At 38.1% G+C, this 428,404-nt stretch overlaps 48 protein-coding genes, 9 long non-coding RNA genes and 2 other non-coding genes across 89 annotated transcripts; 28 read left to right on the top strand and 31 right to left on the bottom strand.

Annotated features, from left to right (window-relative positions):
* The first annotated feature begins 1,838 nt into the window (after window positions 1–1,838).
* LOC149705235 (uncharacterized) lies at window positions 1,839–23,628 on the top strand. 2 transcript variants are annotated; one of them, XM_089865476.1, is made up of 4 exons: window positions 1,839–2,520; window positions 13,641–14,260; window positions 20,086–20,828; window positions 20,900–23,628. In XM_089865476.1, exons 2-4 carry the CDS (start codon window positions 14,135–14,137, stop codon window positions 22,245–22,247), a joined length of 2,217 nt encoding a protein of 738 aa, XP_089721602.1. In that variant the 5' UTR covers window positions 1,839–2,520; window positions 13,641–14,134; the 3' UTR covers window positions 22,248–23,628. The 2 variants fall into 2 exon arrangements, with proteins under 2 accessions (XP_089721602.1, XP_089721603.1); XM_089865477.1 differs by lacking the exon at window positions 1,839–2,520 and adding an exon at window positions 11,625–12,165.
* LOC149705236 (uncharacterized) lies at window positions 5,412–6,821 on the bottom strand. Of its 4 annotated transcripts, none has more exons than XM_089865484.1 (4): window positions 6,682–6,821; window positions 5,958–6,126; window positions 5,656–5,889; window positions 5,412–5,594 (listed from the first exon to the last, which is right to left on the bottom strand). In XM_089865484.1, exons 2-4 carry the CDS (start codon window positions 6,111–6,113, stop codon window positions 5,472–5,474), a joined length of 513 nt encoding a protein of 170 aa, XP_089721610.1. In that variant the 5' UTR covers window positions 6,114–6,126; window positions 6,682–6,821; the 3' UTR covers window positions 5,412–5,471. The 4 variants fall into 4 exon arrangements, with proteins under 4 accessions (XP_089721610.1, XP_089721609.1, XP_089721607.1 ...); XM_089865483.1 differs by lacking the exon at window positions 6,682–6,821 and adding an exon at window positions 6,443–6,675; XM_089865481.1 differs by lacking the exon at window positions 6,682–6,821 and adding an exon at window positions 6,474–6,675.
* A 916-nt stretch (window positions 23,629–24,544) lies between the features above and the next one.
* LOC149705234 (uncharacterized) lies at window positions 24,545–32,059 on the bottom strand. The gene is made up of 16 exons (XM_089865657.1): window positions 31,907–32,059; window positions 31,501–31,786; window positions 31,239–31,445; window positions 30,914–31,174; window positions 30,679–30,832; window positions 30,118–30,602; window positions 29,630–30,038; window positions 29,435–29,577; window positions 28,399–29,370; window positions 27,384–28,334; window positions 26,790–27,323; window positions 26,626–26,733; window positions 26,394–26,557; window positions 25,121–26,329; window positions 24,735–25,056; window positions 24,545–24,654 (listed from the first exon to the last, which is right to left on the bottom strand). The coding sequence occupies exons 1-16, from the start codon at window positions 31,976–31,978 to the stop codon at window positions 24,623–24,625; spliced, it is 6,309 nt and encodes a 2,102-aa protein (XP_089721783.1). The 5' UTR covers window positions 31,979–32,059; the 3' UTR covers window positions 24,545–24,622.
* A 443-nt stretch (window positions 32,060–32,502) lies between these two features.
* Window positions 32,503–33,698, top strand: mRpS18A (mitochondrial ribosomal protein S18A). Its single transcript, XM_089865450.1, has 4 exons — window positions 32,503–32,619; window positions 33,001–33,143; window positions 33,203–33,326; window positions 33,496–33,698. Exons 1-4 carry the CDS (start codon window positions 32,511–32,513, stop codon window positions 33,636–33,638), a joined length of 519 nt encoding a protein of 172 aa, XP_089721576.1. The 5' UTR covers window positions 32,503–32,510; the 3' UTR covers window positions 33,639–33,698.
* A 1,104-nt stretch (window positions 33,699–34,802) lies between these two features.
* LOC149705232 (protein phosphatase 1 regulatory subunit 14B) lies at window positions 34,803–45,782 on the bottom strand. Its single transcript, XM_089865451.1, has 4 exons — window positions 45,498–45,782; window positions 37,604–37,687; window positions 37,168–37,209; window positions 34,803–37,027 (listed from the first exon to the last, which is right to left on the bottom strand). The coding sequence occupies exons 1-4, from the start codon at window positions 45,780–45,782 to the stop codon at window positions 36,986–36,988; spliced, it is 453 nt and encodes a 150-aa protein (XP_089721577.1). The 3' UTR covers window positions 34,803–36,985.
* A 5,465-nt stretch (window positions 45,783–51,247) lies between these two features.
* Window positions 51,248–60,298, top strand: LOC149705230 (uncharacterized). 3 transcript variants are annotated; one of them, XM_089865447.1, is made up of 12 exons: window positions 51,248–51,664; window positions 51,848–52,004; window positions 52,081–52,130; window positions 52,295–52,590; window positions 52,665–53,708; window positions 53,966–54,026; window positions 54,103–54,236; window positions 54,298–54,378; window positions 54,444–54,827; window positions 59,362–59,481; window positions 59,547–59,696; window positions 59,906–60,298. In XM_089865447.1, exons 1-12 carry the CDS (start codon window positions 51,303–51,305, stop codon window positions 60,145–60,147), a joined length of 3,081 nt encoding a protein of 1,026 aa, XP_089721573.1. In that variant the 5' UTR covers window positions 51,248–51,302; the 3' UTR covers window positions 60,148–60,298. The 3 variants fall into 3 exon arrangements, with proteins under 3 accessions (XP_089721573.1, XP_089721575.1, XP_089721574.1); XM_089865449.1 differs by having other exon boundaries at window positions 59,820–60,045; XM_089865448.1 differs by having other exon boundaries at window positions 59,754–60,045.
* Window positions 56,122–59,249, top strand: LOC149705231 (uncharacterized). Of its 2 annotated transcripts, none has more exons than XM_089865452.1 (2): window positions 56,122–56,443; window positions 56,528–59,249. In XM_089865452.1, exon 2 carries the CDS (start codon window positions 56,564–56,566, stop codon window positions 56,999–57,001), a length of 438 nt encoding a protein of 145 aa, XP_089721578.1. In that variant the 5' UTR covers window positions 56,122–56,443; window positions 56,528–56,563; the 3' UTR covers window positions 57,002–59,249. The 2 variants fall into 2 exon arrangements, with proteins under 2 accessions (XP_089721578.1, XP_089721579.1); XM_089865453.1 differs by having other exon boundaries at window positions 56,122–56,447.
* Window positions 60,299–75,690: 15,392 nt separating the features above from the next.
* LOC149705229 (uncharacterized) lies at window positions 75,691–127,808 on the top strand. Its single transcript, XM_089865446.1, has 2 exons — window positions 75,691–78,193; window positions 124,319–127,808. The coding sequence occupies exons 1-2, from the start codon at window positions 77,542–77,544 to the stop codon at window positions 125,719–125,721; spliced, it is 2,055 nt and encodes a 684-aa protein (XP_089721572.1). The 5' UTR covers window positions 75,691–77,541; the 3' UTR covers window positions 125,722–127,808.
* Window positions 127,809–132,813: 5,005 nt separating this feature from the next.
* Window positions 132,814–137,794, bottom strand: LOC149705228 (uncharacterized). Its single transcript, XR_016381564.1, has 3 exons — window positions 136,553–137,794; window positions 134,768–135,554; window positions 132,814–134,703 (listed from the first exon to the last, which is right to left on the bottom strand). It is a non-coding gene; the product is annotated as an uncharacterized LOC149705228 (long non-coding RNA).
* Window positions 137,795–137,847: 53 nt separating this feature from the next.
* LOC149705227 (uncharacterized) lies at window positions 137,848–142,428 on the top strand. Its single transcript, XR_016381562.1, has 3 exons — window positions 137,848–138,738; window positions 139,737–140,524; window positions 140,589–142,428. It is a non-coding gene; the product is annotated as an uncharacterized LOC149705227 (long non-coding RNA).
* Window positions 141,029–142,856, bottom strand: LOC149705226 (uncharacterized). Its single transcript, XR_016381563.1, has 2 exons — window positions 142,513–142,856; window positions 141,029–141,437 (listed from the first exon to the last, which is right to left on the bottom strand). It is a non-coding gene; the product is annotated as an uncharacterized LOC149705226 (long non-coding RNA).
* Window positions 142,857–144,548: 1,692 nt separating this feature from the next.
* On the bottom strand, window positions 144,549–206,861 carry axo (axotactin). 8 transcript variants are annotated; one of them, XR_016381561.1, is made up of 35 exons: window positions 158,242–158,298; window positions 157,567–157,733; window positions 157,311–157,471; window positions 157,086–157,256; window positions 156,758–157,024; window positions 156,579–156,685; window positions 156,354–156,511; window positions 156,146–156,294; window positions 155,630–156,083; window positions 155,405–155,520; window positions 155,103–155,333; window positions 154,869–155,044; window positions 154,664–154,806; window positions 154,320–154,603; window positions 154,080–154,253; window positions 153,797–154,016; window positions 153,629–153,733; window positions 153,410–153,552; window positions 153,089–153,340; window positions 152,871–153,023; window positions 152,618–152,806; window positions 152,418–152,558; window positions 152,208–152,361; window positions 151,835–151,908; window positions 151,674–151,765; window positions 151,463–151,607; window positions 151,217–151,395; window positions 151,047–151,155; window positions 150,828–150,983; window positions 150,595–150,765; window positions 149,784–149,899; window positions 149,533–149,667; window positions 148,047–148,205; window positions 147,810–147,927; window positions 144,549–145,436 (listed from the first exon to the last, which is right to left on the bottom strand). XR_016381561.1 is itself a non-coding variant. In XM_089865439.1 (33 exons), the coding sequence occupies exons 1-33, from the start codon at window positions 206,212–206,214 to the stop codon at window positions 148,056–148,058; spliced, it is 5,469 nt and encodes a 1,822-aa protein (XP_089721565.1). In that variant the 5' UTR covers window positions 206,215–206,861; the 3' UTR covers window positions 147,949–148,055. The 8 variants fall into 8 exon arrangements, 7 of the variants coding, with proteins under 7 accessions (XP_089721565.1, XP_089721566.1, XP_089721567.1 ...); XM_089865439.1 differs by lacking the exons at window positions 144,549–145,436; window positions 147,810–147,927; window positions 158,242–158,298 and adding an exon at window positions 206,188–206,861 and having other exon boundaries at window positions 147,949–148,205; XM_089865440.1 differs by lacking the exons at window positions 144,549–145,436; window positions 147,810–147,927; window positions 158,242–158,298 and adding an exon at window positions 164,024–164,405 and having other exon boundaries at window positions 147,949–148,205.
* On the top strand, window positions 170,709–181,657 carry LOC149705225 (uncharacterized). Its single transcript, XM_089865436.1, has 7 exons — window positions 170,709–171,148; window positions 176,316–176,384; window positions 176,479–176,648; window positions 176,851–177,042; window positions 178,547–178,687; window positions 178,766–178,829; window positions 180,133–181,657. Exons 1-7 carry the CDS (start codon window positions 171,034–171,036, stop codon window positions 180,189–180,191), a joined length of 810 nt encoding a protein of 269 aa, XP_089721562.1. The 5' UTR covers window positions 170,709–171,033; the 3' UTR covers window positions 180,192–181,657.
* On the top strand, window positions 195,407–206,194 carry LOC149705224 (chorion-specific transcription factor GCMa-like). Of its 2 annotated transcripts, XM_089865445.1 has the most exons (6): window positions 195,407–195,633; window positions 195,716–195,814; window positions 197,506–197,755; window positions 199,054–199,346; window positions 205,281–205,371; window positions 205,439–206,194. In XM_089865445.1, exons 2-6 carry the CDS (start codon window positions 195,779–195,781, stop codon window positions 206,062–206,064), a joined length of 1,296 nt encoding a protein of 431 aa, XP_089721571.1. In that variant the 5' UTR covers window positions 195,407–195,633; window positions 195,716–195,778; the 3' UTR covers window positions 206,065–206,194. The 2 variants fall into 2 exon arrangements, with proteins under 2 accessions (XP_089721571.1, XP_089721570.1); XM_089865444.1 differs by having other exon boundaries at window positions 195,408–195,814.
* Window positions 206,862–207,284: 423 nt separating the features above from the next.
* On the bottom strand, window positions 207,285–220,681 carry Atg17 (autophagy-related 17). 3 transcript variants are annotated; one of them, XM_089865431.1, is made up of 25 exons: window positions 220,545–220,681; window positions 219,784–220,025; window positions 219,482–219,696; window positions 219,143–219,222; window positions 218,872–218,987; window positions 218,714–218,800; window positions 218,109–218,286; window positions 217,673–218,028; window positions 217,391–217,577; window positions 217,165–217,305; window positions 216,296–216,997; window positions 215,617–215,841; window positions 215,426–215,545; window positions 215,220–215,347; window positions 214,771–215,134; window positions 214,525–214,710; window positions 214,307–214,438; window positions 213,713–213,812; window positions 213,538–213,628; window positions 213,412–213,445; window positions 213,244–213,323; window positions 213,057–213,107; window positions 212,816–212,943; window positions 207,959–208,029; window positions 207,285–207,703 (listed from the first exon to the last, which is right to left on the bottom strand). In XM_089865431.1, the coding sequence occupies exons 2-25, from the start codon at window positions 219,849–219,851 to the stop codon at window positions 207,572–207,574; spliced, it is 3,972 nt and encodes a 1,323-aa protein (XP_089721557.1). In that variant the 5' UTR covers window positions 219,852–220,025; window positions 220,545–220,681; the 3' UTR covers window positions 207,285–207,571. The 3 variants fall into 3 exon arrangements, with proteins under 3 accessions (XP_089721557.1, XP_089721559.1, XP_089721558.1); XM_089865433.1 differs by having other exon boundaries at window positions 215,617–215,838; XM_089865432.1 differs by having other exon boundaries at window positions 220,540–220,674.
* Window positions 220,682–220,834: 153 nt separating this feature from the next.
* On the top strand, window positions 220,835–224,933 carry MFS18 (major facilitator superfamily transporter 18). Its single transcript, XM_089865435.1, has 12 exons — window positions 220,835–221,273; window positions 221,986–222,112; window positions 222,700–222,919; window positions 222,982–223,081; window positions 223,160–223,233; window positions 223,302–223,440; window positions 223,511–223,607; window positions 223,901–223,988; window positions 224,232–224,266; window positions 224,340–224,511; window positions 224,598–224,627; window positions 224,685–224,933. The coding sequence occupies exons 1-12, from the start codon at window positions 221,239–221,241 to the stop codon at window positions 224,849–224,851; spliced, it is 1,284 nt and encodes a 427-aa protein (XP_089721561.1). The 5' UTR covers window positions 220,835–221,238; the 3' UTR covers window positions 224,852–224,933.
* On the bottom strand, window positions 224,874–227,563 carry Elp3 (elongator complex protein 3). The gene is made up of 8 exons (XM_089865434.1): window positions 227,205–227,563; window positions 226,958–227,060; window positions 226,752–226,890; window positions 226,242–226,681; window positions 225,978–226,185; window positions 225,480–225,830; window positions 225,241–225,413; window positions 224,874–225,176 (listed from the first exon to the last, which is right to left on the bottom strand). Exons 1-8 carry the CDS (start codon window positions 227,224–227,226, stop codon window positions 224,966–224,968), a joined length of 1,647 nt encoding a protein of 548 aa, XP_089721560.1. The 5' UTR covers window positions 227,227–227,563; the 3' UTR covers window positions 224,874–224,965.
* A 1,059-nt stretch (window positions 227,564–228,622) lies between these two features.
* LOC149705200 (uncharacterized) lies at window positions 228,623–344,626 on the top strand. The gene is made up of 4 exons (XR_016381559.1): window positions 228,623–228,760; window positions 229,103–230,061; window positions 342,968–343,228; window positions 344,279–344,626. It is a non-coding gene; the product is annotated as an uncharacterized LOC149705200 (long non-coding RNA).
* On the bottom strand, window positions 233,101–235,533 carry LOC149705219 (uncharacterized). Of its 2 annotated transcripts, XM_089865420.1 has the most exons (5): window positions 235,266–235,533; window positions 234,526–234,708; window positions 233,982–234,287; window positions 233,553–233,924; window positions 233,102–233,492 (listed from the first exon to the last, which is right to left on the bottom strand). In XM_089865420.1, the coding sequence occupies exons 2-5, from the start codon at window positions 234,699–234,701 to the stop codon at window positions 233,237–233,239; spliced, it is 1,110 nt and encodes a 369-aa protein (XP_089721546.1). In that variant the 5' UTR covers window positions 234,702–234,708; window positions 235,266–235,533; the 3' UTR covers window positions 233,102–233,236. The 2 variants fall into 2 exon arrangements, with proteins under 2 accessions (XP_089721547.1, XP_089721546.1); XM_089865421.1 differs by lacking the exon at window positions 235,266–235,533 and having other exon boundaries at window positions 233,101–233,492; window positions 234,526–234,731.
* On the bottom strand, window positions 235,899–239,216 carry Ns2 (nucleostemin 2). Its single transcript, XM_089865417.1, has 9 exons — window positions 239,023–239,216; window positions 238,772–238,856; window positions 238,462–238,690; window positions 238,308–238,406; window positions 237,918–238,229; window positions 237,728–237,841; window positions 236,322–237,653; window positions 236,164–236,232; window positions 235,899–236,089 (listed from the first exon to the last, which is right to left on the bottom strand). Exons 1-9 carry the CDS (start codon window positions 239,105–239,107, stop codon window positions 235,943–235,945), a joined length of 2,472 nt encoding a protein of 823 aa, XP_089721543.1. The 5' UTR covers window positions 239,108–239,216; the 3' UTR covers window positions 235,899–235,942.
* On the top strand, window positions 239,439–247,304 carry LOC149705217 (prostaglandin reductase 2-like). Of its 2 annotated transcripts, XM_089865425.1 has the most exons (7): window positions 239,439–239,833; window positions 240,580–240,622; window positions 242,271–242,389; window positions 242,535–242,903; window positions 242,968–243,177; window positions 243,237–243,358; window positions 243,845–247,304. In XM_089865425.1, exons 2-7 carry the CDS (start codon window positions 240,583–240,585, stop codon window positions 244,038–244,040), a joined length of 1,056 nt encoding a protein of 351 aa, XP_089721551.1. In that variant the 5' UTR covers window positions 239,439–239,833; window positions 240,580–240,582; the 3' UTR covers window positions 244,041–247,304. The 2 variants fall into 2 exon arrangements, with proteins under 2 accessions (XP_089721551.1, XP_089721552.1); XM_089865426.1 differs by lacking the exons at window positions 239,439–239,833; window positions 240,580–240,622 and having other exon boundaries at window positions 242,271–242,397.
* On the top strand, window positions 247,544–248,467 carry RpS12 (ribosomal protein S12). Its single transcript, XM_089865430.1, has 4 exons — window positions 247,544–247,679; window positions 247,781–247,837; window positions 247,964–248,303; window positions 248,363–248,467. The coding sequence occupies exons 2-4, from the start codon at window positions 247,821–247,823 to the stop codon at window positions 248,426–248,428; spliced, it is 423 nt and encodes a 140-aa protein (XP_089721556.1). The 5' UTR covers window positions 247,544–247,679; window positions 247,781–247,820; the 3' UTR covers window positions 248,429–248,467.
* LOC149705215 (cytoplasmic dynein 2 intermediate chain 1-like) lies at window positions 248,461–252,028 on the bottom strand. Its single transcript, XM_089865416.1, has one exon. It carries the CDS (start codon window positions 252,026–252,028, stop codon window positions 249,197–249,199), a length of 2,832 nt encoding a protein of 943 aa, XP_089721542.1. The 3' UTR covers window positions 248,461–249,196.
* Window positions 252,609–261,847, top strand: PolZ1 (DNA polymerase zeta catalytic subunit). Its single transcript, XM_089865415.1, has 24 exons — window positions 252,609–252,774; window positions 252,852–253,035; window positions 253,805–253,879; window positions 253,959–254,210; window positions 254,926–255,023; window positions 255,098–255,202; window positions 255,349–255,424; window positions 255,510–255,574; window positions 255,640–257,819; window positions 257,890–258,003; window positions 258,072–258,451; window positions 258,528–258,780; window positions 258,847–258,959; window positions 259,030–259,171; window positions 259,232–259,476; window positions 259,533–259,590; window positions 259,666–259,745; window positions 259,855–259,924; window positions 259,988–260,320; window positions 260,385–260,522; window positions 260,660–260,853; window positions 260,971–261,198; window positions 261,266–261,500; window positions 261,571–261,847. Exons 1-24 carry the CDS (start codon window positions 252,609–252,611, stop codon window positions 261,733–261,735), a joined length of 5,949 nt encoding a protein of 1,982 aa, XP_089721541.1. The 3' UTR covers window positions 261,736–261,847.
* Window positions 261,742–264,888, bottom strand: LOC149705213 (beta-glucuronidase-like). Its single transcript, XM_089865419.1, has 12 exons — window positions 264,288–264,888; window positions 264,049–264,225; window positions 263,805–263,983; window positions 263,581–263,723; window positions 263,302–263,522; window positions 263,104–263,244; window positions 262,873–263,045; window positions 262,669–262,812; window positions 262,525–262,609; window positions 262,279–262,455; window positions 262,075–262,213; window positions 261,742–262,014 (listed from the first exon to the last, which is right to left on the bottom strand). Exons 1-12 carry the CDS (start codon window positions 264,477–264,479, stop codon window positions 261,872–261,874), a joined length of 1,914 nt encoding a protein of 637 aa, XP_089721545.1. The 5' UTR covers window positions 264,480–264,888; the 3' UTR covers window positions 261,742–261,871.
* LOC149705212 (beta-glucuronidase-like) lies at window positions 265,033–267,739 on the bottom strand. Its single transcript, XM_089865418.1, has 11 exons — window positions 267,462–267,739; window positions 267,223–267,399; window positions 266,973–267,148; window positions 266,574–266,904; window positions 266,357–266,503; window positions 266,118–266,290; window positions 265,918–266,061; window positions 265,767–265,851; window positions 265,526–265,702; window positions 265,321–265,459; window positions 265,033–265,253 (listed from the first exon to the last, which is right to left on the bottom strand). Exons 1-11 carry the CDS (start codon window positions 267,669–267,671, stop codon window positions 265,078–265,080), a joined length of 1,935 nt encoding a protein of 644 aa, XP_089721544.1. The 5' UTR covers window positions 267,672–267,739; the 3' UTR covers window positions 265,033–265,077.
* Arfrp1 (ADP-ribosylation factor related protein 1) lies at window positions 267,793–270,533 on the top strand. Of its 2 annotated transcripts, XR_016381555.1 has the most exons (8): window positions 267,793–268,172; window positions 268,262–268,349; window positions 268,408–268,490; window positions 268,558–268,639; window positions 268,847–268,917; window positions 268,984–269,084; window positions 269,166–269,369; window positions 269,443–270,533. XR_016381555.1 is itself a non-coding variant. In XM_089865427.1 (7 exons), the coding sequence occupies exons 1-7, from the start codon at window positions 268,080–268,082 to the stop codon at window positions 269,254–269,256; spliced, it is 609 nt and encodes a 202-aa protein (XP_089721553.1). In that variant the 5' UTR covers window positions 267,793–268,079; the 3' UTR covers window positions 269,257–270,533. The 2 variants fall into 2 exon arrangements, 1 of the variants encoding a protein (XP_089721553.1); XM_089865427.1 differs by having other exon boundaries at window positions 269,166–270,533.
* Aps (diphosphoinositol polyphosphate phosphohydrolase 1 Aps) lies at window positions 269,847–272,546 on the bottom strand. 2 transcript variants are annotated; one of them, XM_089865429.1, is made up of 5 exons: window positions 272,287–272,546; window positions 271,621–271,776; window positions 271,469–271,553; window positions 270,873–270,941; window positions 269,847–270,799 (listed from the first exon to the last, which is right to left on the bottom strand). In XM_089865429.1, coding segments are annotated over exons 1-5 (411 nt in total). In that variant the 5' UTR covers window positions 272,386–272,546; the 3' UTR covers window positions 269,847–270,797. The 2 variants fall into 2 exon arrangements, with proteins under 2 accessions (XP_089721555.1, XP_089721554.1); XM_089865428.1 differs by having other exon boundaries at window positions 269,847–270,941.
* LOC149705209 (uncharacterized) lies at window positions 274,743–280,773 on the bottom strand. Of its 3 annotated transcripts, none has more exons than XM_089865422.1 (4): window positions 280,161–280,773; window positions 276,856–277,140; window positions 276,258–276,497; window positions 274,743–276,188 (listed from the first exon to the last, which is right to left on the bottom strand). In XM_089865422.1, the coding sequence occupies exons 2-4, from the start codon at window positions 277,024–277,026 to the stop codon at window positions 275,523–275,525; spliced, it is 1,077 nt and encodes a 358-aa protein (XP_089721548.1). In that variant the 5' UTR covers window positions 277,027–277,140; window positions 280,161–280,773; the 3' UTR covers window positions 274,743–275,522. The 3 variants fall into 3 exon arrangements, with proteins under 3 accessions (XP_089721548.1, XP_089721550.1, XP_089721549.1); XM_089865424.1 differs by lacking the exon at window positions 280,161–280,773 and adding an exon at window positions 278,189–278,351; XM_089865423.1 differs by lacking the exon at window positions 280,161–280,773 and adding an exon at window positions 277,904–278,153.
* On the bottom strand, window positions 283,926–285,717 carry LOC149705208 (uncharacterized). Its single transcript, XM_089865633.1, has 5 exons — window positions 285,535–285,717; window positions 284,994–285,211; window positions 284,649–284,929; window positions 284,072–284,413; window positions 283,926–283,992 (listed from the first exon to the last, which is right to left on the bottom strand). The coding sequence occupies exons 2-5, from the start codon at window positions 285,183–285,185 to the stop codon at window positions 283,926–283,928; spliced, it is 882 nt and encodes a 293-aa protein (XP_089721759.1). The 5' UTR covers window positions 285,186–285,211; window positions 285,535–285,717.
* On the bottom strand, window positions 285,717–287,180 carry LOC149705207 (uncharacterized). The gene is made up of 4 exons (XM_089865414.1): window positions 286,555–287,180; window positions 286,386–286,489; window positions 285,957–286,065; window positions 285,717–285,902 (listed from the first exon to the last, which is right to left on the bottom strand). Exons 1-4 carry the CDS (start codon window positions 286,588–286,590, stop codon window positions 285,732–285,734), a joined length of 420 nt encoding a protein of 139 aa, XP_089721540.1. The 5' UTR covers window positions 286,591–287,180; the 3' UTR covers window positions 285,717–285,731.
* On the bottom strand, window positions 287,306–288,812 carry LOC149705206 (uncharacterized). Its single transcript, XM_089865632.1, has 5 exons — window positions 288,560–288,812; window positions 288,339–288,474; window positions 288,054–288,268; window positions 287,714–287,994; window positions 287,306–287,606 (listed from the first exon to the last, which is right to left on the bottom strand). Exons 1-5 carry the CDS (start codon window positions 288,644–288,646, stop codon window positions 287,306–287,308), a joined length of 1,020 nt encoding a protein of 339 aa, XP_089721758.1. The 5' UTR covers window positions 288,647–288,812.
* TRNAG-CCC (transfer RNA glycine (anticodon CCC)) lies at window positions 290,759–290,829 on the bottom strand. Its single transcript has one exon. It is a non-coding gene; the product is annotated as a tRNA-Gly (tRNA).
* LOC149705204 (uncharacterized) lies at window positions 296,111–300,294 on the bottom strand. Its single transcript, XM_089865413.1, has 4 exons — window positions 298,583–300,294; window positions 298,428–298,496; window positions 298,260–298,349; window positions 296,111–297,851 (listed from the first exon to the last, which is right to left on the bottom strand). The coding sequence occupies exons 1-4, from the start codon at window positions 299,744–299,746 to the stop codon at window positions 297,801–297,803; spliced, it is 1,374 nt and encodes a 457-aa protein (XP_089721539.1). The 5' UTR covers window positions 299,747–300,294; the 3' UTR covers window positions 296,111–297,800.
* TRNAL-UAG (transfer RNA leucine (anticodon UAG)) lies at window positions 318,197–318,278 on the bottom strand. Its single transcript has one exon. It is a non-coding gene; the product is annotated as a tRNA-Leu (tRNA).
* On the bottom strand, window positions 320,731–323,974 carry LOC149705202 (uncharacterized). Its single transcript, XM_089865412.1, has one exon. It carries the CDS (start codon window positions 323,904–323,906, stop codon window positions 323,004–323,006), a length of 903 nt encoding a protein of 300 aa, XP_089721538.1. The 5' UTR covers window positions 323,907–323,974; the 3' UTR covers window positions 320,731–323,003.
* Window positions 334,357–338,763, top strand: LOC149705201 (uncharacterized). Its single transcript, XR_016381554.1, has 2 exons — window positions 334,357–334,872; window positions 334,963–338,763. It is a non-coding gene; the product is annotated as an uncharacterized LOC149705201 (long non-coding RNA).
* LOC149705198 (uncharacterized) lies at window positions 343,326–349,247 on the bottom strand. Of its 3 annotated transcripts, none has more exons than XR_016381556.1 (3): window positions 349,017–349,247; window positions 345,094–345,407; window positions 343,326–344,464 (listed from the first exon to the last, which is right to left on the bottom strand). It is a non-coding gene; the product is annotated as an uncharacterized LOC149705198 (long non-coding RNA). The 3 variants fall into 3 exon arrangements; XR_016381558.1 differs by lacking the exon at window positions 349,017–349,247 and adding an exon at window positions 345,749–346,339; XR_016381557.1 differs by lacking the exons at window positions 343,326–344,464; window positions 345,094–345,407 and adding an exon at window positions 347,640–347,986.
* On the top strand, window positions 346,353–348,982 carry LOC149705199 (uncharacterized). Its single transcript, XR_016381560.1, has 3 exons — window positions 346,353–346,621; window positions 346,966–347,279; window positions 347,801–348,982. It is a non-coding gene; the product is annotated as an uncharacterized LOC149705199 (long non-coding RNA).
* Window positions 349,248–349,957: 710 nt separating the features above from the next.
* LOC149705197 (uncharacterized) lies at window positions 349,958–352,109 on the bottom strand. Its single transcript, XR_016381549.1, has 2 exons — window positions 351,742–352,109; window positions 349,958–350,182 (listed from the first exon to the last, which is right to left on the bottom strand). It is a non-coding gene; the product is annotated as an uncharacterized LOC149705197 (long non-coding RNA).
* A 2,901-nt stretch (window positions 352,110–355,010) lies between these two features.
* msk (importin-7 msk) lies at window positions 355,011–361,812 on the bottom strand. Its single transcript, XM_089865336.1, has 22 exons — window positions 361,608–361,812; window positions 360,903–361,141; window positions 360,682–360,840; window positions 360,372–360,618; window positions 359,728–359,822; window positions 359,420–359,593; window positions 359,304–359,349; window positions 359,113–359,212; window positions 358,848–359,041; window positions 358,691–358,780; window positions 358,262–358,588; window positions 357,856–358,045; window positions 357,648–357,773; window positions 357,482–357,579; window positions 357,301–357,393; window positions 357,147–357,230; window positions 356,943–357,079; window positions 356,718–356,863; window positions 356,502–356,567; window positions 355,917–356,174; window positions 355,666–355,782; window positions 355,011–355,539 (listed from the first exon to the last, which is right to left on the bottom strand). Exons 1-22 carry the CDS (start codon window positions 361,689–361,691, stop codon window positions 355,448–355,450), a joined length of 3,162 nt encoding a protein of 1,053 aa, XP_089721462.1. The 5' UTR covers window positions 361,692–361,812; the 3' UTR covers window positions 355,011–355,447.
* Window positions 361,813–362,185: 373 nt separating this feature from the next.
* RpS13 (ribosomal protein S13) lies at window positions 362,186–363,401 on the top strand. Its single transcript, XM_089865404.1, has 4 exons — window positions 362,186–362,346; window positions 362,558–362,606; window positions 362,686–363,035; window positions 363,327–363,401. The coding sequence occupies exons 1-4, from the start codon at window positions 362,324–362,326 to the stop codon at window positions 363,358–363,360; spliced, it is 456 nt and encodes a 151-aa protein (XP_089721530.1). The 5' UTR covers window positions 362,186–362,323; the 3' UTR covers window positions 363,361–363,401.
* Window positions 363,402–364,196: 795 nt separating this feature from the next.
* Window positions 364,197–372,256, bottom strand: LOC149705194 (phosphatidylserine synthase 2-like). 2 transcript variants are annotated; one of them, XM_089865367.1, is made up of 11 exons: window positions 371,932–372,256; window positions 371,611–371,851; window positions 371,449–371,550; window positions 371,303–371,385; window positions 369,394–369,461; window positions 368,281–368,415; window positions 368,154–368,204; window positions 367,969–368,082; window positions 367,652–367,885; window positions 367,154–367,299; window positions 364,197–367,018 (listed from the first exon to the last, which is right to left on the bottom strand). In XM_089865367.1, exons 2-11 carry the CDS (start codon window positions 371,814–371,816, stop codon window positions 366,658–366,660), a joined length of 1,500 nt encoding a protein of 499 aa, XP_089721493.1. In that variant the 5' UTR covers window positions 371,817–371,851; window positions 371,932–372,256; the 3' UTR covers window positions 364,197–366,657. The 2 variants fall into 2 exon arrangements, with proteins under 2 accessions (XP_089721493.1, XP_089721494.1); XM_089865368.1 differs by having other exon boundaries at window positions 371,936–372,256.
* A 200-nt stretch (window positions 372,257–372,456) lies between these two features.
* Window positions 372,457–373,445, top strand: Naxe (NAD(P)HX epimerase). The gene has a single exon (XM_089865396.1). It carries the CDS (start codon window positions 372,583–372,585, stop codon window positions 373,363–373,365), a length of 783 nt encoding a protein of 260 aa, XP_089721522.1. The 5' UTR covers window positions 372,457–372,582; the 3' UTR covers window positions 373,366–373,445.
* Window positions 373,446–373,842: 397 nt separating this feature from the next.
* On the top strand, window positions 373,843–382,750 carry Nrt (Neurotactin). The gene is made up of 10 exons (XM_089865355.1): window positions 373,843–374,013; window positions 379,544–379,834; window positions 379,924–380,148; window positions 380,215–380,467; window positions 380,536–380,994; window positions 381,054–381,217; window positions 381,288–381,436; window positions 381,502–381,639; window positions 381,718–381,875; window positions 381,954–382,750. Exons 2-10 carry the CDS (start codon window positions 379,554–379,556, stop codon window positions 382,386–382,388), a joined length of 2,262 nt encoding a protein of 753 aa, XP_089721481.1. The 5' UTR covers window positions 373,843–374,013; window positions 379,544–379,553; the 3' UTR covers window positions 382,389–382,750.
* On the top strand, window positions 377,740–379,447 carry LOC149705192 (alpha-2-macroglobulin receptor-associated protein). Its single transcript, XM_089865384.1, has 2 exons — window positions 377,740–377,877; window positions 377,951–379,447. The coding sequence occupies exon 2, from the start codon at window positions 377,963–377,965 to the stop codon at window positions 379,016–379,018; it is 1,056 nt and encodes a 351-aa protein (XP_089721510.1). The 5' UTR covers window positions 377,740–377,877; window positions 377,951–377,962; the 3' UTR covers window positions 379,019–379,447.
* Window positions 382,730–384,630, bottom strand: LOC149705190 (uncharacterized). Its single transcript, XM_089865376.1, has 4 exons — window positions 384,169–384,630; window positions 383,896–384,045; window positions 383,537–383,829; window positions 382,730–383,465 (listed from the first exon to the last, which is right to left on the bottom strand). Exons 1-4 carry the CDS (start codon window positions 384,326–384,328, stop codon window positions 382,836–382,838), a joined length of 1,233 nt encoding a protein of 410 aa, XP_089721502.1. The 5' UTR covers window positions 384,329–384,630; the 3' UTR covers window positions 382,730–382,835.
* A 352-nt stretch (window positions 384,631–384,982) lies between these two features.
* On the bottom strand, window positions 384,983–389,097 carry LOC149705189 (uncharacterized). Its single transcript, XM_089865372.1, has 10 exons — window positions 388,411–389,097; window positions 387,668–387,826; window positions 387,448–387,578; window positions 386,828–387,012; window positions 386,554–386,756; window positions 386,303–386,488; window positions 385,767–385,945; window positions 385,563–385,699; window positions 385,364–385,495; window positions 384,983–385,286 (listed from the first exon to the last, which is right to left on the bottom strand). Exons 2-10 carry the CDS (start codon window positions 387,798–387,800, stop codon window positions 385,217–385,219), a joined length of 1,356 nt encoding a protein of 451 aa, XP_089721498.1. The 5' UTR covers window positions 387,801–387,826; window positions 388,411–389,097; the 3' UTR covers window positions 384,983–385,216.
* Window positions 389,098–389,238: 141 nt separating this feature from the next.
* On the bottom strand, window positions 389,239–392,773 carry LOC149705188 (uncharacterized). 4 transcript variants are annotated; one of them, XM_089865381.1, is made up of 4 exons: window positions 392,535–392,773; window positions 391,543–391,942; window positions 390,153–390,629; window positions 389,239–389,638 (listed from the first exon to the last, which is right to left on the bottom strand). In XM_089865381.1, the coding sequence occupies exons 2-4, from the start codon at window positions 391,940–391,942 to the stop codon at window positions 389,412–389,414; spliced, it is 1,104 nt and encodes a 367-aa protein (XP_089721507.1). In that variant the 5' UTR covers window positions 392,535–392,773; the 3' UTR covers window positions 389,239–389,411. The 4 variants fall into 4 exon arrangements, with proteins under 4 accessions (XP_089721507.1, XP_089721509.1, XP_089721506.1 ...); XM_089865383.1 differs by having other exon boundaries at window positions 391,543–391,896; window positions 392,535–392,769; XM_089865380.1 differs by having other exon boundaries at window positions 392,448–392,608.
* On the top strand, window positions 392,576–395,623 carry LOC149705187 (uncharacterized). The gene is made up of 3 exons (XM_089865405.1): window positions 392,576–392,663; window positions 393,379–393,557; window positions 393,711–395,623. The coding sequence occupies exon 3, from the start codon at window positions 394,844–394,846 to the stop codon at window positions 395,288–395,290; it is 447 nt and encodes a 148-aa protein (XP_089721531.1). The 5' UTR covers window positions 392,576–392,663; window positions 393,379–393,557; window positions 393,711–394,843; the 3' UTR covers window positions 395,291–395,623.
* A 307-nt stretch (window positions 395,624–395,930) lies between these two features.
* On the top strand, window positions 395,931–397,636 carry LOC149705186 (solute carrier family 35 member G1-like). Its single transcript, XM_089865656.1, has 3 exons — window positions 395,931–395,966; window positions 396,428–396,878; window positions 396,944–397,636. The coding sequence occupies exons 1-3, from the start codon at window positions 395,931–395,933 to the stop codon at window positions 397,537–397,539; spliced, it is 1,083 nt and encodes a 360-aa protein (XP_089721782.1). The 3' UTR covers window positions 397,540–397,636.
* A 569-nt stretch (window positions 397,637–398,205) lies between these two features.
* Window positions 398,206–399,298, bottom strand: LOC149705185 (uncharacterized). The gene is made up of 3 exons (XR_016381550.1): window positions 399,004–399,298; window positions 398,396–398,937; window positions 398,206–398,292 (listed from the first exon to the last, which is right to left on the bottom strand). It is a non-coding gene; the product is annotated as an uncharacterized LOC149705185 (long non-coding RNA).
* A 2,457-nt stretch (window positions 399,299–401,755) lies between these two features.
* On the top strand, window positions 401,756–405,005 carry Mlp60A (Muscle LIM protein at 60A). Its single transcript, XM_089865409.1, has 4 exons — window positions 401,756–401,914; window positions 403,733–403,855; window positions 403,924–404,098; window positions 404,457–405,005. The coding sequence occupies exons 2-4, from the start codon at window positions 403,741–403,743 to the stop codon at window positions 404,488–404,490; spliced, it is 324 nt and encodes a 107-aa protein (XP_089721535.1). The 5' UTR covers window positions 401,756–401,914; window positions 403,733–403,740; the 3' UTR covers window positions 404,491–405,005.
* Window positions 405,006–405,485: 480 nt separating this feature from the next.
* Window positions 405,486–416,386, top strand: LOC149705182 (uncharacterized). The gene is made up of 10 exons (XM_089865374.1): window positions 405,486–405,571; window positions 414,095–414,183; window positions 414,250–414,304; window positions 414,376–414,434; window positions 414,505–414,568; window positions 414,909–415,091; window positions 415,159–415,312; window positions 415,388–415,608; window positions 415,677–415,984; window positions 416,037–416,386. Exons 2-10 carry the CDS (start codon window positions 414,146–414,148, stop codon window positions 416,257–416,259), a joined length of 1,305 nt encoding a protein of 434 aa, XP_089721500.1. The 5' UTR covers window positions 405,486–405,571; window positions 414,095–414,145; the 3' UTR covers window positions 416,260–416,386.
* On the bottom strand, window positions 405,775–411,588 carry LOC149705183 (32 kDa beta-galactoside-binding lectin-like). Of its 2 annotated transcripts, none has more exons than XM_089865369.1 (9): window positions 411,304–411,588; window positions 407,837–407,925; window positions 407,433–407,634; window positions 407,241–407,369; window positions 407,083–407,171; window positions 406,685–407,009; window positions 406,543–406,617; window positions 406,387–406,475; window positions 405,775–406,306 (listed from the first exon to the last, which is right to left on the bottom strand). In XM_089865369.1, exons 1-9 carry the CDS (start codon window positions 411,367–411,369, stop codon window positions 405,979–405,981), a joined length of 1,392 nt encoding a protein of 463 aa, XP_089721495.1. In that variant the 5' UTR covers window positions 411,370–411,588; the 3' UTR covers window positions 405,775–405,978. The 2 variants fall into 2 exon arrangements, with proteins under 2 accessions (XP_089721495.1, XP_089721496.1); XM_089865370.1 differs by lacking the exon at window positions 411,304–411,588 and adding an exon at window positions 408,846–409,043.
* A 1,847-nt stretch (window positions 416,387–418,233) lies between the features above and the next one.
* LOC149705181 (uncharacterized) lies at window positions 418,234–419,465 on the top strand. The gene is made up of 4 exons (XM_089865655.1): window positions 418,234–418,504; window positions 418,566–418,783; window positions 418,853–419,151; window positions 419,228–419,465. The coding sequence occupies exons 1-4, from the start codon at window positions 418,393–418,395 to the stop codon at window positions 419,463–419,465; spliced, it is 867 nt and encodes a 288-aa protein (XP_089721781.1). The 5' UTR covers window positions 418,234–418,392.
* A 2,027-nt stretch (window positions 419,466–421,492) lies between these two features.
* LOC149705180 (uncharacterized) lies at window positions 421,493–423,030 on the top strand. Its single transcript, XM_089865399.1, has 3 exons — window positions 421,493–421,656; window positions 421,711–422,009; window positions 422,075–423,030. Exons 1-3 carry the CDS (start codon window positions 421,501–421,503, stop codon window positions 422,292–422,294), a joined length of 675 nt encoding a protein of 224 aa, XP_089721525.1. The 5' UTR covers window positions 421,493–421,500; the 3' UTR covers window positions 422,295–423,030.
* Window positions 422,961–424,893, top strand: LOC149705179 (glutamate receptor ionotropic, kainate 2-like). The gene is made up of 8 exons (XM_089865654.1): window positions 422,961–423,014; window positions 423,076–423,185; window positions 423,254–423,341; window positions 423,445–423,609; window positions 423,676–423,829; window positions 423,888–424,105; window positions 424,332–424,630; window positions 424,692–424,893. Exons 1-8 carry the CDS (start codon window positions 422,961–422,963, stop codon window positions 424,891–424,893), a joined length of 1,290 nt encoding a protein of 429 aa, XP_089721780.1.
* A 591-nt stretch (window positions 424,894–425,484) lies between these two features.
* On the top strand, window positions 425,485–427,213 carry LOC149705178 (glutamate receptor-like). The gene is made up of 8 exons (XM_089865653.1): window positions 425,485–425,535; window positions 425,603–425,694; window positions 425,754–425,841; window positions 425,898–426,059; window positions 426,111–426,264; window positions 426,328–426,548; window positions 426,612–426,913; window positions 426,970–427,213. Exons 1-8 carry the CDS (start codon window positions 425,485–425,487, stop codon window positions 427,211–427,213), a joined length of 1,314 nt encoding a protein of 437 aa, XP_089721779.1.
* The last annotated feature ends 1,191 nt before the right edge of the window (window positions 427,214–428,404 follow it).

Raw genomic sequence — 428,404 nt, 5'->3', positions numbered from 1 at the left:
ATGGGTCTCTCGGGCGGGCTAATTTGTTTGAACCGTGAGAAAGGTAAATTTCTTTCCACTGTAGCGACGTACCCCTCGAGTTCATCGAAGCTCGAAGCTAAAGTAGATGTAGGTACTTCAATCTGGTTTAGCGAGTTTAGAACCTTGATTTTTCTATAATGGCCCGGGTTATTATTACGATCTTTTCCTCTTACGCGTATTTTAGTCGTAAGAAAGTTAACGTAACTTACAAATTTGGTTCTCGACTGAGGTTGGTTAGGCTTAGTAAGAATGTACGTGTATCAATTAAACCTAATTAAATTATTTAGTTAATTAGTTAATTATATTTATATTAAACGACAGCCAGCCATGTTTAACGTAGACATTCCGGGATCTAATTATAATAGCGAAAAGTACGATTATTTATTAAAAATAATTTTCATCGGGAATATGGGGGTTGGTAAATCGTCGGTCATTTCCAGGTTTTCTCATGACGTCTTTACAACCGAGTATACCTCGACTATAGGTAATGTTTTTACACCTATCTAAGAAGCTAATTCAATTCTAGAAGATATGCAAATTAGGTGGTATTTTCTCGTTTTTTCAGGAATTGATTTCAAAATAAAAACAATTTTTGTAAACGGAAAAAGAGTTAAACTTCAACTATGGTAAGTCGGCATGCGATTTTAGAGAATGAACGCGTATTTCTTGTTGAGCTTCTCAAGATTGGTTGGGACAGAGCGGGACGTTGACCCCGTATCGCGTTAAACCTGTAAAAGAACCCACTGTCCATTTCTAGACACCCCCCCCCACATCGCCCCTTCCCCCGGCTATCACTAATTAGATTTATGCATAACTTCATCGTTTGAAAACGTTAGTTTTATTAAACAGTGTCACGGGGATCTTTGATAGGGGTACTGCTGGAATCTAGCTAGTGTCTACGTCTCACTCATTCCAGTCCCTGTAAATGCGTGTATTACCTTTGTTTTGATAGGGACACGTCGGGACAAGAAAGGTTCAACGCCATCACTACCTCGTTTTATCGCAGCGCAACTGGGGCGATCATGATGTACGACATCACGGATTATGAAAGTTTCAATAAAATCGCAAAGTGGAACAAAGACATTGATGAGGTGAGATCATATTAAGCATTCTCTCTGTCGCCTCTATAATTTCCCCAGACCAACGCGGTACGAAAATATTATACAAGTGACACTCGGAAATTATCTCCCTGTTTCCGAATGAAACTTGGTGATGTGTTAAGCTTCTTCCACGTGATTTTTAAGCGTCATCGTGGCCCGATAAATATTCTTAACGCGTAACCTCTTGAACTTTCCGGTGTACTTTCTTATTATTACGTAAGCCGTTAGTCGATATAAATTTGAAGTATTTTTGGTTACAGTATGCCGAAGATCGCGTAGAAAAAATGCTAATCGGTAATAAATGCGATTTGGAAGAAAAACGGCAAGTGCACTCTGATATTGGGCACGCCGTAAGTTGCCTAAGTTTATTACGTAGGGTCTTCCTAAGTTAGTTAGAACTAACAACATTTGCGCTATTTTAGCTGGCGGAACGATACAAAGCTCACTTCTTCGAAACGAGCGCCAAAAGCAGTATTAACGTCGAAACAGCCATGACGAAATTCGTCAAAGCCATTGTTGACAAAGTAAGCCGACAACTTGGGGTTCGCGAACCCCCCTATTTATTTTAAAAAAACACTAATTTTGTTCTTAACGACTCTAGCTAACAGTTGCGCAAGCAGTAAACAAAATAGAGAACGCGGTTCCTGTGAAGATCAACAAAGAAACGCGTGAGAATCGGCGGTCGTGTTGTTCCGGATTAAGCAAGAATTAATTGAAAATCTAAGCCTCGGTTGCCAGTCCTTCGGGACACTACTCAAATTTAAGAGCATTCAGCCCCGAAGACTATTCAAGTGCGGTTGAACGCGAGTGTAGTTCTCAGACAGAGACGCGCAGACGCGGTTAGAAACACTAAAAGTGTTTGGAGAAGATTATTCTTATGAACTACAAACCTGCAGCAACAGCAACCGCCCCTCTCATTGAGCCTACCCTGACCAAACAAAAACCGAAACGAAAAGTAGGCCTAATCTATCGAAATATATCCTAAGCTAAGCCTAACACGCTAGAAATACTACCGGGAGGGGGGGGGGGTTCTGGTTGCATTCTTATACTAAGGCTTAATGCGTGTTCGTGAACATTCGTCATATGTATTTTTGAACACGTGTTTCAATAAAAAATTGTATACTCTTACATCCAAAAATGAAATAACTTTTTGAAAATCGATATTTGAAATCTCCCGCGTAAATTTCATTGGTGGAAAACTGGACGCGGAACCTAGAGGACACGCGTGTTTCTTCTCTACTCGTTTTACCTCGACTCTGGTGATATCGTCTGCTAAAACTTCTGCCTTTTTTTTCTCAGTTTTATTTGTAAAGTCGCAACGTGGACGTGGTTTGTTCCGTTTCTCGGTAAAGTTGTTTCGAATACAACATATATAGTCATGGACGGAGAGCTGAACGAGGTAAATATGCCATTTCATTTAATTATATAGTTAAATTATACAAAAACGAGTTTTGCTTCGCAGTCCTTAAAAACTGCATTTATTATACACAATCCTTGGCGACACTTTTTCAAACCCACAAAGGGGGGCCAGATATGTTCTGGGAAAAACTTATCCGTGTCAAATAAGTAAGACGAACAAATGCAAAATGAGCTTTTAGCATTTTAATTTTTCAGGGTGGAACAGAACGCTTATTTAGTACAGACAAAGGCAGGGCGTTGCGCGCGATATAATAATAATAATAATAATAGTAATAAATTTGGTTTCGTCCGACGTTTATCAATTAATTCCATCATTAGGATAAAAATTTATTATTTTTATTAAAAAGAAAAAAAAAATACTGTTATTTTCAAAATTCCCGTTAAACTTGTCTCTAAGGCGAAGGCCTAAATCATCAACTTCTTATAGGGTTTTACGGTCAACTAACAATATTTCCAAATATATACTCCGCACGGTATTGGGAAGGGAAGGTGCGCGCGCGCTGCGGCACCTTTGAAGTCTGTGCGCTGGCGCGGTGGGGTTTCCCAGCTGCGAGGCTCGCTAAACTTCAAGGATGCCGCTTTAACAGTGTAGATACTACATACCAACGGGTTGGGAACCACCTTCAGGAGGGGTTTCCCCAAGAATGTAGCATTCCCCAGACAGGCACAATAGAAGCCGACATTTTGGGAATGCGGAAGAATGGTACCGGAAACAGACGCCATAGTATGCGGAAAGGCTACGTAACCCTTTCTTTTTAGCTCCATCCACAATTATATCGTCATGACTGACTTATAATTTAACGCCCAGACCAAACCGCTTTACTTAGGAAGTTGAAATTTCGCAGGGACGTTATTCTTAACTAGTAGATGATCATTAAGAAATATTTTTGTAATCCGCCGCCGCCATTTTTGAAAATGGAGGCCATCCCTACCCTAGTTGTTATTTACGTTAATCGCGTAGTACTTATTAAATATATGATTGTAACTAACCTTTAGCCAATAGACGCGCGACAATTCTGATCAGAGATTTTTAGATAATAATAGACTACTCTATTAATTTTGGGTTAAAGAGGAGAGGCCTCGAATATGGCTTCCGCTAGTCCCAAACTTTAGGCCTAATTTAACGGGTCCATTTTCAATTTATTCCAATAATATCAGACGCATCCTCGTAGACTGATACCGGAACTCTGTAGAAGTTTCTATAATCTTGGTTGGCTAACGGGGACGGGTGGCGCGGTTAGTATTAAACTTGGTGAGGAAATATACCTGGCGCCATCTGGAATCCAGAAAGAACGAATTCAAGCTGACGATCTCTTTGTTCAAAACATAAATGGAGACGATATCGCTGGACCCTCCCCTTCGAAAAAACTTAAGAAGAGTGACTGTACGCCATTGTTCATGAACGCTTACATTATCAGAGGTAGAATTTTTCCATTTGCGCAACGCTTTATATTGTAGAAATAGCAGTCCGTGTTAAAACCCGGGGGGGGGGGGGGGGTTGTAATATGGTCCCTTATATCGCGTTTTTGCTTCGAGTTGTCTAAACTAGGATAATGGGGGGGGGTGTGGAGAAATAGGGGCGCGCTAACTGCGGAACGGCTTAGGTCCGGGGGGACGCGACAAAATGGGGGAGGAATACTCGGAGAAAAGGCTACAGACGAACCAACTACGATCGAGTCCGACTATTAATCCCCCATCCATTTTGGGCGTTGCACCCAACCTGAGCCGTTCCACAGTTAGAGCCCCGCGCACTTATAGCTGCTCGGTGTTTTATTACGTAATTTAAAGGAGCTGGTGCCACGATTCACACACACTCAAAGGCAGCCGTTATGGCCACGTTACTCTTTGAAGGAAATGAGTTTAAGATAACTCATCAGGAAATGATTAAGGTGACCCTAAACAATTAACCCCGAATAACTTTAACATTTGTTTAATTGCCGAACAATTTCGCACGCTCATAATTAGGGGATTAAAAATGCAAAAACGGGGCTCAATTATCGTTACGATGAAGAACTAATTGTTCCCATTATTGACAACTTAAACTACGAAAGTGACCTGAAGGTAGGCCTAAATCTCGAACTATAAGGAGGCAATACTGGGTTTAATTTCATCTTGATACAACCACTAGGACCCACTAGCTGAAATTATGGTTAAGTATCCCGAAACATGCGCCGTTCTTGTACGAAGACACGGTGTCTACGTTTGGGGTGACACTTGGGAAAAAACCAAAATTATGTGAGTACCAAGTTGGTTCGTACCACAGCCGACCCGATCACGCTTTTCCCACTGAACCCGCTATACAAGCCCGTCCAGTTGGCCTCAAAACGCGCGTATCACCCAAAAAATCTACGCAGTTTTTTGGCCCTAATTACGATATTGAAGGCTTTTAAAATGATCGTGAAAAGTTTCAAAACTAATAGTTATTTTCCTAAAAATTCCCTAAGTTACTAAATAGGTTCTGATTAGGAAAAAAAATCGTTCGGTGGGGCTTCTAAAGCGAGTGCTGGCCAAGCGTGATCGAGTGGGCTGTACGCTAAAGAGTGATGACGTCATAATACGTCGCCTAGTACTGGGAAAGACGCGACTATCGTATAATCTTTTAATTTTCAGCCTGTGGGAGTTTGAATTATAAAATTTAGGCCTATATAATTTAGATTTTATAATTAGAAAACGGAATAAATAAAAAATAGGCGAAATGACGTTATAACTGGGAAAGTAGGCGTCTATCCCTTTAATAGTCGACGCTTTATCATCTTTTTAGGACCGAATGTTACGATTATTTGTTTGATATTGCTGTTCAAATGAAGAAATTTGGGTTAGATCCAGCCAAAAAACCAAATTAATTAATTAACAACAATTAATGTTAATTAAGCCAAAAAAATATATTTTCGTCTATAAAATATAATCTTTATTCTTATTGGTTTGTTTCAATTATTTCATATAATCGATATAAGAACCGGATAACAAATCTTCTTTACGAATGTCCAGTTCTTTCATTAAGTTCTCGGCTATTTCTTGACCCTCCTCTATGGACTGGTCAGCTCCCATAATAACCTGAGTACGACGAAATATTTATTTAATACACCAAAAGTCTTTAAGGTTGGCAATTATTTACTTCTAGTTCCATAAATGGCCCCAATTTTTCAACATTGTCAACGTGAACTCTGGTTTGACCAACCATAAAAAGTGTTCTCGTTTTTCGTACAATTCCTTTAATTCCTAAGGAATTCTTTAGGATTTCCTTTAAACCCTTCACTTGCGAATCCTCAAACGCTTGTTTAGTGTATTTTGAAAGTTTTGGACCATCCTCATTAGGTCTTTCATAATGAACCAATTCGGCGGGTTGGCCCTAAAATAATACGACTAGTGACGTTCTACTTTAACTACCCATAGTCTAAGTCTGCTAGGTGTCATTACTAAAGTTTCTCTAAGTTTGAGTCTCCCTGATGATACGTTAAAATAAGTATCTTCTTGATTAAGAATGACAGCTGGGGATTGAGCCAATTTTTCCGCTTTTCTTACAAATCCCTCGTGATCTTGGATTTTGCCTTTGATTTCAATATTTGACGCCATTTTCCTATAATTCCTAAAATAATAATCACGGATGCCAATTTATTATGGGTTTAACAGTCTTGTTCCGTAAAGTCCCTCCCTCCCGACCCCACTATCCACTTCACCAGCGTGTCTCATCCCTTTTTAAATACCCCTGTATACGCAACTATCATCAGTACTCGGTTTATGTCAACTCTGCCCGGTCTGCCGTCTTCTGCCATTAAAATTTTAATATTTTTAGAGCGGCATAGGCTTAGCAATTTTAATTACTATTTTATCTAAAAATGGTTTATTTTTCGGTTTTTAAACGCGAAAGTCGCGCGGAAAATGATAATGCGTTTTCGTATTACTCGTTTCCTGGTGTAAATAAGAAATACGGGCCTTATATTGAAGAACTTTCGCCTAAAAGAAGGCAGGCTCCGGTTAACACTGTTCATCAAAAAACACTTAATTTCAAGTTTTCAACTCCCGATCTAGTACAGAAATAACATAGAACACGCAGTCATCATTTTATTTCAGGGAACATATACTAAAATTATAGAAATGGCTTAAGTTTTAAAGGAAAACATTAGAATTATTATTATTAAACCTTAGTCAGATGGTCCGCTCGATCTCGATCAGGCTGTTTCTTATTTCTGTACCTAGATGGCGCTTAGAAATGATCACCCTCGTAATCTATTTGTTGATCCGTTGCCTACGTTCAGCTATCAATGAAATCTCGCGGTAAAATAGGGAGAAAATAAGATGTCTCGTTTCTTAAAAGTCGCCCCCCCCCTTCGAAACCACAGGCCTTGATTAACGTAGGCAACGGTTGATCATGAGATGGTCCAAGCTGATGCGCCACTTTTTAGATTTGCGCGACTCTTCGCGTCGTTAGGGCAGCTGGAATTCGATCGCTGACAGTTCGCGAAGAGATCGTTTTTTTTTTTGACTGAAGAAATATGAAATAAATGAGCACTCAATCGGGTTCCAAGATTCCTCGGAATTTTTCATTTCTTTCTGAGATGTTGGGAAATTTTACAATTTTGGTGTTACGTTTGGTTAGATTGTGTTCGAAGGGAGTTTGCAGGCTGACTTGTCTCGCGTATAAAACAAGGCTAGGGATATCGACTCGTAAATAAGTACTATAGTAATCCTTCTTACAAAGTCAAAAAGCGCGTCGCAATTTTCGGTAATAATTCTTAATCTTGATTTAGCGACCCGTAAATTACCAAATACCATTACTCAATCTAGAAAATGTTGTTACTATTCCTAAAATGAGACGCGACCCTAATCGCGTTCATTTTGGCTCGTAATTCCCCAAAGGAGTTACTACGAGCCGCCGAAAAGAGCCACGCTAAATATTTATCGAAAGAGAAAAGATGTTGCGAGTACGCAAAGTGGCTCGGCAAGAGCTAGAACCAAAAGTCTATAGATATAAAAACAAAAAGTACACTTCATTAACAATTCCCTGCCTCGGCTGTAGACGACACACGTGTGAACTGAGAAGCAAACTACCCTCCTCTAAATTAACCGCCTACACGAACTAACCAATCAGTTTGGAGCTTCTTGACGCGGTCATAGGTTTATACAGAAAGTAGTACATGATGCTGCCGATCCAAACGTTCATTTTTGGCACTAGAGCTAGCATCTACTATACTTTATATGCCTATTCACGGCTTGTTCCCTGTGCCACGGAAGGTAATCATACGCGGCTCAGGGGGGGGTCGACACTATTCCGGGGGGGGGGGGGTAAAGGAGGGGGGCTTCTCACATTACACGGCGCTAGCGGGTTTCAATGAAGTGTACTTTTTGCTTTTACAACTATATACTTTTGTTAGAACGGAGGAAAAAAGTATTGGTGGCTCCGGAGAGTCGGCTGCTACCGAAACGATCTCTTTTAAGTTGCCATAGTAACCGAAAGAAAGTATATTCCATCCCCAAAGGATGTCTCGAATGAAATGACGTCACGGATGAGATGGCTTTTTCAGTATCAGTAGTATCAGAGAGGAAGCAATGGCCACTTTCAATAGAGTAATGGCACCTCCCTGCCTTTGGCTACGTTATGTTCTATGGGAAATTAACACGTAGTGCCACTACTCTATTCCGCTCTCGAAAGAAAAAAACAGTTTAATAATCTAAATAATTGAAATTAATTTACGTGAAAGTTATTGAAGAATTTAACGGTTTATTTCTTCCTCTACGCGATACCATTAATTCGAGAAATCATTCCGTGTTAAGGATGGAATTTCGTATATAACGTTAGAAAACTCGGCAATCTAAAACCAATGCAATTTCTTTTCGTTTTTTTGTCCGGCCGTTTTATTGCGTTGTGTTAAAAAGCGTTAGCCTCTCGGTCGCTTTTTCCTATTATGTTGCAAAGCATAAAAAAAGAGAAGGCATAGCCCCCGCCCCCGGCCCCCCCTCTCCGTTGACCGACAACAAACTCTTGGGGGGGGGGGGGAATTTGAAAAGAATTTCTAGATTTGGCGGGCTTTTATTTAAAATGTCAACGTGAAAAACGAGCTTACCCTCTATACTAGTGAAATTCTTTCGAAACGAAGCTAGGCCTAGCTCTCTCGAGAGAAACTTTTAATACGTTTAGTGAAAGTTAGGGTAGGCTACGTTTCAACCAATTTTTAGCTTCAAATAACTTGAGGAAATTGCCTAGGCACGTTTGAAAAGTTTACTTAAAAGTTCATAATGAAAGCGTTCTCAGCTCAAAGCCAAATTGCAAATACCTATTTAGGAAGCCGAGATTGTTCCTTGAATTATAACAAGTAGTACTATAAGATACGTTCCTTCCATAAGTATGACACAGTTCGTAATGCTACTGAGATACTTTATAGTTGACAAAAACCTCAGGGAAAATTCGGGGAAATTTAGAATTTTTATTTGAGTAAAATTCTGGGAAATCAGGGTAATTTGCGTCAAACAGGGGCCGAGTAATTAATAAACCTCATAGGATTAACATTACACCCAACTTTGAGACTCATAACTCTGGTTCTATTAGAGATACGGGTATGTCCTTTGAGCATGTTATAGTCCAATTTGCCCCCCATCCAACCATAATAAAAACTTAGGGCTACGACAAACAGGGGCCGAGTAATTAAGCAAAACGTAAACAAACAACGCCCTCCATCGGAATAGCATTCACTATACTTTGGAGGCTCGTAACTCAGGTTCTACTAGAGATACGGGGATGCCCTTTGAGTATGTTATAGTTCAATTTATCCCCCTACCAACCATTCGTTAACATTTGCTCCATGGGATACTCCATATACAGGAAAAACCTGGAAATCTCAGGGAAATTTGTTTTCCAAAAGTTGTATGAACCCTGTCAATAACCATTGACGTACTTATGGAACGTATCTTATGAACTTAAGATATCATTAATGGTTCGTTGATATCTATACGATTCCATAGACGGGATTTATGCAAAACAAACTTTTAATTTTGTTGAAGATATTTTAAAAATCGGGCCAAGATGAGCAAAGGCCGGGGCCCGGGTTCCTTCGCCCGCTTGTATTTTATTTCTTAATATATTCGTGTCTATAGATGGGGGGGGAGCTGTGGGGGGGGGTAGCCTCTTTCGAAGTTTGTTTAAGCGCGGGAGAGTATATACACAGCCTAGAGCGAGCGCATTGGGCTCCAACAACCAACTGTCTTTGTTTACTCGTGCCAGCTTCCTATTGGCGGGCACCGACTTAGACGCGTTCGGGAAAGAGTTTCCGAAAAGGTCGGATATTACGGCAAAAGAGGAAGAATCGAGTCGAGGGTCAAGAGGTTAAGATCATAATGACCCTAAACGACGAGATAGATAACCTAAAGTAACACCGTGGAAACAATTGATGGGTCAAAGGTTAAACGTCGATCGCGACACTTACACTAGGTACTTTAGATCATAGACGAAAAGATCGAAATTAACCTAAGAACAGTTAAGTAGTAGTTTAAGTCAATTATCATACCTAATAAGTTAAACTGTCGCGAAGGGGATCGTGCGGAACTCCCAGTTAAGTTCGTTTCCCGTATTATGGTCTGATATAGTTAAAGGGTTGTACCTTGTACGTGATGGAATCTTTTTATAAAGTCAAATTTCTTAGAACGGAAATCCTTTTTGGAGTTGCATCGTTGGGGGGGGGGGGGAAGAAAGCCTTTTCAAAGACGGGAAATAGGTTTCCTTACTAAAGGGATCGTTAAAGACTTATTATAATGAATGCTTTTAAAACCCTAATTTTCATTTATATTCGTAATTAAAGTCTTATACAGGGTGTTTCTGAAAGGTCCATCAATAATGAAAGGGCGTGTTTATTGGGCCATTTTGAGTCGAAAATGTTCAATGGCATTTTTCCGTCCGGGCCACTGTTTTCAAGTTATGATTGGAGTAATTTACGGATGACCCCTTAAATTTAATTAAGAAATTTTAAGACAGCGCTAATTTAATGAAGGGGTCATCCCTAAAATATTCAAATCATAACTCGAAAACCGTGGCTCGGACGGCAAAATGTCATAGAACATTTTCGACTCAAAATGGCCCAATAAATACGCCCTTTCATTATTGATGGACTTTTCACAAACACCCTGTATAATACCCATTATATCGTAAGCTTATGTGATATGTTTAATCATAAGTGTACTTCGTAATGCTAGAGACTAGTTCTAGCAGAACGACAAGCGAGAATTGAAGTCCTACACTGTTCATTTTGCGGGACTTCCATCTAGGTCCTATTTAGTCCGCATTACTAAGCCCCTTTTGACAGCAGCGCCTCACCACCAGGAGTCCCTCGCTTTACCTCGAATCTATGACCTACCTCACTCGCTTCGTGACAAGCTCCAGTTTCTAAGTTACCAGAATTTACAAACTTATGGCGGTAACATATCTTACGAACTTACGCCATTATATTAAAGAATGAAATTAAAATGAAAAACTTGTAAATGCCAAATAATATTTTGGTTACGTCACTGATTTTTTAAGTCCGTCATCAGCCTTACAAGGAATACGAAATGGGGGTAGCGATAAAGGCGTCGAGATTAATCTTCCTTTGATATATTAAAAATGAGGTCAGGCATCACGACTAACCCAAATACTAAGATATGTATGGATTTTTAGGAGCGAAAACCTCGAAAAGGCGCCATTCCTCTTTCCACAATCGGTAGAAATTAGTTACGCCAGAGCGAATATAGGTGGCGTGGCCAATCGATCGACAAAAGCAACCCCTCCCCCCACATTCCCCCCCCCTCAAACCTCGTTTCCAAGCGTAAACGGAAGAACAGCGACTCTCGGTCGTCTCCAAGGGCAGGAAATCATTATAAAGTCGTCATTGCCAACCTAAAGGTCCAGACGTCGCGAAATTCAAAACTGAAAAAGGCTTAACTAGTAGTTTGATTTGTAGCCTCAACGGTCTTAGTTAGGAAGAGCCTAAACGAGTTACCATCGTCGGAGCGGTTTCCGGATGACCCTTTCTTTGAGTGTCGTACCGTTCGTTGCCCATCCCTTCCGGACGTAGTGTCCACGGAGCGACAACGTCGAAGAGGGGAGGAGAGGGGAGTTAAGGCTAGCGAAATATCTCGTTGGTGGAATTGGATGAAATAGAGAAAACGTTGGCTCAATCTCTCCGTTCGAGTCTCCCAGAGCGGCAACGACTGAGTCTCGCGTTAGCTCGAGGTTCTGGAAGGAGTTGGCGTAACGCGAAGCTCTCGCTAAGAGAGTCGCGGACGCGATAATTGGTAGGACGCGCGAGCTAAAAGCAGCGAGAAGAAAGATAAGAGCGGCAATGTCTGGGATAAGAGAAATTGGCCGCGTTCTATCAGCCTTTCTTTTCTGGCAGACTCAAACTCGTCCTTCCACGGATTGAACTAAAGCCCATACGTTCCTTCTCCGCCCATACGTTGTTCCCCAGTCCAACCTCCACCGCCGCCGCCGCCGCCCTCTCTGGAAAACAGTGTCACGGTCAAACCCACCTATGCCATCAACGTTGACGCTACCACGGTTCATGGAGATTACTTAATTACCATAGTTATGACGCGTATGAATTCCTCAGTACGTTGATGGTATATATTACCGCTTCGACAAAACCGGGGATTCTTATTAGAGGTATTTATTCCTTTTTGAACTTATTTGTTCTACTAAATACTCGGTCGAGATTAGGGCCATCCTGTTGAGGAATTCGCGCCAACGGAATTGTCAACTGGTCTCATAATGTAGCCACGAGGGTTTTAATGGTCAAGCCTCGCTTAAGGAGACGTGTATTTTGCTGGTAGAGTCAAAAGAAAAGAGGGTTTCCATTTTAGGCTTAACTTATTTGAGAAAGCTTCAATTTCGGCTTGCGTAACGAATAGACAGACGCCTTTCGCAGTCTGTCCATTGTTCTTAGCTTATACTCTTAATTGGTCAGATCTAAATACAACAGACTGCCAGAGTGTCCATAACCACCGAGAGCGTGTCAAAGCTTTGGCCTGACCACCACTATTTGAATGATGTGGTTTGGTACCACTGGCTTGTTTACGAATAGCTTTTACTGGCGTCAAACACACACGAGGCGTTACGTAACCATTCCTTCGTCAAGTTGTTCCTTGTCTGGGTAGCGCGGCCGAAGCGAGAGTCGAGAGGCTATGGTTTTGGTCTGCGAAATAATTAGTTCCACGGAGAGACCAGCAGCAGATTCAAAATAGCGCTGCTAGGTTGAAGATGGAGGGAAGTATAGCCCCCCCCCCTGCGGGTTATTTATTCAACGCCGACTTCCATCCCAAAATGTGGGGCGCATCGGCTAGCCTATCACGGGATACGCGGCCCTCACCTTGGAGATAATAATAAATGAAGAATTTACGGTATAGGGTGTCTAGTTCGGTTCGAGTCCTTAAGGGAACACCGACTTATTTATTCCAAGGTTGGCCTGGCTGGTGTATCCCTCCAACCAAGCAACCAACCCAAGGTAGATCGGCGTATCGATTAATTCTTTGGGGAAAAATCGCTTCCAACGAAAATAATCAAGTTTTTTTTTTGCATTTTTTTTCCCTTTTTTTTGTAATTGTTCAAGGCTCGCTTGCTTCTTTTATCCGCCACTTCGAGTCTCGATACACTCGATTCAATCGTTAGTGACTGTCTCAATTAATGGAACTTTTCGTTGACGTAAATGAAGAAACCTCGTAGCCAATGACGGACGTATGTCCAGCTGCGTGGCTATTTGGTTTCGGTATAACGTTTGACTCGCTGAACACGACGTACCTCCCAACCTTAACCTTAACTACTTGGCACCATGAATTACGCGATTTGGTTCTTCAAGTTTATCCGCAATTTCTTCATCTCTAATTCGAGTAATTCCCCGTGAAGTGAAAAAATAAGATATTTGAAAAGCAAAATTATAATTAAGTTCGGCGTAAACCCTTTAAGGCTTTCATTTAGGAACGAACGTCGTCGAGCTTTTGTCGCGTATATTAAATAGCTGGCGGCTGCTTTCCTCATTCGAAGCTGCGAGCGGAAAATTCTCTTTAAAAATTAAGCTACCTTAATTAAAGTAAACATAGGCAACGAAAAACCTGACTCTTCTTTCTTTCTTTCTTTTCTTTCAGATGTCTTTGTTTCTTGGAAAACGTCTCCGTATATAACGTGGTGTTTTTTTTTCTACGGGGATTATCAAAGAACTGAGAAAAAGGACAATCAAGGTGTGAAAAAAGTTCGCGGGCCTCGCGTCATTCTTTACCAGTTGACGGGACCCGTAAAAGATAGGGTTTTTTTCTCTCTCTTCTCGAGAAATCTTTAGGGTTCGCGCGTCCATTCTTTTTTTTTTCGGACTTGGGTCGGTGAAAATTGTGTTATCAGCGGTGGCGTCTAGGGCGCGGGCAAAGTGGTGGCCTCTTTGTCGGCTAAAGAACGCGTCATGGCCCTGGGTAGGATTCGCGCTCTCAGCTTAGAGTATCGAGAAGAGATTCGAGGCGGAACATTTGGTTGCCAGGAGCCCCAAGAAGACGACGAAGAAGAAGAAGAAGAGGAAAGGTCGCGGGGCCCAAGAACGACCACCAAAACGAAAGGGACACCCCCACCCACCCACTGACGACGTTCATTAATGATTACCATGAAGAACTGGCGGTGGCGAAGACGCCGCGGAAGTAGACAGGGGACTATCGTTCAAGCCAACGAAGATGGTTCTCTAACCAACACCAGTCTCACCGGCGATACTGACGTCGAAGAGGTAAGCTACCTTTGTTTATCTCCTCCTTTTTGTGGTGGTGGTGGTGCGGGGTATGACGCTTAAAGGCCCTTTCAGTCGATACAACTTTTTAACTCATTTACATGGGTCAAAGGTCGGGGGGGGGGGGTTAAAATAGAGTCTGGTGTTTTGGAGCACCTTGTTTTCCAAAAACGGAACGTTGATAGGGTATGTGGACACCATAGACGTTAGATGTGGCTTGAAACAAATGGACTAGTAAAATGACAGCCATATTTAGGTTGTAACCCTCCGCCCTACTCCCTTTTGAACAGAGTCTGTCGATGCTTCACTACCCCTGTTAGATAACTCGCCGGTTTTACATTGGTGTAATGCAGGCAGGGAGACTTTTACAGGCGCTAATTGAATTTATACGGGAAATTCAAACCCTGGTGGGTAGCTTCTCCGTAGTTAGTTCTTTTTCTATTATCGTTACAATTTTACGTTTCGAATCTTTAACTTCAATCGAGTGATTTCCTTCACCCCGAGTTTTTCTCGCGTTTATTGAGAGTGTTTCGAAAACGATTTTGAGAGATAGCGACGTCGTGAAACCTTAGCAGCCAATATGACGCCACTCGTTCTTCAAGCTCGTTTGAACTGGAGATTTATCGAAATACAGTCTATTACGTTTTGCCCCCTTAATGGCGCTTTACCCACTCCCGTCGATACGGTAATAGTCCAAAAATTGCTCCGTCGAAGATTATTGCCGAAGCAATTTTCTCGCACTATAGTCGTAAATGGCGTTTTGGCAACGATACAGCCATATCGCGTCTAAAAACAACGGCTTCTTTTGGTTTAGTTACCACGGAAAGGCAACCTTTAAGGAGGGATAGGGATCCTTTTATAGTATTAAGGTGAAAGAAATACGATATCTTCAAAGGTCTAATTGCCAATTTTAAATTTAATTAGTAGGGCAATTTTCCCCGGGATACGCTTGACCTCGACGAAGAAATCAATTTAGTGCGGTTAATTACGTAAAGTGGGTCCTATTAGTGTTTCGAACGTCCGACACTTGAAAAAGCTGGCCATAAAATTAAGAAAAGCCTTTTAATACAATTAGTATTTCTCTTTACGTCGCAACCACCCCTAGGCGATGAACATAGCCAAGGCCCAATTGGAAATATTAGCTTCTTAAGAACGTAGACGAAAAAAATGTGTCGAAGCCTTTAAGAGAGCCCATAATGTCCGTTGCTTCCCCCCTTTATACCCCCTGAGTCGGTCAACGAGTTGGTTATTAACTTAGCGGGTGTCGAATAGCAGCCTCACGCTTGCTGATAACGTCTAAAGCTCCTTTCCCTTGTGTACAAGTATATACTGCACCAAGCAGCAGCTCCTCGAACTAGCCATTTTTATATCTGTCATTTTCTTCGTTGTTTGTGTTCCTAAAAAGGGTACAATGGGCGATTTATTGAAGTGTTTTACGAATGACCCCCTGAATTAAATTAGCATCGCGTCTTAAGTTTTTTAGTTAAATATCAATTGGTCATCGGTGATCGAAACTTGTTTAGGGACGTCCATCGTGGCGAAATCGGTCATTTTCGATCCAAAATTGACCATAGAACAACCTAGTTAATTTCCAAGATTCAGAAATTTACAACTGATACTTATTCAGGTGGTAACCGTCAAAGACATTTCTAATTACCTCCTGCAGAAAAGCGGAGCTCTTCCGTATACGGAGGAAAATGTTAGGTTTAAAATACAAAAGGTCTAAATAGACTCTTTAAGGCAGGCACGCAGTTGCGTCATCTCAGAATCGCGGGTTAGGCAATATTGCAAATCTTCCTACGAAACTTTTTCTCTTTCAGCACGAAAAAAAAAGGGTTGGGGGAACGTAGACGTTATGAAAAGGGGCCTAAGCCTCGCGCTTCTAAATCCCCTTATTAGTATTCTCAACAAGAGAGAGTATAGAAAGAGAGAAAGAATGCGGTATTGGAGAGGGGGGCTCCGTCCAAGCAGCTCGTTCGCTTCGTTGCCCAAAAATGTCGCTGCCCATTAGGATCAAACCGCGAATCAACGATTTTTCAAAAAATAAAAGAAAAACAAACTGGGAGTGGTGAAACCTAGAGCCCATTAAAAGACAATCCCACGCTATGCCACGAGTTTGGTAAATTTTACGGTTACTGGTTAAGTTAGGCGAGCCTCGGCTAAAGTTTGAAAATAATAGCGATCTTAATAGAGTAATTTCGGTTGAGAGGGGGAGTGAACTGTGTATCCCCTACGTTAGGGGCAACTTTGTACTAGAGAATACTATTTGCCCCCGGAAGGGAAGGGGAGGGGGGATATCACTAAGGTAAGAGATAGATGGTTATGACGTTGCCGTATACGGGAAAGAAATTACTCTATATTCGAGAAAGTGCTTGGTCTCTTTATATCCGTTTGTTCTTGAATGATACATCAGTAGGGGCTAGCTAGCTTAGCGCGCCAAAGTGACCCGGAAAAGATGGTAGACGCCACGTGACGAATATCTTCCCCGCATCCGGAAATTAAAGATAAACGCGACGATTATTTTCATCTACTCATTGTCACTCGTCCTTATTAGCGATAAGACGCCATGGAAACTAGACGCTTTCGTGAAACTGTAAATTAAAACGGGCGAGAATAAATTAAACGAGCCGCGAGGATTAAAGGGTGGGGATACGAGCTCTAGATGTTCAACTTCCGAGTTAAAAAGGCGTTAAATTCTTGCGGGTTATAAAAACGGATTGAAAACTTATTCTGGCTTTCTTCATTCAGCATTGATGTGTGTTGAACGAAAAATGAAATGGAGAAAAATCTTATTCTATTTTGTACTGAGCCGCCCGTGGAATGTGTCCCGTGACCCTAAGTGGGGAGATTTCCATTTGATAAATAGAAGCGTCGAGAGGGTGACCCAATGATCCCTCAATGACGTCACCCAAACTAAACGTAATAAAAGAAGAAGAAGAAGAAAAGAAGAAACATTGATTTTTTTTCCCAGTTCTTTCGACCCGCGTCTCTAACTTAAACCTTAAAATAGATACCGAAGAAGAGATACTTGGCGTTGCGTTGGTGTTGAAGACTCGGGATTCGAGTCCCCTTTCATCGGTTTAAATAAAGCCCCTCTCTCCTCTCCCCTCTCTCTCCTCCTCTCTCCCCCCTCTCTCCTCTCTCCCCTCTCTCCCCTCTCCCCCCTCTCCCCTATCTCTCTCCTCTCTCCCCCTCTCCCCTATCTCTCTCCCTCTCTCCCCTATCTCTCTCCCCTCTCCCCCTCTCTCTCCCCTCTCCCCCTCTCTCTCCTCTCTCCCCCTCTCTCTCCTCTCTCTCTCCTCTCTCCTCTTTCTCCCCTCTCTCCCCTCTCTCTCCCCCTCTCTCCTCTCTCTCCCCCTCTCTCCTCTCTCTCCCCCTCTCTCCTCTCTCTCTCCCCTCTCTCCCCCTCTCTCCCTCTCTCTCCCTCTCCTCTCTCTCCCCCTCTCTCCTCTCTCCTCTCTCTCCCTCTCCCTCTCCTCTCTCTCTCCCTCTCCTCTCTCTCCTCTCTCTCTCCCTCTCCTCTCTCTCCCTCTCCTCTCCCTCCCTCTCTCCCTCTCTCTCTCTCCTCTCTCTCTCTGGCCGACGCGCTGATTTCTTTAAGGATATCCCTTTTGAATGAGGACAAATGAATCCTATAAGAGTGACAATTTCAAACCTGTCATTTTATTTCGTCTAAAGATGCTCGAATCAGATTGGGATTACGCAAAAGCGAGATCAAATTCAAAAACGGATACAACGTAAATGCGTCACGCCCTAATTCAAAATGTCCCAAGAAAGGTTTTAGATAGGTTAGATTAGCGTCTGTAAAATAGTTCCAATTGAAATGTTGCAGGCTGCGTCATCCCAACCGCGTGTCTTTATCGTGGTGCGAGACTCGCTCACTATACGCCGCCCGAATTGGGCTATCATTAGGAAGGACCGTGTTTTACCGTGCCTATATTTATGTTCAGTCCATTAATTATTTAATTAGGGTACTTCGAGGATAATCTATATTAATCTAAAAAGAACGATACCCCAAATTACGTTGGCACGAACTCCGCTCAACCGATAAATCACGCGCTACCATATACCCTACCACTTAAGCCTTTGCTAGTTGATTAACGAGAGTGCGTCTTGGTACGCGTGTTTCTGGGCCTAGTCCACGCGCCATAGTTCCCATTTATTAGCCTAAAAGTCCCAACTAGATAGAACCCGAATTGCTTAAAAAACACCTATTTAGGAAGATTTGCGGGAACTTCGTTCGAGATAAGCAAGTTCTATCAACCGTACTATTTAGTAGTCCCATAGACGGTCTTATGCTAAATGACCTTTTGAAATATTGATTGAACCAAGGATGATTGAACACGCCACACACCACAACCTCCATCTTTTAAAATGGCACCCGGTAACGAAAAACGCGCTGAAATTCAACCAGCAGGTCGTGTCCCTTTGCAGCTAGAATCGTAGGCTCCTTTTGAATAATAAATAGGTCTCTGCATGACATATAGAGGATTTAGTCTCTCGAGGGGTAATAGATTTTCTTGGCATGACGGGGAACCGGGCCGTTATAAAACAAAGGCGGCCAAAAATGTTTAATCCGTTTAATTAATGGCTGACCCTTTTGGGCAAACCGCCGGCCGCCGCTTAGCCAAATTACCTTATGAATTAATTATCGCCTTAGCCAGTCGAGTCATTAACGCGCCAAAAATGCGTGGCCACGATGTAAGTTCCGAGAAAGACGGAGGACAAGCCGGGAAACGACGTAAATATACCGTCATAAACGTCTCGGACTCATTTGTTCATTTGTTGAATCACGAGATCAAAAACGTCTAGGTCGGATATGAAGAAGCGAAAGTTAAATTTCACTTCCGTTAACGGTTCCATAGCCACTGGTAACGGATGACGTACAGTCAAGGAATTTCCATTCTAGTTCGCGGAAAGCGCCTAACACGTTTGGGGAAAAACAGGAACGGGTAATGCACCATAAGGGAATTACCGCGCGCAATTATAAGAATTGAGTTTGTCACCTAGGAATTCAAACTTGGCAGAAAAACATTCAATTTCTGGAGTTATTGTAGTACCTGCCCATACATAGTTACGCCCTATGCTGATGATGATGTATTTCGGTTCGCAAAATCCCAAATAACACGCTGCCCCACTAGCATTTGGGGCGCAGCTTATATTAAGGTATTGTTTTAAGGTTCGGCGCAGTTTCTCCGCTGTGGAATAGCGTGACCCCGTTTTCCTTTCCCTGCCCGCATTTACTAACCCCCCCTTCTCCTACTCCCATCTACTCTTGCGTTCATAGTTATTCGATTTAAATGGTTTAGGAAATAACGTCTCGATTCGTGAACCCGCTGCTTACGTACAAAATATTTAAATAATTTAGTGCGGCCTTGTTTCGGTAACCCTTCCTGTATAAGAGTATGGTGACCATTAGTTCAAAGAGCGCTGCCGTTCCGAGCTGGCCAGTCAGGTATCCATAGCAACCCACGGAGTTGGTCGTTTCCCCACCTTCCGTGGGTGGATATGCGTTTCGAGTTCTATATAGTAAAGTCTACTAAATTTGACCATCTAAATACTCTTAACTGAAGCTGGAAATTGATCATGTTCCACCATCGACTTCTCAAAGGTATCGGTATATTGGAGTAACCGATTCTAAGATGTAACAGTTACTAGGCCTATGTTTCCCCCGAGATTCCAAAAAGAAAGAAAATGTAGGGACTCTTCGCAAATGACGTTTCGGAGGAAGGTCGTTGTCTATTCGAGGCATTTCGACTTATTTTCTTAGCTCAGGTGGTAGAGTATATATAGTAATGGTTAATCCGTATAAACTTTGATTGCAGCAATGGCCCCGAAAGCGCAGTATCTGTCAAACGCTTCGACGCGACGCCCACGCAAAGTGCCTGGTTCTAACCTCGCTACTCTTGGCCTGTCTGGTTGCCGTGGCCTGGTGTCGATTGGCGCAAGTATCCCGTTTAGTGGTCAACTTTCAGTCGTTTCCGATCGCCACTCGGCGACGGGTCAGCCCGTGCGACGAAGGATACGTTTACATTCCGGTGGCCTTCTTGGCTATGTTGTACGTGGTGTATTTGGTCGAATGCTGGCACTGCAGCACCAGACTGTCATTGGCGTACAGGGTGGAGGCCTCGACCGTCTACGATCACGTGCGTCGCCTACGCGAAGCTCAACCAGTCATTTGGTGGAAAGCCGTCTGCTACCATTACGTCCGGCGTTCGCGACAGGTTACGCGTTACCGTAACGGAGACGCGTATACCACTACTCAAACGTACTACGAGCGCGTCAACTCTCACGCCACGGGATCGTGTTTCGTTTACTCATCGTGCGGCGTGAGGGACATCTCGAGAAATCTCGTCGGTCTGGAAAGATTCGCGGCTGTCAAACTGCGATTCAGTAAAGGATTCGCCTTCGCCGATCCGAGAGCCGCCGACGAGTTCGAAGGACAAAGAGCTCGATTTTTTACCAGTCACGAACGACTGGACGATTATTTGGAGATGAGGGAAGGCTTGGAGCTAGTAGGAGCCGACTTTCAAGAGTACATGGTGGCCTTCGCTGACCGACCACCCTGGTAAGTTAACGCCTAAATTCTCTCCACTGACGCGGGTGTAATCCTAATTTTTCGTCCCCCCCCCACTTAAGGTACGTTTCCCAGAAAGCTTTCTGGATCTTATCCCTTTTCTTACTTTCGTGGCCTTTGAGGTTTGTTATTGAGTGCCAAACAGCTTACGTTCATTACCAAGTGACGAAGCTCTTCGGGGGAGCTGGCGGCGGCGGGACTACCACCACCACCACCACCGAAGACGTCCCGCCTTTAGTCTGCGGTGGCCCTACAATGCGGCGTCATTCGGGTGGACGTTCGTCCCGCGGTAGTACGACGGACAGTGTTGATCTCGAAAGACATATTTCGGACAATTTTACTTTAGCTCCTAGTTATTCGGAAGCCCTGTTACTTTTGCCTCCAAACCAAAGCAACGGCTGGCGAAACGGAACGACGTCCGCAGTGCCCGTTCCCGATACGAACGGTAACATACCGGACTTTTCTTTCGACCCGACATCCCCTTCCTTGTCCGTACCGTTAAACGGCGACGATCCGGACCTAGACGAGGATGATTCGGGATTCACGCGTGTCGGAAGGGAGAGACGGTCGTCGCTATGGCGTTGGGCCGCCTCGAGATTTTCTTGGGGAAGGTCATCAACCGGTAGTTCGTGGCCAAGCGCCTCTTATTTGTCCTCCAGAAATTATTCGGGACAACATAGGAATCATCACGGCCATCATCCACGGCCACGGAGGCCATCCTCGCCTTTTCCCGGAACGCGCTCAAACGTCGGTGGCGGCGGCGGTTTACCAGTCTCTCTGAGTCGCGTTTCTCTGGCCAACGGACACGTTGTGTACCTCGTTTCGCCCCTGAGATCAAGCGGGGACGCTTATTACGCTAGCGCCCCTAGAGGACTTCGTCGGACGTTTACGTGTCCCCAAAACGCGGGTGATCCGGATTATCATTCCCCGCCTTCGAGACGTCACCGGCGTAGCGACATCCCGTCTCTCGAGGCCACGGACCTGTCTTTTTTCCTTAACGCGCCCGTAACCGCGGCGGCGGCGGTACAGGCCCCGACTCCGTCCCGCGGCCGACCTCGTCACTTTCGTTCGCGAAGTCAGGACGAATTCGACGAAGCTCCCTTGCCAACTTACGAAGAAGCCTTGAGACTAACGGCGCCCTTACTAATCCGCCGCGAGTCCTCCTCGGCAAGCGCTCTTCATCAGCAAAACTGCCCATCCATTCCTCCAGCCCGGGTCCCCAGGAGCGGGCGCTTTACGAACAATCAAGGGCCTTGGCGCGCGCCCAGACGGATGACTCGATCGCGCACCGATAGAGACTTTAACACCTACCAATCTCGCGAGAGAAGCGTCCAAACATCGTCGTCCTGCCAAGAATTTCGCCAGGCCGACGACGTCGTAACCATTAGTCCCGATAACCGAGTCAGATGATGAAATATCCTTCCCTTAATTACCTTTATAAGAGAACCAAGTTCAAAAAGCCAGCTCGATGCTAGAAATGACTTACGAGATACGAAAGAAATAAATTATTCCGAATTTGAAATGAAAGATAGAACATTTTTAGAAAAAGAAATAAAATAACGCACTAAGTAAGTAGCGCGAAAAACTAACAAAATACCTAATACGAAGCAACTTATCTACTTTTTCCTCCACTCAATTGGACGCGAAATATTTCATTTTAACAGGCATGATTAGAAATGGGGACGCGGCGTTCGCGCTTTTAGACTTAAAACCAGGAATCTCAAGTCCCACATCGGAGGGGGGGGGCTCATCATGTTGGAATTGGAATCAGAGTTCCCTCCCGCAAACGAGCACTACGAACCGCCCTCTCGTGAGAATCGCGTTGGCTGTCGTTACGCAATCGGTTTTAGACTTATTAATACATTTTGAGTTGGAGAGAGGGCGCCAAGTAGTATCCTCCCTTCGAGTTTAGTCTAGCGGTGTAGAATAGTAGTTGACCCCGCAACGCCGTCTCCTTCTTTACTCGTCCCTGCAACCGTTGAGTAGGATGGCACGCTAGGGTAAGGACATTTTTAACAATGAACGACGGCTTCCAACGAGGAACAAAAAACTTACAATTAGACTTCCGCCAAACATTTTTTTAAATAACAAAAATATAGAAATAGGCTATTTTAGTGAACAAATATTTAAAATAAGGTGAAAATAAAGAGAGCTTTATGTTCTTGGTTCGTAATGATAATAAAACTATATAATGAAGAATTTAAGTTTTATCCACGAAGTAATCCGCCCGATCTCGCACGCCATTTTTCTTTCGGAATCTCTTCTCTTAGCGCCTTCCATATTGTCTCTATATAACTTATACGAAACAATTGATAAGTGTCCGTAGTCGTACACGTGTAAATAATCAAATCGCCCAAAGGTTAACGCGTGTCTGCGCATGCTCAACGTATTTCGCGCCAACTTCGAAGCGCGTGAAATTTAAAGGCTTAAAAATTATTTTACAAACAAGACCCAAGACGCGGAAGTTGTTCCTAAATAAGAATTTTAGTTTTCTTAACGAGGTAACTCTGATTTGAGCATGCGCAGAGCGTAAATTAAATTTGTAATAAAACTTAATTAAGGGTGGATAATACGCGACACTTTAACTATATTCTCTCGGCTGACAATCCAAAAAATCTTGCCTTCTATAACGACTAAAAATATTACAAAAACACTAACACAATACCAAGGGAAACTATTAACTTTCTCGCGCGATAAATAAACAAGTAATTGTTGCCAAATTGTAAATGCTCTATTATTATTTGCTGGCAAAATGATTTAATAAAGAAAATAATATGGTTTTTCTTTTGAACGTACCGCCGTTTGCTTACAAAAAAAGGGGTAATTATACGATCGACATTAATTCAAAAGGGGTCATCCTTAAAACACACTAATATCAACTCGGACATACAAGTAACATTTTTGACTCAAAATTGGTTCTATGTTCCACGATATTTTGGTGGTCCTACAATTACCACCCTTTTGCGGAATATCTTTGTGTACTAAAAGAATGGCGCAAAGTATGACTACTTATCTAAGATAATTTCCGACCTAGTCTGGAATTGCCTCCAGCCTTCTCTCTCTTCAGAGAACGGCAACATTGGTGGCTTTAATGTTGGAATTGAATGAAGACGGTGGTCTTTTGGTTTACTATACTCGCGCCCCTAACTCGCTATGTAGACGGTTACCATGGAGACGGCGAGAAAATAGATCTAGAATGTTTTTAGTCGCGTTCCGGATCGCCTCTCCATCGATTGGGAGTAAGTCTACCTCTCGCCTCGGCCGCCTCACTCGCCACTCGCCGGGCAACGAGCACTTTAAACCCCCCGAGCTTGGATGGAACGCGATATCAAAAGCGTATAGAAATAAGGGAAAGTAAGCGAGGTACTAGCGCGAGGTTAAGTAGTCTGCCTTACGAACTTACACCCTTAAAAGTTTCGATCCTGTTCTAGGTTCTTTGTCGACCAATCAGAGCTGTGTTTTAATATTATAATAATATTAAATTCTCCCTTTGTTGAGGTCAATTTGCACCCGTGTCTTGACCTTCAGTTAAGGTGTTAGAAATTCTCCAATACCCAGTTTTCATTTAAGAATTCAAAGCATTCAAATTGAATCGAATTAGCATTTTTATTATTCTGTTAAGTTAATCTTTATAACTAAGTTAGTAAAAACACAATGCTATTATAGCCGTTAAAAGGTAGATATTAAATATATTAAATTAGTGATTTCTTTGGCGTGTGGCAGTTCACTAAAGCATCGTTTTAAAATAAAATTCATTCTTCCCCAGTCCCAGAAAGTCGTGACCTTCAAAGATTTGTCAAAGTCTCTAATCTAGAACCTATAAAAAAACGGGACAGAAAGACTTGTTGAGTAGCGACATTAATTTTACCAGCACCAATTTCACGAAGGCCTACTTACCCGTCCACGATAATCTGTACAAATTTACTAGTCCCCTGTTTTTGGCCAAGGTGTGTCCTTGACCGACAACGAGATAGGCGTGTCCGTCGTTAGCCAAAACCCTACGGACGCTATAAGCTTGGCGACAAGGAATGACGCTATGGCCGTTAAATCCTCCGTGACTCTCGGCTAAGTGACCCAAGGTCAAATGCGTGCCGTTCACAATGCCGAGATACTGGTAACCGTCCTCCATTTCAAAGTATTCGAAAGCGGCCACGTTGGGAATGGAAACCGAATAAGAGTACTCGAATTTTTGCTCGAAACGATCGTCTCGTCGGTAAAACTGAAACCCAAAGAAATAAAATATGAAATGGTTAAGTCGCGACTTTCAGGAATTGAATAATCACCTTAATTTCTGTTTTAGGATTTCGATTTCCGGAATTGGCATCCGATTTGGCCAAATAATGAATACCGTTTTTCTCAAAAGCGGCCAAATGTTTGCTGGCACCATCCATAATTTGAAATAACGCCACTGTTTTCCGCGCCAGATCCCAGGTATGAATTAGTAGCGCCGAATCTCGGTCCTTGTAACAAACGTCCTTGGTAATTGACCCCGGGGAGATATCAATGGCCACGTAGATTTGCGTAGAGGTTTTCAAGACGTGCACTGATACGGGATCTATATTGAACGAAATAAATTTGACAATACAATTAAAACTACCATCAATGGTAAAACGATACTTGCCAATAAGACTATCAATGATAACGGACGAAACTTCAACCAATCCGCCAGTTTCATGGTTGACCAACATTTCCAAAAGCTGACAAGAGTCCTTCCTCAAAATAGCGACCAATAGGATATTATCATTTAACCGTCGAAGATCACCGTGGACGAATCCCGTGAAGTTGACCAAATAATAATGTCCATCTCCGATAACGCCGTTCCCGCGAAGATCTGACCATAGCGAAAATACCGCTCCTCCAACTTGGGCCGTTTTTACAAGCAGCATTAACTTCTTCTCAACAGATTCGAGGACAAAATGGCCGCCATCCGCGTCCAAGACGTAAGTGGCCACGGTGACGCTTTCCTTCTCGCGGCTAACCAATCGCACTCTGTTACTCTCCGATTCGACAGGGTATCCGCTGAAGTTTAAGCCCTGATGCAAATGAACGTGGTCCAAATATCTGGCCGAACGTCTAGCCACGTTTTCTAAATAAGAGACGGCGTTGTTGATGTCTTTGTTATGTCTTATTAACTGGTCACTCGATTCTTCGGCTTCTAATTTCAGACTCAAAACGTCGCCTTGGAAAAGGTCAATGTCCAATCCGGAGACGCGTCCCTCCACGACGACATCGTGTACCGTCACGTTTTGAAAGTGTAATTCCCCGTTGATGACTTGCTCGTGGTCCGTGTAAACCGCGGTGGCTTCGAGATCCTTCAAATCGACTTCGCAAACTCGACCCGCTCTCAAATTTCCTTCGACTAACAACGAGCCGTCAAAGAAAACTCGCCCATCCATAATTACGTCTCGCGGACCATCCAAAAATACGGTTTCCTCCAATAGGTTAACGTTGTTGACACGTCCGTAAACGTCATCGTCAAATATAACGAAACCCTGAAGTTATATTAATTAATTTATCTTTGAAACTGGTTAAATAAATAGTTTGTAAACTATTTACTTCGATGCTCTTATGACCGTTAATAGTTTGATCGCCGTCAACCGTGAAAGTATCCAAGACTAAAGATGGTAAGTGATACTGATGATTGACGAGTCCTTCTACGTCGATGTTAGTCGCGACTGTCAGGTGTTCGAATGATTTGATACCGTACACCGATTGGGCTTCTGCAAATAGACAGGAGCTCATTTTATAAATAAAATTATCTATATTTAATCGCGTTTAAGCCACGTACGATCCGTATTTAAGAATATGAGATCCTCGGGCCAATTGACGTTGTTGATTTTCCCCACTATGATTGTAGTCCCTTGGAAGATGGTATTTTCCTCGAGAACAGTGATACCTAACGAGTATCGGTAATTAACTAACGAGGTAGTCAAAGACGTACGAAAAACTTACCACGTATCCGATTTGGTTTATCTATAAAGGCGACGTGATCCGACCATTCAGGCAAATTTACCCCAGCCACTAGTCCTTTGACGACAAAATCACCGGCTACCATGACATTGGCGGGAACAGCGACGGGTTTAAGGAAGGTCTTGGCTCCGTAAATATCACCGTCACGATTGATCATGACCATATCGTGGAAGACAACCGAAATGTTCATGCCATTCAGATATCCGACCAATAAATCGCCGTCAATCGTGACTGGTCCCGTTAGGATCTTACTGCCGCCAATTAGTATTTCCTGTCCAGGATGGTGTCGGATAGCTCGGTCTTTTAAGGCATTCAAGTCTACTTTATTGATGAATCCAGATACGTCTAAATCACCGGAGATAGTCAAGGGGCGAGTGAAGTGCAAGTTGCCGTCGACAACGTTGTTCCTGTCCCTTCTCAATATAGATCGGTCAAGTAGCGAGATGTCGAGACCGTTGACCAGTTGCAAGACATCAAAGTTGGAGGAAGCATCAACTCGGTCGAAGATATACATCCCTAGACAAATGCTTGATGTTAGGGGTTCCGACAAAAATCCTCATCAATTTGTCAACTTACCAGTTACAGCTTGGTCTCTAGTCTTCAAGAAGAGCGCGTCGCCTAACACCAGTCTGTTGACGAGCCCAGCTTCAATGTCCCCGTTAACAGCTACGTGGGACAGGAATCTATTGACGCCAGTCAAAAGCGCACCCGTGGATTTCTTGAAGACGCTTCGGCTAAACTTATCAAAGTCGATCCCGTTCAAGCTACGCGCTTCTAAATTGCCTTTCACGACTAAACCATCCGGGAAGGTTAAAGCGTAAGGATACGGAGCGAAATTGTTTAATTTCATAACGCGATCTTTGAGTTCGTTGAATTTATATCCGTTGATGCCGTTGCTAGTTGTAATGTCACCAAATACGTTTGTATCGCCTGTAAAATTAAGTTTTAGGATCGTTCCTAGACAGTTCGGTGTCAAATACTTACCGGACCAGGCGAAAATATCTCCGAAGATAGTTTGCGGTGTACTCAAAGTCACGTAGTCATTGGTCAAATCGGAACAATCTTTCCCGTTAATATGAACAGTTTCGATATTATCGACACGGTTCCCGATTCCCAAGAAGAAATACCCGGACAATGCTTGGTTGGTAGACAACGTTACCCTTCTGTGTAAGAAGTCGTTGATGGGGATGCCGTCCAGTAGATTGGAAACTATCAAGTCGCCGTTAAGTTCCACCTTGTTGGCTTTAACTCCTTTCAAGAACCGTTTCCCAACGAAGGACTGTTCTTCGGGAATGTCCCTGAAGATGAAATGATCGGGAAACGAGAATCCGTCCAAGGTTCCAGAAACTGTTAAGGCATTGTCGACGTAAACCGTATCGAAACATTTTAGGGAACCGGGGATGGTTGACTTCTTTCCCAAGGAAACACGATTATGGTACAACTCGACGATGTTAACTCCATCGACAATATTTTTACCAGTTGTCATATTACGAGCGAACTTGACGGGAACTTTGAAAACTTTTCTACCTACGAAAATTTTAAAAGAAAATTTAATTTAAGTTGACCTTTGGGTTATCGGGAGTTTATTTACCTTTAATAATTTGATCTCGCTTAACGTGAACGAAATCCCGATTTATGTCGTAACCATTAACAGTTCCTCGCAAATCAACGGCGGGTGCTGATAAGGATGTTAATTGTTTTCTTCCAGTTATTTCGATGAAGAGTTCCTCGGGAAATATCAAATCGCGCTTTATCGATTCCACATCGACATCCTCGGGTCGAGTCACGGCAAAATGTCTTTCGACGACGACAGGTCCGTAGAAAACCGCGTTGACAGCGCCCGAGTTGTCCACGGTAACTGACGTAGCTCTTTCGAGTAATTCCGCCATATTAACCCCGTCGACAAGTCTGGCTACACTCAGGTCGTTTTCGATATCGAGTCCATTCGAGAATAATAACGGATGTGGTAGGATTTCGTCTTTGGTCAAGCCAACAACGTCGTCGGGGAGTTTCAAACCGTCCACGAGTCCATCGACGTAAACCAAGTCCAAGAACGTGGCTTTGGTAAACCGTTTAGGCGCTGTTATGGACGCTCGCTTAGGCGTCAATAAGGAATCGGGGAAACGTAGGCCATCGTATAATCCGTGGACAAAAAGACCTCCGTCAAAGACGGCGTCGTGGAAAGTGAGATGTTTCAGATAAGCAGGGCGATTGGTTCGAATTAAGTTGTTCTTCAAGTACTTCAGATCAATTCCATTGATAAGACCATTAACAAATACGCTGGAGAACCGAGAAGGAAAATGAGATTCGGGGTAGACTTCTAAGTACTGTTCGTGCTTGATCCTGAATGCGTCACGCGCTAATTTGGTCACGTCCACTCCGTCAATCAGGGTTGAAGAAAGGTCAAGAGTCACTCGAAGAGAACTAGTGAAACGAACTCTATTTGGAATATGGTGGGGATCTGATAAAGTTACGACGGAAGGTAAATGAACTCCTCCAAGTTCACCGTTCTTAATTTCCATATTTCCTCTGACGTGAAATGGTGATACACAGTGTAAATTACCTATAAAGACGATTAAGATTAATTCTATAAATGCGGGTTATTTTATTTAAATTTTTTTCCTAACCAGGATAAATTTGAGGAATCGACGTTAACAATACGTCATGCAGAAGATCGAGTCCGTTGAAGTTGACCGTGTCTAAATTTCCATTAACTCGTAAGTTTCCTTTCACCACGATATTTCCCAACTGGGGTTGTGGTCTATTTAATCTGCAGAACAAAATAAATAAACTATTCCAAGTACCGAAGAAATAAATCTTACCTGAATATGTCAGCCATTACTCTTTTGACATCGAAGGACCCAACGACAGGTAGGTCCAACATGGTGAATTTGATCAACGGTGCAGAGACGGCTCCGTGGATTGTCTTATGTCCAGTAACAACGGACGAGGCGTCCCTCAACACCAGATCCTTAGTTTCGCGTTCCAAATGGCCGAGTTCGTTTTCCAAGTCTTTAAGGTACTTTCGCAGCTCGTAAAGACCTACGGCCAAATCGGCCTTCGTTAATGATGACCCTTGCCAAATTACTGGCCCGCTGTTGTCCGACAAGTGGTTAGCTTCGATGTTGGAATTAGGATGTTCAACTACCAAACTGGTCAAAACGTGATTGAACGAGATACGTTGATACGCCTTAACGGCTTGGCTCAAAACGTGACGCAAGTATTGAGCGTCTTTCTCGTATTGTTTTAGACGGGACTATAATTGTATATAAGTCAGTCAAATAGCAGTTCACCATGGGGGTTTGTTAACTTACCTCGATGTCCTCCATGATATCTGACATGATATTTCCTTTGACTAAAGTTGGATTCGGTAAGGGTTTAGTTACCGAGTTAACCGAAAACACTCGCGATTTTCTGGTCTCTCTATCAACGGTGACGAGGTACGCGGTTTGATTCTTCCAAAATGATACGAGAGATTTTGGAGCGGGACGGAAGGATTCCGGTATGATTTCACTAGGGACTGGTTCAAAGTTTTTCAAGCGGTTGAACCAATTGAACAAAACGAAGGATTGTTGCCTGGTATCTTTTATGGCTAATAAAGCAACGTCATCTCGGCAAAATGAGGCGTAGAAGACTGACATTTGAGAGACGCCGGCAATCGAGAACCGTTGTTTCAGAGTTAGCTCGTTTTCGTCGACGTAAAAAAGGAGTTGTTCGTAGCTGCCCACTATTAACAAGTAGACGTCGGCGCCCACTCTAAAACTCTCCAAATCAACTATGTCCCTGACAGCGACTCTGAAAACCAAAAGAACAAATACGCGTTTACAATTACAAATTATTAGGCTAATCAGCCAATTGAAACGGAGCTCACCTGTCGAAGGTGTAAAATTGGGAGCCATCTTCGACCGCAAAAACGTCGCATACGCTGTCATTCGTAGCTGCCACAAAACTACGACCGTTGGCGACGAAGGTAACAACATCAACGGGGTAGTTCAAAGTGACTTTGGCGACTTTAAAATCCCTTACTATTTCCGGAGTGGGAAAAAAGACACAATCAATTGCGATTTGAACGAAGTTTCCTCTACAAATTAAATATTTCTATTTACCAATGTCATCTTGGAAGGTAATGAGCGCGTCCTGGCTAACAGCCGTTGATATGAGGGTCAGCAAGGTACCTTGTCGTTCTAGATAAGCCAGTCTGACAATGGGTTCTTCGGAGTTGATGTAAGATAGGGGCGTAATTCTATCGTGGTGAACGCTATAGATATGAACGACGGAAAAGGCCTCGCGGTACGTGGCTACAGCCAGGAACAGTTTTTCGGATGTCATTTGGCTTTTGACGAAGAACGCGCAGTCAATTAGTTTCCCTAAAATAGTTGCGAATTGGTAATTAGATTTCTTTTAAACTTCTTGGGTCAGTATTTCAGGTACCTGATTCGTGATTAAGAATAGCGAAGGCGCTTTGAACCCTCAAGTCGAACGGCTGATATTCATTTAGTTCGCGTCTCCAGATAACCAAATGTTTGTTCATAATTGCCAAAAGAAAATCGCTATGGTTATAGCGGATATAGCGCCAACCTCCAACCCCGAGTAGGTCTTCGAACAAAGGTACTTCTCGAATGGTCGCGATATACGAATCTGAAACGTTAATTATAATTAGTTGACGTAGGAGATAGCGATAATAGCGTTGAACCTTGTCTATTAGCTGTTCCAGAACCGAATGTATAGGCGTGTCTAAGTTTGGTGTTCCATACTGGTAGCCTCGGAACTTGACTCGAATATTCGTCTAGATAAGGGGATCTGCTTTTCCTGTGTAGCGTAGCCACGTCTAAGGCGGCTTGATACAGGCGATCTTTGAACTCTTGATCGATATCGGAGCCGTTACTTAAGTTATGTTCCTCCAGAAACGTTTTCAGTTGGACATCTAGGGTATTGGGCCAGTTGGGGTTGACGGACGAAGTTGTTGCTGGTAGTTCGGACTGATAATACGCGGCAAATTAGGGACTTATTTTTATTATCAACTTATGGTATTTTTGCACCGCGAAAATATTTAACTTCGAGGAATTAGAATTAATTAATATAATTAAATTTGAACTTACGGTTTCTTGACATAGAACGACTGAACAAGAAAATAAACCCAGACATAGCGCGATAAATGGCATATCCAACATTGGAAAATACCACCGTTGTTGCGTTACGACAAAACCGACTGATGTTGAAAGATCGCTTAAATGTAACCGTCTCTAACAAGTTACTTTCGTGAACTGCAATCTGTAACGTAACTTTACGTCTTCATTTCTAATCTGTTGAGCAATTTTTTTGGTCTAATTTCGACATTGCAGCTTTTAAAATAATCGTGGAATGGTTGGTTAAGTAAACAGAAATTTTTAAAATTCAAGTAAAGTTTACTTTTTTTTCACTGGCGTAACCGTATCGAGGTTTGTAGACAAATTTCGTGAACTGAAATTTGAAAAAAAAGACAAGTAAATAAAGATAAAGAGAATAAACACGAAGAACTTGGTTTTTTCATTATTAAAACCAGTGAAATGATATGAAAAAAACTTTAGGATCAAGTTTATCTTTTTGGTATTCCTTTAACACGTGTTTTTCCCTCTTTCGAATTGCGCGCGTTTTCCCGCCAAAACAAAGTTACATCTGTTGGGCCTGAACTGAACTGAACATTACTAGAGTGTCAAAGTGAAAATGGCTGCGCTCGTCAGAAGGAAAGGCTTTTTGCCCTCCGTCAAAAAACTAATTAATATCAGTAAATTTAGAGGAATTCGAACGGGAAACGTTTGCTTAGTGAAAGAAAGTAAGTAATATTTTAATATTGAATAACATTTTATTAAATTTATTTAGAAAAGGGTGTGAATTGTTCTTGTTTTGTTAAGCCTTGGCACAAAGTGCAATGTATGGATGGCGGTGTTTTTGATTTACTTACTCTGTTACACACACTGATTAACTTAATTAACGCAATTACGAACGGGAAACGTTTGCTTAATGAAATAATGCTTGTAATATTTCAATAATTAATAACATTTTGTTAAATTAATTAAGAAAGGCCTATGAATTGTTCTTATTTTGTTAAGCCTTGGCTTATGCATGGCGGTGGTGTTTTTCAGTTTTTGATCTACCTACTTAATTAACGCGATTAGGCTTAATTACTCGCGGTTATATATGTATTGAATTTCAGTTCAACACGAAGATAAAGGTGGAGTAACTGAAATAAAAGGAGTATTTGTTAAATCTCCCAGGGAAGGGAATGTTATTGAAGCCAAAGATAGGTCAATGGCTTGTCCATTATGTCGCCTTGGAATTGAAAACTTGGCACACACTGTAATAACACGAATCTTGTTACTTTACTATCGTATAGTAACCATTTTCCCTTGTTTAAGGATGTTCTTATCCTTTCACAATTCATGGACACGGAAGGGGGTGTTATCCCTCAAAGTGTAACTGGCTTATGCAATAAGCAACACATCATGTGTCAGGGTTTAATAACTAAAGCCCAAAAAGCTGGTAAAATCTAATAGCATCGATATAGAGCTAGAAGGCGGACGATTTTAACCAACTCAGAGAAATTTTAAACCAACTGGGGAAATTTCATTTTATAATGGAAATTACAGCCTTCTAGTTCTATTTAGTTAAATTCTGTTGAAACTATTGTACGAGGTGTTCAATCGCGTAGGTTTACTACCAAAGAAAAACCAAAGTGATGATCCAACAGCCAATGAAGGCTGGAGAAAGCCCAATACCTATTTCAAAAGTTATAGCACCATAAAACATATGGATAATCGTAGAAATGATAAAACTTTCAAGAAACCTTATTAGGAACCAATTGTAAATAATTTATTCCTAGCTCACTTAAAAATAAAATAATTTTTACACTAACGTTTCTTGGCTTATTATTTTCTTAGTTCAAAAATTGTAAACAACATATTCTTAAAAATAAAGTGAAATGTTTGCCAAAAAGATTTTTTATGACTTCTTTTATTTATTTGAAAGCTGTAAATAATTTATTCCTACGACACTGAAAAATCAAAATCAAAATATAAATTTTACCAAAAAATGTGTCTTAATTTTTTTCCTAGAAACTTGTCAGGGATTTAAGTTTTTCCTTAAAAAGTCAGGGATTTTCTTTGGTATATCAAACCATGATTGCTTCGAGAAATGCTAAATATGGGCCCAGGTGTAAAGAAAACTTAGGGCTACGACAAAAACAGGGGCCGAGTTATTAAGCAAAACATAAAAAAACAACCCCCTTCATAGGAATAGCATTACACTAAACTTTGGAGGCTCGTAACTAGGGTTCTACTAGAGATACAGGGATGTCCTTTGAGTATGTTATAGTCCAATTTGTCCCCCATCCAACCATACTAAAAACTTAGGGCTACCACAAACAGGCTTTGAGATATTAAGGAAAATGTTCGTCAACTTATGGTATCGTCTCACTTACTGTTATTATGTTACTTATGATTTTTAACACCCAATTTTCGAGGCTCGTAACTCTGGTTCAACTAGAGATACGGGGATGTCCTTTGAGTATGTAATAGTCCAATGTGTCCCCCATCCAACCATACTAAAAACTTAAGGCTACGACGAACAGGGGCCGAGTAATTAAGCGAAACGTAAACAAACAACCCCGTCCATTGGAATAGCATTACACTATACTTCGGAGGCTCGTAACTCTGGTTCTACAAGAGATACGGGGATGTCCTTTGAGTATGATATGGTCCAATTTGCCCCCCATCCAACCATACTAAAAACTTAGGGCTACGACAAACAGGGGCCGAGTAATTAAGCAAAACGTAAACAAACAACCCCCTCCATAGGAGGTTTAGTGTTTTACACTAAAAAAACAAGATGAAGTGAGCTCTGGTAAACAGTAATTAAAATGGTCATCAGGGATAAACTGGAAAAGTCAGGTATATTCAATATAAAAATTTCGTCCGAACTTTGACCCTATTATTTTTCAAAAAAGGGTAAAAGTACAAGTTTGAGAAAAACAATTGAAACTTTATTGTACACTTGTCTTCGCAAAAGCACCGTTTAAAAGCATTTTTGCTTAAATAAACCAAAAATTTAATGCGTATTAAACAATTTATTTATTTATTTGGGTTTGTTTGTTTGTTGTGACGTGTTAAGTGCTTGGGGGGTTTGTTTATTTATTTAATTTATACAACAATGCCGATGAACTCGAGGGTGAGGGAGGGAGTGGAGGGGGGGGGGGGTTGGCTAGCGGCGTATTTTGACCATTATAGAGTACGTCTTATATATAACATTATTATTATTATATATATTTCTTTAAACTAGTTATTACAATAATGATCTTGTACATTAATTAACAACGTCGGCTTGGAAGGCGCCAATTAATTAAGGTCTCTACAGCAAACACGTATCGAGACGCCTCCTTAATTCCTATTGGTCACTGTTTGCTTAAACTGAACTGAAATGAATCATAGCCCAATAACCAATTATTTTAACAAAATAATTAAGATTAGGTTAAAATGAAATTTGAGCTTTAAATTCCTACTTTATTATTTATTATTTATTTTTTATCTTACGGTTTCTTTAATTTTTAAGTCACGTCTTAAATTAAACTAATTACCCTTTAATTAAACAGCACCGTCATCTAATTAACAGTTGTTCTGGTGCAAATAACGCGCATTACGTAGTTTAGAAATTAATAGTTTAAAAATATCACCAAAAAATTTGTCAGGCGTAGTTACCATTCCCGAATTAAAATTAAGTTTTCACTATTTATTATTTTTTTTGAAATTACGGTTTTTTAAAAAAATTATTCATTTAATACGAAATAAAAATGATAATGACAATTAAAATAATTAACTTTAAATGATGACGTCACGTAGCTATTACTTAAAACTGTCTTCGAATATAATATAATTGAAATGCAGGTCTATTTATTTGGGAAAAAGGAACCACAAATTTCGAGCGTGGAATAATCTGATTAAAAACTTTTAAACCCAACGGAAATTAAATTATAAACAAATTTAAGTAGCCAAAATAATTAATTATATAACCAAATCAGGTACCAGCCCCTCGTAATAACGTTAATTACCAACTTAAAAACTATACGGGCCTTAAAATAATTAGAGAAATTTAGAAACTGAAAACGGCATTCAAAAACGAATTTAAAGAAAGATGGCGAATTTTTTTTTTTTTAAAGTAAACGTGATTTGAACGCAAAATTTGACTAGGAGTTGAAAAAAACAACCCTAAATGGAATTTGATGTATAGACGCCGAGTGCCTCAAAAAAAGGGTACTTTAATTGGTTCTACCTTTTTGAAACACCCTGTACAATAAGGGATATCATTTTCTAGGTTAAGGCCCATTTTTCAGATTAAAAACTTATTAAAAGAATTATGAAGTTAATTCTAACGAAATTTAGTTCGAAACCAGCGGATAACACGCCAAGATAAGTACCACCAAAATTGGCAGAGCTTTTATAACCCGATTATTTCAAATTTTAGAAATAGGTACATTTTCGTACAAAACAAACTTGAAGTTACGATAATGAATTTTTGAAAAAAAAATGGTTAAAACCCAACAAAATTGAACGCGAATATTCGTTTATTTATTTCTTTTGGTTTTAGTAAAAGAGAGGTATCAAAAAATGTGGCGGCGGATAATTTTGAAAAATGGAAGGATGCGCGCGCAGTTATAGTTAATCACTTTTACACTCGGATTAATAATCGTTAACTATTTTTCTGTTATACCCAAAACTTTTTTCACGTATCTAAGCGTTAACAACTTAAAAACATTAGTTAGTACTAACTAATGAATTACCATTTTTTTGTATTTAGAAGTCCTATTTTTATTTTTATTTATATATAAAGTTTATCTTATTATAACGCGCGGGAATTTTTTGAAGAGGCGACGACATCTTGATGGCAAAGGTCAATCAATACTGATCTAAAATTGAATGATCAGGGGGTCACCGGCCGATCATTAGCTCGCTCCAGTCACGCAGACAAAATCCGAATATTGTTTAAATTTGTTAGTGTTATTAGTTTTAGTTTTAGGTTTAATTTGTGTGTTTTCGCCCCCGATTTGTTTAAAAAAGATTTGTTGTTTGGGAAAATGAATCTGTCTTTTCTTAATTTTTTTTCTGATGTCTCGGAATTTAAATTTAATTCTTTTTAAGTCTCGGTATGATTCACAAAGTCTTGGCTCGTTGAAGCAATTCGTCTATGAAGCTCTGAATTAACAAAATAGAAATTAAGCAATCCTAATTAGACATCTCTTCAAAATAACAATTAGTCATTTAATTATTATAACTCCGCCACTCCAAATTACGTAATTTGTGAATATAGCTAATTAATTTCGACTAATACTCACTTCAATGGCATCTCTAGATTGTTTGGCGTCTGTTAGTTTTTTCTGTCAAAAGTTGAAAATGAAATTAAACTCTATTAATCTTCAATTTAAAATAAAACTTCAAGGGAGGGTGAAGTGGAAAAACGTGTTTTTCTTTTATCGGTTCTTCTACACATTATAAGAGCAGTCTGCGTAGCGAAACATTCAAGAAGTATCTCCAAATGATTTAAAAATTCAAATTAGGTTCAGATTTTAAGAACCTCTGACCAATCGCGTAAAGCCCTGCCTTCCTGTTCACAAAATTCCTGGATGTTTCACTAGGCAGACTGGTTTAATAATGTGTAGAAGAATCAATAAAAAATCATTCTATTTTCCACTTCACCCTCCCTTAATAAATTAAGGAAATAAGTAGGGTCAATTATTTCCTTTGGTTTTAGTTTTAAGTAAGCGAGTTTACTCTTAGCCAATCCTTTTTGACGGTGTCGGCTTCCATATCGAGTAATTCGTCCAAGTCTATTTCGACTTCGTAAGCGGAATCGTCCTGAAAGAGTTAAAAACAAAAATATATACTGAATAAGTAATATCAGGGATGGATTTCATTTTACAAGTAGGAATGGAGTCTAACGGTTAGTATTTTACTTCAGCTATTCCGACTCGCAGCCCCCCCCCAGTGTAGAGCCCCTCCCTCCAACACGTTACGAAAAGTTTAAATTATCTTAAACACTACGTTTGGATGACGTTGTTGACGGAGACGGTGGGGAAAAATACGTAATTTCTTTTTACCTCCGTCTGTCGCTACGACCCGCCTCTTCTTTCATACCCCCCCCCGGCGCGCCCAGATTACTCCGTTCTCCATTCCCGCTTCTAAAATTACATCTATCCCTGGTAGTATACAAATATTGTACGTGCTCGATTAAAATTTAATTCAAACTACAAAGCGTTTATTACGATGTATTATTAGGAATATTTTCGACGCTTATTTTGGTATACTTTTAAAAGTACTCTCGAGGCTGCTGGCCAGGGGCTATTTTTGGACGACAAAAAATCGATAAGGGTGTTATATTTTTAATAATAACGGAGATATAATAATCGTTAACGCTGATCATTGTTGACACTAATCTCCCAAAAATATCAAAAGTTCAAGAGCTTTCGAGTGGAAAGTTTTTAATAATAACGTCGCTGCTAAAAGTGTCCCTTTGTTTTACAAGAGCTTTTGCTTTATCGCGGAATAGTTCAAAGTTGACTTTTGAAAATATGAAATAAATACAAAATGTTTTAAGAGGGCTACGAGATAGCGAGCTGACCCTCGTTGCTGACCTTATATAAACCCGCGCAAACCCATAGAGAGAGAAAGAGAACTACTGACGTCACACCCTCTTACTTCGGTTCTGGCCACCATATTGGAAGTACTTATTCCGCGACTTTGGCAACCGCAATATAGAATAAAGACCCCCAATATTGACGTCACGTCACGTGGTTTATCTCCCCCAATATTGACGTCACTTCACGTGGTTTATCTCCCCCAATATTGACGTCACTTCACGTGGTTTATCTCCCCCAATATTGACGTCACGTCACGTGATTTCTCCCCCCCCCCTCCATTAACGATAAAAACCTAAAGTACGCTAAGACCGTCAATCTTCAATCTTTAGAACACGAGCTCCTTCTCGTAAACTGGACACGGTCACTGACTGGGCCCGCGCAGGGTAGAAGGCAGACACGCCGTCTTGGTAAAAAATCAATGTAGCAACCGTTAGCAGCAGCCAAGTGACCCGAGAATCATCATATTGCGTCGGAGGTTCCGAAGAATAGTCATCCATCCACCAGCACGCACCGCGTCAACCCTTAATGTCTCCGATACGCGGCGGGGAAAACCCCCCTTTATTCTTTCTCGACACGATGTGTCCTCTTTTAACCGTAACTTATAACTGCCTCCGATGAACACCACGGGTCAAGTACCTCCTTAAACAATAGATAAAGTTTAAAGTTCATTTACGATCAGAGGAAGTTTGATAATGGGAGACTCATTACGCTGTTAGGATTCCAGGCCTAATATGATGTAGCGAAAAATATATCGAGTTGCTAAAATAGAAATAAACGAAAATAACTTATGGATGGAACCTTTATCGGTCGTACTTTTATAATTTCTTTATCTTATCAGGGTTACACTCTGGTTTTATTTTACTTAATTACGCTATAGAGCGGTGGGGAAAAGCTCTATGCGGATAACGGCCGTAAACGGACTTACCCCCCCCCCCTCGGCTGCCAACGCGGAAATCTAATTAATTTATTATTTGCCAAGCGCATTCAAACCCCAAAACGTTAAGCCTAATTTCAAATTTGATTTCGTCAACTTCAAACAGAAACAATAGAAGAAACACAATTGATTACGCGGCTAACCCTATAACAAAAGAAACCACCGTAACCGACTTACGTATCATTAAATGACTATTTATGTCGAAACCAAAGAACCAGGAAACGCGTGGTGACCCCCTCCCCCCCTGATCTGAACCCGACGCTTCATCATACACCCCTTGTGGGAATATGACTAATTTACGATTTAGCTTCTTTATACGCTATGGTTTATATAGAAAGGTGATAGTACAATGGCTCCGCCAGGTGGCCAGGGTACATACTGTCGTGAAAAATTGTACGACATCTTCTTACTATAGTGGTAGTATAGTAGGTACTTTAGGAAATATTGAAAGGGCTTCTCTTTTTCCGTCATGGACATTCTGTCGCTCGAGTTGAACGCTTGGTTGACCAAGTGGTCCAACAGAACGGAATTAATTAGCTTTGACGACCTTCAAATGACCCTTTTATTATAAGAAAAGAGATACTCTCGTTCGTTGCTGTACGCTCTTAAAAACATAAGGTCTACCTTCGATATAATAATGTAGGGTCTAACGAAAAGACCGGCTTCGAGGGACTCTTATCTTATACCATACGTTCATAAGATATGTTCCATAAGTATGACGCTACCAGTAGCATTGCTAGGGTTTGAAATTTGGTGGGAGGGCCTTAATCTGGGCAAACTATTTGAAAGTTGTTATAGGAAATTCATAACAAAATTTTGCCACTGGACGCTACCAATACTTCGTAATGCTACTGAGAGATTTGCAGCTCGAGCTAGTTCGAGACACTTGGTGGTTAATTTTGCAGGCCATCTAGTCCTATTTACTCAGCGCCCAAGTCACCAGGCGTCGCTTTACCTCGAATCTATGACCTACCACACTTCGTGACAAGCTCTCAGTAACCAGTGACAAACTTATGGTGAACATATCTTATGAACTTTTGTTTATACGCGTCTATATTAGAAGGTTATTTGTTTGTTTGTTCGCTCGTTCTTTATACACACGGTCACAATTGGTTAATTTCCTCAATTTGTTTAAATCAAACAGACTATATACATCCGTGCATGGTCGATCATACAGTAACACTAAAGGAATTAATTAGGGGTCATTAGAAGCGTGGTTTATTTTGTTGAGTTAATTCTTCCCAAGGTTGGGACTTGTGGGGGGGGCTCAGGAGGGGAGGCGAACCCCCGTATCAATTAAACCCGTTAATGAACCTCCTATTCTAATAATTAGAATATTGTAGACTTATGATTAAACTGCATCGTTTAGTTGAAATTGAAAGTGGTAAGAAAATAAATAAATAAATAAATGAAGAACCACCACACAGATATTTGATAAGGGTGGACCCGGTTTCGAGTCCCTTGGAACAGCAACCCGGACACACCGTCATGCAGGTTTATCTTATCTATATTTCAACCTGTCTTTTAAAAAGGACGCTTTCAAATAATATTGAACTCGCGTTTCATTATATTTCAAGGCTAAACGTATCCCGAGGTGATATCCTTTTATTTTAATTGAGTTTTGAGAAAGTGAAAGTGTTTTAGGTGGTTTTTTAATTATTCAAAAAGCTCGAGTTTTTTTTCTTTCAATTCGGCATGCAGACATAACGGACGGTATATATAATTTAGATCCCTCCCGCGGTCTAAGGCTTATAATTACTAGTTTCGTTTTATTTTTTCGGCGGGGGACCCGACTAAAATTAGCCTCCTAATTCGTTATGTAAAGGAGATAATAAATGAGACGCCACCAACTTCGCTCCAAGGGGAATTATTAGATCCTGGGAAAATAACTATGAGTCGTTAATTACCAATCTTCCTAAAAAAATGTAGGTACGTTTCATTTTATTTTATGGTAGAAGAGACTTCGTTCCCAGACAAATTATTATTTACGAGGGAAATTAGTAAATAGATCATCGAAATTTTTTTATTACAGCGCGATTAGACGCAAATGTTTCTTTTAAATCATCGGCCCCAAGGAATTGTTACTGGTAATTGTAAAAAGATTTTCTTTAAAATTTTGTAACTAATTTTTGGGTTGCTCAAATTTCTTTTAAAAGGGCTCAATTTATAGATTGAATAACGAGGATTACGACAAAAATGGTGCGAATGTTGTAGGAATACGTGGGTGAAAGATACCAAGCTAAATATGCGCCAACTCGGACTTATCAACTTAAGTTAATGCCAATTTTAGGTGTTGGAGTTACAATAATCCCATGATCAAGTTATTCTCTATAAAATTGATATTAAAATCTCTCGTTTCGATTCGCAATTCGATTTAAAAATTAACTGAGTCAAAATCGCAAATGCGAACGCGTCATTTCAAGGTTAATTAGATTCATTTTTAAGCTATTTTACTAAAATATAAAACGAAGGCCTAGGCCTAGTAGCGAATCACTTGGAAACCTTAAATTAAATATGATTATATTATTTTGATAACAAAGGGTAGGCGCGTCGCGTGGGTCCAACTTAATTTATTAAAGGGTCGACGTTAATCATTGTTGATAAATTTGAAGAAAACCTCCCACGGTAATATTTCGAGAGCAATTTATATAGTGGCGAACAATTAAAATCACGCATGCGTGTAACCCGCGCTCCTCGGTTGACCCCGAACCCCGTGAATGCACGAACAACGAAAGGACAACCAAACCTTTACTTGTAAGAATAGAAAAAAGGTTTTTAATTTATTCCGAAAGCCGCAACCAGGAAACTATAGTAACAGCCGCGAACTTCTTCGCTTGGTCTCGCATTTTCAAACGCACCGTGGCGTAACCTCTTACAGGGGACAACACGAGTCGTGGTGGTCGTTTTAACAGCGCGACATATCCTTTTTTCCCAAACTTACGGGATAATATTATAGGGTTATGGGAGAGAAAATATTAAATACCGTCCCTACACGTTTAATAACATTTTGACTTATGTTTATTTCGGTCGCTTTTCGAAACTAATATCTCAGATGGATTATTATTTCTGTGGTTCGGGGCTTAATTGATTTTTACTTTTAATGAAAAACAATAATGGCCCCGCGAGAAATTCATTAAAACAATCTTAAATTAAAACGCTATACGCGGAGAAATGATTACTACGGCGCTCTTGGAAAAACCAAAATATTATTCTCTCCTATTATTAACATTATTTATTGCGCAACTATTCGTGTTAGCGGGCCACCACAAGTAATAAAATAAAATTGCTTTCGAGACGCCAGATTGACCGCCATTTGCTCGTAATTTACATTTTTTACTTTCATTCAAGAATAGAAGATATACAGGGTGTTTGCGATACGTCTGCCCTAAGTAAAGGTCGCGTTGTGTCACTTACAACGTTCACTTAGCGATCCCAAACATTGATTGTCCCCGAAAAACGAGGACACGAAGTAAGAAGTATCAGCCTTTGATGGTCTTCAGTCTTAGAACGTTACTGAAGCTTCGTCAGGCGGAAGTGTACCGTTAAATACGTAGAATTGCGCGTACGCTATTAAACTAATTAAGCTAATTACTCCACCCTCTTCCCTTTGTGTTAGGGACCAATGTTTGGACTCCGTATGTTCATTGAGACTCTTCCACACACAAAAAACACTATTTAATTTATGACTGACGTATCTGAAACACCATGTATTAGATTAAATAAAAATTGAGCTCGGAATTAGGTAAGGTACGCGATTAATAATTTGTCATAATTACGAGTTATTGTAGAAGAAAAGAAATATTGTGTGGGATAATGTTGGTAGGGGGGACAATGGCTAGTTTGAAATTCCTTTGAAAGTCACGTAAGGGGATAGACACTCCGAATCTCCGAGTTTATCCTCCTTTCCCTCGGAAGGACCGTTTGTAAAAGGTCAAGGATCAATCTTGGTATTGCTAAAGTCATCTCGAAAGCGATAGCGGGTGGGAAGAAGGGAGGAGAGGGTCATCTTTATTTAAGACCACATCCCTTGTCTTTCGTAAACAGTCGAAAGACGGAATGGAACCGTGGATGGGGGGGGGGAGGAACCCCACCGAGTCATCCGCCTCCGTTTGTCTTTTTTTACTTCCTCGGAACAAGGACATCTTTAAGTAACTAAGAACAACGTCTATAGACCCTCTTCAAAAGAAGGGGACAGAGTCCGGTGTTTAATCACCTTGTTCTCGATTGGGTTCGTACCTTTGATGACCGATCTGGCTTGAAGCGAGGACTTTGGGGTGACTCGGATGTCCCTATACTTAAACGAGTGTTTCGAGGAAAAACTAGACGCGATACCGAGGTCTCGGGGCTGCAACAACGTTCTCGGGTACTTAAAGGCGTTCTCCTTCCGATTACACAGTGGCGTCCACCGTTTAGGAAATTGCTATGGCGGCGAAATCGAAAATTCGGCTCTCAGCTGGCTTTACCTCGCCGTCTAACGAATTCTTAAGAATTGGTGGTGGTAGTGGGGGTTTTTCTGAGGTCATTCGAGTTTAGTTTCCTTATATTCCATCCGATTTGAACTTCCACTCTTAAACGAAATCATTGAAAGAGCTAACGGGAAAATTAGATTACACGCGCCCTTAAAACGACACAAGTCCCGCAATGTTTTGCCACCGATTTACAATTTGTTATGAGAAACATCAACAAAGTCGCTGTTCATTCAAACAGGGTGGCAAACGTAACGTTTTCTACCATTCGTGTAATTGGTCAAAGTTTCGAAAGAAAATTGAACCTCAAGCTCTACTTTTTCCTTGTTAAAGGTTGGACAAGCTCGAGTCATTGTCAGAGTCGAGCTTGTCCAATTTTTCAAATCTTAGTTAATATTTATAAACTAGATAGATATCTACCAACGATATAATACTCGCGAGACCTCTTTCTAAGCCCATTACCACGGCAATAGCAACTGCCGATTCCCCGATTAAACTCGAAAAAGATAACAATCTGATATGGGATTGGGAAATGGCCTATCGGCCTATCTGCCTCTCTCCGTAGGGAAAAGTATCGAGCCGACCGTTCTTTCGATTGTTATACTGTTTATTTTTCCCCGCTGTTGTGAAAAGAAGATTTGCGGGGAAAGAAGGGGTTTGGGGCTTAACTCGGTTGATACCTAAACGGGGCCCACACCGACACAAACGCCCCGCCCCGTGCTGGGAGCGGCGACTTTAATCCGAGCTCCCATTTCATAAGCAAACACCCTCCGCGCACCAATATATCACTTTACTTTTGTTCGCCTCGATCGGGGAATAAGGGAAAAGGATTCAACCTTTTTTTAATTACCCTTTATTGTACAGGGGGTTTTAATTAAATGGCGCAGTCTTTGGCTCTAACTGAGTTCTGGAAAGTGGCCCAAATCAGAAATACACTGTATAGAAGATTTGAGAACGATAATTTTGCGTGACTTTGAGTGTGTGGGTCTTTAATTATTCATAAAATTTTAATTCATTAATTAAAAAAATTATTAATTACTTATTGCGAAAGAAGTACGTGTTGAGGATTAATTTAAAACTTTTAAAAGATAAAATCCTCTTTAACGGAACTCGAACGGGGCTAGCTTAGCGAAAGAAAGAAACGGATTCTTTTCATTTCCTCTTTTACGGTTTTCTGACATTGAATGCAAATGAAAGACCGTCGCGAGTGCGTAGGCGAAACCAACAGCCCCGAACTCAGACCGGGCTAGGTTCTAGGGCCTTGTTAATTGGACAAGGGGGGGGGGCGCCGACTTAAAGTCTGCCAACCTAATTATGACTATTATACTCGACTTCTTTAAAAATTGGGTGTACTTAAGTGTCCTGGTGGGACCGCCTTAGCTAGAACACGAGTTGAAAGAGATGTACAATGCGTTATGTAAGGGAGGTTGGGAGGGCGAAGGGGTTTGAAGTAGTAGCGTTACTTTTTCCCCGTTTTTGGGCAAGGTGGCGGAAATGTCGGTGCCCATTAGAGCTCTACTTGATGGAAAATAAGCTTGATATGAACGTAACGCATCGCGTATCCCTTAAAACTGGTAGTACAACTTTTAAAATGATAGGTATTTGGGGAGGATTTAGCACCAACTTACCGTGCATCTATAGAGGAACTGTAGTTGTTCGTACATCCACATTTCTACTCGTAGTCTCTTCTTGATGAGGCTCATCTGGTGTTGGCCGTACTTGGCCGTCAGGTACTTTTTCTTGCGCTCCTGCAATTCGTCTTTATCGTTTTCGAAATTGACGTGCAGGGACGACTTGGGGGAACCTCCCGGTCCTTGTAAACCCGTCCTTCCCGGACCCGCCGTGGCCGGTGATGGTCCCGAAGACATCGGCTTGGCAGAAGCTGCCGGATACGCCGAAATACTACACTCCATGTCGACACCTAAACCAGAGACAAACGTGTAAACCTGAGATAAATGTCTTTGAAACAATCGCCTTCCTCATGTACAATGAATTGTACAGAGGGTCATCAATTTTGAGTCGTACCACTGTACTTTGGAATACCCCCGTTTAATTTCGCGAGCCCAACGTATCCATTCTTGGATCATTGACAATAATTGTAGATATTTATTGGGGCGTAAACCGGCTACCGCCAAGAAGAAGGTAAAAGGATTTAGTGTTTCGTTGCGGGATATGGCCGAGCGAGCTTCCCTTTTTGTTATAAATATTTCGGTAAAACAAATTGGCATCAAAAAAAGGGCGTAGGTTGAAATTACTCGTATTGGCCGCTTCCTACGAACGGCGTTTACGATGTTAAAAATAGATAAGGTGAAGCTATACGAATCTAGCCCGCGCGGATAATCGTTTCTATCGACGCATGAGTAAAAGTCCGAACTGACTCATTCATTAACGCCCAAACCCGAATTGAAAACTGAAACTAGTTTCGCCGGAGGCGCCGGATTACTCTTAAGTAGTATAGTAACTACGCATCTACAAGAGCGCTTTTTCCTAATGCATTTTCGTCTTGAAAAATGAGATATTGAGAAATGTAAACCCCCTAATACCAAAAGTGTATAGATATAAAAACAAAAAGTAGCCTACACTTCGTTGAAAGTTGGTCGTGCCATGTGATATGAGAAGCTCTCCGTTTATAGAGAGCTTGGGTCAGGGATAGATGTAATTTTAGAAATACGAATGGAGAACCGAGTAATATCCGGGCGCGCGTCAAAGTCCCGGACCCCCTTCCACGGGACGGGGGGGGGGTATGAAAGAAGAGGCGGGTCATAGCGACAGAGGTAAAAAGGAATTACGGGTATTTTTTGGCGTCCCGGTCAGCAACGTCATCAAAACGTAGTTTAAAACTGAGCCAATAAAATAATTTAAATTTTTCGTTATTACGTGTTGGAGGGAGGGGCTCTATACTAGGCTATGAGTCGGACTAACCGTTCTCCATTCCTGCTTCTAAAATTAAATCTATCCCTGGTTGGGTTAATTTCAATAATCGGGTCTCATTACGAGTTAACACGTTTCAAGGCGAATAATTCAAAAAAGTCAGCGCAAAGACACCAGTGGCGGCTTTGAAAGGAACCCTTTAAAACAAGTGTGGCTGGCATTAAAGAAGGGCCTTGAAATGAACGCGTACTCGAGTTTGGCGTTATCGTCACGCGTAATAATAATGGGGCGAGTTTCCGCGTATTTGAAACTACGCCAAAAACGAAAGTATAACGCCATGAATTTGAAATAAGGATAATGACGAGAAAACCGGATGGTTTATATTTAAAAAAAAAATAGAAAATAATAATAATGTACTAAAAATTCTGGGATAGAAAGCGCACGCTTTTAGGAAATGTTTATTTACAATTGGACAGTTAAAGGATATGATTTCGTATTATTACAATTGATTCTTTGTTGACCGCGCTGAACCAGATTCGTAAATAAAATTTTTACTGTATTTCCTATCCTATAAGATTATTTTAAAGTACTTTCATCGTCATTGGGTTTCCTTAGAAACGGGAAACGACGTAACGTATGCGTTGTTGCTAGCACCGTAGTGTCGAGATTATATAATACAGAAAGCCGTCGTCGCGACGGACTTACTAAGCCTCTGCGAGGCAGTTATGCAAATTAATTTGGATACATCGCTCGGAGCACGAAGATACCCTTTCTAAACATAATACTGAAAGATTTTCGCTTGCCCTTCCCCCTCCCTTCCCCCCAGGGGCGACAATAGAATTGTATACACGTTTCAATTTTATAGATCAATACTGGGCTCAAAGTGAAAAAGAAAATACTGGTCTCAAAGATGTTTCTGCATGTACCAGTAGTTTTGGGTTCTATTTACTTATAAATAATAAATTTCTATAGAAACAACGCAACAAAAAATTAATTTGCTAGAAAGCTTTTTCGAAAATAGATGTTTATTACGCTTTTCTTTAGCTTTAAAACGCGACATGCGTGTACAGGGTGTTCTAAACCTTCAGTGACTACCGTAACTCGTTTAGGGGGTGCTACCTTGCGGGGGAAAAATGCCATAGAACATTATCGACCATAGAAACGTCAGTTTTACCACCCTGTATTAGCAATAACAGTGTCTTTATGATCTGACACAAAACGATTTGCGATGGTTAACTTAAGAATGTGACGGAAGTCTATTGAATCTTAGATAATCAAAGGCAATTTAGTCAGGTTTTTCTTGGTAAAAAGAACTTTTTATTTTTATGGAATTTCTCGCGGCTGGATAATTAAGCGGCAAAGTGTTTTTCATAAACCATCTCTTCTGTTTATTTTTTTTCTTTTCGATGGCTTTTGGCTTTGAGCCATTGAATGGCCCACCTAGCTTTTCTGATTCTAACTTAATTGCCAAAAAAATTAATACCGAAAAAGATAAACCCGCTTAGTAAGTTTGATTTAATTTTGTTGATTTAAACGAATGGAAAATTGGTAGGCCTAATTATTTTTCAAATTAATTTTTTTTCAGCGTATCTTGACAAACATCCCGTACTTCAAATTATTGATCAATCTACGAACTAAACGGAGATTGAAATGAAAAGAGTTATTTGGTTAAATCATAAGTTTATAAGTGGTACGTTCTTCCATAAGTATGACACTAACAGCTCTAGGGAGAACGACGGAAGCGAGAATTGACTAAACTCGGTAAGAATTGCAGTCCATCTAGGTCCTATTTAGTCCGCATTTCTAAGCCTTTGACTGCAGCACCCAAGTCACCAGGCGTCTTCGCTTTACCCCGAATCTATGCCCTACCTTACTTCATGACAAGCTCCAACCAGTTTCTAAGTTACCAGTGACAAACTTATGGTTAAATTTAAGGGGTCATCCGTAAAACACCCCGATGTTCTTGATTTATTTGTTTAGAAAGTGTGGTAGAAGGCACCTCGCTTGGGTCCTGTAATAAGCCTATATGGAACACCCTGTAGGTATGTCTCTCCTCCCTCCCCCAAATCGTGGAATGACTAGGTTGCTCGTCTACGGCCCGGCCCGGGAACCACGGTCAAACGAGAGTTTAAGGCGAACAACAAAAACTGGTCGCGTATGGTGGATGGTGGCGCGAAAGACGCGTAATGTAATGTTACCTACGGATGGTGTAAGGTTCTGTTAGCGGCGGTGTCATCATCCCATCCCATCCCCTAAAGTGAATGACCGCGTTCAAGGCGAGCCAAGAACCACGCACCATCCCTCTTCTCCAGGGTTGCGTGGCCCTCTCCATTCCGGCTGTTCCCTTTGAGTATCTCGCGACTTGATTCGAATAAACACGATTACAATTGATGATATACGAGTAATGAATTAATAAACCTAATCTAACCTAACCCCCGGCCGGCCTCGGGTTATTAGCTCGAACTTGCCCTTTGTTATTACCAACGCGAATCTAATCAACGCCGTTCGCTTTGCAATATTAGATTTGAATATTTAAATATTAACAGATTTAGGTTCTGCCTGAATTTCATAGTGGAAAGAAAGTAAATTGTAGCTATGATATTTTGAGCTTCGGAAATGTGGAAGCTAACCACAATTTACTCGAGTCATTAATTATTATTATTATTAATATTACGCGTTGACGGATGAAATTGATTCGCTGGCCATAATTAGTTATTGGCCAACCGAACAAAGGGGTTTTTTGTCCGCATCAGTGTAAAGCTCGTATTACACCACTACAACCGGGCAATTATTCAAAATCCAATACAGACGCTACCTCACACATATAGGCTGTGTTAAAAAGACTGCTCTTGAATTACGTCTGGCCGGCAATTACTTAGTTTTAAAATTTCAATATTTGTCTCGACTATAAACTTTGGAATTATTAATATGGATTTAATTACGGCAGAGTTCCAAATTCTTTCGCCGCCAAGTTTATTTTTATTTGAAAATTAAAATATTTCTTCGTTAGAATCTACTAAAGGTTATATAAACGGGGGTATTGGTGACCAAAAGCGACACTAACTCGTCGCCATTCTTTGGCGTATTGCCACTCGAAAGTGTCCTTAACAGATTTTAGACTTTAAGAAATTGGAACCGATTATCAATAAACGATGAACTGATCTGGCTGGTTTTTCCGTTCCGAATATATCGATTACGATCGAGTTATTGAATTATAAATCACAAACGCGAAAGGAAAACGCAAAATGCGCAAATCCTACCTGAAAATTGTGAAAGGTCCTTGGATAAATGAACCACCGAAGTTCCACATGCGCTTTAATTTAATATCCTCAAAGTTTCGTTTTTGTGTTTTAAATTTACACGATAATTATCGATTTTATTTATTCGATTTCATTCGATATTTATTAAACGAGAGTCGGTCTGTTTTATTGGTTTTAAGACTTTTAATTTCGGCACAACAGCGGGCTGTATCACTCAAGGTTGGAAACGGTGTAATGGCCGTGCGGGCGCTACACCAGGATTCCCCTATCGCGAACGGGAGAACCGGTATCAGGAAAATACTCGTAACAGCACGCATGCGCGTACTACCTTATCTACAGCGCTCTCTAGTTGTCATAGTGAAGGATAAAGGGTACTTTTGCCGCGAGGAAACGGAGCGAATCGAAAGTGCTCCCCCTGTCTTCCGTTCCTAAGTTCCGAGAGCGATTAACGTTACGTCAGGACGCGAAACGCCGCTCTCTCTTCCCCGCGACATTGCCTTTGTAATTAGCACCACATTTATGCCACTTTTTGGGCGGCCATTTTTAAAGATGGAGGCTGTGGGGTGGGGTGTTCAGTCGATAATTTTCAAAAGTGGTTATTCCCAAAGGAAGGTCTAGCGTTATCATTTCTGTTTTGTTCTTTTCCAAGATGTTAATAACAAATTGGGAGTCCAATCTTTCTTAGTTAATGCTTAAATGAAGGTGCCCGCAAATTTAACACCATCGCGTCCAGCTTCCTAAATAGCTAAAGCAATTATCATTTTGTCAGTTAGTTATAGGGGTATAGATGTCCTGGTGTAATTTAATTTGTCTACGTCTCGACTTCCGAAGTCCGGGTTACGTCTGCGAGTGCCTGATAATATGGATTTTTTTCCGGCCCCCCTACTTCACCCCCTTAATCCGTTATAGACCCTTTCGATCTAAGCTAGCATAAACCAATACCCGGAGCTTTGGTTCTCAACAGCGTTAAACAGTACCTAAAACCGTTCGAAACGTCTGCCCGAAATGGCCTATTATAAAGTACTCGTCTCCATGGCATTCAGGCTGAAAACCTGGTGGCTGAGCAAAGCTGGTACTGGGAATTTAGTCATTGACCGGTGTCCCTTTTTTTGGCCAGGGTTTAGCAGTCGCTGCGAACAAAAACATTAATAACGCGATTGCTAAATCAGGAACAATGTAGATATCGTACCAGTACGCGTTGTGATAACCGTCTCCGCTTACCCGCATCCAAATACGCCTTCATTTGTCTTCGAATATTCTTAATTTTGGAAGCTAGGGTACGTGCGTCGAGAATACAGAAGGATGTCACGGGTTGGACGGGGAAAAGTCACCTTGTTAGGCTTAGGCCTTCTATTATTGTTAGTCGGACTTACCGTTTCCGAGAGCTCGAAAATTGACAATGTTAACGCCGGTGACGCGACCTCGGTTCAAGCACCGAGAAACGTCGAACGTCAACGGCAGCCCACGAGTTTCGTAACAGCTGTTTACCATCCGCGACAATTTGAGGTGGAATTGAAAAATACTCTAGTCGAGAAGAGAAGGTTCAAAAGAATCGAGAGGAATGCCGTTCCCGATTCGGAGGACAACATTGATAGCAGATCACCCAATTCGTACGAATTGTCCAGGACACCCGTTAGACTATCATCCCCGCAGTCCTTCCTTGGGTAAACTTCATTATATCTATGCATTTTTGTCCTAAGCCCGGTTTTGGCTTTTGTAAAAATAATAACGTTATCTTTTGTTATCTTAAGGTAGTTTTATGAGTATGTGTTAGCTGTGATAAAATAGACAAATTAAACAGGCTCTACTCGCTTTGAGGGTGAGCATTTCCACCCTTTTATTTTTAGGTATTTCGACGTGAAGACGGACACGATAATTCGAACCCACGATTCTCGTTCATTGGGAGCCGAATATCTGAACGAAACTGAAAAAGCGTCGAATAATGATTGCCTTCAATGGTGTTGGGAAACACCACGGTGTAACGTTGCTGTTTTCGCTGATAAAGTACGTCGTTTCAATCAATATTTATTTAGTTAATCTATTCTAAATTTAATTAGGTATATCTATTAAATGATTTTAGAATTCCGGAAGTTGCTATCTATTCGATTGTGGTCCCGTTAACTCATTCAGGTTTGTCCTAAAAGTACGAGGGGATGGAAACCAGTTCAGATACTTCTCCTAAGGGATTTACAGTCGCGATACCAAGGCGTTAGGTCAAGTATCTAGACCTTGGAAAGTTTCCACCCAAGTAAAATATTTTGTTAACTATCGAGAATAACGAATTAAATATTTAGATGTCGCTTTACATCGCATGGAAATTACAAGAGTTCCGTTTTGCAAGTTCCGCCATCGCAATCTTCGGGAGCCGAAAGAACTCCGTACGACTTTGCCCAATGGAAGTCCCAAGTCACCCACGAAAACGAATTGGCCAGTTTAAGATCTCGCAGACCCAGTACCGCGGTCCCTACACTACGTCCAACCGTGGGCACGCGGGGTGAAGAACTGGCCGCCGCAGCCAGATACGATCTAGCTACGGTACAACCACCAATACCATCTGATATTCCGCATTCGTTAAAACAAGAAACTAAAGGTTGAACATATCATTTCTACAAACTATTTAAGACGAACATTATAGTTAACAAAAGCGAATAAATTATTTTGTAGACCAATCTCATTGCAAACACTACCAATTTCCTTGCCGACAAAACGAAGAGTGCATCGCGATCTACAACGTTTGCGACGGTATACCCCAATGTCCCGATGGCAGCGACGAAGCCGAAGACCTCCATTGTCCCAAAAGCAACAACCCGTTAGAAGAGAGCGTGGCTAAGAGCGAATCACCCGTCCCTTCGCCGCCGCTTCCCGTCTCACCATCAACCTCGGCACCATATTCCAGAGTCGTCCCAGCACCACCTAATCGCGATAAACAACTTTTACACCCATCCTCCCACCTCCAATCAAACTCGCGTCCCGTCATGAACCGCTTACTAAAACCGAATAACTTTGATTCGGCCGAGGAACGACCGCGAGTTAGAGGCTCAAATTTGGACCAGGACATGACCACTTACCAGAAAGAGCTCTTGGACAGTCACTTGAATGTCCCGTTGAACAGAAAACCGTCCATGGAATCGAATCTATTAGAAAACATGGACAAACAACTCGAGGAATCCAGAGTGGATGGAGGTGGTGGTAATTGGAATCCTAATTACCCAATGAGAGACGTAATTAGAGACTCCGAAGATTACACGCCCAATAATCCGAGAGAAGGCGATGGCGAAAGCAGATTCGTTCCAGCCCAAAATGCCAGAACTTTTAATAGCAAACACAGTAGTTTCGTCGCGGCCAACGCCGGTTCGTACCGACAACCTCAACAAGCACCAATATCGAACCATTCCCCTAGTTACTCGAACCCCCAATGGAGTAGCTATAACGATAACTTAGAAGCCGGATCAAGAGCTTCGTCTTTGGATGTGCCGAATCAGCGAAAGAACGCCGGTCTATCGGACCTCGAATTCAGTCGTTACGATCCACCCTTGTATCGCGAAGGAGCCATGACCAATGGAGGTGTCAACATCGACTCGGTCTATAGACATCAAATTGAAACGGACGCCGCTGAGGGAGGGACAAATTACGGACCATACCGAAACAACGATGACCGCTACTGGCCGTCAAACGACCGACAAATGTCCAAATATCCCCCCAAAGACGGTAAATAAACCCTTTCAAAAGTCGGGCCCGGCTAAAATAGAGTCTGACGTTTCTTAAGACGCAATATCTTGTGGTATGTGGACATCAAACACGGTAAAGGACTTCTGGTAACTTTGAAGACTAACGTCTTTGCGTCCACAAACACACCGGATGATCCATATTAACCCTAAGTCAAGCGGACGATACTGCATTCGACCCCATTTAGAAAAGTTCAAGGAAAAATTGAAAAAAATTAACCCGAGCTTATGTCCTTACAGAATCCCAAATGGTGCCATCTGACGTCGAGACGCGCGTTAAACAGAGTTCATTTCTTAACGGGTATTTTAAAACACTTATTAATAAGTTGTCTGGCAAACAAGAAAATAAAGTTCTTGTATTTTGATTAATGGGGAAGTTACGGAGATGGGCGACCTTCTTACAAAGGTCAACAACGCGAAGATTTCAAGAGCCGACATCAAATACCCGTTTATCCGGATAGCGTCAATTCCGGCATACCTCACGACCACGGACCAGTTGTACGACCACTAGGTGGGTGGGCACACGCGTGAAAGATTAAAAAAATAGTCAAACTGATTTCTTTCGTCAATAGTTCAAAATGACGAAAGCCCGGAAGACGCGATATACGAGCCTCAGGCGGAGTTACCTCCCAAGACTACGTTGCGACCAAAAGGTAAAGCGTTCGTAAACTTGGGGAAACAGCAAAGGTTAAGAGATAGGAAATTCTGGTTCTTGCAGATTATACGATAAAACACCGAACGACCGAGGACCCAGCTTCAATAACAACTGTTAAACAAGCCGAGGTCATTAGGTCAACCATCAAACCAGCGGCGACGAGCAAAATGAAACAGCAGCAGCATACCGTGCACCCAAATCCAGTTCCTGGAGCTAGGGCCGTTTCTCTAATTAGCGCGGAAAGTGGTATGAGCATCGCGGAGTTGAAAAGGTCGGGCAGAGTTCACGCCAGGGAGTCAAATAGCGCCGTTCTGGCCCTAAGTTTGGGCCTTTGCGTTACGGCGGTACTCTTGGTCCTGGTCGGTTGCAGAATGAGGAACATTCGAAAGCGATTAGCGCGACACGGTCGTTCTTCTTTGACGCATGACGCGGACTATCTCGTCAACGGCATGTATCTATAACGTTAATTACTATAATTACTACGCGTCAAGGAAACACACCACTCGAAACACGATTCGTTTAGTCAGTCCTTTTATCTATCAAGAAATAGTTACCAGTATTAGGTATGCGGGTCAGTCCGTGTTATTTGAAGCAATCGCGTTACCATTTCTGTCTTATTACCCTTCCACTTCTCAAACGTCCTTACACGAGAGAAATATTCCCAGTGTCGCTTCGTTCAATCTTTTCTACCCCGATGGTAACGTTATTGCTTGAACGAATTTCGAGTCAGGAAATTGCAATATTAATTTGTGTAGGACCCCCATTATGTCTAGAGACGTATGAATATTTTAATATTTTGTTATAGAAAGCGAAACTGTTTGTCGTTAAGTATTAGACATTGAGACGTAACATTTTTAAATCGAAGAATTTGAATATTCCAGCCTGTATACAGGGTGTTTTTGAAAAGTCCATCACAAATTAAGGAGCGTGTTTATTGGACCAAACTGAGTGAAACGTATCAAAGAACATGGGGTCTACAACATTTAGTTTCGGAGATATGGCCCCCCAAACATTTGCCCCAAAAACGAGAAAATATCCCAAAATGTGGAGTAAGGGTTATTACCATTACCCAACTTGTTTCGAAGTCATAGACAATTTCAATAGCCTTGAATTTGAGAAACACTACTGTAACTTTAGATAGCAGAAGGGTATAAATGGGTAGAAGTACGCGTACGGCGGTAATGTAAAGCTAATACCAAGTGTCATAGTGTTTTAAGATTTCTCAGCACCCAGTAAAATGGTTGCGATTGAAGGTTGTGTTTTGTTCATTACGTTAGTGTTTGATGTGTCACAGAGAAAACGCCATGATACGATCCCAATGTAAATGTACTTTTTATTGGTTCTTAATTCTTAATCTGTAACAAATAACTACTACAAGAATTGTTCAAAGTGTTCACCACCCGCGTTAAGGCAAACTTGAACACGCCTTACAAACGATTCCCTAACACGTTGCAAAATGCCTGGAGTATCGCCAATAGTTTGACAGGCATTAACGATTCGTCGACGAAGCTCTTCCACATCAGGTACTTCACTCTGATAAACTATGTCCTTCAAGTGGCCCCAAAGGAAGAATTCGCACGGGTTAAGGTCGGGTGATCGAGCAGGTCATTCCACGGGTCCACCTCGACCTATCCACCGAAAAGGGAACGTCGCGTTAAGGTGAGCCCTGACAGCGAGACTGAAATGTGGTGGTGCACCGTCATGCATGAACCACATTCTGCGTACTAAACCTAAGGGCACGTCGTCAAGTAATTCCGGTAAAACGTCTTGTAAGAATTGTAGGTACGCCTCACCGTTTAACCTGGGCCGAATATGCGGATATGAACCTAATGTATGGACGAGCCGAGGGGAATGCTGCTGCAGCTGTACGTTTTTATCAGGAAAGATTTCCGCAAAGACGCTTACCAAACCGACTGACGTTCGAGGCTGTGGACAGACGTTTACGACAGGACGGATGAATCCAACCGGCTGGACCTCAACCTAGAGAGCAAGAAGTCCCAGAGGCCGTAGAAGACGAAGTCCTTACTATTTTCGAGGACGAACCAGCAGCAAGTACCCGCCAGGTGGGTAAGCGATTAGGCTTTGGTCACGTGCTCGTGTGGAAAATCCTCAAAAGTCACCAGTTTCATCCTTACCATTTTCAAAAGGTTCAAGGTTTGAATCCCGCGGTCTACCCACGACGCATGGCGTTTTGCCAGTGGTTTCAGCCTCAGATAAACGCCATTGTTTTCCCGCGTAGTCTGTTAGTCACAGACGAAGCTATCTTTTCGCGAGATGGTATTATTAACCTGCATAATAAGCATCAATGGTCCCCAAGAAACCCTCACGCAACGTTCGTTAAATCTCACCAAGTACAATTTAGTTTAAACGTGTGGTGCGGTATTGTAGGTGAAAATTTAATTGGACCGTATTTTCTACAGCCCAGGTTAAACGGTGAGGCGTACCTACAATTCTTACAAGACGTTTTACCGGAATTACTTGACGACGTGCCCTTAGGTTTGGTGCGCAGAATGTGGTTCATGCATGACGGTGCACCACCACATTTCAGTCTCGCTGTCCGAGCTCACCTTAACGCGACGTTCCCTTTTCGGTGGATAGGTCGAGGTGGACCCGTGGAATGACCTGCTCGATCACCCGACCTTAACCCGAGCCATTTCTTCCTTTGGGGCCACTTGAAGGACATAGTTTATCAGAGTGAAGTACCTGATGTGGACGAGCTTCGTCGACGAATCGTTAATGCCTGTCAAACTATTCGCGATACTCCAGGCATTTTGCAACGTGCTAGGGAATCGTTTGTAAGGCGTGTTCAAGTTTGCCTTAACGCGGGTGGTGAACACTTTGAACAATTCTCGTAGTAGTTATTTGTTACAGATTAAGAATGAAGAACTAATAAAGAATACATTTACATTGGGATCGTATCATGGCGTTTTCTCTGTGACACATCAAACACTAACGTAATGAACAAACACAACCTTCAATCGCAACCATTTTACTGGGTGCTGAGAAATCTTAAAACACTATGACACTTGGTATTAGCTTTACATTACCGCCGTACGCGTACTTCTACCCATTTATACCCTTCTGCTATCTAAAGTTACAGTAGTGTTTCTCAAATTCAAGGCTATTGAAATTGTCTATGACTTCGAAACAAGTTGGGTAATGGTAATAACCCTTACTCCACATTTTGGGATATTTTCTCGTTTTTGGGGCAAATGTTTGGGGGGCCATATCTCCGAAACTAAATGTTGTAGACCCCATGTTCTTTGATACGTTTCACTCAGTTTGGTCCAATAAACACGCTCCTTAATTTGTGATGGACCTTTCAAAAACACCCTGTATGTAAAATTAACATTTTCTTCTAAAATATTAACACCCGCGTTTTCCCATTTGGTCTCCTTCGTTACATTCCTTCCAACAAGTTCGCGTTACGCCGATCTTCCAACTTTGAAATATACAGGGTGTTTCCAAAGGTTGGACCGTGGTTTTGCCACAAGGAACATTCTGTATATTACGTAACTGAACTCTTTAACAATTAACGATTATAATTTTAGAATCAAGATAATGCGATAATTTTAATTTTAATTTTAATTTCAATTTGCCCGAGAAAATCTTTAAATTATGTCAGGAATCTTATCATCAAGTTTAACGAAACCCCATTTCATTATTTTACGTTTGGCTTCACTTGACCTGAAATACAAAGATTACAAAATATCAACACAAGGCAGGGGCATCTATAAATAAAAGTCCCTAACTGACTGATTGACTGGTAGTAATGAAACCCTGAAATTGACGGGACGTTCATTTAATCATTTAAGTAGTAACGCAGAAACTCTAATGGCGGAACAAACTTAGATAGAAACAACGAGACATATGGCACTGGCGTATCTTTCTCTTAGGTTGTTTCTAAGCCATCGTATATATGTGATACCATAAGTTCGTAAGATTTGTTGGCCATAAGTTTGTCACTGGTTACAAACTGGAGTTTGTCATTTAGTGACGTAGGTCATAGATTCGAGGTCAAGCGACGCTTATTCAGGCGCTGCTGTCAAAGGTTTAGTAATGCGGACTAAATAATAATAGAGAGCTTTCAGTTGGATTCGGAGCTGGGTCTCGTGACATAATTTACGCTGCCATATTGGTGGGTTTAAAATAGGAATGAAGCTGAGACCACCCAATATGGCTACCAGAACAGTGGTAAGACTTGGGAGGGTGTGACGTATTACTATACCATCTGAAAGCTCTCTATAAGATGGACTGCAAAATTAACTACCGAGTGTAGGGCTTCAATTCTCGCTTCCGTCGTTCTCGAACTAGCTCGAGCTGTAAGTCTCTCAGTAGCATTACGAACTTGTATATCTAGTGTCATACTCAGGGCCGGATTAAAGGGGGGGCCAAGGGGGCACTGGTCCCCGGGCGCAAGGTTTGTTGGGGGCGCATTGAGTTAAACAATTCCCCCTTAGGAACATTTGTTGTTCCTTTTTTTTCGACTTAAGGGGGCGCACATTATCTTGGCCCCCGGGTGCAAAATTGCTTAATCCGGCCCTGGTCATACTTATGAAACTTATCTTATAAACGTATGGTGATACGTCTTTTGAGAAAGTCAAGAAACTTGTCTTTTACTTTTATCTATGTTGAAAATTAAGTAACAGTTCCAAAGGTCATGGAAGGGGCCCCGCACTATGTGGCGGACAGCCTTAAGTCGGTGCCACACATCTCGTCGTTCTCGTTTCCTCCTCGCATAGCGAATCTTCTTGTGGCTTAGCTCGGAGACGGTAATATTACCTTGGGGAATACTGACTGCTGGGAACCGATTCGTACCGAATTGACCAAGTAGTTCCAATTAAGTTTTTAGCGCGTCCAGTTGAGGGGTTTGAAATGGGCGGGGCGTTTCAGTTTGTGTCGCGGCGACGAAATAATCCGCCAGTGGATTCGGCTTTTTCGTGGTTCATGGCAATTTACGTTTGCCTATTTGCCGTTTTAGTGGCGGCTTTTCCCTGGTCATCCGGCGTCTTATTCGTTTTGATTCAGGACCGCTACGGAATTAGCAAACAACGGGCCGCTTACCCGCTGACCACTTTGAATTCGACTCAACTCATTTTAGGTAGGAAAGGAAATCATTTTTCGATATTAATGAAGTTTTCAATCGCCTTTAACTCGATCTTTCAGGTATTTTTAGTGGATTTTTCGTCCATCGATTGAAAACGAGAAAAACATTGACACTGGCCGTCTTTTTATGCGTTCTTGGGTCAGTCATGTCCGTTTTCAATCCTTTGAATGATCCGGTGACGTGGCTGACAATATGCGTGACTATTAGAGGTATTATCTACCTGTCTATATCATTATAAGCGCGAGTCGTGGCTTATGCTTATTTAGTTCACTGGTTCCCTTTCATGGGGTACAATTGGCCTACGTCATCTTTTAAAATGGTGAACCCAAAAGTCGAATGACAATGTCCCGACGGGCTGAGGGGCAACGCTGCTAAAAATTTCAAAGTCATTCCGTTACAATGTTGGGTCTTCCGTTAGGAATGGGTTCCAGTTTGTCCGTCCCCGTATCGATGCAAGTTGTTTCCGGTCACTTTGAAAAACACCGAGCCAAAGCCTTAATGATCGTGTATTCGTTCGGTCCAGTAAGCGCCTTGATTCTCCCTTACGTCATACGTCATGGGAGTCTCCGCGGAGGAATACGGTTTAGAGTCATCGTGGCTCATTCACGCCGCCATATATATTCAAGCCTTACCATTGGCTATGATTATTCGACCACGTGAAGAAATTCAAGCTCCCCCATTGGCGGACGTGGAACGTCGACCTATCTTTGACGAAAACTTCAATAGGGCAGTTACTCTCGACGAAAAGGAATTGAAAGTTCCGAGGACGTCGAAAGATGGTCCTTTATCCCTTTTGAAGGAACTACTGGGAGTCAATATCTTTTACGTAACCTGTATCGGACACTTTATGACCTTTTTCACCGCCGTAACATTCCGAACGACCGTTCTGGACTACGGACGCGATATCAAAGTGGAGACGACTCTGAATAATCGCGTCTTAGAGTTGATGTCCTTCGGTGATTTAGCCAGAATTCCAATTGCCTTACTCATCGACAGAGCTCTTTGTTCCAAGGAAAATATTTTAGTTTTCGGGTTTTTAATTACCGTTTTAGCTCTTCTGTTTTTAACCGTAGCTACAAATTATTTGTACGTAATTGTAGCGTGTTTTTATAACGTAGCCTACGTTATTTGCGCGACGAGCCTGGCTCCTCTATTCGCTACATTAGGAACGGAGAACGTAGCCGTGTCCTTTGGAATTTCTCTTTGTATTCAAGGCGTAGTCCAATTATTTTTACCATTTTTAATCGGTAAGTTTTTCACCGACATTCTTAACGTATATCGTTAATTACGTTTTAATTTTATTATAGGTCTGTTTCGAGATTATTACGGAAGTTACGTTTATTTGTTTTATATGTTAGCCTTACTTAACGCTATCATGGCGAGTGTGTTTGGCATCAGTTCAATTAAACACTGGTTTCCACGTAACAAATAAATAAATAAATAAATGACTGAACGTAATCAATGGAAGGTCAATATCACGATGACGGAACGTTTTAAAGGGTTCCAAAACTGACTGGCGCGGAAATTTTCAAACCGATATGGCTTTTAGTTCAAAGAAAATCCGCCAGCCGCAATGGCGCTAGCTTCAAGGCTCGCGATAATCAATGATACCGATTTTTTCACTTTCACCGCTGCCATCTATCTCAATCCTGAGTAATACATCGCGAGTATCTCCGTAATAATATAACATTACTCGGTTGCGCTGGGATCTTATCTACAAGCTCTAGAATAAATATCTTCAATTTTATTAATTTGATTTCATTTTTATTCCGCAATTTAAGTTTAAATTTTAAATTATGATTAATTTTTGGTATTATTTTTTATAATAGATGTCGCTAGTATCGCTGATGGCTTTTGTCTCTCGCGTCAATCCTATCACGGAGCTGTATTGTACAATACACACGATCCGTGATGCTATGGAGAGGACGTTTATGAACGTTTCGCCTATTTACTAGAGTCCTAATTGTTGTAACCCCAAGTGTTTGGTATCGTTGGGAAGGGGATAAGTAGGGCAAAAACATAGTCAAAGGATTTCCCAGTACTACCTAATAGAACCAGAGTTCTGACGTCCCAAAGTGGTGTAGGGATCTGTATTGGTAGGAATTACAATAATGACGCGTCGGTAGCGCATCGAGTGCTTTTCGGACGTTCCCCCAACCTCAACTTGCCTTTATCGGAAGCTTATAAGGAGCTCCCACGTCCGTCGTTGATTATAGAGTCCGTTTTTTTTTGAAAATTACACCTACCACCACTTCTTCTCAAAGAGCGTTCAGGATTTTCTTTTTCAAAGTCTGAGAAGAGTTTGTGTTGGGCAGAGCGCCACTTATCAATTACACGCTCAGATTAAAAGAGACAAGATAGGGCCTCAACCATCGGTTTTTAGCTTTAATAGATATAAATCAGAATTAAAAATTCAAATCTCCCAGACACATTTGTTACTTTGAAACAGTTTGCCATGGCGTAATCCGGGATACACGTCGTAAATTCGCTATCGATGGTGTCCATCATAGATATAAGCAACCGGTAGGACCATCGTGTCTAAACACGCTCGGCTTTGCACCAGCGTACTATTCGTGGAGCTCCTATTTCATTTATCTACGCGTTGTCGGTTTGACAGCTGACCAAAGTGGCGTAGGTGTTAAGATAACCCTTTACGGATAACCCGAAGGATCGTTTTTAATACGTTACGAGCAACTCCACCCAATTTAGAATATAAAGTATCTTTAACTTAATTCATCGTATTAATGTAAATAAAGATTATCCTTCCCACTCGAGTACCCGTTTCGCGATAATCCCTCAACTACCCACCCTCGCGCGAGGCCAACATTTAAATCGCTTTAAATTAAAAGTTGCGCTTAATCCATCTTATAGCATTTTTAATTCCGCGTTCTTCAGCCATTCTTTCAACATAATGAACACGGAGCTCCGCTCTTTTTTTAGACCAAGGTACTTCGCGGGTCAAGTCGCGAGAAACCTTGGTACCTTCCTCCCAAACCACAATGCAACGCGTATAACGCATATTCGAGTACAAGAAACCCTGGTTCTTCCCCAGAATGCCTCGCGAATCACGGTCTACTTTAGGAACCAACGTGAACTTTCCCAGAATGCCTCGCGAATCACGGTCTACTTTAGGAACCAACGTGAACTTTCCCAGAATGCCTCGCGAATCACGGTCTACTTTAGGAACCAACGTGAACATTCCCAGAATGCCTCGCGAATCACGGTCTACTTTAGGAACCAACGTGAACATTCCCAGAATGCCTGGAGAATCACGGTCTACTTTAGGAACCAACGTGAACATTCCCAGAATGCCTGGAGAATCACGGTCTACTTTAGGAACCAACGGAACATTCCCAGAATGCCTGGCGAATCACGCCATCTTCTTAAAACCCTGGTACTTTCGAGAATGTATCGCAAAGTACGCCATATAATTCCAGAAACTTATTTTTGCCCACTTCAGGACCAGGAAGCCAATTGGCAGTGTTCATTGGGGGAAATAGGCAATACCATACTCTCGAATATTATCTCTTAGCTCTCTCTCTATCTCGGGTTCTATTTGGATCTTTAAACAGAGAGAGAAAAGAGAAAGGAAATTTCCCACGTACCCGATTTCTGATAATGTTTAGCTTCTCCCAGCGAGAGAGCGAGAGGGAAAGGAAGTGTAGCTCTTTAAAACCGGTTCTCAAATCTCAATATTGGAAAAAATTGCCCCCTCTCCCGCCCCCAACGCAACCTTACGTCGTCGTTTTGGACGCTTACCTTTAATAATGTCCATCCAAGACACGCGGTAATTCGTAACACCAGTTATTCTAGCATAAGTATATAAGATATGTTCCATAAGTATGACACTACCCATACTTCGTAATGCTACTGAGAGACTTTTACAGCTCGAGCTATAGTTCGAGAACGACGGAAGCGAGAATTGAATTCTACACTCGGTAGTTAATTTTGCAGGACTTCCATCTAGTCCTATTTAGTCTGTACTAACCCCAAATTTGACAGCAGGTCCTGACCAGGCGTCGCTTTACCTTGAATCTATGACCTACCTCCCTCATTTCGTGACAAGCTCCGGTTTGTAACTAGAGGATAACAAACTTATGGAACAAACATATCTTATGAACTTATGGTTCTATTGCCAGACTTAAATAAACCGTAACTTATTCTAGGGGCAAAATCTGTCACCAAAGCTCGATTTCAGACTCAAAATTTTATGGCCCACTCACAATTACACCCTGTGCTGGTACGTGAAACAAATCGGAGTAACGCAACGCGAGTTTTTTTTTTAATCAATTGGCGATATATATTAATTGGCGATGGAGTGGCGCTCGATTGATTCGGCATTATTATCAATTAATAAGCTTCTAGATATAGGTTCTCGCGTTATTGTAATGCTTTTCTTTGTAAGGAATATGTCCGTAATACAAAGAGGGACAATCACGAACACTCGAAACTCCTTTGGCAGATAATAGACGAGCACTCCAAGATGTACTCGATACGTCTTCGTCTCAGTTTCCACAAAACTACCTTATAATGTACGCTTTAGATAGCGAGGAAATGCGTGGGGATATCTCGTGTCTATCATTTATTTTATCAAAATTTTTAGACCCGGCTTTTGAAATAGGTAGAACTATATCTATTTTGCGAAATCCACTCCATGACGCGTCTCTAAAACCAATTGACCCTTTTCCAGACCCCCTGGGAGGATCCCGGCATCGTCCGGTTGAAGGAACTTCCGGTGTGTACGTGAAAGCAAGGACATTAGATAGGGCATCGTAGTTACCCCATTGTTTCGAGTCAAATGTGTATTCTTTGGAAAATCCACGTACCACCTTATGTTCCGCCCTGAGATAACAAAGTTCCTCAACACACCAGATTCTATTTGACCCCCGACCTAAGGCTCTTTTGTGACGTCGACAAACGTAAAAGGGACAATTTCTAGGAATTAAACCTTTCATTTTGGAGATTTGCAATTTTGCCTTATCATTCACTTCGAGTTCAAAGTTATCAATTTTTTTAATTTAAATGTCTCCCACCAAGAGCACATGACAAGACGAACGTAAGTTCTAACAAAGAACTCATCTCTTTTTTTTGTTAAGGGGTAATTATTTGCGCGTAATCATTCGAGTACCCCTTACATAATGATAAGAAAACTCGCGAGTTCCATTCAACTTGATAACACCCATTCCAAGAAAAAATCTTTTACTAAATATTTCCAATCGTTGTTACAAATATTTTTATTAAAAGTCGAGTGGTGATCTTTAAAATGAAAGACTCGACGACGCTCAATGAACCACGACATTTTTTTATTAGAGTGAGTTGAATTTAACGTTAACCCTTGGTTGAGTTGATCGTTAGGCCTAACTCGTTAACTGGTTCTTTAAACGATATCGAAATGGTTGAAATTTCTTTATCAACGCTGTTTAATATATACTCTTTGTTGCGAGATTGGTTTCGAAGAAGTTAAGAAGTCAGGTTATCGTGTTGCAACTTTATATCAATATTTTTTATCAATAATTTATTGATAGTTTGATGGAGTCAGGTTTGAGTATACAGATACATATATACCCTATTGAGACGCTCTTTAAAAATAATCGAAGATTTGGACTCGCGAATCACTTAGTACGTACAGGGTGTATCACAAAGGGTCAAGTACAGTGCGGTGATTTGAGTGGAAAATGTCACTTTCCAACATTGGAGTGTTTTAATTAAACTAGCGTTGTCTTTTAGTTTCTTAATTTAGTTAAATACTCTAATGGTCATAATTAGTTTTAGTGGGTGTCCCTTAAGGGGGGGCAACTTGTCATTAAACATTTTAGACCCAAAATCTCCCAAGGCATTGTACTTGGTTCCTCACAGCACCCATGCACTTTGGAGTTTGGAAGACTCTGTATAGAGTAATTGCACCTTTTTCAATTCGGTTTTTAATTACATGTTTTTTAAATTTGGGAACCGTATCTCTGTAGGGAATATTAATCTAATCACGACATATTTCACTTGATCAAGGTTACTTTGGAAAATTTCTTAGTCTGGTCTCTAGATTGCGACAAACTCCTTAATTTCGTCGTCCCATTGTTTAAATTATCAAGAATCAGTCGATGTTAAAATTATTAAAGTTGGTTTTAACACGTATTCGAAGAAATCAGTCGTCGCAATCGCTTTCTTCTAATCACTAAATTTAAGGTTCTTTATGTAGGGCCTAGTACAAAAGAATATATATCGACGATCTGACAGGTATAGAACACCAGAGATTATGTAAACAAAAATTCTACAAATACTAATAATCTAATTATTATATTTTTCCCGATAACAATTATCCGGCTCCTTCGATTCTCGTTTGTCATAGACAAATTGTAAATAGGACATAATTGCTGTGAGAAATAAACGTTAATTGGGAGACGAATTTAATGATTAAGTCGCCATTTTAAAAGATGGAGGCTGTTGGCGTCTTTAATAAATTCGAAATTAAGTTTATTTAGCATAAATGCCGTCTATAGGATTTAGGTATCAAACAATATCATTGTTATTAACGGAATGGTTGAAATGAAGGTGGAATCGAAGATAGATATAATTTTAAAAGTAGCAATGGAGAACAGAGTAATGTGGCTGGGCGAGCGTCAAAGTCCCGGACCCCCTTCTCCGGGATGGGAGGGGGTATGAAAGAAGAGGCGGGGTCATAGCGACAGAGGTAGCAACGTCATCAAAACTTAGTTTAAGTGAGCCAATAAGATAAATTTAAATTTTTCTTAAAGTGTTGAAGGGAGGGGCTGTATACTGGGTGGTCTATGAGTTGGACTGAAGTAAATACTAACCGTCCTCCATTCCTACTTCTAAAATTAAATCTATCCCTGAGAGTAGTATAAATGGAGTACAAAATGTCTAGTTTAATAAGTTGTCTGTTGATTTCAACAAACTCGTATCGGATATTTATCTTTAATAATAGGTCATGGAGAGAAGGCAGAAATCAGGTAGATAGATAAGTTAACAAAATGCGCAACGACCCAATACCTTTTGCTAATTTGATGTCTCGCTTCTGAATACTGAAAACACGAATGAAGCCGCAATTACACTCGGTTAACTGTACAAAAGGGAATTCGTGGATAAGCTAAAAAATATTTCTGAGATTTGACGGATGGTTTCTGGTATTAGCGGAGACGAGTGCGTATCTCGCGTTGATTTCTTTTTAATGGGTGACACTGTATAGTTTAGGCACTCGTCGTCTCTCGGATTATGATAACAAATATATATATATTTATACCCTATCTTATCGCCCTGTTTTTTCACTTCAACTACCTGCTCTCTCTCTCTTTTCTACATTAAACGCGTTATTATTAATCCAGTTTTATTTAAATCGATTTATTCTTAATCATCGCCTCGTGATACGTTATTCCCACTCCGCGCTTAATCATCTTTAGTAGAACCGTCCGTCCCTCTCCCACTGTACCTTGCAAGGTTTTACCATCCTCTCTTTAGGCTAGCTCAATGTTCAATCCACGCGATAACCTCAAGATTGACTGGATTCTATAGACTTCAAAACGGTTTAAAAGGTTAAGCAGAAACTATTTAAGATATCAAGTCTTTTCGTTTTAATTATCCAGACAATTAAGAGACGTCAATTGGGACGCGTGCTAAAGAAAGTTCAATTATACATCCCGGAAAGGAAGAAAGAGTTTTTGAAGCGGAGATTGCGTTTCGACACCGACACCGGACGCGTCGAGGTCAAAATTCAAAAATTGTCTCTCCCTTATTTGAAACTTTGGACAAATCTCCATCTCCGGTGCCTGCAGGGGTTCCAATTTATCTCTAGGAGCAAAACGTAATCGCAATGACGAAAAGTGGTTAACAATCGGGCATCGGAACAAAAGTATATAGATATAAAGACAGAAAGTACACTTCGCTGAATTGAAACTTGCTGCATGGCGCCGTGTAACATGAGAAGCCCAGCCTCCTTTATCCCCCAGCCAGAATAGTGTCGACCCCCCTCTGCGTATGATTACCTTCCCGACTGCGGTACAGGGAACAAACCGTGAATAGGCTCTAGTACCGAAAATGTACGTTTGGATCGCCATCATCACGTACTTCTTTCTATAAACCTATGACGTCAAAGAGCTCTTCCTGTAGGCGGTTAATTTAGAGGAGGTATAGTTTGTCGTCTTCGAATTGTTAATGAAGTGTACTTTTTGTTTTGTAGACTTTTGATCGGGGGTATGTATCTATGAGTTGGACTTGTTTTACTCCTGACAAGAGGAAATGTTTGGTAGGTCCGTAGCAAGGCCCCTCTAGCGTCGCCATTAGCTATGGTGGTTAGATACCCGGGCCTAGCGTAGGGGTGCGCGACTGGGTGGTTCACCTGGCGTCTGATCTAGCTTCTGAAAGCGTGACTAGCACCAATCCACATTTTCATCCGAGCCTGGCTTTTGATTATTCGGGTTCAAGAGGTGCTCCGGAAATCGTCATTAACTCCGGGCCCGCCTTTTCAAAATCCTTTTTAATATACGCGCTAGCTTAGCTATTCCAAGACAGGCTATTCGAGTTAAAACAACGATTGTTGAAACGATTTAATACGATTGTTCGTAAGCAGGTCTATATTGTAGTCCTAATTGTCTTCGAATAGCTAAGCAAACCCGCTTTCTAGTTTTATAGTTGTTAAGCCCATTTTATAGTCCGTCCGTCCGTCAGTCAGTCGACATTCGAAAAGGATATAATGACCAGGCGTATTACGCGTTGTAGAAACGTGAAGAAAAAACCTTGAATTTTGGAAGAATTCAATTTTAAGGGGTCACCTGGTGCAGTTGGTCACTTTTCACGCGTGTAATGATATACATAAACAACTATTAAATTTGAATTAACAGTTTGGGCTGCGACTGCTTTAGGTGATCGCGCGTTGTCGGTGCCTTATAGTTAATTCGAATTTAAATATTGCTTAACTTGTCGTTGATCGACCCTTGAACCCGTAAATAGAACTGAGATTGAGCAAGGGTTTTTCTTAGGCCCTCGTTCTCGGGTTTCATACGAGTTCTTGGCCAAATGGTAAGACACCAATCGGATCGGTGCGTGGATTAGCAAGATTCTACTCTTACTCGTGACTTAATTATATAATAAAAGACCGTACTAAATTGTTTTTAGTCGTCCGAGTGAATGGCCCCTCGCTGTTCATATTTCGTGATTGAAGCTCGGGTCAGACTTCCGGAGTAAACTTCTTAACTCGAAGAAAAACAAACGCGTAGCCCCTTAACATTCCAATGATTTCCAACCAATAATATTGTAAGAAATTTAGGTGACTTCTGATTGGTTGAATTGGTTTCCGGTCGCGAGCGTGGCTGGCGGCCAGGCTTTAATTGGTCTATTATTAGTTGTCGGAGCTAGATAACCAGCTCGGCTCTTTTTTTAATTAAAGGCACCTGATGTAGAAACACGCCAACCCGCGAAAATAGTACGCGCTCTTAATAACCAAGTCGTTCCTGGAAGGACAGACATTCCCATTGTTTAATAAACTCACCCCCCTCCCTTCCCATCCCCTTTTAACCCTCCCCCCAGGCCCCCAGGTATAAGTGTCGGTGTCAAGCCGTTTTCGCATTGCCCCTTAATCGTATATTTTTTTTCTTCAGAAAATGGTTTGTTTCTTTCTTTGTTTGTCTGTTCAGTCACAATTCGATTCCAAATTGAACAAAACACGTCGTAATTGATATCATTAACGCCATAAGTTTATAAGTGATATGTTCCATAAGTGTGACACTAGCTACACTTCGTAATGCTAGAGATTCTTACAGCTCGAGAACGACGGAAGCGAGAATTGAAGTCCAACACTCGGTGGTTAATTTTGCAGGCCATCTATATTCCTATTTAGTCTGTTCTAAGCCTTTGACAGCAGCGCCTCACCACCAGGCGTACATCGCTTTACCCTGAATCTGAGTCCTACGTCACTTCAGTAACCAGTGACAAAGAGTTATGGAACATGTCCTATGAACTTATGTTATCGCTTGAAGAAGGTCCAATACGAAAATTATCCAAAAACGTTAATATTCATGTTCTAATTGATTAATCTCAGTATAGGAATACTGGTGCGAACAGGTCTCTCTTTAAAAATCGTTTCCCGTTACAAATATCAAAGGCCGAGGGGGAGAAACTGATGGGCTTCCTCCATCCATTCTCTCTCTCTCTCTCTCTCTCTCTCTCTCTGATCTCCGCATCCCGTTTTCTTGAAATCTTGATCTAATGATCGTTTTCACGAAATTCCGACGACGTCGAAGGTAAAAGCAGTCTTTAAATTTATTATTTATAATATTTAAAAAAAAACTCCTTATTTTCGTCAACTTAGCAATCATCCAGAATTAATTTTCTTTATTAGGCTAGAAGTTAGTAAATGATTTCGAAATTTTACATTCTGGTTAATTTATACCATTTTTGAAATTTTTCGCCCAACAATTTGAATATTTAAGGTAATAAAATAAGTATAAAGTAATGTCAGTTCTACGTATGCAAACGTCATACCTTTCTTTCTATCTCTTAGCTCAGTGTCATCCCCTCTACCAGGCGCGTACAGTATCCCCTCTTACTAAAGCGCGCCTGGAGGGAGGGATACCCCGTCTACTCCCCTCTCAACCGACACTACTCCATAGGTCGGAAGGTGCCGACGGACGGTAGACCCTTACTTATGGGTTATAGGATTATGGTAATAATTATCTCGTTAGTATATTGAGGATGTTTGTTTGGATTGTTTTCCCTTCTTCAAATATCGGTCATTGTGGTAGAAATAGGTTCTTATGAATTGAGGCACGTCCCCGGTGATGAATTTAAATTATATTGATATGGTTTCGATTGAATGAATCGTTTGCTGCCGCCACTCGTCAAAGAAATAAGTTAAGAGAGCGCCGCCCTTTAAATTTAACTAAATTAACTGAAATGTAGAAGAGGTGATGGACGGGGGAGGGGGAAGAATTCCAGGTAGGGGGGTTTGCAAAATGAAAAAACAAAACAAAAATCTACCAGTACCGTTTTAAAAAAGCTTCGAGGTTTTCGAGGACAAAGTAAAAAAGGACACGCATCTCGTATTCTTATGACTGACTAATTCTGATAAGGTCCAAAGTTGCTTAAATAGCTTTTAAGAAGCCGAATACTACTGCGTTCATTCGCAGGACGTTCATTTAAATATTTTAAGTTTTAGCAGGAAAGATTTAATTCCCAATTCTTTACTAGCATCTTCAATTTACAAATGGCAGCTAACAGAACGGACACGTGAAGAACCAAGTTGATAAGTTCAGGCATTGAGTGATTGAACATACCAGCCCAAGCCTCCATCTTTTAAAATGACCGCCCCGTAACAAACCATGGTTGAAAGTCGCGTCGAAGGCCGGTATATTGTTTAAGGTATCAATGTCCTTTTGATGACGTAGTCGCTGCGGTAATATAAAGAAACATTGTGGGTGCGGCGGCGTTTTAGAAAGTTGGCGCAACGTGGTTTTTTTCTTCCTCGTTTATATCTTTTGGAAGAGTTGGTTAAGCGGCGTCGAATGGCGATCCACACCCCGCGTTTCCATGGCCAGCTTCGAGAAACACTGCCAACTGGAACGAGTACTTGATCCCGACTTAACGGGGTAAGCCTGGGTGAGAGTAGAGTGTTGGCCGACATATCCCCGCGCTTCTCCCAGAAGAGCCAAGAGACCATGGCGCCGTCATCTTTTCTGGATCACGCAGCGTGCGAGAGAAGCTAACTAAGCCTTAGCCATCCAGCCATGAATTAGAAATGAAAACGAGTTAACGCCCTCGCCCATTAGTCTCAGCTTCGTTCTGCCCTCCCTGCCTCCCTCGCTCGCTAGCCAACTTTCTTTCTCGCCCTGTTTTTCACCCCCATTAACTTTGTATGTCCAGTATTATTCCACTATAACCTAGTCGTTTCCCACTATACGGAGCCTGTATACAGGGTGTTCCATTAAGTAGCAGTTTCAGGACCGTCACCGAAGTAGGGTAGTACGGAACACACGATGCTAATATAAGTCAGGGTTCATCCGTAACAAAACTCCAATGATCGGTACCCTTCCAGGGTGTCCATTAGAGAATCCATCACGGTGCATCGTTCCTATGATGATCCTCCTTGATTCGTTTTAATTAATCTGATCCCCAATAACTCGCTCGAGAAACTGTCATGTTGTGAAAACAAACAGATTTTAGTAGGACACTACTACCCATTTCACCATAAAAAGTTCAATATCTGTTTCTTCAGCCAAGTGATTAGTTTTTTTGATTCTCGTTAGGGCCTTTTTTTCAACTCAATAAATTAACGTCATTTAGTGCTTAATAGTTACTCGCGTCAAATGACACTATGACAGGGGTATTATAATGCAGAATCCTAAGGGATTCACGGATTTGGGAGGGTCAATTTGTTGGCCAACTCATAAGCGGCGACTTGTTATCGGAAAGTAGGACTCGGGTTAAAGAGAGGATGGTGTGAGTGGAGGGGGGGTTAAGGGAAGGGAACGCGCGGATTTATGGGTCAGGGGTTCACTGGAACGATATCTCGAGATGGCCATTCTTTCCCTCAAATATCTTGATTGCAAATTCAAATTTATACCGAGTCGATGGACTGCCTGGTCAAAAGAAAAACAGTCGTTGAATTCTTCCGAATTTCTAACGATACGTCAGTCTTAATATCGTACCTATAGATAACTTCAACGGGAATAGTATAATCCTTCCGTAATCTAGTCGCTTCCTACTAAAATAGGGTCTATTTGTCTTTGATGCGTGGTATTAAAATCCAAGCGGAATATACATTTTTCAAAATGGGTGGGTGCGGATGGTTTCAGTATCGTCCGCTTGATATAGGTTTTAGACGGTACTTCCGGTGATACGTGGACAACAAAGACGTTAGATAGGCCCTTCAAAGTAACTAGTCTTTTTTTGTTTGAAGCCATATCCGTCGTCTTTGGAATGAACATACTGGATATTAAGACAACAAGGCGCTTAACATACCACGAAACTCTTATTTTTTTCGAGTCCGGCTTTTGAAAGCTCGGGGTCTATTAAGGTAAGCTGTCATGCACTATCCAGAATTTCCCTTATGGGTTCCGTGTTGCGAAGAGAGGCGGAAGATGCCAAGGATAACTTTAAGGTATTTGACGGGGGGGGGGGGGTTATTGTGGGAGAGAGGCGGAGTATGAAAACACGACCTAGATGCTCAAAACATTTGATCTAATCAATCCCGATTCTCCTAGCTCGGAAATATAATAAGGCCCAAGCTGAAATGACGGCGTCGTGCGCTTCAACTGCCATTGAGATTCCTATCCCCTTCACACCATCGCTGGCGTTTTAACCTACTTCCACTTTCCTAACCCCCATCACCGTCACCCGACGACCTCTTTTTGACCTCTCAGCCTCAGTAACGCCAGCATTCGTGTTGATTTCAACTTTGACCCCCAACATTTTTAGAAAAAAAATTCCCTAAGAACAACGTCGGATAGTAAATAACGGACTTGACATCAAAAGGCAATGTTTTAATTCAGTTAAAGGACACTAGAGGGCGCGATACAACCATCGTGACTCGCGTTAGGGGTTCATGTCCCTTGTGGGGCATAAATTGATCACGGAAGTTGCATTTTCGACTTTAAATTGATTTCCCACTGTACTTTGGTTGGGCCTATCCTACCACCACGCTTTTTTGTAACACCCTGTAGATTAAATATAAGTAATTAATTCCGTAATTTAATCGAGATTAATTTCAAGCCTGGTTTCTAATATTCGAATAACAATTCAGTTAATGCATCTGTGGACATTTACGATCGTTGTTCAAAACGCGTGGAATAATCTGATTTCTGACATTACTCGTATGTTACTTATACGGAGTTAAAATTAACTTATGTTGTTATTAAAATTTTTTAATTAAGTCCAAAATAAATCGGTTTAATTTAAACTCTAAATAACAATTTCTAAAATATTATTATTCGAACTATTTTCGAATGAAAGAACGAATGTAAAATATTTTTAGTGGAAAACGAATTTAGATTGTTGTGTAAAAGGCGTTACGTAGCCCTAGGGGGTCAAATTTGTTTTTTATCCAGCTTTCAAAAGGTGGGGGGAGGTGGAGGGGGTGGGGGCGCTCCGTGGTGGCTGTGGGATATGACGATGACGATAATAATAAAATAAATAAAAAATAGAAGCGCCGCTCGCCGAGAAACATATTTTTACTACGCAGCTTGCACTCTTTGTAGTGACAATGGACCAACAATTCATGGACTAACCCACGCTACAACCTTCCTAATTTCTTCACGCGGCCTTTACACGCTCAATATTTAGCGCAAATTAAATGGGGGACATCTATAAAATTCATCATCTTATAGATTATTTCCAAAAACGTTTCACTAATTGCGCAAATCAAAATCCAACATGAAAACCTTAAAACTTTATTGGACAAATATATTGATTAAATTCCACATGATTTATTCAATTATATCAAAAACGGATTTATACACTAAGAACGTGGGATCATAGCTTTAGCCTCTGGTACCATTCTCGCATACTTTATTGAGAGACTTCGTCTGCTTATATTTTGACTCCACCCACAAATTCTGTGTATAGAGACTTCTCTATTTTCGTGGTTAAATATTTTTTCCGAAATTGCGCCAGTGGTAAAAAAGCAAAGTGGACAACAATGCTATATAACTCCCGATTTAGTGGAATTAAGTTTTAAAGTTAAGAATATAAATAATTGAGGTTTCTTTTTTAAGCATCTAAAGTTTTTCTTTCTTTATATATTTAACCACGAAAATAGAGATATACAGAATTTGTGGGTGGAGTCAAAATATAAGCAGACGACGTTTCTCAATAAAGTATGCGAGGATGGGTAGTGAATTTGCTACCTTCAACGTTCTTCTCACAAAAATCCGTTTTTGATTATATTGATTTGGTCACGATAAAAATGTTGACCGGGTACAATTTTATCGTGACCAAAACGCGTCGAAAAAACAGACTTTAATGTTATTCGAACGCGAAATATTGTTCAATTGTTTGAATAACATTATGAGCGATAAAAAGACTCGTACAATATATATTTTCAGTTTATTACGCAAAATTTACCACAAATGGTGTTCCATTTCCTGAAAAAATATTGCGAAATTAAATTTGAACTTTGCACAAATGTTAGTCTGGATAACGTGGTTTTATTTATACTTCGTAACGTTATTTGCGCAAATTATTGAGCGTGTAGGGTCCCCTTTAGGGAGCATCCCTTGAGGGGCCAAAATGGTCCATAGAACTTTGGAACAGCTTGTATATTTAGTACTCCATTTGTTCTATTAGCGGCCAAATCGAGTTTCATAACTCTATTGCGAAAAATATTTTCTTAAGCTAAAAGGCGTATGGAAATATTTTCGTAAGTTGTCCCGTTTTGGGTGGTCTATGGCGGCGTTGGGTATTTTTTTCGTAGCGCGTTTGGCTCAGCTGTTAGGTAAAATGTAGGAAGTGATTAAACAGCGCCACCCGCCGCGAAACGCCGTGATTGACGTTGGAGCTACACGTTTCAGCTATAAGTCCCAATGACAATTTCCACAAATTTAGCCTCTCGCTGTACTAACAACTTGCCCCGTACCTTCCTAACGTCCCCGAAGTAACCAGACTGCAATAAGTAAGCCTCTCTAATTGTCGACGATAAGGTAGGTGTCTGGTGTTGTCCGTTGCAATGTGGATCATCCAAAGACAACGGATATGGATGGCTTCGAACAAAGGGACTTCTTTGTATCCACACGCGGTCTTAATTTTGAAAAAAGTGAAGATCTGGCTTTGCGAAATTGGAGTTTGTTTAGTGTTTAACACTACTTACTTACTAATGATAATAACTACATTAGAAAAAGTGTAACGCGCGCGCGGTGAGAATAAAAGCCTTGGAAAATTATAAGGATATTTCTTTGGCGTCCATTTTTAATGACAGTGTCAACTTCTAAAAGAAGAATTAACTCGGGTTATTCTACGAATGATTGGCAAACAATCTTAAAAGCTCACCCAAATCAAATAACTTTTGTGATCCAATACTAGCGTATTATATATTTTTTAATACAGGTAGATTTGTTTTTTATTCGATCTCGTATTGGGTTAAAGTCTCGGCAGCGTCTTGGCTTTTGTCCAATAAAACATTTAATGTTAAATAGGGATTACTTAGCGCGCCAGAAAAGTGTATCGTTAATGGTGGATGGATTGGGAAACTTTTTTCCCCTATTTAATTTTATCATAAGTTTATAAGGTACGCTACCACCATGAGTTTGTCACTGGTAACTTAGAAACTGGAGCTTGTCACGAAGTGAATGAGGTAGGTCAAAGATTCAGGGTAAAGCGAAGGAGACCTGGTGAGGCGCTGCTGTCAAATTGAGGCTTAGTAATGCAGACTAAATAGGACTAGATGGAAGTGCTGCAAAATTAACCACCGAGTGTAGTCAGTAGTCTGCAATTCTCGCTTCCGTCGTTCTCCCAGAACTACCTCGAGCTGTAAGAATCTCTAGCATTACGAAGTTGATCAATCACTAACACTAGGGGAATTAATCAATGTTCATTAGAATTAAGTGTGATTTGTTTGGTTGGTTCAGGAGTTCTTCTCGAGGTTGGGTCCGCGAATCCCTAACCATTAAACCTATTCCGGATCCCTGGCTAACAATTATTAGCTTTACGGTTAATCCCTCTTCAAGCATCGTTTAATTTTAATTGAAATTGAAAGTTGGAAAAACAACATCGTGATTGTCTGATTAGGGGTGGACCCATAGACTATGTAGCTCTTCTACGTAGACGGGAAACCTTTCCCGGTTTCCAGCCCCGCCCGGGTAACGCCAGGTATACATTAGCTATATAATAAATAACCGGATTTAATTTTGAAATGCACATTTGTCGACGATACAAAATTAACCAACCGTATTTCATTTAGATAAAAAAGTGACATATCCATCTGTTAATTAATCTAATTCAATAATAAAAAAAAAAGAAATAAATACGTGACGACCTTTGACCCGATAAGTAGTACTAAAAATAGGTCGCAGGTGTAGCGTTTAATAAACGATCTAGTTGTCATCGTTAAGTGAGAAATGACAGGCATGCTCGTAATTAAATCGAACTTGGCGAATGCCGATAATCTCGATGACGAGATGAGGATGAAGATGGAGGGGGAGGGGAGGGGGAACGAATGATAGAGGGTGGAAGAAATAGAGGGAGAAGTGGTGTTTTTTTTTTAATTCTAGAAGCCCATTTCCTCTTAGAATCCTTTCCCCTAGCTACCTCCTTTCCAAAAAATTCTGGCATGAATTTAAAGTCAACGAGAATCTAGTTGGGGGAGAAAAAATTAACTACGCGCTATGCATTATCGTATTAGTATAAGGCAAACGATAGACCCTGAGGGGTGGACCAACGGTATCCCTTCGCCTCATATAGGCTTTAAAAATTTATAAAAGTTTCTCTTCAATTATGAAATATAGAGTCAAATTGTAGCATTTTATAAAATTAAAAAGTGTAAACTAGGCAATTAACGCTATCTTTCAAAATTATGTTGTTCTTTTATTCACGTGACGTTTGATTCAACCTTTGACCCGCGCCCTATTTGAACGCGGAATAGATATTCTTGTTGGACGAACGATTTAAAAACGTATAGGGAGTTGTCATTCCCTCTTGAAGTAGATTCTTCTTGATTACTACGCGAGAGACGTTTTCTACCTTTTGTAGCTGCCCCCCCCGTCCCGGTTTGGCCTTCCCCGTTGTTCCACGCTTCCATACCTCGCTGGCGAAAGTTTTTTAATGCCGTAGTTGCGTTTGCGCGTTTCATCCGTCTCTCATTCTCTCTCTCTCTCCGTTGCGTACGTAACCTGGCTGGCATACGAAGCTTAGATCTTTTTTTTTTTTTTATCGTTATTCTTTTAGTCTCGCAACTTGTTGAGCGGTGCCCGTTGTTTCTCCACCGTTCCTCAGTCGCGTCGCGCGAAATCATCGCCTCTACACGAACCACCACCTTCAGTTAGAGCCTCCAACAACCCGTAATAAGAAATGTATCGGTGATTCGAGAAAGACCCCGGTGTTCATCGCGGTTGATTTAACGTGATGAGTTACGGACCCGGTCCAGGTAGTGTCGTAGGCGGTGGTGGTAACGAAGCTCATCCGTCATTGCGACGGGATTTGGGCTACGCCGGCGAAGAGGACGCTGTCATGATGACCGCGGACAATGGCGCGGATACCTACCATCATATCGCGCATCCCAAAACGGAAAATCCGTATTACGCTTCGGTTAGTAGCGGTGGTGATCCGTGGTCGCCTTCTCCCTACATGCGAGGGGCGTCCGGATCGACGCTTGAACCCTATTACGAAAGACAAGGTACCGAAACGCCGGGATTGAAAGGCGAATCTAGCGGGGATTCCAGTACTTGCTTCTCACCGCCCGATCTGACCAGCGTCTCGCCTTACAACGACGAAATGATGATGCGTAACGCCGGCATGGCTGGACATCATTTGACGGCGGCTCCCGTCACCGGAAACGAACTGTCCCGGCCACGGCAAGCGGTGGCCAGCACCACGTCCACCGTCCAAGCGGCGGGTGGTGGTGCGTCTAGCGGCGCCAGGGGATCGGCCAGGGCCACCCAGGAACAAAGAATCCGTCGACCCATGAACGCCTTTATGGTTTGGGCCAAAGTTGAACGGAAACGACTGGCGGACGAAAACCCCGATTTGCATAACGCCGATCTCAGCAAAATGCTCGGTAGGTGCAACTTCTTCCTTTTCTCCGGTTCTTTTGTTATATTTTTACTCGCGCTCTTTGTACGTCTGCCAAACGGTTCCCGTTACGCCATGGTTTAGCTATTCCCAAGAGGTTCTACTCTACCCTACTTGTTATAGTCACTTTTTAAAGCCTACAGTTTCGTGAAGAATTTTTAAATTAAAACCCTAGTTAGAACCGCGTGACTAGATTAGCGTAACAACGCGTCACGTCCACGAATAGCGAAGCCATGCGGAATCTTCGAGATGTCGGCGTGGTTTTTTTTGGTACAGGACCTAACGCGGAAACCGCGAGTATTTAGTTGTCGATGCCTTCGGGCCCGTCGCAACCCAAGTAAACACGGGCCTCGCTCGTCGAGTTTTATCCATTTAACATGAGAGACTCGTTAAGTATGAATTAAGAGTGATATGTCATTATGTATTTAGGTAACAATGTATCGTTACGTCAAACTCTAATAGGGTTTTGTTCATTTTTTATAATACATAGAGAGAGTACGTGAAAAATGAGCAAACTGAAAAAACAAGAATTAAATTACAGGCGAAAAACATAGGCTTTATTTTCTATTATAACGTGGGTTGTTGCGGTTAATATTACGAGTACCGTTGTACCTCACTTACATTAGGGTTAACGTCTATCGGTGACAGTGTGACGACAGTTTAATGTATTAGACCAAATTGTAAGACTAAATAGACTCATCTCGTGTTAAATTTGAAAGAATATCGGACATGGAAAGGGGGAGGAAGGACAGTCCATTCCAGATTACTTCCGGAATAGATTTGACCACTCAATTAAATAGTAAAGTAGACCGGAAACAGTCTGCCCAGGTACTCTATAAGAAACTAAACTTGTATGTCGTTCCAAAGCAACTAGAAACTATACGAAAATATTTCGACTTTGAACGTATGTACAAACAGCGGCGGCGGCAATATTTATTTCCAAACGACCGTATCGAATTGCTACGGACCGTTCATTTTCTTCAACTGGAATTACACTAGACGCCAAAAATTAAATTATTCTTGACTTTGACCCTCGCCTCTATAATACCGACCAATATTTTACGTTTCCTTACGTCTACCCGTGGTTACCCTCTCAATTAAAAAAACACCATTTTCTTTTAAATAAAAAAAATATATATATATTAGGAAACGAAAATGGTTTTAATGGCACCCACAACTTTATCGTATCGTAATTAACGATTGCAGAAAAAATTAGTTAATCATCATTCGCAAGGATATACGGTGGTGGTGATATATGGACTAATTAGACAAGGACAACTGGTTGGTATGCAAAGATTTATAAATTAATAACACAGAGTTAGTTTCAAGGTTAGAAACTAAATTGGTTAACATACTCGGATTGAACTACACACCATCATATTACCGGATGTTAAGTATGATAGAAACAAGGTGCTCATAGCGTCGAACTCTTCCATCCTGGGTCGATCGATCGTCCTTGTTTAATTCGTCCATGATTTAACCAAATGAAATATATGAAAGAAAAAAAAACCAAATTCGAATTTTTAAATTTCTCGTCGGCCATGTTTGACCCCTTTTTGGGCAATCAAAAAAAAAAAAGAGCGGCCCGGCCTTGGAATTCTCTCTCTCTCTTTCTCTCCCTGGTTTCTCCTCGGCGTGAGAATGCGTCAGGAGCAAAATAATTTCGGGACACTCGCGCTTGCTATTCGGCGTTACCCCCTGCTTCCCGTAAAGCCAGTTTGTTCCGCCAATCTCGAGGATTTTCCCTATAACTTCCCGAGGGGCTCCTCGCTTCCGAGGGATGTAGCTTTGTTTCTAATACCAAAAGTCTATAGATATAAAAACAAAAAGTACACTTCGTTAAGAAATTCCCTAGCTGCCTTTGGCCGTAGACGACGTGAAAACTGAGAAGCAAACTAGCCTTCCCTCAACCCGCTGGGACACGAACTAACCAATCAGGGATGACCTTCTTGACGTCATAGGTTTATAGGAAGTAGTACATGATGATAGCGATCCCTACCTTAATTTTTGGGACTACTTAACGAGCCTATTCACGGCTTGTTCCCCGTGCGACGGTGGTGAAGGTAATCATACTCAAGGGTGGGGGTTGACACTATTCCGGGGGATATTACACGGGGCGAGAGAGAGTTTCAACGAATTGTACTTTTGTGTTTTTATTCTATATACTTTTGCTTATACATTCCCCTAGCCTAGTATTCTAATTACTTCCGTGCTCACTTAATCCCACTTCGTCGTACCTAGTCATTTCTACACTTTTACGCAATTTCATGACATTCGTGACTCTACCTTGTTTTCTGCTATTTTATTATAAAATTCCCTACCAACTTCTACGCTCATGACTTTGAAATGCATAATAGTTTTTAGACTACGAGGACTAGTACCATTTACACAAGGATCACATGCTTCTCCGAGGTCCGGGCATTTTGTCCTTCAAGTAGCCTGGGATCCTCGTGTAAATGGTATGAATCCTCCTTGTCCGAAAACTATGTATAACATTATGATATCATAGTTAAAAACTATCAAATCGTGGGAAAAATTACTGGTCGAAATGTCCAGTATAAAAAAATTTAGAAGATAATTTTATATTTTATTGACAATGTCCAGTGTCCCGCGCTTATATTTGCGGCCCGGTTTTACGCCCACTCTGATCTCCGATACTCTTCGCTATTATTTTTAACTGACCATCGGTTCTAAAATTGATCGAGGTCATAGGGCACCGAAACGCGAAACTATATATACTAAATTAATTTTAAAAATATTTTAATATTCGCTTAAATTTGATGGAATAATTTTTTTTTTTTTGATAGAATTGGGTATGACCCATATTCGAAAGCGAATATTTGCGTGGAATTTGAGGTTAAACGCTCCGAAGAAAGTGTTAGTTGTCTGAATTTGTTGATAGCGTAAAATCGAAGGGCAAATTCGAGTTATTATTGCGGGGGAAGAATTTTAGCGACTATTTAAGAAAATTCCCACAGATCGAAAAATATCCCAACCAGAAAAAAAAAAAAATATATATTGAAGCCAAATATCCTGTTTGTGAGAGCAGCCAGGTACTTCATAGACTAATTAAACAAGGACACGTGGTGCTGTATTGACTTTGTTCTTATAGCTTTTAACCAGTAAAATTGGAAATCATATTTGAACCTCTAATTTGAATTGAAAATTCACCAAATCAGCCAGATAAATTTTATTTATAGCGTTCTCTAATTTTACCGTTATAATTTACCAGGCGTATATTAATTTTGTAGGTGAAAATCTTAATGTGGAAATGCATTTACTAAACTAAGCTAAAAATCATACATTTCACTAAAATTTCAACGCATAAATTATTTAATAAAAATGTCCCAAATTACATAGATGTCCTTTTTATATCTTAGTATTTGTTTATGTTCGAGACAACCACGTGCAGTATGATGAGAAGGGTTTTGATTTGAACAAAATAAGCCCAAATATAAAAGAATTCATTTGGATTTTAAATTTTCAATACGGAACAAATACAATTCGATAAACAAGCGCCAATGAACGATAACCAATATTGTTTTTTTTTTTTCATTTATTTACGTCTATTTCGAGTCAATTTCTTTATCTGTCATCTAAGAAAGATATTAGTGGCCCCCGTCTTATATCTTTAATTGAGTAATTTAGGTCTTTCGATTTCGTTCCCGCGGAATGCTGGAACGAGAGTACGAAAAACAAAATACTTTACTCTCGCAATTAGTGTGATAATTAATTGTTTAATTTGCATCCCGATATTGAACAATATTTTTTAGTCTGAACTTAGGATATAATATGTTGACTTAGGTTTATGCTCGAAGGTTAGCGTATTGGGTTGTTTATATTTTTATTATTTTTATCGCAATTACATTTTCTCAAATGAAGTTTTTCCTCACGAATAAATCTCTCTTTTCATTTTATAACAAACATTGCGAAACTCGAATCTCGAATTAAAACGCTTGGAAAGTTTATGTAACTCTATTTCGTGCCCTTAACGCGTATAACCTCGCGCGGTAACACTAATAAAAAGAGTCGAATATTCGACTACTTGGCTGGCTCTAGTTCGTTTTCCGCCTGGGCTACACCACCACCCTGTTCACGATTCAGACCCAGAAACGTAACTAACATTCTTTCAAACGTTCCGTAATACACGCGGAAAACATAATCAAAAAAAACATTTCTGTAAAAATATGCCAAGTTGTTTGGCCGTAAAAAGAAGTGAGATCTAAAATACGGCCAAGTTATTATCTCCAGGTGAACCAACACTTTATTCGACTTAAAACTTCTCAAGAATGTTTTTCTGACTTGGCCATTAGCATATAAAGGATTCGTTTAATTCCAGATATGGATCGAAATTAAAATATTAAATCAAATTGGTTAAATACTCTTGATAAGCCTTTGTGGTTAAACTTGTAATTTCCGTTATTAACCTTCACGGGTGCAAAGAAGAAGGATGCTAGTTTGGAATGCTAATGGCCAAGTCAGAAAAACATTCTTGAGAAGTTTTAAGTCGAATAAAATGTTGGTTCACCTGGAGATAATAACTTGGCCGTATTTTAGATCTCACTTCTTTTTACGGCCAAACAACTTGGCATATTTTTACAGAAATGTTTTTTTTGAGATTTCACTCCTTTTTGTACGTGCATGTTCTTGTAGATTTATAGAAGTAGGATTATGAAGTGAAATAAACATTTGTACTTTTAGATTTTTATTTGTTCTTTCCAAGAGTTTTACTTGGCTTTGCCTTTTTCAACTTTTTTGCATTCAACTTTCTTTTTTTTTCTCAGGCTGTGATAATTGTTAACCGTATTTCTATTCGAAGAACACAATATTGTGGCAAGTAACACTTTTAATCAACAGAATAGATTTAAGAAAAACTAAATGAATCAAAACACGCTTAGAACCATTTCAGACGAAATGAAAAGGAAATGAGTAAAAAATTTAATTACTAAAACATTATGTAAAAAACATAAATTTTGCAATAATACGAAAGAATCATATTAGTAAAAAATATTAATATTAAAAGACGAAAAAATTAAATTATAATGTCCTATTACGAGGGGATATAAATTATAAAACCCCCATTTCAGGGGCTAACAGGGGAAAATTCCCGCTTTTGGGACTTTTTCCTTTCTTTGTATGCTAAGTCCTACTTGTATGCCAAATTTTATCATTCCCGCAACACCGGAAGTGCCCTAGAGGTTTAGATGATGACTAATTCTAAACCCCCATTTCAGGGGCTAAATGGGGAAAACTCCTGCTTTTGGGACTTTTCCCTTTCTTTGTATGCTAAGTCCTACTTGTATGCCAAATTTTATCATTCCCGCAACACCGGAAGTGTCCTAGAAGTTTAGATGATGACTCTAATTTTAAACCCCCATTTCAGGGGCTAAAAGGGGGAAACTCCCGCTTTTGGGGCTTTTCCCTTTGCTTGTATGCTTAGTGGTACAAGTATGCCAAATTTCATCATTCTAGCACCACCGGAAATGCCCTAGAGGTTTAGATTATGACTCTACTTTTAAACCCCCATTTCAGGGGCTAAAAGGCGGAAACTCCCGCTTTTGGGACTTTTCCCTTTGCTTGTATGCTTAGTGGTACAAGTATGCCAAATTTCATCATTCTAGCACCACCGGAAATGCCCTAGAGGTTTTGATGATGTGTCAGTCAGTCAGTCAGTCAGTCTCATAATGTGTCATTTTCACATAGGATTATCACAGAAACCAAACGAGTTAGAAAGCTGGATGTTGGAGGACTTCCTAGGATTAACACTGTGCCCTTGAGGGGCAAATATGAGTGGTGTACTATTCCCCAGTACCGAGTTACGAGGGGGTGAAAATGAGGCTGAAATGTTTCGGGTAAAGGATTGCTGGTAGTGCACGACAACTTGGCGGGTGCACTGCCGTGCACCCAGATACAAATAATACGTAGGACAGGGATCGAGTTATACACTTTCTCTTTTTCCAAAAATAAGATTCAAAGTGGTTTTACTTCTATATAACCCAGTTGATTCTTTCAACCGTTTCTAGTATACTGTTTAAAAATCTATATCCATAAGTGTATAAGATACGTTCCTTCCATAAGTATGACACTCTTTATACCAACTTCGTAATGCTAGAGATTCTTACAGCTCGAGCTAGTTCTGGGTGAATGACAAGCGAGAATTGAATTGACTACACTCGGTGGTTAATTTTCCAGTACATCTAGTCCTATTTAGTCTGTACTATGCCTTTGACAGCAGCGCCTCACCACCAGGCGTCGCTATACCTGGAATCTATGACCTACGTCACTCACTTCGTAACAAGCTCCAGTTTCTAAGTTACCAGTGACAAACTTAAGGCCAACATATCTTATAAACTTATGCTGTATCCTATAGACGTACTAAATGCTAAATAAACTTTTAAAATAATTTATAAAACACGGCCATCTTTTAAAATGGCTACATTCATCCACTCTTCATTGTTCAGCGTGTTAATTTGTCTATAAGAAATGGTCCGCTATCATGGATGGATGCAAGAAGGTCCATCCATAGCTATATGATATCCTTCATTTTAATAACAATAATTATTGGTATCACGGTTCCCCTTCCTTTACCCCCTCCTACCACCCCCCCCGTTGGCCCGTCTCCCTACCCGCCTAAAAAAAAAAGCGAACGGTAATAAGTAGCGCACCGGGTAAATTATGGCCCGAAGCTAATTACCAACTAGAACCTAATCGAGAATAACGAGAAAGAAAGTTCTTCCCATTATCATAAAAAAAACCTCAAAATTAAAAATGAATATTTTTAATTTAGAACGGGCTAACAAGGCAAAAAAACGGGACAAAACCTTCAAAGTTTTAATTTTTTTGTTAGTTCCATATTACTATTGGAGCTTGTTATTTAAGCTGTCCGCGTCTTTAAAGGGTCTGTAAACCGGGAAGAGTTGTCCTATCCCGACCCGTCTACTTTTGAGTATTTACGAGACTTCTGATTGGAATTTACTATAAGGGAATTTTCTTGGGCGAGGCACGAAATTTTCTTCCAAGGTGAATTCTCATTCTAGTCTCGTATCAACCGTATATTTTTTTAAGTGCCGCATGTTGTAGATTATAGAATGAAAGCTTTACTCGTGACCCGTTTTAACCAATCAACTCCTTAGACTCATTTACTTCCTTAAACGTCCGAGTTAAGAATTAAATTATAAACGTATCAATCTATATCTGTTAGTTAGTTAGTGCCTATTTAAATAGTTTCATTTCACTGTATCTTTAAACAGGGTGGCCTAGTTATTCGAATGTTTAGTATTATCCTTCCGCAAATCTAGTAGTTTCCTACCGTTTTCATAGATAGATTTAGACACTCTTATTAATTAACCATTTCTTCTTCGAATAACTAAACCATACTGTATCATTCCTAATGGTGAAAATAGAGCTGGGGTTTTTGGGCGCGTCGTGATGTTGAGTCGTGCGCCACGCCGAAACATTCTCGACGCCTCTGGGGTGTCATTTCAATTAAGAATCGATTCAACATCGATACAACCACGATTTTTAAAAATATTCCCTAAAATTATCGATACCAATTTAAAAGAAAAAAATTTAAACGTTCAATTTTTCGGAATATTTATTTGGGGCAAAAAGAGAGTTCACGAAACGGGTTCGACCGAAATATGGAGGCCGGCACCCGAATTTTGACCTTTTAATGGAGATTTGCGAGGGAGGAACCGCGCCCTCTTTTAAATCTTTCTTAAATTTTATCAACCGGAGCGATATATTGACAGAGACCTAATACCGTACTTTTTCTTAATGAACTTAATTTATTTCTTTTAATTTTTTGAGGTTAAACGAAAGTGGAGCGCGGAATTAGTTATATCGCGTTTCATTTGATTGGAAATATTTGATGGGAAAAGGTCAAAGGTCGAGCCGCGGTCCTTTTCCGAAAGAGCTTTGTAGATGGTCAATTAAGAAACGCTATTGTTTGTTAATTAATCATACTTCAAAAATGATAATTCTCGTAATTTTAAATACATTCGTGTTAAGCAGATCTACTAATGAGGGATTAACCATTCAACCGTATTTTAATAGTAGCTTTATTTTTATTTTAATTTTAATTTACTCTCCGCTTTGCACGCAATTGCCTTCGGTAGCCTACGTCAATGGGTGGTGGAGAATTTAAATGAGTAGCTGTATACTTTTAGTTTAATATTCAGATATGATTGGAGTCTCGCTCTCTCTCGATAACCGAGAGAGCCACGGATTATCTTACAAAACTCGTGATTGAAAAAGAAAAAGCAGATATGAGGAAATAACAAATATAAAATTGCCCGTCTATACAGTATATTTATGAAATCAATTTTAATCTTTAAAACCCTTTTTTCAAAATGGCTGCCAAATAATATACTAATATTTCGACATTACTACGTATTGCCTTTGTTTACACCTTTAAAATGGATTCAAATAAGTATTTTGACAATGTAATGTTTACAAATTGAAATTAAAAACACGTGTATGCATACTTTTAACTATCGCCTTTCTCTATAAATAATATGTATAAGTTTTCTTACCACAAAGACAAATTATTATACATTTGTTTATACCACTTTTGATAGAGATATGTTTTACCATCAATTCAAGTTGCTATAGATTTGTTTTTAGTAAGTTTCATATTTGGTACAACTACAACAATCAGTTGCGAAACTTTAAAAAAACATTTTGTTCGTAGTTTCGTAACTTTATCGGGCCTTGGTGGCAAAAAATGCAACTTGGCAATTTCCCCCAGTATCAAAATCATATCAATTTCTATTAAACGAAGGGCACAAGGAAATACGCAAGGTTAGCGGAGATTGCGGATTCGACTTCGTCGTCTTTTAGGAGGACACACGCGAGCCATGCGCGCTCCACGGCTTAAAACCAGTCGCAATAATCAGTACTAACAAAGCCACGCTCCCTTCTCTTTAAAACAAGTTGAGACGTTATCTAATATACCCAAAACTCTATTGCAAACTCTGTTAGAATCGGGTTTATTTTGCTCGCTCGCGATTAAACCGCGGACAAAAAAAAAATTCCATTGTCTTTAGAAATAATTATCTTATCATTTAATACGTACGATTTTTATTTAGGTCCTTAACAGAAAATTTAGATTGCTTTGGAAGGGGGGATGGAAATAGGGGAGGGAATGATCTGAGATTTTTCTTAATTGATCCGGTGGCGAATTACTTAAATTAATGTAATTAACGATTAAGCTTAAAGGGGAATTATAACGCTAGAACATAAACTAGTAAGTCTGGTAATCTATTGCGAAATGAAAATAGTTATATCATGAAGTTACTTATCTAATCGCCATTTTTCAAAATGGCCGCGTCTTATTCAAATTTGCTAAGTCTGAATTCTTCCCTTTATTTTTATTATGAGATATTAGGAAGTAACTTATCTAACCGCCATTTTTAAAAAATGGCCGTGCAATTTTCTAAGCCTGAATTAAGTTAGGTTTATCTTCCCTTTATCTTGTTTATGAGATAACAGGAAGTAACTCATCTGACCGCCATTTTCCAAAATGGCCGCGCATTATTCTAATTTTATAAATCTGAATTAAGGTAATAAGTTTATCTTCCCTTTATCTTGTTCAACAAATTTAATTGGGTGATTTATTAGTGTTGCTATCTCTCTACCTTAATTAACATCAATCTGATTTTAATAGAATTAAAAACAGTTATCAATTTTATTAGTCTAATTATTTAAATTACTTCGTGGCGTTACGGGTTACCAAAAAATAAATAAATAAATAGCGTAGCTGGTTTTTCTTTCTTGTTTATCGCAATTGTTATTGCATTTATAATGAAATATATGGTCTTTAAGTTCACCCGTACCTTTCGCGCCTTTACCTACACGAGCCTGACTGGCAATTTTATACCTTCTACCTTCCACTACAGACAATTTTGTTTTATCGAAATAACGATATAATATTCTTAAACACTCGAAGCATCAGATATCGAAAATGTCTTTGAGAATTCGCTTTGCTGAAGTAATCGACTCATATACTTTCATGTGATGTGTTGGCCATAAGTTTGTCACTGGTAACTTAGAAACTGGAGCTTGTCACGAAGTGAGTGAGGTAGGTCATAGATTCGAGGTAAAGCGATGTACGCCTGGTGAGGCGGTGCTGTCAAAGGCATAGTAATGCAGACTAAATATGACTAGGTCCTGCAAAATTAACCACAGAGTGTAGTCTGAAATTCTTGCTTGTAGTTCCTGAACTAGCTAGAGCTGTAAGTCTCTGACATTATTGGTAGTGTCATACGTATGGAACATATCACTTATAAACTTATGGCGACTCTGTTCCTGCCAGATTTGTTCGTCTTTTGCTCGTAAACTCCGTGAAATTCATCAAGAAAATCCGTAGAATTGTCGAACACATTTCTTCGACCGCGACAGGTCTTTAAGTGCATCGATACAGGTTTTTTAGTGGCGTAGATATGGTACCTGGTAAATGGCGTAATTATCATCTCTCTCTCTCACCGGGAGCTCTCTTAATTAGCTTTAATCATTGCCTTCCCACCATCCGAGTCGTTAATTATCATACCAGCCAATCAGCCTTGAATAATTATAGTTAAAATCTTGGTGCCAATAAATCGGGAGTTTACAATCGACTTACAACAAATTAACGGCTCTTCAAACCCCAATTGCTTTACTTATTTAGGAGGAAGGTGTATTGTCTGAGAGTTAGCAACGTCGCATCCGAGGATGCCCATTTCCGCGCAACTTTCGAGAATCATAGCCCAATTCCGCACGATTTTAAGGCGCACAGTTTTTACGTTTAAATTTTAGTTCACCATTTTTTACCATAACCCATTTCCGCATAGTTTGCGAATAAAACATTTTTATTTTCTTGTAGGTTAGGTTAGGTTTGGTTTTGTTTGGGTTAGGTAAGTCTATGATACAATAGAGGCTTGCTGTTAACCTTCTGATAGATCCGATTTTTTTTGTCCCATAAAATCCTACGAAACAGAACCAAAGAGAGCTCCCTGACCAAGCTACTGGTGTCATTTCATAGAAACAGCGCGGTAATTTTAAGACATTTTTTAAATTTGATTAAAAAGTAAATGTGTATATATATTGAGGTTTAATGTGAAATTGAGTGTCCGATCGAAGGAGAATTAGCTGTTGGGGCGGCGATGAAGGCGCGTTGTTCCCATGATGGGCCAATGTATCTTGAAGTGGCGCCTTTGCTTAAATATTTGGCCACGCTCGAATGATTTTAGAGTCTTTTAATTATGTCATCATGAATAATGCAATGAGTTGCTTCTGGCTGCCGTTGCTGCCGCTGCTGATCATTAATGGGAAGGATTTTTGCGTGGCCATTCGCTCGTGACCAAAAATAAGAAGTAAAAAAAGCCTGGCCCTGGCTTTAAACGTATATTTTCGTCGTGACCTTTGGGGTCATATTTCTTTCGACGTGCCCGTTCTGCCTTTTTGAATATATTACTTATAGAACTTTTAAGAGTTTTTCCATCGCTAAATGCTTCAAGCTCCGCCTTAATTTAATCTTAAAGACTCATATTTACGTTCCCCTCAATCCATTAGTCGTGTCGCGGTTTAAAATTTAATGACACAAATTAAATATTTTTTTTTCTTTTTTAATTTTTAATCTTTTTCCGGCTTCAAATATTATGAATGACTTTTATTTATCTTTTATTTTATTTTGTTTTTACTATAATTATTTATTGTGATTTTGACGGAGACACTGAAGCTTTGTCGCTGTGTGAGGAGTTTACATAGTTAATTAAGAAATTTATTTGGACGATTTTGGGAGCGAACTTATTTGGAAGATACTGGAAAAAGAGATGAAATTCTCTTTTGGAAGGTACTGGAAAAAGAGGAAATTCTTATTTGGAAGATATTGGGAAAAGAGGAAATTCTTATTTGGAAGATATTGGGAAAAGAGGAAAATCTTATTTGGAAGACACTGGAAAGAGAGGAAAATCTTATTTGGAAGATACTGGAAAGAGAGGAAAACCTTATTTGGAAGATACTGGAAAGAGAGGAAAACCTTATTTGGAAGATACTGGAAAGAGAGGAAAACCTTATTTGGAAGATACTGGAAAGAGAGGAAAACCTTATTTGGAAGATACTGGAAAGAGAGGAAAACCTTATTTGGAAGATACTGGAAAGAGAGGAAAACCTTATTTGGAAGATACTGGAAAGAGAGGAAAACCTTATTTGGAAGATACTGGAAAGAGAGGAAAACCTTATTTGGAAGATACTGGAAAGAGAGGAAAACCTTATTTGGAAGATACTGGAAAGAGAGGAAAACCTTATTTGGAAGATACTGGAAAGAGAGGAAAACCTTATTTGGAAGATACTGGAAAGAGAGGAAAACCTTATTTGGAAGATACTGGAAAGAGAGGAAAACCTTATTTGGAAGATACTGGAAAGAGAGGAAAACCTTATTTGGAAGATACTGGAAAGAGAGGAAAACCTTATTTGGAAGATACTGGAAAGAGAGGAAAACCTTATTTGGAAGATACTGGAAAGAGAGGAAAACCTTATTTGGAAGATACTGGAAAGAGAGGAAAACCTTATTTGGAAGATACTGGGAAAAGAGGAAATTCTTATTTGGAAGATATTGGGAAAAGAGGAAATTCTTATTTGGAAGATATTGGGAAAAGAGGAAATTATTATTTGGTCCATTTTGTAAAAAAAGAGAAAATCTTATTTGGACCATTTTGTAAAAAAAGAGAAAAATCTTATTTGGATCATTTTGGAAAAAAAAAAGAAAAATCTTATTTGGACCATTTTGGAAAAAGAGGAAATTCTTATTTGGAAGATACTGGAAAAAGAGGAATGATCTTATTTGGACAATTTTGGAAAAAGATATAAAATCATATTTGGACTATATTGGGAAAGCCTGGAAATGATCCTTCTGATCAAGCACGGATTCAGTCTGGCCAATCAAATTGGGGAAATTAACGGATTGTGACTGTGTAGATCATCCAAAGAACAAACAAACAAACAGCTTTCTAATATCACTCCTTCGCTCGCTCGCTCGCTCGCTCCAGATGGTAAAAGGGAAATTAAAAATAGTTCTTATTTGTTTCGAGGGATGCGGTGTTTTGTTTTTACCACCGAGGAATGTATACTTTATTTTGTCGGGCGCGAAGTAAGTAACACCCTGGCGTATTGTAGTTGAGACACAATGTCGTCTTCGCGCGCATGCAACGGCGCAGTTTATCTCTAGCATCGCTATTTCGTTCCGCCAGTGACTTTAGCAGTCAAGCGCTCAAACGTCAGAGAAAACGAACCTCCCTTAATTCGTTCGGTACTTAGTCTCGGAGACTCGTCTATTTTTTACCAACCTTTCTAAGTACGTCGCTTGCCAACTTTAACTATTTCATTTTACGCAATCTTTGAAGGCGTTTACAATCATTACGATAAACAAATTTACACGCTTTGAATCTTGGATGGCTCCACAAATGAAACCCTAAACGGAACAGATACGATAACCTTCATTTCATCCGATTTCATAAATATTCAGTATATTTGTTTAAGATCTTTTAACATTTAGTTTAATTGAAGAAAATACTCGCGAACAATTTATCAGTTGTCTTAACGAGGCGAGAGTTTTAATTTTCGACTTGGACAGATTTTTTTGGTTACGTTTAGGAATACAATGGACCCATCTGCCCTATTCGCAATTCCGCACTTTTGATATAAAACAAAATAACACACCCCTTGTTAGCGACTAACCTCTCAGCTAGAGTTCAAACCTTGGAGAAACTAAATAAGAACGTTCCTTCGATTATTCTAAAACAGCAAGCCTTTCGCCGCTTAAAGTATATCTTACAAGCCATTTCAATTCGTTACGTTTACGGGTTTTATAAAAAGGCCCGTGTAAGGCAAGGAGCTACTTTTTGTAATTTATTGGAATATCCTTATTTAGTTAGTCCATCTGAGACGCGATCAATGTTTTAGGTGGTTAAATGTTTTTTGAAAACTAGGCGTCCGTGTCATTCTAGCTAGCACCAGATTGAACAGACGTTAGAGGCCTTTTTAACTTCTTTCTTATAGTTATAGTCAACTTTTCTAATAAACTTGGCGAGCGTAGATATGTTTATTCTTTGGCGGTTAGCGCTAACAGAATGCCCTTTCGGCTATTTGATTTCAACGACGGAATGAAAAAATGTACTTAATACGGCTAATCTAACTCAATGACGAACTTAATTTAAATCTCGCGTTTTCTAAAATTTAACCAGTATTGATTTAAAATTATTTTGCTTCTTTGTAATACCAAGAAGCGATATTTAGTTTACTAGGGAGAAGGTATAAATTCGCATGCACATTTCTAGCTTTACCTCCAGTCCAAACGTAGGTCCGGAGTTAATCCCCGCCGCCTCTAAATTACAACCAGCATCTCATTGGTTCTTGAAAACTCACGTCAGCGCGACGCGAATGAGTACGAAAATTATAGTCATATTTTCCGAATGAGGAGAGGCGAAATAGCCCGGGGCCTCCTTTTACCTCCCCCCTTGTATTTTAAAACGGGGTCTGCAGGGACTATGGCGCGCGAATACTTGGGCATCTTATAACTTCTCCCTAGTAAACTAGATATCGCTTCTTGCTAATACAATAAAATTACATTCTCGTCCGCTTAAGTAGAAGTACAAAATAATTGACTCAATTTTCACCACCTTTGAGGCAATATTGTTAAAAAAAAACGAGTTAAAAGTCCCGAGGTCGAAGTAAATTTTGAGGACACTTTGAATATAATCATCTTGTTTTCAATTAAGCGTGATTTTCAGTGAAATTCGAAGTATCCCTTTTTTTATGAATGAACTCTGACGTTCTGGGAAAAAACCCCCGGCGATAATTTCCGAAATTAAAGACTTGGGCCGCGGGCTTAAATCTAGTAAGTCAATTTTCCTTAAGCTTAACGACTCCCCCAGCTCTTTAAGTCTGGCGCATGGGCAATGGGACGAGATGAACTATATTAAGTCTTAAGTAATCGTCCAATGGGAAGGAAACGATAAAAGTAAAATTGAAGCCCAGGGCGACGTTAAAAGAGTTGAGTAGGTTTTTAATTTCAAATGCATGTACCCAGTTCTCGATAACCCCATGGTGTTATTACGCTTCCCGATGCTACCAAGATAGTAGTCGTGTATTTATATCCAATTTCTATAATAGTAACTAGACACTAAGTGGATGGGCCGAGTTACCAGAAGAACTAGCTGCTCTGCATGGCTTTATCTCCATGGGAACCAAAACCAAATTGGTATTTTTTTTTCCTTTCGTATTTAGCTTCTTCATTTCTGTGTCATTGTGGTCATTAGTGACTCCTACAGTTTCCGACTCGAGGAAGAACTTCAAAGACCAGAAGTTGTTTAGAACCTGATTTTCTTTTAGCTTCCCCCTTTTTTCGTTACCGTCTCCTTAAGGCCTTCGCCGTTGCCGCCCGGGGTCATTTGCCATTAAACAAGATGGTTTCGTCTCGTACAATGCGCTTGTCTTGAAGTATAGTTTAGTCCTTGTCGTATATAGGGATGATTTTGATGCTATTATACTCGAAGCTGCGATGGGACATGACAAATTCATGGCGTAGTAGTATCCCACTACATCTTAGTGTTTTACTACTGTTTAATGGTTAGAGCATGGTGCGAGTATAAGTAGCTTCCACGAGGGAAGATGCGAGTTAAGGCTAAAATAATATGTTGGGCGTTGAATGGTTACGAGCACGTTGGTATCCACCGCACCATTCTTGGGCCAGAGAGCGTACGAGTTAGTGGTTTCTCGAGACAGGATCTCCCGAGGCAATTTCCAGTTCTTCTTGTACGTTACTATAAATTTTTATTGACTGGAGGGGCTTCTGATTTGCCTAATACGTTTCGCCTCATTATACCCCGCTCCCCAAAAAGATTTTCTTCACGATTTTCCCATTCTACCCAACAGAACTCTACTACTTGTTCTTACTACATAACTACTTGTTGCACTTGGGTAATACTCGCGAAAGCTGAAGCTTACGCATTTTCAACTAACAGCGTTAACCGTCCTGGTATTGAAACATAATTTGATCAGGCGGGAGACGTGATCCAAACTGCGCATGGTCAGTTTTCGTAACCCAAGGAGAGTTCAGAACCAAATAATAAAATTTTTTTATTCATTTTTGAGTCGAAAATGCAACTCTATGACATTTTAGATAGAAAAGCGACATCCAATATCAATTTTCCTATTTAATATAAACTGGACAAGGCTTAGTTAATATTTTAATTTAATTTAGAACAAAACGCTTTCCCCGGCCGCTGCATGCTTTTGGCGTATTTCTTTGGGCAGTCATTTAGGATTCAATTAGACGGAAGAAGGGGGGAGGGGAAAGGGGGGGGGTGAAATAATTGGAGTCGAAATCTGGTTTTCTCTTCCAAGAGAGATTAATCGTCGATAGAGCAGGGAAGGGAATGTGCACGCAATATTAATTTAAATCTAAGCGGATATTTCTGAAAAAGATAAATATCGACACGTACCGCGTATAACCGTCCGTGTCTACTCAAATTTAATTCCAACTGCTTAAATAAATTTGATTATAGTTTAGTAATAAAAATACACGTTCTAATTTCAATTTGAATTGACTACAGGAAAGTGATAAACTGTTTTATAAGTATTTATATCTGCCTTTGGTAATTAAGATACAGAGTTAATGTTTTTTTAGTAATTACGGTAACTTAAATCGTTAGTAAAAATCGTCCACTAATTTTTAAATTTTTTTGCGCTTGCTAATTAAGATAAATACCAAAATTAATATACTGGGTCAAAAAATACCAGGTTAAGATTACAGTATGATATAAATTACAGTATGGTAAATTATTGACACGTATCTGTACTTTTCAAAGTTGAATAATGCGTTTTTACCCGTTGGTAATCGAGGTATTGGAGTGAAATTATTACTTAAATTATTATTGTCCCATCTGGCTGTAACGTCACAGCGTGATACAATTTTTATCACCTTCGTATATTGCGACTATTTTTTCTCTCTACGAAGGTTGACATTACTGTAGTAATCCGCTTAGCTTTGACCTCGGTATGATTTTGGCGAAACAACAACACCCTATATCGTTGTCGAATCACCTTCGATATTCGCGGCTCTACTTTTTCGCTACGAATGATTATGCCAGTGTATTCATGCGCCTAGCTTTCGGCTTCGATGGACTTTTGCCATTAACTGGTTTGATGGCGACCCTCCCCCGCACAAACCAGATCTTGGTTCTTTTTTCTTAAGTTACGAAGTACTTGGTTGGGTTTTTGATTTCGCCAGAACGAAACCTTTTCGCGAACACGTTTTTCGCCAAGTCCATGAAGGTGGAGAAGGAGAGGAGAGGAGAGGAGAGGTAGGGAAATGTAAAACCGCGTTAAAGAAATCCTTGAAAAATCTTTCGCTTCCCCGTTTTATTAGCGCATCTAGTTGCGTAAAGAAAATTAAATGAAAATATTTCGTATCTGTTTTCTTCAAATTTTTATATATTATAAGAGAAAGTAGTAAATATTCCCAGATTTAATAAAAAATAATAATAATATAGGCAAATTATTTATTAAAATAAATAACTTGCACTAAGTGATATTTGACTATAACGCCACGACACTATATTTATTCCGTAGTCTTTAGTCTAATGCGTAAAAATTAGAATTATTCGTCGCGTGCCAAGCTCCGACTATATCTATTTTCGTCATGATTTATGCACCTAACCATAAGTTTATAAGATATGTACCATAAGTCTTGAAGACTTACAGCTCGAGCTAGTTTGAGGGAGAACGACGGAAGCGAGAATTGAAGTCCTACACTCGGTGGTTAATTTTGCAGTACATCTAGTCCTATTTAGTCTGTATTACTAAGCCTTTGATAGCAGCACCTCACCAGCAGGCGTCGCTTTACCTCGAATCTATGAATTACCTCGCTCACTTCGTGACAAGCTCCAGTTTCTAAGTTACCAGTGACAAACTTATGGCCAACATATCTTATCAACTTATGTTATCCTTTTCAAGCGTTTTCTTTTCTCCAAACTTAGGGAAAAAACCCATATTTGTTTGTTTACTCTTTGGAAATGTACTTTAATTGGGTACTGTTTTGTTGGTGTATTAATTACAATTAGATCCGCGTGATATGGCTGCTGTGATTTTAACAACTTTAATTGAAATTAATTTAGACAAAAAAAACATAATAAACGGGAGTGTTTTTGTATAACATTAATTGAAAAATAGGTCCAAGTACTATAGCCGCGTGCAATTTCGTACAAGTACATTGAAGTAATCCTCACAGTAACCTTTACGTCAAAGCTCCGTAGTTTCATATATAGTCGAGCTTTATAGCGAGTGTCGTGCTGCGAATTTGTGTTGGGATAAATCCACGCTGTGTCTTCGGACAGCTGTGCTCATAATACATTATCGAAAATGCGTTATAGAAAAAAAGGGGGGCTCACTTGATAATAATGAAGTCCTGCAGGAATAAAGCGTTCAATTCTATCTCGACTGCGTGACAATATTCAGATCCTATTCAGTTTTGTCGCTGGCTACGCCTCATAGGCCTATATTGAAAAAAAAATATAGGAAACTGAACAAATTCAATGTTTCTTTATATTTAAGCTGCACCATGCGTCAAATGCGTGAAATCCGATTTCTTGTTATTATCACTAAGATCAACTTAATCCAAAGGCTTAAATACAAAGTTCTCCTTCGAATCTGTTTATTTTTCTATCTTTCGGGGATATTTAAGCTGCACCATGCGTCAAATGCGTGAAATCCGATTTCTTGTTATTATCACTAAGATCAACTTAATCCAAAGGCTTAAATACAAAGTTCTCCTTCGAATCTGTTTATTTTTCTATCTTTCGGGGATATACCTGGCGCTCTTTCGTATTTCTATGAGACGCGAAGGTACTCTAAATTGGAAGAAACGTCGTAACGGTTACGTATTGAGTCTATGATTTTCTCGGTTTTAGTTCATAAGATATGTTCCATACATAAGTTTGTTAATCTCTGGTTACAAACTGGAGCTTGTCATGAAGTGAGTGACGTAGGTCATAGATTCGAGGTAAAGAGAGGGAGGCCTGTTGAAGCGCTGCTATCAAAGGCGTTCTAGTAATGCAGACTAAATAGAACTAGATGCAAGTCCTGCAAAATTAATCACCGAGTGTAGTCTGCAATGCAATTCTCGCTTCCGTCATTCTAGCTCGAACTAGCTCGAGCTTTAAGTCTCTAGCATTACGAAGTATATTAAGTGTCATACTCGGGAAACATATCACTTATAAACTTAAAGTAAAGGGCGGCTCCGTTACGGCCCCTTAAAGATGGCTTTTCTACTACACAGTGGCTAAGCTTGGTAAAGGCTAGTTAAGCCAAAGGCAGGAACCAATCAGACCTAATGCACTAGGTCTGATTGGTTCCTGCCTTTGGCAAGATAAAATTCGTGTCTAGAAGGTTAGCCAGAATGCTAGGGGTGATAATGGAGCCGCCTGTTGCTTTAAGCATAAGGACATTCCTTTTGACTTAACATTATACCTTTCGGAATCGAACTTTGCAATGACTCGATGCTCGGCGTGTAAATAGCTAAAACGTGTATCGGTCCGCGTTCGGTGGAATGCAAATGAGGAACTAGCCGTTTAAAAAAAGGCTTATTTATTTTTCAGAGATAAATTTACGTAGAATTTTGAAATTTCGCCATGTTTAGTCTAAGTCGTCGAGGAAAGCTTGTCGAAAAAGAGTACCACCGCCATCCGACTTTATCCAATACGCGGAAAATCGATGGACAGACGCGCTGACTCTCTCTCTCTCTCTCTCTCTCTCTCTCTCTCTCTCTCTCTCTCTCTCTCTCTCGACAATGCTTACCTGCAAAGTCCCCTTTTCAATCCATAGCGTTTTTAATTTAAGCAGCAACGTCATCACTTAGTTTTCAATTTAATTGTATTTATACATCTTGGTAATTATGAAAAGGGTATGTTGCGAGTACAATGTGTTTCACGCGCGATTTTGAGTGACTAAAAAAGTTCTATGACATTTTGGCAACTCTTGCTGAATTTACAGGTGCTAAAATGTCATCCGCAAATATTAATATCGAGTCAATTACTTTGGTACATAATTACCGAAACATTGAGCCCCCCTTACTAAGAAATACTTAAATATATTTATTTTATAATTTATGTTTTTGAAACCCAATTTCGATGGATTTTATTCGGCTTCGGTTATGAAAAAGGACCTTAAAAGCTTATATCTTCGATCTGGTATTCTCGTTACAAGTGGCGTTATTACACCGTGCTCGGTATTACCGGACCAACTCGAGTGTGAAATTACCACGAGAAAAATTTCTACTTAAAATTTCCTAAATAAAAAAAAAATGCGAAATTTTCAACCGAAATTTCCAAAGTACGATAGAATTTAATACCAGTTTTCATTGTTAAATTATAGCGTTGCTATAACGGGGAATAACGCGTAGTATAGAACTCCTTGCCGCCTTTGTACTTGGTGGCAACTCCGTAGGGGAAAACGTCTTAAGAAGAGAAGACGTAGAAAGTAGCGTGATTATATATTGTTACGGCATAAGCGTATGGTTTGCGTATTACCTCGTATAATCACGCAACCATACTTTCGAAAATACTTTTAAAAAACATTTTATTATTTCGGAATTTGACATTTTCTATCCCGCTTTCAAATCGCCTCGGGCACGTGTGCTACCAATATTTTCTACCGTATCTATTATTTAGTTTAGTTTTTAAATGATAATAACAAATACCCAAATTTATATTGAATTTGTTACACCAGGGTTGTACCAGAAAAGCTAATTATATAACCGAAGTACAGTGGATTTACTTTTCAATATTAGATACATTTTATGGCGATATACGTGTTTCATTTTTAGCTCCGAATGTTCGCAAAATCACTAGGTGAGTGTATGGGAAAGGTAGACTTATACTTAGGGAGAGCGTGATAGGGTTGCTTTGGTATCTCGGAAAGTAGGACCTCTTTTAAAAGGTCGATTGTAAACGAAACGGACCAAGATTTATCGTCAATTGAGAAGCGATATTTCATCGCCAGAAACGCAATATTTGATATCGCCGCCGCCTCAACTTAAATATCCCATTTTAAAGGTACAACGAAGAGACGTTGCCTTACTTTAACACGGTTAATAGATTATATTAGAAAAATACTACCGCAGTAGCAATGGGAGACTAGTAAACTTAGTAAATGTTTCGAAATGTAGTAGGAAACTACTAAATTATAGGGGGGAAAGTACTACCCAAATTAACTCTCCGTATAAAGGCCGGACTTTTCAGACGAAACAACTTTTTGATTCATTTGATGAGTCAATTTGAGTTGAGTAAAATTATTGGGTCGTGTGATCAGAAGTTTGGACAAGTTGAATAATTCAAATTAAAAATTTATCACTAACCAATTTTGGCTAACTCAACTTTTTGAACCATCAAAGTTGTATCACCTGAAAAAAAATGACTTCTTCCGTCTTCATAGTGCCTTTAATTTCCCTCTCATTTTTTTTCAACAAAATCAAAAGTTAAAAAAAAATATTTTAAGAAAATTCGTGTCGGCGTTCTTTTAAGTTCGTTAAGATTAGGACCAGGGTAAAGGAAAAAAAGGAAAAAAGCGGAACCCAGACTCGAAAAAAAAATCGAATCCCTCCAATAATTCATCGTATGGGCTTAGTAGTAAATACACTACGCGTAGGGTGGCACTCTATACCATCGGGATTTATCTTTCAAATGCCCGCCCAGCTCACTTCCACCCCCACCCCGTCCTTTCCAAAGATCTCCAAGATGCCAAGGAAGAAACCAAGAAGTAATGTCAACGGATGATCCATCAACTCGCGTCTTGTATCTCTCTCTCGCTCTCTCTAGTAATAATTCAAACGTTTATATAATACTAGCTTCGAAGGGACTGACTTATTTTCAGCCCGTTTTGGTTATCGGTAGCCATTTTTAAAAGATGGAGGGTTCCCTCGAGTTAATTTAGCGTATAGTCTTATGTAGATATGAACCAGTAGTCCAACCTTTCCTCCTTCATAATCTCCAAAAAACATTTCGAAGCAATTATATTTTGGGAAAATTATAGTATTACTTGGTCTTGAGCAATTCCAAGTCGAGACTGTGGTGACAAAATGGGATAAGATGATGTCCTTCGAGCGCCTAAAAGAGTTAAAAGAACCTCGCGCGAGCTCCGTTCACGCTACGCGGATTTTGGGTTACGAGTAATGGCTACTATAGTGAAGGTGAAACAACTTCAATTACAACAAATTTGACAATAGATCAGTTTATTTCGAAAAATTGAAACTTTCGCTGTTTAAAAATATGAAGTTGCGTCAAGAATAGGCTGGCAACGTAATGCGAACGGGCACGCGTGTGTATTTATCCTTAATTTGAACGGATGTTGTTTAAAATTTTAAATTTGAATTTGAAAACAACTGGATTCGAAGAAAATCCTTGGAATTACGATAGGTGTATCTTTTTCAACCAAACCAGATTCAATCTGATAAAATATTCACATTAAAAAAATAAATACGATGAGCAATATTACCGCGCTATAATAGTAGGAAAGTTCTACATTACGGTAGAAATACTACCACACTGGCATTTTACTCAATTCAATTTCCGTTTGTTAATCTTAGCACCTCAAAAATGAATTCCATTTGACATCGAAACCTAGAAATTAATTCTTGAGATGACCATTCGTTGTCTCTCCATTTTTAAATTTCTCCGTGTTAACGAGGGTGTTTACATTTTCCTCTTACGTCTTTCGTTGATGACCGGATGACCATTATGAGATTATTCTTTCTTCTAGTGATTAAAGGGGTTTTTACTTTCTTTTTTCTTCTTACGGATGGACATACGCTTCGTCAAAGGGAGATTAAAACCTAACCATTTTTCGATTTGGACTTAAGGCCTTTTCAGACGATACAAGTTTTTGACTCATTTAGATGAGTCAACTGGAGTCGAGTAAACTAGTTGGGACGTTTGAACAGAAGTTGGACGAGTTGATCACCAAATTATAAACTGATCACTGAACAATTGTTGCAGACTCAACCTTTGGACCCATCTAGTTCAGTCATAAGTTGCATCGTCTAGCTTCGAGGCTGGTATATAGTATTTTCCTCCTAAAATGTAGCGCTATCCTACTAGTTATTTGAGACGAATAATAGCTTTACCTTCACTTTATTCGTAATCATCTTGGGATGGAGCCAAGTACGTTATCGTCATTCATTTTTCCGCTTACTGTTCAAATAGGCCTCATCGAGAATCCCTAATTATATAGCTAGCCACGGAGTAAAAGTTAAAAACAAAAAAATAAAAAGAAAGACCATTTCCGTTGGTAGCGTGGAGCGACCATTGATGAAACACGGAGTATAGTAATTACTGTAGCGATAGGCGGCGGTTAGATATTTACAAGTAGGCCGGACTGATTTAAGGAGCTACCGCGGGTCTCCTTCATTATATGCAAATTTTGGAGAAAAAAATATCCCATTTCTAGGCACGTTTTATCAAAGAAATGTAATTATTTTTATTGGCTTTTTATGATTATTGAAACTATGGAGGAGAATTACGCGATTGAAAGTAAGCCGTGTTAGAGGAAAGTGGTGTCGCAATGTTTGAATTTTCGAATATAAAATATTGAAGTTACGTAACGAGCGGATGACGTAGAAGGGCTTTGGAAAACGATTGGACAACCAAAACACGTGGTAGTAGTACCCTTTCTACATAATTTCGACGTAATCGTGGGTTAAGCTTTCTTGAAAATACTTTGTCAACGACAGGGTCCACGACCGACTGAATTTCAAACTCTTTTCGTATTAAATCCAGATAAATTTCACCGTAAATTTAGACGAATTTACTCGAAGCGTTTGGTATAATGGTTTACCGTGTTAGAATTTCATAGAGACGCTCTGTAATAAGCTTATCTTCTCCTAATACGTTTAGAGCGAAGATTTATTTCAAATCTGGGGGGTTTTATCTACATTAAAGATGTTTTCCAGACGACACGACAAACAACGTCATCGTAAATTAGAGGTGCTCATAGGGCTGGTCGGCAGCGAACAACAACGGGACACAATCAAAGCCAAGGTGGTAATTTACCCCATCCGTTAACGTTTAACATCCGTTGCGGTTTTCAACCAGCAGCGACTGATAGATAACGTGTAATTACGATTTACTAAATGTACCTTCAATGCCTCTAATAAGAATGCAGTCTCGCGAATTCAACGTTTTGCATGGGTAAGACAAACGGGGTGTATTTGGACAAAAACTTAACGATAAGTCAGAAGGTATTGGTATCTCCGTAGTTTTTCAGATCTCAACCTCTAATACGTTCATGGCCCTTCGACAACCAGCACATACTTCGTATTAACTCGTTGCGTATTAGCATTAGTTCATAAGATATGTACCATAAGTATGACAGTTCCTTTATTTCGTAATGCTAGAGCTAGTTCGAGAACGACAAGCGAGAATTGATTGGCTACACTCGGTGGTTAATTTTGCAGGACTTCCATCTAGGTCCTATTTAGTCTGCATTACTAAGCCCCCTTTGACAGCTCTCAAGTCACCAGGAGTCTTTTTACGAGACTCTGTGACCTACGTCACTTCGTGACAAGCTCTCAGGAACGTATCTTATGAGCGTATGATGTATTTCCAAAAAGTTAGTTATAAAATGGTTCGTGTGTTGTTGCCCTTTTGGCGAAGGCGATACACCCTAAATGTTTCTCCTGAGATTTTTCGATTTCTATCGTGTTTCTTTTTTTTTTCTTTTGGTAATCGCGGGGGATATCAGGCTGAATGATCTAAACGAATTTCGTACCATTAAGAAAAGGCGCTGATCCTTCGTACACGAAATGGGCCCGGAGCCGGGCCTTTTAAGCGAACGAGCGTGAAATACTCGTGACTCGAGGCAAACAAGCAACCAAACACCCTCTCTATTAATGGCGCTCGCCATTTAACGGGGTCAGGTGCTCGTCATCTCGTGACTTTCAAAGGGGGAAGATCATGGTTCCTTGAAGAAATGGTTCGTTAGGCCATGATCTCTTGCGTGTACTTTCGCACCTAGGGTGACTTACAAAGGGGGGAAGATCATGGTTCCTCGAAGAAATGGTTCGTTAGGCCATGATCTCTTGTACTTTCGCGCCAAAGCCGTATTGGCAATGCGTACACGGTTAAAGCAAGGCCTGGCTATGCACCGAACAAATAATCGAAACGAACAAACTAAGTAAGTAAGACGTCATCAAATTTCATTTCCCTTTTCCGTGTCGCGTTGGACCACTTTTAGGGTTACGACGAACGAACGACGATGGGGTGATATTTCTTGGCCCGGACAATTTTAACTTATAATAATGAGGCGCGTTAATAAGGGTATTGGTAAGAGAGGGCGGTCACCGTTCCATATCTCCATCTGTCCGTAACGGGACCAAGCCAGAACCCCTTTCTGTTTAAAAAGGGGGAGGGCTTCAAATACGCGTTATTTATTTTTCATTCCTTTAATTTTAACTGGGGAAAAATCGAGGGGCTCGCCACTCTAAACGTCTTCGTCGCTTTCGCGTTTTCGTTGTAGTCTATAGTTTGAATTAGGTACCTAATGTTGATATACTTGAATCAAAGTAAGTCTTGCGATAACTTACTTTCCGTCGTAGTTACTATCCCCTCGGGCCAAAAATCGCCCTCGGCTTGGTTCTACTTTGGTTTTGGGAACGCGGTAGTACATGAGGGGCGACTTATCTATACGTATCTATCGGCGACCAATGATTGTCCAGGTTTTCAATCGATAGCCAGCGAGCGACCAATTACGTCTCGGGCAATTTTCTTTTTCGAACTAATGACGTTCCGCTTCCGTACACTTTTAATCAAAGAAGCTTTGATCAGAAGTGTCCGATATTACCGGGAAAGAAAAAGAAACATATTTCTGAGAAGGTATACTGTATATTTAGGACAAAGTGCCTTGACCAATGACAGAATGACTTAAAAACCTCCCACCGTAATTATGTTTATTATTGAAAACTTAAATATAGAATTTAATAATGAATAAACCGAGTTTATTTTTAAATTATCGCTACCTATAATTTGTACAGGAGTCTATCCAATATCTAGTTTAATTTGGTTTTCGTAGCAAAATGAGTTAATTGAAACCATTTTTAAATGCTGGAGGTAAAATAAATTTTTTTTCGAAGACATAACAACTTTCTTACTTAAATTAGCATTGTTATTCAGTTTTTTAAGGGGTCATCCTTAAAACTCTATGATCATAACTCGTTTCGGAGTTGCGTCCCTTCCCCTTGTGTCGAAATGTAATTGAACATTTTCTACTCAAAATTCATCCCATCACTGAACTTTGATCATTCTACGGAGAAATGAACTATTGTAGTGTTATATAGTTCAGTGCATGCGAATCTTTGAGTATTTTTATTGTAAAAGAGCGAGGGAGGTTGCATGGCGATGCTAAAAGCGGCAGCGATTAGTTCGTTGATCCTAGCTGCATCGCGATGGCGGCGTGTGTATGTAGAGGGGTTTTTCAGTTCTGGTAATGTTCTTGGAAACGATTAATTCCCAATCACTCTCTTTATTGACAAGCGGACGAGAATCTCCTCTCCCCGATGATTAAGCGAGCTCTGACGCGGGCGGCTTTCGCCTTAATTAAGTAGCCAAGTCACGAATTCGTTCGAACCAACTCGAATAACTTCGAAGCTTCTCGCTTGCCCGGCCAAAGCTCAGCCGCAGTTTGTATCGAATTCCCTTCTTTCTCCAGTTGAGTATTCTTTCGTCCTACCCTTCGCCTCTTTGTCAATTGTTCCTGAACAACGTTACATTGTACCGTGATTTTAAAGTTACTAGCCTAGTTAGACAAATTCCGCAATAACGCTACCAACCAATAATGTTTCAATGTAGTTAAAGCGAGAAAATGAAAAAAAAAAAATATATTGGAATTTCTGTATAATTCAGTTTTAGACTTTCTTAATTCAGACGCGTGAAAACGATTCGTTCTTTTTAAATGTTGTCGCGTCTGGTAGACCAAAAATTAACGCGTTTCAAGGTTTCATAACCCCCACCCCACACCTTTTCTCGTCTACTTATGACTGTATATCCCGGCAGTTGGCTTAGCTATTCGAGGAAATGTGTAGGTCTGTGTTTTTTTAGTACTCTCCTACAGTTAAAGGACAGTAGCTTTTAATTTCAACGCAGTGATGGAAGGAAACATAACACTTGGTACTATTGAAGACCCGGAAATTGTGAATTGGTACTTCAGGGAGTTAAGCGGTAATACTATCGAGTTGGCTTCCTTCGAATACCTAAGCCACGTAGTACACGCGAAAAATAGAAAACAAAAGCAATTTGTGATTGAATTTGAATAACGTCTGGTAATTCTGGGTATTCCGATCGAGTTTTTCGCCTCTCTCGGGTTTCGCATTGTTTGGATCAAAAAGTCCTTAATTTGACAGTTAACGTTTATATTACGTAATGTTTCTCTTTTCACTGGCGTATCCAATTGTATAACGATTCAATGGCGGACATTTCTCGGAAGTTTATTAAAGTTACTCTCAATCAATTGAGGAATCGTTTGAGTAAATGATTAATGAGCTGGCCAGAATAAAAAAGGGTGAACGATTCATTCGAGATATCTTTAGAAAAATGAAATTCTAAAAGATTTAACAGGAACTGAATTCAGTTCCATAAATGATTTGCGTTAATTCATTCTTTGACGTCTTATTTTTGGAGTGTTTTAACTCTGTTTCTATATGACGAGATACGGGGAAGTCCTTTGCGTATGTTATAATCCCATTTCGATCCGCTTTCCAACGGGGGTTCTTCGAAACAAGGTATACACACAGGCAAAAATAAATCTGCAAATTCGTCATCTTCGTTACTTATTTCCCCATTCATATACGGTCTAGCTAATAATCTCTAACGAGGTGTGTCTCTAATCCCGTTTAACCAGATCGGTTAAAATTCCAAGCACAAACGAAGGGAGCTCTCATCTCCCTTTAAAAATGCCTTTTTTTGTTTTGATGACCCAATTAGCGGCTTGTTCGACTCCCTCCGATCTATAAGGTCCATTAATTAAACTGGTCCTCGCGGGTGGAGAGCCTGGTTGTCTTCTCGATTCGTTAACTTCCCACAACGATCATCAGGGTTAGTAGAGACAACACCGAACCGCGGTCGCTCTCTGGAACAGGATCAAGTCAACGATGGCGCTGAGGCGGCAGAAGCGTCACGGACGGGCTGCCCAGCCAAACTCGAGGTGTTGATGGTTTCTTGTATCGTCGCTTGCGATCCTTCTAAACAATTGAGATCAGGATGAAAGAGCGTCTTTGTGTGGTGGAGCAAGCAGGCGTCTTTCTTTGGGTTCGCGCGCGCGTTTTTGTCGCACGCTTGGTCGGCACGTGCCAGCAGCAAATCTAATAGATTTTTCGCGTCATTGTTTTGACAATTTGTAGGCGGGAGGGGCGCTAAACGGGTGGTTGGGCTTCGACCATGCACGAAAATATTATAGAACCGCGCACCGTTCCCACTTTTTTTTGCCCGTTTCTTTCTTACCACAAATTGACTAAATCAACGCCCCGTATCAACGGGGAAATACTACCGCAATACGCTCGTGTTGTTCATTGAGAATGAAGTATTTTTACTGCCCGAGTGAGATCTTAAATTGATTTCTCCATCGCGCATTAGGTACTTTTCAAAAGAGAGCTGGTGCAGTATGGCCCCTTGATTTAGGGTTAAGGCGGAAAATGGTGACGCGAAGATGTTAGTTGCCAGAAGTCCTTTTGTTTACCGTCTATGGAAAGGTTTTATTTGCTCGTGTTAGGTCATATTGTACCGATCTGTTCGCGTTGACCATTGAGTATTTAGCGTGGTTAGTACGCGAGGACACTATGTTGATTGGTATTACGTGTTCGTACGCCTCGAATGAAACCGCTAAGGAAACGGTATCGGAATTATAATTGCCTCGTATTCCCTAAAGGGCTTTTAATTGATATTCGAAACACCGTTTAGTGGCTTCCTTTTTCTCCGCTATCTAATTTCTGTTGAATGAAAGAGTATATTTCTTCGCCCGAGGCCAAATTGGGCATTTTTTTCAAGCTTCGCTATTTAAGAATACGTATTTATCTTCAATCAAAATTCGATGCTATAGAAAAAAAATCGTAATTTCCGTTTTTATTAAGTGATGCTGGTATAAGTAACCGCGAAGTAATAAGTATACCACGCAATTGTTCGCTTTCTTTCACTTTCATTATTTCTCGAGCCCTGATTGATGTAACCCCGGGTATTTAGTATCATTGGAAAGGGGATAAATGGTACTTAAGTCCTCCGGAGAGAACATTTGGTTTAATTACTCGAGCCCTGATCATTCTAACCCCAAGTCTTTGGTATCATTGAAAAGGAGAGAACAAGCGCTACGATGTACCCAAAGGACTTTCCCGTATCTTTAATGGAACCAGAGATCTGTCGCCCCAAAGTGGCTACATTGTTACCATCTTTCTTTACGAATTTAACACGGCCTCTATGTTTCACCGTCGTATTTTTATAACGTTATATCACTTCTAATGATTGTTAGTTTGGGAGAAATCGCGCTTTGAAATCGTCTGGGAGACCGGATGTGAATAGCCCGGGGTCTATTTTACTCCCTTATATAGCGTGTAGGTACGTACGAGCTAGGCCTAGTATATGTCGACGGAGGTTTGAGTGGAATTTATTTTCACACACATTCAGAAACGCACCTCCTTTCCAATGGTTTTAAACGTAACTGAAAGCGGATAACCCGGCTGCTAGCTTCGGGGTGACATTTGAGCTATTCCTCAATCGTTTATAGCGAATCTCATTCAACCCTACCTTCTTGGTCCTGACAGATAAAATCTAGTAGCGCCTTATTCGAATTAGAATATTGCCAAATTGAGAAAATTCAAAAGTGCTCAATTAAAATTAATAACTATATTTATATAGCAATTAAATTTTCCAAATTAGGAGTACGATGACGGCAAGATGCTATTGGATTTTATTTATTATAACCTTCTTGTTTGTTTGTTTTTTTGTTCTTTGGGTGATTTAAGTGGCTTGTTGTCTTCTCAAGGTCCGAGGCGAACTCCTATTTAAGAACTTTGTCCTATTCTAAACCCCCTAATGTTAGGCCTAATCATCTTTATTCAAATTGAAAGTTCTTCTTGCGAATGGTGTATGCGCGAACGGGCCTGGGTATTACGCGGTGTCACGGGGACATTAGGGCGTCCATTTTGGGGGTGAAAGGAAGAGCGAGTAATATTGACTAGCTGCACGCGGTGTCTTAATATTGCCCGAGGGTTTAACAACGTCCGCTTTCGTGGTTTTCGTGTTCCGCTATATTTCATTCTTTTTTTTTTGACGTTTAATACTCCATAGTTGATCGCGTCGCCTAACCCAACCCAACCACCACCCCCCTTTAAAGGTAACTGCGATAGTAGTAAACGATTAAAAACGTAAAATGTTTCGTACCGTCCTTGAAATGCTAGTTGTATTCCGCCCAACGTACATCCTCCAATGCTTTTTTTCTAACTGAATTTTAAAGGGTATATTCGCAGTTTGAGAGGATTTAACTTTGTGTCCCATTACGCAAACCTCTTCAGCCATCGCCAGTTCTAATTATTAAAATGTTTAGCTATCAAATCGAATTGCTAAACGCATGAAACATAGGCGAATCCACGCATGCTCGGTTCTCGTAAGCCAAGGCTTATGTATAAGTTGTGACTGACTGATAATGAAGGATAATTTTCCCAAACCCAGATTGCTTGAACTATTTTGGAAGCTGATTTAATTGTTTACAGTAGTAGCTAGACGCTAACGAAACATTTTAATTTACAAATCGACTCCATCTTACAAATGGCAGCCGGCGTTGACTCGGGGAGTAACTTCAAGGAGAATGTGTAAGGGAGTCGAATTACACTTTCCTAAAACGGTACTGTTCCGTTCCCCTGTTACCATGGTTACCGCTACCCCCTCACGGCAAGAGAGCGTACATTCTCGCGCATGCGTTCAAGCCTCTTTTCTCTACCCTCATGACCTTGTGTATAACTTTGAAGGAGGCTCCTCTCTTATATACATATCCTCCTTGGTAACTTCAATGATACGCCTCTCAGTTATTTATGTGAGCTCGTACGCGATAGAAAGTCGAACATGCAATACAGTATGCCTTTAAATTTAAGATTCGATACTAAAAAAACTTGAATTTCAAGATACAAGTTTTAGAAAAAAAATTTAAAATAATTTCTTTAATCGAATCCGTTATTTCTCAGGCGTGACCGGAAGATTGTTTTTGATAAAAAAAGATCCATCCGTTAGGATATTATTATTTTTTATTTCAAAATAATATATTTTTCTTTTTAAAATTTCATTTCACTTTTCTTTCTTATCTCGTTCATTAATACGATGTGAATTACCATGATTACGTTTTAATTCTGACCGAGTTTTTTTTTTTTTTTCGAAAATCGTTCTAACCTACACTGTACTAAATCCACGACAAATATTTCGTTTCGCAACTGTACTAGCCTACTCCTTGTTTTCTCCAGTAAAATATAATTATAATTTAAGAATGGTAATTAGAAATAGTGAAGAATTTGACTTAATTAAATGGTAATGAATTTAATGATAGAAAGCCAAGCGCAATTTCAGAGGCTTGCAATACATTTAGTGAGGAAATAATTTGAGAAGGGTAATTAGATGTGGTTAACAATTTTAATTTCAAACCAAGCCGTGAATGAATTCGGTGTAATAGCTTGATAGAAGTCGCGATTGCAACTGAGTAAGATGCGCGTCGTGACGTGTTTTTCTAATAGAAATACGCGACAATCGCAACTTGGGAAACATTGACCGAAACCCCCTTTTAAATTTCCTAAATTCACCTTGGTGACTGACTGATAAAGCTATTTAATAATTTAGCATAGAATTTTTCCGATAAACTTATGGTATTTTCCACCACGATTATCATCAATAGCCCAATGATCGATACGAAACATTATACTATATACGTAATGATTTTGCCAAACGAAAAACAAAGTTCACTTTCGCTTTCAAACGTTAGAAGATGCGTTTTACCTGCAGAAAGAGTATAGCTTATAATAAACATTTGAGTTTTGTGGACCAATTTGATCACGCGAGGTTTGTGCCTGGGCGGAGTATTATACCGTGCAAACCTTACTTAAGGGGTCGCGTTCGGCATCGTCTTAAAAAATAGTTATTTCAATTTCGAATTTGCCTACCAAGCCGGGCAAGTTTAGTTACATTATATCTGGCTGGAACCAAAGTTGAGTAGCGCGCTGTTTATTGAATTAAGGCGTCTTATATTTATTTAACCCAGTATTCGCGACGACTTAAAACCTTGCTTTATTTTTTTCTCCGATAAGTCTATTTATTTATTTATTTTCCATTTATTGATAATTCTAAACGCGTTTAAAAGCTCGAACGCGACCCGCGCTCTACATTTTTACTGTTTACGATTTTTTTTTTCTTTTTTTTTTTGGTTCGGTATAAGTTTCGCAATGTAGAATTAAGAAAAGTTATATGCATTTATAAAATAGTTATATGCATTTATAAAATACACAAAGTACGAATGTTACATCCCCTTTAACCGACAATATTAAACGCTTCTTATTCGATTAAAATATTAATATTAAAGTTTAAACTTCATACATTTATTCCTTCTTTAGTCTGGCGTTTCATCTTTTAAATTTTTTTTCCTAAAAATATTTTTAATATAAATTATTTTATAAAAATAAAAAATAAAAAGGTGAAATATTTTTGGGTAAGTTAAGAAAAATAGTTGGGCTGGCGTATCCGCCCACTTCTTGGGTCTCGAAACATTTTGTTACTCGCCTAGAAAGGCTTCAACGTTGTACGGTTAACGCCCCAAGTGCTGCCAGACCGGAGACTAGAAATAAACCTTTCCTAGGTGGGACCTTTATCCTCTATTTCATTACTTCTTCACTTTTACTCCTTTAAATTTTCTCATTCTTTTTTTACTAAGAAATTTCCTAGTTTATAAGATATCTTCCGTGGGATCAATGCGGGGTGGTTTACGGCGTTTACCTGTTACCAGGCGCCATTTTGAAAGATGGAGGCAATTAGCTTGTTCAGCCAACAATTCCAAAAGTTTTATTACAGTTTTAGTCACGATCAGGGTTCGAAAATTTCCCTGGTAAATTACCTTGGTAAATTTCCCTGGTAAATTACCTTGGTAAATTTCCCTGGTAAATTACCTTTGTAAATTACCTTGGTAAATTTACCGATTTAGAACCCAAGTCAAAGCAATTTGGGTGTTGGTCTGGGCGTCTATTATCAGTCAGTCAAAATGAACGAAAATCTCATTCTAATTCGATATTTACTCAGGCAGGCCAGGCCATATTCTCTAGGCATGGCGATATTCTTCGGGTGGAAGCCAATTAAGTTCTCATTCTGGGTCACCTTTTAAGGCGAAACACCCCCAATTTCCGTGACCCCTATAGATCTAATTATTTTCAAATATAATATTTAGGTTTCCCCGTTTTTATAAAAAGTAATTTTCTACGCGTAAGTATGACAGTCTACTTAATAATCTGATAGCGAAATTGGAACCATTTATGGGGGGTCCTAGCGGCGTACTTATTTTTGATACGTTACTTCTGTCTTCTTAATGAAATGGGTGTATGCTCCGTACGTGGTTAATTAAAGATAAAACTCTTATTTTTCATTAAATTCGATCAGTATTTGACCTCTTGTATTACGCGTGGTCCTTATACGAAGTAGCTTAGCTATTCGAGGAAGGTTGTAGTGTTATTATCCCCTAAATGTAGGGATTTCCTACTGTCAAACGCTGGATCGCTCTGAAAGGGTTCATTAAGGACGAAAATAACGCATTCAAGGATTGTAGTAGGAAACTACTGAAATATAGGGGAATAATACTCTTGTATTGTCTTTCCTCCTGTAATGTAGTACTTTCTTACTGCATTCAAGGATTGTAGTAGGAAACTACTGAAATATAGGGGAATAATACTCTTGTATTGTCTTTTCTCCTGTAATGTAGTACTTTCTTACTGCATTCAAGGATTGTAGTAGGAAACTACTGAAATATGGGGGAATAATACTCTTGTAGTGTTTTTTCTCCTGTAATGTAGTACTGTCCTACTGCATTCAAGGATTGTAGTAGGAAACTACTGAAATATAGGGGAATAATGCTCTTGTGTTATCTTTTCTCCTGTAATGTGATACTTTCCTACTGCAGCCTTGACGAACGGTGGAAAGGTTTATTTAAGGATGAAAACAAAACTTTAAATTCCATTTAACGGATTGTGGTAGGAAACCTCTATAATTATAGGAGGAATAATACTACAGCAGCCTCGAGTATCTAACCCCTGCGCGTGATTAGGAAGATAATTATTAATTGGGCGTATTAAATTTTCCCTACAAGAATTTATTATTAGTCATAAACCGGCGTAACCTTTTTCAAAAATGCGTTTTAGAAAAGGGTATAGTTAATTCTTTAAAAGGGGGTACATTCCAAACCCTAATGGGAATACGGATAACAATCTGATAACCATTTTATTCAAAAATCCTTGAACTATTTTACGATGGGATAAAAATCACGGTGTGTGTATATCCTTTAATGCCCCCTCTTGTTTACTATCTTCTAAATCTTACAGTTATGGAAAATGTTATAGCCAATCAGAACAGTCCACCCATAACCCTATAATACAATAAACCATAAGTTTATAAGTGATATGTTCCATAAGTATGAAACTACCTATACTTCGATCGTAATGCTAGGGACTTACAGCTCGAGCTAGTTCGAGAACGACGGAAGCGAGAATTGAAAAGTCCTACACTCGGTGGTTAATTTTGCAGTCCATCTAGTCATATTCTTTGACAGCAGGCGCCGCTTTACCTCGAATCTATGGCCTACCTCATTCACTTCACTTCGTGACAAGCTCCAGTTTGTAACCAGTGACAAACTTATGGACCATATCTTATGAACTTATGGATAAACTAAGTATTGATCGGCAGATTAATTACGCTGTAACATCTTTATTTAAAAGTTTCATCTCCAAATGAAATAGATACATTTCGTGCGTGAAATCCTTTTGAAAAGGTGCCGCGTCAAGTATTTGTCGATCCACGTGTCGATAGTGCTTTATGGGTCGGCCGGGCGGATTCTATTAGAGGGTGCGGTTATGTAGAACTCAAAAGTGTTTCCATTCCACCTTATAGTTGTTCCAGATTTTCTGGACGTTAACCTTTGGCATTATTGCTCTGGCTCTAATCTACTCCGTCACAAAAACAAATGAAAAGTAATTTGTACTAACGCTAAACTTGCTAGTTGCTCCAAATACGAATCAACTTGCAATAGAGCGACAAATGTATAAGTCTACGGCCAAGTATAGTTGGGTTAATTATGAACGGATGTCCTCGCTAAGGTTGCACAAAATCAATGTGAATTTCCAGACATTGAAAATATTTTTAAAACTTTAAAAAATGTTAGGCCTAATGGATGGTCTTTTAAACTTTGTTCTGACCGCTGCGTGTCAAAGGTCAAACGTTTTAACTTTAACATATCGCTCTCTTCGTTCTTTCGGGACAGCCTTCGAGATATCTTTCAATTCAATCTCCGAGGTTTACTAGGCCCAGAGATAAGAGCTGACTGATTTTGCTTTATTTTTTTTCTGGTCGCAAGTAACTCTAGACTGTCGATGGTCTTAGTCTATCTTTTGGTCCATCGCTAAATAAAATTCTCATGTTTGGCATGCCATGGTAAACATGATCTATTATTCATGCCCATCTCTCTCTCTCGGGGCACAACGAAACTTGGGGAAATTAAAGAAGGACATTACAACGTCTAGAGAAAATTTACGATTTACACTGACCGTGCGCTAAATTCAAGTGATACGAATTATCCCGAATAATTCATTTATTCGTACTCGCGTCGAATTATTTTGAAAAAGATCTTTTATTGGACTAAGAAGCGCTTCATTTGAGTAGTCCGATGAAAACTCTGTTATTTACATACTCTCAAGTCTAGAAGACGCAACCTAATACGTGGATATTTTGTGGTGGTTACTATTTGTCGTAACAGCTGCTTTGACATTCGAGTCTGGCGTCCATCAGTTTTGTATTGACTTTGTATCAATTTCTACTCGAGGTATTTCACGAAACTGAATAGCTTCGGTCGCGTCTTCTGACCACCAACGTTCAATCTCTAAACAGAGTCTCATAGTTCGTAAGATATATGTTCCATAAGTTTGTCACTGCATGGTTACGAAGTGATGTAGGTCATAGATTCGAGGTAAAGCGACGCTTGGTGAAGCGCTGCTGTCAAAGTCTTAGTAAGTTCAGACTAAATAGGACTTAGATGGAAGTCCTGCAAAATTAACCACCGAGTGTAGTACTTCAATTCTCGCTTGTCGTTTTCGAACTAGCTCCCCCTAGTTAAGTCTGTAGCTTTACGGACTCGTATAGGTAGTGTCATACTTATGGAACATATCTTATAAACTTATGTTAACAAACAAAAACAAAATAAAGTTAAAAACAGTACTTGCACCCGAAGTGATTTATAAAAACAATTTAATTAAGTTACAAGTAAAGACTAGAAATTAATCTCTTACATAATGACATTCAATTTCAAGTACTTGCGGCGCTTCATTTGAAAGTACTCCGAAAACTGCGCGTAATGCGAATTAAAGTGGGTGTAGTGGTACTAAAATTGCTAATGATCTCGGTATATAAATCTCCACACCCACTCGTTGTTACCTTACCATTGGAGCGAGCAATTTCCACCCCCTCCCACCCTTCCTCCCCATTAGATAAAAGTAGGGCTTGTATTCTTCCTGAAAATGCAGAAAACGTTGGAGGAACGCGCTCTTGGTACCATTCTACTTTCTCTTCCTTTGTTTCGGCGCCCGTCTTATCTTTAGACCTAATATTACAAACCTCTTTCAAAAACCACAACACCGTAGATCTTTGGTCAAATTTATACATTTTTACCAAAGATACCGCGTTATTTGTGAAATTCCGTGTTTGGGACGGACATTTGTGGTTTAAGGAAGGGTACTTGTTGATGTATTGAGCTGCCATTAATCTGAAATTACCGTAATTAATCAAGTGATCACATGTTGAGATAATTAACGTGAGACTACCGTAATTAATAGAATGGTAATTCGACGAGTTAAGCTAATTACCAACACGTCACAGAACCATGTTGTTGAATCGGGGATAATGCAAATACGTGTGAATATGAAATGACCGTAGTTCATAAGATGATAGTTTATAGAGTTAATTACCAGTGAAATTTTAGTTAAACCCCCATAAGTATGACGCTATTTCTTGGTCCGTCAGTTGGTCGCTCTCAGGCAGGCTGGAACGAGGCGATGTTAATCATTTTTGATGTGTCTGTGGCGGAAAAGGGTCCAAAGATATAAGATTACGCATCGCAATCCCCGCATCCTCTCTCTCTCTCTCTCTTAAGCATGTTTTTATTTTCTTTCTCTTGTAACGGTTCTTTTTCATATCTCATTTTTACTTTCGAGTTCACTTGACCGCATTTTTTTTAGCGAAAATGAAAAATTTTTAAAATCTAAAAAATCACGGTTTTCTCTTTACAGTTTCTTTAAGAAAAAGAAAACAAAAAAACTTTGCAACAAAATGAAAAAAATCCTTCTATAGTTTTCGGGCCGCTTCCTGGTTTTGTGGCTTGGCGTTGCTTCGGACCGGCCGCGAGTCGTCACGACCTAGGGCGTGGCTACTATTTCTTCCCGCGCTTTTGCTCGGTTTTGTTAGCGCAACTTTTACCAGAGGAGCGGTTTGGCCGCTTTTTTTATGTAAAGAAAAAATACCACGAGCCTCGTTTCTCCCCTTTTAGTCCTTTAGTAAAATCCTCGCCCTATCTTTTAAAGAAGGAGCGCGAGAATCATATACTTCCATCAGGCGTTCCGAGAGAAAGTTAAGGGTTTGGTTCGTACCAAGTAGTTAGCTAACTTCGTCCTGGTCAGCGCTTTGTCCTGTTGCGTTTCGTATTTTTCTTGGTTCAGGTTTGACTCGTTCTCTGTACGATAGTCAAATATACTCTCGTAGCTGTTCATTGGACTTCGTGGGTTCAAAGAGACCATTTCGATTGTCAGAAACACTTGGTATCGGACTTGGCCCATTACCACGATAAAAAACCGTACAGATGGGACACCAAAACGCTCGATGGAATTCAAGGCGCGGTTTAAAACCCATTTAGTTACGTTGTAATAGTCCGTTGCACGTGGAATGATCAAATGACCACGATGCTTTGACGGTGGTCAACTAAAATTTACGGATGTCGCCTTATAGCTACGAGACGTTATCAAATGGCGATCAATTAGTAGCAATGTCCAGCGATATTAGACGATGAATAGGTTTAGTCGATGCATCGTAGTGCGAACGTAAACTTATAAATTTTATTTCAAAGGTACCGGTGTAAGAATAAGTATTTTTCAAGAAGGTCTACGTAAGAATTAACACTCCCGCGGTGATGTCGATCCCGAGGTTGTTGCCACGTTGTTCTCGCCCTCGTTATATTTATATGTATTCTTTCCTAACGCCAAATTTCATTCTTTTTTTTTTTTTGGTAGATTCTTAATGATACATACTTTCATTTTCACCGTTATTTACACTCTCTTATTGTCAGTCCAACACGCTATTTATAAGCGTAGTGAATCGAAGTTAGCACATACACGTACGTACATACTACGGTACAACTCGCGCTTCGGGACTCGTAGTTAGATTGCAAATAAAAGTAACACGCTTTCTTCGTTTATTTAATTTTTAACGCTGACAAAAATAGCTCCTTTTGTTCGATAAAATACCCGAGGAACGTTTTAACTAATAAATATCACCGCAACTTTTAAGAATGTAAATTTCTAGACAGAGGGTGTGAAACCTTAACCTCGTAAGGTTTTGAACAAGGATGATCAAATTATGATGTTTGCAAAATCGCCACTCAATCGACGCTTGCAGAGTCGCTAATGCTAGGTAGCTTAAAACTAATCCTGAAAAATATAGTAAATAAACGAGCTATAAAGCTGAACGAAAGTTTGTAAAAGGAAACATTTTTGGGTGGTTGGATGTACTGTATGATAGGCGATAACGAGATATTCGTGTTTATAATCGACGATTAATAATCTATTAAACGAGTTCGTGATTCGAGGATTCTCGCCTTACATTAATTATTGGCATTGATTTACTTCCATTTGATATCTTTATTTTGTACGAAGAACAAGAGTGGAAACATAAACAAATGAATCAACTGAACAACGATGTTGCTTAGTTATCTCTTATTATAATTAACTACCCGTTACCCGCGGCATCGCTCGCCTGTAATAAGAACTTCCATCAAAATGATATAAAGAACGGGTAGATTTTACTGGTGACTAAAATATAAGTTGGTATGTGATCATCCAAAGACGCGACAGCTATGGAAGGCTTCGAACAACTTTGAAGCCTTACATAAGGTCTTTGGAATGAACATACCCTATCAATGTTCAGTCTTAACCCTAAATGAAGCGGAGGAAGGAGACTATGGAGGGTATATTTCTACTCGAAACGTTTCAGCTAGGGGTTATGGGCAAATGCTGGTCCAGTTGGATACTTTGTCTTTGGCTATGGAAGAAAACCCCGAAGCTAGAGTCACGTGTTTTGCCCTGGGTCGTGCGTATATCACGGAGGCTTCCTAGGTTAGTTTCTAAAAGATGTTATGCATGGGGTATAAAGTTTGTTGCGCGCGGAATCGTGCGCGTTACCACCTCTCCGAGGTCTCCTTTCGTGGTGAGCTACCGGCCACTAGCCAAAATCTTAAACGCCCTTCTTCAAAATAAGTCAGGGGAAAAAGAAAACGCTGTATATTTCGTATTACATCAAATCCTTGACCGTAATTCTGAGAAATGAAGGGTGGTGCAAGGAATAATTCTCGATTTTCTCCAAAGAAAGTTTTATCTTAGAAAAATAAAATGTTTTCGGCCACTTAAGACCGCCTCTAAATGTTTAAAAGAAACATTTTCAAAATTATCAGTTGATTAATTTACTTTAACATTAAACGTAAAATATTCTTTCTTGGCTATATATTTCACCATTACCACTCTTGGATGGCACGTGTTAACCAACTGTAATCGTGGTGGGTGTTAGTAGAAATTAACCACTATATCGTAGTAGGTTAGTGCTATTTAAAAGGTACGAGCGTCAATTCAAGGGTTACTAAAGTGATTTGTATTTTGTAGAATAGTTAAGAACAAATAGGAGGATAATACTAAGTCGATCTGTTCTCTAAAAGCACTGTAAGTAACGTCGTGTTTCTAGCATCGAGGTTGCTTGTTAATTTGAATAATTTCCCGATATAGTTCAGCCTCCCTTTACAGTTAGTAATGAGCTTTAATTATGAAATCCGTTTAAAAGACCTTTATTCCGTTTGTAAAACTGGTTTGGTTTTTCATTTTCAATACCGGTCCGCGCTATATTACGGATACAAATTGCTCCCCAACTAGAAGAAAAACAAAGTTATAAAGAGAAAAAAAAAATATAACGGACTTAAACGAAACCGTTTTTCTGACACCGTAGAATTACATTTCGAGGCTATTTTACAAAATACGTACAACTATTAACAGCGTGGAGAAAGATACAATATCACGAGTTCATAAACGCGAGTAACACACTCACAATCGCCTTTAGAAGTTAGAACGGAATGTTCAGTATTGGGCTTGAGTTTGCCTAGCACTTTTACTTATTAACTCTTTCGTTTGGATGAAAAAACCCACGAGGAGGTTGTTTTTAAACACTCGAGAATTTCTCATGGAAAAATATATCTATTAAAAAAGAAAATAGCTAGATTTTTATTAAACATTTTGAAGGTATTATCCAAATCTAGGCCACCATATAAAATCCCTTTACTTCCACCCTCTACCACCCACAAGTGGTCCTCCTCCACTACCACTATCACCCTCGGCCCCGGACGCCATGTTTTCTTCCTTCCCCCTCCCCCATCTTCCCCCTATTTCATCGTAAACTACGAGATTAATCCGACTTCTCCGAGAGGTTCCTCTCTCTTATTGAGAATTTACATTTTTAGCTCTTCAACATACATTCGTTTCCCGTCATACTACAATGTAGTAGTTTCCTACTATCGTAATAGTACGGTGGAAATGTATGATGGTCCTTTGTTAAAGTTCTGTAAACTTTAATCGAGAGATTTTAAGAAAATATTAAGTAAAACCTCTAGTAGATTTATGCCCCTAAACTGGAGAGGTTTCCTACTATTATGAGCAACTAAATTATTTTGTTAAACTATATTTTTAATTTGGGTAGTGTTACCCTACTAAAATTTAGTAGTTTCCTACTATTATCCTTTACGATGGAGCGAGTGCTAGAAATAGTTTGAAGAAAAGATAAAATGAATTTTCGAGAGAGAGTGAAATTATTCTTCGTAGCCCCTCGAAGCACTTACTCTCTTTAGAAAGAGTCAAATTAATTCCTTTAGACTTTCTCTCTTAAATTTAATATTCGTCGACGATAATCCCGAAACCTGTTGGCAGAGTCTAGAAGAGCGGGCGTTGAAATCTAATCCCGTCCGCGCCGGCCGCGCGTCTCGCGATTTAAGTCCCGTAAATTGATCCTCTCTCTCTCTCCAAAGTATCCATAAAATTCAAATTAGTTAACCAAGTTCTTTTCCAACGCAACACCGAAAAGATTTAGAACTATATAGGGGTTGTCTCTTTGGCATTTAGTCGCTCGCAAACTGTTCAAAGGGATAATGAACTAACGGAATCGTACGACTGAAGTAGTAGTGCTGGACAGGTACTCCACGCATTTACAACAGACCAACGACTGAATTTCTTTAATCAAATCAGGGATAGATTGAATTTTAGAAGCAGGGATGGAGAACAGAGTAATATCTGGGCGCGCGTCAAAGTTCCGGACCCTTTCCCCGGGACGGAGGGGGGTATGAAAGAAGAGACGGCGGGGTCATAGCGACAGAGGTAAAAAGTAATTACGTCACTAGTTTTCGCCGCCCCCCTCAGCAACGTCATCAAAACGTAGTTTAAAACGGAACCAATAAGATAATTTAAACTGTTCGTTACGTATTGGAGGGAGGGGCTCTAAGTAGATACTAACCGTTCTCCATTCCTACTTCTAAAATTAAATCTATCTCCAATCAAATCCGAATATTTATCGTATTGTTTACTTTCATCATTAGGGGCTCCGTGGTTAATTAGTTAATGCGAAGTACGTTTCGGCGATGTTCGCGTTGCTCGAAGATTCTTGAAAACAGGGAAAACCACAATTTTTCTCTTTAACTATAGAATAGATGCGGGATGATTTGTAAATTTCTTGGCTATGGCGAGTTGCGTCAGCTGCGTGGTAATTCTCAAAGTTTTCTCGGAAAAAGATGGAAACTTTGGCCAAGTTTTCATCAAACGTCCGCTATTAGAAGGTTCTTATCTGAAATTGACGGCTCTAGCGAAAAAAATAAAAGCCAGATCTGCGTGAGAGGTTCGCGTGCTCGGATCAGCCTTCTAACTCGATCGTGAAACGAGAAAATATATATTCCGCTTTTCAACAAGTTGGTTGAAGGACGATATAGACGGGTCCGCCAGTTGCGTCATAACTATAAATGCTCCTGAACAGCGTCATAGCAATTTCAAGCCTGATATATCTATTTAAGTTAGAACTAATTTCGTAAGATATGTTGGCCGTAAGTTTGTCATTGGTAACTTAGAAACTGGAGCTTGTTAGGAAGTGAGGGAGGTAGGTCATAGATTCGAGGTAAAGCGAGGGAGGCCTGGTCAGGCGATGCTGTCAAAGGCTTAGTAATGCAGACTAAATAGGAAGATAAAGCCCTGCAAAATTAACCACCGAGTGCAGTCAATCCTCCCTTGTTGTTCTCGAAGTAGCTTGAGCTGTAAGTCAACATCCGAAGCGTTGTGGCATTTATATAGGGCACGCGAGTGAATAGTGACGCGTACCTGAAAAAAAATCTTACCAGGAACCGAAGCAAGCGAGCGAGCTGGATAAGATAGCATCTTGGTACGCCCGGGTCAAACGCCAATCCACCCCCTCCTTCGCCGAGTTAACTCGATAGTTGGCGTTAAACTCTTGACTATCCCATCATAAAGGAAGCGGTTTAACACGAGGATCTATGAGAAAATTGTTCTCTAGATGGCTCGGTTCTTTCTGATCACGAGGTCAGTCGAGTTCAATTCGCTCGCCTATTTAAACGAACGCTTCTGGAACTTACGGATGATAGTTGCCAGGGTATTTTCCCTATTCCCTTAACATTACTCTAACCAATCCACTAATCACGCGTTGCGTAATGTTTCGTCTTTTACTACGCTTAATGTAAGAGGCGGCTTCGCCGAGATCCATATAAGATCCGTTTTTCTTTATTTACTATTACTCGCTTCGACTCTAATTGAGATTCATTTCCTTCTGAAAGGCCACGATTTTGTTTCGAAGCCTACGCGATCTAGATAAAACCTTCACGCCATTAAATTGCGGAAAACATTAGCTAATATGCGAATGCAATTTGTATTAGAAATATCATAAGTTTATGAAGTATGTTCCTTCCATAAATATGACACTAGCTATACTTCCTTATGCTAGCTATAGACTTACAGCTCGAGCTAGTTCGAGAACGACGGAAGCGAGAATTGAAGTCCTACACTCGGTAGTTAATTTTGCAGTTTATCTTCCTGTACTAAGCCTTTGACAGCAGCGCCCAAGTCACCAGGCGTCGCTTTACCTCGAATGTATGACCTACGTCACTCATTTTTTTCCAACAAAGTAAGACAAACAATGATTCTGTCACGACGCCCGAATCTAATCTGTCCTTTTATCACGTGCATGGACCTTTAACATTAGGAACACCTTTACAATTACACCAGAGTGAAAAAACAATCTGGGAAATGTTAACACACCCAATCACGATTTTGACGCTAGAAAGTGTAACGCAAAGAATGATCTTTAGAGAAACGAAAATGACCCGAAGTCTTTCACCTATAGAGTAGTAAATAGTACAGACTCGAGTCATAGAATTCCACAATCGAAAAGTGAAACGTACGAGGCCTACACTTGAAATCGGTATTGTTTACGTATTTGGTTATGTTTCGGGTCAGTATTTGCGCAGGGACCAAATAGCTAAATCAATCAGCGGATAATGAAATATGTATCTCGGCTATTTTACACAGTTTTGCTCGGCGTTTGCTTTGCCAATAATGAAAGAGATTGGTTGGTGGTAGAAAGTAACCCCCCCCCCTCTCCCTTGCCAAGAAATAACTAAAGCAAAGTTTGACCCAGCTTCCAGAAAAGACCTACGTGCCGCGTATCGAAAATTAGTGGAATGGAATAAATACAACTGGGAAATATCGCCGACTCACGAGTCTAGGGTAGTACATTCTTGAATTTACAGGTTGATACAGCGAGGTTTAGCTATTCAAACGCGGGAACGTACAATCATAAACTTATAAGTGATATGTTCCATAAGTATGACACTAACTATATTTCGTAATGCTATAGAGATTTACAGCTTGAGCTAGTTCGAGAACGACGGAAGCGAGAATTGATTGGCTACACTCTGTGGTAAATTTTACAAGACTTTCATCTGCCTGTAAGCCCCTTTGATAACAGCGCCTCACCAGGCATCGCTCTACGAGAATCTTTGCCCTATGTGACCAGTGACAACTTATGGATCATAGCTTATGAACTTCTGATATAATTTATACTAAAAGTATTTCGTTAACTAGTATAGGAGTAATTTTTCGATGTTTTGGAGTCAAATCGACGTCAAGATTGAGGCCGTAATATTTTGTAGGAGACGCTGTTATTTAGCCGAAAAGTTTGGTAGCGTGATGAAGCGATATTTCGTGTTGAACAAGTCAGGCTTTCACTCGATGACAAGTAACCGTCGGCACGTTCCATTTTTTTTTGCTTCGCTTTCACGGAGGAGAAAATCGGTTGGAGTGTTCTTGGGCGGTTCGCCGCTAACGGGATATCCGTTACTTACGAATAATATTATTCGACTAAAAGAGAGTATCTCTTTAAATAACATTACACGCTTGGTTTTCCACTTTTCCCAGACACCGAGAGATTCGGACCAACGATTTCCTTGAAAAATACCTTTTTTTTCTTTCTTTCTTCGCGGTCCGTTTCGCTCTGAAATATTGTCCATTTACTCGATAAACTTAAGATGAGAACAGGCATGTTGACGTGGGTAATTTGATGAAAACACATTTTCATCCTCTGGGATGCTCCTAACGGATTGGAAGTTGAATCTTTCCTGGTTAGCGCGTCGTACCATAAGATATGTTCCAGAAGTATGACACTACCTATACTTTGTAATGCTAGAGACCTACAGCTCGGGCTAGTTCGAGAACGACGGAAGCGAGAATTGCATGTCTACACTCGGGGTTAATTTTGCAGTCCATTTAGTCCTATTTAGTCTGCATTACTAAGCCTTTGACAGCAGCGCCTCACCAGGTGTCGCTATACGAGAATCTATGACTTCGTGACAAACTCTTTAGTAACCAGTGACAATCTTATGGCCAACGAACTTACGGTCGTACCTATATTAGTTACGAGTAACTTTGCTAGAAAATTTTGTAGTTAAGATAAAGAGCGCCCACTGAAGGGACCTTGGAGGCCAGGGTCAACTCTTTTATGGCTTCCATATTGAAAACAATCTACCTAGAATTTCCGAGCCGCACCACTGAAATTTGAAATTCTACACTGGCTAAGCTTGAAAGGTTTCGTGGAATCTCATTACGCCCCTCACACGTGCTGCGCCGATAGGCGTTAACTACATTTTTACAGACATAAAATTAATATTATTTATTCTCGAGTTCATCTTGTACATTATCCGCGCGTTGTTCCTCGGTTGAAGCCCCATTTTAACTTAGGTTTTAAGAATAAAGATTATAAAACTTACCAAATTCAAAAGAATTATTCGGGAGAAACGTGTTTTCAGTTTTAGAGATGCCTATTAATGAGGAATATGCAAATAGTCACCCCGTATGACCTAATTTCAACTCGTGACCTTTCGTACAATCTACTATCGTATTGAATGACGCTTACCATTAGTTATTGAGCGATTAAAATTGATGTCATTGTTTACTAATGTTTTTATGTATTTTTAGGTAAGAAATGGCGTGGTTTGAGCCCCCAAGAACGTCGTCCTTACGTCGAAGAAGCCGAAAGACTTCGCGTGCAACACATGCACGATTACCCTAATTACAAGTACCGTCCACGTCGCCGGAAACACGCTAAAAGAGGTTCGAGAAAGGGTGGCGCGGTTTCCACGCCTCCTCCGCCGACCTCCTTGCATCCACCGGCCGCGTCTTTCAACCACCATCCGTCCAACCGTATGATGTCCGCTTATATTCCTTCGTCGCCTTCTATGGCTTACGGAGGTTACGAAGGGTCGCCGGGAGACGGTTACGTCCCCGTAAATTGCAGTCCGGCTTCGGACGGCGAATTTTGCGGCGGACTCAATACCCCCGAATCCTCCCCGAGAGGTAGTCCTTGTTCCGAGTCGCGTTACGCGGCGCAGGAGCGTGGACAACAGCACTTGGGAGATCAACGACTACTCTCGAGCGGCTCGGACCCAACGCGGTCTTTGCCAACGCCGGAAATGTCCCCGATCGAACCGGAACAAGAACCGTTTCATCATTTCTCCAAAGACAACTCAACGAGAGGTCATGGAACGAGCGAGCATCGTGGACCCGAGAACCCCGTTCACCAATTAATGTCGCGTTTCAGCGACGGTTCCTCTTTTTTGAAAAATATCCGTCCACCGTATCGGGCCCGTATGAGCGTTTCGTCTTACGCGGGTAACCCTTACCAGTCCGCGGCCCAACATTCCTTCTCGGTTTACCAGAACGCCCACGCCCACTTTTTGACCGGTTCTTCCGGCAACGTACCGCGCTTCGGGAACCCGGCGGCTTACGGCGCCTATCTTCAATCCGAGAACCCCTACGGATACGGGGATGTCCCCGGAAAGGATGAGAATCGCTCCTCGTGTTCGTCCCAAAGTTTAATGTCTTCCAAACTCTTCGCCGGAGGCGACATGATGTCCGATTCCATGCACTTACCGGGTGGTCAGTTATTGCCACCGGCGTATGGCAGCCATCACGCCGAGGCTTCTATGCATAATCAAGTTAGCAATCCCCAACATCAAGTCTCCTTCGGAAATTCGGTTGATTTGACCGTACCGGAAGTGGACAGTAACGAACTAGACATGTACCTCGATCCCGTGGTTAATCATCACCAAAGCGCCGCTCTTTTCGAGGGCAGTTCGGAAATGTACGAACAATACCAATCGAATGAACAACAACAACAACTACATCACCCGTCCAATTATTCGAACTACGCTTTTTCATATAGCACCACTAATGGCCAACAACAGACTTATTCGTCCAATAGCAACGGTCAAAATTTTAACGCGACTAACGTTACGGTTAAACAAGAACCGGGCGAATCCGCCATGGAAAACTCTTCGGGTTTAAGAGAGGCCTTATCCGCGAGTATGCAAGTAATGTAACTAATAATATAAATAACAACAAATAGAATTACTTTTACATTCCCGACTTACCATACGACAAATTTTACAACAAATTTCACCAAAACCAAAATCACCAATATTCGCCCCCCCCCCCTTTTCCCAAGGTTTTTATAAAAATGTCACCGCGACTCACCTAAATTCAAAAGAATCGAGATTAAATAATATAAAGTGCCTAAACGTTTTACAAACGCACGCGCCTTAATATACACGCATTCACATCAGTCCAAAATTTCGGGACTATTGCCAAAGACAGCTCAAAACGAGGCGCGGCTCTTGGTAAATTTATTTGTTAATACGTTTAAAAAGTTAATAAGAAATGAACTTAATTACGAATGATCCGTCCGAATAATTAATGCCAAAGTTTATTCACTAAAACCCATGTTAATTGTATATCGACATTCCCTCCATTGTTAAAATTGTTAAATGATTTAACTGATCGACGAAATCAAACGTCCCCCACCGAATATTTGTGAAACAGACCAAAAATACCTTTTATCGGCGTTAAAGCCATTCTCGGCTGTGGTTTAGTTCAAAGAAATAACACTAGATGCTCCCATAGTCGAGCGATGGAGGGTCCTCTAAGCTTAACAAATGCTAGTTTTAGACTCTCCGCCCTCGTGATTGGTTCCTACCTATGGCCAGTTAAAATCTTGGAGGAACGACCTTGACTGGAGAGAGAGAGATGTTTTGCACCTATGGTTGGCAGTTTAAAACACCCAGCATACTTTGCGTTAGCGAGGGCCAACTCCTCAGGTGGCATCTAGTGGACAAAATAAACATCTTTTTTTTTAATGTTCACACATACGATGTGGCTAAAAACTGAGGTACGCGATAGATGACGTTGCTATCTTAGGTCCAAGTTAAATTAAAGCATGGTGGGTAACTTACTCTGCACATACCCTCTTTTCGTCTCCAGTTAATCTAGTTCCTCCGTGGTAAAATTGGTGTTGCGTAGAAGATTAGCGCCACGGGAGCCTACATTTGCTTTAATTACTTTTCCTTCATAATTTCCACGCGCGCCTCTTTTATTGGAGAAAGGTACTTTACGTTGAATTATGGACCTTTGTTTCGTGAGAATTTTACGAGCAATAGCAAATAGCACACGCCATCTAACCATCAGAAATTTATAGGCATTCGCTCTTCTGAAAGAAGATTATTTAAAAAAAAAAACATCAGTCTAAAAATGTAAGAATTATATAGTGGGACTACTAAGACTTCAATGGGTAATGAACGTACGTTTATAAAGACTTAACCTTTTTCATTCACTATCCCTCGCGAATGATTTTTAACGGATTGCTAGTCAACTTTGGTTACTGGTTTCGTCTAAAACTAATTTTGTCTAAATCCCTTCTGACGCCATAAATATTTAACAAAGACTGATAATTTAAATTCAACAACTCTTAACAATTACTCGTGGCTCTTTAACGTCCGATTATTGGCGGTTTCATTTTGCCAAAAAACGATGGACGCGTTGAAACGGTGGAAACGAGGGTGTCAGCCTAATAACGTTAATCTTTAGTTAAGCTATAAAAAGAAAAAGTACACTTCATTAACAATTCCCTATCTGCCTTTGGCTGTAGACGACATGTAAACTGAGAACCAAACTATAGGAACTAACCAATCAGGGAAGAGCTTCAACGAAGTGTACTTATTGTTTTTATATCTATATACTTTTGCTTTAAACTGTAATTGAACGTCTGAAGAACTTGGAACGTTAATAAGTAAATATTGAAGAGAAATTATTGTATAGTATCATTTTTTGCACACATTATTTTACGCGTAATTTAAGAAAAAAGATGGAAGATAAAATATTGTTGGTAGATTTAATATAAAATTAATTAAAGGTTTAAAAAGTTAATGATTTAAAAAAACAAACAGAGTGCCTGTATTATAATAATTAATGATATTAATTAATGAAGAATTGTTTATTTTCAATACAGAGATTTCGTACAACTTGTTATTGCGATAAATAAATGTTTTATTTACAACGAAAATACGACTGTCGTTATTTCACTCTCCGTTCAATAAAAAGGTCAAAATGTCGTTTTCAGCTAGGGAAAAGTCAAAATGGTTGTTTTCAGCGATGGAAAGGTAAGAATATGTCGTTTTCAGCGGGGGAATTGTCAGAAAATGTCGTTTTCAGCGGGGGGAAAGGTAATAATATGTCGTTTCCAGCGGGGGAATGGTCAGAAAATGTCGTTTTCAGCGGGGGAAAGGTAAGAATATGTCGTTTCCAGCGGGTGAAAGGTCAAAATGTCGTTTTCAGCGGGGGAAAGGTAAGAATATGCCGTTTTCAGCTGAGAAATGTCAGAAAATGTCGTTTTCGTCGGAGCAAAAGGTCAGTAAATGTCATTTTCAGCGGGGGAATGGTCAAAATATGTCGTTTTCAACGGGAAAAGGTAAGAAATGTGGTTTTGACCAAAGAAAAGATACGAAGTAGATTTCAACGGGGAAAAGTACCTTATGGGTATAATTTTTTACTATATGAAATAGACGAATTTTTTTATACGAACGTCTTCATAACTAGTCACTAATAGAACTACAGTTTTAAAAAATGGCTTATGAAAAAGTTATAAATCTTCCATTATAGGTAATTACCCTCAGTTTCTGAACTCAATTGTCCTGTTGGTAAAGAAACCCCCTTTTATATCTCCCCCGTCCCCCCGTCCTTTCCTAGGACTTGTATAATATTAACTTCTCTTTAATGACAGTATTAGACATGTCGTTTTCACCCTAGCTGCCGCTGCCGCCGGGTTTCTTTCGTCCATCGAGGATGACCTTTGGCGCGTATTTTCTAATCGGGGTAAAGACATCGCCAGTCCGTGCCTGGTACAGAACCTCTTTCTTTTAAATATTACCCGATCTTAGAAGTTCATAATGCGATGACAAGTTAAAGTAAGTCCAGATACTTACAGGGTGTAACTTATAGGGGCCAGCTTTAGGGAAGACCCCCCCCTCCCCAAAGAAATTAAGTAAGAAACTGAACTCGCGATGCTAATTTATTTAAGGGGCCATCCGTAAAACACTCTTAACTCGTTTGAAGACGTGTCCCTTAAGGAACAAAATCGGTTAAAGAAATTACATTTACGACTCAAAATCTGTATCCCATAGAACCATCCCATCCCTCTGTACTTCGGTCCTATAAGCAAAAGTATATAGATATAAAAACAAAAAGTACACTAAGTAAACTACCCTCCTCTAAATTAACCCCCTACACGGACTAACCAATCAGGGAAGAACTTCTTGACGTCATAGATTTTTAGAAAGTAGTACATGATGCTGGTACTAGAGCTATAGCATCTGCTACTTTATGAGCCTATTCACGGCTTGTTCCCTGTGCCACGGTTGGGAAGGTATTCATATACAGAGGGGTGTCGAGACTATTCTGGGGGATAAAAGAGGCTGGGCTTCTCGTATTACAACACGAGGCGCCAGCAAGTTTCAATTCAACAAAGTGTACTTTTTGTTTTATATCTATATACTTTTGCTACTATATTACTCTGTTTGAAAAACACCCTGTATAGTTCGGTTAGAGGCTATAGATATATTTCTCGGAAGTAGTACATCGCGTAATGGGTTTCGTTCTTAGCTCGAGTCTCTTTTCGAGTCTCGGGGTGAAACGATATCCGGGGAAAAAGAGGGCCTAACTCTCGCGCAACCTCTTTGGAGCCACCGCACCAGCACTCGGACACGGTCCGCCGATTCCGAAAATGGAGACCTCGATAAAAAAAAAAACATTGACTAGATATTAGCAGCCCGCGAGGAACCGTGGGGGGATATGGGGGGGGAGGTCGAATTATTTCTCAGAAGGAAAAATAATAGGCGATCGTCACGAAATGTGAATGGAAAAATATTCATTCATAATTACCCAGAACGGGGTTCCTTTACCTCTACTTGGTCACCGCGAATACGACACCCAAATTTCAAACCAGTATTAATAATAACTAATTTCAAATAAATACACGATGGAGTCGTGAAATCTCCAGTTTGCGCACTCGAAGCGCTCGCTGTCTGTTCGTCAACAACATTGCCTTGGTCAAACGTTCTGCCGAATTATTTCTGCTGATAAAAATTGTGACGAGTCTTAATTTATAATACCAAAATGCGCTGGTTGACACCAATCAATCAGATATTGCCTAGTGCAGCAATCGCCAACCTCACCCTAATCGTAACCATTACCCTAAATGTACTTTGACAAAAACCGTCTATTATGTAATAGACTTATGGTAAAACCTAACCAATCCAAATCTTCTTAAAGTGGTTTAATGTAACTTAACTCGTTGCACTCTTACGTAATGCGTGCTATTCCTTTTTAAAGGCCGGATTTTCTGCTAGAGGGTTCTCCTGGTACTCGCGACCGAATAACAATTGATAAGCGAGTCGTCTCAAAAATTCGGTTCTACTGGTACAGAAAATTGAGGGTTAGGGGTTCTCCCGGTACAGAAAATCGAGATACGGTAGTCAGGTTAAAAGTTTTGACCCCCGTGCATTTTCGCCTAAACTTCGGCGCCCGATATTTTCGAAAATTCGGTTCTCCGGGTACATAAGCCCGAGCAATAAGCATACAGCAAAAGCAAACTATAGCATTGAAGCTCAAGCAATAGCTAATTTAGCAATCTTCTGAACCACAAATGGGTTTTGTTGAATACCATGGGGGTTAGTCTCGTCAATTGTTAGCCAACGCAACGCGAAACTTTCATAGAATCAGTGGCGAAGTGTACTATTGAGGTAGAGAATCTGTATTCAATATAATAAACTATTTCTTTGAAAATCTGAAAACCAACGAGTGATGGCTATGGCTATATCACTATGTTGTGAAAATTTTTAAAATTATTGTAGGCACATGCAGCCCATATGGTAAATTTAAGAATTTTTTTGCCTACAGGAGTGAGAAAATTAATTCTACACGTCCAAAGAATTATATTTCAAAGTAAAAAAAATGGAAGAAATGTTTTAATCAATCGGCTGGATTCAGATTCCGCGGAGTATTTTAGTAACATCCGAACTAGCACATTCGTACATGTAGTTCTTTTCCGAACCATCCGATAGGCGTTATTTCGAGTAAGGCATTCCATAGCACAGTCTTATACGAAACAGTTCCTATTGAAACTATGGAGCTCATACTGAAATATTTCGAACTTATATCGTTAAAAAACCCGTGACCAAAGTTGGGTAAAACTTCCGCGCTTTACTGTTAAAAATCTTCTTCGGTCCCCAGAGAGCTATATAGTTCCTAAGAACGTTTGGGCATTACAAAGAAAAAGTCCATTATGTGACTGCAAACACCGACGGGAAGCACCGGGCGCCTTGCTGCTATAGTTTGAAGTACAAGATCCAATATATCAAAAGTCCATAACGGAACAGATGAGTCGAATATGTTGACATGACACACTCTTAATAAACGGAATAAATGACTTTAACCAATGAAATTTTGCACACACATTTTGAAAAGTATTGTAATCAGTAATATTTAATAAATCCGAATGTATCAAATGTTATATGTGTCGAAATAAAATATTGCATCAATAATTATAAGTATATTTATTTATTTTTAGTTGTAAGCTTACTTTTTATAGTTAGTGCTAAGGTATAGCAACTTGATTCATAGCCTCTGAATTAGAGTATGATTAAAGTGCTTTCTCAACATAATAGAGCGATGAATCGAATATGTTAACATGACACACTCTTAATAAACACTCGGAATAAATGACTTTATTCAATGAAAACTTTGAGTACAGTATGAATGTTATTATGAATGAAATTTTGCATACATTATCAAAGTTATAATGCATGATTATACATTTTAAAAAGTATTTTAATCATTAATTTTTAATAAATCCGAATGAATCAAATGCTATATGTTTCGAAATAAAATATTGCATTAATATTTATAAGCATGTTTATTTATATTTAGTTGGTCACGTGACATGACGTCAGATCACGTGGAATGACGTCATATCACGTGACATGACGTCAGATCACGTGGCATGTTTCATTTTTAGTTGGTCACGTGATCTGACGTCAGATCACGTGACATGATATAATAGGCCACGTGACATGATGTCAGATCACTTGACCTATGACGTCATGTCACGTGACCTGTGAAGTCGGATCACGTGATCTGACGTAATATCACGTGATATGTTTTATTTTTAATTGGCCACGTGATCTGACGTCATGTCACGTGATATTTCGTCGGATCACGTGACCTATGACGTCACCGGATGTACCGTCATGTCACGTGCCATTACGTCATGTTACGTCACGGAATTTGACGTCATGTTACGTCACGGAATATGACGTCATGTTACGTCACGGGATATGACGTCATGTCACGTGACCTATGACGTCACCGGATATGACGTCATGTCACGTGACCTATGACGTCACCGGATATGACGTCATGTTACGTGACCACGTCACAAAGGTAATTGACTTGTCACGTCAAGATGGACGTTAATAATAGGTAATGATTATCCATTCAATTATTTCATTCGTTTAGGCCTATCGTTCATTAATATAGGCCTAGCGGTGTTCAGCTACTTGAATTTCGTGCCTAGGACACGGCGCATCCGAGTCCGCGCACCGCGCTTTTAGCGCCCCCCCCCGACGTTGGAAATTTACTTTTTAGTTGGAAGTTACACGCCGCACTCAGTCTTTGCTTGGAAGCCGCCGAGGTCACTTGAGAAAATCTTTTGCCGTCGATTCTTGATCGTTCCGCTATTTCTCTAATTGGTTTTCCAAAGGACGCATGCCGAATTCGAAGCTTAGCGGCCCTTGGGAAGTTACAGCCGAGTTCATTCTTGTTTGGAAGCCGTCGAAGGAGGTCGCTTGGAAAAACCTTTCTCGCTCAGCTTAATGTGATCCCGGCTTTTGAGGTCGATTCTCGATAGCTCCGCCATTTCCCTGATGGTTTTTCCCGAGGACGCAAGCTGAATTCAACTCACATGGCGGCCATTGCTTGACCTCCTCGTGCTTTAACAGTCCGTAAGTTTAAACTTTAATCCAAACTCATCTAGCTCCCCTTCAGTTATTTATTTTATTTCAAGTATTTAAATTAATTAGGTAGTGTTAAATGTTAGTGAATTTTATTTATTTATTAAAAATCAAGTACCATAAACAAAATTTTACAACGAGATGTTGGACAAGAGAGAATCCCTTAATAATTCGTTTAGGGCCTATTATTTAAAGATATTAAACGGGGTACGTAATTAATTTAGAGATATCGCGACAGATTTTCGAAAATCAAGTCCTGCCGAGATAATTTTAAGACACGTTGTTGCCCTAAGCCTAAGTTTAAGCCTTGTCCCATTTAAACCCTATTTATTTACGGGGTCTGTCTGTGGGAATAGTTTCAAAATAAAAGCGGGTTTCCCTAAAATTAGTCAAGGGAATATTTTAAATTAATTTAGAGATAAAGCGACAGATTTTCGAAAATCAAGTTCCGAAGAGAAAATTTTTAGACACGAGGTTGCCCTAACCTGAGCTTAAGTTAAACCTTGTCCCAAGGTTCTTTTATTTATCAGTTCTGTGGGAATAGTTTTAAATAAATAAACCGCAGGTTTTCCTAAAATTAGTAGAGGGGATATTTTAAATTATTAAGCTATTAAAATGGGGCACGTCATATAGTTTAAATAAATTGCCGGTTTTAGTAAAATATATTTAGGGGACATTTTAAATTATTTTCATTGTGAAGCTAAGTAATTTAATTTAAAATAAATGGCAGATTTTTTCCTAAAATTAGTTTAGGGGATGTGTTAAATTATTAAGGTAATAAAAGGCTACATAATTTATTTTAAAATAAATAATGATAGGGTTTTCTAAAATTATTTTGTATTAAATTTTGGGAAATAATTAGTTAGCCAGATTATTTAATTAGGGGTGGCAATCGCGGTAGTCAAGCCTTTCGTTAATTCTGGGTAGTTGGTCTTTCTCTCTGAATTTGGTAGCCTGTTTTTAATTAAGGACAGGATTATGTTAAATTATTTAAATCTAAGATTATTTTGTTCTGCCCAAAAATAGGCAATAGTTTAAGATGTGTTATTAATGTTTTAATTTATAGATGCGGTTGATATTCTTGGACTTTTCTGTTGCTTGTCATTCCGAGACGTATCATTCCCGATGACTTCCTCTGTTCTGGACTTGTTATGTATCATTCCTGATGACACGCTTCGTTGGATTCATTCACGTTACATGATGTCTTCTGGACTTGCTTTTTCTCTCAGCGCTGACATAAAGATATGGAGGAAATCATCGAAGCTAGAAGATACAAAATACATCTTTTTTACTTGCAAATTTTTCATGTAACCACTTAATTTTTTTACTTGCAAATTTTTCATGTAACCACTTAATTTTTTTTACTTGCAAATTTTATTTGTAACTACTTATTATTTTTTTTCCGCGTTCAAACTTTAACTTACAAAACTCTTTAATATTATTTTGTTCGAAATTTTTGTAAACACTTTGGTTTTTTTGTTTTTTATTGAATAAATTTTGCCTTAAACCTCGTTCTTTCTTTTCTTGAATTTTTAATATACTAGACTTGGTTTCGATTTTTTTGCCTCTGGACTTAGGGTGATATTTTTAGGCCCCTTTTTAACCTTTTTATTAAATAAAAAAGGCAAAAACATTATAAAAAAATTTTTATACAAAAAAAATGTAAAATTTATAAAAAAATTAATAAAAATACAAAAAAATCACGCAAAAAAGGTCAAAAAAATGATTATAAATCCAACGCTTGTTTTTTTCGTTCCATCCCTAGTATCGAAACTTTAAGCTATACTTACTTAACCACCCCCCACGTAAGCCTTGCGGGCCCAATTTAAATTTAACAAGTCCCCTGTTCAACTCGGGAATTATTAAATTTAAACTAAGGCCCGCTGTGGAGCCCCCAAAACCAGGAAACTTCGTCCTTAGCATGGGATTTCCAATGAAAGTCCACTCGCAGACGTCCAATTCTTCCTGCACAAGAAAAATTCGAATTAGTATTTGGAAAAAGGCACACGAATAACTTGAAATTAATTACCTTAATACGAAAATCCAGTCGAGTATTCTCGCATGATGTAACGCAAAATGTTCCGGCATAAGAGAAATTACTATTATTTGAGCATAAATGGCAGACGCGTAACATTCAACTAAATACCTTAATAGAAAAATAATACAGTAAAACCCAAGCCTCGCCTTACACCCTCTTAAAATCGTGATTACTTTTAAAGGACAAAGCGTATAAGCAACCTTCTACCTTAAACTTAAATCAGAAATTTATTTATCTCCTACAAAAATCCCTCAACGAGTTGCCAAAAGCTTTTTCCTCTAAAAATCTTTATAATTAAAACCATAAACTAGATACCTTAATACCGCAAAGGGAATCTCACCCTTAAAATCCTGATTACGCGTTCATTATTCTTAAAAGGGAGGGCTAGGACCAGTTTTCACCTATTCCATAATCGAGTAATTTATTTATGTCCTGGCGCAAAAAACAATCCCTAAAAAGAACAGGCAAGCGCTTCCCTTCTAAAAATAAATAGAATAATAAACTAAGTACCCTGATAATTACATAGTGGTAATATATTTATAATAATAAGATTTAATTATTGCTGCGCATTAAGCACCTAAAACACTTCACACGCTGTCTAAATTGTTTTCCTAATGAGATTCCCTTTCAACGGATAAAATCAAAGTGTAGACCTGAATTAAGAAGGGAATTGTTCTGGGTTCATTGACTTGATTCATATCGCGCTGCCATTATGCCAAATAAATAGTAATTGATCCTAGAATCCAACAGAAATTGCTCCTTTGGAAACGGATGATAGCTAAAAAAATAAAATTTGATCAATTCAATCAATCTAATACAAATTAAAATTATCTTAAATGGCCCAAGTATTTTAGGGGTTAATGATCCGATTAATATTATTAATAGTTGCAAAGCTAAAATATTTACAGCATTCACCCAATCTGTGAGCAAAAAGCTATCCTCGCGTATTGGGAAGCTAACAATTCAAACTAAACAAAAATAATTCCATCCAGAATCAACGCAAATTGCTCATTTGGTATCAGATAATAACTAAATATAAATCTGTTCAATTCAAATGGGTGCTGAAGTCTACATTGATTTGAAATTAAGAATCTAGGCTGTACCGAGCAACATTGGCTTGTCCAAAATCATCAGGAACTATTTCTAAAATTTAGTCCATCAAAACCCAATTATAACACGGTTACTCGCGTTAAGAGTATCGTCCCATTGTGGAGAAAGAAATTATAGTAGCTTCGCAAAAAGCGTGTCTGGTCTAACATTCTAAATAACACTCGATAAATAGCGTTTCCCATTGAAAGGGTGGCAGGGGGTAACTTGCACACGATCAGCAATCTGAAATATTGGGAGCCATTTTCTTTACAAAAATGCTCTCAGAGTTGAAATATTTACGGCGTTAACCAATGCTAAAGTTATCCCTGTTCAATGGGAAACTACCTATTCAATGTAACAAAATAATTCAAGTATCAAAGCCCAGGATTGTTTGTTAGTCGTGATAATAAAGTTTGAAGACGCAAGCGGCTGTAACCAACTGATGTTGAAAGAAGTCTCAGATATAAACTGACAAAAAAAGAAGAGCATTTGCCGTCTCTCAGCATCCAAAATTATTCAATTATTAAAATGACCAACAAACGGGATTTAACCCAAGAAGAAATTGGCCCCAACCGCAACTATGCCGTAAAGATATAGATGCAAACATTTGAAACAAAATCAAATAGCTTCTAAAATTATCGAGATAGTTTCTCATTACCTCTACAACAAAACTCATCCAAGGCTTACCCAATTTAATAGCAATTTCCACTTCAAGGCAAATTAAAAACCTCATAATCACCTTGCCACCCCTTAACTTAGGCCTTGGTCATACCTAAGTAATGCCTGTCCGACTGGCAATAGCGTCGTTTTTCAAAGACTTTCAACGCCTGATTTTAATGTTAATTAATTAACGTACCTTTCTACTTATAATACGATTATAAATTATAATAAAAACCTTAATAATTTACCAAATCCAGGGTATTTTCGCTCTTTCTTCACGGGTTTTTCCTTCCTTCCGCCTTAGGGTGACACACGAGGGGCGTTAAAAGCAGACGACACATATTGGTGTCATTTGCACCATGGAGGAAGTATACTGTAATCGTTGCTCTATTTTATTTACAATGGTGACTCCGGTTATACACCAAAAAGACTTCATCTTGAATCGCCATGTTAAAAATATGCTAATTGGGTTGATTTTCATTAGATTTCAAGATCACGCGCCTTTTAGCGCGTTCAGTTCTGTCAATAATGTAACGATGTTTCACATTTTAGTAGATTTTTATGATGGTTTTCATTGGGCTTGCGCTGTGATTGACGAAAAAAGACGTTCAAGCTCCTTTCTTCTATACTCTATAGCTCTTGCAGCTTGATCGACTGGGCTATAGTAATTGGCGGCACTTTCAAGTTTTTGAAATGAGATTGATTGAAGAGGAGGGGTTGTGTCCAATTCCAGCGCCATAGTCAGGGCCGGGAATTAAAAATATTTCTTATAGGACACGTGTCCAGTGGCCCACCTTTGATTGGGAAATTTATAGGTCAAAGTTGCCAACTGGAGTGTGCCAAAAAATAGTGTCGCATCTGCAGTTAAGCTATCATTTTATTGGACAATGTCAAGTGTCCCGCGCTTATTACCGGACCTTGGAAAGGTACTGTAAAGACTATATTTCATAGACTAACTAAAGTAACTTAAGCATTGGCCTAAATGATATACAAACCTCTATTAACTGTAATTATTTACCTCAACTTCTTTTTTAGAGTAAAATTCGACCTGTTTATCAGTCTCATTTCCCTTAAAAACCGGAAAAAATGCAATGCTTTTTCAATGGGAAGCTAACCCTAAAAATAGCAGTAAAATTACTGAAAAAAATAATAGTACCAAAAAGTATGGAGACGACACAAGGAATCCTTTTGTTCCAATTACCATTGCAATATTAAACGAAAAAATCACCCTTTTTAGGGTTAGCTTCCCATAAAGCCACTCTAAACCACTCTAAAGTTACTTTAGTTAGTCTATGAAATATAGTCTTTCAGTACCTTTCCAAGGTCCGGTAATAAGCGCGGGACACTGGACATTGTCCAATAAAATGATAGCTTAACTGCAGATGCGACACTATTTTTTGGCACACTCCAGTTGGCAACTTTGACCTATAAATTTCCCAATCAAAGGTGGGCCACTGGACACGTGTCCTATAAGAAATATTTTTAATTCCCGGCCCTGACTATGGCGCTGGAATTGGACACAACCCCTCCTCTTCAATCAATCTCATTTCAAAAACTCGAAAGTGCCGCCAATTACTATAGCCCACTCGATCAAGCTGCAAGAGCTATAGAGTATAGAAGAAAGGAGCTTGAACGTCTTTTTTCGTCAATCACAGCGCAAGCCCAATGAAAACCATCATAAAAATCTACTAAAATGTGAAACATCGTTACATTATTGACAGAACTGAACGCGCTAAAAGGCGCGTGATCTTGAAATCTAATGAAAATCAACCCAATTAGCATATTTTTAACATGGCGATTCAAGATGAGGTCTTTTTGGCGTATAACCGGAGTCACCATTGTAAATAAAATAGAGCAACGATTACAGTATACTTCCTCCATGGTGCAAATGACACCAATATGTGTCGTCTGCTTTTAACGCCCCTCGTGTGTCACCCTAAGGCGGAAGGAAGGAAAAACCCGTGAAGAAAGAGCGAAAATACCCTGGATTTGGTAAATTATTAAGGTTTTTATTATAATTTATAATCGTATTATAAGTAGAAAGGTACGTTAATTAATTAACATTAAAATCAGGCGTTGAAAGTCTTTGAAAAACGACGCTATTGCCAGTCGGACAGGCATTACTTAGGTATGACCAAGGCCTAAGTTAAGGGGTGGCAAGGTGATTATGAGGTTTTTAATTTGCCTTGAAGTGGAAATTGCTATTAAATTGGGTAAGCCTTGGATGAGTTTTGTTGTAGAGGTAATGAGAAACTATCTCGATAATTTTAGAAGCTATTTGATTTTGTTTCAAATGTTTGCATCTATATCTTTACGGCATAGTTGCGGTTGGGGCCAATTTCTTCTTGGGTTAAATCCCGTTTGTTGGTCATTTTAGTAATTGAATAATTTTGGATGCTGAGAGACGGCAAATGCTCTTCTTTTTTTGTCAGTTTATATCTGAGACTTCTTTCAACATCAGTTGGTTACAGCCGCTTGCGTCTTCAAACTTTATTATCACGACTAACAAACAATCCTGGGCTTTGATACTTGAATTATTTTGTTACATTGAATAGGTAGTTTCCCATTGAACAGGGATAACTTTAGCATTGGTTAACGCCGTAAATATTTCAACTCTGAGAGCATTTTTGTAAAGAAAATGGCTCCCAATATTTCAGATTGCTGATCGTGTGCAAGTTACCCCCTGCCACCCTTTCAATGGGAAACGCTATTTATCGAGTGTTATTTAGAATGTTAGACCAGACACGCTTTTTGCGAAGCTACTGTAATTTCTTTCTCCACAATGGGACGATACTCTTAACGCGAGTAACCGTGTTATAATTGGGTTTTGATGGACTAAATTTTAGAAATAGTTCCTGATGATTTTGGACAAGCCAATGTTGCTCGGTACAGCCTAGATTCTTAATTTCAAATCAATGTAGATTTCAGCACCCATTTGAATTGAACAGATTTATATTTAGTTATTATCTGATACCAAATGAGCAATTTGCGTTGATTCTGGATGGAATTATTTTTGTTTAGTTTGAATTGTTAGCTTCCCAATACGCGAGGATAGCTTTTTGCTCACAGATTGGGTGAATGCTGTAAATATTTTAGCTTTGCAACTATTAATAATATTAATCGGATCATTAACCCCTAAAATACTTGGGCCATTTAAGATAATTTTAATTTGTATTAGATTGATTGAATTGAACAAATTTTATTTTTTTAGCTATCATCCGTTTCCAAAGGAGCAATTTCTGTTGGATTCTAGGATCAATTACTATTTATTTGGCATAATGGCAGCGCGATATGAATCAAGTCAATGAACCCAGAACAATTCCCTTCTTAATTCAGGTCTACACTTTGATTTTATCCGTTGAAAGGGAATCTCATTAGGAAAACAATTTAGACAGCGTGTGAAGTGTTTTAGGTGCTTAATGCGCAGCAATAATTAAATCTTATTATTATAAATATATTACCACTATGTAATTATCAGGGTACTTAGTTTATTATTCTATTTATTTTTAGAAGGGAAGCGCTTGCCTGTTCTTTTTAGGGATTGTTTTTTTGCGCCAGGACATAAATAAATTACTCGATTATGGAATAGGTGAAAACTGGTCCTAGCCCTCCCTTTTAAGAATAATGAACGCGTAATCAGGATTTTAAGGGTGAGATTCCCTTTGCGGTATTAAGGTATCTAGTTTATGGTTTTAATTATAAAGATTTTTAGAGGAAAAAGCTTTTGGCAACTCGTTGAGGGATTTTTGTAGGAGATAAATAAATTTCTGATTTATGTTTAAGGTAGAAGGTTGCTTATACGCTTTGTCCTTTAAAAGTAATCACGATTTTAAGAGGGTGTAAGGCGAGGCTTGGGTTTTACTGTATTATTTTTCTATTAAGGTATTTAGTTGAATGTTACGCGTCTGCCATTTATGCTCAAATAATAGTAATTTCTCTTATGCCGGAACATTTTGCGTTACATCATGCGAGAATACTCGACTGGATTTTCGTATTAAGGTAATTAATTTCAAGTTATTCGTGTGCCTTTTTCCAAATACTAATTCGAATTTTTCTTGCGCAGGAAGAATTGGACGTCTGCGAGTGGACTTTCATTGGAAATCCCATGCTAAGGACGAAGTTTCCTGGTTTGGGGGGCTCCACAGCGGGCCTTAGTTTAAATTTAATAATTCCCGAGTTGAACAGGGGACTTGTTAAATTTAAATTGGGCCCGCAAGGCTTACGTGGGGGGTGGTTAAGTAAGTATAGCTTAAAGTTTCGATACTAGGGATGGAACGAAAAAAACAAGCGTTGGACTTATAATCATTTTTTTGACTTTTGCGTGTTTTTTTTGTATTTTTATTATTTTTTTTATAAATTTTACATTTTTTTGTATAAAAATTTTTTTATAATGTTTTTGCCTTTTTTATTTAATAAAAAGGGGCCTAAAAATATCACCCCAAGTCCAGAGGCAAAAAAATCGAAACCAAGTCTAGTATATTAAAAATTCAAGAAAAGAAAGAACGAGGTTTAAGGCAAAATTTATTCAATAAAAAACAAAAAAACCAAAGTGTTTACAAAAATTTCGAACAAAAAAATATTAAAGAGTTTTGTAAGTTAAAGTTTGAACGCGGAAAAAAAATAATAAGTAGTTACAAATAAAATTTGCAAGTAAAAAAATTAAGTGGTTACATGAAAAATTTGCAAGTAAAAAAGATGTATTTTGTATCTTCTAGCTTCGATGATTTCCTCCATATCTTTATGTCAGCGCTGAGAGAAAAAGCAAGTCCAGAAGACATCATGTAACGTGAATGAATCCAACGAAGCGTGTCATCAGGAATGATACATAACAAGTCCAGAACAGAGGAAGTCATCGGGAATGATACGTCTCGGAATGACAAGCAACAGAAAAGTCCAAGAATATCAACCGCATCTATAAATTAAAACATTAATAGCACATCTTAAACTATTGCCTATTTTTGGGCAGAACAAAATAATCTTAGATTTAAATAATTTAACATAATCCTGTCCTTAATTAAAAACAGGCTACCAAACTCAGAGAGAAAGACCAACTACCCAGAATTAACGAAAGGCTTGACTACCGCGATTGCCACCCCTAATTAAATAATCTGGCTAACTAATTATTTCCCAAAATTGTATACAAAATAATTTTAGAAAACCCTATCATTATTTATTTTAAAATAAATTATGTAGCCTTTTATTACCTTAATAATTTAACACATCCCCTAAACTAATTTTAGGAAAAAATCTGCCATTTATTTTAAATTAAATTACTTAGCTTCACAATGAAAATAATTTAAAATGTCCCCTAAATATATTTTACTAAAACCGGCAATTTATTTAAACTATATGACGTGCCCCATTTTAATAGCTTAATAATTTAAAATATCCCCTCTACTAATTTTAGGAAAACCTGCGGTTTATTTATTTAAAACTATTCCCACAGAACTGATAAATAAAAGAACCTTGGGACAAGGTTTAACTTAAGCTCAGGTTAGGGCAACCTCGTGTCTAAAAATTTTCTCTTCGGAACTTGATTTTCGAAAATCTGTCGCTTTATCTCCAAATTAATTTAAAATATCCCCTTGACTAATTTTAGGGAAACCCGCTTTTATTTTGAAACTATTCCCACAGACAGACCCCGTAAATAAATAGGGTTTAAATGGGACAAGGCTTAAACTTAGGCTTAGGGCAACAACGTGTCTTAAAATTATCTCGGCAGGACTTGATTTTCGAAAATCTGTCGCGATATCTCTAAATTAATTACGTACCCCGTTTAATATCTTTAAATAATAGGCCCTAAACGAATTATTAAGGGATTCTCTCTTGTCCAACATCTCGTTGTAAAATTTTGTTTATGGTACTTGATTTTTAATAAATAAATAAAATTCACTAACATTTAACACTACCTAATTAATTTAAATACTTGAAATAAAATAAATAACTGAAGGGGAGCTAGATGAGTTTGGATTAAAGTTTAAACTTACGGACTGTTAAAGCACGAGGAGGTCAAGCAATGGCCGCCATGTGAGTTGAATTCAGCTTGCGTCCTCGGGAAAAACCATCAGGGAAATGGCGGAGCTATCGAGAATCGACCTCAAAAGCCGGGATCACATTAAGCTGAGCGAGAAAGGTTTTTCCAAGCGACCTCCTTCGACGGCTTCCAAACAAGAATGAACTCGGCTGTAACTTCCCAAGGGCCGCTAAGCTTCGAATTCGGCATGCGTCCTTTGGAAAACCAATTAGAGAAATAGCGGAACGATCAAGAATCGACGGCAAAAGATTTTCTCAAGTGACCTCGGCGGCTTCCAAGCAAAGACTGAGTGCGGCGTGTAACTTCCAACTAAAAAGTAAATTTCCAACGTCGGGGGGGGGCGCTAAAAGCGCGGTGCGCGGACTCGGATGCGCCGTGTCCTAGGCACGAAATTCAAGTAGCTGAACACCGCTAGGCCTATATTAATGAACGATAGGCCTAAACGAATGAAATAATTGAATGGATAATCATTACCTATTATTAACGTCCATCTTGACGTGACAAGTCAATTACCTTTGTGACGTGTCACGTAACATGACGTCATATCCGGTGACGTCATAGGTCACGTGACATGACGTCATATCCCGTGACGTAACATGACGTCATATCCCGTGACGTAACATGACGTCATATTCCGTGACGTAACATGACGTCAAATTCCGTGACGTAACATGACGTAATGGCACGTGACATGACGGTACATCCGGTGACGTCATAGGTCACGTGATCCGACGAAATATCACGTGACATGACGTCATTGTCACGTGATCTATTACGTCATGTCACGTGATCTATTACGTCATGTCACGTGATCTATTACGTCATGTCACGTGATCTGACATCAGATCGCGTGACCAACTAAAAATAAAACATGTCACGTGATCTGACATCAGATCACGTGACCAACTAAAAATAAAACATGTCACGTGATATTACGTCAGATCACGTGACATGACGTCATGTCACGTGATCTATTACGTCATGTCATTTGATCCGACTTCATAGGTCACGTGACATGACGTCATAGGTCAAGTGATCTGACGTCATGTCACGTGGCCTATTACATCATGTCACGTGATCTGACGTCAGATCACGTGACCAACTAAAAATAAAACATGCCACGTGATCTGACGTCGTGTCACGTGATATGATGTCATGTCACGTGCTCTGACGTCATGTCACGTGACCAACTAATTATAAATAAACATACTTATAAATATTAATGCAATATTTTATTTCGAAACATATAACATTTGATACATTCGGATTTATTAAAAATTAATGATTAAAATACTTTTTAAAATGTATAATCATGCATTATAACTTTGATAATGTATGCAAAATTTCGTTCATAATAATATTCATACTGTACTCAAAGTTTTCATTGAATAAAGTCATTTATTCCGAGTGTTTATTAAGAGTGTGTCATGTTAACATATTCGATTCATCGCTCTATTATGTTGAGAAAGCACTTTAATCATACTCTAATTCAGAGGCTATGAATCAAGTTGCTATACCTTAGCACTAACTATAAAAAGTAAGCTTACAACTAAAAATAAATAAATATACTTATAATTATTGATGCAATATTTTATTTCGACACATATAACATTTGATACATTCGGATTTATTAAATATTACTGATTACAATACTTTTCAAAATGTGTGTGCAAAATTTCATTGGTTAAAGTCATCTAATCCGTTTATTAAGAGTGTGTCGTGTTAACAGGCGCGTAGGAACGTTTCGAATTTAGGGGGGTACAGTCAAAACATGGATTTAGGCGCCCCCTCCCTAAAGACAAGAAAAATGTTGAAAAATACATTGAACAAGGTTGAAACATCATACTTTAATCACAGTTTCAAAAACCGGTGTCCGATAGGTGTTGGTTGCGGAAAATTTTCTGCACATGAAATTTTAATCAATCTTATCAATCCTCTCTGGATATGTTTAGATAATTGCTAAGTGATTTAGTTTTTTTTTTCAAGTCATTGTTGCCCGTAAGTCAGGGCACCAACCCTTTAAGAGAGTTTTTAATATGAAAAATATGATTCCAATTGTAAGACCTGTAGTGTGGATAATTGTATTTTAGTGTGAATGTAAGATTCCTGAAAGTGCGTTACATCGCACCTTGACCTAATTAAATACTGAAGGGCTCACACAGAAGGCGAAAAGGCTAGTAATTAAAAAACCATAAACGAAAAAGGACTAAAAAGTGACTGAAAATTACCAAATCAAGCTTTTTAAAAGAGTCAGGTAGGAAGAGAGGTTTTTCAGTGAAAACCGATTTTTATAACTAAAGATATTTTAAAGGTCTGTGAACTTAATCTGTGAGCTTTGACATTTCAGATGAAAAATCTCAGGCGAAATTAAATTGAAGTGCAGCTCAGATTTCAAAGTAATTGCTATCATTTCCAATAAAATCTCCAAAACTTCTTTAAATTTAATTTTTCGAAAATGGAAGGCAAAAATCTCCAGAGCGAGCGAAGCGAGCTCCGCAATTTTTTATCTGACAAATGAAATGTCGCTAATTCTGCGTTTAAAATGTCATACAGCTGGGATTATAAATAATTCTCCAAAATCCCGAAAATATAGGAAGATTAGTGGAATTATAGGATAAAATAGGATACTTTCGAAAATATTCTCACTTCAGTATAATTTTGGCGCCTTTTGAATATAAATTTGACGCCCTTTCTGACCTATTTAGGCACCCTAGTAGAATTTTAGGGGGTACCCTTGTACCCCTCCGTTCCTACGCCACTGCATGTCAACATATTCGACTCATCTGTTCCGTTATGGACTTTTGATATAGTGGATCTTGTACTTCAAACTATAGCAGCAAAGGCGCCCGGTGCTTCCCGTCGGTGTGTGCTGACAGCCTAAAAACACGATAAAACATAATAACACAGCATAAAAACACAGCATAAAAACATAATAATACACAATAGAACAGCATAAAACACAATAATACACAATAAATCAGCGTAAAAACACAATAATACACAATAAATCAGCGTAAAAACACAATAATACGCAATAGAACAGCATAAGTCAGAATAATACACAATAAAACAGAATAAAAACACAATAAAACAGTGTAAAAACACAATAATACACAATAAAAAAGCATAAAAACAGCATAAAGACACAATAAAACAGAAAAAACACAATATTACACAATAGAACAGCATAAAACACAATAATACACAATAAAACAGCATAAAACACAATAATACGCAATAGAACAGCGTAAAACACAATAATACACAATAAAACAGTGTAAAAACACAATAATACAAAATAAATAAGCGTAAAAACACAATACAACAGCATAAACACAATAAAACAGCATAAAAACACAATAACGTACAATAAAACAGCATAAAAACCCAAAAATACACAATGAAACTGCATAAAAACACAGTAATACACAATAAAACAGCTTAAAAACACAATAAAACAGCATAAAAACAGAATAATACACAATAATACATAGTAAAAACACAGTAATTCACAATAAAACAGCATAAATCACAATAAAACAGCATAAATCACAATAAAACAGCATAAAAAGACAATAAAACAGCATAAAAACACAATAAAACATAGAAAAACACTAAAACTTGAAATCACACTAAAATAGACTAAAACTATAATAAGCCACACTAAAATACAATAAAAAATTTAAATTTTTCTTTTTACTTTTTAATATTATTTTTTACTTTTTAATATTTTTTTACTTTTTAATATTTTTTTACTTTTTAATATATATTTTTTTTTACTTTTTAATATCTGCTTATACCTTTTAATATTATTTTTGTTTACTTTTTATTATTTGCTTATACCTTTTAATATTATTTTTTTTTTACTTTTTAATATTTTTTTTCCAACGATAACGAAACTATTAAGGCATCTTATTAAAAAGCATAAAATGTCTTTTTACTTTTTCACTGTTTAACTATTTTTCTTTTCAAATGTAATAATAATATTTAAATATATATATTTAAATAGTTTTTGTGTATATTTTAACAATTGGTATAATGGACAGCGCTGATTAATAATTAAGAGAAATTCACTGAAACTCGTAATACGAAAGAGCGCGAGCTGGTGAAGACCATGGCTTACTAGGCTAGGCCTAGTCATGTTGAAAATACACCGATAGAAATGTATCGAAAATTCGTTTACTGTACATTTTGAGTAATTTCAATCGACAACACAAACGCCTTCAATTTAAAAAAATGGCGTCGAAAAATACCTCTCGCGAGCTGACCAAAACTAAGCCTATGACGTCACGCATTCGTCGATTCCAATTTTCTCCGCTTTCCTTTCCGTAAAAATTTGAACCAAACAAGACGACCCAAGGGCTCGTAATAGTAGCCACATCGTACCGTACTTAAAAAATTTACGTGAATAGCCCCTCGATGCGCTACTTTTAACCGTGCTAAAATTATTACCCGTAATCGTTACTTCAATAAATGTATTTACGTTATAATTGTAATAGCGCGACATGAAGAGAAATTTTGAGTGAGTAGTCCCTCGATGCGCTAACCCTAACAATGCTAAAATGATCACCCTTAATAGAAGATCAGAAAGTTTTAGTGATTACCCTCTCGATGATCGAGTTACCTTTAACAGTGCTAAAATGATTACGTACTTAACTCTCGATTAATACACGCGCGGAAAGTTTTAGTTTACAACATAGACCTATGCTGACGCGTAATTTTCGCGTCTTATAAATTTCTAACACGAACTTAGGGCCAGAAGCGTTTGAAAGAGAAAGAATTCGGTAAAACACCAAATAATTGTAATATCCCGGTGCCTTAAGACCATTCTAAAAATAACGTCAGTAAATACTAGCTTTCGCTTTCAAAATTTCCCTCGATTTCTTTGAACGTTGAAATAGGGGATAGGGGAGCGTGATTGAAAGCGTAAAATCGTATTGACGACAGGTGAGGGGAATTTTAAAGGGAGAGTATATAGCTTACTCCCTTAATATCATAATTCCCTTCCTTTTAAGTAGACGAAACGAAAAATATCACCTTCACCACAATTCTCACCCTTTCACTTTCCCTTCAATGACGAACGAAGCCAAAGGTTCTATTATTGACACTACTACTACGAGAATGACAACAGGGAAGGTCAAACTAAGAGCCTCATCGTAGATGTACATCATACGATGTGGCTAAAAAGAAAACAAATCGCCCGCTTGCCGCAATGCCGCCCAGAAAACGCGAACATTTGTGGCAACTTACCTCTGAAAAAAACGGTGTGGCAAGCGGATTTTCAAGCGTTTCTGGGCCAGTGAAAATCAGCCTTAGGGAAGCGCGGATATGAGAATCGCTATTACGGTGTCCCGCGATTACTCTAGAGCTACCAAAAATAAAACAAATCTTTTCATCTTTCTATACTTTTATAAAATATATTAAAAAAACAGAACAAGTCCATTATAATAGTACTTTCCGAGCAAACTATGAAAACAATATAATTACGCGGTTAATTTATTCGTACGGTGAATAATTAAACAGTAAGCTTCCGGTTCGTCCATCCAGTCTGTAGCCGCCTTTGCCCTTTGGGGACGAAGGAACAGTCGCGGTAGAAGGAATTGAAGTAGCTTTAGTAGGAACGCTACTGGGGACAACGACAGCCATCTGAAAATAACGGCGGTACGTCATAGCGGTACCGAATAGATTTTATAAACAATTCAGTTTGTACATTTTTCGTAAATTCTTATAATTTTTTGATTGTCAATTTTGAAAAGTTGTCGTTTCAAATAAAAATAGGATTCAAAAATATACGTCTTCATGGTTTTTTATACAATTCCACTTAATTCGAAGTCAGTATGTTTACAAGCGATATTTTAATTCATATTTCTTGGAATGTTCCTCTTTATACAACCATAATGTTATTTATTAAAAATTTAATTGGCTAAAATGTATCGATTTAAACAAATAAAAAAAATGTTAATTACGAATAAGTAGTAGCATAATACTTATATTTTTTAGACTAGGCTTAGCGGTGATGAAAACCGTCTCGGGCACGATCTAATGTCTAGAAAACATTTTCTAAAAACCAAATTAATTTTGGAACAAAGCTTAATTTGTTATATAAAATTGGAGTTCAATATTTAAGTGCTAGACAGTGTTTCTAAAGCGTTAATTGGGTTTTATTTGGACAATTTGCGGTTGCGATTGATCGGTCGGTGCTTGGGATTTGTGTGCTTTAAAGCGAGACGAGGGTGACGAGTGTGTTTGTGTGTGTATGATGGAAGGATTAACGATCACAAGATAGACATGATTTTACGTGGACACAACAGCGGGTTTCTGAAATAATAAGTGCGAAAAAAAAGCGTTTTAGTTGAAAAATCAGGGTGCTTGCTATACAGCGTGCTAATAAAAAAACTACTAATTGAATAAATGCCATTTTATATATTCTAATTCCGTCGATACTTGACAGGTTGAAAGGTGGGAAGTTAGTCGGTGTCCGTGAAACATTTTAAAATAAAATTAAACGGTAAAATCTACCTGATAAAAAAATACTGCAATTTTTAGCACGCGGCTGAACCGTATCAAAGGATACGACGAAGAAACGGTAATAGAAGAAGAATTTTCTCCTTTCAATTAAAGGGATTTGCAAGGCGTTTTGAAGGGGCGTGTCAAGAACTAGATTTGTTGACGTAGAGCCCGCTTCAACACATTGTACATCCCTTTGTTTGATTACTTATGGAAAACCTTGTTTGCAAGAAGAAGTCGTTGTTGACCTGATTTCGCACATTCCGGTGGGAATAATAGTAGCTGACTAGAATATATCAATTCTAGATACTGTTTAAAAATACTCGAAGCTCGGGGGTTTTAAAATACCATTTTGTAAATTGTCTTTGTAAAGTATCGCTTGGATCGAAGGATTGTCGGAAATATTTGTTACGCTAATGATTATTTAGGCGTAACTTTCGCCTAACGATAAACGGTTGATGGTTACCTCGCTGGTCGAAGCTAACGGCGCTGTTCGATGAGATCCGTTAGTAACGATGGTTGGCGACGGTGACGAATCTTCTTTCAGTAAACTCGATTCATCCTCGTCGTCTTCGTCGTCTTCGTTGTCATCTTCCATCGCCTGTAAACGTGGGAACGCTATCATTTATAAGAAGCAACCAAATCGCCAACGCCTTGGGTTCCAATAACCGCGCGAGGGATAACTATGGTAAGTCAACCAAGGAGAAATGTCCTTACGGATGCGATGAGATCTTCGGTGTCACCGGCCGGGTCCCACTCCAATTCCTGGGACGACGTCGGACGGATCGGGTGAATTTCCAAAGCGTCCGTCGTATCTGACCCTCCCGAAATAGCTGCAAAAATTCAAGGACCAATCCTCAAAAATAATCGATACCATCAAACGTTAATTGCCTAGCTGACACCCAGGCTCGTTTATTATAATTGGAATATATTTATATACGTATATAAAAATGGTAGAATGTTAAGTATAAAATGAACCACATAGACGAAAAAAATTACCGAGATTACTTAATTGAGCTTTAACGAAAATTGTTTCGTTTCATTGAGCTAATATGCCTTATACAATAAATGCGTTATAATTTCAAAATGGCGAGAAATTCAAAGAGCACGTGCGGCCTTTGAAAAATGTTTCAGGGCACGTGCAGGCTTTGAAAAATGTTTCAGAGCACGTGCAGTCTTTGAAAAATGTTTCAGAGCACGTGCAGTCTTTGAAAAATGTTTCAGAGCACGTGCAGTCTTTGAAAAATGTTTCAGAGCACGTGCAGTCTTTGAAAAATGTTTCAGAGCACGTGCAGTCTTTGAAAAATGTTTCAGAGCACGTGCAGTCTTCGAAATTTGTTTCAGAGTATTCACGGGCTTTCAAGTTTGGAGCGCGAGTACTTTTAACAAACGTGATATCTTATTGAGAGAAGATTTTAGATACCTATAGATTGAATTCTCACCACATTGAAAGGCTTTAACAAATGTTTTTTAGAATCGCAAACTTTTATGTAAAGAGGCTATCGGAATCTGGTAGCTCTAAACGTACCGCCGTCACTCCTGACGTAATTTGGAGAGTACTCCGGTTCTTTGTAAAGATGCGCGTCGTTTTTGGCGTTGTTTATGTACGATTTGGTTCTCAAATCCACCAGATCGGGTGTTTCGTGAAGCGGCTGAGATATGATTTCTTCGAAGCCTTTCGTGTCATTGAAACTGACGGCTGCCATAAGAAACGGATCTCGTTAATCGAGTGTAAATTTATTACAAGTTCGATTTCGTTACCTTTAACCGGATAAGTGGGTGGTCTCTTATTGGCGTAGAAGTATTTGGTCTCCTCTTCGAACTGAAGTAATTTATGCTTGCGTTGAGACTTCCAAACGTAGAGGAAAACGGCCATTAAGACAATCAGCAATAAAACGGCCATAACTAAGGCGACCCCTGCGGCCAAACAGAAACCAATCATTCACGATTAATCTTAAATTCAATTGAAACGGAACTCACTTCCGGTGCTAACGCTAACGGCAATCAGGTGACTAACTTCCGGATGAACAGATTCTTGCGAATAAGGCACCATAACCGGATCTTCTCTGTACCACTGTTCGCTCGTTACCTAATAGTTTGGTAAAAACAGTTACAAAAACTTAATTATGATGTTTTTTTCCGGAACTTACTTCCGGAGGGATTGATGGCACGATAGTTTCGGCGTAGACACCGACAGCGAAGGCGGCGCATTTCTCTTCGCTTAAATCGCCTTGCGCGCGAATTTTAGTCACTTCGCTGACGTTATCTTCGTAACCCAAAGCCGTTTCGAACGGTTTTATGCTGGCGCCATTAACAATCATCAATACGTCTGTAGAATTGATTAAATCGTTTAAATTAATTAGGTTACAGCGGAATCTTATAAATATCTGGTTTACTTGACATGCAACCGCTGAAGTTATTGACATCGAAAACTTTCTTGGGTGTAAACTTTCCTCCTAGGGTAATCATACTCATTGTGGCGGGTGTCGGTGATGACTCCACCGTTTTAATAATGGCGCTGTGCATCTCACCGTCCAAAGACTGAAATAATTTTCGATCATTCTACGTAAATTCATTATTTTCTTAAACTAGACCTGGTCAACTTACCAATACGTGATTTTCTTCCGTTTTCGTGTACCTAAACCAATGTCTGTACCCGTCCACCAATGTACCGTGCGAACTCTTGGCGTTGAAGACAACTTAAACCGAATTAAATGGGTTATTAACGTTCTCCAAAAGTTAAGAAGAGATGGGGGGGGCAACCTTACTTTTCTTTGTCGTTTGACAATCTTCGAGTATTAGGGTTCCGTTAGGATTCAAAGCCACCTGGATGAAACTCGTGCTAGATTTAAAAACAATAACCGTTAACTTTGGGTGTCTCAATTTCTAACGTAATGGTAGTTCAGAATCCAATTGCAAAGTCGTGGATTCAAATTTATAACAGAGTTGTGGTAGTGAGTGTGAAATACCCATAGAGTAAAATACGCGTGAAAGGCAAGGTGGTACCAATACTCTCTGTACGCAAATATTTCATCTTTTGTCTTTGCAATTCTCGCTTCTAAAACGACTTTGCCATCATGACCTTCGAGGAAAGGTTCAAGGACTTTGAAATGGAGATTGGAAGAAGAAACGGGGCGATACCTTTGCGCGAACACTATGGTTAGTAGAGTTCTCTTATAAGGACTGTTGTCTTTTGTTGAAAATGCGCCGTGAATTGTTAATGTGTCCGGAACGGTTCCGTTTATGGCAAACCCGTATTGAAGAACAGTTTTACCATCGAAACTCATACCGTATTCTGCGATTAAATTACGTTAAATAATACCGCGATTGCGTTTCTAAAAAAGAAATAACCTTTTTCGCATGTTTCTCCGATGTAAGACGTCATGAAACAATCGCAAGTCGTTTTGTTCGTTTTCCAGCCTTCGATGCAAAGACCTCCATGATGGCACGGATGCGAATCGCACATCATTTTATAGTCAGCCACAATATCGCCTGAAAGTAAAATGGTTCAGTCTTCAATTCGCATTCGCTTGTTTCTCAATGCGACAAACCGTGGGCTTCGGGCGTCAACGCGGCCTTCTTCAGATCAAATAATTCGTCGCCGATTTTGAGTCCTTGGATGGAACCGATAAAACCTTTGATATGAGAGATCATACCGTCCTTGGGTTCGCTAACTCCGCCCAAAAATATTTGGTTGTGAGCGACGGTGGGAAACGCCCCCCTCGACGGTAGAACCAATTCTTTAAAACGGTCAAAAAACGAACAAGTTACGGAAAAGTTTAAGACACTCGTTCAATAACCCACCTTCTTTATCTCCGTCCGCGAATGGTTTTTGCGAATAATCTTGCATGAAGATTTTAGGATGACTTATAACGACCGTCTCCTTTTGAACCGTTAAGGACGTTTCGTTTTCCGAACGCTCCACGATGACTTGAATAGGATATCCCTTAGAAATATCTGTACAAATTTTGTTTTTTCAAATTTATTTACTACGTCAAAATGTAAGCGAAATGCAGGCTTACCTTTTGAAGCGACAAAGCCATCGACGATGGTTCGATTCGAGTTGTAAGTTAGATAAACTTTATTATCAGATACGTGAAGTTGAACGAAATTGTTGTTATGATCGAAGGCGTAAAGAATCAAGGCTTCTTTTTCGTTCGTTCGAAAACTGATAAGAAAATCTTTGTTAAGTAGAGAGTTGGGTGGAACATCGTCCGTCTTGTTGTGATAGTAAGAATCTTCGGTCAAGAACGTCATCGAGTTTTCGTTGATATCTTTTAAGAAACCGTAGACGCGAATTAAGAAGAGAAGTAGTAATAATAATAATGAAGCAAGGAGCTTACTTTTTTCGCAGTTAACACCCGAATGGGCTGCCGTATTGATACATTCGCATTGATACGTCCCCCAGAATTCATGGCAGATGGCTTCGTTTTGACACGGGTTTGGTAGGCAAGAAGGCTTACATCCAGTAGCAATATCCGCGGCTCTGTTTGTATTATACGAAAGACGCGCTTAACATTAGACCGCTATGGCCTTTTTAAAGTTTGGCCCAATTATAGTACCTTCTGGTTAAATATTGATAGACATCAACAACGGCGTTGTTTATGACGAGTCCACGGAAACATCCAATGAAGCCTTGCTTGATGGGAGAGTCTTTAGCGAACTGGCTGCAAACCAAGAAGGATAAAACATTTATCTTCAGTCGCGATTTTTAATAGTTGAATAGTTACCCCGGTACAGCGCCGATGAACATGGGCCCTTCGAAAGGACCAACTTCTTCGTCGGCCAAATCAATCATAACCGAATCCAAATTTATGGTGAATCGCATGTGATGCGTGTCGTGGTCCACCCAAACTTGTTGCCATTCTCCCGAATTGAGACGCCTTCGCGAATTTACTTTGACGCTTCGCGGTACGCCGTTAACGGTGAATTCGAAAGATAGTTCGTGATCTGGATCATTTTAAAGTTATTTAAAACGCAAAAGTAACTTGTAGGCAAGAAAAAATTACTCACCGCTGGTTAGAAGAACTCGGAAGTATCCGTGATCGGTATGGGCGGAAGCTTGGTACAGCAGAACGGCTCTGTCGTTTGACGTCCGGAAACTGAAGGCCATGTCCCCGTTTCGCCAACCGGGTACTTCCAAATAAGAGTGTTTTGTTTTGAAGGTGATGACGTACAGTTGCGTATCTTTAGCGAAATAAAATTATAGTCGCTTAATAAAGTTTAGTTATACGAAGCGTAGTATTTACTGACCAGTTTCAACACATTCTAAAGGTCCTAAATTGATCCTAGCTTGGGCGTCTTTATCCATTTTCCTCGGTTGTAAAATGAAGAGTTTCGTTATTCCCAAATCTTCGGGATTACTGTAAGTTCCTTCGTCAGTTCTCCATGGTCGATCGGCGCTATCGCAGTTGCAGAGTTTATTCGGATTCGCGCAGGTTTTATTTTTGCCGCACATGCAATGACCGGGCTTGGCGTCGCCGACGTGCAAAATGGTGTTGCCGAATGAAGACACCATCCACGTATACGTGTATAAACTGCTCGAGAAAAAGGTCGGTCAATTTCGTAAAAGACATAAATATTCGGGTAGTTATTACCCTAATGGTGTTAAATGACATTCGTATTTGAAATGTTGCGAACAATGTTTCGATTGATCGATTAAGGATTGCAACATTTCCGGGGTGAAGTCTCGGTACGTGATGTTCATGTAGAAGCCTTCCATTCCCGCTTTTCGTACTACCTGGAATTCCAGTGGTCAGTTTCGGGTTTGTCCGCGGCCATTTAAAAAAGGTTTTAACGTACCATTTCGGCGGGAAGATTGTTTTCTACTCTAGTAGCGATGCTGCCATCACCCGGGTCCATATCGCAGAAGACGTGAGCGGGTGGCATTGGACCGTTACGGTCGATATCAATTTTGTAGACACCCGATTCCCGATAGCCCAAAAGATACAGTTCTTCGCAGGTTCTTTTATAACTCGCTAAGTGAAACGCGACAATGTTATTATTAAAGATACGAAATTGGTGGTATCAACGAACCAAAATGGCAAGTCTCCCCCGTATATCCGGTTCCGGTACAATTGCAAGCTTTCCTTCCGCCTTCGACGTAACACTTGCCGCCATGTTCGCACGCTCTCGGGTTCGAACACGGATTGACAAATTTACAGTTGTCCAAGGACAATTTGCCAACGATGGTAGCGTGCGGGGAAAGATCCCTGGGGTCCAGGAAAACACCGTTTACTTGGATGTCTCGCAGACATCCGATAAATTCTTCGGATACAAAAATTAAATTAATTTAAACCCAAAACGGATTAAAAAATTATAAATGTGCTTTTTGTTACCAGATTTGGGCTTTGTTACGTTTGAGCCGATAACAATATCACCAAAAAATGATATGTTTTTTTGGAATTCGGCGTTGGTTGAATGGCTGAAATCCACGGTTAGTAGTACTCGCCTACTGAATATACATATTTTAAATTTAGGCATCTCTACCCGATACAACGTAATTACTACCAAAAGTATATAGTTAAATTTTTTTATATCTATACACTTTCGTTACTACTTACTCCTTGTGAAATTCAAAATCAACTTGGTGCCATAAATTATCTATTAAATTCATTCCTTCCGAAAGTTCCCATTTGGTCGAGGGCATCGTGACATCGGGCGTTATGATAATGAAAATAGACCCCTTTTGAATGGCAATTTCCCAAGTGCCGTTTCCGGTTTCGGACCTCAAGTGACCGGACGCTAAGAAACTGTTATCTTTGGACGTTCTAAATTCGATGGAGAGCGAAAGCGAGCGTGGTCGAACGATGCCCGTCGAGTTGACCTGGATGAAACCGCCGATGGAAGAGAAAGTAACCGGGACGACATCGGCTATCTTGCAACCGTATTCGACGGGTATGACGCCGTGGTGACGGACAGTCACGTCTTTCTCGTCCCTCAATGAGTACAGAATATTTTGATCGTTCAAATACACCTCTCGCATGCAACCCACGAACATTTTCCTCGTGTTCAAGCCTGGAGTATCATCAATAGATTAGAACCACAATAAAAATTATCAAACGACTCCCAAGACGTACCTTGCGATCTTGGTGATAAACCTCCGATGTACACTTCCGGATCAAAGTGAAGATGGTGATAATGTCCCGTTACGTTTAGTTCTTCGGAGTAGCTATCAAGATGAACGACGACGCGTCGACCATAGCGAACCACGGTTACATTGTGCCAACTGGAATTTTCATAAACATCAGCTAAATTAAACTCGAAGAGAGTTCTTCAATCGCGTACCGTTCATCGTGTAATCTTCGGCCCATGATGCTAGTTAGAGGTCCATCACCAAAATCAATTTCGAAAAAGAGAGAGCCTTGGATTAAGTTCAAAATGAGGTAGTTGTTAACTGGATGCCTTCCCGCACCGTGAAATAAGACGGACTCCGGTATGACCGTCTTCAAAAATAAATTATAGATAAGCGTACCATCGCCGAGCAATTAGATCTAGAGTTTACGACGGTACCTTGAATGTCATACTGATTCTGGTGGGTTCCGAATGAACTTTGTCCCTCCAGTCAAAGACGTGATAGGTCAGAAAAGAATTTCCTCTTAGAGAAATTACCGTCAAATCTATAATTATTGAAGTTTAAAGTTAATCCGAATTAATCCAAGGGGTTACGATTTGAAAAGAAACTGACTTACTATCTGAACTACAAATTTCATTTTCGTGTTTGGTACCGAAGCAATCGCAACTGGTTGAAACGTAGTGATTGATGCATCGTCCTTTATTCTGGCACATGTCGTGTTTTTTACATTGATCCAGACAACCTTGATCCAACTGACTATGATTCCCCAATTTCACCGGTTCCAACGGTTGATCCGAATGACTGAATCGGACATCTCGCATGCAACCGACGAAGCGAACGTAGTTGTATTGTTGATTCCATACTGGATTCTGCGGATCCATACCTGTAGACGGAGCATCGCGTATTCGTCATCTTTTCCGGGCATTATTCGTTAAAATACTCACCACCAAAATATAGAAAAGAGTTTGTCGTGGTTGTCTTCATCCCGTAAAAGGGATGCTCGACTAACGACTGAAGAATTTGGGACTCTCTCGCTCCGTCCACCTCGATTTTAAGTTCGCCAATTTCGGGATTTATGAATATGTGCACGTGATGCCACTTGTCAGTGTTCAACCCTAGTTAGAACTCCGGCTTTAGTACTTAAATTTAAAATAGTTGATAAGACGTACCTTTGCCGACACTAAACGATTCAACGTCACGACCATCCTGGTAGAAGATATGAATGATTTTAATTTGTCCGTTGTCCAACATCAAGTACAGTTCGTACGTTGAATTGGGCGCTAAGTTTTTGATGCCGTGATAAAGAAGTAGACCTTGGGGATGCTCCGTCCTATCAAATGAGAAACCGTTTAAAACACTCTGGAGAAATCAGATAACCACCTCGCGTATCGCGATAGTAATTAGAAATTGTTTATTTAGTAATACCTAAAATGAAAGGAAACTTGTCGATTCCTCGAGAGGGGCCATTCGGGCTCGACGTTAAAGAATGATTCTTGTTTGGCAAAAGTGAAAGTTTCGTTGGAAAACTTTGAAGCAACGACGTAGGTGCTCGTCAAGACTAGAATGTACAGTGGAATCCGATACATGTTGAACTGAAAAAAAGATAAAAACATCTTTTTATGGAATTTGGATCATCCTGCTTTCAAAAATAGTGGGGGGTAAAAGTGAATTTCTTTAAAATTCTATTGTAGCAGCAGAAAGTATGTCGGTATCCGTGTTAAGTAAACACATTGAGTGTAAAGTAAACGTGAGAATTTCACATACAAAATCAAATAATAAAAGAAATTTCTTGGCTAGTTTTCCTATTCTAAAGAGCAGTAATTTCTCTCTCTAGAGAGAGGAAGAAACGAAGGGGTACGTAGTCGAAGAGGCAGCACCCACCTAAACTTTTGTTCTTCGTGGGAACGATGATTAGCGCTCGGATTCAACCGTAATAAATTCGAAATTACGTCAAAAATGAAATAAAATTGGGGGAGGAGAAAAATCTTCTGTTTTAAAATGTAGGAACAAAACAAAAACCAGTTTTGGGCAGCTCGTTATTTTCGTGGGCAGGTGGACACCGAACGTTCATTACTAATTTCCTCAAAATAAATAACTTACGGCATTACCGGCTTCCTGAAGCGTATAAAACGCGAATGGCATCTCCCCCATTCGACGACGTTCAAATATATGCGAAAATAACGCTGACTGCCAGTATATCTTGGTATTACCACGTACGTAATTTCCAAGAAAATTTATTGAAAGCTTCGGATAAACCGTAAAGATGTCAAAATATCTCCAAGAAATTGGGTAAACAAATTCTGGCCCCTCGCTTAGCCAGAAAACGCCTTGCCCCGTATAGTTAACAAAATTGATAAGATTTAGAAATATTACGTTACGCGGGAGTCCCAACGCGAAATTTTGAGTTACGATATTTGGGCTCTCATCCTTTGCAGATTCCATCGCAAAGTCAAGCGTTATTTTTCAATTGAAACGTAACTCAAGTATGATTTCGTCAAATAACTACGGACTATTTGGTTGTACAGGGTGTTCCAAAAATTGCTATTATGAAACCGAAGTACAGTGGTGTGATACTTATGACTCGAAAATGTAACTTCTACGACCAATTTTGCCCCCCCCCCTTTTAAGGGACACCCCATGACCTTTGGAGTGGACTCAAAATCCGTTTATTTATGGCAGACTATCAGGAGCACCCTGTATACTTTTGGGTGAAGTAGGCCAACGACATTTTTACTCCTCCGCCAATAAATAAGTACGGTGTCATTTCAAATCTAGGTTCATCATTAATAGAGTTACGCTACGATTTTGGGAGTTTTGACAATTGGATACTTAGCTAGCGCTGAACCGGCGTACCATTAACGAGGTATTAGGCAATTGAGTGGCTGAAATCTACTTGTATTTCAGCCCCCCAGCCCCCTTATCCAATTGGATACCATGACATTATTGAATCTTTAAAAAAGAAATAAAACGCAACGACGAGTGTTCATCCTTTTATCAAATGGCGTATAAAGCAATTAACACGCCAACACGATTTCAGGGTCATGACCTCTTTGCCTGAAAAATACCCGGGCGTACTCTACAACCCCGTGGAGAATATTTCCTCATTTAACTACGTAGAATTTTACCACTCGTATATCGAGGAAGCATTTTAATCGTTTTTCTTAACACACAGATATCGATCTGGAATAAATTAAATTTTAAACGTGCCGGTAACACCTGATGGAATCGATTTCCGCGATAATTATTTTTGAATCCCTTTAAAATAAGTTAAAATTTTCGTTTTGTGAAAAAATACCATTCTCTATCAAAGCCTAAAGATTATGATAAATAGAAATATTTTGATGACGAAATATCCGCGCGGCGCCTAATTAGTCTCCGGAAGAGATATCTCGCTCTATTTTTATAATGGAAAAGTTTCGCAAAGTAATATCGTGAAATTTGTTTCTTACTGTCCTTCTTAAATGTAAACGGCGCCGTAAGTAAATAGTCACCGCGTATAAGTTACTAAGTAAGGACGTTTCAGTTTTCTCCGTTACCCTGAAAATAGACCCATTTTCGAAACGTTGAAGGGTTTGACCAACTTTCATTTGATGTTATGTGGACAACAACAAAGACTTTAGGTATAACTTGACACAAATATGACTTTGGTACGGGACTGGTAACTTTGAAATCGTATCTAACGTCTTTGGATCCAATCAACTTTATGCCAAGCAGACGAAACTGAAACCCCGTTTTGAAACGGGGGTCCATTACTCTAAACGCGAGTATATAGCTAAAGAAACAAAATAAATAAAACCTACTTGTTTGTCTTTATGTTTAAATAAAGGCAGGTGTTCGCGATAAGTACGGGATGGGTAAGATATGTGCTTGATGCTAATAGGATGAATTACTGACCGACCAATCAAGGCACGCAATAATTATTTACTCGAATAGCTAAGTCACCCTTTATAAAGAACGTTTACATTACTGGCGAAAGATAGCCGATATCTACAAAATTACTGGAAATATACATTTCATTTCTTGTTTCTAGTTATTAACGAATAGCGTCGCTGATAAAATGTACTTCCGAAGCCATTAAAAGTTTTATGGAAAAGAATAAAAAAAAAACGTTTTATTGGGATGATCGTTTATTCGGACGGTTGGTGGTCACGGTTGCTTTAACCCTTTATTACTTCATATTTTCTTTATAACAATAGCCGAGGGAACTGCCTAAGGTAATTATAGTTTACGGAACAATTAAAACGGTTCAAGGTGCTAAAACTCGAGAAAATACTGGATTTGATAAAAGACTAGACAAATACAGACGCGTGTTTATCAAGTTACTGGTATTTTATATACATTATCGGGTTTCAAACAGATAGATAACAACGGAATATTTGAATAATCGTTCGTTACCTGAACTTGCTAAATCTCCATGAAGAAACGTTCGGGATTACCAAGTTGCCTATTATTATGATTTGAAGGAGTTTAAGATTCTTATTGCGTAAGAGGTTACGAACTTGGCTTAAGAGTTTAATTTGAATTAGTGCGAGCGGATTACGGGAGACGTCAGTCACTCGTCGTTTGTCCGCAATCAGGGCGTCAATAGCGCGGCGAATCGGTACAGTTCGGACTTTGAACTTCTCTTTTTTGGGCGCTGTTTCTTGTAGCGGTAGCACCTCCTTCCTATTCTCTCCCGTTTAATCCCCCGCAATAAATGAAAGCTTATCTGCGGACGAACCAAGCGACGAAGATTACGGAATAGACTGACGAAAAATCTAGGACATCCATATAATTCCTCAAACCAAACAGCCTTCGCGAAAGAAATCGGAAACATGACGGGCTAGATTTCAAAATTATCATATCTTTAATATAGCCATAAGTTCATCATAAGATATGCTCCATAAGTTTGTCAGTGGTTACTGAGAGCTTGTCACGCGTGAAGCGAGTGAGGTAGGTCATAGGAAGATGGACTGCAAAATTGACCACCGAGTGTAGCCAATCAATTCTCGCTTCCGTCGTTCTTGAACTAGCTCGAGCTGTAAGTCTCTCAGTAGAATATTGAAGTATAGGTAGTGTCATACTTATGGAACATATCACTTATAAACTTACGTTACTACTTAAATTTAGCTTCCTATTAATAGGGAAAGTCATTTCGCTTTGCGTTTATTAGCGTTCATTATTGAGCAATTTTAATCTGGCTTAATATTTTGTCTATTGCTTGGTGGGTGTTGGAACCGTTACATTCGAGGCATTCTTGCGTGCGCAGATTGTGGAACGCCATCAGGGAGAGTGGAGAGTTCTTATCTGGATGTACTCTTAACAGTCTTAAGCATCAGTATCTCGCGGTTACATTAGTCTGTCCATAGTTTACAAAAACCTTATCATCAACTTGCTAACATTTTTTTTCTTCTAGGGATTCAAAAACTAACTTAAGAGTATAAAAAAAATTTACAACCGCATTGTAAAAATATTTCAAACCAAGTATTTTCTCCCACAATGTATGAGCTTCATCACTATTATCGCGAAAATGATTGTAATTTTAATACAAATATGTACACGGCCAGTATTATCCTACTACAATGTAGCGCTTTCATACTATTACAATGAAAGTACAGCGATGCTTGAAAGACATTCCAAGAATAATTAAGAAATTAAACACAGTGTAATGTTTTTCACATGCAGAAATCAACTATTTTGCACTATATGATAACACTATACCATCATTGGCCATCTCCTCAAATAGCTCCATTATCAGTGAAAGTTTTAAATTCTAAACTCCGCTTTGAACTAGATTTAGTTTTAATGATATCGTCTCTTGTTTTAAGAACTACAACTGCGCGATTTTATAAAATCTCAAAGGGGCAATGAACTATAGGAAAAGACGGCGCTCGTTTATTTGTTTAAGGCACGACGCTATAATATTGATACACGTTTATTAGGCCTTTAAAGATCAGCGGGTGAAACAATCGGTACGAGAGTTAAATCAGGGATGGAGTTAGTAATGGGGCTGCAGCAATCGAGAAAATATGTTGTCGGCGGCGGCGATGAATTGTCATCAATAAACTCGGTGCTTCGTTGGAAGCGAATATCTTCAGGCGTTTATCAATTTAAAAACTTCAATCTTCAAATTCAAGCATCGGCTAACTTAACCGAGGGGTTGGACAATTACTCCGGTTAGACGCGAGACTTCATTCTCTCTTTAAACATTAGCGGCTTATTTTTCTCGGGAAACAAGGGCGTCTTTTTAAAACGGAGTAGTCGTATCATTCGTTAATTACGGTTATTATTTAATGACTGTTTACCGTAATGTTCCACCACCGCTACTATCCCCAACTTAACCCGAAACAGTTAAACATTCTTTCGAAGGGCCTGCAATACCGTGGACACTGTGTCACCGAGGCTTCTTTAGGAAGAAAATCGTAGGCGTCGTTGCGTGTGTACTTGATATAAACGTATAATCACGGTGCCGTTGCAAAATTGATTTGATTTCGTAAAAAATAACTTTTCTTAATTGAACTATATAATGACAAAGCGGAATTGATTATTGCGCTTTATAATATTAATGAAATCTACCAGTCTTTGACAGTGTTGGGCGATATGGATGAATAACGTTTAATGCCACTACTCCACGCATTTCTTTCTTACGCCAGTCTATTTAAATTCAGCGCTTTACACTTACTGACGGTATAGACAAAAAAATTAACAGATAGGACGACGATTTGTTCTAAAGTTAAATGAACTTTCTTGTCTATGATTGTTGACACTAACACACTAAATAGTCTTAGAGCCCACAGGCTTTATGGCTATAGGGGTTCGCGGACCCAACCAAACCACTTGTAATGAATCTTAAATTTTTTTAGTGTTACTTATTGATCAACGAATTGTGACTTCGCATAAAGGACAAACCATTTTCTAAAATATACATAAGACCATAAGTTTATAAGATATGTTGGCCATAAGTTTGTCACTGGTAACTTAGAAACTGTTTGTCATGAAGTGAATGAGGTAGGTCATAGATTCGAGGTAAAGCGAAGGATTCCTGGTGGTGAGGCGCTGCTGTCAAAGGCTAATTAGTACAAATTAAATAGGACTAGATGGAAGTCCTGCAAAATTAACCACCACCGAGTGTAGGACTTCAATTCTCGCTTGTCGTTCTCCCAGAACTAGCTCGAGCTGTAAGTCTCTCAGTAGCATTACGATGAGTCATTCTTATGGAATGAATATATCACTTATAAACTTATGGTAAGACGGATGAGAGTAAATGGTCACTAGATCTAAAACAATCATTGTCCCGCGTGGTGTCTTTCGTCTGTCTATCTGACTGCAGACTGCACCTACAAGTGTGTTTGCGTGAATTGGTTATTTCGTCTATTACGAAATCCGGTGCCTCTTGGCTCGAGTTAGCAGCACCGCGGCTATAGAGTGTCTACAGTAGTATTCGAAATCTGTGTTCGAGATGGCGTACCCCCGCCCGCCTCTCCCCGCACTTTCGTTTCATTATTTTATTATAATAATGGAAGCAGTGATGTCTAGCGAATCTGGCAGGAAATTGTAGCCACTGAAATTTAGTTTAACCTTGAAAAAGGACAAACAACCACCGCCCGACTTCCTAAAGGGAACGTGAAACTCCGACGTACACGTTTTCGCATCAACTTCATCGGGTTTAAGTTGATTAATTAAGTTAGGTGGCTTACTGATCCCAATTTAGATTAATATGACATTTTTGGTAAATTTGCCAAAGGGACAATGAAGCTAATAGCAATATTTCTAATCCATCTTAATTTGGGGGTGGGGCTCTCCTCGCAAATACATTTGTCATTTAGATCATCGCGTAACAGCGAAGACATCGCGACACTAACCCTTTAAGTACGTACAAGAATAAAAAAAAAGATGCGCTTACCACCGTTATCCAAATGTCGTTGAGAACGATTCCGAGTCAATAACGTTTTCTCCTGACCTAAAAACGATTTTACAAGATGGTAACGAACAATCGTGAATTTGGACAAACAGGTGCGGGAGCATCACGAGCGAACATCTTTGCGTGAAGGCCGCAATTACTTGACTAACTTTCAAACAAGGGGCGATTGGCGTGGACGGAAAACGCGAACTTGGTGGTTAGGTAACCGCTCTTCAATTTTGCCTCGTCTCTGGTCTCGGGCGTTTACCGCCCTCTGACGATTTACCCACAAAACCAAATCAATATCACCGCGCTGCCATCTAGGTTTAACTAACTTAAATTATGATTATTGATTGACGCGCCAGAATTATGACTAATTATTTAGAACGTCACACGACCTATTTTTGCGTTTCATATTATCTATTTTATTAAAACAAAACAAAAGAACTGCTTGTATCGAGGTCCCTGATTGTCCTAACGCCAAGTATTTTATATCGTTAAATAGGGAAGAAATGGGGATTATAACCTACTAATTGCAAGGAACACACCCGAAAACGCTTCCCAAGAAAATCAAAAAATTAAATAGAAAACCAGATATCTCCATAATATTGAAATTCCTTTTTTAATATCTCCGGTTGTAAATAAGAGAGCTTCTTGGACATCGAGAATCTAATAGACCAAAATGTCCTCTTTAAACTAGTGTTGTCGAATGTTTCCCTAATTGCGAGGAACACACCCGAAATCGCTTCCCAAGAAAATCAAAAAATTAAATAGAAAACCAGATATCTCCATAATATTGAAATTCCTTTTGTAAAATCTCCGGTTGTAAATAAGAGAGCTTCTTGGACATCGAGAATCTAATAGACCAAAATGTCCTCTTTAAACTAGTGTTGTCGAATGTTTCCCTAATTGCGAGGAACACACCCGAAATCGCTTCCCAAGAAAATCAAAAAATTAAATAGAAAACCAGATATCTCCATAATATTGAAATTCCTTTTGTAAAATCTCCGGTTGTAAATAAGAGAGCTTCTTGGACATCGAGAATCTAATAGACCAAAATGTCCTCTTTAAACTAGTGTTGTCGAATGTTTCCCTAATTGCGAGGAACACACCCGAAATCGCTTCCCAAGAAAATCAAAAAATTAAATAGAAAACCAGATATCTCCATAATATTGAAATTCCTTTTGTAAAATCTCCGGTTGTAAATAAGAGAGCTTCTTGGACATCGAGAATCTAATAGACCAAAATGTCCTCTTTAAACTAGTGTTGTCGAATGTTTCCCTAATTGCGAGGAACACACCCGAAATCGCTTCCCAAGAAAATCAAAAAATTAAATAGAAAACCAGATATCTCCATAATATTGAAATTCCTTTTGTAAAATCTCCGGTTGTAAATAAGAGAGCTTCTTGGACATCGAGAATCTAATAGACCAAAATGTCCTCTTTAAACTAGTGTTGTCGAATGTTTCCCTAATTGCGAGGAACACACCCGAAATCGCTTCCCAAGAAAATCAAAAAATTAAATAGAAAACCAGATATCTCCATAATATTGAAATTCCTTTTGTAAAATCTCCGGTTGTAAATAAGAGAGCTTCTTGGACATCGAGAATCTAATAGACCAAAATGTCCTCTTTAAAATGTTCCGGAGAAAAAACTCGCGCATGCGCCTGAAAAATAAAAAAGAGCCTCGGTTAGGTCTCAGAGCTCTAACCCGGAATCTGCGAGAATTCTCTCTCTTATTTTGATAGGTAAAAAATTGATAGGGGCGAAATCCAAAATATTTTGATAGGTAAAAAATTGATAGGGGCGAAATCCAAAATATTTTGATAGGTAAAAAATTGATAGGGGCGAAATCCAAAATATTTTGATAGGTAAAAAATTGATAGGGGCGAAATCCAAAATATTTTGATAGGTAAAAAATTGATAGGGGCGAAATCCAAAATATTTTGATAGGTAAAAAATTGATAGGGGCGAAATCCAAAATATTTTGATAGGTAAAAAATTGATAGGGGCGAAATCCAAAATATTTTGATAGGTAAAAAATTGATAGGGGCGAAATCCAAAATATTTTGATAGGTAAAAAATTGATAGGGGCGAAATCCAAAATATTTTGATAGGTAAAAAATTGATAGGGGCGAAATCCAAAATATTTTGATAGGTAAAAAATTGATAGGGGCGAAATCCAAAATATTTTGATAGGTAAAAAATTGATAGGGGCGAAAACCAAAATATTTTGATAGGTAAAAAATTGATAGGGGCGAAATCCAAAATATTTTGATAGGTAAAAAATTGATAGGGGCGAAATCCAAAATATTTTGATAGGTAAAAAATTGATAGGGGCGAAAACAAAAATATTTTGATAGGTAAAAAATTGATAGGGGCGAAAACAAAAATATTTTGATAGGTAAAAAATTGATAGGGGCGAAAACAAAAATATTTTGATAGGTAAAAAATTGATAGGGGCGAAAACAAAAATATTTTGATAGGTAAAAAATTGATAGGGGCGAAAACAAAAATATTTTGATAGGTAAAAAATTGATAGGGGCGAAAACAAAAATATTTTGATAGGTAAAAAATTGATAGGGGCGAAAACAAAAATATTTTGATAGGTAAAAAATTGATAGGGGCGAAAACAAAAATATTTTGATAGGTAAAAAATTGATAGGGGCGAAAACAAAAATATTTTGATAGGTAAAAAATTGATAGGGGCGAAAACAAAAATATTTTGATAGGTAAAAAATTGATAGGGGCGAAAACAAAAATATTTTGATAGGTAAAAAATTGATAGGGGCGAAAACAAAAATATTTTGATAGGTAAAAAATTGATAGGGGCGAAAACAAAAATATTTTGATAGGTAAAAAATTGATAGGGGCGAAAACAAAAATATTTTGATAGGTAAAAAATTGATAGGGGCGAAAACAAAAATATTTTGATAGGTAAAAAATTGATAGGGGCGAAAACAAAAATATTTTGATAGGTAAAAAATTGATAGGGGCGAAAACAAAAATATTTTGATAGGTAAAAAATTGATAGGGGCGAAAACAAAAATATTTTGATAGGTAAAAAATTGATAGGGGCGAAAACAAAAATATTTTGATAGGTAAAAAATTGATAGGGGCGAAAACAAAAATATTTTGATAGGTAAAAAATTGATAGGGGCGAAAACAAAAATATTTTGATAGGTAAAAAATTGATAGGGGCGAAAACAAAAATATTTTGATAGGTAAAAAATTGATAGGGGCGAAAACAAAAATATTTTGATAGGTAAAAAATTGATAGGGGCGAAAACAAAAATATTTTGATAGGTAAAAAATTGATAGGGGCGAAAACAAAAATATTTTGATAGGTAAAAAATTGATAGGGGCGAAAACAAAAATATTTTGATAGGTAAAAAATTGATAGGGGCGAAAACAAAAATATTTTGATAGGTAAAAAATTGATAGGGGCGAAAACAAAAATATTTTGATAGGTAAAAAATTGATAGGGGCGAAAACAAAAATATTTTGATAGGTAAAAAATTGATAGGGGCGAAAACAAAAATATTTTGATAGGTAAAAAATTGATAGGGGCGAAAACAAAAATATTTTGATAGGTAAAAAATTGATAGGGGCGAAAACAAAAATATTTTGATAGGTAAAAAATTGATAGGGGCGAAAACAAAAATATTTTGATAGGTAAAAAATTGATAGGGGCGAAAACAAAAATATTTTGATAGGTAAAAAATTGATAGGGGCGAAAACAAAAATATTTTGATAGGTAAAAAATTGATAGGGGCGAAAACAAAAATATTTTGATAGGTAAAAAATTGATAGGGGCGAAAACAAAAATATTTTGATAGGTAAAAAATTGATAGGGGCGAAAACAAAAATATTTTGATAGGTAAAAAATTGATAGGGGCGAAAACAAAAATATTTTGATAGGTAAAAAATTGATAGGGGCGAAAACAAAAATATTTTGATAGGTAAAAAATTGATAGGGGCGAAAACAAAAATATTTTGATAGGTAAAAAATTGATAGGGGCGAAAACAAAAATATTTTGATAGGTAAAAAATTGATAGGGGCGAAAACAAAAATATTTTGATAGGTAAAAAATTGATAGGGGCGAAAACAAAAATATTTTGATAGGTAAAAAATTGATAGGGGCGAAAACAAAAATATTTTGATAGGTAAAAAATTGATAGGGGCGAAAACAAAAATATTTTGATAGGTAAAAAATTGATAGGGGCGAAAACAAAAATATTTTGATAGGTAAAAAATTGATAGGGGCGAAAACAAAAATATTTTGATAGGTAAAAAATTGATAGGGGCGAAAACAAAAATATTTTGATAGGTAAAAAATTGATAGGGGCGAAAACAAAAATATTTTGATAGGTAAAAAATTGATAGGGGCGAAAACAAAAATATTTTGATAGGTAAAAAATTGATAGGGGCGAAAACAAAAATATTTTGATAGGTAAAAAATTGATAGGGGCGAAAACAAAAATATTTTGATAGGTAAAAAATTGATAGGGGCGAAAACAAAAATATTTTGATAGGTAAAAAATTGATAGGGGCGAAAACAAAAATATTTTGATAGGTAAAAAATTGATAGGGGCGAAAACAAAAATATTTTGATAGGTAAAAAATTGATAGGGGCGAAAACAAAAATATTTTGATAGGTAAAAAATTGATAGGGGCGAAAACAAAAATATTTTGATAGGTAAAAAATTGATAGGGGCGAAAACAAAAATATTTTGATAGGTAAAAAATTGATAGGGGCGAAAACAAAAATATTTTGATAGGTAAAAAATTGATAGGGGCGAAAACAAAAATATTTTGATAGGTAAAAAATTGATAGGGGCGAAAACAAAAATATTTTGATAGGTAAAAAATTGATAGGGGCGAAAACAAAAATATTTTGATAGGTAAAAAATTGATAGGGGCGAAATCAAAAATATTTTGATAGGTAAAAAATTGATAGGGGCGAAAACAAAAATATTTTGATAGGTAAAAAATTGATAGGGGCGAAAACAAAAATATTTTGATAGGTAAAAAATTGATAGGGGCGAAATCAAAAATATTTTGATAGGTAAAAAATTGATAGGGGCGAAAACAAAAATATTTTGATAGGTAAAAAATTGATAGGGGCGAAAACAAAAATATTTTGATAGGTAAAAAATTGATAGGGGCGAAAACAAAAATATTTTGATAGGTAAAAAATTGATAGGGGCGAAAACAAAAATATTTTGATAGGTTAAAAGATATATCGAAACAAATGTGCCCAACACTGCTCAAAGGACTTCCCCTTATCTCTTATGGAACCAGAGTTAAAAGGTGTCGTGTAAATAAACCCATGTTTACGCTATGGAGAGAACGTTTATAAACATTTCGCCTAATTAATTGCTCGGACCCTGATTGCCGTAATCCGAATGATTTAGTATTGTTGAAAAAGGGGAGCGGGGAGATAAGGCTATACCATAAGTTTATAACTTATCTACGTAGATAAGTTACAGTAGCTTATGGTTTCACAGAGCAGTAGGCAGTCCATAAATTGATTTGCCACTCTCTGACAAGGTCTCATTAACAAATATTCATAGAAAACGGTGGAAGTGTCACACTTAACGTAGTTAAGTTATAAACTTATGATATACTCAAAGGACTTCCCCCGTATCACTCGTAGAACCAGAGTTCTAAGAGACAACAATAGATGGGCCTTCTCGAGCCTTGATTATGGTAACTTCAAATATTTAGCATCGTCGCTCTATTTACGATGAAGGATCACATTTTTCATTGGAGACAAGTTAAACACGCACCTGTCTTTTACTCGTACTTGGTAAAACTCGGAGAGGAAAAAATGTGTCTCTGGAAATTCGCGTATTACCTCTATGTTTGACCGGCTAGTTTTTGCGGCTCCGGCCTTAATCGATCCAACAGTTTTATACCCCGACTGCTAGCTTACTGGCGCGAACTATGCCATAGACACCACTTCAGAGAAACTAATAAAATCCCAAGCCCAGGCTCGCTATTTAGGAAATAAAGAAAAGAAGTTGGCATTTTACGCCTTTCTTATTTGGTTGAGATTCATTCGCGCTAAATGACCCTTAGTTCAATCGTCGTGAAAAGAAAAATTCACTGCTCGAGTTATTTTGAATTGAAGACCTATCTTATGTTAAACATTTCAGGCTACCAATGACTAATAATTTCCCTCGCATTGGGTTTGTATTTAAATTCCTTCCTTGTTTTTTTTTAACTTGGGAAGTAGGACAGTACCAATTCAAGGTGTGTTAACGCGGATTGGGATGGAGCTTCGTCGCTTGCCAGACTGTCAAGACTCTTTAACACCGAGTAGAGAATTGTGACCGTCAATCAATTTTGACACTATAAATACTTTAACCTCAACTTGAAAATGTATTCGAGGATTTTGTTGGGTTAAGTCGTAGACTTGCACCCCACCCTAGGCCTATCTCGTGTCTGAGTGTCTCCTCGGGCTGTTGTCTCTCCTTCTGGATGCGAGTCTGATACGCGATAAGCGCGCGAGAATACGCCTATCTTTGGTGTATTCGTTCTATTGTCGATCTTAGGCTAGTCACAGGTACGTGTTCCCAAAAAGCGGAGAGTGGCTGACTGAAAAATCATCGCCGCCGCTACGTCGGCTGAGTCACCGGCGCCTGTCTGACGAGGCTACGGCGTCCATAGTTTGACCGTCGTCGCCGCATTGCACTGGAAAAACGGCCAGCTGACCGCTACGAGTCGCTAGCGTCGTAGCGCCAGGAAGCCCAAGGTTTAGGGTGTGGACCTCTTTCACTGGTGCTCTCGACAAGCGAAGAGTAAACGCGCGAACCATCCGTCAGTCGAACGCGGCGCGCTATCAAATCCCGTTACTCCGTTTAGTCTAGATTCTCTTTCCGAAGTCCCTTCGAGGCGATTCTTCCCAATCTTTAGGGTTTAGGATATCTTCGTTCGTTTCGTCACACCGGCTTTGTTTCGGAGTTGTTTTTTTCGTTCCCTAAGAACACAGTGCGTCATCGTTACAAATGAAAATGGTTGGTACGTCCATCATGCTCGACGTGGTCAAGAAAAGTCTGGTCCAGTGTTTCTGCCAGACCTGCGCGGCCAGCGTCAATTTAAAGGGCAACAATAAACTAACCAGTAAGTAATTCGTCTTCCTAATTTTGTCAAGTTCGCCTATCTAGAGCTCGAAAAGGATATCGTCTTAAAATAGGTGTGGTGCATTTTGTTGCTATGCCAAGATATCAATTACGTAAGAAAGGTTTCGAATATAAGTTCACCCCGGTACAAACAAACATATCCCAAGCCTTTCTTAAATTTATTTCGAATATTACTAACTTTTCATAAAATAAAATACCCAATAAATAAATATAGGTAGCTCTAGGTCAATTTAAATTTAGGTCACACGTCGTAAGTTCTCCAACAAATAAAGCTCGCGAACAGAAAAACATCTCGTCGAGTGTCTTGCCCAATACTTGACCAATCGGTTTTTTGGTTTAAAAAGGCGAATCGAATCGTTTTAACGATGCCTACATTTAGGTCGTTAACCGACCAAGCCATTTTTTCGATTGTACTCTTATTTCATTCCCCCTGGCCTATTGGCGTCAACTAAGTTGTTTGTCATAGCCTCGTGACGAAAAAGTCCGAAATCGGGACACGACAATTGACTAAATTCGATATTTACTCGAGCGCCGTTGGCGACTATAAAGCCGGACTGAACTGGACAACTAGGGCGTTGCCTCCTCTCTCCCTTACTCATCTTAGACGTCAAACTCCACCGCCAATCTCCCTTCAAAATTAAAGTCACTAACGCCTTAATTAAACGTCAATTAAACTTAGTTTCAACTTCAAATATAAAATCTGTTGGCCCTAACAGCTGTAATTTGGTCACGTGATACCTTGATGGCGACGTACTACGCGTACTTCCCATACTATTTATAGAAATTATAGGTTCCCCCGTTATGATGTACGCGTACACGTACGCTTTAAGATGTTAGGACGCCATTAATTTAAATTCGTATTTATATTGAAACCATTCGAGCTTAATCACAAAGCATTATGGGTATTCCCCGAGATGACGTGTAAGTATTGACGTTCGCGTACAGTTAAGCCTTCTCTGAACACATTAGCCACTTTTAAATTATTTAAATTAACCCAAGGCTTAATATTATTTAAATTTAACTTAATTAATTACTGAAGAAATTACGTGATTATTAATCATTAAAACAATAATCGCTGACCCGAAGAAGTCTTCGCGAAAGACATTTTTGAATAAAGTTAGCTTAGGGTTTATTAGTGGGTGAAGCTGCCTTATAGGGGTTGGAATCCCTTCGTTATCTCTACGGGCCCCTGTAGAAATGTTTCACTTACAATACACCAGCACCAACTTTTAAACAGAGAGAGAATGAACCTAAAAATCTGAATTAAATTCATATAAAATTATTTAAAATAACGTTATTAAATTTAAGTAAACAGATAATTAAATAATTTAATTTCTTAGTAATAGACCAATTAAAACCTGGCTACTCTCCGTGGTTCAGTTCAGTTTAGTTTCTTAGTAAAGTATCGTTTCGAAATCTGGCAATGCTTTTCTCACTTATTAACAACAGTTTTATTAATGATTGAGATTTAAATTAACTCAATTTAATTTTCAAGTAAAATGAAGAAGGAATTTAAATTTTTCATAAGCGGCTCCTTAAAATTTTGAAATTAAACAAATATATTTTAATAGCCACCACTTCGAAATAGTCAACTAATTAATCTTTAGCCTTTTACGTTTTAGTTAAGCCTAATTTATAAAAGGATACTACTAAAATAAACCTGACCAGGGGGGGTGAATTTTGGGGGTGAGGGACAATACGTAATGCTCTACCCTGTGAGCTGTGATTGGCCGTGTCTGTAATAGAAATAATTCCAAGTAGGAAGGTTTATTCCTGGCGCACAAAAGAAACGATATTTTGACTTGAGTCAGTCTATTTTAGCGTGTTGTTTAAAAGCAATAAGGGGGGAGAAGAGAGAGGGGGGAGTGGGGCTGGGGTTGGGGTTGGGTTTGGCGACGCCAAAAACGATCGTTTGCTGCAGTGTACCGGGGTTTTCCGCTTTCGGTTGCTAGGCAACTCGCGTGGAAGGCGAAATTTACGAGGATATACACGATGGAGACGCTATTTAGAACCTTGAAGTCAAGCACGTAATCAGACCGAGGCTTAACGAAGTTTCCCCATTCGAGAATTTCGAGTCTGAAGTCAAAATCATTTCATATTAAATAGGAATAAATAATTGAAAATCAGAATCTGTAGTAGACATGTTAATTATTAAACGTTAATATACTTTTCATTCTAATCATTAAATGCTCAAATATTTAAACTTTCGCATTAATAACATTATTAGGACTAAATTTGGTAGGATTATCTGTAGTGATTGCGCAAATACTTGTGGAATTATAAGGGTCCGGAAGGATTTGCGAAACACAAATTGGATAACGAAAGGGCGTAATAATTTCCATAAAACACAGATATATTAGAAGAACAAGCAAAACTACAAACTTACAAAACAAAGTTGCATGGACTAAACACGTCGCCACGACGTCTAGAGGGAAAAAGATTATTTGCCTAAATCTTCTTTAACAAGATTATTAGCATAAAAAGAAGGAAATCCTCTAAGGAGATGAATGAACTGCAGACTGCGCTTGTACTAAGAAGACTCGCATCAGACAGTCGTTTGCTGGCTGCTGTAAGACCGCTATGACACTGCATTTGATAGGCGTTAAGTGGTTTCGTACAAAAGCGAGCAGTTGGTCAGGTTGGGTTAGTTAGGGTTAGGCACTTTCATTTAATCCACGTGGAAACTGGAAATTAAAATGGAGGTGGATTATTTCGCTAAAAAAATCTGATGTCTAGACTTTCTTAAAATTTTCATTTTCTTAAAACACATAAATAAAAGAATGAATGTCTTACCATATTCTTACCGAGCACTTTCAGTTTCCTTTGGCAAATGTAGCGAAACTTTACAAGAAAAAGAGAGAATTGTACCGCGGGGGTTTGGAGGGGGGCACGTACATTATCTTAATATAATCATCGTTTACTTGTTCGGGACGCCAAGCTAGCCGACACTCAAAAGCAGCTGCTGTCCAAACCCCTAGAAAGAAGCAGTACCCATCCTTCTAGTCCTTAACTCATTCCTCCCTTAGCTCGAACTATACAACTAACAGGGTGGTTCGGCTATTGGGGTGGTAATCTTATTTCAATAAGAACAGCCGCTAGATTATAGGCAAGGTACGCTCGAATAGCGAATCTAACAAATAAAAACTTCAAAAGGATCCTCGTATCAAAAATATAATAAAAAATCAGATTTTTTTCTCTTTCTGAAAAATTTCAAATATAATAAAAATCAAGAATGTGCATGGTTGTGGTTGATTTGCCAGGGTTCTTTGAAGTATGGTTCGTTACCCGACCCCTCTTCCAGAAACGTTCAACAAGCGAAATGTTAAGAAAAATTCAACAATACACTCTGTAACAGATACGCTTACATTTTATGACAATTTCCAGACCAAAATGGGCCATTTCGATAAAAATTGCAATGCTTTTCATAGGCCTAAAGCGAAAATATGCCAGTCAACCTTTGTTATCCGCGCATTGCTCTAAAAAGCTATAAAGCTCGGTGTTGAAGCTTGGCAGTGTATGTCTATAACATACTGTACAGGGTGTTACAAAAGGGGTAATTATACTATGGACGATTTTGTCCCCTTAAGGGACAAGCTAAACAAGTTACGATTAGAATGTTTTACGGATGCCCCCCCCTTAGCATTGTGTACAAAGTTTTTTTACATAACTTTAAGGGATCATCAGTAAAATACACTAATAACTCGCTTAGGGCGTCTCTTGTAGCGAAATTGGTCTTAGAAGTTGCATTTTAAACTCTTTTTGGTAAACCCTGTATTGAGCAATAAATTTCTTCACTCTGGCCCGCATCAAGCAAACGGGCTCTCATTCATTTTGGAGCCAAAACTCAAAAGAAAAATAAAGTGGAACACACCCAGAGAGCAAATGCCTTTCTTGGATCTTTGCCAGCCAATAATAGAACACGCCACCAACCGAGGGGTCGCCTCTATTGATTTTTAGAGTATTTTTGGCCACAGCAACTGCCGCCACTATTTTGTTCGAATGACTCAATGCCCGACCCCTCGGAGGGGCATACGCTAGCGTATGGGCCCCCAAAGCCATACTGGCTTGTAGCCAAATATATAAATTAGGTGACGTCAATACCACCGGTATCTCTTTCGGTTCTTGTGAATGGAATATTGCTGGGGAAGCTTTTTGGTACAAGCCGACTTGGGTAGAATAATGATGAGCAATTTATAGAACACGAGCGCTGGCTTCGTGAATTTTCCACCAAAAAGTATGAAACGTTCTAAACACAGGTGAAAAGGGAAGAAGAAATCATTCGTTGTGATCATAGAATCGTCCAGATGACGTATTTAGAACGCTTCGGATCGTTTCACCGTCACTTTACGGTTAAATAGAGAAGGTTCCCTATTCCAAAATCATATCCACATTGATCGAGTCTATTTTGGGGATCACGGCCAAGGGTGTGGTCTTTTAGGCCTAAAATTCTCTTACCCCTAATTGAGAATTGGTTATAGTTTTTTTCTCGCTATCTTTTTAATTAAACATACTGGCGATAAATGTAGCAACGCTTCTCGAATCTAGTAGAAAGAGAATGAAATATTTTAAGAATTATTGCACCAAAGCGGACAAACCAAAAATTTAACTCAGCCTCATTCTAATAATTCACGTAAAATGGCATCTATTTGTAGTCCAACGAAACGGAAGTGAATTGGTGGCAAATTCCGACCGAGCTAGGACAATAGCCTCGCATTTCGGGGGACAACGGAACTGTTTATTTGCAACGACGCGCGAGGAATTTATCGGTTAATTAATGATAAGCGAGACTCAGTTGGAACTTAATTCCACCCAAAATCCGATAAGACCGCAATAATTAAATTTGCAATATGCAACGATGAAATGAAATTGCATTATGGATATTTTTTACGCTACGGAGAGATGACTATCGATTTGGCCAAGAATTATTATCGTATAAAGGGAATAATGGTTCGGGGGGGGGGGTGCAGTATGTGGAGGGTCGTTGGAGGCGGAGCTTAGATTCCCTTTAAAAGCCTTCGGGATATGCAAATTTGCAATATACGGGGGATCCACGGACAATAAGCGACTTTCTTACTGATTTCGTAATTTGACAGCGATTCTTAATTAATTTCATTAGATTAATAGAGAAATTTTTTGTCTCTTTGCAGAAAATCAGCTAGTTACAAACGCTCCTCAGGCGAGGCCGCCTAACAAGAAAGTCATTCTCGAGTATGTCGGTAAGTAACGTTTCGTCATTTTTAGCTCCTCCCATTTGGGCCAGCCAGACGGTATAAAGATTAGGGATTTTAACGGTGATATATTTTCGTTTAGCAACCGAGGTGCGAGCGTCCGAGAACGCTAAAGGCGGGATCAAGTACGAGTTGGTTTTGGCAGAACCATCGGTGGACACGCCCATCAAACCCAATGCGATTCTGCCCAAATACAACCTCTCCATTGAAGAGATTGAGAAGAAGTTGAAAGCCGCCGAAGAAAGGAGACAGGTAATTGACCGTTTAACCAAAGTCTCGAGAAACCCCTAAAGTTGTAGGTAATGCTTCCTAAATGAATGGTCCCTTCCTAATTGCAGAGTTTTTCTCGAAAAAGCATTTCCAACCCCTTGAACCCGTAGCGCTATTTGAGATTATTTCCCACAATTAATTAACCCTCGACCTTTCTAACAATTGACCCCTCGTCTTTAAACAGCAAGCCGAGGCTAGAAAGTTGACGAACATCAACGAGCAACTGAGCCATTTGCAAGAGGTCCAGCAAAAGAAGCAAGTTCACAATACTCAGTTTATGCACACGGCCCAAGAGAGCCTTCTACAGAGAATGGAAACCAACAAGGAGAAGAGAGAAGCCTACATCCGCGCCATTCAAGAAAAGCAAAGGGGATACGTAAGTATACTTTACCATCATCAATATACGGTATTCTTTCCTAGCGTTGCTTAATCTACCATACATCATCCCTTTGAGAAAAGTACCTTTCGCCGTTTCATTTCACGATGCATTATGTACAATGGCACCCATATATTTTAACCCATTTTTCAAATGGATTTTTGAAGCCCCATAAAACCGCAACCGATACCGGCCCGAATATCCGCTCTTCAAAGCCGAACAGACAAAATCAGACAGACCAAAACATCTATAGCATAAACAGGGTTACTTAGTTAGTCGAGGGACGTTTTAGCCTTTCTTCTTTAAGGCGACACATTTCCATAATCGCTGAATCACTTTTAAATGATAATAGTAGAGAAAAAGAACTAGATGTCCTCGAATAGCTAACCCACGCTATATATTTGCCGAGTGTCTAGAGAGCTAGCAGATTCGGGTGTTATTTTTGGCGCGTTCTTTTTGTGGTTCAAAGGATAAAGAAGAGCAGGGAGGGGGTGACAGATTTTTGCTATCTGGTCGGTCCACACTTACGTTTACATTAACAATTCCTAGCACTTGTCCTTTCGCCCAAAAAAAGGAAGTAAGTTCCGAAAGAGTTTGCTGACTCTTCCGAAAAGAGGAAGAAAGATGGAGGAACTCCTTAAGATTTCCACGCGCGTACACTGTACAAATACACTACGCTTTTTCTCAAAGGAATACTAAAATGAGAATTTTGGGTTCATGATAACAATGTTTGCCATGTTGTTGAATGTGATATTTTTTACGTAGTGTTTGTATGTTATATCATACTCTTTTGACAGAAATTTACCTACGATAGCAAAGCGAGTAACAATACATCATGGCTGACCGCAAATGGGGAAAAAGTAGTTAGTACTTGGCCGCGTTAATCTCGTAGTACTGGAAACCAAGGGCATTGCGTGGTTTTACTCGAAATAAAACCATTACTTTCGGTTAGTTTCTCGCGACATAACACAGGGAGTTAATACAATAGGAGTTGCAGCGTTTTGCATCGTGGCGTATCGATCGCGTCCGCTTCCTTTGTTCGTTGCAATGCGGATCAACCGAAAGCGATTTCGAAAGCGATCATTTTAACTTGAAGGAAACATTTTAATTTTGAACAATTCAGAATCACTTTGTTTATCAGGGATAGATTTAATTTTATAAGTAGGAATGAAGAACGGGTATTGAGCCCCTCCCTCCAACAAGTAACGAACAGTTTAAATTATCTTATTGGCTCACTTAAACTACGTTTTGATGGCATTGCTGACGGGGGACGGAGAGAAATACGTAATTCTTTTTTACCTCTGTTGCTATGAACCGCCCGCCTCTTCTTTCATACCCCCCTCCCATCCCGGGGAAGGGGGTCCGGGACTTTGACGCGCGCCCAGATTACCGATCTGTTCTCCATTCCCGCTTCTAAAATTCCATCTATCCCTGGTTATAGCTAGTAAGGAGAAACTGGCGGTCGTGTTAAAGATTGGTTTTTCTTTTGTCTTTTGGCGTTTAGGTCGCGCGCGTTCAAGAAGTGCGCAAAAATTTGGACGCTCATCAACAAGAAATGCTGGACTCGATCACCAAGAAATTGGAAAGTGCCTCGGGTGTCCGGGAAGCTCAGCTATTGGCTCTACAAAAGCGACTTAGGGAACACGTAAGATTACTCTCTTCTTAAATTGTCCGTATATGACTCAACAGCGTCTAAGTAAACATTATTAAAATGTCTTTATAGGATCAACACGTGGAAGCCGTTCGTCAGAACAAGAAATTGCACGCCAGAATTGAAGCCTCATCGGGTTAGAAATAAACTCTGCTCTTAGCGGAATAATTATTTAACCAGAAAAAAAATATACAAAATTTAAACCAAAAAAAAAAACAACCAAAATTATAAAGATTAAAATCAAATAGCTCTCGAATTTAAACAAACAAATAAACAGCTATGCCTCTTGCTATTTTTCAAAACTCTATCACAAAAAAAAAAGAAATCAAAGCCAACTTCAAAACCCTGAAATTCTCTTTTGGTCCTCACTGACAAAATTGAGGACCAAAAAGCGGAATTGTATATCAAAGGGGGAATCCCTCGTTTAAAGTGAAAATTAGCAAATTAAAATCATTTTCTCTGACACACTTGGCTGTTGTACAATTATCCCTTTCCCCTCACACAGTTTTGAGTTGGTTCAAAAAAATAAATTTCACTAAAAATATCGTATAAACGTTTGACTATATCTTGATTATTTCCAATTGACGATTTTAATTACATTTAATGGGATAATGGTGGTTGTTTTCCTTTAAATACTCCTAATTATATTAATTAAAATCGGTAATTATTTACATTACAGTCAGTATTAAAAGGTTTCAGAAAATAAGATGAAAGTTAGGAGGAATTCAAACTATATAATTCTCAAATAATTAAGTTTAATCCTAATTTTCTTCGTTAATAAATTTTGTCCGAGTGACTCGAGTACAATTTTAATCAAGAAAATAATAATTTTTTAATTTACCGTTAGGGAAACAGCCACCAAACCTATAGATTCGTATTAAAATCGTCCGCTTTTATTTAAGTTTAATTACGTTAGACCCGAAATTTAGCAAAACGCGAGTAATTTTTGTACATAAAAAAGAAACGGTCGGGGATGTATGCAATAACGTTTTCCAGAATATTAAATAATTAATTGTATTTTATAGAATTTCATTTCCAGATGCGCGCGAATCGGGGTTCTTTCGAATGACCGAGTCTATTGGCCGAAGGTGCGCATACTAAAATAAGCTAGGTATTCCAAAGAACCTCGATTAAGCGTTGAACTGCCATTTACCCTTATAACGTATCATTTCATAAACCAAACGTTTATACGTCGATTAAAACCAACATCATTCGTTGGTCAATTGACGAAAGGGCATAGTACCAACCAATCATGACGTAGTATTTAGCAAATAGTTCGCACTGCCTTCGTAAACCCCTTTGTTGCACTTTAATCAATTAATTAAACATTCAATAGAATCGACACAAAATGTATAAAAAACAAATTTATCACTCGAACCATTTTTGAAAAAATCTATAATGCAAAGAATATATATCTGATATTTTCAAAATTTTTTTAGATGTAACAGTTGAATTACTTCAACCTTTGGAAGTTACTTTTTCGGTTAACGATTCTTAAAATAATTTTCAGGTAGGCCTAAACTCCAACCCCCCCCCCTCCCCAACCCCCAATAAAAACCAAAAGTTAAGTTAAATCACCCAAAAATTATTTTATATTATTTTGAATTTATTTTTTCTCCATTTCATTTCATTTCGCTTTTGCGTTAGTAATTAAAATAAGAGCATGTTAATTTTCGTGTGTTATTAATAGGCTTCGTGTTAATTGATGCGCTGGCTGATTGAGTATTTGTTTGTTAAAGATAACCCTACAAAGCTTTGAAAAAAAAGATCGAATACCGATTTGTAATAAAGAAATACCAAAAAAATTAAACATTACCCTTTTTCTTTTCATGTTTGTGGGACATAAATGAAGTGGATTTAATGTAATGTCCGACCCGCAAAACCCGCCTTTAAAACACACGAAAATCGCAGAAACATTTTGTTTTTTCAATTTTTGATTTTTTTTAAAACATTAAATTCGCGTTTAATCAAGAATTCTACAAAAACAAACACGGCAGCGTGGGAAAAAATATTTATATATAGTCAATCGTTTGTAAACAATTACCCTTTTTGATTGTAACGTAAACACGCAAACAAACAAACACTCGTCACACGAAATTGTCAAAACTTTCATTCGATGAGATAAAAAAATATCATAGATTAATCATTACTCTATGATTAATGTAGATTAATTTAAATGAGCTTCGCAAAAACGTAATTAGTACGAATGAAGTCGAAAGGAAAAGAAGAAAAAAATTAAATAACAATACTGCCTTAGATTCAATTTGCATATCTAAGGCTACGAACGTTGGAAAGCGGAATGAGGAAATAAGTAAAAATAAATAATATCTTTAAAAAACAAAAACAAACATAAATATTGCTATATAACGTCAAAAACAATAATATTAAACGTTTTTTGTGTAAAACTAAACGGTGAAGAAATACAGAATAACAAAAACAAAAAAAGAATAGGTTTTTTGTACATAAATTCGAGTTGAGTGTTTTGATATTTATAATAACGTGCTCCATGTGTCTTAGATGTTGTTCATTTACTCGTTAAATAAAAATAATTAAGTTATTTTAAAGTGATATTTTCATAACGCGGAATTTATAAAAAAAATATTAATATTAATATAAAATACGAAATTTTATTTGTAAAAAAAAAAGAAAATGACAAGCTCGTGCTTTTTGCTAAATTTGATATTTTTTGAGTTAATAAAAAACAAGACAAATTCACGCTCCGAGGAAAAAAAGGAAATTAATAAATGACGCTAAAAGCTTAACTTTAATTTAAATATAATTAATTTCGCGGAATTAATTGAAAACAATTAAATTGTAGTGTTAGTTGTAAAAAAAAAATAAATTAATTAATTTAAAAATCGTAAACAAATTCGTGTAAAACAAACAAACAAACCCAAAAACAAATGCGACAGCCAATAATAAAAGAAATAAAAAAATGTACGCAGCGTTATTTGCAAAAACCAATACGTAAATATTGCTAATTTTTTTTTGCGTTTTAGGTTTTTTAAGTTATTCCAAAGTTAACCTTATTAATGGGTTTCTAAGTTTGTAACCCGCGTTTTATCGGGTCTAACACCAGATGGAAATATAATACGCGTTTCAAATTCAAAGGCGTATTCAAAAAAATCTCTATAGGGGTGAACACCCTCCCTGGCGGAATAAACGAGAACTAATATCAATTTTACAGGAATGATTCGCGTTTATGACGATAGAGGGCCATATGCTCCGTTACATCCTAGTAAATGCCACGAAATTGATTGGAAAGTTTACTTAACCATCATCTCTCTAAGATCTTTTCATTTTCAACTATCAATTTCCAAATTCTCTTATTTACTCTAAAATAAATATTTCGTCTCAATTTGACGTCACGTAATTATCGCTAACTCTACGATAACTAGTCCTTCAACTAACTATCATCAAATGGTCTTCAAAGTCCTTGAATCTCCGGCCGCCGCTAATCATCTTAATTACTGTACAATTAAAAATAGAATTTAAAACGAGACACGTAGTCTATTTTTTAATTTCAAGTTCGTAAAAAGCCGGCAGCTCGGGAAAAAATGTCCCTGATTTTTCATTGCCAATAATTATTCCATAAAAAGGGTGCTGCTATGAAATTCGAGGTGTCAATTTCGTAATTGATTTTACTTAATTACCACCTTGATAAGAAATAGAGAGAGGGAGAGGCTGGGCTAACCAAACTTCGAATTGAATAAAAAAAATACTTGAAAAAATATCAACCAAGGGTGTCGTTTGATATTTTTTTAAGTATATTTTTTCGACAAGTTTCTTCTAAGTAAGACATTAAAAACTAATAATCATTTCGATGGAAAAAAAAATCTAAGACCCAGATTAAATTACGCTTTGCAAAGGGAGGATGCATGGACAACAAAAACATTTTGACTCTCACCATCAAGTAATTCTTAGGATCAGTATATCTAACCTACCTTAACGTAACCTAAACCATAAGCTCATAAGATACGTTCCATAGGTTTGTCACTGGTTACAAACTTGAGCTTGTCACGAAGTGAATGAGGTAGGTCATAGATTCAGGGTAAAACGACGCCTGGTGAGGCTGCTTAGTACAGACTAAATAGAACTAGATGGACTGCAATATTAACCACCGAGTGTAGTCATCAATTCTCGCTATCTCGAGCTGTAAGTCTCTCTCGAGCATTACGAAGTATAGGAAGTGTCATACTTATGGAACATAGCTTATAAACTTACGTCTAAACTAATATGAGCTAGCCAAGACTTAACCAAATCTAACTTGGCGCGTTGCTAAGATATCCAATGAGATTATTGAATGATTGGAACAGTCTTATTTCTCAAGCGAAGCACTTTCTCTTTAAACGGGAGGGGGGCGGTTGGGGGGTTGAATTGAATTGAATTGGGACTGATGATGTTTGACGTCTCCCCTTTTTATCAGAAGAATTTATCTTTTTCGCACCTCTTAATAATGAACGCCTTACTTTTTAATAATAAGGTGTGACGTTACATCGTCGCACGTATAATTAAGTCCCTTTCCTAATTAATATAAGCCAAGCACGCATTTGACCCCCAAACCAATATAAAAACGGCCCGTGGCTAAATCATTATCACATCCATACACAACGAGCCCGAAACGATATACTTAAAGAGCTTTTTATGGAATTTCTTACGCGAGTTTTTATTACTTCTCAGACCACTAAGATGGTAGGTACCACCACATTGAAACGAAAAATCATACAGAGCGTCTATAGGCTGTAGATATCAACCCAATTTTGCTTGAAATTTCCGAAGAATCAACTTGATTATTGCTGAAGAAAGGCCTTTTCAGACCCTACAACGTTTAGACGAGTCAACTTGAGTTGAGTAAACTAGTTGGGTCGTGAGATTAACTGAAGTTGGATGGACAAGTGTTGAACCACCAATTAAAAGTTGTTCCCCGACCAATTTTGCTAATTCAAATGTTGGACCCATCTAGTTGAGTCAAAATTTGTATCGTCTGAAAAGACCTTTAGATGAGTCCACTTGAGTTGAGTGAACTAGTTGGGTCGTGTCAACGGAAGTTGGACAAGTGTTGAACCACCAATAAATAGTTCATCACTGACCAATTTTGCTAATTCAACTAATGTTTCGTCTGAAAAGACATTGCCATTCCGCTATTCCTCATCTAAGATGCTAATAACGAATTGGGAGTTAAATCTTTGTTAGTTAACGCGTATTAATAGTACTTAAGTGGAAACCCTGGTGTTCAATACTTGTGGATCGATGTCATTCATGTCTTACGACGTATTCATTCTCACTTTAGATTATATAAATATTCTCGTAACAGTATCCCTTAACGAGCCCCAACTAATTACTATTCAGCGACATTTCATTTTTTTTCTTTCAACTTTGATAATGTCTTCATAAAACGAGACTAGAGGTGATAAAATTCCAATGTCCTCGAAAGTTCTTTTTTTTTAAATGAAATTAAATTAAATTAAATTAAGAATATATCTCGTCCCATAAAGTTCGTTAGTTGATATACGAAATGCAGATGTCACGATGGGACGGGACTAGATTTTATTTGGAACTCTCGAATCTCGATACTTGTCCGATTTAAATTTTAATCTTACAAACAGGATATACTGTTGTAATATCTTACATCTGTTCGCCAGTGAAAGCCTTTGAAAAACGAAAAAGTCAACCATCGAATATAAATCACAAATAAAGATTAACTGACACGCGAGTTATATCAAGATCGGAACGATCCTTAAGTTTTTCAAAGGGAAGATAAAATGCTCGCTAATTTTATTCCAGAATGACGGAAAGTTACAAAAGAAAACTTATATAGTCTTGCTGTATTTCTTTCATAAATTTTTAGGTCATTTCTATGTGACTTAAATTATATAGACTTCTAAAAGGGTAACCGTTGATTTTGAGTCGAATATGTAACCGTGACATTTGACTCAAAATAACGTGACGAAACCACTCCTTCATCCAATAGCGTTGTCTAATTGTTGAGTTTAAGATGTCCACGAAGTAAAATTCGGGTAATCCGCCCTATACCGTTACGCGAGTGGCGATATTTTTCAGGTTAGTTGGACTTTTAATTTTAATTGCTATTGAAGAGATTAGCGTACACGTTGGGAGCTAGCTGACTGATGATGGGTTTTCGGGCCTCAGACACCCAAATCAAATTTTAACAACCTTCCTGAAAGAAGGAACTAGCTAGTCGGAGCTAAAGCTAACTTGTCAAACTAATCGAATGAGAGAATTTATATGGTAGCTGTCCGCTTCTTTCCTCACCACTCTCTGGCTTTATTAGTCTGAAATAATAATATTTGGACGGCGATTCTTATCATTGACAGATTTCACCTTGGGAGCGTGACGACCTGCCTTCAAGTTGCTTATAGCTATTGGATCTTTTCTTAGGCGTACGAAATTTAATTATTAGCCAACGAAATGACTGTCCTTATCTACATAAGTCAATCATACTCTTTTATAAGTCTGCACGCGTCCGATATAAAACAGAAGCTATTTGTTTTTGTTAATTACTAATTTTCTTTTTTTATTACTAGGGCCATGGCTGTCGTAACCCCGAGTTTAAAATTAAGTATCGTTAGAAAGAGGAGACATAGGACAATAACATACTCAAAGGACATCGCAGTATCTCTAGTAGAACCAGAGTTAAGAGCCTCCAAAGTTTAGTGTAATTCCTATGGAGGGGGTTATTTGTTTACGTTTTGCTTAATTACTCGGCCTCTGTTTGTCGTAGCCCTAAGATTTTAGTATGGTTGGATGGGGGACACATTGGACTATAACATACTCAAAGGGCATCTCCGTATCTCTAGTAGAACAAGAGTTATGAGCCTCCAAAGATCAGTGTTAAAAATCATAAGTAACATAATAACAATAAGTGAGACGATACCAGAAGTTGACGAACATTTTACTTAATTACTCGGCCCCTGTTTGTCGTAGCCCTAAGTTTTTAGTATCGTTAGAAAGAGGACACATAGGACTATAACATAATCAAAGGACATCCCCGTATCTCTTAAGGAACCAGAGTTACGAGCCTCCAAATTAGCATGTCAATACGGATTTTATAGAGAAAACCCTATTGGATAAACTTTCAAATGTAAAATTGATGTTCAAATCACTACCCCGTCGAAATAACTCTGATTTGTATGACGTTACAAAAAGAAAATCGGTTCTGGCTTGATATAGGAGTCGATTACTTTGAGATTAGACGTCTGTCTTTCTTAACTCTAGGCATTTTTATTATTCGGAAAGAGTGGCCGCCGCGGCCATTCCAATGGATTTCATGGCGATGAAGTTAAGCTTCGAAAGATAAATGGTGATGTGATAGATGCCAGAGAAAAAGGAGAGAGTGCATCTTTAGTATCTGTGGGGGGGGGGGTAATATCTACAGGCCTGGGTTTAATGCAAAAGACCCTCATGTTGTCGCGTGTCGGCCGCGTGCGGCAATTAAGAGACCTAACATTATCAATACTCGATATAGGGGCCACAGCTACCTTTTTTTTCTGTATCGAGAGAGGAAGAGAAACTCCCGTTATTCGCAACCAAAAAAAAATATGTTATTTTTTTATTTCGATAAATTTTACAGTTCTAAAATATACGGGTCGTATTCGCATCTACCAAATTTTATTCCTTGGAAATTTTATTTCTTTAGTAAAAATCGGGGAAATGCTTCGATTGTATATGATATGTTGGCCACCATAAGTTTTGTCACTGGTAACTTAGAAACTGGAGCTTGTAATGAAGTGAATGAGGTATTCGAGGTCAAGAGACAAACGCCTGGTGAGGCGCTTCTGTCAAATTTGGGCTTAGTAATGCAGATACTAAATAGGAACTATAGATGGAAGTCCCGCAAAATTAATTAACCACCGAGTGTAGGACTTCAATTCTCGCTTCCGTCGTTCTGCTAGAACTATGGCTGGAGATGTAAGTCTCTCAGTAGCATTACGAAGCATAGGTAGTGTCATACTTAGGGAAGGAACATATCACTTATAAACTTATGGATTTAGGATTGTTCGCGAGGGTGAATGAGATAAATATATTAAGGAAACCATGAGGTTCCTTAAAAGAGTAAATTTGTACAACCCTATTGAACAAGGTGGTTGGTACTAGCCGGCGCGGCATTCAATTTATGGTGCGAACGAATCTCCTAATTTATTTTGTAACTAATTGAAATTCGAGGTGGTTTTTGAAGCCCAGTACAGATTATTCAATCAACGGGCCTAGATTCGTCGTCAAAGAGCAGCTGTCCGCTTTCGCCTACAAATCGACGAGTAAAATCGTAAATAGGGTGTCGCCCGCACCGAACTCTACCGATCAGCTGCCGCTCTCGCGCTATACGCGGAAAAATAAAATAAACTACATGACATTTTAACTCAAAAATCGGAAAAGCTCATTGGCATCGACAGAGCGAATAAGAACTAAGTCGAGAAATAAACCAAATTGTCCTTGTTACGTAAACCACGCGCGAGATACTGAATCCCATAGAAATCAAGTTTGAAAGCGACGCAATTTTAACAAAGTGACGCAAAACTATACCGTGTTACTTCATTACTCGGTTCTTATTACTTCCGTCTACACGTCACTGTTATCCCAAATAGATTAGTAAATAACTTTCTCCACTATAACTTTGAAACAAAAAACGAAAGGGAGGGTGAACGTATTGTAAATATATTAAAGCGGACGTGTTCCCGATATGTGACATATCAATTGTTTACTTTCCTGTAGCTTAAACTCGGTTTATTCTTAATTACCTAAAGTAATTAGCGACTTTATTTGAAAAACTTACTGATTTTTAAAAACGGTGAATGCGCAAAACTACGTATAAAGCAGACATCTCGTATTCAATTAGAGACTAAACTAGAGTTATATAGTAATTAGCCATATCGTTTTCATTAAGCTTAACAGCTAACGAAGTTCAGGACACCAATTAAGTTTCTCGTGGGAACATATTTTTACTCGGAGCTTTCGAGTCGTTTAGGCAAAAACCGTCTTTAAATATGTACAAACTCATCGAGTAAGATCTACTTTTATTTAAGCGCGTTTAAACATCGATTATAAATACGCCTTACTTTCCAGTTATAGTGTCAAGCGAAGTCGTAATGAAGTATAGAAGGTCGCCTCTTGTATTATAATTATTATACGCGATGACTCCCAGGAACATCACCTTGGGCGGATAGGCGGTTACCACCTGAAAGTAACAGCGCGTAACACCTTCGCTGTATCCTAACTATAGCCCCTTACAACAACCGAGAACGCTCGATTCCAAGTTACATGGAAAACAAACGCGTCTTCCCACTGACATTTTTGCTATTCTCCGAGGAATTTTACTATTTTTTTAACATAATTACGCGAATAATACTCCAAGAGGCTTAATGGGGAGATTTTCAATGTTAGTGTACAGACATAAGATGGTATAGTACCCGCAATCAACTTGACCAAAGTAATAATTTGTTCAACTAATGGACTTACAAAATACCTAAACTTACGCGTTCAAAATTATGTTAATTTTCGACATTAATTATACGCAACGCGAAATTAACTTCATCCATTTACGCGATAATGCCCAAGAAACCAATAAGAGACGCGCGGATTAACCATATCAATTAAAGCAGAAGTCCATTAAATTAGCCTAGAAAGTAAACAATAACAATAGCTGGTATAGCGTACGTCTCTGCGGGCATAAGAACTCCTTTTAACTCCAAGGATAGGGATTTTATAGTTTCTTACCCCTTTCCAAACACACTTAGAAATCTCGAGCTCCTCTCTTGGAAGTCTTTCTTCACACTAGTTTAAAGAGGACATTTTGGTCTATTAGATTTGCGTGGCGTTAGGAGCCACCTTGTTTACAACCGGAGATTTGACAAAAGGAATTTGAATATTATGGAAATATGTGGTTTTCAGATTAAATTTTTGATTTTTTTAAAAGCGTTTTCGGGAGAATGCTTTGCAATTAGGGAAAATTCAACAACACTAGTTTAAAGAGGGCATTTTGGTCTATTAGATTTGCGTGTCGCAAGGAGCCATCTTATTTACAACCGGAGATTTGACAAAAGGAATTTGAATATTATTATGGTTACTTCCTAGGCTAATTTAATGGACTTCTGATTAAAGGTACTTTGCAACTATATTCATCTATTTAGCTACTGCACGCGCAAATGCCCCAAAAGTTTATATTATCTAGGTTGCGTAAGTACAATTCTAGATAGCTGGTCGCCATTTGGATATCGAGGTTTTCAACTATTGATGGTTCTGTTACAGCGAAATATAATTAAAAATTTGAATCAGCCGCAGCTAGGACGTTGATGGAAAGCTCCCTATCTCCGCGTCTCTGTCTTCCAAGTTATAGGTTTCTTTCCCCTTTAGGGGATAACAGAGTTAATTGAGGGTTAAGTAATCAGCGTTCCTGTCCCGTTTTTACGAGGCGGCAACAGTCGAAAAGTAGAGACAGGTTCAACCTGTTGAATTCAAACGTTCTTTCACCACCTTAATTATTACGGCCAAGTCTTTTAAAAAGCATCCTAACAAAAATTCATTCTTACACCAAAAACACGAAGCGCTAATAAAATCGCCTAAAACAGACTATTTCTGCAAGATATCTTCCATAAGTATGACACTTCCAATACTTCGTCTTACTGAGAGCTAGTTGGAGGAGAACGACAAGCGAGGATTGAAGTACTACGCTCGGTGGTTAATTTTGCAGTCCATCTAGTCCTTTGACAGCACCAAAACCAGGCGTCGCTTTATCTCGAATCTATAACCTACCTCAATCACTTGGTGACAAGCTCTCATTAACCAGTGACTATTAAATTTATGGAACGCTCATAGTTAATCAACCGAGGAATTGGAAATCAGAATCCAACAAACCCTAATCCGTATACCAATTGAATTTAAAAATAATGAAAACCTTTTATAAATTAATTTTAGATTAACAAAACTATCTTATATTCGACGTCACTCGAGTGTACGTGAAAATCTTCCAGTCGTTTTTAACGATGTAGGTCGCGGCGTTCAATCATAAAGTACGGATGTCGATAATAATCAGGACATTCCTGATACGTTGGTTGAAGTTGGTTGCAGGTTGGGAGTCGCGCGACCTCGCGACTTTTAATTTTCCTTCGTTAATTCGACTTTGTATAACAAAACGTACGCTTAATTAGTTCTAGGACTAATTGGGGGAACGACTCTGATTTCCAATTCCCCCGCTTGATTAACTATGAGAAATTACACGGAATGCGTACTTCTGTTATGTCACTCGCCCTAACTCCAATTAACAAGCAATTAAAAACGGGGTAAAGGTCGCGCTCTTTCCCATTTTTATTTTTTTTTATTGGGAACTGGTTCCATTTGATTTTCCCAATATCGTTACTCGTGAAAGCTTCCAATATTTTTTCACTTCAAAAACAAAATTACTATTTAAAGCGAGTAGAGAGTCGTTCCCTTGAAATGTTACGTTGAAAAAAGCCATCACGTGACCCTTTTTTCAATTTAATTTCTATAGATGAATTATCTAAACCAAACTAAGTTAATTCGAGACAAGACATTGGGTTCAAATGACGCTCCCCTATATACAAACGTGTATTTGAATTTTTAAATAATTCCGTACAAATTTTTTATCGTTATTATTATAAAACCAGTTTAAATTCTCAATTAAAATTATTGACTATATTATTAATTGGAATTGTGACGATAATTTAAATAAATAAATATTAAACGAGTTAAATTAATTTAAAGTTAAATACGATTTAATTGAATTGGATTTTAAACCAACGATAGCGGTTCGGTTTCACTAACATGGCTGAACCGGAAGCTGTCAATCGGAAGTGAAATTGTTTCTTCCCAACACTGGAAAATTATTTACTAAAGCATGATTTGTAACTTGATATTTTTACCTAAAAATTTCAATAATTAATTTTATGTCTTAAATTCAACAACCAGTTCTAAAATCATGGATATTTTTTCCCAAAGATGATTTTTTTTTCTACTTTAACAAAATAATTTAGATATCTTCGATATTACAATTATGATAGTCCGTTCGGGGCAAAGTAAAAAAAAAGGTTTCTTCGATTGGGTAATAGATTTTTTTTCTTATAATTTTTTGAAACTTAATTCGAGAGGAGTCCGGCGCGATTAAGAAACGATCATTCTTTCCTTATCTCGGACCTTCAATCTAGAACTCCAAGATTTTTCTTCTTTTTCCATTTCGTTCCCCCCTCCTTCTCTCTTCCCCCCTCCCATCTTCAACCCGAGGCTCGCTATCACTAGCTCAATTGTTAGTCCAGGAGCCAAGGACAAGATACCGAGTCATTCATTTCAAATACATTGACCACAAACAGTCATTGGCAACAAAAGGTCAAAGTGGACGATGTTTCCCCAACAAGTGGAAGTGCAAGGATACTAGATGTTTTAAGAGGGATTCGAAAGGAGAGGGAAATTGTGGAAGCCTTATCGGCGCGGTAGGACCGTCTCAGTAGTACCATTCAAGGCCAAATCAGGGATAATGAGAGAGGGGACATGCGAAATCTGAGAGAAATAGGTGCTCTAACTGTGGAACGGCTTAGGCTGGGCGTGACGCGATAAAATGGGGGAAGAATACTCGGAATAAGACTTCAATTTGTCCTTGAACGGGAAAAACAAACAAGAGGGCGCGCATTTTAGACTCCCGTTAAATGATAAGCCTCTGCCTCAGGCTAGTCGGAATACACGTGAAAAGGCTCGACCCGCTCATCCCTTTTAAAACATATAGTATCCTTGGTTTTAACCCATTATTAAGCACCTCCTTTGGAAAAGGACCTATTGAGGCGTAGAGCGTAGCGTTTTTCGTACGCTAGACGCGGTACGTGGCCCACGGACCGATTCGTTGTTAGGAAGAGCTGGCGTAAGAGATGTAAGTTTGATAAAAACGAATTTCTTTAAATGTAGAAGAAATAAAAAAAGTAGAATGGGGAGCGCGTATAAAAACTCTGTCACGAAAACGAGTGAAACAAATCGTTCTCTCGTACCTACAACAATTTATTTCATTCGTTTCTCGAAATTAACAAGGATCTCTCGAAAGGCACAAACTGCATCGCGCTCGCAGGGATCGTCTTCATCATCCCAAAAGAAAATAACCGAGTCTTTATCATCATTTTGATGAAACAATTAACTTTTGGTTCAATATACCCGGATGAATCTTACCCCCGTAACGTCATTATAATTAATAGACTCGTAATTGCCAAGTTTTACCTAAATACCCCAAGAAGGTTATCGCCAAATGTTCAGGACGAAGGTGTTGCCCGCGGACGGGTGGAAAACGGGAAGATACTCTTGTCCATGTGGGCATGGACACTAAACGATAACCCATAGTGTTACTGATTGATCAATTGGATTAGCCAATCGCGAGTGCCAAAGAAAGTAACAAACAACATCTCAAATATATATAAGACGTGATCTAGGCCTAAATGAAAACACGTAGAAGAATAATAGGCGCTAGCGTACGAATACACAGTGATATCTGTTAAAGAAAGTAGTTTTATCTTTTTATAGTGTAGGGCCAAGATTCGCGTTGAAGTATCGTGTCCGTCAATGACGTGGTCTTTGGTCACGAAGACGCGGATTTCCATCTGGCACGCACGGTCCTCTATAAGCATTAATACGTTGGTAGGCTAGAGGTCATTCAGTATGGGCCGCGCCGACGTGTTTTTCGATAAGACGAAGGGTGGTATAGAGGGAGGGGGGGGTCTCCGTTTAATACCGTTAATTAGCCCTTAATGGCATCTACGTGAACGAGTTCTACGACCCACCCACCCGATCTCCTTCCCCTACCAAACTATAAAGATCAACAGACGTAGATATCTCCGAAACAGTAACATCCTTATTCAACCCACCCAGCTTGCCTCGCACTGGCTGCGGCTAGCCGGCCCGTCGTCATCATTACTAAATATCATTCATTCAATCCGTTGTAGTTAGGTACACATTTATTCTACAGTCTCGAACACCGCGTTAATAATTTGTTCCGCCTTATTTTATACTAAAATCTAACTTTTTCCATTTTGAGAAATGTAGAAAAAACAATACAATCTTACACTCTGACCAATTGAAAATAAATAATTTTAAATATAATTCGTGGGCGGAATCTGAGATGGAGGCGTTTTTCCCGCGTTGGAGGCGGAGTTACTAGAGGCGGTTTCCGGGTTGGAGGCGGAGTCCAGTACGCGTTATTAGTAACGTGGGAAGTAATTAAGTAGACCTACCTAGTTTAATTATACTGGCATTTAGGTAACGTATAACGTTGGTCAAATTAAAGAAATTTTATCATTTCTATATTTTTTTTTTAAATTGTTATACACTTGATTTGTATCTCTGTATAAATTATAGCCGTTGGGGGAGGAGGAGGGGGGTGGAAGGTCCGAGTTATAGTTCTCGTTGGCCAGGGAAAGAGATAGTAATTTGAAAACAGAGATATAAAAAGGTAGGTTGCACGCCTTACGATTGTAATAACGATATTAGAGGCAAATAAAGAATTTGTTTCACGAGCCCCGCGGCAATCATTTTATCCGCGATAGCTCGCATTTTCCTAAACCCGGATTGTTTTTCCTCATACGCCATTCGCGTACATTGCTAAACAGTTTAATAAAGCAGTCAATAAAGGTGTAGGCTTACATTTCATTTATACACGACGCTTATAACGGATGGGGAGTTAAATATTTCCAGAGTGTTTGTAATTATAAACTTTAAATAATTAAACAAACGCCCCCTAAAATTAAACGCGTTTTCACTTTTCAGTCAATCGGACAAAGAAAACAACACTTTACTTACAAATATAAATTAAAAAAGTTGCAATGTTTAAAAGTTAAGACTCTAAGCGGAGTTTTGTTCAATCGACAGAGTATAGGAAAAGTTATGGCGAATGAACACGCCTGTGTTATAGGCTGCTATATAGTCCAGCCGGCCGTTTCCTAATCGCTTAGCGGGCAGGTAGGAAGGGGGGGAGTTGGAGAGGATCCCTTATCAATTGTCCGAACACGAGTTTCTCGAAATCGGGAGGAGAATATAGGATTATTTAAAACGCCAAGGAGGGGCGACTTGTTTTAAGATATCTAGGTATGCTATTTGGCTCCATTACTGAAAAACTGTAAGGCGGTCACGTACGTTTCTTTAATATATACTTCAATGAATGCTAACTACGTATATAGGCGTTGTATTTTACTTCGACTCGGAAACTCCGTAAAACCAGTTATTTATTCTTCAAATAAAGTTACTCTTCATTCGCTAATTTTACTAAACATACCAAATTTTCAAAAAGTTGTCAAAACGCTCTTTGAATTTGCCTAGTATTATCTTTCGTTGTTGATTTCACTTTAGGGGCATGGTTATTCTGCCTCCTAAGGTTAAGGTTATAATGTCCACTTTAGGCTAGGAGCGAGAGACCTTACAATCTCTGACCCAAGACAAGCAACTTGGGGGGCAAACTTGGTCGATGTAAATTACTGTTCTTTTTGAACTTACGCAAAATAATTTGACGATTAAAAAAAATTAATATCTAGTACAAGTATGTTAATTCTTGGCTTATGATTAACCTAATTCGTTAACGAAACGAGGTACCGAAATGGAGAGAGGTGCGCGCAACGGTACTAGCTTGTTAATCTTTTGTTTGAAAGAAGTATATGGAGTTTTACGTAACACGCCGATCAAGCTAGTACGGACTATACGAGGATAACGCGATCCAGTTAACAAATCCCCCGATCTAACTTGTTCCTCCTCAATCTTCGAATCCCACTTTCGTACCTTTTTGCCCTCCCTCGTTTCATGGTTCTTTCAAATAGAATGGTTAACAGCAGTCGACGATATTCCCCAAATCTTTATCTAGGCAAATACTGTCTGCTGGGGAGGAGATAACTTTTCAAGTTGGCAGTTAGACTAGATTTTTGAAAAACACAACCTGACCACGAGTATCATAAGTAGGCGTCGCTTTACAAGAATCTATGACCTACGTCACTTCATCACAAGCTCTCAGTAAACAGTGATAAACTTATGGTACATATCGTATGAACTTATGGAGTATTAAATCCCATAGCGAACACGAAGCCATTCCTTAGATCTACTACGACATTTTATTGAATGAAGAGACAACCCACGGCCAACCCTGACAAAATGGAGTGAAAAGTTGATCATGAAACAATTTCCACGGGAAATGGCGTCCGTTAGAGATGGGAAACTGTTTCGATAAATACCGCAATGAATCTCGCCCTTCGCATAAGTTTTACAACCATCTTCATCATTCCACGAGTATTGTAAGCACCAAGAAACAACGCCGTGCAGTTCAGTATAGAGAATCCCCAACTATCGGCGTTTCCAGATTTGTAGGAAAATTGCGAATAACTATAAGAACCCAAACCTTAATTCGTAGATCCATGACGAGCATCATCGGGTGTAGCTTTGAAAGCTCAGAGAGTGACACACGCCTACCAATTCTTCCTACCCCCTCCCGTCCCCCCCCGGGCCGCGTTTCCCGTTGTACCCGCACATCTAGGGGTACAAAATAAACTCGTAAGAATTACCTTACCCCCCCCCTTCCTAATAACAAACTAAAAGATATCAGGTAGTAAGTATTGTATACCTATATCCACCCCAAAAGCTTGCCCCCGCGCTTGCTTGGTTGGTGCATGGTGCTCTTGGGTTAGCATAGGGGCGAAACGAAACCCAAAAAAAGAAAGAGATAGCCCCGCTGCAGACATTGACGATCAGCGAGTGCTCTTTGAACACTAATACGTTTCGAGGCAAACCAAGTAGAACATTAATTTGTTATCGATAGGTTAGCGAGTAAAGTTCGGTACCTACCTGGTGCTCACTCCGGACGCTAGATCGTCGGCACGTGGTGCCGTGGTGCTTCACGAGTATATCATAGCGACTCCTCGGGGAGATCTTTCTCTTCCCCGTTACGCGCCTACGCGCTACTTGTAATTAAAATTATATTTATAGAAATATATTCGAAACCAGAATGATTTTTCAAATACGTCATTGTATTTTTTGCCTTGAAAGCTCGCGCTGTGTCGTCGCGTAGTAGAAAACTCCGATCGCCGCGATTATGCGACTCGTGACGATATGGATTGGGACATTAACGACAGCAATATACCCGAGGTAAGATTAATTCGAGTAATTAACTCGATATTAACGTAATTATATCTTTATCTCCGTTGGCACCCTTTTTTTTGGGAAACGGGGGGGGGGCGAATTGAAGTTTTACGAGGCAATTACATCGCTAACTAATTGCCGCGGGAAGAAGAGCTTTTTATTTGAAACAACCCGATTATTATCGCGCACGATTATAGTTATCGAAGAAGCTGTTATTTGTTAAAATAAAAAAAAAAATGCCCCGGACCGAATTAACTATTAACGTGAACAATTAAGGATTACATTAAATATTCGAGATTTGTTGCCAATTGTCCATATTATGTTTGTTCATCAGAAAAGTATACGATTTAAATATTTTAGTATAGTCATTACAATACTGGGTAGTTTGGCTATTCGAAGACGTTGAAAAATGAGATTAGCGACACGGAAGCGACGATGTACAATTTCAATAGGCCTTCAAACAAAACACTCTCGATCGAAGTTTCTGCCTAATTAATCTGATTAACAATATACTGGCACTTGAATTTATTTCATGGCCTCATATGAATAGTAAGAAAGCGGTGGATCCAGCCAGGTTGGATAATGCATTAGCCCGGCTCTTGGAAAAAGTACACATACCATTGTGGGACCATCGCGTGTCGAGGAAAGATGGTGCAAAAACGATAAAAGTCCACCTCTAGACAGAGATATTTAAAGGGGCGCCCAAATCTCCCGGGGGTCAACCAGGGGTCAAGTAGAGGGTAGGCGGCTTAAAGTAAAGGATGCGCGTCGTATCTGTAAGATCTATAGCGAGCCTGAAAATTGGAACGATTCGAGCCAAGTCTATTGGCTGCTCCCACCAACAATTGGTATCGGACAATCAAAAATCGCTAGCTTTGTCCGAGCGTGCCTGAAGTAATGTTAAATCATATATAAGAACAGAACAGTCTTTTAAAAAAATACCATGTCGGTGCTCGGCATCTGTCAAAAGAAAGACCGAGAGAGACTATTTTTTTAACATTTTTGTATTCGCTATGACGCCTTATTCGAATCGGTTTGCTTATCTCTTGAAGAAATCTCGCATTCTTTCACCGACATCGCGGTTTCTCCGATGAAATTGAATGAATGCTTATACGTTCGATTGACGATAAGAAATAGGTTCCGTGGTGTAGTTGGACGACAGGGTGCACCCCCGAAACTAAGACATTTCAGATCCTCGGGCCATACGAGTCCGTTTCAGACCGGCTTCCAGAACCGCGTATATACGATTATGGTATATATGCATTTTTAAATTCGTTAAACACTTTAGTCGAGGTTTATGATTGAATACCTTTAGTTAATAGTTAATCACTTAAAGTACTAAAGGATGATAATGTCAAATCGTTTTTATCGCAACTTCCGAGACAATTAAAAAGCGTCAAATAATATTTATTTATTTAAAATAAAGCGAAGGATACCAATTTAGTATTTAGAATCCGATAGGGTGGAGGTTATGGTTAATTCTTCTCTCTAATATTCAAAAATATCTTATAATATTTAACACACAGTCCTTAGATAAACCATTTTGAGTTCCGCCATCGCGTCTACCGTATTTTAACTCATTAAAATTCATCCAAATAAAAATTAAATTATATAATGTATTACGCCAAGGACGACCATGCTCTGGACTTATCGCGAAATTACGTTTTAATTAATTAAAATTAATTTACTATAAACAGGTCAGCTCGTACGACGAGTTTCAAGAATGGGCTGACGGTCACTGCCGTTACGTTTATTCGCCGGAAAGCGAGGAAGCTAAACGTCACACGAGCGGTTGGGCCATGAGAAACACCAACAATCACAACGTAAACATCCTCAAGAAATCGTGCTTGGGGGTTCTAGTCTGCACGTTGCGTTGCGCCACTGACGGGGGAGGCAAAGTGACGCTGAGACCCGCCATTTGCGACAAAGCTCGCAAAAAACAACAAGGTAAATACGTTTAATAAGTCTTGGTGCGAATATATACAAACTTGATCGTCCATCTGAAAAGCGATTACACTATGACGTTGAAAATTTCATTGAATGGGTTCGATAGACAGCTGTCGTTCCGTACTCTAAAAAAGAGTTGATAAAAGAGAGTATAAAGGTAACGGGGAAAAGGTTATCGAGGTCATCATTTAGACCTCTTTAACACGATCGTCTTTTATCACTAATTCATTTCCCGGAGATGATATACTCTATTTTATCAACTGACGGTTGGCATACTTGGTACACTTTGGCATCGTGTCCTATCTTTACGCGCAACAGACGAGAGACTCGAAAGGTTATCTCGGTAAAAGTGGCGTGCAAAAATGTGTGAAATTTGCCTCCGCCCGTTGTCAACTTAATAGCAGCGCGTGAAACGGCTCGAGCTAATATTCCAACGACAAATGGCTCTCGGGATACGGGCTAGCTTAGCTATTCGAAAGTATACTAATAACCAACGTTCCGGTATATAATATTGTAATATCCTTCCTTAAGTGGATATTTTGACATGAAATAAATATATCAATTAACGAAGTACGCCGCTCCATTCTAGTTCATAATCACGAACAATTGAATTGAATCGATTTGGTTTGTCCATCACGCGTCTGGGCAATAATACCATTCGATTAAACAAACCACCCTGTATAGAAAAAAAGATGAAGAGTTTGCGGACGATTAGGTATTCTGAGTTCGTCTTTCGCTTCCCAAAAGTGTGAGAAATTTATCCCGCGGCCTTATTGCCCGCCGCCAAAATCAAAAACCAGAAAATGAAACGATATAGCGGCTTATCGTCGATAAGGCACGAACCTCGACGACAAAATACTTCTCTATCTATATATATATATAGTCTAGATTCGGGCTACCACTTAAGAAACCCGATAGAGATAAGTCTGACAGAATGAGATTCGATCAATTGGTGGCGCGAAAGTTAATAGACGCGGGGACTTCCGGTAGGACCGTCTTACTTGGCGCTGACACGTTGCTTAGATATATTATTTCATCCAGGGGTGGTTTTTTGAAAAGTGTTAAGAAACGGAGCTGACGAATCTATCCACCCCTATGATATCATAGGCACTTTTTCAGATTTTAAGTGAAGACGTCAACGTCTCATGGCCTATTCTTAAAAATGGGACCAAAGGTCAAACTTGAAAAATTAGAGAAATATGCAAAAAATATGGGATTTTATTAAAAAAAAATTGGCAGTTTTTACGGGATTTTATAGAAAATGTTTGGGACTTAATTTTGGTTAATACATTTTGCAGGGAAACCATGTCCGAACCGGAAGTGTCAAGGGCGGTTGGAAGTGTTACCGTGCCGAGGTCATTGCGGTTACCCCGTGACTCATTTTTGGCGTCACACGGAAACGGCAATTTTCTTTCAAGCCAAAGGAGTTCACGATCATTTGAAACCGGAGCCGAAAGCGACCGCCGAAGCTCGTCGGACCATTCTACAACAGAATGCCGGAAATCCCAACGTCAACTCCGGCAGCGGCGGCGGTGGTGGTGGCTGCGGAAAAAGATCTCGTAGGATATATTGTCCACTACTAGACACGCAGGTAACATACTTTGTTTAACATCCCTTCATTTAAACCAAAATGCTATACGCTCTTTAAGTCGAAACTCTCAACTTGAATATCGCAACCCTACTAAGGCGCAAATATTACGCGAAATTAGACCTAAAAACTGCACTTATACCAAACTAGGCGCCCGTCTGGACATTGTCACATTACTTCTCGAATCGCGTCACCATTTTGAAAGATGGTGGGCGGCAAATATAGAACCCCGAGAGTTTAAAGATAATAGGCAACCATGGTTGAAACCCGCTGAAGTTATTACATAAGAAGGCCAGTAACATATCAGATCGTCATTTTTCCAAAGATGGCCTCAGATTCGAAAAACCTTTCTTAGATCGTGCACAGTACTTAAGACTAAATAACGTCCTTGCAAACTTTGAAACTTTCAAGTAAAGCAGTTTGGGCTGGGTAATGATTATCAGTCAGTCTGTCGGGACTTTGATGGCGCGGTCTGAAAAGTATTTACCAAAAGTCCTGGCAGGCAATGTCGAGTGTTACCTTGGCTAATACGTCGCATGTTGGGCCTATACGTCAATTAGATAACAGCATATTTTCTTTGCCGAAAATAATAATTGGCTAACGAGTACAATAACGGAAAAGGTGAATTAAAAATGCGGCGAAATGAAATCGGGTCCGTGGAATTGGTCCAGTCGGGATTTTAACGTAAATAAGTGGTGGGTCGCGTCTCCTTGGAGAAAAATTAGTTCCGAGTGATTTCCGATATCTTCTTAATGATGCCTAATACGCTGCTCCTCAATTTAGGAAGCATGGACAGCCTATAACGCGGCGCGGAGGGAGATTTGACAGGTGGAACCACCTTGAAATATGGCCATCATTTCCTTTATCAGACCGCCTTGCAACAAAATTCCCTCAAATCATGATAACTACACCGTGCGATAACACCTAGACAGAGTGGTCTAGCTAATCGAATACCCGTTGCTCTTAATTCGCTCCGAGGAATGTCTTAATTAGAAATTACATATTTTTGCTTCTTCGAAATTAGATTTTATCTTTATATTAACTAATCCACTCTGTACAGAAATTTAGGAATTTTATTTTACATTTTTTAAATGAACGGAAAATAATATTTGTAAAATTGGAAATGCGAATGAATAATATTGGCTGAATTGCTATAAAACTAGAGCTTTTCGTTTATCCATTTAGTTTGACAGAAAATATCGAGAAAACGTATCAGTTCAATTGGTATTATTGCCGTTCCTTTTAGCCTCTCCTCTCCTTTACTATAGTTTTATAAAACTCAGTTCCGGAACCATTTGGGTTGTAGGCTCGAACCATAATTGACAAGGGTTAAACAGCTCGGGTATATATTCGGGAGTCTGGTCCGAGTCTCGCGTCAAATACTTGAAAATAGTAATCAAATCCGCACCCTGCGCGCCACCATTAACTCTAATGACGTTCTAAAACGATTCCCATAGACATAAATAACTACTTAAAAAAGATATATGCTTGAATTAAAGATAAAACGTTTATAAAAAACGGTTCAAAACAAAATACCCTATTTTGCTCACTCAATGTTTTTTCAAATTCCAAGGGACGCTTAAATCCATCACGCGTAAAAATCGTATCGACTAAATTTGAATTGGTATTAGGCCAATAATAAAACGGGTGACTTAAGTACTCCTTATAACGATTTCTATTCGGTAGAGAAAGCTAAATGGCCCGATCCCCAGCAGCGTAGATGGAGGCAATTCAGCGCCAGTCACAATAAATACCTCATGAATATGCCATTTTGATGGAATTTGCCAATTTCTTCTTCCCCCCCCCTTCATTATGGCCCCAGAAAAAAAACAACTATACCCATGCAGTCATGGCACCCATCGACAAATCAGAGACCGGGTGTTCGCGATGATTCTGTCAATAAAGGTTTTTCGTAGATACTGCAGTAAATTTAGTGGGCAAAACAGTATTGACTCTATTAATTGGGAAAATACATTCGTAGGCCTACAAGAACACGAGATTTCGGGTTTAGATTCACTAAGCCTAATCACGTGGACATTCTATCAATCGTACGTAAATCACGTGGAATTTAAAGAATTAAAAACAAAGGCTTGAGGAAATTAATATTAAAAAAGCACGTGATGTTACTCTGTTAATGGTTAAAGCGCGCGACATTAAAATAGCAAAGGATTTTTTCCTTTTAATTTAAATGCCGATAACGACGGGCTTCGAAAAAAATTTACAAGGTAAAATCTTTTGCCGGTTACATAGTAATAATTTTTAAACATTCGACACGGTGTTGAATAAGAAAAAAATTATATCTAGTATAAAAATATGTTAATTCTATTTTAGCCGCATGCACTTAACTTAAGGGGTTGTTATACTAAAAAGACTTCGAGACGAAGGTGTGTCCTTTATTAAATGGAATTTTATAGAGAAAAACCGGCCTTCACGGGGGGGAACTAATCATATTTGGAAGGTAACAAATTGAGCTAGTTCGAAATTCTCTATTTCTCGAAAATACAGATTAATCTTAAATATTTTAATTATTTTAGCAATTTGATTAAATCAAAAAGACCGCGCGTCCGTGGTTTGTCAATGAAGGGAATTTATAATAAAGGTTCATTTTTGTAATAGTTTGGTTGAGTTATTACACCAAGGTTGGGTCCGCGAACCCCTGACCATTAAAAGCCTGTAAAGATCGACCTATTCCATGCAGAAACATTTTAGTTTAACGAATTAGCGTGTTAGCTAACTTTTCCCGATTTATTCCAGTCGAAGCTAAAAAGCAAATGTTATTTTAGTTTTAGAACTGAAGAAACTAAAATGTATTTTAACTTAAGAGAAGGTATAGAGATACGTTAGTAAGGCGTAGTCGGTGCTTGGCAATGTGGCCCCCGTTTTTAACGGCGAAATAAACTTTGCGCGTGGGTTGGATTTCCTTGGAAAAGTGGCGTTAAAATGAAGCGTTTATCGAATTTTTAGTAACGGTTCTTCGTTCTTACGAGATCATTTTTACGACAACAGAAGACAATTATCAACCTATTGAAGGGGTATAAAACGTACAGGTATAAAGAAGTTACGTATAATCCACAGCACTATTAAACCCAAACCTAATCCGCTTTACCTTATCTAGGAAGCTAGATTTTAAGCTAGTGTTTCATTTACGGGGACGTTCATTTAATTATTTTAAGTAGCATTAATACGCCCATAAGTTCATGTTCCTTAAGTTTGTTACAAACCGGAGCTTGTCATTTAGTCAGGTAGGTCATAGATTCGAGGTAAAGCGACGCCTGGTGGTGATGCGCTGCTGTCAAATTTGGGCTTAGTAATGCAGACTAAATAGGACCTAAATGGAAGTCCTGCAAAATTAACCACAGATTGTAGTCAATTCAATTGACTTGCTTCCGTCGTTCACTTAGAACTAGCTCGAGCAATTACCAATGCCTTATTAGTGTCTCCTTCAGTTATCTCGCATAGACCGGAACAGCGCTGGAAACAGTTAGTTAAATATTGAATTATTTTAACTCAAATCGAAAGCAATTCGATTTGGGTAAAGCGGAAGTAGATTTAACGTTAGTTCTGTTTTTGGCGACGAAAGATTTCTTGGAGCGAACGACAATTTCGAAAGTACACTTTGGACATCTTAGCTAACACAATTAATGTATAGTACTCCTACTACAAAGGGCAACCAAAAAAATAAGTCTTCTAGAAAACCGAAGCTCCTTTTTTACTTTATTTGCTCTAGCACCGAGAGTTCAGTTCGGTTTGGGGCAATATTTTTTTTTTTTACTCTTGGGTAAAAACGGGGTTGGGGAGCACGTGCCCTTTGCTCAGATTTTTCCCACAATTCAACATCGCGCTCGACTTATCGCGAAAAGGGAATCGCTTGTTCGACTCGAAACGAAACGAATATCGACGAGAACAGAGTCTAGTAAAATAAGATACGAAAAAAAAAACTCCCCCGTCCAATATGTAGTAGGACGATCGAGAATTAAATATAAAATACAATACGATTAAATTTCAATTATGCGCTTGACTCGCTACCAAATAAAAATCGGATGCGGTTCCGTTTTATTATCGATGAATTTAAACAAATGGAACTGAATTATCTTATTGATAAAGTTAGATATAATGAAAAGCTTCTGAAGTGAAATTAAAATTAAAATACACTCTACAGGGTGCGCCGAAAAAGGTGGTACAAGCGCTTCCGGACCCGAGGGGGTAGACGCTTTGGATCTCTGTGTACACCTGAGTTCAAAAGAGTTCAGCTTTGACAGTGCATTGAGTTCAAAACCTTCGGAACTCTCAGTTCAGCTTCGACAGTAATTGAGTTCAAGACATATTGTACACCTGAGTTCTCAAGTGTCTACCGCCTCGTCCGGGCCATCAATTTTGAGTAGAAAATGTAATTATTGTAACCGACCGATTTTGTCCCCACAAGGGATGTGGGGACAAATTAACTAGGCCCACGTTCTTTGCTCCATGACCCTTTCCAAATACTTATTCCTCAACCATTTGTACAATGAACCCTGGGGTGAAATAAGGGGTCGAGTTACATTGGTACAAGATTACCAAGACTTCGAGTCGCGTCACGTTCTATTATGTTTAATAGATTCGAATATTAAATACGAGATAAAGCGCGTGCGCTCGCTTAATTGTTCAATGGCGGATTAATACCTTCAATATTGTCAAAATAAAAGTAGTTCCTATTGAAAATGTACAGTGACAGACGTGAACACGTGTAAAATTATTTGATCATTATCAGTTTTTTTCCTGGCGGTTTTTGTCACGCGGTGACAATTAAAAATAAGATTCAATAGATCGATATCTGCCCAGTTCATTTGAACATGTATTTCCAATGACGTCACATTCAAGTTATTAAACGGCGCACGGTAGCCTTTTGGGGGTTTTAAAAAAATATAAGAGCACCTAAACAATGTTACCAACTTAAGCATTATTTTTTACTTTGAATTTTGAGTTTTAGTTAAGAAAAAATAAAAAATTGCATTCCTCGGATAAACTGAGGAAGCTCCGATGTTTATCTTTCCGTCCAGAACCAATATACGGGGGGAGATAATGGCATAGTAGGTTTGGTACTAGAGTAATTGTTATCCATGCCCGAGAACCGCCCGAAACTAAAGCATTCAGTCCAACCTCCTCCAACATTACTCTTATTCTTTGACCGAGCTCTCTCTCTCTCTCTCTCTCTCTCTCTCTCTCTCTCTCTCTCTCTCTCTCTCTCTCTCTCTCTCTCTCTCTCTCTCTCTCTCTCTCTCTCTCTCTCTCTCTCTCTCTCTCTCTCTCTCTCTCTCTCTCTCTCTCTCTCTCTCTCTCTCTCGGCTAACCGGTAATCACGGGGGCATTTCCAGCGGCCACGGCCCGTTGATTCAAACCCGACATTACGACATTCGAGGGGACAACCAATATTTCAAATACTATCCCCAAATGACTGTGAATCCAAGTCCCGACTGTCTGAGTGGCTGACGCAAAACTAATAAGCCAAAAGTTTTCCCAAATTGTTTATTTTACTTTGGAAGCTCAAAAATATAGCGAGGACGTTCGTTTAATTATTTTGAGTATAGTTTATTTCTTTGAAAGTGAAGTGCCCCTCGCATTTCACGATGGGAGGCCTAGTAGCATCGGCGTCGCCACTCTTCGAAATCAATTGAAAAAAGGTTTAATACTTGAAAGATGTCGGCGTGAACCGTCCTCAATTTAATAGACCCTTACGGACCCCATCATTTGACACTTTTAAAAGTAAACATTGATTTCTAAGCCGAACAAATAAAAAAATAAAAAGAAAGATGGTCGTAGTACGCGTCATCATTCCAACCACGAACTTGTCGAATGGAATCGACCTTTAGCGTTTACGTTACACGACGTATAAAATCTCTAAAAAATTAAGGGTTTAGTTCTTTAGACCAAGGCTTAACAGAAGGCATTTTTATATCTTAGATCTCTATGACGCAAACGGAACATAATCAAGAAGTACCGTGGTTACCACCGGCTACCAAATACCCTCGTCTCGAACCTAGTCCTCAAACCGGTAAGTACTCGACACGTACCCTATCCGTACAAAAGCGATAATATAAAGGCGACTTAATTCCTTTCAGAAACGCAATGTTCTTGTCCACCATTCGAATGTTTATGTTCTAGTAGTCAACATCTGGGTCCGCCAGCCCAACGCCCATCGTACATGACGGCGCGAAGCGACGATGACCGGTCGATTTCAAATTCCTCCTACGACTACACCACGGTCGACTCTTCCAAAATCGCCACCCTAATGACCTCGGCCATCGATATGCACGCGGACTTACTGCTACATTCGGTTGACCCTTACGGAGCGCCCGCGGCCAATCACCCCAACCAACCTAGCTCTTACGACTACAGACATTACGCCAACGTCGTCGAAGTTCCTCAACACCAAGAGGTCTACGGTGGCGGTGTGCCGGAACAACCGGTGACGTGGTCGGGTGACGTGTATTACCCCCGGGACGCTAACAGATACAACAACGAATGGATACAGTTGGATTCGTTCCAACCGGCCGATATATTAGCCCTCGAGCAACCCTACTTGCAAAGCAGCAGGACGGTCGAAGACAATCGAATCGCGACCGCCATTGACTCTTTACTTCAAGAATACGGCACTAGTAACGGTACCAGTTCTAACATGGTCGAAAATCATTGGTCCGAGAATGTGACGTATTTAGGGGACTCTGTGGTTATGACGCAACTATGATAGATATAATAACGACCTCCCCCCCCTAACTGTATTTAGTATCGCGACATTACACCTTCCTTTGTCTTGTTAATGTTAATTAGTATTTAAATTAGAAATAATTAAGTATAAACACACACTCACCCTGACTGTTGATGAAGCTCGTTCCATTGTAGAATCGACTGTCGCGTTAATGTTAATATTAATTACAGTAATTTAAAATCAACGTAACACTCGGTCCGTGCGTAATCGCGTCAAACTGGTATCGGGGACTTCGCGGAGGATTATGACTAACTAAAAAAAAATTCCACAATTGAATCATAGAAAATATAATTAAAGAAATAGGGAATTGAAGGTTGCAACGTTACCAGTTTCGTAACTCAGTATACTATCGTTCAAACACTACCGTTTTCTATTCCTTGGGAAAATTGACTGTGAAAAGGTTAATTTTCACGTTTATCACGTGACTCTTCACGCTTAGAAAGTTTATCACGGCAAAAAATAGGGTAGAACGTGTAGTTTTTTTATTGGTCTCTAGCTCGGAGTAATTTCATTGGATTGAGACCGTAAGTCCTTTTAAAATTGCATTAATGCATCTATGCCTAATTTAATATTGCTCCAAGGTGGCAGAATGGAAAACGGCATTAGAAAAGCGACAATTATTGCTAGAATATTTTGTGTTTAAAGAAATACCGATTTTAGGAGAGAAACGACCGGCTTACAACTAAATTGTACTAGGCCTATAATAGCTGGTACTATGATTTTTGTGGCGACACACTTTCAAATCGTTGTTATCGATGTAAATAAGTATTATTTTAAATATTAATTAGCCTGAAACGTTAATTAACTATCGATAAGCGGTGGACAATGTATTAATTTTAGTCATTATTGAAATTAGTATTACAACACGAAAAAAAAAAATAAATGAAGCGCATGATATTTTTAAGGTTATTTTGTTCGCACAATGTTGTGATTTTATTTTTCTTATTATTTTAAAATCGCACTCGAAAATCTTGTAAAAAAAAACCGTATTGATTAAAACACGTGTTACAAAATGTTAAATGAGCCGATTTGTTTTTGGTTTTGGTAAAGACCTAATTGGGTAACTAAATGCGAGAGTCTAGCGTGTTTTGCTCACCTTGTTTTTCAGACGGAACAACTTACCTGATTCGGTGATGCGACGTTTTCCAGTACTTAAAGGGTTATGGTAAAAAAAATTATTAATATGACACGACGAGTAATTATTGATATCATTTAAGTAATTATCTTTAATGTATTTATTTAAACCTACATTCTGTTTAAATCTTCTCGAAGGAGATGTAAAAATATTACATAAATTACATTTTTTGTATTTGTATCTTCGTTATTTATAATCTACCATTTTTTATTTATTGTTGTCCCGTAAGGATTAAGCCTTTATTGAAATGTTTTATGTACAAGACTACTATGTACAATCCAGTAATCCGCGCATTTGTCACCGTAACATTGGTTGGCAATGTTACGTCGTATCCTAATAGGGTCGCGTAAATCAAGTAGTCGGTGAGAGTGTCGACGTGGCGGTGGTGGACGGAGTAGAGTTGATGGAATATAACCAAGGACACGGTTTCACCGCCACTCGATAGAAACGAGACTCTAAGGGAACGCGGTAACGATTTGGAACCTTCAATTAAATAACAAAATAAGTTCATCTACGCCTTCAATCATCCTAAACCTATACAGGGTGTAACGCCAAAAAATGGGTAATTACTGGACCATCCGCCCAAGTGCATTGAAACTGTAACATTTATGTTACACCCCCTAACACGACTTATGATCCCCCGGGTCATAATGTTTCGGGGTGTCCCTGTCCCAACGGGTCCCGTAATTACCCCTTTCGCAAACACCCTATACTCAAAGTTAATTAGTCGATTGAAACCTTTTTGGCCTTGCAATATTCCTTATCGACGACCACTCCGAGTGCCCATGCCCGTCGAGGTCTACCAGCCTCTGGAAATAGACACCTTTCGTTTAAACCAAACCAAAAGCTCCTTCACCATCAACAGCAGCGCTAAATCAAACGAACCCCCCACGGAGCGCGTTGAAAAAATAAATATTTTGAACGAAGGTTAAACGTATTTAATTTAAAATAGGCGAGTGGCGCGTTGCGTGTGGTGAACCGTAATGCCTAAACATTAATACTGTAAAAATAACTATTAATCTTTTAAAATCTGCTAAAATTCGGAAGAGGAAGCCAATATTTATGGCTATTACGACCCACCAAAATGTTGTTTTCACTATAATAGTAAATCTGTTAAAGGCATACCGACATCGTATTCAAAAACAACCACCAAACTAATTTTCAACCTACTTTCAATTAAAATACAACTTTGTTCAATCAAATTACTCTTGCCTCGACCTCTTTCAACCCCTAATTATTTAGTACCATTGGAAAGGAGAGAAATAGGCCTACAACATACTCAAAGGACTTTCCCGTACCTTTTAACAGAGGCAGGGATTTTTCAAATATTACGAAAGGCATTTAAAGTATTTGTAGTTAGACTTAAGACGTCAGTAGTCCTTTAAATATGTCTTAGAGGGCGGGGTGTCTATTGTCGGGTGGCGGGCTGGAAACGGCCCCGAGGTAGCGAGCCACTAATCAATTACCGAGCCACGTAATCTCTTAACGGATCACCTTGAGCGAAAAATATCACGAATAAAAAAAAATAAAAATTGGACACTAACGTTTAATTAACGATAGATCGTAAAATATATTTTTTCCAAAACCACAGACACACGAAAATGCTCTTCGAGCTAGAAATTCTATTGGGCAATCTCAATTTTGATTGGTTTCCTATTAATAATACTTGGTCCATGGTGGTAGAGTGCGACGTTGATGGTAAAATAGTTCCGCGTACGGAGATATACAAATTGCGGGCCAAAGAAGAAAATTGCTAGTTTGTGACGCGACCGGTGTGGTTGCCAACAAGTTACGGGCGCCAAATTTTGGCAAGCCGAAATTATCCGCCACAGATTTAACGATTTATTACTTTGTCAATTTATCATTAATACAATTATATTCGGTGGATTGGAACACCGACATAGCTTAGACAATTACACCATAAGTTCATAAGATATGTTCATTCCATAAGTTTGTCACTGGTTACAAACTGGATCTTGTCACGAAGTGAATAAGGTAGGTCATCGATTCAAGGTAAAGCGAAGACGCCTGGTGAGGCGCTGCTATCAAACTTGGGCTTAATACAGAATAAATAGGACCTAGATGGAAGTCCTGCAAAATTAACCTCCGAGTGTAGGACTTCAATTCTCGCTTCCGTCGTTCTGCTAGAACTAGCTCTAAGTCTCTCAGTAGCATTACGAAGTATATAGTAAGTGTCATACTTATGGAACACATCTTATAAACTTATGATTACACTTATAGAATTTCCTTCAGAACAATTTTGAAATTAAGTCACTTTTTTTCTTCAAATTCAACTACTTAACTCTGGTTCTAGGCCTACAAGATATATGGTGAAACTCTTTAAGTATTTTATAGTCCCGAACTTAAGTGACAAAAAAAAATTGCCCTAAAAATTAATTAAACCTTCTTGGAAATTATTTCACGGACGCGATATTCGACTCACGCGTTAGAGAGAGACAGAAAAAAACCCGGGGAATTAAAATACCATTAAAAATATGTCATTTTTTTCCAAGTAGCAATATTATTCGGATTCTACTTTTCAATGTGTACCTATAGGTACTTGTTAAATGAGTTTTTTTTATATTCTAGTATCGAATTTGGACAATTTTAACCAGGTGTTAAAAAGAAAGAAGAAGAAGGTTTCCAAGGTTCCGAACGCGTGTTGTTCGCGTGCCCAAAATGCGGGTACCTAATTCAATCTTGGCCCGCCCCAAACCTCATTTAGGAAAATGGACGACACACTAAACTATTCCGAGGGGTTCGCCACACCACAATGGCACGGACACGCTCTTGGTCTTGCAAGATGCTGGTACCCAAAAGGTACCCACTACCTACGACGAAACTAACTTAACTTAGTCCCGATCAGGGTTCGGACGAAATTTTTATATTCAAAATCCCTGACTTTTCCAGCTTATCCCTGACCAAATTTGCCAATATCCCTGGGACAATTTTAAGTAAGTGTTTACCAGCAAAGCCCACCCACTTCATGATGACACCCGGGCCCAAAGCACGGTTTCATATATACCTAAACAAAATCCCTGACTTATTCCCTCATTTTCCACATCCCTGACTTATCCAGGTTCCGTATGAACTCTGACAGAGTTAAGGACGACACCAAAGACGTGGACCGTCCTCGGACGATCAACGTAAGACCGGAAGTTAAGTCTTAAGAGAAGAAGGTAGTCAAGACACCCGATTTTTGATACCAGGCTCAATTTCATAAGCCGATAAAAATATCAAACGTTGTTGGCAGGGGTAGGTATTCCCTCGCGCGGTGGATATCTGTTATATGATCACATTGACAACCAGCATAAGCTAAGCTCTCCCTCCCGTCCCCTTCTTGTCCTCCCATGCACCGGGAGAGCTCCTTTATCGTATCAAGGTGTTCGTTCCTAGTAAATCAACGCGCTCTTTAATTATGGGGAGCCGAGACCTGACGTTTCTTTTTTAATCTCCTATCAAATTTCGATTACGGATTAAATGGACTCCAGATTTATGCTGGTGCTCGCGACTTACATTCATTCGAAATACAAATAAGGACCTTGCAAAGAGCCACCCGCAATGGCGACTATTACGCGACAACACCTAATTACTCGGGCCCTGCATAACCCCAAGTATTTTAGTATCGTTGGAAAGCGGACAAATAGGACTATAACATACTCAAAGAGAAATAGGGTTAAAAGGTGTCGTGTATGTTAATCCTAAGGAGAAGACGTTGGGGAACGTTTTAGCTTCATTACTCGGGCCCTAATTGTCGTAACTCCGAGAATTTGGTATCGTTGGAAAGGGGACAAATACGACTATGGCATACTCAAAAGTTCTCACCCCCAAACCCGTTGAACCAACTGTTTTATATTGAAAATCACATACACTTCATATTTACTTTGATAAGACGTATTTTACAATAATTACGTAACGATTACGATAATTACGCGTTAAAATTCCCGCCAGCCAGGCGAAGAAAAGAAGAAGTTTTCAGGGTCAAAATTAATCAAAGCAAAATGACACAACACCCCTTTGGGGAACGCGCTTCCGGTGGGCGTGTCGTGCGACGCGTATTAATTCCCCCTCGTAACGAACTACAACGTATAATGAACTACTCGGAAAGATAACTAAGCTTGGCGATTTACCGAATGTGTACGCGGTAAACACGATAACAAATGGCGTTACTAACGTCGATTTAACCGTCTTTAAGAATACACCTTGGAAGTACCTCAACTTCGAACGAAATGGTGTACTGTATAACTAGGCCTAATTACAACCGTAACTCTCGGTTAAGTTCACCCACGTTCAGTGAAAAGTCGCGAAAACATTTTCAACGCCTCTAATAACAATTCTACACTAAAAACTTTTTCTTTTACACGCTTTTAAAGGAAAATATATTCGTTTAACAAAAAAGGCATCCACCCACCTTCTCATTCTGACTTCCGCGCGGACGAACTTACCTTTCTAAAAAGCACCGACTTGATTTTTAACCTCAAGTCATTTTCATTACTATCTCGGCCGAATTTCCCGTAATATCTCGGCCGAATTTCCCGTAATATCTCGGCCGAATTTCCCGTAATATCTCGGCCGAATTTCCCGTAATATCTCGGCCGAATTTCCCGTAATATCTCGGCCGAATTTCCCGTAATATCTCGGCCGAATTTCCCGTAATATCTCGGCCGAATTTTCATTTATATCTCGGCCGAAATCCCCGTACCATCTCGGCCGAATTTTCATTATTATCTCGGCCGAAATCCCCGCACCATCTCGGCCGAATTTTCATTATTATCTCGGCCAAAATCCCCGTACCATCTCGGCCGAAATCCCCTTACCATCTCGGCCGAAATCCCCTTACCATCTCGGCCGAAATCCCCTTACCATCTCGGCCGAAATCCCCTTACCATCTCGGCCGAAATCCCCTTACCATCTCGGCCGAAATCCCCTTACCATCTCGGCCGAAATCCCCTTACCATCTCGGCCGAAATCCCCTTACCATCTCGGCCGAAATCCCCTTACCATCTCGGCCGAAATCCCCTTACCATCTCGGCCGAATTTCCCATAATATCTCGGCCGAATTTCCCATAATATCTCGGCCGAAATCCCCGAACCATCTCGGCCGAAATCCCCGTACCATCTCGGCCGAATTTCCAATAATATCTCGGATAAATTTCCCATAATATCTCGGATAAATTTCCCATAATATCTCGGCCGAATTTCCCATAATATCTCGGCCGAATTTCCCATAATATCTCGGATAAATTTCCCATAATATCTCGGATAAATTTCCCATAATATCTCGGATAAATTTCCCATAATATCTCGGATAAATTTCCCATAATATCTCGGATAAATTTCCCATAATATCTCGGATAAATTTCCCATAATATCTCGGATAAATTTCCCATAATATCTCGGATAAATTTCCCATAATATCTCGGATAAATTTCCCATAATATCTCGGATAAATTTCCCATAATATCTCGGATAAATTTCCCATAATATCTCGGATAAATTTCCCATAATATCTCGGCCGAATTTCCCATAATATCTCGGCCGAATTTTAATTACCAGTTGAAAGAAGGCAAAGAAAGAAAAAGTGCAAGTCCTTACCGAGTGTTAATCCCAACTCAGCGTGACAATCTTGATTGAGGAAATGTGGCGTCGAGTCCAAGATAAAGACGACGTAATTCTCGTGTTTCTCGTCGTACGTTAAGAGAACCACATCGTTCACGCAGCATCTAAATAAACGATAAAGACAAAAAGACGGGAATCAAAAGACGAAACCTTAACCAACCGGTAATCAAAAGACAAAGGACAGTAATTAAGAGACAAAAAATGAACAAGTACTTACTTTAACACTGAAACCTTGTTCGTCGGAGAAGAGATCGGATCTCGACTCGGTCTGTTACAATGAACAAATCAAAAAAAATCAGAGCTTAAACCCCTAATCCCCCAAACACAAACATAGTGTAGATTAAATGGGTAGATTAATTAATAAACTAATTTAATGAACCAATTAACTTTGAACTTTCACTCACGAAGTTGGTGGTAAAGATTTCGAAGCGGACGACGAACTTGGCGATGATATTGATTTGGAATTTGAGGAACCGGTAGCACCCTGTTTCCAATAAAACCAAACCCGCAAACGCTAATTAACGATAATTAACGCGAATCAAACACCCCCCAAAAAAGTAATAAGTACTGACCAAATATTGGTCCCAATCTGGGCTCTTTGCTTGACTGCGATTATACAAAAGAAAAAAACAAACATGGTGACGCGATCTCGACTACTTTACGGATTTACGAGGTCAAAGAGACGCTCGACGACTTACCTTTGTTCCGTTTGAAGCGAAGTGCCCATTTGATTCTTATCGAATGGGTCGAACTCGCTTAAAATGGCTAAATTGCTCTTTTTATCAACATCTTTAATAAATAAATTAATGGAAAAAAAAAAATGTACGAATGGTAATGTTGTAAAAGAGAGCTTTCAGGTGGCGGTTAGCTTACTTTCGGACGTTCCTCGCAACATTCGTATTTGTTCCTTCAATTGCGCTACAATCGCCTTATTCTTTTGTTTCTCACTATCAAGCTGGCCTTTTTGTACGCGCTGCAATAACAAAATTAAAAAAATGCAATGACGCAATCTCTATTTAATTCGCGCAATTTCAACATTATTCGCGTAATCTTAATGTAAGGCGCTTATTTTAACACGAAACACAATGTTATTCGCGCTATTTTGACGCTCTACGCGTAATCTACGTGTCAAAAACGCAATTTCGCACCAAACGCAGTGTTATTCGCGCTATTTTGACGTTCTACGCGTAATTTCCATGTCAAAAACGCAATCTCCGTGTCAAAAACGCAATTTCGAACGAAACACGATGTTATTCGCGCTATTTTGACGCTCTACGCGTAATTTCCACGTCAAAAACGCAATTTCGCACGAAACGCAGTGTTATTCGCGCTATTTCACGTTCTACGCGTAATCTCCGTGTCAAAAGCGTAATTTTGCACGAAACACTACGTTATTCACGCCATTTCGCTAAACTCCACGCAATATCGTACGGCAAATTGTTATATTAGAGAAAATGTTAAACTTACTTGAAACTCCCTGATGGAATCTTGCAGCAAAGTTGTACAAAATGTCGGCGGTGGATTGGAAGGTTGCGTCGTGACGCATCTCATCAATAGACTGGTAATATTCTTTAAAGCCGCGTCGTATCCTTCCAATTTCTTCAAATCCAAAGCGATTAACGCGACAAATAACAAGGGGGGGGGGAAGAGGGGAGGGGGTGGATTGGTATTAATTTGAAACTCACGAGGCTATCGGATTGGGCGCATTGCTTTTTAATTTCGCGTAGATACTCCAGGCATTTTTGACGAAAGGTCCCGTTTTCCATTTTCCAAAATTCCCACTGGGCTTGGCACACTTCTTGGCTTCGACGATCGACGCTAACTAACGCTTCCGTCACCAATTCCATCAAGGACTCCGACGACGTACTCTCCTTCCGAACATATAACGCGTTACTCGAACTACTAGAGACTACGAAGGATTGGTAGCTTACTTGTCGTAACCTGGCGCAAATTTGGACTAGCTTGTCTCTTTCGGCGCTCCAGGCACTAAGGATCAAAGACATTGCATTCTGTCCGGCATTCGACCACAGATTATTAACTTCTTCGAAGCTGAGTCGGCACGGCGTCAGACGAAGACTTTTGCGGGCTCGCCATAATTTCTCGCGATATTCTTTTTCAAACGTTAATTGTAAGTTAAGAATTTCGTTGGCTTTCTGTTGTTCGAAGAGTAATTGATTTCGTTGCTGCTCTACTCGCGCCTCTTCCCAATTACTACTGGCGTTTTGTAACTTCGCTTCCAGTTCTTTGGCGTAATTACTAAGCGTCATATACTCTTCGCTCAGATCTTTGTACCTTCTGAAGAATTAATTTAACCAATTAACGATGACTTTATCGCTTAATTAACGTTAATCTTTGGGGTTTTCTTCGCAGCGAATCTTACTTTTCGTTATACGCGGCGCGTTCCTCGGCCACGAGTAATTGTTCCCGTACCCTTTTTTGCTCTAATTCTCGTCTAATTTCGAACAACGTTTTAAAATCGACTATTTTCGTATCTTCAGCTATTAAATCCTAAATTTGCAAAAGTTGATACTTAAAAAACTTGGAAATATATAATTAATATATATACGTATATATTGCGATACGGACTATATTATTTTCCCGTATATATCGTTCGAGTTCTTTATCGTGATAAAATATATCGTCTAACGCCGCTAAATCGTTCAAAATGCGTTCTTGAATCGTCTTTTCCAAATTATTTTTCGCGTTCTAAATTAATTAAACACGTAATTAACTTACTTACTTTTTAAACACGACTCGTTAATTAATTAATTACGAACTTTTTCATTTTCCAATTCGTTTTTTAATTCGAAGAAAACGGCGGCGATGTTATTAACCATTTCGCCAATTTCTCCGTTAAATCTGGTTTTATCTTCCAAGATACGTTGCTTTAATTGAAACAAAGATTGCCGATCTTTCAGCACCAACTCGTGAAGAGTATTTTTTAGCGTGGAAAAACTCGAAGTGTGTTTCTCTAATTGATCGTTTTTGGCTTTCAAATCCTCCTGAAGGAATTTATAATTAGCCGCCACGAAACACGTACACGTGACAATCGGGACGTGACAAAGCGACTAGGACATTACGGGATATGTTACGGAGTAGAGGACATTACGGGATATGTTACGGAGTAGAGGACATTACGGGATATGTTACGGAGTAGACCCTATCGTGTGAAATCTCGGAGGAATGTTTGACGAAATAAAAAGGGGAAAATGCAGCGAATAATCGCGCTAATACTCTGGCAAATAATTCCGCAAACATTCTGGCAATAACTTCGCAATAAAATCGAAGCGCGCAAATGTTAAACCTCATAGAGATTTTAACGAAATTTTGGACTAAGTATAAATATATCATCCCGTTTAACATTAACGTTCCGGTAATTAAAATCCATTTCCTCAACAACTCAAAGGCAATTCATTCTCCCGCAATTTGAAAAAGGGGAAAAAAAGGTGCAAATACCTGCATAGAACTAATCGACATGACTTTATCATCAAGCTGCTTTTGAAGTTCAGCTACTACAACGTGATGAGATTTGGTCATATGAGCACCAGTAGCGCTACGAGCTAAACCGGAAGTGCCGTTACTCTCCGTGTAGGAAGAAGGCATGGATTCGTCGATATAAAAATCCGCGGTGGTGAAATCGGTCGGTTCGACCGATGGCAGTTCAACGGGACTCGACTCGATATCGCCTTGGCTGTGAGCTCGATGAAGGGCTAATTGCAATTCCTGGCATTTCTCGGCGGGTCCCGGTTCGCTGGCGGCGGCGATCGTCACGAGTTTAGTGGGCTCGACGCCTTCCAACTCCTCCTTATCAACCGCGACCGTTTCAAAATCCTCTCCTAACCAAACTTCCTCGGAAATGGGCGAAAATATTTCCGAGATCGAGTGTTGTTTCTTGGGGACGCCGCCGCCGCCGTCTTTGGACGACGACTGACTGAGCGTATCCAAGCCTGATTCCGACGTCACCGTTTGAGTGGAAGCCGAAACGGGAGTCGGGCTTTCATTTACGGCCAATGGCAAACTAATTAAATTGTTTAAGGAGGGTGACTGCAAATGTTCTTGTAAATAGCTAACGAATTCTGGAAGAGCTTGGCGAAGTAGCTCAATATCGGCGCTATCAACCGGTGGAAGGTTCGAGTCGAATTCCTTCGGGGATTCCGTCTACGCGAGCAATAACATTGCAACCTTAAGTGTCCCGAAATAGGCCAATATAGGCCTTTCCGATTACCAACATTATACGCGCGTCGCGGGACCCTTCCCCCCCCTCCCCCCAAAAGATCCACTTCGGAAAGGCCCTATTACGAAAAATGCCCCCAATAATGGCTTACCGCGAAGGCAGGAGGGTTGTCATCCATGCCAGGAAAAAGTGAGACGAGAAAATGATTAGTAAGTTGCGAATTGAATTTTTTTCGAGTTTCAGTTTCTTTTTGGAGAAGGTTGAATGTAAGAGTCGATAACTGCCTGGCCCACTAATTATCGATAGTTAATGAAAAAGATTCAAGGATAAAAGGTTGTATTATTTTTCATCAACTTTGGACGTATTATCGGACGTACTTTGAGAAAAACGGAAGAGAATTCGCGTCGCCGAACAACTTCGCAAACGGAAGCTAAATAGACGCGCGGCGCCAAATGAATCTGGTGAACCACTTCCAAGTGAGATTTGATACGCTTAAGGTTCTCAATGTAGATACTTAACTTGTTATCGATGTCGCTCAATTGTCCCTCAACCCACATTATCCATCTTTTGAGACGCCAGGAAAGAATGTTTTAAGAATAAATAGGAAGGTCGCGGCGACGAGAATGACGTCCATAATTGGCACGGCCCCGCCCCCTTACCTGAGTCTGGTGTGTAGATTAAAGCGCAATTCCTTCTTGGCGACGAGGCATCTACGATGAATATCGATTAACCTATCGTGATTTTGTAAGAGCATTAACAATTGTTGCTTGTGACTAGCGCAGAGATCAGGGAAAATGGATGGATCTTTCAAACTGCTGACGCGATTCTGATTGTGCAAAAAAGCTTGCGCTAATCCGCCTTGTTCCTCGACCGTCTTTTTCGCTTGAAACATCAACTGTTCCAATCCGCATAATCGTTCTTCCAAGCCTTTGATCTCTTTCATTTCCGCCTTATCAATGTCTCGCAACGCCTTATCAACATCCGACATCAGTCCGTGTAAAATTTCTTCGTCAAACTAAGCTCAAAGTGAAAAATAACCGTTTAGATTGCTTAATTGTCGGGATCATTGAGGCGGACCACTCTTAAGATTCTCACTTTTTCAATGCCTTTTTTACTAATATCGGCAATTTGTTCTAAATTGTTTTGATTATCCTTTGAACTGATCCAATAAAGAAGGTTAACAGTTTCGGAACTATCCGTTTGCCCTTGACAGGCTTTAAGTAAAATCGGAAGAACGGGAATCTTCGATAAAACGGCTAAATCTCGACTGAAACTACGCGGACAAAGAATGCCAAACATTTATAATAATCACTCTTCAAGTAGAAACCAGCCACCGTTATATTCGCGATGCGCGCGAAAAGGCTTAGCTCTTCGCGAACTTCGCCAAGGATGATGAGATTCCTGAGGGAAATCGGTGGACACGTGGTTAACTGTGGAAAGACTCAGGTTCGGTGGAAAGCTAGAAAATATGGGAGGAATACACGGAAAATGGCGGACGGTCTCCCTAATTCGTCTGACGTAGACCTCCCGCCATTTTTCCGCGTATTCCTCCCCTATTTCTAGCGTTCCACCGGACCCGAGTCGTTCCACAGTTAAGCAATACGCATTCTCCCTCCCATCACCCCTTGGCGAATAAGAAGGCTTAAATAGTCGCCAAGCCTCGGCAATTGCATCGCGAATAAGCGTACGTCGCTTCTTACTTTTCTAAAAGATTGATATTATATTGTCTAGTTTGAAGATATTGATTGAAAGTTTTTTCAAATTTTTCAGAACGAACTTTAAAAATTCTGAAATATTATAAGGTACGACGTTATTTTAGATCTAATCCTGTAAAAAAAAGAAATAGCGCGTTTATAACCTGGTAACATCGTCTAAATTAGCGATAACAGCGGCCCATCCCTGTTGCATCAAATGCTGATCGAGTACCAGCCTCTCACAGCTTGTTTTGCCTTCTTTGGCCAACTCGTAGAATCTCTACCAAAAATATTTCAATATTTTTTAGCTTAGCTACTACATCCCTTATTTCTGGCATAGCCCACTCGATCACGCGCTCCACGACGCGAGCATAGCGCGTCGAGGGGGGGCGCGATCGTGTGGGGTGTGTTTCTGGCGACTTAAGTCTTTCTTACTTGAGCTAATTGGGTCCTGGAAACGATGGTATTGTAAGTGGGGGGCATGCTCAAACTCCCTTCCACCTTTTCTTTCATATCTACGCGAACAGACACACAATATTACCTTATCTTAGTAAACTTGTTTTTTCATTTAAACTATTATCCATGGGGAGCGACTAGAGGGGCGTGGCTTAAGACGGCGCCTCCCCTTTACAACAAAATGGCGACTTGTTGGTAGGTCTTATTGGTTTAGCGGTTGTTAAAATGTTATTAGGCCAGATTTTCACCCCATTATCCTCCCTGACTATTGACCATTTTCCCTCCGCGAGACTTAGTAACTGAAATTGAAAACAATACCTTCATTGGCATTTTCCCATCTGGTTCCTACGGGCGGCACCGGATCCTCTATGGCGACTTTATTGAATAGAAATATGGGGCTAGTGTCGGTGCCCGCGCTGTAATTGCATACTCTGGTGGCGGGGTCCAAACTGTAACCACCGCTAATTAATAGCACTTGCTTTTCCTCCGGAATTTTGCCTATTTGGCAAATGACTTGCTTTAATTTTTCCACACTGAAAACAATTTTAAATAATGGTCGGATTTTTTTTGCCACAAGCCCTCGCTTTGGTTTGGGAAAAGAATATATATGTTTGCGTTACGTTTCAAGGGCCAAGTTCATGTCCAGGGTGATCATGGTCCCTGAATCAACTTGAAAGATGTACAGCATTTTTTTATTTTTAGAATTAAACAATGACAAAGGAGAAGGTAGAATAATATAAAATAGCGCGGTGCTAATTATTCATTAATGATTAGGTGATGTCAGCAATACGGGTGTTGTTGACAATCACAATTGTTTGATGTACCAGTATGAGTCGATACTTTATGACTCATTTTGGAATAACTGTAAATAAATTTGTACCTGACATTAATTTAATTTCTAAAATATTTAATACGAAGTTAGTTTAGATTATTATTAATTAATCTTAACGTCATTCACGTAATTAACTACATATATATCGGCACAGACTAGCAGTCTTCAGTCTTGCGAATCACTAGCTTCGGGGAATCCAGGATTACGTAATATTTACTCTTATTGCGATAAAAACTATCTTAATAGCGCTTAAATTTAAAGGCAAATTTACGAAACGATATTTTATTATCTCTAAAGCGTATCACAAAGCAATTTTTTATTTGAATTAAGTCCAATTAGTTAACTTGGTACAAGCATTTACGGAAATTACGGGAAACTGTTCTTTGTTTTGACCAAGGCTTAGCTACGCCTTTGTTTTCGTGTACTCTTTTAGGCTGCTAAACTTTTAACAAAACACTACAGCTGTGGAATGACCTTGCAATTAATTGATACTGGAAACCAAAACTTTGGGTTTAAAACTTGATATTATGAAAAATGAACTTACATTACCTTTAAAATATTAATTAATCTTCTAGTAATTTGTTTCAAAACACGGGGATACGCGTTACTGCGTATTTCACAAATTTAAATACCACTAAAACTTGTGTAACATCCGAGAAAACAAGCTATAAAAAAACTTTCAAGCTGGTAGACTCAGTGCGCGCAAATCAAGACACAGGGAAATCCTTTGAATATAATACACGCACTTCCCCCCTTCCCAACGATACTAAATAATTAGGGTTATAACAATCAGGGCCTGAGTAATTAAGAAAAATGTTCATAAACGTCAGCTCCATAGGATTAACACACGAAACCAGACGAAACCTTTTAACTATGTTTTTATAAGAGATGCGGGGAATTTCTTTGAGTATGTTTGAACTCTATTTTTCACCTTCCCAACGATACTAAATACTTGTGGTTACAATAATCAGGACCGTGCAAACGGTGTAATTAAGTTAATTTATGCTTCAATAGATTCTCGGTAACCGTGGTAACCCGTGAAGCTCTTTTTTTATCGCCCTATTTTCAGCTTCATTTTGCCACCGCTAGGTTCCAAGTCACAAACTCACAATCGGACTATGACGGGGTGAACGATAGACGTTCGGCTCTTTTGGCAGCTGTTTCTACCATGATTCCCATACGCAAACGAATGTAGTTAAATTTACTTTTCTTACCATTCCCGTTTACAACTTCGTTCTATGAAATGAACCACATAATTGAACCTCGTTTATGGACTATGTAAATATATACTATATTAATTTTACACTTTGCCATTTTATAACATAAGCCGATTATTATTGTTCTATAAGTTTGACCCCAATATGTTACCCTATATTATAGTAAAAAAATTAATTAGGTCAGGTTAACGTTTACTAGTGTAAAGGCAGAGTATTGCAGAATATAGAGTAGTGTCGGTAGAGAGGGGAGTAGACTGTGTATCCCTCCCTCTAGGCGCCCTTTTGTAAGAGGGGATACTGAGCTAAGAGATAGAAGGGTATGACGTTTGCATACGTAGAACTGACATTACTCTATACTTAGGTTTCCTCGGTGTGGTATCTCATTAACCTTCGCGCTAGGAAGTGTCATACTTATTCGTTCAGATTAAAAAATCCCACGCATGTGCGATAGATCTTAATTCTGACCCGTTCTTTTTACCATAGACCATTTCATTAATACCAGTAGAGAAGCAAACACCACCGGGTGTGAGAGACCGCCTTCTTGGGTTAGTTTTATTTCCCTCTCACCAATGAGCACCGCTAGAGGCAGTGCGATTCGGCTATCCTCCCGCGTGCAGTGAACTCTGGCTGCTCCGTCTGGCGTTGTCTCTTGGCGCGAGGCAAATAACCCAAGAGGGCAGCCCGTGTGTTGGTTTCTCCGCTAGTAATTAATAGAATGGTTTATAAACTCGCTATTAACGTGGTAAAACATTTCCTTGCACGTGTACAAAAAGAAAAGAAAAACGGACATGGATGATAACACTCTTCTTGGGAACGGTCGCATTGTATTCAGCAAGAATGGCCATGCCCATAACTGTCAAAAACATCTCCATCAAGTCGGAATGGAACAAGCGGGATTCGGTAAAACCCCGTTTTTTGCGATGACACTTCGGGACTGTAATTTATCATAGATGGAATGTGGACACAAAGAAATTTGGAAAGAATTTTTAGAGTTTCCCCGCTCAAATGGGGCCTACGTCTAACTCCTAGAACTCAGCGTGACGTTTGGGTTAAAAAGGCGAGGGGTCGGACAGCTCTTTAACAACTTTGATACTTAAAGGGGCTGACCGGAGCTGTTGGGGTGAAGGGGGGTCAAACTGTTGGTTAGCATATTGCTTACCCGCCCACCGCGACGGTGGCGCCATTCCTTATAGCCAAAGAGCAGGGTGTTTTTCCCCTGAACTAAGGGCGGACTTCACCCCAACAGCGCCGGTTAGCCCCTTTAAAGGGGCTGTCCGGATCGTGGGACAAACGACGATCTTCCTCATATAGAGCTTAGCATAGCGGGTGGGTAAAAAGGAGAGGGGGTCGGGCAGCGCCTTTAAGACGAGAACTAAAACGTTCTAATTGCCACTTAATGTTCCACATACCATCTTGATGTCAATTCGCAATCGCCATGGCAATTAATTAATATTGAACAATTCCGCTTATTGTCTCAATTATTTTAGGGGATGGTATTATCCAGTTTCTTTTGGGGCTATATGTTATCCCAAGTTTTGGGCGGTTACCTGAGCGATAACTTGGGAGGTGAAATGGTCTTATTGTTATCGGTAACAGGCTGGTCTGTTATATCCTTTTTTACGCCGGAACTTGTGCTGTTTTTCTATGACAGTAAAAAAGCCTTGTATCTTACCTCCGCGAGTCGCGTCCTTTTTGGCGCGTTTCAAGGTATGACGACGACGATGTAGCGAAATATTGCCGCTCTATAACGTTGCGTATTACAATTGCAGGAGTGCATTTTCCTACCCTGGCGAGCCTTATTGCCAAAAACGTCCATACATCCGAAAAAACCTTCTTTTCTAGCGTAATGGCAGCTGGTCCGAGCTTGGGGTGTGTTCCGCGTTGTTAAATGCCGCCATTTTAAAAGATGGCGGAACTCAATTCTAAGGTTGTTTATAATTATTTTAGAATGCTTCTCAGCGGCAGTTTCGGATCCTTACTTTTAGACAAATTTGGGTGGCCCTACGTGCATCGCGCCACTGGTACAATTATAAACCCCGATTCTAGTTTTAAGTTTATTAGCGCACCATTAAAATGGCCGATTCAATAGGTGTTCTGGGTTTATTATGGGTTGTCGTGATACGCTACCACAGCCTTGACCAAAGAAAACCCGAGCATAAAGTGGAAAAATCGAAATTCGTTTTTGATCAAGTTCCTTGGGTGTCATTCTTCAAAAGTGGAGCGTTCTGGTAATTAATATTCTTAAGATTCATTGTAAATTAATTGGCTTAAAAATGAATTATTTATTTTTTCTTCAAGGTCAATTATAATTGCTCACTATTGCCATAACAATTGCTTCTTTATACTACTGTCTTGGTTGCCAACGTACTTTCAAGAGAAATTTCCACACGAAAAAGTTTGTCCAACTAAGCTCGAAATATTTATGGTTAAGGGAATATAATCACCATTGGTGTAGCGAACTCTCCGCAACACGGACCAGTGTCCCTCCCGCAAATACAAAGCGGACATTTGAATTTGGGTGCAGTACACGTGGAGTTACGTATGGCGATTATATTCTTTATAACATATGTAAAATTCCATTGGCTAATAATTATTACCCGCGCGATATGACGTCACAAGGACCACTTTAGCTAGCCGGGCCGACTAATTTCAATTAAAATTAACGAGTTTCAAAATAATTTAATGTAGGGTTGGGTATTTAATTTCGTCCCGTGGTTGTTGGTTCCTTTTACATCCATCGGAGCGGGATGGTTATCGGAGCGACTTATATTCAAAGGTAATTACTTAAGTTTCGTTTAATCCGCCTAGACGCGTCATTTTAAGCCAGATTGGTCAGGGGCTGTTTGGACCGTGGGAGACACACGACGATCTTCCTCGTAGAGCTTAGCGTAGCGGGTGGGTAAATTTAGGCGAGAGGTCGGACAGCCCCTTTAAAAATGACGCGTAATTGTCATTGACCCTTGGCACACCCCCGAGCGTATTCTTAAGTAATTTCAAATTTTATTTATTATTCGATAAGGATGGAATACTGCCCGAGTCAGGAAACTAATGGAGGTGATTGAAACTTAAATAATATAACTTTCCGCTGGCCGTAAATGATGTAATTAATATTCTTTATTTTTTGCAGTTAATGTCCGCGTTGATTATAAGCGTTCTTTTACCTGCATTTGCCGCCATTGAAAGCTTCTCGGCTTCATTGTTTAGTTTATCGATAGCCGTGGCCGCTGGGGCTTTACACAGCAGCGGCGCCTTTATGAACGCCCACGATATCGCTCCCCAATACGCTGGCTCCATTTTAGGTAAGAATTTACAATTCTATAACCAACATCAACGAAAATCAAAAAAAAAAAGACTACTAGTTATAAATTTTAATTTGTTTTTAAAGGAATTATAAACGCGGTTGGCGCTATTCCAGGTATTATACAACGTTTCAGAATCCTTTTTGAGTGAAGTAAACTATTATTATTTTTAGGTTTTATCGGAGTTTATATCGCGGGTTATATTCTGGAGCGTTGGAAAAACTGGTTTATCGTTTTTCTATTTACGGCGATTTTAAACCAAACTGGTTGCATTTTCTTTTTAATTTTTGGCTCGGATAAACCGATCGTGCCCTTATACTCCCAACCTTATAAAATTTAACCTCCAAAGATAAAAGACAATATTTTCTAGATCATTTTATTGAAAAGAATATTTACAATAAATTTATTTTTGTTTTAATAAATTTCTCAATAAATTTATTTATTTATTTATTTATCATAACATTTTTGACATGTACGGTCCGTCCAATTCGTAGCCCAACTTCCTGTAATAATTTCGCGTGCCGACACCCGATATAACGGCTATTTTAGTAGAACCGTGTTCGTCTCTGGCTATTCTTTCAGCTTCTTCCATAAGTAACATCCCGAAACCCTGGTGCTGGAATTTGGTCGGATCCCTAGAGTTAACGGGGACGACGCTTCCGTATCTGCAAAGTAATGCTTGGTAATTATAAAAACACCGTAAAAGTGTCCACAGTCATTCATTCTTACACGTGCAACTCGCGAACTATCGAGCAATTCTTTCGCAACTCGGGTCTAAACGTTTCTTCGCTGCATTTACGAAGTCTAAGTAATCCGACTAAAATATCCTGTTGACAATCTTCGTAGGATAAAAACGTTTCCCAACCTCCGTTCGCCACGTAATCTCGCCTAATCAGTTCCACCTAATTCATTCATTTCGTTTAATATTTATCTTAACTACGCTCGAGTGACGTTAAAAGTTCAATTACTTCGTATGGTTTGACTTTATTATGGATTTCCTGCAATCCGACTTCCCTGGTTCGAACATCTCGACAAGTCGTGCCCAAGTCCTTCATTCGAGCCAAGGCCAACTCCCTCAAATTTCCGTGTTCAACCCCCGAACTTACCAAGGGCATGGGAATATCTCTTTGAACTCGATAAACGCGAGTCCACGGTGGAACCAAGGCCAATATTCGAGCCACCAGGTCGATTAACGTATTCGGGGGATAACTTTTGTATCTTCCCGTTTTCCATAATTCGTATAATCCAGTTCCTCTAATGACTAAAGTCGGGTAGATTTTCAAGCCATCAGCTCGAAACGCCGGATTTTCGAAGAATTCCTGACAAAAAAGCAATTTATAAAGACCACCTTATTCCCGACAGGCGTGCCAAGGCTTAAGGCGCGCGTCAAACTAGTTAAGCATCAAGCGCTAAGCCTTGGCAGACGTCTCGGGAATAAGCTAAGGTGGATTAGAAGTTAAAAGTACCGCGAATTGTTCGCAATCTCGTTCCAAATCTACATTGGGCAAATCAGGCATCATATGAACTACGACTTTAAATCCCGAGTCCTTTGATAGTTGGAAAGATTCGCAAACGGCTTTAACAGTGTGTCCTCGGTTTGTATCTCTGGCCACGTCTTCGTAAACGCTTTGAACTCCTATTTCTAATCTGGTGCAACCGTACTTCAACATATCACTGCGAATAGACGAATCTTAGGCCGCGAGAAGGACCACGTGACGCGCGCAACCTACCTCAAATGCCTCTTCAAACAATAATCTGGCCTGGTTTCGATGGTAATCCCGATACACTTTGTATTAGACCTTTCACTGTATTTAACGGCTTCCTCTACGGAGTTACTGTTATGGCCCGACAGAGCGTCGTGTAAATTTCGAATAAAATAATCTCTGTAATCTTCCGGTAAAGCCATAAAGGTTCCACCCATGACAATGAATTCCACTTTATCTACGCTATGTCCCAATTGTTTCAATTGCTCTAATCGATGCCTCGTTTGTAAGTACGGATTGTAACGGGCTCGAATCGCTCTCATTGACGTTGGTTCGTAACCAGTATAAGATTGAGTCGAATATTCGAAATCAGAGTCGGGTCCACCGGGACAATATACGCATACGTTCCCAGTCATGTTTATATGTGGGCATCTATGCGGTTTACACATAACCGCGACAACCGCAATCTGAATGGTGTTAAAAACATCCACGTTTTACGTAAGAAGGTTTTGCTCGAATAAATGCCGCGGTTCTTACCCCACTCGCGGTTCTAACGGGTTTTGCCTTCAATTTTGGCAATAAGACTTTACGGTATTCCACTGGAACAGCGGAAATTATATCAACTAAACGTGGCTGAGATTCTAATCCGTGTTTAGAAGAAACAGAACCTTTGATCCTAATTCACGAATTAAATTCAAGGGGTTAACGAGCTAAAAACGTTTTCTACGTTTAAACTAACGTACTTGTTAAGGTTTACGTCTCTGCCATCTTTATGCGCTTTAACGAGTTCCTGAATAATTTCCCCAACAGTAACTACCATCAACTCTTGCTTGGATAGAGTAATACCTTTAATTCATTTTAAACGAATCCAATTAAGTTGAATAAATCGTGAAAACAGTAGCGGAAGATGCTAGAAGCGCGCTACTACGGTACTACCTAACTGCTACTAGAATTAGCGCAACGCGTTTGATTTCTATAGCCAAGGCTTACCCTTTTTCTTCGGTTTGCCCATTTCCGTGTCCAGATATCTTCTATTCCCAACGTAATATATGCTACTTTTTCTGGTACAACTTCTAAAGACAGTTTTAACTACTTATATTTCAAAAGAAATAGTAATTTTAGTACCGAAACTCTATTGACTGAACGCAAGCTGCTCGAGCATAGAAGCATGTAGAAGCACGTTCAAAATCAATCGGCCCAAAAGGTTGCAACTTTTGGATTATCAGCGGGATATTCGAAGGTACCCAAAATTTCTATGGGAGGAGGTACGTTTTTTGACCATTTCCTCAGTCTATTGAACTATATGACCTGAAATTTTAATGAGACACGCGTTTCGATGTGTTTTATTATATTAAAAAGGATTCAAGCTTCTAGAGTGCATAGTTTTTTTCTATAAAAATTATTTTCCAATGTCAAAATGATGGGTTCAGACTAAATATATCTTCGGATCTACTGGTCCAAATGTTTTGAAATTTTAATGACAGATGCGTTATAATCAATTCAATTACGCTAAAAAGGATTCTAGCTTTTGAAGTGGATAAATTTTTTAATAAAAATTTATTTCCGATGTCGAAATTGGAAATTTATTATAACCGTTATCCAAGATGAAAAACCCAACTACTTACTCCATGTCCAAAACATGCCTTTTAAAATAATATATTAAAAAAACCAAGACCTAATCGTAAATGTTAAAAATTTGTTCCATGGTTAAATATTCTATTAAAAACTTGTTTCTAAAATATTTTACTTTATTTTAATTCTTTAAGTTGAAAAAACTAACAATATGACGTTGTAAATATCGTTTCTGCGATCTTCAATTCCATTTCTTATATTTTCTATGGTTTATTAGCGTAACGGCGCCTCGTCTTATCTTCCGGTATAGTATAACACACTTAAAGGTACGATGGTGCCAATACTCAATAAATTTTCTTTAACTCCACTTTGGAGGTGCGTCAATTCAGAGCATCTTTCTTTTTATTAATAATAATGCTAATTGCTAATTTAATTACTTATTTTTCAGGTTTAATAATTACGCGGTTAAATATAATAACTGAACGAAAATCGAATTCTTTGAATCTATAGCTCGCGTCGATGAGAGCGTGATCGAGTGGGTCGCTCAGCGAGCAGCCAACCTTGAACCTTCCTTGTTTGTATTATATATCGCACCTAGTTTCATTTCCTAAAGCGCTTATTGGCTAGGGACATTTTACCTCAAAGGTAAATTTTACAGTGAAAATATTAAAATTTATTATTTACTAATACTAATACTAATATTTTAAAGAAAAGGTTGAAAAATGTATTGCTCAGTACACTATCCCTAGTTTACGCAAATGTTATCAGACACCATCATTTTTTCAATGCTTATTTCCAGCGGCATTTTAAGCCGGCGACCGTTTGGCGTGAGCTTTGGTTTACCGCCTTTTTGACAACTGCGATGATTCGGTCAATTTTAATCCGTTTAATACTTTAAATTAGGTTAATTTTATCCGAGATTAATGACAAAAACGGTTAGACTTAATCCAGGACAAATACACTTCAATAAATAGGTACGTAGTATATCACCCTAGTTAGTTAACTAAGGTAAATTTTTATTGTCATGGGCTTTTGGGAGACGGGAAGGCTGTAGCTCGGAGGCTGCCGGAACACGTGTCTCTTCAGGTTGCCATTTTTTTTCGGAGTATGAAATATGAAGAAGCCAGTCTTTGTTATTTTACCGCGCATTTAGGTTAAGCATTATTGACTTCAATAAGTTTAAGTTATAAGCTGTTGATTAGTGTATTTAACGGAGGTTTTATTAAAATCTATTTAATTATAATTAAAATAACTAATCTAGGCGAATGAAATAAATATTTTGTAAGTGTTTTAGTAACTTTCATTTTCAAATACAGGATGATTGGTCAAAACACCGACGATTGTTACTAAATGCGGATTGTTGATGCGGATTTTTTTACTATGGATCTGGATTCTGGACATGACCAAAGATCATGTTCATCTTACAAAGGAATGCAAATTCTGAATGGACGATCTTTACCAAGCGTATTACCCATTATAGTGAGCTAGTAAATGAATTTTACCCAAGACGTTTTACTAGTTTTAAAGTTAATTAAGTCAGTAAAAACACCTAGCTAGTTCTTGACCAGTGTCTGACCAATGCTTGACTAAAACCTCACCAATGTTTGACCAATACCTAACCAAAGCTTGACCATAGCCTGACCAACGCTTGACCATAGCCTGACCAATGCTTGATATAATTGAAGTGAACATTTGTCGCCTACGATTGAACTGAACATTCGCGCTTCTGGATTGAACTGAACATTCGCGCTTCTGGATTGAACTGAACATTCGCGCTTCTGGATTGAACTGAACATTCGCGCTTCTGGATTGAACTGAACATTCGCGCTTCTGGATTGAACTGAACATTCGCGCTTCTGGATTGAACTGAACATTCGCGCTTCTGGATTGAACTGAACATTCGCGCTTCTGGATTGAACTGAACATTCGCGCTTCTGGATTGAACTGAACATTCGCGCTTCTGGATTGAACTGAACATTCGCGCTTCTGGATTGAACTGAACATTCGCGCTTCTGGATTGAACTGAACATTCGCGCTTCTGGATTGAACTGAACATTCGCGCTTCTGGATTGAACTGAACATTCGCGCCTACGATTGAACTGAACATTCGCGCCTACGATTGAACTGAACATTCGCGCCTACGATTGAACTGAACATTCGCGCCTACGATTGAACTGAACATTCGCGCCTACGATTGAACTGAACATTCGCGCCTACGATTGAACTGAACATTCTTCGAGATCAACGCGAGAATTGAAACGTTTGTTGGTGCCGAGTGAGTCGTAAACTTTCTCTGTTCAATTTTTAGGCCATGAGATTAGTTTAGCGCATGCGTGAGAGTTTCCCCAAATTACGAAACACGCCCTTTAAATATACGTCAAATATTTTCACGTATACTTACGGCGCATGTTCAGTCTACCATTTTTATTGTCGCGACCGGCCATAGCCCCCTGGATCACGCGACTCGCGGACGCAAGCTGCTCGCGCTATAGAAGCCCGCCCAATGGGCCTTAAAACGCGTATCAAGCATTTTAAGCCGAAAATCAAAGCCGTCAGCTTTTAACATGGTCCTCTATGGGAGGAACACCCTTTTTTGGCCCTAATTTGGCAAATACTGGCTCAAATCTCTTGAAATTTTAATCGGATGTGTAAAATAAGGTTTGTGATTTTTGTGCAAAGTTTGAAAAGATTATATCGTGTAGTTTTCTTGTAAAAAAAAATTAAAACTTAGACAAAAATCAAAGCCGTCAGCTTTTAACATGGTCGGCTATGGGGGGAACTAAGTTTTTTGGCCCTAATTTGGCAAATACTGGCTCAAATCTCTTGAAATTTTAATGAGATGTGTAAAATAAGGTTTATGATTTTTGTGCAAAGTTTCAATAGATTATATCTTGTCGTTTTTTTGTAAAATAATTAAAACTTGGCCGAAAATCCGGGGGAACCACCTTTTTTGACCCTAATTTGGCAAATAATGGCTCAAATCTCTTGAAATTTTAATGAGAGGTGTAAAATAAGGTTTGTGATTTTTGTGCAAAGTTTCAAAAGATTTGAGCCATTATTTGCCAAATTAGGGTCAAAAAACGTGGTTCCCCCATAGGCGGCCATGTTAAAAGCTGACGGCTTCGATTTTCGGCAAAGTTTTAATTATTTTACAAAAAAACTACAAAATATGATATTTTGAAACTTTGCACAAAAATCACAAACCTTATTTTACACCTCTCATTAAAATTTCAAGAGATTTGAGCCATTATTTGCCAAATTAGGGCCAAAAAACGGTGTTCCTCCCATAGAAGACCATGTTAAAAGCTGACGGCTTTGATTTTTCAAGCGAAAATCCCCGATACGCGCTTTAACATAGGAAAATAATTCTTTGGGCGGGCTTCTATAGCGCGAGCAGCCTGCGTCCGCGAGTCGCGTGATCCAGGGGGCTATGGACCGGCGGAAGCCTCGGTCTTCCTAAGCCTATGTAAGAGTTGGCTCTCTGCGAAGGCCGAGGGTGAACAAAGGTCAATTTTGCTTATTGTTAAGGTTGAGCTCTTTTTTTGAAACCCTAGCCGCGCGTACCTTCCGGATTTCAATGTCAAGGAACCTTTGTAATTAGATAGGTTAAGAACGCGCGTTCTGCGGAGGCCGAGGGTCACCAAGGCTTAATTCACCTAGTTAGTCATTCAGATTTGTAGAAATTATTCCATTTTTCATTTTATTTATACACGTCGATATTTTGAAAATAAGGTTTAAGTTTGAATTGCCTATTTTTCTTCAAATTTGTTGTTGTTGTGACAATTTATTTGGAATAAAAACAAAGGGAAGGGAAATCGTTAGGGTATAAATCGCGATAATAGGTCTACGATATTTTTACTGATTTAAACTTAACTATACTAATTATTTTTAATGCCTTAAACTTAACTATAATAATTATTTTTAATGCCTTAAACTTTACTATACTTATAACTTTTAATGCCTTAAACTTAACTATACTAATTATTTTTAATGCCTTAAACTTTACTATACTTATAACTTTTAATGCCTTAAACGTAACTATACTATAACTTTTAATGCCTTAAACTTAACTATACATAAAATATTCTGAACTTACCGATATTTTATAAATTTAACGCGTAATCGAGAAATAGGCGCGATCTCGATTTTAGGAAAATATCGTCAGAATCGTTTATATCGATTCATCTTTTTTCTTCTCCCATTTTTTTCCCAATTTACTCTCTCTCTTTCTCTCTCCGTGATCTGGACAAATCATTCTTTATGATTTGAAAGGATCTCGCCTATATTTTTGGCCCCAATTAGACCTTAGCCAGGACCTACTTCTTATCATGGTTTCTCCGTACTTGACTGGTCAATCGCGAAACTGTTTTCAAGTTCCAATTCCAGTCCCGTACACAGGTGGAACCATTAGATATTTTTCTTAAGAGTTTAACTTTGTTCTCATAGCGGCGATCATCAAAAAGACCTCCTAAAGCGAGGCAGTAGGACGTTTCAATCCTTTAACTTCGACCTCTGATTGGTAATTGAAAAGCCTATCTTGAATTTGATTCAACCAATCAGAAAGCGAATATGGTTTGAAGCGTTGTACTTTTTACGTTTGTGTTGTGTCCTTTCGATAATGCATTGTCCGGTGTCCGTGCCACGGAGGAATGTACGATTGTAATTGGACTCTCCGCGCTTGCCGGTGGTACAATGTTATTCTCGGAAGGACCCCCTTTCCGGCGGCTTCCACTAACGTTGGTCGACTTCCGGTCTGGGGTCCTCGCTTAACTATCTCTGTTTTTTTACTAACACGGGACATCGGGATCCACTGCACACCCTGGGGGTTGGATCCCAAGTAGGTCCCCCTACAATTTAGGCTCCCTTTACTAACCCTCTTTAGTTTTAAGAATTTGATTATCGAGTGAAGGCATTGTTTAATTGGTTTTAAACATTGTCTTTACTCTTGCGTCTATTTGTCCTATATGTTTTTTTTGTGACTAAATATCGCGTTTTGCTGTAAATATTCGGAAAGGGGGGGGGGCATTTGTGACTGACGCGTTTGCCGTAAATTCGACCCGGGGGGGGGGATTTTGTGTCTTTAATCGCGTTTTCGCTGTGAATAAAAGTATACTACGGTGTCTGTGTTTATTATTATTAATCTGAAACTTTATTGTGTTTTAGCTTACATTTTTAACAAGACCCCTTGCGCAATTAACCCGATTTTCCCTACCTTTCTAGAAGAAAATGTACTCTTAAAACTAACCAACGCAATTAAGAAGTGACGTAGGTTTTAGATTCTCTGAAGCGCTGCTGTCAAAGACTTAGTACGGAATAAATAGGACTAGATAGACTTCAAAATGAACGATGTTTTTGGTATAAATTTTTTATTTCGCGGGTTGATACATGTACATGGCGTAAATTGTCAGAAACAATGGAGATTTCGCTACTCTCGAGTATTTAAGTAGTAATTAACTTTGAAAATCGTAATCTGGTTCGATATATTTGTTGGTGCGCTTAATAGTTTCGTATTTGATCATACTGTGAGCCGTGTCCAGAATAGTCCTCTTGGAGGGACGTAGTTCGACTCCAAGAACGTTTTTGACTCTCGACGAATCGTAGAAATACGTTTTGTAATACCTGTTCATGACGTATTTCACCGTTTCGTCGAACAAACTGGCTACCCATAGAACGGGGTATGGCGCGTAGTGCATTGGAATGTTATACCTAAATAAAATACCTTTTCACTCTGGCCTCTTAATTAGACGCCGGATCATTCGATCTTACCCTTGTTTGCCAAATTCATCGTTGAGGATCGTGGCTATTTCTTTAAACCATAGATGATCACTGACCACTAAGTGTCGATGTCCAGCCGCTTCGGGCACGGTCATAGCTCTAACGTGCGCTTCAGCCATGTCTCTGACGTCGCAGATGGCTAAGTGCACTTCCGGAAGTAGCGGAAGTCGACGTCGATCCATCAAGCGATAAATGACTTCCTTGCCACTGCTCATGGCTTTCGAAAGAGTGGCTCCCATCGCGTAGCCCCCATTTATAACTGCCAGTTCAAATTTATTGTCAGGAGGCAAATTTTTGACAAATTCCCACGCTATTTTTTCTTTTATCGTGCCGTACTTGTAAAACGTTTCCGTCGTCGGTGAGCTGATGACATGACCGCGGGTTTAACAACTTGTCAAGAAACCAAATTTCAATACTTACTTTTCATCCGTCCAATCATTTTCATTGTAAATCTTTCCTTCGGTTGACGTATATTCCCCGTGAACAGCCGCCATACCGCTAGTACATACTACTCTTTTGAGATGACCCTTGGCCGCTTCTCGGCTGCACGCTTCCAATACTCGCCTCGTACCATCCACCATGGCGGCAATTATCTCAGTCTGATCTTCCGTCATTGGTTTGTTGGGAAATGGTCCCGCGGCGTGCAAGACAAACGCGCAATCTTTCACCGCTTCGTCCCAACCTTCGTCTTTAAGTAAATCCGCTTCAACCACATCCAATGGAATGCTAAAGCCATGAAATTCCATAAACAACTCGAATAGACAAATTCGTTTATTACAAACAGAGAAGCCAACGCAGAGGGGCGAGGCCGAGTTCATTACACGCGAGAGGCTAACCAACTCGCACTGACCCTGAGAGAGCTTCTTGGCATGCCGGCCTCGCCCCTGCGTGTTGGTTTCTCTGTTTGTAATAAACGAATTTGTCTATAGGCTACGGAACAAAGTGTCGTTATTAGAAAGCTCACCTGGTGTTATCTTCCCAAACCTTTTTCAATGGTCCCATTTTCTCTTCGTCGTTGACGCTTCGAACTGTTCCGCGTACTCTGTATTTGTTCCTTAACAATGCATTAACGAGATGAAGACCCACATATCCAGTTGCTCCCGTCACTAGCACCAAGGGGCTCTCCTCCGGGACACTCATAATCTAACTATAAACATAAGTGAAAGCAGATTAGTGTTAAAAGCGGGAATGCACGGCCATTTTGTAACCCCCTACACCTTCCATATTTCAACCATTAATATCTATATCCCATAGACGGACTAAATGCTAAATAATCTTTTGAAAACCAATGACCTCCATCTTTCAAAATGGCGGGGAAGATTTGATCTTGAAATTCACGCAAATAATTATAGGGTGCCAATTTTTCAAGTAAATTTGGAGTTTTCATCTTGGATCATACTGCGTAAACATTGCGCTAAATAATTGTAACTCTTCTTTTACATAAATAAAATCTATAATAAGACACTTGATAGTATAGAGAAGGCTGCGGCGTATGAATACGTAATAATAAATTTCGTAACAATAATAGCTAGTCATTATCAAGTATAAATATACTCCTTCCGCGATTATGGTAATTTACGCGAGTATTATGACTCCAAGGCCAGAAAGAAGCATTTTAAAATAATTATTTAAAAGGCTTTTATGTTAATAAAACCATTAAATAATCATTAACAACAATAATAATAATAAAAAAATGATACGTACGTTTAAGTTTTGTTTTGTTAATGATCTGGTTTCGCAAATTAAAATGAGGTGGAATTAATGTTCAATATATTGGTCCCGTTCATCAGGAAAAAAAAAAAGAGTAGTTTTTTCGTTGGAAAGACGTTTGGTATAAACCAGTCTTTACCTCTACGCGAGATAACCCTAAAATTGTTCTCTTTTTCATATTACGGAATCTTATTTTTGTGGCCCTGAAACGGCCTCGAGTACGACGCTCGCCGACGTACGTAATCTGTTAAAGAGAGATTGAAATGTCGAAACAAATACTTTTTTAATCGCTATGGATTGATAGAATTAACTTCATTTACCAAAACTATCTCATTTATTTGTACTTATATAAGTAAAAGTTAACTTCAGCGAACTTCTAATAAGCGCTAAGCCCTGCCCTAACCCTTTACCCACAACGCTGAACGCTGCTTTCGCGGAGACGTTACTAGCTGACTCACTACGAATGATGTTCACAATCCGTTTCCATCTTGATATACGACGGTTTTATAGAAGAAATAAATTGTTCATTATGTTTTATTTGATTTTATATGCCAAAACATAAGGATATTTAGTGTAATATATATATAGGAGTTCAAAGTTTATGGCGAGTAACAAATGAAAACAACATTGTTTTTTTCGGGTTTTATTGAACTATTGTCTCATACATTGTATTATTTTTTCTTATTTTTCTGGTGACCTCTATTCTTCACTTCCTTTTCTATTTTCTTCTTATCTCTATTCCTGTTTTTAACATTTGCAGTGACGTAAAAATGATTTCCAATCTTCTTGGTCTTCTGAGCTCTTTCCGCGCGTCTCCTCTGTAATAATGAAAAACGCGCAAACGCACATGTTTAGGTCGATATAAGCATAAGTAAAACATTTTGTAACAAACCTCTTTCGATGTTAGCTTAGAGGTTTTGCTTTCCTCAACAGGTTTTACTATAAAAGTTCCGCTGGATGTCTGGAAAGATACAATTGATATTACGAAATTGAGAATGGACATATGTTCACCCTACAGGAACAGTACGCGTGATTAGTAACATCACGTACCTCTTTAATGTCATGAGGATCAATAGTTAACTTCTTGGGTTCTTCAGCTTCAATCCATTCCACCAATTGCGGAATTTCCGAGTCGTCACTTTCTGTACTGGCGTCATCTTTGTCATCATCTTCGAGAGTTGTTCTAGCCGTAGATTCATCTACTTTTGTCTTCTTGCTTTCGTTAATGGATATGAAATTTTCAGTCTGTCGTTTCCGTTTCATTTCTCTCTTACTGGGAACGGCAAAGTCTTTCATTTTATTCAAAGGAATAAAAGGTTGCAAGAGCACCCTGTCCGATTGAACCCTAGTATCGTTGACAAAGTTCTCTATCGCCAATTGCAAAGCTTTCCCTCGCAATTCAGTTTCGTCGAAATCGTCATCCAAAGCTCGTTCTTCATTTTTGCTGGGAACCAATCGAATACTTTCTAAATTTTCGGCGAACGTAACGTTTTTGGGTGTGCGAACTTTGCCACTTTTGCTTAATATTGACGAATTAGCTGTTGAAGTATCGACAGTCGAATCTAAAGGCTCGTTTTCGTCCGTACTTTCGTCTAATTTAAGTTTCAGCTCGTCCGTTTCGTTATCCGAATTTTGCTTAGTACCGGGCGCTTTACTTAAGTCATCCTTCTCATCATCGCTTTCCTCCTCATCTTCTTCATTATCAGAATTAAACGCGTCAGGAATCGCTTCAATTTCTTGATTATCTTCATCGGTAAACTCTAAACCCGATTTCAGTTTCTGAAGATCTTGAAGTACGCGCGGTAACGCGACTACATCGGGTTTAACTACTTCAACTTGCGAAATGCTCGAAGGTGGTTCAGATGTAACAGTGGGCGCTACATTCTCGTCGTTCTCTTGAGAAGGTGGTTTAACAAAATATGGCAATTTACCACGTTGCCAATCGTTCAGAATCATTTTGGCAACTGTCTGAACATCGGGTTCACCACCTTTCAGTAATTTGCCGGTTCTACGCGCCATTTGTTCCAAAAAATCGTCGGTATCGGTCCAACTCTCAATTTTGTACGTTTTATTAATGTATTCTTTCTTAACCCTCTCTAAAACTGTTGGAATATGATCTTCGGGATCTTTGATGTTTTCAACTCTGACAACTCCTTTTAAGACCGTTTCGGTGTCACTATCTCCCGAAGGATACACAACCCCTGGACAGTCGATAAGGTAGATTCTTTTCATCAACGTGATGTATTGCCAAACTTTAGTTTCCCCGGCTAATGGCGCGACTTTGCAAACTTTTTGCGCTCTTAACGTATTGATGATGGAACTTTTACCAACATTAGGATACCCAATAAAACCAACGCTAATGCATTTTTTGTCTTGATGAAGCTACAATTTGAAATATTCTAATGTAATTCGGAATAGGGCTGGCGTGTCCAGATCCCTGTCTAGCGCCTACTTACTTTGGAGAACTGACGAAGCAGGTTAATCATGGCTCCTTTACCAAAAGGGTGAGTTATACTAGCGTGAAACGCGAGAGTCGGATATTCCGCTGATAATGTGGTGACCCAGCGTTGCTATAAAACAAATGAAGTAATGTGGCAGTGTTGTTGAATCATCCGAAAGTAGCGTATCTCAGTGAAGAATACTTACAGTAACCCATGTTGGAACCAAATCACACTTGTTTAAAACAAATATGAGATGTTTATGCGGTTTTTCTTTCCTTAAGAATGTTTCAATATGTTTTGAACGTGTTCCAATTGGATCCCGCGCGTCTAACACTTGAATGACGACGTCGGATGAATCAATAACTTTGTACAATTCATTCCAGATCCTTTTAGATTGGCCTTTGCTCATTATTCTTTCTTTAGCTTCGCTTTTGGGTTCAGGGTCTTCAATTACAATATCTTTATCTTTTGAAATGTCATATTCTTCGGTAAGTTTCTCAGCGGTAGAAACCAAATTCTGTAATAGAAAAAAAAAAAAAAAAATCTAGCATGTTAAACATGGTGATTTCACGCAGTTTGAACCAATCTTTCGTACTTCTAAATCACTTGCTGGTATATTTGGTCGTTTTCTTTGCGACTTCTTACCGAAAGTTGTACCAAATGACTCAGTATCGAGTACATGCACTCTTGCATTCTAAAATTTAATTAACATTACTTTCTTCTATTATTTAATTAAACCTGGCGTTTACCTTAGCCCGTTCATTTAATAACGAAATAGGAAGTCTCGTTTGTTTCATAACAACTTGATAAGGATCTTTCATAACTTTGCCAAGTTCCTCTTGAAATTTTTGTAGGGCATTTTGGGATACCACTTTGGTATTTCCAAACCATTTTTGATTTGGTGCCACTCGCGAAACGGTTCCGGGTGCGAGGATATTTTGAAACGGAGCCGATTTAATAATTTTACCAATTTTATTCCTGCAATTATACTTTTGTTATCAGTTTCAACTTTCAAGACATTTTATATATTGGCCTTTCGTTTAACTGAGAAATTAATACCTGATTGGTTTGGAATTCTTGTACATCAACAACCGTTTTATGGTTGCTTTATCTCTCAGGTTTCCCTTGCCATTTTTGTCTCTATCTATTTTAAAAAATTAAATACTTTTTGTTTAAGAACTTATATACACGTGGGTAGACTAACGGCACCCCATGTTATTTCCCCGCAGTCAAATGGGAGCGTCTGCCATTACTCTAAATGCCATACATTTTGACCAAGGCTTAGTGAAAAATATAATTAATTTTCTTGCCTGGATTTAAACTGTGACCTCCTTTCTTGAAACCTTCGCGAACTGCTGGTTTGTCTTTACGGTGTTTTTTGCTAAACTTTCCCATATTGCTTTAATTTAAATAATAATAAAGTTTAAAATCGTTAAATTTTTAGTCAAGATGCACCACGATTCCACACAAACACGTGGATGAAAGACCGTCTGTACGGTCCGACCGTTGCCTACGTTAATCAAGGCCTGTGAGTGGCGCCGATTTTTAATTTTTTGTTTGGCAATTTAAGTTGCCAAATTCTCTCACCTGAGGGCGCCATTTTCTCGCACTTGGAATTTTAAGTACCCTTTTTGGCGCGCGTTTCGGACAAGCTATCAATGAAATCTCGCGGTAAAATAGGGAGAAAATAAGAAGTCGCGTTTCTTAAAAGTCGCTCCTTTCGAAACTACCGCGCACCGGCCTTGATTAACGTAGGCAATGGTCTGACCGTCTGACTCTCTCTGAGAGGCTGGGCGCACGCGCTACTTGGGCAGGAGCGGAGGAGGCGTGGCCATAGTGGCATAAGCTATGTTGCGCGGCGCCTCTTTTAGGCGCTACTCGCTTCACCACCGGTTTATTACCTTTATAAATCGTCTGCTACGGTTTGTTACGATTTCATTGGAACTCGGTAGTTGAACGAGTAGGTCGGCAGTGTAGAAAGTAAATAAAATAGTCGAAAGTAGCCCAGCCGATCCGTGCTTGTTTACCGTGTTTATTTGTATTTTCGTTATTGCAAATTTGTATTTATCATATTTAAATTTTTTCCGTTGTTTTCATTAGAAATCAAAGTAAAACGTTTTCGTAAGTATTAAACTTTGAAAACGCGTAATTTACCAACGTTTGACCTTTACGGGTCCGGTTAGCGGGTGGTGGTATCTTGACCCGAGTTTATTCATCGAGCCTTTGCGACCCCCGCCGCGTAAATAGTATAGAATTATAGATAGTAAAAGGGGCCACGTATCTTTAATTTAAGGTCATGCCAACATTTATAAATAGAATCTATTAAACGGTTAAATTTGCATAAAATATCCATTATATTCAGTCAGGTTTTTCACAGTCTAGACGCGAGTATGTAAATATCTTATCACGGCCTCTTGGAGAAACAAATTCCAGAACCGGTAGTCATCAGCAGCCGTTGGCAACCGGGAAATCAGTGAAATACAAATATTAAAAATAGGCCAAAACATAATAGTTTATCAAACAGTCGTAATAACTAATAAAACCACGTAACAATTTCGCGTGTTTGGGTTCGCCATCTATGAGGGCCCGTGCTCTTCGGCTATAAGTTTTTGAAATAAATTCTTGGAATTTTTTGGGCGGAAGATACGCCAAAATTTTGATTAATCTGTTTTAAGGAAGGAATGACAAAATGTTCTTACAAAGTTACGACTATTTTTATCTCATTTTGAGGCGGGTAGAAAACTTCCTTAAATATTTGATCTAAGGTGACCCAGTTACAATTGGCATTGATCTTCGCGTTGGCCCCGCTATGTTATAATACTATCACAACGGCTAAAATAAAATTATTCGTTTAAACGCTCTTTTAGACCATGCCTCAAAATCGTCATGTTGTGTTGAAAACCAGACCAGGTTTGCCTTCTTTTTATTAATTACTCTAATCTGTAAAGGAGCGTCAAGCAGATAAAGAAAACATCCTATAGTTTCCGTGAAATCCTATATTTGACATTGTATAGGTCCCGTCACATATAATTTCCGTGAAATCCTGTATTTGACATTATATAGGTCCCGTCACATATAATTTCCGTGAAATCCTGTATTTGACATTGTATAGGTCCCGTCACATATAATTTCCGTGAAATCCTGTATTTGACATTGTATAGGTCCCGTCACATATAATTTCCGTGAAATCCTATATTTGACATTGTATAGGTCCCGTCACATATAGTTTCTGTGAAATCCTATAACTCAGTTCCCGTCACATTGTATATCGTTCCCGTCACATTGTATAGTTCCTATTAAATCCTATAATTTTAAGCTGAGCGTGGTTATATAACTAGACTAGTTTTTGCGATAGTTTGTGTTTGTGTGTGTGTGTTTGTGAGGGTAAATCTACGGTACACCGCGGCGCCTGAGCGCAGCTTTCTGGCGCATAGTTGACGTAGGGGATGACAGAGATAAGGCGAGGAGGTCAATCCCCCATGCGCAAAGGATGTGCGTCTTAAAACTAAACGTACCGAAAATTGTTTTCACTAACCCCCTATTTTCCCATTTTTCGGAAAATTTTATAAAGCGCCTTTCTCAGTCTCTCTCTCCTCTTTGATGCTACGAGTTTAAAGCCTTTTTACCGACTTCGAATAGAGGACGAAAAACAAGTTTGTCGGGACCCTTGTTAAGAAAAGATCCTCCTCTTCCGTCTCTTCAAAGTATTTGGCAAGAATTGACGTGGTTAGATAGCGGGAACCCTCAAGTTTTGGTTTAACTTGATGGACAGGTGTATCGAAGAGCCGATTTATTGCAAAGCGTTTGAAATGGAAATATTTTCTCTATAGAGTAATTTCGGTTGAGAGGGGGAGTGAACTGCGTATCCCCTACGTTAGGGGCAACTTTGTACTAGAGAATACTATTTGCCCCCGGAAGGGAACGGGAGGGGGGGATATCACTAAGGTAAGAGATAGAGGGTTATGACGTTGCCGTATATGGGAAAGAAATTACTCTATACTCCGGTTTCTTGGGGTTGTCACGCGGAGGGGGGGGGAGGGGGGAATAGGGGCACGGTAGCGAGAATGAGAGAGATTCAGTTTTCAGGCTGAAAGGGCACTACGTTTAAAGGCAGGGTCGCGGTTATTTAGTTATAGTTATCGTTGAAAACTTCTACTGACCCTTCAATGTGGATGAATAGATATTAAGACATGCTGTCTTTTACGATTATGATCTGTGAGTGTGTATGTTTGTTCTTTGTGGGTGGAGACTGGATAGGCCTGTTTTAGCCAGGTGTGGTAAGAACTTAATGTACTCGAACCTTTTGGGCCATTTGGAATATAACCTTTGCGAGTTAGAAAAGGTGAATACTGTACTATCTTAGCACATACGAAAGTAACGCGTCCTCCCAACCACACTTAGCTAATACGGAATTTTTTTTACGTTACTTGTAAAAAATATAGGAAATTAGTTGATCTGATAACACTGTTGTTGTAGTGTCAAAATGGATTTGCTTGAGGCTTCCTTTGATAAAATTATTTTCGTTAATGAAATGGAGCTTATTTTCGGGAACTTTCAGGAGTTGTAGGGGAACCTACTGTTGATAATTTTGAGGTTGAAGATTGTCCGTATATCGAAGAGCTCAAAGCCAATCATGTATTAGTTAAAACCACTTACCTATCAGTCGATCCGGCAATGGTAAAAATGTAAATTATAAACCTAACCAAAGGGGGGTCCTTACTCGAGTCAATTCCTTATTCCTTATTTCAAAGTGAGGACCTCCTCGATGTTACCAATTACCCAATTTAACCAATTTGAATTTGGGGGAATTAAAACATTCCAGCGATGTCAAATGAACGAACGAACGGGCGTTCATTATTTACAACCCTGGAAAATTGGGGAGGTTATTCAAGGGTTAGGCGGGATTGGAGTAGTTGTCCGAAGCAACTACGATAAGCTCAAAGAAGGGGATACCGTCACGATGGTCTTCGGTTGTCCCTGGTCGCTTTACTTCGAAGTCGAAGGCTCCAAACTTGAAAAAGTCGATAGAGCCATTGTTGGAAATCAAGTTACGCTCGTTTTGAGTTGTTTTGGATTAATCGGATTAACTTCGTTGCTGGGAATCCGCGAAAAGGGTCATCTGACCAGGGGGAGTGGTCAAACCTTTGTCGTTAGTGGTGCCGCTGGAGCATGCGGTTCTCTAGCTGGTCAGGTAAAGTTTTGAAAATAAAAACCTGCATTTCGGGGAAGTTAAACGTTAAAGCGTGACATCGTAGATCGCTAAACTAGAGGGCGCTGAAAAGGTTATCGGAATTTGCGGCTCCGAAGCTAAATGTAAATTCATTAAAGAAACGCTGGGATTTGACATATCTCTTTGCTACAAAGACGAGGATTTTGTTGAAAAATTGAAAGAAGCGTGCCCGAATGGCGTTCAGATTTACTTTGACAATGTTGGAGGAGATGTTAGCGAAGCTGTGATTAATTTGGTAAGATCAATTTTGCGTTGAACAACTTTTACAAGAATAATTTTTATTTGTTCTTCAAGATGACCGAAAACAGTCACATAGTTTTATGCGGACAAATATCGCAATATAATAAACATTCCCATTACCCTCCTCCACTCAGTGGAGAAACGTGCAAACGTTTGAAAGAAATGAATATCACCAGGTAATTGTTACCAAACTGCACTGTAGTAGCCATTGGCTGTTGTTAAAATTCGTTTTTAGCCCTTCTTATCCAATTACCATTGAGCCCGACTATTCCTCCCTCATGTTTTGGTGTTCCACCCAACCTTGGCTGTGCCGCAGTTAGCGCGCCGTTACCTATGCTCCTCCCCCAACTTTTTCCTTGGGGCTACCCGCGTTTTGGGTAAACTAACCTTAAGCGAGTAGTCCACTAAGCCTTGTGAAACCGTACCGTTAACGTAACGTCACATATCCAAATACGAACAGAACGCCATCTGAAAGCGTTTCTTAAACGATGCTTTCGGACTTAGGTAATGGGCGCCCTCTTTCGGATGATTTACGAACTTAATACAGTAACGATACGGTTTCGCAAGGCTAAGTGGACTACTTGCTTAAGTTCCAGTAGCTTTCGATGGCGTACCTGGGAATTTTTGAAAAAACATTCTTCGTTTTTTCTTTTAATTCAAAGGGAACGTTTTTTGGTTCTGAACTACCGTGAGAAATTCCAAGCTTCTCTAATGCAACTGGTCACTTGGGTTAAGCAGGGAAAATTAAAGGTTCGCGAAACCTTCGAAGAAGGCTTGGAAAACACTCCGTTGGCTTTTGTTAAAATGATGGCTGGTGGAAATATAGGTAAAATGTTGGTTCACATCGCCGATCCTTAAACACTATCACTAACCTAACGACAACCTCTTAAAAATATCGGAACAAATATATACGAAACAAAAAACGACTTAAGTAGTAAATAAACCCAAATTATGCCAAATGTAAAACCATATTCCTAAAGAAAAAACCCCAAAACACAGATTATATAAAACAACAAAACCTCCCCCAAAAACAAAATAGACGATAAACAAACCCAAGCTAGATAATTTTGTAGAGAGTATTTCTATATTGTAGTATTTATATAGGTACGGTACTTCATCAAAAAGCTATATGTAGTACACTCGTTATTAAAACATAGTCGTCTGTAAACCCTACGCAAAAAAAAAAACATTAGGTGTTAGTGGTAATATATTTATAAATAGCTTATTACTTATTGTTGGAACTTAAAAAAAAGTTATTTTTTAATTAAATTCTATTCTAAAAGGGATTGTTTAAAATATACTTTATAAAATTAATACGTATATAGTTAGGTTAGGGTTAGTTAATTAATATATAAACTAAATGTTAGTCAAAACGTTACCAATGCTCAATATATGAGTGAATATTCAAAAAACGGTAAGAAAACCAATTCTTTTTAACAATATTTTATTTATTTCTTCAAACTTTTCAATCTCGCAAAATAATTTATTATTTTTAAAACCCTCTTACTTAAATTTTATCCTCCGCGAGCAAATTTTTAAACTTTAAAAATTTCTTATTTTTAAAGTTTAAAAATTTATTATATTTCTAAACTTTAAAAATTTATTATATTTTTAAAGTTTAAAAATTTATTATATTTCTAAACTTTAAAAATTTATTATATTTTTAAAGTTTAAAAATTTATTATATTTCTAAACTTTAAAAATTTATTATATTTTTAAAGTTTAAAAATTTCTTATATTTTTAAACTTAAACTCATTATTTTACAATCTACATTTCTTTCGTCGCTTTTAAATTTGAGACTGTAAATAATAATATTTCAAAATAAGATCGCGGTATTAATATTATTATTATATCAGGATACTTACTACTTGAGTTAGTGTAATTGTAATTAAAGGGCGGGTGGTACGCGCGCCTTCTTCGAATCTTAGGTTTGATGACGTTTTTCCTAAACATAGTCAATGTCCTACATACTAAAAAAATGGGCTTGTCTCGTTAATTTTAGAGGCTTTGACTATCCCCCTGATTTCCAATGTTAACGCGATGTATTATTTTAAACAGACACTTCGGGGCTTCCCAAAGTCGCGCTAGTTCACGCGCAATAAATGTGGCTTCCATCCAATATATAGATCTTATATATTATGCATCGTAGTTCATAGAACTGTCGTACCACTTGCCCTTTAAATTATCTACTAACTCGCTTATAAAATACGATCAGAACTGTCCCAGACTGTCCAGTTCCATTCCCTCCTGGATATGAAATCACACACGGGTTAGAGAAAAGTAGCGCGGCTTAAACCGATGTTTATTCGATTTTGTGGTACCAATTACCTCCACTCCACTTTGAGTAAAATACGCGAATAAGTCATGGTCATTTGCTCGCTGTGATCAACGCGTACCTACTATCAAAAGTGTATAGATATAAAAACGAAAAGTACCAGTTCTTTAACAATTCCTTGCCTTTGGCTAGTGTAGAGGAAATGTAAACTGAGGCGCAAACTACCCTCCTCTCAATTTACCGCCACCAATCATAATGCTGGCGATACATGAGGTAATTTTTGGGTACTAGAGCTAGCATCCGCTACTATATTAAGCCTATTCACGGCTTGATCCCGTACCACAGTCGGGAAGGTATTCATACGCGGCTCAGGGGGGTCGACACTATTCTGGGGGATGGCTGCCTTCTCATATTACTCGGCACCAAAAGTGTACTTCTTGGTTTTATAACTATATTCTTTTGTTACTATATTTTGTCTGTAATTGTGTTTCTTTCCATTACTTCATCTTTTGTTCGCCTTCTCCATTGAAACGCGTTGTCAAACGCGATTTTTTTTTCCTAAAACATTCCGCTTCTTTCTCTGATCCTAAAACTACTTTCTTATCATTTAATTCTTTCATTAACCTTAATTGGGCTTTCTTATACTACGCCACTAATTTTCAAACTTTCCAATAAAAGTATTACTAATTTTAACTACTTTTCTCTAAACCTATGGCGAAATTTTTTTTAAAAACAAAACCAAGTCCAAAGCTGCCAGAAAACGTATCGTCGTATTCCTAATCAAATTCTTATTTTTAAAACCATAAAGCGGCTTTACAAAAACTTTACAAATTTAATACTATATTTCTTTAAAACTTATTATTATTTTAAACCGTAAAATAATACTTTTATTGTCAAATAAAGTTCAGCTTTAAAAACTTAAAAATATAATTTTAAAATATAATTAATATTTAAAAATTCCGTAAAATAAATAGGTATTATTTAATAAAATAATATAAAACAAAGAACATCGTAAATAATATCATTCGTAAATAAATAAAATATAAAATTTATTTTTAGATAGAAGGCAATTAAAAAAAAATTTCTGCAAAAATTGTAGTGCCTGACTTTGAAACTGATGAAAACCAAAAATACAAATACCTTTTCGATTTCTAATTTTATCGGGAGTGACAAAAATTAATAACTATAGCAATATAAATTATAATTTTGAACGAGTAAAGTTTTAAAACAAAAAAATAATCTTATATTTAAATAGAAAATATTACTATAAAATAAACCAAACAAGGAACATTTAAAGATAGATGAAAATAGATGAATATCTCAGGCTTTTACAGTAAAAAAGACCATTGGGGGTAAAACAGTTTTTATATCAACTGGCGCGCGTTCATTGTTCAAATTAATTTAAGAGTAAATCTGTTGTGGCCTGCAAAATATGCAAATTAGCCAAATTAGTAAGGTACGTTTATTTTCACTGTTAATCGAGTCAATTTTCAAGGTGGATAGTTCAATATTTCTTTATTTATTTCGGTCGGTACGTAATATATATTATCCGGATTTTCGTTAGTCGTAACGAAAATTAATTATTACAATTATTTTTAATTAAGACTGTATTAAAAAAGGACGTGTATTAGAATTTATATATGTAGCTCAATGTGTAAGCCCTCTTAATTGTTGTTGATGTTGTCTCGTTGTAGGACACCTATTACTCGAAATGCTAATTAACGCATTTCACTAATAGAGAGAAATTTAATATATATATATATATATATATAAATTGTACATATTTGCCTATAGTGGTATTGTTATGTTGGTAGGAAAAAAATAAAGGGGAAAATCAAAACTATAAATATATCATATCCCTGAAACAAACGTACTTTCCCTGTACATCACCTCAAAACATAAGTACGTTCCCCCTAGGCCTACATCCCCTCAATAAAAGTATTTTCCCCCTATATACACTAGGCCTACATCCCCTCAAAAAAAAAGTTATCTTCCCCCATACAAATATGTACCATGTACAGTCTTATAGGGCTACATTGCCTGAAACGTTTCCATGGAGTAGTTTCATTGGAGTGATAAAGAGCGTTATGTCTTATCCCACCGTAAATACCCCTGACTGCCGCGCCGCCGTCTAAAATTGTCATCCCCCTTTTCGGTCATTCATTCCGGAAAGAAAAATCCACTGCGTGTAATCGTGTTGTATCGAGGACGCGTTCTTTAGGTAAGGAATCGAGTTTCATCTCGGGAAATTAAACCAATTATTGAAAAAATAATTGATCATTAATAGTCCCAATAAAATGATTAATTTATTTCGTTATTTAGAAAACGTCGAGTTACAGTACGAATTTTGTAACTAACAACTATGTCTGACGCCGAAGGGTAAGCCTTGGTTCTATAACACATGGGATTTTCGGGGACCTGGGTTGTCACGTGTTAGAAAATATGTTAGAATTAATTTTAGGAAATATATAATAAGCGCAAATTTTTGTCTTTAACTTAAATTAGTGAAGAGGTCCCAACCCCAGTCGGAGATGCGGGAACTATGGATGTAAATCAGGCCCTTCAAGAAGTATTGAAGATCGCTTTAATCCACGATGGTTTAGCTAGAGGCTTACACGAAGCCACCAAAGCTCTGGATAAGCGTCAAGCTCATTTGTGCGTCTTAGCCAGCAACTGCGACGAACCAATCTACGTTAAACTAGTCGAAGCACTTTGCGCGGAACATCAAATCAACTTGATTAAGGTTGATAGTAGCAAAAAGCTCGGAGAATGGGCTGGTCTCTGCAAGATTGATAAAGAGGGTAAAGCCAGGAAGGTTGTTGGGTGCAGTTGCGTCGTCGTTAAAGTAAGTTCGTTATTATTATATTTAGGTTGAAAAGAATATTTAATGTTGTTTGTTTTTAGGATTATGGTAAGGAAACTCAAGCCCATGATGTTTTGAACGAGTATTTCAAATCCAAGAGGGGTTAAAGTGTTGAATAAATTTATTTTTTGACACCAAATGAATAATATATGACTCTTTATTTGTTTTTAATCTACATTAGAATACATATCACAGTACTTTATATTGTTTAGAGTTAAGTCCTACAAAAGTTAGGGGGGGGGGACAGGGTTCATACAAACCGGGAAAAATCAGGGAAATTAATAGTTGACATAAACCTCAGGGGAAATTTAGAATTTTTAGTGAAATCAGGGAAATTTGCGTCAAACAGGGGCTGAGTAATTCCGCAAAATGTTCGTAAACATACCCCCCTCCATAGGAATAGCATAACACCCAACTTTGGAGTCTCGTAACTAAACTCTGGAGATACGGGTATGTCCTTTGAGTATGTTATAGTCCTATTTGCGCCCCATCCAACCATACTAAAAACTTAGGGCTACGAAAAACAGGGGCCGAGTAATTAAGCAAAATGTAAACAAACAACCCCTCCATAGGATTAACATTACACTAAACTTTGGAGGTTCATAAATCTGGTTCTACTATAGAGATAGGGGGATGCCCTTAGGCTATGTTATAGCCCTATTTGCCCCACCCCCTCCTCCTTCGTTAACGGGAAAATTCAGGGAAGTATATGGGGGAAAACATGGAAATCTCAGGGAAATTGGTTTTCCAAAAGTTGTATGAACCCTGGGGGACTACTAGTAGCACTCCATGTTATTTCTCCATGGAGCTTCATATAGTCAAAGCTGGGAACTGCCATTACTCTTTAAGTCTCGCGCTATTTAGGCCTAAATTCCTCAAAGATCTCTTAAAAATTCCATCAGTTGTTGGTACTCTTCCTCAGTAATTTGACTCAACTTATCATTTAATTTATGAATTATTATTCCTTTGTCGCGTAACGCGAGTGCCATATGGCTAGACCAAATTTCCTCACTTGATCCCGGATGCAAAGTAAACGCGATTAAGTTATTTTCAAAGGAATGTTTAGTGACTGGTTCCATTTTGGGGCTGGATATATCCCAAATACTTAAAACTGAACGGTCATCTAACGAAAATAAGTAAACGGGATGGGTGCTTGACCAAGCTAAGGAAATTATCTTGGAAACTTTGTTAGCAGTTGGGAATTTTAAAATAGGGAATTGGGACTTATCCCTGAAGATACGTATGTTACCATCGTCACTTCCGGTTGCAAATATTATTGGAAAGTGAGGGTTGAAGGATAGGCATAAAATTTTAATGGGGACTAGTACGTCCTCGTCCTTGTACAGTCTCGGGCTGGTCGTACCACCGTGTCTAGTAAAATGATATATTAGACTCAAATCAGTTGTGACTAAAATACGACTGAGATCTTGAGGGAACGCTTGCATGGCGAATGTCGTTAAACCCAGAGACGTCATCGTGTCTAATCCAGAGGCTTGAGATAAATCTATGCGCGCCGTTTTAACTAATTTCAAACGCGAACCGGGGGCCATTTCTAAATCCGTGTCGAAACCACTTAGGTCGCGATTGTTGGTAGCGATAACTGACCACGTATTGACAATTCCAAATTCCTCCAGAGATATAAGCTGACAAAATTGCGTGTCATTTAGCGATGAACCATCGACTATGGTTTGTAACGCGGTTATTGAACTTTGATGGCCAGTTTGGCTTTGAATCCCTGTTGTACTGTAAGTTGGAACGCGATAACAAAACTCTCGCGCGGTATTAGCGTAAGCTTTGCGCTTTAGGTGTGTATTGGTCGGTTCCCTTAAGTTCCACATTGATAAGGAACCATCGGTCATTCCGGCAAATATTAGGTTGGGTAGTCCAGGGTTCAGAGCGCATTTACTTAGACTTCCTTCGACGAGCAAGATATATTCGGGTTCCGTTATGTTTTTTAAGTTCCACAAGCAGATTATTGATTTGCCTTTCAATTCTACTTCCTCCGTTTCCAGTAAATTGTGACTGACTAATAGATAATTGCTTTGATTAGAAGAGAAAATAATTTCCTTAACTGACGTTGTGGTCAGGAACTCGGGCATATTTAGTTCGAGAAAACCTTGACTAAATTCCACGTTTAATACATCCCTGTTTAGTTTGCTTTGCAATTTTTCGTTCGCTTCTTCGTCTAAGATTTCGCAAATTAACTGAGTCGTGTTATTTAGGAAGTGGTTCATCTTCAGCCAGTCTGTTTCCGTATTATATTTATTTTTATTCAGTTTCTGTCCACCGACAGCGGCTTGACCACTGGGAGGTAATTGCGTCCATTTATCTAGACATTCAATAGCGTCGGTCTGGATTGATTCTTCGTCTTTGGGTTCAGTTTCAACGTAAACTTGTTGTCTATTTGATTGGCCGAATATTTGAATGAAAACTTCGTAATTAGCGGGAGGCGAATCGTATATTCCAAATATTTGTTTATCCAACGTAATTAGATCTAATAGTTGAGAGCTTCGACTCTGAGCTTTGGCCAATTTCGTTTGATTCTTCATTTCCTTTTCGGCTTTTGCAAAATTGAAGAATTGGTTCGAAGGTGACTTCTTTAATATTCCACTTGCCGGTTGATTACTTTGCAGCAGAGTGGACTGTTGTTGTTGCGATTTTACAATTAGTGTTTCAACTACTGGTGGTTCATCGTAGTGCTTCTTTATTGTACTTGTTTTGGGTCTGATGACGGGTGGTACAGTGGGTACTTGTTTAACCTCCTCCTCGTGTCCCGATTCCGACTCTTCATTGACTTCATCTTCCGTACTGTCCTCTCGTTCTTCTTCCGATTCGGACAGCTCTTCGAAATCGGATTCGTAATCTTCAAAATCATCCTCGTACTCATCAGGTTCATCTTCCGCCTCCTCTTCAGTTGGCGGTTGACTGACTTGACTAGGGGCCAAATCGTCTACAACTTCGTCATCTAAGTCAATCGGAATGTATATCGCTTCGGCTTTTGGCGCAGTACCATTTTCTCGTTTGCCACCGCTTCTCACTTTACCCGTCAATGGCCTTTCTATTGTTGTTGAAGACGACTTGTCGGGTACTGTAGCAACCACGCGTGTCCTTCCATTCTTTAGATTAGCCGTTTCACTGCGAGGTGATTTTACACTGCTAATGTTTTGCGGAGAATGCGTTAATTGACTTTTGGATTCAACGGTTTTACTTGGACTTTTAGAAATGGTAGCTTTGCTTGACACATTCAGACTGTGCTTAGAAATGGTGTTTGATATTGCTTTGTTACTGGAAGATTTCGTTTTAGGCGTTCCATTTGAGACTGTCTTAGACGTAGCTCCGTTGCTTACTGTTTTAGACAAACTCTGGGTCGATGTTGTTCCATTAATTTTACTTTTATTAGAAACGTTTTCTTTGTGAGGAACCGGTTTTTGGGTTGTCTTCTTGATTGCCGGTTTCACTTCCGCTTTGTTTATTGGTTTAGGCGCGACTGTTTGTTTATTTCTGGTTAAGGATTCGCTTCTACCTGGATTTTTCGGTCTCTCGACTGACTTATCTACCCTGCTTTTTCCAACTGGTTTCCTTTCTACTGATTTGTCCGATGTTCTTGCGTGAACCTTGGATGGTACTTTAGGTTCCACTTCCTTTCTTCGAGTGTCATTTTTTGCAGGTACCGTACCTTTTCTTATTGGTTTACCCCTTTCACTCATTACTAATTTTTGGCACTAAATAATTTTTATTTCATTGGTAAAATGAACGAACTTGAAACTTGGTATTTCAAAACCGCTATTTGAATGTTTGTTGGGAAAACTCCAGACCGGTAACCATGGAGATGACCTATATAATATCGTATCTATTTTTAACAATACCCGTAATAATTATACTATACAAAATAATCAAAAGTTAGTGGTGTCGTTTTAGATATTTTACCTTTCAATACAAATTATTTCTTTATAAGTTTACAATATTTTAAATTTAAATAAATAAATTTTATCGTAAGTTTAAATTTCCCGCGTGGGAGAAAAAGTGATGAACTGAATTGAGCTATGTTAGCTAACCTTACAATTCGTAGCAGACGATTGTTCACGAAACAAGGTACGAGATTTGAACTTTGTATCGAGTTCACGATGCACGTGTGTAGTGTTTTCTTTCCAATTTAAGAATTATATTAACAAAATTAAAGTTATTTATAGTTAAATGCTATTATTATTTTTGTAACAGTAATATAAGTCATAGAAAAATCGTGTGGTTAGTTGTCGTGCCCGTATTGCATTTGAAGTTGAGGACTGAATGAACATTGTTGAAATGTTTGATAGAAAATTTTCTTTGCGAATTATAACGTGCGATTATTATCAAGAGAAACCAATTAGAGGCTTGGATGAAACTTATTCCAAATTCAGATCAGCCGCGGTTGATTCAGTTCCTGTTATAAGAATTTTTGGAATCACACCATCAGGTAGGGAAGAACAATTATATGGAACAATTATGGAACAAAGTTAAGCTGTTCTATAATTTTAATACGTTCCATTTCAGGACAGAAAGCCTGTCTTCACGTTCATGGTGTGTTTCCATATCTAACCATTCCTTATCATGGTCAATTAGATGTCATATCCCAATATATGCAAGAGTTAGCGTTAAATATTGACAATGCATTAAATTCAGTGTCTTTAAGATTAAAGAAACAGCATGTTTATAAAATACAGTTGAAGAAAGCAATGTAAGTACTGTAATTTCACGCTAATCACGAAGTAATTAGCTTAAGTTAAGTATGCCACAAACTCACCTTCATTAACAATTAGTGTCATACCTATCTTTGATATGTAACCTTTACCATGCATGTACTTCCATAAAAATTATTATTAGCGTTAATAACATAATTGCAAGAAGTATGCCACTGTTATACTCTGAAACATGCCATTAACATCTCTAATGTCATACCATAAGAAAATAATATATAGCTCCCTATAAGTATGAAACTCTCCATTCAAGTCATGCAAACAGCATTTTCTTCCATTGAAATTTGTAAAACGTTTCTAACGCCACCTATTAAGAATGTTTGGCGTTAAAAAAGGTGAAATATTTGTAAATTATTTGTAATTAAATCGTTATAAGTCTTGAAGTTATTATTATGATAATTATAAGTGATTAAGCGCGTGTCAAAATTATCATATTAAATTAATAGATGGCGCGAAAAATTAGCTTGGAACGTTTGATTTCTCGTGTCCCGATGGGCGTGGCCATATTTCCCTGGCCGATCGTGCTTTTCGCGGACCCCTTTAGAGGCGGCGGCGGGTTCGACCCCCCCTTCCCCTTTTAACTCGTAGTACCAAAACTCCCGCGGGGGCGGGCGTAAAAGCCTAACCGCGACAAATTTGAAACTGAAAGCAAATGGTGTAGTATGAAAATTGTGCTAGGCTTCATACTTATAGGGAGCTACATATTATTTTCTTACGTTATCATTGATACGTCACCTTTGCATCCCGCAGACCTTATTACGGATATCATCAAACAGAGCAGAATTTTTTACAAATTTTTTTATACACACCTTCAATAACTAAAAAGTAATTAACTATAAGTTAAAAGTTATTTAACATTAACGTTAATTTTAAACTAAATATATATATATTTTTACACATTCAGACTTGTCGAGCTTTTAAACAGTGGCACAATTATGGGTAGCTTTCATCAACCGCACGAAGCGCATATCCCTTATATATTGCAGTTTTTCATAGACTATAATTTGTTCGGAATGAATTATATCCGCGCCACTAACGTGCGCTTTAGAATATTCCCGAAGGAACTCAATTGCCAACCTCTTACCTCTCCTCTGATTGATCAAAATCAGCTTCTTCTTCAGGATGAAGGCATTTGGGACCTTCGCGATTTACCCCCGTAAGTTTAACATTTCAATAGTAGGCGGGGCTAAAAACTCGAGAGATATAAGGCGTATTATCATAAGTTTATAAGTGATGTGTTCCATAAGTATGACACTAGGGGGATGTCCTTTGAGTATGTTATAGTCCAATTTGCCCCCCCCCATCTAACCATATTAAAAACTTAGGGCTACGACAAACAGGGGCCGAGTAATTAAGCAAAATGTTCGTCAACTTATTGTATCGTCTCACTTATTGTTATTATATTACTTATGATTTTTAACTCTGAAGTTTGGAGGCTCGTAACCCTGGTTCTATTAGAGATACGGGGATGTCCTTTGAGTATGTTATGGTCCAATTTGCCCCCCATCCAACCATACTTAAAACTTAGGGCTACGACAAACAGGGGAAGTGTAATTAAGCAAAACGTAAACAAACAACGCCCCCCATAGGAAAAGCGTCACACCCAACTTTGGAGGCTCGTAACTTTGGTTCTACTAGAGCTAAGGGGATGTCCTTTGAGTATGTTATAGTCCAATTTGTCCCCCATCCAACAATACTAAAAAGTTTTATTTAGTACCTTTAAAAATGGGAGAAATGGATGTATAACATACTCAAATGACTTACCCGTATCTCTTATAGAACCAGAGTTATTAATCGGGGATCCTAAAATTTTACCGTGACACTATAAGAAGTTACAGATTATGTTATAAATTTATGATTGTATTATGTAGTAATATGGTACTAGGAGAAAATATACAAAGGCAATCAACTTGCGAACTCGAAGTTGACTGTTCGTCAGCCTTCATTCTTAATAGATTAGACGAAAGCGGTAATTAATATTACGCTAAACCCAAATTACTCAACGTGTTAAGATAATTAAAAAACGAATCTTAATTGGTATAGCTACCTCTGGAAACAACCCGGGTTTAGTCGCAATTTGGGAAGATGAAAAACAACGTCATAGAGAGCTTTTTGATAATTCTAAAATAACTCCGCCTGTTTCCCAAGGTTTGCTAAGTTATCTCTAAAATTGCGTTCCCTTCCAAGTAAAGGGTTATTGTAGGACCGAAGTGCAGCGCGTGCGATGCTTCAGTCCTATAAGTACCCTGTTTTTGGAACACTTTGTATAATGACGTAAAAATTGGTTACATTAGAACGTGTTGATATACGCAAAACAACCAGTGAAGAATATTACTTGGATATTTTTCGAGCTAAAATGAAGTCCATCGTGTAAGACTATTTTTTTTAAAAAAGGGATAGTAGGTTAGAAAAATTTCAGATCTAATAAGATATATCATTGTTTTGGTTAATTAAGGCTTTCTCAAGATCGCCAAGATAATACTTGGAATTTAAACGAAACCCACTCTCAACTAAATAAGTGTAAATGATGCAGATTAATTTAGTTTATGAGCATTTGCATAATTTTTGAAATCATTTCAAAATAGCCGATTCCATCAGCGAATTTTTGGATATATTTCAAAACATATTAGATTGCGAAGAAAGCGATAGCATTTTAAGTACGCAAAAATCCAATAAAACCCAGAATGCAATTGGTGGTGGCGTTGATGGCAATAGTAGCGCCGATGAAAGCGACGACAGTTTAGAAATGTCGCAAGTTTTTTGGCCCAAGGATCTAAACCGCGATGATGATATTGAACCCGAACCAGATTCATCGGGTTCCAACTTACAGTTAGCTCAAAATGAACCCGCCAGCCATGATTCGCGATCGGCAAGCCAAGAGGCGGGTTGTAGTTTTTGGTTACCCCAACTCGATGGCGCCTTTGATAAATCCGATGACAATTCCGAGGAGTCGTCCTCAGTCGGTCTTTCGAAGTTTAGTTTAAGAAAACGCGTTAGAAAGTCCGATAGTTCCGCTACCAAATCGAGGAGGTTGTCAAGAAGTAAAACTAGGCCTACTAGTACGGTAGAACAAGCTTCGACGTCAACGGACCAAATTGTAACAATGCCTAAACGGGTTTTGAGAAATAGAACTGATAAACTTATTGGTGAATCACGTGATTGGTTCTCTGACAATGAGATTCGAAATGAACTACCGTCCTTAGCGGCTGATGTCATTTTGAAAAATGCGGTTAAAATATCGCGGCGCCTTCATTTGGGGGAGCTGAAAAAATTGGGGACCGAAAGTGTTAAAGCGACAAAAATTGGGGGAAATTCTGAATGTGAAATGACAAAATTAACTTCAAAACATATTGACGAAGAAAAGAACGTTGATATCAAACATTTCAAAGTAAACGAAGGTGGTAAAAAGACTACGGTTGTTAACGCGAGGTTAAGGAGTAGAGCCGAATGGTCGCGGTCTGTCAGAGCCATGTCTCCGTCGGTAGTTTCTGTCGGTACCAAAGATGATAGTATCGTCGCGAATGAAGCGTTGAGCCAAAGTGTCCAAGACCTCAATTACCAAATGGTTGACGAATCGAAGGACAATTTGTTTCAAGAGGACGCTCTATCGAAACTTTCCTACATGTCACCCCCCAAATATGTACGAGAAGATATTTTAACTCCGCCCGTAGCGAACTCGCCAACTGATTTAAGTTACCCAAATGAAGACGTATCATTTGTAAGCGACGCTGATGACGTTCTATCGTCTGACTCGGAAAATGATATAACATTACATCTTGAAACTTCGGACGAATCGGAGCATTCCGGGGACGAAACTATCGGGAAGTTAAGTAGCCAGGCAACGTCCGTGACGAAAATGAACCAATCTCCAAAGTCCTTTAGTGATCAATCGGATTTTTTTAGTCATTCAACTTCTAGTCACGAAATGACTTTAAGAATGTCCCTAAGAAAAGGTGAAGAAACTGTTGAACCGCGGGGAGAAAGTAACGAAGAAAATGCCACCGAATTGCGGGAACAAACGCGACAATTCGATATTATCGAAGACCTATCAGAAAATGCGAACAGCCTTCGAGAAAATTCATACGACGAAAATACTGATTTGAATACGTCCGTTTACAGTTTCGCTAATGTTGATCTCACAATGCTAAGCCCAAATGAATCCCTTCTCCCATCACCTAGTAATAAAAGTAGCGAAGTTTTCGACGTCCTGACAGCCCCTCCTCCGCCGTCAAGACAGGAAGTTGAACAAGGTGGCTTCGATACCCAAAAATTGCCTGATTCAACCAGTAAAATTGATAAACAGGGATATTCAATTGACCCGAATGACTTGGATGAATACGAAGGAACTTTCCATAACGCTCTGGCTAAAACGAAACAACTTCATTACGGAGAACCCCCCGAGGTTTGTGGCCACGAAGATGTAATCATAACTCCTCTAATTCTTCCACCGAAATACGAACAAGTCCTAGATTGGTGTCGGAAGTCTTTACTTGAACGAGAAGAAAATTCCAAACCAATTTTAGATTTAGCGGAGCATGAACACCAAACTCCCGTTTCTTCCTTAGAATCTTCCGATATTGTAGAAAACTCAAGCCCACATCCTATTCCTAGAAAAATGTCTAGAAGAAAATTGATTAGTGGTGGTAGAAAATCAGCCTCTCCTCTATTATTCGAAAGCGATAAATCATTATCTAGTCTCGATACTATCGCCGAGGAACCGCTAGAAATAACATCCCCCAAAAAAGCGGGAGTAAAATCTAAAAAGGTACACCTAATAGTTTCGTCGTCGATTGCTGTCAATTTTAATTGACTTAATTTTAATTATTTTTGATCAGCAATTGAATATCACACAAAAGAGAAACGATACGTTCTCCGAAATAGAAGGCGTAACTCAGAATACTTCGTTATTGGAACCAGAAAAATTTGATCAAAGAAAAGGGCACCTTGATGTAAAATTTAACCTACCTATTAGTTTAAAGTTACAATACAAATCTAACGCTTGTTAATCTTCATTCAGTTCGTAACAGTTATGAGTCTCGAAGTGCATTGTCAAACGCGGGAGAGCTTAAAACCCAATCCAAAGTTTGACGAAATCGCCGCCATATTTTATTGCATTCAAAATCAATCCCCTCCCAATTCTTCCGTTCCCGATATTCTTGTTGCTGCTATAATTGTGGAGAAACGGGAAAATGAAATTAACCTTTCACCACCTGGCAGTGGGAGTTCAAAATCCCAGTTTGTAGATATTTCAAAGTGTAATAGCAAGACGGAAATTAAGTATGGTACGAATGACTGGCACCTTTTCGGTTGCGATTGCCTGCCTGCTAATAAGTTAAAGGTTACGGTGGTTCCTACCGAAAAAGACTTGTTCCAGGAGCTAGTTAACGTTATGAAACGGTACGTCCTCTTGCTGGAATTGCTGTTGCTCTTGTGGGAAGTTCTTTGTTGTTGAATCGATTCGATCTTGAAATAGTTGGGATCCCGAAATAATTATTGGTTACGAAGTTGAAATGTTATCTTGGGGTTACGTCTTAGAAAGAGCCGCTGAGGTTGATGAGTTACTTTGCGGCGCGTTGTCTCGCATTCCAAAAAGTCGCGCCGTCGGTGCAACTAGAGCCAAAAGTCGAATGAGTATACTTGTTGAGGACTTGGATTCTGATAATATTCCGGATATTAAAGTACCCGGAAGAATCATACTGAATGTCTGGAAAATAATGCGCAAAGAGGTAGGATACGCGCAGTTTTATTATTACAGTGTAATTTCTACATTATGCCTGGGGATTTTTTTGAAGGCCGCCTTGACCTCTTACACGTTTGAAAACGTCTTTTATCATATTTCAAATAAACGCGTGCCTTATTACGAACATAAAACTTTAACCGAATGGTTTAATAATCCTAAATTAAGGTAATATACTTCTTTCGCGTCAAATTTTAATTCTTTAATTTTTAATTCAACGTTGAACTTGAACTTGTAGATATAATTTATTAGAGCATTACGTAACTAGAGTTTGTGGTTTAATCGAATTGATGGATCATTTTAATATTGTGGGACGAACGAGTGAATTAGCCAGAATATTCGGAATTCAATTTTTCGAAGTTTTTAGTCGCGGATCTCAGGTACATTAATAATTGTATCTTATACAAACTTACCCTAAGTTGGTTTTTACGTAAAAAAAGTTCCGAGTGGAATCTATGATGCTTCGAATGGTGAAAGCCGCGAATTTCATCGCTGTTTCGCCAAGTGTCCAACAACGTGCTCATTCGCGAGCTCCCGAAACTCTTCCACTTATTTTAGAGCCCGAAACGAAATTCTACACTGATCCGGTCTTAGTACTTGATTTTCAATCGCTTTACCCTTCAATTATTATCGCCTATAATTATTGTTACTCAACTTGTCTCGGAAGAGTCGAATACTTGGGACTGTAAGCTGTGCAAAACATGTTTCCATGATATTTTGGTTTAACTAATTTTGATTTAGAAACGCTCCTTTCGAATTTGGGTGTACGTCATTGGATATACCGTTGGAAGAACAACGGGTGAAATAATTATACACCTATTTATTGAGGTGAGGAGTTAAAATAAAAATGTTTCTCGCCTGTTCATTTTTTTAGAGACTACAAAATGACGTGACAATTTCTCCGATGGGTATTGCCTTTGTGAAACCCAGTGTCCGGCGTGGAATTTTGCCAAAGTATGTGACATTGCATTTTTTCACGTCGCTTTGAAATAATTGCTTACGAAATTGAGCTCAGTTCTGAACCAAAAATGTCACTTTTTGTTGATAAATACTATTAAATTAGAATGTTGCAAGAAATTCTGGAAACTCGAATTATGGTAAAGAAATCCATGAAAGAGAACCGAGATAATAAGGTGATATTACACGGAGTATTAAATTAGAATGATGTTAAATTGCGCCTCTGTATAATTCGGCAGTCAGTTGTAAAGCTCTTGGACGCCAGGCAACTTGGTCTTAAACTAATCGCTAATGTGACGTACGGTTACACAGCAGCCAATTTTTCGGGGCGAATGCCTTGCGCGGAAGTAGCCGATAGTATTTTAAGCAAATCTAGGGAAACACTTCAAAACGCTATTAATTTTGTTGAGAACAATGCTAAATGGGGAGCCCATATCGTTTACGGTGACACTGATAGTATGTTCGTTCGATTACCCGGACGGACCAAAGCCCAAGCTTTCAAAATTGGCGAAGAAATTGCCGAGGCTGTTACGGCCTTAAATCCAAATCCAATTAAACTCAAATTTGAAAAGGTTAAAGTTTACTTTTTAGTTTTGCGCATTTGAGATAAGGCTCAAATTATTCATTTGGCGTTAGGTTTATTTACCTTGCGTTCTTCAAACTAAAAAACGTTACGTTGGATACATGTACGAAACTTTAAATCAAACTGAACCCGTTTTTGACGCTAAAGGAATCGAAACGGTCAGAAGAGATTCGTGTCCAGCAGTTGGAAAGGTAAATTTTTTGCTTCCCGGGTTTCGGCACCATATTGGCCATCATCGAACGAGACAGTTTAAAACTACCACGAAACTTATGGAAACGTGGTTCGCGATTCTTACATATTACTTTATGGGTTCCGTTTGAATTGGTAGATACTTGAAAAATCTTTACGATTGTTGTTCGAACATCGCGATGTCAACCCGGTGAAATTATACGTGCAAAGGCAATTGCAAAAACTTCTAAGCGAAAGAACCAATATTCAGGAACTTTTATTTGCCAAAGAATTTCGAGGTATTAATGGGTATCGAGCTGGTGCTCATCACGTGCCGGCTTTAACTATAGCCAGGTAAGAAATAAGCTGGCGTCTTTTACTTTCTGCTTATCCGCGATTCAAATGCTCGCGACAAAGCGCCTGCGCGTAGCGTTTTTCTTTAGCTGGCGCTACCTTCTCTTAAAATTGCAGGAGATTGGTGCACTTGGATCCCCGTGCCGAACCTCGAGTTGGCGAAAGGGTGCCTTACGTTATTATATACGGGGAACCGGGTCTTCCGTTAATAAAATTAGTTCGACAACCGCAGGAACTGCTAAACGATAGTTCACTGCGAATTAATTCTCAATATTACATCACTCGCGTGATTATCCCGCCTTTGGAAAGGGTGTTTTGTCTCTTGGGTGTTAGTGTCACCAAATGGTACGTTGCGCTTTATATTTATACGGAAACTGGCGCTCGACATAAGATCTATTATCTTCTCGAATAGGCTTAATGAATTACCACGAACCCTATTTACGAATGTTAATAAAGACACTGATGTTACGTCGACAACTGGTAAAACCAGTTTACCTCAGTACTTTTCGAGAGTCAGTTGCGTCATTTGCGAGCGGGCTAGTGATAACGGGTTATGTACGGATTGCAAAAATCAACCCCAAATGGCGTTAGTCGTTTTGGAAGGCAGAATAAACTATTGGCAAAATTCTCTCGTACAATTAACCCAGGTTTGTTTGTGGTTTATTCGCCAAGGAATTTATTTAGGCCTAGAACAAGTACAATATTTATTTATTTTAGATTTGTCAAAGTTGCACTGGTCTTTGGTCACCGGGCAGTTCTTGCCAATCGCTGGACTGTCCAGTTTTATTTCGATTATGTCAAGCAAAGAAAGATATTTCGCAAGAATCTTTCTTGCAAGGAAAAATTAATATTTGTTTAACGGACTGCAATAATGTAACGTAAGATATTTAACGAAAAGAAAATCAGGTAAATTTTAATATAGGCATGAACATAATTGTATTTTGAGGGAATTTATGCGAAATGTTTTATAATATACAGTTTGTTGGTTATATAAGATTTTTGAGCAATTTTGATTGCTTTATGGGGGACAGTATACTTCGGTGTCCGGTACAGTTATATTGGCCAAATGATGGTAACGACATCTTAGGATTTTGGCGGCTGCTTTAGGTTGTCTTTCGCGAGTAAATATTCCTTTCCGGTTCCCAAATGCTCGTGTAGTTCCTAAGGCGGAGCATAATGCGTAGTAATACGTAACACTAAGAAAATAGCGCGCCTACTTACTTTGCATTGTCATGAAATCAGCAAAATTCCATATCATTTCGCCTACCAGGAATCCTTCCTTTCGTATTTCGTCAAAGGCCTTGTGAGTTTGAATTAATACTTCGCTTTGGTAATCCTCGGTGAACATGACCGATGGACTCTGAAATATATATGGCATGGGATGGGGTTTAGTTTAATGGTAAATTTAAATATTGTTCAAAATACTTCGTGAAATCCGTTGATCGCGTCGGCTCCGTATTCACTCATTAAAACGGGCTTATTGTAAGTCATGTAAGTTTCGATCAATTCATCCATAAGACGCGGTACAATTACTTCCGGGTGACCCGAATCCGCGTACCAAGAGTAATATCGGTTCCTCATTATTAAGTCCAGAAACTGACCCTGTTTATTAACACGTTTAAGTTGTGGTTGGTAATTAAGGTTTTGTTCGGTTTGTGTTTATGTTCTTACGGCTTTGTCCACGTTATGTCTGACGTTTAAAGCTGCTGATACCGGACGTGTTTTGTCTAAGGATTTTGTATGAGCCACGATAGTTCTATAAAGTATTATATAAAAGTATATCGTCTCCTGGTTCCAGTTCAAACAACTACTCACTTGAAGTATTTTTCCGCCTTGGGCTGGGCTGATTTAGGTTCATTCGCGACTGACCACATGACAACTGATGGCCGGTTTTTGTCCCTCTTAATCATCTCGGTAATCATTTCCATGTGCAGGGCCATTAGATTTTTGTCGAACTTACTAAAAATAACTCAAAGACATTTATTCAATCTTGGTGGAATGGCAAAGGATAAAAATTACCTAAGTCCCACCGCCGGACATTCGTCGATGACGACTATTCCTTGTTCGTCGGCCATGTCCATTATCTCTTCGGAATACGGATAATGCGAGGTTCTGAAACTGTTAGCTCCAATCCATTTGATCAAGTTGAAGTCTTTAACTATAAGTGGCCAGTCCAAACCCTTCCCTCTTATCTATCAAAATATACTTCATTGGTTTCGTAACAGTACAAGTACTTAGAGGGCTATTTACGCTAGCATCCTCGTGTTTCCCAAATCCAGTGAAATAAAAAGGTTCTCCATTAATGAGAAATTCAGTTTCAGTGACGTTGACAGTTCGGATCCCAAATTTTTGATAATACACGTCAGTTCCACCAATAAAATGCATCTCAATCTGTAATTGGACATTATTTAAAAGGTTTAATATCTAGTTGGTAACGTTTATAATTACCTTCATGGTGTACAAATATCCCGGATCTGGATTAGTGGTGAAAGGCCACCATAAATGGGCATCGGGAATCTCGAACCGTCCTTCGCAATATTTGGACGAAACGACCAGTTCGTTTTCCCTGTCAAAAATGTAAACGACGCATTCCCCGGACATTGAAAGTCGTTCCATTAAGTTCTTAAATTGTCCAGAACCCTCGTAGTCAATTTTGTAGTTAATTATCCCTGTGAAACGTGTATTTTAAGTACTTAAGTTTGGTGAAAAGCGTATTCAGTCACTTACCAGTGTTATCTGAAATTTCCGTTACAATTTTGATATCATCAACGAAGAATGACGGAGTTGTGTAGAGAATTACGCTTCGATGAATTCCAGCGTAATTAAAAAAGTCGAAATTAACGGAAAATTCGTAGAAATTTGGTGGATAGCTGCATGGGATTTAAGAAACCAATTTAAAATTGCACCCAAAATGAAATAACCAATTTGAGATTGAAGTAAGGCCTACGTACTGGTCAGATTCGTTGAAGTATTTAATAGAACCTTGCGGTACCGTATCCTGCGTTAGCATATTGTTAACGGCCACGGTGATTCTGTTTAAGGCACCAGCTGCCATTTTAAACTCCTGTATCGCAACTTCAAACGGCAAGTGACCACCAATATGGGATGTGGCCAGTAAACCATTGAAGTACTTGTCAAAATTGCTTAGTTAAGATTTTGTCCGACTGTGGTTGAAACATATACTGATATACTTACTACTTTGGCGTGGTATTGGACGCTTCCGAAACGCAACACGACGCGATTGGATCGCCAAGTATCGGGTATGTAAAATTCTTTTTCGTACCAAGCCCACCCAATAAAATCTCTAATATTTTTATCTTGGGTAATATCGTTATAACTCGATGGTACCGGCATCGGGATAACGGGTCCGGACTAATTAGGCCAAATATTTTTTAAAATATTTCCTTCGTCTATGGGTACAAAATATTACAAACCTTTCTGAGTGGTTTTTCAAACCAATTTTCCCTGAATCCAATTTCCTGATCATCAATCGGTGATATCCGGAAGTTCCAGATACCATCGAGTACTTTAGTCTGTCTCGTTTCGGAATCTCGCGGATATAGAATGCAAGATGCCGATTTGAAACATAAAACTAACAATAAAACGTATTCCCCAAACTTCAACATCTCGAAACTTATTGAGACGTTTGGAGAAATAAGAGTGGTGAATATGTAACGGCGGTACTTATTACATCAAATGAACTTTGAGAAGGCGAGATAATATCAGTGTATATGAATTCATTTTGAAGATGTATTACGATAAACGAAATATTGGAAAGAATTCGAACCACGAAAAAATCCGCTGCCAAGTTTTAGAAATTCTTCGTATCTTAATTGACAGTTATTAGTTTTATATCGTTTTATATTTATTTAATTCGAGACAAAAAATTATATTTGAAATTTCTTATTTGTAGGTATATCTGTTCTTTGCCAACTTCGCTGTGGTTTATGGATTTATAACACGTCATGAAATTCAATCGTTATGGTTTATGGATTTGTTTTAATTTAGGAATATTTGCCCCATAATTATAATTTGAAAAGTACAAATAACCCAGATATGAATGGAGATAGGCGGTGCCGCGACAAGCGATTGTATCTTTAGGCAATCGGTTTTAGCTGACACATTGGTTCGCAGGCCTATGTTCCGTTGTCATTTTAGAATCATTTATTTTTTCCCAAGTTATATGCTTGAATCAAATTAATATTTATTACGAAATCGAGACCATTACAAGTCCACTCTCTGTGGTTTATTTTGGGGCATTCCGGGACAGTAAACGGAGTCGTCCGTGGTTGTCATATTGGCCAGTGTTAAATATCTACACCTAATTAGTTTTGCCGCCGCTTTAGGCTGTCTGTCTCGCGTAAAAATACCCTTTTTGTTTCCAACGACACGGGTTGTTTCTGAAAGAATGAAATCACGCTAAGTATTATACTTAATGGCTTGATATCAATACTGGCTGCTTTTTACGTTCGATTGTCATGAAGTCAGCGAAGTTCCAAATGAGTTCGCCGACGAAACCACCTCCAGCCCGCAAATTGTCAAAACCACGATGATATTCCATCAGAAATTCTGTTTGGTAATCCTCGGTAAACATTATGGGTGGACTCTGTAACGTTAAATGGTTATTCATTAGTGGCATCAAAGTATTTACTGGTCAACACTAAAAACGTACGGCGTGCAAACCAGAGATAGTATCGGCTCCGTATTCGCTAATCATAACAGGTTTCTTAAAAAGATTAATGGCTCTTCGAAATTCATCCAGAAGTTGACCGACGATGACCTGCGGATAACCCGAATCCGAATACCAGGCGTAATATCGGTTTATCATGATCACGTCCAAGTACTTAGCCTGCGCAGGAGAATTGAAGCGTAAATCACGATAGTAATCAGGCCGGTTCAGATTAGTATCTTACGGCTTTATCTTGATTTATGTTGACAGCCATGGCGACGGTAACTGGTCTAAGAGGATCTAGCGTTTTTGTACGGTTTACCACGGACCTAAGAGAGTATATGCGGTTTGCCGTAACCTAAACATACTGTATGTTTGGTACTCGAATTATTTACTTGAAATAAGCGTCGGCCGTTTGTTGAGTCGATTGGGGTTCATTCGCGACTGACCACATAACGACTGAAGGCCTGTTTTTGTCTCTGGCAATCAGTTCAGTCATAACTTGAAGGTGTTCTTTCAGCAATGTGTCGTCGAATTTACTGTAAAAGCAAATGCCTTAAATACTCAACCATATTTGTAGCTTTTATTAACTTACGAAAGACCAACCGCGGGACATTCGTCTATGACCACAATTCCTTGTTCGTCGGCCATGTCCATAAGCTCTTCGGAATAAGGATAATGGGAAGTTCTGAAACTGTTAGCTCCAATCCATTTAATTAGATTAAAATCTTTAATTATGATTGGCCAATCTAAACCCTTTCCTCGAATCTATGTAATCAAACATTAAAGTGGTTAACTTAAGGTATTGGAAGGTCTCCAGAGATTCTTAATTACGTCCGCATCTTCGTGTTTTCCAAAACCAGTAAAGTAAAACGGTCTATCGTTGATTAAAAATTGCGATTTTGTAACTTTGATAGTCCTAATACCGAATCTTTCGTAATGAACGTCACTGGATGAGGCGGAATTGCTACTAAGTTCAACCTTGTAAATAAAAATGTTACGGTAAATGGTGTAGTTTTTCCTACGCGAGCAACTTAACTGTTAAGAATACCTTTAGTGTGTAGAGATATCCCGGTTCAGGATCCATTGTAAATGGCCACCAAAGTTTGGCATTATCAATGACAATTTTGCCAGCGCATTTATTATTTACCGCCACAGCGTTTTCAGCTTTGTCTAAGACGGTCACTGTACAAGTTGCCGTGGCGTTGCTAGTTTCGACTTGGTAGTTTACAACGCCTTGTTTTCCGTTGTTGATGTCCGTAACTATTGTTACGTCTTTTACGTACACCTGTGGCGTAGAATACAGAATAATACTTCTGTGTATCCCAGCGTAATTAAAGAAATCAAAGTTCAAACTGTATTCGTAGAATTCGGTTGGATATCTATAGAGTTGGACTTTGAATTTAGTTTTTCTTTACTTCTTAGAGTGTTTTAGGCGCGAAACTTTTACCTTTTGTCGTTTTTGAAATACTTAACTGATCCTTGAGGAATAGTTTCGGAAGTTAGGGTATTATTGACAGCTATAGTTAGAAGATTAGGTTTATCGTACACCAGGTACTTGTTGACTTCCGCTTCGAATGGTAAGTGTCCACCGCGATGAGACACTAAGAAGTTGCCATTTAAGTACTGAAAAGTGTGAATCAAATTTGACTTTCGGAACATTTTTGAACCAAACAATGACGGCCCGTAGCTTTCCTTACCACTTGCGCAAAGTAGTGGACGGAACCGAAGCGAAGTACTACTCTGGAACCACTCCACGAATTTGGTGCGTAAAATTGCTTGTCGTACCAGACCCATCCAATGAAATCTCTTACGGCCCGTTCTTGAGTTATGTCGTTGAAGCTAGACGGTACTGGCATGGGTATCACGGCACCCGACTGGTAACGGTAACCATCGTATCACAGCCGTTCGAGTGCCAAAAGCAACAATTAATTCATACCTGTGACAAAGGTTTCTTGTACCATCCTTCTCGGAATCCCACTTGTTGGTCGAGGATTGGCGAAGTCCTAAAATTAAAAACTCCATCCAATCTTTTCGTTTCTCTTCCCGGTGAATCCCGTGGGTAGAGAATGCAATCTACGAAGCCAAAAACCAGCAGAAGTACCACAAAAGCTACGGTTTGCCCCGAGACTTTCATGTTTGAGATCATTCGCCACGAACCGTGGTTCAAGATATGAGGTTTTCAAAGCTTTACTGTACCAACAAAATATTAAAAAAGTCAACTATCGCCAAGTTTCTTATCGTTGAATACAATGGGGTATTTGATAAATTTCAACCGTTAAGTGTTGGTAGGCGTTGTTTTCATTTAAATACGAATCTTATCTTTACTCGATAAAAGTTCTCATCTTTTTCGTTTCAAGTTTTCGCGGTTATCTTACCCGATATATATTTTCCGGTTTACGTCCAGTTATTTTGTAAGCTTCCCGAGTATGTCGTCTGCTTAAAGTATGTAATGTTGTAACAGAAATTACTGTTCTTTAGAATTTCCACGCAGGTGTTTTTGCTGTAATTTATATGAATAAGTTTAATTTTAATAATTATTGTCGTTTGTAAAATCATGTTTACTCTTTTATACGGGTTTTGGAAATATATTTTCCAAAGAGACGAGTACTTTGTGCTAATATTGGGTTTAGATAATGCTGGAAAAACTGTAAGCCTGAGAATTTTCAAATCTCAATTCTGTTTTGATAAAACGAATTACGAATCATTAATTAACTAAAATAATATATTTTAATTAAGACGTATTTGGAGCAAACGAAGACTCAGTTTTGTCGAAATTACAAAGCTTTGAATCCAAGCAAAATTACAACTACTGTTGGCTTAAACAGTGAGTTTCATCTTGAATAGTTAATTATTATAATGACAACTTTAAAACTATTTTAAAGTTGGTAAAATTGATAGTCATGGTATTCGACTTAACTTTTGGGATCTTGGTGGTCAGGAAGAGTTGCAATCACTCTGGGACAAGGTCTGAGTGGTTTAAGAAATATAATGGCCAAGACAGACAGATTTTTAACATTGTTCTTTTTACAAAGTACTATGCTGAATCACACGCTGTGATTTTTGTAATTGATTCATCTGATAAAGATAGACTAGATGAATCCAAAGCTGCCTTTGGTATGTCTATTTTGGACTCGAAACTTTAATTAATTTTGAGTCTCATGAAATTACACGTTCAATGCATAAACCAAATATGGGTTTACATTGTAGAGTATTGACTTTGCCTATATTACGCTTTGCGAATACTTAACATACTCTGCCAATACTCTGTTATTTCCTTGATTTTAGCTAAGGATTATTAAAATTAGATAAAAAATGTTTTAGAGAAAATGATTCAAAGTGAATCACTTCACGGTGCTCCTTTGCTGGTCTTAGCGAACAAGCAAGACATTACTGTGAGAATTTTTCATTCTTCCTCGAGGATGCTATGATTAATATTCCGAGCTATTAATTGGGTTTAGGATTCGTTATCGGTAGCTGAAATTAAACAAGCATTTCGAGACAGTGCTAGAAACATTGGAAGGAGAGATTGCCATACTATGGGGGTTTCTGCGCTTAAAGGGTATTGTATTAGGCCAATTTCACTCCACCTTTTACCTTTTCATCTACAACCAAACTATGTCTATTGACTTGGTTTATATAGAAATGGTGTACACGAAGGCATTGAATGGGTTGTGAATTGCGTGAAACGCAACTCTACGCAACGTCCACCGAGAAAAAATGATGATACTTAATTTTGTATATTATATAACGGGATGTAAATATTAAATTAAAAAACATTTTCCTACTGCCAATCTGTTGCTCAGTTACAGGAAACAACCTGTACCGGAACTTATTTCCCTGTGTAGTAATTGACAGGTGTCCCAAATGAGTCAAATGATTTATTTCAACTACAATAAAAGTTATTTGCACGTCGTTAGTTTTGAATAGTTTCACTGTGGATTTATGTGGCAATAATCTTTGGACTTTGCAATAAATGTTTTTGCAAATGAAGCTATTTTTAGTTTTATAAAGAAAAATGGAAACGTACACATTTTATATGTAAAATTCCACAATATTTTATTATATATTTTACATTATTTTATTTTTTTCTTTTCAATTATTTATTTATTGATATTGTAAATAGAGACTAATATATAATTTTTGCAGTCTTTGGGGGGATATGAAAAAAAAAACGAAAAGAATCAAATAGTTTATAACATTGTTTTTAATTTATTTTCATATATATAATATAGAAGCCCAATTTTTTTGTCAATAAAATTACTGACAAAAATGTTTTTATTTTTTTTTTTTTAATTTTCTGCTGATGAGAAAAAAAAATATCTTTTTATTTTTTTGTTTAAACGTGTAGACCTTACTTCTATAATATCGTATTTGTTAAAAAATATACATAAGTATACCAGAGCTGCTGAAAACTTAAAAATTGGTTGAAATTCCTAAAGATAATCATTTTTTACGGCAAAATATGGGAAGTTTTGACAAGGGTGATATCATAAGTTTATAAGATATGTTCCATAAGTATGTCAGTCGTTAATGAGAGCTTGTCATGAAGTGACGTAGGTGAAACGTCATAGATTCCCGTAAAGCGACGCCTAGTGAGGCGCTGTCAAAGGCTTAGTACAGACTAAAGAGGAGGATGGACTGCAAAACCGAGTGTAGTCAATTCTCACGTCGTTCTTGAACTAGCTCTCATTAAGCCTCTAACATTACGAAGTATGGGTAGTGACATACTTATGGAACATATCTTATAAACTTATGGTGATATGGGGAGGATGTGAAATAGGCGCGCTAACTGTGGACCGGGTCAGGTTGGGTGGGACGTCAAAAAATGGGGGAGGAACAGTCGGAATCAATTAAGAAAGGCTACAGACAAACCAATTACAATTGAGTCCTATTATTCCTCCACCATTTTTGGTGTCTCACCCAACTTAAGCCATTCCACAGTTACCACGCCTATTTCACTCAAGATTACCCATCATCCTTGCTTTTGACAAGATAGGGGAGGGGGGAGGGGGAAGAAAGAAAATGCTTATTACACCACTCGCACTTGCTTTTTGTCTTAAAAAATATTTAAGGAACATGACAAAAAAAGTTGAACAATTAACCATGGCGACACTGACAATATTGGTATATAGTATTACAATATGCAATCAATATGTACAATAAATGTTTCTTAGGCCTGCGGGTGCTGCTGCTTTTTGGATCGTGGAAGCTGGCTTTTTTTTTTTTTTTAATTTTTTTTTCTTTTATTTGAATTTATTAAACTAAACAGGACCTCTGAAAAAATATTAAAAAAACGTGTAGCGTCATGGCACCTTTTCATTTTTGACAAGCATCTTCAAGTAATTACACTGGACAGGCCGGTGCGTCGCTAGAACGCTGAATGCCTCTTGGATGGCAAACCATTTACGTTTTCGTCCTTAAAAAATTTGTTTAAAAAAAAAACTCATTTAGATCTTTGAACTCGGTGGTACGAAACAGACAACCGAGTCAAATGTAATCCACAATGGTAATTATCCCACTACTATTTTTAAATTGTTTCGAAGACAGATTGAAGTTGAACATTCTTTTGGTTTTTCATCTCCTTAACACTTATTGTCTTCAACTCTCTCGGGCTAACTAAATTTTGGCACTTAAAAATTTGGGCATTGTCCAAAAAAATAAAAATCCTACTACCACCAAGGTCAATGAAAGATTGAATTACCCGCTCGTAACGTATCTTACTCTATTGATATTTAATCTTAACATTTAAGCTCAGTTTCTATGACAACTTGTAGGCCTACTTTGAATAGCAATTTCCCCAAATCAAAACATTGATGTTTATCTAACCCCTTATGTTACAAATGAGCAGTTTGAATGTGGTTTTAGTTTTTGACCCTAAAGTGCGTCTGAAATATTTAATTTCCAACTTGAAGATTGGTTAAGCTCTGAAAAAATAAAATATACCTATACTTTTGGAGTCTTCCCATTCATCCATTTCTTCAGTAACAATTAGAACAAAAACTGAGGTACGATGTTTCCTCTCAAAGTTCTACAACGAGGTAATTGGATGGGTATCAGTTAGTTACAATACGACTTTGGGTGAATTATCAAGCAACCTCAAAGGTTCCCAAGCAACGTCCCAGGTGCCCCCTAACTCCCGCTTCTTCCATGGCTTCTCTAATGGCGGCTGCTCCTGGTTCCTCACTGGGCTCTAGTCCACCACCAGGCACAATCCACCTGTCCGGGATCCTACTGCTGGTGACCAACAAAACCTACAACGTTTTTACCAATGGTTAAGTAATCTGGACCATTCAGGCTAGGATTGGGTCGGGCTTCGGTAACGCTGAATTTAAAGACAATCACCCTTGCCTGAACCTAAGCGTAACCTAGGGTCTTCATTAGTGTTGTTGAGCTGGGAACAGTAAAAGATGACATTTTGGACTAAAACCTTTCGCGTGGTTTGTTTGGGTTGCGCGATGTACATGTTATTTCCCCCCCTCTCTACAGCTTGTTGGCTTATTTAATTTGAAGCTAAGGTTATCTTTATTAACCCTTTTAAAGTCTTACATGAATTGGGGAATGATAACAGAAACTTTTATCGCGTGATCTATTGGATTTTATTTTAAATTTTCGCGAGAGTGGAACGCGTACTTGGATTTGTATTAAATACGCCCAATAATTTTCGCTAGACACGAGTAACGAGAGTCTGGCTGGAGCCTAGTGTTAGGTTAGTTAGGAGGAATGGTGAATGGATGAGCGAGTAGAAGGCAGCCAAGTCCTACCTCATTTTCATCGTCGTTTTTAACGCACAAGCAAGCGGCTCGTTTACGAAAGCCATCTTCGTCGTAAGTACGAGTAGAATTTGGCTTCTCTTTGACCATTTCGTCAGACGCTTCGAAGTACTGAAGAGTTGGAGCCGCTCCTAAACTACCAAAGCCATATTTTTCACCTGACAAAAACGAGAAAGCGAGATCCACAAACGCGACGATAGCGTCGAAGAACAACGGCCATCTTGTAATTTTTTTGCGCTTGGAATGTAATTAACAAGTTGGGAAAACCAAAATATTACCTCTCCGAGTCAAGAGGTCTACTACTACAAACTTATTTACCCAGATATGGAGTTATTTCACTTTTTTGAAGTAAAAATTTACGAAATATTGAAGTAGTATTCCAAACATAGCAAACAGTAAAGTAGACGACATTTTACATCCAATAAGGATAAATCTTGGACACATGGAAATCAGTCAATGGGGAAAAGAACAGGAAATGAAGTCTACGCTTCAGCTGTTTACCCTATATTCTGGTAGCTACATTCACAACTGGTTTTCAGTGTAAACACAATCGTCTCGTCTCACCTCAACAATATTCTTAGTTTGCCAACACGAATGTTAACGTTAAATAACACCAAAGCTAAATTATACCCAGACGCACTAATAGTCATAGCGCACCGTAAAGAGAATAAAAAGTCTGTAGCTACTCGTTTACCACTAGCCCTTTTACTAATCTAATTGCCACCATGATCTTTTCTTCTATTATAAAATCTTTACCTGATTATTTAAGAGTGTATTTAACTTTCGGCTCACTCTGAACCGTTAATGTCTCTTCATTTCAGACACGAAAATCAAAGCCAAAAGTTTACTTCACTTCAGGCCTCAATAATTTACACTTTGTTTCACTAAGCCTATTGCGGATAATACTTGTTTTACCCGCCGGAGTCTAGGTCTTAGGTTTCTTCATGAAGTCACTAAACCAAGGATTATTCTATATACAGATGTCGTATAGCTTAAGTAATATATAAACAGCCATTTCAAATAACAATATTAAAAAAAATCTTTGGAATATCAAAATGAAACAGAGCTTTAAAGCTACAAAACTACTAAATGCATCATAATTACGAAAAATACTTCCACATATTCACTTTATATTATGTAAAAAGGGAATATTAAGGTTCTGTATGATTTCTTAACACATCAACACAAGGCTAACTGCTAACGCGACGCACTAGTGTAACAACGGACGGACACACACAGACAAAAAAATAAGCTGCTTTTTAACTCTTACCGTATTAATTTTGAGATGAGAAACAAGATTATCTTAAATATTAAAATAAATATAATTAATATTAAATATTTTCTTCGTCAGTTGTTTGCCTTATTGAACGTTACATCGTTTTGATATAGAACAATTAAACATTCTAGAGAGACTTGACTAATATTGGCGTTTGAAATGAAGCATACGCCGGTTGCTTCGACTTACTCAAATAGGTAGTATATAAGGGATTCGAATCGCGGCTGTAGATAAGAACATCGCAATTGCGTGAACCTTGGAGGAAGACCCCTCCATTGGAAGGCTAGACGTTTCTCGTAACCCTAGCCGATCGCCGCGTATGTCTTAACCTTAAGGATGTTGGTGGTGTTAGAAGCCAGGTGTACAGACTGGTGTCCATGTGGGATGGACAAAAACAAAGACCAGAAGATGGTTGTGTTAGAAACCAGGTGTACAGACTGGTGTCCATGTGGGATGGACAAAAACAAAGACCAGAAGATAGTGGTGTTAGAAGCCAGGTGTACAGACTGGTGTCCATGTGGAATGGGCGAAAGACTAGAAGATGGTGGTGTTTAGAAGCTAGAAAGTTCAGACTGGTGTCCATGTGGGGTGGACAAATGAACAGTTGTTAGACAGACAATGGAGTTATAGCCTGTAAGTGGAATACAATTTCCGGGACTGTAAATGCGGTCTGGAAATTGAATACACGTTTGCTCCGATCTGCAAACTGCGAACGCGGTCACGTGGGTATAACAACGGACAGACAGACAGACAGACAGACAGACAGACAGACAGACAGACAGACAGACAGACAGACAGACAGACAGACACGTCGAATTTAGAACCTCTCCGTGACATACGTCACTCGGAGAGGTAAAAATGTCTCAAAGAGGGCGGAACGCGTTCGTTTCCGCTCCCCTTGGATCACGTGGCAAAATCGGAAGTGAGACACTTTCTCTCTCTCTGATGGCGTTTTTCATTCGTACGCTCCAGTCCGACATCTCTCTATCTATACTTTGTGAAATCCGACAGAGAGCGACTAGATCGTTCTCGGATCGATAAAAATTATGAAAATGAGAAGTTCGCAATTTTTGACATTTTGAAAAGTGGATTTTTTTTTTCCAGTTGAACAAAATATATTTTATTATCACATTAATATACACGTGAATAAATATTTCCATAACTTCATATATATATTTTTTACGTCGTAAATATTTTTATTTTCAGGCCAGAATCAGACACTGTAAATTTTAAAAGCAATAAATGTCAGTTAACAAAAATGTATCTTCAAAACCGTCAATAATAATAATCGTCACAAAATGGTTTTTAAAAAAATGATTTTGATAAAAAATCTCTTTCGTAAATGTTTTTGGCGAATAAATATAAAATATTTTGATTGTTTTAATAATTAACGTTTAGTAAACATGTATATTTTGTACGTATATTATTGTTTATGACGAGTAAACATTGTAAATATTATTTAGATAATCCTAAAACGTTTCGATATAAATAAAATCAGACGTTACGCGTTACGATTAACACTAAATTCATTTAAAATTTTCAAGATTACGGCTGGATTTTGTATATTTTATATTATGTTTTGTTTATATTTATTCTCACAATATATATATAATTAAGTCAACAATATCACGGATTTTTAAATAGACTTTTTTGGGTTAAATCTTCGAGGCATTTTAGTGTTTGAGAAAATCTCGACTCGAAAATATTTTGGACACTTTAAACCCGTATCCCTTAATTTTCTGATTCTTTTTACTCCATATATGTATATTTGCTTTTGGAAGCCGGGATATTTTGAAATTATTTATCGACTGTTAAACCTAAGTTTAGTGCTTGTTAAAATGGTTAGTGCTCTTAATACGCCAGAGTAGTATTATCGGAATGATGAAACATTTTCGAACACTACGTCGAAACTGTTTCAACACTCTGTCGAGAATTACTCTAATAGAAAAATTCACGGTATTTTGCACAGTCCAGCGTTCGTCATAACCATTTTATCTTCATCCATTTCCCTTTTCGGTTGAATACTGGACAGTTCCTCGGTAGCCGGTATCTTCTTTTCGGTTGGCGATTCGGGAACGTCCGAGTAACTCGGAACTCTAACACCAAAGGCTTCGGCGGACCAGGCCGGTTCGGGATCTTCGCAGTACCCGCTGACGATGCTCGGGAAGAGGAGAACGGCCACCAAAAGCGTGCCACCCAAACAGAAAACGATCAAGCCGACCAATTTACAAAGATCTAAGTTCTTGTTAAATTTGAGCGCGGTCTTGTCAATGATCTCCATATCTTCTTCGTGTCCCACGATCATGGGCCTCTTGGGGATCAGGTATCCGACCAGGATCATCACCAAGCCAAACGCCAACAAGTTGATACCCAAGTAAAAGGCCACCCTCCAAACGCAAGCCGCTCGACGTTTTCCACTCGGCGTGATCAAGTAACGGTATTCCGACTCTCCGGCGTCTTCGTAGGCACTGGGACTTCCGATACTGACGCTCTCGTAAAACGTGTGCAAGTACGACTTGACCCCGAAGAATTCCGGGCAAGCGCGACGAGTTGGCACGACTGGAACATTCTCTCGCTCTTCCTCCGCTTCCTCCTCTTGGACGACCTTTTCCCGAATCTGCAAACGGTGAATAACAACTGATTACGTATAGCCGGTAGCCGCTAGCCGAGTTTTCTACTCCTTCACCTTTTCGGAGGTCGTCTTTAGTTCGGGTGTAGGCGCGTTGAAAGGGTTTACTTTCGGTTGTTGACTAGTATCTACGGACATTCGACGGAACTTCTGTTTACTCATTTTCTCCTGGTCCGTCATGACTCTGGCTGGAAGTTGCAAAGTGCTGTGCGCTTTTTGCAAGACTCGTCTCTTTTTCTTGACCTCTTCGGTTTTCCTAGTCTTAGGCTTAACGCCTCCTAAAGTCTGTGGCACATTCTGTGTACAGGAAAACCAATTTATTTTGAGTTAATGCTAATTTCGGTTATATTTGAGAAAAGCCCAACCAAATCCCTGATAACAAAATGTTATAAAAAAAAATAAGGTATTCTTTTTATTGAGTTTTCTAATAATTCATATCTAAACTACTATTAAACTATAAGTGATAGTCAGTCCTGTAAAATGAATGTCATAGGCCAACTTTTGCTCCATCGTTTTCCTCTTTAAAGGTCACGGGTCAATAAAATCTCTGTTTATGATATATTAACAACTCGCCTACGCCGTTCTCCAGTAAAGTATCTTGTTATAAATATTTTGTTGCGAAGATACAGCTACGTTGTAGTTTTTATATATTTACCGTTTTCTCGAGAAGGACTTGGCCCTTTATGGAATCAATTCCTTTCGGCGCGTCCCCCAAAGTCTCGGTATCTTCGCTGTCGAATTCATCTTCAGCGTCGTGGTACTCGTCGGCGTCTACGCTTCTTCCGAGTAGGTGATCCGTTTCCACCGGCTCTTCTTCTCTATTCATATCGCTGGCCTTTATTCCTTTTAATAATAACGCTGTCCTACTACTGGCCGTCCTCGAACCTCTCGACGCCCCAAGAACTCTTCTCTATCTCCTTTACGTTCGACATATAGGAACCTGTTGAGGACAGAGGAACGTACCTTTACCCTGTCATTTACAGATAGACATTCGCGACGACGCGTACTCGAAGATTCCAATAGCGTAACAACGCGTTTCCATATCTCGTAGGCAACGAAAGTATAGCGTAAACATTGGGACGTACCACACCATAATTTTATAAGGGACGCGTTAAAAAATCGCGTACTGAAAAACATAACTTCAATCCTGGCCATAGAGTAATGGCACCTAATTGCCATTGACTGTATTAAGCTCTATGGGTAGTTAACATGGAATGCCACTACTCTATACCTTATAACGGAAAAATGTATAACCGTTAAGCCTTTTAATCTCGCATTTTGATGGGGGAATACGAAGTACGTTAAAACCTAACGCGGAAGACTACTCGAGTCTATTAAGCATTTCTCCATCGTTAAAAAGATATTAGCTCTATGTCCTACTTTATCTTAAGAGCAAACTGCGATTGAACTGACGAAGATACTCGGTTAAAAGCTTTTTATTCTCTAGGGGATTAAAATGAAGAGCACCTTGGAAGCGCGTCTAAATACCGGCATTTTATCATATTACCATTTCACCAAATGCTTCCTTTCTTACTTTCCAGACATTTCACCCCCCCCCCTTCTTAAAATAATGGGTTGAAAACGCCAAAAAAAATAAAATAACAAAGAAATTTAAATAATATCAAATGATTGTGCGAAACAACTTCGCATTAAGGATAATAAATTTTCCAAGCTTTAATAAACTATTGAGTATCGGCACCTACCTGCCTTTGACTAAGTAACGTTCTATGAGAAGTTAACACGGAGTGCCACTATACTCTATTAAATTTCCACTAAGCCCGTTGAAGTTGCTAACATACTATATATACTCTTATTCCTTAAGCTCCCTTTTTAACAACGTCTTACAATTTTGGGTTATTTTAAAAAATATATAACAGCTTTCGTTGTAATACCACCAGCACCACGGAAAATATTTCAAAGGAAAAGGATAATCTGTTCTCCTTTTTTTCCCACAATGTAATCCCCTTGATGGAGAAATCCCAAATTACCATGGAAACGTTTTTCTCAGCTTCGCTGTTCCCAACATGTTCTAGCTCTCTCTATCTATACTTCTACCGTTTTTCGCTTCGAAAGGATTTAAATAAGATGTAAGCTCCGCTTAGCTCCGATTACTTGAGTACTTTCGATAACATTTTCCAGTCTGCTCTTATCCTTAGTTACCACTACGATTTTTAAAACGCGCGATTTGGTTTCCCGAACTTTCCAGAAGTTATTGGCATAATCAGTACGCTCTCTGTATCGAGCTGTAGCCTAAGTTCTGCCACAATAGGGTAATTATAGAACCGAAGTACTATGGGAGATACGAATTGAAAATTTTCTATGGTAAATAACCTAAGGAACACCCTAAACGAATTATGTTATCTTTATGGATGACCCCCTTAAATTTATTTAAGAAATTGAAAGACAATACCAATTTAGCTAAGGGGTCATCCGTAAATCGCTTCAATAAATCCCTGGGTGACAAAATGTCACCACCTCTTTTGGGAACTTCGAAGAAAGTCACCTGACTTGACCCTAGCTTACCTTTCCACTAAAAAAATAAAAGATTTTCTTCCCAATTAAATTCAGCCATGAGAAATTCCATCATTCTTTCCTAGAATTAATGCGAGCTGAAAATCCTTTAATATTATATAGTAGTTATATATCTGCTTTTTATGGTTTCGTCTGTGGAATTTAATCATCTCGCCATTCTCGAGTAAAAGTTCGAAGGTAACGCGATAATAGGTTCTATTATTAGAACCAAAAATATTTCGAAATTAACTGCAGTTGACTTAAGAATTCAGAGTAGAAAATTTAGTAAATTTTTTTAAAGGGTCTTTAAGCGAAGGTGATATTAAAAAATTGAAGCGTTCAAGCTACGGTCCCGAAACACATTTTTAGCTAAATTGAATTGCTGGCGTGTCCGTCCTTAGTCAAACCACAGTCTCTCGACGTTAGTCGGAGTGTTTTAATTAAAAAGCCACCTACTGGGTTCGGCCATTAAATCATTACGGAAAGACACCGAAATTCTAACCGCTTTAAACCCCTCTCCAAACATTAATTCCAGCTCAATTAGATTGTCGTTTCATCAAGGTAGACTAAACTCGGAAGCCTTTGTCACGGACCTCGAGCCAACTGCCCATGGTTCCGAAAAGAGGAGGTAAATCCGTTCTGACTCTACTATAGACAAACTGCGGACACAAACACTTCAGGAGGGACACGTTTTGACAAAAGGGCGTAAAATTTTCTGGAAATGTCAGAACCATTTTCCAGTCTGTATTAGCGACGTCATTCCAAAGTAATTCAAATTCAGTCCACTTATTGTCGTTTCTCTTTGAAATTTCATTCAGGCTATTAGTAGCGCGGGTAGAAACTACGCTTGATTTATTTGTCTCTGTTTGGGACTGACGTTGTTTACAAAGACAGGGCTAATTGTATTTTTCGCTTTGGGCCATCGTGTGATCCAAAACCCACGAATCTTTCATTCAACCACGATTAAAGCCGACCACGCTACAAACTTATTATATTACAAAAGCTTATTTGTTAATTAACCGCTAGACAATTAGATAGGCAGAATTAACGAAGTTAGGTAAAGAAAAATTTCGAATATGACAGAAATAATAATATTCCTAAACTTACGGTGTTACATCGATTTCTATTTTAACTATCATAAAGTAATATATCTTAATCTTGAACGCGTAAACGTAGCTATTTTCGATAGCAAAATGAAAAACATTAATAGGTGAAACGAATTTTGGCTAAAATCTCTGAAAAAGCTCTTGAAAAACGTACAACCCACGTACTCTATGCCTACCGCGTCCGGTATAGTCTACCCTCATATCGTACGTTGGTTAGAAACACGGGTAGATAACAAATAACCCCTATTTCTCAGTTCTCTCACGGACACCTGTTGTTGTACACGAAGTAGGCTACACAACGCCAGCACATTTTCTAGAGAGATAGAACGTAGGTTTCACTCACCAATTTAAAGTACGGTTCAATATATGCTCGGAGTGAGTGGCTAGTATATTTCTTTCTGGTGACCGGATGACGTCTTGACCTTTTCCTTTTTAGACCACTGAGAATGAAAATGGAGCTAGTTCCGAATTGTTTGGGGAGTCGTTGGCCGGTGACCCGATCTGTACTGGACGAGTTACGACGTGGGTATCAAACGGAGATCTTCCGACTCCGGAGTCGCTAGCAGCAACCGACCGATTCTCCCGCAACGCCCACGACAAATGCGTTCAGCCTGCGCCTAGAAACTCCGTAGCTCGCTGGCTGCTTTATTGATCCGAGCAAGGGAACCATGCCCGATATTCTTAACTACAATGAGATGTGTCTCAGCCAATTCTCCTCAACGCCCGATGTTTTCCAATTGGAACGTGTTTACGACGAAGCAATTTTGACATAAAATTGACGAGAAATCTAAATTGATTAGCGGTATTTACAAAGGTTTGGAAATATTGGACTTCGTGATAAGTCAAAACAGCATTGAACGTCTTCGATGATTTAAAATCACACCGAGAGTCGCGTTAGAGCTAAATGATTTTGATTCTTCACCGCTTATGGTACACGATACAATTGCGTTTGACAATCTTATCTCCTTTTTAGCGTGGGATCTCTGACTCTTTTTTATAAAGCGGGGTCCTTGTTCGCGAGCTACAAGCAGGAAGGAAATTGCAGTTTTTCCTTCTATATTTTTGGTTCCCTCTTTTTTCCGAGCAAATTATTTATTATCTTGGTTCATTCCTTTTGACCCGGTATTCTTTATCGTCCAACACTCCAGTTTGGGCTGTGAGCGAATCGTTATATTCGGGGATTTTTTTTTGGACTTTTGTAATTGTCACGTAACATCGTTATACAAAAGATTTTACGAACTGTTCAAGTATCAGCGTTGGGTCCCTCGCGGAACCCAAGGCGGAACTTAAATTTGGGCCAGGCTTCTAAAATGTAATTAGGGAAAAGTATATTTAGTCAACGCCATCACGTACATTTATTACAACACGCTTTATTCAAACATATGTTCGTAATATAAATTCGTTATTACGAATATTATTTAACATAATCTACATTATAAAATAATACATGATTTTCATGAAATAAATAATGATAAATGCTTTGTCCTTATACAAACTGATAAACTCCCGATGAACAGACGCGTTTTAACATTTTTGCTTCCAAAATTGCCTAAATGGAAAAAAGAAATTTTTGCTGTCCATTCGGTTTATCAAATGGTTCGTGATTGTTTGGGTAAAGGAATTGTCCGGTGTTCCCGCGGTTTCCAAGCGCACACGCAACCAATCTTCCACTTGAACTCTCTGGGACCACTATTGTCTGTAAAAGTGACGTTGATTGTCCTTTCAACCTGTACGCACCGGAAATCGGTACTTGTGGAATTGTGGCACGTAGAATTTGGGGGGCAGACGCACCTAGCTTCGGGTATCTCTTCGGGAATCCTGTTGGGGTCGCGGTTAAGGACCCATCTAAATGAACAGGTACTTCTAGCTCCTAAAAGCTCGCTGTTCGGGTCTAGTCCGCACGTAACGTCAGTATTCGAAGATCTTATTTCTCGACTCAGTCGCGTACCAAGAGTTTTTTCTGGGCTTTCAAATAATATGGCGCTCGGACTGACAATGTAAGTCAGCCAAACCATGGTGAGAAACCGCAGAATATGACACATTTAAGCTGATACGTAAAGTCCACGAACTTTCCTCGGAAATATCGTTTGCCGCGTCCATCTTGCTAATTATATAGTCGAGAAATCAAGGAAAAATATTGCGCCAGTTGCCGTTCGCATTCTAGTCAAAACTTTCAGTTTCGGATCCAATATCGGTTGTATATACGAACCGAAAAAAATTACCCTCGACTAAGAGTCACGCTAAATTTTGGTATTAACGAAATATCATAAACCCATAATACTATTCATAAGCGAGAGTACGTTTCTCAAAGAGCCGCCGAAATTGAACCGCGATAACTTAAACTGACTGCATCTCGACCCACTCCATACTTACGCGTTATTGGGTTATGTTAATACGTTCCTCTTAGACGCTTCTTCCCACGATGTGATTTATGACCAATTTTAATTTCCGTCTTTAATTTTGATGTGGTGCGTGGTTTAAAACACACTATTAATTCACTATTATACTATTACGAGTAATTGAGTCACTTTTTAATCCTGTCTTTTGCGTAGGAATTGAAATGTCGGGTAAAAAAATTATGAACAAAGTTATTTGATTTATACGACTTAAGAATTGACGTTTGAACACACTTTTTTAACTTTGCCATCTGTTCTTTAACATTGAATGTACGAACGAAGCGTTATTCTTCAACCATTTATTCGGTAAGTTCTGATAATAATGTATTACGTTTCTCCATTCATCGTAAATTACAAATCTTTAAATTTTTAATTAGCTTTTGTTGAAGTGAAAATAGCCAAGACGTTGATTGAAAAGATTTACAAACAAAAAAATGTTGAAAAGTAAAAAGTTATTTCAACTGTTAGCGCAAGCGTGAGCATTAGAATATATTTACATTAATATGGGTTTTCTTTTAATTAAACGTAAGCCATCACGTATATCAGATTTACATTTTTAAAAGGTTTTTATACGAGGGGTCGGACGTTCTGCATTTTAGTGTACGGGATTTTGAGATTTCAAGATTTTGAGATTTTCCCCAGATTTTGAGATTCTGACTGAGATTTTAGAAATCTTGAAATCTACTCCAAGGTTTTAAGATTTCGGGATTTTTAATGAGATTTTCAGATTTTGAACGCGATTTCCAGATTTTGAACGCGATTTCCAGATTTTGAAGGAGATTTCGGGATTTTGAGGGAGATTTTCAGATTTCGAGGAGATTTTCAGATTTTGAAGGAGATTTTCAGATTTTGAAGGAGATTTTCAGATTTTGAAGGAGATTTTCAGATTTTGAAGGAGATTTTCAGATTTTGAAGGAGATTTTCAGATTTTGAAGGAGATTTTCAGATTTCGAGGAGATTTTCGCATTTTTGATGAAATTTTGGGTATTTGCAGGGGATATCAAGATTTACTATTAACTTCCGGTGTTCAAAGGATAGTTCGAGATTTTGAAATATAGGTTTAGGTTTTAGACTTTAAATTTGTTTTAAATTACCGTAATGAATACTGGAGAAAAATCAAGAAAAATAGTCTAGTTTGTAATACAGAACTCTTACATAGCGCAGGTACCAAAAAGAGAGATGGAAGGCTGAGTTTTACCCTCGTGTCTTCCCCTCTTAAATAGATTCAAAACGTGTATTGTAAGCGTGGGGATTTTCAGATTTTGATATTTTAGGGTGAGATTTCGGGATTCTACGTTAAGATTTCGGGATTTCTAGATTTTAATGTGGGATTTCGGGATTTTAGGTGAAGATTTCGGGATTTTCAGATTTTAAGGTAGGCATGTCGGGATTTTCAGATTTTGAGGTAGGGATTTTGGGATTTTCAGATTTTGACGTGAGATTTTGGGATTTCTAGATTTTGACGTGAGATTTCAGGATTTTCAGATTTTAAGGGTAAGATTTCGGGATTTCGAGATTTTCGAGAGAGATTTTAATAGATTTCAAACGAACTGTACGGGATTTTGACAAACGTCCGACCCCTCGGTTTTATATCATATTAAATTTTATCTTTGAGGTACATTTGATCCGATAAATCAATGGTGCCTAAACCCGGATGAATGAAGCTACCGAAAACAGCAATGAAGTTTTGCATTAAGTTAGTCACTGGTAACTTATACTGGATCTTGTAATGAAGTGACGTAGGTCATAAATTCCTCTAAAGCGATGCCTGGTGAGGCGCTGTCAAAGGCTTAGTAATGCAGACTAAATAGGACTAGACGGACTGCAAAATTAACCACCGAGTGTAGTCCATTCTCACTTGTAAGCGTATCTAATGTCATACTTATGGTGAAAAGAATAGTCGTTGTAGTAGTAAATGTTTCTTCGTCGCCTTTTTGTCCTCCGAAGTTTAACCGCGTGGTATATTTTAATGTTCTGATCAAAATAGTTTGTCGTGAAATAACAGTAGATTCCGTGAACCATAATGGAGAGGGAGCAACCAGCCAGTAGAACCAGAAGAGGGAAATATAAGGACCTAATATTCAGGGACTTCAGTTCCGGCGTGTATTTTCTACCCATGAATCTTTGACATTTCGGTTCAACCCAGAGACCATCCGATATGTCCTTGGCAAATATTCCAGCCTCGAAATAATGCTGCGTACTAAAGTTTTAGAGTGTTTTACCAATGACCTCTAAAGCGTTGTTTTTCAGTTTTTACTCAATTAAGGGAAGGGGTCAACCATTAAACACTCGTTTGCGTTCGTAACTTTGTTTAGGGTGTCCCTATTGGCAAAAGTGTATAGATATAAATTTGGAATTATAGGGAATTGTTTGTATTATACTTATACACTTTTGCTTATAACTACCTTTTCTGGAGTGAAATAAACTTTACGTACTATCTTTCCCAGACGGTTAAGATTCGGTTTTTGTAGCCCTTTCGGTGCATGAATGTGGCGGGTTCGACCATAATAGTTTCTTTCGATGAGTGCATGCTGATATCTTCTCTGTCGCACATATCTGCCATCTCTATAACAGCGAACAGCGAGGAAATGTCTATGATAATTGAACCTCGAACGCCTAAGTTGCCAATAACATCAAAAACATCACTTTTGGTGAAGGTTGAATTTGTCCGTTCTATTTGCTTTCCCACTTTTCGGACGACGTCTCTCGGCGATTCCTGAGGTACGAGAATAAGTTTATCGATAGACAAATACTAAATTCGAGTTTCAATTAATCATTACCATAAAATATCGATGTGGAACCGTATTTTCCATGACGAAAAGTTCAAAGTTTGGCGTTTTTAAAATATCTTCCAACGAATCGTAATATTGGGGTGTGTCTGGTAGCGATATTCGAGAGAGCAGCAAGACGGAGAACCCCGTCGTAATCCAAAAATATCCGAGGATCCAAAAAACGAAATATAATTTCTTCATATACGAATTATCGCGAAATCGGTATCCTTCAAGAGTATAAATTAAATTAAAATTCATATATTTAATAATAAGTTTATGAGATATGTTTAATCATAAGTGTGACACTTCCTATACTTCGTAATGCTAGTGACTTCAAGAACGGCAAACGAGTATTGACTACACTCGGTGGTTAATTTTGCAGTCCATCTAGTCCTATTTAGTCTGCATTACTAAGCCTTTGACAGCGCCTCACGAATCTATGACCTACGTACGTCACTTCGTGACAAGCTCTCAATAACCAGTGACAAACTTATGGCCAACATACCTTATGAACTTATGAATGATAATTAATTTCGAAACTGGCAGATACCTTGAAAGAGTACGAGTCCGATAATTGATACGAGAATTTCGATGAAATACACTAAATGAGATTTTCTCGATTTTTTGACCGTTGTGACGAAAATTGTTCCGCAAACGATCAATATCGAGGTAAATATAGCGATCCAAGCCTGAAAAATTAATTTTTTATGAACGAATATTCGCCTTTCGTTTCGCCACACTCTTCGACTACCAAACCTTCTTGTTAAAAATTATAATAGCGTCAAAATCGTGAGATATTGTGGTGACTGTCAAGGCCGATACGATTTTCAAGTCAAACTCGTGCGTATACGACTGATAGTCGACGTATTTGAACTCTTTATATCCGATTTGCGAGGGAACTAAAGCCACGTCCGAATCCTGTTTAATAAAATTATATTGTTGAATCAGTCTGTTATTTCGTCTTAACTTTACATTATCGGCGAGAAGCTTAATAATTCCGGTAGTGGGTTCATCATCATCAATAATGTATCCCGTTTCAAGCATATCGTTGGTAAAAAATATGTCTTCTTTTTCTTTCAAGCTTAAATGAAATGAAGCAGCGGATTAAGGTCTGCTTTTAGTAAAGAAGGGAAAGCCTAGTTAATGATTATCGTCGTACTGCGAAATAAATTTACAGTATACTGCTGTGTTTATCTATTTGTAGATTTTTTTGGATTCTGTTTTAAGCATTAAGTACCTGAAAATGTCATACTTATAGAACGTAAATTATAGTCTTGTGGCATTAAGGATACTAAGATTCAAGGGTTCATTGTATAATTAGGGCCTTCACAAACACGCGTTGTATATCGGAAATTGAATTGCAGTTGGCTTTTTACTTCAGTTTGAAATATTTGACTTTACCTCCAATTTAAAAACGTAAATAGAGAATTAAAATAGTTTGCGTAATGTCCGGTAAATTCCAAGTTCCCATCGGGACCCTTTATCCAATTATGCCAGACCGGTATCTAATTAAGAGAAAATTTAAGCGTTTAGGTTTAATCGCGCGACGAAATGAAACGTTAAAACATACCGATGTTGAGCATAATCGAGGTTTTTCAGAGTTCATAATTACTTTCAATTTGCGTCGCTTTTCAGGAAGATTTAAGTAACACGAATTTTTATTTTGTACAAATAGTTTACAATCACGGACAAAATTGACCCGATTTACTCCATCATTAGACAATAAATTGAAATTTAACTCGGTGAACTAACATTTTAAAAACCGTAAAATAAATTTTTGTTTCGAAAGTTAACAACTTTTTACAAGGTTGTGCTGAATTTTCTCGCGCTGAAATTGCCGCCTTCTCCGCGGCGAGAAACTGGTTAGAATTACTTTGGGAAAAATTAACTGAATGTGGATTTTTCTTACAGCAAACGTTTCAAAATGAACAAAACAAGCTTATATTGATTTCGAATTTCTAGGACGTCGAAGGTGACGGCGCGGTACAGTACAGTAAACACTTTGGAAAATCAGTCAAAACAATACGGTATATAACGTTGGCACAACCGTGATTCTTGCCAATAAGCTACGTGGATTACTGAAACACGATGCATAAAGAGCTTTTTAAGTGCACAAGCTAGTAAGCTACTCATTTTATAGGCTGGGCCGATGGCCGCTTTTGCGGATAATAAACAGATTCATTATACAGTATTGAATTTGCTATAGTTTCAGCCAAATTCGCCATCTAGTCACGAAAGGCTTTTAAATGCGAACCTTGTTTATTGATAAAACTTCGATTATAGTTTTTGCGCAGACTTTTAACAGCAAAAAGAAAATGTTTTCAGAAATACCATTCCAATGTGTGGGAAAAAGGATTCAGTTTTTGTTTTTTGGCGAAAGCCTTCTTGGCTTTCGCAATAGCGGCTCTTTCGCTTAAATAAGCGCTCAATATACTGGTCAATGTTGAGAATACGCTTCCGATTACCAGGATTAGAAGTGGGAAATACATGGACGATATGTTCAAAGGTTTCAGTTCGACCGTATTAGAGGCCTTGGCCATGAACGCTTGGCATATTGGATCTTCCCATTTTCTGTCCGAGATATCTTTCGAAAGAATTCCCGCTTCGAAGTAACGAACGTTGCTGAAAAGATAAAGCCATTCTTCATTTCATACGTGATTAAAAATTGCGTAAACAAATTGGCCAATAAACGATTTGCCGACGCAATGACAATGTCATTTAGCACTTACAAATTTTCCACGCGATCCAGAACGCTGTTTCGAAACCCTTTTCTGTACATGACGGTGTACAAAGTGGAAAAGGCAACGTCTTTAGATAAACGCGGGTGAAGATCCTTCTTCTCGCACATATCCATCATACTTAACACGGGTATCAGAGAGTGGTCATCCATGAGCATTGTGTATTTTTCGAGGGCGTCGTTGATTAAGTCCGCAAATGACAATGCCTTGTAAAGAGAATCCGTTCGTATCATTTGCTCGTATACCTTTCGTACCACTTCTCTTTCCGAATTCTAGAAAACAACACTTTACACGGTTTTTTGGGGGGGGGGGGGTTCTTTGAATATCTTACCGCAAAGAACATTATCGCGGCGTCTATATTGACGTAGAAGGGCATGTTCGGTGTCTCCAAGAGGTCTTCCAAGGAGTCGTAATACCTCGGCGTGTCTGGTAGTGAGGTTCTTGATAGCAGAAGAACCGAAAACGCGGTTGTGATCCAAAAATATCCAACGATCCAAAATATAAAGTAAAGCTTCTGCCAATAATTTCCTTGTCGAAATTGATATCCTAATGATTTGGATTAAAATTGTAATTAAAGTACCTTTGGTAGAACAGCGTTCTTACCATACTAAATTACCTTGTAGAAGAATGAGTCCAAGCAAGGAAATTAATGCTTGAATAAATCGAAGGAAATTTGACTTTCTCGACTTCTTTGTTGACATGAAAATCAGAAGACTAACAAGGAAAATTGAGCAAAATATCGCTATCCAAACCTGCAAAAGTTTTTTTTTTTGTAGTTAGTCTGTGCCCTAAATCTGTTTCGTATTTCGGAGCTAAAGAAACGAGTCGTAAATGGACCTTTCTATTAAAAATTGCCAAGGCGTCGAATGAATGAGTCACTACGCTGATGGGACGGCTTGACAAAATCCATGTCGAAGTATCCATTGTGGTTGACAAGTAATCCACGTATTTAAACTCTTTATGACCCGCGCTTATCGGAGCCAGAGCAATGTCGCATACCTAGAGTTGGCAACGACTAAGCTGTCTAATCTTTTTTACAAACCGAACTGCTGACGTACGCTTTTTAGCGAAATGAAAACATTTTAAAGAATAACTTACGTTAGTGGCTAAATATTTGACTACCCCGAATGTAGGTTCGTCTCCTATTATGTACCCAATTTGCATAATGTCTTCGGTATCTTTGAGGTCGTCTTCTTTTACACTAAATTACACGAATGTCTTAAAAGTTTAAGTACTTGAACGCCACGCAACTGTCCATTTTTAATCCAATATCAATATACGAAAAGGTCGATCGATTGCAAACTTAACCGCTTACCTCCAATTAAGAAATGAAAACAGTGAATCGTGATATTTTCCGAAAAATCCATCGAAAGTTATCCCTTTGTCACCGTGACCATTGAATCCGTGCCAAATTGGAATCTATTATTATTTATTATATTGTCTATTAGCGGAAGTATATAACGCTTCTCTTCGAGAGAAGTGTACCGCGCAAAGTGGGGTAATTCTAACATGATGTTTCTAAACCGAATCACATACGCGATAAATAGTTCCCTCATCATTACTCCGTTAGCGCTCAAGTATTTGCCAATTAAGGCGCGTGCGTTTGTGCAGATTTTTGTCCCACATCAAGACAAACAAGGTTTGTGTCTAATTGATTGCTGAGGATTTTGTGAACACCAAACAGTTATAGAATTCACCCCTCAGTGCGATAGTTACCCATCTGAAGTTTGATAAGCGGGAGAGCAAACAAAAAGGGATCCCTCGCATGGGAAGAATCATTTTACATAAGAGGATATAGAGTGTCATCCTTCTTCTATTATCCCCTTCTGCTATTAGTAACTTTGATAAGTTTAAATTCCCGGGGTATTTCTTGGGCGCGCATGAGCGGTTAGATTTATTTAGATAACGCTCTTAGTTTCGGGGATCAATCGTAGATGTCACATACATCTCTATCTCGGTCCAACTAATTACACGTGGAATTTTTAAAATGAAGATTAGTATAAAATAATACAGGCTTAAAGTATGGAATCGAAATAAATTATGGGAAATTTTTGAAGCTAGGAATAGCGAGTTAATTAGACACTGCGGAATTAACGCGTATAAAGCAAACGCTTAAATTATACAGGTCTGTCAGAAATTAAGAGGGATGTTCTTTGGTCGATTTTGTCGTCCGGGCCACCATTTTCGAGGACCTGATTGGAGTGTTTAACCCCTAAATTTTAAGTAAAAATCTGAAAGACAATCCTACTTAAATTTAAGGGATCATCCGTAGAACAATCCGATGATCGTAACTTGAAAATTGTGGTCCGGAAGTCAAAACCGCCCATAATAACATCCCCCATATTTTCTTAAGGCCTTTTCAGACGATACAACTTTTTGGCTTATTTAGACGAGTCAACTTGGGTTGAGTAAACTAGTTGGGTCGTGAGATTAACAGAAGTTGGATTGCAAGTTGAATCACTTTATTATAAATTGATCACTGACCAAATTTTTTGACCCATCTAGTTGAGTCATCAAAAGTTTTATCGTCTGAAAAGGCCTTAATTACAGACTTTTCAGAAACACCCTGTATATAAATGTCTTACTCGCGTGGTGCAAAGTCTGGGCCAAGTCTGAGTTTCCATTCTAAGCACTAAGTATAAACTTTAATCGCCAGGTTTTTGATCTGAAATTTAACTATTTGCTTTTACTTCCGCGACTGTTGTAATCTGCTTTGTAATACGAAATGGTAAAATGCCGCGGTACCCTTTCTTTGGAGCGAGCAAAAACCCACGCAAAAAATGCTTCTCGTTTAGGAAATTCGTGAAATATAAATATTTTTGTTGCTTTTTTGAAATCGGAAGAAAACGTGTCGGACACTAAACATGGAAAACCTTTTACAGGTACTTAAAATCATTAGGACTTAAGTGTTTACCCGCACCACCTCCATGCAAATGGCAAACTCGATCATTCGCGCGCTATATCCGGGTTTGCGATTTGCCGATGCAATTGGGTAAACGATACTTGTCGCCCGACTTGTCGGGGTCAAAAAAGGGTTGCATCTGCCGGGAATCGAACCCGGGTCATCCGCTTGGGAGGCGAATATTCTACCACTGAACCACAGATGCGTCAATCGAAACGTAGTTGAAAATGAACCCAACAGACGAGGCTTGCTTGGTGGTGGACCGAGCGCCAAGTTTATCGATTGAATTGTATACTACGGGCCAAGAGGAGAGAAGTTACGCTAGAATGTTGGCCAAGGCAATCGATGGACTATGGCTGGTCCCTCATTGCCATCTGGTATATTAACGAAAAGATACCAATTTAACTTAATCAGTAAGAATTCGGGTACTGAATTTAACAAAAGTCCATGAAGTTTGCAAAAAACGTGTCTCCCGTAATATCAATTAGAAATAGTGAAAGGGAAATATGAAACCACGTGGCCAGCGTAAAGACCAAAATAGGTATTAATTCTTATTTTCACTAAAAATAAAGCATAGTATTAGATCAAATGAAGTTTCAATAGGCCCAGGAACCTTCATAAACTTGAGCCACATAAAAAATTTTCGACAATGACGCATTTGTACGCGATTTTCGTTGTGTTCGGTTCAAATATATATATTTAAGCTGAAAAGGGTAAAAGTAGAGACGAAGTGGAAAGTAGAGACGCTGTTGTAAAAATTAATATATATTTCCGGGTAAATCCTTGATCCGCGTACATTTCTTTTAAGTCACTATTCAATATATTAAATAAATTCAATTTCTTATTTCTTCAAGTCGTAAAGAATCGCTTTAACGCGAATATTTCTCTTTGCCCGCGACCATGAAACTCTCGAAATGTTAACCATCGCTCAAATACCTGAATGGAAATTTCTTCTCTAAATGCTTACTTTTCGGTTCACATCAAAAGATGGAAATTTTAATAATATTAATAATAATTGCCAAATTTATTTGTATTCATAGTAGCATTTCTAACTGTACTGTACAAATTATATGAAATTTTGTCAGTGCGATTACGTTTTATTAAATCTATTTAACGTATTCAAACGTAATCTCAAATTCACGGTAGCCAAAGCCTTTCTTGTATTCAATTCTATTTTTTTCTCTGGCGTATTTTCCAACCCCACGCGTACAAAAAAAAATAATCCTGTATATTTAAGTATCTCGTATAAAGCGTAAATTTGTCTGGGGAAACCTTGGCGGTTATTTAAAAGTTAAATTCACGCCTTCCGCGACCAACTACTTTCTTCGGGTTCATTCGAGCGCTTGCCGAAGTACTTTAACACTAGAAATTATCAAACCACGTACGTTGTTGATCAAACAGAAGCGGTTTGTAGTTGAGTTTTTCTCAAGCTTGGTTGGGACGGAGACGAACCCAGAGCCATTACAATGCACGTTAACCAAGAGTTCATAAGATATGTTGGCCATAAGTTTGTCACTGTTTACTTAGAATTTGTCATGAAGTGACGTAGGTCATAGATTCGAGGTAAAGCGAGACCTGGTCAGGTGCTGCTAACCATAAGTTCATAAGATAAGTACCATAAGTTTGTCACTGGTTAATGAGATCTTGTCACGAAGTGAGGGAGGTAGGTCATAGATTCGAGATAAAGCGACGCCTGCTGGTGAGGCGCTGCTATCAAAGGCGTATTACAGACTAAATAGGACTAGATGGAAGTGCTGCAAAATTAACCACCGAGTGTAGTCTGCAATTCACGCTTGTCGTTCTCCCTCGAACTAGCTTTCAGTAAGTCTACAGCTAGCGTTACGAAGTATAATACTTATGGTACCTATCTCATAAACTTATGGTAACGGAACGTCTTATAGCAGTCTCGGGAAAACCCATCAGGCGCGGTTTTAAATAACCAATCCCGCACCGAACGCCCCGCTTGATAACTTCGGTTTAATCGACTTAAAACACTCGATGGCGATGAGCTTAGATACACGAACCGGAAGAGTAAAATTATTATCTCTATGGAAAAAAATGTCAAATTCGAGACTAGCAATTATATATTAATATCCCTCTGAAGTTGTCGAGTAAGGCAAACCAGCCGCAGCCGCTGCTATTTAAAACATTTCAAGGACTCCCACTATGAGTGGAATAAAATATGTGAGAATTCTATCGAAAATTTGATATTACTCCTGATATTTTTATGACGATCATATTTAATTCAAGGTTGAACTTTTGAGCATTGCAATTGCGCTTATTTAAAAAATTCATTTCCGTTTCAAATTGCATTGTATCTTCAGATGTTGCCACGCGGTTTCCTATTACTATCAGCGCAAATTCAATTCTCCTTAAAGATGTTATTCGTAACAATTTATTCATTATCTTAGCCAGACTGTTTGACACAAATTCCCTCTGATTAATGTATTTTCTAATTTAACGTCTACTGATATGATAATATCGCCAATACGTGTGTGCCGTTCGTTGTTTGTCACCGAGTTGTTTGGAAAATTATCGTAATTTTTCCACTGAATTCGAGAGAGAATAATAAGAAAAACATTAGTAAGGTCAAAAAACAGAATTATTTCAAAGAAAAAAAAATACAAATTTATCGCTAACTCGACTTGTTTACTTAAAATTGAACTACCTACCTCTAACGTTATCATTTACACACGTAATTTATTCCGTGGGTATTTCTGTTGTTAGGTATTTTTAAATTAAATGAAAAGTTTTTTTAAAATTAAACGCGTATATTTAAATCAAAGCGTTCAAGCAATTGTAGATTTCTTGCCAAATTTTAAACGCAATTTGGAAGCTATTAAACTTTAATTGCGCTGCCAAAAATTATAATTATATACTAAGGAAAGCGATTATGTAATGGCATATTGTAAAATACCACATTTTTAAATAGTACGTTTAGCCAATTTGAAAAAATGCCTGTTTTATTTCATCTGGGAATTTCTTGATTTTACTTAACGCTGATAAGGCGATGCTGTTATTTCAATCAAACTACTTTTCTCTTAAGATAGGGCTTTTCACGACTATATCACGTGGACTGCGCGTTATAGGCTGATGTTACATTCGTTCGATTGACATCTTACATCAAAAGAAAGTAGTTATTAGGACCAGTTATATTTAAAATACAAAACTTATATAGAGGTTCTCAACGGGATTCTCAGTGACCTTAGCATTTTTTCATTATTTTTAAGTTATTTTATTGGGAAATTATAAACCTACGCAAATATAACTCTAAATGTCAAAATTATTCCAAAAAATTTAAACCTTTAAAAATAGTTATTTGACTCAAATGGTTTGAGAACTACTTCATAGCGAAAGGTTAACTTCACTCATGTATCTTTATTTATTTAAAATAACTATTCAATCCAGTAACACTGGTGAAAGGTAATTTTTCGTATCAAAACATTATCGAGTTTAAAAACAGAGAACAAATTAAAACATTTAACTAAAAATATTGCAAAACAAATTTAATTAATTCGACATTAACTTAAAAATATATGTTTCTTATAATTATATATATTTATTTATTAAAAACAAGGTTTAAGGTAAATTTATATAAACGAATCGGGGGAATTTTACAGTTCAAACAAAGGGTAAACGATGCAATTTGTTCTTGAAAGACTATTGGCGTACTAACACAAATGGCAGACTGTATCGCCTTACAATCGGATGGGAAAATATTATTTAAGTAACATGGATAATTCTGTTTAATACTCCATCCACGAAGTATAATTTCCCCAAAAAAGAAAAACCCCTTAAAATTCCCATTAATAATTGAACTGGTATTAAGGTGTGAGAGAGAATTAACTTTTAACCAATAAAAAATTTTAAAAGAAGACTCGGGTAAATTCCCCAATTATTATATTTAAAGAAATATAATGTTTTCAAAGAAAAAGAAAAAATTATATCTTCCGTCGATACTAACAGGGTTCATACAAACCTGGAAAACAGGGAAAACCTGGAAAAATCAGGGAAATAAATAGTTGACAAAAACCTCAGGGAAATAAATAGTTGACAAAAACCTCAGGGAAATAAATAGTTGACAAAAACTTAGGGAAATAAATAGTTGACAAAAACCTCAGGGAAAACTCAGGGAAATTTCGAATTTTTAATAAAATTCAGGGAAATCAGGGAAATTTGCGTCAAACAGGGGCCGAGTAATTAAGCAAAATGTTCGTAAACATACCCTCTCCATAGGATTAACATTACACTAAATTTTGTAGGCTCTAACTCTGGTTACATTAGAGATACGGGGATGCCCTTTGAGTATATTATAGTCCAATTCGCCCACCCCCCCTCTCCTTGGTTAACATTTGCTACATAAGATACTCCATATAGGGGAAAACCTGGAAAACTCAGGGAAGTATATGGGGAAAAGCCTGGAAATCTCAGAGAAATTTGTTTTCCAAAAATTGTATGAACCCTGACGAAGTAAATTGAGAAAATCTAAAAGAAATCTGTCTGGGGGGGCGGTTAGGGGGGGGGGAAGAATTGTAAAGTTATAAATTTGTTACCGAGACGTCGACCTTCGATCCAAAATATATATTGACGGTGAAAGTAACGAGTAGTAAAAAGAAAGAAAAAAAATTTACCTTCGCAGGAACCTGTTATCATTAAAATTAAAATTGTTTTTTTGGGCAGTATAATATAAGCTTCAAGGTATTATTCGAGTAGGCCATAGACCCGATTAAGCTACAAAATTATTCCGTTGTAAACACGGGTTTTTACCCAACGAGCTAAACGTAATTTAACTATACATTTTAAGGTGTTTTCATTAATGTTATCTATATTTTTATATCTATTTAAGTAAAAGTGTATTTTTACTGACCGACTGACTGATACAAAGCTAATAAATTAGCTCCTATCCAACCCCCACCCAAAAAGGGGTCTTTTGGGGCCTGAAAAGTATCAGTAATGTCGCGTCAAACTCACGTATTATCATAAGTTTATAAGTGATATGTTCCTTCCATAAGTATGACACTTGATATACAAGTTCGTAACACTAGAGACTTACTTGTTCTGGGAGAATGACAAGCGAGAATTGCAGACTACATTCGGTGGTTAATTTTGCGGGACTTCCATCTAATCCTATTTAGTCTGTACTGACTAAGCCTTTGACAGCAGCGCCCCACCAGCAGGCGTCGCTTTACCTCGAATCTATGACCTACCTCATTCACTTCGCAACAAGCTCCAGTTTATAACCAGTGACAGACTTATGGAAGATATCTTATGAACTTATTGTATTATTTAACAATGAATTTAAGTGCCTCTTACCTTATTTAGTTTTATTTCAAAAAGTCACGTTCAAGTTACGCAATTTAATGTATGAAAAGAAAAACGTTTTATAGTCTAGAAAGGTGTACGTACAATCGAGGTGCTATTAAGTTATATTAGATAACAAATTATCGATATTATGTTATATATATTTGTAATCGATGAAGGCCAAATTAGTTAAACCAATTATTTTATTGAAAATATTATATATAGGCCTATATATTGTTATATCGGATTCAGTCACCCGTGAAAAGAAAACGCGTTTTTCAATTTTTATTACAAAATCATATAAATTTTTCGCTTTTGCTTTTATGTAGATAATTTTCAAAAGTTTAGTGCATCGAGCACCTTGTCTTATGACGGAATATCCGGTGGTATCTGGATCATCCAAAGACGACAGATATGACTTTAAACCAAAGGACTATGGGTGGGGTAATTTATAAGTCCTATCTAATATGTCTTTGGAATGAACGTACCTCCGAATGTTTCGCCTTAACCCAATATCAAGCGGTTGAGATATTTATTCTATTCACACATTTTAATTAAAGAAAGACTTCGACGCTTTTAATTCTAAAATGTGCTTCGGAAAACCCCTTAAGTGTTTGCGAATTTAGAATTTCCCAAAACTTGATTAGACGTGTTAGGGCTACTACTTAAGGTATATTACGTATCTTTAGAAATGACACTTGAGGAAATTCCCCTTCAACTTTATTTACAACGCCAGATGAAGTTTTTCAAGAACGTTTTCTTACAAATTATTTTTTCATTTTTTCGTGAGTTCTTCCAATTGCGTAATAAATCAGGATAGAAAAAAGTTGAACGCCATTTACTACGTCAGTTAAGTGTTTTCTAATAACGTTAATTGTCGTGTAATGTTGGCAAGAAATCTTTTCTGGCGGATGCCAGACAATTTTACGAATTAAGATAGGTTCCATAATAATTTAAGTAGGTGCGGTTAGTTGTTAATTTCCACGGGTCATAATGGAATTTTTTGCTTCGTCTAAACTATCTGGTAACGTTATCCTAATTGAAAAGCGTTCGTTGCCCTTCAGGTGCTCAAAACAATGCGTGACTTCACTCATCGTTATCCCGTCGTAACCTTAATTTTATCTGTCGAAAACGTGTCAACAAGTCTGCTTGGTTTTCTAGCGATAAAATTATGACTCTCTTGATATTTTAAGCGAAAGTACTAAATATTTTTGTACTAAATAATTTGAAGTGATGCTATTTGTTTTCAATTTTGAAATGTTTTTCGGGTTAAAAATTGCCTTTAGGTGGCGCGTACGAGTTCATGCCTTGATAGTTGTCAAGTGGTTAGTGAATACGCTGGGAAAACAAGCCTTACTTAGGCAGGCTCTGATAAGGAGAAATTACTTATCACATTATTTTTCTACGAAATTCTCACGTTTTAGTGGCGAAACCCTTAAAAATTTATAAGAAAAATGGACGTTTGTCTACGTCTACGTCTACGTATCTTAACAGGAAAGAAGCAGTTTTAATCTAAACGCGCGTTTTTAAGGAAAGTTATTATCAATAGTGTCGAAATTTGTTTGTGGTTTTTTTTTCAAAAGACGTCATTTAGATTATTTTTCATAAAATTATGGTTTTGCAAATTTTCTGCGGTTCGTACTATTTTACGAATTCATTTCCGTCTATGTTAAGCTCCCGTATACTGAATCTGCATTTACGTGAAAGTCAAAGGGTTCAACGTACTATCTAGCTATTTCTATCGCAATCTACCGGTGCATAATATGGCCTAATGTTGGTCGGTGCAAACTCGCAGTTGGTCATAACTCTATAATCAAAACGATGCTGGTGTGAAAGTGATAAACACTACTACTCTTCACCATTTTTCACTAAACATTATTCACTTTGAATTAAAATCACAGTGTACGTTATCAGAACGCCAAGAATCTAAAAAAGTAGATTGAAAAATATTGAAAAATTATATTAAACACATTTTTGCCCAAATTCAGTTGGATTCGTTACTCGCGACCATAATTTCATAAGATACGTTCCATACATAAGTTTGTCACTGGTTACAAACTGGAGCTTGTCATGAAGTAGGGCATAGATTCGAGGTAAAGCGAAGGAGGCCTGGAGAGGCGCTACTGTCAAAGGGTTAGTAATGCATACTAAATAGGACTAGATTTACTGCAAAATTAACCACCACCGAGTGTAGGACTTCAATTCTCGCTTGTCGTTCTCGAACTAGCTCGAGCTGTAAGTCTCTAGCATTACAAACTTGTATATGTAGTGTCATACTTATGGAAGGAACATGTTTTATAAACTTATGTTGCGACTGACACAAAATGATCTTACCGTGGGCAAGAGGGACTTTCGAATGACGCAAAATCCCCAGGCTGTAAATTGAAACGAAGCCGACGTTATTTGCGATGAGAATAGAAAGATCTGAAATGATTTAATTGTATTTTAAAATTAACGAGTAAATTTCTGGGATAACGCGAGTAATTGGAGTTCCTTTTTCACCTCTTGGTTCATTTTTTGGTTTTCTTCATCGAGTTTGAACGTTGTAAGAATTTGGTAAGACTTGCCGATCTATAAATTGATTATCAAAAGATAACGATTACTGAAAACGAAGGAATTAAATCTTTGTATCAAAGAGCGCGCTTAGATATTCTTACCTCGTCACTTATATCGTCAGAATATATGCAAATAACGAAAATCCTGGTGGCGCTGACTAGCAGATGGAATACTCTATCATTGATATCGGATCTTTCAATATTATTACTACTTTTCAGGAAAAGCACGACGACGCACATAATTGAAATTATATTAACGGCGAAACTGTAAGCTAGTACTTTGGATAATACGTTTTTAGTCTGGGTAAAAATGCGCGACAATCGGCCGAATAACAATCGCTGATACTCCAATTTGTTGGCCACTTCGAATTTCTCATCGGAAGGTATCCGGCCAATTTTCTTCAAAGTTTCGTTAAAGTTTCCGAAGCATTCTTTGAAATATCCGCAAAAGAATATGAAAAGTCCCTCGACGGCCAGTGACGATATTATTTTATGAAGCGTAGTGGCGCTCGTTAAAGTCAGTCCAAGTAGAACTTCGTACCAGTAAATAGTTTGACGATATGGAAATATTGAATAGAAGTAAAATGTCAGGTATTCGAAGATAAGCCAGACGAGAAGCCAACAAAGAAATTTCTTCCCGCGTTTGGCGGTTTTTGATCCAATAACGTTCGAGTTTTCGATACATCTCGTCACTTCTAATAAGTCTTTGCTAATGTTGCTAAAGGTTTGTCTTTTTTTGAAGAACGTTGCCCAAATTGCGAAAGCGTAAATTCCATTTATAGCGGGCAAACCGAACATGCTGATTAGTACCAGAGGCGAAGGCATGGCGGAAAAGAAAGTTGCCAATGTCAAATTGGTAAAATTAGCTCTAAAGGTGTCGTTGCCGGTTGTGTAGTTGCCGAATAAGTTGTCCCCAAAATCAGTCGCGTCATGGTTTAAATCAAAAAATACGCCGCCTACGTTACACGACATTGATATAATTATTGGTATCCAAATTTTTGGTGAAAATTTGTGTACGTTATTGGCGAGTCCATCAACGACCGCTCCAATCAGGCGCAAGTGACGCGAGTAGAAAAGATAACCTTTGGGTGTTTGGACCTTTTTGCCTATTTCACCATCGAAATTGTCCATCGTTCCAGATGAGGATCTTTGAAGTATTTCCGAGTTGCAGGCATTTTTCGGGGATCCATATATTCGGTTAAATTGCGTCGGCGCTGATTTCATTGATACCTTATTGCGTTTCCCATAATTATACATTTTAATCATTTGAAACGTTCAATTTTCACCGCTAGACTTGCCGCCAGAAGTTAGTTGCCGCATTTAAATGTGTTTTTTGCCGCTAAACGCAAAACCTTGCCAGGCAAATTCTTTTGTTAACGCGAGTATCGTGACGATTTCGTTTCTCGCAAAGTTTCTAAGGCAAACAAAGCGTTTTACCCGTCATTGTTCTCCTAAATTGCGTTCTTCGTCAAACGTCGCCCCACCCTATTTGTGACATGCGAGTTAAAACTGCCAAAGTAGTTTTGTTTGTCCGAAGAACTTGACTCTTATGAGATACGCTTATATTCCTAGTAAACAACAAGCGAACAAAAGTTAATCTTTATCATTCATAAGTTCGTAACATATGTTTCATAAGTTTGTCACTGGTTTGTCATGAAGTGATTGAGGTAGGTCATAGGTTCGAGGTAAAGCGACGCCTGGTCAGGCGCTGCACAGACTAAATAGGAAGATGAACTGCTAAAGCGAGTGTCGTCAAATCTTGCTCGAACTAGCTCCAAGTAAGTCCTTAGCATTACGTAGTATATGTAGTGTCATACTTATGGAGGAACATATCTTATAAGTGAATGTTAAATAGCACCCATTCGCTCATACACGATTTCTTTTCCTTTTTTAGAAGCGTATCTCTATAAATATTATCTCTGGGTTTTACGTTTGTAGTTTTAATAAGTGTTTTTTCGCGTGGAGTGTTTTTTCGCGTGTATTCAAAATGCGTGTACTTTTCGCGCGTCTTATCATATACAAGGTGTATTCTCTCGGTCCAAATGAGTCAATAACAATTGCTACCCTTGGTTCGGACCTTTCCCTGCCCCGTTCCGCGAAAGTTTTGCTCGGCCGCCTCGCCCCCGTCCAGGTGTTGCTCTGGCTGATCCCCAGCTCTTGGCAACCTTCTGGGGGCCGCGGATACATTCTTGGACCGTATGGCACTGCTGTGCTCGGAGGGACCCCCCGCCCCCTCGAGCCTTCCGCTGCCTTAGTCCATCCCTGTCACCGACCACCTCCTGGCTGGGCTCGCTGCCGACGGTGCTCTCGTCACCTACTCAAGGGGCGTTAGTCGCGGCCGCAGGCCGGGCCCGTGTGCCTTGACGGTGGTTTCGCAGGTTCCATGGGAAAAATGATGAGAGACGATTGGGGGGCGCTGATAAGGCCCCCCCGCCAGGTGCAGCGCCTAATCAAATGGCCTCTGAAAAAGTCACATTGCGTCACGTTCTTAGAAAACACCTTGTACTATGGCCTTAACGCGTTATTATTGTCCATAAGGTAGCGGAAGCGTCGTCCAACCGTTATTGGGAAACGCGTGAATACAAATATTGTTTAACAAAGGTATAATGGACTTTTCCGTTAATTCACTCTTTCTTAAAATGTTTTTAACATTTTTGGTGGAACGCCTCCGAAAGTAAATAGAGAAATTGTTAATTAAATGTTTTCGAGGAAACAAGAGATCGCTATTCAGTTTAGATAGAGTCACTTGTCAAGTCATTTCCAATACATTTTGACCATAAATTGACTTAACGTTCTTCAATAATAAATATTATATTAATGTTTTAAAACGTAGGTCGATAGTGCATGGCGTAGCCGTAAAGATATAATATATTACTAATTTGAACTATCTGTTAAGTTCATGTATATTTTAATTTTAAAACACGAAGTACGTGTAACTCTCTATAAAATGCGTGTGGTGTAAGTATCCTTTGAGGTCACCTTGCCCACCAACTGGTTAAATTTCAGTTAAATCCTTTTAACCCCGGAAAATACGTAAATCGATTATAAATGAAAGTGAAAGCGATGAGCGAAAGTACGTATTTGGCAGGCCGCAAATTGCTCAAATTTGGCTGCCTTTGACGTATTTGGCGTCCAAAAGTAGAAGTGACCGTGATAGGTAATTCTTTTGTTTGAGGGTTAATTCATTTGGAGATCGTTATCCTCGTGTCTTAAGGGGGGCTGCATGAAAGTAAAGGCCGTTAGCTTAAAACGCTTGATCACTATCATCTCCGTAGCTACGTGAGTTAAGAAAAATACATATTTAAGATTCTACGCGCGTACTGTTCCGTCCGTCACGCCAAAAGGACAATCATTTAAATTAAACATAGGGGAAAGAAAAAAAAGGAGTTTGTCTGGGTTTTCACCTCCTTGAACAAAATATTTTAATAAATTTCCCTGGGCCCATTTTGTTTGCACCCACCACCTTGTGGGTGTTAATGATCTAGAGTATGTTATTCCCTTTGTTCTAGCGCATTATGACCCCATGGGTCACCCAATGACGTTCTCATCAAGTAAATTCACTTCTTTGAGCCACTTCCGCTTCGAATTCATCAGTGAAAGTACTCTATTATAACTTTCCATTTTAATTTATCAACTCTTGTTACTATATGCGTAAGTTATGTTCCATAAGTATGACACTTCGTATATTTCTTAGTCCTACACTCGGTGGTTAATTTTTCAGTCCATCTAGTTCTATTTAGTACTCATTACTAAGCCTTTGATAGCAGGGCCTCACCAGCAGGCGTACATCGCTTTACTTCGAATCTATGACCTACCTCATTCACTTCATGACAAGCTCCAGTTTCTAAGTTACCAGAATTTACAAACTTATGGCCAACATATCTCATTAATTTATGCTATATGTTACAAGGGTATATTATCAGTGCGCGCGCGTTACGCTTTTAATTAACATTCTTGGTCTCTAATTTCTAATCGTAAAAACATTTCTTTACCGTAATTATTTTGAATTAGGCGTACGTACGATAAGAAATTTTTTAAGTCAAGGCTATGAAAGTGGGCGCAATTTAGTTCCAAAACATTAAAGAATTAAACACATTTAAAATTGAATTGGAATTAAAATGAACTCGCAACATTTTAAAGGAGGTCTGGTTTGTTTCGTGTCTAATAACAAAGACCAATTTTTGAAGCCAATGATGAATGGACTTTTGACTATTTGTATTGTTAAATAATTTTTCAATAATTTTCAGAATAGGTACGACTTTTTTTAGTGTAAATATATTTCATTCTGAACCATTTTGTCGTCTAGGCACGTGCTAATCAAAAACGTGTGTCGAAGCTGGTCTTTTAGTTAATTTTCGATAAGCCTAATGATATGCGTCATATAATTACATGCGAATATTAATTATTATTATTTTATTCGTGAAATAAAATGGCGTGATATAAAAATTAATACGATTTTAATTGATATTCATATTTAAAGGAAACTAATAAATTAATTGCGATTTTTAAAAGGTGCCAGCAGTATTTTTCTCGCCAACTTGATTGAGAAACAAGAGTACCTGGCTTTGAAAACAACAATTTATAAAAATTTTCAAAAGGCAGTATCTTTGGAAAAAAATCTTTTGACAAAGACCTTAATGGGGTTGGGGTTCACCTTAAACTCAAAGTGAATAACAGTTTTCCAAGTCAATTACGAAACTATTCAATCGTATGATAAATGACCGCGATAAAATGAATCAAGGGTCAAGTGTACAACGAAAAAACACCCGCATTGTATGAAAAAGAAAAAGACCACAACTAAACTTTTGTTGATGGTTTTGAATTGAAGATAAGTTTGGTAAAATTTAGACCTAACATCCGGTGGTGTGTGGTCAACGTAAGACGGTATCCCCGAAATTCATTTGTTTGAGCCATAACTATCGTCTTTGGAATGAAGGTACCGACAAGCGAGAATTGACTATACACTCGGTGGTTAATTTTGCAGTTCATCTAGTTCTATTTAGTCTGTACTAAGCCTTTGACAGCACCCCACCACCAGGCGTAGCTTTACCTCGAATCTATGACCTACCTCATTCACTTCGTAACAACCTCTCAGTAACAGCGACAAACTTATGAAACATACTTATGAACTTACGCTATTAGAAAGGGCCTATTAAAAAGCGTTTATTACCCAAACCAGGCCCAAACTTATGGAGAATGTGATAGTCTTATGTTAAAAGCAAAATCCCTGTGCTAATATCTCTTTCATACACGCGGCGTTGTGCACGTTTACACACACACGTGACTTTCTTGGACCAAATAAATGCCTAATACGAATTATTATATTTAATTTTTTTCCCCCGCTTTGAAAGTCAATTTTAAATTTCACAATAAATGAAACGAGGAAAAGCGCTCCTTTTCATAACAAGATTCTTAATAGTTGGTATTTTGCAAAAGCGGTTTTTTCAAATTACCTTTCCACGTCACTCTTTTCATCAATTGAATATCCAATATGAGATTTGTGGTTTTGATTGTCCTCCGCACTTTCGTCTCGTCTCGCGTCTTTATCGACCTTGAACTTTACTTTTCTTCATCCATTTATTATTATTTCATCGAAAGAAAAGATTTACGTAAGAAAGTTGGTGTCAAGGTGTGTACGAAAATCAAAATAAATAACCCGAATAAACAATATTTGTGCAACATTTTATATAGATGTTGACCCTTATATTTCTTATAAGTCTGCCAGAAATTAAAGGGTGTGCGAAAATCAAAATAAATAACCCGAATAAACAATATTTGCAACATTTTTATAGATGTTGACCCTTTTTAAGTCGTTAAGGTATTTCTTATAAGTCTGCCAGAAATTAAAGGGTGTGTTCCAATGCCGGATTAAGAGGGGGTTTTGGACAGAGTGGGCACCTGCCCCCGGGGCTCCCAGGCTTTTAGGGAGGCCCCGGAATTTTAAGGCATCCCCCTGGGCGAAGGCGAATTTGATCAAATGAAGGGCTCAGTCCCTAACTTAAGGGTTGTGCTCCCCGGGCTCCGTTTGTCCTATTCCGGCCCTGGTGTGTTCTTAGGGTCAAAGGGCACAAGTATTAAGTGTCAATGAAGAATAACATTTAGTTACAAAGATATGGGGTCCCAAACATTGATTGGCCTCTAAAACATTAAGGAAATAGGGCAGGGCGTGTGAATTAACACCATCGCCGACCAGACGTTGAAACTTCTTAATTAGAAGCGTCAAAATTAATATTAACCTCGTTATCTAATTAGTACGATCTAATTAGTATAGTCGCGTTCAGCTTAATATAATTTAAAACAATTATAACAAAATGGTCATAACCATAATTTAGCATCATATTCCATAATACGCGTGGTAACTCGAACCTTTCTACACCATCGGAATAAAGTTAGCATCTTCCTAAAAACGTAGGAGAGACTAAAAAAATTTAAAACTAATAAACACCGATAATTTTGGCCTTAAAAGTTAGTACTCGAAACAAGAACGACCTTACTACACGCACGATCAAGTACCATTAATTCACGAAAAGTATTAAAAAACATCCGACTTAATACGATGCTAAACTTTAAACATATTAAAATGTAGGTACATACGAGTTTTGTTATTTAATGTTTATTTAACACATTTAAAGAAACGATATAATGAATGATAAAGGTTAAGCAAGGTGAGGGTAATATTTGAGAGTTTCGAAATCATAATAACAACGCTTTTGATTGAAAATATTTGAATTGGCTATTTGAATTCTAGTACGCTTTTCACCCAATGACCTGAAAAATGGCCTAGAGGTTACGCTTATTATTTCAATTGTTAGCGCTTTTCAAGTTAAAAGATAATCGCGTTAAATAAGTATTTTCAATTTCTACATCACTTCAAAATTTTATAAAGGTTTTTAAATTTTAATCCACGCTTATTGATATACAGAGTGTTATAAAAAGAATGGTACGTAGGACAGCAGGGTGGTTCTATGAACGATTTTGCCCTTACAAGGGTATGATTTTTACCATAAGTTTATGAGATATGTTCTAAGTCTTTGACAGCACCAGGCGTCGCTTTACGAGAATCTATGACGTTTTACCTACGTCACTTCATGACTGGCTCTCAATAAAACTGACGGAACATACCTCTTAAATAAATTAGCATTGTTTTTCAGTTTCTTACTTAGTTTTAAGGGGTCTTCCCTAAAACACTTTTTACTAGATAAATCGTATCTTGTTTTGTTGCAAAATATCGTTTGAATTACAGATTGATTGCCCATCCCACTTCAGTTCGGTCCACCCTTTTTGAACACCCTGTATTTTTGATTGAATCCGACGACTGTAGTATTGGAGTTTGAAAAGTGACAAATACGTTCTGTAGTATAAACACGTATTAACCTTATAAGAAAGTATTTGAAACGAGCGTGTATATCACACGAGTCATTCATTCGAAGGAGAACTTAATTTGATGTTAGTGGGACAAGGCATCCGTCGTTGATGTAACCACCGCCAGAGGGCTCTGAATTAGAAACCCCAGCTCCGAGATCGAAATACTATCGGTATTTTTCGATCGAAAAATAAAAATGGTAGAGGTTTGGTTTGGTTTTTTCCATGAAATGTCTCGGTTCGTCAGCACCAGAGGGCGAGTCACGTCTTAAACTCGTATACATAAAAACTTAAAACCCGCGCTCATCAAGGTTTTCGAAACCTTGGCTACTTGGCGTTTGTAAACACGCTAGTAATAATTTCGTATTAATAGAGATAAAGACGGATTATAAACAAAGGTTTATTATAGGCCTTACATTCGGAAGCCCCTTATCATTTTGAAAAAGCTAACGAGCTTTGATAAGTACTGGACCTCTAGATTATGTCCGTGACATTCGACTCTTTTACCTCAACTTTTATAAAACCTTCGTCGTTCTGCCTAGAAGTTGGTTTAATTCTCAATACGTTCAGCATATGTTTATAAGATATGTTCCTTCCATAAGTATGACGCTACGTATACTTCGTAATGCTAGAGACTTCCATTCGGTGGTTAATATTTCAGTCCGACTCGTTCTGTTTAGTCTGTACTAAGCCTTTGACAGCAGCGCCTCACCAGGTGTCGCTTTACCTCGAATCTATGACCTAACTCATTCACTTCGTGACAAGCTCCAGTTTGTAACCAGTGACAAACTTATGGTACTTTATCTTATGAACTTACGCTTCAGCGTGTTCCAATAAGGGTGTTTACATTGGACCAAAGTACAGTGGAACGGGGCTATTTTGGGTATAAAATTGAACCTACATGACATTTTGCTCATTAACGGATACCCCCTATATAAGTAATGATTTACTTAAGTTTTTTACGGATGAAACCTTAATGAATTAAATTAGCATTACGTCTTCAGTTTCTAACTCAAATTTAAGGGGGTCATCCATAAAACACTTTGTCTTTGGGGTGTCCCTTGTTTAATTTGATTAGGCGTTGAAGTATCCCACGTGACTTTGGCGCTGTAATGGCGCCTTTTTTTGGACCATTACACCCTTAATAAAAGTTTTAGCTCATCTTTTAACTTTCCCCCGTAAAAAGAACTTGTTATTATACGGAATTAAACGCGTTTCGCGTAATTTTGGACGAAACTGTAAGATGGGGTGCATGGTGTTCCATCGAGGGGAAGAACGAAATACCTTTTCGGAATCTAGGCCAAAATACTTCCGCTTTTTGAAACAGAAAGTGATTTACATACGAGGAAAGTAGCGAAAGTAAAATCGAGCCCCCCCCCCCCCCTGTTGATCGTATTTGGGACAAACCAATTCGGCCAGTACTACTTAGACCACCCCCCCCCCCTCCCCAGCCCCACACACACACCCCGTTTTACAATCAACATTTGTGACCTAGACACCCTTAAAGATCTATTTTAAGAAGGTAAAACTAATTTTTTCCAACGAGTAAAATACTTCAAAAACAATTAACGAAAAAGTCGCATAGTCATGATGGAACCATTTTTACTTTGAACTTCAAACATTATCGATAATTATGATTTAAAAATAATAATCGTGGAACGTTAATTAGCTTACTAAGATTTTATTAATTAAAGTCACCCCATCAAAGTTAATTAACCATTTCGATCCTATATTTTCTTTTAATAGCTTAGATTTCAAATTTAGCGTTACGTTTAAGATTTGAAATACCATCAAAATCTCAGGCTAACGTTTCTCGTTGCTTAATTGTTCAAATTGATTTAGCATTCCACGAATTATTTCTAAATTTGCCATATAGATGTCGCCCCAGTTTGTTCGTTTATTGTAATAAAATTTAATATAAAGCTCTCGTGGCACATTAAATTAATTTCAATTCAATAATTAAATAGCTAAGTTTGTTAAGGTTAATTCAAAATGATCTTCGAATAGCCCTGACGAATCGGAGTAATTAGCCTTCCGCAGCAGGCGATATCTGATCGATTCCGATCTTAATTAACTTCCGAAATTTAAAACTAGCACCAAACTTACTAAATTCATTATTTTTGCCTTTGAATTTTAACTCGGGGCTTCAAATTTCTCCATTTTTAACTTTGAATAGAATTGATAAAAGTTTTATCTCCTCTCTCAGGTGCGCTAAATTAGTTACTGTTGATAAATTTCTAATAGTGGCGCGATGTGTCTCGTGCTCGATGACATTGACCTAATATACTAAACTGTACTGTATTTTATATATATATAGAAATGATAAGAGACTAAATATACGCCTTCGGGTAGAGTCGTTAATTGTATTTATATAAGCCTAAGTTAAGTGACAACCATAAGTGAGATAGTTTCCATATTCTAACCCGCGCCAAGATGTAACGCCAGACGTAGCCCGAGTTCACTACACGTGGGTCGAGGCAAGCCAGCTAGCGCTGCCTCTAACGGTGGTTCTTGGTGAGAGGGGGGATACCTCAATGGCGGTCACTCATCTGTGTGTTGGTTTATCTGTATGGAATTTCCGAAATAGTCAATAGGGAGCTAACAGTTCTGACCCTGAAACGTCACACCCTGTTCTATCTCTTACTGGAGTTTCATCCCCCCTAATGGCGGGTTGGAAGCAGTATTCTACGCGCAAAAATGATGCCAACCAGAGGGGGGGGGGTACTGCGTGACGTCAGACTATCTCTTCCCCCTAGCACGCAGTTGTTAGCTCCCTATATTCGTCAAAATGATCGTCGTCTAGAAGTTACTGTTTTGTTGGGTTTCCAAATTGGATTTCCAAGACACAATTTCTATGAGAGGCGTATTTATGGTTATGGTAGACTTCTGATGCCTGTTACGCGCCTGATAAGAAATGTCAGGCGTCTATAGACTGAATATAAAAACTATAAATGCGGACCAACTGTGACAATCTATCGGCAAAAAAAAAGCCGTTCTAACCAGTTTTCGTTGTTTTTGTTTTTATGGGATAAGTTCTAATTCGATAATAACGGCGCTCTTGAAGGTCAGAATTAACGCCTGCATAATTAAAACGGAACGGTACGGTTATCTCGTGTGTTTTTGACCTTTCACCTCATTTCGAGACGTTATTTTTATTTACCAGACCAGATTTTTCTTTTCTTTTCTATACATTTCTATTTCGTCGTATCATTTTTCATGGAAGATGTTAGTAACGGATTGCGAGTTAAGTCTTTCCTGATTATTCGAGGTAAAGCGACGCCTGGTGGTGAGGCGATGCTGTCAAATTGGGGCTTAGTAATGCAGACTAAATAGGACTAGATGGAGGTCCTGCAAAATTAACCACCCCCGAGTGTCGGACTTCAATTCACGTCGCTTGTCGTTCTGGAACTAGTTATCTCGAGTCTCTCAGTAGCATTACGCAGTATAGGTAGTGTCATACTTATGGAAGGAACATATCACTTATAAACTTATGATATTATAGACATAGATTTTAAAGCTATTTTAAAATTGGGCGAACGCTAAACTTTTAAACACCGTATTAAAATGACGGCGAAATATGACAATTTAGCTAACGCAATTTTGAGAGTTGTTTAGCCTCTAGCTGCAAATTCTTCTGTCGCTTTAAGCGTATAACCATTCCTATCAAATCAATTGATGATAACAGGAAAGGGTTATTTTTTCCTCAATCCTCGGTGGTGTCTTTATTTGGTGGTTCTTTTGAAAGACCTTACGCGTAATGAGCTTAAAAAATGTAGTAATTCCACTTTTACAAAAACAAGGAAACAATTTTCAACTATATTTTTCCTATGGAAAGTGAGAAGTTACCGTCAGGCCAAGTGATATAAACATTGCGTAATTAATTTCTCGTCATAAATATGTTTTCCAAAAATTTTAAAATTTTTCTTAAATAATGGGGAGATGCCCGTTGGTGGTTTTTCTGTTTTCTTTTTCTCTCTTGGCGGCAATGCCTCGTTTAATCAAAATACGTTACTTTATATATAAAAAAAAGGTAATTAATTTAGCCCCGAAGAAATAATTAGGGTTTTCCTATAGTAAGGGTTTTTACAGATGGGAAAATTTTATTAAAATTTAGAAAGGCGACCTTGAATTTAATGAAGTATCAAAATAAAACATTCCTCCACTATTTAGGGACGTAATTAGTATAGAAGTGACACCCGGAATTCCTCTCTATATTCCGTCTTTGCTAGGCGAGGATATAACTTGAAGCGTAAGTTTATAAGTGATATGTTCCTTCCATAAGTATGACACTACCAATACTTCGTAATGCTAACTGAGAGACTTAGCTCGAGCTAGTTCTAGCAGAACGACAGAAGCGAGTCAATTGAAGTCCTACACTCTGTGGTCAATTTTGTAGTCCATATAGGTCCTATTTAGTCTGCATTACTAAGCCTTTGATAGCAACGCCTCACCAGGACTCGCTGTACCTCGAATCTATGACCTACCTCACTCACTTCATGTCAAGCTCCAGTTTGCAACCAGAGATTAACAAACTTAGGGCGAACATATCATATGAACTTAGGCATGCTTGAAGTCAATAAAATAATGTTCTATTATTTCCACTTATATATCATTCTCAGCGCCACTAATAACTTGTTATTATCTCTTTTTGATTTGGCTATTTCGGCGCGTAGGATTTAATTATAGACAATGTAAAGGGGTTTATTTTTTTCATTGACTGACGTTAAACTTCAGATGTTCGAGTCGTTTAATCGTGATTTGGATTGGGGGGGGGGGGGGTATTTCCGAGGCTAGCGACAATTTAATCGCAATCTAGAAGCTTCTTTTCGCTTTGAGTCAAATTTCCTCTTTTAGAAACGTAAACACTTTTCTTTAACCTTGAAATTCTATTCTCCAAGCTCAACAACATACGAAAAAAAAATCAAATTGCGTAACTCGGGTATGGTATTAATGCGTCTGTACCACTAGAATTAGAATGAAGAAAATATGTTTTGGTAGAACAATCCCTGACTATAACGCGTTAGGATGTTTTTATTTTAAAGTAACCAAAACATTATTATTCAACCCGTGTTTTGTTTTAATTCGTTCTTTAATTGTCCAGTTTTTCGCTGATTTATCAAAATACATTGACTACCAATATTAACGTCAATATCTCCCCTCTCAGTACAACTCTATTACAACGTCTTTCCAAGGATGATTAAGCTTGAAGTGGTCATTTTAATTGAAGACAATTAACTGGCATATTTTCTAACTATTTATGTGGAAATCTCGAGTTTCTTTCCGAAAATAATTAAAAGCGCTTCATCGAGCAACTTTGGTTTATTTCAATTTAGGTTCATCCTTGTAAAAGTTCATTTATCTCAGTTACTTAATACTGTAGTGTCAATGGTAGGCTTTTGCTAATCGTAACATTCAGTTTATTGCATTTAGGGTTTGGGATAACGCTATACAAAAATTAGTGACGTGTAGAATCTGAAAATATACATCTATACCAAGGTTTAGGGAAAAAACTTTAGCCCGTTCGCTTCCTTTTAATAATGCACTGTATAAATAGGTAAATTCTTGGTGCGGTTTTGGGAAAAAAAAGAAATTGTAGAATTCCTCGTAAGGAAACAGTTTCACGCTTTAGTGAAGATGATTATTGGAATAACAATGGACGAGGTAAAGTCACGAGAAAGCATTGTAAATTATCATTAGATTTAAGTATGTTTAAAATAAAGTTACGATTAAAAACGCCAATATAAGTTCTAACTTATCTTTCAAAAAAATTTCAAGAATGACGTTGGTAATTTAACAGATTGTACGTTTTTCTATAATAGTACATTGCGATTTTTACGTAAGTTTAATTTGCAAAGGTAATGGTGAGGCAGTTGCTAGGGTCGCGATTTTTGCAGTTTGTTGCTAAAAATGAAGATATTGCAGAATTAAATTTCGCTTAAAAACATTAACAATATTTATTCTCGTAAGTTCAACTCATCGACCGGAACCTAGAAGGAAAATTACTCATATTTACAATATTACGAGCATTACGCGTACATCATACCCTCCTGTTTACCTTCCGAAGGAATTTTTAAAAAAGATTTTTTTCTGCTAGAGTGATTACCCATACATACGTACGTAAATATATCTGCAGAAGCGCTGTGAAAACGAACCAACTGAGACCATATTGTTACTCTTCAAACAAAGTGAAGATAACCTTGATGAAGGCGCCCCATTTCGGAATGGTCTCAACATACTAGCGACAACATTAATAACACTGGTTTAATTTTCAAAACCGAATGTTCAACGGAAGAAGTCACTCTTTCATTTCAAAATGCTCACCGTCAAATATCAAATGACCACTTTCTGTTGTCTATGCTTGGAATTATTTGTACACTCCTGACGAATGACGATGATAATTTGTCATAAGATCAGTAACGCGAAACGAAACCTAGGTGTCAGTGGCCTCGTCGGACCCATCAACTGGAAACGCTCTCTTCTTCGAAATTTATTAACGCTCTGAACTATTTCAAATGCCATCTTTTTGACATTTTGGACTATTTTAATGTCAAATATTAATATTATGGAAATTCCTTGTCGCTTAGAAACATTTTAAATAACTTTCATTTTTGGTACTTTTATTTTCGGACCATTCAAATTATTTGTCGACCATTCGAATTATCTTCCGACCATTCGAACTATTTTCCGACCATTCGAATCAATTATCATGCCTTTTTAAAGTGGAATTAATTTTCCAATGTAGGATGTCACTACCGTTGTATTAATTCTTCTTAGTTGATTTCTTTTAATTGACGAGTTTTAGTGTAGTGGCGCGGGAATAGCCGAGCGCCGTGTTACCTTTAATAGTACGAAGCGAGGGGGGGGGGTTAAGTTATATTTTAGCAAATCGTAGCGAGCCCCTTGGCGACGTTACTCGTTCTAGAGTATTTTGGAATCTAAACTTGTTTGTCCGTCTTATAAATAAGGAAAATCCGCCGGAAGGTCGTTACCCCTTCACTCGCCAAAGACCGGCTTCTTCATCTAGAGAACTGAACCCAAAACTTATAAAGAAGCTAATTTTTAAAGTCCAATCGAATAAACGCGGACTCTATTTAAAAAAAAAAAAAACATCAAAATAATCCGATGCGATGACACCTTACAATGGCGGTTTAAGTTTGACTTCGAAACAAATAACTCAGCTTCCCCATTCTTAACGACACTAAACGTTATAACTCTGGTTCCTTAAGAGATACGGTCAAGTCCTTCGAGTATGTTATAGCCCTATTTCTCACCTTTCCAAGGATACTAAACACTTGGGCTTTCGTCAGATTTGGGCTCGAGTAATTAAGCAAATTAACAAAAATGTCTCTAACAGATGTCGCCCGTGCCGTTGTACAATTTATACGATACTAGGTTTTTTTTAACTAATTTATGACGTAATGGATTGGAAAGTCGTCTTAGACGGCAGCCATTGAATTGAAAAAAAAAAAGTGTAGCGTATGATAGACGGCGGATGCGAAGGCCAATTTTGAAAGGTCAAAAATAATCGAAGCAGTATAATAGCCCATGATTTTCAATGGTGTATTGAACCATATTTTATCGATGGCAATGAGAACTCTCTTTGATAAATGTATTATAATTGAGGAGTGGCTCTAAGAAGACGATCGACGTATTTCAAAGGCTTAAAGCCATAATGTTCAGAAATTGCAAAGTTCAATTTGAGACCTCTTCATATTAAAAGCCCGACTCCAAAAAAGATAACTTTCTATGTGCTGGGAATTCCCCAACAAATTACCCACTTTAATCGCCTATATTTTAAAGTCGACTTATCCCGATAAAGTGTAAGGACCAAAAACTTGACGTATTTTCCCAGGCAAGCCACGGACCCCGTATCGCATTAAAATTTGATTTAATTGCGAAAAGATTTTTGAATCATTTATAATAATAATTACGTAGGGTATATTGCGAAAATGGTTAAATATGAAGGAGAAGGTTCATCTTGACGAGGAAATATTTTGGTTAAAAGCCCGAAACTACGCAATCAGGCGTTGAGAAATTTCACGCTTTGCCATCAGAATTCCTCCCTGTACATCGTCATTAAATTGAACTTTTAGTTCGTTTAAAGATTATTCGTTTTATCTTCACTGAAACGTCTTCATTCATTGTACTTATCATCCGTATTTCGCCAATTGCGTCTCACTTGTTGTTATTATGTTACTTATGATGTTTAACACTGAACTTTGAAGGCTCGTAACTCTGGTTCTACTAAAGATACGGGGATGCCCTTTGAGTATGTTATAGTCCAATTTGTCCCCCGTCCAACCATACTAAAAACTTAGGGCTACGACAAACAGGGGCCGAGCTCCATTAAGTCTCTAGCATTACTTAACGAAGTTACGAACATATCTTATAAACTTATGATAGGAAGCCTGTGTTTATTCCTAGGCAGGCGTATTAACATGACTGTGCCCTTGAAAAATCCCATCGCGTGAGATAAGCTCATCAAACGCGTGCGCTTCTAAGAACATTCTAAAAATTATGGAAAATCGTAAATAAACTCGCTGTCGCCATTAGTTTAAAATAAGTTAACGACAATTTGGCCTTCTCGTAGCTTTATAATTTCATGTAGAAAGACGGCTGTAGATAGAGTCTCTGCCGCCTTCAGCACCTTTTTGTCTTATGACGTATGTGGATCATCCAAAAGACGCGTCAGATATGGATAGTTTCAAACAAAAGGACTTTGAAGTCTTTGTAGTCCACAAAATGCTCGATACAAACTGCTCAGCGTGTGGCCATTTACCGTTTCATTACCTTCCTTAAGTATGGCTAGGCGAATTTAGAAATAAAAGAATGCGGAGTTAATTACAATAAATTATTCCGGTTTGTTAAAATATTCAAAGGTATAATCTCGAGTCAGAGTTCTTTGAAGTAGTGGTTAGGCTTATCCCCTTAATGTCCATATCGTATTTTATAAATCACCCATTAAGAAACAAACGTTTAATCGATAACTTGAATTTTGTTTATTTATTTATTTATTGGTAAATACTCCCAGTCCCAGTTGTTCCCAAACCTCGCGAATCAAATAGCTATGATTTAGCGGAGAAAAGTGGGCCAAATAGGGAACTGAAATTGGAATGGGGGGAATATTCTTAATACATTGTTATATTACCAAAAAAAAATAAATAATCCGAGGCCGAAACATTCTTTCAATCGCGTATTTTGGTATATATTTTCTGATAAATTGCATTTGTATCTCGATACTTTGGTTTTTGTTGGAAATGAAGCGGTCCTTTCGGTTAACGAGCTTGTACCGTACGTCCTTACAAGGACGTTTATTTGGAATAAGCTTGTTTATCTGCTGGATTGCCTTTGTTATCGTTACGAGATACCTTTGAAAACTTTAAATAAAATTTAAATTTACTTACGCAACACAAATAACACAATGATGAAGAAATAAATTTTATAATATGTTTATTGGGAACAATTTATTAAATCGCAAAAAGCTGAACGCAACTTCCGGTGGAATTTTGGATCAGATATGACTTGAAACGAAAGGACTTGCTGGTAACATTTACCAGCAACATTTACCACCACTATATCAATACAACAATTGTAATGGCTACGTAACAACTTAAGGAGATGTATAAGACGCGGTCGCTCTTGCATGTGTCAGTTATTTTAGTTAGGGAAAGCGGTTGTTGTCAGTGACCAGTCACGCCTCTGTAATATAGCGTATACCCGTTGATAATCAATATATATATATAAATGAATAAATTATTTCATGGTCTAACCAATAAGAGTATCATTAAGTAATAAATAAACTCGTTTCTTTCTCTTAATGGTTGAGTAACGCGCTTGCAAATATATTTCCTCCCATGTCGATACCAGTTTCTTTGTCCTCCGCGGGCTTTAAATTTAGAATTCCTTTAAATGTCTCTCTCTTTCTCTCTCTCTGTTTCTCTCTCTCTCTCTCTCTCTCTCTCTCTCTCTCTCTCTCTCTCTCTCTCTCTCTCTCTCTCTCTCTCTCTTTCTCTTTCAAACGATTTTCACTTATTTTCTTTTTCACTTTTTATTCTTTAAAATTTCCTTTAAAAAATTTCGATTTTTAGAGGGAATTTTCCTGGTATTTGAACGTACACCAGAGCGAGAGAGAGAGAGGGTCCTTTTCGAAATATTCTACCGCTGTACCGGCGTTGTCCTAATTCCTACCGCAAAAATGCTCGACCCGATATTTGATGAAAGTTTGGACCTCCTTTTCAGTACCAACCCTCAATGATTTACCTGTAAAACTCATATTATTACGATGATTCACCTTTGTTTTCAGAGATGTAAATAAAGATGTTGTTGTCCAAATTATTTGAAATTTTTCGCAAGAGATAACTGAAACTGATTATCGCGATATTTTCATTAATTTTATCATAAGTTTATAAGATAAGTATGACACTATCTATACTTCGTAATGCTAGAGAATTACAGCTCGAGCTAGTTCTGGGAGAACGACAAGCTGTCTACACTCGGTGGTTAATTTTGCCACACTTCCATCTAGTCCTATTTAGTCTGTTCTAAGCCTTTGACAGCAGCGCCTCACCAGGCGTACATCGCTTTACCCTGAATCTATGACCTACTTCAATCACTTCGTGACAAGCTCCAGTTTGTAACCAGAATTTACAAACTTATGGAGGAACATATCGTTATGAACTTATGATTTCATACCTGTTTGACCGATGTATACATTGTTGGTTAGCTAATAGTTAAGGTTAGTTTAACAATAGCTCAAACCTGTTTAAATATACGATTTCCGTAAGAAAGAATTTTAAATTTTGAAATTTTGAAAAATGAAAACAGAGATTCTTGACTTGTTAAGAGAAATAATTATAGGCGGGGACTCTCCATTCTTGTCCATAAGGCGAAATAATACAGGGGGAAAACATTTATCCATGTGCAGTGTTGATATTTGCGTAGCAGCTCTCGGAAATAAACTTAAATGAAACGAAAGTTACCGGACGCGGTACGGGTACTTGATAGCTCCGAGGAAAACTTCTTTGGCGCGCCTCTCAAAGCGGGGGGGGGGGGGCTAATTCTTCAACTTCGACTCAGTCGGCAGTGGGCTAGATACCGAGAAGACTGTATCGGGTCACCTAAATAAATGTGTAGAAAGTGGAAAAATATACAGGAGATGGCCAAAATTAATCTGGTTTTTATTTTGGCTTGATATTGTAACTACTTGCAAAAATGAACACCCGTGATCTATTTTACTTTGTCCGCGTCATTTCATCCATTTTTGTCGTTGTTTCCCTGGGCTTTAAGTTAAGGGTCATGGTTATGTTCAGTATCTATTATTGGAACTTTCGAAGGGCGTTCGAGCATAATGCATAGGGGTTAATCATGGTATTATAGTGTTTTAAATGGTTTAAAATTGGTGAAATCCGTGAACCGCGAAGAACATTTTGCCCCCCTCCCCTCCCATCTTTACAAGTCGAATCCATTCCAAGGGTAAATTGAATGGGTGAAAGAATTGGGATGATGATGCTTTTCGTGGCCCAAATATCTGACTACCCGGGGTTCTCCATGGTCCAGAAATCCAACTGGTTTTCCCCATCGACAATGAACGACGTAACTATATAAAGAGGCAGCAGTGAGGCTCTGCTGTCTGAAAAATCCCCATCTGGTTTTGTTCGCTGACTTTGAATTAATGTAATGCGGTTGTTAAACGCTTCCCTTCTTGGTTCTCAATTAGTTTAATTTAATTTAACCATAAAGGGGTATTTAAACTAACTATAAGCGTTTCTTTAAACCGTAAAGAGTTCAATAAGAACCGGTGGCAAAAAATCTATATTTAGATTTCTAGAAGAATTCCTTGAGAAAAATGAATGGTAAAATGTAGTAACCTTGACCTTGTATGAAATGTAAACTTTGTTGGTCTACATTCTTCATCTTTTCTTTGTAAGAATACAAAAAAAAAGACGAAAGGCTATTGCACTCGTCTGTAGTACAATTGTACTATACTTTTATCATATCGGCGTTTGCTTGAAATTGAAAAAAATGAAAAAAAAAAATAACACTTGTGGTTCTTAGATAAATCCAACATGTTCCAAAAGCAGAACCTTTTTACCCATTGCTTATAACGTTTCCATTGGCAGCTTTCTTCATAATATTGAATTTTCTAAATTATTAGATAACGTGTTTCTAATATGTTTTATAATAAGTTAACGAGTTTCTAATGTAGTTTAGTATTAGTTAAAATTACAATAAAACATGTTAACTGAAAACAAAACAAATTAAGGGAAAGGACCAAAAAACCAACGGGAATGTATTTATGTACGACATTAATAATTAATTTATCATAAACCTGTAAAAAAAATCAAAAGTACTATCTGACAGCGGTGGGATTCGAACCCACGCCCCCGGAGAGACTGGTGCCTAAAACCAGCGCCTTAGACCACTCGGCCACGCTGCCTTGCTACGAACGGCGATAAAGGCATTTATAATCCTAGTTTTCTACAAATAACGCGAGAGGGAGCCGAATTCGTTAGGAAAGTAGCGCCGCTAGCATATTGATTTCATGCAGTGTCGCTCCGCGATCTTTTCACGCGGAAAATTTGACTTCAAACAACCGATAGCTTTATTTTCATATTTTGAGGTTTATAACATGTACCAAAAATATAATCTATGATAATTAGAAAGTGGTCCAGTTGAACTAAGCCAAACAAATAGAGGGAAATTCTTCTGACGTCGTAATAGATGTTGTGACAAACAATATTTACGTCACTGGTAGCCAATCAGATTTCATTTAAAATTTAGGCCTAAATCAAAATACGCAACCTTGGCTAAAATACTTGGTAAACGACCGCCATAACGTGGGATAAGGATTTGACCCTGATGGCTAAAATTACGGGAGTTGAAACTCGAAGATTATTGTATAATTTTAAATAAAGTATATTTAATCTAACCTGGCCGCTTAATTGTACGTTTAAAATGTTTGAAATTTGTTTCACTTGATAAAAACTGTCGAACGTGATGGAATTACTAAAATAGTTTCAAAGTTTTCGGGGCTAAAAAACCAAAACATTAGTTGTCAATCTCGCTAGATCATTCATTAAGTAATCCAATCACGATCACTTTCAGCAATTAAATTGTTTTTAATTTTGTCTTAGATTTAAAAACTGGCGACTGTCTAATTACGAATTCAAAATGTCCGCTAAACTGTCTAATCATATGTAGAGGATCACGTTTGTTCTATCTTGCGAGACTTTATAGCCCCGTTTAATAGTTAAAATTCGCCAGTTTCCGGTACCAATATCTCCCCATATGACGTTTCTCTCGTAGAAATGCCAACAGAAACAAGATGACCCACCCCAAATTCTTCATTAGAGTGTTTTTTATTGAAAATTTTCATAGAACATTTTCGACCCAATATTGATTGACCATAGAACCTTCCAACTGGTCCTATAATTACCCTTTATAAATATTCTTTCATCGCGAGTTCATTCTTCGAAGAGCCCGCGAGCTATTAAAATGTTACCTTACGACACACCCACCACCAGTGTCAATTACATTATACTCGCAAAGCGCGTGTTGGCGGGGTGTGAAACTAAATAATATCTCGGATCATTACACAAGTCCTAGACATAGGCTATAAAAATAACAAGATGTCGAGCCATGCCCTTAATAACGCCACATCGTTCTGCCGCCTATAGTCGGAAAAAATTAAGAGGGAGCTATTCAATTATCTCTTCAAAATAAAACAAGAAAAGAAAACCTATCCAAAATTAATACCAGACAGACACAATTACCCTCCTCATAAACCATCATATCATCCTAATAATTTATATAAAAAATTAACTTTTTAGAAAGTCTAGAATAGTTTGGATCTTAAAATAGAGTTCGTTGAACCTGAGGGACACTTTTGTGGTCCCCCTCAAAAGATCTTGCCCAGAAAATAATGGTTTTCAAGTTAAGATGGTGTAAGAAAAGAAAAATGTGAACTGTAACTAAACCGAAAAACGGCCGGACTGTGGCACGACTTCTACTACAACAACTACTACGGGGTAGGTTAAAGTAATAGCCTCGTATAATACGACGTGTCTAATAAAATAAGAAAAAGGTTCCTGGGTGCAGAACGCGGCGGCGCAATGTTCGTAGTCAAACGGGTGAGAAGAGAATCAGGCGATGTTTCGTAGTAGTCTAGCGCATGCGCCAAGGTGAATTGGGACGACCGTAGGGGTACTGGTACAACGTTCTCTCTCTCTCTCTCCTACACCCACCGTCCCCTCCCTCCTATCCACGTCTCTCGATTCTAGAGTGAATTACAGCGTAAGCTCAAAAAACAAACTTATGATGAAGTCTATTAAACGCACGCAATACGATACGACGATGCGCCAGCTGTTCTAGAATATTCTATCTTAGGAATAAAACATATTGAATAACGATATTACAATATTCACACCTATTAAGGTCGTTCATTGTTTACATTAGAAGGCCTACCTAATTTAGTAGCTATTTTTTGGGCCAATAATATTTCCAAACAGCGTGGGAAAAACAATTGACTTGGATAAACGTAACGACCATGGGATTGGGAACCTTCTTGATACATATTTCGCTTCAGGTGTATCTGCTCTTGTTAAAGTAACTAATCCTTGTTAATAAACGAGTTACCTCCTAAGATCCTTCAGTTGATTGACCTCCAAAACTGTTGCCATTAATGACCTCGTAAATTAATAATAAAAACTTAAAAAAACATTTTACATTTTAAGCTACTGAATTTTCATTCAAAATATAAATAACCAGTTACCTAATACTTCGTTTCGGTTAAGGCAAAGGCAACCTAAAAATAGAGTAACCTTGCAAGGCTTCTCTTTGTAAGCTTAAAATTACGAAGTCTTATTTACAAATAAAATATTGAGACATAATTTTCTATGGCAAACAATTTAATAAACCACAGAAATACAAAGTGTTTACACTTCTATATCCAACTGTTTTTTTTTGTTGTTGTATTCTTTAAATGCCCCGGTACAGTAAAAATTTAACAAAAGAAAATTTACAAACAGAACTTTTTTTTTTAAATTTAACAGTTTAAATAATTTTGAGAAAAAAAATAATAATAATAATAATAATAAAAAAAAAAATTATAATAATTGGTACGAATGAGCTGAATATTTATAATAGAAACGTTCAAATTATTTAAAACAAATTGACCTTGAAAAGAATAGGTTCATAATTGAGTGTATATCTTGATAATTGGTTTTTCTTTTTTCCAAATTGATCTTATTAGTGTTTTTTCTTTCTTTCTTTCTTTTCGTAATAACAGTTTGGTTAATATATACATTATTTACAAACTTAGTTTATTCTTTTTGAGAAAAACAAACACACTCAAGTAAGAGGGGGGTAAAGGAAAAAAACCTCCGTCAATAACAATTTCAGATTCGGAAAATTATTTTTTCGACGGAAAAAAATTATTTTCAACGCGGCATTCATACACGACGCGACGAGATAAGGGGTTTCCAAAATTTCCCCTCCTCTTTCCCCTAAAATATTTATCCTCCTTGTATTTTGGAAAAAAATTGATTTCCCCATAGTTTTTGGCAACGTTTTTTTATACCTAGAGAAGACTTATGGTTGCAGTATAAATGTCTGTCTTAAGTTGTTGTCGTTATTTAACATTTTGGTCTTTTGGATGTTATTTTTTGTTATAAATTATGGTCCCAGCGTATACCACCAATAAGAAACCGTATATATATATATAAATAAATAATAATAATTATCAAATAATTCATTAATAACTCGTGTGTTTGGGGGGGGGGGGATTTTACCTATCGCGATGTTTTTACCTGCCTGGAGGGTCGTACCATTAGTTTTAGCAGCGCAAAACTAAACCATCCAGGCTTAACGTGTGTGTATTTAATTTGGGGGAAAATTATTAAAACTATTATTGTATATTTAATAAAATTTAAATTTGTCCAGATTTTTATGATAATTTTGGTCGGATTTTTTAAAGGTGTTACACGTTTATAATATAATATATTTCTCAACTCAAAATATGTAAAATGATGTTTTGGTTTCAGTTTCAAATATTTAATTTTTGCAACAACTAATCGGTAATTTAAAGAAATTTAAAAAAAAAAAAAAAAATTAACAGATAAATCACAGTACGTTTTTATAGTTGGCCCCTAATATTTAAAACAGTTTTAATAGTTATTTAGTATTTGAAACTGCCAAAAAATGGGGGGCTAGAGCCTTAGCACAGATATTCGTAATGGCAGAACAAACAGCCTAGTGGCACACATATTTTGGCCACAGCGCCAGCCACTTCTCATTCATTTTTCTAAGCTAACGTTTAGGGTTGTTGCATCAAGGATTTTTTTTTAATCAGGGGGGCAAAAATAATATATATAAAAAAAAATTAATCTAGGTTACGAAATTTTTTTTACACCAAAACATCTTTTTACTTAAAATTATTCCGTTTGTCTCCTTGGGCTTAAAAAGATTTGAAGATTTATAATTTAATTGAGAAAAATTAGTTTGATGAAAAACTTGAGGGTTATTTCGGAACTGCGAGGGTCAAAACTGCTAGTTATTACATTTAAACACGTTTATAGTTGACTATTTTTCGAAACTAAATAACGTTCATATATTTTTTTTTAAGATTACATAAATTAAATGACCTCAAACTATCCAAAAACGCGTCCGTGCGGGTTTTAGGAACCGTTTTATATTGTACCTTATAAATTTTGATTACGTGGAAAGGTGACAATGTCGAGATTGAATCCGGAAACATTTCGAACTTTAATTTTTAACGTAGGAAGAGAAATATTTAAGGCCGAATTTTAATTTTTGGGGGTACTACGGGGGGAGAAAGGGTGGTAATTTTTTTTAAAAATAAAGCTAATATTAAAAATATATCTTTAACAATTACGTAAGAAAATAAGGAGAGAAATTAATTAAATGGTAAGGTATACTTTCCTCGGAATCCCCGAGGCCAAGGCCCTGGATTTTTTTCACACTCGGCTCGCGACGACGTTTCGTTTTTAAGTCTTTCGCAAATCACAGTCATTGATTGGTAAAGTCAGTGTTTTAGGGTTTTGGGGTTGGGGGTAGGCGAAGGCGAGTCGCTCTTTCCCTGGGGCCCGAAGCCCTAATATTTAACGTAGAAAAATTCAGGACGAGTCCTTTTAGCTTACGGCACTTAAAGAGACGAGGAATCGACTTCGGCTTGATAACGCGCGGCCAAGTAATCCGCGGAGTCCGCCAATTGATGAAGAATGCTATGTAATCCTTGTAAATGGTATCGGAACGCCACGGCGATGTGAGAGGTCTGTTCGTCCAAACTGCAGGAATCCCGGTCGGTCAGTACCGAGTCTATGTCGCTGTCGGTGTCCTGGTCGGACGCGGAGCCCGTACTTCCGAGGCTATCGTCCGAGGGTTGCCTAGTATGGCTACGGTGAGGGGTGGAACGTCCGCTGACCGCCGACAAGGGTCCCAACATGCTGGAAGCGGCGCCCATAGCGCTGCCCCATAGAAGCTCGGTTTTCACGTCTTTCAACATGTTGTAGAAACTGTACAAATCCGGATTGTTTAATCCGACTGGCGGGCGACCCCCCTTCAGGGCCACGTTGCTATCGAAATCCATGTCGCGAAGGCGTGAAGGGATCAGGACGGTCGCGTCCATATTATTGACGGACTTGACGAAACGATCCATCGCGCTAAGGATGGACTGTTGAGAGCAGTTGAAGCCATCCTCGGAGTTCCTGGTGGATCTCCTGTTGTTTCTGTTGGAATCCATTCCGCGGCTGACTATAATTCCGTCCAACATCGCGTTATTCGAGTGGTGGTGAAGCGAGTTCTGAATCGAGGAGCCGGTAGCGTGAGCTTGGTGCTGTTCCGCGGCTATGGTAGCGAGTGACGCCCGATGCTTAACGGGGTTATTCGCTAATAAATCCGACTGCGTTTTTCCCGATTTATCGCGTACTAGCTCAACGTTTACGCTACTCTGACCCGCGTAACTAACTCGCCTAGATTTTTGTTCGCAAATATTAGTCGAACCAGCGTACGACACTCGCCTAGGGCATTCGACAATCGTATTCGCCATTTCGCGATTCGGCCCTATAAGTAACCCTCTTACTCAGTACCGGTTTTCTATCGTCTGCCTAGCGTCGAGCGGGAAATTCACCAGTTTCCTCCGTCTGACGTACTGCCTACGTCACGGCCGTCAGTAGGCTCGAAAAAATAGTTCCTCTTAAAAAAACCATTTTGTCCACGAAAAACCTATTTCAAATTAAACACGCGTTACTTTATCGAATATTAAGCTTAATTACTAGGCTCCGCTTAATTTTTAGGCCTAAAATTTCACACTTTTTAAGGGCTTTTCGCTAATTTACCCTTAAAAATAATGGCATATTCCCGTTTCCTCCACAGCGCATCGTCCCACAATCAGGTGATACGAACGAAGGCTGATTGGTCGGAAAGAGCGCGCTCACGCCCTATACTCGAACGTTCACGTGAAGCGTGGAAAGCGAAATTTTCGCATCTTGCGGCGCGCGCGGACGCGTGGCGCGGTCTACACTCGTTCGATAAAACTTCACGCTACTTTTTACAAATACAATATCTCATCATTTCTCAACAATTAATGCATTTTATTATATTATTAACGATAACAGGAAAAATAGTATTAAAATTAAATTAACACTTATTAATTAATGGAGGCTTAATAGTTTAGATCCTACTAAACATCTTAACCTTAACTTAAATTGGACAGATTAAGTGAAAGGAAAAAAAATTGCAATTTCGAGGGGATAAACACTACGTCTATTGAATCCAAACCATCCATTTTAAGTACCAAATAGTTTTAATTGACTAGTCATTTCGGCTTATTAATTGAACCCTTAATTGTATGAAAAGCAATTCTTGACGTTAGATCTTAAGTTTACTTAAGTCTAATTTTCCTTAGCGATCATTTTAACGCGAATCACGAACATTCGTGAGAACGCGGGTAGTGTTTTGTATTACGAAACAATGAAGCGGCCGGTTCACTCGCACCGAGGACAAGTTGCACTCGGCTTTTGATATCGATTTTGCGAGATAGACGAAAGATACGTGTTAATAACTCTAAGGAACGTAGCGTCGTCTGTCTGGCGCTATGATTAAGGCATTTAAGGCCTAAATGCATTCTAGTGACACCCGACGCTAGGTACAACTATGATCTCATCGGAAGGTCTCTATTGATTTAGTAATATGTTTTTAACACCCCCGATGATGGTTTCGCTAATCCGTAACATTAACGTAAACAGCATTCGTTAAGGTCAAAGATACAATACCGGTTGACCCGTTTTTTATCGACTTACGTTCATTTTAATATCGAGGTCAGTTATAAAAAGAGGGAGGGGCCCAAGGTCGGAACCTACGTCATTTGTAGACCATAGAGACGAAATTACGTTTGGACAGTGCCGCGAATTTTATGACTTACCCCTCCCTAGCACGCGATAATGTGGTAATTTACTTATGGTATAAAGAATTATCTTCAGCAAATATTCTTCAATCTTTGTTAGGCTTGAAAACATATTATCTTACACCCAAAATCAAGACGAATAAATGAGATTGTTAGCGGGGTTACCGGAGCATACGCCTACGTTCCAAAACAAATAATCTTAAATTTCACAGCCATATAGACATAATAATTTCCATAAAAAAATGGTTCTCACGATAACTAGGCCACTGACTTCTATAACCAAAAAAACCCCTCGAGCGCCTCGCTTTGCAAAAGTTAACCCTGCCATTGTTTAGTTACATTACTACTGCCATAAGTACATAAGATAAGTTTGTCACTGGTTACAAACTGGAGCTTGTCACGAAGTGAGAGAGGTCATAGGTTCTTGTAAAGCGGCTAGGAGGACTAGATGGACTCCAAAACTAACCGAGTGTAGGCAATTGTCTGTACGTTTCTAGCATTACGAAGTATACATAGTGTCATACTTATGGATCGTATGTTATAAACTTATGTAATGCCTTTGGTTACAGTACATTGTCAAGCCAGAGGTTAAAGACTTGAAATGCTTGGAAAAAAACCCAGGATCTACTTTTCAAGACCCATACATGGAGGGTTAACTTTAAACTTGTTTATTTAGTTAAATATATTTGCACCATATCCTAAACAAAACCAAATTATATCGGTTATCTATTATTAAAATAATTAATATTTACACTAATAATTTTAAACATTAAATAAATGCTTAAAATTAAGTATTTAAAATAACAAAATCCAACCAAAAATTTCAAAAGCATCCGCGAAATTCTTGAAAAAGATTTCGCAAATACTGAAAAACCATTTGATATGGTTTTCCCCGATCGACCACCTGAATATTTTCTTCGTAGTTGAACAAGACGCTGCCATCTGTTACGGTTAAGGTGTATTGAAGACAGTTGAACTACGCCCCTCACTTGTCAGTGTTGCGGAAACTACCCAACTGGTATCATTCAAATAGATACCTTCAAGTCCAAAGAAAAGAAACCTCTCCAACCAACGACCTTTCTAACTATAGATATAAGAAATATTTGCAACTTGGATGATCCCAAAAATATCTTTTCAAAAAATTTCAAAATGTCATAAATGGTCGTGTTGATTGCTATGGACTTTCTTTGTTTTAAATTTCAAAATTTCCCCAGCAAGATGATACTTAAAAAGGAAATTTATATTTCGAAGTTCACATCACTTGGCGTACGAGTACTTTCAAGTTCGATTTTACAGATTAAAGATAATAATTGTAACTCGAAACTATCTTTAATTTAACGATTGAGGCAAAACCATTCGATCAGAGCGGAAAGAACCGGTTTCTCAATGAGATGAGCTTCCCTAGTTCAAAACGCTACGGATTAACCTTTGACCCCTCTTTGAATATATTTGACGTATCTATGGTAAGTTCAACAAATACTTTTAGCATCTTTATCTTTGGTATCTTTTATCTGACAAAAGACGCGAAAGCCATTTTTGGAAATTGGTGGCCAAACTTTCTTATTTGAAAGGGAATTTTTAGGGGCTACACTCCCAAAGGGATCAAAGGTGATTTATCTTTGTAAGGGGACGTCAAACCCCAGTCCAGTTGACAATTGCAGGTGGAAATTCTAATCTTCCCACCTGTGGCTAGCTGTGCAGAGTGGCTCTTGTTGTCCTCCTTGCCCCCAGTAATTTTTGGGAATTGCCCGGGTTTTTCTTCGATGTTTAAGTTCTACGTCTTTTGAGATTACATTCCTAGCATAATAGATCTACACGTTCTGGAAAATACTCTCTCTGACGTAGATTTTTTCTGTCAATTTTGAAATAGCAAACAGAAACCGCCGTGGGGTTGGATACTTCCCTTCAGCAAGCATAACTGTGGGGTTGGATACTTAAACAAATTAACTAACTTAGTTTCAAATATAAGCAAATTCTAATTGGAAATTAAGGGATCTAATTGGAAGTTAAGGGATTTAATTGGAAATTTAAGGGATTTAATTGGAAATTAAAGGATTTAATTGAAAATTAAGGGATTCAATTGGAAATTAAAGGATTTAATTGAAAATTAAGGGATCTAATTGGAAATTAAGGACTCTAATTGGAAATTTAAGGGATTTTATTGGAAATTAAAGGAATCTAATTGGAAATTAAGGAATCTATTTGGAAATTAAGGAATCTAATTTGAAATTAAATGAAATTAGGAATCTAATTGTTAATGAAAGGAAATTAAATAACAAATTTTCAAATTAAACTAAATAACTTAGGAAATAAGGAAGGGAACACGTGGTAACCAGCAGCAGAGCGCAAGTAGGCTCAGTTGCTGAGTCGCTTTCTTCAAATATAACGATACTATATCAACTGCAATCGGGGTAAGTTTTAATTTTCAGATAAGAGCGGGCCCACCATAAATATCGTTTTGTATGAGTTTTTATAATCCTGTAAATCGCGTATTGGGGTTTTAATCATGGCGTGATATACTCAGGCACCGGAAATTGTGACTAGAGAGTGACACAGAAATTATACCAATCACGCGCTGCGCTTTTCAAAATGATTGGAAAACGATACGATCACGTGATTTATAATAAGCTTACACGGCGCCTTATTGTCTCATCCCGTTCACGTGTGGCTCAAATGGACTATTCTCAGAATCAGATGATGTATCAAGTTGTTTCCATTTCTAAATTGTCTGTTCTAGAGATAACAATCGGCCGAATTAAACAATTGGATGCAATCGAAGGCGGAACCCGGCGTCTGCCGCTTCTGCCAGGAAATTTAGTTCGGCGCTAGGTGACAGATTATATAATGTATTAAATCGAACGATGATCCGATGACAAATAAAAACATAAGCAACGTGATAACGATAAGTAGTTTCCCAAACTAAATTTCAAACGTTTTCCATTATCCATATTTTTTATGAACATGCTTTGGTTTGAAAAATACTTCTTTGTCGCGCAAGAAATTGAGTATAAACAGAAAATCCCGTATACTCAATCCGAAATCGTAATGTTAAACTCTATGGAGCTTAACATTATGAGGTGGAAATATTTTTGCGAGTTAGACCCAAGGTTTCGCGACCAAAGGGGTACACTTTTTTCACAGCCTAACTTTACAGGTCTAGCAAAGGCTGAAAAGGTATAGTATCTCATTTCTCGTAGTGTAAGGTTAACTTGGCACAAGCACAAAGCACCAGTTCAAGCACCAGTACAAGCACTTATACAAGCACAAGCACCAGTACAAGCACTTATACAAGCACAAGCACCAGTACAAGCACTTGCACCAGTCGTCCTCAATTTAGCTCTTTAGTCCGAAACGCCGCATTTATACCCGTTTTGTTGTAAAATTTCTAATCATAACAAATGTTTGAACTACGCAATTAGAAGCAAATTTCTCATAACGATTAAAGTTCATTTCAAATTGCAATACATATAATAATTTCTAGTTTCTGGCCCTTTAGTCTGGAGGATAACTGTCGATTTTTAATAAAATCATGCACTTTTTCAAGAAAGCATGAAACTTGGTATAAAGTTAGTTTGAAGTATATTAAGTCAATTAAAGATTGGAGGCATTCCGTATCTCTGTTGTGACAGCCGTGACAAGCCGTCAAAGCGGCCGTGAAATTGTAAACTCACCTAACATCATTTTAGGTAGCACCCCTCGAGATACGCAGCCTTCGAGCTATAGAGAAAATGTAGGGGTCGTGTATAAAGCAAAAATCTCTCCGATTCGTAGGAGCTCAGTAAGGAATGAAAGAAATTTTCAATAGAAAATCAAACCACGCGCTACAAAATGAAAAAATTACTTAATTCTTAACTGCTATTATTGAACATTTTAAAATAACAATTTGGCAACATAATTAAAGGCATAATTTCGTATAAGCACAACTCCAAGTAACACCTGTTACTATTATTAATAAAAATAGTTAACCATAAATATTATTAGAGTTGTAAACAACTTTTTTTTAATCATTCATATGTAAAACCCTCTATGGTTTAAATGAATTCCATTTTCATAGCAGTAAACACAATAGGAAAAAAGTTACGTCCAATAAAAGAAACCCTCCTTATACATGAAAGCCAATATGAAGTCTTATCTAAGAGAGCTACCGCTCTCTTAGAATTATTGAACATTTTAAAGTAACAATTTCGCAACATTTAAGAATAAACAACTGTCAACATTTTAAGTAATAATTTGAGAATATTTTAATTATTCTTCACATTTTAAAGACTGAAAAATATTTTTATGATACAGGCATTCAGAAATTCGGTATCCCAATACTGCTAATTTATGCTTGTTAAGTTGTAAAGATCTGAAAATTCATGGCAAATTTTGGTATTGTGGTGATAGAATGGAATTTTTTCTGGTTTTTTGGGTTATTTACTGGGTTTTAGTGATCTTTTGCATGACAAAAAATATTAGGACTTCATATCATAGTTGTTTAGTGCAGAGCGTGGTTCACGTTAAGTTACCGGAATTTTTCTTTTATAAAATTATATTTTAGTTCCCGTCATAAAGATCGCTTACGGTAGTTAAATCCAAGTTAAATTATACTTCGGCTTAATTATGAACAGGTTCGTGTTAGTGAAAGACGATTCTCTAAATTTAAAAGGAAACGAAGAAACCAAGATAAACTAGGAAATTTGCTTCTTATGTAAAAAATACCACTGAAAAACTGACTTACCAAGCGGGCCATATTTGGGGGCAGGTACCTGTCGGATGGAACAAAATATAAAGCCAAAATGGGTTATTTGAGTATGAACCTTGTTTGTTGGATGGCCTTGCCGCCAGCAGGTGATGTGTGCAGAGAAATAATTAAGTGCGGTTGCGTCAAAGGCTGTCGAGGTAATTGTAAATATCAGAAAGCGAATCTACCGTGCACTGCGCTTTGTAAATGTGGAGGGTGCCTAGAGTTGTGAAGCGCTAATTATTTAAAGAGCCATAGACTTCTCTATCTTTAAACATAATTTGTTTATAAATTTTGGAATACATTTAAACCATAGAGGATTTTACACATGAATGATTAAAAACTCTAATTATGTTGCAAAATTATGACTCTAATCATGTTGCGAAATTATGACTCTAATCATGTTGCGAAATTATGACTCTAATCATGTTGCGAAATTATGACTCTAATCATGTTGCGAAATTATGACTCTAATTATGTTGCGAAATTATGACTCTAATTATGTTGCGAAATTATGACTCTAATTATGTTGCGAAATTATGACTCTAATTATGTTGCGAAATTATGACTCTAATTATGTTGCGAAATTATGACTCAAATTATGTTGCGAAATTATGACTCTAATTATGTTGCGAAATTATGACTCTAATTATGTTACGAAATTATCACTTTAATTATGTTGCGAAATTATGGCTCTAATTAATAATAATAATAATCTAAGCTTGGTCTAGGAAGGGATGTCCACACTAAGTCAACTCGCGACTTATTTACAGGTGGGCCCCTTTACGATGCATAGAGGGGTGGTGGCTAGCCCCTATGCCACAGCTAACCTACAGCGCCCTATACTAACTATTACCGTTAACCTCAGCAAGTTTTGATGGAAAGGAGAAACCGGGTTAGACCGCGGAGGAAAACTCCTTTTAACAAGTGGGGAGAGAACTTGCAAACTCTACGCAGAAGGATTTGTTCCCAGATTTTCACCCGGTGCCACAGTCCGGGATCGAACCCGGGATCCTCTTGCTGCGAGGCGAAAGCGCTAACCGCTACGCCACCCCACTAATTATGTTGCGAAATTATGACTCTAATTATGTTGCGAAATTATGACTCTAATTATGTTGCGAAATTATGACTCTAATTATGTTGCGAAATTATGACTCTAATTATGTTGCGAAATTATGACTCTAATTATGTTGCGAAATTAATTACTCTAATTATGTTGCGAAATTATGACTCTAATTATGGTGCGAAATTATGACTAATTATGGTGCGAAACTGTTACTTTAAAATGTTCAATAATTCTAAGAGAGCGGTTGGCTTTCATGTGTAAGGAGGGTTTATTTTATTGGAAGTAACTTTTTTCCTATTGTGTTTACTGCTATGAAAATCATTGGAATACATTTAAACCATACACATTTACACATACACATTTACACATGAATGATTAAAAAAATGTTTACAACTCTAATAATATTTATGGTTAAATATTTTTATTAATAATAGTAACAGGTGATACTTGGAGTTGTGCTTATACGAAATTATGCCTTTAATTATGTTGCCAAATTGTTATTTTAAAATGTTCAATAATAGCAGTTAAAAATTAAGTAATTTTTTTCATTTTGTAGCGCGTAGTTTGATTTTCTATTGAAAATTTCTTTCATTCCTTACTGAGCTCCTACGAATCCGAAAGATTTTTGCTTTATACACGACCCCTACATTTTCTCTATAGCTCGAAGGCTGTGTATCTCGAGGGGTGCTACCTAAAATGATGTTAGGTGAGTTTACAATTTCACGGCCGCTTTGACGGCTTGTCACGGCTGTCACAACAGAGATACGGAATGCCTCCAATCTTTAATTGACTTAATATACTTCAAACTAACTTTATACCAAGTTTCATGCTTTCTTGAAAAAGTGCACGATTATTTCAGCTATCCTCCAGACTACTTTGTGGGTTTGAAAAAGTGTCGCGGATTGTGTATAAATGCAGTTTTTAAGGACTGCGAAGCAAAACTCGTTTTTGTATAATATCTGTCCCTTTATGGGGAGAAACGTTATTTGGGAATAAATTTAATAATAACAATAAATAAAAAAATTAATGCTAAAATATACAAGCACAAGCACCAGTACAAGCATTTATACAAGCACAAGCACCAGTACAAGCACTTATACAAGCACAAGCACCAGTACAAGCACTTATACAAGCACAAGCACCAGTACAAGCACTTATACAAGCACAAGCACCAGTACAAGCACTTATACAAGCACCAGTACAAGCACTTATACAAGCACAAGCACCAGTACAAGCACTTATACAAGCACAAGCACCAGTACAAGCACTTATACAAGCACCAATACAAGCACTTATACAAGCACTTATACAAGCACCAATGCAAGCACTTATACAAGCACACTTATACAAGCAAGTGCTTGTACTGGTGCTTGTGCTTGTATAAGTGCTTGTACTGGTGCTTGTGCTTGTATAAGTGCTTGTACTGGTGCTTGTGCTTGTATAAGTGCTTGTACTGGTGCTTGTGCTTGTATAAGTGCTTGTACTGGTGCTTGTGCTTGTATAAGTGCTTGTACTGGTGCTTGTGCTTGTATAAGTGCTTGTACTGGTGCTTGTGCTTGTATAAGTGCTTGTACTGGTGCTTGTGCTTGTATAAGTGCTTGTACTGGTGCTTGTGCTTGTATAAGTGCTTGTACTGGTGCTTGTGCTTGTATAAGTGCTTGTACTGGTGCTTGTGCTTGTATAAGTGCTTGTGCTTGTATAAGTGCTTGTACTGGTGCTTGTGCTTGAATAGGTGCTTGTACTGGTGCTTGTGCTTGTATAGGTGCTTGTACTGGTGCTTGTGCTTGTATAGGTGCTAGTACTGGTGCTTGTGCTTGTATAAGTGCTTGTACTGGTGCTTGTGCTTGTATAAGTGCTTGTACTGGTGCTTGTGCTTGTATAAGTGCTTGTACTGGTGCTTGTGCTTGTATAGGTGCTTGTACTGGTGCTTGTGCTTGTATAGGTGCTTGTACTGGTGCTTGTGCTTGTATAGGTGCTTGTACTGGTGATTGTGCTTGTATAGGTGCTTGTGCTTGTATAAGTGCTTGTACTGGTGCTTGTGCTTGTATAAGTGCTTGTACTGGTGCTTGTGTTTGTATAAGTGCTTGTACTGGTGCTTGTGCTTGTATAAGTGCTTGTACTGGTGCTTGTGCTTGTATAAGTGCTTGTACTGGTGCTTGTGCTTGTATAAGTGCTTGTACTGGTGCTTGTGCTTGTATAGGTGCTTGTACTGGTGCTTGTGCTTGTATAGGTGCTTGTACTGGTGCTTGTGCTTGTATAGGTGCTTGTACTGGTGATTGTGCTTGTATAGGTGCTTGTGCTTGTATAAGTGCTTGTACTGGTGCTTGTGCTTGTATAAGTGCTTGTACTGGTGCTTGTGTTTGTATAAGTGCTTGTACTGGTGCTTGTGCTTGTATAAGTGCTTGTACTGGTGCTTGTGCTTGTATAAGTGCTTGTACTGGTGCTTGTGCTTGTATAAGTGCTTGTACTGGTGCTTGTGCTTGTATATTTTAGCATTAATTTTTTTATTTATTGTTATTATTAAATTTATTCCCAAATAACGTTTCTCCCCATAAAGGGACAGATATTATACAAAAACGAGTTTTGCTTCGCAGTCCTTAAAAACTGCATTTATACACAATCCGCGACACTTTTTCAAACCCACAAAGGGCCAGAAACTAGAAATTATTATATGTATTGCAATTTGAAATGAACTTTAATCGTTATGAGAAATTTGCTTCTAATTGCGTAGTTCAAACATTTGTTATGATTAGAAATTTTACAACAAAACGGGTATAAATGCGGCGTTTCGGACTAAAGAGCTAAATTGAGGACGATTTTGACTCGAGTTCGAATTGAAGTTTAAAACTTACACAAGATGTAACAACACACATATGAACACCTTTTCTGAATATATGATAAATGTCAGAAATACGACACTGCTTTTAAAGCCATAAATCAGAATGAGGGACCTCATTTTAGGAGTAGTAAAGCGACATTTTACTTGAAATAAGTGTTTTTATCTCTTCCACCCTGGAAAATCAAAATGCTAAAAGCTCATTTTGTATTTTTTCGCCTTAATTATTTGATATGCATAAGTTTTTACGGGAACAGATTCTATATAATTTCATACGTGAAAATCTAAGCTCCCTTTATCTCGAAACGCCGCATTTATACCCGTTTTTGTTGTAAAATTTCTAATCATAACAAATGTTTCAACTACGCAATTAAAAGCAAATTTCTCATAACGATTAAAGTTCATTTCAAATTGCAATACATAAAATAATTTCTAGTTTCTGGCCCTTTGTGGGTTTGAAAAAGTGTCGCGGATTGTGTATAAATGCAGGTTTTTAAGGACTGCGAAGCAAAACTCGTTTTTGTATAATATCAGAAGTATATAATACTTCTCTTCGAGAGAAGTGTACCACAAAGCGGGGTAAGTGTAACGTCACTCTTCCCAACATCGGATCATTTAGAGCAAGGTTACTAAACCGAATCACATACACGATAAATAGTTCCCTCATCATTACTCTATTAGCGTTTAAATATTTGGCAAGACGCGCTTGTGCATTTTTGTCCCACGTCAAGACGAGGTTTATGGGATGATTGCTGGGGATTTAGTGCCAAACATCTATAAAATTCACCTTACGGTGCGATGCCCATTTGTAGTTTGATGAGCGGGAAAGCAAACTAAAAGGGTGAGCCTGGGAAGAATGACGTTACATAACTAAAGCATTAAGAGGATACAGAGTGTCATCCTTCTCCTATTATCCCCTTCTGATAATATAGAATGGGGCCGGACAGTCGTAGTACTATATCCCCGAGTCCTGACCCCCGATTAGGTAAAATCCACTTCTTCGTGGTCCCACGTGGGCCTTCACGCCTCTAAATCCTGCCCTGAGATAAAATCACGTTCCTGATATTTATTTCAGTAATCGACAAACAGCCAATTGAGCCGTAGACCACGTGAACTCTCATTTCCGAGTTGGTGTATTTTAATTTCGGCTCAAATCTCAATAGTCAAAATAAACCACTCAAATATCCATTAGTAATAACCAAGAGTAGATTAACTAGGAGTAAGTAATAAAGCCTTTTCAAAAGTTGGGAATTAAATTTGGGTCTCTTGTTTAAGAAAGGATTCGGCCAACCTTGGAAACACCAATATTGTCAAGTTGAGCCGAGATATTCTCTTCAGTCACTGACGGAGGATGTTTATCTACTCCTACTATTGATTTACTCTTGATTCATTAAGAGAACACGTGCTATTTCAAGCAATCGGATAGAGAGTAAAATTCTAATTATAAATAATCGCGGCTGTTTGAGATAAGATGTTTTATAAATAACTCCTACGTTTCCCTTCTTGCGGTTTCACGCATAGATAATAATCGTCTTTCACCAGATCTGTACAGTACATGCTAATCATAGGCCCTACCCTCAATGCATTGTAAAGGGACCCACCAGTAAGTAAGTCACAGCGCAAGTTCATAAGATAAGTTTGTCATTGTTTACTGAGAGGCTGCTTGTCAAGAAGTGACGTTATGTCATAGATTCGAGGTAAAGCAAAGGAGGCCTGGTCAGGCGCTGCTGTCAAAGGCTTAGTAATGCAGACTAAGATGGAAGTCCTGCAAAATTAACCACAGAGTGTAGTAATGCAATTCTCGCTTCCGTCGTTCTTGAACTAGCTCGAGCTGTAAGTCTCTAGCATTACGAAGTATAGGAAGCGTCATACTTATAGAATATACCTTATAAACTTATGGTCACAGGCTTAGATTATTATAAGAAAAAACAATGATAAATTAAGAGTTCAAAAACTTAGTTTTTCAGAATAATTTTAAGTCTCTCTTTTAGAATGGTTTCCCCCCCTTATGTTTTAAATTTTTTGACAAAAACGTAACTTTTGTTGAGTGTGACATTTTCAGCTTTCTAGACGAACATTGCAGCAGCCAGACAAGGCATTTAGACGTCAGGATAAAGGTTTATACAACAGCTAGAACCCGAGCCACGTTGTATGTCAAGAGGTTTTCAAACTACGATTTCGTAGTGTAGTTGTAATCGTGGTTGTAGTCGTAAGGTTTTTTTCAGTGAATCCGCCGCCTGGGTTATGAATGGTAGTATTTTGTTGGAAAAACCATTTTAAATTATATAGTTTTGTACGCGTTCAAACTCAGAGAGAGTTCAGGGTTACTCGCCGAGGTAAAACGTGCACGTTGGGGATTTGAAATTTTTAAGCGTCTAAGGTATGAACACGCCTTGTTCCCACTACGTGTAGAAGGGTTCTAATGTTTTCAGCACGCTATAGTGTTGTTCACTATGGAGAGTTACGGAGGTTAAACCATAAGTTCATAAGACATGTTACCACCATAAGTTTGTCACTGGTAACTTAGAAACTGGAGCTTGTCAAGAAATGAATGAGGTAGGTCATAGATTCGAGGTAAGGCGACGCCTAGTGGTGAGACGCTGCTGTTAAAGGCCGTTTAGTACAGACTAAATAGGACTAGATGGAGGCCCTGCAAAATTGACCACCGGGTGTAGTCAATTCAATTCTCGCTTGTCGTTCTGCTAGAACTAGGTCGAGCTGTTATTAGTCTCTAGCATTACATAACTTGTATGTGTCATACTTATGGAAAGAATATATCTTATAAACTTATGGTTAAACTAAATATGTAGGTGTGGAATCTTGGAAAATAACGCGGGTTAAATTGAAAGCGCTTAATTACTTATTTCTGTGATATTTATACCCTACTGGAAAATATTTAATTAATGGTCATATGTTAATTAATCCTCCCATATTTTTCTTCAACCTTTCTCTCTTTTTCTAATGATTTTTCTCCCTTAGCGACTAAACGCCGATTTACTTCCACTCGAAATCCTTCATTATCTAAAAGAAAAACCGAAACTTGGCAGCGTTATCTCAGACAGACAGATAAAAATCCGTTAAAATCTAGTTGAACACTGTGACAACGCGTGATTTGGGGAGGTGGTGGTAATGGTCTAATTCAACAGAATGACATTGTAGACGATGATCGCTGTCGTCCGCGAATTATATCGTTCGATGTGTTTACAGATTGCGACGATCATTACAAACACTCGAAACTTTTATAGATATTAAATCAAAAGGCGACTTGCAATCTGTAATATCGGGCCTATCACGCAATAAGGTGGTTAATCTGAAACATCATCCGATGCGACACAGTTGCTAGTTGCTAAGTGCTCAAAAGGGTAGTTACATTTTTCAAAGGTTATATTAGGTCAATTCAGGTATAGAGACAAATAGGGAGCTAACAGTTCTGACCCTGAAACGTCATACCCTGTTCTATCTCTTACTGGAGTTTCATCCCCCCTAACGGAGGGTTGGAAACAGTATGCTACGCGCAAAAATGCCAACCAGAGGGGGGGGGCTGCTGACGTCAGACTATCTCTTCCCCCTAGCCAGCTGTTAGCTCCTAACTAAGAAACGCAGAACACACCGGGGTGAGTCCACCATTGGGGTATCCTCTGAACTCTCTCAAAAAGGGGCAGTGTGAGTTGGTGTGTAGTGAACTCGGGCTCCGTCTGGTGGAGCTTCTTGGCGAGAGGAACAGAATACCCCAAAGGCGGCCTCGCCCCTGTGTGTTCTGGTTTCTCAGTTTGTAATAAACGAATTTGTCTATTGGGCATTTGGAAAAAATAAAATTTAAAGAAAAGGTTCAGTAACGTAACATTATACCTTAAAATTAGTCTTAAACACCGAGGACTTCCGCGCCATCCGCCATTGCTCTAGTGGCGTCTGCTAAATCGAACCACTTAGCCCTACTTGAGTAATGGGATTGGCTTAATTCTCACAGGGTGAGAGAGGTTCGATTTAGCAGACGCCACTAAAGCAATGTCGGATAGCTCAATAGTCCTTGATTATTTTTAAGGCTAATTAAATGTACTAATTATTTTGTAATAAGAAATCATTTATTTTAGTTTTAATATTTAATTCTTTTCGTATTGAGAAAAAGGCCTTTATTTTTAAGGTATGTTATGTTTTCAGAACTTTAAATATCTTAAACGATGCAAATAAGAGTATTTTTGATGAAATTCACAGTTCACGTGTGATTTAATTTTAGTAAGGACACGTGCCTCTTCTTCGTGATTATCTCTCGGAAATCTTATCTCGCTTAAATTTTCTCCAAGAGGGGGTTTTTTTAGTAGGCGACCTTTCCGCTTTCCTCAAACGATTATGAGTTTTGAATGAAGAATGGTCTTAGCATTGACCATGGGCATGATTATTGGCCCTTTTACATTTCTAAAGAAACGCCAATATAACGAACGTATCCTGTTCAAGTTCGATATTGACGTCAAAAGTGCCCATTATCGTTAAAAAAAAACCCACCAAATTAAAAATAGATAACTTATATAAATTGGTAATAATTTGTTACTAAAGATGATAGAGCATCTCCGAGGGATCAAGGTTTTAAAAGAAACTAAAATTGATAGAAAATTCCACTGAAAAACGTATAAGAAGAAGTAAAGAATTTTCTCTAGAATTTTCTTCTTGCGTATTTACAGAACTACTGTAAGTGTATGTAACTTAACTTGGAAAAAATTTGTAATTAAAATTGACTAACTTTGGTTCTTTTTTAACAACAAATGCGTGTACATACTGCACGTGCACGCGACGTAATAGCTTAATCTTACCATCTATGACCAGCACTGACCATTGTAAGAAAATAAATATACATCGAAAACCATCGTAAATAAATAGCAAATTATTCGAATTAACTTTGGGATGGTAGTGATTTAAAAAAAGAATAGAACCATCAAGACAAAATCAAAATATATCTGACGCGAGGTTTTGACGTAATACCGTGTTAAATTTACGTATGTTGGGTAAACCCCTTGACTAACCAATCAGGGGCGAGAATTCTCCACCGTCAACTTCCTCCAGTTACGCTTAATTATATTAAAAATAATTCCTAACCGTAGGTTATGGTTCAATAACTTCAAAATACGCAATTTTTATTTTTTGTCAAATTTCATTGGCGTTAAGCGGAACCAGCTTCCTTATTTTTCAATAGACTCTCGGTAAAACGCGAGTGATTCTTTTAAATATAATAGGCCTAAACGTATTTAAGTTCTTGAATTAAAGTTCAAGGTGTATTAAGTTCAATCTCGGTAGGTCACGTAAATAATAATTTCATATTCACGCGCTAAGCGATTTGGTCAAAGTGAAGGTTAAGTTTTAGTTTATGTTAGAAAGTTAATTGAGAGTTACCCGCGTGATCATTTTAGCATCGCTAAGGGTAGCCCATCGAGGGCATAACCACTTACACTGAAATTTCTCTTTCTAAAGGTTAAGGGCGTAAGTCCATGTTAGAAATTTATAAGACGCGATAAGTACGCGTCGGCTTAAGCCCAGGCTAGAAATTTATAAGACGTGATAGGTGTGCATCATCGTAAGTCTATGTTATAAACTCATCGAGGGGATACTCGCTATAACTATCTGTTCTTCTATTCCCCGAGATTTTACAATTTTATCACTGTTTAGGTTAAGGGCATCGTGGGGCTATTCACTCTGATTTTATGTACGGTAAATGACGGAAATAACATTGTTTTCATCAAGTACGTTTATCAAAACGTGACAGCGCCATCTGCGAGCCTCCAGCGGAACTAATTACAACTTTTACTAGCTTATTTGCAATCAAAAACATCGTTATGATTTTTATTTCATTCATTTAGTGGTAAAGGCACTATAAAGACTATATTACATAGACTAACTAAAATACCTTACGCATTGGCTGTAATTATTTACCTCAATTTCTTTTTTAGACTAAAATTTGCATATTTCCCTTAAAAACCGGAAAAAATGCAATGCTTATTCAATGGGAAGCTAACCCCAAAAAGGGTGATTTTTTCGTTTAATATTGCAATGGTAATTGGAACAAAAGGATTCCTTGTGTCGTCTCTATACTTTTTGGTACTATTATTTTTTTCAGTAATTTTACTGCTATTTGCGGTGAAGAATCGTCATTTCTTTTATGGCCTCCGTATAGTTACTTCTATTACAATATATTGTATCGTCTTTTCACCGCAATTAGCAGTAAGATTACTGAAAAAATTAATAGTACAAAAAGTATAGAGGCGACACAAGGAATCCTTATTATTACAGATTCCATTGTAATATTAAACTAAACAATCACCCTTTTTAGGGTGGGGTTTATTAAGGGAAGCCCTTCTGAAAATCTGTTAGTTTTAATCTGTTTTAGCTAGTCTATGTAATATAGTCTTTATAGTGCCTTTGCCAGGTCCGGAAATAAGCGCGGGACACTGGACATTGTCCAATAAAATGATAGCTTGACTGCAGATGCGACCCTATTTTTGCACATTCCCGTTGAATGCCCTATAAATTTCATAATCAAACATGGGTCACTGGACACGTGTCCTATAAGAATTATTTTTTAATTTCCGGCCCTGACTATGGCGCTGGAATTGGACACAACCCCTCCTCTTCAATCAATCTGACTTGAAAAACTTGAAAGTGCCGCCAATTACTATAGCCTACTCGATCAAGCTGCAAGAGCTATAGAGTATAGAAGCAAAGAGAATATAAGGGAGGAGTGGAAGCTCCCCCGCTCCACAAGCGTAAATAGTTATGTCTCGCTTAAATTATACTAGCGGCAAGGCTAGCGGTACGAGGGAGTTTCCGGCTCAATAGCGCCACCTACGATACCATTTAATGTCTCAAACGGAAATGCCTCGGTACTGCGCATTGAAGATGCGCGGTAGAAAAGCGAGACAAGTTTTGCCCCTCTTTCCACTCCTCCCCTATACTCTCTTTGATAGAAGAAAGGAGCTTGAAGGTCTTTTTTCGTCAATCACAGCGCAAGCCCAATGAAAACCATCATAAAAATCTACTAAAATGTGAAACATCGTTACATTATTGACAGAACTGAACGCGCTAAAAGGCGCGTGATCTTGAAATCTAATGAAAATCAACCTAATTAGCATATTATTGTAGTTTTGAGTGTTTTATTGTAGATTCTGGGCGTTTTATTGTAGTTTTTGTGCGTTTTATTGTAGTTTTTGTGTGTTTTATTGTAGTTTCTGTCTGTTTTATTGTAGTTTTTGTGTGTTTTATTGTAGTTTTGAGTGTTTTATTGTAGATTCTGTGCGTTTTATTGTAGTTTCTGTGCGTTTTATTGTATTTTTTGAGCGTTTTATTGCAGTTTCTGTGTGTTTTATTGTAGTTTCTGTCTGTTTTATTGTAGTTTTTGTGTGTTTTATTGTAGTTTTGAGTGTTTTATTGTACATTCTGTGCGTTTTATTGTAGATTCTGTGCGTTTTATTGTATTTTTTGAGCGTTTTATTGCAGTTTCTGTGTGTTTTAATATTGTTTCTGTGTGTTTTATTGTAGTTTTTGTGCGTTTTATTGTAGTTTTTGTGTGTTTTATTGTAGTTTCTGTGTGTTTTATTGTAGTTTTTGTGTGTTTTATTGTAGTTTTGAGTGTTTTATTGTAGATTCTGTGCGGTTTATTGTAGTTTCTGTGTGTTTTATTGTACATTCTGTGCGTTTTATTGTAGATTCTGTGCGTTTTATTGTATTTTTTGTGCGTTTTATTGCAGTTTCTGTGTGTTTTAATGTTGTTTCTGTGTGTTTTATTGTAGTTTTTGTGCGTTTTATTGTAGTTTTGAGTGTTTTATTGTAGATTCTGTGCGTTTTATTGTAGTTTCTGTGTTTTATTGTAGATTCTGTGCGTTTTATTGTGTAGTTTTTGTGTGTTTTATTGTAGTTTCTGTGTGTTTTATTGTAGTTTCTGTGTGTTTTATTGTAGTTTTTTTGTTTTATTGTAGTTTTTTTGTTTTATTGTAGTTTCTGTGCGTTTTATTGCAGTTTCTGTTTGTTTTTATTGTAGTTTTTGTGTTTTATTGTAGTTTCTGTGCTAACTAAAGCATTCCAAGTATTATAGTGTTTATGTCGATAATAAGTTAAAAATGAACTTTTCTAATTTCAAAGAAAAATCTGCCGCATTATGAGCCTATTCACGTCTTCTTTCCAGTGCCAAGCAGAGGGGACGTGATCGACGCCATTCAGTGATAAAAGAGGGCTTCTCATATCACACGCCGCGAGCAAGTTTCAACGAAGTTTACTTTTTGTTTTTATATCTATATACTTTTGTTTATACTTCATAAATGTACTATAGAATAAATAAATTGTTCGTCGATTTAATGTATCTCATTTCTTATTCCTTTTCTTGTCAATTAAGTTACAGCAGGCATATATAGGATTTTAAAATGCATTAATTAGATTAAAAAGGATTGGGAATATGGGTTAATTTAAGGTTCCCGGTAATCACTTTAGCACTGTAAAAGGCAGCGCGTCGAGGGGCTATTCACTAATGAAAATTTTCTTTTATTGCTGATTTTTATTAACGCTTTTAAAAAGGATAGAGATTCATTGGTGATTTAAAATGGATGCGGTAAAAACTCGTTTTTAAACGGGATTGGGATTGTGGGTAACTTAGGGGCTACGGGTTGTTATTATTTTACTAGTTATGAACGGATTATTAATCATTCACACATTTGCCGCTAGGGGCGCTGTGTACGTAGTTACGTATTTACTGACATCTAAAAACATGATAAAATTCTGCCAGACATTCGTGGAAGCAATAGATAGTCCATAAATTGCCGCTAGGGGCGCTGTATACGTAGTTACGTATTTACTGACTTCTAAAACATGATAAAATTCTGCTTGACATTCGTGTAAGCAATAGATAGTTCATAAATTGCCGCTAGGGGCGCTGTATACGTAGTTACGTATTTACTGACATCTAAAACATGAATAAATTTGCCGCTAGGGGCGCTGTATACGTAGTTACGTATTTACTGACATCTAATACACGAAGAAATTTGCCGCTAGAGGCGCTGTCTATAATATTATATAGGCCTAACGGTGTGTTCTCTAATTTGAATTAGCGCCCACGTCACACTTCGAAGCGCCCCCAACGACAGAATATACGATAAAACTCGGACGCCACTTGTCCAGGTTTCTTTTTTCTCTGCGCCGGCGACCAGTCAACATCGTTCCTTGATCAGCTCCTCGTAATCCTGACTTTCGAAGGCAGTATTGGATGGAAAGCCACGTTTTACGCCGACGGTGGGACGTGACTCTAAGCTCTCCGCCATTGAATGTCCATTAGAACGTTGAAATCAACGCGAAAGGTTAAGCCTAGTACGGTATGTGTGAAAGTCTTTCAATAATCCTAAGTCATCCAGCTAGCAATTTATTATTTTATTTAATCGCAGAGTTTAAATTATTTAGGTAGAGTTAATTGTTAGTTAATTACGTTTATTTATTGAAAATTAACTACAATATGAAGAAATTTCCAGACACGAGGTCAGTTAGACAAGGCTTAATTTAGAACATCTTAAATCAAATACTTGGGCTCATATTAGGGGAAATTAAATTCCTTATCCATTTTAAATAATAAACCTCGACTTTTAACAAATTAGTCCTCATTTAACGGCGCGAAACTATATTACCTAAAATGAGTAACGTATGGTTTAACGGGGCCAGATTAGGTTGCACTAGGCTAGGCTGAACCTTTTATAAAAATTTATCTGGGCCTTGCACTAATCTCCAAGTTTTTACTTTATGCCGTCGTTTTAATTTAAATTAACGAGGGTATTTTAGAATTATTACGCGTAAATTATAGATTTTAGATTCTAAAATTTCATTCGAGGCAGTATTTAATTATTTTAGATAATGAAGTACGGTCTATTTAATAAATTAAATGGTTTAAATTAATTAGGGTTAACTGTTAATAAGTTATCATTAATTATGGAGATTAAGCCAATTTAATAATTTTAAAATGAGCCACGAACGCGAAGTTAAGGCTAGAGATTTTTAATTTATATTTACGTAGTTTTTCTTAAATTATTTTAATCTATGGTATTGTTTCCGTGAGTTATTATTTTGTTGGGACCTCGAGTAGCCATTTAATTCTGATATGGAAATTGCTTAATATTTAGTGCAATTCTTACATTATATTTATGGGAATATTTTACTTTTGTTTTTAAATTATTATTTTGCTAGGACCTTAAAGTAGCCCTTGAATTCTGATTTGGCTTAATATTTAGTGTGATTTTTAAATTTTGTTTTCGGGAATATTTTACATAGTTTTTGTTCAATAATTTACGGAAACAAATCCATAGATTAAAATAATTTTTTTGTTAGGCCCCTCTAATTCTTATTAATATTTGTTATTAATATATTTTAATTTTTAGACGCGATGACGTTCTTGGATATTCTGTTGCTGGTCATTCGGAGAAGTTTCCTACCAGATGATTTCAACCTTTGTTAGAGACGCTCATTCCAGATGACATCTTCCTTGGATTTGCGATACAAGATGTTTTCAACCTGTGGTGGCCATGCAATCATTCTCTACAAAGATGCGATGAACATCAGCGAATCTAGAAAATTAAATTTTTATTACAATTATATTTGCAACTACTTAATTTCTATTTACACGTTCAAACTTCAATTTACGGGACACTTTATATTATTTTTTGTTGAAAATTTTTGTAAACACCCTATTTTTTACTTTTTGTTCAATAAATTATGCCTTAAACCACTTTTTTTGTTTTCTTAAAAATTATTTGATTAAGAGGGAAGGTTTGAATTTTTTAGCTCTAAACAGATAGCCTAATTTCGAGGACCCTCTTTTAGCTTATATATCAAAAAATAAAACGATCCAATTGTTTTGGAAAAAAATTAGCCTAAAACAAGCTTAATTTTTTTAAAATAGTAAAAAAAGCCTAAAAAAGGGTTTCAAAAATACTACCCTAAAAAAGGGGTTTCAAAAATACTACCCTAAAAAAGGGGTTTCAAAAATACTACCCTAAGTCCAGACCCTAAAAAATTCAAGCCATCCCCCTTATCGGAACTTTCTAAAGAAAACAAAGAACGTGAGGCAAGGCAAAAATGTTTTATTGAGAAAAAAACAATTGAGGTGTTTACGAAAATTTTCTACAAAAAATATTTAAAGCGTTCCGTAAATTAAAATTTGACCGCGTAAAATTAAAACGGGTAGGCTAGTTACCGATAAAATTTAAGAATAAAATTAAGTTAATTAGCGGAAAAACTTCACGGTCCAATCAGTTTGAAGACCTGTGTTTCGAAAGTCCAAGAAACATGTCATCTGGAATGAGGGTCCTTAACATCGGATGAACTTCCAAGTCTACTTGAAATTAGCGGAAAAACTTCACGGTCCAATCAGTTTGAAGGCCTGTGTTTCGAAAGTCCAAGAAAGATGTCATCTGGAATGAGGGTCCTTAACATCGGATGAACTTCCAAGTCTACTTGAGAACGTCTCTGAATGACCAGCAACAGCTTATCCAAGAAAATCATTCGCGTCTAAAAATTAAAATAAATTAATTACAAATATTAAGGCAATGCCTAATTTTAAAATAAGTGCTACTTTAAGCCTAACAAAATAATAATTTACCGAAATAATCCCATATATTTAAATAATTAGCAAAATACTGGCGATATATTGCTAAGAAATTTTTTTAATAATCTAAGTTAAATTTCTTAAGCCTTGTTTAAATGTCTTAACCTCGTGGTCGTAGTTTATTTAATTTTAATTCTAAATTATTATTTAATAGACTGAATTTACGTAAATAATAATAATTAACTGCCTGTTTCATTAAAACTACTTTATTTATTAAAACAATAAGCTATTTCAAAAGGCTTACATTTGCTGCGCATTAACAAGTTTGTTCATTCCAACATAATTCGCTGAATCGATTCCAAAAGAACATTCAATGGCGGAAAAGAGCTCTAGATTCTGGATTTATTCCTTGACGGCAAAAATAAAAATGGCTGATCGACGGCGAAAGGCCTGATTTCCAAGAGCTGAGCAGGAAACGATCTTGACTCTACGATGCCCATATAAGAAAGAAATTTCGGCCGGTTACTCAAGAGCAAAGTTCTCTCCTGCAAGATTTACACCCTCAAGACGTTAAAAGCAGACGACACTAATTGGTGTAAATTCAACCGTTTTTCCGTTGGCCTATTCCATGAAGTAATTTTTCGCTCCAAAGATATTACTCCATGGAAAAGGACAATGGAACGTATGGAGCAATATTGTTGGAGACACCAAATTTTAGGGAAACTTTCATTTTCGCTCCATAAAAACTACTCCATGGAAAAGGACAATGGAAGGTATGGAGCATTATTGTAGGAGACACCATATTTTATGGAATTTTAAAGAAAGTTTCCTTCTCGCTCCAAGAAAATTACTCCATGGAATAGGCCAACGGAAAAACGGTATTACTCCAATTAGTGTCGTCTGCTTTTAACGTCTTGTGGGCGTAGATCTTGCGGGAGAGAACTTTGCTGTTGAGTAACCGGCTGAAGTTTCTTTCTTCGATTGGAATCGTGGAGTCAAGATGGTTTTCTGCTCAGCTCTTGGAATTCAGGACTTTCGCCGTCGATCAGCCATTTTTCTATTCGCCGTCAAGGAATAAATCCAGAATCTAGAGCTCTTTTCCGCCATTGAATGTTCTTTTGGAATCGATTCAGCGAGGTCATGTTGGAATGAACAAACTTGTCAATGCGCAGCAAATGTAAGCCTTTTTTAAATAGCTTATTGCTTTAATAAATAAAGTAGTTTTAATGAAACAGGAAGTTAATCATTATTATTTACGTAAATTCAGTCTATTAAAAAATAATTTTGAAGTAAAATTAAATAAACCACGACCACGAGGTTAAGATATTTGAACAAGGCTTAAGAAATTTAACTTAGATTATTAAAAAAAAATTTCTTAGCAATATATCGCCAGTATTTTGCTAATAATTTAAATCTATGGGATTATTTCGGTAAATTATTATTTTGTTAGGCTTAAAGTAGCACTTATTTTAAAATTAGGCATTGCCTTAATATTTGTAATTAATTTATTTTAATTTTTAGACGCGAATGATTTTCTTGGATAAGCTGTTGCTGGTCATTCAGAGACGTTCTCAAGTAGACTTGGAAGTTCATCCGATGTTAAGGACCCTCATTCCAGATGACATCTTTCTTGGACTTTCGAAACACAGGCCTTCAAACTGATTGGACCGTGAAGTTTTTCCGCTAATTTCAAGTAGACTTGGAAGTTCATCCGATGTTAAGGACCCTCATTCCAGATGACATGTTTCTTGGACTTTCGAAACACAGGTCTTCAAACTGATTGGACCGTGAAGTTTTTCCGCTAATTAACTTAATTTTATTCTTAAATTTTATCGGTAACTAGCCTACCCGTTTTAATTTTACGCGGTCAAATTTTAATTTAAGGAACGCTTTAAATATTTTTTGTAGAAAATTTTTGTAAACACCTCAATTGTTTTTTCTCAATAAAACATTTTTGCCTTGCCTCACGTTCTTTGTTTTCTTTTAAAAAGTTCCGATAAGGGGGCTGGCTTGAATCTTTTAGGGTCTGGACTTAGGGTAGTATTTTTGAGACCCTTTTTTCCAAAACAATTGGATCGTTTTATTTTTTGATATATAAGCTAAAAGAGGGTCCTCGAAAATTAGGCTATCTGTTTAGAGCTAAAAAATTCAAACCTTCCCTCTTAATCAAATAATTTTTAAGAAAACAAAAAAAGTGGTTTAAGGCATAATTTATTGAACAAAAAGTAAAAAATAGGGTGTTTACAAAAATTTTCAACAAAAAATAATATAAAGTGTCCCGTAAATTGAAGTTTGAACGTGTAAAAAGAAATTAAGTAGAGTCAAATATAATTGTAATAAAAATTTAATTTTCTAGATTCGCTGATGTTCATCGCATCTTTGTAGAGAATGATTGCATGGCCACCACAGGTTGAAAACATCTTGTATCGCAAATCCAAGGAAGATGTCATCTGGAATGAGGGTCTCTAACAAAGGTTGAAATCATCTGGTAGGAAACTTCTCCGAATGACCAGCAACAGAATATCCAAGAACGTCATCGCGTCTAAAAATTAAAATATATTAATAACAAATATTAATAAGAATTAGAGGGGCCTAACAAAAAAATTATTTTAATCTATGGATTTGTTTCCGTAAATTATTGAACAAAAACTATGTAAAATATTCCCGAAAACAAAATTTAAAAATCACACTAAATATTAAGCCAAATCAGAATTCAAGGGCTACTTTAAGGTCCTAGCAAAATAATAATTTAAAAACAAAAGTAAAATATTCCCATAAATATAATGTAAGAATTGCACTAAATATTAAGCAATTTCCATATCAGAATTAAATGGCTACTCGAGGTCCCAACAAAATAATAACTCACGGAAACAATACCATAGATTAAAATAATTTAAGAAAAACTACGTAAATATAAATTAAAAATCTCTAGCCTTAACTTCGCGTTCGTGGCTCATTTTAAAATTATTAAATTGGCTTAATCTCCATAATTAATGATAACTTATTAACAGTTAACCCTAATTAATTTAAACCATTTAATTTATTAAATAGACCGTACTTCATTATCTAAAATAATTAAATACTGCCTCGAATGAAATTTTAGAATCTAAAATCTATAATTTACGCGTAATAATTCTAAAATACCCTCGTTAATTTAAATTAAAACGACGGCATAAAGTAAAAACTTGGAGATTAGTGCAAGGCCCAGATAAATTTTTATAAAAGGTTCAGCCTAGCCTAGTGCAACCTAATCTGGCCCCGTTAAACCATACGTTACTCATTTTAGGTAATATAGTTTCGCGCCGTTAAATGAGGACTAATTTGTTAAAAGTAGAGGTTTATTATTTAAAATGGATAAGGAATTTAATTTCCCCTAATATGAGCCCAAGTATTTGATTTAAGATGTTCTAAATTAAGCCTTGTCTAACTGACCTCGTGTCTGGAAATTTCTTCATATTGTAGTTAATTAACTAACAATTAACTCTACTTAAATAATTTAAACTCTGCGATTAAATAAAATAATAAATTGCTAGCTGGATGACTTTGGATTATTGAAAGACTTTCACACATACCGTACTAGGCTTAACCTTTCGCGTTGATTTCAACGTTCTAATGGACATTCAATGGCGGAGAGCTTAGAGTCACGTCCCACCGTCGGCGTAAAACGTGGCTTTCCATCCAATACTGCCTTCGAAAGTCAGGATTACGAGGAGCTGATCAAGGAACGATGTTGACTGGTCGCCGGCGCAGAGAGTAAAGAAACCTGGACAAGTGGCGTCCGAGTTTTATCGTATATTCCGTCGTTGGGGGCGCTTCGAAGTGTGACGTGGCGCTAATTCAAATTAGAGAACACACCGTTAGGCCTATATAATATATAGACAGCGCCCCTAGCGGCAAATTTCTTCGTGTATTAGATGTCAGTAAATACGTAACTACGTATACAGCGCCCCTAGCGGCAAATTTATTCATGTTTTAGATGTCATTAAATACGTAACTACGTATACAGCGCCCCTAGCGGCAATTTATGAACTATCCATTGCTTACACGAATGTCTGGCAGAATTTTATCATGTTTTAGATGTCAGTAAATACGTAACTACGTACACAGCGCCCCTAGCGGCAAATGTGTGAATGGTTAATAATCCGTTCATAACTAGTAAAATAATAACAGCCCGTAACCCCCTAAGTTACCCACAATCCCAATCCCGTTTAAAATCACTAACGAGTTTTTAGTGAGTAGCCCCTCGATTATTACTCGTAATGCAGACGCAACCATTAATCCCCATTAATTTTAAATCACCAATGAGTGAAAGCGTGAATAAAAATCACCAATAAAAGAAATTTTCATTAGTGAATAGCCCCTCGACGCGCTGCCTTTAACAGTGCTAAAGTGATTACCGGGAACCTTAAATTAACCCATATTCCCAATCCTTTTTAATCTAATTAATGCATTTTAAAATCCGATATATGCCTGCTGTAACTTAATTGACAAGAAAAGGAATAAAAAAATGAGATTCATTAAATCGACGAACAATTTATTTATTCTATAGTACATTTATGAAGTATAAACAAAAGTATATAGATATAAAAACAAAAAGTAAACTTCGTTGAAACTTGCTCGCGGCGTGTGATATGAGAAGCCCTCTTTTATCACTGAATGGAGTCGATCCCGTCCCCTCTGCTTGGCACTGGGAAGATGACGTGAATAGGCTCATGATGCGGCAGATGCTTGTATTTTTCTTTGAAATTAGAAAAGTTCATTTTTAACTTATTATCGACATAAACACTATAATACTTGGAATGCTTTAGTTAGCACAGAAACTACAATAAAACACAAAAACTACAATAAAAACAAACAGAAACTGCAATAAAACGCACAGAAACTACAATAAAACAAAAAAACTACAATAAAACAAAAAAACTACAATAAAACACAAAGAAACTACAATAAAACACACAGAAACTACAATAAAACACACAAAAACTACAATAAAACGCACAGAATCTACAATAAAACACACAGAAACTACAATAAAACGCTCAGAATCTACAATAAAACACTCAAAACTACAATAAAACGCCCAAAAACTACAATAAAACACACAGAAACTACAATAAAACACACAAAAACTACAATAAAACGCACAAAAACTACAATAAAACGCACAGAATCTACAATAAAACACTCAAAACTACAATAAAACACACAGAAACAACATTAAAACACACAGAAACAACATTAAAACACAGAAACTGCAATAAAACGCACAAAAAATACAATTAAACGCACAGAATCTACAATAAAACGCACAGAATCTACAATAAAACACACAGAAACTACAATAAAACGCACAGAATCTACAATAAAACACTCAAAACTACAATAAAACACACAAAAACTACAATAAAACACACAGAAACTACAATAAAACACACAAAAACTACAATAAAACGCACAAAAACTACAATAAAACGCACAGAATCTACAATAAAACACTCAAAACTACAATAAAACACACAAAAACTACAATAAAACACACAGAAACTACAATAAAACACACAAAAACTACAATAAAATGCACAAAAACTACAATAAAACGCACAGAAACTACAATAACACACACAGAAACGGCAATAAAACGCACAAAAAATACAATAAAACGCACAGAAACTACAATAAAACACACAGAAACTACAATAAAACGCACAGAATCTACAATAAAACACTCAAAAACTACAATAAAACAGCATAGAACAGCATAAAACAGCATAAAAACACAATAAAACAGCATAGAACAACATAAACCCCAGAAAAACAGCATAAAAACACAATAAACAGTATAAAACACAATAAAACATCATAAGCACACATTAAACAGCATAGAAACACAATAAAACGGCGAAAACATACAATAAAACAGCTTCAAACAGAATAAAACAGAATAAAAACACAATAAAACAGCATAAACACACATTAAACAGCATAAAAACACACATTAAACAGCATAAAAACACAATAAAACAGCATAAAACACAATAAAACGGCATATAACAACATAAACCACAATAAAACAATTAACAAACAAATAGAACAATAAGGTAACAAATTAAACTATAAACGAGGAAATAAGAGAATAATTGAATCCAAAAATCAGATAGATAAAAATTAATTATGTTAAATTGGACAAGAAAAATCTACATTCTTCACTAGAACCCTATAATCGTTGCCTACGTTAATCAAGTCGAAGGGGGGGGGGACTTTTAAGAAACGGGACTTCTTATTTTCTCCCTATTTTACCGCGAGATTTCATTGATAGCTGGGAAACCAAATCATCTTCCAATAGTTTATATTGTTCCAGTTTACCCGATGATAAAATAAGAGGACTGGGTGAAAACGGTTAAGTTCAAAGTTCAACTACAACAATATTACGTTTTTACAAGTTGGAAAAACCAAAATTTTAACTCTCCGAGTCAAGAGGATAACTATTACTACAAACTTATTAACCTAGATATAGAATTATTTCTCTTTTTTTGAAGTAAAAATTTACGAATTATTAAAGCAGTATTCCAAGAATAGCGAATATACTATAAAGCAGACGACATTTTACATCCAATAAAGATATGTCTTGGACACATGGAAAATCAGTCAATGGGAAAAAACAGGAAATTAAGCGTATAACTTTAGGAGAGATATAACCTTTATGTGTTTGAAAAGGCCCAATTGTCTACGCCTCAACTGTTAACCCTGTATAACTACATTCACAACTGGTTTGCCGTATAAACACTATTGTCTCGTTTCACCTCAACGATATTCTTAGTTAGCCAACATGGGTGTTAACGTTAAATACCACCAAAGCTGACTTGTGGTTACACGCAATGAAAGTCATTGCGCACCATAACAAGAATGAATCTCCGAAGTTGCAACCCGATTACGAATAGCCCTTTCACTGATCTAATTACCACAATGATGCTTTCTCCTATTATAAAATCTAAACCTTATTATTTAAACGTGTATTTAACTTTCGGCTCCCTCTGAACCGTTAACGTCTCTTCATTACAGACACGAAAATCAAAACCCATAATTTACTTCACCTCAGGTCTCAATTATTTACTCTTTGGTTCACTAAGCCTATTACGGATAAAACTTGATTTAAACGACACAGTCTTGGCCTTAGCTTTCTTCTTGCAATCACCAAAGCAAGGATTATTCTATATACAGATGTAGTATAGCTTAAGTAGTATATAAACAGCCATTTCAAAAAATAATATTGAAAACTATTCTTGGAATATCTAAATGAAACCGAGCTTTCAAGTTACAAAACTACTAAAGGCATCGTAATCACGAAAAATATTTCCACATATTCACTTAATATTATGGAAAAAGGGAATATTAAGATTCTGTAGGATTTCTTTACACACGAACACAAGGCGAATTGCTAACGCGGCGCACTAGTGTAACAACGGACGGACACACACAGACAATCATATAGACTGCTTTTTAACCCTTTTCGTATTAATTTTGACTTGAGAAATAAGATTATCTTAAATACTAAAATAAACATACTGGTGTTCATGTGGGATTGACAAAAGATCAGATGATGGTGGTGTTTAGAAGCCAGTAAGTACAGACTGGTGTCCATGTGGGATGGACGAAAGACCAGATGATGGTAGTGTAGAAGCCAGTACGTACAGACTGGTGTCCATGTGGGATGGACAAAGACCAGATGATGTGGTTTGTTTAGAAGCCAGTAAGTGCAGACTGGTGTCCATGTGGGATGGATAAAGGACCGGATGATAGGGGTGTTAGACAGACAATGGAGTAATAGGCATTGTAAGTGGAATACAATTTTCCAAATTTCCGGTCCGGAATTTGGGAAAACGTTTGCTCCGATTTGAAAATTGCGAACGCGGTCCCCTGGAGTGTAAGTCAATAACAACAGACTGACACACGCACACTCACACAGACAGACAGTTTTTGGGTTAAGTGGGAACTGGGAGAAACGCCTTTGGTTTAAATGGGAACCAAAATATTTTTGGGTTAAGTGAGAATTGGGAGAAATGGTTTTGGGTTAATTGGGAACATACCACTGAAAATAATAAGAAAATTTCTATTATTAACAAATTGTAATCGGATTAGAATTTCCACCGTTTTCCCACCCTTATACTCTACTGAGCAATGTGAGCATTACGGTGAAAAACGAGGTTGTTAGGATGGTGACACTATAAACTACTTCAATCTCACTATAAAATTATACGTTGTCGAGTGGTCCGACATTTACACGAAATCCGGTACGCAAAATATTTGGGAAATCATGAAATCTTTGGGGAAATCATCTATTTTTAAGCCACATCGTATGATGAACATCTACGACCTGGCCTGTTGTTGTTGGTGGTGATGGTGGCGTCGTGAAAGAGAAACGCGCATTAGGCAGTATAAAATTTTTCGTTCGTCATTGAAGGGAGAGTGAATGGGAGAGAATTGCGGTGAGGTGATATTTTTCGTTCGTGTATTTTAAAAGGATGGGGATTATAATAGTAAGTTTAAGCATTGCATTTAATTGTTCTAGGCCTAGTAAGGTTAAGCGTCGTAAATTGTGTTTTGCATTTGCTCGGTATTGCCTTGATTTAAATTGGAGGTTTAATACTCTCTTTAAAATTGCCGTCACCCGTCGACAATAAGGGTTTCACGCCTTCAATCTCGCTCAGGGGAATTTTTAAAAAGCAAAAGCAAGTATAAGGTGGTGTTTATTATTAGAAGTTACGTCTATTTCTCCATAAATCGAGAAGAGTTTTAAAAGAAAGTACTAACTCGCCCCCCCCCCCCCCCCGGATATTACAATTATAACGTAAGAAAATTTATTGAAGTATCGATTAAGGGTTATAGTTTTTTGTTAGGGCATCGAGGGGCTATTCACTCTGATCTTCGGTACTTATTTTAACGGGCATGTACCTTTATTTCGTTAAAGGACGCGCATCGTGGGGGTACCCACTGACGTTTCCCGTTCGTGTCACGCAATTATAATTATGTCAGAAGTAAAAAAATTGAAGTAATAATTTTCCGTACGCCTGTTAAAGGGCTCCTTCGGACCCTTAGACACATGGCCCCGCGGATTTCCGAGCCCCCCTACCTAGCCAGAGAGAGGGAGAGTACTGAGGAAGATCGTCTATGAAGAGGGGATGGAAATCCGCGGGGCCATGTGTCTAAGGGTCCGAAGGAGCCCTTTAAGTACGGTACGATGTGGCTACCATTTTACGAGCCCAGCCCTTGGGTCGTCTTGTTGAATGAAGATGTAGGCGGATTGTAAAAATCTTTCTGGGTACGTACCTGTGACTCAAGCAATAAAGTCCAAACGAAAGTAAAGACTCTTCCTAGGTAAAGAAGTTCAGGCTGCGTGTCGAATCACCACAGGATGCTAAGTCAGGCATCCTTCAGAGTCCTCTTCATCGGCAGCTCCTGTCCCTATCCCCCATACCTACCATCACTCTCAGTACATTTCGAAGCCCCCCTTAATCACTAGGACTTTTACTAAACTCTTAATAATTTCTTCAATAAAAACAAATTTGAAATATTTTAGAACTAAATATTTAATGTCCATAAATCCATCTTGACAAAAAAACAAACTTCAAAAAGAAAGTTCGCTGGCGCAATTTTGCATTTTTTTCATTAGGGGGGAGGGGAATTATTTCCAATTATTTCTTTCCGGAATTTTGGTAGGATATATATAGGGAATATATATTAACAATTTTACTGACGGTTAATTTTTTTTTTAAACGTATTTTCAATTCCGGATTTGTTTCGAAGAAAAATGTTTTCGTTACTTTTTTGACAATTTTAAAAGACGCTTTTAGAATATTTTAAATTTCGTAAATAGTTCGATGATAATTTTATAGGACTATTTACGTCATTGGTAATAAATCTAAGCGGAGCGCGCCCCCCCCCCCCCCGGGATTGACACAATGATTTTAGTATTCTTTTGTTTATTTAGAAGCGCGCACGCGCAATTTTAGCTTAGAGGCGTCCCGCCAAAATTGAAACTCATGGGGACAGTCTGGTTCTGGAAAACGTACCCGCCACTTTTCTCGATTCGTCTCGATTCTAAAAAGAGTAATTGCGAAACCTTATGTAATACCACGCTAGCTAATGGCTGATGGCTCCATAATATTAAAATAACTCTTCAATAAGGGGGCATTGGGTGAAAAAAAAGTAAGAGAATGGTCTTACCAGCAGCCGCTTTTCTTTGGTCAGCTAGAAGGAGAATATCTTGCAAGCTCCGCCGTTGCTCGGGGGATAAATTGGATGTAATGCAGTTATACCAGGCGGGATCAGTCGTTTCTAGCCCTTTTCAAGAACAATATCAAACGAGAAATCACGATAAATCCCTTTTCAATCGGACCGTGTAAAGTAGCCGCCGAGGCCCGCCCGCCTAACTTAATTAACAATGATAAAAACGTGGTAGCTTTCTTAAGACTCACTTTGCAAAATATCTTTAAAGATATTGTACTCGTCAACGGGACTCTCGTCTTCGTCAAGCGGGGTCGTGTAACTTTCGAGGGCCGTTTCCTCCGCGCCATCATCCTCATCTTCGTCACTATCATCATCGTCATTAGTGTCATCGATGCTTCCATCAACGACTTTCACGGGGAAAGGGGATTTGGCTTTGTATTTGCTAACTATCTTGCTATAATCATCCGCTTCAATATCAATGTCATCTTCGTCACTTTCTAAAACTTCTACGAGAACAGAAGAAAAAAAAACATTGTTCGAAACAAAGACGCCTAGGCGGAGGGACAAGCTTCCGCGATGTATGAAACCCGAGGGGAGGGACAAGCTTCCGCGATGTATGAAACCCGAGGGGAGGGACAAGCTTCCGCGATGTACGAAGGAACAACAACCACCCGAGAGAAATTGAGAGCGTGAAGCGTCATAGGAGGAACAACCCTAGTATAAAGACCCAGGGGAGGTCGGAGGAAGATCGTCCATCGCGCCCAATCTTTCAAGTTTTTAGTACAATTGAGGAGATTTACTTCCCAAAGTAATTACAAAATACGTCACTTTACCTTGATCAAAGTCATCATCGTCGTCATCTTCATCATCGCTACTTTCATTTTCTTCCGAAGCTTTATCTGTACGCGAAAGAAATAACCTCAAAAAAGTTACTCGGAGTTTCGAATTCGCAATCGCCAATTTTTTAGCCTCCTTTCGTTTATTTTTTCGACGACCACCACGAACGAATGAATAAATAAATAAATAAATAAAAGTCAGTTGAAACTTACAAGCGTAAGCTCTCTTCAATCCATCGAAAAGAAGAAGAATGGATGGCATAATCTGGGGACTGATTTCATTGACAATGTTCGGCCTATTGTTCGGCAGACTCATGAGCGTACATAAACCGAGCACGCATAGTTTACGGTCGTGAAGACTGTAAACATTAAGATGGACGGAGCTCTTTTCGTTTAAAAATCAATAGCGGGGGCGAGAGTTAAATCTATAGAATTTACCCGAGGAAGCAATCAGTGTCACTAATCCACTGTTGAATGAAATGAGCCGTAATTGTATTAGTAGTGTTTGGAACCGGAATTTTCTCCAACGTTTCCAATAAAAGTGTCGGGTTGCAAAATAGCGCCGCAATAACAACCTTTAAATAAGAATAAACCAAAGGACAGTTCGTAAAAACATCGGAGCTAAATGAGCGCTCAACGTACCTGTAGGCACATTGTTCTCAATTCCGACGTTTTCACTTCTCGCGTAAGCCTTTCAAGAACCAATTGAACAAACCAGGGTATGCACTGCAACGATAAAACAAAGAGGCGTTGCGGCCAAAACGCGTGGGAAAAGACAATCAACGATGACACTAACTTGATCAACGTGTCCTTTGCACTGTAAAATGACTACTTCGAGGAGTTTGGCCGCGTGGCATTCCGCATCTTCCCCCACTTCGCTATTAAGAACCTGAACAAGTACCCAAACTAGAATCGCTTTAACCGCGCTCGCTCAATCTCGCCAGAAACAATTGGCTAAAAAAGTAGGCGATATTTACCGCTTTACACATATTGAAAATGGCTAGGAGGTGATTTTCATTGCTAACGAAAGCCGGCGTATCAATTGTGACAAAGTTGTGAAGAGCGGGCATCATATCTTAAATAGGCCAACAATGTAATTCCCCCCGAGTTATTTAAAACAAGCGAGAATAGCGAGTAAATTACCCGTAAAATAATCAATGCCATCTTTCTGGAATGTCTGGTACATCATCTCAAAAACCTTCCACATATCGGCGGATATGGCCTTTGAACCGAGACTATACACTAAAGACATGGCTTCTTCGTAAAACTCTACATTTAGCAATGGAAAAATATATCACGGCTATTGTCGTATATTCGTCCTCGATCGATAGTCGCGAGTTATCAAGCATACCCAGAGCTCCTTGGGTCAAAATGAAGCCGACAACGTTAAGAACGACTGGTTCTAACAGAGCGAGAATTTCTTTTTGGTCTTCCATGACGGATAAAATGGTATCGATCGTATTTAAAACGCCCATGGCTGTTATGGCCTTTTCATCAGAATTATCATCGCCCGACTCGACAACTTGTTTAAACGTTTGCGCCTTAAAAACACCGAGACAAACGTTAAAGTTGGCCGACGTTCGACGCGCGTATCGTAACACCCGCTCCCGCGTTGAAAGAAACCGCGCGTTCATTGTACGTTCGGTATAAGCTTAGTGTCAAGCGCCAATCCGAAAGGCAATTTTTTAAGTTAACCATTACCCTTCCTTGTTTTAAATAGCATTTAAAGGAAGAAAATATCGGAAAAAGCGACTTACCAAATGTTGCGTCATCTCTACGGCAATCGGAGCGAGTTGCTGATCGTAGGTGCAAACCAATTTTTGCATAACACTGGTCAAGTCGTCGTTCTCCGTTTCGCGGATGATTTTTAGAAGCTCGAGGGTAATATCTTTGATGTGGGGCTCTAGGAACTTCTCGGCCTTTTCTTGGTTATTCACGAGCATTTGTAGCGAGATTGCCGCCTCAACTTTGACTGGCAAATCAGCGTCATGGAGTAAACAGTTCTCGGTTAATTGCAAGGCTTGAACCAAATTGGCGTCGTTTTTGAACCTTATTCCGCAGAAATAGTGAAGAACCCAACAAGCCTAAAGAGTAACGGTTGGGGTTATTAATCGGCGGAAAGGGGAGGACCCATCGTAAATAGCCCCCCCCCCAGAGCTTTAAAGAGATGAAATATAACACAATACCCTAGCTCTTAAATATCCGAATGGACTCTGGAATTCTGGGTAAACGTAGGTTACGAGCATGGTCTCCATTTGGTCTTTATACAAGTTTTTCTGAATATATAATAAAATTGTTAAGGTCAAAAGTACTTACCACCACCACTTGGCATTAGGAAGTTACCTTAAGAAGGATATCAGCAACAGCTCCAACCATGTGCAAGGCTCCGTCTTTTTCTCGGGGTCCAGCTTGGGGATTTGTTAATACAGACATAACGAAACCAATGGTCTTTTGAAGCATGTCTTTCCTCTTTTTACAAGAAGAATGTAAAACGGTTTGAGCGGCCGTCACGGGTGATAAAAAGTCCTCAAAAACGTCTAGGAGCAAATTTCTTTCATTTTATAAAACCTAAACAGCTTGCCTAATCGCCTATGTTTTAAATACTTACCGAGTTTCATTCTTATGTATTCGTGGGGATCAGATTGCCAAAGCTCATCATCTTCATCAGTGTAACACATTAGAGGAAAGATGACTTCCTGAATTATTGCCTTTAAAAACACAATTTTCAATAATTATATTGATTTCAAATTATACATCTCTAGATCTTAGATTATAGATTTCAAATCTCTCTATACTTACAGCCATGTGAGATTTTAAAAACTTCCATGAGAAGGCGTGACTAACACTACAAAACAAAACCGCCATTAGACCTAATTTCCTGACCAGTACAACTTAATTTTCTACATAATACATACGCTTGATCAATATAGTTTAGTGTAAGTTGCACAACTCTGGAAGAAACAAATATTTTCCGTCTTTTTTCATCCAGAACTTTCAGGAGAACTAGAATGATGCCTTCGGAGAAGGCTTTAAGATAATATTCCGAAAAGTCCCTGTATTCCTTAGTCACATTTCCAGGGCTCCCGTATCTGATAAATACATTGAAGGAATTCAAATTGATAAATAACATTGCACACGATAAGAAGCAGCCAGCCAGCCAGAAGAGGTCTGACTAATACTTTTGCACCCCTTAAGCGCGAGTAAAAGTAAAAATGAATATTACCTTTCAAAAATCCTAGTTACTGAATTCAAGGCCCATTTTTTACATTTCCACCAAGCAAGATCTGCCCTTTCATCTTCATCAATTTGATTAGTCGCCTAAATCAAATATTCAAATAAATGTTGTTTTTTCTTTGAGAAAAAACAGCGGAAGTAGCCCCATCTTTTAGTGGAAAGGGAATAAAGGGTCTCTAATGGCGCCATCTACTTGTAAAAACAGGAATAAAGCGTCTCTACTGTCGCCATCTACTAGCGAAATGGGAAAAAAGCGTCTCTAGTGGCGCCATCTCTTAGTAAAATGGGAACAAAGCGTCTCTAGTGACGCAATCTATTAGCAAAATGGGAATAAATTGTCTCTAGAGGCGCCATCTGCTAGTAAAATGGGAATAAAGCGTCTCTAGTGGCGCCATCTCTAAGTAAAAATGGGAATAAAGCGTCTCTAGTGGCGCCATTTATTAGTAAAATGGGAATAAAGTCTCTAGTGGCGCCATCTACTAGTAAAATGGGAATAAAGTCTCTAGTGGCGCCATCTCTTAGTAAAAATGGGAATAAAGCGTCTCTAGAGGCGCCTTCTCTTGGTAAAAATGGGAATAAAGCGTCTCTAGTGGCGCCATCTACTAGTGAAATGGGTAATTATTTAAAAATCACCTCAGGAACTGGTCTTTCAATGACTGCTCTAAAAATTTCCATCCACTGAGCAAACATTTCTTTACTAATCAAGTCCAAAGGGAAGAAATATTGAACAAGTGCAAAGAAAATTTTGATAATCTGTTTTTGCAATAAAACTGAAAATTCCGATTGATCTGGCAAGAGACCAACGCATCTCTGATGAAGCATTGGTAGCAGCATATACATGGCTTCATTCAATGGTCCCCTTTCTTCATTTTTCTTGTACCTTTGAAATAAAACAACAAAACTGAATCCTCCAGATCATGGATGAACAGGAAGTTGAACTTACTCGTAATTCTTTACAAGCTGATAGAGACATAACAAAGCACCCATCCAACTTGTTATCTCGGGTGACTGAAGGTAAACTGATACCTTATCCACAATAGTGGTCCACCGTCCAGGAAAATCATACTTGACTATATGACGTACACAGAGAGCTAATTGCACCCTGAAAGTATTTTATCGAAGTAAGAACCTATTCCGAGTCTTTAAGATAGGCTCCTTGTTTACCTAACAATATCAGGAGCTAATACAACAGCATCAACAATGGAGTCTCTAATCATGGCCCTGTCTTGTTCGTGAATGTTGAAATTAAGAGGTTTCCCCGTTGCATCCGGTTCCCTGTCTTGCCAAAATTGGGTGATCATATTTTTAAGGAAAATAACACCAGCTTGTCTCACAGGCATATCAACGGAACTTGTCATAACCACTTGCAATAATGATGGAGCAAATCCAATGATTTTATGGACCTAAAATGTTTATTTTCATCATGAAATCAAATTTTTCACCCAAAATCAAGTTTCTCCGGGCTTGGTTAAGATACTAATGTAAATGTATGCCATTTTATAATGTACAACCCTTAAGAACTGATTGTTTAAACGTGTAAGGGTTTAAATTGGTAAAAAGTAAGTCACAAGCACAGTGTACTAACTATAACCAGAGCACTGGTACAAATACTCTTAAATGTGGTGCTAAAAATTTTAGGTCATCATGGGTCGCGTTTCCACTTGACACTTTAATCTTATTCCAACATCTTATTAGAATTTCCAATGTTTTAAAATATAACAAAGGCTTAAAAGTATTGAGAAATCGTGTAAAAACCCTTCCACATGGCATGGATGAGTATCACTGGCTGGCAGATAACCTATCTCTGTTCTGTAGAGCATGGTTTCTACGTCACAGTTAAGCCTTGGTCGTTATATTAATTATTAATACCTGATCCAGTTCCTTTTCGGCATTTTCTCTTTGGCTGGGATCGATTGTAGCTCGTAAAATCGCGACTAATTTTGCACTATCCATTTTGAAAGATCAATCTAATTGCTCGATTAAAAGAATTTACTTGTTAAATTTAAAACGTGGTGCGTGATTCACTTCCCAAACACGCCGGACTCCACCATGAAAGAAATTTATTGGCAAAGACAAGGACTAACGAATACACTTCTATAAAGACCAAAGAAACAGCAAATTCTTCACTGGTGAACAGTCTGGGAAATAAGGATATTTTTTAAACTAGTCCTTGGGACCAGTGATCCCCCTATGTCCGAAATAATAAACTGGTCTCCGAACTGGTCCCAGCCTTTGTTCTCCTATAGATTTGCAATTAATAAACTGGTCCCGAGGACCAGTAACCCCCACTTCTTGAATTAAAAAACTAGTCCAAGCAATTAATAAACTGGTTTTGGACCAGAGGAAGTGTGCTATTTCCCAGACTGCTGGTGAAGTGGTGAGTGGTGATCGAGTGAGCCGTGACCACCCCCCAATTCCAACTCGACAACATTTTTCCAGCCCCGAAAATTTATTCTGGCAGCCCTGAAACACGTTGATGATTTTTAGAGCCTTTCTCTTGTATGCCGAAAACTCGTGGATGAGCGAGTAATTATCGCCATAAAATACAATAATATTTCAGTTCGGATAACAATTAAAATAGTAAAATGGGTCGTATGCACGCTCCTGGGTAAGCTTTAAGTATTTTTAACAATTTGGTTAAAGTTCCGAAACAATTAAAAGGCGGGAGAATGAAAAGCAACTTTTAAACTTTAAGCCTTGGCTATCTAATTTCCCATTCTGACTCCGGAGTCCTTATGCCATAATTTTTAAAAGCCAGAGATAAAATTGCGCTTATTAAACGCGATTTAATTAAAATTCTAATTATTCTCGTTTTTCAGTAAGGGTATATCCCAATCCGCATTACCATACCGACGAAATGTCCCCACTGTAAGTTAATCTTTTTTTCCCCTTGATGGGAAGTTGATGCAAAAATCGGTCATTTTAACGGCTATTTTTTTACCCAAAGTGGTTGAAATTAAGCGCCGAAGAAGTTAAGGACCATATCTACAAGTTGGCCAAGAAAGGTTTGACCCCTTCTCAAATTGGCGTTATCTTGAGGGATTCCCACGGAGTTGCTCAAGTCCGTTGGGTGGCTAGCAACAAAATCCTTAGGATCTTGAAGGCCAAGGGTTTGGCTCCTGGTTTGCCCGAGGATTTGTACTACCTTATAAAGAAGGCCGTGGCTATCCGTAAACATTTGGAAAGGAACAGAAAGGACAAGGATTCAAAATTCCGTTTGATCTTAGTGGAGAGCCGTATTCACAGGCTGGCCCGCTATTACAAGACCAAGAGGATCTTAGCACCCAATTGGAAATAGTAAGTATTATAACATTAAGGAACCTCCCAAGTCTCCACAAATAAGTCAGCTCCGTTTGATTTAATCAAATAAGAGTGTTAAATTTGTGGTAGATTAAATTGGATTTTGATTGGAATCATTACTTGCACCGTTTTGGTGCAAGTTTTGAAACTCTGGTCATTTTCTGTGCCTATGAGAGTAGGGATTGAGTTTTCCGTGCTGAAATTCCTTAGTATTTTAGGCTAACAGATTTAATTTTTAGTATTTAATATAATTTTAACTCTAATTATTTTTTTTTCTTTCTTTTTTAGTGAATCCTCCACTGCTTCAGCTTTGGTTGCCTAAATTTCTGTAATTAAAAAAATAAATAAATTTTTTCAAAGAGATTTTTTGTCTTATTAATTAAATCATAATTAATTTAACATCTGGGAAAGTTTGGGAATTAATTTAATTCCTGGGAAAGTTTGGGAATTAATTTAATACCTGGGAAAGTTTGTGAATTAATATTTTAACATCTGGGAATGTTTGGGGATTAATTTAATACCTGGGGAATGTTTGGGGATTAATTTAATACCCGGGGAAGGTTTGGGGATTAATTTAATACCCGGGAAAGTTTGGGAATTAATTTAATACCCGGGAAAGTTTGGGAATTAATTTAATACCCGGGAAAGTTTGGGAATTAATTTAATACCCGGGAAAGTTTGGGAATTAATTTAATACCCGGGAAAGTTTGGGAATTAATTTAATACCCGGGATAGGTTGGGAATTAATTTAATACCCGGGATAGGTTGGGAATTAATTTAATACCCGGGATAGGTTGGGAATTAATTTAATACCCGGGATAGGTTGGGAATTAATTTAATACCTGGGATAGGTTGGGAATTAATTTAATACCTGGGATAGGTTGGGAATTAATTTAATACCTGGGATAGGTTGGGAATTAATTTAATACCTGGGATAGGTTGGGAATTAATTTAATACCTGGGATAGGTTGGGAATTAATTTAATACCTGGGATAGGTTGGGAATTAATTTAATACCTGGGATAGGTTGGGAATTAATTTAATACCTGGGATAGGTTGGGAATTAATTTAATACCTGGGAATTTTCAAATTTGGGAATAAATGAAGTTTGGGGTCCAAGGACATACCTGACCAATTTCAAAATTAAAAACCTGCAAAATAGAATAGCCAAAAACTTTTTAATTTTCTTGAAAGACAAATATTACAACTTGAAACTTTTTTTCTTCTAAAAACCAAAAAAAAAAAAAAATACACGCGATGTGAATATTATTAATTACTACAGTGTTTGATGAAATCTAAAAATGTACACTGCAGGTTTGTGCCCTTTTTGAAACAAAAAAAAAAGTTCGAAAAACTATTAAAAAATTAGACTTTTTTTTGAATCAGGTGCTTCTCAGAGTAAGGTAATGACTGAGTTAGTTTAAATATAATTTGCTGAATTAGGGAAAATTACGCCTAGCAGGTGTCGCTCTATACCGACCCGCTAATGTACTTAACAGGTTCAATTTCTTAAATACTTCACGCTAACTAATGAAGGATGAGGGGGGGGGGGAAATCAGTAATCTGATAAAAATCGGTGGACACGCTAACTGTGGAACAGCTTAGGTCCGGTTTGACTCCACAAAATTGGGGAGGAATAGTCGGAAAAATGGCGGGTAGTCTACGTCGGACGAATCAAGAAGAGCACCCGCCATTTTTCCGAGTATATCTGCCCCAATTCTAGCGTCCCACCGGACCTAAGTCGTTCCACAGTTAGCGTGCAAACCGATTTCCCTCAAATTACACATCTTCCCCCCCCCCCATCATCCTTGAACTAATGAGAATTAATATCATAGTAATCTAATCTGTACAAGACTAGAAATATCTTAAATAAACGAATTACCGCTCGTGTCTGGTAAATTCTAAGCTGCACCTCAATATTTCCGAGTACCAATTAGTACTATACATAAATTATAATCTATAGTATCAATTGTAAAAATGAATTATAGTTTAAAATAGTATATTAAATAATTTGCTTTGTACCTTTTACAGAGTAAATGCGGAAAATTAAGCTAATAATTTGATAGAAGATTAAAGCTAACAACCTAGCCATGTTTCGAGGTATTCAAACGTTAAATATCTTATATCTATTTTGGGAATAGTGAATTAGTAAAAAAAATAATTAGTTAATATTAAAAGGAGATAGATTTGAAAATAAATGCCCTCATTCGTAGACCACCATAATGGGCCTTGGTTCATACACCCACGTCACGTGACATGGGCCACGTCTTTACCTTAATAAATTCTCCACACTTTGCTAGTGAATTCAGATTTTTGGCACTGAGCTTAAAAGCGGGCGCTTCGACTAAAACATATTCCAAACCCCGTAGGCAAATTGAAATTGGTAAATAAAATCTAAAAGGGCACACAGACTGACTAGATAAGCTAACAGGTCGAAATACTAAATTTATGGTTTGTTCTTAAACATCACACGGGTATATTTTTGGATAAATATCAATTGGCCAATATATAAATTTTCGGTAATCATTTTATCTCCGTAAATGCTGACGATTTAAAAGTTAATTTAGCAAAAAAGAAAGTTCAATATCAATTAAGCTTGGTATAGCAAATACGTTAAATATATATAAATTTTGCCGGTCAACAGGTAGACTTACAAAAGGATACAAAAGTCTTATTATATAGAGGTTAATTTGGGGTTATCAGGCACGAGGAAAAAGCGTATTTATAAATGATCCTCAAAAATAGGATGGTTTAATAAATAAATAACTTATATTAACTTATAATAATTACAAAACTTGGCTCGTGAATTGATAAATTTTGCGGCCTAAACGATCTAACAAGTATTTTATTGATCATAATGATCGCGATCGAGTTATACGGGAGTTCCGAGGTCCAAATAACCATCCCTTAGAAGGGAATTTTCATAAAAATTTAAATTTGTGAGAATTTTTCATATTCTAGTGCGTAAAATGTCAGTTACAACAGTAAAGATTCGAGTTTAAGCATCTGAATTTAGCAGCAGCTAGCGCTGACTTTCGAGTGGACTTAATTTGCAGTCCATTTCGCCAAAATTTCAAATTTGTTAAACGCCATTACATTATTCCTAAGCCCCTAGCTTTATGTAACGCGTTCGCGTAGTTTCTGATTCAATCCCGGGTTTCGGCACCAATATTCAGGGAGAAATAGTTCACTTAAGTCGGGGAATACGAATAATTTCAAATAATCCCAGATTTCGGCACCAAAATTCAGAGAGTAATTAACTTAAATGGGGGAAACGCTAATCATTTCTAATAATCCCGGGTTTCGGCACCAAATTTCTTTACCCGACTTTTCTACTTCTCCCGGATTATGGTTATGATAATCCCCTTTAAATAATATAATAGCTTAACTTCGCAAATAGCCAAATCTGTCGTAACTGCATAGATGATAAAAATATCTTTGGTGAAATATCAGTTTTGTAAAAAATCTATTAGCAAGGTATTATTATCACACGTTAAACCCCGGGCTAACTCAATCGTGGCTAGTCGGCGGAAAAAATTGATCCGTATTCTTTGGAAGAATACATTTTTTGACACACATCAATTAATTCCAATTTTGGTTCATTAACTAACGCGTTTCAATTAAGAGACGCTTTTTTGTATTCTTTGAATACGCTGCCTAACATCCTTTTTAATGCCCTGTTCTTTATCAGGGTCAATATTACCTTTTTGTTCAACACACTCGTAATGGTACGTCGTGTGTTGCAAATTGTAAGTAGGGCTTGAGACGTCGGGACTGTTCGTCTTTAGCGGCGCCGGTCGGATGAAAAATGTCCAGATTGTCCATAAGAGCAGCATCAGGAAGCCGATCAACCAGAAGTAGGTCACGTGCGTCGGAATAGGCTTGGTAATGGTCGCGAAGTCAAACTTGGCAATGATGAGAAATTCGGTTATGACTATAGCCAGAATGACAAAGGCTTGACGACCCAGTTCTTTACAATCGCTTTGAAATTGAAATGAATAGTGACTGTTTTTGCAAACACTATGACGAGTTACTGATCGCACGTTTTCAATCTATCGCCTGCCTTAATCGCGAGAGCGTGCGCGCGTGTGAGTGTGTGTGGTAAGTACTACTTACGGATCATCAAGATACTGAAAGACTTCTCGTATGGCCACGGCTCCACCAGGAACAAGCAAAAGTAGTCTCGCGCAGTTTAGGAAATGCGACGGGTGAAGCCAGAGGACGAATTTCAGATAGAAGGTATTCAACTCCGCAAGAAGCATCTGAAGAATAAATTTCAAATTTAAAAATTACATAACATAGCAACTAAAATTACATAAAATATCAACTTAAAAGTTACATAAAATTAAAAACAACATAAATTAGCAACTTAAAAATTACATAACATATCAACTTAAAAATTACATAAAATAGCGACTTAAAAATTACATAAAATAGCAGCTTAAAAATTACATAAAATAGCAACAAAAGTTAAATAAAATGGCAACAAAAAAACTAGATAAAATAAAAGTGCTTCTAAAAATTACGCAAAAAATAATGTATAAAATCACACAGAATTTTCCTTTAAGGCTTAAACATGAAATGCTTGGGGAAGCTACGAACTATCGGACTCACCACTGCAATAATAGAAAGGACGCTTAACCATCGACTGAGTGTAACGGTTGGTTTCCAATCAAATTCGATCCAATTGCGCGGTCCAAATTGAGATAAAATCCTCTTTAGTTTCCCTCGATAAGTAGGTATGTCCCATAAACCTCTCCAATGATAGGGCTTCATCGAAAGGTAGTTTAGAGTTATCATGCCCAAGTAGATTCCTAGCCCATTACACATCAGGGCATCCATGATCCACTGCCAAACCGAATGGCTTATATTAAGCGGGATACAACCCTCTTAAGAGCGTAGTAAGAACCCGGCGCAAAATTTATATTTACATGATCCCACCAACATTCGCTGAAATTTGGCAATTGATGTTCCAAAGTATATTCCAGGATTTCAAACATGACACTGATGACCATACACAGCCACCAATCTCGGAACATCAACATCTAATAACGCGTTCCAATTTTTTTTATTTAAATCCAATTTAATTTAATTGAAGTAATTTAATTGAAATTACCTTCGCCCACCAACCAAAGAAATGAAATGGCACGAAAATATCTAGTTTATCCTACGAAACATTTTATATATATATAAGTAAGGTTGCGAAAACCAACCAGTCAAGACGTTAAGTTGGTAATAATCACCTTGACATTATGAAATGGATCGCCTTTCTTGTCAGGATCATAGATTTTACAATTACCACCGTAATCTTTCTCAGCTAAGGGTTTGCCCAGATCTTTATCCAAATATTGTAACATTTTTCTACCGTCATTTGGACTCTAAAATACACGATACCTTTTAACAAAGTGCATGGACGACGTACGCAACATTTTTACAGTAATAACAATATCTCGATATTTTCCAGTAATAAATAATATTTCGGTAATTTCTAGGAATAAATAACATCCGGGTTTTTTTGACATGGTTCTACCACTAACATTGTCACTTATGGAAGGTACCATAATGTAATATCAGAAGTATATAATACTTCTCTTCGAAAGAAGTGTACCTCCACAAAACGGGGTAAGTGTAACGTCATTCTTCCCAACATCATTTTACATTTAGAGCAAGGTTACTAAACCGAATCACATACGCGATAAATAGTTCCCTCATTATTACTCTATTAGCGCTTAAATATTTGGCAAGACGCGCTTGCGCTTGCGCATTTTTGTCCAACGTCAAGACAATCAAGGTTTGTGGGATGATTGCTGGGGATTTAGTGCCAAACAATTATTGAATTCACCCTAGCCCGGTGCGATGCCCATTTGTAGTTTGATGAGCGGGGAAAGCAAACTAAAAGGGTGAGCCTGGGAAGAATGACGTTACATAACTAAAGCCTTAAGAGTGTCATCCTTCTTCTATTATCCCCTTCTGGTAATATGTATTGTGATACGAATTCAATAGTGACATATTGTCAATAGCACAAAGTGATTGTGACAATTCGCACTGTTGAACTTTTTTATGATCTTTCGTTAAAAATTTAAAATCAATCCCTAATTAGCATAAAACGAACTGTTTACTTCTCCGTAACAAATAATCAGAACAATTACAACACAAATGAACATCAAATTTCACTTATGTAGTGTGTATTCTGATACGGATGCAATAATGGCATGTTCTCATTGTTGAATTATTTTATGATCTAATTTGTTATAAATCAATCCCCAATATGATATATTGGCATAAAACTAACCGTTCCCCCCGGTAACAATTAGGACACAAATTACTTGAACATCTAATTGGGTGAATTAGTTTACCTGAAATAGTATGAAGATAAGAGAAAGTTCATAAACAATTGTAAGGCAGAAAACAAATCTCCAAAGTGCTAGCAAAATATAATACGCAATTGTTAGTATAAAGGTTGGGGATGACGTATCCCAGGCATAGGCATAGGCTGGCTAGCCGAAGAAATTTATAATAGTAAGCTTAAAATTAAAACAGATATGGTGGTATGTGGTATGGGAATGTTAGTCAAGAAAAAGGCTGGCGTTTTTTCCCCAAGCACTGACTCCTTAATTTTAATTTCTTTCTATGACTAAATTTTTTGAAAAGACCATTTGTGCTTGTAATGGCTAACTAAAGAGAGCTCAAAGTAAAATTCTTTTCACCCTATTTAGAAAGAGTCCAATATGAAATTTTATTTTCAAATTCGATAATCTCAATTTCAAATTTGCTAATTTCAATTTCAATTTCAAATTTTTCAAATTTGCCAATTCCAATTTCCAATTTTGCTAATTCCAATTTCCAATTTTTCAAATTTTGCTAATTCCAATTTCCAATTTTTCAAATTTTGCTAATTCCGATTTCAAATTTTGCTAATTCCATTTTCAAATTTTGCTAATTCCAATTTCCAATGTTTCAAATTTGCTAATTCCAATTTCAAATTTTTCAAATTTGCTAATTCCAATTTCAAATTTTGCTAATTCCAATTTTTCAAATTTTGCTAATTCCAATTTTTCAAATTTTGCTAATTCCAATTTCAAATTTTGCTAATTCCAATTTTTCAAATTTTGCTAATTCCAATTTTTCAAATTTTGCTAATTCCAATTTCCAATTTTTCAAATTTGCTAATTCCAATTTCAAATTTTTCAAATTTGCTAATTTCAATTTCAAATTTTTCAAATTTGCTAATTTCAATTTCAAATTTGCTAATTTCAATTTCAAATTTTTCAAATTTGCTAATTTCAATTTCAAATTTTTCAAATTTGCTAATTTCAATTTCAAATTTTTCAAATTTGCTAATTTCAATTTCAAATTTTTCAAATTTGCTAATTTCAATTTCAAATTTTTCAAATTTGCTAATTTCAATTTCAAATTTTTCAAATTTGCTAATTTCAATTTCAAATTTTTCAAATTTGCTAATTTCAATTTCAAATTTTTCAAATTTGCTAATTTCAATTTCAAATTTTTCAAATTTGCTAATTTCAATTTCAAATTTTTCAAATTTGCTAATTTCAATTTCAAATTTTTCAAATTTGCTAATTTCAATTTCAAATCTGACAATTTCAATTTCAAATATGATAATTTCAATTTCAAATATGACAGTTTCAATTTCAAATATGATCATTTCAATTTCAAATATGATCATTTCAATTTCAAATATGATCATTTCAATTTCAAATATGTCAGTTTCAATTTCAAATATGACAGTTTCAATTTCAAATATGATCATTTCAATTTCAAATCTGATCATTTCGATTTCAAATATGATCATTTCAATTTCAAATATGATCATTTCAATTTCAAATATGATCATTTCAATTTCAAATATGATCATTTCAATTTCAAATATGATCATTTCAATTCCAAATATGATAATTTCAATTCCAAATATGATAATTTCAATTCCAAATATGATAATTTCAATTCCAAATATGACAATTTCAATTCCAAATTTAAAAATTTCAATTCCAAATTTAAAAATTTCAATTCCAAATTTAAAAATTTCAATTTCAAATTTGGTAATTTCAATAGACCAATGACTTTTAAATAGCAATATTATAAACAATTAAAAACCTACCATTTAGAAGAGTACAAGTACTTAAAAATATATTAAGCCATCCCCAAGTTTTTACTCACCCTAAGGGCCTATTTGAAAATAGGAGGATTTTTTGGAGCATGCAAAGAAAGGTTCAACAATGAACGAATGATCTTTTAAATCTTTACCAGGATGAGGTCTCAAGAAAGCGGCGTCAGGAATTTGTGTCACTCCCAAAAGCAAAAACACCAAGATGACAGCGATAAGACCCCTGAAAATCATCCCATAATTTTATATAATAAACAGTTGATAATTAAATAAATCAGCTTCGTACCTTTTAGCATTGTATTCAGGGTCAAGAAGTGGAGATTCAAATATCGCAACGTAAACTAAAACGCACGTTAGTCCAAACAGTGTGATGAACGTGTGTGCTCTCCTGAAAACATAACCCAAATGAAACAAACACAAATTGAACAAATTAAAAACATTTTCTTACCAAAAGAAAGTCATGGTTCCATCGTCAAAGAAGTTCTTTTGTTTATAACACTCCCAATCGTGCGCGGTAAGACTTCTAGATTTCGATGATTTTGAATTGGAATCATCTTGAGTGGTGTCTTCATTGCTGAACCTGATGCTGGACTTCTTCATTAGGGTTGAACTAGGCCTACTGAAACTTTTGGGTTGGGTTACGATACCGGCCATTCCACGACTAATTCTTAATCACATTGATGTTGCTTCTAAGAAGGAGATTAAAATTCGCTACTGTCTTTCAAAAACGCGATAAAACTACGGGATTCAGCAAAATTATAACACTTACTAACACTTCCCATAATCAATTCGAGATATTCGCGACCCGGCAACCATTTTTCGGTAATGATTTTTCATTAGCAGACAACAAGGTCACGTGTGACGTCGCCTGATTCGTGCTTGAAGGAGAGAGGGATGGAGTAGAAATCGTCATACCAAAAAACGTAGCCCGTGGTCCACCATCTACGCCAGGCTGGGAAATAGCACACTTCCTCTGGTCCAAAACCAGTTTATTAATTGCTTGGACTAGTTTTTTAATTCAAGAAGTGGGGGTTACTGGTCCTCTGGACCAGTTTATTAATTGCAAATCTATTGGAGAGCAAAGGCTGGGACCAGTCCGGAGACCAGTAAATTATTTCAGACACTAGGGGGTCACTGGTCCAAAGGACTAGTTTAAAAAATATCCTTATTTCCCAGCCTGATCTACGCTAGCGAAATCCTCCCAGCATCCTCAGCGTTTCGGTAGGGTCGTACGGTACGGAAACGTCGAGAAAGCCCCCTGTGTCTAAAAAGTAGAAGCTAGTTCTGATAGAAATACAATGGCTTGCGGTAGGGTATGGGTTCCTTTCAACTCCACCTTACTTCTTTTCTCTCTGATTCGTGACACGTTGGTGGTGGGCTGGATCGATAAGCTTTCTGCTCCTTCGTCTGCTTAGACTAAATGAATGTGTCGAAGTTACTACGTAGAACTTCCGTAGCAATTTTAAAATATAATTTCCGTACTTACTTTAAATTCAACATGGCTTCGATAAAATTCTTAAACCAAGAAGAATCGATTAAAATTGACGAAGAACTTTTTAACGAATACTCATTTAGCGTTGATCAGTTGATGGAACTGGCTGGTTTGAGTGTGGCGACAGCCATAGCTAAAACCTACTCAAATACCACCCATGCCAAAATAGCCGTTCTTTGCGGGCCCGGGAATAATGGAGGAGATGGTTTGGTTTGCGCTAGACACTTGAAATTGTTCGGATACGAACCATCGGTATATTATCCAAAAAGAACGGCTAAACCATTGTACGAAAACTTGACAAAACAATGCGTAAACATGGAAATACCACTTGTAGATGATGCGAAAATTGTGGGACCAACAACGCTAGACAATAACTTTGATTTGGTTATCGACGCGCTTTTTGGTTTCAGTTTCAAGCCGCCTGTTAGGCCAAATTTTATCCCGGTTATTGAAGCTTTGAAGAAGACGTCTAAACCTATCTGCAGCATAGATATTCCATCTGGTTGGGATGTTGAAAAAGGAGATGTAGGCAATGATGGAATTAAACCTGAATTTCTAATTTCATTGACAGCGCCTAAAAAATGCTCGGAAAGTTTTAAAGGCAAACATCATTGGTTGGGTGGTAGGTTTGTTCCACCAGCTTTGGAACAAAAATATCAGTTGAATTTGCCCGCTTATCCTAACCAAGAATGTTGCGTTAAACTCTCGTAGATATTAGGCTACATTTATATTTTTTTTACCTCGCGATGTAATTGAAAGTTTGTGCAGAATAAAATTGTTTCATAAAATTATTTTTGTTATGAGTTTGGTCTTAAGTTCATAAACTTATGGTATCGTCTATCACCGCGCACTTAATCACGCTTTTCACTGCTCTTGTTACAAAATTATGTCGAAGTTTTATAATTTTAAATATAGTTACTAATGTCGCAATGCTAAATACGGTGGCTTAAAGCTCCGAATCATAAATCGCCTTAGTATTGAAAGTGCCAATTTACAAACACTCGCTATAAATATAAAACTGGCGTGATCAAGTGAGCTGTTTCTACACCAAAGTCACGTGACTAAGTTTGAATTTTTCCCAGACAGAGAGACAGGGATATAGGGCGCACGAAGCAGCTCGGCGGCCTCGGCAGCAGCAGCAGCTGGCGCTAGAGACCACCAATCCACCATCCTTTCAGAGGTGTGCTGCCCCCGAAAGAGAGAGGAGTCAGAGAACCCCTGTTTATTTATTCGATCAAGAAAAACAGAAAAGAAAGACCCCCTGGTCATAACGTTCCGTCGAATGTTATAGGGCGTTTATTTGAGAAAATTGTTATATTCGTTTTTCGCATCATTCTTTGGATACCTTGCCATTGGAAAGTAAGTTTATTTGCTTTTGATATAACTTTGTTTAGACTTTAGTAAATGTCATCTACATAATTTAGTAATAAGATCGTGTAAAACAAGGATCGAATGGCCAATGGTCAGCTAGTTTTAAATTTTTTGTTAACGGTTTTGTTTGTTGTCAAACACGCCTACAATAAAGTTTCATTCGCACTTAGCGTCGCTCCGTTTGTGTCTAAGATTTTAAACTTAAGTAAAATTATTAGTCCAATTTTTTAGTAAACTGATGATGAAGATTCTAAAAATGTATATTTTTAGAGTTTACTGATGAAAATTCTGAGATTAAGTGTAGTCTAAATTATTTTTGAGTTTACTGAAAATGTTCATCAGAGGTATAGCGTATTTTTGAGCTGATTCTCAAAACTAAAAGTCGTGAACTTAAAATTGCTCAAACTACCAAATATGACAAATAATGTGTTCCGTAAGAATGTTCTTCGCAAGAACTCTAACGGATTTATGGTCTAACTCGTGTCAGATGCTTAAAAAAGCTTGACTACAGTGATACAATATGGTTGTCACGAGCATTATTTAGTCGCGCTCGGCTGCGAAGTATTTGCTAATGAGTTCCATTTGCGCATCATTATCCCGTTCTTTGCGCAGTAAATTGATTTCTTCGAAGAATTAACAATTTAGGGACGTAAAACTTTTGAGATCTTTCATAATTGAAGTTAGAAAACCGAACTTTGATTTAGTCAAGACATTTTAGTTTCGTACAGAATTATTACGGTGATGATAATAATAAATCTCAGTACCCCATTGATTGTTTTCTTAAGTCGAACAAGACCTCGTACATTACTACTCTAAAAAAATAGCTAGAGCGTCCATCGAAAAATTTAAAACTTAGTCACCCTCGCTTGGAAAGTAACTTGATACATGGGCCTGTCACAGTCGCTTCTCGTTGACACTGAAGAGATAACCGGCTGGAACTCCCATCCCAGACTGGAGTGGGGCGCCCTGAACGAAAGTGCAAGAGGGTATAGATATATTTAAAACGCGCACGCCTACAGGGGCCCCGAGGGTGACTCGGACGTGAGGGCATACTCGTCGTTGCTCGGCTCCGATTCGGAATATGGGCGGAAATACATTCTATTTTGGGCGCGTGCATAGTTCGTGCGCTATCTTTTATCTGAAGTTATGGGACGCCGTTTTTTTTCCTAGCTATAATAAGCGAATCTAACGGTCCATAAATCGGGACAGCTGAAAGTTCCCGAAACCGACAATGATTCTCGCTTGCCAAACTATTCTTTCCCATTAATATATATGGCTTGTAAAAAAATCTTGGTGGTCTCAGCCCCAAAGCGTAACCATACGATGTCGTACTCTTTTAATGTATGACCATTGTTGGCCTTCCCAAGCCCCTATAAAACAGAATACTGTCAAGGAGTTATACCCGGTTTTCTTTAAAACTAGGCCTAGTTGGTTTCGCGTCGGCTGTAAGTAGAGAAACACCCTCGAAAAATAATTAAACATACGATTAAATTATTTTACAATCAAATTTATTTAAAAAACTTTCTCAAAATGTTAAGTCGAAAATCCTTTCAAACTCGGTTCATTATAGTTAAATTTGATTTATAATAGCCAAAAAACTAGCGGCTTTTCCACTTTCAGTTAAGTCTTTCTTAATTTCACAATTCCAGGCGTTTCTATGCTCTTCGTATTGTAACTCTATATGATCGGCGTTCGAGTCATTTTCAATTACTATTTCCATAACATCATTTCCACCCTCACATTCTTCAAAACTTGGTTCTACCTTGGGGTTCACATCGTTTTCGAAGTTCAAAATATTATTCTCAACCTTGCAGTTAACATCTAAACAGTCCGCTTCAACACGGTCTTCAATCTTTGTAGAAACACGCGAAATATCATCATCCCCACTTTCAATAACATTTTCAGTGTCTCGCGGCTCTGGCGTTTCAGTTTCATCAAAATCACTATCAATTTCTTCGCCAATACCTTTAAGAGCGGTTGCGGCGTATCGTTTCAAAGTTGAAAATGATGGTAGAGGATATTTAAGTTTATCTTTCAGAAATAAATAGGCTCGTTTGCTTATAGAGCGCAATGCGAAGGCGTTCGCGAAATCTTGATCACCCCACGTAACCTTCCTCTTACCCATCAGAACTTTAATCTGGCTCGGTGTGAAAGTGTTATTTAGAAGTTCGAAACTCTTCTTTTTCTTCGTAAATGTGGCTAACTCTTTTTTCAACGATTTGATTTGTAACTGAGCCGCGGTTAAATTTTTACCTAAATTTACGATCGCGTTCTTCTTTTTGAGGAGCATTTTTCTGACATCCATGTACTGTTTTTGCATCCTAGCTCTTTGCTTATTGCGCTTAACAAGAAGAGCTTCTAGTCTAGTTACCTTTACGAGTAGATCTTTTTCTATGGCACATTTCTGACACTCGGGTAAATTCGAGACGTTTTTAGGGCAATTAAGGCTTTGAGGTGACTCAACTCTTTCACCATCCCCAAATACATTTTTATCAGGAATAGCTGACGCGTTTGAACAATTCTGAGCGTTACTTGATATTATTAAATTCTTTTGAAGTACCGCTCCAGAACTAGTTGATATTAGGAAACCATTCTGACATGGTGCAGCGGCTGAATTAGTATTATTTGACGCAAGAATACCTATTGCTCCAGGATTGGTTGGTTTATCCAAGTCACTTTGTGGTAATTTTGAAGGATTGGTCGAACTTACAAAAACCTTTTTAGGCACTGCTGCGTAGGTAACTAATTGACCTGTTAATTTGTTATTTAACTCTGGTGATAATTTAGTTACAGTTTTTGTTGAAGGAACTAGTACAGATTTTTCTTTGATAGAATTCTCAATTAATTTTTCAACTAATCGTTTTCTTTCTTCGACATCGGTTAAAGGTCTTACATTTAATTGAGGTGGAGGTTTATAATTAGGTAGATTAAGCGTGGGCAAAACATCCTTTTTTAATTTGGGTCTCCCCACTTTACCCATTAATTCACTTTGGAGATCCCTCTCAAAATCTTCTTTCATAAAATGATTCGAACATATTCGGGCGTATTTTAAGTTAATCGTAAGTTCTTCGGTTGCAACGCAACATCTTTCAGCCCAAATATCGCAATTGCTTTTGTCCTTAGGAAAGGAATGATATGAAATTTTTTGATCCTTGTCAAGTCTGGTTTTAGTAGATGAGTTGCGACATCCCGCAACGGCGCATGAAATTCCTGGCATTTTGAAAACTGAAATAATAATTAATTAACAATTCAAAATAATTTTAACAGTTATAGATTAGTACTAAAATATGTATAAATTCATAGTATAGCAATTAAGGCTAGGCAAGGTTTGGTTAACTATAGGGACCCTATTCTTCAAAATTATAAGAGTCCCAAATTGCTTACTGCTTGCTTAAAATTTTAAATTTCGCCTCCGTTTACTTAAAAAAAATAAATTTAAATTTAAATTCGTTCTTCCTAACGACGTCTGCTATTCTGCTTAATCGCGAGTCTCCATCTGCCGCATTTTGTCGGTAGCACCGATTTTTACGTGAACAAATACGTGGAGAAACGAGGAAAATAAACCATTCTCAGGCTGAAGCGAAGTTCGTGGACTCCGACTCTCCAAGAGAAGAACGCGAGAGAACTGCAACTTCGTCTCCTATCACACAAGAGCCACTGCCACAGGACCTAGTTGAGGAGGATGATGATGATGATGGCGGGTGGAACAGCAAGCTTGAATGCTTGATTTTCTTTAGCTTAGACTCTGCTATTTGACACGCGCAACCCCTACCGGCGTTTTGTAGTTATTTTCTTCAGTTCAGTCGCAAATATAGCCTGTCACCGTCACTTTGCTGTTATCGTATCACCCGCGTAATTATTTATAAGTTATATATTTAAAGTTTATTAGTTGAATTTAACGTAATTTTTTTTTATAATATTTCAGAAATTTAACAGAATGAAATATCAAATGGGATTCGCGATTAAAATAATTACCGTAGCTCTTTGCATTTTACCATGCGTCGTGTACGCTGGTGGTAAATATTCGAAAGAAAAGAATATTAAAGCCGACGAACGGAATTTATTTATTCTGGAAAATCCATTTCGAATGCAAAAAATTAATTTACTCTGGGAAAAAGCCAAAAAACGTTTATCAGCGACCAAAATACGTAACCTATATTCGGATCTTAAACTTCAGGACAAGGAAGAGATTTTATTGAAAAAAATGAAAGCCGAAGCTCAGGATAAAGACGGAATTAAAGAGGCTGATTTACGAAAGAGATTAAACGGAATTATAACGAAATACGGATTAACCGATCCTTGGCAAACTGAAGAAGACAACAAAACGTTTAGAGAAAATGGAAAATACGAAAAAGAACCCAACACTCCACCCGAGAAATGGATCTTCAAAGACAAAAAATTAAATAAATTATGGTTTAAAGCTCAACAAGCTGGATTCACCGATGACGAATTGAATATATTACGCGAGGAATTTCAACATCATCAGGAGAAAATCGATCAATATCATAACATAATGGATACTGTTAATCAAAAACATTCAGATTCTGATTCTGATGATGATATGTCAAATTCCTTAGACGCGATGGTCGATTCTAAACCCAAAGATAAACATAAAAATCAACCCGCTCACCAAATACTCAAAGAAAAACATAAAGAAGTTAAGCAAGGTTATGATAAGTTGATCGAACAAGTCAATCTCGGATTGGACAAGAAAGATTTTGAGGAAGATGCTCCTTTGCGTCTTTGGGATATGGCCCAAAAATCAAATTTCACTAAATCAGAGTTAAAATCACTTAAAGAGGAATTGAGGCATTACGAAAACAGGGTTAAAAAATTGCGACATTTTCAAGCTGAGCTTGATTTAACCGAAAATAAACACGAACACGATGACCATCAAAAGCATTTACATAAAAAAGTTAAGGAAATTGAGTATAAAGTTAGTAAGATTCATAACGAGCTCGAAAGTAGAATTGTTCAAAAATCAGAGCTGTAATTCGTTTTTTAAGTTAAAAGATTTACCGATGTGATCAAATCTAGTACTGGTTTAAGGTGATCCTAAAATATTCAAAGTTCCAGATTGGTAATTTTCTCTGAAAAATAAAAAAAAAAATATTGATTTAAAAAATTATTTCAAAGTATGACAATAATCATTTGTTGAATAATTAATTATAACTTGGTAAATAGGATAGTGGAATTTAATTTAATTTAATTTAAAAAGGTTAACAAGTACTAGGTGTATTAAAAAAATCCAAAGCATTTTTGTACCAAAAATGAATCGCCAAATATATGCTATAAAAAAATGTACCTTCCAATTTTGTATTAGAAAATTTACAAAAATCAAAGTAACACGTATTTGAATGTATAAAATATGAATCTCAATTTGTAATTGCGAAAATAAAATAAGAATATATTATAAATTTCATTCTTATTACTTGTTTGCGTTATTTTGTACGTTATCTTAAGTCGCGACCTTTTGGTGTTTCTATGGGTGTAAATGAACGCTAAGCTTTACTTTTAGAAACACCAAGATGACGCTAAGTGAGAAGAAAGAACCGCATTCTGATTCTAAAGAAGAGATGTCTCGCATTGAATCGAGTGAAAATGATAAAAAGGATTTGGATGAAATTGAATTGCACCAAGAGGCGGAACAGCGAGAAAACAATGCTGAAGGAAGTAACTGCGCTGATGAAACTGTAGAACTCGAGTCCAGTCAAAACCACGCGGAGGTTAACCAAGAAAACGAGGCTAATGCTGAAGCCCTGAACAATAAATCAAATTCCAGATCAATCAAATTTGATTTTTTGAGAAAGTAAATAATCGTGGTGCACCAAAATCTCTCGTCGCCATGTCCCTACTATTAAACATTTCCAGGGAGTTAATTTTTCTTTTACATTTAAGAATTTTTCGACGCGGAAATATAACTTCGAATGCCAAAGAATCTGGATTATTGCTGCAAGAAAAACAATGCGCGGAACCCGACAAACACAACGAATCAGCGTTGGACTCAACCGAACCAAAACCAAGTGAAACAACTACGTGTGGCGAGGATGAAAAGGGATCATCAAATACCACCGACGTTACCATTCCCGTATCCAATGAAAACGATGGTGAAAACTGTAAAAGGTCAGACCATTCTCCGTAATTACGTTAGAGCATAATTATAATTGACTGGTGTCTTTACATATACAGGCAATCAAAGATGTTCACATCCCAGTTTGGTTCGACAAAATGGAGATGGATTCTAACGGGCACCGTGTTATTCCTGATTATTCTTTCCCTGGTGGGATTTCTCATTGCCAAGCTAACCTACTTTCCTCCTGACTTACTTACAATCAACGACGATCCATTGGCATTCACCGAATGTGGACAAGTATGGGGTACTAAAACAGACGATGGAACGTATATATTCCAAGGAATCCCTTACGCTGTTCCACCCAAAGGGGTACGAAGTTAAACTACGTAACAAACACGTATAGCTAAGTATTCGATTAAAATTACGTTCATCGTTAGATTCTACGATGGAAACCACCAGTACCACTTTCAACAATAGAACATTGTTGGACTGGCACTTACATGGCCATAAACAAAACTCGTTTCTGTATGCAAAAATCGTTCTACGAACGAGACCCCGATGAATTTGACGAGGATTGTCTATACCTTAACGTCTACACCCCAACTTTGGATTACAGTCGTCCCGTACCAGTTGTGGTTTATATCCACGGCAACTCCCTTCAAGAACGCGATCCCAATGACTTTGAATGGCAACCCGAACCTAGTTTGGCCAAAGACAGAAATACCGTTTTTGTAACTTTCAATTATCGTTTGAATGTTTTCGGTTTCATGGCTTTGGACGTTCTCGAGAAGGCTGTACGTCCAAATACGTCCGGGAATTATGGTTTTCAAGATCAATTTGCGGTTTTAAAATGGGTTCAGAAAAATATTCACTTTTTCGGAGGAAACCCCAATAAGGTAAGCATTCAAAAGGTTTAGTCAACTATCTACTTATAGGTATGATGTTTCGTTGTTAGGTTACCATACTAGCTCATGGTTCCGGCGCTACTTCCGCGGTAGCGCTGTTATCTTCAAAACTCAAAGGGTCCTTGTTTCAACAAGTATGGATGACCGGAGGTTCCGTTTCCTTTCCAAAAAAATCTATTTACGATATTGAAATTGAAAATGAAGAATTTATTAAGTTAGTCTCGAGTTCTGTCAAAGCAAGGGCCATAGAAATTTGCGCTAGATTAAATGTTTTTACTTTTTAGAAACACAAATTGCGACTCAGTGGAATGTCTATATGAAAAAAGTGCCAACGATTTGTACGAAGCGTTACCGGAATGGTGGAGTGCGGACAAGAATATGCAATTTCCAAATGTTTCCGAAAAGGAAAATCCAGCTATTTCTGTGGTTGACGGTAATTAAACAAAAATTGATCTAATTCTTATATAGTTATGATAATAATAATTATATTTACTTAAGGATCTGTTCTCTTCGAACCACCAATTGAAACTTGGAGAAAACGGGCTTCACTTTTCACCAACCCCGAAGCGATGATGGACTCTTTACTTCCGGAGGAAATACAAAGATTTGTACAAAAAAATATAACTGTCGTAATTGGTACGTAATATTTGTTAATTGAAACTTTTACCAGCTAATTAACTGTCTAATTATTTTTTTATATATAAATTAATTAAGGTTCCACCGCGCAAGCCTCTGCCTTTTATTTCAATGATAGAATGAATAATTTGGATTGGAAGGAATATTTAAAGGATCTCAATTTAAATGTTACAGATGAAATTATTCAGTTTTACTCTAATATAAGCAATGATGTTGATATCCAGCAACAAACTCTGGTATGTTTTAAATACTATTGTACAAGGGGACTCCAGTTCATCTTCCTAACTCTCCTTTATATATTTATATATTTTTAGATATCTGATATTCGAATTACTTGCCCTCTTCAAGAAATGGCTAAATTAATTTCGCTAGCCACAGAAGACCAGAGTTACTTTTACATCGTTGACTATATCCCGTCGAAAGCCTTAAACGCTTCCTACAAAGGATTGCCAAGTCAAGCGATGACTGCAATGTCCACTCACGGATTAGACATTCTGGCCATTTTGAATAAGCTTAACCAATACATTGAACCACTTACAATTCAAGACGAGGCCTTCCAGTCTAATGTGCGGGATATGTTCTTCAACTTTGTTCATCACGGAGTTCCAACGAGTTCCAAATGGGAACTCAGAAATGCCAGCCATTTTGTCAATTTAATTGGAAACACAATCGAGTTTCAGAATGCGCCGTACAAAAACTGTAAACTATGGGATTTAGAACAGGTTCTGAAGTTTGCGAGACAAAACTGAAAATGATTTAAGTTAATCAGGAGTTTAAGTGCCAAAAAATGTTTTTAAACCTAACTATAGTTGCAGTATTAAAGAAGTAGACCTCAATTAGCCTTGCTCCAAATATAAACTATTTTTACATCCGCACCATTTAAAGATTCTCATTTTTTTTATTTTTGATCTCATTATCAGAGCGTAATGAATGACGTCACATTATCTCATATATTTATTTTAGTACTAGATGATGTTAAAATGCAAAACTTTATATTTTTTGCACCAAAAAAACAAACATTATTTTTGATTGTGTGTTTCGATCTGTAGGTAAATCATGTAACTTTTTAATTAGAATTCATTCAATAAACTTTTATACTTATTAAAAATAATTTATTTCACATTTAGTACAATTTACTGCCTATGAATGAACGTTTTTACAAGTGTAAAAACACCACTTTATAATTCAATTTGAATTCAACTGTAAGAATCGGTTGAAGAATCATGATCTGATGAAATGCTTTGATGTTCAAGTTCTTGTTCTCCTTTGTTCCGATTTTTGCACGAGCTGTTTTTTAGTCGCATCGTTTTAACTCGTTTAGTACCATATTTCGAAGCGCATTTACTCTTAACCTTAGTCCTTTCATCGTTTTTCATTGAAGGACTTTCTTCCACGTTTCTCTTTAATCCTTTGGCCATTGTATTAGTACTTCTATTACAACTGACACATTTTACAACCTTTCTCGCAAATACTTTTTCCTCAGTGTACCATACGGGACACTGATCGGATTGAAGTCTCTTAAATGGAGCACTGTGTAGAACGGTATTCCTTGGTCTTCTTTCTGTACCGTTATATTTAATACCGGGACAGTAAACGTAATTTTTACCATCAATCATATTTAGAATGTTTTCAAGTTCAGTTTTCCAATCTGAATTTGTAGTTGGCGATAAATCAAAAACTCGAATTGGTTGAAATATAATATTCAAATTTGCTTTTCCATTTTCGTAAAAAATTGCGGTTAATGGATCAATGTCATTTTGAATAAGACCGAAATACGCGCTATTTGTAACGGTAACTGTTCGTTCACCCAGTACATTTTTACGAAACTAATTAAATAAATAAATAAATTGATTAATTAAAATTAGTTAATAAATGCTTTAGATTAAATTAATCATACCTGTAAATCAAGATTAAGATTAATGCATTTTTCAACAATAATTGAAAAAACGTGTTGAGGAGTGTTGATGCTCTCTATTAAATTTTCAAGAATCTCCTTTTCGTGACTTTTGTAAAATATATCGAAAATGTCGGTTTGGGTGTTAGCGTAGCATTTTGTGTTTTGAAGCAGGAATTCTTTATCTGGATGTTCCAGCAATGCTTTTTCCGAATGTTCCTCGAGGTCTGGCTTTATTACAGAATTACTATCATCAGCCCAATCTGGTAATTCTGGCTTAATTTCCACATTAATAACTAATGAAAATATAAATTACTTTAATTTAGATTGAACTATTTTTGGATAATTAAAAACAAATTTACAATATTCGGGGTCAAGTTCTACGTCGGGTTGTGTTTGAGTAAGTTCAGGTTCCACAAATTTTACTGGATTTATATGAGTTGGTGTTTCTTGACGTTTATCTTCAGGATTCACAATCTTAATTCTAGGTGTTTGACTAGATACACTTTTACCTGTAAATTTCGTTAAAATTTTATTAATTTTAAGTTACTAAGTATTTTATTAATATCACGATAAAAGTGGGGTCAAGAAGATTGTTTCAAATTTCCCTTGATGGTAGTAAGTCAGTAACTCACCAGTTTTAGGCCTTCTCTCTAACAGTGTTTGAGTTGCTTTTATTAGTGTTTTAGGTTTTCGATCGATTTGAAATGATTTATCACGAGACTTCCTAATTCTGACTTCCGCTTTTTCCGCCGCGAAATTACACTGTGTTTGTTTCGTTAATGATTTGTTCATGTTTGAGTAAACGTCTTGAAGAGATAGTCTACATCTGTTCTGCCGTCATTTCCAACCAGTCGGGAGTCTCGGGAGTGGGACTATGGGACGTACTCACACACGGCAGAGAGAATTTAGAAGGGGAGTGGAAGGTCCCCCCTTTGACTCTATTAAACGTGATGACGCCCAAACAAGATGTCGCGTTGAGCTTTTTGGGGTAGGCGAGTTTCCGGTCACGTATTCTAAAATCTATCTATTACAAACGCATCATACCGGAAATCGACCTGCCTAGATAACGTTTAGCAGACGACGTTGCGCTACATTCCAAACCCCCTTTCCACTCCCCTTCTAAATTCTCTCTGCACACGGTAGGGTCGGTACTATGTTTCTGACGTATGGTGGCGCTGAGACAAGTAGGAACTTGACAGTTGACAGGTTTTGCCGCCAAAATTTGAACAACTAAGAGGGAAAGCGACGAAGGGATAAAACTTTGCCTTCCATTTCGCTTTTTGGTGCCTGCGCTGCAGTCGTTTAGTATTATAAGAGTGACGGCTATGTGTCTAACCCCTTGTATGTCCCGATAGCGAGGGTTGCCTACCCCCCCCCCCGTTTTACGTCGAAAAGGGCTATCGCTTCTTGGTAATTTTAGATATATACCTACTTGTTGATTGACTCTTCTTTTGTTGACTTTGGAAACTTAAGAGGTTTATTTATAAAAGTATTACAACAATCAAATCTTATTTCCAAGGTACATACAAAAATTAAGAGCTAAGAAGACCGTTAATAGGATCTTAATAGTGATCTCGAAACTAAAAATTAAACTAATTCGAAACTAGACTAAAAGAATAATTCCCAAAAATTGGTTTTAAAATTAAAAATGTATATTACAAAGTGCATTAAACATTCGACTTAGTCTTGATGAAATGCGCGAAGTCTAGTAAAGACTTCGTCAATATCGACGTAGCAACCTTGAAGATGTCTAAAACGTGATCGCAAGAATGTTAATATTAGTATAATTAATTTGGCAACAGTGTTACGCGTAAAAAAATTGTTTACCGTGATACTTTAGTGGGATCGAAACTAGTTCGCCCGTGCAAAACTCGACGATTATTGAAAGCTACTAAATCACCAGGGAGAAGGTGAAATGAGAGTTGAAAGTTCTTTTCTCTCATCAAACGACCCATTAAACTAAGCGAGAAAGAAGAAAACACAAATTGAACAGCGGTAAGAAAAATGATTCATCGCTGCTAGCTACCTGTAAGCGTGGTAAAATGGCATGACAAGATGCGACGGTGTTTGAAGAGGCGACATTGTTCTGTTATTGTAATGAATTTCTTCAGCTTCTCCATTTTTATCCAAACAAATAACGGGAATGGTTTGACTGTAGGTCATCTGAATAATTGGATTTTAATAATTTAATTCGTAATAAAAGCATTAAAAAAAGGTTAATTCTCTTTACCGAGTGGCTTTTAATACTGAATTTGACGGGTGTCGAGGACAGAATATGAAAGGCCGCTGGGTGATTCTCTTCTAAAAACCTAGCCAGGTTAAATCCATCTACAAAGAAGGATTTACCTCCGTAGTCTTCTCCAGTAGCCTGAGGATCGTTGGCCTTAAGGCAATGCAATAATTGCAGGCCTTAAATTGAAAAGGTACAGAATTATAAACGAAAATATCGACATTTAAGGAGATTTAGAAAATATTTCCTTATCTAAAACGAAGCTATTAACAAATCTTCATAATTCTCAAATTCATATCTACAGTAGATTTGCATAATAACAGCGATATTTTCAAGGCCTTACATAATTTCAACCGCAATTATTAAAAACAGATAAAAATGAATGTTAGTAAAGATAAAGAATTTCGTAATACTTCGCGTCGTTAATATTACAAGTCATTTTAAGGATTATCTGTATTTATTATTGCTAAGGTTGAAACCCACTGTGTTGTTCCTGATATCGCGAAAGAAATGTATTTATACGTAACGTAACATACCGGGAGATTTTTCTCTATAATTCATATCAGTATGAAGTTCAAGACTCATTCCCGTGTAGGCTAAATGACTCGGGTCACTTTGAACCGGTTCACAAATGACGTCGAATGTTTGACCCCAAATTGTGGTCTTAATGTAAGCAAATCGGTTTACGACGTTGATAACTTCGTCCTTCTTTTGAGGAACATCTTTTAAAAAATTTCAAGATTTTAACATTGGCACAATTACCTTAATTAAGTTAAGTTAAGCTTACTTCTCAATATGGCGAAACCGTATTTGTAAAGCATTTCCAACCAAGAATGTAATCCAGCTTCGCTTTCCATGAATTCTCGGTAAGATATTTCTGGGATGTTCTTCCAAATGGAAACACGATCCCAGAGTTCCAACGGAGCTAAAGTCACGTGTTCCGCAGAGTCGAAAGAATCCATGGCGAAACTTCGACCATACTTGTAAAGCCTGAGACGCGATGTAAAGCAAATTTTTGTTAATTGCGGGATTCTTGAATTACTTGTAAATAATCAACTTACCAATCAGCATCGTAGATGCTGTTATGAACACCAGAGTTATCTTCTGGCCAAGTGACATTGAGCTGACCATGCTCGTTGACGAAGAAGGAATTGGGTTTTATATTCGTATCCAATGACGCGGTATCTACCAGTTTCTGTTTACTATCAGGATGAACGCATTTATGACACTTACAATTGTCCCGAAGCTGAAACAATTAAAAGAATTTCTTTTTTGCATTTAAGTTTACGTCAAATGGCATATTTGGCAGATGTTTGCTGATAATATGACATTATTGGCGCAAATACAGTGATCTTTATCATTATAATGACATCATAATATTTATCTCTGAAGGGTGCCATCTTACTTTGCGGTTTTTATGATTTAAAAGGGGTTTAAACGATAACTTAAAAAACACATGAAATAGGAGCACTCAAGGATAAGCTAAAAAATAGAGTCGATAAATTTTATTGCTGTAAGATAACAAATACGAGATATTTCTAAATGTCTGTAAAAATTAACTATCAATTAATAGAATGTCTGATATCTGTAGCGGATGACCCTGGCCTATTTTTATGATATTAAACATAACCCTATTACATTCTTCATAAGTATGGGTATGCCACTAAATGTTAGTTCTTACCCATATATGTTTGAAATCGCACGCTTGATGGTCTTTGAAGATGACTTTCAAGGAGTGGCTCGTGGTTGGAAGAGCTTCCGCTATTAGTTGGGCTTCGGGTTTAACCGAAGTTTGAGCAATTGTACTGTTTCCTAAAAGAAATTGCGACCGAAATTGAAATATTATTGTAATTCAGATGAACTTATTTCGGAGGACAGTTCCGAGTTTTTGCTGTACTCACTTCTTTGATGTAAATTTCTACTTTGAAGAACCAATTGCACTTGCTTTCTAGCCTGTTGACTTTGAGTACCATTGCGAAGCTTAGCCAATGGCTTAAGGTTTTGACACAATTTTTTCATTACGAAAAGGCTCATTTTAAAGAATTATGTAGAACAATATTCTGCAATTAAAGTATGATACAGTTTGTAAGATTAAATACGAAGACACGTGTAGACTACGGTGTTTGTTTACAATTAAAATATTTTCTACAAAAATTATTGTTTAATATTGCTGCTCAATAGATACTTGTCAAGAATATAAGAAAAACTTAAGTGGTGGTTATGATAGTTATCTTTCAGGCTTTTGGGAAATGTTTTTCATGTTGTTTGGGTGAAATTTTGGTATCACGTTATCTAACACAAATACTTGAAAAATATCAGTATTTTCAGAGAAAAAAAATTCCATAGGAAAATAATAGTGCAAAACATCCTTAACTTATCTAAAAATTAAATTAAATCTTTCCAGTAAAGTGCTTTATAATTAACCCTTACACTACGAAATTAACAACGCTTTCTCAACACCCTAAATCATATTTGTTGTGATTTAGTAAAAGGGGCACGTTTTAATAGCTACTCCTTACTTTACACACTTCGAGTTCAAACTACATGGGTTTGACTTCGAGTTCAAACAGCATGGGTTTGTTATTTTGTAAGATGAACTATTTCATTAAAACCAAAACTGGTAAAAGAAACAATGGATACTTACAATTTAAAAACAAATGCGTTTACAAGAACGAAGTCACTGAAATTAAACAGTTGATTGGAATTTCGCTATCATCGGAGAATCTTGGCGAATCGGTTCGCGAGCAACGAGTGTTCTTTGAGCGCGATACTAAAGCCTCCAAAAAACTTTACTCGAGCTTTATCAATGATGAGATAAGACTCGATGGGTTGGCTTACACGCCTATCGGAATTATCTTAATCAAAATATAAAAGGCATTTTAGTTTAAAATGACTTTAAACTTTTACACAGAATTTCCCGCGAACCACTTCTCAAATATTTTTTTTGTACGTTTCATACATTGAAGCCGATATTAACGATGGTAACAATGTACCAGTACAAAAACTACGCTACGATTACCAGCTGTTTCAATACTCTATTTATATTATCTCTGTTGGTTTATTTAAGGTTTACTCAAATGGCTTGGAAATAAACCACCATGTTCTAAAATATTCCGTAAACTAGACAAAACCAGTTTGTTTACGTTGGCTAAAATAATAACATAATCATATCTCGAAAGATATCGCGAGTTCTAGCAACTTTTGGGAAAGCGAAACTCCGAAAAACGAACCAATCAGGGTATTTACTATCAAGATAGTTTTAATATTGTTATTTACAGATAATAATGAACGCGTGATGTTCCTTATCATCGAAGCAATTCATTTGCCAAAAAATTAATAAAAACTCTGTTTATACAGAAAGATTTGAAAAAGTAAAAGACGAGTACGAAAAATGGATCTGTTGACTGAAGTAACAGATATTAGAAAGTTTTTAGTTTTGAAGACACGATTATCAATAATTTGAACGCAAAACTTATTTCAAACATTATTATTTAATTTAACATTACAAAAATACAATTTTCATGAAGAAATAATTTGGCACAAAAACTATAAAATTGGCATTTTATTTTGTGAGCTTTTTTTAGGGTTTTTTTGTTTCCTTAAAAAAATAGGTCCAAGTAGGTAACGTTTTACCTTTAGTTCTTACTAAGAATGTTGTAAAATTTTATGATCTTTGGATAAATTCAGAACTCCATTTGTAGTAACAATATTTTTGGACAGACTGTCTTTGGAAGTATTAAAGTTTACCGAGGCGTTATCGTTCTTTGGCATATCAAAATCTACAATAACAAGTTTATTTTCTCCATCGCTGCTGCTGCTGCTACTACTACTACTATCTTCGTCATTTACGCATTCCACAATGCCTTTTTGCCCTGAAAAAAATAATTTCGACAAATGTTCAATTATAAATAAATCCATCATTGAAATACAAAATCCCTCCCCACCAGACGCAACAAATATGACCTAATCACTCAACCAAACTGACTGACCAATCAAATCCCCCCCCCCGTTTTCGATTAAAAATAAAGCTGCTACAGAGTGCTGTCAGAAGCGCCGGTGTGACGTCACCCATGCTGTTTTCCCTTAAAGAAAAAACGGTAACTGTCATGGCCGCCCATTGCTTAAGGCAGACTCGTGACGTTTAACCTTGGATCTGACGTCACAACTGACAGCACTCTACAAGTACTTAAACCTATCAAAACCTCATTATAGCGCCATCTATTGATACTTAACAGTCACTAATTATTTCCGCGGTTTTTATTGCTTAGCATACGCGTTTCAAAATTTGCGCCAAAATCTCGCGTACTTTGGCCCATAGCGACATCTGTCGACGCTATGGTAACGCGTCGTAAGCTTAATTCTTAAGAATTAGGTCACGTGACTTACTATATTTCAGAGGCATTGTATATTGATGGGAATACCAATTGGACAAAGCAGGCTGTCTTTCAACCCGTTTTATAACACTTTCCGCCGCGTTATTTTTGATAATATTTTTAAAGTTTGAATTGAAACTGGACTCAACGCAAGCGGTGCCGTTTTTGGCAGCAACCAAATTAGTAGGCTGGTGGTCTTCAACTAGGTTAACAGTAGCGGAACCACGTTGTAAAACATTTGAGGGAACTTTGATACAAATTTGACCATTGCTCAAATTGCTAGGCAAATTAAATCGAATAAAGTCTTGTTTCGACTCCGTCGAGTTACTAGAGTCGGTAACCGTGTATATTTTCTCCTTCCCTATATTGTTGGTGTGTTTAATGACACTTGGTTTTGGAAATATTTCGTGTTTTGGCAAGCTATAATTCAGTTCTTTCGTATCTTTCAAGTCTCGAAATGTTGCCATAACTCTTCTTATTGTTAAGGCACCTGCAAAATAAACGTTAATTTTATTTTAATCATAAAATTAAAATAAATTAATTTTTTTTGGAAAATTGTATGTGGCTTTCTTTTTTTGTAGCTGTTTCATGGGAAATATTACGTTATTCAGGATCAAATACTAACAGTCCTTATAAAAACTAACATTTCTTTCAGGGAAACTTAAATTATAGGATAGGTTGAAAAATACAGGATTTTATAAGATTTTTCATGAAACAGACAGAAAAATATAGGATTTTATAAGTTATTTTATGAACTTATAGAATAGGCTTGAAAAATATAGGATTTTATATTATATTTTAGGAACTTATAAAATAGGGCTGAAAATATAAGATTTTATAGGGTATTTCATGAAAATATAGAATAGGCTTGAAAAATATAGGATTTGATATTATATTTTAGGAACTTATAGAATAGGGTTGAAGATATAGGATTTTATAGGATATTTTATGAGAATATAGGATTTTATAGGATATTTTATGAAAATATAGGATTTTATAGGATATTTTATGAAAATATAGGATTTTATAGGATATTTTATGAGAATATAGGATTTTATAGGATATTTTATGAGAATATAGGATTTTATAGGATATTTTATGAAAATATAGGATTTTATAGGATATTTTATGAAAATATAGGATTTTATAGGATATTTTATGAAAATATAGGATTTTATAGGATATTTTATGAAAATATAGGATTTTATAGGATATTTCATGAACTTATAGAGTAGGCTTGAAAAATATAGGATTTTATAGGACATTTTAGGAACTTATAGAATAGGGCTGAAAAATATAGGATTTAATAGGATACTTTATGAAACTAAAGAATAGGGTTGAAAATTATGGGATTTCATAGGATGACTAGGCTCCTCCCATAATGAACATAAAACCTAGTTTACTTTTTCCTTTCCTCGAGTCTTTTTCATGTTTCCACGCATTATTCTTCTTATAAAGAAAATATAGTATTTGTTTTCGTCTTTGAAGTCCAAATTTTGCTAGAAACGATTCACTAGCTTCTTCAAGAAAGCGGCATTTTCTCATTGCATTCTTAAAGCGTTGTTTGGCGTCCGTTAGATACCCATTTCCAGTATCACAATTTTGGCTCCGCCCCTTCATACGATCCCAGTCCTGGAAAACGCGAGTGTAATCCTCATTCCACTGGGAATTGTTCTTGTGCACGAGTTTTAGATGGAAAAGGCCCTCGTTTTGATTTATCCATCGTAAAGTGTCTCCGTACGTCTCATTGTTTAAGGCTGGTAAGATAAAGTCATCCGCTATCAAAGGACCGCCTCTAGGCATCTACAAAAAAGGGTACAATAACAACGGTGTACGTGGCAGTGGAGTGTTAACGTAAAAATATATGAAACAGTGCTTTAGATATTGGGAGGAAAGTTAATTTCTTCACTATTTAATAAAAATGCTTCTTCGTAACATCGTGTTTAAGATAATAGTTCAGATATATCAAATTTTGAAATAACTTGCGCAATACCAAGGGAACCAATACTATTAATAAAATATTTACAATATCTATCTGATAAGTGTAAATTTTGGCAAAAGTATTTGTTCAAAACTAAATTTCTCAGATTATACAACCTCTAAAAATTTTAAAATACATTTTGTAGCGTTTAAATTCAAAATTTGCAACCTATTATAAGAGATTTGCAATAGGAGTGTCGAACCTCTCACACCCACTTGAACCAAATTTGGTACTAAGCCTTGGTCAAAAGCTTAAACGTTTCTTATAAAATTTAAGTTTAAACGTTATTTATAGTATTTCTAAATTTATATTAAGGATATATCTTACCTTCACATAATGGTATATTTTATATACGTATTATCAACTGCTGATTATATAAATTATATAGTAATTATTCAACATAATTAACCTTACCGATAACAAAAAAAAATGTGGCGTTGCAGCACTGCGCGTTACTGGAATACCCGTGCCGATAGACTAAAGACCGAGTGATAAAACTGAGAAATAATGCTTATGTCAGTCAGTTATAGTTATGCTTTCAAGGTGAGTACCGAGTTTATCGCATCGCAGCAGTTATTAGAAGCAGACGACGCGCTATAGTGTGTTACCACGAACTTTGTAGTGACGTCACATGCTCTTATCTCTTACCTTATTTTCAGGCGACCATATTGGCAGTTGCGAGACGTCGTCAGCTTGGGCAATACAAATTCGGGGCCCAATATTGACGTCACAGTTTCCTCCCCCCCAGTATAGCGGTAGCACACTATACTGATAACAGCCTACTCAATCACGCTGTCGGACTGTCGGATTTTCGCCGGGAAAATTTAAAAGTTATGAAAACTACTTTAAGCTTCTATGGGAGAGTGTTTTTCGTCAAAATAATTTGATCTTTATGTCATTAAATCTTATATTTATATTTATTAATTACAAATGCCGTATCTACACACACATTTTTATATCACAAATAGCTCTTCTAGTAGTTTACGCAGTGAAACAAACTCATTTATTTTATGAGAGTAAATGTCAACGTTTAGATTGAAGTACCTACACTACCTTTGTTTTAAAACTACGTTAACACCCTCGCACAGTTGTAGAACATCTCATACGTGTACATTAAGGTGTAGCTTTAAAACTTGTACAGCGCATCACAATACACGCGACGACGTTTCACAGAAACACGTATTTTTGAAATAAATCACAAATGTTACTGTTTTATTTACTCTATTACGTACTGGTACTATTTTCATATCTGGTCCAGAATGTGAGATGTCAATTATTTCTAATACAACCAACCCAAGACTTCGGCAAGCGGCTTATCGATATTGGGGTTGGCGCTGTACAAGCGGGCATGGGGCTGGTTATGAATACAACTTCCGCTTTCGGAACATTGTTTTCCGATATCTCAAACAGCTTCCAAAGGGAATTGGCCAATAACGTGTAAGTAATCTTGAACCACACTATGACACGTAGCCTTACTGAGAGCTCTAGAGTTTGAGTGACACGCAGTACGGTCTGTCCACTACCTGCTCTCAGTAACCAATGTCATATCAGTAAGTCCAATAATAATAAAATTTCTTAAATTTATTGCAGCCCCGTACTTCCTACTGGCTAAGATTGCGAGAAAAATAATTAATATCCTACCCAAGTTTGATGGATTATTTAGCGAATAAAAATACATGGGCTAAAATATAAATTATTTGTATTTAATTTTTTTTTATACTTTCATAAATATTTGATGGCTCAGTTTTACACACGAATATGCTTAATTTCAATACCACCGAAAACTTAAGGCGTAAACGGGTACAAAACTAAGGAATTTTGTATATTTTGAAAGTAAATTAACAATGTTCCTTTGGACTGAAAGTATTAATAAGTAATATTCAGGCAAGCTTATTTTATACTGTCAAGTTATATTGATATTATTGAAGTATAGCGTAATTACCGTGATAGAGGTAAACTTGGCGCGAATAATGAACCATTCATAATAATATTCTGAATACATTAGCGCCGCATTTCCGTCGATTTTTGAATACAGTAACCCGCCACTGTGTTAAGGCATAAGTAATATAGTAACAATAAGTTAGGCACTTTCCATTCGCATTAATGCTAAATTTCACAATTAACGTTTGTTAAACTTGAAAACGGGTGATTGGAAACGCTACAATTTTTTGGCTCTATCTCATTAATGGTCACTCCTTCTGAAACTAGTTTTTGATGTCATATAACAACACTATAAAAGTATTTCATAAATTATCATATTTATTCTTATTGCGTTGCTTAATGTTAAGGTAAATGTACATTATTACAGAGATTGTAGATGGTAAAGCTCAGAGATTGATGCAATACTTAAATATATCTTCCTGTATCATTAGAGATAAAACTTACGAGATAACGACAACCTCTATTCGAAAACATTACCATAGCTTTCGCGTTACTGAGATATGACCCACAGTTTTAAACCTTTTTACAAAGTTCAGTATATTTTCGACACGGCAAATAAGTAATTCTCAAACTCTAAAGAATCACCGAGCCCGGGTCAAAAGAATTCCTAGCAACATTTCACGATTTCTCGATCAAGGTTATCAACAATTGAAAAAGGGCATCACGTCTCTTGTATAGTAAAATATCTCTGGCCAACGTTAGTAGGGCAAAAAACCAGTTTTCGCATCGAAGAGAGTTTGTGTCATTACAGATATTAAGAACGTTTTAATTTGAAGGCAAAAATGTCGAAGGAAAGTTCAACGGCGGGTGCTGAAGCCATGAATATTAACTCGTACTTAAATACGATTCCAAATTTGGCTAAATTGAATGGTAAAGGATTGAAGTTGTATTTAGAAACGGCCCTTACCGCCGAACAAAAGAGTTACCACGCTTTGAGACAGGGAATGCCCGAAGACGGAGACGTGGTCGTTTGGAACGAGTTCTTCGAAGGCGTTGAAAAATTTGGAAAGCAAAGGAAAGAAATTGAGTTTAGAAGCGATTCGATACCGAAGTTGAAATCGTGCTCCATTTCGTCGATACTGGTTCTCGATTGTTTCGACGATAATTATCGACCTTTCGCCCGAGTTAAAGAAGGCGGATTGTACAAGGACTTTGTCAAAATTAAAATTTCGTCGAAACCTTTCACTGGATTTGCCGTGCGTGTTGTTATAACGGCAAAAGTTAAGTAATAGTTAACTTTCTAAAGGACCTTTATGAATTAAGGAAATTGTGACGGGTGATTAATCGTTATTTAAATTGGAGGTTAAGATATTTCCACGTAACCGCGTTCGTAAACGTGCAGCGTGAATAACGTAAACATTTCTCGAAGATTCTAAAGTGCGTATCAAAACAGAATACATTTAAAAGCGGTAATTAAATTTAATTTCATGATAAACATCTGCACATTCCTAAGGAAGTGTGTTTTAACACTTAATGTTAAAAATCATCCAAACATCCTTCGCGAGTCTTCGACTTGATTATGTAAAGTTATAAATAATAAAGTTAATCATTTAAGAGGTTAATGCAAAGAATTATTATTTATAAACATCTTAATAACTTTCCATTCCTGACAGTCTGAATGACTGGCATCAAGTTCGAGAAAGGCCTTTGTTTGTCCTACTTTTTGTCGCGGGAGTCACTCGGTAATTAAAAGGCGCAAATTTATTCAGTTGACATTGACATTTTTGCGTTGCAGGCATACAAGGCTATTTCCTATATACCAATGTACGTTATCGACCTGAATAATTTTCTAACAGTTAAATCTACTACACTTATCGTAACAGTATGTTCGTATGTTTTTGAACGGAAAAATTTTAAAAACAGGAAATCATGGTGGTTTCGAATGCTGGTCACAGCGCGGTAAAGGTAAGTCCTTTAAAACTACGCCTAAATGTTTTAAAGTCCAGTCGTTCTCCGGGCAATAAATTTCTCAATTTGATGATTTAATTGTGGCTAGAATGAGCAGGGCCGGATTAAAGGGGGGGGCGAGGGGCACTGGCCCCTGGCGCAAGGCTTGTTGGGGGCGCTTTGAATTAAACTATTCCCCCTCAGCAACATTTGCTGCTCCTTTAAGGGGGCGCTTACTATCTTGGGCCCAGGGTGTAAAATTGCTTAATCCGGCCCTGAGAATGGGTAGTTCTAATTACTCATTGGATTATTTTAAATACAACGTGGCTTGTCAGGATTAAAATAATTTTGACAACCCAGCGACGCTATACCGCCTTTGCCTAGGCACAGGTGGCTATCGCAAAAGCAATTTTCAACCCTAGAAACCCCTACCGTTGCGGTAACAGTTTCAAATTGTTTGTTCTACAAATAAATCACAGGTAACGGAACAAACTAGATTAGTCAGCAAAGTGGAAAATAAATTCGGTACATATATGAAATACTGCGACCGCGTAGCCAGTAACTTCGTTGTGAACGAAAATCACCCACTGCGCAACTATACTGGAATATTTTACGGCGTTCTATCAGGAATCAACTTTTCAATTTGCACGCTGTGCGTCAAACTACTGGCGAATGTCTCCTCGAATCACTTGGCCATCGTTCGACACTTGTTCACGGCTAGTTTCGCCATGCCTCTGGCTGTGTACTGCGGGGAAAGTTTCATGTTCGACCTAAAAGACAGTGGCTTGGTATTTGGAAGGGCCATTTGCGATACCGCCGGTGTCATCCTTATGTTCTCAACGATACAAAGAGTGTCAATCGAAGAGTCGACCGTTATCATTTTTAGCAGTCCCGCTTTGATAGCGGTTCTTGGACGAATATTTTTAAAAGGTTGGTAAATAAAAGTAGTTAAATTTAAAATTCTGGTGAAAAAAATACTTTTTTAAATATTTCAGAAAAATGCGGGGTAACCCTGGTTATCAGCATCTTTTTGATAATTATGGGGGTGTGTTTGGTAGTAAAGTTACCATGGCACATTGTGACGAAGAATTTGTGGACCTCGTCCGAAATTGAAGGCGTCATTTACGGCGTGTGTTCCATCTTTACAGTCAGCTCTTTCTACATCTTCTCGAGCCTGTTACGCAAAGTAAAGGTCGAGATTATTTTGTGGCATTCATCTTGGATGTCGGTGGTATTTACTTTGGCCATTACCACCATAATGGGGGATGATTTCAAAATTGAAAAGCTCGAAGCGTACGATTTTAGAGTGATGCTCTTGATGGGAGTGGTCAGTTTCTTGGGGCAGTTCTTTTTAATCAAAGCTTTGAAAGTGGAGAATTCGGGACCAGTCTCCATCGCCCGGTCAGCCTCGGACATATTGTGCGCTTTTGCTTTTGACTTTGCGTTTTTCGCGGCCGAAGTGGACGCGTTTAACATCAGCGGCGCTGTTTTAGTTCTGTTGGGTGGCGTCGCCATAAACATAAGTAAATATCTCGGAAGTTTGCCCGATGATTCCTCGATGAAAAAGAAATTCAAGTTGTTGTCTACGTGAAATAAAAGAACTTTGTGTATTTCTCGAGTCTGATATTTCATACTTACAATCGAGTATTTTTAGTAATATATTAGTATTATAAAAAGTAGAATCTCAATTTTAGTCCATTTAGGTGTGAAATAACAATGAGGTTTCGCCTTAAGTGACGGTTAATTCGCGTGAAAACTGTCGAAAAAATCAAATCTAGGTAGTTTTTGGTGGCAATTTTGGCTATTGGGTTTGGCACAGTTCCGAGATGGGAGAAAAGTAGCGCTTCCGGCAGAGATCATCGCGTAAACGAGAGAAACTTTTAGTCACGATCTTCGTTGGATAATGTGAAAATATTACTTTTAAATCACTCAGTTTCAGTACAAACTTCAAATACATCGTTATACGAATCTCAAACTATAATTTTACAAAAGGCAAGCACCAGGCTAGAAAATGACGATTGTATTCATGTACAATGCAACACCCTACGCTTACTGTTTGAATAAACGAATCAAATTTATCGGTTCGTTATAGTAAAGAGTGAAACTGTTTGGTTTGTCGTTCTGATCTTGTTTATTCTGGGATTGATAGCGTAGAAAGTAGGCTAGCTTGTGTAGGAGGTTCGAGAATGAGAGTACACTTTTTATAACAGCTGTTTAAATCTCAAAGCCTAGTTTGGTGGTAAGAAAGAGTCGTAGAGTCGCTTTTCGCCAAGTTCCACCGTTCGAGCGCTGCCTTCAGCGTTACAGTTTATATCCATAATAAAATGCGGGACTAACTAGGACCCTGGCGGAAAATGAAAAGAAGACGAAAAAAAAAACCGTCAGCTTCTTTCCGCTTTTTCACTTTTCTCGACAGAATTTCTATTAATACAATAACTTGGCATTACAGCGTTATTCGAACCAGCCCTGATACTTTCAAGGGGATGTGGTAGTTCGTCATTCTCGGCTTTTCCTCGCAATCTAGACTAACATATGCGTTTCAAAAGAAAAAACAATTGTAGAACTTTAGTCTTTCACATTACCTTAAGAGACAATAACATTGATGGTAGATTAAGACTTAACGAACGAGATAATGGTTTCAGCGTCATGGGTCAATTGATTCTAGAGATACAGTTTTGCCTGTTGATGTCACAAATACATAAAACTAGGTCTCCAATTAAGAGAACATGACGCGACGATTTAGTTCTTCGTCTCGCTTTCGTAACGACCAGATCTAATCTCAATACCTCTTAGTTATATTCATTCCATTCTTTGCCGTTTAGATAACGGTATTTTTGGCGGACAATCACCACTTTGTTTAAAAAAACAAGCGTTTCTTTGAAGGAGAGAACGTATTTTTGATGTCTGGCTTACCAAAATTATTCCAGCTAATTTAGTCTATTGTTGGACGCTGAATTTCTAGGAATAGTATATTTCGGTTGACAGACAACTGCTTGGAAACTGTGATAAATTAGACTGTAAATTATCCAAGTAACACGGATAATTGTATTTCTACCTCGATAATCGATGCTTATTAACGTTTGGAGGTTCTAAAATATCCCTTTATCGCGTCAAGGTGGATGACCCAAAGGTTGCATAAGGTACAAGACCCATACGGTCAATACATTGGGTTGCCCGTGTCAAATGTTCCTCGTCCAAGATAATATAATCATATCAGATTTAACTCAAAAACTAGAACCATCAAGTCTAGGCCTAGAAAATGGGATTCCTAGTTCTTTGGTACTTCTGGATTAGTTGCCAACGCCAGGATTCAGTTTCGAATCTTAATCTCTATCGATAACGTTTATAATAACTTACAATGTTATCAATTGATAAATTTACCAAAATCAATCGATCTTTTTACTAGAAGCTAGACAAGCGGCTCAAGTAGATCCAAACACAACAACGCCCCTTTGTTGTCAAGCATCGTGGGTTAAAGAAAAACATTGACAGACGGTACTAGCCGCGTGCCGGTATATCCTTTCCACCCGCCAGTAATTTGCGTTCGCCACCAATCAATTAATGAAGAAAGAATAAAGAAGCTGGTAACTAGAGGGGGTGGACGAGCTATTAAATCAATATGGTACCCAGTTATAAACCTCGTTCAACTTTGCAACGCGAAAAAGGTTCAAAATAACTCTCTGTTGCCAAACTACTCACTCTGGGACGAAACGAAAGAGTTATAAATATAACCTAGCTAAGAATTAAAGGAAGAGTATACGAATGTAAACTAACCATAGTTACGAAAATGATACTGAAACTTCTTTTATGGGCGTGACATATTTTGCAATAGAGATTGTCAATAATGCATTAACAGTGTCTAATGAAAGCGAGTTGTGTTTTCGAGTAATAGGCATTCTACGCAAAATGATGGAACAATGTGTTGAAAACTAAGCGGAATACAAGAATTACTGTCCAATGTATTTCGTTTACATGGTAGAAAACTTGACATACGACTGCCTAAACAGTTTTAACACTGATTATCCGTAATTGTCTTGCAAATTGAAATAGAACCTAATTAACGATATCAAAATTAAAAACAATTCCTAGTTGAAACCGCCAACACGAAATGGACGATACAAAGTAATAGCTGATAACTGGTCTTATTCGATTCTCAAAATAAGTGGTATTGTCACAGTAACGCCGCCATTTTGACCATGAAATCCTCGCAACTCTTCCTTTAATCGCGTGAAAGTGGGACAAAGGATATTTGGCCCAGGAACCTCAGCTTGATTTGGCTGCTACCTTTATGTTATTCCAGAAAGTCTTTTAATAGCAGTACCACCATCCTCCCCCTCCCTCCCCCCAAGAGCGGCGTTCGGGATTCCTCCCACGCAGTCCCATTAAAACGCCGTAAAGATGGCGCTGGCGGAGGAAACCCTCGTCCGCCCGTACCTCGAAATTAGTAATTCGACACTGCGGCATGACATCATCTCTAGGCTGCCTTCCAACATCCTTCTACCCTCAACCCATCACCTCCTGCCGCACCCAGAGATTCCAACACTAAGCTTTCGAAAAACTTCGCTATAGTTATGACTAGCTTATGCTATTTACGTAATGGGTCCCCCTGACAACGCTTAGTGTCCTTGTAATGAAACGTAAATCAGGTATATTTGGTGTTGGATCAGCTTTAGGCGCTTGGGGTACTTAGATTACAAATACAAGCATTCAATGCAATACACCAAGATACCAAAATTTAAGGTCGGGGTAAACTGGCGTAGGGATACTAATCATCAACGTATCCAAGTGCCTCATCACCTTCTGTTCTTTCAATCTGTTTTTGATGTTACTGAAAACCCATACTTATTTGTACTTAAATGTTTTATAAGCAATAAGCCCATTTAAATTCATGAAGGGGCGCATCTTGTTGCATTGAGTTGTTCCTTTCTCCGTGAAAACCGAATGTTTGTCTATAGATAGAGGGTGTAGAATACATAATACATACACATCTTGTCTCTGTTGCCTTCAAAGAAACCCCGATTTCTCCGGAACGTTTCATACGCTAGGGATATTTTTGTCTTCTCGACTTGTTTACCTTTTTTTCCCTTCACTGAAGAAATCTTAATTACTAATGTTAAAGACCGTACAACGATCAAGAACACTCGTTAATGCTTACAAGTTTAATGACTTAAGTTAAAGACATCGTTAAATAGTAATGGTGAACTTCAGGCGGTGTTACCGAAGGATCTGTAAGAACGCAACCCTATAACGCCTAAGTATGGGTCTACCGTATTGGCATTGAAAGGCAAAATGAAATTCGAACTTATCAATCAGTAAATCTAATTTAGGGAGACTTTAAAGACGTTACTCGTATTTATCGTATCGGGTTTCGTTCCTAGAGTCGAACCCTGGGTTCAACCTCTATTAAGAAAGGATTCCTATTCTCTTTTGGGCAAAGGGTCTGATAGACACTAAAATAACTGTTGAATTTCTTAGGTAATAAGACGGATTAAGCAATTTTTATCACGCCCGAAGAGCTATTCTCGAAATTCGCGCGAAACATTTCGGGGTAAAACTAAATGGCTTCGAATAAATTTTTTCTGGTAACCTTCCACGAGTATGAAAGCGAATGTTTTAAAAAAATGAAAAAGTGGTTCATGAGAGCGGGAACGAAAGGCAATTGGGAGGGAGGGGGATGTTGTGGGTGCGTCCGCCTCCCTCGCTAGAAGGCTGACGTCACCGAGCTTTATTTAGCATTGCCGCATACGGGTCGTGCGCAAAAGGGAAGAAAAGCGAGAGTTTGTCGGTGACGCGTGCCACATTTGCGGGAGTCGATTTGCGAGCACTTTACGTCCGAGTTTTGTGAGCGACACGCGAAAGGAGTTTTTGGTTCCAGAACCGAGAAGACTTTTCGAGTCACAGGCCGAAACCTTTGGACGTTCCTTCACTACCGTCCTTAATCCCCAACACTATCTCGTCAACAACTCGTGAGTATTCATTCATTCCACTTTCAACTTGCTTAACTTTTCTCGAAATTGCGAAGAACTTTCTTCTTCCGCCGGGAATGTTTCAATAGTTTCAAATTAATTTAATTTGGGATGTTAGCTACGAATTTAAACCATTTTAAAAAGTTATAGTTTTAGGAGAAAAAAAATTTTTAGGAAAAAAGTTAATATGACAAGACAATGCTTGAACTTAACCTGAAAGTTTGAATGTGAAGAAAGAAAACTAGTTCAAAAGCTTTCGAAGCCGATTTCTAACTTAAGCTTTCTTTGCACATTGCAACTTCATCTAAAGCTTTTGAAACAAATTTGCACTTCATGAAAAGCTTTCGTTGCAAATTTGCACATCATGAAATGTTTTCGATGCAAATTTCAATTTCATCCAAAGCTTTCGATGCAAATTTGCACATCATGTAATGATTTCGATGCAAATTTCAATTTCATCCAAAGCTTTCAATGCAAATTTTAACGTCTTTAAAAGCTTTCGATGCAAATTTGCACTTCGTGGAAAGCTTTTGTTGCAAATCTGCACGTCATCTTAAGTTTTCTATGAAAATCCCACTTCATCTAAAGCTTTCGATGCGAATATCCACTTGATCCAAGCTTTCGATGCGAATATCCACTTGATCCAAGCTTTCGATGCGAATTTCAACTTCATTCAAAACATTCTAAGCGAATTTCGACTTCATCTTAAACTTTCGATGCAAACTCGATTTTATACTAACTTTCCAATGAAAAATGTAATTTTATCTCAATCTTTCGACTCGTTTTCCCATTTGACGTAAAGCCATAGCTGTATAGTTTCCCATCACTGTAGTGAAAATACTTAACATATTTTCTTAAGTAAATAACTAAGAGTATCTAAATCTATAGCCAGAAAGTTTACAAATCCGTGCCAGAGAGAGAGAGAGAGAGGGTGGCGGGGGAAGTGGAGAAAACACATTCGAAATTAGTGGGTCAATCCTGGTAACCGAAAACTCCACCCTTCGGATATCACGTGTTAAAAATCGGAACTAGCGACCAAATATGGTGACTGCCAAAAACTTTTCCTTCCCCTTCCCCCCTCTCGCGTCTGGACGGAGAGAGAGGGAGAGATCTCTCTGAAATAAGCATATTTCCCCCAGTTACCAAAATAAACTTTGCCGTACTCCCCCACCTCAGGGAGAAGTTTATTTTGAGCATTTCTCTCCCTCTTCGCTTTGAAAGAAAATGAGTTTCGGAGATAACGCTGGGCCAACCAAAGTCACGGCTTGGCTTACTTTGGAACCTTGAACGCGTCATGCGCAAAAACTTTCTGGATTCTATTTTTTTTCTTTTTCATCAATTTGTTTTTCCCCCTTCAACTGAAAGTTTACCCTAACTCTCTGCAATATTTTTACAATGACGGCTCGCGTAGTTCCTACAATTTTAAAAATAGACTTGGGGAAATTATAGGATGTTAAACTCGGATCCCTTTGATAACGAGATATCTTGATTACGAATGTATTTTTAGAATAGAGTCATACCTTTCAGTCTTCGGGTCAAAGATTAAAATTGCAAGCCGTCTGCCTTTTCCAATGAAGATCTAAAATTAGAAATAGAAAAATAGATACTTAAACTAATTTAAATTAAAACTAGAGCATGGGTACTTTAATCATTCGATGTCACGCATACCTATTAGAATTTCCAACAGCAGTTTGTTTTTCATCTTTCGAAAGAGTCTATTTCCACCAACAAATTATTTCAATTCTTATTATATTTATTAAATATTAGTGGTAAGCCACAATGCGTTTTTAACAGCAGATCTTTTTCAATGTTTCACAGCCTGAACCATGCCTTTCAAGCCAGTTGATCAAGCCAAATGCCCAAAATGCGGCAAGTCCGTATACGCCGCCGAGGAGATGTTGGCCGCTGGATCCAAGTGGCACAAGACCTGCTTCAAGTGTGGTAAGACTCGCGTCTCTATAATGTCGCTTTGAAGTAAGGAATTAATTCGTGGTCGCGTACTTGTAAAGGTCTTTGCCATAAGAGATTGGACAGCACGAACGCCGCTGAGCACGGAGGTGAGCTTTTCTGCAAGCAGTGCTACGGCAGGAAATTCGGACCTAAGGGATACGGTTTCGGTGGTGGTGCCGGTTGCCTGAGCATGGACAAGGGCGAGCACTTAGGAAACACGGAAACTGCCATGTCGTAAGTTTTCATCTATCTGCACTTTCAGGGTTACGATATCGAGAACAAGTTGACCCAAGAGCTGGGATGGCTAAAAACTGAAAACAGGGAAGGATAGACGATAATTACCTTTAACCCTTCCCAATGAAATATTTGATTGATGTTTCTTTAGAAATCAACGTGTCTTTTTTTACAAGTTCAATTAAATGACGAGGTTAATCGTAAAGCTAATTAATGTTAGTGGGGCCTAGAATAGGACGATAGTAATGGACATACCTTGACCTTCTGACGACCCTTATTTTCCCTACTGTTACTGATTGATCAACTGAAATATAGATAAGATTATTAATGATTTTTCAAATTTTCTTTATAATTTTAGCAACAAGCCCACCTTGGACCCCACTTACGGTTAAACGTACATTCGTCTAACTTTTAGTGGCTTGCTTTTAAAAAAATCTCAACATCAATAAAAAAAATAAATAATTTTAATAAAAATTGCCAGCCATTTCTCTTCATGCGAGAGACTTAATATATTTTAAATTATATCGAAGCAAGTCTGCAAAAACAAAAAAACCAGAGATCATTAAACGTGTTCGATCATTATTATTCTCTTTTTCTTATATATTTATTCAAAAACTAATCAAAAGAATCAGTTTTTTTTCATAATTAAACAAAAGAAATATCACGGACAAAGTGCTATTAAGCAAGAAAATACATTCGATCCGTCACGCAAAAGAAAGTTGTAAACTTTAAATAAAATCCAAGAAAAGAAAACTACCTTTTTTGCTCTATTTTTATTTTCAAATTTCATATCCGATATTTTTTGTTAACAAAATTCGTCAGTTTAATTCCGATTAACATTGTAGCCTTATGTAAAATCTCACCTTAATCGTGTACAATTAAAATTTTAATAAATATTTAATGAAACTAGTCTCAAGTTTAATTTAAAAACTGTTGATGGGCTTTGACTGACAAGCGGTGAACTACTCACCGAAATCTTTGCGTGAAAAGCTAAAAGTTGATTTCCATACTACAAAATATGGTTGAAAAACGTATCTCTTTAATCTTCTTAGATTTTACATTGAGGTAGCCTACTTTCAATTACATCTATGAACGAAAAGAAAACGAAATGTGGATAAAAAAGCTCAATTAGTAACGCTGGATTATTCCAAAGTTAGAGAACTTCGAATAAAGTTTCCTGGAGTTCTTAATTTCACCTAATTCGAGTTCGTTCCGGTTCTTTGTTTCTATTTAAACTTTTTTTCTCGACACTAATAAAGATTTATGCACGCTGTTTACATTTTATCGCGCTTGAGAGTCTTATTTCGCGTAATATTGAAAAAGGCAATCGTAGAACCTTAGCGTAAGTCCAGCCCAAATTTCAATAGCGCAAATAGGCCTATATAACCAGGGAATAGCATATTTTTTGGTGATTGCTCTTATTTTCGCTGTCGCTGAACCACTCCTGAAGATCACGAATGGGTGTCGCCAAAGGTTAGTCCGATAACTTGTTGCATTTTTCATAAAGCAATGTACCCCATTATTTCGTCACGTCTGTTATTTTGATAAAGTTAAAATGGAACTTTCAGTTAGAGAAGATTCTTTAGGCATTGACAAAATATTTACTTACGTATCTTTAAATTATTGAATTTGAATAGAATTATTTGACAAAGACAATAACATGAAAGTGATAACGATTTTGGTTAAAATTATGCTTTAATTACAACCACGAGATTCTTAGAACATTAAAGACGTACACTTAATTTCAAGAGCGTTACTTTAGTTTCATAACAAAATAAAAATCATTTTTTAAGTATTTCGGGGCCTATAATAGCATTTTTAGGAGTAAGTCAGTTATATTAATTAGGCCTAATCAGTTAGCCGAGTTGAAGAAAGGAACCTTAAGACACGACGACTCTACGGATGACAACATCGCCATCAGCCGTCACGTGATCGGCTCTAGATAAGTCTAATCGAGCGGGGAATTCAGGCATTGGGCATCCGTTAACGGCGGTAAAGATGCTACCATCATCCTTGCAGATGATTTGCATGTCGAAAGCGACTCCCGGCAAAAGGAGCATGGTTTCGGAGCTACGGACTTCGGAACCCCAGTTACCGTCTTCTCGGCTGTTGATAATGATATCGCTAGAAGCGCCGCTAAAGCGAGGGTTGAAATGGTACATGATGTCCGTATCCCCAGTCGCGTCGCTTTGAAGGTTAATAGCGAATCTAGACAACGGGAGTTGCGGAATAGAATTTGTGGTAGGTTTTCAAAACTACCACCCTTTTGTGAAACGCGAAATAAATACCTTTGGGGCTCTGTACCAACTACACCAGAGATCGACACAACCCTGCCGGGTCCAAGACCACCATCCACAAATTGCACCAGAGGCATTGGCTAAAACGACAAAAAGAAAACGTGTTTCAATCCAGGCTTTCGCGTATTTATTGGCATCGTAACTTACAGGGTGGAAAACTTGCAATTGAGAATCTTGATAGGTTCTTTCCGAGTCGTCGCCACTTTGCGGAGGGAGTTTTCTCTACAAAATGAAACCATTTTATTAAAATAAGTCAATTTCTTCGCTAATAAAACGCTAATGTCCTCACGGCAATCGTATTAATTCGGACGTTGCTCATTTGCACATCTCCACCAATGAGAAGCACGCAAGCGTTTGTCATATCGGTACGATGAGGAAAACTGACAAACTCGACACCATCGACCCAAGTTTGAAAACCGTTCTTAGTAACGCCTATATCCAAATTAAAGGACTGTTCCGGCGCAAAAGGGAAGCCGCCTGAACGATCTTCTTCGGGGTTCCAAACGTCATCGACTCTAAAGTTGCGCACTACTTGTCCGTCACCAAAACGAGGATTAAAATGGAAAACTACATCGTCGCCCGAGCCCGGACCACACTGGAGGTTAATGATTATTCTAAAATACGGTATTAATACCAGCAGTTGATTAATAAAGCGCTTCTAATTAGATAAAGTATTATTTTAATTACCTATCTGCATCACTGTTGGGAGTTCCTTTAAGGGAAATAAAGTCGCCCACTCTGACCTTTCCAGGAATACCTAATCTCAAGTCCTTTGGCTAGAATCGAGATAAACATGAGCCCATAGAACGTACGAATACCTATCTTAGGTTTGCCTCGAAGCTTACCATGGTTTCGATAGGAATATGAATGGACGTAATGATTAGGTCTCCTTGAACAGTCAAATGAGTTACGTTGGTTAGGGGTAGATCATCACGGTGCGCGAAGCTCGCGAACTGTTTTCCGTCCACTTCGATCTGCGCGAAGAATTTAAGTTGAGATTAGTTAGTTTCTAGATGGTTAGGGTCAGTATAAATAACCTCGTAGATGTCGGAGAAAGCGCTGATGACCACCAGGAAAGGGGTAGCGGGGGCGAAAGGCATCCCGCCGTCCGTCTCCTCTGCACCCCAATTACCGGCCTGACGGGTATTTCGAACCACCACGGCAGACTCCGCTCGTGCGTCCAGATGGAAATACACATCCGCCTCCTCACTCGAGCCGCGCTGTAGATTAATGGAGAACCTGCAACGAAATGGTGCGAGAAACTTGGGTCAACACGCTGAAGAAATAGCGAACGCTCAAGTCGCTAGATTCGCTCAATTTGGTGCTAGACTCAATTTCTACACTGAGATAGACGAAACACTTTGAATGAGAGGCTAAACTAAGCGTTATCGTGTTGAGCATTTTTCTAGGAAAGAAAAAATGGACATGGGCAAGGACTTACTTTGAAAATTGGGCAGCCACCATTCCTTGTATGTAGATCTTAGTTCCGATGGCCAAACCACCGGGTATAGCGTTGGCATGAGGAAGCGGCTAGAATAGCAAACCAAAAGGAAGCAAATATAAAATCAATTGATGTCGAAGGGTGCGGTTTGTATTTACGGGGAGCTAAGGTAAACGAAACTAAGGGGTTTAAGATTCCTAAGCGAACTGCGTATAAATTTAGGGTCGTTTTTCTTTTATCGCGGTACGAATTTCTCTCGCGCTCCAACAAGTGTACGATGTCTTCTATAAGCTGGCTATTAAAAGATCATGGCCTTGAAAATACAAAGAGATAGGAAGACATTGGGACTTAATGAACATTTTTGTTCCGGAGCCAAGACCACTTGACGACAAAGATCACCTACTAGCCCTAAATAAAATTATACGCTCGCTCTTAAATGCGCATCACATCAATATATATAATTATAGTACAATTGACGTCAATTCATCTAGTAATGATCAGTTATCAAATATTTGCTAGGTGGATCTTCGCGTATCCTCATGAAGGCTGTTGATTATTTCCAATTATTAACACATTCCTGGTATTACTTAATATTAATTTGCTTCGGTTGCGTTTTCTCTGTTTTGATCAAATAGCGACAAAACTGTGTCTCAGAAGCTACGATGTCCTTCCAAACTTTGTCATCATTAGCCTAGTACTTAACAATAATCCCTTAGTTATACTCAAGGCTCAGACCACCTACCCATGGACAGGTATCCCAGTGTTAAACCGCGGTTTTCAAATTGAAACGCGTAGCACGCGCCCTCATGTGTCGGCGGACCGCAATATATCTCCACAAGTGACACGTGATCATTTAAAGAGACAAAATTAGTTTTTTGGCCAAGGCTTATTATTTTATTCGTCTTATAAAGTAACCCAGAGTTATATTTACTAAACTATTATAAATATAACGTTTATAAATCTTTAATGAGATGAACTAAAAATAAACGAATGATAAAGGTTTACTCACTATGTCACATTTATAAGATTTTTGCCATCTATTGACGCCTATTATAGGCCACTGTTCTCGAGGGAGCAAGAATTAATATTTTTCACGTGAGTCTATTTGTGGAGATGAATTTCCAGAAGCCGCCACCGCGGCGCTTTCGTCAGGCGTTACACTTTCCTAACCTAGCTCCCTATCCTCATGCCTGTCCATGGGTAGGTGGTCTGAGCTCAAGGGGATTGATCGAAGTTGTTCATATTACTTCAAAAGAGAATGCTATGGGGCTTCATATCGTTGATCCACTAAAAAAGAGTGGCTTACCACGTGGGTAGAAACTGAGGTAAATAAGCGCGAATACACTACTATTCCATTAGACTTGCTAATTATCCAACATATTTTACATGTTTAACATATTGCAACGCTACTCGCAACTACCCAAAGCCTTTTCTTATTTTATCAAATCTTCTACTCTACCGGTATCTATCTTTAGCAAACATTTTGAGTGCTGGCCAACTACATACGAATTAACAGAGACTTAAAAAACAACGGTACAAGACTTATAAATCTAATCTAATACAATAAAGCTAGGATCCCAACTAGTGGTAGGCCTATACTGTTTTGAAATAACATATCATTAGCGTAGAGGACTTTCCAACCGTGACAACCAATACATGGACAACTACTTCAGTTACAAGGACATTCAAGCGTCACTATAGAGTACCAGTTCAAAGTCACCGGGCGAAAAGAGGACTTTGACACAATTTTAACTTAGCTGGCTGGCATTATCGAACGCGTAAAAATGCGTGATAGGTATAAATGCGCGTAAAAAGAATGTGTTTTGGAGGCCGGTTTTTCATTTCTTTTCATCCGCGCTTGGGAATGGAATTCACGATCCAGCATTTTAAGGATCCCACGCGGATAGCTAGCTGATGATACAGCTTCGTAGCAGTCAGACTGGTTTATAATTATTTCCCGCCTTTGTAATTTATTCTTTAGCCTTTTTCTTCAACCGGCTATTTTAATACCTTACTCATAAATTGCGAAACACGAATTTATAACCATAAATACTACCATAAGTTTATAAGATATGTTCCTTCCATAAGTTTGTCGCTGGTTACAAAGAGCTAGTCATGAAGTGAATGAGGTAGGTCATAGATTCGAGGTAAAGCGACGCCTGCTGGTGAGGAGCTGTCAAAGGCTAAATAGGACTAGATGGAAGTCCTGCAAAATTAACAACCGAGTGTGGTCCGCAATTCTCGCTTGTCGTTCTCCCAGAACTAGCTCGAGCTGTAAGTCTCTCAGTAGCATTACGAAGTATAGTAAGTGCCATACTTAGGGAACGTTAATTATAAACTTATGATATTAGGTATACATTTTTAATTTGGTATTTTTCTTTTTCTGATACACGACCTTTAGCTACGTGCTTTAAAGATCATGATGTAGTTGTGGAAAATAAATTAAACTTCTATAGAATTTATAATTTCGGTAAGATGGAAGAATTTCCCATAATCAAATGATTATCGGAAATCATAATTTAAAATGATATAAACTCGCGGTTTATGAAATGACCATTTAAAATGGTAACAGGAAAGAGAAAGGGTGTGTCTGTAGTGACGTGATTGCTTCATAATATTTAAGTATCTGAGTCATTCCATTCATTCATCTTTCTATGATTTAAAACCGGTTTCTTCGCCTTATCGGAGAGAAATCAGAAATGGCCAACGTGACGGTTCAGTCCACACCTTTTCTTATCATTGTTACGAATAATGAATTTCACTTAATAAATTTAACGTGAATTATTTTTTTAATAATCTGGTTAGCGTTTAGAAATAAATAAATTAATTAAAATATATTTAAGTCATTAATAATTAATTCAATCGGTGGAAATATCAAAAACGAACTTTTAAATCTTAAACTAAATGTCAGATTTAATGTTTTTAATCCAATTAAATTTAGCCGTGTCTTAATTAAGCATAAACCACGAATCTTTAAAGTAATTGTTTTTGGGTGAAACGCGAATTCTTCTTAGCAATTAAGTCTAAACACTAAAACGTGGATATAATTTTTGAAGGAGTGCCTAATTATTATTTAAATCAATTAGAGGATGACTTTTTTATATTCTTTTTTTTTTGTTTTGAAATGGAGGCTGGGTTGTAATGTTCTCTGAAACTTTGCCCAAATTCCCAGTCTAAAATGAGCACGGGTTAATGTCCCGCGTATACATTGTTTAAACTTTAATATTATCGAGAAGAAGAATTCTTAAATTCAATATTAATTAGCTATTTTACTTAATATCTTGGTCGTAATTAAATTAATCAAATTGATATTATTAAATATTCTATATTAATAAATATTAAGAAATTATTTATGAAATACTTTGTCATATCAGTCAGTACATTTTAAGAAATTAATTTCACTAATAAATCAATAGCTGTCAATATAATGTAAAGGTATTTTAATAATAACAATTTGGGTGACTTACGGGATTGAGATAGTGCAATCCATCGGAAGATGCGGCGCTTTGAATTAGCTTGCTTACTAGAGACATATCGAACGGTGCGCGTTTAATAAAAACCTACAAATAATTAAAGCCTAAAAAAGCTAATTTGTATCGGAATCCTTTTAAAAATTGAGTCGATGTGGAAACCGCCCTGTTTTAGTCGAAAAATCAGCAGCAGCTAGAACCGGCGGCAGATGCCTTTACACACGAGGTTGGCTAGGGGTTCTCTAGACAGGGTTAGACATCCCACGTCGCCGCATAGTCTTACGTCACTGACGTAGGAGGAATACAGCCCTTCGGGGGGGGGGGGGACGACGACTAAGATTTTTTATCTTCATGATTTTCTTTTGCTAAAGCGAGTCTTTCTCCACAGTCTTCTATTTATATTTTTTCCCCCTAAAAGGATCAGTGCTTTTGGAAATAATGGCTAAGGAACTTGTATTCTAAACTAAGTTGCTTTGTGAGAATGTTATAAATGGTATATCCTAACCATTTTAGTCAAATAACTATGACTGGATATATATTTTTTGTTTGGATAGATTTTATATTATTATGGTTGACGAATGAATCACAGAGGCTGAGATATTTATATCATATGACAGAATGCATTAACATAAGTAGATCATATTCTGTATAAGTATTAAGTTCAAAGATTTAAATGCAGATGGCGCTATATTATAGTTAATTTTCTCCATACTACGAGCCCTCACTACAGACCCTTACTTATTCTTTATATGGTTATGCCTTTATACGTTTCTAAATAAATTTGCGAATTATGACTGCTTCAATTGAATTTTAAATTAATATAGGTCACCTTTTAGATTCGACCCGACTGTTATTATTAGTGGCTTGGGTTAATATTTTTTACTTAAGAAAACAATATTGTTTGGACAAGGGTCTTAATGGCCAAACACGTACAGTTTACATTGCACTTAACATTGAACCGTGAATAGCAAACACCGCGTTTCCACACATTTTCAAGTCGTCAAAAACTGTTACACGAAATAAAGAGTGCATATAAAATAGAGTATCTTATCTACTAACATAAACATTTGAAAATTCAACATAATCCGTAGATCAATGTTATCATAAGTTCATGAGATATGTTCCATAAGTTTGTTACTGTGGTTACCGAGAGCTTGTCATGAAGTGAGTGAGGTAGATCATAGATTGTGGGTAAAGCGACGCCTGGTGGTGAGGCGCTGTCAAAGGCTTAGTAATGCAGACTAAATAGGAAGATGGAGTCCTGAAAAATTAAGTTCCGAGTGTAGTCTCTTGTTGTTCACCCATACTCAAGACAACGTGTCCACCCGCCATAGACAAGGTTCGTGGTACCAGCGCCTATCAATGGATAAAACAAACTTAAATAGGTATTCGAGTTAGATTGCCTCGCTTATAGATACCATAAGTTACCTACTACCATTTTTATGCACTCTTGACAATAATCAATATGTTTATATGGTAAGTTTTAATATCACGAAGGCTTAAAAAAACGTAGAGGGTATCGATGTGCCGCAAAAGAGTAAATGCATTTTTCTGAGTTATTTTCAAATCGTGGTTTGTAGCTTCTGGGGTAAGTATGTGTAACTATCATTTCCAAGTATTTTATACCGAAAAATCCTTATGGTCTAATAACGAAAATATTCGTTAAAGTCGTTTTGTCGGGTGCAATGTTCAATTTTGAAATTCCGCGTGGTTTTAACAATTGATAGAGTAATGTCAGAGGTTGGAATGATTCCGGAAAACTTTGATGTTTGAATTAGATACTGTTCTAAAGGTCAGAGGGTTAAAATCAGGTGCATTACGAGTTTCTTAAGGTGTGGCCGACACGATTCTAATCCCCAGGAATAATATAAAGTCGCTGTCCTTATTCATCACGTTTGGTATTCAAAAGAAAATTATAGGTAACGACACTCAACACAAACTGAATAATAAATAACGCAATTAGGTCAATCAATACGTCACCTTTCGGTGTGTTGTGTCGAGCTGGAAATAGATACACGTAATTGTAGTCTAGAGAAATTATGGATTTAGAATTCTATCCTGAAAAACAATAAGGTTTCAATTTCACGCGTACACCAGATGTCGAAACAACACGGCCGAGTAAACAAACTTTTCATTGTTTTTCCTCAAGTTTATCACCATAAGGCTACGTTGAGAAAGCTATTATATCAGTGTCTTATCGAAATAAACTTGTCTAATCTGTGAATAATAGCCTTTAAAATGTTAAACTACAAACTGATGTGACAAAAGATGTGACATAAATTTATCGATGTCACATATTGTATCAACTTCAACTCCAGTCCAGTTCGGGAAGATGTAGAGTCAATGTTTCGCAGCTCTATAGACGTGACCAGCGTGGTTATTTGATATAACTGGCGATACATAAATGTAACGACAGCGATACGTGCGAAAGACATTAACTTATAGAGCAAACTCGTGTCCTATTTTCGACACTTTAGGCCAAGTAGACTTAGAGCTTGCAACAGGTATATTGATTCCGCATTAAAATATTCCCAAAATTATACGAAGAAAACCACACCCTTGCATTTATCGCTTGATACGATTTAAAATAAAAGGTATTTGACACTTAAACCAAGTGTTTTTGACAATGTTCTAATAACAACGCGATATGGTTAAGTTTACAACAAATTCTCAGGACTGTTGTTAGTTTCAATAACGGTTTAACAAAATGTAACAAACCAATTTGATTACGTGTTTTACTAAATGAGTTTACTTAAATATACTAAAAAGCTCATTTGTTTCTTCGCAGATTTCATTTTAAAAATCCATAACCTCTAGTCCAATTCCTTGATACACCAAGATGATTTTGGACCAATCGGAATGCGTATTTTACAAAAGGTAGTTAACATTTACACCCTTAATTTAAAGTAAGACGTTTAATTAAAATAAAATGCGTAACTTCAGCGCGCATGGTGATAATAACTCCATCAATTCTCAAATAAGCATTTACCAATTTAAAGTAAGTGGTTAATGAATGACACGAATTCAAATTTCGTTGTTGAATGACCAGACGTGTTTTATACATATTAGGAAGATTTTGGCCAAGCAATGCCACATCAAGTTTTCATGGTTAATTACTTGGTTAATAGGTATAATGACAACTTCGATTTCGAACATCTTTAATTGATTATGTTTAATTACTTTTTAAATAAATGACAGCGGCATCAATGTTCTGTACTGTCCAATTCCGGATGAACAGTCGAAAAATTGGTATCAAATAGAGGTGATTCGAAGAAAGTTAATGTAGCCATAGGTTTATAAGATATGTTCCCTAAGTATGACACACTACAGCTCGAGCTAGTTCGAGAACGACAAGCGAGAATTGACTACACTCGGTTAATTTTGCACTCCGTCTAGTCCTATTTAGTCTGCATGTACTAAGCCTTTGGTAGCAGCGCCTCACCAGGCGTCGCTTTACCTCGAATCTATGACCTACCTCACTCACTTCGTGATACACTCCAGTTTGTAACCAGTGACAAACTTATGGAACGTATCTTATGAACTTATGATATAGCATTACTCGCTTCCTCGTGTACAAACTTGAACCAATGTTAAATTTGAAGGAAATGGACGTACCTTATAAATATTTTCCGTATTTTAACCCGGAAAACGTTAACAACGTTCGCGAGTCCATTTTGGTTAACTTCACGCCGTGTTTCTTCGCTACCGACGAATCTCTCATATTTTCAACGTCTCCAAATGCAACGGTGGTAACCACGCTAAAGATATTTGAAATGGAGGACAAGGTTATATTAAAAACTTATAATTTAATAAAAGAAGATATGCAAATTGACCTGACGTTTTATTTTTCAGGTTGTTATTCTAATATTTTTCGCTTGTTTACTGGTGGCACCATTTTTTCTGCCGTTCAATTGGAGGGATGTACGTGGTAAATCTCGAAGACTGATTTTGTTCAAAAAATATATCAGAACGGCTTGGGAAGCTTTTTGTATCTTTTTCAGTGAACGTAAGAATCTGTTACTTCGATTTTTACTCTAACTTTCTGGATTAAGCGAATAACAATTTATTCTCGCGCGTTCAGCTCTTGCCAAACCGCCATTAAGCAACGCGGGAAGGATTGTCTTCGCATCTTGGCTTTTTGGAGTTACCATATTTTATTCGCAGCTCAATTGCCATATGAAGGGGGAACTTTCAACGACGAGTTTCGTAACTGTGGAAAGAATCGAAGATGTCATTCCTGAGTCCCAATTTCAACCAATGGTCTTCTATTACACGTACGAGAGATATTTTCTGGAAGCTTGGGTATGCAAGGTGGATGCACGAGTTCGTAAGATATGTTCCTTAAGTTTGTCACTGCTTAAATTTCGCAGGTCAAAAATAATGTTCAAGGAGAATACTTCAAAGAAAATGTGAAACTGATTGGAGACCCGGACGACATTGACGTCGTTAAATACATGAGCGAAAAGAGAGCCTCGTATTTTTCGAGTATGGAATTCTTTCACATCAACTTGGACACGTTTTTCGTAAAATACTCCGGTATCTCGAAATGGAAGTACTCTCAAACGGTGCAAATCAGCCATTCTTCGTACAGAAAAGCTCTCATGTACATTCCGATATCTTACCGCGTCAATACATCGACTGAAAATGGTTTGAAGATTTTCGAAACGCTCCTGAGAAGGTAAACCGTAAAACTTTCGTAAAATCCAGTATAAAATTATAATTATTTCCAGTATCACGCTGCCATTTGAAACCAAGGTTCTAGAAAATCATTTGTTCCAAAAGAACTACATGGTTGAACTGCTTCAATGGCGAAAACCCGAACCCTCCGTATCGAAATTGAGCTTCATGAGTTCTTACAGCGCTTTTATCATTTGGGTTTATGGCATATCCTTCTCCAGTGTCGTATGCATGTTCAACACCATTTATAGTTCGTATTATTATCTTCGCAAATGAACCCGAAGATGAAGACAATTTGATTAAACTTGTAAATAATTCCGATGTTGGCGCTGAATACCGTCCCGCAAAGCGTCAATACGCCAAAAAGAAAAAGGGTTAATTCGGGTTAACCTTAATGTGTTTTGAACACAACTGTTTCATCGAAACAAAACTTTAACGCGAGCTCTTCATGCACCAATAAACTATATGTTGCCAGCAAACGTGTCAAAGTTTCATTAAAATAACCCTAGTCCATGCTTTAATGAATTCGAGTAAAACTTGCTGCCTTTTGTTAAGTTATTTGAGTCTTAGTCTTGGAAATATGAATGTATTAATCAATATATTTCAAAGGGATAATGAAATCACGAATAAAGCAATTATAATAAGTGCCCAACTAATGGAAAACCATATACTAGTATCTCTAACGCGTCATAACCCCTTGGCTTTCGTGATATTGTGGAAACGTGAAACTTCCAACGAGATTGAAGTTTCAGTGTTTTCAATAATTATACGTCACATGAAGTATTAGTTTTTAAGTTAGTTTCGTGCGTACTTTCCGAAGTAGCAATTATATAGGCTTAACTTTCTCCGGTTCCAGATTAGGTCGTGCCATTTTCAGTCGAGTTATTCACCCTAACAATAATTGCGCTTTATACGGTTTATGATCACAGAAGGTAGTTCTCATACATCTTAAGAGCACTTGGTAACCTAAGGCTTGTTAAGACGTATTACGTAATGTCAACCGCGTATTAAAATAGCGTTGTTAAGCGCGCCTCAACAAAGCTACACGAATAGAGACTTTACAAACTTCTAGTTTCTAACTGTACAACTTTTAAGGCGTTGCTAGAATTATTCGTATTGGGCAAAAGAGTAGTTAGTTTGTACGTACGCGTACACTGCACCTCGGCAAACAGAGCACTTTAAGTCGTGTGTTCTTTTACGCGGAACACGAACACATAACGATTTTCTATTTGAAAGCAAATGTTGCTGCTCTCGAGTACTTGGAGATTCAGTTGGTACCGCGAAAGAATTCTTTTTGTTAAATTTGCCGTCACTTTATTTCGTGGAAGGACAACAACCTTTCAGGTATGTACTTTACAAATGATTTAATTGTGAAGAAGTATTCAACTTTTGATAATAAACAAACAAGAAGTTAAAAATTAAGAATTTTCTACGAATATTGTTTTAAATGTAATAGTGCTTTTGACTCGAATCGATAGACTCATACTTAAGCATTATAGTGTTATGGTAGCGCGTATCACGCCGTATATTTTCAAATAATTGATGTTTTTCATTATTTTTTAAACTGAAGATTTGAATATCAGTCAATTCATTTTGGTAATCACTTATCGAAAGATGTGGTCTATGCCTATATAGTCACGTTATCAAGTCGTATTTTATTTTACGGCAATGAATACGTCGATTCGCGCAGCCTTCTTCGAGGTACTCATTAAAATAAATCAGTTATGTTAATTTAAGATATTAATTGAATTTTTTATTATAAGATGGCACCTTTTATCATGAAGCAAATGAACGACACATTTTCGGGATATATGGTCGACGCGATACAAAGGATTAAACATCTTGAAGATTTCAAGTATGTCGTTAATCACCCAATTACCAATTTACAAAATACACTGGTTAGTGAAAGATGAGGCATTCAAACGTTTACCAAGTTATAGATTACATTTTGTGCCAAAAAAAAAGACATTTTTTAGTAATTGTAATGATTTTTCAGCGTGTCTTTGGTTCCTTGTCTCGAAAGCACGTGGGGTAAAAAGATTGCTGGTGGAACTTGGAACGGTGCTTTGGGAATGTTGGAAAGAGATGTAAGACATGTTGCTAAAAATTACGTTCGATCACGACAAAACCAATCACAGGTACTCGTGATATGAAACAAATTAATACATAGGCGCTTAATTAAATGCAGGAAGCTGATTTTTCGCTAAATCCGAGTACGGTTAACAACGACAGATACGAATCATTTAAGAGTTCAATTCCCTTCATTATGTCATCGATCAATATCCTTTTCGCGACGAAATCCAAAAATGAAATTGATATTTTCTCGGTCGTCGATAAAAATGTAAGGAAACTCAAGTTGAAGTAAAATAATCTTAACACCATTTTGTGTTTTCTCAGATAATACTATTGATGATGGCCAGTTCAATAGTTATATACATCGTTGGACAATTCATCAACGCGTATAGCGTAGAAAACACTAGATTTTCGTGGATATTTCTATTGCAGTGTCTTGTGGGAACCAGTAAGATACGTTACATTTCGAAACACTGTAAACTAAACATTAAAACAAATGAGCGTTTCAGGTCCTCAGAATGAAAAGTGCATTGGTATCTCGCGGTTTCTTCTGGTCTTATGGAGTTTAACTTCGTTCATTTTGCTACTTAACATTTCATCAATGATGACCTCTCAATTTTCGAGCAAGTCCGAAGATGCGCGTTTCAATACGATTGAAGATGTTTTTCTGTTTCCCGAGGCGGATCCCATACTTGTCAAAGGGTCGGCCACAACATCATTTGTTCTTGTAAGTACCTCGGAATATTGATCTGACGGTTGAAATCAACCATTTTTACCAAAAATCTTTGTTTTGTAGAAGAATGCGGCGAAAAATTCGGCCTTTCACGAAGTGGTCCAACGAGCTAATGCCAATTCGGAATTATCTTATCAAACGATTCAATCCATACTGGAACACCCGTTTATACTCCAACAAGTGGAGGAACGTAAACTGTTCGTCATTACTACCAACGTTCAAAATTGGAATTTCATCAGGAAAAAATACTCAATGTCTGGTACTTGCCATCTTAGACTCTCCGACGCCGTTAAAATATCACCGAGGGCTTTATTTTTCAACAATAATTTTTCTCAAATACTAATAAATCGAATAAATAACAGGTAGGTGGAGGAAAGTTTCACAGAGCGCGTGTTCTAGAACTTAACTCATTTACGAATATTTATTTACATACTTTAGGTTACGCCGGTTAACCGAAGGTGATTGTTTCGAGAACTTGAACCCGTCTCTTAAAGCCGAATTACATCCGTGCAGCGAACAAGAAACAGTCGATATATTCGCGGTTATTAACTTACAAGCCTTCACAATCATTTGTCGCGTGTGTTTTATTGGTTATCCGCTGGCTCTAATTATTCTATTTCTTGAAATATACGTTCGTACGATAGTAAAATACATTATTTTAAACGAACCCGATTAGCAACATTAAGAAAATTGATTTGATAAGCACAGTGAACTATAAACTTTCCTAGAACTTCTGAGCATCGAGTGTTTGGGAACGGCTCTTTAACCGGGGAGATACATTTACGCCCCACCCGTTTTAAGAATGCCATAGAAAATTTTGACTATAGTTTTATACTTCCCCAGAATTAAAGTTATTAACTTCTGATATAATAAACACAGATATTAAATACCTACTGTCGCAAAAAAAAAAATCATTTTCTTTTGACGTGATTGGTGACTATCAAATTTGAATGGTAACAGGGTTTGGGCGGAAACAATTTTACGAAGGAAGTTTCAGTTTGTCTTAAGAGATATTTATTGATATGACGCGTTTCGCGAGATGTTAATTCATATTCCTCCCAAAGCTAATGATTTCCTATTTTTCTTAAAAAAAAATATTGTTTGCTGTTACGAGTGGGCGGAAACACAGTTCTTAAGAGGCTCGACTCCTTTGTTCCATAGGAAAGAATTAAAGGATAACGTTAAAGAAATGCCCATTTTGGTCCCCGCTCCCCTTTACAATTCCAACTGCGGGCTTCACATTTGTTTCGCAACAATACAACTTAACCCATTTTCGAAACATACCCCTTATCAATTTGAATAAACTGTCCAAGTAATACTATTATTTTTTAAATAAAATAAACATAGTAATAATAATAAAGATATATTACTATAATAATATTTTTGTTCGAAAAACGAAAAACACGTTACCTTATTGAAAAAGTTCATTTAAGTATTTGTTGAGCGATGGAATAGGTGCTGTATTTGTAATATTTCAATTTAGTTAATCCTCGGCGTTACTGTTAAGGAGAAGTCGCAAAGTTTCTCTGTTTTAAATTGGCATTTAAATGTACGTGAAAAATGTTTCACTTGAAGAAGTCCATTTAACGAATTATAATAACTCTTAATTTGTCCCAAGTCAAAACGAAATTCGAGCCATTTTTTATTAATAACACATAAAATTAATTTACCAAAAATCGTTGATTTTATATAAAATGTCTAATTCGAGTCATAATGATTTAAAAACGGTTTATCTACCGGTAAGGACTTAAATATTTTTAAGAACGATTTAATGTTTATTAATTTAACTTAGATTAAGCCGTGGAGTGTAGGAAACAACGCATTGGGAAATGAATTTGGTGGCATACTGGGGAAAATGATGGACCTGATGTCCCTCAATTTGAATGTTACGTACGAGATACATTTTAAAATATTTATCGAAGTAGTAGCAAGAACCGTTAGTACGCGAGAAAACCGAATTTAAAACCACGTTTGCGGATATTAATCGTATTTTCTACACGTAGAAATATAATGAATATTTAAATAATCCTTCCACTTTCAGTTTTAATATTAGCGAAAGTCAGGATTGGAACGCTTTTACGAAAAGAAATGGGAAATGGGTTGGTTTAATGAAGCAATTACTTGATGGAGTAAGTCTCGTTCGTTAGTTCCCGCCAATATAAATCATATTTTTATACTAAATAATACTTTTAAGGAAGTCGACGTTATTCTAGGACCCATAATTCCTAGCGAGGATCAAGTGGCCGATTTCCATGTATTACCGACGTACTACGAAGTTCCGTCTTATTTGACGCTCGCCTCAACTTCTAATTATCGACCTACTAACTTTTTCTCTTTCCTACTGACATTTGATATCGAGGTTAATTGAACTATAAGAATAAATTAATTGTAAGTAATTTATTTAAAACATTTCAACCTCATCAGATTTGGTACGGTATCATGGTTGCCCTGGCTACGCTGATAATTGTTTCGTCAGTAAGCGACCATTTTTCGTACAATGTGAAACGCCATATTTCTAAACCATTCAAGGAAACACTTAGCGGAAACTTTTGGATGTATCTTGCAGCCTTCTTTAACGAAGGTAGGCCTAATCTTTTAAGGAAATTATTTTTTGAATTTTAAAGACGTGATTCTTTTATGTACCCATAGGTTCGCCTCGTAATCCGCCATCCTCAAGATCGCGTTTTACTCTGGCCATTGGCCTGTTGGCCATGATAGTCCTACTGAATTCGTTTTCTGGTCAGTTCAAAGCTCTGCTTCTTATCAGCCAAGGAGGGGACAAAATGACTGACGTCAATGATCTAGCGCGTAGAACTGATCTCGTCCCCACTTTCCCCGATTACTGGACCTTGTATCATTGCCTTAGAGTAATTTTAATAAATATCTTTAAGTTTAATTGAAATTAAACGAGGTCTTTGCAGGATACCAATTTGGAAGTTTACAAAAAGATATGGAAGACAATTGAGAAGCATGGCGTGTCGAATGCCGCTTTCCATATGTCGAAATTTCACGATCCCGAATTATATCAGCGTGTAAAAGACGGTAAATCCGTCTTAATCGCGGGCCCGAATATTATTAAGATGAACTTCGCGGCAGTCTGTCAAGAGTTAAAAGGAAGGCGAACCGTTTACACTTTCGATGGAGTTTGCAGTATGTTCTCCTTTTCCTTCCTCGCTACACCCGGTATCGATAAGAATGTATTAAAGGCTATTCATCAGCGGTAAGTGTATACCAGGTTTACACGGTCGTCATTTAATAATAAACTAAGATACTTTTGTTTGGTAGCGTACGCTGGATGTTTGAAAGTTACTTGATCGACAAATGGATTAACGAGCAAAGTCGAAATTACTGGAAATGTTTCTACAAAGCGGAACATAATGACGCCACACCCTTGACCATGAATAACCTATTCGGAGCCTTCGCCCTTTTGTTATTGCTACAATTGGTGTCCACCTTTGTATTTCTGGTTGAATTACTTCGGCACAAACTCTTTCGCGCCAAATGACTTTACCTCAAAATTTGTACACGTGCACCATTCGCAATTTCCATATAGATTTACGATAGATTAGCGTGTAAACTGCACGTTTATCGACTTTCTTCATACAACATCAATTCTGACGAGGCAGTTAAATCGGAACACGAACTGGGAGGCAATTTTGCAAATAGAGACATATCGAGTTACCTGAAAAATGACTAGAAGTAGAATGAAATAATACTTAGTTTCGTTGTTATCTCGAACAAATTCGGTATTTAGTTTTCCGTAAACATTGTCAGTTGTGTAAGCCAAGGTAGAAAATACAACTCAAAGGACTAATTCAAGGCGTAATTTTCTTTTTCGCGAACATATTTGGCTATTGCATTATCTCGATAACAAAAACGGTAAAATTTTCATCAGGATTGTCCTTTAATGTATCTTCACAGATCTACATTATGTCTTAATGTTATTTTAAAAACATTTTAGTAATGTATTATTTTTTTGGTTTAAATAAAATAGACATTAACTTCATAAATATTTACAATTCGAGCCAAACACGTTAGTGTATCAAGGAAATTGCACACGTTTCGAGTGTTGCTGGGCCCGAGCTCGGATCATAGAATTTGAGAGGTGAACTACGATAATTTTAGAGTGACAAGTAAGCCATTTTAAGTCATCTGGTTCCACCATCCTGATATGCCTAAATTTAACGTGAGTAGAAGCAGAGTATTGAGATCCGTGTTTCTGCCGGTAAGTAAACTAGTTTACGCAAAATGTCCCGGGATAAGTTACTAAATTTAAATTAACTTAGATTAAACCATGGAGTATAGACAGCGAAGACGTTGATGAAGAATATAATCACGTATTTAGCGGAATAATTGGGAAAATGGTGGACATTATGTCTTCGAGCCTCAATTTAACGCGAGTCACTAGTTTAAGCAAATATAAGAAAAAATAATTACATTTTAACGGTTAATTTAATTAATTAGATTTGAAATGAGCGAAAGCCACGACTGGAGCTCATTCGATAATACGGAAGGAGAATGGCAAGGATTATTGAAGCAATTGCACGATAGGGTGAGAAGTATTCCGATATTCTCGGCAATTATCCTCGTGACCCGGACTTATTAAGAATGTGATAGCCTTATGGTTATTTTTATTTATTTATTTTAATATTCAGGAGTTTGACATTGTAGTAGGACCCGTTATTCCTGGCGAACATCACATCGAGGATTTTCACATGTTCCCTCCTTACTACGAAATAACATCTTACTTGACCATGGCTTCGACTAACAATTACGTACCATCCAATTTTTTCTCTTTCCTGATGACATTTCAAAAAGAGGTTCGCTCTCATTTCTAAAATGCCCAACACCGTTTACTCAGTAGTTGTTAAATTTGAATGACGCAGATTTGGTACGGTATCATCGTTACTCTGGCCGCTCTCATAATCGCGTCATCGCTGAGTGACCATTTTTCCAACGTAAGACGTCGTATTCGAAGACCATACAAGAAAACCCTTAGCATGATGTTTTGGATGTATTTATCAGCTTTATGTTTCGAAGGTAAGACTTAATCAATTTCATCAAAGTGAAGTGTCGCTGACTTAATTTGATTACGCAGGCTACCCTCGACCTCCTATCCATTCGAGAACTCGTTTTATTCTGGGCGTTTGGCTCTTGAGCGTCTTGGTTCTACTGAATTCTTTTAGTGGTCAATTCAAAGCTCTTCTGTTGGTCAGTCACGACGGTAACAAAATGAAGGACGTCAACGACTTGGCTTGCCGGACCGATCTCTTACCCACATTTCCTAATTATTGGGCCTCTATTCATTGCTTCCGGGTATAATTAAACCTTTCCTGCATGATACAAGGATAAGGCGGAGCATTGATTGGGTATGTGGACAACAAAGACTTTAGATTCGGCTTCAAAGTTACCAGTCCATCAATGATGTCCATTTGATTGAAGAAGTCATATCTAAAGTTTTCGCGTCCAGATACCGGAAGTTCCGTCTGTCTCGTGAGTGTTTTTTATTAAAACATGGCGAGTCTTAATTTGACGTATTCAGGACACGGATTTGAAACCGTACAAAAAGATATGGGAAACTGTTGAAAAGCACGGATTGGACAAGGCGGCTTTCGCCATTTCCGAACTTCATAACCCGGATGTCTACCAGCGAGTTAAAAACGGCACTACCGTCGTTATCGCTGACCCAACCATGCTGAAAGTAAACTTTGAAGAATTATGCCACGAAATAAAAGGACCACGTTCCCTCTACACCTTCGAAGGAGTGTGCAGTAATTTCTTCTTCGCTTTCTTTGCGGCACGTGGGTTAGATCCGAATATCTACGATGGTATACATAAACGGTGAGTATATAGAACTTAATTAACGCTAATGATTATAATTAAAATATTGCTTCGTATACAGCACGCGTTGGTTGATGGAAAGCTACTTGATCGACAAATGGATCGACGACGCGACTCGGGACTTTTGGAAATGTTTCTACAAACCAGACCATAATGACGCCAAAGCATTGTCAATGAACAACCTATTCGGAGCCTTCGCTTTACTTCTACTGTTGCAACTTGCTGCTGGATTCGTTCTAATTGGCGAAATAATTATGAAATAACCGTAGCCAAGTTAATTTTCATTTAATTGAAGATTTCTAATTAGACAATGCGAGGCTAATAGAAGAAAATTAGGTATCCGTTTTCTCTACCACAATCTTAGTAAATTAAACATAACTGTCATTGGTTACAAATGACGATAAAATTAACTCTGTTCATCTTCGTGTTTAAGCCGAAAGAAAAACGATTTGTCAAAGTTGTACATTTCTTTGTAATTCACTCTATGACTGTAGATCCGCCTTGATGAAAGATTGATAAAGAATAAAATTGCCTTGATTGTCATTTATTGATCAATATTTTTGATTTAACAGCGTTCGGGTAGTCTTTAGAATTTTAGGAATACCCAGTTATTCGATTTAATACCAAAACCAAGGGGGGGGGGTGGAAATCTTCACAAGACACACTTTGAAGAACGAAATGAAATCCGCTCGCAACAGAACCATGTTCAATTACTACAAAACATGACATAATGGCTCGAACCATCCGTCTTAAATCTAATTATGAAACGAATGCGTCGAGTATAAATAAAGTTTTTCCCAAATCAAATCGCTTTCTTGAAGAGAACAGTTCAATTTCAATTTGTGTCGCGCGTAATGGCTAACTTCAATTCTACTCGCAAATTGCTGAAATTTGTATTTTTGCCCGTAAGTGTATGCGCTTAGTAGTGATTGAGACATATTTAACGTTCAATTAATCTAATTAATGAGATAGGTTTATCCGTGGAGTGTTGGAAGCGATGAGACAAAATTCGACGGAATTATTGCAAAAATAGTTTCCGTTTTTACGGAGAAACTAAACCTCAAGTAACCTAATGGTTCCAATGTCCTTAAAGGATAGGTTTTAATAGAAAGTTATTTTAAAGTTTAGAGATTACCTTAAGTAATGATTGGGCGAATGTCCCAAAGCAAAATGGACGATGGTACGGAATCATGAGGAACTTGCTGATTAACGTTAGTACAAATGATTTTAAATAACATTTACGTCGTAAACTAATTACTTTAATTAGAAAACGGACGTAGTACTGGGGCCTTCCGTCATAACGGCCGCGCACGTTGAGGATTTCCGCATGATGCCTCCTTTTATTAAATCGTCGTATCTGACGCTCGCTTCAACCACCAGTCAAAAACCAAGCAATTTCTTTTCATTTTTAATGACATTTAGCGTTGAAGTAAAGTACAGGTAAAGTGCTATGACCCATTTCATAAATGAAATCTTTTAGGTGTGGTATTGGATTGGAATTGCAATGGCAACCTTGATCGTAGCCTCGTCATTGAGCGATATCCTGATGCACAAACGCCAGGGTTTCAAGAACGCCGTACGAGAAACGCTTAACATTTATTTTTGGTCTTACTTAGCCGCTTTTTTCCAAGAAGGTAAAAATTGAGCGAATTATTTTGCGATTTTTTTGCGAAATTTGCTGGGTTTATTGTAAACAGGATCGCCGCGGAACCCATCGTCGTCTAGGACCCGTTTCCTGTTTGCTAGTTGGTTACTGGGCATGATCGTCCTTCTCAATTCCTTTTCCGGACAATTCAAGGCGTTACTTATGATCAATTCGGAAGGAGAGATGATGAGCAACGCGGATGATTTGGCCAAACATCCGGAACTGATTCTACGGTTTCCGGATTACTACTCGTTTTACGAATGCTTCACTAAGGTAAATCTCGATCAATTCCGCGGCGAGTGCCTCGGTCTTAATTCAGAAACCTTAAATCTTTAGGATTTCGCTGATGTCGAGGCGTATAAAGCTATTTGGAAATCGGTTCAGAAACACGGAATTCACAAGGCGGCCTTTCCTATTCCCGAATTTCACAAACCCGATCTTTACCAAAGTATTAAGGATGGCAAGTCTGTCGCGCTCGCCGGTTCCAACATCCTTAAGATTAATTTTGCTAAAATGTGTCGGGACCTGAAAGGAACTCGTACGGTTTATTACTTCGAAGGAATCTGCGGAACATTTACGTTCGCCTTTCTAGCGGGACCCGGAATGGACGATGACCTTTATCAGAAGATGTACAAACGGTGAGTCATAAAAAATATTTGGTACTCGTGATTTTGACCGAGTACTACGTCCATAGTCTTCGCTGGTTGTTGGAAGGTCACTTGGTTGATAAATGGCTAAACGACGTCAGCCGTGATTTGTGGAAATGTTTCCTAAAACCCGAGTACAACGAAGCGACGCCTTTATCAATGAACAACTTGTCGGGAGCTTTTATTCTCCTACTGATTATGGACTTCGTAGCTCTTCTAGTATTTTTCGCGGAAATGATAAAACACAAAGTCGCTAATGCTAAATTTTTGAGGAAAAAAATCAGCGCTTAGAACTAGATAATCCGCATCACTAAGTAGATCATCTTACTTTCAAATAATTGATAGAAATAAATTAAGAGTGTATTCGTTACGAATGTATGTTTATGTACGGAAGACACCCCAGAAGGCACGCAAAATTTGACGGAAAACCAAGTAGCATTTTGTGTTAGTATATCTGAAGTTAATTTAAAGGGAGCTAGCGATGATGATATTAACTCGTTCATTGGAAAGAATATTTGTCCTATTTCCAAGGCTAACGTCAATTATTTTTTGCAGAAGCTTTAGACTTTGTCCAAAGGCGTATTAAGATAGGGTCAGATACAAGGTTCCGTAGAATGTTTCGATTTAATCAGTAACATTCGATCTTCCAAATAGTTTTAGGTTAAAATGAAATTAGAAAATATTCGATTTGAAATACGTAATTTTGAAGGAGCTGCAATTGAAAGCTTAGTACTTAAAAAGTTGGTGAAAAGTGCTATGTAAACGATTGCATAGGGGAAATGGATAAACGAAGAAAGTCAAAATTACTGGAAATGTTTCTACAAACCGGAACATAATGACGCCACACCCTTGACCATGAATAACCTATTCGCAGCCTTTGCCCTTTTGTTATTGCTACAATTGGTGTCCACCTTTGAACTTCTGACTGAATTACTTCGGCACAAACTATTTCGCAACAAATGACTTTACCCTAGAATTTGTACACGTGCACCATTCGCAATTAAAAATAAATTAAAAAACAAATTAAAAATAACTCTCATTTGTTACAAATGACGATAAAATTAACTCTGTTCATCTTCGTGTTCAAGCCGGAAGAAAAACGATTTGTAAAAGTTGTACATTTTACTTTGTAATTCGATTTGAATGTGAATGAAAGATTGATAATGAATAAAACTGCCGTGACTGTCATTAATTGATCAATATTTTTGATTGAACAGCATTTGGGCAGGCAGTCTTTAGAGTTTAGACTTTAGAGACCTAGTGCAGTCGCGCCGTTTTTAGGAACACTCAGTGATTCGATTTAAAATCAAAACTAAGGGGGACAATCTTTGTAATTCACTTTGAATGTAGATCCGCCTCAATGAAAAATTGATAATGAATAAAATTGCCGTGATTGTCATTTATTGATCAATATTTTTGATTTAACAGCATTTGGGTAGTCTTAAAGCTAGATTTCCACTCGACCGAAAACACCCGGCGGAA

The sequence above is a fragment of the Phalangium opilio genome, unplaced genomic scaffold (genome assembly GCF_054372755.1).
Source record: "Phalangium opilio isolate 3A_F unplaced genomic scaffold, DU_Popi_V2 ptg000014l_1, whole genome shotgun sequence".
NCBI classification, from domain to species: domain Eukaryota; kingdom Metazoa; phylum Arthropoda; class Arachnida; order Opiliones; family Phalangiidae; genus Phalangium; species Phalangium opilio.
The sequence above is the reverse complement of the archived record's forward strand: the minus strand, read 5'-3'. Positions and strand labels throughout refer to the sequence as shown.

What these genes read in the sequence shown, in the direction of transcription:
- LOC149705236 (XM_089865481.1), bottom strand. Translation starts at nt 6,529, where the DNA reads ATGAACAGTGTTAACCGGAGCCTGCCTTCTTTTAGGCGAAAGTTCTTC. An exon ending in TCAAACTTAGAGAAACTTTA is followed by an intron (nt 5,890 to 5,957) that starts GTAATGACACCT and finishes GTATTATTTTAG; the next exon opens with GGCCAACCCGCCGAATTGGT. An exon ending in GGCCATTTATGGAACTAGAA is followed by an intron (nt 5,595 to 5,655) that starts GTAAATAATTGC and finishes CGTCGTACTCAG; the next exon opens with GTTATTATGGGAGCTGACCA.
- LOC149705235 (XM_089865476.1), top strand. Translation starts at nt 14,135, where the DNA reads ATGATTACCATGAAGAACTGGCGGTGGCGAAGACGCCGCGGAAGTAGA. An exon ending in GCGATACTGACGTCGAAGAG is followed by an intron (nt 14,261 to 20,085) that starts GTAAGCTACCTT and finishes CTTTGATTGCAG; the next exon opens with CAATGGCCCCGAAAGCGCAG. An exon ending in TTCGCTGACCGACCACCCTG is followed by an intron (nt 20,829 to 20,899) that starts GTAAGTTAACGC and finishes CCCCCACTTAAG; the next exon opens with GTACGTTTCCCAGAAAGCTT.
- LOC149705234 (XM_089865657.1), bottom strand. Translation starts at nt 31,978, where the DNA reads ATGTTGGATATGCCATTTATCGCGCTATGTCTGGGTTTATTTTCTTGT. An exon ending in CAATTTTACACCTTCGACAG is followed by an intron (nt 30,603 to 30,678) that starts GTGAGCTCCGTT and finishes TTTGGTTTTCAG; the next exon opens with AGTCGCTGTCAGGGACATAG. An exon ending in ACGGTCATAAGAGCATCGAA is followed by an intron (nt 26,330 to 26,393) that starts GTAAATAGTTTA and finishes ATATAACTTCAG; the next exon opens with GGTTTCGTTATATTTGACGA.
- mRpS18A (XM_089865450.1), top strand. Translation starts at nt 32,511, where the DNA reads ATGGCTGCGCTCGTCAGAAGGAAAGGCTTTTTGCCCTCCGTCAAAAAA. An exon ending in CGTTTGCTTAGTGAAAGAAA is followed by an intron (nt 32,620 to 33,000) that starts GTAAGTAATATT and finishes ATTGAATTTCAG; the next exon opens with TTCAACACGAAGATAAAGGT. An exon ending in TTGAAAACTTGGCACACACT is followed by an intron (nt 33,144 to 33,202) that starts GTAATAACACGA and finishes CCCTTGTTTAAG; the next exon opens with GATGTTCTTATCCTTTCACA.
- LOC149705232 (XM_089865451.1), bottom strand. Translation starts at nt 45,782, where the DNA reads ATGGAGTGTAGTATTTCGGCGTATCCGGCAGCTTCTGCCAAGCCGATG. An exon ending in AGTTCCTCTATAGATGCACG is followed by an intron (nt 37,688 to 45,497) that starts GTAAGTTGGTGC and finishes TAACTCTTTCAG; the next exon opens with GACGATTCCGCTTACGAAGT. An exon ending in AATCTAGAGATGCCATTGAA is followed by an intron (nt 37,028 to 37,167) that starts GTGAGTATTAGT and finishes TTGTTAATTCAG; the next exon opens with AGCTTCATAGACGAATTGCT.
- LOC149705230 (XM_089865447.1), top strand. Translation starts at nt 51,303, where the DNA reads ATGTCACGGGTTGGACGGGGAAAAGTCACCTTGTTAGGCTTAGGCCTT. An exon ending in TTGCTGTTTTCGCTGATAAA is followed by an intron (nt 52,005 to 52,080) that starts GTACGTCGTTTC and finishes AAATGATTTTAG; the next exon opens with AATTCCGGAAGTTGCTATCT. An exon ending in AATATGCGTGACTATTAGAG is followed by an intron (nt 59,697 to 59,905) that starts GTATTATCTACC and finishes GTCTTCCGTTAG; the next exon opens with GAATGGGTTCCAGTTTGTCC.
- LOC149705231 (XM_089865452.1), top strand. Translation starts at nt 56,564, where the DNA reads ATGGCGTTTTGCCAGTGGTTTCAGCCTCAGATAAACGCCATTGTTTTC.
- LOC149705229 (XM_089865446.1), top strand. Translation starts at nt 77,542, where the DNA reads ATGAGTTACGGACCCGGTCCAGGTAGTGTCGTAGGCGGTGGTGGTAAC. An exon ending in CGATCTCAGCAAAATGCTCG is followed by an intron (nt 78,194 to 124,318) that starts GTAGGTGCAACT and finishes ATGTATTTTTAG; the next exon opens with GTAAGAAATGGCGTGGTTTG.
- axo (XM_089865437.1), bottom strand. Translation starts at nt 158,292, where the DNA reads ATGGGGGAGATGCCATTCGCGTTTTATACGCTTCAGGAAGCCGGTAAT. An exon ending in ATCGTTTAGTGTCGGCAAAG is followed by an intron (nt 157,257 to 157,310) that starts GTACGTCTTATC and finishes AGTTCTAACTAG; the next exon opens with GGTTGAACACTGACAAGTGG. An exon ending in CGTAACAAAGCCCAAATCTG is followed by an intron (nt 155,334 to 155,404) that starts GTAACAAAAAGC and finishes TTGTATCCGAAG; the next exon opens with AATTTATCGGATGTCTGCGA.
- LOC149705225 (XM_089865436.1), top strand. Translation starts at nt 171,034, where the DNA reads ATGAAAATGGTTGGTACGTCCATCATGCTCGACGTGGTCAAGAAAAGT. An exon ending in CCGCCGAAGAAAGGAGACAG is followed by an intron (nt 176,649 to 176,850) that starts GTAATTGACCGT and finishes GTCTTTAAACAG; the next exon opens with CAAGCCGAGGCTAGAAAGTT. An exon ending in AAGAAAAGCAAAGGGGATAC is followed by an intron (nt 177,043 to 178,546) that starts GTAAGTATACTT and finishes TTTGGCGTTTAG; the next exon opens with GTCGCGCGCGTTCAAGAAGT.
- LOC149705224 (XM_089865445.1), top strand. Translation starts at nt 195,779, where the DNA reads ATGGATTGGGACATTAACGACAGCAATATACCCGAG. An exon ending in GTCCACTACTAGACACGCAG is followed by an intron (nt 199,347 to 205,280) that starts GTAACATACTTT and finishes TTTATATCTTAG; the next exon opens with ATCTCTATGACGCAAACGGA. An exon ending in CGAACCTAGTCCTCAAACCG is followed by an intron (nt 205,372 to 205,438) that starts GTAAGTACTCGA and finishes AATTCCTTTCAG; the next exon opens with AAACGCAATGTTCTTGTCCA.
- Atg17 (XM_089865431.1), bottom strand. Translation starts at nt 219,851, where the DNA reads ATGCTGTACATCTTTCAAGTTGATTCAGGGACCATGATCACCCTGGAC. An exon ending in ACAACCCTCCTGCCTTCGCG is followed by an intron (nt 216,998 to 217,164) that starts GTAAGCCATTAT and finishes TTGCTCGCGTAG; the next exon opens with ACGGAATCCCCGAAGGAATT. An exon ending in TCGCTTCAAACGGAACAAAG is followed by an intron (nt 213,446 to 213,537) that starts GTAAGTCGTCGA and finishes GTATAATCGCAG; the next exon opens with TCAAGCAAAGAGCCCAGATT.
- MFS18 (XM_089865435.1), top strand. Translation starts at nt 221,239, where the DNA reads ATGAACCACATAATTGAACCTCGTTTATGGACTAT. An exon ending in AATGGAACAAGCGGGATTCG is followed by an intron (nt 222,113 to 222,699) that starts GTAAAACCCCGT and finishes CAATTATTTTAG; the next exon opens with GGGATGGTATTATCCAGTTT. An exon ending in CGCGGTTGGCGCTATTCCAG is followed by an intron (nt 224,628 to 224,684) that starts GTATTATACAAC and finishes TATTATTTTTAG; the next exon opens with GTTTTATCGGAGTTTATATC.
- Elp3 (XM_089865434.1), bottom strand. Translation starts at nt 227,226, where the DNA reads ATGGGCAAACCGAAGAAAAAGG. An exon ending in GGGCAAACCGAAGAAAAAGG is followed by an intron (nt 227,061 to 227,204) that starts GTAAGCCTTGGC and finishes AATGAATTAAAG; the next exon opens with GTATTACTCTATCCAAGCAA. An exon ending in CCGTTAGAACCGCGAGTGGG is followed by an intron (nt 226,682 to 226,751) that starts GTAAGAACCGCG and finishes AACACCATTCAG; the next exon opens with ATTGCGGTTGTCGCGGTTAT.
- LOC149705219 (XM_089865420.1), bottom strand. Translation starts at nt 234,701, where the DNA reads ATGAGTGTCCCGGAGGAGAGCCCCTTGGTGCTAGTGACGGGAGCAACT. An exon ending in GTTTGGGAAGATAACACCAG is followed by an intron (nt 234,288 to 234,525) that starts GTGAGCTTTCTA and finishes TCATGGCTTTAG; the next exon opens with CATTCCATTGGATGTGGTTG. An exon ending in GATGAATTTGGCAAACAAGG is followed by an intron (nt 233,493 to 233,552) that starts GTAAGATCGAAT and finishes TATTTTATTTAG; the next exon opens with GTATAACATTCCAATGCACT.
- Ns2 (XM_089865417.1), bottom strand. Translation starts at nt 239,107, where the DNA reads ATGGGAAAGTTTAGCAAAAAACACCGTAAAGACAAACCAGCAGTTCGC. An exon ending in AGGTCACAGTTTAAATCCAG is followed by an intron (nt 238,857 to 239,022) that starts GCAAGAAAATTA and finishes TTTTTAAAATAG; the next exon opens with ATAGAGACAAAAATGGCAAG. An exon ending in CTAAGCTAACATCGAAAGAG is followed by an intron (nt 236,090 to 236,163) that starts GTTTGTTACAAA and finishes TCATTATTACAG; the next exon opens with AGGAGACGCGCGGAAAGAGC.
- LOC149705217 (XM_089865425.1), top strand. Translation starts at nt 240,583, where the DNA reads ATGCCTCAAAATCGTCATGTTGTGTTGAAAACCAGACCAG. An exon ending in TGTGTTGAAAACCAGACCAG is followed by an intron (nt 240,623 to 242,270) that starts GTTTGCCTTCTT and finishes GGGAACTTTCAG; the next exon opens with GAGTTGTAGGGGAACCTACT. An exon ending in GCGAAGCTGTGATTAATTTG is followed by an intron (nt 243,178 to 243,236) that starts GTAAGATCAATT and finishes TTGTTCTTCAAG; the next exon opens with ATGACCGAAAACAGTCACAT.
- RpS12 (XM_089865430.1), top strand. An exon ending in GCAGTTGCGTCGTCGTTAAA is followed by an intron (nt 248,304 to 248,362) that starts GTAAGTTCGTTA and finishes GTTTGTTTTTAG; the next exon opens with GATTATGGTAAGGAAACTCA.
- LOC149705215 (XM_089865416.1), bottom strand. Translation starts at nt 252,028, where the DNA reads ATGAGTGAAAGGGGTAAACCAATAAGAAAAGGTACGGTACCTGCAAAA.
- PolZ1 (XM_089865415.1), top strand. Translation starts at nt 252,609, where the DNA reads ATGAACATTGTTGAAATGTTTGATAGAAAATTTTCTTTGCGAATTATA. An exon ending in ATACAGTTGAAGAAAGCAAT is followed by an intron (nt 253,036 to 253,804) that starts GTAAGTACTGTA and finishes TGCATCCCGCAG; the next exon opens with ACCTTATTACGGATATCATC. An exon ending in CGGGAGTAAAATCTAAAAAG is followed by an intron (nt 257,820 to 257,889) that starts GTACACCTAATA and finishes ATTTTTGATCAG; the next exon opens with CAATTGAATATCACACAAAA.
- LOC149705213 (XM_089865419.1), bottom strand. Translation starts at nt 264,479, where the DNA reads ATGTTGAAGTTTGGGGAATACGTTTTATTGTTAGTTTTATGTTTCAAA. An exon ending in TCCAATACCACGCCAAAGTA is followed by an intron (nt 263,984 to 264,048) that starts GTAAGTATATCA and finishes AATTTTGACAAG; the next exon opens with TACTTCAATGGTTTACTGGC. An exon ending in GGAAACACGAGGATGCTAGC is followed by an intron (nt 263,046 to 263,103) that starts GTAAATAGCCCT and finishes ATATTTTGATAG; the next exon opens with ATAAGAGGGAAGGGTTTGGA.
- LOC149705212 (XM_089865418.1), bottom strand. Translation starts at nt 267,671, where the DNA reads ATGATCTCAAACATGAAAGTCTCGGGGCAAACCGTAGCTTTTGTGGTA. An exon ending in TCCACTACTTTGCGCAAGTG is followed by an intron (nt 267,149 to 267,222) that starts GTAAGGAAAGCT and finishes CACACTTTTCAG; the next exon opens with TACTTAAATGGCAACTTCTT. An exon ending in ACATAAATCAAGATAAAGCC is followed by an intron (nt 265,703 to 265,766) that starts GTAAGATACTAA and finishes TCTCCTGCGCAG; the next exon opens with GCTAAGTACTTGGACGTGAT.
- Arfrp1 (XM_089865427.1), top strand. Translation starts at nt 268,080, where the DNA reads ATGTTTACTCTTTTATACGGGTTTTGGAAATATATTTTCCAAAGAGAC. An exon ending in AACTACTGTTGGCTTAAACA is followed by an intron (nt 268,350 to 268,407) that starts GTGAGTTTCATC and finishes ACTATTTTAAAG; the next exon opens with TTGGTAAAATTGATAGTCAT. An exon ending in GGGGTTTCTGCGCTTAAAGG is followed by an intron (nt 269,085 to 269,165) that starts GTATTGTATTAG and finishes TGGTTTATATAG; the next exon opens with AAATGGTGTACACGAAGGCA.
- Aps (XM_089865428.1), bottom strand. Translation starts at nt 272,385, where the DNA reads ATGGTCAAAGAGAAGCCAAATTCTACTCGTACTTACGACGAAGATGGC. An exon ending in AAAACGACGATGAAAATGAG is followed by an intron (nt 271,777 to 272,286) that starts GTAGGACTTGGC and finishes AAAACGTTGTAG; the next exon opens with GTTTTGTTGGTCACCAGCAG. An exon ending in GTTGCTTGGGAACCTTTGAG is followed by an intron (nt 271,554 to 271,620) that starts GTTGCTTGATAA and finishes ACCTCGTTGTAG; the next exon opens with AACTTTGAGAGGAAACATCG.
- LOC149705209 (XM_089865422.1), bottom strand. Translation starts at nt 277,026, where the DNA reads ATGAATAGAGAAGAAGAGCCGGTGGAAACGGATCACCTACTCGGAAGA. An exon ending in AAGTCCTTCTCGAGAAAACG is followed by an intron (nt 276,498 to 276,855) that starts GTAAATATATAA and finishes TCCTGTACACAG; the next exon opens with AATGTGCCACAGACTTTAGG. An exon ending in TAAAGACGACCTCCGAAAAG is followed by an intron (nt 276,189 to 276,257) that starts GTGAAGGAGTAG and finishes CACCGTTTGCAG; the next exon opens with ATTCGGGAAAAGGTCGTCCA.
- LOC149705208 (XM_089865633.1), bottom strand. Translation starts at nt 285,185, where the DNA reads ATGAAGAAATTATATTTCGTTTTTTGGATCCTCGGATATTTTTGGATT. An exon ending in TTCCACATCGATATTTTATG is followed by an intron (nt 284,930 to 284,993) that starts GTAATGATTAAT and finishes CTCGTACCTCAG; the next exon opens with GAATCGCCGAGAGACGTCGT. An exon ending in TTAACCGTCTGGGAAAGATA is followed by an intron (nt 284,414 to 284,648) that starts GTACGTAAAGTT and finishes CTAAAACTTTAG; the next exon opens with TACGCAGCATTATTTCGAGG.
- LOC149705207 (XM_089865414.1), bottom strand. Translation starts at nt 286,590, where the DNA reads ATGAACTCTGAAAAACCTCGATTATGCTCAACATCG. An exon ending in TTTACGTTTTTAAATTGGAG is followed by an intron (nt 286,066 to 286,385) that starts GTAAAGTCAAAT and finishes ATTTCATTTAAG; the next exon opens with CTTGAAAGAAAAAGAAGACA. An exon ending in TTAAGCTTCTCGCCGATAAT is followed by an intron (nt 285,903 to 285,956) that starts GTAAAGTTAAGA and finishes TTTATTAAACAG; the next exon opens with GATTCGGACGTGGCTTTAGT.
- LOC149705206 (XM_089865632.1), bottom strand. Translation starts at nt 288,646, where the DNA reads ATGGATACTTCGACATGGATTTTGTCAAGCCGTCCCATCAGCGTAGTG. An exon ending in TGGACTCATTCTTCTACAAG is followed by an intron (nt 288,269 to 288,338) that starts GTAATTTAGTAT and finishes CCAAATCATTAG; the next exon opens with GATATCAATTTCGACAAGGA. An exon ending in CCGCGATAATGTTCTTTGCG is followed by an intron (nt 287,995 to 288,053) that starts GTAAGATATTCA and finishes GTTGTTTTCTAG; the next exon opens with AATTCGGAAAGAGAAGTGGT.
- LOC149705204 (XM_089865413.1), bottom strand. Translation starts at nt 299,746, where the DNA reads ATGATTAAAATGTATAATTATGGGAAACGCAATAAGGTATCAATGAAA. An exon ending in CTGACGATATAAGTGACGAG is followed by an intron (nt 298,497 to 298,582) that starts GTAAGAATATCT and finishes ATCAATTTATAG; the next exon opens with ATCGGCAAGTCTTACCAAAT. An exon ending in GAAAGTCCCTCTTGCCCACG is followed by an intron (nt 297,852 to 298,259) that starts GTAAGATCATTT and finishes CTACTTTTTTAG; the next exon opens with ATTCTTGGCGTTCTGATAAC.
- LOC149705202 (XM_089865412.1), bottom strand. Translation starts at nt 323,906, where the DNA reads ATGGCGAATACGATTGTCGAATGCCCTAGGCGAGTGTCGTACGCTGGT.
- msk (XM_089865336.1), bottom strand. Translation starts at nt 361,691, where the DNA reads ATGGATAGTGCAAAATTAGTCGCGATTTTACGAGCTACAATCGATCCC. An exon ending in ATACATAAGAATGAAACTCG is followed by an intron (nt 359,042 to 359,112) that starts GTAAGTATTTAA and finishes ATTTGCTCCTAG; the next exon opens with ACGTTTTTGAGGACTTTTTA. An exon ending in TTGCTGATATCCTTCTTAAG is followed by an intron (nt 358,781 to 358,847) that starts GTAACTTCCTAA and finishes TTATATATTCAG; the next exon opens with AAAAACTTGTATAAAGACCA.
- RpS13 (XM_089865404.1), top strand. Translation starts at nt 362,324, where the DNA reads ATGGGTCGTATGCACGCTCCTGG. An exon ending in ACCGACGAAATGTCCCCACT is followed by an intron (nt 362,607 to 362,685) that starts GTAAGTTAATCT and finishes TTTTACCCAAAG; the next exon opens with TGGTTGAAATTAAGCGCCGA. An exon ending in TTAGCACCCAATTGGAAATA is followed by an intron (nt 363,036 to 363,326) that starts GTAAGTATTATA and finishes TTTCTTTTTTAG; the next exon opens with TGAATCCTCCACTGCTTCAG.
- LOC149705194 (XM_089865367.1), bottom strand. Translation starts at nt 371,816, where the DNA reads ATGGCCGGTATCGTAACCCAACCCAAAAGTTTCAGTAGGCCTAGTTCA. An exon ending in GGAACCATGACTTTCTTTTG is followed by an intron (nt 371,551 to 371,610) that starts GTAAGAAAATGT and finishes TTATGTTTTCAG; the next exon opens with GAGAGCACACACGTTCATCA. An exon ending in TCTTTGGTTGGTGGGCGAAG is followed by an intron (nt 368,083 to 368,153) that starts GTAATTTCAATT and finishes ACGCGTTATTAG; the next exon opens with ATGTTGATGTTCCGAGATTG.
- Naxe (XM_089865396.1), top strand. Translation starts at nt 372,583, where the DNA reads ATGAATGTGTCGAAGTTACTACGTAGAACTTCCGTAGCAATTTTAAAA.
- LOC149705192 (XM_089865384.1), top strand. Translation starts at nt 377,963, where the DNA reads ATGAAATATCAAATGGGATTCGCGATTAAAATAATTACCGTAGCTCTT.
- Nrt (XM_089865355.1), top strand. Translation starts at nt 379,554, where the DNA reads ATGACGCTAAGTGAGAAGAAAGAACCGCATTCTGATTCTAAAGAAGAG. An exon ending in AAATTTGATTTTTTGAGAAA is followed by an intron (nt 379,835 to 379,923) that starts GTAAATAATCGT and finishes TTTACATTTAAG; the next exon opens with AATTTTTCGACGCGGAAATA. An exon ending in ACGCTGTTCCACCCAAAGGG is followed by an intron (nt 380,468 to 380,535) that starts GTACGAAGTTAA and finishes GTTCATCGTTAG; the next exon opens with ATTCTACGATGGAAACCACC.
- LOC149705190 (XM_089865376.1), bottom strand. Translation starts at nt 384,328, where the DNA reads ATGAACAAATCATTAACGAAACAAACACAGTGTAATTTCGCGGCGGAA. An exon ending in AGAGAGAAGGCCTAAAACTG is followed by an intron (nt 384,046 to 384,168) that starts GTGAGTTACTGA and finishes CGAAATTTACAG; the next exon opens with GTAAAAGTGTATCTAGTCAA. An exon ending in ATCTTAATCTTGATTTACAG is followed by an intron (nt 383,466 to 383,536) that starts GTATGATTAATT and finishes TTATTTAATTAG; the next exon opens with TTTCGTAAAAATGTACTGGG.
- LOC149705189 (XM_089865372.1), bottom strand. Translation starts at nt 387,800, where the DNA reads ATGAGCCTTTTCGTAATGAAAAAATTGTGTCAAAACCTTAAGCCATTG. An exon ending in AGCATCTACGATGCTGATTG is followed by an intron (nt 386,757 to 386,827) that starts GTAAGTTGATTA and finishes ATCGCGTCTCAG; the next exon opens with GCTTTACAAGTATGGTCGAA. An exon ending in TTATAGAGAAAAATCTCCCG is followed by an intron (nt 385,946 to 386,302) that starts GTATGTTACGTT and finishes TTTCAATTTAAG; the next exon opens with GCCTGCAATTATTGCATTGC.
- LOC149705188 (XM_089865381.1), bottom strand. Translation starts at nt 391,942, where the DNA reads ATGCCTAGAGGCGGTCCTTTGATAGCGGATGACTTTATCTTACCAGCC. An exon ending in AGACTCGAGGAAAGGAAAAA is followed by an intron (nt 390,630 to 391,542) that starts GTAAACTAGGTT and finishes TTTATTTTGCAG; the next exon opens with GTGCCTTAACAATAAGAAGA. An exon ending in TACAATGCCTCTGAAATATA is followed by an intron (nt 389,639 to 390,152) that starts GTAAGTCACGTG and finishes TATTTTTTTCAG; the next exon opens with GGCAAAAAGGCATTGTGGAA.
- LOC149705187 (XM_089865405.1), top strand. Translation starts at nt 394,844, where the DNA reads ATGTCGAAGGAAAGTTCAACGGCGGGTGCTGAAGCCATGAATATTAAC.
- LOC149705186 (XM_089865656.1), top strand. Translation starts at nt 395,931, where the DNA reads ATGGTGGTTTCGAATGCTGGTCACAGCGCGGTAAAG. An exon ending in CTGGTCACAGCGCGGTAAAG is followed by an intron (nt 395,967 to 396,427) that starts GTAAGTCCTTTA and finishes AATAAATCACAG; the next exon opens with GTAACGGAACAAACTAGATT. An exon ending in TGGACGAATATTTTTAAAAG is followed by an intron (nt 396,879 to 396,943) that starts GTTGGTAAATAA and finishes TAAATATTTCAG; the next exon opens with AAAAATGCGGGGTAACCCTG.
- Mlp60A (XM_089865409.1), top strand. Translation starts at nt 403,741, where the DNA reads ATGCCTTTCAAGCCAGTTGATCAAGCCAAATGCCCAAAATGCGGCAAG. An exon ending in CAAGACCTGCTTCAAGTGTG is followed by an intron (nt 403,856 to 403,923) that starts GTAAGACTCGCG and finishes GTACTTGTAAAG; the next exon opens with GTCTTTGCCATAAGAGATTG. An exon ending in AACACGGAAACTGCCATGTC is followed by an intron (nt 404,099 to 404,456) that starts GTAAGTTTTCAT and finishes TTATAATTTTAG; the next exon opens with CAACAAGCCCACCTTGGACC.
- LOC149705183 (XM_089865369.1), bottom strand. Translation starts at nt 411,369, where the DNA reads ATGTCTCTAGTAAGCAAGCTAATTCAAAGCGCCGCATCTTCCGATGGA. An exon ending in CTTTCTCCGACATCTACGAG is followed by an intron (nt 407,370 to 407,432) that starts GTTATTTATACT and finishes TTCTTCGCGCAG; the next exon opens with ATCGAAGTGGACGGAAAACA. An exon ending in ATATTCCTATCGAAACCATG is followed by an intron (nt 407,172 to 407,240) that starts GTAAGCTTCGAG and finishes TCTCGATTCTAG; the next exon opens with CCAAAGGACTTGAGATTAGG.
- LOC149705182 (XM_089865374.1), top strand. Translation starts at nt 414,146, where the DNA reads ATGATTTTGGACCAATCGGAATGCGTATTTTACAAAAG. An exon ending in GAATGCGTATTTTACAAAAG is followed by an intron (nt 414,184 to 414,249) that starts GTAGTTAACATT and finishes GCGTAACTTCAG; the next exon opens with CGCGCATGGTGATAATAACT. An exon ending in GATATTTTCTGGAAGCTTGG is followed by an intron (nt 415,609 to 415,676) that starts GTATGCAAGGTG and finishes TAAATTTCGCAG; the next exon opens with GTCAAAAATAATGTTCAAGG.
- LOC149705181 (XM_089865655.1), top strand. Translation starts at nt 418,393, where the DNA reads ATGATGGCCAGTTCAATAGTTATATACATCGTTGGACAATTCATCAAC. An exon ending in GCAGTGTCTTGTGGGAACCA is followed by an intron (nt 418,505 to 418,565) that starts GTAAGATACGTT and finishes TGAGCGTTTCAG; the next exon opens with GTCCTCAGAATGAAAAGTGC. An exon ending in CCACAACATCATTTGTTCTT is followed by an intron (nt 418,784 to 418,852) that starts GTAAGTACCTCG and finishes TTTGTTTTGTAG; the next exon opens with AAGAATGCGGCGAAAAATTC.
- LOC149705180 (XM_089865399.1), top strand. Translation starts at nt 421,501, where the DNA reads ATGATAGTCCTACTGAATTCGTTTTCTGGTCAGTTCAAAGCTCTGCTT. An exon ending in CCTTGTATCATTGCCTTAGA is followed by an intron (nt 421,657 to 421,710) that starts GTAATTTTAATA and finishes AGGTCTTTGCAG; the next exon opens with GATACCAATTTGGAAGTTTA. An exon ending in TTAAAGGCTATTCATCAGCG is followed by an intron (nt 422,010 to 422,074) that starts GTAAGTGTATAC and finishes TTTGTTTGGTAG; the next exon opens with CGTACGCTGGATGTTTGAAA.
- LOC149705179 (XM_089865654.1), top strand. Translation starts at nt 422,961, where the DNA reads ATGCCTAAATTTAACGTGAGTAGAAGCAGAGTATTGAGATCCGTGTTT. An exon ending in TGAGATCCGTGTTTCTGCCG is followed by an intron (nt 423,015 to 423,075) that starts GTAAGTAAACTA and finishes AAATTAACTTAG; the next exon opens with ATTAAACCATGGAGTATAGA. An exon ending in TGATGACATTTCAAAAAGAG is followed by an intron (nt 423,610 to 423,675) that starts GTTCGCTCTCAT and finishes TGAATGACGCAG; the next exon opens with ATTTGGTACGGTATCATCGT.
- LOC149705178 (XM_089865653.1), top strand. Translation starts at nt 425,485, where the DNA reads ATGGCTAACTTCAATTCTACTCGCAAATTGCTGAAATTTGTATTTTTG. An exon ending in TGAAATTTGTATTTTTGCCC is followed by an intron (nt 425,536 to 425,602) that starts GTAAGTGTATGC and finishes TTAATGAGATAG; the next exon opens with GTTTATCCGTGGAGTGTTGG. An exon ending in TTTACGAATGCTTCACTAAG is followed by an intron (nt 426,549 to 426,611) that starts GTAAATCTCGAT and finishes TTAAATCTTTAG; the next exon opens with GATTTCGCTGATGTCGAGGC.